At 36.2% G+C, this 548,388-nt stretch overlaps 4 protein-coding genes and 2 pseudogenes across 14 annotated transcripts; 2 read left to right on the forward strand and 4 right to left on the reverse strand.

Moving 5' to 3' along the window:
• Positions 1-50,414: 50,414 nt before the first annotated feature.
• On the forward strand, positions 50,415-77,985 carry LOC308510455 (serum paraoxonase/arylesterase 1-like; the record flags this gene model as incomplete). The annotated part of the gene is made up of 9 exons (XM_081079726.1): positions 50,415-50,488; positions 57,871-57,941; positions 59,450-59,505; positions 60,795-60,963; positions 64,126-64,252; positions 67,401-67,601; positions 69,503-69,584; positions 73,544-73,669; positions 77,570-77,985. 9 exons carry the CDS (start codon positions 50,415-50,417, stop codon positions 77,726-77,728), a joined length of 1,065 nt encoding a protein of 354 aa, XP_080935852.1. The 3' UTR covers positions 77,729-77,985.
• A 4,040-nt stretch (positions 77,986-82,025) lies between these two features.
• Positions 82,026-348,471, reverse strand: PPP1R9A (protein phosphatase 1 regulatory subunit 9A). Of its 9 annotated transcripts, none has more exons than XM_081080102.1 (21): positions 348,399-348,471; positions 344,592-346,225; positions 207,807-207,939; positions 199,312-199,432; positions 191,974-192,078; positions 172,699-172,834; positions 167,817-167,882; positions 150,209-150,364; positions 135,374-135,427; positions 132,404-132,633; positions 130,845-130,941; positions 130,564-130,735; positions 113,731-113,888; positions 112,929-113,226; positions 102,867-102,954; positions 102,685-102,768; positions 91,598-91,796; positions 89,459-89,578; positions 88,577-88,600; positions 87,389-87,571; positions 82,026-86,039 (listed from the first exon to the last, which is right to left on the reverse strand). In XM_081080102.1, exons 2-21 carry the CDS (start codon positions 345,984-345,986, stop codon positions 85,830-85,832), a joined length of 4,029 nt encoding a protein of 1,342 aa, XP_080936228.1. In that variant the 5' UTR covers positions 345,987-346,225; positions 348,399-348,471; the 3' UTR covers positions 82,026-85,829. The 9 variants fall into 9 exon arrangements, with proteins under 9 accessions (XP_080936228.1, XP_080936230.1, XP_080936227.1 ...); XM_081080104.1 differs by lacking the exon at positions 167,817-167,882 and adding an exon at positions 347,503-347,709 and having other exon boundaries at positions 348,399-348,420; XM_081080101.1 differs by lacking the exon at positions 348,399-348,471 and adding an exon at positions 347,966-348,038.
• Positions 348,472-391,460: 42,989 nt separating this feature from the next.
• On the reverse strand, positions 391,461-391,693 carry LOC308510464 (annotated as a pseudogene). Its single transcript has one exon. The product of its transcript is annotated as an uncharacterized misc_RNA (transcript).
• A 65,203-nt stretch (positions 391,694-456,896) lies between these two features.
• Positions 456,897-464,157, reverse strand: PEG10 (paternally expressed 10). Its single transcript, XM_081080205.1, has 2 exons — positions 464,003-464,157; positions 456,897-458,220 (listed from the first exon to the last, which is right to left on the reverse strand). Exons 1-2 carry the CDS (start codon positions 464,005-464,007, stop codon positions 457,026-457,028), a joined length of 1,200 nt encoding a protein of 399 aa, XP_080936331.1. The 5' UTR covers positions 464,008-464,157; the 3' UTR covers positions 456,897-457,025.
• A 259-nt stretch (positions 464,158-464,416) lies between these two features.
• Positions 464,417-527,527, forward strand: SGCE (sarcoglycan epsilon; the record flags this gene model as incomplete). Its single annotated transcript, XM_081080204.1, is given in 14 exon segments — positions 464,417-464,443; positions 464,445-464,613; positions 480,241-480,348; positions 490,701-490,823; positions 492,491-492,648; positions 496,496-496,568; positions 501,462-501,660; positions 510,421-510,583; positions 512,969-513,180; positions 514,121-514,147; positions 514,882-515,070; positions 524,573-524,616; positions 525,490-525,524; positions 527,348-527,527. Coding segments are annotated over 14 exon segments (1,578 nt in total). The 3' UTR covers positions 527,399-527,527.
• A 7,226-nt stretch (positions 527,528-534,753) lies between these two features.
• On the reverse strand, positions 534,754-535,132 carry LOC308510373 (protein FAM136A-like; annotated as a pseudogene). Its single transcript has one exon. The product of its transcript is annotated as a protein FAM136A-like (transcript).
• Positions 535,133-548,388: the final 13,256 nt, after the last annotated feature.

Genomic DNA, 548,388 nt, shown 5'->3' on the forward strand with positions numbered 1-548,388 from the left:
TTTCCTCCCTGCAAATGCTTGAGCCATGCTGAAGTAGAGGTCATATACCAAGCAAGCTCTTTCCTTCACCTGGAATGTTCCTCCTCCACTCTTTATAAACCTAGCTTCTTCTCTTATTTTCGGTCTCAATTTAATGTCACCTCTTGAGAGCCCTTTCCAATACTTAGAGCAAACGGCTCAGCAGAGCATGTCTTTGGTAGGCAAACTAACCAATCTGGAGACATACCTCCTCTATCCTGCCCATACACTCCAGGAGACAATGTTCTGCTGTCATAATCATACCAGGTCCAGATACCAGGCAAATGGGGACCACCTTATAGCCCAAAGCCCAGTGAAATTATTCAAACCAGTGAAACTGTTCAGCTTGCCCTGTCTTGCCTTTCCTGAGGAAACCCCAATAAAGGCAGGAGCCTAACAATTCCTCTTCTGTCTTCTGCCACCTGACCACCTGGTGTCTTTGCCATGTAGCCCTGCATGTTGTGCCAAGCCTCTTGTCTCTAAGACTTGTGAGTGTAATAAACTGTTTTTGTTTTTGTTTTTTTTCCTGAGCCTCTCTTTCTCCTTTTGTAGCCACACTTGACTAACCATTTCATAAAAGAATACAAAACAATTCGCTTGTTTCCTATGTCTTTTTCCCCTTCCCCTTTCCTCCCTCCTTCTCTCCTTCTCTCCTTCCTCCTTCTTCTTTCCTTCCTTCCTTCCTTCCTTCCTTCCTTCCTTCCTTCCTTCCTTCCTTCCTTCCTTCCTTCCTTCCTTCCTTCCTTCCTTCTTGCTTCCTTTTTTCCTCCCTTCCAAAAATGTATGTCCCCACCAGAATGTAAACTCCTTGAAGGCAAGGAAATCTTGCTTGCACTGTCTTCAGTGCTGAACAAGTAGTCCTAAGCGATCATCAAATATTGCTAAATGTTGAATGACAAGAAATGTTTCTCCCCTTCCCTCTCAATCTCCCACGGCCCCACCCACACACCATTCTAGAGAACAATGTGCATCCAATGGACATGAGCATGTCTGGTGAGTCATCACAGCATGGTGATACATGTGGCCTGTTTTTCTTCGAAACAAATGTGCACAGTGTTAGCATTGACTGAGTGAAGACATGTGAGGCCATAGCTGCTCAGACTCTCCACACCATGTGTGTTGCATGTATATATTTATGCATTTTCTTCTGAAATATGGGTCATTGTTTCCATAAGTGTTTCTTTTCACATGTTTCAAAGATCAAAATGATACAAAAACATACACAGTGAGATGTATGTTTCCTTCACATCTGCCCCAGGAAATAAATTTGTTACTTTCTTATGGATCTTCCTAAAAATTTTATATACATACAAGCAGATACAACTACATATTCTAATTTTTCCCCTTCACAAAAGGTATCAGACTACACACAGTTCTGCATATTCCTTTTCTCACTTAAAGATAATTTTTGACGTTTCACATCATCACAAAGAGAATTTCACTAATTTTTTTTTATGGCTTCCCAGTATGTCATAGTTTATTAAACCTGTCCAATTATTTGCTCTGCAATAAGGAATCTTGCACATACTTTATTTTGTATGTGTATAGGTCTATCTGTGCAATAAATTTCTGGAAGTGAGTCAAAAGGGATAAAAGCTGGACCAAGGGTAAGTGCATTTTATAAATTTAACAGATACTTCATAACTCACTGTAAGAACTGTAACATTTGGCACTGTGTAAGAATTTCCTGAAAGCTTCACCAACATGTTTTGTTGTCAAACTTTCAAAGTTTTGCAAATCATTTAAAAATGATATACCAGTGTGTTTTAATTTTCATTTTCTTATTACAAGTGAGGTTAAGCACACTTTCAGATATTTAAGGAGATTTGTATTTATTTTTCTGTGAACATTCTTTTCACTTCTTTTTAGGATGTTGGCCTTTTTCTTATCAATTTCTTGGAATTCTTTATGTGTAAAGGATGAAATTATTTTTCTAGCTTATCTGTTATGCAATTCTTGATAATGTTTGAAAGTTCAAAGAAATGATGTTTCTCACTAGAGCAGAAAGCAGTACCCAAGTTTTTAAACTTTCAAAATCATGGAACCCAGCTGTTCCATCACTTGTAGTATTGAGTTGCAGGACACATTATTCAGATTTTTCTTCAGAAAGAGCGAATGTAACCAATAAACCAATATATTTATTTGCATGGAGCCCGAAGGTGATGATCACGATAAACATGACGTGCCACTCCACTTTGAAGAAAACTTAAAGGATTTCTCCTATAATATTATAATGGAAGTCAGAGCTTTCAATGGACTCTCTGTTTTTCCTATCTACATTGCTCCTGCTCTCTGGTCCACATATCCATGAATACGACCCTCTCTACCAGAGTCTCCAAGCCTAAGCACCTTCCTTAATTTGTCCCTCTCCCTCACCATCCCTCTGTCCACATCCAACCAATTGACAATACTATCAGTACCCCACCTTCACCTAAGTATTTCTCAAAGCCATCCATTTCTAAGGGCATTGGGAAACACTTAATCCCCATTGCTTCTCCAATTACCATCACGTATCTCATCCAGACCACTATAACAAAGGCCTCCAAGCATTCTCTCTGCCTCTAGGAGAGACGAGTCTCCTACTTCCTTCTTACTTCATTCTCATCATTATGAAGTGATGTTTCTAAGACATCTACTGGATCCTGTCACTCCTAGGTTTCCCAATGCCCCTAGGATATAATTCAGTTTTTCAACTTGACCTACAAGGCCCTGCCTACCTTTCGTGATTCAGTTCTCACCATCTTCCTCTTGGTTCTTTATGCTGTCGTCCAGTGGTTCTCAAAGTGCGGTCCTTGGACCAGTAGCATCAGTATCAGTGTGAACTTGTTAGAGATGCAAATTCTCAGGTCCTGCCCCAAATCGAACAAAACAGAAACTCTTGGGGTGGGGCTCCGCAATCTGTGTTGTAAACAAGCCCTCCAGGTGATTCTTATCACCTGATATGAGAATCACTGCTCTGTCCATACAGATTTATATTATTTTGGTTCCAATTCCTCAGTACTTTGCAGATACCCTGCCATATTTCTATGGGCCTCACCACGCCTTCTTCTGCCTGACTAACTCCTACTTCTCCTGGTCATATGATTCAACAAGTATGACAAGTTCTTGTTGAATCAGATGTGAAAATTTGTTGGATCTACCTGGAGGTGTAATCCAAACTAGACTCATTGAGGATCTAAGGATATTGATGAGAGAGCCTCTAACAGGACGGAAAGTGGAAGATTAATGTGGTGAGGCCCTGCCTGGCAAAGAAGGACCCCTGACTGTATCCCCCCTTCACTTGGTACTTGTATCAGCCTGGTTGGGGTCTGGTACTCCCCCTGCTAAATACACTCAGCACAGGCAACTCCCAGGACATCACAGTCTGTACCTAAGTCCTGAGTGGGGGCAGACCTTCCCCATGGTGTTCAAGAAGTAACCGAACAAAGGATCAGACACTTAGCATGTGGCTTCATTATTAGCTGCAGCCTCAGAATGAAACTGAGAACTTTACTTAAATTCAAGTATATCATATTCCCAAAACAATGTAAATCAGTGGTCTTCTAGATTTTTTCTCCTCCCAGCAGCACAAGACACATATCAATGACAGGTCGTTGTTCATACCCAGGTTTTAAACATTGGTCACTATGGCTGAAGATAATGTTTCCTAATGTTCTAAAATCCATATCCTCTTTAAAAACAAAGAACTTTATTGAGATATAAAATCAAAAAATCCTGTTTTGATTTGCTGTTCTCTCCTTCTATCACCATTTTTCCCCTCTGGGCAAGTTTCACTGATACCAATGATCTTTTTAAACCAAAAGTTGTATTATTATAAATGTGATAAAGATACATGGTTTAACATTTTCAGATATCATAGAAGGTCATCCAATAAAAGCCAGGGCTCTATCCATAATCATTGACTTCCCCAGTCTCCATGACCCCAATCTTCCACTCATGTAACTACTGTTTAATTTGTGTCTAGGTTGTGTTTATGTATACTGTGCACATGCATACTATACAATTTCCCCTAATTTTTATACTGTAGGATTATAATACATGTACATTCCGCCTCCCCTGAATGGCATTTTCATTATCAGTGGTGTTGGCTTAACTAGATCTGTATATTGTGCTACTTCCTGTTTAGACAAATACTATTGCATTTGGTCCATGTCAGCTCTTTGAAAAGCCCTACTGTACGTGTCTAAAAAGAAAGACCCAGAGGAAATAGGTGATTTTTAAACGTAAAAGATAGTTACACAAGAAGCTAGAACTTGACCTCAGGACTTTTGAATTCATTTGTCCTTCTCTTTCAATAACAAGTCCCTTTTATGACACCAATGTACTCAAAATGGTCTCTGGACCAAGGCAATATGGCCTCTTCACAGGATCTTGTTGCTGAGTGATTTTAGTAGCCTTCAAAAATTAGATGTGGATGAGGGCTATAGGTCCCTTTCCCCACAGTCTCATTGCCAGGTGTTATGGTTCAATACACACAAGGTTCAAAACAAAATTGATCACACACAAATGTTGTGTGTGTGTTTTTTTTTCCAAGGAAGCATGAGAATCATCCTATTGTTCTGTGAACTCAGTGAAGTTCCTGCTCTGTCCTCTATTTCAACAAACTCTGTATTTCAACAAGCACATGACAAAAAGGTTCAGTCTGAGACAAAGTTCTGAAAGGAGGATTTAGATCAAAGCAAGCTCTTCATTGGTCAATAGTGTGGACACAACACGAAACAGTGTTCTAGGGCCAGTGCTATGGTCTGAATGTTTGTGTCCCCGCAAAATTCACGTGTTCAAATCCTAACCCTCTGTGGAGGTGATTAGGTCATGTGGGTGAAGCCCTCGTGAATGGAATTAGTGTTCTTTAAAACAGACCCCATACAACAACCTTGCCTCTTCTGTCATGTGAAGAGACAGCAAAAAGATGGCAGTCTAAGAAGCAGGCTCTTACCTGATACTGAGTCTGTTGGTGTCTTGATCTTGGACTTCCCAGCCTCCAGAAAAGGGAGAAATAACTGTTTGTTGTTTATAAGCCACCCAGTCTATGTTTTTTTGTTACAACAGCCCTAATGGGGTAAGACAGCCAGGAACCCATTCCATTGGTGTGAGGATGCTGGCTTCCTTGCTCTGGTTCTTACTCTAGGCGAGTTGGAGCTGCTTGTACAACGTATCTTGCTAATCCACATATTTTGCCTTCACCATGAATAATTATCTCTCATATCACTTGAACTAATGAGTGAACCTAACCAGGCTTGGTATTTGAATGACTAATTATGCTATTCAGATATCTTAACTGTCTATAAGATTTAAAGTGAATACACACACACACACACACACACCACCCCACCCCTCTGCCTAAAGTGAAGAATTTTAAAACAAATTATAAATGATACAGCACCCTGAACCCAAGAATGTGCCTCTTTCTTTACCCCCTTCTTCATGCTATCCTGGGAGGCAGCAAACACAGTGATAAGGAATACAAACTCTAGAGTCACTTGACCTGAGTCCAAATGGAGTCTCTGACACTTCTTAGTTATGTAACCTTAAGCAAGTTATTACCTAATCTCTCTAAGTCTCACTTTCCTTACTTGTAAAGTGAGGATAATAAGAAGACATGTGATAATAAAGAAGTAATACGAAATGCTTAGCACATGGGATAATTATTATTTCATCATCCACTCCGTTTCTTTTTCAAAGCCAAATTTTCCTTCTCCCAAGTCTACGTCTTAATTACAAAGCTGTGTAGCTAGCAATAGAAGACCCAGTGGTCGATGAGATGGGGGTCTCTCCCCACAATGAGTCTACCCTGCCACATGGAGGTTCAGATTTAATTGATAGTTAATGTTTATTGACTTCTTACAATGTACCAAGCACAATATTAAGTAATATGCACTCATCATAACACTTGATTTTAAGCCACCTATGAAGTGGATGTTCTTTTACAGAAGAGGAATCTTTAGTGTAAGAAAGGTGAGCACCTTACGCAAGCTGGATCCAAACCTGGGCAGTTTGAGCCTCAAACCCTGCATGCCTGTATCAAACCTCCCGGCCCCTCACTTTGGGAGCGCTCCTCACTTCTTCATATCTCTCCTCTTAAGTCCTTGTGAAAACAGCATTAAATTCCTCCTCTGCTTGAAATTTAAAATTAATCATCTTCAAAGTAATTATCAGTATAACTCTAGATGTTCCCTTCTTCCACCCCTTCTTCTGCCAGCTGTAACAGAGGCAGCACAGTAAATGACACAGGCTCCGGAGACAGACTGCCTGACACGGCCCTGTCACTAGACAGCTATGTACCTAGGGCACGCTACATAGCCATCCTGTGCCTTAGTTTTCTCACCTACAAAATGGGGATAATGTTACCTACCTCAAAGGTTGTTCTGAAAATTCAGTTAACATAGACAAGTTCTAAGCACAAGGGAAGGCACATAGTAGGTGCTTCACAAGTGGTGGGCTTTGTTAATTACACTAGAATTATGTATTCATACTGTAATTAAGTATCCCATAGGCCAAGGACCACCTTTTCTTTTTGTTTGTTCGTATCTCCAGGTCTGATAAATCCTGTTCTCTCAACACATATTTTACTCAGTTGAACTCAATAGAACTACTATTTCTTTCTGTTGGTAAATGAAAACAGATCATGCTTGGAGATGCTCTTTTGCTCTGCCCACATTGCTGTCTTCCTTATTGCTGTCTTCCCTCTCTCTCCAGCCTGATCTGCATTAGGAGAGGGGAATGGGCATTTTTCCATTGAAGATCTAGAAGAAAGAAAGATTAAGGAGTTTTTTGAAAGTCTAACTTCCCCCCAAAACTATTTTCCCTTCCCTCCACTCTGCTCATTTTCCTGTTACCGATTCATTTCTGTTCCTTCACTTTTCCCTATTTTTCTTTATCCCCTCCACGATGGAGGAAGATACTGATATTCCCAACTCCCCCCAGCCCACAGATTGAACTGGGCACCCACCACATTCAGCACTTTGAGGCAGGGCATGAAGGCCAGGAGATAAGGTCCTGCACCCTGAATCTTGGAGAAGGGTGAGTTAAAGCTCTCCACTTCGATTATCTTCTATTATTACCTCTCCCAGCGTGTCAGGAGCGATTCCCCGTCTCATATCACGTTTTACCTTCCAGAAACCTCAAGTTCAGTCTCTGAAGTCGAGCTTCCTGAGCTCCCTTCAATTTCCCATTCAGTCCATTTAAAGAGCTGAGGTAGAATTCCGCAGCTTTTAGTAGCAAACTCCCTCTATCCACCAACAGGTGTGTTCTTACCAAAGCTGCCAAGAGAACACCAGACTTTTACCTACAGCTCCGAGCTCCCTCTCTATACTTTTAGCCTTGAAGAAAAAAAGAATCCCGCGAGTCAAGATTTCATCTTGTACCTCGCGCATGAAGGTGTCCTCGAATCGCCTGCGTCAAGGTAGCACTGAATCCCGCGCATAATGATGGCCTTGAACCTGAGGCGGCAGGCCGGGGCGGGGCCGGGAGCCCAAAGCCGCGGCGCCCTAGCAGCTCACCTGCGGGGAGGTGTGGGCGGCGGGGGCGGGGCGAGCACCCATCGGGGGGCGGAGCCGGGAGCCTGACCACGCCCTCCGGGAGGATGGAACAGATTCATCGCCACTGGGCACCCGGACCCTGGAAAAACTATTGGTCCTGACCCTGCTGGGGCCGGCCTGGCCCTGATAGGGGAGAAGTTAGCGGCGTTTAGGTGAATTGGCATCTTGAGAGAGGGTTTGGGGCTCTGTTTCCTCTTCCAAGTTAGGTCAAGGGCCACGCGGTGCCGCCTTCCTACCAAGTAGGAATGAGCACTCCTTAGGAACCTCACTCCTCACGTCCTCCTAGCGAACTATCCCTTGAGAAGCACTGATAGGAAAGTGAGCTAACTGCCTGCCTTTCCTAAGATAGAGCTGAAATGCCCCCATTTATTTTCTGAAAGTCATACCTACCCCCTTCCAGGTAGCTCTCAGCATTCTCCTGCAAAAACGAATCAGTAGGAAGCACTGGCTTTGGGGAAGGGGACCAGGCTACCACCTGGATGTTTATGGCTGACTCTGGATAAGCTGGTCTCCTTAGAGGCTCACATCTGGAATCTACTGAGGAAATTATTATTATTATTATTATTATTATTATTATTATTATTATTGTTTAAAACGTGATTGTAAGATAATTCTAAGTGTAGAGTCTTCCTGAATACAATTAAACAGATTTAAAATTATCTCTGGTATTTAAAAGAATGTTTCACTGTGGAAACAAGAAGACTATTGAAAAATAATGTGGCCAATTGTTTAGATTGCGGTCAGTTTAATAAATTTATATGCTTGCAAAGTAAGTCGGAATAAAAATTTAAAAATTAAAGTTAAAGCAAAGGCTAAAGGATTTGGCTATTAGGAGACCCTGTTGAATTTGGGGAAAGCAGTTTGGGGGAGGGGATGGGATCAAAAGGCAAGACTACAGTGGATTTAGGGGAGCCAAGGTACAGATTTATAATGGACAATGCTTTATCAAGTTAAATAATATATCTTGTACATTTAAATTAATAATACTGTGCAGTTACCCATACAATTAAATAGTATCATTTATTTGGGCAGCCAAGTGTTAATGTATAATTGCATTTTAGTCTTTCAACAATAACTGGGTGAGGCTAGCTGATACAGTGTCCATTTTATATAAATAAATGTAAATAAAAGGAGGTGCCTACTTGTTATATCATCCATAAATGAAGAGAAAGAGTTAATGCATATGAAGGTAATTAAAGACCGTGTTTAGACACTGATTTTGGAAGTCGTGCATTGACTTCCATTGACTTCCAGTGTTTTTATGTTCTACAGACAAAGAACTAATGCATCTTGAGAAGTGGAGCCAGTAGAACTCTAGAACTGCCACCTTATTGAAGGGGTTGGTATGCATGTGATAGTACCAAGAGGGGCCAGTACAGTTCCTCGGTCACCATGTACCTGACTGAGGCTGCTTTAATTCTCTGCTACCCTTTAAACCCACCTCTGGGAGCTTCCACGCCATACACTTTACCCAAGGGGTCTCTTAATTGTCAAAACCAGTGGCTTTTTCTCAGTTCTTTTTCTTACTGATGTCTCTCTACCATTTGAAGAATATCATGGCCTAGTTCTTTGTTGGTCCCTTGCTAAATAAACTCTCCTCCTGTCCCTTCTATGATATTTTGCATTCCTATCTGTCTTCTCCTGTTGCCTCTTACTTCTTTTCTTTCATCTTCCCTTTCCTTGATGGCATTCTTGGCTTCACATGTCACTTCCTTCAAAATTTACCTGCAGGTACCAAGAAGAATATGTCTTAACTCTTATCCACCAGAACCTCACAGCCTACTGAGATACCTTTTTAAAAATCCATAGCTACGTAGATCCCTAACCTCTCAAACAGCAAGCCTTCTTTTCCAGATTGAAATCTACTTTATTCTATGTAATAGTTCTAGTATTTCCTCCCTCACCCACACACAATCAGCTCTTGATCTAGACTTCTATGCATGATGCCCCATTCTCAAAGACACTTAGTTCACAATCCAGGTACCAGGTATTTTCCCCCACACTCCTACTAAGGGGGAGGGGGACAAAAAAACCCCTCAGCTAGATTCTGTTCACTGTTTCAGGAAAGTGTTCTTTCACTCTCTAACCTTTACTTATGAAATTCCCTCCACTGATTTCTTCATCTCTGCTTGCTGAAATCAGCTGCAAGCTGGAAGGTTCTCTCATACCTCTGAATTTTCACAGCACTCTAAAAGTCTGATTCACTTATGACACCTACCACAGCTCTATTTTATAGCTAGCAGTGTTTTATCTTTTTCTCTATATTAGATTGCAAACTCCCTAGGGTCAAGGACTGTGACTTATTTATCAATAAGTGACAAGATGACAGCATAGTTTATTGTGATACGAGTTTGTTATAGATCTACCTAAGCTAGATAGACAGATAGATGATAGATAGATAGAATCATAAAGAATAAGAATCCTTGTTGATTGCGGTTTTCTTTTCTTTTTCCTCTTAATTTCTAAAAAGGTTGCCTGGCCCTTGTACTCCCTGGTCTGAGAGGAGGTTCGTGCAGCTGGCTAGAAAGCAGAAGGAGCTGAAGACAAGGTTCTTCCTGACTTTTGTTTCCAAAAGCCTGAGATCTTTCAAGGAATTCCAATGGAGACGTTCATATACCCATGTAGGACAAGGAAGTGGCAGAACTGTCTAATTTAAAGGGACCACGTGGGCTTGGCAGTGAGTAATTCGGTGGTGACTAGTGTAGAATAAAGGCCAGATGGACTTCCCCCAAATATTCTGCTTCCTTTTAAAACCTACCAACTACAATCTTTGCACAACCTTGGCAGAGAGGCCCAGTAACGGCTCAGATTAAATTTCCCGCCAGTTTAGTAGAATGTAGGCTCAGAGTCAGATTTAATCTGATTTAAAAAATAAGGACATGTAACATCCATTCACTTGTTTACTGTTTTGTGGAGTAATATTCATATTTACTACACATATATCTCTCAAAAGATATGAACCTGCCAAATAATTTAGAAGGGTGATTAGACTAGATGATTACTAAAGTCTAGTTTGACGCTCACATTGTGTCGTTCAAACAGATTTGAGAAGCTAAAATGAGAGTTAATATTGTAAAACATAGATTAACATACTGATTATCCAAATATTTTGAAGAGAATGATTCCAATGGTTGAAGCTGGCTGGGAACAGAAGAAAACAATGCTGTGTTACGTCTTGTGTCTGATGGCATATTTACATTTTATTTTGGAGAACTAAACAAGTTAGAATGATCATGGGTCAATATTGTCCTATTGACAATATTGATATATATTTGAAAGTATAATAATAATATTGCCTTATCATAGGCCTATTGTCTATGCACATCCTCTTGTGTTCTTTACAGACATTTACATCATCCTTAAGCTGACCTGTGAGGTAGGTGCTGCTATCTGTCCTTGCCTTTAGCAAATTGACATACAGAAAAATAAAGTTACTTGCCTAATGGTCCAGAAATAGAGGGTGACAGGCCTAGATTATGAACCAGGTGGTTTTCTTCTGTGCCTTGTACTCTCTGTTGTGTAACACTGCCTTTCTTATCTACTGACAACACATTTTTATTATGGAAACTTCAGGAATGTACAATGGCAACAGAAAACATAAAATCTGAGATGTAAAATGGAGCAATATTAATAAGTAGGGCTGAGCAAAACAAGGCAGGCTGGATATTTAAATAAAGATCACTAATGAGATAATACTCACAAGACCCAACTATCTGATGTGTGAATGGCTTTCTGAAGCAATGGAAAACCATTAAAGGGTTTTAAACATTAAAGGGTGGGTGGTAACAGTTGGGGGAAAATTCTGATTTGTGTTTTCTTGAACCTAGTCCTTTGTGGTTCATTTTATTGGTGGAAGAAACTCTTTCTCTTTTTGTTTTCCTTCCCCAATAGTCTTTCTAGGTAAAAAAGATGAAAGGCAAAATAATTCTAACTCTCAGAAATCATATTTCATAGATCTTTTGTATTTTTTTAAAGATTTTATTGGGGAAGAGGAACAGGACTTTATTGGGGAACAGTGTGTACTTCCAGGTCTTTTTCCAAGTCAAGTTGTTGTCCTTTCAATCTTAGTTGTGGAGGGCGCAGCTCAGCTCCAGGTCCAGTTGCCGGTGTCAGTTGCAGGGAATCAAACCGGAAACCTTGTGGTTGAGAGGACGCGCTCCAACCAACTGAGCCATCCGGGAGCTCAGCGGCAGCTCAGCTCAAGATGCTGTGTTCAATCTTAGTTGCAGGGGGCGCAGCCCACCATCCCTTGCGGGACTCGAGGAATTGAACCGGCAACCTTGTGGTTGAGAGCCCACTGGCCCATGTGGGAATCGAACCGGCAGCCTTCGGAGTTAGGAGCATGGAGCTCTAACCGTCTGAGCCACTGGGCCAGCCCCAGATCTTTTGTATTAAGTTTATCATTTTCCCAAGGCTTTGAGGGTCAAGGATTATTTTACCAGGCAGTTGTTTAGCTGCCCTTGGTATCTACTCAAAGCTGTACTTAAAATCTAAATAACTTTATTAGGACTTGCCCCGAGCAGAATTATCAAGTAGACAGCCATTGTGTTTGGTTTCTTTCTATTAATATCTTCCCCTCCATCCCTTTTCCCCTCCTGCAGCTTCCTGCATTTCTAAGATCTATTTCTCCCTAGTAGGTTCCATTTGTTTTCTTGGCTGGCTGTCAGAACTGCTCTCCAAGATGTGACATGATGATAATATTAATTAATAGTAATGTTTTGGTATGACCCTTTCTAAGGGTGCCTGTAGGGGATGCTCTCTCTACCTTGTGTGGACTCTCAGTGGTCTCTCCTCAGTAGCTTAAAAGTAGCCAGACTACTTACATTTAGTTTCAGGGCTCCCAGGTCTCTCTAGGTACATGGCGAGAGAAAGCGAGTGACAATGAGAGAGCGAGAATGAGAAAGAGAGAGAGAGAGAGAGAGAGAGAGAGAGAGAGAGAGAGAGAGAGAGAGACAGAGAGAGAGAGACAGAGAGAGAGAGAAAATGAACCAGCAAAAGCTATGACCATGACTTTGCCTTGTACATTAGTTCTGTGGCATCACTTCCACCTTATTCTATTTGTCAAAGCAATTGCAAAGGTCTACCAAGGTTCAAGGGGAGAGAATATAGACTTTACCTCTTGATGGAAGAGCATGAACATTTTTTTAAGAAAAGCATGTGGCCATGATGCATATTGATTCTACTATATTTGTAAAATCCAGTTCGCCGCACTAGCTAACCATTGTCTTCGCCCTCAGTCCTGCCTGCTTGGGACCATGTCATTTGCATGGCTCTACTAGGAGCCATGCAAGCCTCTTTTTCATCCTGGTCTCCATCATAACTTACTTATTATATGCTTCTTTCCAAAGAAAAATTCTCAAGACTAGCTCTCCGGGGAAAGAGATCTGACCAAATTCTTTCAAATTCATTTATATTCAATAGTCTATCTTAAGACCTATTGCCTTTATACCAGAGAACAATTGCTTAATACTTTGCCAATATGATTAGATAATGATAGATTTTTAGGTCTCAACAACAAGTAGGAAGAAGAGAAATGCTTGTCAGAGAGGCATTTAAGAGACCTTCACAATGATGATTTTCCAAATGTTTTCACTTGGTCTGTAGATCAGTCTTCTAATGGGGAATAAAGCTGAATCTCTCAGGACAGACCCTTGAAGTCATTATTTAGAGAATAAATCTAGGATATCAATTTATTTTATAGTTATTTGCTTTTATCTCCTGAGATGGAATTCCAAAAAACATAATTTGTATTTAAGGAACCTGACTCAGGTTTTATTATACAGTAGCTTGCCTGTGGGATTCTTGAAAGTTAATATAGTTTCCCAAGTAAATAGTTGATAAAAGTCAAGGTAGTTTCCAAAACAAGTTCAAAGTTATGACTGTGAGATTTATTTCTTAAGCCTTCAAACATGCATCTTTCTGATCCTCCACCTCTCTTGCAGAAAGTGGCTCTGAAGATATTGATATACTTCCTAGTGGGCTGGCTTTTATCTCCAGTGTATCTTCCATGCCCCTCAGATGCTCGTGTCAATAGTTGGATAGACAGCACACTAATGTTGCCGACTAGAACTGCCAGATGGACCCCTACATACTCATTCACCTGCGGGTGAATCAGTCAACTGAAAAAGCCAAAACAGGATTCTGGAGGGCTAATCAGGACACCGCAGGAATTCCCAGGCTTGCTCCTGAGGGCAGCTCCATACTCAGTCGGGTCTCAATGAATGTGTATTGATTCCCCTTCAGTTCCTAGACTAAACTCCAGATTGTCCTGTTGCTATCCATTCCCATCATTATCTTATCCAGCTGAGCCTCAGCTTCTTATAGTCAACTCACTAACTGATATTCCTCTTGCCATGCCTGCCTGTGTTTGGAGCTCGGTATATGTTTGTGGATTGAATGTGAACCATGTGACTCAATTCAAAACCCCGAGCGCTTTCCATCTTGAGTTCCCCGCCATTCATTCTAGGTCTTTTAAAGAGAAGTAAAGAAGAGCTTGCATTTTATTCCCAACACTGTTTTCACAGGTCTGGGATGATCAGGAAGCTATGTGAGGGATTGAATTTCAATAAATTAAAATATATATGTTGTGAAAATGTTGAAAATTATCATGAATTTGTTAAATCATATGGAACTGACTCAGGACATGCAATTCGAGAAATTGCATGTCCTAATGTTCAATTTTGGCCAATAAAATATTACCAAATGACATGAACTTTTAAATCTATATCATTTGTGCCAAAAAAGGGACACAGAAAAGGGGCACATGATAACCCTTAATGACCTGAATTTCTAAGCTCTTAAATATGCACAGTATAGTCAGGGTGTCATTTTATGTATGTTAAATTGCTGCTGCCGGTGGTATATGTGGGGGGTGGGAGGGATTTTATTTCTTTAGTTTTCTGCCAAAAATAAAAGATAAAGCAAAGTTGTCTAAAAATATGTTTTCATTGTTGACTTAAATTTTCTGTTGTCAATTTAGATGTTCAATGTTATGCCAAATAGACCTTTCAAAATGACCTTTCTATAGCTAGGAGATTTCTTTGCTGTTAGGAGATAATATTTATAGTTCCTACCATATGCTGCTTTTCTATTTTCATGGGAACTGAAAGTACTGAATGCTATACAGAAAGTAGAGATTTTTATCACAAATATTAACATAAAGCTTTAAATAACAGAGATCTTTCTGTAAACTAACAAACAACTTATAGGATAAAGCCAATGTTCTTTGCTTATTTTTAATCTTTATGACTGTCATAAATTCAGTCCTTTTCTTCTTTCTTTCTCCTGTCACTCTTTCTTGCCACCCTAGACCACGTTTGAAAGCTTCTGATTTCAAGGGCAATTCTGTGCAATAGATATTTTTTCTCTATTTAGAGGTGCCGAGCAGGCTATTTGCTTCCTTACCTGGGCCTTGCTTGGCATGCTTCTCTTTGCCTGCAAGGGTAGTCCCTTTTCCCCACGGTATCAGCTAACTTTCAGTTCTCTGTGAGGCCCTACTGTGGTGGCACTCTAATTCCTGAGGAAATCTGCCTTTACACTCTCTTGCTGGGTGAGGAGCTTCTTCTCTGGTCCCTCAAGTTCCCTGTGCTTAGGCCTTTATATAACACATCACATCTGATGGGCTTGCTTGGGGCTGCCTTCCTGGATGTCAAGTTCCTTGAGGCCAAGATCTTGGAGTGTTTGTGGCCATGCTTAGCATCTTACACCTAACTACTTGGCATACCCATGTGCTTGAGGATCTAGTGAATGCATGTGCTGGTGAGTTAGGACAGTTGAAGGATTCCAATGTCTGTCCACACATACCTATAGTCTATTGGGGAAAATAAGATGCCTGCACTTCCAAGTGATTTTCACTATTTTCAGTGGTGAATGATATCAAAAGAATTGCTTGCAATCACTTGCCGCAGATCCTTACCCAATTGCCTTAAATAGAAAACCAGTAAATGTGAAGCCATTTGTTAGAGGTGTGCCATTCATCATGAACTTAATCTAGGCCAAGTGTTTTGCAATGTTCCATCCTTATCAAATCATTTTAATTTCGAAAATATCCAGTCTTTCTACTAGTTGGCAATGCCCTCACATTCCTTAGCTACCAAGGTACTTGCTGTGGTATTCTGCTTTGAGCTGCCTTCCTGAGTGATCTTCTCAACTGTCAAATCTTTCTTTATGGTGTGACAAAAGAGACTGTACAATTAATGATTTGAGTGATTTAGGCAATTTGCATCCCTGGGCTTAATTTTCTTCAGGTGAAAAGGGAAGGATCAGATGTCTCTGACATTCCCCCCACCCCCCCAATGCTACCATTATGTAAGCCACTGGACTTGGTGACAAATTGACTATGGGACAAAGGGTAGACTGGGGAGAAGAGTGATGCCCTTAATGGAGAATAATAGATATCAATGAGAGGCAGGATTTAAGAAGAGAATGTTGATTTGGGTTTTGATAATTCGGTTTTGATTTGCCCTTAGAAGGAAATTGGGAACTCAAACTAGAGCCCCAGAGTGAGATTCCAGGTAAATGTGCAGATTTGAAAATCACTGGTATAGAAAAAATACCTAAAACCTTATGAATAAGATCTGCAAGGAAAGAATATAGACCAAGAAGGAAAGAGGGATGGATGAGAATGGAAGGAGGAAGAGGCAGGAAGAGAAGCAGGACTTCTATCTGGAAATTCTACTTTTGTTTTTTTAACAAGAAATAAGGGGGGAAACCATAGTGTCAAATGCTACAGAGATATAGGTAAGGGAAAGTAGAGGGGTTATCAAGTAAGATATTTTGGAGACCATTGATATATCCTTTATAAAGGCATTTCTACAAACTGGTAGAATACTGATTCTAGGCAATTGAAAGCTGGAGCAAATCAAATCGGGCAACAAGATCAAGTGATGTTTCCAAGAAATGTGACAGTGAAGGGAAGGCAAGATAAATGCATGCTCGAATGAGTATTAAAGTTAGGGGAAGATTTGTTTCAAGGAAGGAGAAATGAGCAATTTTTTTAGGCGGGAGAAGGAGACCTTGGTGAAAAATGAGTGTTAAAGCAAGAAAGAGAGGATATAATTTCTAAAGACAGACCCTAGAGAAGAAGGAACCAAATAAACAGTCAGTGGCTATTTTAAGAACAGAAGGATACTCTTTCCTTAAGAAAAGAGGGAGAAACGAAGAAAGTGGATAAAACTGAGGAATTCCTGAGTCAGAAAGCAGAGAATCAAAGAAAATTCATGTTGAATGGCATGTCTGTTTGTTTTCAGATATATAAGAGGGAAAATCTTTCCCTGGGAATAAAGAGGAAGAATGTGTGGGCTTCTGAAGAAAATGAAAATTTAGAATAGATGCTTGAAGACATGCAATCAATTACCTATTAGAGGGAACAAAAAGACTGATAAACATCATTGATGTCTGGTTGAAGTTGGGATGACAGCTTTGCAGTGGAGGCCCTGTAAGAGGTGGACAAGGGAAAGATAGCTGGAAGGGGATTTGATAAAGAGGCAGAAAGCAAAGGTCGTGCCTTCCTTAGAAGACAAGCTGTTGATTGATAACAGATTTTAGGTCTGGAAGCAGAAGTTTGTAACTATAGGCATGCTGATCTCTTCTCCAGTTGTGGCAACCTAAGGAGAACATAAGAGGATATAGCACCTTCTCTGATACACTTCAGGAGTGTTGTATGGGGGACAGTGTTGTCTGAGGGAAACTCGGGTTTCCCATAAGATTTTGGCGTAGAAGGACTATTCTAAGAAAAGCTTTAAGAGGTAGATTCACTCCACCAGGGGTGAGATGGGGGGCAGTGGAAGAGCCAAAAGTAGTATTATTATAAGTAAGTGTGTGTGTGTGTGTGTGTGTGTGTGTGTGTGTTTATAAAAAAGGGAGGGGAAAGGGAGAGAGAAGGGAGAGTAGGAAGAAGAAAATTTTAACTGGAAATGAGAGTACAAGAACAGATACAAGGTTGTTGATATTGATATACAGCAGAGTGATGGGGGAAAGTTACACGGAGGAAGTGGGCTGAGTTTTCTAACTGGTGTAGAATCGACCAACCCCGTGGTTTGACACAATGATCAGAATGCAGCAAAGGCCCAATACATTCAAGCTGCCTATGATTTGTTGATAAACCCCTGGTCCTTCCATTAGACAGAGCCACTGTCTAAGTTTCTGGAATGAACTTTTTGCAATACTTGGAGAAAAGGATTCATGTCTGAATTTTCAGACACATCTGTAGGTATAAAATAGGTCAGAAATAATCAAATGTCTTAGACAGGTTCCCCTATGTTAATTCTTGGTTAATTCTACGGTTTGTCACCACAAAATATAATGGATATAGGGATGGGAACAATACAATGAAACCATACACCCTTTCTTTCTGCTTTGAGGAAGGTTAGTTGTAGAATACCAGGACTGGAACAAATCTTAGCCATCATACATTTTAACTTCCTAATTTTATAAATGAGGAATCTGGGCACAGATAAGTCAAGGGACTCACACAAAGTAGCACAGCCTAATCTCTTGCATTGTACTTTTTGGCTGAACCCCTTTTCTGTATATTAAATTTGACCATGGTTTCTCCCCTCATATCCCCACTCCCATTCCCAGTGGCTTAGAAGACATTGGTAATCCCTCAGATCAGATAATGGCAACAGCTGACACAGTGAAAACCAATCCCAGAAATCCAAAAGAAATTTAGAGATTTGAACACTTTTGTTAGGCTTTCTCTTTCATATGAAAATGTTGTTTTGATATGTATATATGTGCATACTTATTCTCTATTTTTAAAAGAGAATAGAATATCCAGGCATACCATACTTGGCACCCAATGAGACAGGCCAAATCTTCATGATGGATCTGAATGAGCAAAACGCAATGGTCCAGGCACTAAACATCAGTGATGGTTTTGACAGAGCATCATTTAATTCACATGGGATCAGTACATTCATTGACACGGTAAAGCCCAAATGCTTAAAAATAAGGGGGAATGAGGGAAATACAAATCAATCATTCTCAACTACTCAACGTGTGTGAAGGGAGAGAAGATGCTATTTTACCACAAAGAATGATAAGATAAATGTATATCAACGCATTTTTAAACATCACATTAGAGAAGGGAGATTAGAAGTGGTAACTACTCCCTCTTTCTCCAACCTCCTTTTCTTCTCATTTGACCATCAAAAACAATTTGAATATTGTTCTCAGAAGTCTAACATATAAACTAAAAATCGATCAATTAGACTTCATCAAAATTAAAAGCTTTCTGTTTCAAAAGACACCATGAAAAAAGTGAAGAAACACCCAAAGAATGAAAGAAAATATTTGCAAATCATATATCAGATAAGAGGTTTGTATCCGGAATATATAAATAATCCTTACAACTCAACAAGAAGACAAATAATTCAATTAAAAACTGGACAAAGGATCTTAGTTGACATCTTTCCACAGAGATTTACAAGTGGCAATAAACACATGAAAAGCTGCTGAATATTCTTAGTTACTAGGGAAATGCAAATGAGATACCACTTCACAACCACTAAAATGGCTATAATGAAAAAAGACAGGCAACAACAAAGGCAAGGATATGGAGAAATTGGAACCCTCACATTTTGATTGGTGGGATTGTAAATGGTGCAGTCACTTTTGAAAGAAGTTTGACAGGTCCTCAGAATGTTAAACATAGAGGTATCATATGATCCAGGAATTCCATCCCTTGGTTCCTTGGTATCTACCCAAGAGAATTGAAAACATAGGTCCACACAAATATACACAAATGTTCATAGCAGCATTAGTCCTAATACCCCAAAGGTGAAAATAACCCAAATTCCCATCAACTGATGAATGCATAAACAAAAGATGATATATGTATATGATGGAATATTATTCAGCAATAAAAAATGAAGGAGTGAGGCATGCTACAATATAAATGAACCTTGTAAACATTATCCTAAGTGAAAGAATTTAATCACTAAAGACCATATATTGTGTGATTCCATTTATATTGTATACAGAATAGGCAAATTCATAGAGATAAAAAGTGATTGGCAGGGCCTGAGGGGAGAGTGACAGCTAATAGATATGGGTGTCTTTTTGGGGGGTGATAAAAATGATCTGATACTAGATAGCGGTTATGGACAATTCTGAATATACTGAAAACCACTAAACGGTACATTTTAAAAGTGTGAGTTTACTGGCAACTGACTTACATCTCAAAAAAGCCATTATAAAAAACAAAACATAGTTATTAATACATTGTATATGCTTTACAAGAACAATTTCCAATACTATTTTTTACTTGATAGTTCATAGCTTCAGACTAATTTAATTTTTAAATATTTGTGGGTCTATAGAGCATGTAGAAAGTAAGAATAATGAAACCTCACTAATAGTAATTACATGAAGGAAAGGCCAAAAGAAAGTGTTACACTTAAGAATTTTTAAAGAATTGGTGTTTTAATTCTTCTAAATACATACTGGAGTTACAATGTATTGTTAAGTATAAATTTGCTGGACTGGTTTAATGAAGAAAAATAATGACTAATAATTATTTCTATCTACTTATCCAATTCCTTTGGTGTGCTCCAACACAGACTTGTTCAATTTTAAATAAATGGGCACCTTTTAAAACGCTTGAACACTATTTTATCAAGTAGGTTAAATATTCCCCTGAAATCTTATATATGCTGTTTATTTCCTTAGCAAGGCCTTCTTTAAAAGATCATTGTATCTAACAATTTTGTATTGCTTTAGAGTCTACAAGCACTTTCATGTGTGATTTATGTATTCTTTAAGATAAAATCCCGGTCCCAACTTGATACTTCTCCTCTCCCTGCCCCATTCAATCAACTAATTACAATGTTCAGTCCAATTTACCCCTCCATCATCTCTCCAAGCCGTCCACCTTTCCCATCCTCACTGCCACCATCCCAGTCTAAGCACCCGACAGGTTTTTCCTGGATTTTGCAAAGGCCCCCCTCAGTGCACCTTTCCTCTTATACTACTTCAACTCATTTTCATAAGCAAGAGTTGCTTCTTATGTGAATCTCATCACGTCACTCCCTTCTTAAAAGTCTCCATGTTGTTCCCATTTCTCTGAAGATAAACCCTAAATCCCCCAAAAGACCTGGGTTCCTAGGTGCTACCCCTACACATTCTGGCATCTGGATGCTCTCTCCAGTCTCACCGGACATCACTCTTCCCCTGGCTCTCTGGACCAGCTATATTGGATTTCCTCTCGTCCTATAAAAGGCTACATGCCTCAGAGCCTTTGCAGCTGCAGTTCTCTCTGCCTGGAATGTCTTTCCACCACTTCTGGCTTACTCTCCGTCATCATTCAGACCTCAGGTTAAATACCACCTTCTTAGGGAAGGCTTCCCACAATCTTGTTTCAGGGTATGAACCTTGTTATATTTCTTTTTGATGTACTTGTTCTTTCGGCACTCATCAAAATGGCAATTAATATTTTTTTTATTAATGTTAAAAAATACTAGCCTTCTTTCCCTCTCCCGCAATTGCTTTATAGTGAGCTACTTCTCATCTTTAGAGCCAACTGTAACTGTCACTCTTCAAGTGCATGCCACGCTATGAAGAAAGGTAAATTCCAACTCCGGTATTCTTTTATTTACCGATTATTTTCTCCCTGTTTTCTTCTCTAGGATGAAATTACCATAAAAACATGTATGACTTGTTCATTTCTGGATTCCCAGAGTCTAGAACCGTACCTACTGCCTTGTAGGTACTCTGTGGATACTTGTTAAATGAACAAATGAATGAACCCTATGAGACAGACAGGTCAGATATCAATGCTCAATTTTATAGACAAAGCAATGGAGTTCAGGGAAATGCAGTGAAGTGTGACTTCACTCTGTCATTAGTAAATAATGGCAGTTCCAGAACTAGAACCTAGGTGGTCGTATTTCTTATCCTATGTCCTTTACTCGGGTGAAATTAGGGCTCCAGGCTCTATTTAAATAATTTAAAAGTTACCACTTTTTTGTCTGACACCCAACTGGACATCTGATGCCTCACTGGAGAAGGTACAATGAATGGTCAGATTAATTTGGAGCTATTTTATGGCATGAGATAGTGTTAGTGGGAGAGGTGCTATTTTGTGTGTCTTTATTTTTGTTTTGTTTCACTGGGGAGTAGAGGTTGGTTTGTGTTTTGTTATATTTTGAGATGGGACCAGTTTACCCTTTCCAGATTAACCCTCAGGCATATAATCGCGCTTTCGGAAGTTGAGTATATTATGATCGACATTTTATTCTTAGTCACCTCCCTTAATTATGCATTTAATTCATAAGGTCAGAACATTCCACATTAATTGGAATGGAATGAGAAGACAGAAAAGAAAAAACGTTCTCACCAAGAATTGCTTATATGGAAGGAGGTGTCCAGTGGAGGTCTAAAGGAGTAAAGCGAGGCCAGCACTTATATTATTCACGTTGTGTCCGGCAAGAGTGGCTGAGGGGCCATGTGGGGGCTAAAATCCAACTTAGCTCTGCTCGCCAAGTCCCAGGCCCTGAAACAGAGCTGGATGAGGCCAAAAGAAAGATTCACCTGTGTGGGAGCACCTTTCCTTAAGTTGAGTCAAGGAGCCTGTGTGTTTCGTGGGCCATCTCAGGGCCCAGGCTTGCTCCATTGTATGCTTGCGAGCCCCATTGAGGGAAGGAATAGGGGAGATGAGTGCAGACCAAATCCTGCAATGGGAGGAGCGGGCCAGGCCTTTTCAAACTCCATAGCTCATCTGACCTCGAGCTCCTGAGAAGCCAGATCCCTGCCCTCAGTCCTGCTCACAGCTGCTCACATTCCAATATGAAAAGAGATAGGTGAATATTCTTGAGGTTGATAACACCCAGGTTTGGCTAGTCAGTTTCCTCTTGCATTTATATTTACATTTCATGTCCATTGGGCTCACTAAATATTGTTTTGCAATCTCAGATAGCTGGTTTGTATCCGAAGTTCATTCTCCACCTGAGAAGGGTTGTTTATTTTAAGATATTCACACAGCCCAGACATTTCTTGAATGAGTGTTGCAGTGTAGGCAATTCTCACAATAAAGAACTCTTAGCAAAGCTTTGTTTGCTTGCACCTCTTCTCTTGTTGAGGGGCCCATGCAGGGATACCACATCCATGTTTCTGTATCACTGTTGTTCTGTGTCTTCCTGTTAGAAGAGGGTATACCGGTGAGGCTGAAGAGACCGTTGCAGAAACGCCTGGTCTTGGCTCTGCCACTTGGTGGTGGTAAAATTGCTGACAGGTCATTCACCTTCTGAGTTTCAATCTCTTCAATGAAATGCGGATTCTGACATGTATCTGCCTTACCTGACGGATAGACTGTGGGGGTCAAATGCAAGATATATGAGAAAAATCTTTGGATGTGACCAAGTTGTACCCCAAGTCTAATAATAGTTGTAAGAGAAATAAACTTCTTGGAAATTATGCCCATTTTTCACTTTAGACCAGGTTGTGTATCTTTTTGTTGTGACTCATCCCCACATGAAATCCACTGTGGAGAAATTTAGACTTGAGGAGCAACAGCGTTCTGTGGTACACCTGAAAAGTATAGAACACGAACTTCTCAAAAGGTATGAAATTAAAGTATTTTGCACTTCTATTTATTTTGTACCCCTGCTGTGTGCTTTGTTTGTTTTTTGTTTGTTTTTTGTTTTGTTTTGTTTTGTTTTTTGGTTTTTTTTTTTTTTTTTTTGGTTCAACAGTCTTTCTTCGACTTTTGTTTTGTAGCAATTTTTTTGTAAAGCTTTCTAAAGGTTCCCATGGTGACACTGCCCAGGACCTCACTAAAAATTGCTGTATTTAGTGTTGAATATCTTTGTATTCTCCAACTTTTTGAAAGCATTTTAATCCTCTAAATGTGCTCAATTATATTCCCAGCTCTGATTCCATCCTGTATGTTACAGCAATGCAATACCTATTATGGGGCTCTCTTTAAACATCTATACCCATTTCTAGGCGTCCTGGTAGGTTGTATCCTGAGATTTGGACCCACTGGGTGTTATAACCAACCTCCAGACAGGCTATTCCTTTGTTCGGTGACAGTTTTACAGTAGAATTTCAATAACGCCTATGGGCACATATAAAAATTCACATTTATCAAGCATTGATTATGTGCCAGGCACTGTACCAACACAATTTAATTCTCACAACAGCCTTTAGTAATAAGCATTAGTAAACTGAGACTTAGACTTGGATTAAGTAATTGCCCAAGTTACATAATTTGTAAGTGGTAGAACCAGGGTGTAAAACTAGATGTGTCTGAATTCAAAGCTGGGCTCTCAACCGGAATGATAAACATCTTTTTTATTGTGTTGAAAAAAAAAAAAGTAAGTTTATTAGTGGATAGGTTGCCTGTTTCAAGGCTGTAACAAACAATGAAGACTTTTTCCTGTATAAAATAGACTCAACACTGAAAGACTGATTCCAAAACAATAGAGGTTAATTTTTCCTTGGGAAAGAATAGAAAAAGAAGAAAGAAGTTCACATTTTCTTTTCTGTTCTTTGTCTCAACATCACATATGAATTTCTCCCATAAAATTGGGGGGCAATAAAAGGGCAGGAGAGCTAAGAGAAGTTGGAATTACTGAACTCCTCCCATAATTCATTGTGCTGGGTTCTGAGGCTCAGTTAGGACCAGGACAGCCATGGAGTGACTGAGAGCCTGATCACTTACCCTGTGCTTCAATATTCTTAGCAAAAGGGGGATTCTCTTATTGGCCTGACTTACCTGACTGGTGATCAAGTGCAGCAGCATATGACCTCACGGGAAGAGTTTGCTCAGAAAGACAGCCTGAGGGAAAACTCCATGCATGACTATTTGATGAGGGAATATGATCCCAGGACTCAAAAGTGAGAGACTAGCCTGATGCAGGGAACAGGGGTTATTATGGATTGAGTTGTGTCCCGCCATAAAGGATACGAGTATGTTAACCCTCAGTACCACAGAACGTGGCCTGATTTGGAAATAGGATCACTGGCAAATGTTATTAGTTAAGGCCCACTATGCTGGTCGGCCCTTAACCCAATATGACTTGTGTCCTTACAAGAAAACAGACCGACACACAGGGAGAATGCCATGTGAAGATGGAGAGTGAGATTGGAGTGATGCTTCTACAAGTCAAGGGACGTCTGGGGCCACCAGAAGCAGGAAGAGACAAAGAAGCATGCTACCAAAGAAACGTCAAAGGGAGCATGGCTGGGCAGTGCCCTGATTTCAGAAGTCTAGCCTTCATAACTGTGAGACAACAAATTCCTGTTGTTTTGTGGTACTTGGCTACGGCAGTACTTCTAGGAAACTTATATGGAAGAGGATCCATAGCAAATACATTATCAAGCCAGCCACCGCTAAATCCATGGGATTATCCCCCAATAAACAGCGTAAGCCTCATGGCAGGACAATCTGACCAAGATAAGAAAGGAAGAAGCGTTTACCCAACAGCCCTACCTTCCATTAGTCAAAGGTTTGCCTCAAGGCGTGTTAACTCCTGTGCATTCCTGGTTGTGCATGTACAAGTCATGTCTGGTGATATCTTGTGCTTTGATGTTAACATGAAAGCCTGGAAGTGGGAGAAAAAGGCAATAGACACGAGGTAAGGCACTGGAAGGTTGCACTATGGAAAGTCTGTCAAATTTCATGCAGAGCTGTTTGAAGTAGTGCCAACTGGAACAGGGCAGGTGAGGCTTTGAGGATCTAGAGAGGAGCTTGAGAGGTGCCCTGATATACACACTGACCAAGCACTTGAAGGGTTAAGATAAGGTGCTATCGACGTACGTTGTGAGGGTATTTAACTTAATCTATGGGGTCAGGTCATGCTTTGGGGAGGATGGAATGCTTACGTTGAGACCCAAAAGATGAATAGCCCAATGACACTGGGAAAGTCCTTCTACCTTAAAACCTCAAAGTATTTCCTGATTCATTCACATTTTTCTCTTCCAATTTAATCCAAAAAGGTTTATTTAGTTAGTTTTTTTTTTTTACATGTTTTCAAATCACTGTCTTAAATGACTTTATTGGCTTTATTTTTGTTTGTTTGTTTTTACTGTTTTAAGAGTAAGACTTGCTTCACTTAAAATTTTTAATGGTATTGAAGAACATAAAGAAGAAAGAGTAGCACTCATAATCCTACCTAGTCAGAGAAAATATAAAGGTCAGAATGTACTGGGTTATGCTACAATAGCATAGAAAAGAAAAACCCTCACTTGTTTTCTCACTCATGCTACATATCTAATGTAGGTGATTCAGAGACTCGGTTTTATATTATCCTATATAGGGCTCTAGGAGACCCACACAATCATATCATCAGAAAAGATGCTGGTTGCTGTGAAATAGTTGGGGAAGCATGGTGGATCACATATTGCCTCTTAAAGTCTTCCATCAGGAAGTCATACACATCACTTCATTTCATTGGCCGAAGAAAGTCACATGGCCATGCCTATCATGAAGGGCATGGAGAAGACTAATTCCAGGAGGAGGAGAACCAGAAATAATGGTGAACTGCTCTACCATGCTCACAAATAACTATTATTAACATTTATAAGTCAACAGATTTGGAGTTCGACGCTTATTTGTATATTTGTTTCTGCTGATTTCTGTGGAAGGGAGGAGTGAGAAAATAACAGATACCTACAAAAAAAATTAAAAGTACCATCAGGGCAATTAAAAAGCATGTACTTTCTGTGGATTTCTTTATTCCATACTAGTTCATGTATACTTTGCCAAATTGATGAACACATTGGCGTTTGTAGAGATTTAGTAATTTTTATAACAATCACTATATTTAATACTCCATGGGCCACTCTCACTCTCACTCTCACTCTTGCTCACCACTTTAGGGTGAATGACATTGTCGTTCTCAGACCAGAACAATTCTATGGCACCAGAGACCACTATTTTACCAGCTTATTCTTGACATGATTAAAGATAATCGTGGATCTTCGTTAGACTTATATTCTTTTCTGTAGTCCAAGAGAGGTCAGAGTGATGGCCAAAGGATTTAGTTCTGCCAAGGGATCACAATCTCACCAGACAAAAAGTACGTAAGATCTTTTGTAATTTTTCTACCCTTTTCCTTTCACATTTTAGTGGACTCCTTTTCCTTAAGAGACAATTACTTCCTTAGGCTTAAGTAGTCAATATACGTGTGGAGGGATCAGGCATGACCAGGGTTTACACTAACTGTGTGATCTTAAGCAAACAGTTTGCCATCTTGCACTTCAGGCTCCCTGCTAATGAAATGAAAGATTTGGACTCAGGATATAAAGTTCTTATTCCAAATTCATGTGTGAATCTAGAAATACACTTACCTAATACCTAATACACTGTAAGAACAAACAATTTATTGAAGTGACTTGGGAGAATTTAGTGGGTCACATGTGATGTTCCAGAACTGAACATATTGCATATACGGAAAGAGTAGAAATTTTGCCAGGATGATGAGATATGGCCCATTAACCCTTTCAGGTTACTAGGTACCTGCCAGTTTAATATCAGTGGTAAACAATGTTCCCATACCTGCAAGGGCTGCACTTGCCACTGGAAATAATGGGGAAATATGAGCTTGATTATTCACACTGACTCAGATTTCCATATCATATTCCTAATCAGAGCAGGCCCTGAAATTAGGCGAAGGGAGAGTCATACATAGAACCACCTTCTTTCACACTACCCAAAATGAAGCTCAAATGAAAGGGTTTAAATAACTATAGTCTCAAAACAAAATTAATTTTTGCCACTAGGTTCTAATATACATGATAGTGTTTAAGAATGTCTCATTTGAAAGATGTTATTTATTCTAAATAAATCTCTTCTAAAACAATAGCATATGCCATTGAATTTTATATGGCATTAAAAACAATAGCATAAAGCATTGCATTTGCAGTTGCATTGCGTTTAAGAATAAAAAAAAAAACCTCAAGTGAATTTAAATATAGACATAAATTCTTGGCAGACTTGCTCTGAGAGATTTATTCACAAAAAATGATTGAGCACTTATAATGTACCAGACTTTGTTTTCATGCTTAGGATATATCAGAAAACAAAGTATACAAAGATCCCTGCTCTTAAGAAAGAAAGACAGACAATAAACAATAAGCATAAGAAATAAGTAATATATAGTAAGTTTCAAGGTGGTAAATTCTATCGGGATAAAAAAGTATAATAGAGTGAAGGGGATTAGAATTGCTGTGAACAGGGGAATAGGCAGGTCCATTATTAAATACAGAGATCAGGGCAGGCCTAATTGAGAAGGTAAGTTTTGAAGAAAGATATAATATTATAATCTAGGTTTGGGGAGTTGGGAAACTTAGATTTGAACCCTAGCCTGGTAATTGGCCCAGTGGGTAAATTAGAACATACAGCTATTTCTGCTTCCAATATTGCTGTTCTTCAGTTTAAATATATATAGATATAGATACAGATATAGATATAGATATAGTTATAGATGTCTATGTATCTATATCTATGTATCTCTCTCTCTCTCTCTCTCTCTCTATATATATATATATATATATGTATATATATATATATATATATATATATATATATATATATATTTCTCTTATTAACATGTTAGTCACAACTTCTTTAAAAAACAGGAACAAATGTGAAAAACAAAAGTCCAGCCTGAGCCTAGAGCTTGAAGGATAGTTGCCCTAAGCTAGCAAGCTACCATTGCCTCATGTATTCACCCCTCAAAATGATACATATTCTACAAACACCCAACTACAATGTTTGCTTTAAGAGAATGAAAATATGATCCATACAATGATTTGAAAATTGTTTAGAATCTTTTTCATGTCTCTATTGTCAAGTTTAATCATTTCTTTCTTTTAGATAAGACTTCTTTCTTCACAATCACGGATGCTCTTTACGTTGGGTTGAGGCTAATGTTTTCTACATGAGTTCCCGGCTTGAATATTTTCATGTAACAACCTGAGATAAAATTGTAGGATCTTCCTTAAGATAAAAAGACAAAACTCAACTGAACTCTATTCTAATAAGGGAGATCAATATAGACTTGTTACCGGAGCGGGAGGGCCCTTCTCAGGGTGATGCCCTGGCTTGGTTTCCATACCAGGGGTTGAACCTGGGCCTCAGGGAGGAAAACTGGGAATTTTAGCTGCTACATTGCCAGGGGTTGAGCCCTCCTCAGCGCAATGTCCAGGTTCTTGGCCTCTTGAGCAAAGAATTGAATGAGACACAGAGGTAAAGTGGTGAAAGAGAAGTTTATTAGAAGAGATAGTACACTCCAAAGAATTAGGAGTGGGCCCGAGAACAAAGAAAAGTGGTGCTAGAGGCTGTGGCTCAAAGGCATTAACTGGCGAGGATTGGAGGAGTTTTTAATCTCTTTTTTTCTCTCCAGTGGGCTTTTCCTGTCAGGGCGTCCTGGGACCACTTGATTGACGCCTGTGATTGACAAGCGGCTATTACCTCATTTTTTTAGACTGCACACATTCCTTTCCAGAATTCACTCTGTTATAATGATATCAATGAACTTCCAGGCATATGTATGATATTATAATGATAGTATAATGAGGCCCCGGTGAAATGAAAGTCGTTGTGTCCTTTACTGCGTAGGTGTGAGTGATTGGTTTAATCTATTTGAGTATTTTGTACCCATTTGTTTCCTCTTCCTCATAGGGATAGATAATGAAAAGGGGAAGCTTTAGGTGGAGAGGGGAGGTCTTTTGGGCAGTGGCATTCTGTGGGCTGTGTTGGAAGTGCAGGAATGCAGAGACCCAATGCCTATCTCTAACTGCCTGCCTTGTTTTCCCCTTGCGGGATTTGATCCCCATAAAATCTCTATGGGAAGTTGAGTAACAGGAGGTCTTTTCTTCTGTATCTGCCTCCTGCTGGGCAGGGGAATAGAGCTGTCTCTACCTACTGGGGATTCACAGAACTCTTGCCCTATCTGATCTTAGATGAGAGGAAGGAGTCTCGAGGTCTGCCTGGAAGACTGTGTTGGCTTCTTTGGTTGGGACTGGTAATCTTGCTTTGGTTAGGATTGCTAATCTTGCTGGGGTATCATCTGTGTCCCCAAGACCCCTGAATGAGGCAAAATAGATTTTAATTAACAAATTTAAAAGTGTAGGCTTAAAGAGCAGAGCTCAAATCTATTGATGTGGGGTAGCTACATGATGGAAAATCCCTCAGCTCTTATGGAGCCTGTGGCCATTCAACCTGTCATTCAGGTGGTGTCAATTGTCCAGGAGCTGGGCCCACAACATGTTGGAGAGAACATTAGGCTTCAATGATTACAATTAAAAAAGTATAAATCACAAATTTCAGGATAATTGTCTAAAATGGGTAAAAACACTTCTTATGATTCAGGCTAAAAACAATCTGTTGCCTAAGATTAAGAAACTGATTTACAAAATAATTAAGAAGCAGGGGGGTAGGAGCTAAGAAACTGGTGAAAAAGAAACTTGGGGAAAAGGAAACTTAAAATCTCTATAGGAAGAAAAATTTAAAGTTTTTTAGTGGAGGGTGGGGAGAGCTACTTGCTCGGCCCATATCACACTCACAACTCTTGAATTTCTATTTTTTTTTTTTTAATTTCTAAAATGTCCTGTTTGAGTGAATTTCATCCAGCTGTTTGGAAACCTGCACCTTTATGTATTTACTGATTAGCAAACTAAAGTGTGTTAATCTTGGTGATCAATAACAGTATTAAGCAGTGATATGTCAGATTGAATTCCAAAGTGCACATTCCTAATGCTTCCTGGCCACTTCTCAATTGTGAAGTGGCTTCAGCTGTGATGACTAACATCCTCCTGGTTATGAGGTTGGCTTGGCTTACTAACTGGGTGTCCCTTTTTCATTTCTTCCTGTGTTTCTCTCCCTGTGCTATAGGCCCAGTCAAAGGCAGGCCTCTTCCCCGGAGAAACACTGTTTGCTCAAGAATTAGATAAGCGCAACCACTGCTTCCCACCTCTTGCTATAGGAGATGTTTGAACTATCAAAATTGTGTAAACTGTAGAGGGGTCTGGCTAATGTCAGACAACTAGTCCACTTGATTGAATAGATATCATTAGGACATTCATACTTTACATCAGAAGGAAAAAATGATTGAAGATAAGCCAATTTTAGCTTATTGATTTCTGAGAAGTACATTAGTCCTGGACTATTTGGGAAGGAAAAAGCCACTGATGGCTGTGTGCTCAGATAGTTTACTAACAATCTTTTCTTGCCAGGTACTTCGCATCCAGAATGTTCTGTCTGAAAAGCCCAGGATAAGCACTGAGTATGCCAATACAGCATCTGTGCTTCAGGGCAGCTCTGTGGCTTTTATGTACAACAGGAAACTTCTCATAAGCACCATATATCACGAAGCTCTGTACGCTGTGCTCTACACTCCAGGTATTCCAAAAAGTGTTCGTGTTCAGTAAAAGTAAACCCCTAATTCTCCGATAAATAGAACTGTAAGTAAATGATGAACATCAACAAAAGTGTGTTCGGCTTTGCTTTTGGTTAGAAGATGCAGAGAGATTACATAATATCCACCAGCTTGCAAGTGAAGACAGTGACAGTCCAACAAAAAGTCAAACCTCTCCACTCTTTTTGTCTAGCACCCCCCTAATATTCTTTCTACAATAAGATGTGTGGACAGTGGTGAGCGAGGTATCCAGCTAACCTAAGGCTCATTGATAACGGTGTGGCAAAATCACCTCCTACAACTGTCCTGTTCTGAGTCTTCTTGCCATTTAAACCACAAGAAAAGCTAATGTTCAAATTGTTTTTTTTTTTTTTTTTTTAGATTTTGTTATATATTTTTGTAGTGCTCTTCACAAGTGAAAAAGAAAATTTTTTTTCACTTTTTTTAAAAAAGATTTTTTTGTGTGTGTGATGAAGAGTTGTATTTAGACGCCGGTAGCTAGAGATCTAACCAGTGGATCTCTTGAAGCACTACTTGGCCTTAAGGTCACCATCCCGAGCCTCCTGAAATGTAACGTACCAGCAGGCAAAAAACAGTTCTTCATGCAGTACAAAATGAAACGAACCAAAAACAAAAACAAAAAGTAAAAATGGAACCAAAACATTTCTTAAATTCTAGTGCCATACCTTTTTTTGTTTGTTTCTTTTTTGTTGTTGTTTTATTCATAAGAAAGAGAGAAAGATACAACTTATCCATCAGACACAGTGTGTGGACCGAGCCCCAGAGAGCCGTTTCCAGGCTTTCGTCCTCACGTGGAAAGGTACTGGCTCAGGTAGTGGATGGTCATCGGCTATGACTGGTTGGCCATCAGCTATTGCCGGTTGGCCTTTGGCCACTGGTGTGGCTGTCATGGCTGAGCTACCAAGCATGGAGAGTGAATTGCAGATTATGGAGAGGCGGATTGCAGTTAGCAAGTGAGGCTGGTTGGCAGAGAAGTGGACGGTGGGTTGCGGATCGTGTGGCTCCTGCTTCCTGTGTCTCCAACCCAGCCGCCAGCGAGACTGTAGAGTGGTATGACTCCCCTACCTATGGCTCCGTGGGTGTTCCTTTTTAGCCTCACCATGTCCTGCGTTCTGATGTGGGGAGCGGGACCAGAGACCCCGCATGACACCCTGCATGACACATGGGCCTCCCCATGTGGTCGTTGAACTGCTCGATTTTGTCAAACTTTGCTGGACAAACAGAGCAGACGTAAGAGGTCTCCTTTGTGCAGGCCACCACCCCTGGGGAGCCAGTACGAACTCCGGGGGCTGTGCCCATGGTAGCGGTCCCATTGCTGTCACTGTGCAGGGCTACGAGCCTCTCCAGGAGGGTCTTGTGGGAGAACTTTTTGTAAATATAGCACTGGTAGAACTTCTCCCCCTCACACCCCTCTCCCTTCCTCCCCCACCCCCGTGGAGATGCATGTGCACATTTAGAGAGCTCTTCTGGGTAAAGCGCTTGTTGCAAATACTACACTTGTAGGCCCTCACTCCCGTGTGTGTCACCATGAGTTTGATAAGGTAATCCTTTAAAGAGAAGGAGCACCAGCAGATGCTGGCTGTGGGAGTGGGAAGAGATAGCAAGGACAGAACGAGACACAGCAAGGGAGGGAGAAGGAGAGACAGAAAAACAAGACAACACACAACAAACAAACAAACAAAAAAGAAATTGAAAAAAAACGTCTGCTTCATTAATGGATCACTCTTGATTGGAAAGAGACAGTACTTTCTAGCCTCTCACACTCTGAGAAACCTTGCTTTAAGGTGATGCCAGGGCAGCCTAGAGTTTTCTGTTTCTCTGTCAGGAAATGGCTCTCTTGGAAAGCTACAAGATATTCCCCACTAAAAGGTCATCCTGTGGAGAAAAGGGAGGGCTGCTTTAAGGGGGTCATTTTTAGTGTCATCATTAGGGGATATAATTTTATCAAACAAATACAAGAAATAAGAGAGAGGAAAGATCTTTGGAGACATGTGGTTACATAGCTTGGCTCTTTAGGGACACTCTCCATTTCCGGTATTCCATCTATTAAGTGCACTCATACCTTGGTTTTAGGTCTGGAAAATATTGACCAACATAAGAATAAGTCATTCTGAAGAGGTACACTTTGAATTTTATCTATTTTATACAGAAATCTTCCTAAAATGTCACTTAAGAGTTAATCGGCTATTCTGTCTTGACTGCACTAAGCTGCAGATTGGCCTCGTCTGGTGTGGTTGAGTAGGTAGTGGACAACACAATGATCCGAGAGTCCAATCGTCCTGTGCAAATCCAGGCCAAAGCACATGGCATGCCACTGAAAAATCTCCAAAAAAAAAAAAAAAAAGTTCAAATATTTATCATTCCTCTTCTCTTCCTCCAATTGTGCTAGGCACTGTTAATCAAATGAATAAAAGCCAGAATTGGCATCATGGGACTGCCCAAAGCCCTCCTCAAATTTGCATTCTCTCCAGTAGAAACACATAGGACGTCCAGTTCTGGGATATCTGACAGAGACAGGCCTCACTTAGGGCAAACAGGGCTGATCTCGTTCTTTCAACAGGTCTTTATTTGTACAGTAGTGCCCCTTGTCCGTAGTTTCACTTTCCACGGTTTCAGTTACTCTTGGTCAATCACAGGCCAAACATATGAAATGGAAAAACTCGAGAAATAAAAAAATGTTTTAAATTGTGCACCAGTCTGAGTAGCATGATGAAATCTCAAGCCATCCATTCCCTGCCACCCAGAACATGAAACATTCCTTTTTCCAGCATATCCACACTGTATATGCTACCCTCTCGTTAATGACTTAGTGAATGTCTGGATTTTCAGATTAACTGTCATAGTATCACAGTGCTTGTAGTCAGGTATTCAGGCCTTATTCTACCTAATAATGTCCCCCAAGATATTTGCATAACTTTTATTATAATACATTATTACAGTTGTTCTATTTTACTGTTAGTTATTGTTATCAATCTCTTTCTATGCTTAATTTATAAATTAAACTTTATCAAGGCATGTATGTATAGGAAAAATCATAGTATATATAGGGTTCAGTACTATCCAGTTTCAGATAGCCACTAGGGGTCTTGGAACATATTCCTCACAAATAAGGGGAGACTACTATAGCGATATCTGAATATGAAGTATTATCATCAGCTTGGCTCTGAACCATGAGATGGAGCTTCAGAGCTGTTAAGTTTGACTGCTTTAAACTTGCTCTTCTGGTTGATTCCATAAACACTTATTAAGCAATGTCCCATAGATTTGTCCCTAAGGATTCAGAAATGAATAATATGGTTCCGGCCTGAAGTCCTGTCTTCAAGAACAACTCAAACTTAGTTTGATGAGAATGAATAGAAATATCCCTTTCTTGGTCAAAAACCAGGACAGCCTTTAGCAAATCATTAATGGGAATCAGCATAGCCAAGCACACCAGCACACCACATCATCCCTTCCCTTTTGTGACTTTTATCAGGAAGTGGTTGGTTGATTTTTATTTTAATTTTTTTCTCTACTGAGGATGGGGAGTTGGGGAGCCCTCCCTATTTCCTAAAAAATTTGCTCAGTTAGATGTAAGTTTTGCTGAGTAGTTTTGTAGCAGGGTAAAAGACTACTGTTTAGCCCATGTAACCCTTCTGATTTTGACAGTAAAATTATGGTTTCTATTGCTTCAGGAGAGGAATGACTCAGCAGAATGTTATAGTCAATTCGCAGAATTTAAATTTCAAAAGGCTAACCATCAAGTGGATACTGAAAAAAATAATAACTAAGAGTATATACACAGTCAGTTTTGAAAACTATAAGTCTTTTTTTTTTCTTTTCTGTCCCTAACTGTTATCTAGTAGTAAACCTACCAGATTAGATAAAGTTTACCAGACCAGAGGGCACACAGAAAGTTAGAGATGGGAAATCTAAGGGCATTTAGGTGCTGGTGGGTTCCTGAGAATTGGCCCCACCCTGCCTTCTCCCCAGGCCAAGTTATGAAAGGCTGGATGATAAAACCCCCAGAAAGATTTGAAGGATTTGATTGCTGAGGCACCAACATGTCATTTCACAGGAAAGGCCTAGAAAAAGTCACAAGGCTCTGGAGTTCCCCTTCATATAGACACTCCTGATCTTTATGTGATTATCGTAAGCCTTTTGCCTCACTTGGCTTGGGAAGGAGAGGGATTGCTCCTCACAATAAATGTTGCATTTTGATGATTCATTATCTTCCCTTCCCCAGTCTTTCTTTTTAAAGAGATGTGGGTGGGGACACTAGGGTGATGATTAAGGGTACTTGAGCTCAGAAAAAAGTAAAGAAAAACCAATGCGGTAGACAGCTATATAAGGTGGGTCCACAATGATATTTACTTCCTGGCCTTCAATCCCTTGTATAGGTAGGTCCCTCCCACATAAATATGGCTGACCTGTGTAATCAATAGGATATTCTAGAAATGATGATGTGACTGCCAAGGCTAGGTTTTATAAAAACATTGCCATTTCTACCTTGCTCACAAAAATTGTGCATCATGATAAAAGTTTCTCATTGTTTTAAGATGCTAAGCTCTGGAGTAATTTATTAAAATAATTAGTCAACCAATGAAACAGAAACCCACATATAATGTAGAAATTCAACAAAAGCCAAAAGTTTATTTTCTAAAGAAGAGGTATACTAATATACATCTGGTGAGTCTTACCAAGAAAAAGAATGGCTCAATTTTACAATGTCAGAAATGAAAAAATAAGACAGGCAGATGCTATAGATGCTAGAGAAAGAAAAAGAGGAGCTGATAAACCATTTTATGCCAACAAATTTGAAATTTTGATGAAAAGAACAAACTCCTAGAAAAAAACATAACATTCTATTAATTGGGGTAAGGCTAAATTGCTGTTAACATATAGAATAACAACAAAAAATATACAATGCCTCAAAAACATGGATATTTATTTCTCTTTCATTTTCCAGTTCTTGGCAGAATGATTGATGGGGCAACTTCCTTTGATGGGATCATTCAGATCACCGGTCAGGACCTTAAAGGGAAGAGAAGGTACATTCAAACAGGGTTATTGAGGGAATTTCTTTAAGGAGATTATTGACACAAGTGTGGGAAGGTTAAGGGAAACTAACAAGACACGGTACAACACTCCAGTGTTAGCGATGGAGTGGAAGAAATGGTCTAAAGAAAAGGCCAGGGACTCTTTCAACCCTTGGTTTGAAAGAACGAGGGGTGGAAACAGTTACTAGAACCAGAAGACAGCAGATAAAGTGGAGACTCTTCCAATAGATGCTGTGGTCCTTGGTAAACAAGGCAGCCAACTTGTGACAGCTCAGCAGAGAGAACAAAAGAAATAACTATCTTGACTTAATTCTCCTTCTACCTTCCCAACTAGAAGCCAGAAGACAAGGACGCTATTAATGGAGCCTGTAAATCCTCCAGTACACAGAGCACTGGGGAGTTGTATAGACAAGATCTTGAGCAGCAAACAGCTTCACCATGTTGCTACACCACCGCCTGGGTGATTGTTGTTATCTCCATGGTGGAAGCTAGGTCACCACCATGTCTGTGTTTCATCAAACTAGAAGGAGATAAAGGATAGAGGATGCCAAGGAGAAGTACCCAGTGTCTTAAGGACCAGGACCAGAAATGACAGTCATTATTTCTGCTCCCTCGCCAATGGTAAAAATTGACCACAAGGCAGCACCTAACTAACTGCAAAGAAAAATGGGTGATGTAATATGACTGGAGAGACATATGTTCAAGGAGAAGGAAAGAATAACTGTTAGTGAGCAATCAGCAGTCTGTACCACAATCCATCCTTTGGCCACCAAATATCCATCTGCATCCTTCTCTTACGCATTGAGATCCTTACCAAGGAGTATAACTCAAAGTTCCATCTAATTTCTGCATCCACCTCAAAGCACAGGATTTCTAGGTGATGATTTGGCCTCTGCATTAGGTACAGGTATTACTGCATGTGGTAGGGTAGGAAATAAAATTATTGCCCCTGCCAACACATTTCATTACAATGGTTGAATATGAGCAGAATAATTATAATAAACACGCTTTGTAAAAAAAAAAAAAAAAAGGAAAAATGGAATATACTCAGTGGTGGCTTGTCCACCAGGGAGGAAGTTTTCCTGTCTTGGCAGTGGTCTACTTTTCCATGTCCTCTATGATTTCAAATTTTGAGGGAATTCTATCCAGTACATTATACTTTAAGGCCACATCTGACATGGGAATTAGAAAGACTATGTAATTTTGGTAGCCTCCTTCCTACAGGTATAGGTTTGAGAACCTGAGGATAGTTTCAGGCCAGCCTTTTGATTGTTTTTGAAATGTACTTGTAAGTATCTTAGAAATTTGATAGGTTTCTGTGTTTGTTTCCAGTCGAATGCCATTTGCCAACAATAGCACTCAATTTTCTTTTTGGAGCATAGTTTTTAAGCCTATTTAACTTCTTGATTTCCATGCCTACTCATTTCTCTCTCACTAATTTAAATGCTGTCTCATTTGGGACCATCTGAATAAATGGGAAAAAGGAGGCATAACCATTAACATAGTCTCCCACCGTGCTGGATTCCTTGGCTTTCCTAATTGGGAGGCATTTGGGAAAGGCTGTCCACTATAACTATCTTGCCTTCTGCCCTTGGAGCACAGATCCAAATTTCTAGACCTCTGTAGACTTCCACTTTATGCCCAATATGTAGTTCTTACCTGAGAACATAATTTGCTTACTGTCTTCGACTAAGAACATCAAGGAACAACCAAGACACTTCAATATTCTGGTTGCTCTCTGGGTAAATGGAAGCCTTTCAAGTTACTGCCAGAAATGGTTTTATTAAATATTTTTGGATGACATTATAAGGATGACATTAATGTCCATTTTCAGCCTGCAGTATCGGTTTCCTCAACCCTCGTCTACCAGTATATTTAATGAACCTGTTTCTAGGTTCAAATTTCTATGTTTTTAAGGTAGTGCTAAGCTGTTGTAACAAAGTAACCCCAAATATAGTGATTTAAAGAATATAGACATTACTGATAGTGGGTAAGAGCAGAGATTGGAGAACCCAATTTTCTGGATTTGAATCCTAGTTCGGTCATTTAGTAACTGTGCAACTCTGACCTTCTTTATGTCTCAATTTTCTCATTTTTAAAATTGAAGTAATAATAGTAATTGCCACGTAGGGTTGGTAAGAGGATTAAAAGGATTAATATATGTAAAACTTGGAACAGTGCTTATTACACACCAGTGTTATATAAGTGTTTGCTAATACACACACACACACATACACACACACACTCAGTCACATAAAAGATATTTCTGATGACTGTTTTTGACACAGATTAGCGTGAAATTTCTGATCCTTGTGGTACATTAGGGTCTAGCAGTTTTCATGCAGTTGCATGTAGTCTGTAGAGCATTCTGATCTTCATGATCCATCATCATACTGGATTCCATCCCATGGAGAGGGGAAAGAGAGTGTGAGGAAACACACCAAATGTCTTCAGGGCCCAATCTGCAAATGGCACAAATTCCTTCCACCGACATTCTACTAATAAGAGCTTAGTCATATGGCTATACCTAATTGGAAGGGAGGCTTGGAAATTTAGTTTAGTTGGGTAGCCTTGTGCCCAAAAAGGAGAGATTTGGGTAGGTAGCTAGTGTCTACTACCATAGTTCCTTAAACTGACTCAAGAAGAGTTTGGAAATAATTATAATTCTAAAACTATTAAAGAAATTGTGTTAGTCATGAAAAAAAATCTATCTTCACATTAAAAGAAACTAAGAACTAGAGACAAAAATGGGTTGATAAAGTTAAAATGGGTAAATAACTTGTAGTAAATTCACATAATGAAATACTATACAGCAATGTATACCACAACTACAGCTGTATGCAATGACATGGATAGACTTCACAACTAATATTGAGCTAAAGAAAACAAGAATGAATACATGTGTATGATTTTACTGGGGGAGAATTCCAAAACAGGCAAAATTAAACAATGTTGTTTGAGGATGGCATGCATACGTGGTTAAGTTAGAACAGGGAGGCGATGGCTATCAAAAAATTTAGGATAGTGGTTGTCTCTTGGGAAGATGGTGATTGTGATCAGGGAAAGACACATGGGAAACTTCTGGGGTGCTGGCAATATTACATTTGCTGACCTGATGGTAGTTTACATTAATATTTCTTTTGTCATTTTTCTATAACTGGACATATGTATTTTATAAATTTGTAGGTATATATAATGTATCTCACAATCGATTTTTCAGGCATATGGAAGAGCAAAGTCAACTTCAGAAAATAAAAATAAAGAGCAGGGGCCAGCCTAATTACTAGTTCAGTATTTGTGCAGGAAAAAAAAAAGATAAATGGAATAGAATAGAGGTCTTTGGGGAATTAGTATAAGATTAAGTAAGCAGTACTAATTAATAGGGAAAGGATGTTTGTTTAGGAGATGACATTGGGAGAATGGACTTACTCTATGAAAGGAAGTAAAATTGTTCTATTAATACTTAACCTTACTAGGTAACTTCCAAATGGTCTATAATCTTTAGAGTTAATAGAAGATAATGTAGGAGAGTGTCTTTATCACACCATCACAGAACACCTGGTGCAACTTGGTATTATTGATGTCCTTGTGTTCATATTGTTTATCACAATACTGCAGGAATTTGTCTATAGTAAGAAAACAAATCTCTTATCTTTACTTACAACTCATATTCCCCATGCAATGAAGTTGTTCAGAAAAGCAACTTACTGGAGATGTAAAAGACCATAATAAGCACAGTCAAGGACTAGTCATCCAATTGAGGAAAACCAAGTAGGAGCAGAGAATGTAATGGGAACTTTTAACACGCAGTTTGATACTCTCTAGAACAGACATAGCAGAAAATGCTCAGTCCATCAGGGGTGACTCTGGGAACTAGTGAAATGAATACTTACCACAAAATTGTGTTAAGCTCCAGGAGCTCTGTGGTTTCTAACAGCTAACTGGTGAATCACATAAACCTGTAGAATGTCATTGGTTCCATTAAGAAGTAAAACCTAAGTGAAGTACAGATGGAGCATTCTGTGGACTGTTAGCAATTTCCACTGCAGAAAAAAATAGTGACTTCTGCAATGAATCTGAAGATTGTAGGTAGAATGAAAACTCACGAGCTTTGGAAAATAAACTGTCTGTGAATAGATTCTAGAAAAGCCCACTAGTATTCAAAACAATCACATCATATGGTAAAAGTCACATATACATACGAGTACATACACACAATACATGCATAAGTGATGGAAATTATAAAGTCAGATGTGCCCTACCATTAACAAATTTAAATATTACAGTCCTTTGCCTGTCTTTGTCTTGCTACCCTCACTCCTTTCCAGGATTTTTACTGATAAGCACTTTCTCATTAAATCATGTGCTCCTGAAATCCTCTCTCAGCCTCTATTTCTAAAGAACCAGACACAGACATTCAACATGATTTCCATTTGCCCAAGAGAGAAGTCAGATACTCACCCGCTCAACCTCTATGGTAAGCTGGATAACTGTTGCCCAAATATCTTGGTTCTCTTCTTGGTGTGCTACCTTCAGTGGACCGATGATACATTTCTGTACTGTTGAACTCAAAAGTTGCCATATGACTTAGTTTGGCCAATGAAATATTGGTAGAAGTAATTATATGTCACTTCCAGGTAGAAATTTTAAGAGACTGTATGTGTTTCACTGTGTCTCTTTTCTCTTTGTCCCCAAGTTTGTGACGTTCTAGATCCAATCTGTTGTGCCAGACTCGATCCTGGATTGGTGATGATAGAAAGCAGAGCTGCAGCAAACCTACAATGGACATGTAGCATGAGCAATAAATAAACCATTGTTGTAAGCCTTTTTTTCAGTATGCTGAAGTAGTTCATTCTTTTTCATTTGTTTTGTACAGTATATTCATTGTATGAATATACTACATATGAATATACTACAATTTATTTATCCATTCAACTATTGATGGACATTTATGTTATATTCAGATTTTTAAATATTATGAGCTAAGCTGCAATGGACTTTCTTGTACAATGTATTTTAATGCACATATATGAACATTTCTGTTGTGTACATATGTAGAATTGGAAGTATTGGATAATGAGGTATGCACATGTGCAGTTTTATTAGTTTTCCATAGTGGCTGTACCAATATATTCTCCTACTCATGCTGGAAATTTCTAGTTGCTCTACTTTTCTTGCCAGCAATTAACAGTGTCAGTTCTTTTTCTCTTTTCTTTTTAATTTTAACTATTCTGATGGGTGCGTAGCAGTATCTATCTCACTGTGGTTTTTATTTGCAATCCTCAGTTGACTAGTGGAAATGAACATCTTTTCCTATGCTTAATGGCCATTTGGTGTCTTCTTTTGTGCAGTGAATGTTCAACTTTTGGCCTTTAACAAAATTGGTTGACATTATTTTTCTTATTGATTTGTAGGTGTAAGTCATTTGTGGATGTCTGTATTGAAAATATGTTTTACTTTTTGTTGAGTTTTTAATTTTCTCAATCATGTCTTTTGATGAACAGAAAATTTGCAATTTTAATGAAATCCAATTTATCGATATTTTCTTTTATGGATGTGACACTGTGTATTCTGTTTAAGAAATCTTTGCTTAGGTTACACAATATGCTTTTTGCTTATCTTATAAAAATCTATGTTTCGTTTTCCATATTTAGATTTATCATCTATCTGAAATATATTTTAGGGTATCCTGTGAGTAGGGATCAAGATTTATTTGTGGCCACATATATATCCAATTGTTACAACATTGTTTATTGAAAAGAAAATCTTTTCCTTAAGCATTGCAATGGCACTTTGTCATAAATAAGGTGGCCATAGATATGTGGGTTTGTATCTGGACTCTTTATTCTGTCAATCATTACACCAACATCACACTATTTTAATTATAATATATTTATAATAAATATTGATTTTAGGTAGTAAAATCCTTTAAATTTGTCCTCAAAATTTTTATGACTATTCTTTACTTTTTGCACTTCATTTAAATTTAGAATCATCATGTCAATTATCACAATACTTTGGTAGGATTTTCATTGGGATTGCAATGGATGTATAGATCATTTGGGGATAATGGACATCATTAAATTTTGAGTCTGCCAATAACTGCAGTTGGTATATGTATTCATTTAGGTCTTTGGTTTCTGTCAGTAGTTTCATAGTTTTCTGTGTAGAGATTTTGTATATCTCTTTTTAGATGCTAAGAATTTAGTAGTTTGATGCTATTATAGATATTACCTTTTTAAAATTTTCTTTTGCTAATTATTGTTTACTATACAAAAAGAAAAGTAACTAATACTGAATAGTATACTGATGCTGTTGCTTACTACTTTGGTAAATTCACATATTAATTTTAAGTTTATCTGCAAAGTGTTTTAGATTATTTACATTCCAATCATGTTGTCTGAATAATAAGTGTTTCAGATTTTATTTTTCAATCTTGGTATCTTTTATTTCTTTTTCTTACCCTCTAGTTTAATATTGAGGATATGTGATAATAGTGATCATCCTTGTCTCTTTCTTAAGCACCATAGAAAGCTTTCAATTTCTCACCAAATATGATGTTTGCTACAGCTCTTCCCCTTTGGTAGCTGTTCTTTATCTGACTAAGACATTTTCACGCTATTTCTCGTTAACTAACAGTTTTTAAACAAACATGAATTTTTTTTTGGGGGGGGGACATTGGGGAACAGTGTGTTTTACCAGGGCCCATCACCTCCAAGTCAAGTCATGGTCCTTCAATCTAATTGTGGAGGGCGCAGCTCAGCTCCAAGTCCAGTCACCGTTTTTTAATCTTAGTTGCAGGGTATGCAGCCCACCATCCCATGTGGGAATTGAACCAGCAACCGTGTTGTTAAGAGCTTGCACTCTAGCCAACTGAGCCATCCAGCCACCCAAAATAAGCATTAAATTTTTAAAAATAGTTTTTCTGCATCTATTGAGATGATCATATTGTTTTTCTCCTTTATTCTATCAGTTATTGCCTTAAAACAAACTTATATCATAGGAATATACCCCACCTGGTCATAATATATTATTTGTCTATACACTGTAGATTCCATTGTCTAATACTTTGTTTAAGATATTAATGTCCATGTTCATGATAAATATTGGTCTGTAATTTTAATTTTTTTTTCTTGTAGGGTTTTGGTTTAAGGTTATGTTGGTTTGTTAAAAGAGTTGAGAAAGAGTTTTTGTATTTTCTGGAAAGTTTGTGTAAAATTTAGTATTATTTCTTACTTAAATATTTGGAAGAATTCACTCATGAAGCTATCTAAAACTGAAGATTTTGATTATAGATTCCGTTTCTTTAATAAATATGAAAATATGGACACTTCTGTTCCTTCTTATGTATTTTTTTTTTTGTAAATTTAAGAATTCAGCCTTTTCATCCAAATTTACAGTTAGTGGAATAAAGTAGTTCATAATATGCTTTTTGAAAATATTTTTTGGACCTGTGATATTCTCTTCTTCATTCCTTATATTTAGTATTTCTAATATCTACCTACCTATCTCTATCTCTATCTCTTTTTCTCTTTCTGTTAGTCTTTCTAGGCAATTATGCATTTTATTATCATTTTCAATAATCAACTTTTGAACGTTTTGTCTTTTCTACTTAAGTTTTTTATTGTGGTAAAATTCACATATCATAAAATTCACCATTGAAACCATTTGACGTATGTGGTTCAGTGGCATTTAATACATTCACAGTATTGTGCAGCCATCACCAATATCCAGTGCCAGAATATTTTCATTACCCTAAAAGGAAACCCATATCCAGTAAACTGTTATTCCCCCTTACCCTTTTCCCCTAACCCCTGGTAACTAGTAATCTGCTTTCTGTCTCTGTGCGTTTGTCTCATCTGGCTATTTCATATCACACAATATGTGACCTTTTGTATCATGCTTCTTTCACTCAGCATATTTTCAACGTGCATCGCTGTTGTAGAACGTATCAGGACTTTTTTTTTTTTTATGACCGAATAGCATTCCATAAAGTGGACATTCTCTCTTTAAATTTGTTTTCCATTTTTTGATTGCTGGTCTTATCTTTATTATTTCCATCCTTCTACTTTCTTCAAATGTTTCAGTTTCTGAGAGTCATGCTTAGATAACTGAAGTGAAGTGGAATAGTTCTGTTTGTTTTTGTTTTATATATTTTGAGGTACTGTTTCTAGGTACACATAAATTTAGGATCACCAAATCTAGACATACACATTTGGAGCTCCTATACTTTCTAACTAGATGACTGCGCATGAAATGGGGATAATAACATTGGTCCTATCCCATTTCCCAGGATGTTGTGAGATTATGTAGGTAAAAGCAATTTTAAAACTCATTTCTACACTTGGATAGAACTTGGTTTGCACTGCAATTGCTTTACATTTGCATGGATTTCACAGCTATTTCCTCATTTATTTCATACAGCAAACCCACAGGAATTATCTTCATTTTACAAATGTTATTTTTGCTGCTATAGAATTTCAGGAAGTGACCAGGCATCCAGTATTCAAAAGCCATTGTTTTGTTTGTTTTTTCTTTTTTTCTGTCTTTCCTAGAGCTGCCTCATGCCTCGTGAAGAATAGTGTTATTAGAGTTCTTAGGACATGATAATTTCACACTTTCAGACCTTGAGAACATTGCAGCTACTGCTGACAAGATTCAGCATCCTCTCATGGAAGAACACAAAGCACAGCCACCAAATCAACCCTTCTGAGCCTGCACAGAATTCAGTTTTGCAAATGGGCTCTCTGCCAAGGCATTGACAGTTTTCACTAAATACTCAGTGCATTAGGGTTTTTGTGGGAAAATAAGTGAATTAGCATATGTGCTTTTTACCAAGTATATTTATTGCACATTTGAACATGTACAAATAAATATATAGCGCATGAAGACTGAGGGAGGAAAGGAATCATGAAAGTCAACGTGATATATAAGTGTTTTATAAGAGCTTTTATTTTAATGTTGGGTTATGGATTGCTGGTGATAAAAAGAAAACGTTTCTTTAAAAAGCTCCATAACTTCCCATAAATTAAAATTTTTATATTCCATAGACTCTAATATACTATTTTTTTACATATTTTAACAACTCTGAAATAGAAAATTACTATATAATTGAGAGTTCCTTAGAATTCAGTTGTAGGTTAATTGACAGTTTTTGTCTTTCTCAGTGGTCCATAAAATAATAAAATAATTGAAGTAATGAAAAATAAAGTAATCATGTATTTAACACTAATGGCACTTTTAAAGTCAATAAAATACTGTATATTGAGGTATTCCAGAGGCTGCTGTAATAGTTTTCAAACACTTATTCATTTATTATTCAACAATATTGAGCTCTTAGCCTGTGTTAGGTGCTATACCAGGCGTCTGGGCTATAACAATAAACAAGGCAATCTTATATAGGTTAATAATCTAGTGAGAAAAACAGAGAAGTAATAGCGTAAAATAATAGAGTGGTAAGAGCATGTTGCAATGGACATATGAGAAGGGTATTTAAGATTTAGGGGTCAAAAGAGACTAGGCAAAGTAAATTCCAAACTGATGCCTGAAGGAGCAAGTAGGATTTGGTAATATCGAAACTGGGAAATAGAGAGGTTATGGAAAAAAAGGGTTCCAGACAAAAGGTCAAGCACCAAGGCCGAAGCCCAGAGTTTCAAAGAGAGTAGACCGTTTCAAAGTAATTGATAGTCCATTGGATTTCATTGATTATGCAAGAGTGTCCACTTTTCTTTTAGACAAGGATTCTTAATGAGGCCCTGGTCATCATGGGCTTCAGGAATGGTATGTGAAACCACTGGTATCAAGTATGAGTGTTTTGTGGATGCATGAATCCAAAAGAGGGTTTACTGCATTCATCAGTCTCAAAGTTGTTTGGGTTCCTTTAAAAAGAAGTTAAGAACCACTGCTCCAAGATCTCACAGAGCCAGCAAACAAATTCATATATTGTATAATTTATACAATAAATAAATTAGTAAGTTAATAAGTTAATTGGGTCAAAGGAGGAGAGAGTGACATATCTTGTCTACTCCCCAACCCACCTGCCTCCTATATCCCCCATCCCTTGCCATTCATTCATTCTTTCATTTCTTCTCTAAATTTTTGAGCACCTACTCTGTGTCAGAAACTGTTCTAGGAGTTGAAAAGAAGGTAGATAACAAATTAGTCAAGATCTGTGCCCTCCTCGAGTTTACATGCTAGTAATGGAAGTCTGTCTACATAAGAATAAACAAATAGATAAGACGGTTTCATATGGTGAAGAGTGCTATGAATAGTGAAGTCGAGCATCTTTTTCATATATCTACTGGCCATCTGTATGTCCTCTTTGGAGAAATGTCTATCCAGGTCCTCTGCCAGTTTTTTAATCGGATTGTGAGTGTGTGTGTGTGTGTGTGTGTGTGTGTGTTTAATTGAGTTCTTTGTATATTTTGGATATTAACCCCTTATCGAAGATATCATTGGCTAATATCTTCTCACTTATCATCAGGGAAATGCAAATCAAAATCACAATGAACATTCACCTCACACCTGTCAGAATGGCTATTATCAAAAAGTCAATAAATCAAAAGTGTTGGCGAGAATGTGGAGAAAAGAGAACCCTGATGCCGTGTTGGTGAGACTGCAAATTGATGCATCCACTATGGAAAACAGGATGGAAGTTTTTCAAAAAGTTAAAAATAGAACTATCATATGATTCCACAGTTCCACTTCTGGGTATTTATCTAAAGAAAGCAAAATCACTAATTTGTTCATTGCAGCGTTATTTACAATAGCTAAAACATGGAAGCAACTTAAATATCCATTAATCTATTAATAAAAGAAGATGTGAGAGACACAGACACAGACACAGATACACAAATACACACACACACACACACACACACACGGAATATTACTCAGCCATTAAAAAAAAGAAAAGAAAATTTTACCATTTTCACAACATAGGTGGACCTAGAAGGTACTATGCTAATTGAAATAAGTCAGACAGAGAAATACAAATACCGTATGATCTCACTTCTACGTGGAATCTAATAAACAAAACAAATGAACAAACAAATAAATACTGTTAGCTTCCTCACCGTGGAGGAAGCCAGCTGCCTTGTTATGCTGCTGCTCTCTGTGGAGATGCCTGTGTGACAAGGGACTGAAACCTGCCAGGAACCATGTGAGTGATCTTGGAAGTTGATCTCTCTCACCTCCTCCACTCCACCTCAATTGAGTTTTCAGATGAGACTACAACTCTATTAGTCAGGGTCCTCCAGAGAAAAAGAAAGAAGAATGTATATGTATATGTATATGTATATGTATATGTATATATGATTTATTATGGAAATGGTTTCACATGATTACGGAGGTCTGAGATATGCCACGATATGCTGTCTGCAAGCTGGAGACAGGAAAGACAGTAATGTAATTCAGTTCAGTCTGAAGGCCTGAGACGTGAGGGGACTTCTGATATAAGTCCTAGAGTCCAAAAGCCTGAGAACCAGAAGCTTCTATGTCCAAGGGTAGGAGAAAATGGAGGTCCTAGCTAAAGTAAAGAGAGACCAAATTCCTTCTTCCTCCATGTTTTTGTACTATTCAGGCCCCCAAAGGATTGGATGATGCCTGCCCACATTGATGAGGATTGATCATCTTTACTCAATCTGTTCATTTCAAATGTTAAACTCTTCCGTAGACTCTCACAGGCATGCCCAGAATAATATTTCACCTGGTACCTAGGAATCCCTTAGCCAAGGTGACACGTACAATCAACCACCACAACAACTCTGACAGCTCAGCTGTCAACTCATGACAGATCTTGAGCCGGAGTTATCCAGCTATGCCAGACCTAGATTCTTGACCCACAGAAACAGAGACAATAAATGTTTGTTGTTTTTAACTGCTACATGTTGCCTAATTTGTTGTACAACAATAGACAATTAATACAGAAGTAGAATCTATGGGACTGATTGATAGATTTGGTGCAAGGATATGTGAGAGAAAGGGATGAATAAAGGAAGATATCTAGATTTTGGATTTGAGAAAATGGATGGTAGTGAGTGGTGCCATTTACTGAAGTGTGGAGAGTTCAGAAGATAGAACACATTGGCGTGGGGGAATCAAGAGTTCTTCTTTGGACACATTTTGAAGAGACTATTAGACATCCAGTGGGAATGTCAACCAGCCAATCAGTCATTAAATGTCCAATAAGGGATCACTCATGGCCAGGGATCACTCTTTTCTATACTCTGGGGACATAGGAATAGGACAAAACCCATGTCCTCAATGAGCTTCCATTACATTAGTCAACAACAGACCCACAAATGTATAAATAAATCAACGAGATGGTTTCAGAAACAATGAGTAACGAAAAAAAGAAATGGCATCATGTCAAAAAGTTGCTGGAGATGGGGTATGCTACTTTACCTAGAAAGATTAAGGATGACTTGTTAGAGCCACAGTAAGACGTTTGAATTAGATGTGTACATTTTGGAAACACCAGCCCACTGATGGTATTTAAATTCACTGGAATTGATAGGACCTCCTCGAAGGACAATGTAGAAAGAGAAAACATCTCAGAACTAGTCCTGGGGCTTCATCATTTAGAGGTTAGAGTCAGGAGGACCCTGCAAAGAAGACCAACAAAGTAAAAGAAAAACTGGGAGAGGATGGGATCACAGAATCCAAGATAGGAAAGTATTTAACAAGAAGGGAGTGGTGATCTGTGCCCAATGTGGTTGTAAGTTGAGTATGATTATAGCAGAGAAGTAACCACTAGATTTGATAAAATGGATGTTATGGATTATTTAACAAGAGCCAATTCTACAGTTGAGTGAAAAGAACACAAGCTATATTAGAATGGGTTAAGTTAAGAATGGAAGATTGGTTCAGCAACTAACTTTAGGGAATATCTCTGATCATTTTCTTGTGCTTATAAACAATGAATAAGGAATTTGGACAGGGCTCAGAGGTCAATTTTTCTGCTTCGCCTGGTGTCACCTGGGGTGCCTCAAGAGTATTCAGTTGGTGCCTGGACTAGTCTGGAGTGTCCAAGAAGACTTCACTCATATATCTGCTGTTTTGATGGAAGGCTGGCCTTAGCTGACCATTTTCCCTCTTCATGTATTGGTCACTCCAGTGTGGAGATCAGATCATTTTGTAGAAGTTCAAGGTTTAAGAGTAAATGTTCCCAGTGACAATAGGTGGAAGATGCTGGTCTCCAAGGCTGTGCCCTCAAATTTGAATAGCACTACTATATTTTATGAATCAAAGTATTCATAGAGACAGCAGGGGTGAGGTCCTGTACCTCACTTCTCAATGGGAGGAGTGTCAAAGAACTTGTGACCATCAATTAGAAGAGGTGATAAAATCGAAGCAGCAATTGTTGACAAGTCTCTCTAAGAGATTTAATTTATGTTTTTTTATTTTTTTATTTTTATTTTTTTACTGGACAAGCAGAGAAAGAGGGCAGTAGTTAGAATATGGGACCAAAGAGCATTTTCTCCAGAAAACTGTTATATAAGTGACACTAAAACATGTTGGTGTCTGGTGACAATATTCCAGAAAAGAGGAAGAGATGGATTTTATAGGAGAGAGAAGGTGTAACTGGGACCAAAATCTCTGAGAAGGAAAGAAGGAAAGGGACCCAGAGAAAGGGAGGGACTGGCCTTTAGTGAAGCAAGAAACACCTGATTCATGGTAACAGGCAAGATGGGTTGCTCAGAAGTCCCCTTATCAGTGAGGCGTTCCCTGACTCCTCTTCCTTAAATGGTACCCCAGTACTCCCCATTTCCCTTCCCTGCCTTATTTCTCTCCATAGAATATGTGCATTATCCACAGCACTATATATGGAGTACTGATATAGTTCACTGATTTCTGGCACAGAGCAAGTACTCAACAAATGTCAGCGAATGCCGCGCTGACGTCCTTGAAGCTGTACGGACAGGAGTGTGTGCTGAGAGAATGAGATGCTCCATATCCAAATGTTTGAAGGTGACAGTGGTATCCTGGTAAGAAAAATAAAGTTAGGTCATAGGGGTACCAATCACAGCCCTCCCTTCTTTCCGTTCCTTTTCTGGCTGAGTTACTGAACCCCACTGAGCACAAAGATTAGGGCTTTGTTGGCACAAAGTGAGAGCTCAGCAAAGCTTGGCTCTCCTTGCCCAGGGCTCTCCAGTTTGCTCCGACCTGCTTGTTCTCCCCTTCTTTCCCGGTCTAAGGCGCTTTCCTTGGTTTCCTCTTTTTAAAGTCTCCTGGAGCGCGCAGCTCTTGGAGATGGGCAGGCGCTGACCCGGAGCCCCCGCCGTCGGTGAGCCAGGTCAGCCGGGGAGCCGCGGGGGGGAGGGCGGGGCGGGGCGGTCCAATTTGCTAACAGCAGGGCTCCAGTTGCAGGCCGGCCGGCAGGGTCTCCCCGCCGTCGGTGCAGAAGTCCGTCTATCGCTCCTCTGTCCGAGGCCATGGCGAAGCCGGTGCTGCTCACCCTTTTGGGGCTGGGACTGACCCTCTTGAAAGATCACCGGCCTTCTTACGAGTAAGTTGGGTTGTGGCGGGGGCTGCAGCCCTTGTCCTCCCCGCCCCCACGCCAGCCCCAAGAGCCCCCCTAGCCCCCCTCACACCCTCCAAATGGGGTCCAGGGTCTTAACAGAAAGTCTGCAGGGAAGTGGTAGATGCATATCCCACAGGGGTTCCCCTCAATGTTTATCCAACTTTCACATGCCTGCCACCTAAAAACTCCTTGCTCACGGTCTGAGAGAGACCCGGTAAAGAGACAGTTGTCGGTGGTGTGAGTAACCAAGTTGTTGCCATCCACGAATTACTTTTTCATAAAGATCCGTGTGCCTTGGCTGTAGGTTCACTTCTCAACCTGTCTGCAGAACAGATAACTAGACTGGTAGACACCTTGATATCCTGTGAATTAGGGAAAGGAGCCCCTGCTGCGGCTGACTGGCCGTGGCGCCAAACCTTCCCTATTTGGAGATTCTCAATTTGAGGCCCCAAGAAGCGAGACAGAAACCTGGCGCGTGGGGCGGAGCAGGTGGGAATGAATACGCGCTGCGCTGGCCCGCGTGCTCCACTGGGGACCCGGCCCAGGAAGAACCCTGGGGCTGGCATTTGATGTCCTGCGTTCTCTCTCTCGCTCTGTCTCTCTCTTCCATTGTGGGGTCTTGGGCAAATCACTTTACAACTCTTACTTAAATGCTAATACTTATATAGGAAGCAACTAACACAGTGTCTGGGACACAGGAGCTATTTGATGAGTGTTAGTACCCTGCTTCCCTTAAAGTATTTTATATATTGTTAGATACTAGATTAAGAATGTATCAGTTGTTACTCAGCCATAAAAAAATTGAAATATGGCCATTGGCGACAACATAGGTGGAGCTAGAGGTTATTATGCTAAGTGAAATAAGTCAGACAGAGAAAGACAAATACTGTATGCTCCCACTTATATGTAGAATCTAAAAAACAAAATAAATAAAAATCAGAAACAGATTCATTATAAAGAACAAATTGAGGGTTACTAGATGGGAGTGGGGTGGGATGGGCGTGTGGATATGGGTGAAAAATGTGAAGAATTAAGAAATAGTATTAACAAATTGGTATTACAAAACAGTCATGGGTATGTAAAGTACAGCATAGAGAATATAGTCAATAATGTTGCAACAACTATGTATGGTGCCAGGTGGATGCTAGATTGATTGGGGGGACCACTGCATGGATTATATAGATGTCTGACCACTATGCTGTACTTCTAAAATTAATATAAAATAATACTGAATGTCAACTGTAACTGAAAAAATAATAATAATTAAGAAAAAGAATGTATCAGTCATTTTGTGTAAACTTTTTACAGGGATTCAAAGTCTAGAATTCAACTAATCCCTAAGATTTAGTCAATAGCACCTTGTTATTTACTTTGAAGTAAAACATTACTAAACATCAAATTGAACATTTTGGACTTTAAAAAAATTATATAACCCCATGAACTGATTAGAAGCTTATATTCAGAATAGGTTTTAAAAAACTGGGTGTTTTTTCTTCTTCTAATTGTTGGTTATTTTTGGAATCACAAACTTTGAAAAAAGTAAGAAATAGTGATTTGGGGTTTTAAATCATGTGAAAATTACAGTTTGTGGATTTTTATTAATCATGGTACTATTTGCTCCCAAATGAGAACATATTCAGAGGCTTCCCAAAAAATGTATACACATTTTAAAAAAGGAAAAACTGTATTAATTGCAACGCTCACTATATACCAATAATAAAAGATGAATACAAGTCACGTTTGACTTCTGCAATTACATGAGATGCTCAAAGTGTTTACCATCAGCATTCAGACACTTCTGATTATGGTGGGACTACTGCTTGAGCATATATAACATCTCTTAAAATGTGTATACATTCTTTTGGCACGCTCTGTATATATAATTTGCACCACCACATGTGTAGGTTGTAGTATTATCCTGGGAGGAAGAGAAATGAGACGAGAAAGAATCATCGAACACCCATTGGGGCTTTCTCCTTTGGATTCTCCATTTCCATCTGCACCTGGGTTTGTTCTGATCATACTCTCCCAGGTGCCCCACATGGAGATCTGTTTCAGAGAATTACAAATTTGCCAGAAAGGAGTGAGGCTCTATCTTCTGGTTTACCTTCTTTAATTTACTCTAAGAATGGAGACTGCAGTTATCTTGGAAACATTTTTGTGTAAAAGTAGAGCATTACCACCTCCACCCTAAAATGTTTCTCTTTCACTATAAGGTCTTAGCTTATTTTATTCAATATTACTATTTCCCCAAGTCTGCTCCTTGGAACATGAGTCTCAAGACTCGCTCCACAAAAAAAAAAAAAAAAAAAAAAAAAAAAAAAAAAAAAAAAAAGACTCATCAGACAAATAAATTTGGGAAATGTTGTCTATTATAGCCTTCTAAAGATTGGCAATGCACTCTGGTATATTGAAATTTTGAGAATTCCTTCAGTGAAAACATGGTTTTGCTTTGTTTAAGTCACCCTTTCACAGACTTATTTGCCCATGACCTCCACTCCCTTTTTTGGTCCCATCCGTGAACATCACGCATAACTCTCTGGGATAGTTTGAGAAGGAATATTCTTCTATACCACTGACCTGCACCAAGAGTTAGATTTCAACCTGAAGAAGTTGGATTCTGGCCTTGGGCAGCAGAGGAAGGTCATATATAGAAGCAGAGAAATTGTCAAGGCAAATGGTTTCTGGGCCCAAAGTCTGATTCTGATCTTCATGAGAAGGACAAAAGCACACTGTAGATATAGCTGAACACATGTCAGTCTCTGCGAATCTTTGTTGGCATTGCCTGTGGTTTCCCAGTGTGGATAGGGTGTCTGCAGGAGACACTTAGCCGTATGGGAAGACCGAGAGTAACATTCAGCACCTAGATCCATTGAGTGGAGAGAGGGCCTCAGTCCTCCAACTTCTGGTTGTGATCCGATGACTGAGTAGAGAAAAGCAAAATGCAAGTGGGATGGACCTCTGGTTTTAGAACGGAAAGAGGGTTAGAAGAGCATGCATAGGAGAAATACAGGGCTGAGAGAATGGGTGGTTACAGCGATGGAGGATGGGTGCAGAGCCTTCTGGAGCAGCCCACACAGGGGAAGAAAGGGAAATTGCACCCACTGTCCATAAAGCCCTAAAGCCCCCGCTACTCAAAGGGGCTATGGACCAGGTCCATGAGCATCACCTGGGAACTTGCTGGGCTTGCAGAATCTTAGGCCCCACCCCACACTGTTGAATTAGAATCAGCAGTATTTAACAAGCTCCCCAGGGGATTTGTATGCACTTCTCTAAAGGACATTCAACTCTTGCCATCACCCATGTTAAAACCAGATCAAAACATCCTGGAGGATCAGTAATTTTATCCCCACATTAGAGGTAAGGTCTGAGTTGCAGAGAAGATCATGAATCTGCCCAATAGAGAGAGGGCAGATTCAGGAAGCCTGTGTCGGGGCAAGCCAGATCTCCAGAGCGAATATACACTTTCTTCTTCAGGGATGAGTGTGTGGGAGTGGGGCAGGTTCACAAGAAGTTACATTCGCCTGAGTTGGAGGGAACTTCTGGAAGGATCCAGGGGTGTCTTGGGATGTTCTCTGATGCTTCCGAAGTGATAGTAACACAGAGGAAGGAACTGGGAGAGCTCCCCTGGATCAATAGCCTCCCCGCCCACCTTTGCAGTTAGGTGCCTGTGGCCTTGCAGGTATGACTGCGCATGCCCTGGGAATGGACTACGGTATTATCAGCACCCCCTGGGAGCGAGCTGTGTTGCAGCCCAGTGTCTCTGTGGCATCTTCAGTATTACTAAATTGCCCATCTTAATGCGTGAGCCCACTTCATGAGAAAGAGATCACAACACTAGCCTTAGGCCTCTCAGTGCATTTCTGCCACCCCCACGCCCACTTTGGACAACACACTCTAGTGGGTAGAAAGCAGTGGTGGATTCCAGCCGACCTGGGTTCCATCTCATTTCTACAACTTTCAAGTCATTTTTCCTTTCTGAGCCGTTTCTCCACCTAAAAATTATGGGATAATAATATATATTGCATATATAAAATCTGGCACATGGAAGGTGATCTGTAAATGTTAACTTTTATTATTGCCATCTGCTGTCTCAAAAATCCACTGATGAATGATCCACATAATGAGTGATACTTGAGCATATATTATGGAACTAGCTCATTGTGACCTTAGGCTAAGGACAAACGACTCTCCAGCCTCCCCTATCAATGCAACCAGCACCATATCCTCCATCTGATGCATTAGCCTACCCGTTCCCTAAAACAACTCAGTAAATACCTTCTCTCCGTGAGCATTGTGTTTATGTTGGGAGATTTCAGAATTTACTGTGAGGAAAAAGACCAAAAACTGTAAAACATATGGAAAGAGTCGCTAGATGTGTATGTGAAGGTTCAGGAGGATAAATGAAGGGGGAGCTACAGAATGTGGTCAGTAGTCTTCCCAGTGGCTTAGGAGGTAAAGGATATTCTAGGTGGAGGGGAAAGCATGAGCAAATGAAAAGAAGCATGAAAGCGAAATAGAGAAAAGCATTCTTGGTATCATGATACCTAATTTCAAATCTCAATTATACCCTTTTAAATAAATGTCCACAGGCAAACTACTTAGTTTTCTTACTAATAAATCAGGTAAAAATATTAGTCCTTGCCTCAGAAGTGACTAAGGAGATTAAATGAGGAAGTCTCTGTGAGAGCCCTTAGCACAGGGGTTGGCACATAGTAGGCCCCAATAGGGAATATTGAATGAATGAGGAGTGGGTAGTGGCAGAAAGTAGACTGATGAAGGTGAGTCTGGTCTCAGGGAAAGTTCCAGAATGGATTTTTTAATGCATAGTTTAAGATTCTCACTTTCTTTTGTAACAAGCAAACGCATATTTGCAAAGAATAATTCGCAGTAGGGAGTATGTGATTTCCAGCCAGAGTTCAGAGGCTTACGGATCAGAGACCCATCTCAGACATTGCACTTTATCCCTTAGACCTGGAACATTTGGACTTTAATCAAACTCTTGACAAGATATTTCCTAATACTTGAGAACAAGATAGAAACATGTGAGAACGATTATAGTAACACAAGTGGAATTGTCTTCTAGTGCTTCCTCCGCTTTTCAGCAGTGCTCTCTGTAAATTTTGCTTGGGTAGAGGACTGAATGTGAGCTTTGCATTCATACTTCAGTTCCAATCCCAGCTCAGCCACTTTATCACTCTGTGGCCTTGGAAAGCCACTTAATCTTAGCCACCTGCAAAATGGGGATAATAATATCTCAGGGAAATGTTTGTGGATTAAATTAGGGTATATACAGTACCTGAACTATAATAGCAATGATTATCCTATTGAGATATGGTTTGGTTTGGCCACAAATTTGAACTCAAAGCAATTTGGTGCTGAGTTAATGTTTCCTTACCTACCCTGGACTACTTTGAGCTGTGATCATTCTATGTTTTCCAGGTTAGAGATTATTTGAGAGAGAAGCCTGGATTAAACTAGGGGCTGAGTAGTTCTGCTTTTCTCTGCTCTCTGTGAACCCATCACATTAAAAGAACATTGCAAGCCAGGCAGCATGCCTATTCTTGCGTGATTTTGACTCTAAGGAAAGCTAATTTGCCTATCCTTGGCAAATGTTGGCCCGTTCAGCAATTTCACATCTTGAATCTCTTTTTTCATGCTACTCTATACTGTCCTTGATTATACCTTCACCCTTAACATCTTGTACCAGTCCTTTGAGTTCTGCGGGGCACTGTATGAATATTCACTGAGCTTTGTCTAGACCAGCGTTTTTAAAAATGGTGGGTCACAAAATCCATGTAGTAGATTGTGACCAGCATTTTCAATAAATGAAATATAATTAAATAGAAAAGTCAAGGATGCCTCACACGTATTCGTGTGTATATTCTTTTGTGAACCTTATTTCAGATATGTGTGGTGTGTGAGTTTGGGTGCTGTGTGTTTCTACTACATGTTAATAAAATGCTTTTCCTAATGTGGGTCTCAGTCTGAAAATTTTCAAGCCACTTCTCCATCACTTTCTTTTTTATTTTTTTATTGTGAATTTTTGGGATTATATGTTTGATTTCCATTTCTGAAATACCTTTTAGTTTCTCAGGTCGTGGGGCAGACCCCATACTTCCTTTGAAGTCTGCTTTCTAAGTTCATGTCCATCATTCAGAGAACTACCAGCTCCTTGCAGGCTAGGCCTTCCTGGTCTCTGGATCTTTGGCACCCAAACTGGTGGTTCTCTGTCCTTGTTGTCCATCAGGATGAACTGTGGTGCTTTAACAAAATGAATTACTGGACCCCACTCTTAGACTTTAAGGTCAGACCCTCTTAGAAGATGGAATTCATAGCCAATGCATGGTAGTAGGAATGTGCTACATTTTTCTTTTTTTTTTTCTGAATGAATGACAAAAGACCAGCTGTCCCCGAATACCTGTCATTTTGTACCATGTTGGTAAGAATTTTATCCAAAGTGCCTGTTCACCTCTAGCCCATCCTCCTCTTTCTGTGAGACTAAATTATCAATAGGGCAAGTTAAGAATTTGTTGGCTAGTCCATCTTTAGCCAAATAAGATTTGCAGGGATTCTTGGATAATTGTTGCTGCTTACTATGCTTATGACAATATATTATATTGTATCATTAGTTATCAAAAAATGTTTATTGTTTAAATCTCTTGGCTGTGCTAATGTTGTGGTCCATTTCTTTCAAATGCCTCATCAATAGCTTTGCTCTGCTCAGGCAGCCTGCTGGTACTTCCTTTTCACATCTGTTCTTTTTTCCTTTGTCCTTCACTCAAATATTCCCCTCGATGCTTATACACTCAGATTAAGTTGCTTTTGGGTGTGTTTGTGTGAAATGCCTTTTTAAATGCTGGCCTTGGGTATGATTTTCTGAAGTTATAAATCCTTTTAAGCACACCTGCATTTTTCAAGTAACACAGTGGAAAGCAGATGCATAGTCCAAGCTTTGGAGTCAGACTGGGCAGATGGGCAGGAGACCCATCTGTCAGCAGCCCTAAAACATCAATGGAATAAATTGGAACCATGTTGCTATTTAACCCAAATTTCCACATAGGACTCCTTATACAGCTGATGAAATAGTTGCTGTTCCTGCCAAAGTGCACAGAGCCCTGGAGAGGACATTAGGAATCTTCTTTGTGTATCTATCCACCTCTGCTAAATAAATACTAAATGTTGTGCCCTGAGGCTCCACATGTCTGGCTTTGGCCTTGCCTGATAGAATCCAAGGGACCACTAATCCTGGGGTTGAAACCCAGGCAAAGTACATTTAAGGAGAACTTTACTGGCTACTTATTTTTACAACTTAATTATGATTTCTGGATAGTTTTATGTGTGTTTGGTTTCTTTTTCCTCCCTAGAGCACGACTTAAAGCTTTCCGAGAAGTAGAACCTGTACAACCTCCTAACTGTAAATTAGTGAAAGGAATAGGTAAGTACGTGAGAGGAGGAAGTATTTCATTTGAATTTGCAGTATTATGTTGCTATCTACTTTATTAATACACCTGTTTAATTTTGTTCAAAAATAAAACTATGAGCCAGAGCAGTACTAAGTCAGTAGTCAATTTTAAATAAATTACTTGACTTTTGACTTCATCAACATTTTACCAAGGTGTTGATAGTTTTTTGATCATTTGTTTTTGCTTGGTCAGTATAGCAAAAACAACAGAACGATTTGATTTTTATGGTAATATAACTTGAGGAGATGGCAGAGGAAAGACAGAAGAAGGAGAAAAAGCAGTGAGTAAAGCACAAAATTTTTAAATGCTCTCACACACGTTTGCACGTTACCACAAAGCTTCTCTTCATGCACCTCTCTTTTAATATCAGGGAGGAAAATTTTTCCTAGAAGCTCTCAGCAGACTTCTCCTTAGATCTCATTAGTCAGAGCTGGACAACAGGCTGGTGCCCTAGCTGCAAAGGAAGCTGGGAAAGTAATTATATTGGGCCTCCATTGTGGAAAGCAGGCCGTGTCAGATAAGATAAAAGGGCAGGGGAAAAGCAGTTGGTAGGCAACCAACAAGGAATGCCACAGGACTCTAATTCCCATCTGACTTCAACCAACCAGCTTTGTTATTTGAGGACAACTTGCTTAAGATCCACGCTTTTGATATGTATGGTTTATTTTTTTTGTATTTTTTTCTGTTTTGTTTTGATTTTAGAATTATTTTTCTCAGTTGTCTAAGGTTAAAGAGGCTAGACCAGATGACTTATTCAGATAGCATTGACAAGCTTGGCCAGGTATCTTATAGTGCAATTTTTTTTCTAGAAAACAAATATGGTATTGATATTAAATATCACTGGATATTTGAAAAACAAACATCTCCACTAAGAGTATCAATATAAAAATTAAAAATCTCATTTGTCTCTAGATTGATTGAAATTTTAAAAATGTACATATACTTAAAGTTTAACTTTGTGACATTTTTACTGATGTTTATAATTAACAGTAAATGCATACTCTGCATATGAAATGTATCCCCATTTTAACAGAAGAGTTCAGAGTTTGCTTATATTTCCAAAATGGTTTTCAAAGAATTTGTTTGATTTGGAACTATTAAGTATCAATACATATTGGTAGTTTATTCTGTGTCTTTAAAAAAAACATCAAGCTATTTTCAAATTAGCATAGCTTTTGTACATTTTGTGAATTTCCATGAACTTTATATGAGATTTCAGATTCTGAGGAAAAAGTTCTAGTCTATAAATTTAAACCAAATAAAATGTAAATTTTGATTACACTTAATTATATTAATGTCTTTTACTTTTTATATAGTCAATTAGTCAACTGGAATAAATAAATGAAAGAATTAATTATTCTGAATCTATCAAAGATAACTAAATATGTAACCCCATTTTCAAGTTAGGAGTGATAAAGAAAAGAACAAGTAGCTTCCTGCAATAGTGTGAAACAATCTGTGCTATTCTCTTTTCTGGCAGAAACTGGCTCTGAGGACTTGGAAATACTTCCTAATGGACTGACTTTCATTAGTGCTGTAAGTGTTTCCTTTCACTAGACTATTTCTTAGAACCAGTAGCTTAAGTCTTTTGTTTAAACTTTCTATATACTAATGCCGACTTTCAAATAAAATGAGCAGTTTCAAATAAAATGAGCAGGTTCAAAAAAACAAACTGTATATGCATTTACACTGCTGTTATAATGATGAACATATGTGTTTCATGCATATTTGTGTATATGCTGAACTCTTATATAATTTATCTTCCATTGTAGCAATTTGTAATCCCAATGAGTTAAAGAATGGCTTCCCATTCAACTTCCCATTCAACTGTCTATGCCTTGAAGCACTTAAGTGGTGTACTCAAATATTTGCTGAATTGAGTGTATGTTCATATATATACGTATATATATATGTATATATATATATGTACACATATGTATGTATGTATGTATGTATATCTATCCATATAAATATATCCCCTCACATATTTTTACTTTTTTATTTTACACTTTTCAGAATAAACTCTTTCATTTAAAATTGCTGATAAGTAATTCCATAATTTCCACCATGTTTGTGGAAACTTTTCTGCATACAAATCACTGTGGTAGTGCTAGAGCTCCAAGCAAAAGAAGTTGACAATCTAGTATAGAATAAGAGAGTTGATAGGATCCAGAATAGTGGTCAGCCAGCCATTGAAAATACTTTGCTGCGTGTTGTAATTTATTTAGTCCAGTTTTCTATTGTGAAGATAGAGGACTTGTCATCCTCTATAACAGTGCCTTGCAAACTTTTTAAAAAGCAACAGAATACATATTTTAAGCGAAATCTTACTTGGCACCCAAATGTCTAAAACCAGTAAGAGCTGTGTTGTTTTAATTGAAGGCTAGGGCGTTGTTCCCTGGCTCACTAGATTTCCCAGAAACCTCTGTGCCTGAGATACTTTCGAAGAACCTGCCAGGAAACAGTATAAAGGATATAACCAATAATCACTTTATATGCCTTGCTTATATTATTGAAGCCCGTTAGTAAATGACCCTTTGGTCTGCTCTTCCATTTTTTATCTTTCTCATGGGTTGGTAGCTGTGACGTGAGACACACATGGTTTCACTGCTGGTGATGGAAGGGTCTGTGCCTGTGCAGTGTGGTGGGGTTGCCTGGTGGAAAGCATGTGGCTTCCAGAGCCCCTTTGGGCCGATTGCTCAAGCCAACGTAGAGGCTCCCATGTGACCCTGTGCCACAAAGCAGACAGTGTGAACGCATGTGCCATATACCACCTTGAAATATTTGTCATGTGTCTATTTTTTTCTCCTTCATTAATTTATAAGGGATTAAAATATCCTGGAGTAAAGAGCTTTGAACCTGATAAGCCTGGAAAAATACTTCTGATGGACCTGAATGAAGATGATCCAGCAGTGTTAGAATTGAGGATCATTGGAAGTAAATTCAATTTGTCTTTATTTAACCCTCATGGGATTAGCACATTCACAGATGAAGGTAACAATATTTCATGTTTACTAAAAATGAAACCAAATAAAAAAAAATAATAAAAACACAAAGCAGAAAAAAATGTTCACGCATGAATATTTCTTTTTATCCAACAAAAGTATAATCATGAATAATGTTCTTATTCTGGGTTTTAAACTTACCCTTTATATGAGAGTAAATCAACAAGTTCTGGTCAAGATGTCGGAGTAGGGAAATGCTGTGCTTGCATCCTTTCACTACCCCATCAAAAGTACCACTAAATTATAAAACAACCATAACGTAGTTGTATAACTAAAGATATACAGAAGAAGCCACATTGAGACTGGTAGGAGATGTGGAGACACAAAATGGAGTGGTCCCACACCCATGTATGACGGTTAAAAATCAGGAGGGATATCTCAGCTGTAGGCGAAACGTTTCTCCCCTGAGGAGTGAGGGGTCCCAGCCCCACACCAGGCCCCTCAGCCCAGGGTTCCAGTGCTGGGAAGAGATGTCCCCATGGCTTCTGGCTGTGGAAACCAGTGGATATTGTGGTTGAGAGAGACAGAGGGCAGCTGGAGTCCTGGGTGTTCTTAAAGGGCTCACGTATAGATGTACTGGCTGACGGACTCACTTGCTCTGAGCTCCAGTGCTGGGGCAGTGGTTTGAAGGCGCCAGGGACATATGGGGAGTAACTGAATTGTCTTTCTTTAGGGTGAGGGCTGGAGAGGCTAGGGTTGAGAATCACATCTATACCCATGGCCTCATCAGACAATTCCTTCTTCAGTCCTTCTTCCAGACTTGACCCATTTGGGTGGCTAAAATTGCTGCCTTGAAAGTCATCACACAATAATGTCCTTATTAACAAACCTTCTCTCTCTCTTCCAACTCTTCCTCTCTTTCTCACCTTCCTTCCCACCATCTTTCTTGTCCTCCCCTTCTTTCCTTCCTTCTTTCCTGCCTTTCTTCCTTCCTTCCTTCCTTCCTTCCTTCCTTCCTTCCTTCCTTCCTTCCTTCCTTCCTTCCTTCCTTTCTTCTGTCCTTCCTTCCTTCTGTCCTTCCCTCCTTTCTCGACCTCATTTTATGTTGTTGACCACTTTCCCCTCCAAGTAAATTGCTCCTTTTTGATATTCCAATACACTTACCTGTCTTAGTTCTGATCCTATTGCAGGTTTTCTCTCCTGCTCATTGTTTTGTCACGCATTTCAAAATCTCTGAGCATCCCCCAAAGGACTGCTCTTTTGCCTCCTCTTTATTTTCTCCATTTCAGAAAGTTCAACCATGTCACAACTAAAACTGTGCTCACTTTCGAGGACAACGACTCCAATGGGGTATTTTTTAAATCAGCTCTTCGGTTCCATTCCTTTGGGTTACTGATACTTCCACTGGGTTCCTCTCCTATAACCACTTTAAACTCAAAATATCACAAAATGATTTTCCATCCTTTTATATTCCCTTCTTCACTTCTACTTTATATGACTTCCCTTCTTTTACATATAGTATATATATTTTTCCCTTTCTTTTACATATAGTATATATATTTTTCCCAAATATACTGTTGTGTGTGTGTATTCTCTTTTAAACAAAAATGAGGAAATACTACACAAATATTACCCAAGCCCTTGTATAAGTTGCTTTTGCATTAAACACTACATCATGGGCTCCTTTTTTATGACAATGCATTTAGAGCTACTTTGCAATGCTGTTTAGGATTCAGCTCCATGGGGGTACTGTAATACAATTCATCTGTTGATTCAGTCTGTTTCTACTTTTATGCTTATTGCAAATAATGCTAAAATAAACATTCTTGTACATATATCTTCTGTGACTATTTCCTTAGGGTAAACTCCAAGAGGTAGATTCTGCTGTGCAAAACATGAATCCAGGTTTTAATCCTTGCTTATGTTTAATTTCCAGCTCCCTTATTTCTCAGGGGCTTTTGATGCTTCCTGTCAAATGCCTCTCATCTCCTTTCCTGCCTTTCTTCCTGGTCCAATCCCTTCTCTCCATGTGCCTGGCTTACTGCTAGAACCTCAGGTCATGTTACTCTTGGCTGTAACCCCCCATGAGAGCCTGGATCCTACCCGAAGCCCTAACTACACTGACCTTTGCTCCCTACCTCTATGGCTTCAGCCCTTCCACTCTTTCTGTTATTCACTCTGCTCCTAGCACAACCTTACTATTAAGTAAATGTGCCAAGGAAGCTCCTGCCTCAGGTCCTTTGCACACTCTCTTCCTTCATCCTGGAATGCTCTTTTACCAGATACCCGCATGCTTTCATCTCTTACTTCATCTAGGTCTCTGCTTTAATATCACCTCATCAGAGAGAACCTCCTTGACTCTCCTGAAGAAAATATCATTATTTTTCATCACTTTATTCCATTTTATTTTCCCTTTATATCACTTACCACCAACTAAAATAAATTAAATACTGTTTGTTGAATGAAGAGCCTCCTAGCTGGCTTCTCTGCTCAAATTTCTTCAGTTCAACTTATTAAAGTTTGCATTGTTTTCCTTTAAACACCAATTTAGCCACATCAAAGCTTTCCAAAGACTTATTGCTTAGTAAGGCAGAGACTATAATCTCACTTCACTTGCCAACTCTGGTCACACCTGCTTGACCACTTAGACTGTTCTCTTTCACGTCCCAATCACAGGGACTCACAGAAGCGGCTTCCCTTTGATTCTCTCTCTCTCTCTCTCTCTCTCTCCCTCTGTCTCTCTCGCTCTTTTTATGGAATTTATCATCGTAACACTGTGTAAATCACGCCTGAGCACGCCTTCTCAGATTAGTATTTCCCACAAATCACACCTGAGCATGCCTTCTCAAATTAGTATTTCCCACCTCTTTTATCTCTTTTATCTCAACTCTGCACCTCCCTGAGACCATTTGTGATGGAAAGCTTAACAAGCTCTTTGGAGTTTTAGTGTCAAGCACTGCTCATTCTTAAGTTGAAGATATTTTTCCCCCTGTGGAGTTTGGAGTTTTTAGAGACTGTCAGTGGTTCTTCTGTTAGTCATTTCTCTTTGGCGTAATCACAAATGCTGCTCTCTACGAAGAGATGAAAATATTCCATCTGCATGACACCCTAAGTACTAGTTGGAGGTGGGTTGAAATTGTTTTCTGGAGGCAGGGCTGACAGCTGAGAGCTCAGTTAATGTTTCCGATTTTTGTTTTTAATCTCTTCTCAGATAATACCATATACCTGCTGGTGGTGAATCATCCAAATATGAAGACCACTGTTGAGATGTTTAAATTTCAACAAGAAGAAAAATCACTTTTGCATCTAAAAACCATCAGACACAAACTTCTGCCCAGGTACTGAGACATATCATATTTTTATTTCCCTTTAACACCAGTGGATGGTTAAATCCACTTTCAGTTTTTCCTTTTGGCTGGGGGGTGGAGGGCAGATAGAGAGAGGGAGATGATAGCTGTACAGCTCTCCTGTCTAATGATCACAAACTCCTCCAAATGTTCTTCTTCGGAAACTTTTGAGGATCCAAGCTCCTCAGAAAAGACCCATTCTCTTCAGCCCTCAATTTCCAGGCTGATTGGATGCTGGCCTCAGAATATCCGATTTACCAAGAAAAAACTCTGCTGTCTTCCAAAAACCTACTTAGTATTTCAAACCCAAACCAGTTTCATAGACACATTTTACATCTTGAGCTTATTTATTTGTTATTTATCTATTTTTATATTGGAAAAAAATGGAATCTTAGATGTTTTTGTGAATTAGAAACACATACCTAAGAGGAGATCTGAAATTTGGTGCCTCTAAGACCTTTCTGCACTGTCTCTGCTGTTGTTTGGTTGCACACAATTTATGAAATAGCGGGATCTCTAGTAACACTCAATTCCATCCTAGGCTCCTTGACAATAGAGCATATGGAAAAATAAAACACTCAAGGATTCCTGATCCCTATCAACCCAACACAAAGTCAACTTCCTTGCTTGCCTTAGGATTTGGTTTATGGGCCAGTGATATGTTTAAGACAGTAATTCGATACTATCTCCCCAAACAATTTTTATCCTCTAATCATTGTGGTGTTCTAGAATCCCAACCTCTATTTGAATAATTTACGTACAGAAATCAATTACCTCAGTGTTTGTAAATCTAGATTTCTTTTAAGCCATGTGTCAGTTAGCTGCAGGTACCTAGGAAAGCACCTGGCACAGTTTGTGCTCAGTGATACCAGTGTCCCCTCTTCTCCTTTCTTAACCTTGTGGTTTTGAAGATAAGGAAACTGAGTTACTGGATGAGGTCAATCAACCAGATTGTGGCTGAGTAGGAACTGGAGCCCAGGTCTTATTCTACATCCTTAGAAAGAATGAAAAATCACAGAATAGCTTTTGATAGGAGAGTTTATTCACACATTCATCCCACAAATATATTTTTTATAAAGAGAATGACATAAAAAAATGTGCCAAACACCAAGATCTAAATTAGGGAAAAGCATGTAGAATGGAGAAGCTGGGCTAATAATAAATAAGAATAATACGAATAATATGCTTTAACTATACATTAGGTGCTGCAATAACCAATTTAAACAGATTATTTTATTAATTTTTTACAAATATGTTCTTAATTAGGTTGATTATTACATCATTTTGGATTAAAAAAATTTGAGCCCTGGAGTATTTAACTCATTTCAGATAACATCATCAGTAAATGGTACAGCTGGGATTTCAATCCTGGTAGCTAGGTACTCTGAGCCACTATGAAATAGTGAAAACTTATTTTTTGTTTCAACATTGAATCTTGGAAATCTTAGATTTGTCCAATTGCCCAGGGTTAGAGTATTTATTTTTTTCTGGGCCAATTGCAAAAATATTGGTCTTTGGCAATGTAGAACCAAACTGAAAATAATCATAGTGCCATAATTAACTAAAATTCTGCTTTCTCCATCCAGGGGACTGGCCATGCCTATTTTCTGCTTTGTGTGTGATGGTTGTTTATAGCATTCATATTTGAATTACCAATGTATTATAATTTAAACGTGTTATTATTAATAATAACCTAACGGTCATTGTTGGTCATGTACTATATTCCAGACATGGTGCCAAGGTTTTTACATTCATTATTTCATTTTATTCTTACCACAGCCTTTCAGGGTATAGAGAGGAGACTGGGGCTCAGGGTTTAGTGACATGCTGTGGCCCCACAGACTATAGCAAGCAACATCAGGACTCATATGGAGGCCATCAGGTTTCAACACTATTACTCTAAACCATTCTGCTCTACTCCTTTGTATGAAAAACGGGAAATGATTATGAAGCATACTAATTTCAGAAATTTTCTTTTAAAAAAGAGAGGGGGGAAATCCAGCTTGCAGGTTTATGCCTGGAGCCTATATGGACAAATCCTAAATTCTTAGGTCTCCTTTCTCATGTAGTAATAATGGCTACCATTGACTGAGGGTTTAGTGATTGGCAGGCTCCCGGCAAACACACAACAGCCATTGTGATTCCCACTGCAACTCCACAAATTAAGATTCTGACCCTCAGTCTTATACTAATGAGCTGTATGACTTTGGAAAAACCATTTAACCTCTCTTTACAGACGAGAAAACTGAGGCTTGGTGCGCTTATCTAACTTGCCCAGGAGCTCAGGGCAGCGTCAGTGCTGCTATGCTGGCTATTAGGCCCTCTGCAATAGAGCAGAGATAATTCTCTCCCAGATAATGGCCCTGGGGAACTTCTGTCACCAATGTCTGCAAAGAATGACTCACTTATGTGTTCACTGTTGTACCTATTAAAGCGGAAAAATAGACTCATACATCTTAGATTTTCAGTCACATAGAGAGAATCAAAATCAGAAAGGGAAAAAAAAAGCCATAGGATCCTATTTCTGAGCATTCTTGTTCATGGACATTTTACTCAGTTTAGAATCATGAAACTTTAAGGCTGGAAGTGACCAGTCCACCTCATCCTCCTTTAACAGATAAGGAAACTGAGGCCCTGACAGGCAAATTGATTGATTTCCCCTAAATCACACAGCTAATAGTAGCCAAGCTTTAATTAAGATGCAATTCTCAAGACTGCCAGAGTTTTTCTCACTGCCTGATGATGTCTCGGACTGTTCTATATGAGAGCAAGTGCTATATCAGCATAAATAAATTTTGCCTTGATAATGGTACCTAGCCTAATTTGATGAATTTAGTATATCTACACACACACACACACACACACACACACCCCATAGCACTATTTTAAAGATACAGTGAATAGAACTTTTATGTTATATTGCTATAATAGCTCCTTAGGGTTTCTTAGAGTAATTATTGTCTTTGAGGATTGTCTAGGTAAGACTGATTTCATATTAATTCTCTACCATAATGTCTAGAGTGAAGGCTCCACCCCACAGCTTGATTTTGGGAATAGATACTAATAAATGACAATGCATAATCCTGTAATGTACAATATCTTCATCGGTTCATATCATCTGTGTGTGTTTGAATTGCAGTGTGAATGATATTGTTGCTGTGGGACCAGAGCACTTTTATGCCACAAACGATCACTATTTTACTGACCCCTACTTGAAATCCTGGGAGTTATATTTAGGTGTAGCGTGGTCATATGTTGTTTACTATAGTCCAAATGAAGTTCAAGTGGTGGCAGACGGATTTGATTTCGCTAATGGGATCAGCATTTCACCTGACGGCAAGTACGGAAACTTTTTAAAAATGTCATACATTTCCCCAGATTCTCATTAGATAGCTTTAGAACACACTCCTTTTCTAAATAATGTGATACATTTTAACACGTTATCCTAGTAAGAGGAAATTAGTAAAAATGTAAAATATCTTAATTTTTCACAGGGTAAAATTTATCAAATCAAAATTTTCTATTTTGTGAAGATATACTTTTAAATTTCATTTTTTGGGGGAAGTACATTTCAAGAGGGTGAATAAGCATTTAGCGTTACTAAATAATACTGTGGTAATCATTTCGTATTACTAAGCAATACTGTGATAAGCATTTCATATTACTAAATAGTTTTGCTTTGAGGGAAGATTTTTTTAGTGTATAATGAGATTATTAGTCACTAGTGCTAATATCACTAGTGCTAATTTATGACATGATAAAGAACTTGCGCCAAAATATAAATCACAGCACTGCTTCCTTCATTAAAAAAGCGTTACTATGGGGAAAAAAGTCAACTTAACTAAGCAGTGTGCCCAGCGATATAGTTGATTTACATTATTATCTGATGGTGGCCCTAAAACAAACGATAGACCAGCATTGGTCTGGTGACCAACTTTGGGTAGCATTGGTATATATATATATGAAATCTACACAGTCTGACAATTCAGTTCGCAAACTCATCCTAGAAAAAGTGCTACATACCTCATTGCTGAATATCACTACAGTCACCTTTGAAGTACTCCCCTTGGAAAGCTATGCACCAATACCAGCGCTTAGTCCACCCTTCAAAGCAATTTTGGAACTCTTTTTCTGGAATGGCCATCAGACCTGTCATCATATTACCCTTGATGTCCTGAATGTCATCCAAATATCTTCCTTTCAATATTTCTTTTATCTTCTGGTAAAGAAAGGAGTCATTGGGGGCCAGATCAGGTGAGTAGGGAGGATGTTCCAATACAGTGATTTATTTACTGGCTAAAAACTCCCTCACAGGCAGTGCCGTGTGAGCTGGTGCATTCTCGTGATGTAAGAGCCATGAATTGTTGGCAAAAAGTTCAGGTCGTCTAACTTTTTCATGCAGCTTTTTCAGCATTTCCAAACAGTAAACTTGGTCACCTGTTTGTCCAGTGGGTACAAATTCATAATGAATAATCCCTCCAATATCAAAATAGGTTAGCAACGTTGTTGCAACAAGTTCATGAACTTAATTGTCAGGCCTCATATGTCTCCATCCATCTATACCCTTCCTCATCTTATATCACCACAGATTGCAGAGGGTTAGTAACATAGATAGAGAGAGCAACTTGCGCAGCTTTCAGTCATTCCCTGGTCTTCAAAAATAGCACATAATCAAGCAGTCATTTCTCCTGACCACAGGTCTTTATGATGGGTGGGTGTGACATTGTAAAACACTAAGTCCACAGGGTGAAGACCAGACTCAGGGTAGGAAGGGAGGAAGACTTCTCTCAGATCCAGGCCAAGCAGCTTATCTTCTCTCATACTTTCTCTGGCTTCAAACAAGGAGCTCACTGTCAAAGGGTTTTCCTGCAGCCTGCTTGAGAAAACTCCATGTTCTCTGACATGCAGAACTGGGGCTTGCCACTATATTGACAAACTCAGAGAAGCACCGGAATGCATGTTGCTCCCAGAGGGTCAGAGCTGGCGTCAGGGCTAAGTTTGTTTCCCGCTACTCATCAGGGCCAACGAGTTTCCTACCCTTAGAAAGAACATTTCAGAATTAAAACTTCTTTGTGCACTGTAAACTCATTAGTTCTTTCAGAATTTGGCGTGCTTTGAAGTGAGTTCCATTTTCCAGTCTCTAGGCAGAGTGCTTTCCTAGGAAAAGTTATCACAACTTCACCATTAACTTTTGAATCACATATTTCAAGCGCTTTGATGTAGCTCTTTTCTTCTTTGAAGGTATGTTTATATCGCTGAACTACTGAGTCACACGATTCATGTGTATGAAAAACACGCTAATTGGACTTTAACTTTATTAAAGGTAAGATGTGTTAACCCTATAAGTTTGCAGAGTGATAATTAGATTCTAATTGATTTGCGAAATTAAAAGTGAGGAAAAAAGGATTGTCTAATTGGGGTGGGTGAGAACCAATTTTTCACTCCTTTATTAAGAATCATCAGCATCTTATGTGTTTGTTGTTCACTTTTACTCAGCTGTGGAGTGGGAAGCAGCAGGCCACACATCTCACTTATGAAACTTCTGATTCTTTCTGCTCTAGTGAATTTTAAACTTGGCATTGTGTTCCTAGATCTACTTATATCTTCATTTCCTCCCTCCCTCCCTTCTTCCCTCCCTCCCTCCCTCCCTCTCTCTTTCCTTCTCTTCTTTCTTTCCTTCTTTCCTTCCTTTCTTCTTTCCTTCCTCCATCCTTCTTTCTTTCCCTCCTTCCTTCTCTCCCTCCCTGCTCACTTCATCTCCCTCCCTTTCTTCTCTCTCTCCCTCCTCTTCTCTTCCCCTCCTTTCTTTCTCCTTCCTTCCTTTTCTTTATTGCCCTTCTTTGTTGATGGAACAGCCAAGAAATAGTCTCAACTTGTATTTAATACGACAGTGCTCTCCACAATATTTATTTGTTTGAATTTTTATAAGAGTTTATTTGAGCCAAACTGACAACATGCCATGGAGCAAGATTTCAAATTCTCTCCCCAATGTGATAACGCTTAAGTACTCACAATGGCTGTGCTGTACCCTGGCAGCCCATCACTTTGCTGCTTTTCTCTCCAACCCTTGCCCCTCTGCTCAGCCTCTCCTGCCGGAATATTCCTGGGATTTGCCTGGCATGGCCCTGCCTCAGGATGGAACACTGTTTCCCCTGCTCAGGTGATCTTCCTCCACGTCTCCATGGCTCTCTGTTTCATATCCTTTCAGATTTTACGAAAATGTCACCTCAGCAAGGCCTCTCCTGGCTACCTAAGCTACACTTGCAACTCTGTCGCCTGCCCCCGCCCCGGCCTTTCTTTTCCCTTCTGCATTCTTTACTAACATACTATATATTTTATTTATCCTCTCTATTGTCTGCCTCTCCCACTAGCCTGCAAGCTTTACAAGGTCAGATTTTTTTTTCTTCTTGTTTTCTATTCCCGGAAGAGTTCCCAACACCTAGTAGCTTCCCAACAAATCCTTGTTAAATTAATATGATGGGGCTGGATGTGCTTCAGGGGTTCATCTTCTACCCTTACTAATTCTGATATGGTCTGAAGGTTTGGGTCAAACGAGGTAAAAACACAAAGGAGAGAAACGAGAACATAAGAGCAAAGTGGAGCCTTGTGAAAGTAGCCCCCAAGTCCCTGAAAAACAACAGGCCATTGCTCTCCCACCATAACTGCCCACAGCATGAAGCCCTGTCACCAGGCGTTGTGTAAACTGTTCTCGTCAGCATATCTGAGGTACTGTCATGAGGGGCTTCACCCAGAGAAAATCACCTCGAAGCAACATCAACAGTAACATTATGGTTGACATTGAATATCATTGGCAGAGCCAGTTTGGTGTTAGGTAAAGTAAAAAGGAATTACACACACTCATACTGGCTAAGGGAATGAAAACAAACTGTGGTTAGAGCCATATGTACTTCTGTAAATTGAAAGTCAAAGAATTTTGTAAGACGAGAACCCAATCCAATAGCTGTTCAACACACACTAGTAAAGGCACGTCTCCTGCCAAGGCAAGACTTAGTGCAAGACTTATTCCAGCTTTGGCGCCCGCTTTTGGCAACAGAGCATACCAGTCTCCTGACATCACAGCTCAGTTGGGACTCCCCCCACGATTTTAATGTTATTCTTCCTTTTGAAGAATCATATTAAGGAAGCCAGTTCATACCCGGAGTGCCAAAAAATTTGTCAACTATCTGAGACTGATCTTAGAATTTTCGATGAGGCGCGGATGCATTTATGTCCTGTCCAAGTGTGTATATCCATACAATGGAATACCGTTCAGCCTTAAAAAGGAGTCAAGTTCTGATACGTGCTGCAACACAGAGAAGCCCTCCCTGAAGACATTATGCTAAGTGAAATAAGCCAGACACAAAAGGAAAACTATTATAGAATTCCATGTATATGAGGAACGTGGAATAGGCAGTTTGACAGACAGAAAGTGGAACACAGCTTACCAGGGCATGGGGGAGGGAGGGAGGAATAGGGAGCCTATTGGGCAGTGTTTCTGTTTGGGATGGTGAAAGGTTTTGGACACGGATAGTGGTGATGGTTGTACAACATTATGAATGTACTTAACGCCACTGAATCATACAACTAACAAAGGTTAAAATGATAAATTTCATGTTATGCATATTTTATCACAATAAAAATAATGTGTCCCCCCGACCCCCTCCCCCCAAAACAAAATACAAGCCAGCCACTTCAGTGCATTCCAGTTCTCTCAAACTTGGGATACAGTTTTTCCCAAAGAGAATAATTTATTCAGTTTCCTTGACCAAGGGATGTAAAATTTTCCAGGTGGCTTTGTGGAAGCATGAAAGGTCGCATGTGTGTGCATCATGGTGAGTTAGTATTGCTAGGAATTACAGATATGCAAGAGCCCAGCACAGGCTCCCTGCTGGACTGTCAGCATTTCCTGCAGGGACCCGGTCTGCCCCCTACACCATTCTCTCCAGGTCCTAAACTCCTTACAGGGCACAGGGAAGGAGCTCAGGATTTGTGTGGTGAATGAATGGGACCTCAGGTTTCGTGCCCTTCCACCAGCTCTCATCTCTACAGGATCGCATCTGCCATGGAACTCACGAATTGCATTTTATCCCTTCCAAAGATAACAGCAGAGCCCTGAAACAAACATTTCCCTCACCTTAAAAAAAATGAACGTTTCAGAGTAGGAAGTCTGGCATTGCGATTGATGGGGGCTTGGTGGGTGCAGAAGGCCTGGAGATGATTTTGCCCAGAGCACGCATGCTCAGCCATCTCTTTTAGCCAACTTTGCCTCTTTCCAGGGTAAGAATGAGTGATGGCTGTGCACGAAGGTGAAAAGGAGGCTCTGCCACAGTGCTTGACCCCTCTAGTTCCTTCACTGACATGTGGGAATGGCTTTCATTTTGAGTAGGAAGCATAGGGCAGCGTTGGTTCCTTGTGGCTGCCCACCCATGCTCTGGTCTTTGCAGCAAGCCACCGCCAGTTATTACAGGGTCTCTGGGCGCTGAGGCATGCTGGTCTCTGTTTGAGGTACACGGTAGATATTGCTTCTCCAACTGAGAGTGAGCCGTAAACAAATAGGTGTGATTTCCCCCTGGTAGAAGGCAGCCAAAATGATGAATGGTGGAACTAAGAATTGGTATTATTTATGATCCTCGTACAAAACCTTGACAGCAATCTGTGCAGTCATCACATGCTTGCAACTTATATTTAGAAAATAAACAGCAGAAGAACAGGGAGTTGAATAACATCAGGAAACTAAAGAAGAAACTTTTTCCCAATTCCAAGGCAGAAATTAGGCCCCAGGTGATCAATTTGTCCTCTGGCCACATAGCCTCTGATTAGTCACAAAAGAAGAATCTACACATTTCACTGACGCTCTCATCAGAAATGAATCTACATTTCCTGGCTGTTTTCTGAATGCTTGCTTATAAAAATATCATTTACACGTGCTGTTTTAGAAATGAACTTTTTTATGCTGCACTTAAATTTTTTTTTTTTTTTTCAGTTTTAGGTTCATGCACAGATGTTAGTCCAAATGATTTCATCTAACTTTTTATAGTCTTTTTTGGCTTTCTGTATCTTTCCCCCTCCCTCATCTGTCCTGGAAACTGATAAAATACTAGCCTGGGTGGAAAGCTAGAGGAATTCCCTGAGTGCTATTGAAACGGGCAGAACTGTTGTGTCCCTGGAACCAGCACAGTGGGGACCGAGGGGCAGGATAATAGTGCTCCCTGACGAATGGCTCTGCCATCTCTCAAGTGCTTTTTCCCTTTCTGTCTTTTGTTCTTGTTTTTAATCTGGAAGTCTCTGGTCGTGGATACACTCGTGGATAACATATCTGTGGATCCTGTCACAGGGGATCTTTGGGTTGGATGCCATCCCGATGGCATGAAAATCTTGCACACCTCGAACAGTCCTCCCGGATCAGAGGTTAGTTTGAAAAATGAGCTTTTTTGGTTTTTTGTTTGTTTGTTTTTACTTTATTGGAGGACAGTGTGAACTTCCAGGACTTTTTCCAAGTCAAGTTGTTGTTCTTTCAATCTTAGTTGTGGAGGGCGCAGCTTCAGGTTCAGTTGACGTTGTTAGTTGCAGGGGGCACAGCCCACCATCTCTTGTGGGAGTCGAACCGGCAACCTTGTGGTTGAGAGGACGTGCTCCAACCGCCTGAGCCGTCGAGGAGCTCAGTCGCAGCTCAGCTCAGTGTTCAATCTTAGTTACAGGGGACGCAGCCCACCATCCCTTGTGGGAGTCGAGGAATCAAACCGGCAACCTTGTGGCTGAGAGCCCACTGGCCCATGTGGGAATCTAACCGGCAGCCTTCGGAGTTAGGAGCACGGAGCTCCAACCACCTGAGCCATCAGGCCGGCCCTGAAATATGAGTTTTAATCAGATCAGCGACCTGATTGCCAGATGTTTTTCAGTTAAAAACATAATTCTCAATCATATGGACAAATAAAAGGGGGGACATGAATAGATGATCCAAATGATCAGATATAAAAAGGAATTTGACTTTGGGAGGCACTGTTTAGTCAGAACCTAGGGAGGAGACAGATGATACATTTAAACTGGGAACTTCGAGGGGATTTAATAAGGACACTACATACAAAGGTGTGGGCAGAGTGTAGGGATATCAAAATGGAAAATACAATACCCCAGGGCTACCAAGGGGGCAGGAAATTGTTACTAGAGGCAGAACAAGAAAAGAGCTGTGTGTAAATAAGGTCTAAGAGGACCCTGGCCTCTGTTTGAGGGACGGAGCCAACCAGCAAGGACCCACGCGGAAAGTGCCTGGAGAATGAGAAACCCACCTGCCCCTCGTCCTCCCATCCCTTGCTGCTACTGTTCCTTCATCACTCTAGCTGGGAGCTGGAGGGCAAGGGAGCTCTCAGAGTAGGCTTTTGCAAACATCTGAGCAGAGAGGAGAGTGGGCCTGTGGGACTGGGTTAGTGCATTAGGTAATGAATGGACTGTTATTACTTTTTGCTATTCTTTAACCAGATCCATCATTAGAAAGAAAGAATTTTTTTCCAGAACAGCAAACCAAGTCCATGGTATAGCTAATGACCCAAGTTCACCAAATGAGCTAACAAGCAAGAACAAATTAGAATCTAACATTCTGCTGAGTTCCAAACAGTGAACACACCATGGCTGACATGTCTTCAATTCTATTAAACATAGCTGAGAACTAGCAAAAGGCATGAAGGATTGGCATTTAAAGACAATTACAATTGTCCTATAAACCTAAAAATAAAAGGTATGTGTAGGGACAAAGCCCCAAAAAGCAGTTTCCAGGCTCTCGGCCTCACATAGAAAGGTGCTGGCTCGGGTAGTAAATGGCCATTAACTGTGATCAGATGGCCAGCAGCTGTGGCTGGTTGGCTGTCAGCTGTAACCCGTAGGCCATTGGCCACTAATATAACGGCTGTGGCTACGCTAGCAGAAAAGAATGGGGGCTAGCGAGAAGATGGTGGCTGGCAAGCTCGGACTGCTGTTAGGACGGCAGGTTGCAGATTATGTAGATCCTGCTTCCTGTGTCTCCAGCCCAGCCGCCAGCGAGAATATATTGGTTTGACTCCCCTACTTATGGCTCCATGGGTGTTCCTTTTTGGCCTTACCGTGTCCTGCGTTCTTGGGTGGGGAGTGGGAGCTGAGACCCTGCACGACAAATGGCGCAGCGAGCAGGGTCCCCCGCACGACAGTATGAAAGGCCATCATGTAATTGGAAACATACATTTGTTGTTGTTTTTATTTGTTTAGGGTTAGGTCCATATCTTTATTTCTCCAACTTGGGAATTCATAATAGTTTCAAAAATACAATGTATATCGCATTGTTATGGTCTCGTTGTTTGTTTGTTACCTGCCTTCCTATTCAAGTTCCCCTTCCTGTGGGTCAGTATATGCCTAAGTTAATGCGGTGGACTGGTCCTAAAGCATGCAGGGCCACCCTCTAACCCTCCGTGCAGAACGGGAGGATAAATCACTGGCTGGAAGTACTTTGGCTCAGAAGACCTTCTCTTCCACCTCAGGTAGAGTACCCAGTGTTCCTCCTAGTGTCCGTGGTCTTGATGCAGTGGACCATTTCGGCAGTGCAAATACGAATCTGACACTCACCTTACCAGGCATGTCAATGTCTGCTATGACTTACTTAGGGTTTTCTATTGTAAGTTTTTAGTATGTTTTAATTATACTTGTTATTTACATCAAATACATGATATTTTGACATAGTCCACCACTATGTATTCCTTTTAAAGCTTAGTTTTTAGTCAGTTTCAGACACCCTGCCCCTTCCAACAGAAAAAAAAAATGAATTAAAAAAATAAAATTAAAATTAAAAAAAATAAAAAATAAAAAATTAAAATTTTGAAAAAAAAAACACTAAATGTGTATTTCCAAGTACAATATGGGCTTCCATACCTTTTATTTTTTAGGTTTACAGGACAATTGTAATTGTCTTAAACGGCAATCCTTCATGTCTTTTGCTAGTTCTTAGCTAGTAGGATTGCTGTATGCTGTGCTTAATTGAATTGAAGACACGTAGGCTATGGTGTGTGTTCACTGTTTGGAACTCAGCAGAATGTTAGAGTCTAATTTGTTCTTGCTTGTTAGCTCATTTGGTGCACTTGGGTCATTTGCTATAGTATGGACTTGGTTTGCTGTCCTGCAAAAAAATTCTTTCTAATGATGGACCTGGTAAAGAATAGCACAAAGTAAAAACAGTCCATTATGTAATGCACTGCCTCATAGAAGAGTGATTTTGTTTTATTAAAGAGGCTCATTTACTTAAGCCAAGGTTCACCAGTAACTATTTTCCAGTAAGTAACTACTACACTTTCATGCTACAGCAATTTTCTAAAACATCTGTCTTTGGTGCCAATTGTTTTAAAAAGGTCCTTTTAAATGCTCACACTGACCCTTTAATATCCAGGCACTGACCTTCCTAGGATGCCATATTTAGTGTTTTTGTATATAGCTATCCTTTCTTCAAGTCACTGTTATTTTGTATTCTAAAAGCTTAAAACTAGAAAGATAGAGTTGAAAGGGAACTTAATCTAGTCCCACCCGCCTCGTTCTATAGATGAGAAGCAAATGGTACGTAGAGGATCCGACCATGACCCTGGGCTCCATATCTATCCAGTGCCCTTTATAGGAAGATGAATGATCTGAAATTGCCATTTTATCAGCCAAATTAGTCAAGTATTGGCTATTACATGTAGTCAACCTAACATACTACTACACTTGCTAATGATACAATCATACTTCTGCTCAATTAAGTGAAGGAAACTGAATTTATGAAATCTTATACATTTAGAGTTGGCACCATAAGTTCAGAAGAACGATGAATATGGTATAGAGAGGTATTTTCTTTTTTGGGCCATACTTTTTTTTTTTTTTTTTTTTGATTGCCAGCATTTTAAAAACAAGAATTAAGTGTAAACATCCAAGTGCAATTAAGTGTAAACATTACTAGTTTATCTGAAAATACACACAAACTATCCTAAATTTCAGTGTGACTATAATTTGACTACTACTGAGTAACAGCCCTCCTCCCATTTACCATAGTCTCTACTACTCCCTAAAGTCTCACCTCCAGGCTGTAAAGCATATTTCTTGCCTCACTTCTGTAGGCCTATGTGTCTCCACTGCTATTTAAATCATCTGATCAAAACCTGTCATTTTTGCCAATGAGAAAACAAGTGTCTTATATAGAGAATAATTTTAGAACAAAATATGATTTACCTAAAGGCTTCTTCTTATGGAGAAATGACCCTGGGTTTAAAGTTGTTTTAAGTGACTTAAAAAAAAATTAACCTAATGTTATTTCTTTGACAGGTGATTCAAATACAGAACATTTTAACAGAAGAACCCAAAGTCACACGGGTTTATGCAGAAAATGGTACAGTGTTGCAAGGAAGTACAGTTGCCTCTGTGTACAAAGGGAAATTGCTGATTGGCACCGTGTACCAAAAAGCTCTTTATTGTGAGCTCTAACAGGCCTTTTTGCACCCATGTCATGGTGACCTCAACATTTCAACTGCTTGCCACATTGAAGGAGTCACAATGATCTCATCTGAACAATGAATGTTGACCCTAAATTAGGACCTCATGAGGGATGAAAGTGCTGTTTAACTGGGAACAAATATGATGTAGCAGTCTTTTTTGAGAGTATGATATCAAATCAGTCTTGGAATACTTGAAAATCTCATGTACCGATAAAAATCCTCTTCAATAAAATGGCTAAAATGGTCATGTCTGTTGTCAGATATTAAATAATGTAACTGTACGTGACCCACAAGGTACTTTCCCTAAGACATGATGAGTTCCCTGAGTGCACATTATTGCTGCCTTGCTGTGTCTTGTTCAGAAAACAGGAGAGCAGGATGGTCTCACCAATCCCCAGAACTCCAGGACTCACTCAGGGACTTGAGTCCACAGGCCAGAAAACGAGATGTGCACTCAAGCTACCCCTCAACTCCAGGCATGTCTTCTTAAGCAAAGCCATTAGACATACTGTGTAGTCAGCCTTATTTATGTTTCCCCTTATGTACTGACTTGGTCGGTAAACATAAACTTAAATACCCCAATTGTCCTTTAACTCTTGTTATATGATTCTCCTCTAGCAAATGGCATGTAAAAAGGAATCGTAAAATTCTTGGGAGCGTTGTCACACCTGAAAATTATGAGTGTCTGTTATCTCAGCACACATTGTACATTTTAGTTTCTTTGACTTGGTAAAAGGAAGAAGTTTGCTAACATCAGTGATTGGATATGGAATAAAGCCCAATACGAATTCAGAGAAAGCTAAGTTCCCCCCCAAAGACACTATTGTTGAGCTGGTGCTGGTGGTGGTGCTTTTTCTATTCTAACTTGCTGTGGAGGCTAAGAAGAAAAAAATAGAAAAGTAGACAAACGAAAAATAGAAAAGGTTACCAATCTTTGGCTCTCTTCTGAGGGATGTGACTCGGAAGATGACTTGATCATTTTCTTATAAAAGCCATATGGAAAGTTGACCTGTCTTCATTTATTTGTCTGTTTGTTCTGATGGTATGGCTTCCAGACTGGATTATTTCTTTGGGATGTTCAGGCAGTTACATTAGAAACAAAGTGTTTCTAAGGTACTTACCATGACCATGGCCCGGCATTTGGGGAAAAATGTTTTGTTGCTAAATTGAAAACCGCTAACAGTGTAAGACCACTGACTTCAAGTAATAAACAGGAACATTTTGTTTGGATTGGCAACCACTTTTCCTCACATCGGAATAAAAGTTATTTTTAGTAATGATTTCAGGGGGCATGATGTCATGTGCCCTATAAGTGCTCAATTAATTAAGTGACGCTGTTCATAGCCCTTGAAGTCGGAATCTCTGAAATATTGTTTTGAAACTATCAATAGTTATGGTGCCTAGGTTGAAAAAACCCACATATTTCCTTTAAAAGGAATCACTTGATATATCAATAAAACGACTATACTGTTCTCTTGTTCTTGACAGAATAAGCAAATTACGCACCTCCCTCTCCCCCAAAGAGAAAGCTATCCAATTTGACATAGCCTACACTCAAAAGCATTCAAAGGGACACATACTTTCTCTTGGTTAGGAATTTCTTCACACACTCCAAGGAAGAGAAAACAGCTTAATTCATGTATTCTATGATGCTCAGAGCTAAATTTTTTGCATTGCCAAAGCTTTAGTCACAGATAAATTATGGCGAGAGAGAGAGATAAATTAACACCCCTCATTTGTTATATTCAGTCTTCTGAACATTTAAGGTTTCAGGAATAAAAATGTTGAAAGGAACCCCATACTCTGGGATGGCCTGACTCTTAGCTTGCCCCATGCTGTGTGAGGTCCATAGCCAAATGGATTTCTCCCAGACCTTTTCCTGGCTGATAGGTATCAGATACTGTGAGGAGGTTGGGATGGGAACAGAAAGGTGGGTGAGGGTGCTTCTAGTGGGAGCTTTGATCTTTTAACTTTATGTCCAGTTCCGTAATTGTGCTTTCAAATGTAATTCTAGCTGCCAATTTACACTTTACCAGGGCTAAAGCTTATTTTTAGCTTCATTTCTATGGAAAATGTGCACTTTGCTCTTGATTGATAGTTATTATTTTGACAGTTAATACAGGTTTACCCAGTCAAGGCTTGTTTTAGTTGAAGGTGAAAATGGAAAAGGAAAAACAAAATTACTTCAACAGATTTTAGTATTTCTCTTTTTATTGCATTCGTTGTCTAACAACAATAATACTCATTGGCAAGAAGTTTATTTACACTAACAAATTAAATTTAATCACAGATTATTTTTAGATTGGTCAGAAAACAAAGAATATTTTGCTTTGAATGCCTCTGAAAACCAAAGAGTAAGAAATGTCATTTGAAATGGAACAATCTAGAGAAATACACATTAACCGAGCACAAGAGAACAATTCAGACGTGGCACTATTGTCTCTTCCATGCAAAGGATCAGACACCAAATGTACAAATTAAAAGTTTCAGATAACATGCTATCCATATTTATTGGACTTAAAATTATTTTCAAACAACTTTTTTTCCTTTATATAAAGAAAGATTAAAATAAATCAACTTCTTACAATGGAACAGAATTCATTCTCTCTCTTTTTTCGTTTTTCAGCTGGTCAGTTCTGTTAGTGATATGTAGCAGGTATACCAGTGGTTTAATTGCGACACCATTAAAAAATACAAAAGCAGTAGTGATGACCATAAATAATATTAAGGAAAACACACATAAATATTGAAGGGATTTCACTAAGCACTAACTAAATCCGATGTTGTTGGGAGGTGTTATCTAGCTGGACTTCCTCTTAATTCCCACTTTTTAAGGTAATTTAGCTATTGTTGGCCCATTGTTCTTTCATGGATGAAAGATTAAATCCTTAACAGAAAACCTGGGTGTGTGAATAAAATAGCTGAGAGAAACACAAGTGTACACCTTCCAACAACATACTCACACTCATATATCCACTTGGGTCATATTTGGCAATGACCTTATCATGCCATCACTCTGCAAAAGAAGAAAATAAATGGTCATATGATGGCTAGCTGCCATCAGAGAGCCAGTAGTTAATTATGCATCACAGCTACCAAATATGTTGTAGTAGAGCATGAGCGAATGCACAAGAACACACAGTGCAATGTTTAGCCAAGGAAACTGCAGTCTGCAGTTAAAAATGCCCAAAGCTGCATAAACTTCTGAGTTACAACTCAGCAATGTGCAATGTTGACATCAAAGCATTAACCAAATATTTGAGGAAATTTTATCTTACTAAAATACCAAGTTTCTAATAAATCAATTTTACCAAAATATATAAACATGTAGAAGGATAAGTGCATTTAGTAGAAGAAATACATTAAAAAAAATCTCTTCAAATTTTATGAGCCATTCAATGTCTACACAACACAAACAGTGGCAATAAAGCTATGATTACTGCTCTGGTTCTGACATTACCAAGTTCCACATATGCTATCTATTTTTTTATGCCATGTCATTGCAGTGTGTGTGTGTTTAAGGTGGGAGATGCAGTCCCACATATGTAGTTCTGTATATCTACACAAGTGGCATGCACAATATTGAGAAGTTGCCTCTTGTTCTCTTATTCCTTACCTCTTATTCATTCTTGAATCCCTAGCAGTTTGGGGTTGGGATTGCTGTAGGGCCAAGGATTGGAAATCATGGTTTTTTTTTTCCTTTCTCACCCTGTAGATCTGAAAGCAGGTCATGTGCTGTATTTGGTCCACATATTACATATGTGAGCCTTCAAGTAACCACCATGCCCTCCACACATCCACCCAGGATTTCATTTTCCAGGGGGAACTGATTCTGTAGGCTTTTTCTGTGCCCTCTGACTTCTCGGTTGGGTCTATTCTATCCTGCTACAGTATGTTATTCAAAGACTACCTGTGTAGTGTATGGTGTTATTCCCCCCGTCCCCCCCCCCCCAGTGTTTGGACCAAGACTAAATTTCCTGAGACTTTAAGTTTCTAAAACAAATATAAATGAATCTGCCTGCACACCCAGATTGTTTTCTTGGAGTGAATCGCTATAGCACGTAGACTTTTTACAAACATTGCTGTCTTTAGAAATTGACTTCCCACCCCGTCATCATAATGCAAACAATTCTGGTAGAAAATATGAACATTTTAACTCTGAACTTCATCCTTAAATGCTTAGCGTCAGAAGAGTATACAGGTAGACCCTTGATTAAAGATACATTTGAAAAGATACTTTAAAAAGCCTGGTCTTTTCTTTCCCATTTTACTTTTTTATTCAGAAAGCACTGAGGACTTAAGTAAGTGACATGATCCCTAGAGACCGCTGTCCAACAAAGTGAAATGCACCTCATCTGCAGCTATATAGGGACACTACAGAATTGTTGGGACACCTCTGTTTAAAATATTCTTGACTATTATTGGTAAACACTGGGTTTCTTCTCTTGAGGCTTGGCCTCTGTGACCTTTAACACTTATGAACGAGTCAGAAAATCTATAGAAATGCAGACTTTCATTTACCTTTTAAAATGTAATTTTAAAGCACATGTTAATCCAATTACACAAGGAACCTAGACAAGAATTCTTTGTTTTCAGCACAAACCATAAAGGCTAAGTAAGGTGCTAGATCAAACAACCCAGGGCTATTTTTGTAGACTGGGCCTGGGATATCTTAAGATTTCAGGCTGGAGATGACAGGACAAAAGGCAGTGGCAAGGGTTAATTTGCCTCATTGTCCCATCCTCTTGCCACTTTGTCCCCAACAACTTCAAGGAAGTATGTGTTCCCATTTCATGCCCCTTAAAAGCTGAGTTTGGCATCAGCACCTATCATTCTGCGATCGTGAACTGCTGTGGGTTAAAAATGCTTACGTGATGTTGAGGGTGTGAAACCCATGTCAACCCCAGCTAAAGGAGAACAGCACAGAATAACTTTATTGTCATGCAAGTTAAGGTAGACTTCATCTGTGTGTCAGAATGGGCAAAATTAGGTTTCTGCCCGAATGTATCACTCTGCAGTAACTTCTGATTCAAGCAAAAAAAAAAAATAAAATAAAATAAAAAAGAATTAGATAACTATTACATAAACTGTAGGTTACTTTAAAGGAGATAGTCTTCAATAACGTAATTCTGTTATAGAACTAAAGTCCTTTAATGGAAAGCCCTGACCCAGACACTCCGCTCACACACCGCTCTGTCCACAGCTGGGCCTCCCCATGCATCCCCTGCCCCCAAAGCATTACCGAAACCCACAAACACTTTTGGTGATTGTTAGAGTCACACAGAGCTGTCATTTAGGGAATATAATTCATACTAACCAGATATTCCCTTTTTGTTCCTTTTCTGATAAATAAGAAAATTGCAAAGTCTTTAAGGTTCATGAAGCAACAATTGTGTAAAATTGCATGGACACTGAAAACCACTAGAATTGAAGTGGGAACTGTGTGAGACACTGGAACCTCGGTTAGGCATCATGCACTAGAGTCAGTTAAAAAAATAACAGGAAACAAAATGCTCACAAGATCGGAGGTCCTTCACTTCGTTTTCATACCCTTTTATCAGTCAGTTTACATTTTATCCTCTGTCGGACAATCAAATCAAGTGCCTCTTATAATTTCAGCAGTTTTAAGTAGTATCATTAAAAATAACTCACGAAGATCTAAAATTACTATATTTAACTTAAAAAATCAAAATAGTTATAACACAAACTAAATGATTTGAGGAATCACAATTTGATTAATATTGTCGGTTAGTCATTGACCTAAACATTGGAAGTGTACCAATAAATTTAAGACAAAGGACAATACTTCTAAGACATTTTAGAAAATGCAATATAATAGATCATAAATTATGTGCAGAGACTATGAGACTTCTAGACATTCCCAGTATATACATCCATTTTCAAATATTACCAAAGTGTAAACATAACTTAAGATAATCATCCTTCTATTTCCAATCTTAAAATGAATACAGTGAAACTTCCAGTGTGATCCAGATCATTTTTTTCAAAGAGAAGCAAAAATTTACAATAGCAAGCACTAGTATTACCAGATTTTAACTAATTTAGTCTTTAGTATTAGAAAAGATTTGCTGGATTTGGTAGTTCATTAATAGTGATTCCTTGTTTCTCATGATATTAATAAATAGCAAAGCACCACACATTTCAAAATATTAATAGAGTATCCAGTATGGCAGTTTCATTATCATACCCCAAATGAAGATAAGACAGGAAAACATACATAGTGATTTTGATAATTGTAAAGCACAATGTTACTTTATGATGGTGTTTCTGAGGATTGGTGACAAAAGAACTGAAGCTTAACAGACAATACTCTGTCACTGAAAAGGAAATGGGCCTTAGGGAAAGAACAGAATTATAAATATCTAGTTTAGACAATTCCAGATTTCAGATATTCAGACAAGCGAAAAAATAAAATAAAATCACAATGTTCTAAAGAGAGAGAGAACTATATGGGCAGGAGCCCCTTTACATTGTGTGTTAGCTCCAAAAGCCTCCCCACCACGCTCTGCGTACATAACATTTCCAGTGGAAGATAGGGATCCAGACACCCCAAGTAGTAAAGGAAGTAGAATACTTGTCCAAGAAGTTGTTTGACCTCAACCCTTATTGTAAAACTCGTCCTTTGGAAAGTCTATGACCTCATTTTTAGAGTTACTGCAGCAAAGAGAACGAGATACATAAGCATAAAAAGCAAAACAACAACAAGAAGAAAACCATCATTTCATATTTCTCAAGAAATTGTCTCCTCCTCTGCCCCAGTCTCCTGCCCTTGGATTAGTTTGATGAAATACTGAAATCCTTAACACTGGCTTTGAAATATGCCTAACTGCCTCCACTGTAGACTGTATCCTATGTACTTTCTTAAACTTTAAGTGTAAAGTGTAAATCTCTAAAGAATGGAAGAGAATGGCTCAGAAAAACCATTCAAAGCATCTCTAAAATGTAACTGACAGCTTTCCTTTGTGGGAACATCCTGTGTGCTCAATAAAATTGCTTCTCTGGTTGATTGTTACTCAAATTTAAATTTTTTTTCGAATTGGTATTTCTATTTTTCTTAAAAGTACATTTGTTAAAACACTAACTGAGCCCACTTGGGAAATCTTGAGTAGAAAATATGTGACGAGTTCCTGACTGTGTCACAGTCAGGCTGAAGACTAGCCGGAATGTTCCCCAGGAGAGGAAACCTGAAAGTGTTGGTTTCCTCAAAAATCAATTTCCTGTTCAATTTGTTGGGGCAAAAAGGAATTTTGCTGTGTGTGTCAGTGTTGCTGAAAATACTGAACATGCAGTGGTAGCAAAGTAAACAACAGATCCCACTATCCCATGGCTGCATTAACATCTGAAGTTTTCCTTTGTTTGGCTAAATCTGGAGGCTAAATGTTACCCTCAGAACCCCAAGGTAATACCCACATCCACATTCTTAAGGCTTTTCTTCCTTCTGGGGTTAACAAATAATCATAATTCTTTTTTCTCTTTCAGATACCCAGCAAGCAGAGCAGTGGGCTCGCCTGTGGCCACAGTAGGTGGTTATGTGGCAGAGTGCCCACATTTCCACGGTGGGGTTGTCTCACTGTCCAGACACAGAAATGAGGGGAACTTCCCCACATGCTGGAGTACATGCTGCAGCCCAGATCTCCTGGCAGAGTCGTGCTCTCAGTCATGAGGCTACATGCCACTGACCAGGGTCAGCATCCCAGACCGGAAATTCATGGCCCTCCATTAACCCCAGGGTGTGTCACGCACTTGTCAGGCAGGGTCATGCTGGTTCTGTCAATGACACAACCCACCCAGCACAACACAAGATGTTGGTAAGTAAGAGAGAAACATAGTTACTTTGCATCTCTCACAAATGAGCTCCTCGGTTTGTTTAAGAAACTAAAGGTGGTTTGGGATTATTTCAGCAGGTTAAAATTAAGAGTGCATTCTGTTATTGCAGAAAACGCAGTTATTCAACACACGGTTCCCCAGTCGGCCTAGAGCACAGTACCCCTATCATCAGTTCCTTCTTCATCCTCCAGAGGAGAGCAGGGCAGCAACAGGTGGAGACCCTCTCAGGAAGTGAGTGTGAGTTAGGGCTCACCGGCTCCCTCTGTGGTCACTGTCATCTTTTCCGTCTTTTTAGACTTCCTCTGCATTTGTTCCTGCTCCTTCCTCCGCAGCTTTTCTCTCTGTTTCTCCATTTTTTCTTGAGCCTTCCGAGCCTTCTCTAGAGACACCTTCATTTCCTTGAGTTTTTTCTTGACCACTGCTCGGTCCTGGGATGAAGTCATTCCAAGAGCCTAAGAAAGAAATATAAACTGAATATAAACTAATGACCTCTCTGCTTATGGTGAGGTAGACGTCACAGTATGTTCAAACTCAGAAAATAATTTAAACATACTTGAAGAGGTAAAAACTGAGGAAGAGGTCATCACATTTGCCAAAAATCTACATACTGGGGGAATTAAGCTTTATTTGCTCTTTTGTTGTTTGACATCCCTAGCACAGTATACACTGAAGCTCATTTAGTAAATGCTTCCCAAATTGGTAATGAATGAGTGAATGAATGAAAAACAGGAAACAATTCCGCTTATCCAACCTTTAGGCTGTAGACGTTTACAGGTAAAAGTATTGCTAAACTCATCAATATTTTCTAAAGATAAGAGTGGAGGACCCCTGCTGCCTCTAAGAAGGGCAGGAAGAATTGACATGGCTTCTTTTCTACCAATGCATTTATTTAGAAAATGAGGACCAAAAAATGCCGGCCAGAATGCTCATGTCAGCATGGCTAGCCATTCTTTCCCTGTAGGCAGACCTATACCGGAAACTTGCTCATAATGAGGTTGCTCAATGAGCTTGGAATTCAGAATAGGGGGAGTTGGTTCCGTACTTCAGATGTTTCGTGACCTTCAGAATAAACGGTGGGATGCATCCATCTACCCCCCCCCACCCCCCCAGGGACGCCTTGTCAGTGGGGCCTTCATATTCCCAGGCTATTGACTGATCTCTAACCTTTTCAAGACTGTCAGGACACACTCATCTGCCCGTCAGCCCAGCAGGGGGCTGAAGTTGCGGTTGAAGAGCTGGCTATAATCTCCTTTTGCCCTCTTTCCACAGGGATGGGTGCCATCTCAGTTTCTAAAACAGATGGACTGGATGGAGGAAAATGAGAGTGTGATGAAGGGCGAGGGCAGACATGGCCTGCACATATTTGGAGAAGAAAGTTCTGGGGAAAACATCATCCCAGTTTTGGAGCAGAGTGCAGGGAAGAGAGGGAATGGAGGAAAAATGACTAAAGAAAGGAAGATTCATGGGTTTTAACTCTAATGTAATGAAAGAGTCCACACTGGTCATTATAAAAACCCATACTACATAAGAAGTAAGCTAATACACGGACCACGTGCTACTAGGTGGAGCGATGGAGTGAGTTCCTAGCTCTCCCACCCAGCAGCCTACCTACTGTTTAAACCCTTAATGACTTTCCAAAACTTCATTTACTACTCAGAAATAACTAATGTCCTTTTTGCCGACCATTGATGAGAATTACCTCTCAGATATGCAGAATGCTCTTATCTAATGAAAACATGGTAGGTGCTACCAGCAATACAAATTATACCGGATACCTGAACACAGACATACGATTCTTTACCTTAAGTTTATTTCCATCCAACTGCAGGAGTTGCTCTCCAGTGATGTTTTGGGCGCTGAATTCAGATACATACTGCTCCAGATTCAGGCTCATTAGCCAGTGAGAGACCTGCTGCACACTCCACTCGGGAACAGCCCGGTTCTGACACTGGCTGTGTTTGGGGGACTGTCCGTCATCAAGGATCTGAGGTAGGAAGGTTACACAGTGTTGTTAAAAGGCCGAAACGCGATGGATCAGCATGGCATATCATGCTGTCAAAAGGAATTTTTTGCCTCCTAGAGCCATGTTTATTTTTAAACCATAAAATAAGCCAATGGTTCTAGTGTGTGTAACACACATATGCAGTTAACATCTACATGTTTTTAGGTACTCAGAAATTTAAAAATCCCCCCAAATAAAAGAGCATTATTAATGTAAGTCTTGATTTTGAAAAATGCACTCTAATATTGCAAGCTTTGACATTAAAGCACCTCAGAAAGATGATCTGGCGCAGCAAACAAACGTTTCATTCATCTCTATATGCAATGCATCACCCTGCATCTATCCTCTGAGAAGACATTGGAGATACGTAACAATACATTTAAAAATATTGAGGTATCTTTCACTTAGGAGAGCATTAAGCCCTAGGCATTCTTAGGGGAAATTTCACAGCCATTATTTCATTTGAGCAGCAAGCAAGCCTATGAGGAATGGAGGACAGGCAGTATCCATAATTACTTTTAACAAATGAGGAAACGGAGGCTGAGAAGTCTGCAGATCTGTCCAATGCAGAATGTTACTTTTCATAGCTCAAAGGGCAGCTGGTTCCTAGAACCACTAAACTGAAAGATGAAGACAATGACAGATAGTTCTGGGAGGAGAAACCGAAGTCACCTCAGTGACCCGCAGGGGAAACACACAGAGGGGATGGATAAGCCGAGATGAAGGCAAAGGAGGTGGAACACAGTGGACGGTGTCAGATAATGGTGATGGGGGATTCAGGTGGAATGTGGAGATCCTCCTGGCTCGGGAATACTTTTTAAACTGAGGTATAGACAGGGGCAGAGAGTAAAACTACTTAACACAAGGAACTCCTCCACTACCGAGGAAAGTGCTCTTGTATTGTTTGATTTTTAAATCATCTGCAAAGAGAGAAAACGTTCAAACAACACCAAATAAGCCACCACGCACAGCCCACTGATAGCTCACCTCGTCATCTATCATATCCAGGCTCTGAGTGAGGGAGCAACAAAGGAATCAAAAAGAAAAGCGTTATAGAAACAGGAGACACAACATATGAGGTACAAAGTTTGAATAAAATTAAAATCACGCCAAGCCTGATAATATGGGTAGAAAAATTGAAGAGGAAAAAGAAATTTTACAAAAGAAAAATCATGTTAGAAAGGAATAACTAAAAACAAATATTTAGAGCAAAACTATCTTTACTTACAGTGCCTCTCCCCGTCCCACCCACTCCAAATATTGGCATTTCTTTCCTCTATCTCTTGGGGCACTAAGTTAATCACTAATGTAATTTCCTGCCTCTCTTGTATACATTTATCTCCTGGGAATTCTTAGCAATGCTATTTTGACCCTGGCTTCTAAATTAGTGATTCTTACCCAGTTCTTCCTCATCGGAACTCTACTTCTCCCCTCTCCACCATTGCGATTCTCAATTAGGGGCCACGCCCAACTCAGAGGGAATATCAGAATCTTAGGGTAGGGGTGATGGTGGGGAAGAAGAGGGAGAAAAGGAACAGAGGATCTGGAAACTGTGTGATTTCTGAGCTGTTTCCTATGCTTGCTCTCCACTCCCCAGCCACCCACTGCCATACCTCTGTTGAGAGTCACCCAATTAAGTCAGACAAAGTCCAAGTATATAATAAGGGAGCTCCCTTGACATCTTAAAGGGGCTGAGAAATAATACTTTGCTTTCATGGTAAGACAGAGAAGGAGAGAAATCAAATATAAAACTATGGTCTCGATGATGCCCATGGAAAATCTACCTCAAAAACACTTTCCGGGGTGATAATTCACGGGTAACATGTATGTCTGAGAAAGCGGTTCTATTGTTGAGTGCCATGAGCATACCTCATCAGAAGAGAGCGCTAAGGACTGAGAGAGCCCTGGTGTTTTGGGTTCTGCTCCTAGGCCGCTTAAGTCTGCCGAACTGGTGCTACTGGGGCTGAAGTCATCATTGAAGGTGAAATTCTGTAAAAATAAATGAAGCTCAGTGTTAAGTGAGCAACATGAATGAACCAGAGGTAGGTATGTTTGCAAGTTCTAATAAGGTTATTTTTAAGTAATCTTAGAAAAAATTCATTTTGGGTTTGGTGATGACCTTCAGTCAGGCAGTGGTTGAGCACTGCACCTTCTGAGGTTAATATGGGATTCTGGGTGCTTTCTCCATCAGATGAATGGATAGGTGTTTTGGAGAAATGATTCTTCAGTCTCTCTTCAAGGGTACAGCATTCATTATCCTCTGCAACTGCTCAGAGGGGTAATATTAATGAGTCTCTCTTCTTTGACCCTAATCATGTTGAGTTAACAGTGTTAAGTGAAAATACAAGATGGTGTGGAGAGCCTGAGTTATTAGGAACAGATGGCAATCCATATGAGAAAGGTAGCTTGGGTATCCCCTGGGAAGCATAGCTTGCTGTTGGCTGCGATAAATGCTGTAAGAAATGGCAGATCCTTTCCTGGATATAACCTTCAAGAGGATGAGTTCCGGGGGAGGTCACAGTCTGACACTACATTAGTAGTTACACGCTCAAGTGTAATGCTCACATGGTACCAGACAAGTACCAGAGAGGCTGCCGCATGAACAGACACACATTCACAAACAATCACCTGGGGGCAGGGGGAGGGTGGGGGGCATATAAATAAAACTTCCCCAGTACTTCATTAAAATGTTCAGTGAATATTAAAGTCAAAAGAAATTCACAATGACTACTTAGCTGCATTCATGAACACATTTTAAACCAAATCTGGAGTCTCTCCACCGTCAGATAATGGTACGATTATTTGAGTAACATTGAGATATATCAGATCCAATACTGAAAATGTTTCCAGGCCAAAGTGGTCTATTGCTATCAAAACTCCTTTTCTAATTCTAGAATGACTGGCTTCCCAGGGGCTCCCAGCACTTGACCAACACCATCTTGTTTCATATTCCACTTCCTTAGAAATTGGACTGTTAGTTTTCCATTAGGTTCCCTTGTATTGGGTTTAGTTGGTTGTTAAGAATAAATGCCATGTCAGAGGCTGGAGAATTCAGTACCAAACAAACTCCAAGGTTTGGTCAATCTTCAAAAAAGGAGACTACATCAGAACACGCGGAGTTAGGCTAGCAGAACATTTAAGCCAGAGGGCATTTAACGCAGCACATTACCATTTGATACTATCAGGGGAGATACAGCCCCAAACCCCGTCAAAACCCTGTGAGCTGTTTACATCAAGAAAGGAATTAAATTCGAGGAATATTAAGCAGACATTTCTGTTTGAAAAAGAAAAGTGAACATAGATACATAAAAGGAGACCAAATATGTGAAAGTTAGCCACCATATGTGTTTCAATAAAATTGTTAGAGAAGGTTTGCAGCGTCATGCTGGAAATAACCATCATGCATTAAAAACAACAGCATCCATGCACATGATTCCTAATTCTGTTCAAGGTGAAGAACCTTCAGGATAGAGATACAACAGTTGTTGGACATGGAAGTCTGATTTAAAAGAAGAAATAAGTAAGGGTGCTATGTCAGCAATGGTTTGTTTTAAAGAGTTTCATTTAGATGTACTGAACTGATATTCAGTCCCAAATTTATTTGTTTTCCAGTAAATCTTGAAAAGCGCAGCAAAAGTAGTTTTGTAACGTAATTTAAAGTGGAATACTTGGTAAACAGATCTATCATACACTATCCCATGATTCAAATGCATCTTTCCCAGCATGGCTTAACTGTCAAACGGAGATTAAATAGCAATATGTGTAAAGACAGGTAACCAAAGATTAACACACAATCTAGAATGGAACAGTATTAAAGAAGGTGGTGGTTAAATGAGGCTTTCTTTTTCCCCACACAGGAAATACCATGCACTGTTTATTGCAGTGTTATCACATTGGTGTCTCGGATCCAGAGCATACACACAAGTTGAGAATGCTTTCCAAAGATTGAAGAGAAGGAAGAGATTGGGGGTTTTCTTGTTTGCTTTTTTAATCCATGTATTTTTCTACCTTGGACCCCTTTTTATCTGAAATTAGAGTTTCAGGAGAAGGCTGTAGGGGACTTGTGGATGAAGGCAGGTTCGTGAAGGAATAGCATCCTTTCCGGCTGTCATTAAACCACGAGAAAGGCATGCAAGGCGAGCGAGGGGAGGCCTGAGCTGCAGAGGATGGCTTCGGTTTCCAGTGTCCCAGCCTGCCTCTGAAGATCCTGTTTTATGAAAAAAAAATAATAGGTGTGTCAGACAAAGAAAGGGCCGGTGGCAAACTTACGTAACTTCTGAAGAGACACTGGATATAGTTTGAAGTAACAGTTTGAGAAACTGTTCTACACAACAGCTAAGAGTAAATATTTTGCCCTTTCGACTAGAACATCAATCTTAATTGTTATCTTTTTTACATCTAAACAGATTCTGTAACAATAAGTGATATTTTCATATTGCTATTGCCATCGTGAATTTTAAGGAACTGTGCCTAATAAATGTGGATGAATTAAAATCAGGGAGGACCATAGTCATCCAATAAAGCATTCCCTTTATTTGGGTCATACATCAGTGCCTCACTGCTAGTGACACTTAGCTCATAACCGGCATTCTTTTCTGGCCTCATCTGAACACATGTTCCCAAGAGTCTAAACTTCAGAAAATGATATTTTTAAATAATTTGGGAAGTTCAGGGCTCCTGATACTTTGAGCAGAACACACACTTTATTGGTTTTTCATCATCATCTTGGTGCCTTTTCATTGAAGCACCAGACCGGAAGTCTTAATAATCTTTTTGGAGATCCAGGTTTTATCACCTCCTAAGGACATGGCCTTGGGTTTTCTCTCAGCCTCTATTTCCTCATCTGTAAAAGCTGGATATTTTATGTATCTCACATATGGGTAAGAATTAAATAATATGTGTGATTATTAAGAATTAAATAACAGGTGATGTAATGTTGTAAAAGTGCTTTGAACACTGTAAAAGTACAATGGTCTATGTTTATTATTTAACATTTAAAGGATTCAAAAGCATTTGAGAAACAGTTTGAAAGCAGGTATTCTTAACATCTTGCACATTTATATTTATGTTTTGGTCAGAGGAAAATAATCATCATGAGTTGAGGCAGGAATGGGCAGTAGTTTCCGTGCATCTTGGAAGAAGTCACCCTTAATATGTCCAACAGACATTGGATTGCAATGTCTATTGTTTGCTAGCTGTTGATGTAATGACAGGAAAGAGATTCCCTTTCAATTAAAAGTTCATCAACACCATAGCTAGACAACTTATGTCCCACATGGATACTGAATATCAACCTTCTCACATCTCATTTCAAGTATTTTGAACTATTTCTAGTTTACATAAATAGTATAACTCCTAACAATTCCTGTTCATTTCCAAAGAATACTCTGAGAATCAAATGGGACAATAAACATAAAGCCATCTTGTAAACTGTAAAGCATTGTACAAATGAAAAGGGATTGTAAGAATGGTAACTAAAGAGAATGAAGTCAGTGAAGTTTTGATAAAACACTAAGATCATAGGTTGGGTGAGCAAAATTGTTAGTCACTCTAAGAATTCCGGAAGATCTGATGATTTGAATGGTGTAAAAAAGGGGGGAGGGGGCGGGGTCTGCTAGGATACTAGAGAAAGACTCACCAGAGATGTATCAACCTTCAATTTCAACCTAAAGTTTAAACAAAAACCAAAAACAAAAACAAAATTTTGTATCCTTAAATCCAGTTATTACTATCAAAAGATGGAGAAGAGAGGTATAATAACTGAACGTTATTAACTGAAGTAAACATGCTCGCAGAGTGTGACCAGTCTTCTGTAAGAAGTCCTTTTTATGCCTGGGTTGAGGAACAGTGCAGTGTTTCCCAAACAAGTCTGATAAGAATCATCTGGGAAGCTGTTCCAATGCAGATTCCTGGACACCCACACTTACTGAATTAGAATTTGGGGGAAAGGAAGGGAGGCGTTAACCTGGAATCTATTTTAACACATATCTGAGCTGACTCTCAAAGTTTTTAATATCTATACTTAATTAATACTATCTGAAATGCAAATATGAGGCTTCTGGAACAGAATAGGTGTATTACAGAAAATTATTGCACTGGCTCCCTGAACCCTAATTTCCTCTTTCCAGGATGACATAACGAGAACCAGTTGTTATCCTATACTTGGACTACACTGTAGATGAGAAATCTAAAAAATATGAATCTGGATGGTTATATAGGAGAGGGACAGCTGTGTCCCCCCTCTCACCCCCAGAAAGAGAAACCTTATATCCTTAATATCAACAAATATTAGGCTGGTGCAAAAGTAATTGCTGTTTTTGCATTTTTTAACCTTTTCAACCGCAATTACTTTGGCACCAACCTAAGACAACTTGGGAAGGATCTTGGGTTCTTAGCTTTGTAAAGTAATATATGTCCTACTGTGTTTCCCTGAAACTAAGACCTAGCGGGAAATCAGCTCTAATGCGTCTTTTGGAGCAAAAATTAATATAAGACCGGGAATTATTTTACTATAAGACCGGGTATAATATATAATATAATGCAACGTAATGTAATATAACATAATATAACATAATATAACGTAATACAACGTAATATAATACAATACCGGGTCTTATATTAATTTTTGCTCCAAAAGACGCATTAGAGCTGACTGTCGGCTAGGTCTTATTTTTGGGGAAACATGGTAGTTCCCCCTGCATCTCTAGCTTTACAACCTTGGAATGTCTCCATGGAGATGGGTCTCATCTCCCACTCCCCATCCCCAACTACATACCTGTGGGGAGATAAGTCTCTCTGCAGATCTCACTACCTAGCTGTCATAATTTAACTTTTAGGACTGGTCTTTTATGTCAGGTCCCATATTCTAGTAAAAATGCTCAAAAAACTCCAATTGTGCAGAAACAAAAATATTTTCTCTGTAGTCTCACACTCATTAACTGGGCATATTTGAGATAAACTGGACTTGATGATTATTTCCCCTTTGGCTATACATTTCTGTAATCAAAGTAACATGGGAAATCAATCTTTAAAGAAGTTCATTGACAATTCAAATAAGGTATGGCAGAGCTTCTATATATGGATACTGTTTCAAAGTTTATCAATAGGCTATTATTAACGATAGCATGACTATCTTGTCCTACTCCTAAGTGAAAAGTGAACTGCCTTTGTAACAATGCTTTTAGAGTAATCACCCCCACTTAAAAAAAAATTTTAAAAGGCAGAAAATAAGAATATTGTGTTCTAATTTTTGTCATTCTAATGACTTTATGAAACGGACTTTTGGTAGGTCAAATCCTGGCCGGGCAACATTTCAAACAAAATCTGAAGACCACATCTAAACTCTTTCATAACATTCTCACTGTCAGAAAAATATTCAAGACTGATAATTCCAGGTGGACTTGTACATCCAGCACTGACAACTGGCCTGGAGGCCGCAATGTCAGCATGATGAAGGAGATCCCTGAAGCTGAGCCTCAGGTGATATCCAGAGGCTTCCAAAGATAACGGAAGATAATGGAAGGCGTGGAAACCACCAGGTCCAGGGGTATTTTGAAGAAGATTTTCCAAGTCTCCAGGAAGTCTGGCTGTGCCCTGTTGAGACTGTATCCTGCCCTCCTCATTTCTTTGTGTATCCTTGACTCTAAAATTCTGTGAACTGATGTAATCTCTGTGTGTTTGCCAGTTTCCATAAATAACTGAGCAGTAGTATGTTTCCATTTGCTTGGACCTAGAGTATAGAATATTCATGTTAAAAAGCAAACTCTCCATTACTGTAAAATTATAGATCTGTCAGCTTACCAAACATGCTTTCTAAAATAAATGCCATTTATCCTTTTCAGATAAATTGAAGTCTTGGGCCTACAGAAGGTGCAGAGAAGTTTTGGTAACAATTATTCTATTATTGACCACTCTTATGGTCTGTTTCACTTAGTGGAGAAATATGTAAAGAATAACGTAAAATTCTTCCTTCCCTCCTTCTTTCCTTTCCTTTCTCCTTTCTTCCCTTCCTCCTTCCTTTCTTAACTTTTTGACTCTGAGGGCAAGTTATGGGCTAAGGTACACAAGCTCTATATAGATCCTTACTAGTCCTCTTGAAAAATCAAGATTGGTAGAAATAAACTCTTACTACATCTGAAAATAATTTCTAGGGGATCAAAATAGGTGTGTGTCCTGTACTTCTTTCACCTTTTTTAGCTTGTACACTATCACTTTAGGAAAAAAATAGAATCACAAGTCATAGCTATATCTCTGATGGTTTTATTATTAGGAACCAGGAGAAAGGCTTCAAATTAAGTCTCTGTAGCCCTGAAATATCATTTGGGGGTGTGGGAGGTGAGGTGGGGGGAGTGTTGCCCGGCATTTAAATGGTTTATAGTTAACAACTCTATAGAGCAAGGAACTCATTTACATACATTTTGAAACCAGTTTAACCTGGGGCTAGCACCCCAAAGTTAAATTTCTCAGGTAAACAATCGTGGTGATTTTTCTTTTTGGTTGGCTGGTTTTAATTTTGAATACAAGGTGTATGAAGTCTTCAGAATTTAATTGGATGTTGTCCAAACATAATTAGGAGCATAAACAGAACATACAATTCAAGCAGGTAATAAAGGAGGTTAACTGAAGAAAGTTAGGTGCAAAGAGAGGGCTGCAGACTTCCATTTACTCGTGTCAGATAAAGTAATTCTGTAAGGTTCTAACATCCACCAAGGAGACTGACGCTGTAAAGCCAGACCCTTCCAAATGGGAGCTGGAGACTCTAAGACGGGTGTCAAAACTGCGGCCCACAATCCATTGTTAATCGGCCTGCAGGAAATTCCAAAAATATATTTCGTTTACTTAAATAAACCAGGTGAGACAATACTACTTCACCTGAGTGACTGGCCCGCTGTTTGTGTATTTTACCGCATATGGCCCTTGGTAAAAAACGATGAAAAAAGTTTTGACACCCCTGCTCTAAGGGATAAGAGCGATGATAAGCTGGTATCCATCTGCAGCTCAGGAGACCTGGACATATCCTGTTTCTAGATCCTGAGTTCTGCTCTGAATCTCTGATCGATAACCAACAGCCCATCTGAGATGGTCCCTGTAGAATGTTTAATCTTAACTTATGATGGGGTTCAGGATATGCTACCGCAAAATACAGCACCTTGTCGTATCAAATATTTTAAGCTGAAGGAATCTGAGAAGTGGCAGGTGCAGGAAACACTCTCTGATCGCCCTCTCATCTCCCCCAAAGCAGGTCGCAGAAATAAACTCTTAATAGATATGAAAATAATTTCTAGGGAATTAAAATAGGTGTGTGTCCTGTACTTCCTTCACCGTTTTTTACCTTGTACACTATCACTTTTGGAAAAAAATAGAATCACAAGTCATAGCTATATCTCTGATGGTTTTATTGTTGGGAACCAGAAGCATCTTTACTTCCATAGATGGAGGGACATGAAGAGGAACCTGAGCAAATGAATGCATGGGTCTTGCTAAATGTCCCCTTGTTCACTATCCTTATCTCATACTCTTTTGTTCTATCACATTTTTTCCACGACTTTTCGCTCTACATCAAGCCTATTATAAAAATGGTCAGGCTTAACCCCTTCTTTCTTCACTTACTTATGAAGGTTCCTACATCACATAAAAAAATATATTAAATAAATTTGTATGTGTTCCCCTTGTTAATCTGTCTACTGCCAGTCTAACTTACAGGACTCCCGCCAGATAACCTAAGAGGTGTAGAGGGAAAAGTATGTTTTTTTCCTTCCCTACACTCATTTGAGACAGAGAAAATGTTCCCCTAACGAGTCTTTCCCATACAGAGAAGGTTTAAAATGAAACAGCAAGATGATCATGTAAATTAAGATACATATTATCAAAACAAAAATGTTAAATTTAAAAATAACACATTGTTTAGGATTTTAAAAAAATTATAATATTAAAAATCTGAGAAATTTGTTTGTTGATTCCATGAACATATTTAATTGATTTCAGATTTAACTGATTAAAATGTAAAATGACCACATGGATAAGAATATGGGATGTTTAGAATCACTATAGTTATTATTTTAATTTATTAGATTTTTGAGGGCTTTTTTTTTAAGAACGGAAAAGGGTTGACTTGATAAGAATATAAGTTTGTCAGATTTCAGGAATTGAGAAGTACCTTAAAAAAGAAAATTGAATAGATTAAATTTATAAAGCAGCTAAAACCAAGAGAGGCAATTATGGGGGAACGAGTCTGTTGTACTGAGGCTAAGCTAACATTATTTAAAGGTCTCCGTGAAAGTGACTTTTATTTTATGTAATATTTACTATAAACAAAACGATAAGATTTGTAAGTTATACTGAAACTCACAAAAAGCTGGAGACTTCAATAAAACTGGAGACTTCAATAACTTCCTCTTAATTTATAACCCTACTAATCCTCTTTTTAAGAACAAAGCTACCTTTGGACATTCTGAATGTCAAGTGAAGGGGAGAACCCATGAAAGTTATATTGCCAAAGTTAGGCGTCCACTCGGTGCTTCACTGAGTTTTCATCGTTGTTGCTCAGGGCCACACAGTGGCTTGGTAATATCTGCTTTACAACTTTCCAGGCTCTAATTAATCTGCCTTCTTCTAATGGCTATTCTTTGCTGGCCATTTACAACTACATTTTTGTTTCCTGTTTCTTAAAACCTTTTTTAAAGGACAGTTGTGGCTCCGCTTTGGGTGCTCCTGTGGGCCAGGTGTAGGCAGAGGTGAGGTGTTTCTCTTCCTGCACTTGTGCTCGGCCAGCCCCTCAAGTCTTCTAAAAGGTTGTGTTTCCACTCCAGCTCAGGAGCAGAGAGGTTCTGCCCATGCTCAGCAACAGGGCAGAGTATGGTCTCAAACTCCCTGTAATGTCATCCTTTTGTCTAAAGCTTCTTTGAGAGAAACATCTATGAAAGGCTGTCTGAATTATAACCGACATAGTTCATTCATTCTTCAAGATATTACCAAAATCACCCTTGGATAAACAAGAACGCCAGCAAGACAGATCCAGGGAATACTTTGTTTAATATCCCTGTCATCAGAATTGCATTAAATATAATTATAGCTGTTTATATTAAGGAGTTACAATGTGCTTAAATGGGATTCTTTCAATCCTCCCAATTCTCTAAAGAGGTATGTGATGTATGTATGTGTTTCTGTTTCACAGATGAGGAAACTGAGGCACACAGAGGTTAAGTAATTTACCCCAGATGATAAGTGGCAGAGCTGGGATTTGAACCCAGGCTCTTAACTACTTTGATATTATGTTTTTAGCTTTTACTGAAGGCCACTGTTAAATTTACTATTAAGTTTGAAGATGTTCTATTTTAAGTACCAACCTTACTTTTTCCTTCATCTTATTTTTCCCTATCCAATTTACTTTTAAAATAAATTATTTTGCATCATATATACTTATAAACAAATCATATTTGGAACAAAGAGAACTACATATAGATAAAAAAGAATAAACAAGAATACATGCTAATTTATAGATCAACTAAATAATGAGTTACCAACCAAAGGAGTGTGTGTTTTTCATAGAATCATATAGATCAACACTGTCCAACAGTGATATAATATGAACCACATTACATAAATTAAAATTTTCTAGTAGCCATATGAAAAACCATTTAAAGGTAAAATTAATTTTTATAATATATTTTATTTAACCCAAAATCTTCAAAACATTTTAACAAATATTCAGTATTATAAAATTATTAATAAGATATTTCTCATTCTTTTTATTTTTCATACTAAGTCTTTGAAATCCAGCATGCATTTTCTCAGACAACACATCTCAATATAGAGTAGCCACATTTCAAGTGCTCAATGGCCCATCTGACTAACGCTTCACACTGGACAGTGCAGATAGAGATGGACGGGCAGTTACAGACTAGGCAGTTTAATCCACCTCACTTACTTTTTGGGAGGAAACCAAGGAATTCAGAGACTTACCTATGGCAAGGTCAGCATGAATACTTGGATTCCAGCTCAGTGTTTTTTCCACTGTTCACACTTTCAGGGTGAATGCAGATTTACTTCCCCAGAGGAGTGCCATCTCCCTTCCCCGTCACTTTCCCATACGCCATCAATTAGTTTGGTTCTGAGAAGCATAGATCTGCTGATGGGCCTTCCACTCAGTGACTAAACTGGGAGCTTCTCCCAAAGAAATCCAAAGCTGACAATCCACTGACATCAGTGGCTACTTACTCTGGAATTTAGGACAGTATCTTATTTTACTCTTTGGTGTGTACTTTAAGGGATGAACAAGTTCTGACAACTATAAGTTTCCTACTGTTTAATCTGCTATGTTACCAGTTTAAATCAGAATATTCACGGAGCACATATTTGAAAAGGGTAAAACTAAACCGTATTTCTTTGTGTAGGGTTTACTAATGAATTATTATTTTAACCTCATCTATTTGTGTCATGTTGGTCCTGTAGTTGAGTCATTATGTCTTCACAAGGAATACAAAAAGCTCTTTTTGCTTTTGGGGAGGGAAAAAACTAAAACCAAGACCAAATTTATCAAATGTCTTGCCTCATTAATGTCTAATAGTCTCAGGTTATAACTGAATGAATGACCTCATTAGATTTTTACAACCTTATAGAAACCGGAAGAAAGGCCTAGGAGATAAGATTACTAACTCAGTGTTTGAGTCATTCCCTCCTTTTTCTGAGAAAGCCTCACAGGGGGGATGAGTTTATTCCCAGTTCTTCTCAGCAGCTGCAGTGGGAATTTGCAGTTAATGGTGCTTATCACCCTTCCACCCTCAGGGGCCCTATGAAACCAACTCAATTGCATTAAGCAACCACTGGGCAGTAACTGTTTTTTCCTGGAATATCTTTTGTAAGGTTCTGGACCCATTGTCAATCTACATAGGAGAACGGAGGCTGTCATTAGATGTGATTAGTGTTACCCAAGAAACAGAAAAAGTTCCCCTTTTTTCCTGTTCTGCTATTTCAATTACATGAATTCCTTTCTGTCCTGTCAAAATTCTACTGTAATTATAAATAATTTGACAATTATGATTCTAATTCAAAACTATTTTGTAGCATTGGTACCTGTGGAACTATCTGTGACTGCTGAAGCCAAGAGACTCCAGAGTGAATGTTTTAAAAATACCGAGCTGGCTAAGCAGCCAAACTAGAAGCCTGGCTGGTTGCTGATTCAAAAGTTGGCACTGGCTGTGGTGACGCAGCACGCTGATGACAGCCCACACCTACTCCCCATGCTTCTGCCTTGAGGAAGGTGGACACTTACCAACAGAATCAAAATTTGCTTGATTTTCACCTGGAATTTACACAAGGTGGTGATAATCTCTGGCTACCATAATGAAATTTAGTCAACCCTTCTGGTCCCCGCTGAATGGCTGTGCTTACATCCCTTTTAGCCTCAAAGGTAAGAGGGAGTGACTGCCTCAGAAGCCTAGGGACCAAAGGGAGGACAGTGTCCCTTCAGAGGTGCCCGAGTTTCTCTCCCATCTCTCTCTCTCTCTCTCTAACAGTGTCATCATTTGTTGCTTCCCCCCCCCCAACCCCCGAGTATACTTGATAGTTTTCTATTCTTAACTTTAAGGCACAAAGTAGACTGTTTTATATTTCTCACTCCAAAGCCACACAAAATTACATTTCTTTTGAGTTGCATTATGGCCTTATTTTTCCTGGGATTGTTGTCGTCAACATAAACAAAGCTTTCTACCCCTTTTCAATTTGGAGCATAAAGGAAACCCAGAATAACAAAAATAATTAATGTAGAATTCTCTCTCCTCATTCCCCACCCCATTCTCCTGTAATCCCAGGGAGAAGGTACAATTTCATCACCAAGTTGTATGCCAAAAAAGAGAAAACAAACAAACAAACAAACAGCAGGGAACGACCTATGAAATGGATAAGTGGTCCCCAAATGATTGTACCATCTTTTATTCTTAGCATTTTGTCTGTTTCTTCCTTAGTCTTTTGAGATGATTCCCAAATTTCATAAAGAAATATAAACACCATTAGATGCATAAGGAGGTGGAGGTGACCTGGAGTGTTGGAAAGACATCTAGACAGAAGGCACAAGCCCCAGCTAATTGGCATTAATTGCCTATTGAATAATCCTGAACTAATCAATTAAATTTTATAAAGGTGAAGTTCTTTATCAATGAAATATGGTTTTATTATCAGCCCTCCCAATCTTATTGTAAGAATCAAATAGAATGATAAACATAAAAATTCTCTGTAACTTGCAAATAATAATAATAGCAAATTGTTATCTTCGTTATTACTTTTGAATACCTCCTATGGGCCAGGTACCATTTAAATGATTTATATGAAAACTCATTTAACCCTGACAATAATGTTATGAGGTAGGTACTGTTATTACCCTCATTTCACGTATGAGAAAATGGAGACACAGAGGCTAAATAAATAACTTGCCCAAGATTTTAAAGGTGAGAGCTCTGAAGTCCCAGGCAGTCGGACTTCGGAGCTCTATGCTTTCTTGTCTCCCTATACAAGCCTAAGTTTAAGATGATGTAATCTCAGAATAAAATTGGGAAAACTTGACAACATGCAGTACAAAGCTCACTCCTCTATAGGAAAGTTGTTATTGGACAGTAAGCATAGCTGGTAGGGCCTGCAGTCAATTAAAGGGCTGAGTTCAGCAAGAGGCAGTGGCCGTTCTTACATGCGTGTGGACAGAACAGGCTTGAAAGCCAACAGGTACTTCTGTGCACAATTACCCTTGCAGAGTTAACAAAAAGAGAAGACATTGATATTGTGAAGAGCCAGGCAACAAATCTGAAATACGCCTAAGTGTTTCAGCATATATCACATAGATATATTTATGCTGTATTTAGATAAACATTTATTGAAACTGTTCATGCAAACATCATTCTGAAATTAAGCCAATGGATATACCCAAGGCCACGTGTAGGCTTTAATCAGAGTAAGACAAATACAAACTGTGCAATTTTTTTCATCTCATTTCTAGGTATATGACTTCAGCTCAAAGACACTGACCACTGATTTCTGGTTAACAATGGAAGGGGGCCAGAAAGTTTAGATATAGAGATAAATCTGTGCTTTTAATCACCCACCCGTACCTGCCACCTGGAGAAAACCTATTGGCTTCTTTTTCTTTTTCTTTCCATTTCTTTCCTTTGTTGGAATTCCTTCGTAGTGGTGCCCTATAATGACAGTACATAGTCAGAAAGGGGAATTTGACGTTTTCTCCTTTAATCCTACTTTTACAGAGGGCTTGCTTTTTACATCTTAAAGTGCTTACCCCAGATCCACAAACTTCCGCTTAATTTTTCCTCCTTGCACCACCAATGAACTGGATGCCCTTAATGATTTGGGACCTTTGGCACCATCTAAGATATACACATATGTGAAAAAGACCAATTATTATTTTCTTAAAGCCATGAGTCACAGTCCCTCTACAACTAAGGGATTTGCCTCAATTCCTAACTGTAAAATAAAATAACGGATGCTTTTTTCAGATATAAGTAACATAGCTATGTTGAGGAACATTCTGTTAAGCCGGGAGATGTCCTGTTGGACTAAGATCAAATGCTCATCACAAAGAGCTTTAACTTCAAATATATTGGAATGAACAAAATAAGGAAGAATAAACACTATCAAATCTCCCTTTACATTCAAAGCAGGGACATGACTTTCCTTTTGTTTCTTTTCTGGCTCCAACTCTTTTCTTCAAATGCCTGGACTCTGACTTCCATGCCTTTTGTGTCTTTGGGTTTTAGTGCCTTCCGACAGGAACCCACCCCCCCCACCCCCCCCCCATCTCCAGCCCAGTACTGAATTGAAAGAAAGTCATCCCGGAGAGTCTGGGATATTTGGGGAGAAAGTGAGAGCCAAAGCTTTCCCTCTGGTCTCTCCCTTGCTAATGCCCTGTGGTCAGTTCTAGGACAGAGGCGGGTAGAACATGGGGGAGACTTTTTAAGCAGGGACTCATCTTTAAGACATTTGTATGTTTGAAAGGTCTCTCTTTAAAGTTGGGTTGGAGCACAACTTGGCTGGTCTCCCGTGATGCTGAAGACGCCAAATGCTCCTCAGTGTTTGGAGCTGAATGATCTTCACCTCTCTGAGTTATGCTAGCACTCTAAAGGGTGGCAGTTTCTGGGGATGGGGATACTTGAACTGATGCCAAAAACCAGTCCGTGGAGAGGCTTTGTGAATGGAGTTCAATGTCAAATGCAGGAACTAGATTCCACCGGTGTCGCTTATTCCACCTTGGACAAGGCATGTAAGTCCTGAGGCTCTACCTGGGACTATTTAGCAAAGGATGCTGTTCAGTGTTATCTTTCAGCATGTCCAGTTATCTGAGATGATTAACAAAGGCTGTTTTAAATTTGATGCATATTTGAGTGTGAAACTACCTTCCTAAGTGTCTGGTGTCAGTCTGTCTCTATCTTTTTAAAATGAAAAAAAAAAGAAAAATCAGCAGCTTTCTGGCATGGAGTATAGAGAGAACAGTCCTCTTAAGAAAGTGTTCAATTAACCATATAGGTTAATTTTGCTTAAATTTTTTTTTTTTTTTAATTTCAGGAGAAATTTTTAAACACAGATACGTATAAAACTGAAGTACACATACAGTTCTCATTTAGGAATCTGTTTAAAGCTCTAAAGCAGCACAGGATGTTGACAAACACTCTAAGGATTTTTAGCAATCAGCTTTTCATATTTTTAGCTAATGATACCCAGATTACAATAATCAATTCCATGAAAAGTACATAATGAAATGCAAGAGTCAGAAATATGTCCGTGTCAAAATGCACTTCTAGCCTCAAATATTTATTACAAATGTTTGCCTCATTAGTCTTTGGGTAGCTGAATTAAACAGCCACAAATGTGAGACAGACACATAAAGAAAATCCACAGACATGGCACAAATGCCTTCTGAGGTGATTTTTCCAATGGACGGTAAAAAAAAAAGGCACAATTTCAATTTTCCTAATACAAGACAAAGAAACGTAAGTGCAGGATTTTTCCAGATCCATCCTAAAACAACTCTTAATGGCTAGGACTGGGCAAAGTTGAAAAGAAGACTGCCTAATGATTTTCTGAATTAGAGGTAGCTGGGAGATGTTTTAACGAGCGGTGAGAGGACCAGATGAGACAATGTATATGGCAACACTCTGTAACCTATTAGTGTTACAGTTACTGGACATCTCGGGACTAAAAGCCTCATTCTGCCCATCACAGGATCTGCTGCTAGGCAACCTCACATCATTATCTCACACATTTGCCAAAGTATGTTCCAAGGAACACTTAAATGAATGCTTTCAAAAGGCTGAAGAGGCAAGATTAGGTAATAATGCACTTTCTCATTTTAAATCAGTGAAGTACACATTAATGGACATCAGAACTTCAAGTCTGCATTAAAAACCAAAAGTGGATTGTTATGATTTCAGGAAAAGAAAAAGAAATGTGACATTTTTGTTTGTTTACTTAGTTATTCAGCTTTATGTAAAATTTCCATTAGGCTTTCTGAAATTCTTCCAATACTACCTTCACAAGCAATTAGAAGTCTGCTGACCCAGTCCTCATTTTCAAAGGTAATAACGGATCCGACAGCAAAATACTAAGGCCTGTTTTGGACTTCATTCTCCTCAATCTCACTGCAACAAGACTCTTGACTACCTTTCCCTTTATCGTGGGGACTCCCACATCCACCTCCCAAGGCCTGGCTTCTTTCCTGAGCTATAGTCTCCTCTATTAAAAATGAGTTAATCATTTTCCCCCATAATGTTTCCGATTTCCTATTTTCTATTAATGACAAGACCGTATTTTCTGAGGCTTAAAAACCCTGTCATCAGTTTTGACCTCCTCACTTTCTTCTCCCCAGACCTAGTCAACTTCTGTTTCAAAGGTTCTTGTATGATTCTTTCCTGTCATTGTCTATTGCTCTCCTTAGAGGTTATCATCTCCTAACTCATCTTTCCCATATCTTGTGCCTTTTCCTTTTTATTCTTCTGCTCAAAAATCTTGTGGTTGCCTAGTACAGTAAGATATCTAAGGTATTTAAATTCTACAGCTGTAAACTTAACCTTCCTGTTCAATTTCATGTGCAACCACTCTAACCTGCTTAAACAAACTCCTTCAGGCAGGCTGTGGCAGCCCCGTTCCTTTAAATTCATCTTAAGTGTACCTGTCTCTCTTAATGACATCTCCCTGCCCTATATGCCTTCCTTACCTATTTTTGTTTTTTCAGTTCTTCAGTGAAGTTGTCTGTTCTAATTGTCTGTTCTTTGTTAAGTTTTGTTTACCAATCTCAGGTAGATATAACCTTGCCCTCCTCTGAGCAACAATAAAATTCACTATTTCTATATGTATAAAGACTTAATGCAACATATCAATAATATATGAATCTTGTAAATATTTCTATATACCTGTCAGGATATTAATTCAAAAAATACTTTTGAAGGCTTGTTCCGTGTCAGGCAATGTGCTAATAACTACATATAAAATTAGAATAACAATCTTAAAATCATGAGTAGAAAACTCATAGTGCTTAATTTACTTAACCTTGTCTGAACAGAGGTCCATTGCTATGTAAGTCTACAGACCAAACTTTAGTTTTAGGCTACTCAGAGAACAGGCATGAGGAAAATATGTTCATGCCTTTTACTGCCATAAACTTGTTTTACAACCCTCTGAACTTTTACTTCTGCTAATTTTAACTAAAACGGAGTTAGATGTTTATTATTTAACCAGTTATAATGGGACTTCTTCTCTCCTAGTGTCTCCTGAGGTCCCACAAATATGAAGACAAACTGTTGACTTATGAATGCAGTATTGACATGATTTAGAAAACACCCAACTTGAATTAGGTATTTAATGCTAGGGTGTTATCCTTGGGATTGCAATCAAATACAGCTATAACTTAATGATTACCTTTGCAGTAACTTGACAGACCAGAAGTCATGGTATATTACTTTTTAAAAAAATCCAGATAAATGGCAACCAATGACTAAGACATTTTTGGAGTTTATCCAGCAATGCTGAGTGGAAGGAAATATATGTCTAAACCAGGGATCAGCAATCTTTTTCTGTAAAGGCCTAGATAGTAAAAATTTTACGTTTGTGGACTTCTGTCTCTGTCAGAACTATTCAACTCTGCTATTGCAGTATGAAATCAGACAATATGTAACTGAATGAGTGGGGCTGTGTTCCAATAAGACTTTAACTATAAAAACAGATGGAGGCCGGATTGGGTTCAATGATCTCGGTTCTAGAAGACCGGCATTATCTGGAGAGAAACATTAATTTCTTTTTGGACATTAATTTTTTAAATTAAATTTATTGGGGTGACAATGGTTAGTAAAATTACAACACTTATTAATTTATCCAAGAAACTTACTATGCATCAATTATAAGCCAGACTCTGCTAGGAACCAGAAATCCAAAGATGAACAAGATGAATGAGAAAACTTTGGCTCACATTTGAAGACTAGATCACTTATCATCATACAAAGTGATGGAAGCAAAAGTTAAAATTTCTGTGGGATCAGAGAGAAGAAAATAATTCACTCTCTCTGGGAATGGAGATGGTATACTCAGGGTCCATAAAAGGAGGTGAGATTCAAGCCGGGCTTTGAAGAAGAACCAGAAATTTCCTGGAGTGGAGTGTTAAGTAAGAACGTAACATGAAGTTTGTACTTGTGAGTCTTACTAAACCTCATAATAGTTCATTTATTCAGGAGCCAATGAGTTGTGAGAACCACACATATATACACACATAGAGGGAAATCAGGTTAACCATATTTAATATCTGTTAAGTCTACTCGTCGGTCTGTATAGCAGATTAATCTTATACAGCAAGGAACTCAAGGATTTTACAAAATGTTATTCTCCAATTTGGACTTTTTAGGACCAATGAAGCTAGCTCCTACTGTTGATCTATGCTGTATCAGCCCCTAGAATGTCATAAAAATGAAAGCATGGAATTTCCCTAATGATTTAATGATACTAAGGTCCACCTTGGGAACAGGGTATGGAGAGTCCTTGGGAGATATGAGAGAGCTGTAGTCATGCTGGTGCTACAATGAAACCAGCAATTCATCACTCAGCACAGTCTAATGGGCATACTCTATCTACACAGTTAACTTGATTCTGATTTTATGCCCACGGAGCAACTTTCTGATTTACGAACCTACCAACCAGGAGAGAGAGACCGGAACAAATCAGTGATGTTGGTTATTATGTCAGCTGTACTTCCCAAAGTAAATCAGAAAATTAGTATTCTGGTTTAGAAATCAGTGTTTTCTAAGTTCAAACGGCATGCATAGGTCACGCTGAGCTTGCTTAACTCTGAGTGTACGAGCGTTACTGAATTTCCGAACTTAAAAAACAAAAGTCTAGAGTCTTGACTTTCAAGGCACTGACTTGTAATAGGCTACTTTCTGAGAGCCGGTTGGCTGACAGGTCTCCTTGACATCCTTTATACTTTTTGCTGAGGGCAAGAATACAAAGATGAACGAGATGAATGAAATAACCTTGGCTCACATTGACAATTAGGATCAATTATCATACACAAAGTGATAGATGGTAGTCAGAGCCTGAGAATGGAAGGCAAGAAAGTGTAGAGCCTCTCCAGTTGTTGATGGTGGTGGCTGTGAGAGGTCAGAGAGACAAGGTGTGTCACAAGACAAACAAACAAGCAATAAATGAGAGTGTAGAGAGAGAGAAAGAGAGAGAGAAAGAGAGAGAGAAGGCAGACAGACTAGTTGGCAAACTCCTTGAGGGAAACAAAGGAATTTTATGACTGTAGCCTTTAGCACAATGCCTGACACAGAGAAGGTGCTCAATAACTACGTGTTGACTGACTACATGAATGGACAGATTAATGCCAATCAACATGGAAGGCACAAAAAACTCTTCTTCAAGGCTGAAAACTTTTATCAAGGGAAGAAAAGAATGTGAGGCACTGCTTTCATCTGGTTACAGCTAATACCCAACAAAGGTTATCAAACTAGTAACTATTTATAAATTCAGTAACTTATAAAATCAAGTATGTGGTGATGGAAGGAGAACTGACTCTGGGTGGTGAGCACACAATGTATACGTAGATGATGTATTACAGAATTGTACACTTGAAACATGTAATTTTACTAACCACTGTCACCCCCAATAAATTTAATTTAAAAAAGGAAAAATAATTATGTGAATCAAAACAAAAACTCAATTAACTGCTTCCTCTCAGTTACCCAGAAGTACGATTAGCCCAGGAAAATAAAAAATGGGAAAGCTCAAATACTTGGTCTCTGGAAAGGAAACTACTCACCCCCTACCTCTTGGTTCTGCTTACTACAGCTGGGAGCTTCATCTCAATAAAGCTGCAGTATCAAACAAGGGAGGCATTGGGGAAAAGGATGGAATTTTACTGGTAATTATTGCTAATTACATTTTACCATACATTACTGCGAATGGACTGCAAAGCACAATTTACATCCATGTAATAATCTCCACTCTGAGAGGAAACATCTGCTGACTTCAAAGATTCGTAAATATATTAGGAACAAAACACAGAGAGAAATAATCTAGACAAGAGTTAACCAATTTAAAAAACCTTTGGGTCAGATTGCATGTGTGAGTGATCCACTCCTTATATGTAATTTCTTTCAAATAGCTAGTTATGCCTGAGAAACTCCGTGGGCCACAAAGTAGTAACCTGTACCTCTAATGCCTCTGATGTTTTTGCCTTCTTATGGACCAATGAAAGTCTATACGTACTTTTTCTGAAGAGATGATAGAGGGCTTGTTTGACACAAGTATATTTATATAAAAGTGCTATTGTAACCCATAATTTAGGTTAATGAGAGTTTTTGAAGCCTTTCATTCTGTTGGAAGTAGGCCAAAATCACCCGTGTAAGTCCTTCACCAACTTGATAAACACTTTCGATGAATTAGTGGGCTTGACATATCTTCTCTTGTCTCCATTAATATTTTGTTCTCCCTAAGTACTTCATTTTTACCTCAAAACTTCTTCTAGCAGATCTGTACTTAGGATCGATCTATGGAAGATAATTCTAGCAATCGACAGACTCAGGAAAGGAAAGGAAACCAGGGGAAATATCAGAAATAAAGCTACAATGCTTATCTAGAGTTACAAAACAGATTGAGCCCCCACAAAAAACTGTATTTCTATGTTCACCATACATTTGTAGAAAGATGACAATTTTGGATCTGGTAGAGGGAAATGAGTATGGACTTTCCAAAAAATGCAGTGATGTACAATCAATCATACCTGCAATGTAGGCGTGTGTCCCACATCACTGCTGGCATTGGTGGGTGGAATGTAAAAGTTTTGGCAACTTGATGGGCATCTTATTCAAATGATCATTTCTTTGATCATTCATGAGGCTGATCATCTTTTCATATTTTATATGTAATGCAGATTTTCTCTTCAGTGAACTTCCTGTTTACTTTTTGACTTTAAAAAATTCTTTGAAGCTACTTGTATATTAGAGAAAAAATCTATCAATTAACTTTGTATATGTGGACCTTTTTTATGCTTGTTTACTGAAATCAAGAGTACTTATAAAAATGGTTGCAGCATACAAAGAACGAAACAAACACGCATTTCATTGCTCACCCAACCCGTTCTTCTCCATTTCTGGAGTTCCCTGATACTGCCCCCCCCCCCCAAGTAATTAACATTGTTATTCCCATTCATAACCTCAACATTTTGTTTGTATCTCCAAATAATCTGCTAGTTTTGTTTAACTCTATGTAAACAGAATCATATGTATTCATCTGTAATCTGTTTTATCCTCTTGCTGTCTTGTTCCCGTGGTTCACTCCTGTGGTTACATTTCAGTGTGGTTTATTCATTCCCTGTCCTGTACAGATTCATCACAGGAATATACTGCTATTTGTTATCTATTCTACTGGTGATTATTTTAATTACCAGTTTTTGGTTGTTCCCAGGTCATGCTATTACACAACAAGGTTTCTATGAATACTCTTGTACATAATTCTTAGTAGACAAGTGCAGAATTTCTGTTTGTTTTTTTTAAGTCAGGCAGAATTCAGTTATAAAACCACCTGGGCCTGGTGCCTTTCTAAATGAAAGCTATAAAAATACATTTCATATTTCTGTGATTATTGATTTATCCAGGTTTTCTTCTTCTTAGACCAATCTGAGTACTTTATATTTTGATAGAAAAATCCTCCATTTCCTCTAGAGTTTCAAATCTACTGCCCTAGAGTTGGCATCCTATCTTCTTAAAAAATAATTCTTTTAATCTCTGTATCTCCTTTTAAATTTTTTGATTATGTGGTTTATTTGTTTTTCTCTCTCTTTTTTTGCCCTAACCCATCCTTCCAAGAGGCTATTCACTTTTACCTGTATTAATTTATACATTTTTACTACATTTTTGGGGGGAGGAGAGAAAGAGGAGTTAAGACTAGACTTTCCATTTCAATACAAATTCATTAAATTCAACTTCTGTCTTCATTATCCTCTCCTTTCTATTTTCTGGGTTTGTCTATCCTTTTCCTATTCCTTTGAATATTTTCAGTGTTCGTTTTTAACAAAAAAGCATTTAAAGCTATACATTTTCCACTGAGTACAATATACTCTCACTACCAATTCAACTTTTGAAAATGTATTCTATAGAATAAAAGCATTGGCATACAAAAATGTAAAGCTCAGGGATACTTGTTATATATTTTTTCCACAGGGGTTAAGCAAATAAGTAAATAAGCAGAAACAAACCCCCTAGGATATAGTCAAAATGTCCATCAACACTGTCATGGTTGCTTACGTTATATCATAGGCTCACCACAGAAGATTATCTTGTCATTTAAATGTTTGTATATTGCCCTATAGGGATGTCCGTCAAATATTATTATATGTAAAAGAAAATTACAGAGTAATGTCATTTGTAGAATTCATTTTTGTAAAAATAGTACACATAACACAAACACCAAAAGTCATGTGTGGATATATACACTGAGAGTGTAAAAACAATGTATACACATTTTAAGAAAGGAAAAAAAATTATTAAAATTGTAATACTCAATATATACTGATAACAAAAGATGAATACAAGTCACGTTTGACTTCTGCAATTGCAAGAGGTGCTCAAAGTGGTTACCATCATGCCTAGACACTTCTGATTACGGCGAACTACTGCTTGAGCAACATTGACCAAAGTGTCCACATGTATACATTTTTTTGGCACCCACAGTATATTTATGTACATTTCAGATGTGAAAGATAATACAGTTGACCCTTGAACATCATGGATTTGAACTGCATGGGTCCACTTATATGCAGATTTTTTTCAATAAATATACAGTCATACTTCTGTATCTTCTGATTTTGCATCAAGGGAGTCAACCAACCATGGATTAAAAACAGTGTTTTTGATGTCCCGTTGTGAATCCATGGATGCAGAGGGTCAACTGCACACCTTATGCACCATTTTATATAATGGACTTAAGCATCCATGAATTTTGGTATTCATGGAGGGTCCTGGAACCAATCCCCCATGGATACAAAGAGATAAGTGTATTAAGTCCTAGGGAGTCAAAAGTTAATATGTGGAATTTTGACTTCACGGGGATTCAGCACTCCTAGCCCTACATTGTTCAAAGGTTGAGGGTATATCCCAATCTACTTGGTTACTTTAAAGGAACACATCAGATGTGGTGGAAGAGAATGAACGTATTCTTTATAAATCTCTGCATCATTTAACTTGTTTAAATAAGAGTTATTACTTCTACAAACTAAAACATGCTATTAAAAAGACAGAAGTCTCTTGACACTGTTATACAATTTTGGTGTTAATTCTAGAAGACTATTTTAAAATTTAATTGATTAATTTCCCTGCATTATCTTTATCATAACTTCTCTATCACATTCTTTGTAATATACATTATTATTGTGAAAATTTCTTCTAAATAAAAAACAATTAATGGGTTAAGACCTATTAATCTGTTTCTATCTATATCTGTATCTACCTATATATTTCTATATGACTATGTTACTGCTTATTAAACCTCTGGGCTGCTATTCTACAAAATCTCTAGGTCTCCTGAAGAATTTTCTTCAATAGTACACTTAATGGGGAACTGAAGAAGTAAAACTACTAACCAGGTAAGAAAAGATAAAAAAAATAAAATAAAATAAATGAAAGGGGTGTTCTCTCATCCCATATCATAAAAATGAAAGCGATATTTATTATTAGCGGTGAGAAGAAAAAGGACTTACAATTATGAGAAAAAAAGCCATTTTTATATTGCACAAATGGAGATGTTAGTGAAATTAGACAAAACAAAAGAGAAACAAAAGAGAAACAAAAAAAGTTAACAGTACCTTTTTCTTGTGATGTTTTCTTGGTGGTGGCTTGATGATGACAAGGAGATTCTTCTATATCATGATCAGATTTTGAAGGAGAAGAGAGTGAAGTGTCTCCCCAAATAGAGGAGAAAGGTTCCTTTTCTGGGTGCAAGGATCCTTGAAATTCAGCTATGTGGTCAGACGAGAAGGGTATACTGCCAGCCACCGAAGTGAGGGATGGAGCACCAGAATCTGATTCTGGAGAAGAAGTTCTCAAAACCTTGGGCAGAAGTGATTTGGTAATATGCATGTGGTTATAGAAACTGTCTGAAGGCTGTTGGTATAAGAGATTATAAAGGAGGTTATGCCACTGAGCATCACTTCCATGTAATACTTACTTTGCAATTGGACCGAGCTTTTTTAGTAAATCCCCATGAAAACCAATTTTTGTTTGTTGGTTTATAGACGGGACTGCATAGTTCACAACTCACCATATTACCGTTGTAACTAACACAACCTAAGACATATAGAAACAATTACTTGTGCATTCATTATTTCCCACTAAGTAAAACCAACAGCTGAATATAAAATGCGCCATCATGAAATATGACAATACAAATAATGCTCTTGGTTAGTTCATTGAATGAATACAGAAAGAATTTGAATTATAAGAATATATCAGGTTGCGTAAGAATTTAGGAGACAAAGAAGGAACTATTCCAGCTGTTTCCAACTAGGGCATAGAATCTGGTTGCAGAAAAATCACTGTCTTCTATAAGCTGTCGGAACAAGGACACAGCCCAACACTGTAAGTCAGAAAATGGTCCAGGGTGCTCACCTTTCTCTCTAGACTGTCCTCCCCATCTGTTGAGCTGACACTATCATAGAGTCTTGTCCTAGAAGGCCTCTGGCGTCTGTTTTTCACAGAAAGCTGGGCTCGGGTTTTCAGTGCTTTTGAATCCAGGCGTTCTGTTTCTGGGATTGCTTCATTCAAGTCTAAGAAAAGCATATTGCAAAAAAATCAGGGAGACAAAGGCTTGGAGATGACTTCCAAAGAGACTGCAGACACTGCTAACAAAATCTCAAGGTTATTAGTAACACCAGGAAAGAAACAGGTGACAACTATGATGGCTTGTCTGATATCCCATAGGTAACAAACACATCAGGTTGATCCGGGAGAAATGTACAAAGCCAAAGGGGAAAAAAACAACACTAAAGATGACCAAGGCACCAACAAAAATCTAACATTCAAAGAGCATAAAACCTTCATACAACATAATTATACAAAGCACTAATTTGTATTTATTTATGTGTATGCATGCTGGAGTGTTTGATGAACAAACATACAAGAGGATGGTGTATCAAAGTTGGAAGATCTTAGAAACCAAGGACAAAAACTTACTAAAGTTAGGTGCCAGGTCAAGTGTGATAATAGGTGACCACCAGCATAAATTTTCTATAGCAAAATTTACCAGTAAGCTTTTTTACCTTTTTACTTTTACCTTTTCACAGTGGGAGTCATTAAATGAAGTCAGACTATTCAAAGGAATTAATAATTAAGCGCTCCTGGATTTAAATTATTAAAAATAAAGCAAACAACAAAGTTGCAAAAAATTAATATGTACTGATAGTAATAAAATAAAACAATTTCTTATAGTAGCATTACCCCAGGAAATTCCTTTTTACAGTATTAATATGAAGGTGTACTCCAAATATATTAATTATACAACCAAAACAAGCAAGCACCTCAGGTGTACCTCGCTTATTTATGGAACTTAGCACTAGCAGACAGTTATAACAAATAATCATATTTTTTCCCTATGAGATACATCCACTGAATGAAAGTATTTGCAGAAGGTTTTGACTTTTCATTTCCTGCACTTGAAATTAAATAGTAAGAAAAGTCAGACTATTCAGTTATATATAAAGGACAACTAAATATTTTCCAATTAGTAGTCTCTACTTTTTACATGTCAATGGAGAAAAAATAATCTCCTTGATCAGTTTAATTTCCTCCTTCCAATAAAATCTAAACTTGTAGCTATCCATTATGAATTCATTAATTGTGATAACTACAAGAGAATCAACCTTACAAGCTCTTGTTTACATATAAAGTGTGGGAAACACCAAATAGATGAAAGCAATAATATAATTAGATATATTGTCATACATGCACATTTTACAGCTTACCTCTTTCATATTTGGATTGTATATTCTGTAACACAAAGCACTGTCACACACACCATGTCATGTGTGCCTCACAACAGTTCCAAGAGACAAAGCAGCCAAGTATGTTGTTTCCTCTCCTGAAGCTCAGAAACTTGAGTAACTTGCCCTCATCTATGTAGTTGATGAGCTGTCTAGGAAATTCACTAGTCTAGCAAATTCACTTCAACAGGCTACGTATGAAATATTATTAAGAGAACATTTAAAAAAAAAAGATCTGTTGAAAACTATACCAATAAAATGATTTATCAGATGATTTCTTAAATGGTTGGTTTAATAACAGCTGTGGTTACCTGGTGACAAAAAAACCTAAGGAGGAAGCTCATTCTAGTTTTGCAAATATGGCTACTTTTGCAATAGAATCTTGGCCCTGCCCGACCCAGCATAGCACCCAACAGGGCTGCAGTAGCTACTCTATCTCTAGGTACTGAACAAATAAGATGAGGGAATAGGACAACTACTTATCAGCACAGTTTAGAGCACAGAAAATTTATTCTGGGACTTCTGGTTCCATTATTCTTCAGTAATTCATTCACCTGGTACTCATGTCAATCAACCCCACAATGGCAACCTGGTATATTCCTTTCAATATCAGCTAGCACAGACTAGGGGAAAACCATATGGAACTACATCTATTAAAGATGAAGTTAGCTGGAATCTGAAACGCAGTGCCTTAAATTCATTATCCAAGTGCCAACAGCACATCGCATCCCGTTAACAATTTTTGAGTGTCTGAAAACAAAGACCTCAGGCCCACTTATTAGTAGTGACTCATGGATTACAAATCAGTAATTTATATTCTATCCTGAGAAAAAAAATTTTTTTTAAGTAAAATACTGGAAAAATGGAATGTAGCTGAGAAGTTCCACTTCAACAGCTCTTATACCAGAAGAGAGTTGGAAAGAATGTTGTACAGAACACATCACAAGTAATAGCCCCCTTAGAAGTGAGTATGAGAGGAGATCTGTGAAATAGGAGGAAAATGTGTACAGGACTTGGGCTGCTGGGTAACCAGAAGAGTGATCTGTTTGACCACTAGAAGCATCTTTTTCTATCATGTCATATAAGAATCAGAATATTGTAATTCAAAAGAACTGTAAGGACTCTAGCCTACCCTTCTTTCTTAGATAGGAAAACCAAGGCTCAAAGGTTAGTAAAGTGTCTACTGTATCACCGTTAATCCGTGGAAGAGACTGGATGGAGTTCAGTCCTCAGAAGCCTATCCTTCTTCTAGAAGGTTACTCTCAAGTCTGAAAGTCAACTTCACAAGTAATCTGCCTTCTTTGAATCCCTATTTAGTCTTACTTTATGTTCCAAACAAAAATACATGTCAAGGGCTAACTCTGCAAATTCCCAGAAGTATACAGCACCAGAGGAAAAACAAAACTAAACAAAACAACAACTAAGGGATTTCATTTGTCTTTATATTTATCCAAGAAATAAAATTCTTACATGAAAGCATTTAGCTATCAGTTTTGTGGTACATACAACAGGATACAACAGGAGAAATCCAACTAGCTCACGTGCTACTGCACGTAACAGCTTAGCTGGCTATGTTCTCTCGCTGCCATTCATTCCCTACAGATATCTTGATCAATAGCATAACAAGGCTTTTATAAACCCCAGACTCTGGGTTCTTCCTCTACCCCTTCTTTGCAGTGCTCTGCTGCCCCTAAGAATCAGAGGAAAATTTCCTTTTCCTTTTTCCTTTCTTCTCTTTCTTTCAGACCCTCCAGTCTCTGAAATAGCCTCTCTCTGACTCAAATTCAGCTAGAAATACAAAAGAAGAGCAGACTCAAGTGAATCAATAAGTATAGACAGACAAGTACAGAAAAGATGTAAAGTAGCTAATGATAGAGCAGTTTTGAGTAGTCTGGACTCCACCCCAATATACCTGCATCATGAGAATACTTTCATTATGGCTTCAAATTGGATCCTTTCAAAGAATTTAATGGATTTGAATATGATTTCAGCAGTTGTTATGAAAAACGTTCTGTGAAATTAGGATGTTATATATCACATTACACAGAGATCAGTTCCCTAAAGTAATGCTGTGAGTCATTCAGTTTTTTTCACTAGATTGACGTTATTTTTGACGTAAATGGAATGCCGCCCACGGATCAGATATAGGCAGCAAGGGAAGCAGGGGAATGGAGCAGCATGACAATGGGGTCTGCTCCGCATTCTTATGTGCGTTATTCTCCTCCAAAACAGTCAGACCTTACACCATCACTCTGCCTGGCTTGTGCTATTATCAGCTGAAGTGCTGAGCATAATGAGACACTTGGTGACGTTTTTAAACTTGAACACTATCTGCATATCATTCGGTCTCTGCAAGTTCATGACCAATGGGTCCATGGCGCTTTGGGTTCATACATATAGCATTCGCAGGTAGGTTTATAGGGGCGTGTAAAATAGTTAACATGGGAGTAAACCTGGAGTTAGTCTTCCTTGAATAGAATCTGGAACAGTGGCTCTGCCACTAAATTGGGCAATTTACTTAAACTCTCTGTCCCTCAGAATCCTCAGCTGCAAAATGGGTGTGATAATAGCATAATAATTGCATTTTTTATGAGGATTAAATGCACTGAAAGATATACAAATGCTTAGAATAATGATTGGTACATAATCATTCAAAAATGTATTTACTGACATGAAAAGGTTAGCAAGACATTCTCAAGTAACAAAAGCAAGTCGCAGAACAACAGGCACATTCCTCTCAAATATTTATAAACAGCAACATAAAATATATTTTCTAATGGTAAATAGATACATATAATAGGAAAAAAACTGGAACAATATATTTCAGACTGAAAATGGTGGTCACCTCCAAAAAAATTATTCAATTTGGAGATATTAGCCAACAGGTACTTTAACCTCATTTGTAATGTTAAAACTTTTTGTACTATGCATTTTTTTTGCACTTAGATATTATGTAGTTAAAATTAGTAAAAAAATAAAATAAAATAACACTCTTTCTTGTACAGACATCTTAATTTCATTCTAATCTGATAGCTCCTGTGTTTCAGGACTCAGTATTCCCAGATGTTGATATTAGCCCAGGAAACTGTAAAAATCCGTGTAACTGTCAGCCTGCCCCACGTGAAGAGGCTGTTTCATGACATCTACAGAGACTGTTTGCCTGCCTTTTTACGTTTCAGCCTGATGATTTAACCTAAAAAAGGCCCTATGGCTTAGATGCGAGTTTTCACTTTGGTTTAGTACTGTATGGGGAAGATATATTGCATCAGATATTGTAATATGAAACCAAGTTACCTAACTTCAGCTCATCTTATGATAGAACTTTGGTCAGGGACCCATCATGGGCACTCACTTCTCACCCTGAACTCTATTAACAGCTGCTTTCTTTGTAAGTACTTAAAAACTGATCAATTTTGTACCGCAAGTAGTATTTATAAAGTGTAGAAAGCCGATTTCTTACTGTTGCAGAATAAGTGGCTTAATGCTGTTTCCTAATATTTTAACTAGGTCTGAGTTTATTGTTGCATAAACTATACATTTCCTGTGCTAATCTTTGAAAAATATTAAGGAAATCCTTTTTTTTTTTTACCTCTTTGTCAATAAAGGCAACCTTAAAACAATCTGTGTGGCCTTTGAAGCATATTTGTTTCAGTATAGCGCTTCTCCAGAGCCGGCTGATAGCCTGCTTAGCATTCTTCAGCTTAAGGTCAGCCTACGCTCCTGGTCTCAGAGGGCAGTGAGGTCCAAATTCTGCTGTTCATGTCGCAGTAATGACCCCTTAGTAATGCCACTATAGACTGCCCATAGAGGTAGTGGCTGTAAGTCAGGAAAAAACTATGTAAGATACCCTAAATTCTATATCTATCATTTGAAACATTTGTTAGGGCTGCTTGATTTGGAGGTTATGACATGATACAGAATTTAGATTTAGACAATAGGGAAAGGCATTTAACTATCTTAGGAGTCCTTCAGTATCAGATGTCTTATAGGGAAAGGCATTTAAGTATCTTAGGAATCCTTCAGTGTCAGATGTCTTGAGAATCTGATACAAAAGATCTGCATAATCTAAAAATCAAAGAAATGTAAAATCCAATCCATGGGCCAACTGGTTGGGAACTGGCAGACTTTTGGGAGTAGAACTATGAGGTCATGTGCAAAAGTTGGGACTTAGACGGTGGGATATGTACATGTCCTCTGCTTGACATTACAGTGTCTTTGACATGACAACAATAAACAGTCTTCTGTATTGTCACTCAAGGTTGACTACAAGAATCTAATTAGTGTCTCAGTTAAAAATTTCTGGACATTAGTAATCCCAATCATGCTAATTAAGCAACTCCCCAAATTATGTATTTTGATATAATAGCTTCCTTGATCAGTACAGGAAGAATTCAGGTCTTATGCCTTAGGTAGAAAAAAAACCTAAGTAACCTGAGATGACAGTTGTTGGCTAAGGAAGCCATGAGAAAGTAACTTTTGATTACCGTAAGACTTAGATATGTACAGTATTAGATGTACGAAAACAAAGTTCACAATACTTGTACATGTCATATAATAGATGTATAAAAATTTCTAAAGTACTTGTGAAGATTGTCAGTTGCTAATCGTACTTAAAAAGGAAATCAAACATAACAAATTTATAAATGCAATTTTAAAGGTTAGTACATGTTCATTTAGCGAAGTCTGTAAACAGGAACTAAATATTATTCAAAGCTCCCTTCATAGTGATGTGCACACACAAGCAATAGGTTTTCAGTGCACCTACATTCTAGTGTTTCTTGAGTTTCCTCGTAAGTGGAATTTCCTCTCGGTCTCAGACAGGGAAGCACAATACTACTTCATGTCCACCTAAAGGAGTTCAGTGATAACCTGATGTTAGTGCCTCCATTAACAGAAACAACTTTAAGGATGTAGATCTTATAACCACTGAAACAATATGGTTGGCACACTGTTCAAAACCATATACACAAGAGGATTTTCTGGTCTTAATTCTGGAAATAGCTGTTCATTGCCGAGCTTTAATTTTATAGATGCTGTAACCTCATAATTGATCGTGTTTCCCTCTTGGCCAGGAGATATCTTAAGTGCCATCTGTGGCCCACCACCATCTACAGGAGCCCACGCACGCACTTTATTCACACAAACCACTCCATGCAGCATCTTCTCCCTTCCACATTACATCCCTCCACCTGTTCCCAGGCGATGCTTTTAGTCAGTTTCCCTGAGCATAACTATATGGTCTGTTCCAATCTATATAATTAGAATTCATGCTGAACTAGAACATGTTTATAAAATATGAAAAGCATTTCAGAATACAGCTATCTTGTGTAGTTTCTTTGAGAAGGGGCTATAGCCCACATTTGGGTTAAAATTGTCTTTACTTCCAGAAGATCATTATCTATCTTATAGTACGATTGCAAGCAATAAAATTCAAAAGCCAAAATCAAATATACAGTAGCCAACTTTTCCTGAAATGTACAAAACGTTACTAAGATTAAACTCATTCTGACAAAAATAACTTGTTTTCTATCAAAACAACTGTAGATATTTTCTTGTGCTAATGTGTACCTCAGTATGACTGAAGGGTCTGGTGACTTCTGCGAACTTATGAAGTTTCAGTGAGAAATATGAACCAAGGAGAGTCGTCATTTTGCAACTGAATACCTCCTTTTGAATGCCGTGTTGATTTGGCAACAAAAGTCTTAATGGCTTACTCATAGACATATGCAAAACTTGCACAAAACTTGACAGGCAATTTAGGTGCTTTGTTTTTTTGAGTAAGAGGACAGATTTTGGTTTTAATGATATGCCAGAAAACAATCAATAAGTATTGATTTCTCATTCATTTGGCTTGTTCATTAAAATTTTCCACAGTGATTTACTAGGAACGTTCACCCTTTAATTAGTGCAATTCAATAATACCTCATGGTCAAAATTATTTATCGGGGATTAGTGATTGAAAATAATTTGTTCAGGGAAAATGAAAATTGTGAAAGTTCAACAAGAAATTATATCTGAATTCGTGATAAAGAAAGCTTGACTCTACTCCAGGATTCTCCCTCACCCCAATTTAGAACGAAACAATGACAGTATGGAGTAATTACCTCACTGTCCTGCATCTAATGCTGTTGTATAAGACTCCTGATAATGTAGTGCAAGCATTCCCTTTCCTTTTAATGGCTTTCCATTTAATGAAGTCTGGCTTTAATCAAGCTTTTAACCTTATTTTAAAATTCTGGGTTGCAACGCTGAAAGTGAATACTGAATGTACTCTCAGGCTCTACCAAGAAATGAATCAGACGTGGCGGTAGGGGTCTGACCCAGACCCCAGCCACAGGTATCTGAAAAGAGCCACCTACACTGAATGCTCAAGCAAAGGCAAAAAAAACAAAGAACACATGGTTACAGCCTCAGCAGAAAACGGTATCTTGCAGGAGTCCAGTGACCTCAGGAACTTCATCGATGTAAATGTCTGCCTAGGGCTGGCTTTCTTTTTTCTCACTAAATCTTACACTAATATTTTTCAGCCTAAAACAATCTTGTGTCGTTTTTCTCATTCTTATCTTTCAATTATGCTAGTTAAAATTTTTTCTATTTTAAAAGATTTCATTTATAAAAAAATCTATGCCATATATAAGTCATACAGAAAAAGACAAAATAAGACACCCATGTACCTACCATCAAGCCTAAAAAATAAAATTAGTGGTTTTGAAGCCTTCTCTATGCCCCATTTCTAGTTGTAGCCGTTTTTTTCTCTCTCCTGCTTGTTCCACAACAGTATCCCTAAAAAATGTACTGATTATTTTTGCTTGCTTTTTAACTTTATATATATGGTAACAAATTGTACATAATATTCTACAAATCATTGTTTTGGTTGTTTGCTCCACATTATGTTGAATAGTGTGACTAGGATGGCCTTTTTACTGAAGCTATTCTGAACAGTGCTGCTGTGTCATTTTCAACACGTCTTTTCAACACATGGCAAGTTTCTAGAGAGGATATAGACACAGAGAAGTTAACTTACTGGGCCATAAAATTTACACATCTTCCATTTTACTGGATAATATTAGGTGGTCTGAACAAAAATAGCTATACGAGTTTTCCTTTTTCCTACATGCTGGCAATCACATATTACTGTGAAACTATCCCTGTCTATTGTTTTATTTTTACTAATGAGGGTGAATGTTTATTTATGGGTTCACCAACCTTTGGGTTTCCTCTTTAATGAACTGATTGCTTATGTGTTTAGTCCAGTTAGTTGTATTTTCCTATGACTGGTGTGAGCTCTTAGTATATTCTGGATAACAATGCTTTTTCTTAGTTATACAGGCTGCAAATATCTTCTCTCAATTTTTGGCTTCTCTTTCCATGTTCTTTACCATGTCTTTTGAAGGTGAGATTTTTCTTAATATTACTGTGATCAAATTTATCAAACTTTTCTTATGATTTGGAATTTTTGCATCTTCAGAAATCATATAAACATTCTCCTATGTTGTCCTTTTTTTAAAAAAAATTAAAGTTTACTAGGGTGACAATTGTTAGTAAAATTACATAGATTTCAGGTTTAAATACTGCAGTTCATATTTGAGACTAATCTATTTGGAATCTATTTCATGAATGACATGAGGTCGAATCCAATTACATTTTTTCCCCATATGAATGGTTAATTTTCCCAGCACCATTTGTTAGTCCATACTTTTTCCACTAATCTGCAGTGTCAGCTCTGTATTATCCTCAAATTGACATAAATGGATCAGTCTGTTTCTGGACTCTAATCTTTTGCACTGGTCTACTTGTCAATTGTTGAGACTATACCACACTGTGTTAATCAGTTACTTTATAATGAATCTTGGCATCTAAAAGAACAAGTTCCCTCAACCTGTACTTCTGTAGGAGTAATCTGACTATGCTGGGCCAAGTTGTTCTTCCATGTACGTTTTAGAAACAACTTGTCAAGTTCTAAAAAAAATAAATTAAATAAAGGCCTTGTTTAAATTCACATCAAAACTGTATGAAATATACAGACTCATTTAGCATAATGGCATTTTTATAACATCGAGACCTATTTACATAGGTCTTCTTGAATGTCTTTTCATAGGTCGTGAGTTTCTTTTATTAAATTCATACTGCCTGCCTTATCTTTTTGCTATTATAATTATGGCATAAAAAATTTTACATTTTCTGTTTGTTAGAATGGATTGATGTCTCATGATTCTTAGAGCTAGCCATGTTGCTAAACTCTTAATTCCAATGATTTATAGACTCTTGAGATTTTACTTTATTTTAATGTATTCAATTTTGTCATCAGTGAATAATGATAATTTTGCTTCTTCATTTTCATTCCTTATATCATTTATCTCTTTTGTTTGCCTAGTACTTGCTAGGACTCCTAGGACAACACTGAATAGAAGTGGTCATAACATATTTAGTGATGAGATATTAAAAATATTCTTAATTTTAAAGGAAATTCTTGATTTTAACATTTCTCTATTTAATGTGATGTTTGATATAAACTTTTGTTAGCCTCACACCAAGTTAAGAAAGTTACTTTGTATTTCTAGCTTGATAAGTTTTTTTTATCATGAATAAGTGTTCAATTTTATTAAATGTTTGTCTTCATCTAAGGAGATAATTATACACATTTTTCCTATAGTTAAACAGGTGAATTATATATGAGTTTTCTAATGTTAAACTAACTTTGTGTTCCTTGCATAGACACAAGTTGGGAATGATAATATACATATTATCAGAGTGGAGGAAGAACTCTATTCTGGAACAATATATATATTTAAAACATATTTCTGAATTTAACGTATATCTTTATGAACGAGTAGATTATTATTTTTTTAATGGAGAGAATCCTGGCCAGCCAATGGATGTTCACACCGCTTACCTCAGAGTGGAAGAACAGCTCTATTCTGGAACACAACTGTGTTAGCTTAAATCTCATAAAAATGCATTAACTGCATCTTCATATTTGTTGTTTGTTAAATATACTTCATTAGTTAAATACAAAACCATACTCAATCCATTTGCCAGAGAATATGACCTTTAACTCATTGCCATTCAATAGTTATTAAAAGTTCATTTAAGAACTACAATACTTGTAGTGCATAAACGGTATGTTTGTTTTCTTTGAAATAAAAAACAAAACTCCAACCCTTTGAGGCTTTTTATCAACTATTTACTCAAAAATGCAGGTCACATTGTAATTATGAAAGTTATTTATTTACTTTTTTACTTAATTGCAGTAGGGAATCATTCCTAAACAAAATAGTCATAACTTCACATGAAACACATAAATGAATTGTTTTCAATAAAATAAAGACAGGCAATAAGGTTGTCAGGCCATCCATTCATTTTCAAATATTGGTTATAAGGTGTAGACATTGATATTCTTTTATGTTGACAATTTTTTTCTGTCATTAATTAATAAAATGCTTTTAGTCATCCTAAAAAACTTGTTTGAAGATAAAAAAATAAATTTAAAGGAATCACAATGGTTGAATGAATAGCTTACTAAATATTTGGCCCATCCTCTCCTGCAAAGATTCTAAATGATATCTGTAGGTATCCATAAAAAGAAGAACAAAAGTTAACATAGGGAGAAATAAATTTAAAAATCCTCACTTTAAGGCAAGAAAGTATATAAAAGGAACAAAAAGGTGCTCTTTTTTGTTAGATCATAAATAAACAGTAAGACATTAGATCTAAACTCAATGTACTTATATCAGTAAAAAAATAAATAGCAACTTTCTAAGTTCATTTTTAAATAAATATTGAGAAAATTTTTAAAAATAAGATTGAGAAAGTACAACAAAGTAAAAAACTATATACTGTTTACAAAGGACAGAAAGAGTGCAGTAAAAGAATGGGGAAAAAAGATATACCATACAAACACTAACCAAAAGAGGGCTGACACAGCTCTTCAAATATCAGACAAAGTCGATAATAAGGTGAATTATTAGACATAAAGAGGGACATTTTCTAATGATTAATGGTCAATCTACTGAGAAAATATGATAATTTTAAATTGTAAACAACTATTAACATCACCTCAAACACATAAAGCAAAAAGTGAGGTAACCGAAACAAGAAACAGAAAATCCACACTTTCAGTGTGAGAATTTTTTTTTAAAAAACCCATCTCTTTCAGTAACACATTCTAGAGGTTTTGAACATGGTTAACAAATTTGATCTGACATACATGACAGAGCACCAAGCTAGGTCAATAGAGCTAGGTACCATTATATCTTATCCTTCTCCTTCCAGTAATTTAAATTGTTTTTACTGAACACGACATTATATATCTGTGTGATGCCTTTTGTCTACACCGAGGGTCACTGTGTGAAAATGTCCTAATACAATCATCAATGAATCTATTGTAAGGATACTATCAATATTAATATGACTGCTCCAAATCATGCATTATTTATACCAATAGTTGTACTTCTATTGAGCTGATTTTTCTTTTTTTAATCTTATGAACACTGTGAATAATGTAATGGACAAATGTTTCCTTCCTTCTGGTAACTGAAAAGCTTAGAGCCAAATTAAAGTCCTCGCCTCAGAAATAGTGTATGTATGCTATATATACTTGCAGCATCATTTCTGGTTCCACACTGTCTTTATCCTCATTGTTCTCCCTTATCTTTCCAGTTTCAATTCACTCTATCTGTCATATAGAGGTGTCTCTTCAAGTTACTTCCAGATAATACATGACTGAATGAAGTATAATAATTTAAAAACACATGGGTGGGGAAAAAAAGGCAGCTACACCTAGTGACAGTTGGTTATCTCCCTTTGCCCTTCCTAATAAAGACTTTAAGTCTGAGTAAATTTCATAGAAGAGATTCAATTAAAAGAAATCATATTCCATGAGAACAAATATGCCAACAACTGGATCACAACAAGCAAATCCCATGTGGATGGGGCCTGATGACCAGGGAATTGGTTAGCTTGAGCATCTAAGCAGGCTTAAGAGCTCCACTGACATGCCCACAAGTCCTGGCTGTGGGACCACGCATAGTGCGTTCAGGATTCAGGTGCAGACAATCATCTTAGGGTCAACTTTTGGGAAATCCGTAACCTTACTGCAACAGACAAACCATCTTGGGGGAAAACAAAGTGAAGGAAAAGAGAGGAAGCAAGAAGATATTATTTTCATATCCTTATGCTCCTTTCTCCAGGATATTCTTAAATTACCTGGAAAGCTAACTTAAAGACATCCAGGAGTAAGCATTAATACCAGCCACAATCTATTCGGAAAATCTAGACTTTCCTATAATTCTTGCTCAGTTCTGGTTAGAGCTAAGGAATAGTAAGTAACTAAGGATAAAATGCCTTATATAACCTTGAATGTTCACATGCTGGGGAAAGCAACATGCATTGCTATCTAACTGGTGGTCCACTGGCTGAGTTGATGGGTGTGAGAAGGAACAAGCATTTGGTAGTAACACCCAAACTTCACAGGGATCCTTGGATTAAATTTACTAAATTTATAAAGTGACCTAGCTTATGTTATGCCTGTTAATGTTAGAACTGTTATGTTAGAACTGTTAATGAGTCACAATGCTTACAGAATTAAGTATAAACTCTTCTTCAGGTGTTCAAAGCCTGCGTTTACTCCAAGAATACCCACCCTATAACACACACCTTTGGGCCCCACCTTTAACGTAAGGTCTATAAAACAGGAAAAATTAGTTTAATTTTTCATTTTTTTCTCTCTTCTTCAAAAATCCTCTCACCTCTTAAAATGTTTATATCATCTATTTATTTGTCTCATATCCAAACCGTTCATCTTCTGCAACCTTGGTCCCAGCCACCCTATAAGTCATATACCTTGTTTCTTACTTACCAGGGCCAAACACTGTTCTTCCTACTTAGTAGCCACCCTTCCTCTTACAGGTCAGTGTGCCACCAGGCTTTCAGTGTTTAAAATAACTTTTTGAAAGGGGTATCATGCTTACTTCTCATCTCTTAAGATAGGGTAATCATAATTTGCCTTCATATAATTTCTACCTATCAGTCCTAGTCTTTCTTTCAGTATGCCTATAGAATATGCATAACCTTTACCAAAGAGCATATAAAATACTTGAAGCTCAAAACAGTATGATCATAAGGACACCGGAATAGCTAGAAGCTTAGGAAGAGCATGTTGATTAAGTGACTTTTGTAGGGAATCTAATCAAACTAAGACGACAATGCTTTTTCCCCACCAAGGTCTCTCATACATGCTTGTTCTCTGCTCTTCTTAGTCTAGTCCTGACTTAATCAGCTGGGAAGCCAGAGACATATTCAGACATACTTAAGGGCACTTGGAGACAAGGTAGAAAACTCTTATATAGATCAGAATTGCTTCGACACTAAGAAATGACAAACACGAAACATGGCAGTAGGGCAAAATTATTGTTTTTCACATCCTGGATCACAAAAAATATTTGACCAGCACACTGGCATAAATTAGAAGGGATTTGGCATTTGGCTCGTGGTGAAAACATAATTTTTATATTTGCTTTACCTATTATGATAAGAAAAATATAGAATGTATTAAATAATAAATTTATATATATATGTTCTATCAAAAATTTAATGAGACACTTGAGTGGGCTTAGTTTATAGAGAGAACCATATAAATGATGTTTAAATATAACTGCAATAAATTTGTGCATGGTTTGAAAAATGGTTTTATCATTGTAAAATTTTACACTAAGTCTATATTCAGAGTCGCAGAATCCATCCCCAGCTGGGAAGCTCTATCCTAGAAGAACATGAGTACATGTGAAGAAATGGCTACTTATGTGCTCTTCCTTTCCGCCTCTTTCCTTCCTGACTCCTCCACTCTCCCCTTCCCTTCTCTCTTTCTTTTTTATTATTATTTCATTTTAACATCATTTTTCATTGACCTATCATTGATAATCTTTTTGCTTCATTGATCTGCCTCAAAGCCTAAAAGTATGTTAAACAACTCATCCTATCAATAAAACACTCCAGTGCTTGGAAAGCAAGTGAGAACCGGACAGTTCACAGGAGGTGGGGAGGCAGAGCACTGTCCAAGGGGCAGGAACTCGTGGAACTGACTGTAACCACTGTGCTCATCCTGCTGCAAAAAGGTGTGTGTTGGGGGCGGGGGTGTGGTTGTGGGGGGCTGTAGGGTGTGGTTCTGCAACACCCAAAGGCCTGTGGTTTTGCCTGCAATTCTACTGCCTTTTCTAAACCTCTAGGACTTCAGCGTTCCCTAGCAACGGAAGCAAAGGATCAATTTAGAAAAGTGCTTTCCAGAGCATTCCTATCTAGCTACTGACCAAGCCATTTAGTTTATGTGATCAAGCAATTGAAATTCAAGATTTATCACTGACTGTCCTCGGCAGCAAAACTGGAAGAGCAAGCACCGCTTGATATGTATACTATTAACGTCTGAGATGGCTGATTCTACCTCTACTGCACAAGCATGGGTCGGTTTCAGCAAGAATTAGTAGTCTTAGCATCTCACTGTGAACCGACAGTGTTGCTAGGGAAACTGGTAATTATGTGGCAAAATGGAGGCTGTAGAAGAGAAAAAGGGTTCAGAAGAAATGTAAGGTTTTGATCCAAATCAGTATGTTAAGAGTACAGTTTGTTGATCTACTGTAGTCATATAATTTAATAAATACCATTCATTATATGTTTAATAAGATACAGATTTCTTAACTGAAAGAAGTGAATGGAAATGAATTGGATTCTGGAAAGCTACTGGTTACTGATTATACTTTGTGCATACCACAGCAGGCACATACATTTACTACAATCTGCAATTAATTTTAAGAATTAAAATATTCAACAACATGAAAAAAATTTGACTTGATTTCTGAGATTTTGCTTTAGAAATCAATTTTACAGAGTTCCAGATATAAATACCGTAATACTCTGAAGGCTCTAATAAAATTGCTTTTTTGTTTTTACCCCATAGACTAAGTCATATACCCTTAAAACACCCTTTAGGGTGGGGAAGGAGGAAGTGTTACTATTTTTATAGTTTACATAGTAAAACCAACCCAGAGAAGTTGAATAACCTTCCTGAAATCACAGAGCTCTTCAGTTAGTGGTAATGCTGGAGCTAAATACTCCAATTTAAGCTGCCCGGGAGTCATTATTTACAGATTATATCTTATGAAGGGAAAACCCAGCAAAGATATATATATATATATATATATATATATATATATATATATATATATATATATATATATATATATACACACACACACACACACACACACACACACACACTGAGGTAATGGTCTCAAATCTCTAAATATTGCTTTAATTTTCAGGGAAGATTTCCATTACTTTTCATTTTTAATGGCTAAGAGTTTAATTCTATAAGTTCATATAATATAAAAACTTGTTTATCAGAAAAATTTCTTTGGAGACATGTTAAAACGTGAGGAAGATCACCAAAGATTTAAACCTCTCATCAGCAAACAGTTTTACTGCGTGTCCAATCACAGCCTGTGAGCTGTCAACTATCTCAGGACAATGCTATGATACAACCATTCTTTTATGTTCATTTTTTCCAAGAACTACAAAGTAGTTACATTTTAAAAGATATAACCCAAAGTTTTATATCCTCCTGTATATTTATCATTACAAATTCTTATACATTTCCTAATTTATAAATATACTATAGATATTAAACCATTCATTCACATTCATATACACACAATTTATGTATGGATATATGTGTGTTTGAGAAAATCAGTGATTTATTTATGGTTGGTGCATAAAAGAAGACAACCATTTATATAGAAAATGTTTCCAATGTTTTGATCTGATTTGGTCTTTGACAGGAAAGAATGAGAAATACACACACACACACACACACACACACACACACCGGGGGTTCCAAAAAAATGTATACACATGCTTTATATTCATCTTTTGTTATAGAAATATATTGCGTATTACAATTCTAATAGTTTTTCTTTTTTCCTTTCTTAAAATGTGTATACATTTTTTTGGCAACCTCTATATATAGGACACCAAGGGAAAAGCACAAGACTTATACAGAACTTCTTAACTCAATGAATTCCAAGTGCTGGAAGCAGATAGTCAGCCTTCTGATGCTCTGAAAAAGATCTTAAGTGATTTAAAAAACTTAAGCCTTATGCATTAATACGTAAGTCGTGCAGCTTACTCTAGATGGGATGAATTATCACTGTAAGGAATTTTATTAAGTCTATCAATATTATGATGGTTTTAAAATATCTGGCTTGTAGTAAGTTGGAATTTTGTTACTTCTTTACATCAGAACATTTATTTTCGATAAGTGCTAAATGATAAATTCCTATTTTGATAAGCCTTGTTTTCTTTCCTACAGTAGGAAGGCTTTTTCAACTTTTAAATCTCGGGGTATGAAAAAGAAGAATGTAAGGCCACGTTCTACAGCCATTAAAAACCATCTTTGCAGTTAGGTTAAACAAACCTTGACTTAGGCCATCCTGACAAGATGTCTGCTTGACATCCAAGTTTTCCATGGTATCTCCTTTCGAGACTTCACCAAGAGATGTTCTTCTCTCAAAGATGTTGTTGTTATTATTAACTTGAGTCCCATTTTGCTTCAGTAACCTGAACACCTCAGCTTCCAAATCTCTAATCTAAGAAAAAAATCAAAAAAAGCCAAGTATAAAATTCTAAACCAGCACTCCTCTCCAAGTGCTAGGCAAAACTATCCTATTATTTAGTAGCTTTGAGCACATAACTCACCCGTACTTGGAGGCCTTGAACTTCCACAAGATGAGCTTTTTCCAAATCTTCTATTTTCTTTCTTTCTGCTTCCTGTCTTTTGATGAAATCAAGTTCTCTTAAGAAGAAAATAATAGATCTGATTGCATCAAACACTCAGTAAATGAGAAAATGTGAAAGTTCTTATCAGAAGCAATAAACTGCACAGGTAAATAATTGGACAGCTATTTAAATAACTAAAACTCAATCACAGTTCAAGAAAAGGTATATAATAATGAAAGCAAATAAAACATTTCAATGCATCACAAAGTAAAGAAAAATGCTTTGATTCTGCTTATGATGATTTTCATTTGTAGCACCCATATATATTTAGATAGGAGCTAATGAACAAATGACTCACCACAGGTAATTCAGTGGAGATAATTACATGTCAGGTAGATATAATTCCACATTTACAAAGTAATATACCTAGTAAACTGATGGAACTGGATGGTAAGAGGTTGAGAAAGATAATTATAATAAGATTGCTTCCTATGAATGACAGTAAAAAGGGGCTTGGGTGGACCAGAAAAACTGAGGGGGAGCTGTCACTTATACACCTGAGGATAATATGAGGAGAAGGAGAAATATCTGCATTTTGAGAGACTGGAATATAATATGCAAATTTAGCAAAACTTATCATAAAATTATTACACGAAATTGAGTTAGATATATTTTTGGCAAGAAGAGTTAAAATAGCAATGTATTGAATTCACATTCACAAAGAACAATTTTCCCCTTTTTAACAATAAAGTTTTATAGCAATCTCTTTTAAATATTATGAACATTATTTCCATGAGAGGATATAACAGAGATATAATGAATCTTGCATATATTCTTAGCTTCTGGGGTTTGGCATGGAAAACCAGAAGTGATACTGTAGCATTATGTTTTATTGTTTTAGTTAGCCAGAAGTAACTGATGAAAAAAAATCCAAAGTCTCCCTGAAATTAGACTAAGATCCAACAGATGGAAGCAAAGCAGCACTAGAATCTCAGAAAGAGCTGTTGAAATTAAAGAGCAGAGTGCGGTGATGGTCTCTTACTGCAGTGAAGTGGCAGGGCAGGGGGTCTTGCTAGTCAATATTTATACTCTCTGTAGTAGGAAAATTTTGCAATTACTGATTCTAAGATAGAGATAGAAACAGCCTCAGCAAGGCCCTAATTGCTGCTCTGCATGTACTATGTCCAGTAGTCATTCTGCATGACTTCAGCTGGGCTTTTTGCTCCTGAATCCCAAGATGTTTCAAAAAGGATAGATAGTCAAATGTTTTAACAGTTACCATTATTGATCAACTATCAAAAAAATTCATGATGTAACTGTTTGCCAAAAAAATGGTAAAATAAACAAAATGTAATCTCCTATGAAAAAAATGGTAGAAGTGATTTCTAAAACTTAATGTCTATTTTTGCTTTAACTGCGCTTCTTAGAGGGATAACTCGGAGGTCATGTTTTCTATTTCATTAGATATTGCAAAATTACTGGACATAAACCTTCTTTAAAAACACACAACTATTTTTCAGTCATTAGATGCTGCTTACTTTTGTTGAAAATCCTTGATCAACTTCTTCGCCTTGTTGTATTTCTTTTCCAAGGCCTGATACTGGCTTTGAGTCTCTTTGAGGTGTTCATTTACTGTGTGGCATAATGTCTGAGCCTCAATCCAGTAGCTCTCCAACTTCAGCATTCTTTCTTTATTCTCTTCGATATTCTGTTGGAGTTGAGTTTTTTCTAGTTCCCACCTCACTTTCTCATTTTCTGCTGCTTGCAGCTGGATAAATAAAATGTCAAGGCAAAGATAATCTGGGTACTTCCTTAGCAAAATCTGTTGTATTTTTATAGCACGTTGTAGATTAAATTCAATTTACATATACTCAATCACCAAACACCTTGAGAGGTGAAGAGCAAGTGTTATTTTCATCATTTCATAGATTATACAATGAAAGCCTTGAAAAGTGAAATGCTTTGTCCAAGGTCACACATCTGATAAATGATAAAACTGGGGTTTGAGTCCAACTCCCATGATCTTTCCATCACACTATGTAGTCTGAAATTCTGTGAGCAGTAAAAAACATTTCAGAGTTTGACTGATTCTAGCCAATGAATTTCAACATGCTTTCTTTTAGGGGTTATTTATTTACTTATGGTAAAAAAAAACACAAAAAAACAAAAAACAAACAAACAGTTAAAGGTAGGGAGGAGGCAAACTGGGAAGGAGAGAGGGCCAGAAGCACAGTGGGGCCTAAGGATTAAGAGGGAGACTCTGGAGTCATTCAGTTTAGATTCGAATCCCAGTTCTGCCATGATTGGCCTTTAAACCTTGGGCAAGTAATTGAAGTTCTCTAACATCAACGTGCTTGGACTAGCTCCTTGGGCATAATAACCTGGTAAATGTTAGTTATTTTTACTTTGTTTTTAGCCTTTTGATGACATCCTTAATTTCAATTGACATGTGAACATAATCTGTAGCTCATTATTTTGCTGGCAGTATTCTGAGCCTTATAAACCCCCATCTGCATAAAAGTGTAATAGACGGGGTTTAAGTGAAAATATAAATTCTTGCTGAATTAATTTAAATTGCTCCAATGTAACAAAAAGGCAGCTTCTTGTGGTTTCTGCTTCCAGGGACTCTTAGGACTAGACAGAATACTAGTCCAATCTCCTCATTTCTACAGAAACTCAAGGCTGATCCTTTAGGTGAGAGGTCAAATGCCCTTTATTCACTATACTTGTTTGATCTTTAAGCTAGTACTTCATCTTTTCCACATTCCTCTTTTACAGTTCAAAAGGATGCAGAGTCATTATAAACCATCAATTTTCAAAATCCAAGACATTCCAAAATCATACAGCATTCTGCAAATGAAATCTCTCTCTATATATATATGTTTTTATGTATATTTTAAACTAAATACATTGGCAAAAGAGGTTAAAAAGTAAAAAAGTAGTCAAGAACATTTCAAAATTAGGATTTCTATTATAAATATGGACATAGAATCATAATAAAGTAAGCTAATCTGTGGATATTTTATGCCAATACAATAATGAGAAAAATATAAAATATTAATTTATAGGATTTTCTAAATAAATGTTTACAGTCTAAAACATAAGCTTTGTTAAAGCACTTACAACCAAAGGGGAACTTTTTTCCCCGATTGGAATCAACAATTTTTAAAAATTTGATTCTTCCATTCTACACCAAGAAACAACAGCAATTTCATACAGGACTGGGTTTTTACTGCATCTTTTTTAAGCAGTGTTTTGTACTCAGTTGTTTATTTACCACTCAGTACTAATTTAAAAATTATTATTCACAGAGCTTGGCTGAAACCATGAATGATGTATAGACATGTTTTGACTAAAGAGCTACAGAGTTATTAGCTGGGAATACCATTTAACCAAAATAGCCTTGCTAATTCATCTCCATTTAAAACACACGGAAAAAGCAAAACAAGTGTTCAATGTGAACAGGAAAACAGATCATTAGTGGTGGGGGAGAAATTGCATCTTCATTTTTAAAAGAGCATAAAAACAATAAAGAACATTGTTTTAAAAGGAATTCAGAAGATACTTTTAAATCTCTGAAAATTACATATTTGATAAAACTAGACACAATTCTAGGAATTTACAAGCACCTTACACATTACCAAATAAAAATGCCCTTTTGAATTTTATACGGAGGGTGCCAAAAAAATGCATACACGTTTTAAAAAAGGAAAAAAAAAACTATTAAAACTGCAATACTCAATATATACCAATAACAAAAGATGAATACAAGTCACGTTTGACTTCTGAAATTACAAGAGGAGCTCAAAGCGGTTACCATCAGTGTCCAGACACTTTTGATTACGGCAAACTACTGCTTGAACAACGTTGACCGAAGTGTCACTTATATGTACTTTTTTGACACCCCCAGTATATAAACTAAAAATACATACACGCTTTCATCATGACCTGTTTTTTCCCATAAATTTAAATAATGTGAACAACTAAATATTTCCAGTAATATCTGGCACCTAAAAGCAATTATTCATATGTTATATTAAATTTCATAGTATTTATCAGGAATTGGATACTTTTTCTATACAAATAATACATGTGCTATGTTAAAATACATTGTTTCCAAGGAATAAGTTAAAAATAAATGATGAAATCTATTAAAAATAAGATAGATACCGTATAACAGCTTGTGCTTAAGAAATCAGTGGTCAAAACGTAATTTGGAATCATTAAAAATATTTCCTTTTTGAGGCAAGCTCAGAGGAAAACACATATGTGTAAATAGGTATTTTTAATGTACTGTGCTAGTTTCACTAAGGGGGTGCTTACCTCCTAGTGGGTACATGCCCTCACTGGCAGGTTTGTTTGTGCATGTAAGAGTGGAAATCAATCCCTCACATTTGTATTGTTTCAAATGCATGGGACAAATATTTCAGTCCTACGGTTGAATTTATTCATAGCATCCGAAGCTTAAAAAGTACAATTTCAAACACCACGTATTGAGTGGTGCTTACCTTGGTCTTCAATTTTTGAATCTCTGCTTCTGTAACTGCATGTTTGATTTGCAACTGAAAATTGAAAAGAAAGAAAGAAAAAAAATCTGAACAAGGAAAGCATATCTATATTTTTAAAGGCTCAGCAACTAGAAGAGTATCATATTACATAGCAAAGTCCTAGAAAAGTGCTGCAATGCAGCAGGTTGTAAATTAAAATGTCTAGTGTGTAAAATGACTCACTAGGTGCAAACTAATTAAACCCAGGGTTTATGTCCCACACTCCCTAACATCAGATTAGGTTACGAATTTAATTGCTCGGAGACCAAAAAGAAGAAAACACATTTTCTTGCCCGCTTTGCACCTCTTCCTTTATGAGTTGAGTGTCAAGGAATCGTTTCCTTGCTTGTGGATTAAACAGCTGAAGCAGGCAAGTCGGCCAGTGGCAGTGTGAAGATTCGATTCCAAATCTGGAAGGAAGGTGGCGCTATGGTACCGCGAGTCACACGCACACTAGGCTGGACAGCTTTTTACAGCTCAGGCTGCTGCAAGGGGGGAGAAGAGGAGGATGCAGTTCCACAGCGAGATCTTATTATTATTATTTTTTTTAATTGCAGGAAAGGTAAAGATGTAGATTTATGTCCTCCAAATACCTACACCTACTGAGAACCCTTACCCCAAAAAGCTTTGCCTACAGTTTATTAAATTCACAGAGCCTCCTTAACATGTTTATTTTGCTTCTCTCCTCCCCTCACTTTGTTTTCTCTGCAAAGGAAGGACAAAGTATTCATTTCCTTAAGGGATAAATAAACACACCAACATTTACAGAAAGCAATTTATGTTATGGGTTGACAAGTCTCTTCTCTGAAATTCTCGGGACCAGATGTTTATGGAATTCAGAATTCTTCCAATTTCAGAAAGGTAGTAAGATGCATTTTCCATAAATTGAGTATTCTGTAAATTGAGTATTACAGCAGGGTCTGTGGAGGCAGTCTGTAATCAAACACATGAATATTTCTGCCACCAAACATCCCCACTAAAGACTGTAAATAGCACCCTGTCAGTTTTGAACAGGTTTACTCCCAAATGAGTTTGTCACAAAATTATTTAAAAAATCAGACCGTTTTGGATTTAGGATTGTACAAGAGGGGCTGTAAACTTCTATTACTGCAATCAAATAAGTCTAAGGTTTTCTTATCAGAAAAACGTTAGTGAGTTCAGCTGGTGTTAAGGATAGAAACAGGAACCTTTAAAGATCAAAACATCTCGGAAACCTCAGCTCTCTATTTGGTTTGTAACCTGCATTTGCTTGGTTTTTACCAGGCAAAGAGGAGCATATGGGAAGGATGAAGAGGGAAGGAAGTCAGAATCAAGGACAGGTTGAATCCACACAATTAGATGCCAATGCATAAAAGCCCAGACTCTGAGGGCCCCCAAGCTTCTTGCAAAATGGTCCATCCTTGGTGCTTTGGGGGCTCTTGTTATGTTTAAGGCACTGGGTTCCATACTGCTACAGCTCTGCTACTGCTCTCGGTCCTGAGCGTTAATCTTGAAACTGTTTTAAGTTTGATCCTACCCCAGTCACATCAGTTACCTTACTTTCCCACATTAGGATTTAGTCACTCCTGTAGTATTACCAATGTGGCTCTTTCTCCGTTCACCCTCTGAATTCCTAGGGGCTTCTGTGTTCTAACAGTCTCTAGAGAGGAGGAGCACCCTGGTCTGAATGCATCTTTCCAGACCTGACAATGCCAAGGCAACCCAACCTGACTTGCTTGAATGCCCACCTGCAGAATCATGAATCCTTACACTTATGGACTCACTTTAGACACGCAAAACCATGGCTCCTTGCTGGAAATGGACCTGGTCTAGTTCTCACAGTGAGTTGCTGTTAAAACCAGGACTTAGAACCCGGATCTTTTGGTTCCTGATCCAATGCCTTTTTCCTTAGAAAATAAGGGTTAATTCAATAGGCACTTATCAAATAGCTGCTATGCACAAGATGCTGTGAAGATCATTCTTTCTTCTAATACTAGTGATAATCTACCCCACCGATATAAGCTAATAAACTCAAAATGGCAAGAATGCTGAAGATGTTAAACATGATACGTTGTTTATATAGATAGAAATATATACACATGCTCACATGTGTGTGTACACACACACACACACACACACACACACACACATACACACACACCTATAAGAAATTATTTTCCATGGAGATTCTGTACTTCAGAGGGAACACACTTGAGCACCCAGCAAATCCATGTGCCTATGTGATTTTGGATTGTTTGCAATTGTTACCGACAAGAAGATCGACTCCTTGTTCTTTCTACCATGTGCCAAGTGTGAAGAGTACAGCACGTCCTTGAAAAATGTCCATTTCATTCAACGCTGTTTCCTTATAACGATGAGATGCCATACGAACTGAAGTCTTGTTTATATCAATTAGCCTATGGTAACATTGGTTTCATTATACATCATTTCACCACAGTTCCAAGAACCTACCGAATACATTAAATGAGGATTGACTGTAGTTAAGTTGTACTGCTTGAATTCATCTCAGGCTTATCATGTAGTAGCTAAATAACTTTGGAAAATTACTTAACCTCTCTTACCTTCACTTTCCTCACCTGTAAGATGCAGTTCCTCATAGGTTATAACACCCATTACTGGAAGACTAAATGAGATAACCTGTGTAAAGCTTTAGGCACAGCACAGTGGCTAGCATAGAATCAGCCCTCTATAAAGGTAGCCACGATCAAGAAAGAATGATCAGAAAAACTCAGATATGATTACCCCAACTCTGCTTCTCAGTTAAAAGTGCTAAATGCTGTAAAATGTCACACCTGAAATAAAATGAACACCTCTGGTTCTAACTGAAGAGGAGCAAGACATCCAAAGGCAGGTTTTGTGATGGACACTGGAACTATGGGGAAGGACCAGATTCTATTTTCTCAGTGGTTAACTCCCTGTAGGGTAACCAAGTATACAGCAGGCAGTCTGTTGAGACTTTGGGCTTTCTTTGCTCAGTCGCTATGGCCTCTAGTAATTTGCTTCTCTGGGCCCCGGTTTCCCATGTGAAAAAGGAGAGGATTAGATGGGACGAAGTCCAAGGCTCTTACAAGCACTACAGGTGTGACATTTTTAAAATGAAGAGCCTGGAGACAGTTGTCATGGTTACAGATTCTAGAAATTCTTGTCCCAAGCCGCATTTTCATTGCTATGAATGCACATGGTAGATTAATCCACTGATGTGTGGGACAAACGTAGGTAAAACTGTGCAAGAGCCAAGTTAATCTTCAATTATCCTCCCTTCCCCCACCCCCATCTCACCAAATGGGTAACAGAAGAGAGCTGAATGCATTAGCAGTGAGGTGAGAACACTGATAAAAGCCTGGAGTGTTACTAAGTACAGCCAAATTCTTTAGACACAGGAAAGGAGAATGAAGTGTATAAATTCAGACATGATTCAGAAGATGGACAGAAGTTTTAGTGCAGTTTTCTTAGTACGTAAGCCCTAAAATTATTGGTATGTGATTGCTTGAAGTCTGTATGCACATGAAGAGAATTTCTACAATCCATCATTATTAACAGGAAAAGCATCAAAAATAACCTAATCAAACTCTTTCATTTTATAGAAGAAAAAAATTTTTTCAGTAGCTTACGTTGCAGAACTAACAAGTGTCAAAGCTAGGCAAATTTCAGTCCGGAGTCTTTCCACTAACACTAAATTTCTTATGATTGTAGGAGCCTTTATCTATTTCCTTTATCAAGCTGTCATGCGGGTTGTCTGGTGGGGCGGCCTGCGGGGTCTCAGCTCCTGCTCCCCACATAAGAACGCAGGACATGGTGAGGCCAAAAAGGAACACCCACGGAGCCATAGGTAGGGAAATCATACCACTGTGGTCTCACTGGAGGCTGGGTTTACACGACGTGCGACCTGCTGTCCGCTTTGCTGCCAACCGACCAACTCTCCTCGACTCTCCTTACTCTCCTTCAGTCTCCTCCTTCACTTCCTCGGCTCCCCTCCGTAGCCGCGGCAGTTATATCAGTGACCAATGGCTTAATGGCTACAGCTGATGGCCAACCAGCCACAGCTGACGGCCATCCACTATCTGAGCCAGCACCTCTCCACATGAGGCCGAGAGCCTGGAAACTGCTTTCTGGGGCTCTGTCCCCACACATGCAAATGAGTCTGTGAGTGAAGCAGGACGGGCAGTGTTAGCCTCATTGTTCAGAGGGGGAAAGATGCTCAGAAGTTACATGGCTTCTTCAAGTTCGCGGCACATGCAGGTGGTGGCGTGGAAATCATCCCGGATCTGACTCTCCCAAGCCATTCCCCCATTCACCACGTACCTAACCTGAACCCACTTTGGGATACATCTTTCATTTAAACCTCACAAAAATCCTAAGGCATAGGTCATCACTGTCACCTCTCAGATGAGAAAGTATTACTCGGACTGGCAGCCATGGATCACTCTGGTAGTCTCTGGGTATTTTGACACTACATACAAAGCGGCACTCAAGCAACTGCTGTTATTCCTTACAGAGCTTAGGAAGAAATACCTCTCTCATTATTCAACCAGCATTTACTGAAAGAGATTGTATACCAGAGGCTGTGCTAGTCCCTGCGAATACAAGAACATGACGTGGAATCTACCTACCTTCTACAGGGAGATTAATAAATGCCGCCTCCTAAGAGAAGTTCCCAGAACACCCTGAGAGAAACATCGGAGGAAACCTGCTCACCCACAGCCTGCCTAGTCTTTTATTGCTGTAACCAGGTCAGATGACATTTGGCTTTGGCCTATTTGTCATATCTCCAACTTTACGCTCTAGGAAAAGTTGGCACAACAGGCCTAAGATACTTCCACTTCATGAAAAAGAGAAAATTGCTTTTGGAAGAGGTAAAGCAACTTGACAAGAGAAGTCGAGTTGGTAAAAGGTCAAGTTTTCGTATTCTAGAGTAGCTCTCCTTCCACATATTCAATAAGCTTACCAAAGTCCAAGTCCAAGGGTTCCACCGCACCCGGAGATTGGTCATGCTGACTGACTACAGGGAGAAGAAGTCAACAAGACTGGTTAACAGAAACAGAGCCTGAAACACCTGTCAGAACTTTTGGGCTTCAGAGAATTTAGGACTGGAAATAAGAATTGGGAAGAAAGGATATAAATAAAATTGTTGGTCAGCGTATTTCAATTTAGGTCTCTCTCTTTCATTTCTTCCGTCATTTTTAACATAAATACCATAGATATCCACCTCAGGATTACAATACAAACAAACACACGCATTCCTACAGAGAACAGCAGCTTTCATATAACATTTTGCAGGTGTACCTGCTGAGTATATTTTATTTCTTTCTTTCAAAAGGATGACTACAGAACATGTGCTCATATAACTGAATCAATATAATCCAACAACTGCACTCAAAATAGAAGTATCCTTATGCAAAAACATAAATAGTAAGATTGAACTTTTGCACTCTCTTTACTTATCCTGTGCAAGCAGGGAAAACATTTTTCTTTAAAAAGTGAAAAATATTATCTTTGTAGATATTTTAAAGATTTTAAGAGAGCTCTAGTGGTAGATAATCAGATAAGAGCCATATTCTCTGCTTTTGCTTTACAAGGGCAAAATAATAACTGACACTTGCAGAGAACTTTATAAAGTGGTTTCAGCACTACAATCAGAATTTTTACAATTACCTTTCTGGTTATTTGACGTTTGTCTTACCCATGAGATTGTAAGCTCCACAAAAAAAGGAATCGGAGCTGTTTTTCCTATATTTTGCTGCTATTCAAATGAAGCTATGCCATAGTTCTTTACAATTTCTGCTCAATGCTTTATATATGGTACCTATCTTTACATTAACAAAAGTGTTTTTCTCAGGGAACAATTGATGTAAAATGAGCTGAAACCAGCTGATTGAATGTCATAATCTAATCTGAATGACAACAGTAATTGCAGCATATGTAACACAAGGAGAGATCCTCGGACTAGGTCACTCTGTAAATCAGTACTCATCACCTGGTGATTAACGATGAAGGTACTGGATGTAGGTGATAGCCTGTAATTACAGCTCCTTTTAAATAAATATCTGTTTACTGCTAAGTCAGTAAACACTTTATAACTTCTCTCCATGTTGATGGAAAGTGCCATCAAGAAAACTTTATTATCTTAATGCATTTATGTATTTTTTAGATTATTTTTCGTAGATTCTTTATGATCTACGTAAGTAAAACAATGCGATTTTTACACTCCATGTTTTCCTCAAGACACATGTAGACCTGTTTTTCCCAGGCGCTGATACCCATGACTTCTGAGGACGATAGGTGGACGGGAAACACTGTGCAGCCAGTTTAAATGGCACCTGATCAGCAGTTTCTGATTCAGTTTCTTCCTGTTTCCCACTAAATTTCCAGTGAAATCACATTAAACAAGGGAAAACTCACAACTAAACGGACACCAAAACTATAAACAATTGTTACTAGAATATAAAAGAGTCATGAAATTGAATTAAGAAAAACCTATACAAGCTTCACTCCAAGGATTGGGAGATGCTGGGTGCTGCCTCACTGATTGCTTGAGATCAAGAGTTTGCCCAATGAGAAACCTGGCCAACCTCTATTGTCTTTCCCAGGAACTGTCCTCAAACCAGGTTCTCTGACTTTCTCAGTATTCCAGTCATTCAGAAAGCAGCTACTAAAACAGAGTAAGAATGAAGATGGCTGATAGTGGTATCATACTGCATACTTTTAGCTGCAGACCACAAAATAGAGCAATATAGACAGAAGTCAACATAGTACTAGGTGCTTAGATAGCAGGGAATCATCGTTTTGTTTTTTTTTCCTTTAACTTAGAGAACTGAGTGGTGAGATTTGGACATCTCTCACTTTAGTACAGGAACTGCACTAGATTACAGATTGCCAGAAAATAACAACCAGGATGGAAACTAGGCACCTAGTTATTTCCTCCTGATGCAAGTCTAGAAATGGAATTCACAATCACAAAAGTAGATAATTACCGACTAACATCAAATACAAAACAGGTTTTTGTCTCATTTCAAGATAAATAAAGGATAAAAAGGCATCTGATACCTTCAGTTCAAGGTAAAGAGAACATCAACTTGGGAACTCAAATAAGTAAACCTGTGAAAATGATGTATTCTGTAAGTAAAAAGTTATTTTAAAGTAACTACATGGAATACCAAGATGAAAAGAAAGGGAAGAAGCATGAGAACTAGGTGGAGAGTAAGGCAACTAAAAATTTAATAAGAGAATTAAGTCATGTTAGAGGTGATAAGGAGCATAAATGAATTTGAAGTTAAAAGCATATTTAATACTACAGAAAATAGAATCATTGATATGAGAGGACATATTTAGTTGCCCTCTACACTAAATGTCCTGTACACACTCTGTTTTTACTATGTCCTCAAACATAGAAAAAACAGAAAATAAAATATGAAAAAGATAACACTGAAAACATAGTGTTTCTCGAAAAAGGAACAAAAAAATAACAAAAAATTAAAACCATTCATAACTAAAATAAACACAAAATACAAACATAAAACAAGGAAAGTAGATTAGAAGGAAAAAATCAATGGAAGGAGGCCTACTTCAAGAAATTATGATAAAAAATTTAAAGTACAGGCTAAAATAATATAAGCACCCCAATGCCAAGTTGGCACTAGACTTTTCCTTTATGATGTGCAATGCCAGCCTAAAACAATGAAGCTTGCCCTACTACACTTTCAGGAAAGAAGTTTGGGAATCAAAATATTAAACCCAGCTAATTCCTATGTCATGTCCCATTCTCAGTATGGGAAACTCATGAAAATTATATCCTCTATGAATACTTAAAAATTGCTCTAAGATATACTCTGAGAAATAAGGAAAGACCCAGAACTTAAGAATTAATTGGGAAATTCTGGTGTAAAAAAAATAATAGGTGAAACTGAGTAAGCTGAGAATGTAACTATTTGTTGTACATATTATTATAAAGCTAACTGAAAACACAAGTTTTTTAAAAATGTGGCAATTAAATTTTAACAATCTTGTCTTAGAAACCAAGATTGTATCAAAAACTTCTATATGGAACATTCAAACAGTACGGTTTTGTTCTTAATTTTGAAAATTATAGAAATAGAGAACTTTTTTAAAACTTGAAGATTATCCCTAATAAAAACCAATAAATATAACAGAAGTATAAAATATCAAATGAAATCAATTAGACCTTGAATAATTATAATAATTTTAAATTGCTAAATTTTCTTATTAAAAGACAGATTCCAAAATAGTATTTTAAAAATGTACAATAAAACAAAGTACTGCAATTAGCTTTATGTTAAAAATAGGTACAAAGATATATACTAGTGTTTATCCAACAGCTACAAACAAAAGTAGCAGTCAGATTATTAACATCAGACAAAGAAAATTTAAATATAAAAAAAACTTTAAATCATACTTTATGTGTTTTCAACATAACGTTGAAATAATCAAAGCTGTTAGACAAGAAATATAATAAGGAGGAGTATTTTACTATATGACTCAGTTTATTAGGTTAAATAGAAAAAATAAATAAGGATATAAAAGTTATGAAACACATAATCTCACTTGTATCACAAAACCCATATTACTCTATAATATAATAAAAACACTACCTTAAAAAATCAAAACTTGTAAAGACAATTATCGGACCACAATGTAATAAAACATTAAATTAATTTTTAAAAATTACAAATTAAGAAATGTTTCCTCTATTACTCAAGTAAAAGATAAAATGAAAACAAATAGAAAATATAGACTATTTGCAAAATGATGACAATAAGAAGAAGGCACATTGAAACCAAAGATATGGCCAAAGGCCTAATCAGAGAAAGATTCATAGTTTTGTGCTTAAACAATAAAGTATTATAATAAATTGTTTACTGTAAGAAATTAGAATTTAAAAAAATCAAGCATTCCTAAGGATAATAAGATGATGGGATAAAAAAATAATAATAAAGGCAGAAATTAATGAATTAGGTAGGGGAGAGCTTCCAGTTTAGTACAACATAGCAAACTAACAAAAGGTTATTTAATGCCCCTCCTGAATTCATCTTTGGAGATGCCAGAAAAGAAAAAAAGGGTCGTTGATGGACTTTAGGGTCTCATTCATCAATTAACAAAAAAGCCTGTGAGAAACTCTTAGGAGACAGAACACAGATGTTTCTAGATGTTTTAGGGGGAAATAAATTTCTTGAAAAATGCAACCAGGAATGGGAGTCAGCAATCTAATTAATCTTTAATCTTTCACATGTGATCCAGTTAAACCTGCATCTGGAGGTAAATCAGGGACAACGTTTTCCATTGCCCTAAAGTTTGGACTTCTTGGTCACTAGCATGACCTTTCGTGCCATGTGGTAAACCAGACTGATGGTAAATTAACATCAGGGCAGCACTGAAATACCATCAGAGTTAGAAAGAAGTATAGGTAAGTAGGAACTAATTATTGGTAACAGGCATACCTATAAATATATTTAACTAAAACTCTTGAACTACAAAAAAAAAAGATGGGAGGAAAAATAGATGAGAATATGCTATAACTATTATTTTGTTAAATGGCTATTGATTAGGAGAAAATAACACTGAGTCAAAGCTACTCGGGTAATCTCTAGAAAAATAGAACAAAATGTAAATTTTTAAGCAGCAGATGAAAACTGGATGTATCTGAGAAGTAGGTAAAAAGAGAAAGAAACAAGAAGGAGGCAGGGAAATTATAAAATAGGAAATAAGTTAGTAGATGTAAATTCTAACATTAAACTGATTAAAGTAAATGTAAATGAGTTAAACTCACCAATTAACTGACAAAGACTCCCTGGGTAGTATACATGTAGGATTTAGAATAGGTTGACTAACGGAAACACATTTAAACAAAAGGATACGGAGTGTCTAAAAACAGAGATAGAAAAAATAGATGCTGTGTAAAAATATGAAGCAAAAGAAGTGTTGCACTTTTACTATTAGACAAACTAGAATGCATTTGGGGTAAAATGCATCATAAGGGATACAAAAGAGGTTATAATAAATCAAGAAACTGTTACAATCCTGAATATATATGCAGCTAACAACACAGATTTAAAATACATAAAACTATAACTGATAGAATTATATATATAAAAAAAACTGTAGCTTTTGATTTTGACACATTTTTCAGAATTAGTAGATAAGAAAAGAAAATCTAATCCATGTTATAGAGAAATGTGTGTATTGGTATTATTAATCTTATTTATATAAATGAAAAACATATATAAATATCATACCTAAACAGAATATGTGTGCTTTTTACATACATGAGAAATATTTACACAAAACTGTTTAGAATTAAGCTACAAAAAGTGTCAAAAATTCTACAGTTATTATATGGACCAAAGTGTGGTAAATTTAGAACTCCATAACCAAAGGATAGCAAAATGAAGTTCATATGTATAGGAAGTAAAATATACCACTAAATAATTTTTGTGTTAAAGAGGAAATCCCAAGAGAAAAGCGATCTAAGTGACAATGGCATTCTAAATGTAAAAAATTGTGACATGTAGCTAAAGCAATACTCAGAAAAATTATAGCTTTAAATATACTTACAGAATGGAAAAGTTATCAAAAATAAATGTAGTAAGCACAAGTGATTAATGCCAATAAAGAAGAAAAGATGAAAAATAAAGACATTGGTAGGAAATAATAAAATAGGTACGTTTTAATTTAAAAAATAGTAATGTAAAACAAAACATTTTAGACAAAATTCTAGAAAACAACTAAAAAATGAAAATATTCAAATAAAAAATAAAAAAGGTACCTAATTATAAATATGAAAGATTTCAGTATTTTAAACTTGATTATAAAAACATAAGTTAATAAATATGAATGCATAGAAGAAATATGTGAATTTCTTGAAAAATGCAAAAAGATCAAAACGGGCCCAAGAAAAACTTGAAAACTTGAATAGAGTAATAGCTATTCTAAAAGGTATTTAAAATCTTCCTCCACGAAGGCACAGATGGTTTTACAGCTAAGGAATAACAAACTTTCAGGGAACAGTAATTTCTACCTTATGCAGGTCATTACGTCTCTCTTATTAAAGTCATTCCTGAAACTAGAAAAATAAAGAAACCTTAACTTATATCAAAGCTAACATAATCTTCATGGCAGCTTTTGATGAACCCACTCTAGTTAACATTTTCTGTTACTTACAGGTGGACACTTATGTAACTAATAAAGGAGACTCTAACATTTTAGAGATCAGAAAAAAAATACTGGAATTAAATGGCTATATTCCATAAGCTTAGTTTTCTACAAGTTAATTTAGTAGTTTGATGTAATTACAATAAAAATTACAAAAGTTTTTTTCAAGGGAACTAATAAAGTGATTCAAATGTTTTCCTGAGTAAGTTGAAAAGTAAAAGAATTTCTGAAGAGAAGAGTTAGATTGGATTCATTCCATCAATGTTTAACATGTAGTCTCATAGTATTTCAGCAAAGAATGAGAAAATCGAACAGAATATGAAGACCAAAAGCAATCCAGAGTGTAAAAGCACAGATTCTGTAGCTAATCATGCTGGCCATCCAACCAGAGAGAAATGGGTAAACGAGCATTTAATAAAAGTGCTAGCTGTCTTGTCAACTACTTGGAAAAATTAAATTAAGTACCTGTCTTGAATTATACAACAAATTCCAATATAGGCTTGAGAACATTCATTCACCAAACATTTAACCACTAACTCTATGCCAAGGACTGTGCAAAGGCTGAGAATATAACAGTGAGCAAAACCGGAGAAGCTTAGAGTCCAATACAACATGATTATCCACCTCCATTCCAGGTTTTGTGCATAATCTTATGAAAAATATCTATGCAATGTAGCTATGCAATATTTGGGCCAATGTGTTAATCACATAAAGGAATTTAAAACTGCGATAGTGGTGTCTGTACAGGATACGGGTGCTGTGTAAGAATGCCACAGAGTGAGACTTGGTGGCAATCTCTTGAATATATTAATATGTTAAATATAAAACAAAAGACAATCAATGAATTAGAAGTGAAATGATGTGGTATTTGTCTGTTCTTGAAAAACAAACTTAAAAGAAAACTATAGATTTGGTTACTTAGGCTGAAAATAAATCAGCCATTTTATATAGAATCCTGCAGCGGCCGACACAAAGGTCAGCAACCATTTTCTGTAAAAGGCCAGATAGCAAGTAATTTAGGATTTGCAGGCCCTATGGTCTCTGTATAACTACTCAACTTTGCTGCGGCAGCACGAAAGCAGCCACAAATAATAACTAAATGGATGCCCATGGCTGTGTTTGAACAAAACTTTATTTACAAAAAAAGGCAGTGGGCTGGATTTGGCCAATGGGTCAGTTTGCTGAACCTTGATCGAGATCATGTAGTTGTCTACACAACGGTGTACACTTCAAACAACATTTATGAAGCACAGAGTCCTTGGCTCAATTTAGAAAATGAAATATATAACCTTCTATATACTATTTCTGCTTTTTAGGCTCTTTAGCTTCCATAAAAAAAAAAAAAAAAAAAAAAGATGGACTCTACTTCCAGCTCCGTTATCTACCAAAGAGAAGGGGCCGTACTCACCTGGCAACGTGGAAGAGCTACACTCTGGGATTTTGCCAGAGCACACCTTGACCTTACTGCCTCAAAGTTGGATGAGAGTTACAACATACTAGGAAGATTTCTTAAAGAACGCAGTCCATCTACTCTTCTAGATAATCTTTATTCTTGGGCTAAATCAGAGCCCTGGAGACAGAGGTACCTCGATTACACCTCTTCCTTCCACTCAGCCACTTCCTGCAGAAGGACTTCCTTTTTCTGCAGTGCTCTTTGGTTTAATGATATCAGGAAATCTAGAAAGTCGTCATGAGAAATGGTCCTCAGACACCTGTTGCCACCCCTACCAAGGGAATTCTGAGTTTTGTGACCATTATATAATAGCGTGCTTCACTGTCACTGACACATTTGTATCTGGTCTACGTAGCACTAGGAGTCACCATAAATCATCCGAAACACCCATGTATTTTGCCTCAAGGACTCTGTGAACTATATAAATGGAAATGGTTCAACCTGACCAATAACAACAGATGGAAGAGAAATGGGCACTCTCAACACATAAAGACATTTCTGTATCAACAAGAAAAGCCATTCTGGTGGCAACTTGGCATTAAGTATCACAAGTCCCTGAAATAGTCATAGTCTTTGATTTAATAATTCTAGGGTGAGAAAGCATCCTAAAGGTATTATTACACAGATATTTATTGCAGTATTACATTTAATAATAATTTTAGAAAGACCTGCAAAAAAAAAATGTTCCAAAGCAAGGAATTGAATCATAAAAGATCCATAAGATGAAAGTGAAGAAGCATTACTTATGGAAGAACATTTGATGACATGGGAGAATCCTAATAATACGAATTCAAGTATAAAGTGTACGAATTTAATAGAGTATATACTGTATAACCCCAAATACCACAATACTGGGATTATGAGTGATTTGGTATTTATATAAATCTGTTTTTCCAAAATTTATAATTAACAAGGTTTTTTTTTAAAAATAAAAACTTGTACTTGAAAAGTGCATTCACTTTGATACTGGTCTCACAAATATAAATGTGTCATAAGGAATTAAAAAGGTAAGTCACTATATTAGGCAAATTAGGTAGAATATCAGAACATATAAAATTGACCTACTTATGATAAATCAAAATTAGAAATTAAATAAAATTAGAAACTATATATGAAATTAGAAATTGTAAATCTGCAATTATCAACCTTGTTTTTCAGATTTAGGACATTTTTCTCCAAGTTCCTAACAGACTCGAAACCACAGCACAGTGGTTATTGTGGGGCGGTTGGAAATGACATACATACTTGTCTTCAATGATGTTCCCTAAAACCATGAAGCATGAACTGGTTCGGGACCTACTCATCACTGTTCCTGTATTATGTGCTGGGCTTCTGACTAGTCAGTTTGGAAAAAGGGTTTGTGTGGTCATCTGCCTTTGCCCCACAGGATTCATTCTGGGCCTTTTCCGACAGCTCCTGCCTTAGGAGCGTCGACCACTTCAGATTTCAAGACTACGTGTTGCAGGCGCCCCTGCCCAGGTTTGGCTGATGGGAGGCCTCGGCAGGGCGAGAGAAGGATCTGGGTATATGTCACCCTTGCCCCCAGCATGCAGTTTTTAGCAGTGGCTGCATCTAATAGAGGTGTCGATGTTGAATGGCCCTCCTTCAAAAAAAGGTAACCTCTTTCCATCTTTGCCGTTAAGCCAAAGGACGATAACAGCATCCTGCTGTTGCCAGGCTCTGTACCATCCTTTGGTAGTTCTACTAACTGTACAAAGTTCATTCACTAAACTTTCTTCAATTAAACCATTTGGGTTGTGTCATTTAATTCCTGTTGGCACCTTGCTTATTTTAGGGGAAAAAACACACACAAAAGAAACCATTTTAGAAAAATCACTGCCTTACAGGAAAGCTTATCAGCAGGTCCCAAAATTTCTACAAAACTGAAAAAAATAGAACTTGAACTTATCACAAAAACTGCACATGTAAGCGATAGCTTGAAATTATGAAATAGACAGGTTGTAAGCTGTCACGATGACAAACAACAAGCATTTAAACTAGTTGTGGAATGAGATCCACTTAAATTTTACCTTGAAATTCAATGAGATTTAAGACAGTCCATTATTAAAAGGCTCTATCGTGAACACTGATTATTCTTAATACATGTTTCAAACCAAAGTATATATTTAATAATGATAGGGACAGGTATAGAAAACTATTTTGCAGATCAGCAATCTTACCTCTTTGAACTTGTGACTAAGCTTGCTTGTGTCCAGGTCTGATGGGGAAAACATGTCCTCATTCTCAGGCAGCTCAAAGACTTCAATGGCCATGTCACTTCCAGGAAGGATAGGTCCTACCTCATCTTCCTCTTCATCTGTGGCATATTCTCCTGTCTGAAAGGAAGGGGATTTCAGAAATCCAGCTGTCCTTACCTTAGGTGGAGGTGGGTTATTAGAAAATATTTTACAAGAGAGAAAGAAAACATGTCACCACTTGGTAAAAGTGTAAGTAGGCTTTTAAGTCAAGCATGCCTCATGCAGCCAAGGTTATAAACAGATGTTAGTTCAAAGATCCAAAGTGACATGTTTATTCCATATATAGGTGCATTTCTAAAAATCTAATAGCATCCAGGAGCATTTTTAGTACAACAAAAGTTGTTTTCAACCTAAGTATTTGATGGTTTCATTAAATAAAATTATGTTGCTAAGGGAAATAATGCCTTTAAATTCTCACTTGTGTGAATAAGTCACCCAATATTGGGACCAGGAAAGAAGGAAGGGTAGATCAAAAGATTCAGAGTTGGAAAGGGCCTTAATTAAGCCTTCCAAAAGCTGAGTAGATTAATTCACCTAAGCTTTAAAATTCAATCAGTTCTGTTTCATTTAACTAATGTGGTGGTGAACTAGTGACCTAAAGAATAATCCAAAGGTTTCTAATTTACAGCCCACACACATATATTGCTTTGCCTGCAAGAGTGCTTAAATAAATCTTAGTATTTGGTCAATGTTAATTTTTTTTTTCACATCCGATTCCAGATTTCCAGTGTTTCTTGAGAAAGCCAAAGATCTGGCAATATAAGCACATTGTGTCATGATAACAGTTGGCCACAATCAGCAGCGGTTGCCCCTTTTTGATGGGTCATGCACTTTCTAATACACCACAACTTCTGTAACTCCATATTGTTCCACGCTGCTAGCTTCACTCCTTCATGATACCCGCAGGCCCCTGTAAGTATCTTAATTCATGACCCCTGGAATAAATATTCTTCCTCAGCACTAACTTCCTTAACATTATTAGGAAGCAGCTCTTCTCCTGGCAACATCAGACTGAGACGCTAACTCAAAATAACTGTACCTATACAGTTGAAATCTATACCTTATGATATAATTTAAAGATAAATCACTGACTCGCAGGACTGAAAAACAAAGTTCATTTCATTCATCTTTGTTCCTTCAGGTAGTTATATCTAATACATTACATAGATAGGAATTCACATTGCCTTCAAAAAACTTTCATAAACAGTTATTGAGTGATGTAGTCCTTTGATTAGATAAGCTTAGCATCTGATTGCTGCGTTTTCTTTTGGTTCTGTACTATGTTCTTGCTAAGGCTGAAACTCCTTCTTTTGCCATGTTTGCACATAAAGAAAATATGGTCATTAACCTCAATGTAGTAATTTCTAATGTCTGGAAGACCATTATCAAACTGCTATTCTGACTCCTCTTTTTCAAGTAAAACATCTAGTGTCCTCATAGGTTTCATTTTCTGTCATTGTCTTTGTTCCTGCACTCTGTTTCTCTTCAAGTTCTCTACAGTTCTCTTAAATTGTGGTGCCCAGACGTAGACACAATTTCTAGCAAGGAATCTGAGGACCACTGACCATGATGAACAGCTGCCTTGGCACCCTTCAGACTCCACTTCCCTACACGGAGGCTATGATCATGAAGACCTTGACTTTGGTGGCACCTGTGTATAGAGGTAAGCTCAGGATATTTCATACAGAGCAGTGAATTTTCCAAACTGGTTAGTTAGAACTTTTCTTCCCCCCAAATAAAATCAGAGATGCTTTGACCGAAAGAGAAAGGGTTTGATGGCCTCCATCTTGATCCTATATAGCTCCTCAGTACCTGGAACTCTAGGACTCTTTAGAAACCTGTCTGAAAAATGTCTAAACTATAAACACTATTCCAAGTGTCTTTGGCACTGGCTGGAGAGGTAGGTGAAGAGGTGGTGATTGGTTCCAGACAGCTTCCGTTTGTTGGTATGATTAGATACTACAAATCTTAAAAGAACTCTAATTCCAGATTTGGTATTTTTTTGTGTGTGTGATATTCTGTACATTAATTCACCTACATATATATGTATATACGTATGTAAGTGTGTGTGTATGTATATAAATATAAAACCAATAGGTACTTTGTAAATCCTGGTGACATTAATCAATAGGAATGTAGCAAGGCTGGCAAATACGCAATCTCAAGACACTTTTCTGAAAGTTTGGATTTAGAGATGTAAAACCATGTTTTTTTTTTATAAAAGATTTGTATTAAAATACAGTTAACGTACATTAGATGAGTTTCAGGGGTGCACCATAGTTATTCACATTTGTGTACCTAAGAAGAGATCACTGCGATGAGTCCGGCAACCACCTGACACGTGACCATGGGTATGCTTGTTTTTAACCCTATAATTACAACTAGCAACATAGCCACACCTTTATTATGAAGGCCTAAACTAGGTATATAAAATTCACTTCTATATCATCAATTTGATGAATATCATCTATGATAATAAAATATTAAGCTAAATTAAAAGTCTGACAACGATGTGGCACATTTTAAACATAAGAATTGAAATGAAGAATTTGATTTCCTTTTGCCAGCTTGAAAATAGATTCTTCACTATGTGTAAGGCGATGAATATAAATATGTGCCCAGGATGTGGTCTTACATATAACAGGACCTCAACAAATATGTTTAAAAGAATAAATCCAAGAATGCCAATTGCATTTACTTGGTAATATCTCCAACCTCCTAAGGATGTTTTCAGTAATATCAAGAATACGCATTGCAAAGTTATTTGGTAAGAGGGTAGCATTTTGCCACTTTTTTTTTCTTTTTTAATACTCTTTATACTGAATGACAGATTAGGTTATACACAATATATGCAATTCTTACCTCTAAATATTGTGGCTTTGTCATCCATTTTAGTTATCAGAATTATCTTCATATATGTAAGTTATTAAGATTTCTTCCTCTTGATTCTTTTATTTTTGACTTCGCCAGTCTTCTTTCCTTCTCAATACTTAAATTACCTGCAATTCTGCTACAATTCTTTTTATTTTTCATTTTATCTTTTTATTTAGTAATATTTTCTCTTTCTAATTAGTCTTATAAGCATCCTGAGGACAAGATATGTCTTTTACTGTCTTGATTTTATTTACTACTTATTAGAGACTGTGGATAGGGTGTTTAACCATTCTCTCTCACTGATCATTTACCATTCCCACCCTGAATAGGCTTTAGAATAAAGGTTGCCTTTACTGAAGAACCTCATAAACATCTAGAAGTTATGAAGTTACATTTAGTAGGCTAAGAATAATATGTTCTTCTGATTCTTTAATCTTTACTAAAAATAAACATCACTTTTATGGTTAATTTGCAAGTAAAATAAGTTACCTGGGATGATATGTTAGCAGAATTTCATAAAACTCAAAATTAGATTGGATTGAATCTGACATTTACAGAGGAAGATGGACAATGTACAAAAAAACAATTGCCACAACAAAGTATTTCCAGTGGTATCTAGCTCCTTCTCTCTATTTTTGGCCAGATTAAATATCTTTCAAGTAAAGTTCTTTGTCCCTACCCGCAAATCCGCTTTACATGAGGTAAGAATAGTTGTTAGTGTAAGATTGACAGAGACAATAAATGTTCCTTCTCACCTCCCTATCTACCTTGTTGATTAATATCTTAGTGTTTTTAATAGCCCTCTCCCCAAAAGGGGCAAAAAGTGAATAGCAATTATGTTGTAACTTACTGTGTGGCCAACACTGCACATTTCTTTAACACTGTATGATATAAGTATTACCATGCCACCTTAATTTAAGGAAACAGACTCATAGACTTTACCCAAGGTTAAACAAGTAGTTATGTCCTTGAAGCTACATCTAACCAATTCCAAAGCCCATGCTCTTTCTTCTATGCTGTGCTGCTTGCAGTCTACAGAAACTAAAACTTCGCAGAGAAAAAAACCAAAACAAAAAACAGAAATACATTCTTTTAATATCTCCCCAACCAAAACCCTAGTGCATAATCCTGTTGTGTTAAGATTCCCCCGCCACGTGTTTGAACATTATCATTCAATTCACTTTGAAGATTTTGAAGACTATCTCTAGTGAGCTCCAAAGTTCTTTCCTCTTCTTTTCTCTCCTAATGTGCTCAACCTGGGCAAGTACATGGAAGCCTCCTTCAAAAGATTTGGCTCATTGGTCTGCTGACTGACATTTTATGCACTCTTTTTGATATAAACCAGAAGCACAGCATACAATCTATAGAATTATTGCAGTGTCTTAAAATGGATGAAAAAGATGCTTGCAAGGCAAGATGTGTGCCACACTCCTCTCAGTTTTCACGGTTTGTCTCATTTACATTTCCACCTCATATCTAATTTTCTTGACCTACCAGTCATTCCTGAATCCTCCCTAAGCATTTTAGCTCATTTTCATAGACACAACTTCCTTTCTACTCATATTCCATGAGAGCATTTAATAGCTTATTAAAAGACATAATTACAGTAATAACTACAGTAGACAAGTCCTGCCCCTTCCGAAACATAGAACTTTTGACTGGTGGGAGCAGGAGCGTGTAGACATACGAGAGCCCTGAACACTCAGCAGAGCTGTAGCTCTCAGTCCAGCTAGATTTCACAGAAGGAATGGACAGTATCTGTTATATTGGTGAGTGGGTTAAGTGGAGACCAATGAGAGATTCTTGGTTTTGGAGTCACATAGGCCTGGGTTTAAATCCCAGCTCTGTGATAACAAAGCTGTCATGAGATTAAGTTAGATGGCGCTTGTTAAGTGTCTAACACAAGGCTGGCACATGGTAACTGCACAAAATGCATATCTGATGGTGCTGCTGGGGTGGTACTAACACCACATTAGAACAGGCTGAAGCTTCTCCACATCGATCTTGTAACCAGACGCTTGCTAATACATTTTGGTCTCATAAGTATAATGTTCTAGAAGACCCTGCCATTTAAATCTTTTATAAGGAAATTGGTTATTTCTGGAGCAAAAGTTGCCCTTTCCCTAAACTTGCTCCTCTTCTTGTATTCCCAGTTTCAGAATAGGCACCAGCTTCTAGCCAAGACCAAGAAAACGCCCAGGCCTCTGTCCTCCTCACTTAACTAGATCCCCTCTTACCTCAGTGATCCAAAATGAATAGCCATCCACTTAGCACATCCTATGATGCTGCTGCTTTGTCTCTTCTAATCCAGTCCTTTATGTCTCTGCTACATACCTTAAACCACTCATAAAATTTGACTGTCTTCTATCTGTCTTCTCCCATCAACTTCTTTCAACTGTAAATTCCTTGAGAGTGCCAGGTATGACTGATTCCTGCAATCCCCGCGTGGCCAGCACACTGCTTGGCATACAGTAGGCACTGAAGAAATGTTTGCTGAATAAATTAATACAGTTTTAGCCACATCTGCATAGCACAGCAGAGCCCGATTTTCCTGTTAATTCTCAGCTTTGAAGTAAGAAATATAGTGAAGCACAGCTGCAGCTGGGGCCTAAATGACCCTTTTGGGGATTTTCTCTTGTTGTTAGGTTCAACCATTAGTAGTAATTTTTGCTGTAGCAATGTTTGCTCTGGTAAATTCAGGGAAACTAAATGGTGCTAATCATAAAAATAGCCTTAATTATGCAGTTTTTGTTGGAATTTGTTTACTGGATTTGAATTTGGTTATGTATATTTTCAGACTCAGTTCTGTGAAAGAATAGACAGTTGCTTTTTCTCTGAAGAAGAAAGACCTCGAACGAACACTTTAATGTTTAAAGTTCCTAAATCTGTGCCAGCCATCCAGATGGCTTCCAGCAAAGTATCCCCTTCTCTGCAAAGGCTTCTCTTTTCGTTTGCTGTCAGTTGACTTCTGTGTGTCCTAGTTTTGCAATGTTAGGCCACTGTCTCTTTCAGTGTCATTTGCTCATCTATAAAATAGAAATAACAGCACTTTCTTCATAAGGTTGGTGGATTTCCAGTAGTGTTGTATTCAAAGTATTTACCACAGTATGTTAAATGACTAGACGGCTTTTGAATTCTGGGTATTTTCCCCATCCCTTGTTTTTCCAATACAATGTCACAGAGCAGTACAACAACAAGAAAAGAAAGCATGGGCCTCAGGGAGGGAGAGACCAAAACAGAAAAAACAAAACAAAACCAAAAACACAATGGCATGGTTGCATGATAGTGGGCAAGTCATTTAGCTTGTATCTTTTGTGCTCTCCTCTTCCATACAATGGTGTAAGAGACACCAATCTCACAGGATATGGAAAGGATCCAAAGAAATAAAATACATAAAACATCTACCACGATGCCTGGCCTATCTCTCCTCTCATTTATCAAGTCATTCAAAATTTTCTTATCAATCTTTGTTCTCGGAATGCTTTCTGATATTTCACTCCATTCTTACTGTCCAGTCACCAAATCGAGAAGCATCTGAAAATCTGTATTTAGGTTACTGAGCCAGTAACCGAGGCCTGCTCTGTTCCCGGCCTTCAGGTTCTCAGCTCTTCCCTCAGGTCACTGATAATAACTCTGACAAGTCAGTCTTCCTAAAAATTCTGACCAGAGAGTTAAGATTTGCCTATAAAACCTTTTATCACAACACAACTCATCTCTCCCTTCTTAAAATTTTCTAACAATTGTGGTAGACAGTTCATCAAGTAGCATTTGATTTTACAGTATTTTAAAGCTTTCTTTTGTTTTTGGGCTCCCTTCCTCGTAGAAAATGTACTCCTCCAAAGCAGGGACTCTATGTCTCACTATGACAGGCAGGCTCTAACATGACCCCTAACAATCCTTTCTTCCTTGGTAATCATGCTCTTGTCTAACTTCTTCCCCTTGGATGAGGGCTAGACTAGCGACTCACTTAGCGATTCACTTAGCGACTCGCTTCTAACAAGCAGAATATAACCAAAGTCATGGGATGTCACTTCTGAGATTCGTTTACAAAAAGACTGTGACTTGCATCTCTTTTGTCCTCTTGTTCTCAAGAAACAAGCTGCCATGTTGTGCATGGCCCTCTGGAAAGGCCCACATCAAAAGGAAGTGATATTTCTGGCTGACAGCCAGGAAGGGCCTGCAGCCTGCCAAAAGTCACATGAGGGAGTTTGGACGGGGATCTTCTGTGTTCTGCCAACAGCTGTGAGTGAGCCTGGAAGAGGATCTTCCCCCAGTTGAGCATTTAAATGACTGCGGTTCTGGCGGACACCTTATTTACAGCCTTGGAAAAATCCTGAGCCAGAGGCATCCAACTAAACTGACCCACAGATACTGTAATGTATAAATATTTCTTATTTTTGCTGCTAAGTTTTGGTGGTAATTTGTTATACAGCAATAGAAAACAGGTATAAAAAATACAGAGAAATGGGGAAGTGGCTTTGGAAACAGGCAGTGAATGAAGGTTGGGAGGATTTTGAAAGTTGGTCAAAGTAAGCCTAAGTTGCCTTGAACAGACTGTAAGTAGAAATCTGCAAGGGGGACCTTTGTTGTGCGGTGGCAGAAAGCTTAGCAACAATCTCACCCTCTCTCAGGAGAAAGTAGGAAATGTCCCCAGTGAACTGAGTGATCTAGCTACGTAGATTTCCAAGCAGAGTGCTGAAGGTGCTGCCTGATTTCTTCTTGCTGTTTTTAGTAAAATGTAACCAGAGAGAAAGAAATTGAGAGGACTGTTAAACAGATAGGAACCAGGACTTAAAGGTTTTGAAAGTCTGGACTCTAAGAAATGGCCTCCAAACAAAGTTCAAATTCTGGGTACTAAAGGAGAACGTGGTCTAAAAATAAAGCAGAGGGTTTGACCATGAAGTCTTTTGTTAAAAATCTGAGTTTAGGAAACTCAGATTGGGTGGTAAGGAAAGTCTGTCACCTGCCCTAAGGAGAGACATGATCTCTATTTTCCAAGGCTGTTCACTATACGTACATCATTGAAAAGATAACATGAAACAAAGGCCATCAGTGTCTCTGCTCACAAGAGATGCAGAGAAGTGAGACCCATAGTGGAATTGTCTCCAGACAATATCCACCCTCGTTTCTACACACTTTTGGCTTCTGGTGAATTTTCCCCATGAGTATGATATTCCCTCAGCTCAGTGTGTCCAAGAGTGGCTACAATCAAATCCATTCCATCTATCTCACAGCATATAATTAAGAGTCCTATTAAAATAAGTCCAAGAAACAGAATGAGTCCAACCTATAGTACTAGGATCAACCACTTTCCCCAGGCTTTCCCCTCCTGGCCACACAAATCCCACAAATCATCAGGGTCTACTTTAGAAACCCAGGCAGATTTCTCCTTAAGCTTCTTTACTGACCTTTCCACTTGTCCTAAGGTATTAATTTATATATAGCAGAATTTATCAGTGATTGCACAGACTCGGCATTGGTCTACAAGAAAGAAATCTAGGGTTCTGGGTAATTCTTTCATACATAACAACCCTGGCCAGTAAGCTGAGGTTGAGCTGAATGCCTTCTAGCAGTAGATAGCATTAGACAGCTTAACTGAACCACCAGTGAATCAAGCCCAGGCATTTAAGGAAACCTCTATGAACTAAAGGCCTCACTGAGCTAGAGGCCTTATTTCTGGAGGTGGAGTGGCAGACAAAGTTTCCCTGAAATGGAAAGCTGCTACTTGTTCATATAAATCTAAGATGCTGGTGGGCCTGGCTGGCAGTTTTTTTTAAATCTATCATTTCCATTGACAAGCAATGTTTGTTGGGCTCTTCCAACCTTTTTGGTCAGTGAGTTCAAGCTGACCCATTTCAGACTGAGAATATTAGGCGAGAGAGTCACAAGGCCTTCATGAGTCAGTTTCCATAACAGCTTAATAGAAGGTTAGTAGCGGCCCAGTTGTGTTTGTTTGTTTGGTTGGTTGGTTGCAGCATAAGTGTTGTTGTGCTGGGAAATGGCCCAAGTATTCTGGCAGCCATCAAGTATTTAAATAAGTTGTGATTTCCCCTTTTCTTCCGGAGATTTCGTATTGTTTCTGCTGCATCACCTGGGAGAAAACAAGGAGAGTGATTTATGTGTCCTACTCTTACTGCTCTACACATGGCAATCCCTGAATGGGAGAATCTCCATTGGCGTTAATGGGACAAAGAAGTACAGGCATACAACACAGAAATTCCATTAGACATCTAACAGTGGAAGTCATAATAGCATTACCTTCTATCCGCCCAAAGGGTCCCATCTACAAGGCCATTTGAGCTTCCCTTCCCACTGTGAACTCTGCCCAAACCAAATCAGTTGAAGTTGGGCATCTTTTCTCACTATGGAATTGTGTGGGATAGTGATCTGTGAGTTGGTATCCACAGAACTATAAAGTTTGGGAGCCTTCCCTCCCAAAGTTCCCCAGCATATTCAAGGGGTTCATATAGCATTTGGTCTCTACAGAGGACAAGGAGATCTTGGCCCAACCCCTAGTCAACTTTCTCCTTAACATTTCTGAGGTCAGGGTAGAGAGAGGAGGCATCAACAGGCATGGAGGAAGAGAGCAGCTCTGTGTCCATTTGCAGTTTTGAGCAGTGCAGTTACTCATGTTTTAACCAAACTTCCAGTGTCCACCTAAAGCATTATATAAGGTGAGTCATCCTTACTGACACAACCTATTTAGATTTGGGGAGTCTGACTCAGCAGCCATAGTCTTTGACACCTACTGTGGGGACCCTGTTATGGAGTCCATATCAACATGGAGTCCATTTGCAAATCTGGTTTGAACATAAGAAATGGGGAAGTTTTCCATGGTGGTAAGGCTGACTGTAACCTCAAGAATTGGGACAGGTTCTCATTGTCCAGAGGGTTACTTTCATCAGCGTTACAGACCAGTTAGGATCCAAATACTCATCTATGATTTTCCACAGAAGTTTGTCTATCTCAAAGGAATCTTCCCGACAGAGCCAATATTCCCTTAGAGCAGGGGTGTCCAAGCTTTTTTCAATGTTTTTCACCAAGGGCCATATGTGGTAAAATACACAAACATCCAGGCCATTCACTCGAGGTGAAGTAGGTATTGCCTCACCTGGTTTATTTAAGTAAACTAAATATATTTTTGGAATTTGCTGCAGGCCAATTAAAAATGGATTGTGGGCCGCAGTTGGCCCGCGGGCCGCAGTTTGGACACCCCTGCCTTAGAGCAACCAAAACCCACTGCAAAAAGCTTTGAGATCTTTTTCTGTCTGAACGAACATAAAGGTGTCATGATAAACTGCAGGAGGGGCTGAGTCAAAAGGCTGCCCTACTGTTGCTATTTCTCCTTACCCAGCATTATGTTCCTTGCGCCATTATTGCTCCAGTGAATCAGCCAAACTTTTAAAGATTTACCAGGCTTCTGACCATGGTGATTGCAAATTCTTTTCCTTCATGCCCAATGTCGGTATTTCTCTGGAAGAGTTATCTGAACAAGGTCAGATCTTCTTCTAACCCAGGATGGGTCTTTGTATTAGATGATATAGTCTACCACGATGTTTGTGCTGATACTTCAAGTCGCAATTTCCAAAGAGTGAGAAGAAGAGGGACAGCTGATGTCTACATACGTAGACATGTCAGGAGAGGAAACCAGAGTTTGGTAGCCTGCATCTTTTATAATAGGCAGCAAATATTACTGCCCTTGCTCCAGAGGGAAAGACAGTTTCTATCTTCCAAGACTGTTCATACACAAACACTTGAAAAGACAGTCTAAATCAGAGGGTAGTGAATGTCTCAGATATGTGAGAGCCCATAGAGCATTGGTTCCCAATTATTATTTAATGGAAAACATGTCTAAAAATTCAGCTGATTTTAAAAATTTCTACATATTGTTCAATTTACCTTTTCAAAGACTTTCCAACCACTATTCCTTTCTATATACTCTGCTCTGCAGGTAAACTGGTCTTCTTGAACATACCCAATATTGCCCCAATTTCTCAATTGTAGAAAACAAACAAAAACAACAAAAAATTTCCAAATAAAAATTTAAATCACAAATCTCAATTTCATTCTTTTATTTTGTATGTCCTTAGTTGTGATGATTTTTTTACACTATGGTTATCTGGCTGTTTTACAGGTTGCTTGAAAATGATTTAAATTCTTTACTATATACATTTGTTGTTTCCACAGCATGATAGCAAGCTTCTTGGGAGTATAAACTATATTTTTCCATGACTCAATATTCCCAATTCAATTCTTCTTAATAAATGTTACCCATTTACTAGGACATAAATTCCATTGTTTTTTAAGTCCCTGATTAATATATTCTATATGAGAAGGGAACCAGTGATCTTTATTTTTCCCACTGAGATCCAAAACTAAACAGTCAACAGACCAAAGTAGACCTCTGTAATTCAAGTGTCACACTGCAATTTCAAGTTGGCAGCCTTCCTTGAGTTTCATTTTACTTGCCATGGAAACAATGAAGCACTTATTCTGATGCCAACAGAACTGTGGGAAGAGACTAAGAGAGCCGTATTTCCTTGAATTTTAATCTGCAGAAGAGAACAACTACAGTGACCAAAGTGGTTCTGTTATTATTATTTTAGTAATTCCGTAATTATACAACTAACTGAATCTTCGAAAAATACGGTGTGTTCATATAAAAACTGATGCAGATGACTGTAAAAATGATAACCGGTCATCAAACAGAACCAGAAGTTATAGTTACAGACTTTATAGCAAACAAAAAAGTAAAACCAATCAAAATGTCATTGATGGTATTTCTGTGGATTATCTATGGATTAATAATAAATATAATCTCAACCTTACAATTTCCTTCAAGGGAGAATAACTATCTGGTGGTTCATGGCAGCAATTCCTTCTTGCAAACTCCCTGCAATACCAGGACTCCAAGGTCTTTACATCAGTTTCCTGGCATCTTTAAAACTGGACAAGTCCATCTCTGATTGCCTCTAACCCTTCCCACAAACTCCCATAACTTTAGGCTCACTATAGTGCATATTCTGTAAGTCGGAGGCTGGGTGGAAAATTTGGTACTTCTGTAATTTTAGAGAAGTACCATGAGATTCCCACATTGAAGCAAATTTGAAACACAGGATCTTAAGTCATTTTAAAAGTCTTTGGAGAGTGGGAACTATGTCATATTCATTTTATATCCACATGACTGCTAAATATAAGCAATTGTATGTGGCAGATTTTAATTTTTTCATTAAATGCTGAGCTGACACAAAGAGTATGTATGTAACATATAGAAAATACAATGACCAATGACATAACCACCACCAATCAACTAACAATCTAGCTCAAGAAAAGGAGCAGTACCACCACATTTAAAATATAGTCCTCTGTGAGTACCTCCCTGATTCTATTTCAAGAGCTTGCTCTACAAGTAATCTTGCTGAATTTTATCATTCTTACTTTTCCCTAGTTTTGTTGCATTTTAGTATAACTAAACAATACGTCATTTATTTTTACATGATTTTAAACTTCAAATAAATGAAATCATATTGTTTGTATTCTTCTGTGCCGTTTTGCTTCTAATGGTAAAGTCAATGAGCCAATTTATATTTCTATGTGCAGAGAATAAGAGGTCCTTTTACTCCCCATCCTCACCAAAACTTAGAATATCCCATTTAAATCAATTCAGGAGGTATGAAATATTTCATTTTGGTTTTTAATTTTCACATCCTAATCGCTAATATGGTAGGGCATCTTTTCATATGTTCATTGAAAGAGAGATTTCCTCTCTTATGACATGACTGTTCAAGCCGATGGCCTGTATATACTCTTATTATTGGCTCACAGAAATTTTTATATAATTCATTTTGTTATTTATTTCTCAAATATTTACTTCCAGCTTCCGGTTTGTCTTCTAGCTTTTAACAAGATATTTTTTTGATGAACAAAGTTCTTCATTTTAGTGTAGTCAATTTTCTCAATCCTTTTCTTTACATAAGGTTTTGCTTTCTGAATTGTCTCATGTAAGAAACCATTTCTTACACTGAAGTCATAAATATATTCTTCTACAACGTCTTCTAAATTTTATAGTTTTGCTTTTTGCATTTGAGTAGTTAATCCACCTGGAATGAATTTTTGGGTACAGATTGAGATGGGGGTTGCAATTTCAGCATTTTTCCTTCATTGAAAAGCCTAACATTTCTCAACTCATATAGAGTGTTATTGATGTCACAAATCAAATTTTCATATATGTGAGGGCCTGTTTCTGGGCTCCTTGTCCAACATTCCATTCTTTTGCCCCAGGGTCTAAATTGCTACAGCTTAATAATAAATATCTCTCTTCTAAGGCATGTAAAATGTCATGGTTATTTCTGGTGCATTGTTCTTTCATACGTATTTTTGTAATAGCTTACCAAATTCTATTTAAAAATTCTTTAGAGTTATTTTTGCCGGAATTACATTGAATGTATAAATCAACTTAGACAAAGTTAACTCAATTAAATTATTGAGTCTTTAAACCATGTCCTTTTTAATCTTTCTTTAACATATTTCAATAAAATTTATTTTTCTCCATGAAGGTTTCGCCTATCTTTGGTTAGGCAAGGTGTTGCCTTTCACCAAGGGCATTTATAAATTATATTTTCCCTCTCTAGACACATCGAAATAGATGTTATATTTTATATTATTTATGTATTGAGCAAACTTGCTAAAATCTCATATTATTTCTAACAATTTATCTGTAGGTATGCTTGAGGTTTTCTAAATAAACAATTACATCACTTGTGAATAATAACAGTTTCTTCCTTTCCAGGCTATTTGTAATCTTTCTTCTTGCCTTCCAGTATGATGTCGAATGCAAGTAGTGACTGATTTTCAAATGTTAAACCATACTTACATTATTGGCTACACTCATCTTGGCCATAATATCTTTTTTACATATTATTAGACATGGCTTGCTAATATTTTGTTGAAGATCTTTTTGCATTATTTTAATGAATAGGATGGGCCTATAAATTGTCTTTTTCATTATTATTTGGTTTTGATATCAGGGTTATACCTCATTACCTTATGCATCTCACACTCTTCATGTTTTACTTACTGAATTCTTGGTATCAGAATTGTACTACTTTCATTTTTCGTCTTCTGGAATCTGTTATATGTGACTGGAGATATTTGTTCCAATTTCATATAATTGATAAAATAACTTGGACTTTATTATTCTTTTCTTTCTCCCGTCCCTCTCCCTTCAACCCTCTCCTCTTTTTCTTTTGCCGTTTGTTACTTATGGTGATTTATTTCCCTGTGAGTTTTGTACTTGGTCATTGTAAGCTCATATTTCTTGAAATTTTAACTGTTAGGATTTGATTGAAGGTGAGGGCCTCAAGAAAGAATATGCTTCCACGCCCCACCCCACCCCCACCCAAAGGTAGCGTAAATTCAGGCTGTTGTGATCACAATTTCTCAGAGAAAATTTTTTCTTCCTTTTCACTCAGCACTGAGGTTTGACACTGGCAATTTCCCATGCAGTGAGGTAGATGATTAGATTTATTTTCATCTATAGAGCAGTGGAGCCCATGGGGATCTAGCTTTATGCTTAAGTTCTTTAACTAGGCATCCCATTTTGGGTGGGCCCTGCTCTTTGTTCACTATAACTCAAAGAAATACCAATTATAGTATCATCTTAATATATAGAACACTTAGGATAAATATGATACAAAAAGTGAAAAAAGCCAGCTATAAAAACTTATGCACTTTATGATTTCATTCAAATGAAACTCTAGATCTGAAAAAATTAATCTATAGTATCAGAAAGTAGATGGGTTGCTTTGGGCTAAGAATAACTGCAAAGTCTTATAAGGGAACTATCTGAGGAAATAAAAATGTTCTATACCTTGATTCTGGTGGTTGTTATTCATTAAACTGTTAATCTAAACACATTTAAAATTGGTGCATTTTATTGTATATTAATTATTCCTTACTAACATTGATTTTAATGTGAAATACACATATAGAATAAAAATTATGAAATCATACAATTAAGATCTGCACATATTACTCTACGTCAACTTTATGCCAATAAAATAATTTTAAAGGCCCCTTTAAGAACCAGAATTCCAGAAATCAATTAAGAGTTTTTACCACCACCCTTATCAGCATCAATATCAGTTTAAAATAAATAGAGCCCTTATCAGACCTGACAAAATTCCATGACAAGGCAGTTTCAGGACATTAGTCCTTGGTCAGGTCACCATTTGGTTTTTATTGCCGATGAAAATGTATTTCTATGACTGAAATCTGTTTCTGAGTTAATACATTGGGCAGGAGAAGATGGCTATCTATGCAATATTGTTCTTGACATCGTGTAGGCCATTTCAACTATTCTGTTTCTATTCAGTGTTTATTCAGTTATGACTAAAAGAGAAGTCATGTAATATGAGTCACAAAATTGCTATTTCTAAGGTCCCAAAGGTTTTCAAGGAATTGAATACACATATTCATTTTTTCTTGTTTTACATGCAGATGATTTTGGTGCAGTGTGATAGAGCTAGGATCTTCTTGAAAATACATGGTCTCTCAGGACAATTAAAATGTGGTAGCAAAAGACCACAGAAAAGTGATAAATCCCAAAGTGTCAAGGGCAAATACAGATTATTCCTTCACTATTTTCCCTATCTCCAATCTCTAGTCTTACAAGGTCTGGCATTCTTTTTACACCTGTATTCTATGCCATTGTTTCCTCACTGTCTCAGATTATGTTCCTAACTAAATTTCATTCTCCTCATTTAATTCTTCTCTCAAATGTTCATCTTAATAGCCTTTGAGTGATTCAATTCAGTCCAACTTTTTGGCTTCCTCTAATCTTCCCAGTGTAGTGCTCATCCCTGGATGTATTAAAAGTCAATCAGTTATTTGAAACCTGTCATTAAGAGATTACAAACTAGAAATTTATGGGTAAATGATGATAGAGAGTGATATACATGGTGCTATTGATTCTAGGCCAGCTGAGAGAGTCCACGAAAGTTTGTGAAGGAGATAGATGAAAGCTAAACAGAGCCCTGAAAGGTGAACAGGATTAGTGCACATATAAGGGCAAACAAGAGTCGGTGAAGATTACTGCATTCAAGGTAGAGAAAACAGGACGAGGAGCGCAGGCATAAGAAAAACCACAGGATCCCTATGGCACGCGGAAACGTCAGCCTATTTCCCACGATAGTAAGGCCCATCTCTCACTGTGCTTTTTAGCATTACAGAACTTTTTAGTAAAAAATTTATACTCAACTTATGTTTTTAAAGCTGAAAACAATACTGCAATTTTTGTTTGTTTCTATGACATCTGTTTAACACTGCAAACTCTGTGGTTCATCACTGTAATATAGAATTGTTCTAGCATGCTTTCTGGGAAGTACAAAGTCTATACTCTCAGAGGAATTTAATTGCATAGAAGAATTTGATAAAGTTCATTTGTTTTTGTTTTTTAACCTGGCTCATGAATAAATATCACCACAATGTGGTAGACTGAAGAAAATAACCAAAAAACCCCCACATTTAAGTCACTTGAATTATGATAAACAAAATAAAATAAAGAAAATGAGCTATAAGGAGATGACATTATTTAGGCGACGGTTTCTATGCATATTCTAACCTTTGTCTCCCACTAAAACTGCTCATCTTCCTGTTTATGCTCAATGTTATGATATTAATGTTTCTATATACAAATAATATTTCTAAAGAGGACCTTTCAAGTAGAGGATGATATCTACCTCCTGGGTATTTTGTGTGCGTGTGTGTGTGTATGTGTGCATATGTGTGCACGCACCAGCGGTCCCACGCATACATTATTTAGGTTAAATCAAACATGGATACAGTCTTCACCTGAATGTATTCCAAGCACCTTATAATTCTGGGGTTTCAATGACAATAAGCACTACTGTCACTGTGGGGATCAGAAACCAAAAGACGTAATTATATTGAATGATTTTAAAGATCCAGTCAAACTGGAGTCTGTAAACAAGTTGTTAAAAATGTTTTATATTTCGCGTATTCTTCAGGCTCCTCTAATTACCATAAACCAGTCTCCCTTTTAAACATGACTGACTTCCATTTTTAAGCTCCTCTATCATTGTTACTGGCAGCTAACGGTAGTGAGAATTATTTTTAGTGCAATACCGTTTTAGACATTTTGGTATATCTACCATATAAATTGTGCAAATAAGTACTACAATAATTTAAAGATATATGCATTCATTTTTTTTGAAAATTTAAGAACTTGTATCAAAAAATTATTTTCTTAAAACAGCAATGGATTTAAAAAGACAATATAAATCACTGTGTACACTGTATTGTACAAACATCATACAGCCTTGCTATTGGATATCTTTAGTCTCTTTAATATAAATTACAAAATATTAAAAGTGTTAGGGGTTAAAAACATCCATGGTTAAATATTAGGAAGTGAGTCCGGATTACAGAACCTGCGTCTTAACTATGTGCTATGTTTCGAGATTAAATATTATTTTTCAAATGGTAATTTTCAAACTATTATTCAACATACAAAACATACAGCTCTGGAGAAGTTCTTCCTAGCATAGAACTAGTTAATAAGACATAGAATATTTAATTTCACACATGAAGCAGGAAGGTACAGATAATAAGCATTATATTCCATCAGAAAACAAACCTTAAGGAAATAGTTGTTATTGTTATTGCAGTTGCCAGACACTCCTTGCAATTCAGCCACAGTGTTCTAAAATAGTCGACAATAAAAATTAAAGAAGGCTTTTTCCCCACTAAAGAGAGCAGCCTAATGAGAAAAGATAAAAAAGTACACTGAATTTCCGGTGCCTGCTGTAACATACACTTTTGAGAACTAAGAGAATGGCCTCACTCTTTGTTTCTCAACATTATAAACACAGTATAAAATCAATTCACATTATTAAAATGCCATCCATAAAAATCGCAATTTCTTGTTCACCCAACACAAGCTGTTTCAACCAGGAACAGCAAACAGCATGAGTCAAATACAATATTATCCCTTTAATGCTTTCACATAAGAATTTTATTCTTGTAAACCTTTTAACACTTACGCAAACCATAGCTTCCATTATTTTTGCCTCTAATTATCACACGTTAACACAAGCCATAAAAGTGCATATCCATGTAGACAGCTGCTCAAAATTGTATTCAACTTTAAAAGATTCTAAAAAATTAACTAATGTTGCATGATCTAGTTATAATGATATTAATTTCCAGCAGTAAAAACAAATTATGAAAGATTAAATTATGTTTTAAGAAAGAGGGCCTCTGTTTCTGGAGTGATAATTAACACTGTGATGAACTACTGCTTAAAGAGACTTTGAAATGCCATCTATAATCTAAGACTTTGAAATGTAATAAATATTATATGTTAAGAGGATATATAAAGAAGCAAAAGCAAAATAACCATATAATTTTTAAAGTGCATGTAAAATAGCTCATTTTAATGTGAACGGCCATGTGTATTTTCTCACTCAAAAAAAGTGGTAGAGTACCAGTTCACACTTTGTCCAGTCTGAGCACACAGCATTTCACATTACAAAATGCTTTTTGATAGAAACAGATATCCAAAATATATATACATGACCCACAGAACACAAAACATATACCAGAATTATATCATTCCACCACTCTAAGGCTAAACATTGATTGTTATGGAATATGACAGGAGATTTAATTCGTTATTGAAAATTAAAATCTAGTTGAAAAAATTTACCATACCCCCATAATTTCATAGGATAGTGTTGACTGTCTGAAGGGTTTACTGAAATCCTCCACGGTTACCTTTCAGATTGTTTAAAAATAGAAAGAAAGGGAGGAAGAAAGGAAAATGGAAGGAAGGAAGGAAGGAAGGAAGGAAGGAAGGAAGGAAGGAAGGAAGGAAGGAAGGAAGGAAGGAAGAAAGGAAGGAAGGAAGAAAAGAAGGAAGGAAAGAAGGAAGGAATGGAGGGAGGGAAGAGGGGAGGGAGGGAGGAAGGAGGGAGGGAAGGAAACAATTCTATTAGATCCAGAAATGCAATCACTAATAATAGATCTACATGTAAAATGTTTCAATTGTTCAGATTATATCTCCCTCTTCTTTATAGGATCTTTCCTTTTCTTCTTCAGCCTTTAGGCAGAAACATTTTAACTTTTTTGGTTTTTTCATCAGAATGTTTAACAGAGTGGAAAGAAACAGGAATACAAATTAAAATTGAATTGGTTGTTTGCTTATTTGAAACTCTTCTAGTTTAAATACTTGGAGGATAAAAGCCTAGAAAAATGCACACATTTAAGTTGAAATTGGAGATTATCTATATATTTTAAATTCTTTTGGAGTATGGCTTATAATTTCCGAAAGCATTAAAACATATATCTAAGCACACACAATACATGATAAAGTATTCTTAATCCTAAATATGGTTCTTATAGAAGACCACTGTACTTTTACAGTTTCAAGATATATTTCTCACGTTGCAATGTTTTCCCTGTAGGCAATTCAAGCAAGCAACTCTCCTCTGTCAATGTGACAAGTTTCAAGTTAGAATCAACTTTGGATGATTTGACCCCAACCAGAAGCTATCTATCCTTCAGCAGACATTGCACATCTGAGTGCTGGCTCTGGAAATTACTTGGATGATCTTGGTTGTTCTGCATTGAATTAGAGGCTTTCCTGGTTGGCTCAGGGAATGTCACAGGGAATACTATCAAATAAAAATGATTCTAACTTTGAAATCTAAAGATGGTTCTACAACTGATAAGAAAAGTGAGAAACCAAGTGACTGATTACACAATTCAGGATTAATAAAGGTATGTACATCAATAAACTGCTGAAGTGCATATAAAATTAACTAAATTATTCAAGGACTATTTATTTACCCATTGGATAATTAGTTCTTCTTATTTCTATTATGTCTCTTGTACATTTTACTTTCTATGACTAGGGAGAGGGCTACTAATAAAAAATAGGAATATAACTCAAATCGATGTAAAAATATTTGGTAAAATTAGTCGAAAATGAATTTAAGTCAAATAGATAAAATGTTTGTAAAAGAGTGCCTTTTCATCCTTTTTACAGCTTTCATCACTCCTATGCACAGAAAATTAACGGTTGATTGCAGCTGGGCATATTTTGGTGAGGCAGTATGTATGTACCACACAAGAAAGAGAGAAACAAGTCAGAGAGGAACATGAGAGAGACAGGAGAAAGCTCACTGACCATTTCAATGAAGCGAAGACTACTTGGGGTAGCATAGCACCTGATTTCTATTTCTACAACTTACAGACAGAAGAAAACGTTTAACTTAGCTAAACTCTATCTTTTTGTAAAATATTTGTACTCTCCATTATTCTTCCCTTTAAGCCCTACCTTCACAGGATACTTTGATGGATTAAGTACTTGCCTAAAGGAAAAAAAATTATCCAAGTATTTGATTCCCCTACTATTAGAAATACAGAACAAAGAATCACAGAACCTAAGTATTACAAGAAACTGCATCACCCAAAACAGGAATCCTCTTTCCAACATCTCTTGTTACCGAGTTTTTCTGTGTGTGCCTGAACACAGACAGAAGCGCCATTAGTCTACCCCATTCAAAAACGGCAGTGTGGCAGTGTCCAGGCTCTGGAGCCAGGAACACCCTATTATTCCCATTCTAAATTTGCCAACTATTAGCTGGACCACTAGAAAAAGGGTCAGTTGCTGCATTTCTAGGGAAAAAAAGGTCTTTTCTGTTTGTTATAAAGATTACATAAAATCATGTGGGAAAGGCAATTTGCGAGGTACTTCTCACTGAATGTTTATTTACCCACCTTCAGCCTGAAAATATCCTCTCAGGTGATAATCAACTCTGCCTTCCTTACAAAAACAGGCCAAAAGAAAAAAATCCATATGATGTTCTCCTAAGTATAAATGCTGGAAGGAATTTAGAAATTTAGAGATGGAGCCCAATCTCTGTGCTTTAAAAGACAGAGACACTGAGGCCCCCAGAGGCAGGAAAAATTGGCCTCCTCACCTCCCACCACTTGACGTCATCCATACTCCCCTGAACCTCAGATCCTTTCTAGCATAGTAAGCAGGTAAAAACCAAACCCGCAGAGAATGATGGTACCATCCTAACATAGGCTTGCAGCCAGAGCAAATCGGTGTCTAAGAGAAAACCCAAAATACTAGCACAGAGAACTGGAAACTAAAAAATAGGAAAGAAGTTCAAGTATTGGAGGAAATCGCTTTTTCAGTTTCTAAATCCAAGATAACATTTTCATATATAATATTTCAGTACAAAGAAAAATTCTCGCCATCTCGAACTCTGCAAGTGAAACACTACCATCAACTAAATAGAAACTAACTCATTCATGTAAAAACTTTCTCATGTTTACTCTTTGATCCAAAGTGAACTGATGTACTGTTTTAAATTTCCTACTGTAACAAATGGAGAATACATCCTCATTATACTACAAACACATGAAAAATTAATATACATTTGGGTTAAACCTTCCAGACTAAAAATACATGAAACATATTTGAATGTCTGTTTATTAATCTTCTTGGCTAGAAACTACATCTTGGCTAGAAACCAAAAAGGTTCTGGACGAAGAATATACACAGAGGAGCAGAGGATGAACACAGGAAGTTGCATTGTCCTTATATCAGCTGGTATAAAGCATATTTATTTTACCTGAAAACTTACCATGGTTATAGAGCATGAACTACGACAGCTAAATCGCTGATGGATCTTTTGACATGCCAAAATGAAACACGTGCATGTTTAAAATAAAGCATATTGTCCCAGTCTATCGATGTATGTTTGGCATTTACATTAGAAATAGACCAGCATCTGTATTACATTACAAAACACAAGGGTTCCGGACAGCCGTTTTCACTTGGGGGTTAGCTTCTATTCATTCACTTGATCTTCCACAGAGAACAGAATGCAAAATTATTCCAATATGTATCTACTCTATGGAATACGTGCTGGAGGAAAACCTTTGTCCTGTGTTATGTTAGCACAAATCACAGTGAGCAGATCCAAAAAACTTTCTCTTCCTGGAAAAAAGAAAAGCCTGAAAACACTTAGCAACGTTAAATACTTTTCTCTGTATGTTTGTGTGTTTTGTTCACCCAAAATCTTTACTGATTTTTTTGAAAAAAGCATTATATACTTACTGTAGAAAATCTGGGACAAAATGAAAGAAACATAAAGCAGAGAGAGAAAAATCACCTAATTCCAACAATGAAGACAGCTGCTATTCACATTTTGGTGTTTTTACCCTTTTTTGTTTCAATGAATTTCTTTTAAAAGTGTGGTAAAAGATGACTGATTTGATTCCCGAAGTTTTCATACGGTAAATAGGATACTATTACTTGACTCACAAATGAGTAACAAATGCAAGTGATATTTTTCTTTTCCTGAGGTTGAATGTAGACGCATTCTCCTTGAGAAACTGCAAAGAACCTGTCATACTGTTCTACAATAGAGAGAGTTTTATAAAGTAGGAATGCAGTGAGAAGAAAAGCAGGAAGGAGAACGTTTGCAAGGGCTCTGTACCTCATCGTCATCAGCGTCATACTGGGCGTAGTGCTGCTCCAGCAGCTCTCTCTGGCGCCTTTCCTGTTCCAGCGTCTGGCTTATCAACTGGGCAACCTCACTCACTTGGCCTGGTTTTTCTCGCCCAATAACAAATCTATTGGAAGGGTAAAGAAAACGAATACAGTTAGACTCTCCAGTGAAAAGGAGTGCTAAGAAAAGTAACCATGCGTGATAATATCTCATCAGCATCCATCAAGTCTCAAGCAAACAAACAAACAAACAAAAAAACCCACAAAAAAACCAGTATCACCTATATACTTGAAATGGCAGGCCTGGGTGGCAGGAGAGGTTAGCTGAGCTATTAGAGTGATTTTTGCAGACACAGTCCAAAGGAAAAGAAAGGAAAAAAGCAAAGGATCATAAAAAAATTATTACCTTGGGAGAAGACAAAACAGATGTAACACATTCTACAGAACTTTACACAGTTTTGATGCCCTACATATGGAAGCAAACTCATAATTTCCTGTACCATTGAACTTAAGAATCATTTCCATAATGTCCTCTTTATAATGCAAAAACTGCTTCAAAGTTTTTGAGGTACTATATATATATATATGTATATATATATATACATATATATATATATATATATATATATATATATAGAGAGAGAGAGAGAGAGAGAGAGAGGCAATAAATTTTGCTAAGTTATTGTAACTTTGGAGATAAGAAAAATGGGGGAAACAAATGTACTTGTTTTGGCTTAAAACTGAAAATTTTTTTTTAAAAAAGGAGAAGTAGTGAATTAATTCACTTCTTTTGGAGAAAGAGATGGTATGAGGGGTGTGGCTTCACATATTAAAGGAACTATGGGAAATATCTGTTGATATTAATTCCTGAAAGGAAAAAAGGTATAAAGAAAAAAACAAGGAAGCCATTTATTGCAAGCTACAGGCACATATCATATATCCTCAGTAATACGGTGTTTTGCTTAACATACGAATATTCACTTAACGTCTTTTCACACCACTATATCGTCCTATTTGTCTAAAAGTACAAATAATATATCTCCATGATATAATTTCTATATATATATGATTTAACATCATTATTTTGGATGTGACTCTTTGTTGTTTTATACTTAATTGATGCTTTCCTATGATTATAATATATTGCTGTATTTTAAATGAAATACTTAAGCATTCAATGTACAAATACCCTAAAGGTCCAAATTTTTATACTTAGATGTTAGTAATTGTCTTTTTATAAATATTTTTATTAAGTTTCAAACAGGACTTAACTTTGATATTACGTGTGGAGGTTCATTTAACATTTGAGTTATTTTTTCTTTGGGAATCAACTAAAAGTAGAATTTGTAAATACTAAAATGTTCATCTTTATTCAGGTATAATTCACACACAATACAGTACATCTATTTTAAATGTATAGATCAATAAGTCTGACAAATGTATAAACCTGGAATCACCACATCAATAAAGATATAGAACATTTCCATCAACCCAAAATATACTATTTCCCTTTCCAATGAATCATCTTCACTTTGGGCCATATTAGATTTCACTTTTCTAAAGTTTAATATAAATGGAATCATACAGTGTTTGACTTCTTTGGCTCATTATAATGTTTTGGAGATTTATCCATGTTGTTTCAAGCATTAGTAATTTGTTCCTTTTTATCACTGAATAGTATTTCATTGTATCAGATGTACTATATTTGGTTTATTTACTTCTTCTACTGAGAGGTATTTGGATTGGATTTTGTATATTATGAGTAAACTTACTATAAACATTTGAGTGCAGTCTTCCTAGGGACATAAATTTTCATTTCTCTTAGTCAAATAACTAATAGTGGAATTGATGTCATATGTCAAGTGTACATTTAACTTTTAAAGAAATCGCCAAATTGTTTTTCAAAGTGGTGGTACTGCTTTGCATTACTAGCAATGCATGAAAGTTGAGAAGCTACTTTACTTCTCACCATCACTTTTCATAGTTTGTTAAACTTCTATTTCATGTTTTCTCAAGTTATTATAAGTGGTACTGACCTTTAAATTTCAGTTTCTAATTGTTGCTAGAGTATAGAAATACAATTGATTTTTGAATACTGGCTTTGTATTCTGAGACCTTGTTAAACTCCTTTATTAATCATAGTAGTTTTTTTTTATACACTCCTTAGAATTTCCTATATAAAAGATCATATCCACTATGAAGAAAGACATTTTTTCCTTCCTTTCCTAGCTATATATTTATTTGCTTGTTTGTTTACCTATTTACTTACTGCTTTATTGCACTAAGACTTCTAGTATGTTAAAAAGAGGGTGTAAGAGTAGACATCTTTGCTTTGTTTCCTATGATTCTAGAATATGAGCTCTGAATTTCCTAGAGATACAGAGTGATTTCATTTGGAGATATTCTAGTTTCTATGATGGAAGAAACATAAAGTCTTTAATGTGCCCAACTAATCTAAAGAAATAACTATCTTGAATTCATTATATTTTTGGCAACAAGCAAAAGTAAGAAATCAGGTCTAGGAATACAAATATAAAGTAATTAAGAAACTCATATCCTGGGGGATGGTAGATTTAGTAGAACGTAGATTGATTTTTTATCTTTCTTTCAATCCATAATAGAGTGGGACTTAAGGGAGTATCATTTATCTACAATAAAGTTGACAAGAGATAGAAGGAAGCAATTAATGTACAAAAATGCATATTAATCAAACACAGTAGCCAAGCTCAAGGTAAATTACAATTCACATTCATTTAAGGCATAAATTCTTTAAACTCATTTGAGGATTACATTGTCAGATCTTTTAGTTTAACAGCTTCCCCTAAGAATGGAGAAGTTTCTTTCCTCTGTAAGGCAAGTATTTAAAGTTACTCTGAACACAATTCAGGGAGAGAAAAAGATTTGGTCCACTTGCCAAATAGTTGAAACCATTGCTGTTGATTTTAAAGATGATTGAAGGAATCTTAAGAAAGATCTTGTGAGAAATTTTAAAGCAGAAAATTATTTTTTAGTCTAAATTATATAGTAATAAATTATGTAATTACATAATTAATCAAAATTCCCGTGTGATGTGCTGGGAAACATGATCAAAACGTGATCCCTAATTCCAAACCAGAATTATTTATAGATGCTAAAACTAAAAGGAATGAATGCATACAATCAAAGTCTCAGAGGAAATAAGAATTGTTCCATATTGCATAAGAAACTAGCATTTTAAATCATGAAGGCATGGTTGCTCAAAATCACAGCTTGGCTTTCTTTATGAATTTATCCCTACAATTTAACATTATTCACTATTTGTACAATATCAATTCATATTCAATATCACTTCACAGATGACACAGAAGTGATTAGTAATTGCATATAAAATAGACAATTCATCTCATGAAATATACTCACTTTTAAAAGTGTTGTGTTAAAGTACACATCTCTTCATTCAGGGAGGTATTTTGTGTAGCGTTATAGCACCCAACTGCACACACCTTTAAAGTCTTGTCATCCAGTATAATTTATAGTACATATTTTCAATAATATAATGTCATCCTGATGAGTATGGTCCAGAAGAAAAACACCCAGAACTGGAACTAAACTAATCTCTCTGTCTTATTTCCTCATGTTAAAATTAATATCTGCTCCATAGGTCTAAAGGAGTGGTAAAAGAATAAAATGTGGTATAGACATGAAATGACTTGATATCACTATTATTATTATTATAACAAAACTGATAAAATCTCCCATTTGAAAAAATGTATAACCTTCAAATTACCTTTCTATATGTTCTTAAATGTTTGGTCCATGTTTAAGCAGTCTTTACAAATACATCCTACAACAGTATATGTACAATACATATAGAATTTAGTAGAAAAAGTAAAATTTAAAGTAAGGTTATTTATTTCAATTATGGATTCACCGTATGTTATTCTGTGATAGTATAACTTAAGGGTTAAAATGGTCTGTAAAAGCAACAAATGGCTTTAATAGGACAAGTTCACTGAAACTTGATTTACTGGCTCTGTGATCTTGAATATTAATATTTCTAATCGTTCATTTCCATACTTGTAAAATAAATATAAAAATTTAACAAATAAATATTATATAATCCATAAAAAAAGCTTCACTAATTACCTCGTGCCTAGTGTTTAGTCAATGTTTGCTGTTGTTTTTATCTAGATAATGTATTAATATCTAGATAGGGTTGAGTGCATTTAAAAGTACTGTCTGTACACACTATTCCAATTACCTCTTTTTTGAATCACACTAGTTTTGAAAACAGAGTAGGCTTTTGTGAGTCAACCACAGAGAAAAAATAAAATCCTCGTACTAAAGTATATTCTGAACATGTTAATTTCAGTTACTGTTGAAATATAAAAGTATGGATTACTGATCACTTTAAATTGAATTTTAAAATCTTCAAAAATATAACAATTTGCAACAATCAGTCCCTCTAAATATATGTGATGAAATCACCAATATTTATACACAATTGATTTGTAGTTTAGACATATCTCCAACTGAAATGACATATATGTAGTCAACTCAGCCTTTTTCTAAACAAAGATTTTTTTTTTTAAGAAAAAAATATTTTTTCTTGTTACTTTCTAAAAATTTTGATTCTACAAAGAACGGTGTGATCTTTTTGTTTTTTCACTATAAAGAATGAGGTAACAGAAACCAAACTGTAGTGGATATTTAAATTTAAAAAAACAAAAAGTATTTTCTAAGGTTATGAGTGACATATAATGGCAATACTAAGACTAAAATATACAATTAAGGTTTACGTTTTTAGCATGCCTTGTTTCTAGTATTTAAAATAATCACCCTGTTTTAGTGTGAGTTATTTCACCAAGAACTGCTCCCTCTCACCTCGTGCTGAGCTACAATAGGTAAAGGCAGATAAATCAGTTTTTCCTTTTCTTTTCATCTATTATCAGAGCAAGCAATGTCCATGTACTGTCCTTTGGAGTTTAGATGACAAGATTATATGGAATTCATTTAATTAGTTTATTGAGTTCTTTGGTAAGCTGTCAAACGAAAAATAAACAACTATCCTCATAAAATGGCATTTACAATTTGCTTAAATGAAGACATAAAGATCCTTCATGAAAAGAAAAAAAGATCCTTCATGTTCTGTGTGAATCATGTGAGAGATTATGTTGAACAATGCTTTATGAGTGTCCTGTTTTTCGGACAAGTTATTCCCATAAAAGTGATAGTCATAATGACACTTAATGTCAAAATTTAAAAATTCTCAAGGCAGACTTAATCTAGTCTAAAACAGGAAAAGCTATACCACAATATAGTTTTTAGTTCTTATACAACAAATTCTTTCATTCAAATATCTTTAAACAAATATGTGTTACATGCACATCAAAACCTGAATGATATATCTTTAAAAAACAACAACAAATAGCTGCACAAGACCGACTCTCCTTATACAGTACATGGGCCTTGGATCACAAGATCACGTGGTATTTTTAAACATTTCTATAAAAAGTATCTCATTTTTCCTATGTTTGATCACATTTTATGGCCTTATACTGAACTCGATAGCTTTTTAAATATTTCACTCAATTCTACTGGAGCAAGAGGTGGTAAATGTATATCCAGCCACTTTCACTGAAATTTGCTGATAGTATTTAAAAGTTAAAGTCCTACACAAACCAAGCTTTTGACTCTTTCTTGTACTTGCGCACTCTTACATATTTTTCCTTTCTATACTGGGAGCTAGATGAATATGACATACTACACAGTTAACATATGAAAAGTATAAAATTCATCTAGAAAAACATTTGCTTTAAAAAGCTAGACCTGTAGTATGTAGACTTGAAATATTTAAATTTAATTGTAAGCATTAGTTCTTTGAAATGAATTTTATGTCCAACCCAATACTAAGTATAAGAACATTTTTCTTCACTATATTTCAATGTAAAACAAAAGTACAAGACAAAGTACAGTCACATGCCATATAATGACATTTCAGCCAATGATGGACTACATATACAACGGTGGTACCATAATTACAATGGGCTGAAAAATTTCTATGGCCTAGTGATGTCATAACTGTTACAATGCTATAGTGCGATGCCTTATTCGCATGTTTTTGGTGATGCTAGTGTTTAGTGTTTATAAAGTCTACAGTAGTGACAGTCATGTCCAAGGCCTTCAAGTTCACTCACCACTCCCTCACTGACTCACCCAGAGCAACTTCCAGTCCGGCAAGCTCCACTCATGGTAAGGGCCCCATATAAGTGTACCATTTTTTATTGTTTGTACCATATTTTGACTGTAACTTTTCTGTGTTTAGATATGTTTAGATACACAGATACCATTGTGTTACAATTGCCTCCAGTATTCGGTACAGCGAATGCTGTACAGGCCTGTGGCCTAGGAGCAGAGGGCTAGACCATACAGCCTAGGTGTGTGGCAGGCTGGACCATCTAGGTTTGTATAGGTGTACTCTTATGATGTTTGCACAACAAAATTGCTTAATGAGGCATAGCCCCATCATTAAGGAACACGTGACTGCAGTTGAATTCTTTATGAAAGAAACATTGTTTAACACATTCTACTGCAAGGACTATGTGCTATGTGATAGGTATACACTTAAGTGATGTTTTCAAAAATGGTACATCCTGTCAAGAAATGATAATTCTCTATCTAAAAGTTTGATGTCTCAGGTTTAAATATTTAGGCAGATAAACATTTAAAAAGAAATTTTTTAAATGTTAATCTGTATATATTGACACCAGAAAATGTTTCATTAAGCCCAAGTCCTCTTTAGTTATTTGAAATCTCCACTGTCTTCAGTCTTCTTTCTATCATTAGTGACTGTTGACTGTTCTCATATATAACGTGTTTCCCCGAAAATAAGACCCGGTCTTATATTAATTTTTGCTCCAAAAGACGCATTAGGGCATATTTTCAGAGGATGTCTTGTTTTTTCATGTACAACAATCTATATTTATTCAAATACAGTCATGTCATCTTTTTCTGGAACATCGTCATAATGTACTAAATGTGTCCATCTAGGTGACGATCTTAACTGGGGTTTATTTTTGGGGAAACAAGATACAAGATTAAAAAGGTCTACTATCCATCCATGGTCCCAAATCCATAGTGGCTGCTCCTCGTGTCTGTGGGCAAGGGGACAGTCTAATGAATAATGCAAACACAAAATCCACAAGGACTGATGATTTCCATAAATGTAGCAATCCCTTCACTGCCCTCAATTACATAACACTCAATATTATGCAGAATCATGAAATCACTTTGATAAAAAGTGAAAAATCTCAATTTCCCCTGGTGTTGTAACGGCAACAACTTTAACTGTTATTAAAATGATGTGAATGAAGTGAAAACATTTCAAGATTTAATGCATTTCAAACAGAAATCTCAGCTATACCAATGATTGTAAGTGAAAATTAAAAAACAAAACAAAAACCTATATTAAGAAATTACATGTCCAGGTGTGAATCCAAAATAAACATGTATATCTATAAAAAAACTCACCTATCATTCATTCAAATTTTCTTTTCAATATGATAACTTCTTCAAAAAAGGATAGATAGGTATTTAAGACCCTCAGGTTAATTTATTTTCTGTTGTGTGTAAACACAATTCCTGTAACAGTCTGACCTTCTCAAGTGGTGTATGGCTCAATATCAAAAAGTCATTAAATACAGGCTAGGAATAAAAGCATGATGAATAATAATTACTGATCGTAAGTAGCAGATAAACTTTAGTGTCAGTGGTGTTGAGGAGCAAACATATTAGAAATTTCTTATATTGAAGCACGATCTCGCTCTATAACATCCCTTTCCTATAACTGCCATCCATCAGTACTAGGAAGGCCGTCTGGAGTTTAAAAGAATACCTAATCCTTTTTCCAGAGTTCACTCTTTCAAATGCTTCACAGGTGTGTTACCATGTAGTTTTACAGTTTTCTATATTTTAGGCAAAAGTTTGCAGAATCTTTTACTTTTATATATAGAAGGAAACATGTTTAGATTTTTCACCATTCTGGTCAATCTCTCCCAAGCAGTCTCAAAATTTTCAGGATTCTTCTTAAGATAAGGTACGCAACATTAAATAAATTATATTCTGGCATAACACTAATCCGTCTGCCTGTCTGTCTATCCATCTGTCCATCTGTCCATCCATCCATTGAACTAGTTAATGATTACTATATAATAAGCAGTGATCTCTGACTCCTGATAGTCATGTCTTGTGTAATTCTCTCCCCTTGAGTGTGGGAGGAACTTGTTGACCCACTTTTATCAAATAAAACACAGAACTGATGAAATGTCACTTCAGACATTAGGTTATGGAAAGATGGCAGACTCCATCTTAGGTACTCTCTTGGATCACTCCCTCTGGGGAAATCAGTTTTCATGTTGTGAGGCAGCCCTTTAGAGAGGCTCTCACGGAAAGCTGGGAAGTGGAGCGCAGACACTGTGAGGTAGTAAAAGTTTGTCATTTCAAGTCACTAAACTTTGGGGTAATACGTTATGCAACAATAGGTACATTAACTATGCTAGCCACAGAGAATTCATGAACAAGTCAGGCAAGGATCCACTTAATGCTGTAGACCAAAAAGAACACGAGTTCTTAAAAGTTATACTGCAAATCCATGTTTGACTAAGGACAAGCATCCAGACATAAAGAATTTTATAAGATATATTTTTCTGCTAAAAATATCAATAATAATAAAGTAGTTTTAAAAGTATCCAGTATAGCAAAATCTACATATTGCTCAGGAAATTCATTTGGACTACATCTGCCTTTCTTAAAGAGACTTGGTTCTCCTTTCCAAATCACCATCAATATAATTAGCACGGTGCTTTTTAAGTTTCATTCATTTTATTTTAGAAATCAGTTTTATCAGATCACCTTCATATACAATAAAATCCACCAAAATTAAGCTGTATATGTTTTGACAAATACATATACAGTGATGTACCAAATACAATAACCATAATATAGAACATTTTCGTCACCTAAAAAAATGTTCCCTCTTTCACCTTTGCAGTTTAAATGCAGTGCAAAGACTTTTGTGTCTGGCTTCTTTTATTCAATGTAACAGTTTTGTGAGTCAAATATGATATTGAGTTATATTGGTAGTTCAGTTCTTTGCATGTGCTATTTTGCATTCCCGCTGGCAATGAATGAATGTTAAAGTTGCTGCACATCCTCATCAGTGCATAGTATTATCAGTCTGAGATTTCAGCCATTGAAATCAGTGTGCAGTAAGACCTCACTGTGGATTTAATTTGCATCTCCCCAATGATTAATGATGTTGAGCAGCGTTTCATGTGAGTAACTGTGTATCTTCCTTGCTGAAGTGTCCCTTTAATTGATTTGCACATTTTTAATAGGGTTATATATCTTCTTATTGAACTATAAGAGTTCTTCATATTTTCTAACTAACAGTCTCCTATCAGATAATTGCTTTGCAAATATTCAGTCTTTAGCTTGCTTTTTCATTTTCTTAAGGATACTTATCAAACACGTTTTAAATTTTGATGCAGTTTATTCTATCATTTCTTTGTCTTATATTTCTTGCTTTTGTGTCTTAAAAGATCCCATATTAACCCAAAATCATAAAGATTTTTGCCTGTTTTCAAGGAATTTTATGGTTTCAGCTGTTGCACTTAGGTCTATGATCAATCTTGAGTTAATTTAGACTGTGTAGTAGTACAGACTGTAGGATGAAGGTCAGGTTTGGTTTTTTTTTTTTTTTTTTATTGTGGTTATCCAATTATTCCAGCACCAATTGCTGAAAAGACTATAATTTTCCCCCATTGAATTACCCTAGTGCATTAGTCAAAAATCAATTGTTTATGTCTGTGCAGGTCTATATTGGAATTCCCTATTCTGTCCCATTAATCTATATTTCTATCCTTATGCCTCAACCAGGCTGCTGTGGTTAGTGTGGCTTTTAGGCAGTGAAAGTTCCCCAACTTTGTTCTTGTTAAAAAATGTTAATTTCTACAAAAAACAAAAGGCTACTGAGATTTTCACTGAGATTGTGCTTAATCTGCAGATTTGAAGGAAACTGAAATCTTAACAATATTGAGTATTTGAATCCATAAACATGGTTTATTTCTTCACTCATTTATGTTGTCTTTATTTTCTCTCAGAAGAATTTTGCTGAAGTCTTCAACATATTATGTCAGATTATCCTTAAGTATTTCATGTTTTTGATGTTATCATAAATGTTATTTTAATCTAAATTTTCAATTCTTTGTTGCTGCTAATATATAGAAATAGAAATGATTTCTGTACATCAAACTATCTCCTATAACCTTGTTTGACTCATTCAGTTCTAGTAACATCTTTTGTAGTCCCTTATGATTTTCTACAGAGAAGGCCATGTCGTCTGGGAAAACTTGAGTTTTACTTCCTCTTCAATCTATGTGTTTTCCATTTCTTACTCTTGCTCACTGTACTAGCTATGACCTCTAATGCAATGCTGAATAGAAGTGGTAAAAGTGGACATACTTGCAGTGTCCTTATACTAAGGGGGGGAAGCATTTGGTCCTTCACATTTGGGATTACTGTAGGTTTCACTTAGATGCTAGCTATTACATTGACAAAATTCCCTTGTATTTCAAGTTTCCCAAGAGCTTTTTTTAATCATATCTACTGAAGTGAGCATATGAGCATGTTTTTTTCCATTAGTCTATTAGCATGGAAAATTCCATAGGTTGAATTTTTCAAATACTAAATCAATCATACATTCCAAAGATGTTACTTGGCCATAATTTCTCATCCTTTTTATAAATTACTGACTTCAATCTGCTAAAATTTTATTAAGGATTGTTATAACTATGTTCATGAGGAATATTGGTATGTAATAATTTTTCTTTTAATGTCTTTTTATGATTGTGGTATGATGGCCTCATAAAAGTAGTTGAGATGTGTGTTGCCTTTTCTATATTCTGGAAGAGTTTGCACACATATGATGTTAGTTCTCCCTCTAATATTTGGTAAAATACACTGATGAAACAAACTGGAACGGAAATTTTCATTTCTGGAAAGCTTTAACTCTAAATTCATTTTCATGTATGCACACATTTTTTTCTTGAGTGAGCTGGGGTATTTTTTCCATAGTATTGTCTTCTTATAATAGAAATTTAACCATTTATTCTAAGTTATATTAATTAGCATAAAGTTCTTCATTATATTGGCTAATCCTTACAATATCTGTGAAGTCTCTAATGATGGCCTCCCTTCTAATCTAACTTTTATCTTCTCTGACACGAATGACATGAAACTTACAGACACTTTATCTTCCATAGTTTTTCTGAATCAAGAATTCAGGTGAGGTTTGCCTGGGCAGTTCTGGCTTGGTGCCTCTCATGAAGTTCAATCAAACGATGCCTAGGGTTGCAGTCAGCTGAAGGCTTTGCTGTGGCTGGATGATCTTCTAAGATTCCTTCCTCAGGTGGCTGGCAAAGCGGTGCTTGCTGTTAGCAGGCTGAAGTGTTTCCTTGTGTGGGCCTCTCCAGAAGGCTGTTTGAATGTCTTCTCAACATGGCAGCTGAATTTTTCCAGCGCTGGTGATCCAAAAGACCAAAGTAGATGCCACATGCCTTTTCCTTCTTAACCTCAGAAGTCACACATCATTACTTCCTTCATATATCCATTACTGCATGATACAGATTAGACGGGAGTCAATGCGGTAGAGGACTGACCAAGAGAGTTGATGCCAGGAGGAAAGGATCACCAGAGGATCATTAGATGAATGCGATGTAGAAAAAGTAGTTCTGTGATAGAGATTGCCTAGGGGTTTGGACAACACTAATAGCATAAAATGAGAAGAACTCATTTACTGAAAAAGTTATTTCTGAACTAAGACTTGATAAGAAGAAACCAGCTGGTAAAGATCATATGATATCATGGTTGTTGTTTTTTTTGTTTTGTTTTGTGTGTGTGTTTTTTTTTTTTTTTTTTTTGAGGAGGGCAGGAAACAGGAAATGGTACAAATAAAGGATAACACTTGGAACATGTTAAATTTGATATGCTTTTTAGAAAAGCACATGAAGATGTCAAAAAGGAAGATGGATAATTCTCAAGTTCAGGCAAGAGAGGAGAGAGCTTTAAATAGAAAGGGAAAATAGAGAATAGGGGCTAGAATAGCTAAAAAAAAGGCCATGGTTTACAAATAAATTGGTAATGTGGAAGATAAAATCCTTAGAATATATTAGTAAAAACATAAACAGATGAAGGTCCTAAGAGAAAAGAAGATACTGGAGGATATGCCCAGGACATTGAATCCCCATTTAATACTGGTTGAGAAGAGAAGACCAAGACAAAGAGAAAGAAATAAAGAAAATAATAAACTAATAATAGAAAATTTCCCAAACCTAAGCCTTCAGATTGAGTCCCACACAGAACTGCACAAAAACAAACAAACAAATAAACACAGATCTAATTACAGCCTGATAAAAATTAAAAAAAAAAAAAAACAATTTTGAGAGGGAAAAAAATCCAAAAAAACACACCGCAGATTACAAATTAGGTTAACATCAAACTTATTACCAACTGTACATATTACAAGACAATGGGCAACGTGTTCATAATACTGAAGAAAAGGGACTTTGAAACTCACTTACTATACTTAGCCATATTTGAGGGCATACAGATTCATTTTCAGACATGCAAGTACCCTTTCAACTATGTATGACCCAGAGGAAATCAAGAAAGCTAAAAATAAATTAAGTCAGTTTCCATTAGAACCTTCATGCCTTGAGAAGTCTTCCTTTTTAGTGACAAAGATGAAATGACATAAAATTACATTTCATTTTCTATCAATTCAGTCACACTGCTTGATTCTACAGTGAATATTATTTTCAAAACCATACATTATAAATACTGGCTATTGGTCTTAATTTTTTGAAGCAACCGATACAAAAAGTATTCAAGATTTGTAGTTATATAATGGAAAGAAAATGCTATAAACTTTTTAACTGAAAAAAATTTGGTAAGTGAAGGTTATATAACAGGCAATCATTAGATTTTTATCTAAAATTGAAGAATCAAAAAATGAAGCCAAGACTTATATTGGTACTTCCAGAAGAACTTAAAACAGAGACTGCTAACAATGCTTTCCTCTGCAGACTAAGGCACAGGGCAAAAGGAAAAGAACAATTGACTTTTAGTTTTATACTATTGTACAATTTGACTTTGTTTGTTAATCTGTATTCATTTCTTTTATTTTAAAAAGTTCAAGATTTTTTTAATAAATGAAAGAGGAAAATGGTATACATAGAAAATTACAAAAATAAAGATCACAAGGATTAGAAAGCTAAGAATAAAGTTATTATACAAATTCAAATGGCTATAAAATGAACTCTGGGTTTTCTAGCAATCTCATGAACACCTAAGAAGTGATCATTTCCACCAGCCCTGTGCCCAGTACTCCTGAATCTTAAAGACTTAAATGTAAGATCTGAAACCATAAAATATCTTGAAGAAAATATAGGAAGAAACTTCATGGACATTACCCGGAGTAAGATTTTCACTGATATATCCCCTCGCGCGAGGGAAGTAAGAGAAAAAATAAACATGTGGGATTACATCAACCTAAAAAGTTTTTTCACAGCAAAGGAAACCATCAATAAAACAATGAATGGGAAAAGATATTTGCCAATGATATATCTGATAAGGGATTAATATCACAAATCTATAAAAAAACTTACTCAACTCAACTCCAAAAAAACAAACAACCCAATTAAAAAATGGGCAGAGGACTTGAGGAGACATTTTTCTAAAAAGGACATACAGAAGGCAAGAAGACATATAAAGAAATGCTCAACCTCACTAACCATCAGAGAAATGCAAATAAAAACCACAATGAGATACCACCTCACCCCAGTCAAAATGGCTATCATCAATAAATCAACAAACAACAAATGCTGGCGGGGATGTGGAGAAAAGGGAACGCTAGTGCACTGTTGGTGGGATTGCAGATTAGTGCAGCCACTATGGAAAACAGTATGGAGGTATCTCAGGAATCTGAAAATGGAACTACCCTATGATCCAGTAATTCCACTCCTAGGCATCTACCCGGAGAAATCCAAAACTCCAATTCAAAAATCTGTATGCACTCCTATGTTTATTGCAGCACTTTACACAATAGCCAAGATATGGAAACAACCGAAATGCCCATCGGTCGATGACTGGATTAAGAAGCTGTGGTACATTTATACAATGGAGTACTACGCAGCCATAAAGAAAAAAGAAATCTTATCATTTGCAACAACATGGATGGATCTAGAGAACATTATGTTAAGTGAAATAAGTCAGAAAGAGAAAGACAAGTACCATATGATCTCACTTATATGCGGAATCTAAAGAAAAGAATATGTGTATGAACTAATCAGAAACAGTTTTGGGGACACAAAAAACCGAGAGTTGTTAGATGGGCGGGGGGGAGGGGGTTGGGGATGGGGGGAAGGGTGAAGGGTTTGGGGGGTGGCTGGTGACCACAGGATGGCCTCAGGGATTTTTGAAAATTACTTTGAGGAATTTATTCAATAGTGTTTGGGGATTTTGTTGGGTGTCCGATGGACATGTGTCCTGTTTGGGAGACCACCTCAGGGATACTGTGGATACCTGGTCATGGCATTGTACACCAGAGGCTGGACATTAATGAATGCCAACTATAATTTTATGTGTATAATGTGATGGCTCAGTGTGAGGTCGGGGTGGTGGTGGATGGGGGGAGGGGGGTTCACGGTGTGAGGGATGTAAAAATAAAATAAAATAAAATAAAACTATTATAAAAAAAAAGAAGTGATCAGAGTTTTCAGAAGAAAATAATAATAGCTAAGAGTTCATTGAATTCTAACTGTTTCTAGGCATTCATTTAAATGCAAAATATGTACTTACTCATTTAAAGCTCACCACAAATCTATGGGGTAGGTACTATCACGATGCCCATTTTATAGATGGAGAAACTGAGGCACAGGGAGATTGAAACATTTGATAAATGGTTAAGCCAGAATCTGAATCTGTGAAGACTGGCTTCACATGAAAAAGGCAGTTACACAGAAAGAGAATATTTCCTGGTACTAAAAGTAGAGATAAATATCAACTAATACATCAAATATTATTTATAGTTGGTAAAAGAACTAACCTCTATGATTTTACCTATCTGCTACTTAAACTATAATTCAAAACATATTTTTCCTCTTGTCTGGAAAGATATAACACAAGACATTGAGCCAGATATCTAAATTTGGGACATCTCTAGCAAAACGACATCACAGAAGGCTAAATTCTATATCCAAAAATAAATCGAAAGTAGTTTTGGATAACTTTTCATCAGCCTGTGAATATCTAGTGATTACTACTTTCTTTTCATAGGTATACAACCAGTAATTTTTTTAATCTTCTGCACTACTTCTATTATTTATTTCTATTGACTTTATAATTTGAAGTTTAAAATTACTTTTCCTATAACTAACCGTAGACCAACAAACATGGGGACCTTTTCAGTATCTCCAAGAAGAGCATCGTTTAGTAAGTTCTAATGTAAAAGTGAATTGTGAATGGGTAGATAAACCTGCTAATTTAAATGAATTGAATCTAAACTATTTAAATTACTTTTTACATAATGCAGGATCTGACAATGAGGACAGAACTTTATTCTAACTTTTAAATTACGTTACATTCTATCAACCACCAAAAATATTATAGGTTTTAAAATAACTGATACATTTTCTTTTTAGGTTTTTACCAGGTAACATTTAAATACCCAGTAAAGACATAATAAGTAGTATGAATCTATAGTCAAAAGAAATCTAAAGTAAATGAGTTGTGCAATATGGATTACATAGCATGAGTTAATTTAGAGCCATTCTGGATTGACCAAGTTCTTATCTCCAGAGTCCCCCAGAGCATAGATAGCACTGACCTTATTGGTCAAAGTTGTGAAAGGTACTAACCAGATAAACAATGTTTCACAAAAATGGATCCATGAGCTGTTTCAAGGCAAGAGGTACCAGCCTACCAGAACTGTATGGTAATAATAACGGGATTTATTACTTGTACCTGGATTTGGTGGAGTGTGGGGGTTTACAATGATTGAGCGGGTCAAGTAGTAGGAATGTACCTCCATGCCCAGCACTGTAAGAGACCCCTACCTCACACACACTGTGGGCTTCTTGGTACCAAGGTGCTACATGAACATGTCCATCCATGGTGGTTTAACATCTGGAGATGAACAAGTCCTGAGAGAGCCAGTGGAGGGATACTAAAGACTATGTGTGAGTCTTCCACACTCACCCCTTCAATGCTTACCTTTCTCCCACTGTTGCTGTGTTGCGTCATTTCTGAATACAAACTGTTGGAGTCCTGTGCGTCCTTTGTCAATCAATTTCTTACAGTAGTTAGCATGATATTAGCACAGTACTCATGGTCAGTACTTAGTTTAAGTGATGTCAGTAAAATGGAGGAAATAATAATCATTTCCCAAGGCATTCAGCTAGGCCTCACTTCCCTTACCCCAGAAACCTAGCCTGGTTGGAGCTGAACCACTCCTTCACAGTGGCCTAATATGCTTTAAGTCATACAAATGATGTAGGATTGAAAAATATATATACCCTTGAAAGTTATACTAAAATACTTGTATTATGAGGTCTCCGATGTGTTAAAAATGGCATATTAATGTAGTCTACACTAGTACTATTACTTCATAAACTCAGGTATAGCAATTCAAAGTTTAATAAAATAAAGCAGAATAAGAGGTCAGATAGAAAAAGTGATTCTCTCTACGTGTGGGTGAAGTCACAGAACTTCACTGTGTGATTTTGATTCACCTCCAAATGCAGGCACCAATTTCATATACATTTTCAGGAAATACATAAAAATCTTGATCTCTAATACTTAAAAGATAATCACGTCCAAATCTAAGTTTCAATTTTCTCATCACCTCTAGCTTATGTTTCCCCTTTCTGGCTCTTTAAAAGCCATGACTTCCAACACATTCCTTCTAGACCTGTGCTTAGTAGTTAGAAAAGTTCAAACTAAATTTAGTAATTTTTCAGATACAGTTTTCAAAAAATAAATTTTAGTCACTACTGAATGTGGTAGCTAAATCACCAATGAATAAGAAATAGACAACTATGCATATTTGAAACCCCCAGTTTAAAACACTTCATTAAAAACACAAGTCTAGTTTTTGGATCCTGTTTTTTATATGAATACCTTATGAAGAACCACCACATAAACTATATTCAGGAGATTCAAATATTATGTTTAATCAGTTGAAGTTCAGAAAAGACTTTGTTCCTTACATTCAATTCATTGAGATCCTACGTCACATAATTTCAACCAATTAAGACCCAGGGTTAAATACTCTGGGGGAACAAAGGAGGTTACAGATCCCATTTTAACATCAAGATTTTTGCAAAGTGAATGGGAAATCAGATGTATGCCTTTAAAAGATGAAAGTAGAATGTTCTGCGACCTCAAGGTCAAAAAAGTGGTATAAATAATAAGTATATCAGGAAGAAGAGATAAGTAGGGGATAGAAAGGTCAAGGAGGACTTCTTGGAGGGGAAAGAATCTGAAATATGTTCTTCAAGATAAGTAGGTTCTAAACAGGAGAGAGTATTTTAAACAGGAAAAAAAATGGCAGAGAGGAAGGCACCAAAAAGAAAAATGCACAAATCACATTTGAAGGATGATGACTATTTATATGACTGCAGCAGAGCACAACACAGGGAGAGGTGAGTGACAAGATCCGGTGGTCACCATTTTTACAGGTCTCAGTTGTACTGCTAGAGTTACATAGAATGAGTCAATTCCTTTTTCCAATAGCCCTTCATATATTTGAAAACTGCTATTATGTTCCTCCCTTAGGGGTACAGATTCAAGAAGGGAGAGATTGAAATCAGGGAGACCAGTAGAGAAGCCTTTGGCAATGTGTACAAGGCTTGAAATGATAACAGCATGAAATTATGAGAAGAAAGAAAGGGATGGTTATCATTTCATGTAACTATAGGCTTTTCTCCAACTGAGAAATGTTCTTATAACTTGTGTATCTTATTTCACTTTTAAAATTCACTTTATAGCCTAATGGGCAGTTTCAAAACCAAGTTTTACGGACACAGGAAAGTGCTGTCTTAAGAACTGACAGCAATCTCCAGAAAGACTATCGCATTTACTGAGGGGATAGTACGGTTTGTCCTGTACTCTTCCAATTACTTTACATGCTTTTCTCAGGACTATGGGTATTCTTGAAGCATCAACAGAGCACCCATAAAAGTCATTGAGGCTGTATTCCTTAAACATTTCCTTTAGCATTAAAGGGTGCTTTCCAACTGAAAAAGTCTAAATTCTAAAACTTTAACTCATACTGTGCAACATAAAATATGCTGCAATAAAATCCTAATGTTACCCTCTTTATACCAATATAAACTCAACAATATTTTCAGAATATTGGCAGTTTCATTTCGATGATGATAACACTAAAACACTTTCATAATTACACATACTACATCATGTCTCCTATGTGTTCTTTCATAGGACTTATGGAAAAGTATAAGACATAAGCAATACTATATTTAAAAATAAGTACCCTATGACCAAATAAAACAAATATCAAAGCTTGACTTTAGTTGGCTCAGGACTACCTCTGATTTGTTTTCCAATCTTCAATTTTCAGAATCCCAGGATTAGATACAAACTTCAAGGTCCAAAAGAATGTACCCTCTGTCTTATTAAGTTGGAAAAATTATCCTTTACTGAAGATTAGTCCTGCCTAATTCTTTAAAACAATAAAAATATTTTAAAAATACATTTTATCAACCTCAAATCATTCAGCCTGCTTGTCTAAATAACATATATCATTGGATATATGTATCATAATTTTAATTTACTGCATAACTGGTTTTATTAAAAGGATTTGAGCCTAAATTCCTATTGATTGAGGCTAGAAGTAGGAATTCTATCTTCCTAGTAATTCTTATTATATTAGCAATAAGACACACTAACATAGCTCAGTAATCAACCATATCGATTCACTATATACTTCATATCTTCATGTCTTTCTAGAACAACATGATTTTTAGTTTTAAATTACATTTACATGAACTAATTATAATAAAGAAGGAAAATGGAAGACTAAAGGCAAGTTTTAACATTTAATAAAATCTCATTGTAATTACATGTATTTATAAGTACAATTATAGAAACTAAAATTCAACAAAATATCAAGTAACCAAATTGTACATATCTGAAGCCGCATATTTACCTGACATTGCCCTTGGTGTTTCTGAGAACGGTTGCAGCAAAATTCTGTGTGACACCCACCAAGCTGATTCCATCCACTTCCACAATCTGGTCATTGACTTGTATTCTTTGGGAAGAGAGAAAAAATTAACCACAATTAATTTTTCTGATAACACATTACCACTCACAATAAATGAATTGACAAAATACTTGATTTTTAAGATACTCTTATTGGCACAAAATTTGTCTTTTATATATAAGCTCCAGATCTTATTCAAATGCTTAATTTTATAGAAATTAATACAATTATAGTAATTTTAAGATTAGTTTGGAGAAAAATGACATTTTTAATCATATTGACTCTTCCCATCAATAAAAATTGAGCTCTACTATAAATCCCCTGGGCAAGTGTCGTGTATATCATATGTTGTTGCCATGTGTTAAGAAAAGTTATTTAAAACTTGGGAATAGAACTAAAAGGAGGGTAGCATGTCCTTTCAATGTCATGTAGGTGCATTACTTAACAGGCCCAACCAAGGATAATATGGGGGAATGTAATTTAATTGATCCACTCTTTAAAATTGATTAAAAGTCCTGGACATTAAGAGTTGCATGTTAACTTGTAGATGTTTGTCCTTAAAAAAACCACTGGCCCATGTGGGAATCGAACCAGCAGCCTTCGGTGTTAGGAGCATGGAGCTCCAACTGCCTGAGCCACCGGTCCGGCCCCTGCCGTTTTTCATCTTTTATACTGTATTTTTACTGTGCCTTTTCTATGTTTAGATATATTTAGATACACAAATACCATTCTGTTACAATTACCTACAGTATTTATTTCAGTCCAGTAAGATGCTACACAGGCTTGTAGCCTGGGAGCAATAGGCTGTACCACGTAACCTAGGCATGTAGGAGGCTATAACACTAGGTTTGTGTAAGTGAACTCGATGGTATTCACACAACGAAAAAATTGCCGAATGGTGCAGTTCTCAGAACATATCTCCATAATTAAATGGCACATGCCTAGATATACAACTCTAAGCATGCTAAAATGTTACAAAGTTACTGTAATTTTGCATCATGCGAATAAGTGTGTTCATCTTCGCACTTTAAGAAGACACAAAAATAGTATGTGTGGCTGCAGAAAATGATATTTGTTAGTCTGCCTAATTTCTTGTGTATGATAGGCAATTATTATCAAGTTCCTATCTGCCAATGAAAGTTGTTAAATAGCCCAGAAGTTCAATTTAATATGGATAATTGAAACTATGCTGGAAGCAATAGTGACAGAAAAAAATATAATTGTGCAGATGAGGCAATGGGATGAATTTTTTGTCCAGAAAAAGGATAGTAGTTTAGTCCGAAGTAAAGTGTCAGCCTGTTCTAGAATATGAAAGAACAATGAAGATAAAAACTTGAGTGTGTATATTAAGTTGAGGAAGGTTTGAAGAAGTGATTTTTATTTGCTTGAATCTCTTACCTGGAGAGAGGGTAACTTTTAGATGCAACCTAATAGAACAATAACACTGATAATCTCTCTCAAATCTTGGCTCACAATGAGAAACACAGAAAAGACAAGACATGAATCCTGGTAGTAAAAAGTAAATGGACAGCTCTTCGCATCAGACTACCCCACAGTATGAGGAATACAGATAAGCAGGACTTTCCAAACATTTTCCAGAATAGCAGAGAAAATAGCCTGTTTCCCCCCTGGAAACACTGTCTACTGGAATGGAATTTATGGAAATGTACCTGGCTAATGTGTAAAAGGCATTTAGTCCTGGGCATTTCCGCAAGTTTCCATGTGCCAGTAAACACAAGTGTGCGTCGCTACAGGCTCACAGGCTGGTATTTCTGATATTCCTCAATTCCGAACTTGAAAACCAGTATCAATGGGGCTAAGGCTAATAAAACTATGTAAGTTGGACTATTCTAGGTTTGGTTTAATGTTATTGGGTAGTTATTTATTGGCATGATGTATCTGGCAAGGGGAAACATAAAACAAAAATCCTACCTCAAAGGACTTATGTAAACAAAGCAACCCACGATAAATGAAAGGGAGACCAACTGGAGCAACAGTAATGAACTTTGGTCAACAGTCTTCCCCAAAAGGCTGAATAGCGAAGTTCTAACTGTATGTGAAAATACATCCATATCAAAGCAGTAATAACCCAACTCTCTAAAGGGAGAACAAGCAAAATATTTGGGTAGAAGAGTGACACAAGAGTGTGTGCAGAGAGGAAACCATCGAATAAGGAATTACAATAGAGGGACACAATTAAAACAGCAGTTTCCAACCATTCAGGGCTGTCTCAGGCTTGAGGGTACCTCAGGGGCATAGATGGGTCCTGCAGGAGGGAGTCTGCTGCATACAAATAGGACTCTTCATTTGTTTTATGTCGCTGCTACCCAAAAGATAGTCAAAAACATTTAAAATCTTTTGAAAACCAACACTTGAATGAAGACAAACTACACAGCACCTAAATTACAAACCTGAAAAGGACTGTGCTCATCTAAAATGATGATATTTAAAAAGCTTGAGAAGCAACCATAGAAGCCATAAACAAAGCAGATCCTAAATACATTTTTAATTTGGCGCTTTAGCACAGCATTATAACTATCTTATGTCAGTTATCATCCACGCGATTTATTCTAGCAGTATTTTCATTTGTGTTATTATAAAATTCATTTTGCTTTCTAGGTTTATTAAAGAGGATTGGAGAAATAATTAATGTATTAAAAGTATCTTATGTACAATCATAAAATTTCTGGTAACAAGAACTAACGATTAATCAATTTAATATTATTTTACTAAAAAAGTAGAACTAAAACAGAAGATAGAAATAGCTATCATGTTACTCAGCTAAATTATAAGTTACCCTATATGAGGCAAGTTTGCACGAGAGAGAGAGAGAGAGAGAGAGAGAGAGAGAGAGAGAGAGAGAGAGAGAGAGACAGAGAGACAGAGAGACAGAGAGAGAGAGAGAGAGAGAGAGAGAGAGAGAGAGAGAGAGAGAGAGAGAGAGAGATTAGAAGAATAAAAAAGTTAGGCCCAAGTAAATGTTTTGAAAGCGATAAAAGCACAAGTATTACCGTGTTTTCCAAAAAATAAGACCTAGCCAGACCATCAGCTCTAATGCGTCTTTTGGAGCAAAAGTTAATATAAGACCCGGTCTTCTGTAAGACCTGGTATCATATCATATATCATATATCATATATCATGTATCATGTATCATATATCATATATCATATATCATATCATATCATATCATATCATTGTAATATACCCGATCTTATATCATGTTATATTATATAAGATCCAGTCTTAGATTATATTAAAATAAGACTGGGTCTTATATTAATTTTTGCTCCAAAAGACGCATTAGAACTGATGGTCCAGCTAGGTCTTATTTTCGGGGAAACACAGTAACTCATTTAACAAATATTTACTGAGCACCCTCTACCTTTCAGGCATCAGGTGAAAAGGTATAGACAGATATGAATAACTAGACACACGAAAATTTAGTAAGTAAGACATAATATCAAAGAAAAAGAAAGACTGAAAACTTTTTAACCACAATAGATGACTCAGGAGATAAATATCCCTGGCGAATTGTTTAAAGTACTCAAAATGTGGTGAGAGTTTATGAGACATATGGAAGGAGTAAAAGCAATCACAATAAAAAAGGCTTCTTGTGTTGGAGAAGAAGGAACAAGGAAGAAAAGAATTTTCTACACACGTCTGTTATTGAACACCCCTTGAAGAAAGTGTGACCAAATTTGAGATTAAATTGAAATAGTTTTCTTAAATAAGGGAGAGTTATGAAGAAAGTAAAGCAAGTTAGAAAGGTATAACACAGACTCACATTTTTAAAGCTAAAAGGAACTATAAAGAACTTCTAATCCAGAACTTTAATTTTGTCCACAACTGAGGTCTGAAGAGTAACTTTCCCGAGGTCACATGGTGATAACCTTATTTTTAGTTGTAGTTTAAAGTACATATATACAAGTTTTACATATTCTCTATAGAAAAATTAAATATTCCATATTAGCTGAATTAAAAAAAACACACAGTAGAGTCATTTAACACTTTGGTATGTATTAATTCTAGGTTTTTTGAGAGAAAGAAAGAAAGAGAGAGGTAGGTAGGTAGGCTGAGGGGGGATGAATAAATAGAAAATATCCACACAAGAATGGCATCATACTAATAATCATAATGTGTGAATCCTTAACACAATATATTTTCTATATCTATAAGCATATATATAACATAACTTTAAAAATTATTATTGACTGGAGGCAGCAACCAACTGTTCCTTTTGTAATTTTTTTTTACTGATACCTTTTAAATAGGAAACATTTAAATCCTGTGCATATGAGCACACCAGTAATTGTGATAATAATAATAATGTAAAAGATGAAAACACTACCATAGGTCTAATAATGAGACCACCTATTTTCACATATAGATATACTTTCAATTTTCATACACATAAAAAATGAAATATATGAATTGAAACACTTCTAAAATCCCTCTGACCATCAAAGTTTTATTATTCTGTACATATGTTTTATATATATATATATATATATATATATATATAGCTTTTCATAAGACTTGCCACACTGTTTTCTTAATAACTTTCAAGCTTATTCCTACTTCATTCAAGAACAGTTTCATAAACTGTACTGTGAAAGGTGTTTTATTTACATAAGCTTATTTAATACTTAAAACAACAATGTAGGTAACATGAAAATTAAGTAATTTGTTCAATTATCCCACAGCTGTAAGTAGAGGGGATGAAATTAAGATTACTGGTCACATGATCCCAAGGATTCTGCTCATTTTCATTACATCAAGTTGCCTTTCTTAATATATTCACTGAGGCATTTATTAAGCATCTATTATAACAACAACAGGATTATTATACTAGGAAAACATTCATTTGAAAGGACTGAGGAAAGGCACATTGGGACTAATAAAGCAAAGCTCTCATATTGGCTTAACTACTAAACCTACTCAAAAGAACAAATCAATAAATAGGTTAATAGAAAACAAACCTAACGTTTAAAACGAGTAATGGAAAACAAACAGGTCTGAGTTTAGAGCAACAGGAACTGACTTAGGGCCAACTGCAAAATTTTCTACCTTTTTAATTTTTTAATTAATTTGTATTTTGGTTTCATTTTATGGCCCATTTACTTAAGAGGGATGGTTCATAATAATTTAGCTTTGTTTAAATACTACTAATAAGAATTATTTCCTATCACTTTAGGATGATTTAAGTTTTACATGAAACGGAAATTATGCAGATTTTACAAACAGATTTTAGCTTACTTGGAAGAAAGATTCTAAATTAATAATGGAAATATTTACTATTACCATTATGTAATTCATTTAAAACGCCAAAGAGGTTACTTCCTTAACTGCTCAGACATGCAAGAAGACTGTTAATAAATTAGTTTTAAACACAAAATATTAATATCCTACTTTCTTTGTGTCAAGTGTGATTGATACACATTCAGTCAGCTGGACATTCACTCAAAAGACTCATTTCAGACCTTTTCTATTCAAATGCTATGGAAATACAAATAAAGCTACTGACCAAGATGTGGCCCCTCACCTCATGGACAGAGATGATACTGAAGGTGTGGCTTCTATTTTAATAAATTAATTTAGTTTCCCTTGGGAAACATCTGTGTATATCAATGTTTTTAGGATTATGAAAGAAATAATGCTACTAAGGGTCTCAACAGAGATTTGCAAATGATTTTCAATATGCTTGATTATTTCTTGAGAAGATGTTTAAGTATACATACTTAAACATACTTAAACATGGCGGGGGGGGGGAAATCAATGTTTCTAGAAAAATAAAATGCCATTGCTTTGAATTTGGCACTCCTATCCTTGGGTCTACCTTTATTTCCATTGCCAACCTTCTGCTTCAGCCCCAACCTGATGACGCATCATGGGAAGATGAATCAAAATCTTTAAAGACACTTGTACCTTGAGATGTTGAAAGCTAAGACAAAACCATGACGCTCTGTTGCCCTGGTCTACAACCAAATCGCCCAAGGTGGATATTTAAAGCAAAGACTGCCAGACCCCTCTCCTAGAGCTTTCATTTCACAGGTTGAAGGGGCACTCAAGAACCTGTGCTTTTAGACAGAACACATTTTGAGAGACATTAAACTCCTGAATTACCATCATCGCAGAATTAGAGTTCCTGTTTTCTCTTCCATTTCTGTCATTTTAAAAAATTCCAGAACTATTATCATTTGTTTTAATATTTCTTTTTTTTTTTTTTTAATTTTTGTAAGAGTTTATTTGAGCCAAACTGATGACATATGCCGGGGAGCAAGATGTCAAATGCTCCAGAGAATAAGTTTTGCAGCTTTTTTTATGCATTTGAAATTAAGGAACAGTAATTTCAACAGTAAGCCAGATTACATGGAGAAGGGGGAAAGCAAGATGGGGATTGGATTACAGCAAAGTTAACAAGACTACATGCTCTTTTGAGAGTGAATACCCTCTTTGAGGGGTATTACCTCTGGCATTTCAAAGGTATGTTAACCTAGAAGCACCAGAACAATGGACAGGACTTGCTTAAGTAAGGCAAAGATAAACCATTTACTTACGCCTGGGGTGTGACTATCCACCATCATCTGCCCAGTTAGGAATTTATGATCAGATCACCCTGTGAGGTTACTTGCCATAGAACCCCTTTTTTTGTCCACAGTTCCCTGCTTTGGTTATAAATCAGTCTAGGATGCAGTGATGACCAACTTTTTCATCACATAGTATGGTCTCACAATGCAAGGAAGGCTCATTCCTAGGAAGTCTCAGTATCAACTCATCTTGTTGACCACTGGGGACAGGGTAATATCATAACCATGGGATCTGAGTTGAGGCTGAATTTTTCCCCGAAAAGGGAAGGGCAGGTAAATGGAAAGCAGTCAGGTTTTATGGCCTTCACTGTGAAAAAAAAAAAATACTCTGGATCATTTCTGTCCTGTGAACTATCATGATCTGAGTTTTGCTTTCTGTCTTATTTTTCCGTTTTGATATTTCTGAAGTGAATCTACATGCTGATCTTCATAGTACATATTCTCCCCAGTTTCTACTGGATAGATAGATGAATTGTTGATACAAAGGTAGACATAGAAAACAGATCATCCACCCATTTATTATCAGGAATTCTGCCAACAAATCAGAAAGCAATTGAGGTATTCTAACATTTTCCACATATGAGACACATTGATATTCTGTCCTAAAAAATCAAAAGAAGAAAGCTAACCCTGGAAAACAATTCCCAGAAAAGCTCCCTAGGTTTTAGTTGTTAAATAACAGTAGTTAGCTTACCTGCCATCTCGCTGAGCAGCACCACCTTCTGTTACTGTCTTAACAAATATTCCCAGCTTTTCAAGTCCAGCATCTGCTCCAACACCCATTCCAATAATACTTATACCAAGTCCATCCTCATCTATGAAAAAGGGTAAAAAACACAAAAACCTAAATGTTAACACTAATCTGCAATTAGCTGGTGAGACCTATTTGCTGCTTTTAATTCTGTTCTTTACGGACTATATGATATGCTTGCCTTGCAGAATTTTTGTTCTATGTTGGGGAGGAAGGGGGTCAAATAAGATCCTCTATAAGTTTAGTCTCACTTTACTATTGCAGTTGGATATTCATTGCGATCCCAAGAAAATGTAATAATTTGATTATTGAGAAATCAATCTGCCTTAAAACACAGCCTATCTAAACAATATAATATTTTAAGCACAAAAACATATATACTCAAGCACATTGATTTTATTTTTTTATTTGGAATAAAATTCTTGAGTCATACTTTCTTTCCTTGAGAAAAAATAAAGTATTTTCTATTGTCTTTTAGTCACTCTGAAGGTTGTCTGATTTCATTCCCATTAGTTATCCATTTTTTTTTGTCCTGCTTTCACAAAGAATTATTTGAGTTTCAGTAGTTTTATAACAATGTATCTCTAGCTTGACTATTCTGGCTCAATTTTTCCTGGCTGAGACATATATATTATTTTAAATAAATGTGACCATAATGTATCTGGAATTTCCCCTTTATTTATGTGGTCTTCTTTTCTTTTTTACTTGTTCCATATCCCTATTCATATTAACACGATGGTATCTTACCATCATCTTACCAAGATGGTGTCTTACAGTACTTCTTCTGTCCTACTATACAAGGATGTAATCTTATCAACAAGTACAGCATATATATATATGGCTTGTTTTTCCTTCCTATTTGCTTTATAGGAAAAAGGTTATATCATACCTACTTCTCTCTTCAGCTTCCTTTTCTAATTCGATAATACCTCGTAGATATCAACTTACATAGTTTTAAATCACTTCTAATGATTGCATAATATTTTGTGGTGTGATGGTATCATAATATAGCCAATCATTTCTCCAGTGAGAGGCATTCACTTTTGTTTCCATTTTATTGGCCCTGTGAACAATACTAACAAACACCTTGTTTTTAATTCACTTACAAATCATGTGTTTATCCGTATTTCCATTTGTCCTTTCTATAAACATCTATATTTTAACATCAATGAAATAAAAGATACTCTATTTTGCATTCCACATTTTTTTTGGTTAACATTCATAGTTATTTTCTGATAGCCTCAAAGTCTTTGTAACTATGGTGTATTCTCTGCATAAAAAAGTGGATACTAGCTAATTAATACTGGTGGATTACAAAAAGAAATCTGGTTCATGCACTAAGCAGAATACCCAATGCTTTCAAAAGATTTTTTTAGCAATAACCTTTAATATACTAAGTATTCTTAATTAGTAATTTTTTGAAGAGGATTCATCTCATTGATTATTACTTGTCACCAACTTCTACTTTAAGTATAAGTACAATTCATAATCCCACATGCTAAATAAAGATGTTTAAAAATACGTCATTTAGCAAAAGCGTGATTTGTTTGCTCAGTTGTGTGCTAAAGAAAGCTTTACAGAATGTTCTCCCTGGAGAAACTACCCGATGTGATCCCCAGCTGAAGGCACTTCCACATTGATTCTGGGCACAGGTATCTCTCCTGTGGGAGAACTTTAATGCTGACTAATGTACGAGTGATGGCTGGAGATTTTTCCTTCATTTCTTACATTTAGAATGTTTGCACACAGGTGACTTCCCATATTTATTTCATTCTAATTGTTCACCAAGAGGCTTTTTCTTGCTAAAATTTTTCCTATATTCATTACAGTTTAAGAGTTTCTCCACAGAATGAGTTTTCTTGTGCACATGAAGTTTGGATCTGTGCTGAAGTTTCTTCCTCACTGGTTTACATGTATAATGTTTCTTCTCTCTTACATGAATTCTCTTATGTGTATAAAGATGAGCTGTACAGCTGAATTCTTGCCCTCACTCATCACATTCATACGGTTTCTCTAGAGTGGTAATTTCAGCATGTGATGAAGGGATGAACGATGACCCACAGCTTCTCACCATTTTTATTTATATCCAAACTAGTAGTAAGTTTTCCCTGCCCGTGTGTTTGCTGCTGTTTTAAGAGATAATCACTGTAGACTCTTGCACATTGAATAATGCCAAAGGGTTTCTCTCCTATATGAAATCTCTCGTGTATATTACGTATTAGCTGAATTCTTTTTGACATTCATTGTATTTATAGGAGTTCCTCTTCATCATGAATTATCACATATCAAGCCAAAGTTCACCTGTAAGTGAAACTTTCCCATACTCAGTGCATTTAAAGGGCTCTTCTCAAATGTTGATTCTCTGCCCTATCATGCCATTTAATGGTTTATTCCTACAAATATCCTGCATGAAAGTTGCATCATAGTTTTTCAATCCATTTTCCCTGCCTGGGTAAAATTATCTTTCTTCCTTCCACAGCATCTCTTGTTGCTCCAACTGGGAAATTACTTATTTGCAAATCTGAAAACCCAATTGTGGGAAAAGTTATGTTAGTTTGAGCCATCCTCAATTCCCATGCAGAACACCCGGGATACATGGTGCTAACTGACAGGCAACGAAAGGAAGAGTACAATGAAGGCACAGAGTCCAGAGGACTGATCTATCTCTGTACAGCTTTCTCTGAGCTGTGTCTGTCAAGCCTGAGTGAAGTCCAGAGCCACAGGCCTGAAGGCCACTGATTCTTGTGGCTGCACTGTCATGGACCCAGCAGCCACCCTGCCTTCTTCTGTATACACCCTCCCAGGGGCAGGCTGATTACTAAACAGGCAAAGCAGCCAGGTAAAGATGGAAAAAACTGGGAGGCTCCGTTATTATGGAAGATACTATCACCATGCTCTGGAGCTCAGAGCTTATTTTCTCTCTCAGGGAAGACACTTGTGTTAGTTTAGAATTCCCCTCATTGCTAGTGAGATTTGAGCTCGCATTCTGTATGAGCATGGGTCATTACATTTCCTCTTCACTAAACTGCCCATTTTTCTACTGAGTTTTACTTGTCTCTTTTTCCCCAATAATTTGCAAAGATTGTGAGCATAACTTGGATATTAACTCCATGTCATCTACAATAAAGATTTTCTTCCCTCAAATTTATCACTTATCTATGAGCTTTACTTGACAACATTACTAGTAAAAGCTTAAATTTTTGGATAATTTAATTAGTCCATCTTTTCCTTTATAATTTCTGGTTTTCCATTTTTGTTAAGCCCCTTCTCCCACAAGCCTAGATGTAATAGGTAGTCTTAAAAATCTTTGTTAAATATATTTATTATTTTATTTTTAATATTTAATTATTTAATCCATGTAGGGTTGTTTTTATATATTATGTAATAAAAATAAAAGTGTCCAACTTTATATTCTTTCAGATAGATGCTCAGTTATGTCAGAACAATATGTAAAACACTCTGTTACTTCTAAATTAGAGTATCATATGTGTCATATATAACATTAAATTCTCATGCATACTAACATCTTTGTCTGGATTTTCTTTTTTTTTTCTTTTTTAAACATTTTATTAGGTAACAGTGTGTTTTTTCCAAGACCCATCAGCTCCAAGTCAAGTCGTTGTCCTTCAATCTAGTTGTGGAGGGTACAGCTCACTGGCCCATGTGGGAATCGAACCGTCAACCTTGTTGTGAAGAGCATGTGCTCTAACCAACTGAGCTAACTGGCCGCCCTGTCCGGATTTTCTTTTTTGTTCCCCTGATCAATAGCTATGTGAATACAATTTGCACTGATTATAGAGGCTTTACATTATATTCAGATATTTGGGAAGTTAAATAATTTCACATTCATTTTCATACTTCCCTTAGGTCTACATTTTTCTGTATAAAATTTAGAATTATATTATAGAATCCCCTCTCTCAACCCACTTTGATGGCAGTTCTATTTGAAGTGCATTAAATTTATTTATAAATTTATAGGTATCAGAGATACAGTACAGGAGAGATTTTTCTATACTGAGTCTTCTCATCCAAAGATATGGTATAGCTTTCTAAGTGCTTAGATCTTACATCTTTCAAAAAGATGTATTTTCTACAGATAAATTCTGTTTTTCTTTGTGATTAATTTAATGGTATTTTGTTTTAGTGGTGCTATTATAAATGAAATACTGCTCCCATTTTCATTTCTAGGTTTTTAATTTAAATATAGAGGAAAAAAGCCTGTTAGTTTTCCTATATTTATCTGGGGCCTGACCTCCTCTTTTATAAATAATCTTATTAATTCTAATATTTTTAAATTAGAATAAATTTGGTATATATATATTTGTTTCTTCACATGTAATATATATATTACATGTTATATATATATGTTATGTATAAGCAAAAAGTTACTTTTTAGGTTTTATTTTCTATTGTTTATACTGATTATTATATTTAAAGATCATTCAAAATGTGACTTCTGGTTTCAACTGAAATATTTTTAGTGTTTATTCAAAAGTAAAATTTTCTGTTGGCATTATAATCTATAATTTCTATCATATTTAGGTTTCTATACACTAACAACAAACTATCAGAAAGAGAAATTAAGAAAACAATCCCATTTACAATTGTATCAAAAAGATAAAATATCTACGAAATAAACTTAACCAAAGAGGCAAAAGATCTTTACACGGAAAGCTATATGATATTGAAAGAAATTGAAGAGGACACAAATTAATGAAAAGATAGCCCATGCTCACGAGTTCAAAGAATACATTAAAATGTCCATACTACCCAAAGCAATCTATAGATTCCATATGATCCCTATCAAAATTCCAATGGCATTTTTCACAGAAATAGGACAAACAATCCTAAAATTTGCATGGAAACACAAAAGACCCTGGATAGGCAAAATAATCTTGACAAAGATGAACAAATCTGGATGCATCACATATCCTGACTTCAAACCATATTACAAAGTTATAGTAATCAAAACAGTATGGTACTTCCATGAAAACAGACATATAGACCAATGGAACAGAATAGAAGGTTCAGAAAAAAACCTATGTATACTTGGTCAATTAATTTATGAGAAAGGAGCCAAGAATATACAATGGGGAAAGGACAATCTCTTCAATAAATGGTGCTGGAAAAACTGGACAGCCACCAGCAAAATAATAAAACTGGACCTCTATCTTATATCATACACAAAACTCTACTCAAAATGCATTCAAGACTTAAATTTAAGACTTGAAACCATAAAACACCTAAAAAAACACAAACAAACAACAACATGGGCTTAGGTAGCTCCTTGACACTGGTCTTGGCAGTAAACTTTTTGGACTTGACAACAAAAGCAAAAATAAACCAAGTGGGATGACATCAAACTAAACAGCTTCTGTACACCCAAAGAAACCATCAACTGAATGAAAAGGTAACCGATGAAATGGGAGAAAATATTTGCAAATCATATATTTGATAAGGGGTTAACATCTAAAATATACAAGAAGTCATGCAACTCAATAGCAAGAAAAAAAATTCAAAAATAGGCAGAGGAACTGAACAGACAGTTTTCCAAAGAAGATATAGGCAACGGGCACTTGAAGAGGTGTTCAACATCAGTAATCATCAAGGAAATGCAAATCAAAACCACAAAGAGGTATCACTTCACATCTGTTAGAATAGCTACCATCAAAAAGACAAGAGATAACAAGTGTTGGTGAGGATGCAGAGAAATGAGAATACTCATGCACTGTTGATGGGCATATAAATCAGTATAGCCATTATTGAAAACAGTATGGTGGTTCCTCAAAAAATTAACAATAATTGTACTTCATTTGGTTCTCTTCTAGTTCAATCTTTCTAGTTCAACTTTTATTATGAAATATAGCATACAAACATAAGTTTTATGAAATCATTCATTTATAAAACATTATGCTTAAAGAATAAAACATTCATATACTAACAGAGACACAGAATATTAGCAATACACAAAAAGCCCACTATATACCCCTCTCTGATATCATAACTCTTCCCTCAGTAATCATTATCCTAAATATTGTGTACATGATTCCCTCCTTTTCTTAATTAACATTTTTAGAAACCACTTATCTGTATATCTCTAAACAATACACTGTTTAATTTTTCCTGGCTTTGGAATTGAAATAAATGAAATTATATCGAATGGCTTTTTCTGTGATTTGCTTTTTTTTTTTTTTTGCTGTAAAATTACCATTTAGTTGAAGATGATATTTGAAATATGTAATAGCATTGTAAAAATCCTGAAAAGCACAACACTGAATCACCAGGTAACACATAACATTGGTTTCTATTACAATTTAGTTATTCAGGAACTTTGGCACATATATGCATTCTAGTGTTACAAAAAAAATTCAAGGGTAAAATCATTGCTTGTGATTCCCCGAATTTAACCTTGAAACTTTTCAAACTAAAAGAAAACAATAAATTCTGATCTATTTTCCATTTCAACAACAAAAGCCCATCACAACACGTAGGTGAGTTGGATGACCATTTTTATGTGATTTGCTTTTCCCTCCTCCAATTTTATGGTTGTAAGAATCATACATACTGCTGCATAGAACTGTGGCTCCTTAATTTTTTTGCTGAGTAATGTTTTATTGAATACGTAAGCTACAATTTATAGATCCTTTTCTATCATTGATGAAAAAATAATTGTTCAAATTTTTTTGCTATTATAGGCAATAAAATGACCCACAGACAAATCCACCTGTTTTTGTATGGGCCATAAGCTAAGAATTATTTTTACATTTTTAAATGAATGAAAAATGTAAGCATCACTCTTACATTCTACTTAAGATCAAATGAGAGTGTCTTTTAATGGGAATGATTAGCCAGTCATAGTTAGTGTAATGACTGGTGTTCTTTATATTTTTTTCATCCAAGCAATTTTATACTTAATACTACTTACATATAGGTTTTCAATTCTTTTCCCCTCATTTTCTGTTTTCAACAAGTCACTTGTCATTTCTTTCCCTCCCTGCTAGTTGGGAATTATGTGAGTAATATATTCTTTAAATTCTTACATAACAGCAAATTTCTTTCTTTCCCCAAGATAGGTAAATGTTCTCTGGGATGGATGTAGGATTCTTAGATTACCATCTTTTTTCTTCTCAGTGGTGTGTGAAATATGTATGTCTACCCACTCACAGTGTTACAAATGAGAAATCTGATAATAGTTTAATAATTTTGCCTTTGCAAGTACATTTGTTTCTTTGTTTGTTTTGATTTTGTCTTGCTGTTTTGTAAGATTTTCACTTTATGATTGAAGATTTTTTTCCCAGCCTATGTTTATGTAGAATTTTTTTTAAGTCCTTGCAAACAATTGGCTAAGCCATTTCAAATATGAGGTTCAGGTATTTTTTCAGCTCAGAGAAATTTCTTCTATTATTTATCTAATGTGTCTCATTCTCTACTGTCATTTCCCATTTTGTTACCTACAATTTACATGTTGAGTCTTTTTCATGATTTTTCTTGAATTTTAGCTCGGTCATTTGAGAATTAGTTTGGGACATTTCTTATGCTTGAACTTCTAGGTTACCAATTTGATCTCAACAATAACTGTCCTTTCCTCTTCAGTTCCTCTACTGAAATTTTTATTTTTAAGATCAGCGTTTGTTGTTGTTGTCGTTACTGTTAATTTGATTAAGAATATCTTTTAAAAGCCATACTTGAATATCCTTATTTGGTTTTGTTTCTTTTTTTGTTATTCGAGCTGTCATCTGTTTGTTCTCATTTTTTCCAAAACTCCCTGTTCGTTAGGTCACTAGGTGCCCATCTTATGTGATGATAAACATGGCAGTCTCTGGTGTTATGGGTCCCCAGTTACTACCGCAGGCAGGCTGTGATTCCAAGGAGCGAAATCACGAGGAAGTCCCTCTCTCCCATTCTCCCTGCTCTCCTTTAGTCCTTTGCCCTCGTAGATGAAGAGGATTCCATTGCTTTCATTTTAAAGTCCATAATTTTCTAAAGGCTCAGCATTCTCTATACGAGTATCTGCTACATTCAGAGTCTAACCATGACCATTCTCCCTCCCCCAAAACACACAAAAAAACACTGAAAACAACCATCTTCCTCAAGAGCTCACTTACAACAGCTCTCTCTAGGCTCACACCTGTACCAGCCCTTTGCAGGAGTACCAACCAAGCATTAAGCTTCACTCACACCTCCTTACTCCTAGCCACCATTCCAGCCAACTAAAGCGATGGTTTTTAGTTGGGAGAAGAGAGAAGCTTCCCATCTACCATCTATACAAGTATTCATATCCACTACTTTTGAAATTTAATAAGTAAAACCTTTTATGAGAATTAAAACTTGATCCAATCCTTAGGAGGAAAAAAGGCTATACTTAGGAAAAAAAAGTCATTTCTGTATTACTAACGTAGCAATATAATAATATGATAAACAATGTAAAGCTCATATACCTTTCTCTAGTTCCACTGGGAAAAGTTCCAGCTTTTCTACACGCTTTTCAAGTTCATACTCGGCAGATGCAGCCACAGGGTCAACTTCATCATTTCTTCTGTCATAGTCTTCATTGGAGTATGTGCTGAAAACCTGAAGCAAGAGGTCAACAAAAAGATGATAATCTGCAGAAGATGGCTTTCTTAATTTAAAAAAAAAAAAATCTACCAAGTATCTAAAACTACCTAAGTTAAAAATGTAGCATGATGAATTTCATCTAAACAACTTTTGTTTTTAAAATTAATTGTGATGCTAAGAAAAAGAAAACTGAATGAAAACAAACGTAACTTACCAATTAAAAAAATGTATGAGTCATTCTACCACTTTTAATAATTTGGGGGTCAACAGTAGTCACACCATCCATTTGGATAGCAACATTCACTACTTTTTATAGAATCAGGGCAACCCATATAAACTTCAATGCTCTGCTGGTTCCTGATAAAACTAAGCTGACGCATCTTGAAGCTGCCTAAGCAAACACCAGCACGGGAACCTTCATGCTATGGGTCATTCATGCTATGACCCATACAAGCCTCAATGCTATAGTGTGTCAGTACTACAATTATATTTCAGTCACAGAATCACTGAAACTGAGTTCTAGTCTATACGGGATTAGGCTGTGATAAGCTCCCATTTGTCATCCCTCATTTTACTTGCATGTAGATCTAAATTAAATTCTATTGAACCTTTCTATGAAATGACTATCAAAATATAGCTTCAGAGCAGCAGAACAAATACGATTTTGCCAGCTCTTTCTTTTTTACCTAAATCATTCAAAATGCTGAATGTGGTCTTCAGCTATAGCCATAAGAAATTTGATTGTCCTTATTTCTGCTGAAATATTTGTTTTATTTGAAAAGTAACTGGAAATAGGTATACAACCCCTCAATACACTGAAGAACATGTAAAAGAAATACATATTTCATCAAATCCAATTAATATGTATAATAAAAACTGCCATTTTCAATTTAATTCAACAATTACTAAGTAACTAAATGGTGCCTGAAAAAACTCTGCAATGACCCCGAAAATCTTAATATCTAGGAATGAGTCATTTAAAAAAAAACAACAACATAAAAACCTATAATAAAAATAGAAAGCAGAACAGAAGGTCAGAGATGAAAGAAATCAAGTCTGTTGCCTATAAAGCTGGCTCTGCTAGTCCAGGTGTGCTTTACATTCACATTATTGGAAAACGGGCAACACTTATATGCTATATATGGTAACCTATAAACCAGGAATACATATTGCATATATAGAAGCAGATGTAGTGTGGTTACTAATGGTATATACTTCCTCAAATTATGCCATTTATAGGACTTGTACCCGAATGAATTTGTTTTTCTTCCTGACTTTCAACATGTTTTCACAGCCTCATGCCACTCACCTGGTCTCTACCGCATTTCTCCACCGTAATAAACATCACTGCAGCACAATGCACATTCCTAACCCTGGGCTCTGTGCCTGTCTTTTTAATCTTTTCATAAAATATGCTTCCTATGCCCCTTGTGTAGAACCTTCTAATATTTTTCTTAAATTGTCAGATTTATGACTTTCTCTTCCACAGCCCTTTTGATCTTTTACCTCCCTTATATGATTTGGTAGTCACTTATTCACATTTATTCATTCAACAAAAATTTAGAGTACCAACTCTATGCCAGACATTGGAGAAGGCACATTCTCAAGTAGCTCACACCTGAGTTGGAACACAGAAATCAAAATAAACAATGACAATATAACGTGATAACAGATGCAACAGAGAAATACATCAAGTGATTTTTTTGTTTGCCTGAGAGAGGGAAGAATGTCACGGAGAGGAAAATATTGAAGTTGAGTCTTAAAAAACAAACAAGAACTCATATTTGAGTGTAGAAGAAGGGCAATGCATATTTTAAATATAAGACTATAGACAAAAAAAAGTGTGTGTCTATATCTTCTGGAAAACATCAATAGTTGAGTGGACTACAGTACAACATGCCTAGGGGAGCAAACGTTAACAACACACAAAAAAAGTTACCCAGATCTGGAACTTACATGTCCTGGAAACTATTGGCAGATATGACTGACAATTATGCCATTAATATTTCCCACTCATCTACTTCTAATAGGTCCAAGTACATGATTACAGAACAAAGACTTAAATAATATTCATTCTGGAACATAGCTCAATTCTGCTACTACATAGTAAGTAAGTGAATATATAAATATGTGTGTATATATACATATGTAAGTATGTGTGTGTATGCATATGTTTGTATGTATATACCTATATATACATATATACATGTATGTGTGTGTCTGTGTGTGTATAAAGTATGAGAGAATTGTTTCAAATAAATTAACACCTTCCTGATATTTTTTCAGGATCCCAAAACACTCTGTTATTAAATATTCTTCCCCAATCAGACTGGTTTATAAAGTTCATTTAAGGGTATGTTGAAATCAAAGCAAACAAAAACTATATGACTACATTCTGGCAACATATATGACTATCTCCAGAAATCAGATGATTACATTACCATTTCATTCTGTAGAAAAGAAATAATGTAACATACTTTTCATCTTCAGCTTGCTTATAGACTGGTAAATTAATGTGGGCCCATAGGAAAAACCTATTAAAAATTGAAAAAGAAAATCCAGAACCCACTATTTGCAGATTTAGTTATTGTTTATTTGGAGAATCCAAGAGATTTAACAGAAAAAGTATTAGCAATACTAAGTGTTCAGTAAAGTAACAGAATAAAAACCAATATAGAAAAATAAAAACCACAACAAGCTCTAGAAAATATAACAGAAAAGATCAGGAACTATAAAATATCCAAGAATTACTAATTATAATGTGCAAGAATACCTTTCTCTATAAAATGTAACTGAAGACTACAAAAAGCCCTGAGTAAGTGTAATGCCATTCTATGTTCCTGGATTGAAATCCGTATATTGTAAGACATCTATGCTCCTAAATTACTCTAAATGTCAGTTTGCCCCAATTTAATTTATGAATTCTGGGCAATCAAATTAAAATCCCACTCACATTTTTCATGGAAGCTAACAAGTTGTTTGAAAAAGAAGAATAAGGATGAAAACAGACCCTATCAGCTATTAAAACACATAATAAAACTTCATTTATTAAGGCAATCGTTTTGGCCCCAGGATAGATCTATTTTTGTACTCTGTTCCACTCTTCTACTTTTCTATTCAATAAATAGTAGGGAAAGAATAAGATAGCCATCTGAAAAATATCGCTATTTCATACCATTAACAAAAGTAAACTCCAGATTGGTTAAGAACAAAAGGAAGTTATAAAAGTATTAATAAAAATATAGGACAATGTTTAATAGGCTAGAGAGACCTTCCTACAAATCCACAGATCCTTGAAATGCTAAAGGAAACGAACAAACTATTTGATTAAAAATCAATGCTATATATGATATGTGCATACAGTCACCACTTTGAGTCCAATCAACTGCATGGTACATTGTCCATGGTGGCACAAGAGTGACTCTTTTTGTATACAGCAAGTAGAAAGTAGTGGTGAATGTCACATACCATCTTAAGTAAGAAGTTAAAGTTAAAATCAAGATAAAGCTGGTGGTAAATGTCCTATCTGTCCATACACAATCTCTATACAAACATGTAATGGACCACTTATATTCCAGATTTCATTAAGAATTAGCTATATCTCACAGAGAAACAGTGAAAGCAATGCTGCTTCCTAAACTATGTAATTCATAAAATTAGGTTAAAAATATGTACCACAAAACTCAGACTTCCTAACTTTTCTATACCAACTGCTTTATTATAATCATTGCCAGAGCAATGAGGTGATGTGGCATCATGCCCTATTGGAATACAACTTCAGTTCATACAGTATGTTAGGGGAACAATTTGAACGTTTCTTTCACGTAAAAAAAATAAAATATTGTTACTAACTGATGTTTTACAAAATGTGGTGATTCTATAAATTCTATATAGAAAGGCAGTATTTGTTATTGAATCAGCCCCAATGCACTTCCTACAAATAATTGCAGGCAATCTCCTAAAGATATTGAATTTTAAGTATTTAAAAACCACCGTTCATTAACTAGCACAATATTAGATTAGATAGATTTTACCCTGAGATTTCTTTGAGTTCAATCACTGTGATGTATGTAATATTTCATTTCTAAATAGTCATTCATAGGAAGTGAATGCATGTTCAGTAGTACGGATCATTTAAAAGAGGGAATTACATGAACATCAGGAGAATTAGGAAGTGACTGTAATTTTAAAAATTTGAGTTATAGATGGACATTTTATGATGATCAATCGCTTGGCGGCAAATGAATGCTCGAGGTGAACTAATATTTAAGAGAAATGGCTTTGAGAATATAAACCAAACAGATGTACTAGGTTATGCTAAAGTCTATTTACTTCCATTTGTTTAAACACATTAACTTATTAAAATTAAAGGAACTTTACAAAAAAAAAAAAAAACCACTAGAAACCCATCTCTAATTGCTGCCAACAAGTATATTAGCCTATACTTGTGGATTGATAAGAAATGGCCAGTAACACAGACTCAGATCTTAGTAAACACTCAGATTCACTCACTGCCCTCTATGAAAACTAGAGTAGAGTATTAAGGAAGCCATAGTCAACTTCCATAAAGAGTGGACCCCAAAAGAACAAGGTCTAGAATGGGTACATATTTTATATGAGAATAGGAAATGAAAGTATTAGAGAATTAGGTACCTCTCTTTGGCAGTTTGGGTATGAACTCGGGGGAGAGGGTGGCAACATAAATTTACTACATACAAAGCCTAGTAGAAAAAACACACTGAGCCGGCAGTTAGAGTGCTAAAGTTCCCATCCAAATCCTGATACTTCTCTTCTGAGCAAATTTAAACCATACCCTGTCATTTTCTGGTATTAATTTCTTCATCTGTAAAAATGATGTATTTAAATTAGATATGGTATCATCCAATTGGAAAATATAAAGGCTGTATACATGGTAGGCAGAAATAATACCAGAATTCTAGTGAACAAATACCAGTCCATAGAAAATGTTGTTAAATAAAAACAAAACATAAACTTTGGAAGTGGGCAGACTGACATTTTCTGAGCATTCACTATGTACATGGCAGTATAGTAAGTTCTTTACTTACATAACCTTGTTTAATCCTACCAACATCTCTATGAAATGTAAAGAGGCTATAGTTGTAATTTGCCCATTTTATAAAGGTGGGTAGATTAATACAAATTCTCAAAATAATTAAATATAAGAAAAACACTCTACAGGCTTAGCAATTGTTATGGATGATACTGCAATGAAGAAAAAATGGCTGAGGACCATTTTGTGGTGTAGGTGATTGTTTAACCTAAAGATTACACTTGGAAGCTTTAAACTTAACGTTCAAATGTTAGTTGTTTTACGCATTTACCAATCCATTTATTTTCTTTTAAACTTGTTTTTCAAATGTAACCAACAAAACAGAGTTCATTCTCTACTTTTTGAGGGGATTAGGGAAGGTCAGCACTGAATGCTTACATTTTGATATGCTTTCAAAAAGCTTACCATTGTGCAGGGCACATAAGCCATGTCAGAAATAATAAATGTTTGAAGCTAATTATTCTAGCAGAGATTGGATCCTTCCTCCATGTATTAGAATAATGTATCCACACTCTTTGCCATGTAACTTCACAAGACTTTTCCTGTGCATGGGGCATACTTTCCTGCTCCATTGATTTAGGGATGGGTAAAATAAATGACTTGTTTCGGCCAATGGAATGTGGATAAAAGTAACAGTGTGCAAGTTGTCAGCAGAAGCCTGAAAAAGCATCCTGTGCTTCCACATAAACTCCCAAGCTCCTGTGGTCCATGAATAAGAGCATTCAACAATGGGCCTTTCAGCCTAGGTCCCAGAATGAAGACAAAGGGAGGAGACCTGGATCTGACAGGAAGCGTGAAGTGAATCTATCTAGCCTAGCCCAGCAGAGTCCGGCTTAAATCAACTGACCTGCAGCCAACCTGTACACCTGGAAGCTCAAGAACACATGTGTGTTGTAAGCTACTGAGATTTTGATATAGTTTATTACTCTGCAAAACATGAATGATACAGTTCTCAAACTATTTTTAGCAGGAGTCATTTTTCATCTTTTTTAAATTGCAGAATCTTGTAGAGCTGAATGAAGAGAATGAATGCATTGCTTCAACGAACGTCTTTGACTACACTTGTACAAATTAAATACTGTACAGATTTAAAAAAAATCAATAATAAAAACTTCTAGACAACAAAATACACCATTATGAAGTTATAGGAAAAGTCAAGTATTAGAAGAAAACATTGCCAAATATCAATATGAGTATCCGTATTATATAAAAGGGTCTATCGACTAAAAAGAATGGCGTATACAACTAAGGAAATTGAAAAGTAAGGAAATTGAGAATTCAACAAAGAAATACTAATGTTCAATAAATGATGTAAAGATGCTCAACTTCATTAAAAATTAAGCAAATGTAAATTACAACAAGGAAATACCATGTACTCACCCATGAGAATGGTTTAAAAAAAAAAAAAAGACTATAACATCCAGTGTTTTGTGAGAATGTAGGAAAAAGAATACTTCTGGAAAATGATGGGATAAAAGTATAACTTGAGAATAGCTACCAAGATTTTAAATGTAAATGCCTTTGACCTAATAACGCTACATCTAAGTATTTATAGAGATACTTGCAAGTACACCCAAATACTTGTGTTCAAGGAAGTTGATTACAGCACTATTGTAATAGCCCAAAGTGGGAAATTATCTAGATGTCCACTACTAGAGAAAACAAATGTCTTAATTATGATATATACAAATGTGTAATTTTATGCAATGATTAGAAAGATCTATCTCTGCTGACATGTAAGGCTCTGCAATATATACATCAGTAAACCAAAAGAACATTGCACATCCATCCATCCATCCATCCATCCATCCATCCATCTTCCCAAATGGCAGGATCTCAATTTCAATCGAGTTTAAAAACCTCCAAAATTCTCTAGCTATGTACTCCTGCCAAATTGTAAAACCACTCTAAGCCTATTTCCTTATTTTCAAAATGGCTATAATAATAATACCAACCCGGTAAAGTTGTTTTGAAATGAGATGAGATAATCCATGTAATCGCGGTTGGTTCAACGTGGGGGGAGGGAAAGCTTTCCAGACTAATATGAGATACTATTTCCCCAGACACATACACTCACCTCACACTCTTGCTTATAAATGTTTTGAATATTTCATCCACTATGATGCTTAACGCTTTTGAAACAAAAATCTAACTCGATATTAAAATGCAGTTTGGCCTGCCAGCTCCCTACCTGTGTCCAGCGCCATGCACTGTCATTATACAATGGCTCACCACCACCTGCCATACTTTGTTTTTGCTTTGACCAGAAAGAAGCTCAGAGATGAAAGGAAAATTTACCAAGGTAAATACTGCTTCTTTCATCAATAGGGTCTTGATTCTTTCAATATCCTTACAATAGTTCTACCATTTTTATTTATATTGCTGCAATTGCTTTGCAAAAATATGGATAATTAATCAAATAATAATCGAGCACCATCATAATATTACTGCACCACAAAAAAACTCTTCAAGGCCAACAGCATCCTGGACCATATATATATACCGGGGATGCCAAAAAAATGTATACACATGACTTGCCTTCATCTTTTGTTATTGGTTTATATTGAGTATTACAATTTTAACACGGTTTTTTTTCTTTCTTAACATGTGTACACATTTTTTTTTGACACCCTCTGTATTTAGTTCAGTCACCTTCACATTGCTCCTGTGTTATTTGACTGAGAAAAGCAAACAAACATATATTTAAATTTAAGACTTCTTGTTTCAGAACCAACAAGGGATATTCTGTTCCTTGATCAAAAGAAACAAAACAAGACTTTGTCCCTTGCTTAGCAGCAGAGACGGTCTTTTAGGGGTAACAGGTTTACAACAGTTAGCAATGACATTTCTGACCCAGTAACCCTAGGGTATGAAAAATAAAGTTAAAATTTGCTTAATATAAGATTTCAACTAGAATCATTCCTTTCCACATTTCTAGTAGTTTGAGCTGCAATACTTTTTCAGAACAACAGCAACATTTTTTCAAAAATAAGAAAAAAAATCTTATTTCCTTCCTTACAACACATTTTCTTTAATCAACGGAGGTCAAAATAAATTCAGGATTTTCTGTAATATTAACTGGAAGGAATCTCCCACAATGCTTCCCCAAAGCTGCAGTTCCGCCTGTCATCAGGGTTTCGCTTCATCTTCCTGACACATCAAAGATGGAAAATGTGTCAGGTTCTAGTAAACTGTGTTGCAGACGATGGCTTGGCATAGCGTGCTCCTGGACGATGGCTCCATAGCGTGCCAAGAATTCATATGTTTCCATGAACAGGTCCCACTTATCACAAGTTTCATTGGCAGAATTCTAACTCACCTTCACATGATTTTAGTGGCTCTGCTAAAGAGACACCAAATTGAGACTAAGAGAAAGCATGAAGAAGATAGTCTACATCTTGAAGTTTTAAAAAAAGAAATTTGGTGATAAACCATGCTGAGAAAGGAGGATCCTGACAGCCTCAGAACAATGTGTAAGTTCATCTTTCCTGTTCTTCCCCCAGAACCAAAGCCAGTTCACTGATTTATGACAGTAAGAATGACAGACAGTTGGTTACTGCCTCGTGTGTGCCAGGGAACATGTTGGGCTCTTGTTGCAAACTGATGTAAGCTAAACCAGAGTTCACAGCTATCAGGCTTTGGGGGATTACCATGGATAGTCTCCACAGATTCTAAATAGGTGAGGGCTTTCTGCTGCATATAAAAACAGTGATGAACAGGAAGGTGCAAAAACAGACCCACAGCTCTATCTTGTAAGCTCTGTCAAATCCCAGATGTCTATCCTTAAGGTACTCCAGCAACCTGCATGAACGTGTACTTAAAGCAGTAATAACAATATTGTACAGTATAATGTGTCTAACCTTCCAATGGGACCACTCAACAAAATCCTACGTATCAGAAAACAAGACCAAATGAGTACTAGACTTAAGATGTTACTCCAAAAGCCATTAGCCTGCTGGTCTTCTCTGACTCAAAGCCATTAACATATAATATTTCTAAGGCCAATCCACAGATTTTCAACAACACTCATTTTACCAATTATTTGTAACATCCTTAAGAAACTTTCTTGTACAGATTTAAAGTACCTATCTCTGGAGTGTAGACTTCTAATTAGTGTCTTTCAAATACTAATTAACTAATCCTAGAGTGAGGATTCATGATTGGTGTACCTGGAATGCTAATTGAAGGCTCCTAAAACAAAGTTATATCCATAAATATTGTGATGTATATGCTGAAGTCATTGGAAGTCTATTACAAAGATTATAAAATTTTACCAAAACTGTCTTTTACTCTTGTGCCAACTGATTCAGTAAGGCAGAAAAAGAGAGTGCCCACTTTTCTATTTTTACATAAGAAATTTGAAGCTCAGAGAACAATATACATGGTGTATGTAAAGATAATTAATGAAGACAGTCTATAAGGACAAAAGGTATATTTCGCTGATTGTAAGCCTAGTGATTTCGTAGATAACTAAACAATAGGAAGTGAAAAAGCAAACATACTCTACAGAATGGGAGGTAGAGAGCAGATGTCCTCAAAAGGCAGCAAAATGAAACCTGTATTTATCAGGGTTCTCCAAAGAAACAGAACCAAGAGAATATGGCATATATATACATATATTTTATATATGGTATTACATTTGTATTTGTAGTAAACTAGATTTATTTGAAAGAATTGGCTCACAGAGTTATACACGCTGAAATACAAAATATGCAAGGTAGGCCAGCAGGCTGGAGACCCGGGGAAAAGTTGATGCAGTTCAAGTCCAAAGGCGGTTGGCTGACAGAATTCCCTCTTCTTCACTGACGGTCAGTCTTTTTCTATTAAGACCTTCAATTAGTTGTATGAGGCCTACTCTCAGGATAGAGGGCAATTTGCTTTATTCAAAATCCACCAATTTAAATGTTAAATTCATTTAAAATCGCCCTCCCAGAGATAGCTAAAATAATGTCTGACCAAAAATCTGGGCACCATGGCACAGCCAACTTGACAAATAAAATTAACCATCATGAATCCCTTAAAATAAAATATTCTGTGCTCTAAAATCTAGTCTTTTGACTTCTGACAAAGATAATCATATCTTGAGTGTTTTTTTTTAAATTTGGAGTCAATGTGCATATTCCCAGACATATTTGTAGAATGTATACAAAACCCATGATAAAATCAAATATTTTTGTATTATTGATGGCACCAACCCCTTCATATTTATAGATAGGATGTAAACTCTTCAAATTTAGAATAGCTGTGGTTGACTCTGTGTTAAGTTATATAATATTTATGAAGACATTTAATGAAAGAATATTTCAAAATAAGTGGAGTTTTATTAAGGTCAAATATACATAAGTTATCAATGAAATAAAAAGATTAGATCTTTTTATTAGATTAGATCTACATATCTTCATTTTGACAAAATAGAATTCAATTATAAGTAGTATCATTTATCTGCAAATATGTGTTGCAAAAGTACTTGAAATTTTATTATTTTATTTTTTTATTTTTCAATTAGTTGACATATAGTACTATTAGTTTCACATGCAAAACATAGTGATTAGATATTTATAAAACTTACTAAATGATCACCCCAATAAACCAGAACCCATATGACACCAGTTATTGCAATACTACTGATTATGTCCCCCATACTATATGACTATTTTGTAACTACCAATTTGTACCTCTTAGACCTCTCCCTACCTTCATCAATCTGCCCAACCCTGCCCCCTCACCTGGCAAACATCAAAATGCTCTCTGTACCTGTGAGCTTGTTTCTGCTTTGTTTGTTCGTTTATCCTGTTCTCTAGATTCTACACATAAGTGAAATCATATGACATCTGTCTTTCTCTATCTGACTTATTCCACTCAGCACAATACCCTCTAGGTCCATTCATGTTGCAGAAGGCAAAGTTTCATTCTTATTTTATGGCTGAGTAATACTCCATTGTATATATGTACCACCTCTTCTTTATCTATTCATTCATTGATGGACACCTAGGTTGTCTCCATAGCTTGCCTATTGTAAATAATGCTGCAATGAAAATATAGATGCATATGTCTCTTTGAAGTAGTGTTTTGGGTTTCTTTGGATAAATACCTATAGTGGGATAATTGGGTCCTTTTTTCTCTCTGTTTATAGCCTTTGTTTTAAAGTAATTTTATCTGATATAAGTATTGCTACTCCAGGTCTTTTTTATTTTTTTCCATCCCTTTACTTTCACTCTGTGTGTCTTTCCATCTGAAGTGAGTCTCTTGTAGGCAGCATATGTAAGGGTTTTGTTTTCTTATCCATTCAGCCCTCCTATGTCTTTTAAGTTGAGCATTTAACCATTTACATTTAAGTAACTTTTAATAGATGTGTAGTTATTGCCATTTTATTATTCATATTTTTTATCTTTTTATTTCCTTCTTCTTCTTAAAGAAGTCCCTTTCACATTTCCTGCAATACTGGTTTGGTGGTGATGAACCCCTTTAGCTTTTTCTTGACTGGGAAGTTCTTTATCTGTCCTTTGATTCTAAATGATAGCTTTGCTATAGAGTAATCTTGGCTGTAGGTCCTTTTCATCATTTTGAATACTTCTGCCAATCCCTTCTGGCCTGCAAAGTTTTTCTTAAGAAATCAGCTGACAGTCTTATGGGAGCTCCCTTATAGGTAACTAATTGCTTTTCTCTTGTTGCTCTCTTTGTCTTTAACCTTTGTCATTTTAATTATGATGTGTCTTGGTGAGGGCCTCTTTTGTTTCATTTTCTTGGGAGACTCTCTGTGCTTCCTAGGCTTGTATGTCTAATATCTTCTCCAGGTTAGGGAAGTTTTCCATGATTATTTCTTCAAATAGGTTTTCAATTCCTTGCTTTCTCTCGTCTCATTCTGGTAAACCCTCTGATGCAGATCTTGGTATGCTTGATATTGTGCTCGAGGCCCATTAAACTATCCTCGTTTTTTTTGGATTCTTTTTTTTTTTTTGCTGTTCTGATTGGGTTTTTTATGCTACCTTATCTTGCAAATTGCTGATTCCATCCTCTGCTTCATCTAATCTACTGTTAATTCCCTCTACTATATTCGTTATTTCAGTTATTGTATTCTTAATTTCCCACTGGTTCTTTTTTTATGTTTTATATTTCCATTTTTATCTTTCCTATATGTTTCTTGAAGTTCTCACTGAGATTACTGAGCATCCCTGTAACCAGTGTTTTGAACTCTGTGTCTGGAAGATTGCTTGTCTCCATTTTGTTTAGTTCTTTTTATGGAGCTTTATTCTGTTCTTTCATTTGGGATATATTTCTTTATCTCCCAATTTTGGCTGCCTCCCTGTGTTTGTTTCTATATATTAGGTAGGGCTACTATTCCTCCCTGCCTTAGTAGAGTGGCCTTATGTAGTAGGTGTCCTGTGGAGCCCAGTGGCTCGGTCTCCCTGGGGACCTGAGCTAGGTGCTGCAGGTGTGTCCCTGTGTAGGTTGTATGTGCCCTACTGTTGTACTTGAGCCTTGGTTGTATTTGAGCCTTGGTCAATTCCTGCATGTCAATGGGAGGAATTGACCCTCACTCTGATTTGTTGTGAGAACTGGCCATAACTACAGTGGAGGAGCTACAGTGTTGTGCACGGTTGATACTACAGAGCTGGGTTTGCTTTAGCAGAGCTCTGGTGCCTGCCCTGTCTGCCTCTTGGGTGTGTCATTTGTGGAGGTGTTGGGTGGTATTCTGGTGTGGTCTGAAGCTGGCCACCAGGTGTGTTGGTTCTGGGGACTCTTGGGAGGGGCTCTGTTGCTGGCCAAGGTCAGCCGCTGCCTATGCCCTGCATAGGGCCACTTGGTATGAGCTACAAAGTGATCTGCAGATGGCTGCCATTTGTGCTGCACTTGGAGGTGCCTGGGAGAGGCCAAGCTGCGAACTGGGGCTGGCTGCCACAAGTGCCAGGCGCAGGGCTGCTTAGCATGATGTAAGGGACACACCGAAGCCAGATGCTGCTTGTTTGGAGTTTGTGAATCTTTGAGAGGTTTTAGGAAAGTCCCATGAGCCAAGCCAGGCCATTGATATTTTTGACAAAATTAGAATTCAATTATAATTAGTATCATTTATCTATAAATATATCCTGTTAAAGCAATTGAAAAGTTTTAAAAGTGAGTTTAAAATCTCCTTAGAAAACAGTTTATGCCACTAAAGTAATCAGGAAGAAATTGTATCATAAATAAATATAACCATAGCTCATTCTAAATTTGGACAAATTCTAAAATAGTGAAGCCCAAATTAGTGAGTTTTTTCCAGTAGACAGTTTAACAGAAAACTGGGCAATTCCACTGATGTTCATGTTTTTCACAGTAATTTTCAAATTGCTATAAACAATTAAACATATCCATGGGAAATTAGCAATGTTATCTTTAGTTCAGTCAGACTTTTGGTTTAAATTGGAGACATATGCTTTACAAACTGACAACTGGTGGCCAGCACGAAATAAATCGGTGGCCTTGGTCCAGCTCCCACTGGACAGGTGTCACCAACCATCACAGAAATTGAACTAATTAGCACCAATTGGCACCTTTTGGCGGGGGGGGGGGAGGAATGTGATCATCTCCTAAAGAGAAATAATTGACTTCTCATTCACAGAAGTTAATACTCTTATACAGATGCAACAGGATGAGTTAGTAAGTCTGTTCTAGCATTTGTCTTAGCAGTTGGTATTCACTTTTTCTTTCACTACCAGTGCCAACACTGTGTTTCTAAAGGCCCAGGGAGGGAGAGTATTCTGAATTGTCTAAACAGGAAAATAGTTGGAGGGGAGTACTATAGCATGTGAGGGTAGGGAGGTTAAAGAGGAGAATGGGGACACTAGCCACAGCTTCTCTTGAGGCTGAGAAAGGAACGTAAGACATTCTTAGGGCATAGAAGTTCCTCAGGTATAGTTTACTCTCCCATGCCAAGCACCCAAAGGTGACCTCTGAAGGGAGGGCTAAGGGACATCATGAAAACCTTGGGAAGAGCACCCAGGCCCATGATTTTGCCTGGAAACAGAGTAAAACAGCCTTGAAAAGAACTTGACCATGTGTTCAAGGAGCTTATCAAAAGTAACAGTATGGGTTAAAGGCCGAGGGGCTCCTCAACTAGGCACTCTGTAAAACTTCCAGAAACTGTACATTTACCCAGAGTGGTAGAAGAAAATGCAAAAATATAAGAGAGGCTGAATTAAGAGCCAAACAAGTGGGTGAGAATCTCAGGAAGCACAACTTTAGTATAGTGGAAGCAACTAATGTAATATAAAGCATCTTAGTGGTGGGTGAACTAATGATTCCTACTCCTTTGGTTAAAGGGGTTGATGACCCAACACACCAACTGCGATGGCCTTTTATGGTCAACTTGACTAGGCTACAGCCTCCTGTTATTTAGTCAAACACTAATCTAGGCATTGCTGTAAGGTAGTTTGTAAAGGCAATTAAATAAAGCCTAAAGTCAGTTGACTTTAAGGAAGATTACCAAGGTTAATTTGGGTGGGCCTGATTCAAAGGCCTTAAGAGCAGAGCTAAGGCTTCTAGGAGGTAGAAGACATTTTGTAGCTTCAACTTGTTGCAGAGCTCCATCCTCTCTCTCATCTTCATGGCCTGCCATTTAGATTTCAGAAGAATTGCACACCCAGCCCTTACCTTTCCATAAGCCAATTCCTTGCAGTAAGTCTCGTAATATCTATCTCCTGCTGGTTCAGTTTCCCTGGTCAAGCCCTAACTGATACACCAACACTTCAAGTCTTCATTGTAGGACAAAGTATGATTATTTAGAGCAGTGGCTTCTGAAGTGGTGACTGTGACATTTAAGGGGATGACAGAATCTAATGGTCATGAACAGCATTGAGAAAAGTTAAATAGAAAATAATTGAATAGAAAATGTCATCATTACAAGTAGCAAGAGTATTCATTATACTTTAAAACTTTCTGTTCCCAACAAACACACACATATGCACATACATGTGCATATACCATGTCTTGATGTAAAATGGTTATGATTTAGAGACTACAGAAACAGAAAACTTAAGAAACAATTTTTTAAAAATCCAATCCACAGAGAGAATGCCCATTTAATTTATATTCTATTCAAAAAATCAAAATAGGCAATACAAGTTTCTCAAACTACTGAGCCCATGAATGATGAATATTCATTCCTACTTTTGCTGAATATTTCTGTAATGTTTTAGAGTGAAATTACACAGAAATCGTGAAAGGGAAAGGTCTTCCTAAAATCCTGCACTTAAGTAGTCTGCTGGTCTCTGGAAGAGAGAATTCATTCGTGAAGTTTATCACCACGTACCAGCGCTCAAATCATAAAACAAAGGTTGCGCAATTTTCTAAAATCTCAGACAGATTCAAATACTGACAAAACTAAAAACAAACATACAAACAAACAAACAAAAACACCTTGTTTTAGCAAGGATTTCTAGCACCAACTGAAACCTACATAGCCAACTGAAAATTTTAATGTTTGTAAAGGTCATGAGTAAAATACGCCTAAGTTTTAAACTCTGCAAGCTGAGGCTAGACATCACATGGTGGAAAAAACTGCAAAACAGAAAAACAAGGCTGACACACAATAACCAATTGTTAGGGAATGCATATATACATGAGGACACTGACACTACCCTACAAGGCTGGGCTTGTAAACCTCAGACTAGATGCAAGAGGAACTTTTCTGGGCAGCTGTGATCCAATGTTAAAATTAATCATGTTACCCCACAAAGCAAGAAAGACTCGGCTTTGTTAGAAACAAACTGTCCCTTCCATTTAGACTTCTCTAAGAACCATAGTCAAATGTAATTGACCAATTCCGGATCATCATTAAAAATGTCAACATACATTAAATCTACAAACGGTATCTGTCTCATGCCTCCTTTATTTATAGGCAAAACCTAAAGGGCAGGAGTACTTTACAGGAAACATGATAATCAGCAATCTTTGTCAAAACATGTGGAAGACCGTGCTGTCACATTAGTCTTGGTGTGTTTGAGGTGAAAGCTGCCATCACGTCCATTACCATAGGATTAATGGTCAAATCTGGGGATCACTGACCATTGAATCACCCTGACTTTGACCTCATATATCTTGTAACAGAAATGATGACTGTAAACACCCTGTGAACTGCTGTGCTTCTTAAATTAATTGTCTCCACAACCTCAGAAAATGTCCATAAAAAAGAAGATACCAGCAAAGCTAAATGGTGACTCGTTAAAAGTAGGTGAATGCTCTATAAACAGAGAAAAGGATGCAATAACCACTGCTACTTGGATCCCTGATTCCATCGAGACCGTCTACGCATTTGAACCCGTTCAGTGCCTTCAGAGCACCTCGAAGTGCCCCCAAACAAGACGGTGTGTCTTCCGTCCCCTACCTCCTGTAAGATCTCTCCCGTTTGAAAACAACTGGTCCTTTGAAAAAGCAGTCGGTTATATAACAAATCTTCCTCTTCCTTTCCCCATACACACCCACTTAAAATTAGTCAAAATCTCCTGTGGATTCTATCTTGACAAGGATTCTTGTTCTCATTGCTTCCTATTCCCGACTGCTCAGATCCCTAATAACTGAATTATCCTGCAACACATTCATTGCACTCTGCTCTCCTACAACTTATTATACTCCACGTCGAAGTACCCTTCTTAAAGAGTTCTATTCGTGGCACTGTGGGTCAGGAACAGACCTGGGAGATGAGGTTGGGGTGGGGAACAGAAAGAGAGTCAATTTAGAAGTGATATTCCATTGCTTCTGCACAACCTTTTTGTATTTTCCAATTTCGTACAAGGACCATGTATTCCTTTCTGATGGGGGTGAAATGGGAGGGACACTAAAAAACCTCCTAGCATTCTCCATTCCCTCAAAAATAAGTTCAACTATTTCAGAAGGACAGCAAAGTTCTCCAAGATCTGACTCCAGCCTACATGTACCGCCTTTACCTAGCACTACTTTGTTACATGTTTGAAAAGCTTTTTTTCATCCTTTTTGGGCCTCTTCTATAGAATTGATCACATTCTGCTCTATGCTGTATTAATCTGTGACCACATTTTCTACTCGAATAAACTGTCGGCTCCTTTGGGGAACAGGGATAGTCTTATTCATCTTTCTATCACCTACTGGTTTTGTTTTACAAAATAAATTTTATTGTATTATCCCGCTTTATTGAAGTCTACTTAACAAAGATTATACCTATTTAACTACATGATGTAACTGTTTAGCAACACAATGTTTTGATGTACATACACATTGTGAAATGTTCCCCATAATCAGCATCACCTGTGAACAACACACTGTTTTAAAAGCAATGTGTCTTTTCTCATTGGCAATGATCCATATTTGGATGGTACCTGTGGGGACAGAGCCCCAGAAAGCAGTTTCCAGGCTCTCGGCCTCACATAGAAAGGTGCTGGCTCAGGTAGTAAATGGCCATCAACTGTGATTGGATGGCCATCAGCTGTGGCTAGTTGGCCGTCAGCTGTAACCAGTGAGCCATTGGCCATTAATATAACTGCCGTGGCTATGCTAGCAGAAAATGGGGGCTAGTAAGAGCGGATTGCAGACAGGCGGATGCCGCCAGTGAGACTATAGTGATATGACTCCCCTACTTATGGCTCCGTGGGTGTTCCTTTTTAGCCTCACCATATCCTGCATTCTTATGTGGGGAGCGGGAGCTGAGAACCCGCGTGACTCCCTGCACGCCAGTATCTTAAATCAGAACTGCTTCTAAACAAAAGAAAAGTGACCTTCAAAAGGCAAAAGGGGGCCCATGTATATCATGAAAAGCTTTAAAATAAAACTTACAACTTCAAAACAAAGACGTCTTCCCATATGTAAAGTTGGGGATGATCTTTAGTGGTCATCCATTAGCTAAATAAGCCTTTACAATACCCAGTTAGCAAATAGTCATTTGCAAGGCTATATTCTAGGAGAGGTGACTTAATAACATGGTCTGAATGATTACGTATGTCAGGGATCAAGTATTACAAAAGAATATTATTAAAATTAATTTTATATCCTATTGTAAATAATATGAAAAAAGACCACTACCCTCCTTTTTTGGGGGCCAGTTAGCTCCCAGCAAGAAATTTTATAATTCTCCACTTTTGATCAGATTAGTGTAATTGACAAGACTTGGTTTGGTAGAACTGATACTTTTAAAATGTATTTTGAAATGCTAATATAAAAACCGTATTGGCAGGAATAGGGCAGTCAAGGGTAATTAGCTTTATCAGTTATGAAAGTATATCATATGAGAGATACAATAATATCACATATTGGGTTCTCTGGTTGAAATGAGAAGCTGACAGGAAGAATTTTAAAGTATTTCAATGGTGGTTAGACAGTTAATTTAAATATGTAAATATATAAAAGTAGTTTGCTCCCTTTGTAGCCCTGAGTGCACCATCTGCCCCTAAGTAACTTGGGGTCATTTAAGACCCTAATGTCCCACAATGTGGCAGTTTTGATGATTAAAATCCAGCAGTCACTTTTACAGTTTTGCGTTCCGGTCATAGTGGTCCATCCAATGAGAAACTTCATTTGACGGTGCCTGTCCTCTCTCAAGACAAAAACACACAATCCAGTGTGTAAGAGCTCAAGTCCACCAAAATCTGTTCCCATGTCATCTCCATCTGCCATACTAACATTGGGAGGGTACACGTGTGTGCCCTGTATCCTAAATGTGACGTACTCAGATGCCCATTTGCCTCTCATGATGCAATTTGACATGGCCAAAGCACTTAGAAGCAAAGTTTAATACAAAGAAAAATTGTGCCTCACCCTTTCATTTTGGAAGAAACCAAAACATACTGCTTCAAAATACAGGACTCAATTTGTTGAATATTTTGGAGGTTCATCATGACCATATCCTCCAACATTCAAGCACTCCCTTCTTCTCCAGAACTCCTTGAGTCCTCTACCAATCATCTACTTCATATATCATGCCTTTTGCTAATACTATTGTATGTGTTTAAATCTTATCACTATCTGGCATCTTCCACATAAGACTGGTGTCTTATTCCCCGCTGCACTTGATACTATGCTTTACGCAGGGCACCTACTCAACAGATGTTTGCTGATGGAAATGCCTTCTGAGGGAGACTGATACATTCAGTTCGTTTGGAAATTCTGCAACTAAACTCCCTTGAGTAGGTGCTCCATTCATTCACTTAAACAGTTGTTCAAGTTTTCTAGATAAGCTGGCAACATGAACAAAGGAATCTTCCTCCTTGTCCGGGCTGCCCTGCTGGCTTCTACTGCGAGCTCTGGCATTTAGGGCACCAAGATTCTGGCAGCAGCTAAAGGAAGCATAAAAATGCACCACACAGAGCCAGCCCTTAATGAAAAAGTCGTGTCAGACACAGGCAAGGAAAAGCTGGTCCTCTGGTGGGTGGGCCCGTTCCACCTCTGGCCCGTCCCATTCCTTTCTTACTGTGTATAATGTAAATAGATGTATCAATCAGCCTCTATCAAAAAGTATTGAAAAATTTCCACAGAGACCATTAGGTGGACCATGAGAAGAACCTACCCATTCTGTTTACAGACAAATAGCAGACTTGGATGAACCTTTCCCTCCATTTTGTTCAAAAAGATCTGAACAGAACAATGACAAGTGGATGATAATGAGATAAGGAAGAGGGTAACTGTAGCTACCTTTGAGTGACTCTTCTGAGGTGTCTCTTTTGAATCTCATAATGGTCCTCTTTTGCAGAGCAATGAACTTCAGGCCCACATAGGACAGATATTTTGCCCAAAGACACATGAAAATACCTAAGTGATGACCGAAATCCAAGCCCAGATCTGCCTGAATTTAAAGTTCACACTTTTTACCGCATGCCATACTGCTTTAGGAGAGGAAGCATTATTAAAAACACCAAAATACAAAGTAAGCACCCCTAAATAGAATAAATACACACACGTACACACACACACACACACACACACACACACACACACACTGCAAAGGGCCAATAAATGGGGGGGGGGTGATTCAAACTTACTAGCAACTAAAAAAACACAAATTAACTAAGTATTTTTCATCTATAAAAATGTAAAACCGGGTAAGAGGACAGATGAACAGTCACTCTACATTGTGGATAAAGTAAACTGGCATAACTTGTTGGAGGGCAATATATTAAAAATCTTAAAAACTACAGTATCAATTGACCTAATAGTTTCTAAGGAATTAATCTAATGAAATCACAGATGTATAGAAATATTTATGTACACTGACACTAATCATAGTATTATTTACAAAAGGGAAAGAAATGCGAAGCAATCTAAATGTACATAAAAGAAGAATGACTAAATAACGGTATATCCACAAGATGCGACACACTGACATTTACACAGGTATCAGTATACAATCATGCTCTGTAAGATTATTTAATGACACAGAAATGTTCAAATGTATGGAATGAGAAAAGATTATGACACCTCATGTGTGTGTACACTCACACAGAATATGAACGATATGTATATACTCGTACATACAGAGCTAACCATTTCTGGATACTAGGATTAGAAATGATTTTATTTTCTTTATATTGTTCTGGCATTTTATAAAATTTGGAGCTATGGTAAATAAATGAAAAATAATAAATACTATTTTAAAAACACTTATTACCAAATATTGAATGCTCAATGAGCATAAGTATTTCCACATACTGTAAAATCAAGTTTGTCTGGGTTTATATTAATTTAAAATATATTCTAGTAGCATTTTCAGTGTTAATTATATCGTGATAACTGATGTCTACATTGATGAGACTAAAGAACAAAAAGACCTTGTGTTTTAGAAAACTTAAATGCAAAATAAAAGCATTATTATGTTTTTAATGTAATAAGCATATTTGTGCCAAGCGGTTTAGAAACTACGTATGCTTTACAGTTAGCGCTGCACTGACCAAAATAAAACATTTGTGAGTGTTTACCTTAAATACTAAAACACTACCAAAGCCTTGATCCTCAATAACAAACAAGACCTAGACCCCACTTCCTATTCCAGAGAGCTTAGTTACTGGAACACTCTGGTCTAATTCTGAGAATGTGCTATATGAAAGTCAATTGTACATTCTCTTCCTTCAGACCTCTGGCTGAGGGTCTGCTCAGTGGAAAATCACTGCTCATGCGGAGCAAAAAACTGATCTATGCTTCAGTTGAAGTTTTGGGGGGCTTAGTTCACAATGGCGCTGTGTGTGTATGCTTCTGTGGAATGATTTTTCCATCAAACGAAAGCAGAAGACTGGTCCCCTGAGATACAGCTATAGATAAGTATGCCATCTGATCAGTCCAAAGAATAACTTTATTTAAACCCAGTAAAATTATTAATTAGTTTAGTTCAGAAAAAAATAGCCTCTAAAGTACATGATCACAGAATTTTACAACCAGATGGGATCTTGGCAACTGTCCCAAACAGGAATGCAAATAAACACCACACATGCCATTCCCCTCCTTGTGGTGGTGGATTAACCAGCTGAATGATGCCAGCTAAATCTAGCCATCTTCCCAGCATCTTCAATGCAGTCCTAACTGATCAAGTTAGGGGAGGAAAAAACAAACATATTTACCATATCTGGTCTAATCTCTTATTTTCAGTTTCTGGGGAGGCAATTGGAGATCACACAGTTAATCAAAGCTGACATTAGAATAATGATTTCCAAATGTGTTATAGTGTATTCTTGATACTACCCTGTATTTCCTCATAATGGTTCCCTATAAAAAAGACAAGTGTCAAAATAAGTCCCTTCACATGAATCAAACGGAGCCCTCCTCGGAAAACAATTCCAATCTGGATGTCACAGTTACACTTCACATGGAAGTTTTATGCACTAAAAAGCATTTGAAAAAAATATATGTTAAAAACGATGGTACTTGTTTTAAGGTAGCTGAATCATGAACTTGTTTTATTGTCTTTAATACTCTCATGTTTTGGTTTTCTGCACACAAAAAAAAGGGAAATGAAGAAATTCACTTAATTTTCTATTGAAAAAGCAATACATTAGCATTCCTACTTATAAATAGATGTCAGCTTGGTGACTCAGATGTGCTCTTCCACTCGTATTACCTTAAGTTAAGTTGATCTTTTTGGCCCACATTTTCCCCATTTGTAAAAATTTGAGGAGTGAAGTAAATGGTGTCCAAGATCATTTTCATCAGTACTGAAATTCCAAAATTATACCTATAATAAATCTGCTATTGGAAAGGAGCATAATATTCCATTAGCAGTTTCCAGTCTTAGCAATGCCACCGACTGGGAGGAAAGGAACTCCCTTTCCCCTGGCTTTACGTGTCACGGGAAGGGACACCAATTACTGTATTCCTCTAGGACCTCTCACTCAGTGACACCACCCTGGCTGGTTCTTTAGGGATAAGAAACTAGGCCTTCATAACTTTGCTCGTCTCTTTGGAAAAACAGGCTGTCAGCAGAGAGCCTATATTCTGGTCTGCCTCTCGATGTTATAATTTTTAGGGATTTCTCTTAGGCTGTGTTCTTCCAGTGCCGACAGGGATCGGGGGGGCGGTAAGTCTACTTTTAGAGTTCAGAATTTAGGAAGCCCCGTTATTTCTACAAATCTAAGCTACACCTTCATACCCAGATTTTAAAAGTCGGGGATAGCTTGATCTCTACAGCTATTGCTTTTATTAAGTTATCTCCCAAGTGGTTCAGAATTTATCAGTAGACGAATATTGTTCAAACTCTAAACCTCAGGAAAAAAATATAGTTTGTCAAGAACACAGGCAATTATGGGCATAGTTCATCTTCTTCTATCTTTAAGTTTCCCTAATTGCACATTGTTTTCTGAATACTTACAAACTTCAGTGAAACTTCCAAAATTCAAAGTTAGAAAGTATGTAAATACAAAATACGGAGTGGGACGGGAAGGGGGAGGAAGGAGGGGAACTTGATCAGCCTTCCGTTTTTGACCCTCCATATTCTAAACTCCTTTTTCTGAACTGAAATAGCATTTTCATGAATTTCACTGACTTCTTGTCTAAAGTATCAATTACTTTATAAGTTAAATTCACTATTTTCCTTGATGTTATTTTCACTGCTCTTGAGCTGAACTTCAAATGTAGTATATACCCCCCCTTTGCGAGTCTCCAAATTTTAGAATGTATATTTTTTTAGTGAAGTGCAGTAGAAAAGCATAAGAGTAAGCAAAAGAATGCTCGGCCTAGTACAGCAAAACTAGGAATAGGTTTTAGGAGAAATCCTTACTCACCATTCCAGTGTTTAGAACTGTCTACAGAGGGCCCTTGGTGATAATCAATTTCTTATATCAACAAACTTCACAGCTGTAAATATTGCAAAATAATTCAAACATCATTTTGACAATAAGAAGACAACAGGCTAAACCAAAACGGCACCCAGTTTTTCATTTTTACTGACGATTCCACATTTCCTAGTAGTTTCCTGAAAGCCTTCTATGACTAGACTGTGTCCTGGGTCTTTTGCTGATTTACGAAGGAGTTACTGCCAAGATTCGGGACCTTCTCTGTATCCCTGGATTCTAATTCCCTGGAAATTCCAGGTTCTAGGCAACAGATCCTGCCCCTCTGTGGAATTCTAACATACCTCCAATTATAACCTAGCATATGCACTCTTCTACTTCTCTGAAAACTCATCTGCAGGTCTCAAACAATAAGAAAATGAAGGTAGTATCTGCTCATATGTGTGCACAGGGATGAGAAAAAACAAATCTAACAGTGGCATTCAAAGGCATTAAGTACCCACGCTGATCTTTACAAGACTGTATTTTTCTAAATTGCAGTGCAAAACTCTCTGTGGTCCTAAATGGATTACTAAATTTAGATTAACTCCTGTTCCTTTCTAAAAACATTATTATTGTTATTTATTGTTCAGTTCCTTTTTCACTAATTAATTAAGGATAACCTAATGTTAGATTAACCCTTATCAGATAAAAGATACCAAAGGCTAGTATAAAAAAATAACTGAAACATAGAGGAATAGAGCATCTGGGATGGTTAACCTTTCATTTGTAAATATGTCAGACTCACTTCACAAAGAAATCATTTTAGGTACAGTATGAAGTGGTAGAAAGAAAACCTACCTCCCCCACCAAAACAAACAACATACATATACCATAAGACTATATTAGGTTTCAAACTTATTTAGCCAAAACACAGACTATTAGAAGCAGTGTGACCAGACAGAAGAAATACATACCAAATATCACAGTTTAGATTCCACAGTTTAGAACTGGCCCCAAAGTTCCTGAGCAGGAGGTACAGATGCTTAAAAGAAAAAGTTCTGCTAGAATCAAGAAGCCATTTCTGCTGTACCACAACTCTTTTAAACTTTAAATTTAGAAAATACATACCAGAAAAACTCTACATGCTTCCACTTAAGGGAATGTTTACAAATTTTGAGCACCAGTGGTTCTTGAGTCAGACTTTGCATCAGCAAGTTCAGATCCATTTTAAAGGTGAAAAGCAGAAAATACATCCAGTGATCTCTAAACCACATTATATTCTATAGATCTCCGGATGTCCAAACTCCCATAGCTTTCTCCTCTCCCCTGACCTCGCACTATGATTTAATATAGTTTAGTCTGGATAGTTCAGTGGAGTTCAGTCTGAAGAATATTTCACACAGAGTACAAGAGATATTGAACATTATACTTAAAAACATTCACTTATATTTGTGTCCATATTTATGACACGATTACCCTGTTCTGATTTGAACCACATTTAAAATATGTATACTGTGTTTAAAAGAGATAAGAATCCTAAAATAAATTTCCATAATGTTTTTGCTGTGGAAAGGCAAGGCCCCTTTCTATACTTCTAGAATGTGTATCACAACTTGCTCCATCATCTACTTCGAACCATAGTAACGTAAGATGGTAACAAGCGGGAACTGGTATGAAGTGCAAGGGAGTACTCTGTACTATCTTTGCAAGTTTTCTGCAAATCTAAAACTGTTCTGAATTTTAAAAATTATTTGAGGTTAAAAGAAGTTGGGAAAAGTATTAGGTTGGTGCAAAAGTAATTGCAGTTTAAAAGATTAAAACTAATTGCAAAAACCACAATTACTTTTGCATCAACCTAATAATTGGTTACTTATATGAAGAAAAAAATGAAGAAAAAAACATTAAATTTCACCACTACCTCATATCATATGTAAAATTAATTCCCAAAATTTCAAGTGGATTAATGGATTAAAGATATAAACTGAATAGCAAATTCTTAAAATGTTCAGATGAAATTACAAGAGAAGATTTTTATGACCTTAAGATCTCTAAAAATGACAGAAAGAGAGGATATATTAATAATTATGATTATATTAAAATTCAAATATTCTGCATTATAAGATACCATACACAATGTGAAAATGTAAGTTATAAACTGGGATAAGATACTGGTAAACTGGTATTCAATACATATTTTAAAAACTCAAAAATTAATAGTAAAAACAAAAAAGTCAAACAAATAGAATAATGGGGGAATGATGTAAACACACAACTCACAGAAAAGGAAAATCTAATGGTTCATAAACACATGAGAAGGGGTCCTATTTTACTAGTAATCAGAAAAATATAAATGGAAACAATGAATTCCATTTTACATCCATCAAATAGGCCATGTGTTGGTGACAATGTAGAGAAACAGGAAGTGATAAAGGATGTGAGAGTGGGTATAGCCCTCTAAAAAGCAACCCAGCAACAGATGCTAAAGTTAAGAACACATATACCTAAAACTTGGCTAGCCTACACACAGGAACCCAGTATGATGTGACATTTGCTTGCATGCATATATAGATATGTACAGGAATTTACACGGCAGCATTTTTTGTGATAGTGATAAACTATAAACAATCTTAATGTTTGTAACAAGAAAATAAATCAATTCTGGAATATTCATACACTGGAATACATGTACTAACTATATAAACTGCCACTAAGTGGCCTATAGCTATAAAAACAAATCTCAAAATTTTTAAATTGAGAAAAAAATGTTACCAAAGTGTGCATTTATTTGATACAATTTATATATAGTTTAAACAAATAAAAATGTGTGTGTGTGTGTCTGTGTGTGTGTATGTGTGTGTCTGTTTTAAAAGACACATATGCTTGATAACCAAAAGCACCAAATTCAAAGAAGTGATTACTTCTGGGAAGGGCTGCAAAACGATTTTATATAGAGTGATGGATACTGTGGATATCAACTAAGTCTGTAATATTGTATTTCTTTAAATAGAAAAATACAAAGCAAATATAATAAAACATTAAAATTTTACAAGGCTTAGTAATGAGTGCCCAAGTTGTCATACTATGTATTTTTAATATGTTCAAAATCCTTTATAATAAAAATATGTAGAGACAAAACTTGATGGAACTAAGTTAATGACTTTTAGCCTATTTTTCTAAGTTTTCCCTACAGCTTCTTTTCATTTCAATTTGTCCTTTTAATTGTTCTCTGCCCTCACATATCCTTCATATATCTAGCAACAACAGACTGATTTTGCTGTCCAGTCTGACTTAAACAAACAAAATTTTTTTCTAGACTTTCCTCTTAACACAGGTTTTACATTTTGCCAGCTCATTGGTGAACGGTAACCCATTTTTCTTTTCTCTTTTATAGAAGTGATGACTAGGGCATATACATGCTATGTTAAGTGTGAAGATTTTAAGGACTTTAAAAATGTCCTTGCTTTGTTTTCCAGCTTTCATTGTTTCTGATAAGAAATCTGATATTGTCATCTTTCTTTTTGTTCCCTTGTTTGTAATGTTCCTGTAGTCTCCAGCTACTTTTACGTTTTTCTTATGACTCATTGGTTTTAAACATTTGCATCTTAGTGTAGTTTTCTTTATATTTCTTGGTGGTTGGGTTCTCTGGATTCCATGGATCTATGACCTTAAGTATTTTCATCAAATTTGGAAAAATTTCAGCATTATTTCTTCAAATGTTTTTTTCATTCCCACCTCCTTTTTGTAATCCACTCACACATACACTTCGTGCTCCTACTTGTGGTTGTGGTGGGTGATGGTTAGTGACTTTCTAAACGAATTCTGAAAAGTCTACATTCTTTGTGTTGTGTGGCCACTCTGCTTGGTTAGCTTAATAGCTCACTAATAATTAGATGAGCTTTCTTTAGCCACCTGGAATCAATAAGTCTCCCAGTCTTTGCAGAGCTGTGTATGTGTTGGAGCACACCTTCATCACCCAGTAGATAACTCTGTCTTACCCTTCACTTCCAGCTTGCACAGAGCCTCACTGTCAGCCAAAGCTGAGAGCTTAGGGCTTTTGCAGGTATTTCCTAGTATGCTCTCTACCCTAAATATGTGCACAGCCTTCTAGAGTACTAATTCTACCATTTGTACCACTTCAGTACTTCAGGGTGAGTTTTGATTGCTTTTTCTTCTCATTATGCTTTTCTACCCCACTTCTTTGTATGCTTGGAAATTTCAAATTGAATGACAGATATTGTGAACCTTAGATTCGTGGGGCTGTATATTTTTGTAGTTTCACAAATATTCTTGAGTTTTTTTCTGGAATATGGTTAAATTACTTGGAAACTGATACATTCAGGTCCTGATTTTAAGCTTCATTAAGAAGGAATGGAACTGTATTTAGCCTAGACTCTTTTTTCTAATCATCTAAAGAGGTGAGATATTTCTTTGATGCTCTAAGCCAGCGGTGTCCAAACTTTTTTCAACGTTTTTTACCAAGGGCCATATGCGGTAAAATACACAAACAGCCAGGCCACTCACTCGAGTGAAGTACGTATTGCCTCACCTGGTTTATTTAAGTAAACTAAATGTATTTTTGGAATTTGCTGCGGGCCAATTAAAAATGGGTTGCGGGCCACAGTTGGCCTGCGGGCTGCAGTTTGGACACCCCTGCTCTAAGCAATACCTACAGAATTACGAGGTTTTCTAATCTAGCTACTAGAAATAATCACTATTCAACATTAAATGTAAAATTTGGGCACTGGTCCCTCTAATCCTTTCATTCTCCTACCTTCTGCCTTGGGCGATTTTCTCACATGCATGCATCATCAGTATTCAGCTCAATAGAGAAGTCTCTGGAGTTCTCTCTCTGCAGCTCTCTCCTTATCACTACTCTACCCTGGGGACTCTAGCTGTCTTTGCTTCCGCAGACTCCCAGCTGTGTCACTTCATCTCAGTAACAGTGCCAAGCTCTGCCTGGGTTCCACTTAAGGCACCATGGGTTGCACCATGTTCTTTCTGGTAACTTCCTTCAGGTGAAGCTGGGCAATTATAGGACTCACCTGGTTTTTCCCCATCTCTCAGCAATTACTGTTCTTCACTGCCTGATAGCCAACGTTTTCACTGCCATTCATTCATACAGTTTGTCCATTTTTGTTGTTGTTGTTTTGAGGAAGAAGGTAAATCCAATCTTTGTTAGTGCATCAAGAATGGAAGCAGAAGTTGAATTTACTCTTGAAATGAACGTGGATAGACTAATTTGTATTCAACTTTATTATTACTTAAATTATTCTCCAGGCAATGCACCTGAAGGGAAGCAGAATATGCTACCTCAAAATGCACCACTTTGGCATGTGAATTATTCAAATCTAAAGTCAATCAAGACCAAGCAGTCTTAAGAATTTTTTTTTTTTTTTTTTACCTTTCCCTTAACTGCTTAAGAGAATTTAGATAGGGGGCCTGGCCTATTACAAGAACGAGAATGCTATTACCAGAGATAACTTTTTATCTCAAAGCTCTATCTGTCTGGCAGGGCAAACATCCTAATTACCAAATACCTGCTCTTCTCATCCTGTGGATTACCCTCTTCCCCTTGGAAGCCTTGGACCCCTACTCACATTCCTTAGCTCAGGATGGCATATAAGCCTCAACAATACAACTAGCCTTTGTAGTCTCATATCTTTGGGACACCCGTCATACAAAATTAAATTTGCTTTTATGACTGTTAATCTGTCTTATGTTCATTTAATTATTAGACTAGTCAAAAAACCTAGACGAAAAATTTTCCTCCTCTATACATCTCTGCATAGCCTGAACCCAGTGTCACCGATCCACATAAATGCGCTGAGAAACATGCAGACACTAATCGAAAAGAACTGCATTGTATTACTGAGCTTTCTCAGAAAAATGTGTCTGGGTTTGTACGTATTTGATAGTGAATACCAGTCAGCCAATAGATATATCAAAACAAAGATCTCAATAATTGGAAATTGATAGCATGAAACGATGGGTGCTGAACTTCTAATCTTTTTTATAGAGCAGAATCACAAAAAGCAGCCTACAGCTATTTTTGTACAGCCCATAAGCTAATAGTAGTTTCTACATTTGTAAAGGGTTGTGGAGAGAAAATAAAAATAATAAAACAGAGAATATATGACAGAAACCATATGTGTTCCACAAAACCTAAAGTATGTGCTATGTGAACCTTTAAAGAAAAAAAATTTCCTAACCCCTGATAGAGAAAATGAAGACTAAATAACTCTGTTAATTATATACTAATATATAAAATAATTATGAGAAACATTTACTATGTAAAAGTAAAGTCAAAGAAAAATAATTTGTGTTCAAATGGAAACTATGCATCTTACATAGCATAACCTCCTGGGTTAATGAATTCTAGTCCTTTTAGTGTTTTGGGGCTATTTTGTAACTCTTTGTAAATTATAGTTAACTGGTAGATATGGGCATTCTGACCTGCCTGATCGTGTTTTAACTGACATCCTACCCCCTGTAGAAAAACCAGTTTTGCTTCTATTTGCAAGTCATCTCCTCATTTCTTTACCTCATATAAATCTGTGCTGTTCTGACTTCCTCTGAACCTGTTATAACAGCTACTTGGTTTCCTCATATCGTGTGAGTTAATTAAATTCTTTAATGAATGTCTGTTTACCTTTTTCTGTATAAAAGACATGGTATGACTTTTTTATGAAAATTATCTTTTAGAACAGTAAAGAAAAGTGAAAAACATGAGAAAGAAGTCAAAGAAAAAGAATGGAAGTTGCAGAAGAATATTTTTTTCTCCAACTCTCTTAGGTTCTATGACTGAGGACTACAAATTAAACTGACAGAAGACATACTAACAGGAGAAAAGCCATACAGATTTTATTGATATCTTTAAATACACAGGAGCTTCACAGAAAAAAAGGGAAAATCCAAAGAGGTGATTAGATCTGGGGGCTTATCAACCATTTTACCAAAAGGGAGTAAATTGTGGAGAAGAGACTAAATGACTACATTTAAAAAGGGGTTTGGGCCCCTAAAGGAGGTAAATTGTGGGAAGGTAACTTGGAAATATGTGATAGAGGAGGGTGTTTAGCAAGATCTGTTATGCAGACTCAAGTCACCTCCTGTGATAAGAATCATTCTCCTCTTCTTGGTACAGGAAAGGTGGGGAGGTACCTTTACAAATGAAATTTCATTTCACCTTTACAAAGAGAAATTTATTCGCTGCTTTTAGGCAGAAAGGGGGAGTGCAGAGAATTCTTATGTCTGCTGTTTCTCAGTTGTCTTCAGTTCAAAATAATCCTTATGCCAAAATGGCATATTATGGGTTGGCATATTCTGATCCTCTTCAAAGTACACTAATATCCTCATACTCAGTTAACAAGTTGGTAATATATAATCTCTTAATTAAAAATAATCAGATTATGTAATATGAATTTTTAAAGATCACTACTCAGTGTAAATAACAAAGAATATGGACCATAAAGTAAAAACCAAAAAACAAAGGAAGCAGTGGAAACAAAAAACTATAACAAAGCTGGTAAAATTACAATCAAATATTTTTGTCATAATAATAACTGCTTACTGAGCAGTCATTTACATGAAGAAGAATTTTAGACTGGATTAAAAACTAAAGTCAGCTATATTTACACAAAAGGATCCTTTAGAATAAAGTCACTCAGAAAAGTTGAAAGTGAAATGACACATTTTTGGAAAGCATCATCCAGTGAAATGAAACAAGAAAAAGAAATAAAAGGTATAAAAACTGAAATAATGGCATAAATACTGGAAGGAAAGGAACATGGCTACAATTTGCATGTAATACAACTAAAAAAAAAGAAAAAGAAAAAATCAAATGGAAAATATTAGCAACAATAAAATTAAGGAAGGAGTCAGGTTGTAAAATTCATATATATATATATATATATATATATATATATATATATATATATAAAGCTTTCTCATACATAAATAATGACAGAAAATCTAATGGAAGAAAATATCCCATTTATAATTACCTCAGGAATTAAGTCCCAGTGAATATTAAGATATTAAGTCCCACTGAACTTATAAACTCAACGGATTTTCACTTAAAACAGCCTACAAATTTTATGGTACTTATATTTTGAAATAAGACACAGATATTTATGTTTTCCAGGAAAAACACTCTAAAGAAGGAACTAAAAATTTCTGATAAAAATAGTGTCAGGGAGGGTAGCTAGATATAGGAGAAATTTTAAAGTACAGCAGGTCCTCAAGTAACACTGGTTAGCTCAGAGTCATTTCATTATAAGTTGAAGAGATGTCTTATGCACTTAACTTTTGTTTATACCCATTAAACTGGTAAAATTGGTTTCATTATATGTCATTTTTCTAAAGGTTGTAGAACCTATCAAAAATGTTACTTACTATATTACAAATGTACAATAATTAAGATTGCTTATTACTAGTGTTAATAGCAGATGACAGACTGACAAACAAAATAGAGTCCAGGAAGAACCAACTTAAATATATACGTGAAACTTTATTTAGGTTATTGTAATATTCAAAATAGTCATAATAATAACTGGAAGGAAGATGGATTATTCAATAAATGGTATTGGTATAACATGCTAACGATCTGGGGAAAAAAATAAAGCTAGATTGTTACTTCATTTCTTATACCAAGGGGAGTTTGCAATGGATCACAGATTTAGTGGTAAAATAAAATTACAAAAGTGCTGAAGGAATAGGTGAGTGAATCTTAAATGTGATCCTATGCTGGAAAAGACCTCCTAAAGAATGACATAATACTCAGAAGCAATAGCAAAAGTATGTAAATATGAAACATGAAAAATAGAATAAGCATGGCCACAAAAGGAAAAGCGATAAAGATGTTATTCAAAAGTCAACAATTAACAGAAAAAGTCTACAGCACAAATGAACTGACAAATGGTTACTTCCTTTTAAGATAAAGTATTCTTACAAAGCAACGTGGAAAACATTGATAAACCAATAGAAAAATGAGTCAATGACATGGACATGTGCTTCATGGAAAAAAATACAAAGGGCCCAAAATATTATTCATAGAATAATTTTTACCTTTAAAATCTTTGACTTACTGTAAACTTAGCTTGTTATAAGAAATAAAGTAAGGGTCTATATTTTTTTTCCCAAATGGTTAGCACGTTTAACCAATCTTTTATTGAATAATCCATCTTCCCTTCACTATTTTGAAATTATTCATATTCAAGTCTACTTATAATTAAATATCAATTAAAATAAAATTAGCCTCACCAGTCACTAATCAATTAGCAAAAATTGAAAAATCAGTACTGTGTAGTATTGGAGAAGACAGGAGGAAAAAAAAGCAGTCTCACATTTTATAGGACAATTTAGCAATATCCAAAGAAATTTAAAATATGTAGTCTTTGACACAGGACTCATGCTTTAAGAACTTTATATGTTTACATTACAAGTGTGCAAAACCATAACAAAGATAATCTTTCTAGCAGTATTTAAATAATATAAAATGGGGAAATAGCTCCGCAGTTCAAATGGGGGACAGATTAACAAATTACAGTAATATTAAAATGGGATATTCTGAAAATATTAGAAAGAATAAAATAAATTTAGATATCCTTACATGGAAAAATAACAACTAATATACTACGGCTCGGTATTGCCAGGAGCCATTCTAAGTACAGTTTCTCACTAATTTATTAAATGTGCACATTAACTCTATGAGATAGATACTAATATTGTCCACCATTTTAAACATAAGGAAAGTGAGACATTAAGATGTTAAATACTTTGCCCAAGGTGTCATAGGTAATAAATGCTGGAATTGGGGTTCAATCCCAGGCAGTGTAGCTCCAGATACTGTGTTTTTAACTCTAATGACTGTTGCAATATATCTGTACTGTCCAGTACAGGCCAAAGTGACATCTCATCTCAAACATACCACATCCAAACTTTATACTATACACACATGAGACTCCACATTACAGGGTTATACAAGATTAGTTTGCAAAATGAAAACCTTCTTAGAATAAATAATGTAATTGCCTTCTCTTTCATCAAAATACTATTTAGTGACACTTTTTCTAATCATTCTCTAGAGGCCTCTTACGGTCACAGCCCACCAATTCTCTGCCAAAAAAAATCTCATTGACACTGCTCACCATGAAAGTTTCTATGGCTCATATAAATGCCTTTCCTCTTTTTCACATTAGACTTTCAACTCTGCTTCATTATAATGACACTCTATTTGAACAGTCAATTTGAAATGGAAGTTTATTTTAACAATATTTACAAGACTGCAACTGCAGCCCTGCAGTCCCCCATCTGCCATCAAACACCCACAGACCCTACTGCTACTAAGCAACACTCCCCCTTTGCGAAAAGGAGAAACACAGATAAAAGGACTCTGACAGCAAAGTCTGTGGTGGATATTTTTCTTTAAAACATTTAGCGGCTCTTCTAGAAGCAGAAAGAAGGGTAATGTATAGTTTTATAATCATACTATAACAATCATGGCGGAAGAGAAAAACAAATCACTCATCTATGAACTGAGCTTCTTCTATTTGTAGAAGCAAGAAGGACTGCAAAGGACATTTTTGGGTCCTCTGCACACTGACATGGTAAGGGACTGGAAAGATGGGGTGTGCAATGCCCTTCTTATGCCCTCTCTTCTTATGCCCTTCTTATGCCTTATGTGATATATGTATGTACTTTTCATAAAAACAAAGGTGAGAGTTTGAGCCTGAAGACACTGGTTTCTGAATTTGTACAATAACAAAGTCTTGGGCAGAATGCTTCACTCACCCTGAAAGGTCACCTAATTCATCCCCCCCCCCACCCTCGGACTGCAAGCATCCTGTCAGCTGTGCAAAGGAGTAGAATCTCTTCTATCTTCAAGATATACACAACTGCCCTTGTCAAAGAAAAATGAGAACCAAACAATTACCCGAGGATGAAGCTAGTGAGACTCTCTTCAATTAAATTGCCTTGGTGGTTTAATTTAAAAATAATTTGGCCCCATTTCAGCATCTTTTCATGGTAATCCAAGTTTGTTCAAATCACTAAGGTGTTTTAAGCAAATTCTATATACTAGTTTAGTAGGTCACTTTTTATTTTAAAAACCATTCATTTATAAGCCATTTTCAGGTACACTGTTCTGTATTAATAAAGTTTTATTGTATCTTGGGTAACAGTGATATTACTATACATCATGTTGCTAATAGAGACAAAACCAAAGCTTATTAAACACTATTCAAAGAATGATGACAATTCCGATTTTTAAAGGCCTGTTGTATTTTTAATGATCTTATAACTTAAGCGATAATATTCTAAACTGCAGTTATTAGATTATCACCTATAGACCTTTTCCCTATTCACTTAATATTTTTATAGATATTAGCTCATGTATGTTTAAAATTTCCAATAGATTTCCATAGAGAACTTCCCATTGGTAGCATTGTATCGAGCCTAGCACAAGCCTAGGAAGGAAAGAAGGCCAGAAAATTCCAGCTGTCTTTTTTTGTCCAAGTGACTTCATTGTCTGAACATAGGACTCCCTTACAATGCAAATGATTTTTTTAAAATCCATTGTTATAGGATTCTCATGTGATAATAAATTTATATCTTAATATACATAATATATTTAAAGCTGAAGCACCTCATTTCCCAGCCACTATTACTGGCTTCCAATGTTCCATCAGCTAGGAGTATCTCCTTACCTAACTACTATATATTCATAGTCTGAATTACGCTGGGATTAATGGATTATTTATATTCAGGAAGAGGCCTCATCTGGAGACTATGTAGTTAGGTGATATATGTATGAGCTTGCTGCCACATGCTACAAATTTATTATGTTAAAGTCACATCTAAATGGGAATATAAATCCCCTATAGCCAAACTGGCTACCTGACCCAGTGAAGTTTAGGTGGGGTCAAAGGGCCAACTTTCTGAGGTTGCAAAACCACATTTAGATGATGCCAGCAATCAGATCGAATTTTAACTTCTTGGGAAAGTTTGGGAGCTTCTGACCTTATCTCTTTAACTGTGGTACACAGCAAACCAAGACGGAGTGATTCGCTCGTCTCATTTATGTAAAGCCCTGATCTCGCTTTACAATACTACTTGTGAAAGACCCTCTCACTGAGCACTGGAGAAGGGGACGTGGCCTGGGTGATGAGGAGTCGTGGCCACTTCACATCTCTTCTACATATCTGCTCTTTATTAGCGTCCAAGTTCAATTCCTAACGTGTATCTTAATCTCTGCTCCATAAAGTAATTTATATACACCACCAACACTGCCATACCTCCTTGCCAAACTGCATGGCTGCCTCAAACTCCCACTGTCAAGAGGTGTCCCGTTTGGGACATTCAGCCTACCTGGACACTTATTTGTCAGCCTCACATAATTGTGTGATAAGAACTCAGATACTTGGATTTCCATTTCTTAAGTAGCCTGGACACATAAAAGGCTGGGCTTTAGCCCACGTAAGCCTGAAGGCACAACAGGACTAACAGCTGGTGTTTTACAGTCAGACACACACCCTCTACTGTGTGGGAGAACTGGGGGTGATCGGCTTCAAGAACCACCAGGACCATTTCCAAGTTGTTAGCTAGATCTCTCTTAGACTAGAGCTTCTCCTTCACCTTAATCCCTCCCAACATCAAAGGCAAAACATCTCAGTCACACTTCGCTTTCAGAAACTCTTGGATGTTGCTGTGTCCTTTCCCACTGTTTCAGGACAAGAGCAAAAGGGCTGAATGGGGGTCTAGCTAAGGATCCAAAGTGTCTGCAATCTTGAAAGAACTCAGTGCACGCTGGGAATGAAGAAAACAAAATAAAATTCAAATTCAAGTCTGGGTGATGGAGTATTAAGCTACAAAATTATTGTGTACGGGCTAATACATCACAAAAATTTTTTTTTCCCTTAAAACCCACACGTACCGTACATTTATTCTATCATATTCAACGTCACACAAAACGCCAACTGCTTACGTTCTAGGATTAACAGATACAGAAAGATGCAGTAATGATGCATGAACTTCAGGACGACCTTCAGTGCTCAAGCCATGGTCTGTTTTAGGACACATACTCGGGCAGCTTAATCATATAGTCGTTTAGCCGACGTGCTCAAGGCTCTCTGTTCTGGGCCGAGAACCTAGAGCCCATTACTAGCTTGTGCTTCTCTTGCACATTAGAAAGAGTGGGATTTTCATAAGGATAAAAAAAGCTATGTGATAGATTTCTCCAGGACTTGGTAAAAAGAAACCCGAGGGGATAAATAAGAAATTAATAAGAACGGTTGTTTATAAAGAGAGAGGTGAAAAGACTAGAAGAGACCAGGGAATGACTGTGAAGCCAGTCTAAAATGTACCTTTACATCAAATTCTGATTATTTTTAACTATGCAATATCACCTACAAAAGTAAAGAAGAAAAAGAGTGAAAACTAGGATGGCAATGAGACATGAAAAAATACAGAGATGATAGGTGAATAACAAAAATTTGAAAAATATGTCTTTGACATAGGAACCTTCTGCCCCATGCCACCCCACATCCTTTTTTTTTTTTTTTTTTTTTTTCCCTTTGGTAAAGCCAATTTTCTAGTCTTCATTTTATTTCACCTCTACGGCAGCTTCTCACATTTGACTAGTCCCTTCTCGAATTTGCCCTGATTGCTACCACACATCTTTCCTGTCTTCCCAACTCCCAAGCAACTACCTTCACAATCTCCCTTTTCACACCCTTTCCCTATTTAACCCAAATTTAAAGACTGTATTTCTGCAGACTTAGAGCAGGCTTGCTTCTCTTCTCAATTTAGATTCTGCCCTTAAGAACTCTTATTTACTAGGTTGGTTCCACCTACAGCCCAAACATACATAATCTTCTGATACACATATATTTTTTCTTTGTCCAGGTAAAATATCTTACAATTCTTTGCATTTCCTACCTTACCCAGTATAACATCTAATACCTAGTAATAGATCCATTAGTAGTCCAGTTAAGGAGGTGTGGGGGAAAAATAGTCCAGTGAATTTAGGTTAGCCTAAACCATGCTATTTTTATTTATAAGCCAACTAAACAGTCCAGCTAAAGATAAGACTTTCGGGAAGTAAATTGATAGAAGAACAAATGTATTCTTTTTCTCTTTTTAAACCAATCCTTATAGTATCACTTAAGGTGACTTACAGAACAATGGTGTTGAACAATGCTTACCAAGTCAGAATCTCTGGGTACACACTTGAAAATATGTGCTTCCAAATGTTCTCTATGAATTTCTAGTACTCAGACAGGTTTCAAACCATTGAACTATGTATCTCTTTAATGGACAGATATGGTTACTCCAACCCCAGTTATTCAGAACAAAAGTCTGTCCAATTCCTGATGTATGACCCATAACTAAAGTTCAAAATGAGAAGAAAAATGGATGATTGGGGAGGAGGTAAGTGAAAAAAATTTAAGAACAATTGTTCAATATAATTAATTTCCCTTCAATACTATCCTGAAAAAGTACAGGAAGAAGGAATCAAATGGATTCTGTTACACAAAAAATTATTCCCAGTAGAAAATTGGGTAAGTGGAAGGGATAAAAATGAATAAGTACAGAAAAAGGTTATTAACAAATGAGTTCAGAGAGAATTAGAAAAAAATAAAACCCTGGGGTGGTTTTGTAAGTTTTAGAGGTTGTCCACGCTGTCTGTATTTATTTCTTTATTGTACCTAAAATTCCTCTGCCAGTTCCTTGTTGGGAAAATGCCTCAAGTTCATGGAGCAAATCCAAATCAAACCTCTCTACCATGAACATAACTTCTTATAAACCACCCTAGAGATGTAGAATATTCCACATCTGCCCTAAATGAGAAACAAACCACTAATATTTGACGTTGTATTAAAAGGAAGGTAGTTACTACTAAACTATAGCATTTGGCTGCATGGAATATTCAATTACTATGGGGACAGTTTAAATTTTCCCTGTTTTGTTTTCTGTATTCTCTGCTTTTCTCCATATTCAGAAAAAAAAATCAATTACGTACAACTACAGTTTGTGCCATATCTAAAATAGCTGTGACTGAAAGATGTAGTAGTATTTGAAATCCCCCAAATTATGTGAGTGCAAAGACTGAAATTCTTGGGAACACGAACAGTAGAAAAAAAACAAAAACCAAAAAAAAGAAGTCATACTACGAAAGCCAAACATATTCCCTAATGAGGCTTTTGATGAAGTCATAAATTCCTCTTTTCCTTTCTAAGTGAAGTTTCTAAACAATATGTGTCGCAAGGACAGAGAGAGAGAGAGAGAGAGAGAGAGAGAGAGAGACAGAGACAGAGACAGAGACAGAGAGAGAGAGAGATCAAAATTCAATTATTTTTAAAAGCAGTAAACTGCATCAATAATTTAATCAACATTTATGTGCAATTGGAAGTTGTCTCACAAATTTTAGTGATGGTGTATCCGATTATTTTTAGAATTGCCCTGGCTGAACTACACAGCAAATGCCAGATACAAATATTTCATTTATATTTTGGTCTTTTCAAGATTCAATGTTGTGTAAGTTCAAATTTTCTTAACAGCTGCTGTTAAAGCAAACACCTGCAAAAAAATCACTAGTTAAAATATCTAGTTTAAACAGATCAGTGATAAGTTTCATGAGGTAAACTGACATATACAGCTGTAAATACCATTAGTATTATTTCAGGCAAACTTAGCTATCATCAAGTGACTTCTGGGAATATGGTAATATAATGCATGCAGTATTCACAAACTGAAAAATGCAGCAAAATCATAGGGCAGGGGAAAAAAATCATATGGCAAGAAAAACCTGGTATTTTTAATGCCATAAACTCACCATGGCTAATAAGAATGCAACACTTCATTAACCTCAAACCACTGTGAGCTCCACGGTTTGAAGTAACTAGTATTAAAAGAAAGAAAAAAAAATCCACTATGCTGCACAAAATATTCTACTATTATACTGAAATTATCTTTGCATGACTATAAACCAGTGTACTGATTTCTTGAGGGGAAGGGTGAATGCCACATAAATCCCATGGTCATAAACTTGTTCCTGGATAATGAATGATTACAAGGCAATTAGCAAATTCACTGAACTTTTGTCATTCCAATTTAATTGTTTAGATAAGAACTTCTTGGACCATTAAAGTTCTTTAGCACACAAATTCATAGGTATCAAGTGTGCTGGATGATAAGAAAAGTCACCCTTTAGGAAATAACATATATGCAATTTTAACAAGTATAAGTGAGACTTTAATATTGCTACTAGTATATGGCAGTGAAGAAGTATGAGACACGGGTCTTGCCTTCTGAAAGCTTTCGAATTTTTTATGATGAAAGCACATTTATATACAACAGTTAAATAACAAAACAAGTTAGTAAATAACTGCTTTAACATTTTTCTTGGGTTGCTTTGGATTGATTTTTGTAATTATTAAATAAAAATTTTGATTATTCTTAGGTACTCAATAAATGGAAGCTAGAAGAGGTACACAATGTTTATGTAACAGAATATGTAAGAAGTTTTTAAAGTATGTTGAAATTAAATGTGGGGTCTGTTGTCAGGAAAGGATTCCTGAAGGAAAGGTACTTGAGTAGAAGAACATTCTAGGTCAGAATGAGAAACAAGTGGGGAAAAAAAAAACCCTACCCAGAAACGGGTGTATTAATAAGAAACTGAGGAGATGGACATGAGGCAGAAATGAACATGCAGAGTCTGACTTCAGAAGGTCCCAAAAACCAAGCTGAGAAATGTGGAAAATTTCAAACAGGCTGTGGGGCATCAGTGAAGGATATTGGTCAACATACACTCTTTTAAGAAAGAATAACCTCCCTTTAATGAGCCAGAGATAGAAGAGGAAACAAACATGCTGAATGTTATCATAGTACTCTAGGAAAAAGCAATGAGGCACTAGAGTTGGGTGTTAAGCAGTAATAATAAAAACTGATATTGGAGACGCTTCAAAGGAAGAATTAACAGAGCTTAGAAATGCTTGGTTAAGTTTATTTTATGCTTTTTGTTGCAATTGCAAAAGGATTTTTTTTTTTATTTCTGTCTGAGATTTCATTGTTAGTATACAGGAATGCAAAGGATTTTTGTACATTCATTTTGTAGCTGGCAATTTTGCTGTATTCATTTTTTGTTTCTAACAGCTTTTTGGTGGAGTCTTTAGGGTTTTCTATATAAACAGCATCATGTCATCTGCAAAAAGTGACAATTTAACTTCTTCGTTCCCCATTTGGATGCCTTTTTCTCTAAACAGGGCATACAGATGGCCAATAGACATATGAAAAGATGCTCAACATCACTGATCATCAGAGAAATGCAAATAGAAACAACAATGAGAAATCACCTCACCTGGTTAGAATGGCTATTATCAACAAGACAAACTATAACAAGTGTTGGAGAGGCTGTGGAGAAAAAGGAATCCTCATACACTGCTGGTGGGAATGCAGATTGGTGCAGCCTCTGTGGAAGGCAGTGTGGAGGTTCCTCAAAAAATTAAGAATAGAATTACCATATAACCCAGCAATTCCTCTCCTGGGTATCTATCCAAAAAACCTGAAAACATTTATCCATAAAGATATATGTGCTCTGATGTTCATTGCAGCTTTGTTTACAGTGGCCAAGACATGGAAACAACCAAAGTGTTCTTTGATAGACGATTGGATAAAGAAATTGTGGTATATATGCACAGTGGAATACTATTCTTCCATAAGAAAAGATGAAATAGTGACATTTATGATAAAATGGATGGATCTTGAGATTATTATGCTAAGCAAAATTAGTCACACAGAAAAAGTCAAGAACCATATGATTTCACTGACATGTGGGATATAAAAATGAAAACATCAAAGGAATAAGACAACAAATAAAGAAACAAAACTCATAGGCACAGACAATAGTTCAGTGGTTACCAGATGGTAAGGGAGGAAAGGGGTGGTAAATGAGGGTTAACGGGGTCAAATGTATAGTGATGGAAGGAGAACTGACTCCAGGTGGTAAGCACACAATGTGATATGTAGATGATGTATTATAGAATTGTGCACTTGAAACCTACGTAATTTTACTAACCATTCTCAGCCCAATAAATTTTAATTAAAACAAAAAGCTAAAACTAATAAATTCAACTGCAAAAAACCCCACAAAACAGAACAAAGCAAAACAAAACAAAACAAAACAAAAAAACAAAACAGAGTTTAGAGACTTAACTCCATGTCAAGAACAAAAGAATGGGTAGAGTTAAGAATATGTCTTAGGTGTTTGGCCTGCAGGCCTTAACAGAAATGGGCAAGTTGGAAAAATAGCAATATTTTAAGTGGGAGAGACATGGAAAAGGTATAGTAACACCTTCTAATTACAAAAACTCCTTAACAGTTTGTTTAGTCCTTTCCCAAACATTTGTTTTATATTAATAGTGAGATGGGCAATGCAAGTGTTATTCCTATTTAACGTATTGGAAACTGAGGTTTAGGGAGGGAAGGACAGTCAGTGAAAGTTTAAGGTAATCCAAGGAAGTAGTCCTTTCTGCCTCCTACACCAAGGTTCTTTTCCCCCCAATAACTTTTGTTTTAACACCATGATATAATTCATCAGGAGTGGATCATTTGAACTATAATAATTAACTTGCTCTTATTCATTCAACAAATATTTTTGAACCTTACATAGCAGGCATTGTCCTGAGCACTGCAGGCAGGATAATAAACAAGATACACAGTCTTTTACTTTCTGGGTAGAGACAGACAAGTAAGTAAACATTTCAAATAATAATGTTAAGTGCTATGAAAAACAAACATTGGTGTGCTGGGAAGAAAAGGACTTGTTTAGAAAGATAAACAGGGAAGGCCTCACTGATGAAATTATACTTGTGCCAAGACCTGAATGGTATTTGTGCCAGAACAAATGAAATTTGTGCCAAGAAGAAGTTAACCATGTTAGGATCTGAGGGCAAAGTGTCTCTGGCAGAGGAATTGAAAGTATAAAGCCTCTAAGGCAAGTATAAACGTAGACCAGTCAAAAAAGAGCAAAAAGGCCAGCGTGGAATGTGGGGAAAGTGGTAGTACAAATGGCAAATAGACATATGAAAAAATGCTCAACATCGCTAATCATCAGAGAAATGCAAATGAAAACCACAATGAGATATCACCTCACCCCAGTCAGAATGGCTATCATCAACAAGACAAATAGTAAAAAGTGTTGGAGAGGCTGTGGAGAAAAAGGAACTCTGATACACTGTTGGTGGGAATGCAGACTGGTGCAGCCGCTATGGAAGGCAGTGTGGAGGTTCCTCAAGAAATTACGAATAGAATTACCATATGACCCAGCAATCGCTCTCCTGGGTATCTACCCAAAATATCTGAAAACATTTCTCTATAGAGACACGTGTGCTCCAATGTTCATTGCAGCTTTGTTTACGGTGGCCAAGACATGGAAACAACCAAAATGTCCTTTGATAGATGAATGGATAAAGAAGTTGTGGTACATATACACAATGGAATACTATTCGGCGTTAAGGAAAGATGATATAGGAGCATTTGTGACAACATGGATGGATCTTGAGAGTATAATGCTAAGTGAAATAAGTCAGACAGAAAAAGCAGAGAACCCTATGATTTCACTGATATGTGGTATATAAACCAAAAACAACAAAAGAAGAAGACAAACAAATGAGAAAGAAAAACTCATAGACACAGACAATAATTTAGTAGTTACCAGAGGGTAAGGGGGTGGAGAGTGGGTGATGAGGGTAAGGGGGATCAAACATATGGTGATGGAAGGAGAACTGACTCTGGGTGGTGAACACACAATGGGATTTATGGATGATGTAATACAGAATTGTACACCTGAAATCTATGTAAATTTACTAACAATTGTCACCCCAATAAATTTAATAAAAAAAAAGTGGTAGATGAGGTAGGAGGGGCAAGCAGGGACCAGGGCGCCAGGACCCCTAGGACCTGAGAGTTCAGGTAATTATGCATCCTAATTTGCCTAGGACAGGGCTAGGTCCTGCTGTTCTTCAGGTGTAATTAGTAACAGTACTTCCTTTCACTCTCAAGAGGTCTGATTTCGATGATAAATTAAATGGTCATCCTAACTCCAGGCAGTGCACTGTAAAAACTTAGAATTAAATTGCAAATATAATGGGGGAATCATTGGAGGAAGCCATAATGAACTAATCTAAAATGATCAATATATATCCATTCTAAAATGTCATCCATTCTAAATGTACTTACCAAACATAAGCTATCTATGTATGCTTACTGTAGCTATTTTTAACACTCTGCTCCATCAGGTTTACCTTTTGTGGCTAAACATAGTTTTGTGATTACTCTTCAAATCTTTCCTGTATTCAACATACCTGAATGAGTCAAATTATCCATACTTCTAGAGAGCTGTCTATAAGGTATTTTGTTAAGGGCTTTCCAAAGCATTTTCCCGTGATTATTGCTTGCTGCCCAAATAGAACAGCTGATCAGGCTTCCAAAGATTGGTGAGGGCAGCAGAAATCTAAATTAGAAAAGATCCTGTGGTCTACACTACAAACCAAGACCTAAAACAATGGGGCAAGAGCTCACAAAGAGATTCTGGAATAAGCTGTCATTGCCTCAGTTTTAGAGAGCCAAGTTGTCAAAGAGTTCTCTCCAAAAAGTTTGCGCTAGACTTGACTCCCACTCTCTTTCTCCCACCAGAGTTTGAAAGTACAGTTACATCTAAGATTAGTCTTTCCATGCAGTTTTCAATAATGTTTTCACCATTATCTAGCTGTTGTTGTTTTTTCATCTTGAGAAATTTTAAAACTTGTCGAGTTTTACTGCAATATTTCTTTCATGTACATAAAGGAGATTTCCCCCGAGTCAGTTGAATTGTGAGAAAAATGTAGATATACTTCCTTAGACTGAAGTTCAAGTTCCACCGTTACTCTACTCCCAAATCCCTCTGCTTTGTAATTTATTGACAAGTACACACCAGGGTTTTCCTGATAAGAGCCATAACCCATTTCTGTTACCTTCCATCAGATTTGATTTTGTGAAAAATTTAATCATTGTGTTGGCTCTTTGTTCAAAAATAAGATACCTCACATCCATTTCACCACAGAGAACCAAACTATGAAAACATTTTAATGAGAGCATGAGGACAGAGGGAATGAGGACAACCCTACCAGGAAGCAATGAACTAGCTTCTATGAAGGCATCATGTTTTATCATACACGAAGATTGCTCTAAGAGTTTAGTCAATGATGAATTAGCAGTGGGGGAAACGAGAGGCAAGCAAGCTTTTGCATTTTTCCAGAGTAGAAATGATAAGAGCATGACATAAAGCAGAAGCAGCGACAGGAGAAAGGAGTGGAGGTAAAAGAGATATTGCAAATTTAGAATTGATGACACTTGGCGAATGAATGGACACAGAACTACATCAAATTAAAAACTGTCTGCATAGCAAAAGATACCATCAACAAAAATAAGGCAACCAAGTGAATGGGAGAAGATATTTGTAAACAATAGCTCCAATAAGGGGCTAAAATATCCAAAATATGTAGAACTCATACAAGTCAACAACAACAACAAAAATCAAATTTCAAAATGGACAGAGCACCTGCATAGTCACCTTTCCAAGGAAGACATACAGATGGCCAATAGATACATAAAAAGATGGTCAACATCACTAATTATAGGGGAAATTGCAAATCAAAACCTCAATGAGGTACCACATCACTCCTGTTAGAATAGCTATTATTTATAAGACAAGAAATATCAAGTGTTGGAGAGATTGTGTGGGGGGGGGAGGAACCCTCATACACTGCTGGGGGGGGATGCAAATTGGTATAACCACTATGGAAAACAGTATGGAGTTTCCTCAAAAATATTAAGAATAGAGCTTCCATATGACCCAACAATCCCTCTTCTAGGTATCCATCTGAAAAATTTGAAAACACTTATTCATAAAGATACAGGCATCCCTATGTTCACTGCATCACTATTCACAATAGCCAAAACATGGAAACAACCAAATGTCCTTTGATGGATGAATGAATAAAGATGATGTCATGTGATACATATACATATAAATGTACACACAATGGAATACTACTCACCCATAAAAAGATTAAATATTGACATTTGTAACAACATGGATTGAACTTGAGAGTATCATGCTAAATGAAATAAGTCAAACAGGAAAGGACAAGAACCGTACGATTTCTCTCATGTGTGGGATATAAAGCAAAAAGCAACATGTGAACAAACAAACTCATAGATACAGACAACAGAATGGTGATTACCAGATGGAAAGGGAGATACGGGGAGATCGAAGAGGATCCAAGGGGTCAAATATATGGTTACAGAAGAAGATTGGACTTTGGGTGGTGAGCAAACAAATGGAACAAACAGATGCGGTACTATCAAGTTGTACGCCTGAAATTATATAATGTTATTAACCAATGTTACCCTAATAAATTTAATTTCAAAAACCATTAACCCGTCTTCCACTGTTCTAAGCAAAGAAAGAACTATAAGCTCACTGTATTTTATACAAGGAGCAGTGCAGCAGTCAAAGAAGTTTCTTTAATAAAAAGAGGACACTCAAACTACCCACCATCATCAAATAACATATTCTGACAAAATGTTTCCCAAAACAATTTCTTATGAGTACTGCTAATTCTCCAAATGTCACTCAGGTACATGAAACAATTAAGAAAATTAAAACCTACTGCAAAGTTTTATGAATGCTGTTACCTACAGAAAATAACTCAGTGCAGAATTTTCAGACATATTAAACACCATATTTTTTTAGAAAAAAGTTTTCTGTTATTGTTTTATGAAGTGCTATTACTTTGAGTCAGTCACAAGTGTTTAATTTTCAATCACTGAGAAGGGATTTGACTTATTTAAAGCAAAAAGAATTACAGTCAATAAGATGACACAGGCTGGTAACTACTCAGAGCAAAATGAAAATCGTTTGATGAAAATGAAAAGGCAGAAAGAGCCCATGTCGAAAGCAACAGGACACCAGAGTAGTGGTCAAAAAACTTTTATGCTGAAAGGGCTTCTAAGAAAACGTGACATCTGACCATGAGGTGAGAACAGGCAGAATAAACTCTGTAAGTAGCTTTCTATCGTGTTTCCCCAAAAATAAGACCTAGCCAAACCATCAGCTCTAATGCGTCTTTTGGAGCAAAAATTAATATAGAACCGGGTATTATATTATATTATGGGTATTATATTATATTATACCCAGTCTTATATTAAAATAAGACCAGGTCTTATATTAATTTTTGCTCCAAAAGATGCATTAGAGCTGATGGTCTGGCTAGGTCTTATTTTCAGGGAAACACACTAGGAGGAGCTTAATAGAAATGCAGGTGGATCCAAATAAAAGCATACGCACAGAGTTGAAAATATCACTCAACTGAAGATGTGATCATCAGAAAGGAGGTCAAACCAAAGAGCCATTTCCAGCAAAGACCCACATTTCTCTTTCAAACTATGACAGACCTGAGAGTAGCTACACACGTTCTCTAAATCTTGGAATCCAATACAAGAATTTGAACATTCATTTTCAAAACCTACAACTTTCACATATCCATCACTTGAGAGTGGATGCACTTTTAGCATCAGTTGACTGAAAGGTGACCAAAAAGCTACTATGCATTTGATAACCATATAAGTGAATTCACATTTCACTGAATAAGATTGCTTCTATATATATTCAGAAAAAAGCGATACATACGTGTGTGTGAGTCACAAGTTACCGATTCAACCTATACTCAATGCTGGGATTTGCAGAACTCTTAAATTCACCGGCCACACACATACAAGTTGGAAATTACTGGTAAAGCTTATCCCAAAGGTTTTCTTAAAAAGTAAAGATGATATAAAATAGTTATAATATTTCTATTATTGTACTTCTTACATAATATTTATCTTTCATATCCAAGTTTTTCAAGTTAGCTCTGAGGAAAAGACCATCTCATTTATCTTAAAACCCTGCCAATCACATAATTTTTTTGAATGAATGCTTTAAAATTGATAAATGAATGGGTTATAATACAAGAAGTCATCAAATAGATTTAATAGATGCTAACTACTAAGCAGGAAAATGCTCCTGAATTTTTATCATCTTAGTCAATGAAAAATAAACGTCACTATTTGTACTACAGCTGGTTTTATACTAGACTTTTCGTACTACCATTTAATATACATCTTGTTTTACATAAAATTAGATGAATTAAAAACAATCAAATCTTTCTTACTTTATTAACACTTGTTCCTTTTTAAAATAAATATTCAATCTGGAAATACATAAAGGCTTATTTTAATTTGATCATAAAAATAAAACTATATTCTGTCTAAGAAAAAACAGGAAATATTTATTAACCAGCATGCCTTTATGTTTATATTTTGTCATATTTGTTTAGCCTATAGCATACATTTTTTTAAGAAGCCTTCAAACAGCTATGTGGATGACTTCCAACTGCCAAAGCCTAAATGAATAAAGCCTCCTTCACAATGTGTTCCCTTTACTATGCCTCCGTATCACAATGCGTAAAAAAAAAAAATAAAAAAAAAATAGAGTGGTCCTCAATGAATCAATCTCCATAGCTGACCAAAGTTATCCAAAAGGAAAACAGAAGACATCTGAAATAACCTAGTGAGGTTGGAGGAATTCTTCAAAATTCCTTCTTCCATTTCAGCACAGGTGGGGCCTGAGAGAACATGTACTCAGAACAGCCTTTCTGGGCTCAACAGGAATGTCAGCTAGGGCACTCAACTATATTGACAACAAAGCAGTATCAGAAACATTCCTTACTGTGAATAAACAATGAGCTCATTCAAAACAGGCAGAAAAAGATCCAGGAGAACTAAAGCTATTATGGCTCAAGACGTGGATTTTTAAAAAGGAAAGGTTTACAGTGAGTTGGAAATGATAGTTCAAGATGATGTCATTGCATACTGAAACTATCTTGGTGGCACTTTATAATTAACCTGGTGCACAACAAATGAAAAATGTACTTTAAAATATTTGTTCTGAAAAACTCACTTAATCCTTTCTGTTGTAAGTTATTCCTTTACCTTATAGAAGTAAAAAGCCACTAAAAATAATACAGAGATGACACACTTTAATTTGGGGACTGAAACAACTGTAATGCCAGTGGAAGTAAATGTGAAATAACTCTCTGCTGCTGCCAGCAACGGTGTGTGTTACACAGCACCTGGGGGGCTCTAACTGGCCCCTGCCTGCTCTCCTGAATTACTCCATTGTCGAAATCAACAAATCCAGGAGAGAGGCCGGCACAAAAACCAAGATATACAAAAAGCTTTCAATTACAAATATCTCAGTTCATTTGGCTCAGTGGTCATTGTTTCTCTGCAGGTCATTGTTTCTCTGAGAAGGAAAAAGGAAAGAGGACTTGATCAACCAAGTTGGTTATAAATATTCAGAAATAATTTTGGAATTTTAAGGTCAACAAGACCTGAATGTTTGGTTTTTCAGGCTCCGTGGGCTTTTATTTCTGGTCTAATTTAATCAAAGATGATGGATTATTTAGAAACAAGCCATTTCAAACAGGTCTGAAAAAGAAGGAAGTGAGAAGTCAGTAGCAAATAAGTAGCAGCTGATGTCCCCATAATTGGGAATCCACAGCAGAGAATCCTCGGGACTCCATCCAGCTACTACCCATGCAGATCTCCGGCTTTTCTTTGCAAAAAGGTTTCCTCTTAGAAAATGTGCATATTAAGGAAACATTTAAATAGAATGAACAGAAAAAAAAGTTCTCCGTACGATGCTCCAATTTCCGATTTATAAAACAGTAAGGTACAGAAGGTTATAGGCGATGCAAGAGGTCAATCAAGCCATCTGCTTTAAGAAAAAATATCTGAGGCATTTAATGGAAATAATACCCAATCTTAATAACACTTAATTTTGAGACTCCTATACCTTCTTTTAGTAGCCTGTTGAGGTGTTTAATAATCCCTTAATTCAGAAATTATAATTAACTCTTCTCTGTTGCTGCACTTTAAGACCCTTTTCTCCATTTGATTTTTGAAGAAATAAAAGTATAGTATGTGTCAAAATAATAATATTTCACATGCTTGAAGAAGTGAGTCATATTATTCAATTTTATACGGGCAAAATAAAGTCCCAAGCCTTTCTAATTTTACTCTTGGGACCTATTTTTCATTCTTTTCATCCTTGCTCTTTACTGAGCCCACTGAAACTTTGCGACATCCTTTTAAACCAAATCCATTCCACTAACAAGAATTGGATCAAACTATATCAGGTTCAAACAAAAGACTGTTAAAAACAACATTTTCATATTTATTTTCTTCTTTTAGACTCATTAAAACCTTTTGAGTTAAAAACAGAAAATGGACACCATATTCCTGATCTTTCAAATGATACTGCAGGGGCAAAATGCTCACATTTTTTCTTTTAAACTTCACTTACGGTTGAGGAAACAGAAAGAAAAAAACAGACATAAGTGAAGATGAAGAGCAACAGTTAAGGTGGAAGAGAAGGAAGTGGAGGGAAGTCACATCAGGTGGCCTCAATCTTTTCAGTAAATAGGAGGTGAGAATGATGGATAAAGTGTTGTTTTCAGGACTTAAGGAGAGGAAGCTGATTAGAGCAGCCACTAGGAGACAGTGACCGGAAATTAACTACAAACAACTGAAAAAACATAACAGCCTCATTTCCCCCTTCACTTAGCCTAAGGCTTCTTTTGGTGTTTCTCCTTTGCAGTCAAATTTGGAAACACACAGCCTCCAATGTGTTATTTTTCTTCTGAGAAAACTGGAATTTAAATCTTGGACAACCTAAAGAATGATCCACTAAATCTTACCTCTGAAATACTTCAAAACCTAAGAATATTAGTGAATTAGGGGGCTTAGGTACTTAAGGACAGAACTGGGGAGAATTATTAAGACAAAAAGTAGAAAACAAACGGCTTGGGGCAGACTGTGGTAGGTAGAAAGTTAAGTCCATGTTTGGAAATGATGTTTTAACAGTTTATTATTACAAGAGGACACCACTCATACGTTTTTCATTCATTTGTGCTGTATGTTACATATAGCTGTTCAAAGCATTTTAATTTTATAGACAACACAAGCAAGGGTATTCATTTACTGGTGCGTGCCTGTTTTTTCTCAGCGCAATTATTCAAGGCAGAAGTAAGTCTTACCACGCTGCCTGTATTATCCTAATGAGGCACCACTAATTACCTCATAGCATACACTTATCTCCAGTGAAAGAGAACCCAAGGGGAATTTAAGTCTCTCTAGAATTTAATTTAAAATCTCCTTCCCTTAAGTGTTGGAAATATCACAAAGGAATATAATCATATAGTTTTAAAAAGGAAGAAAAGATTTAACAGTCTCATTTTATCAGTCTCATTTTTTATACATGTTACTGTGAACAGTAGCAAAATTTCCATGTCTGTAGCTATGAAGGGAAAACATTTTTAAAATATGGTTCTAATTTAGTGAAATTGTATAACAGACGGAATATCTAAAATCTGTCTTAATGGAACATTTTGCAGCAAAAATATACTTTTATATGTATAAGAAATTCCAAAATGGGAGTTATCAGCTAAAAGTCTAGGACTGTTTGGAATGTATTTCAACACGTGAATAATGCTTTTAGAAGCATTCTATTTTGGCAGCTTGATATCTTTTCTTGATCATGAAAATGACATTAGACAATCCATTGACTAAATTCAACATCAAGAAGAAGTTTTACTTTATATCAAGACATCATGTGGTTCTCATTATTACATGCTTGTGAAGTACAGGTATGTTATACAGGCAGAGATATTTAGAGATTACATAATAAAGAAAACTGACACCCTGCCAATGGTCTAAACTTAAGTGAATCACTGTATGGTTTATTTTTCAAGACATCATGAATGAAGCATGGCTTTACCAAAATTTGATAGTTTCATTTGGTAAGATTAAAAATGGTATAGATAACAGAAAAACAGAATCACAAGATAGCGTTCTTAAATTCATCTGATGTAAAAAGGTCTCTATCTAAAGAGACATACCTTCTGACTCTTTTAATAAAATATATGAGTTTCAAAGGCAGTAAGTAGCACGAGTAGGAATTTCAGGGTTTTAAGCCAAAATTTCAGAGACCCATTTGATGGCCATGCTGCGTTTGTATCATGGATTCCGTAAGTACTTTTTCCTCCTTCTCCACTCCTAATTCTATATCTTCTGGAAAGTCAATACTTACGGTATGGTTCTAAAGGCAAATGCTTAGGCATAGGATTCTTTCATGCACAACTAGCCTGGGAACTCTATGGGGGCATTAAGAGTGGGTCTGGCTACCTGCCTTGCCTGACAGCCCAAGTGACACCTGCTACCCCCAGGCTCTGCCACACCCAGGCCTAGAATCAGATGGAGCCAGGCAGAGACAGACATGAGGACCCTCTCCCCACCTCTAAGGGAAGCATACAAATAGGCTTCTGTTCCTAAGGATGTACCACATGACTTGCCATGCATTTTGCCCTCTAACTCCACAGAGGGGCTACGTAAGGAGTTATAATTTCTATTTGCAATAGCTAGTGTAGGTGGTCAGTCTCTCAAACTGGCCCTCCAGCCCAGGTCCTCGAAGTCTCAGTGAAAACAGTTTAAAGGAATAGTGAACTTTTAAACTATCATAATATAATAACTAAAACATAATCTATAATATAACAAACTACAAGTAATATTTTTGATGGATCATAAGTCAATTCAGAGTGATTTAGTATGACTTAAGGACAGAACAATAAATACTCAATTATCCCTGTTCCAGTAAAGCAGGAGAGTTGCAGTCACAAAGAAATTTCAATAAAAGAATACTCAGTGAACCACAGCTTTTGTGACAGAAACATTATCAAGTATACATTCAGATTTTAGGATAACAATTGGATAAATGTAAATAATATTGTAGAGAGGCTATAAAAAGCAGCACAAATATTCATTAAAAATGAAAATGCATTATTCTTCTCAAATTTGCCAAACAATCCTACACTCATAACCTTAAAATGAAATATAACTACAAGCGAAATAAAACTATGCTCTCTGGAAGGCTTCAAATTCTGCCAATGCAAGTTTCCAGAAACATGGTTAAAATCTTTGTTTCTCCTGAGATTAAGAGCGGAAAGGTTTTTCCTCCTATTTTTCTGCATGACAGAGTCTTTGCAGATTATAAACAGACACAGAGGATCACTCCTAAAAATCTTGGAGAAGAAATCAGCATTTTGAGATTCATGCACAAATGTATGTCATGACCTCATATGCAGCTGGCCTAATCTCTATGCTCATTACTACTGAGATGACTTTAGTCATGCTTTCCCTCCTGTTCCCATTCCCCAAAGTTCACATTCTTCATTCAATCCCAGCATTTCCCAGACTGTACTCTGTAAAACACTAGAGACCCAGGAGACATTCAATGGATATTTCTGTCAAACAAGTCTGGAAAATATTTCATGGGGTATCTCCTCTCAGAAATCACAAAAAAATAGTTTGAGGCAGAATGTACAGGTCCTTGAAAGACAGGCCAGAGAGGGAGATTTTCCTCCATCAGCAATGTGAGAAGTGTCAAGTGTCAGAGAGCTTAAGCATGGGAGAGATAGGATTAATCTGTTTCATGGAATATGCCAGAAAGATGGTATTGGGAGAAGGGTGAAAGGATCATCAAAATCATCACGTAAAATAGACCAGGGTTAAGGAGGTAACTGTAGGAATAGGAGAGAGCATATAAAATAATTTTTGCAGAGAATAAAAAATGCCTCCTGAAAATTAGATGCAGCATGAGGAAAATGACAGAAATGAAGACGGCCTACATTCTGAGTTATCACTATTTCTACAATGAAACAGAAAGTAAGATAACCTGAATGAGGGACAGATACAAATTTAAAGAGATATGAGGAAAATGATGAAAGTCAAGTTTTGAGTCAACTCCTAATGTAATAGAAAAAAAAGCTGACCACTTAAGTGAAGCTGTTCATGACCCACCCAGGCAGCCACTGCTACCTTTTTCTCCCCTAACTCCCCTACAACACTTTTTTTTGGGGGCCTCCCTTGTGATAACTTTAAAATCTGCATTATTATTATTTACATACTTTTCTTACTTTCTTCTAGTAGATTTTAACAACTTGACTGGGGAAGAGAGAGGCTATGAGGTCTTATATTTAGCCTGTATCACATTTCATAAAACATGACATTTAGCAGGCATTTAAAACATCCTTGTTAAATTGAAAGTATAACTACATGTAACTAGCTTCAACACCCACCTTTCTAATCCTTGTTCCTCCATAGCTAAGGTATTTTTTCCCCTCTGGCTTATTTCAAGATTTTCTCTTTGCCTTTGGTTTTCAGTAGATTGGAAATGATGCCTGACTGCTTGATTGTTTTGGTATTTACACTACCTGGTTTTTATTTTCTGAGCTTCCTATGTCTGTGGTTTTCCATCTTTAATTTTGGAAAGTCTTGGCCATTTTCAATTCAAATATCTTTTCTGCTGCTTTCTCCTCTCTTTATCCTCCTTCTGGCATTCCCATTAAGGGTACAAAACACCTTTAAAAATTGTCCCCCAGTTCTTGAATGCTCTTCTCTTTCTTTGCATTTCAATTTGGGAAGCTTCTATTGACCTATCTTAAAACTCACTGATTGTTTCCTCAACCATGTCAAGTCTACTGATGAACCCATTGAAGGCTTTCTTTGTTTCTGTTAGTGTTTTTGATTTCTTTTGATTCCTTCTTAGAGTTTCCATTTCCATTCCTATGTAACCTGTCTGTTCTTGTATGTTGTCTACTTCTTCCATTCGAGCCCTTTATATATCAATCATCATTATTTTAAATTGCCTGATAATTCCAACATGTGTATCATATCTGAGTCTGCCTCTGATGATTTCTTTGTCTCTTCAGACTCTTTCTTTTTGCATTTTGGCATGTCTTATAATTTTTTGTTGAAAGCAGGCATGTTATACTGGGAAACAGGAACTGAAGGAAACAGGGCTGCAGAGTGAAGATGTGTGTTCCGCTGGCCATGGATTGAGTTGTGTTTAATGTCTGCTATAGCTATAGGCATCAGGGGCACCAAATTCCTCTAGTGTTCTTGTTTTTGTCTCCCCTCTTGACTTTGGTCTTCCCTATGTATTCCTCCTCAGAATGAGTCTGTGTCTTGCAGTTCCTTCAGTTGTAATCCTCTATTATTATACCAGAGACCTGTTGGCACAGCGGCAAAATGTGAATGCGAGGCAGCTGTCTATAATCTGATTAAACTTCAGTCTTTTAGCAGCCCTGTGTCTCTGGCTTGTGACCTTTACAAGCGTTTCTTCTTGAATAGCTTTCCCCTACTGCCTTACGTGAGACAGGAAGGCTACAGGGAGCTAAAGAACACCCCACTCCCATGTCTCTAGGAAAAATCTCTGATAAAGTCACCAAAGAGAGTTGGCTTTTTATGGAGAAGGCTGTAGTTGTTATTTTACAGTGATTACTTGTCCACTCCTCCTGTGCGAGCCATGAATTGATGATTCTCAGATCTTCACTTTGAGAACTTGTGTAGTTCCTACAGGTAGAGCCCATGAACATGCAAGGCTCAGGGGCCCACCCTGAGACTACAGCCCCCAGGAGTTTCTAACTCTCACACTAGTGCATTTGATCAAACTTACTGTTAAGCGTTACTGCTTCAGTAACTTCTGTGCCACATAAGCAGATCTTGGCTAATACCTCTGCAGACGCCCATCTCGCTACATTTCAGGGTGGTGGTGGTTTGCCCTGTAACCTCAATTCTATGATGAGAGACAGTGATTTTTAAAATGTGTCCAGCTTTTATCTTGTAAAGATGGGAGTGACAACTTCTAAGATCTTTAAATGTCAGAGCTGAAACTGGAAGTCTCAACATCGACTTTTTATCACTTTTCATATAAATTTGGTGTACACACACACACACACACACACACACACACACACACACACACGATCCAGTCTTTCAGACCCTTATGCTCAAAAGGGAAGAAAATGGCTGTAGAGAACACATTCAAAGACGCTCATGACTGATAACAACTTAAGCGTATTACAATGGTGCAAACCTGGTATTTAGAGTCAGAAGCTCTGGCCTTGCGACTTTTCAGATGTAATACATCACACATCTTCCTTACTCCTCTCATCTTTATCTAGTCAAATAGCTATGAAATCACATTTTGACCATAAAATATATGGGTGTTATTATTATCATAAGCCCAGGTAGTATTTTCATTTTAAAGTAAGATGAGAGTGACAATGCTTTATATTTATGAATGCAATCACTAATGAAGAAATTTCAGAAAATGAGGAGAATCAATAGTCTCCTTTGTGTAAGTTTTTATCACTGGGCGTCAGTTTCTTTGTTCCATTGCTTTTGTCTGTTACTCGTCCCAAAATTAATAGCCAATGTTTTAAGTTAAAGTATGAGCAAAGATGTGTATTTATATAGTCTTAAAATATCTACTTATGGAGATTTTCAAACCTATACAGAAATAGAGAAAAATAATGGACCACTATGTACCCATAACGCAGTCTCAATAATCATCAACATTTTTGCTAATCTTGCCTCTTCTCTCCCTCCCACTTTTTTCCCCCCAGATTATTTTAAAGTAAATCCCAGATATCACACAAATACATTAGTATGCATCTCTACTGCCTAAGAAAGTTCATTCACTGAGTACAGTGACTTTGTTCTAACCCCTTTTGGGGAGAAGTAAACTCATTTCATATACAGGCGTGATAGCCACATGTTTTTGCCACCAGTGTTATTGTTTGGAAACCTAAGCATGAATAGACAAGTATGTATGAGTGCTGAGAAAACAAAGGGGTGAATCGAGTTGGATATTTTACACTGATGTCATCTACCCTCTAGATGTAATACATCACACATCTCCCTTCCATCTAGATAGTTGGACAGGTCCATAAACAAAGAGCATTTCTCTTGTACGTAGAATTGTGGATGAGAATTAGTTCTGCAAAAGGAAGCAGCTCATTGAAAGCAACAGTGAAGCATAGGCCATTTTCCTGCACCATTCTGGCTTTTTCGACTGCAAACAAAAAGAAGGAAATGTGAGGTTTTGTACAGTGATACTTATACTGGCACCTTCCAATTTCCTGCACATTGAGAAGCAACTACGACCACAGCAGCAGCAATTTAGTTCTGGCTTGCTGATTACTGGATTGCAGCTATTGGCGGTGGGGGGGTGTTTGTAAACTCAGAGCTCTACCAAAAGCCTCAAGTGTAAGCAGCCCTTCGACGGATCAGTTCTATCTATTCTCCTGGGAAACCATTCTAGTAGAACGGCCTAGAACCCATTCTTTATGTCTTAAATAAATTTCATAAGCACGTAATTCCTTTGCATTAATTATCTTCCTGTTTAAAACACATGCTGCTTCTGTTTCCTGAACTAAATATTGATATACACCATTTGATATATGAGGGTGTCTGTGGAGCTGATACCAACTTTTCATAAACGAATACTTAACTTTATTATGTGATACACTGATTTTTCTATTTTACTTGTCCCATTTAAAATTCCTTTAAATTTATATTCATTTTTAAATTTAAATTCCCTTACTAGTCTATTAATTAAATAAAATGCTGATTGCAATGGTTTAAATCTATTTCATGGCCCATTGGTGGGTTGCAAGCCTCAGTTTAAAAGACACGGTTTATACCATAGTCTTATTAAGACAGCTGCGAGTATATTGTAGAAAGTCACAAAAGCATTTAGTACTTATTTTTCTTTTATGCCATCCTTCATGGTAGACAATATGGAATTTTTCCAACTATCACTTTATTGACCTCTACCTAAGTAGGAGACAGCTTTCAGGCAAGGCTCCACATAGCTAAGAAACATTTTTAAGAAACAGACAACATTAGAGGACAGAGGGGCGGCTGGATGGCTCAGTTGCTTAGAGTGCGAGCTCTCAACAACACGGTTGCTGGTTCAATTCCCGCATGGGATGGTGGGCTGCGCCCCCTGCAACTAAGATTGAAAATGGCAACTGGACTTGGAGCTGACCTGTACCCTCCACAACCAGATTGAAGGACAACGGCTTGACTTGGAGCTGACGGGCCCTGGAGAAACACACTGTTCCCCAACATTCCCCAATAAAATTTTTTTTTTTTAAATCGGAGAACAGAGAATAAGGAAAAAAGTGGCATGGCTGACATTTAGGTTTGGGGAAAAACTACTCTTGATTTAAAAGAATGCAAGTTTTTCATAAAATCATTTTCTGAAAGCTTTCATTGACCAGTCTTGATTTTTTTTTTTATTAAAACAACCTCTAGAAACCATATGCAATGTTTGATTTTTTTCCCTCCATCTACTCATTAGTCAAACAGAAATAAATCTAATGGGGACCAAAGGAACTTTTAAAAACCAAGCATCTTTAAATCTTGTTATATGAATAGTGAACTATATTCAGTTTTTAGTTCTTGATTCCAAAACCAATAAAATCACAGCAAAATGTTAAATGAATCCACAGATCTCAGAGGATAACAGATCATAAAACTCCCACAGATTTGGCAGTCACTGACAGAAGGAGAAAAGATATATAAATATAAGCTAAAGTTTCACATTTTTCTATCCTAAAGAATTGAGCCTTATGTTAAAAATGGAGTTCTTAACTATAAAATATTTTTCTATGTTAACAAATAGATAGCATTAATGGGTACTATATTTATGCATTATATATCCTTCCTTCTATAGGAAAAATTGTTTGAATCAATTTGAATCATAAAGCTCAGTAGGCTTAAACTTCGACTTTAATGTTTTGAATGGAAATCTCTCCAGAATATATTATCTTCTTTGTTGTTGAGTGAAACAAAATAAAAGGAATATCAATTAATCTTTTTGATGCTCTGGCTTTCTCATGATCGTAATCAATAACCACACCATTCTGAAGTACTGTGAAACCCTCAGAAGTCGTTGACATGTGACAAAATGTTAAAAGTGAAAACATCATGGACGTTAGTGTTAGACACAACTTGGCTCAGACCAAGAACTCACAACTTTCTAGCCCCGTGATCTTGGGCAAATGCATTAACTTCCATACATTTAAGTTGCATCTGCTATACAATAAGAGCCACAATGCTGTACTCATAAGATTGTTAGAAGGATTAAATGATTATATGCTAGAGAATACAATAATGCCATTAACACTATAAAATCAAGTATCTGTTACTTCCCAAATTAGAAGGTTTCATAATTCTGAGTAACTGATACAATTGTACAAACAACTGATGGGTAAGTGGGGCACTATTGTCGATGTAGAATCAAAGAACGTAACTTTTAGAGTTGAAAGCACAAAATAAGGTGGGAAATGTAAACTTTAGGTTGAAATGTATTTAGAATAAAAGTTTTTGCAAATTGTATCTTTTAAATTTTTATTTTGTTTGTTGCTGCTGTACATGCAACGAATTTTTATTTTTTTTTGTATATCAGACATCTTCCTAAATATGAACACATTCAACAAAAACCGTATACAAACATCTCAAGATAACCTTCTAAGATTTTATTGAGATATTTAAGACAGATAAATGAAGAGATATACCATTTGTATGGATTACAGAGTCAATTTTTCCCAGATTGTTCTGTGGATTCAATGGAATCAATCTAAAATTGCAAAATGGTCTGTGTGGAAATTGATCAGCTGATTCTAAAATTTAAAGGAAAAGGCCAAGACTAAACAAGGCAATCTTAAAGAAGAATCTTCTATCAGATATGAAGAGTTATTATCATAAACAACAATTAAGATAGCACAGTATTGGTACATTAACACAAAACTACGACAATTGGGACAGACTAGAGAACCTAGAAACAGACTCATAATACATAATACATGAAAAGTGATTTAGGATCACAGTACTAAATTAAAAGCAGTACTTCATGAAAGTTGACAGAGGACAGTCTTTTCCATAAACAACGCTGGGACAACTGACTATACATCTGAAAAAAATTAAATTGGGCCCTTCCCTCACACTACCAAAGAAAGGAAAATAAACCTAAAAACTACAACCGAAAAAACTTCGGGTGAGCTTTCAGGCCTTAATGTGAAAAACAAAACTATAAAACCTTTAAGATATAGGAGAATGGCTTCATGGTCTTGAGGGAGCAAAATATTTCATAAACAACATACTAAAAGCATTAACCATAAAGGAAATCATTTATAAACTTAACTAAATTAAAAAAAGTAAACTATCGTTCAACAAAAAACATAATAAAGAGTGAGAAGACATGGTATAAAGTGAGACAAGATATTGTAACCCATATAAGCAACAAGGTTTCCAGTCAAACGCTATGTAGAAATTCTACAAATTGGTAAGAAATTACAGACAACCCATAGGTTGAAAAAATGAACAGAGGATTTGAACATATGCTTAAAAATAGGCCAAAGAGCAAAGTGAACTATTTAGGGATACATACAAAAATTGAAAAATAATTTTATTTAAAGGAAAACAAAGTGCTTACTATTAAAGTCAAGGACACTAGTTTGCTCCAAAAATCAGAATGACTTCTGATGTGATGACAACATTCTATTTCTTCATGTGGAAGGTGGTTATCTAGATGTTTACTTTATAATTATTCATAACCTCACATACTGTATAATTGTTTTACACACTTTTGTGTATATGTGATACTTTGAAATAAAGCAGATTTTCTTCAGTGTACTGAAAGAACTCAGACCAGATGGTGACAATTTCAGACAACTCAAGCTATACATCCCAAAATAAAGAATGTCCTCTTAATGTAAATTCTAGATTCAGATTGTCTACAAGTTCATTTCATTTTGTTGTTCTAGAGTCAGACTGACCCTTTGAAGTCACATATTACTTTCTCCAGAGAAGGATACAGAAAAGAGGTATTATTTGTCTGAGTCTTAAAGGATAAGGTTTAGGTATAGGTAGACTGGGGAAGCGATTCACTTAGTTCTACTAATCCTACTGTCAGTTTGAGGAATAAAGCTTCCTAAGTGAGCTTGCTTTCCTTGATCAGTATTTTCTTTTTTTGTCATTCAATCAAAAAATAAAAAAAAGATTGTCTTACAAAAATGCAAGTGTCAAGTTTTCTCTCCGTGTTGATATATTTCACAACATGCATATTTGAGGAGTCCAGAGATCTGCCCCATCTATTAACTTTCACTGTTATCTTAAGGAACAAGAGAATACAGAGGATACCTTGGCTGGCTATCAAGGGAAAGTGACAAGTTTTGACTCCACCAGTGTGAATAGTGAAATTAGATCCATCAGGAACCAAGAAATTCTGGACCTTAGCAAGCCCACATTTTAAATGAAAACAATAACTTCCATACTACCTATCTTGAAAGCCATGTATCATAATTATTGCCAAAGTGATCTGAAGAAGACAGATTAAAGAGGGTCATCACTTCTTAATACAAATAAGGTGCAGTAGAAATAATAGGAAACACATCAGATGTTCTGGAGGGGACATTCACCAGTTGGACTATTCTAGTTCTTTTCCCAACTCTATGATTAAATGTAAATTAGTTCTTCCAAAACTGTGCTATCTAGGATTCTATGCTTTTTTAATACTGCTTTTATAACAAGCCCAATAAAACTTCAATATTATAGCTAAGATAAATTAAAATCATTTTATAAAAAGATTCAAAATAAGGTTTCTTTAAATAGCTTTAAGAAATAGTGATATAAGCTGTGGGAAAACTAACATTTTGTATAGACCTTCCTAAAAAGGCGATTACATACAACTATCTGCCACAGCTGATTACAGAAGGAAAACAAAAGAACAAGTTTCTGTAAAATCAATTTGAAAATTCGGTATAAGGAATCCAGTTTTAGACATACACATCCAGGTAAACCTGAGGCTGACAGGCACTAGTGATACTCGTATACAGGTTTCTGTTCTACTTGGCAAGCAGCTGCTGTTTAAGGGGGAACCCAAGTGCCACTTTCCCACAAAAGCGGCCCAGTACCCGCAGCCAGAACCCCTGCATGGGCCACTTGCCCTAAACTTGCCACAATTCCACAACTGAACATATACTGCCTAGTAGAACGGGGTGTCCCCAATCCTAAGACCTCGGTACTTCTGCCATACTTACTGATTGTTGACTTGTTGGATAGTTATTCTTGGATAAACTGGAAGTAAGTAAAATATATTTTTTTTTACCGTTTAAAGGAAAAACAAGAAGTTAAGTGGCTCTGACTTATCAAATCGCTTTATTTCATTGGTTGAATTAGTCAGGTTACTGGCAGCTTTATGTAAGTAGAAAGCTAGAATCACTCTTTGTCCTTTCCTGGGTTGCCACATTTCTCACTTTTGTTGTCATTACAACAACAAGAAGTGGAGAACCAACAAGAGAACTCTGCTAGACCGAGTATCAAGTATTTGCCGCTAGGAAATCAGATATCTGTATATGTCAGTCTCATTCCCTAATTTCAATCTGTGCAAAAGAAAAGAAAAGAAAAGAAATGTTTACAAAAATGGTTCTCAATGAAACATTAAAATACACATTTTTTCTCTAACTACGGCTTCACTGGAACTTAAATGGAATAGTGACTACTGGCTATCTAGCATACCACCAGGTGCAAAAAGGTTACCAGTTCAATTTAATTTACTGACTAAAGAGTGAGTTAAGATAGATAACATTGGAATAATGCTTTCATTTTCAAGAAGCCTTTTCTAAATATTATCTCATTTGGATCTGACCGTTTATCTTGAGATACAGTCAGCTCTATTTCACAGTTGAGAAACGGATGCTCTGAAACATCCATCCAATAACAATTGGTAAGTAACAGTGGGATTTGAACACAGAAACATGACATTTGGAAGAAGGGCACAGCATGTTGCTAGGCACTGCCTATAGCACCAAAGGAGCCTAAAGCATTCCCTAAAGAAATGCAACCTTCTAACTAAAGGCCATGCGCAGAGGCATAAAATAAAGAAGTGCCAGAGAAGAGGTTTATGCCTATGGAGCCACTCTTGTCCTGTCATTCCCATATTCCACCTACGATACGAAACACTTGGGAGAAGCAGTGGAGGAAATCCCGGTGCCTGTACCAGCCATGACGCTGAGGAGAGGCCTGCTGCCACGCAAGACTAAACAAAAACATTCCAGGGCACGTACCACACATTTCATATGGTAAATACCAACTAAGATACTAAAGTATGCCAGTTCCGACACAGTGAAATATGTTTCAGAAAGAAAAAAAATCAAACACATGTCTAAATAACTTTCCAAAAAGCAAATATAACGAGTAAGATAGAAGAAACGTGCTTGAAAATAAGATTTTCTTCTATGGGACTTGTTAGATAAAATCCACATTCAAAACTTAATTATAATAATTTCAGCAGTCGTGTGTCATAAATCTACTACACCTAATTGTACTTGACTGAACTTATTAAGGAAAAAAAACCTAGTTCACTTTACATACACACATGGCTTGTTGTGTAATTTCTTAAGACGAAGCAGATCTTTTGGACTCCCTTTATTCACTGATAATTGAACAGTTAATTACATTTCAATATGTTGTTTTCCTGATATTTTTTTCTAAATTAAAATCTGGCCTACTTCTAGTGGGCTCAAAACCCACTTACATTTCCAGAATACTAGAAAGTTCCATTAATGTAGGACTTACTAATAACAAATGTAATAATAATAATAATAAATTTCAACTGATGTTTTCACACCATCTTTTCAACACCGGCTTGGCCAACCATGAAATACTTCCTCACCCTATGAAAAAGATTTGTGGCAGAGCAGTGTAAGAAAGGAAACTATTTGGTGCAAAGAATACACAGAGCCTCTGTATATTAACATTCTATCAATACTACAGTGTCTAGGATGTAGTCTAGAGCTTACTCTCCAAAAGGCAGAAAATATTAAATGAAGCTCTTCAAACAGAGAGACTCAGCTGTGACATATGCACCAAAAACAGAAGCTCTGTTTTCTTTGGCTTTTTAAAAATAACTTCTGAGAATTTCTTCTGAGACCAACCAGCAAATAGACTGTTCACACTGACCTCCTTGTTTGTCCAAGCATAGCCTCAAGAGTGAAACCACAACGTTTGGTCAGTAAAGCTATCTTCCTGCTTCAGGCTCCACTCAAAGAGGGCTATTATATCAGTGCAGCCCTGATACAAACAGCTTCTGTAGGTGTTTCATTTCTGTTACCAGGGAAAGTCTCTCTATGAAATTTGTATGTATTAAACAGGATGTTCTTTATGTTACAAGTATATTAGAGTAAAACTTATAAGCATATTCTATGAGCATTCAACTTCATAAAAAGCATTTTCTTCTTAACATTAAAAAAGATGCTTTTTCTTGATTTTCTACATCCATGCTCCACATTCTAAACATTTTTTAAAACGTCGTTTTTTTCCTTAATTCTCCACACCCATGCAACACAGTCTAGCCAAATGAACGCACATTCTTTCCCCATCCCTAAGGGTATCTGATACTTGTACCGTCACACGATTTCTAATAAAAACTTACCTAGATCACTACACATCCCCATGTGCAATTACATTAACAACATATTAATAAAATTGGCTGTGTTAACTTTAAAACTTCTTTGAGCAAAGCATGAGATTGTTTTTCTAAATCATATCAAATATACAGTAAGCAGTATGAATTCATTTTATATAACAAAAATTCATTTTTCTTACATTTCATTTATACTCCTGATTATAAATACTAGCTAATCTACACAAAGGCTTGTTTTTCATCTTTGGGCAGTAGTTTTCTGGTTGTCCAACTTTGCATTACCAGATTGGTCTAAAATTATTCAAAATAGTCTCTGAAAGAATAAGCATGATCTCTATGATTAGAGATACTCCTGATCTCTGCAGTGTTCTCTTAGGAGGTAATTCTGAATCCCAAAAGGTGAATTTATTCATATCACAATTACAGAATTTCAGTGATAGAAGAATCTCTGGTGATCTGATGCAACCCTAAATTTATAGCTGAGGGAAGTAAGGCCAATTGAAATTCAATTACTTTTATGCTATTCCCAAACCTAAATATATGGGACTATAGGGACCTAAAAGGAAATACATAGGCAAATCATTCTTGAGTCCACAGTCAAAAATACATGAAGCAAATAAAAATGTAGTTCTTTTGGAGGATAAAACTGAACTCAGAACATTGAGTGTTCTAAAAAATAATAAAATATTTAACATTATGTCTTCCTTTCCCCATGTTACTGAAATTTTTTTTTAATTGATGCACAATGATCTACATTGTACATTGTACAATGTACAATTTGATGAGTTCTGACCCATATATACCCATGATACCATTAGTACAATCAAAATAACAAACATTTCTACCAGTCCCAAGAAGTTCCTTGCAACCCTTATAATCTACCTCTCCCTCTACTGCTATTTCCAGGCTAACGCTGATCTATTTTATGTCATTACAGATTCCTTTGGGCTTTCTAGAACTGTGTATAAATAGCAGTGTGTAATATGTATTTTTTTGTCTGGCTTCTTCAAGTGTAATTCTTTGAAGACTCATCAGTAACGTTGCGTTTCAGCAATGTGTTCCTTTGTACTGCAGAGTAGTAGTCCGCTACATGGGTATGCACTGTTGGTTTATCCATTCACCTGTTGTTGACATTTGAGTTGTTTCTACATTTGACTATCACAAAGGAAACCACTATGAACATTCACGTACAGATCTTTGTGTAGGCATGTTTTCATTTCTCTTGTGTAAATAACTAGGAATATTCGGAATGGCCAGCTTATAGGATATATGTATACTTAACTTTTTAAGAAATTGCCAAAATGTCTTGTGGCATGATGTAACCAAAGACGTACATCAGTATTATTACATTCATATGTGCAGCAATGTGCGAAAGTGCCAGTTGTTCCACAGGGTCCCCGTTCCAGGATAAAAATGTGATTTTACTTTGCATTTTTCTATAACAAATTATGTGGTCACCTTTTTATGTGCTAATTAATCATTCATATATTTTCTTTTGTGAAGTATCCAAACAGTTACCTACTATTTTTCAATTGGATTGTTTGTCTTCTTACTACGTACTACTAAGCTAGTACTTTATATATTCTGAATGCAAGTCCTTTGTCTGATACATGTTTTGTAAACGTTTTCTCCCAGTCTTGCCTTTTTGTTCCCTAATGGGTTTTTTTTAAAAGAAAAAGTTTACTATTTTTATTAAATCCTATTAATCGATATTTTCTTTTATGATATGACTTGCTCTGTCATGCCACAAGGTTTTAGTGTTTAAGTTCTAGTTCCGTCACAGAGAATATATGCTATGCTAATGTTTCTTAATGAAGAAAGTTGTAACACTGTGTTTACAAAGAGTAGCAACTACTGGGGTTTAAAAACTATCAGTGGTTAAAAGAGCTTGTTTATTCTAGGGTTTTTTGAGCTTCCATATAAATTTTATAATCAGCTTGTTAGTTTACAGAGAAAACAAAGATAAAAGGATAAAAACACATGTATGGTGATTACTTTTGAAACATGATCGTAGGCTTGAACTTGATTGCTCAGTTTAAAGAAAATCAAAAAAATAAACAGCATCTTTATTTTGCCCCTACAATCAGTAGTTCACAAAGCAGAACACAATCTGCCAGGCCTCTCTTATAAAAAGAAAGTCATACTTACTATGAAAAGGACAGAACTTGCCAAAATTTTTCAGATGCTTTTACTTGTAAGATAATCTAAAACTCAACCTTGTAAAAGAATGCTCTATTGTAATATCCACATTTAAAAGTATAAAATTAATTTTGATGTGCATAATTCAAATATTAATATATGAATGATTCTCACTTTAAATTTAACATAATATGTAGCATGAGGTATTTTGTATGTAATATGCTGATAAAAAAATAAATTTAGAGAAAGGCTGAATTCTGAAAGGCAGTATTGTTATCTTAAAGAAATTCAGTCCAAGTGTAAAGAGTTCTATTCAAAAAGGAAAATTCGCTTCTCACACTGCATTTCTATCAGGGAGGTCATCCAATTTATCACTATTGTTCACTTACGATATGCAGTACTGACATCAGTGGAACTTGTGCATTTTTATGAACAATAACATTACATACAACTAAACGTAGGACATCAATACAAGAATATTGTTCCCTTAACAAACATTCCTGCTGCTTATATTCAAATTTTGAAAATGTTACTGTTATGGCAATAAAAGGCCAAAGCTCAGAATGAACTTCTTTTTAAAATTTGCCCCACATCCTCTCAGGAAAAAAAAAAAAAAAAAGGAAAAAAAATATATATATATATATATATTTCTACCAATGAGAAGTATTTAAAATATTATCACTCTGCAATTTGATGAATTTCTTCCTGGTTAAAACAGTTATAATATTTTTAAAGAGTAGCATACAGAATTTTATTCTTAAAAAAAATGTATTTTGATTATATATGTTAAGGCAAACCAAAGGAGAAGACAAGAAAATAACTTCAAAGACCTACTAACTACAGAAGATACTCATAAGTGCGGCTCACAATACACTGTCAATATTAAGTAAAGTAACTACACTAAACGACATAAACTTCAACTTAAATAATATATAACTTGACCCCCTGCTGCTTGCTACAAATTCATCATGAGTGGTATTCAGTGACAAAAATCAGAAGACAGAGTAAAAAATTAAAGAACGAATTCCCTTTCATTTAAAAGTAGAGATAATTATCAAATTTACAGAGAAAAAATGAGGAAGTTCAGAATTAGATTGCGTTTAGAGGAAGATATGAAATTTAGTATCTGCAGATAGCCTTTGATATTAACATTCTTGGAACTATTAACATTTTGTACCCTCTGAATAATATATAATATAAAGTACCCAAAATGCTAAAGGTTTGTTTATAAGATCTCTAGCATGCAAAGGTTCTTAATAGGATACACCATTCATTAAATGAGTGATTTAATATAAACGTTTTCTGTTTTTCTTATAATCAAATAATTTGCTGCACACCTGACATGCCTATAAAACCTGAAGGACCCTCCAATCTGGTGGGGAGCAGTGCTTCCTTGCTAAGTCATTCTGCTCTCCATCCTACCCTCTACATAGTTGGGCTACATGGCCAATTGGAGGAGGGAACCATACGCCATGTACACTGTTCTAATCTCTTTATACCTAAGTAACCGGAATTTGTCAAACCTCACCAGCTGATGAATATATATTTATTTCTCTCATTTTAATTGGCTCTCAATGATTCTAAGCTCCCAGGTTAGAGGTGTTGACCTCTAAGCCCTACCTACTTGACTAAGCCCACCGTCTGGCATGAGTACACTACTCCCCAGTGTTCTCTGGAATCAAAAGAAGCACTTGTAAGAATCCGTGGATTAGTTATGATTTCTACTTTCCATCACAGGTCATCCGGATCCAGCCCTGATGGGTCTAAAGAGGTGCTAATCGAGGGACCATAAATCCTCTAATACCTAGATGCTGGTAGATTTGGAAAGCCACCGTATCTTAGTGCCAAGAGGTAAGAATTCTGGCGCACATGAATGCTAGAGAATAATGCTGTAGTTCTCATCAGGAGACAAGACAACATCTTCTTTCTTTGGGGAGAGTGTCTAACAGTAGAAGTTAAATCCATTCTCACACAGTCTCCACTGGGGTAGATGTAGTCATGAAACCAAGTTCTCACCAAAAGAAAAACAAATAGAATATGAGCAGAATTTACACGTCCCACTTCCAGACGATTGCTTTTAGGAAAGCAGAGGTGACTCTTCAACACTCACCTCTCCCACCATCTGAACAATATGAAGCTTACAGTGGGGATGGTGACTTCTAGATGGAAGAAGCCACAAAATAAATACCTCGCCAACCTGAAGCAATTAGAACTATTATGTGAGTAAAATAAATTTTACTGAATTGAGCCATTAGACATTTGGGTCTGTTACTGCAGACTACCCTCACTGAAATAGGATCCCACAGGAAAGGGTGATTCCCTCTCGTCCATTGTCCCTTCTTGCAATCTACTCTATAAAGAAATATATACAGAAACATACAAGGACTCCTTATAATGCATTTTAAAAGTCCATATACATATTCATATTCAACTGTGGGGAGATGTCGAGGTTTTTCCCCCCCTAGAAATAAATCCTTTATGGAAATCAGAGAATGCAAATGTTAAAGTGCAGGATAGGATACCATCAAAGTACACCCAACAAAGGCATGTGATTTTCAGCTGGGCTTAGCCTATTATATATCAAGGAATTTGATCCTCACACAAAAAAACTATGAAATAGATACCATCTTCACTTTACAGAAGGAAAAAAACTGAAACTTAGTTCCATAATTTTGTAACAGCCACATATAGAAAACAAAGCATGGAATTTAAAACTATCTAATTGATAAACAAAACTAACTCTTAGTTATACTGTATTTGAATTACACTATCTTTCCTCTCCAAGGTTTTACATATTTGTTGGTACACAAAAGTTATAAAACTTACCATTTCAACACAGTATAATAAGGCCTTGAACAAAACTATTTTAATTCAGCAAAAATTAATTTTTTGTTACATATTATACATAATTAGGAGGGACACGTGTGGCTCCAAACCAGAATTTTGGCCCCCGGAGGACATCTGGCAGTGTCTGAAGATATTTTTGGCTGTCACAAATGGGGGGGGAGAAGGTACCACTGGCATCTAGTAGGTAGAGGCTCAGAATACTGTTAAGTATCCTACAATACACAAGACAGCTCCTCAGAACAAAGAATTATCTGGTTCAAATGCCATGATACATAGGTTGAGAAACCCTGCCCTAGAGTGATTTACAATCTAGGGCAAAATTCTATACTTTAATGAAGCACCTAAAATTTAGGATGACCATTCAAAGAAAAAAGATTGCTCCCAAAAGATGGAATACTTAACACACACACACACACACACACACACACGCATGCGCACACATATACATACACGCAATGTGCGCACACAAGAATTAGATCTTGAAATGTGTTTCTCAAAGGATGGTAGAAGGGGACAAAGGTAAGATAACTGAATTGCTGAAGAACCTCAAGAAGACTGTATCAGAATTGAGAAGGGCGAGGGCTCTGACAAATTATTCTTTAGAAGTAATATGCAATCACTTATTTTTCCTCAAAAGGTTATCAGAAGGTTATCATTCCTACTGAATGAAAAGTTTCTCATGTTGTAAAAACATTTTTAAACGTCAGTTGTAACAGGTTTTGTTATGTAGTGACTTCTTTTAAAAAATCAAAGGCATTAAAAATGTTCTTAAGATCCCAATTTATCTTCATCCTTATGTAAATCACAAATTGGAGCAGGAAGTTCATCAGATTTCTCCGTGGGACTCTAGCAAAAATTTAACAAATAAAGCTATTGCAAAAATATTAAGGCACTAAAAGCTTAATAAAAATATCCATCCATAAAATTACCACCAAGCTTTATACACAATTATAATCTATAATCAAGATGCAAAAAATAAGTTTAGATTATTTCTAAGACTCTACATCTCTAAAATTGTATGATTCTGCACATCATTAACTTTTTGTGTATCTTTACTTGGGAATAATTTATGCCAGATAAGAGAACAAGCTAATTATTTTTTCTATTGGCATCTGTTCATGGAGGGCGAAAGAATTCACAAATATTGTAAGCTGTTAAGTTTATAGCACTTATTTATACAGACTGCTATAAATACAGCCAGGACATTTTTCTGAACCAGAGATCTTAAATAAATTCTATATTAACTTTGCTCGTAGATGTTGACCATAACCAGATGCTTGTGTATATCACATTTTATAATATACATAGTCCTAAAGTGATATGAAATGTAAGGTGTTTTTTTTTTTGAATGAGATTTAAATTCACTAGGTAATTGAAAACCATCCTGTAGAAAATTTTTTACACAGTTAAGTGTTTTGAAATGTGAATAAATCAGTATGATTCTGAATGGAATTCTTTAATATGTTTCATATCTGTGATCACAGGCTTTGCAACATTTTAAAATCTTATTTAAACTCTTATAAAAGCTTATTATAAGAGAAAGGCTCAACACTCATGTTCAAGTCATCAGTTTTTTTTAACTGTTTTTCTCTATGAAATTAATTCTTAAATTATTCACAAATCGTCACTTTTACTACCTTCAATAAATTATAAAATTTTACTATATTTAACTGTGGAGAAAACTATAAATGGATTATGTTATATAGTTACAAAGTAAACAAAATAACAAGAATGAAAAAGTTAAAAAGTAAATAAACAACATCATCAAAATTTGAAATGTTTAACTTTTATTGAGGATACAATAGTGACCAAACAAAATCTCTCCGCTGGAGAGATTCCTGGAATCCAACCAACAAAACGCAAATCCTAGTATACTTTACTAACAAACAAGTATATGTTCCATTAAAATTACTTCCATCACCTCTGTTCTAGGATAATCAAAACTCTTTGCCTAACCGATGGAGGGGAAAATGTATTCCTTTTCTTCCTCAGGGAAGCACCCATGACATCTTTGACAGGGCATGGACTGTCATCAGTGGGAAGGAATCATCATTTCCGGTATGTTCTTCCCTTGAATGTAGCAGTGCAAAATGTTATATAAAATGGGCATTTAACCAATGACTACAAAGCAGTAGTATTTAACAGGACACGAGTCCCGATAGGAGGAAAATGTTAATTTAGGCATATAGTGTCCAGAACTGCTATCAACAAGACAAATCCTTATTCTTTCCAGAGTCTCTAAATAATTCCCTATACATGGAACTTGAAACTCATTTAACAAATATGTACTCATAAATTAGTTAATTTAGAAACGTATAATTAGGTTTATACAAAAAGCATAGCAGAAATGGGATAATGACAAAGTGAGCTTTCTTTAATGATTTTAAACCCTTCTCACAGGTTTTAAAGGAGACACAGTGTAACCCAGGTGTGTCCTCTCCCTTCTTCCTCTAATAGATTTTTTTTTTTTTGGCTCTTGTGCTTTTTAAAATAAACTTTACAAAATTATCGGTGATTTCACTGCCATAGCTTAGCCAGAAAGCAAAATGGAATGCTTTTAAACCTCTCTAGTTTAGAGTGATACACACAGATCTGTTCCATTCATATATTTTTCCAACAGATTATCTGATACTCTTGGCACCGTAATTTTTTTTTCCTAAAATGCTAAAAAAGCAGGAGATGGCCAACTTTTGACTCAAAAGTCAAGCAGGAACAGAGAAGCAAAAATCAACTATCATTTCCTTTACTCCTGGCAAAAAATGCCACCACGGTGCAACACTCAAGAACATCTCTTCCAGGACTGCATACTAGGCCTCGAGCCTTCCTAGGCAAGATGCAAAACACAGGCATTTACCTGCCCCCTGCTCCCTCCAAATATCCATTAGCACAGATGGGTAGCTAATGCTACCAGTCACTCTTTTCCTTCCTTTTTTCCCTTCTGACTTCATATTCAGACAAAAGAAACTTCAACTAAATGTTCCCTAAAGCAGTGGTTCTCTAGTCTACTACACATTAGAATTATCTATGGAACTCCTCCATTCCCAAGCCCCACTCTAAGCCAATAAGAAATCTGAGTCTGTGCGGATGGAGACCACATTGGTAATTTTAAGAAGTGCCCCAAGTGACTCTAAAGAGTAGCCATAGTTGAGAATCAAGGTTATAAGTCGAACAAATCAGAAGGTATTTAGTCTATGTTTGGGATTGACAGTTGCCTCTCCGGCCTTTAAATTATTTCTGTAAAAATTTATATAATGTTCACAAATACCAAAACATTTCAAATTATTTTGTCAATGATTAACTTTTAGGGTAGACAAACCTGAATTAATGCCACTTAGAAATAATACTAAAGTTTCATTTGTTTGTTTGTTTGTTTTTCAAATAAGCCTCTGGGAAATAAGAGCTTAACATCAAATTTTAATGAATTTCTTTGTCTTTAATACATTTAGAAAACTGATGTAGGTAGACTTCCACTTTCAGAAGGCAGAAAAATGAACTCCTTTTGAACTGATGAACAAACACACTAATCAAAAAGATGGAGAATATGGAGAATAAAAAATAAATAATTAATTCTATAAAATACAGCTAACAAATTAAAATAAAATGTGTGTTTCAACTGATTTTAAATGTTGCCAAAAATTTCTCAAGGCATTTTATTCCCCTCATACAAGAGTCCATTGTGGGAGTCACACGGCAATTAGACCTATTAAGAATTTCAGAACTTACTTCTTTTTAATGAATTATATGACATAAAGGTTCCTATTCACTGCAAAGATTTAATAACTCTGACTTTCAACTTTTCTAGTTTTATATACCAATGAATGCCTATTGCTGTGATGGTTATTCAGTATAAGAAAGTAAAAGACCATTTTGAAAAACTTCAAATTCTCTAAATCAAAAATAAGGTAATTTTTTTTTAATTTTTAATAGCTCAAAGAAATAGCTACAGAAAGACTCAAATTTTAATTATAATGCAGGCCATGCCGTTGTTTACAACAATCTTCCTGAATTCCAGTGCAAGTACACTTCCAAATCTAAACAACATAGCTCCCCTGACATATGTGAATTCCAGACTAGTCTCCCACCAGTCAAAATTCTTATCTGTAAAACATCAAATTGCCACCACAGTAATTAACAGATTTGGGAATCATTGTTTTCTTACCATCTGCTTATATCAGAAATAAATTGTTGAATTGAGGATGTTAAGACACAGGGCCCTGGATCAGAGAGTTACGAGATTTAAAATATGTATCAGAGTCAACCTCTGAAATTATATTATTTCCAGTAAGTACAGTGTCATTTCTTTATCATTTTCTTTAATCAAAACTGCAAGTCAATTCTAATAAAAGTTAATTAAAACAAATAGATTTTATCACTTCTTGAAACGTAATAGCCAGAGACAGTTTAGAATCAGCAAAAAGAACATTAGACTTGGAGTCCTACCCTGCAACTTCCCTAACGGTGTAACTTTGAGACAGGCGATCCATCTGCATCACTTACCTTACCTGCCTACCTATATTACAAAAGAAGTGGAGGGAGCAAACAAGATAATACACATGTAAACCTTTCCTAACTTGCTCTGTCTTTTATAAATGTAAGGCATAATCAGTCAAAATGCTACAAATTTTATTATCAATAGGGGGTAAGCTTTTACCAAGAAAGGAAAAAACATCAAGTAAGTTCAAGTTATTTAGGTTATAAGAAGGGACACATAAAAGCATCAAGTACTATGTTAAAAAATAAGATATTTTTTAATCAAAATTTCTAATCAGTGTTAGAAAGGAAATGTCTATTAATATACATTTCAGTTAGAGAGTAAAAGTATGTATATGTGAAGCACAATGCAAAAATCTCCATGAGATTATTACACACACTCACACACACAACAGCTTTCTCAAGATCTGGGAAGTCCATGTGTGTCCATGAGCACACTGAAATGTAGAAGATTTGCTATCTCACTCCATCCTTTCTGAACTCCTGCCCTGTGAAAAGCACTATGCTGGATGATGAGACACAAAGACAAGTAAGGAAAACATCCTACAATATTCAAAGAGAAGATATTTTAATACTGCATAATTAGCCTCAATACAAAACTGAGTAACTCAACTGGTTTTGTCCAAGAGTGATGATAGTCTTCTTGTTCTTTAAAATATTGCAACTCAAATAGTTATATCATCAACAATTTCTTTTGGGATATTTGTTGGCTTTATTGGGTTTGGTTCATTTATTCACTGGAAAAACATTCATTGAGCCCCTAATTGTCACTACAGTTATGTCTCAAAGGAAATCTCAACTCTAAGACTATAAAACAAGGACATAAATGCATATTTAAGTTATTTAGTGTTTCTTTTTTATTTCTTTTTTCAGTAAAAAGGAAAAATTAGAATAGAACAGCAGCAACATAATTCTGCACTATTAAAGTTTGGCTATAACCAGTAGACTGAAGGAGTGAATTTATGCTACATTTATCCGGCCTGCTATGTCTCATCCACCTATGGTGACTGTCCCACTCCTGTACTATAGAGTACACTAATAAAGCAGTGAATGAACACAGTTTGGCTTTCAGGATGAAATAATTAAAGTGTAAGCTCTTAGATTCTGATTGCAGATGGCCCAGGTGCACACAGAGCAAATTTTTGCCAAGAAATACAATGCAAGCTGTTGACACTCTGCTTCCTTCAGTATGAAAACTTCCCCAACAATTCAAGGTCACAATCAATGATCTACTATTTAGAGTTCAAAGTACAGGATTCTTTAGAATATAGTCCAAGTAGTTTAAGTCCAAGTAGATTAAGTAACATAACCACAATAACTGACGAGGAGGGAGGATTAATTGAACGACTGTATGTGGCCATCTTCATACGGATTTCTTGTAAAATGGATAAGCAGAAATCTAACACACTGAGAAAGCAGGGTAAACCAAAATGTTGGACTGGTTTTAAAATAAACGTTCTAAGACTGTTTAAACAGCTAGAAGTTACAATAGAGACCATGTGGGCTCAATGCAAGACACAAAGGTTAAGAGGAAATGGAGTTCTCTAAGAATCTCACGCTGAAACTGCTCAAAATCAAAGGGACCTTCCCCTCCCCCCCAATCAAGCTGACCTACAGAGAATAAGACACTGTTGGATGTAAGAGGTTGGATATAAGAGGTCTTATTTCATGCGGTAAAAAACCCATATGAGCAAGGTAGCTTAAGATTCATTACTTTAGGACAAAACATTTGACCCTTTTAGAAGTTCGTTTCCTTACATGTAAAATGAGAGGGGTAAATAGTTCACGAGTCTTCAAATTTTATTTTCAGGAGTACCAGATTGCTTCAGGGTTAGGTGGAAACCAAGCCAGCTTCAAACCTCACTTAAATGAGAGCAGATGAAGTTTTAACTGTTTTCTATATTGGAGTCTTGCGTGGAGTTTCATAGGGGAAATGGGGGGTGGGAGGGAAGGGCTCTGCTGCTGAAAAGAATTACTCAGAAAACAACGAAAATAAATAACCTCAGATCACATTTATTTAAAATCAAGATTGCAATAAATACATCTATTAAAAACAGAAACTGTTCCACTTCTGCCATAATGGAGTAAGTAAAACTGATCATGACCTCTCACCATAAACAACTAGAAAACTGTAAGAAAATATTTTTTCAGACATCGAGACACTAGGAAGCCCAGGACTATGATGATCCATTAGTGAAGAAAACCAGACAAATGAGTGAAACTCTTCCTCCAGGAGGCATTTTCCATAACAGAGTGCAGGGAGGGGAACCTCGGGAAAGTTGATCACGGCACTTTCACTTAATTGAGGAGATAGAAACAAGATCTGGGGAGACTAAAGAAGCTGGAGTTTATGGGGCAGAATACCAGAGAATTAGAAACTTGGAAGAGAAAAAGGTCCAGAAATCTGTACACAGGTCCCTTGAATCTATGGCTGACTATATGGGGGGAGAAAACGCCATGAGGTTGGACTATTAGGCTACATAGTTCGCAGTGGTCTCACTGGACTAAGAGACCTTTGAGTTCTGATAGACACCTGTGGAAAGACTCATTGAACACCCCAAACATTGAGCAGACACCCCAGAAGGGCCATATTTGGTAGTAGTGCTCAACTAGCCCACATGAAGGTTTCGATAGACCCACCCTAACAAAGTGTTGAAAGAAAGCCTCAAAAAATCAAGTTAAATACTGTAACTTAGCTGCCATCTGAAACAAATTTCAAAAACTTTAACGGAACACAATAAAGTCTAGTCACTGAACAGCATAACAGTCATAATGTCTGACATCCGATCCAAAAATTCCAGGCACAAATAAAAAAGAGAAAAATGTAATCCACAAATGGGTGGGGGGAACAGAGAGAACAGAATAGACCCCAAAATGCAAAAAATAATAAACTTATCAAACAAGCAAATTTTAAAACAGTTTCTATGAATAGGCTCAAGTATTTATAACAAAATATGATAAAAGGAAAATGGAAGGCATAAAAATGGAACTTACAGAGATGAAATATACAATATCTGAAATGAAAAGATCAATTAAATTTATAAACATATCAATAGAAACTCACAAAAATGGAAGAGAGAAAAAGAAAGGACTGAAAAAAATGAAGTGTGTTAAGTAACCTGTGGGACAATATTAAACAGCCTGAAATTAGAATCAAGAAGGGAAGATCAGAAAAAGCATCTGAGCAAATAATCGCCAATAATTTTCCAGATTTTTATAAAAATAATAAACTCACAGATAAAAAAAGCTCAAGTAGGATATGTGCAATAAAAACCATGCCAGAGTATATCAATATCACATTACTGAAAACCAGTGATAAAGAAAAAAATCTTAAAGCAGCTTTAGGAGTTCTTTAAATAATCTCCACAGGAGTCTTTTATCAAATATATGTATGACAAATATTTCCTCCTAGTCTCTAGTATTCCTACTCATTTTTTACAACAGTGCCTTTGATGATAACATTTTAATTTTTATCAACTCCAATTTATCCATTTTTCTTTTACGCTTAGTGGTTCTGTGCCCTGTATAATAAATCATTTCCTATCTTCCAGCCATGAAAATATCTTCCTATGATCTCCTATAATTCATCACAAATTAATGTTTATATATACCATGAGCTAGAGGTCAAGGTACATTTTTTTTCCTCAAGATAGCCAGTTGTTCCAGTCAGACCGGCAAACACCATAATTTATGGAGCATTGTGTAGAGTACTCAGAAGGGCTTTGCCTCATTAGTGAAGAATAATGAATCCTAGACTAAATGCTGCTCTTGTCCTGCTCAACAAATATTTAAAAATCAAGATCGAACAAAAATCAAATTGTTTCCAAGTAACTTAACTGCATCCTAGTAAAAAAGCTTAAAAACATTTATAGAAATTCAAAACTATCTAGCACCCAATAATGTCTAGTATCCAATCAAAGATGATAAGAAATGCAAAGCAGCAGGAAAATTGGAACCATGATGCTGAAAAAAAAAAATGAAACATAAGCAACACTAACTTTAGAAATTGTAGGTAAGGACATGAAACCATCACTAGAACTATACCAAATGATCAAAAAGTTGAGTAGATGAGTCATAAAAGAAAAAAATTGCTAAACCAGAGTTCAAAATTAAAAAGTTTCTTCTATCCAAAAGACACAGTTAGGAGAATATAAGGACAAGCCTCAGACTGGGAGAAAGTATTTGTAAAAGCATGTGTCTGATAAAACACTTGTATCCAGAGTATATAAAGAACTTCTAAACCTCAATAATAAGAAAACAAGCAACTTAATTTTAAAAATTGGAAAAATATTTCATCAGACATTCACACAATAAGATATAGGGATGGTAAAAATAGATCTCATTAAAACATGCTCAATATCATTAGTCATTAGGAAAATTCAAATTAAAACCACAACTTTTTACTACACACCTATTAGAATGACTAAAATTAAACAGACTGACCATATCAAGTGTTGGTGCACAACTAAAAGAACTGGAATTCTCATAACCTGTTAGTGGGAATGTAAAGTGGTACAACCACTTTGGAAAACAGGTGGCATTTTCTTAAAAGGTCAAACATACACCTAACACACAATCCAATCAACCCACTCTTAGGTATTTACCCCCCAAAATAGTGTTTGTTTATACAAAAACATGTATACATACATTTCATAGCAACCCTATTTGTAATACCCCAAACTGGAAACAATCCCTATGGATTGTTATATCAGGTGAATGGATAAACAAATTGTAGTATAAAGTACAATCCGGCCCAGCAATAAAAAAGAATGAATAATTGATATGTGCACAAGATGGATAGTTATGCTGTACAAAAAGCCAGACCAAAAAGAGTACATATTCTATAATTCCATTTATATAAAATTCTATAAAACGCAAATTAGTCTATAATGGCAGAAAGCATTTCAGTAGCTGTCTGGAGTGGGAAGGGGAGATTACAAAGAGACTCAAAGAAAAATTTGGATGTGATGATATGGTCACTATCTTCATTGCTGTGATGACCTGATAGGTATAATATTATGTCCAAATATTATACTTTAAACATGTATAACTTATTATATTATACCTCAATAAAGCTATTTTAGAAGAAACCATAACCAATCAGGTTTTGAAAAGCAAAAGAGAAAATGAAAAAGAGAAATGGTAAGCAACTACAATTTAGCACACACTTAATGATTTCCACTGTGCACTATCCAAATTATTATACTACGTTAATGCTTAAGAAGACCTTGGATCTCACGTGGCTCTATCATATCGATTCTATACTTGAGAAAACTGAGGTCCAAAAAGCAAGCTCCTGTCATCACAAGAGGCTTGCTGCATCTATCTTTATGCTCCCACCACCACTGTGAATTACAAATTCTATTAACTTATTAGCCACAGAAGGACAATAGACCAGGCCTGACCTCTTAAATTCAATGCTCTTTACTTTGCACCACTTGGCCTCTTAATATTACTGGGTTCCTTTAGAATTATGAGACACATTTTATCATGTGTAAAAAGGCTGATTTAAAATATATCCTACTAAAAGATCTTCAACTAAAATTTTTAATATTTTGAATAATCAAATGCTTTATGAAACACATCTTACAATAGATCAAACAGCCTTTTTCTAATTATGTTCAAAAACTTTAGAATGCATCAGAATCGCCTGGATGGTTTGTAAAAAAGGCTATCACTACCTTAAGAGCAATTCTACAGAAGACCACTATAAAAAAAATAGGGAATGAGAAAAAAAATTACAGTGTGCTCCGATGGAAAAATATGGACTTCGTAGTACATGTTCTTTCTTGTTACTTATTCTAGTCTTTTGCTGACTTTGAGCTACTTTACAACTCAAAGTAAGTTGTAGACAGGTAATTGTCACAGAAAACTACAGCAATGCAAATTATTCTTGTCTGTAGACATTCTGTCAAGCAGAGGTTCAGTTCACTCCTCCAAATGGAAAGGCCAATTTTCCTGACCGTTTGTAAATTCATTTCAATATTCCTTTACACCACACAAATTTGTATTTCTTTGAATCGGTTATAACAGCTGTCTGTGTCCCTCATTAATAATAATTTAAATAATGATTTAACATGTGTTCAATATTTATAAAACTCATTGTGTCTATCTATATGAGAGTGATGATTTGCTTCCTTTTGAAATTTTATGAGTGAGTTGTATAGTACATATGCTAAAGCAGTGGTATTTTCACTGCGGTACCCAGACCGGCAGCATCACCATGCCCTGGAAACTTACCAGAAATGCACATTTTAGGCCACATTCAGACCTACTTAATAAAAAAAATCTGGGGATAAGGGCCAGCAAGCTTGTCTAAGCCTTCCAGGTGATTCTAATGCAAGCTAAAATTTGAAAGTTCTGGGCTAAAAGATTCCTTAAAATTGAGATAACCATGTTGTGGGTTAATTATATTTATTTTGACTGCTTTCCCTTGTCAAGTTAAAGGGATCACATATTTAATTTTCAGTTTTATAAGGAAGCAAATAACCTAAAAGATGGCATGCAAATTTAACAGTACTGAACAGCTAAGCACTGAAAAATCTGGCTGAATCAGGAGTTATGCAATATTAAAAATACCAGTTTATATGGACACCACCACCCCAGTGAAGGCGGGGAGGCAAGATGTCAATCACTCCAAGATGTTAGGATAAGGAAAAGTACATGGATTTGAATTACATCTATTCTACTTCATACCTAAAGAATGGTTTCTGAATATACATAATAATCACCCGAAGTCCATAGTTTTCTTTGGGGTTTATTCCTGGTCTACATTCTATGGGTTTGGACAAATGTATAATCACATATACTCACCACAATATCATACAGAGTATTTTCAATGCCCTATAAATCCTCTCTGTTCTGCTATTCATCTCTCCACTCTCCCATCATTTTTTATAAAGTAATAGAAGTTTCTCATTTCACTGTTTTCAATAAGGGTTAAGAAAATGTTAAGAAAAATAATTATCTAAATAATTCAGATACTACTCAAATCCTGTTTCTATATTCAATAAGAATTATTTAACCTGGCTTTCTAATCTAAACAGATCTGCTGGAAATCAGCTCATCTATCCAATTCACTAATTACTAAAATACACACAGTGTTACCATCTGGAAATATTAAGGAAAAAAGAACTTACAAAACTGATGAGTTGGCCACTTATCCAGAAATTGAAAAAAAAAAAAATAGATATGTCTCTTCTTAAATAGTTAAATTATAAATATCTTAAATACTAGAATATGAGAAAATATAAAAAGCTTTATCATCAAATTATAAAGGAGCTTTTAATATTCCTGATTTGATTTGTTTGTTTTAGCTGAATTATTTCCTCCAGAGTTGCAATATACACATTTGGGTTATGTCTGTATATTCCCAACATCTGCTTCTAACAAAGTTTTCTGGTATTTTAATAGTAATGAAGACCAATACCAAAAGGTAAGATTTCCCATGTGGAAACACATGACAAATTCCTAGCCCTCTTGCCCACAAGTGTCCAGGGTAATAAACTTCTGACTTAATTGCCAGTATTTATTGTATTAGCTATTTTTAAAACCCAACAAACCAAAACTTATACACAGAAGAATGTGTTTTCCCACCTTTAAGCTAGGATATTAAACAATTTGGAAGAGAGCTTCACTTCAAAGAACAATTAATGTTTTACAAGAAGAAAGCTAGAAATCTAAATAATAACATATGTATATAATGGGATAAGAAGCAACTGGTAAAAAAGTAAATTAGCAAATAAGTCAAAAGGGAAAAAAAAAAGATTCTAAGTGTTTTCAAAAGGTAAGGGCATTCTTTGAGAATTTAAAAAATGGCTCATATATAAGTGTTATAAATTTCATTGTGTTGAACATTTTTACATGACCCATGTTGCTATAACTACATATATATATATACATATATATATGTGTATACATATATATTCCATACACACACACACACACACACACACACACACACACATATATATTCCTTCAGAATTTTCCCAGGAAGGTCCAAAACTTGACTTAAAGAACTCAAATTCTGCCATTAAAAATTCTGATGTTTTACAAAGAAATTCTACTCTGAACACAAATCTAATGGATACTGAAAAATGAATTAGTCTCGAATTTCTATTAACACTTAAAAGTTGAAACAGTATTCAGAATACTTACACTGGGTCATGACTTCATTCTAAATATGACTGGTGTTTATTTCGGAGAAAAGCACTCAGCAAAAATTCCATGAATGAAAATGAGTGCAGCCCCATTTAAAAAAAAAAAAAAAAAAAGACCACAACAGAAAAAAACATTGAGGAATGAAGGGGCAATGTAGAATTTTTAAGCAACCTCTGAGAAAAGGACTGCTATGTGTAGGAAAAATATTCTTCACACCTAAAATTATTTATCAGGCCTTCAGAAATCAATTGAAAGGAAAACCTGTAACATTTACTCATTCTTTCAATCATTTATTCTTTCAACAGCCATTTATATGCCATACAAAAATTTAGTCTATATTATGATCATAACTTAATTTAAAAAATGCAGGCTCCATATTTACTGGATAATGATAGTTTGACTTTTTTTTTTCATTTTATTTTATTTATTTTTTTAAATTTATTGGGGTGACAATTGTTAGTGAAATTACATAGATTTCAGGTGTACAATAGTTTGACTTTTTAATGCGATTCAATCTCAGGTAAATTGGAGCAACTTACTTTCCTAGGTTATTCCTTAGCAAAGTATTCTACGAGAAATCATTTTATTGGCCACGATCAAGGCTACAACCTAGAGCTCTAGGTGATGTTGGCCAGACACTCACCCTTTTTTAATCCCTCCACATTCATCAACTTTGCATCACAATCTACTTTGAAGACTATTAGGGCTAAATGCATCACGCCCTTTATCCCACTTCACATCACTCACCAGGGGAAGTCCAAGGAGCCCAAATCATCCTTCACCACCTGGTCTCTCATGCAATCCCCACAATGCTCTCTATGTGCCCTGATATGGTTGAATCTCGCGTCCTTCCTCAGACCCTGAAACACCGCGACTGTGCCCTCCAGAACTCACTGTTTGTCAGTTGTCTGTATACCTAGCTTTCATTTATTTCCTTTAAATTCTCTCCTGAGCCCACTCCATGGAGGCTTTTGTCTCCACCGCTCATAAAAATGACGTCAAAAGCCATCAATGTCCTCAATGTCGCTCAATCCATGGTCAATTCTCATATTAGCTGAACTATAATCAACATTTCAGAGAAGCGATCATTCTCTTTTTCTTGAAATGTGTTTTAACTTGGCACCAACTATCTTGGTTCTTCTTGAAGTTCACTGGCTGCTCTTCTTGGCTCCTTTGCTGATTCCATATTTCCCCAATCCCTCAAATTTGGCGTGCTCCAGGGCTCACTCTTTGGACCTCTTCTATTTTATGTCCACTCTCTAGTGACAATTGCCAAATTTCTATCTTCAACCCAGATGTCTTCCCTGAATTGACTATTGAATATCTCAATTTAAATGCCTAACAGATACCTCAAATTTAATATGTAACACTATATTCTTGATCCACCCCAGCGCCACCAAGATCCCATCTCCTTCAATCTTCCTCATAGTAAGAAAAAGCAATCCACACACTTCCAGCTGCTTACGCCAAAATTTCGCTGATATCCTTGACTCTCATACACCACAGCCAAGCTTAGCCAAGCGGGATCTACCTTTACAATATACCAAGAGACACTATACACTTACGTACTCAGTTATTGTTTATTCTCTGTACTCCCAGCAAGAATATAAGCTACATATGGGAAGGGACCATGTCTGTTTTGGTCACTGCAATATCCCCAGTTAATAGAATACAACCTAACACATAGTAGACACTCAAAAAACATATGTGGAGAGAATAATTAAATAAATGAATGAGAAGTTCCAGATCTTCCATTCCACTCAAAACAATAGCAGTCCCATCAAGGTAAAACATTCCTTAAAGTTGAACCTAAAACAGCCTTAATCATTCTCTTACATTCTTTTACATTCATTTAAGGAATGAATTCACCAACCATGACCAGTCAAAACAAAATGTGGACTAAGAATTAAATGTGTGAATTATAATAGAGATAAGTTTTTATGGATGGCTCAAAGCATTAAAGTATTAAAATCCAATGCAACACAGACAATGCTATAATATTTCATATAATTTTATGCCAGTGATCATTTAGTAGATATTTCAGTTTTTTGCCCTGGACAATAAGTATCACCATCCTTCCCAGATAACGAATAATTTACCAAACAAGCTTTACGTCATAAGCCCTCACCAGCCTCATTTAAGACAGAAAGTGATTAACCCTATTAATTCATGCTGGTTATGAAATAAAGGAGCAGTAGACATTTTATAGCCAAATTTGTTACAAAAACCCCCACTTTATGGATATGCAGCCACATTTGGAGACAAAAGGAGAAAGGAGAAAATGTAAAAAAAAGAAAATGGTGAGAAACTGAGGCCAACTTTCTGAAACAGTAATCACCTGGGGAATGAACAATCTAGAAACATGCTTTATAATGGGGAGGAGATAGCTGCTTACTAATGTATAGTTAGTAAATTACTGGTTCCCAGGTTGGCCAGTGATATCTTCTGAGAAGACCCTAAACCAGCTAAGCAAAGATAACCTCTTTTTTTCAAACTGATTTGGGATGTTTTTACCTACAGAAACAAAAATATCCACTTAATAAAGTGAAACTGTAGTTAAAACTTAAGGTACGTTTTGGGTTAAAAAAGATTTGTAAGCTGGCCTGGGAACATTGCCAATATTTTTTATACTATTTTCAGTAAGAGGGGGGAAAAATGTGTTCTGAGTTCCAAACAGCTGTCTAACACATAAACTTTTGAAACACAACTGGCTCATATGCTGGAAACTATCTGTACATAGGTTAGGTTTCATGGGATTCAATTTGGCCCAAGGCATTTCTGAATATGATTAAGAATAAGTCACTTTGTATTAAGCTTCTTCCACTCAGCTGGAGCCGTTTCAAAGACCTCTAGCTTGTCCAGAGGTGAATGAGCTTGCTCACCATTTTGTAAAATCTGCGCAGCAAAGCCAAAAGAAGGGCGGCTTCAAGCTACCAGGCTACTTTTCTTCCTCTATGAATGGACTAGAGTAAACTTTCTTTATCACCGTGATTCATATCACTTTGGGGGTTGAAGTACAATGTCCTTATTTACTTGATTTAGAGACCAGAGCAATGTATATATATCCAGACTCGTCTAAACAGTGCCACACAGTAATTGTTTTCCAAATTAAAAAAAAAAAAAAAATAGAATTAATTTTTGAGAATTTTAAAATACTAGCTAAAATTATCCGAAAACGTTTTCTGGGGGTCCTAAATATACGAATTAAGATTCACTTATAAACGGGGATATTTCTGATACTATTAACATAATAACGATGTCAATGCCTACACTGAAATAGGTTAAGGAATAGAAGGCATAGAGCCAAATAAGTCATTAATGTATTGTCAAAGATTAATGCTCTAATAATTACCAGTGCTTTATTTATTTATGAATTATTTTAATGTGCCTCAACTGAATAACTCAAACAGTTTTCTCCAGTGGTTGCAAATACTGTAGCTACGTCAAGGCCAGCTTGTCTGCCAACGATATTTATATATATTTCCCAGGAGTTAAGTAAACAAAACAAGAAATGTCAATGTTCTTTTAGAAGAAAAACAAGAATGAAGCTGTGTTGAGCTGACTTAACTAAAGAGATTCATCAGTGCCCTTGTGTTTCTGAGGTAAATTAATCAGAAGAAAAGGTCATACTGTGGCTTTTTCCAGCACCCTTCCTCTTCATCTACACTCATTGCCAAACAGATGAACTCTATCCAATGCAAAGAGCTATTTTTATAAGAGCTCTTTCCACTTGGATGTCCTGCCGTCGCACTCATTGTGGCATATAAGGATCACACTCACCTATGTCACAGAATGGAAATTATTCCCTTAATTTCCATTTGTTCATCTGTGATAACCCAGTATCTCTGGCTGGGAACTTTTGCTTACTACTAACATCAGAATTACCTACAGTACCTAAAAGGGTAGTCTACCCATCCTTCCAAAATCAGAACCGCAAAAGGTGTTTGATATCTGGGAATTTTTAACAAGCTCCTCAGGTGATTCTAATGCATATTGAAGTTTGAGAACCTCTACCTTATACGTATCTATCCTTAACTCATTCAGTTATCCAATATCACACCCTTCCTCTCGCAAATCCTTTTGCTACCAGTGTCCAAGATCCTAAAACCACGATCGATTTCCTAAATGGTGTCAACGATTTCTCAAATCCAAATTTCTAAATTACCATTTTTGTTTTTCCTGCCTCATAACTTGTTTTGACTTACACACCGTAATTGAAACTCTTCCTAATTTTTGAGACTCTCAATAATCGGATTCCAAGCTCTCGCTCTCTCTCATCCCCCATGAACTCTCTACGCCAGTCACAAACCCTCATTCAAAATATAATCCAATGATTGTACTCCAACACCACCAACTTAACTCCCCACATCTATAATGTCCATTCTTCTCTCATCTACAGTATGTGTCTTTGAAGGAAAAGCTTAGTCCCAAACTCACTTCTGGGCTCTCAACATATCACATTATTGCAACTGCTGTCAGACATTCTTCTACCTTCTATTTGCTCCACATCTCCTGAACACAGAAATCTTACTAACGCACTTTTTTTTAAAAAATCCCTCTCTTAACAATAGCCAACATTGGTCTTTACTACCCCTTACATTATGTCCAAATCCCATGGCAAGCATACAAGGGCCCATCAACTACACTGATCCCAGTTGTTCCCAAAACATGATTGTACTTACGCTACTCTTCTGATATGGAAGGATCTTCTTTCCACTCTACCAATGCAAAATCCTATTATTTCTTTCAATACACAGTACAAGACTCAGCATCATGCATTTAAATAAACAGTTTGGCCCTTTTAGCTGTAGGAATTTATGATCTAAGGTAGAAAATACCTTAGTAATCAACAATAACCCAAAGACACAAACACACACATTATTGTTATGATGCATAAATATATTTTTACTTTATGTTTTCAGAAGATTCCTTGTTTTCACAGCATTTAATAAAAGGGACAAAATGCTCATAGGCAGAAAAGTGAATAAAGTAAAAGTTCACCACTGTTTTAAATAACAATCAGGAAATGTAGTAATTTCTACTTCTACTTTTTTTTTTAATTATTGTGTCCAGGAAGTAGTTATTTTCTCGCCATTAAAAATCTATTCATTTCATTGGTTTTTATATACTATGACAGAATAGAAGGAACATGGAGATTGGAGTATGTATTAAATTCAGAGCAGGATAACTTTTTTGGCAAATCCCTCTGTCTCTCTAAGATTCAATCTCTCCGTCGGTAACATGGTAGCTACCTGGGCCCATGACTTAGGGTCACTTTATATTCAGATCATCAAAAGCCTAAAGTATTCCAGGTGCTCCAAACCTATCTTCAGAGTAATCTTTCTCGGTGTCAGGCCAGTATTGCACATCTATTTAACCAGCCATTCATTTTCTGCTTGCTCAGAAAGGCTAGTTCCTAAGAAGAAAAACCAAATCCAGGAAACACAGCTGGAACAAGTTAGTACCCTAGCCGTTCAACTAATGCTAGAAAAATCATAAATCTATTATTCATGGGATAATGCTTAGCTACTTGTGACAAATTGAAGGTTGAGAAAATATTTGCACAAAGAGCCATCATACCCAGCTCAGTCTGGGCCAAGGTAGAGGTCACTGCCAAAGAATGAGCAGCTTGTCACATTTGTAGCAAACAGGAAAAAAAAAAATCTTAACAGCATAAGTTAAGAATGTATTGCTTCATCTAAGAAAGGTTGTTTCCCTTCTCTCTGTTCTATGTTTGATTTGCACCAATGTAATAAATCATGAAAGCTTAGGTCAATATGAATCTTAGCCACTTATAAACATGGAACTAAAACTTAGAAGAGATAAACTGCCTAATTAAAATAATAAGACCCTGAAATAATATGTACAATACCAAGGATCTGTGACAAAAACAGAATATTGCATTTACGAAGTAACATTAAGCGTTGTCATTCACACCCCCAGTCACCTTCCGTGTGCAGCTCAGTCATCACGGTCAGGGCAGAAATCTCTCTGTAGTTTTATTTTAAATCAATCCACTATGAGCAGACAAACTAGGTAATAAACTGCATGTCAGTATGCAAGAATATAGAGCAAGGGGAGTTTTCAATGACAAAAGGCATCCTTCAAGGCAGAGCTTTACATCAGGTTTTAAAGGAAATGGTGGTTGTGAAAGATAGCGTAAGAACTTAGAAAGGAAAGAAAGAATTCTTGTATCCTGACCAATTTTTAAATCCTGGAGGTTTCAATTTACAAAGTTCACTGTAGGTTTTCTTTTTAATAACACTATAAAGATTTTGAAATACTTCAACTAGATGACTTCTATCAGTTCGAATAACCCCCAGTGCACCTTTTGCGGTTGGAGTTTTGTTTGCTTCTCCAATGACTCACCATCACTTGCTCACACGCCTATAGGAGCACCACAATGATCACTGTAGATTACCACATACAGAGGATCCAAAGGTACACACGAGTGAGTACACTTCATCTGCTAGCTACAAAAGGAATAGAAACTGAGTTCTCACAAAAAAAAGCAGAAACCAACAAGAGAGACTACATCAAACTAAAGAGCTGCTATATAGCAAAAGAAACGATCTACACAATGAAACGGCAACCTAACAAATGGGAGAAAATATTTGCACCCCATGTATCTCATGTGGCTGAATATCCAAAATATATAAAGAGCTCATACAACTCAACAACAACAGAACAAACAATCCAATCTAAAAATGGCAGAGCAATTGACTAGACATTTCTCCAAAGACGACGTACAAATGTCCAACGGTAAATGAAAGGGGTGCTCAGCTTCACTAATCCTCAGGGAAATGCAAATCAAAAACCGCAGTGAAATATCAACTCATACCTGGAATGGCTGTTATCAAAAAAGACAAGAAATAAGTATTGTGAAGCTATGGAGAACCCTTGTACACTGTTAATAGGAATGTAAATTGGTACAGCTGCTATGGAAAAGAGTATGGAGGTTTCTCAAAAATTTAAAAATAGAATTACTATATGATCCAGCAATCCCACAGCTGGTTATTTATACAAAGGAAATGAAAACAGGATTTCGAAGAGTTATCTGCACTCCGATGTTCATTGCAGTGTTATTCACAATAGCCCAAATATGGAAACAACCTAAATGTCCATCAATGGATAAATGAGTAGAGAATATGTGATACACACACACACACACACACACACACACACACACACACACAGGACTATCATTCAGCCATGAGAAGGAAGCAAATTCTGCCATTTGTAACAATGTGGATGGACCTTGAGGACATTATGCTGAGGTAAGTCAGACAGAGAAAGACAAATGTTATATGATATCACTTATATGTGGAATCTAAAATAATTGAACTCATAGAAACAGAGAATAGAATGGTGGTTGTCAGGGACATGGGGGTGGAGGAATTAGGGAAATGTTGGTCAAAGGGTACAAATTTCCAGTTAGAAGATGAATAAGTTCTGTAGATGTACTGCACAGCATTGTTATTATAGTTAAAATACTGTATTTGTATATTCCTCAAAGTTGCTAAAAGACCAGATTTCAAATATCCCACAACAACAAAAAAATGATAATTATGGGGTGATGGAAGTGTTAGCTAACGCCACAGTGCTAATCATATTGCAATATATAAATGTATCAAAATCAACACTGTACACTTTAATTTACACAATGTTATATATCAATTGTATCTCAAAAAAAGAAGGGAGGGAGGGAGGGGAGAGGGAAAGAAAGACAGAGGGGGATGAAGAAGGAAGGGAGAGAGGAAGGGAGGGAGGGAGGAGGGGGTGAGGCCAAGAGCTTCAAAAGTAACCAATGAAAGGCTTTACCTGGCAGGTCTCACAGAGGAAAGTTGCCCTCCACACATTTGGTGTTGCACTCAAGACTCAGGCTCAACCCTCATCCCACCCATGCCCAAGTGGAAGGCAGCCATGCTTATACATAGATCTATATTCCTAGCCCAAACAACTCCATTTGTGAGGCTTTTTTCATCTAGGGACCCTCAGCCAAGGCCATTCCCAGCCATTTCCTTGGGAGGAGATATTTAACTACTAAAAAATTAAATGATTATTAAACAAAGTTTAATTTCTTCTTGGGAAAAAAAGAAAGAAAAGAAAACTGAATTATCTCATGCTGATCCCCAATAGTTTTGAAGGTGACTAGAAAAGTTCAAGTAAGAGTTCAAGGAAGTTTTGAAGGTGACTAGAATAGTTCAAGTAAGAGTTCAAGTAGAGTTAAGAGTTATTTTAAGCTTAATCAGCTTGTTTTACATTCTTTTGCAATGAGAAAAATAAGGAAGTTTGGCAACGAGTAGTACAGAAAAAACAGTGTTACAGTCTTTTCTTGCTTGGTCAACTTTAACGATTCATTTACTCAAAATTTTAAGCACGAAATGATTACCAAGTAGCTTTTGTTATAAAATGCCATTTCTCCATTAATCCACTTTGGCTAACTCCTGAGGGTTGCTTAACCATCGTTTCCACTGAGATATTTTCCCAGACCTCCCAACCCACACCCTGACCCACAGTAGGCAACCGACCACTCTCTCCTCAATGGCCCACCAGCATTCAGGGATTACCACCGCCTCTGGGCATGCACTCTGGCTGCCTACTGTTGACTTATGAGTTCTGCTTTTTTTTTTTTGTCCCATTCCCCACCTTCTTATTAGCCCATGAGCCAGCTCCTCTGAAGACTCACCCAAGTCCTCGCATAAATCTGCCACAGAGTAGATACTGAACAAATGTTTGCCATGTAAGAAATTAGAGGTATAAATGGTTTAAATAATAGAGCCAGGATTAAAAAATCCATTTCTACTACTCAAAGATGTTTCCTTATGTTAGTTCATTACATTATTTACTTTTAACGTTATTTACTTTTAACAATGTAAAATTAAACGTTTTCAAATACTCACTAATACACTTCTAGAAATGTATCCAAAAGAAATGAAAAACTATGTCCCTACAAAAACTTGTACATTAATGTTCATAGTGGCATTATTCATAATAGCCAACAAGGGAAAAGAGTCCCAAATGTCCATCAACTGACAAATGGATAAATAAATATGGTAAATAAATAAATATGGATAAATACACACTGTAATGGATCATTTGGCCACAAAGTATCATGAAGTATTGCTGCATACTACAACATAGATGAAACTTGAAAACATTTTACTAAGTGAAAGAAGCAAGACACAAAAGACCACATACTGTATGATTCTGTTTATATAAAATGTACAGAACATGAAGATCAAGACACAAAGTAGATTAGCAGTTGCCTGGGGTTAGGGTGAGAGGGCCATGGGGAGTGGCTTGGTTCCTTTAGGGGTGATGAAAATTTCTAAAATTAACTGGTGATGGTTGAGTAACTGTGAATATACTAAAAGCAATTTTATGCAATGTGAATTATAGCTTATAAAAGGTATTATAAAAAATAGTAACCATGGTTGAAAATGGATTTCTGGCATATTAGAGTTTGGAAATCCACCTTCACAAAATTTCATTCCATGCTTCACTAATAAAGGTTAAGTGCTGCTTAACTGGTAAACCCTAAATTCATTTCAAATGCCTAAAATGTCATGTTTACATCATTTTTTTAAAAAAACAGTACTTATAGTCAAAGAAGTTATAATATTAAATATATTTTATTTTAATATTTTGAGAATCGATCGTCTGTGTATAGGCTATCTGGTTCTATAAACCTGAATGTTGGATTCCCCAATCATCTTGAATAGAAAGGTATTTGCTGTATTTAAATGATTTCTATTTGAAAATGTTAAATGCTGTGACTTCATATATTCAAAAGTAAATCGTGGGCTGGCCCAGTGGCTCAGGCGGTTAGAGCTCCATGCTCCTAACTCCGAAGGCTGCCGGTTCAATTCCACATGGGCCAGTGGGCTCTCAACCACAAGGTTGTCAGTTTAATTCCTCAAGTCCCACAAGGGATGGTGAGCAGCGCCCCCTGCAACTAAGATTGAACACGGCACCTTGAGCTGAGCTGCCTCCCAGATGGCTCAGTTGGTTGGAGCGGGGGCTCTCAACCCCCAAGGGATGGTGGACAGTGCCCCCTGCAACTGAAACTAAAATTGAACATGGCACCTTGAGCTGAGCTGCCGCTGAGCTCCCGGATGGCTCAGTTGTTGGAGCGCGTCCTCTCAACCACAAGATTGCCAGTTCGACTCCCGCAAGGGATGGTGGGCTGTGCCCCCTGCAACTAGTAACGGCAACTGGACCTGGAGCTGAGTTGCGCCCTCCACAACTAAGACTGAAAGGACAACAACTTGAAGCTGAATGGCACCTCCACAACTCAGACTGAAAGGACAAAAACTTGACTTGGAAAAAAGTCCTGGAAGTACACACTGTTCCCCAATAAAGTCCTGTTCCCTTCCCCAATAAAATCCTTAAAAAAAAAAAAAAAGTAAATCGTTTCACTGATAAAGCATAATATGAACAGGAAACAAATCCAGTGGCCAGTCTTCTGCCTACCCTGAAACCCACACATACAGAAATTCAAACGGAAACGTGTTAATATGCTAGTTTGGCTCCAGTGGGGATATACATAGACCTTTTATGCTCATGTCAATGACACTGTAATTACTCAGACTCCCCAGATCAAGCCTAAAATGAAGGTGAATTTCCTTGCATTTAAGGTATATTTATTTTTATAGATTCCACATGCATCATTTCAATGTAGTTTTCAATGTAAGTTGATTTTGCTAGCTATGTATCTGAATTTTCAACATAAGGGTTTCTTTTTTTCCCTTGAATACTATATGCTTATAAATAGAACTCTAGATTTTCTCCTTATAAGGAATAAGTTCCACATTTCTTTAAACAGAAAAGTGAAGTTTTCTTACGGGTACGAGTTTAAAGAAATCCAATTTAGAGTCATATGTCATAAATCCCCAACATAGAAGGAAAAAACTTTTGAATATTTGTAAAACTATTAAGTGGATTTTTTTTAACCCACTAGTTTCAACTGGCAACTCAATATAATAATATTTAACATGCTTGCTTTATCAGGAAGTTTTATAAAATCTAAGAAAATCTAAACAGTATATACTTAATGCAATTGACAGGCATCTGAGCAGTAGTACATTTCTGTGATTTATAAATTTTTGGAACAGTAAACTACACAGAAATACAGCGTGGGGAAATATGAGAATGAATTAAACATAAACCAGTATTTTTTTAAAAACTCATTCTATATAATTGATGAATACCAGGTGGACGGTACAAAAAAAACCAAACAACAAAAAACACTGATTCTGCTTCTAGGAGAATGAGTTCTGACCCTCCTGACAGTTGATGAGATTTAGATAAAAACTAGGGAATTAGTTGATATACAGTAAGTCCCAGGAAATTCATTTGAATCTGGAGTAAGTTTCTATACTAAAGCCCACTGAAGATTCAAACAGTAGATTCAATATATCTCTCACAAGAAATGTCTTGGGCATATAATAAGCATTCATACATTTCTGTAATAATCAACAATATTCATAAATTAAGGCAAAACATGCATACTCTGACAGAGTAACCCTCAGGGTCTGCCCAAATACATTGGCTGTACCGATAAAAATCTGTTTTAGGATATGTGCTCAAAGCACAAGTAAAACAAGAGTGTGTTAAACGGCTAAGGCACACATTTCCCAAATACTTTAACTCAAACTTTAAATAGTAATTTGTTGGCTAACAGGACATTGACATCCAAATTTGGAACTATTTGCCATGACAGTGAGTATAAATATTTCAAAACAGTTTTCGCAAAGGGGGCACCAATCATTTCTAAAATTAACCTTAACTCTTTAGGTGCCCCAACTCCCTATAATCAGCTAGAACTCCTAAATCTATCTAATTTTATATTTATAAGGAACTTCAGAGTCATCCCGCTTTGTTTAAAAGATTTTCAAAGTAGATTTTCTACTCTATATTAGCATGAGGTGACTCAGGTTATTCATTTTTTTTTAAATTTACTTATTAATGAAATAGGAATAATACCTGTCCTATCCAACCCATTGGGTTATATATTAGAAGAATATACAAATATTATTAGTCATGATACCATTGTTTGTCTCTTTTAATTATTTATTTTCAGTTACAGTTGACATTCAATATTATTTTATATTAGTTTCAGGTGTACAGTATAGTGGTGAGACATTGGTCATGGTACCATTTTGAAAAGCATGAAACTTTGATACAGCTGAAAGATAACCCAGTTACATGAAAAAATGAATTACCCCTCATAAGGTTCAATTTCCCTTTTATATATCAAGGAGAAAAAAACACCTCCTCTACTCTCTTAGGTTCAGTGATGGTGAACTTACAAATTAAACTAACAAAAGACAGATTAGCAAGGCAAAGGCATACAATCTTTATTAATATTTTATCTTTTAATGGAAGTCACAGAAAAGAAGTAAAACAAAGAAGTGATTAGATTCAGGGTCTTATATACCACTTTAACAAACAAAAGGGGCTTGAGACTTCAAGGGACGATGAATTGTGGGTAAGTGACTAGGAAATATATGGTGGAAACTAATGGAAGATAAGGCCTATTTCAATAAGACTGATTTATTTAGACTCACCTGAATCTGGTGAGAAGAGTCACTCTCCTCTGTGGTACAGGAGAACGAAATACTAGGGAAACGTATGCCATGCTTTTAGGCAGATAAGGGGATGCAGAGAACTCTTCCTGCCTCTGTTGACTCAATTTCCTTCATCTCAATACAATCCTTATAACAAATGGCATGTTTGGGGTAGCGTATCCTAAGGCTCTTCAAGGGCAAATCTGTCACTGTATTGGTCAGCTCTGTCTCCTTATGAAGCAGAAGAAGAACAAACCAGAGCCATGAAGGCACTGCATTCAGGTGTTTCCCTTGCAGACTAGAAGCAACATATCATTACTCAACTCTCCCCTCTACCTCTTCAAACTAATTTGCATAGAGAAAAAAGGAAACGTGAAAGTTGATGTTAGCTCTATGGAATGTATACCTTTCCCTGCCAACAAGTGAGTATACAAAACCAATAGGGGTAATTTAAGGAATACATTAAACTGTGCTTTTGTTCTAAATACATTATCAGGGAAAACAAACAAATGTGAGGAAGCACCAATCAGAAGAAACATATTTTCTAAACAAACACAATCTCGACTTAATTTTCATTTATCTTCTGACAAAGCAGGGAGAGAGATCTGGACACAAACAGATCTAAATTCAAATTCTGTCTCCATCACTTTTTTGAGGTTTTATGACTTCTGGCAAGTTGTTAACCTCACTGAACTACTATCTCTTTATCTATAAATAAAGACATTTTATAGGAATAATGCCTATCTGGCAGGTATGTGGTAAGAAATGAATTTAAATTGCATAGTACCGGGGATGCCAAAAAAATGTTTACACATGACTTGTATTCATCTTTTATTATTGGTATATATTGAGTAGTACAATTTTAATACAGTTTTTCCCTTTCTTAAAATGTGTATACATTTTTTGGCACCTTCTGTATATGTAAAACACCTAGCAAAGTATAGGACTTAATGTTACTTCTTTTATCTTCTACTTTTCAAAGGAATTTCAGAGTTCTCCCTTCATTTTATTTTGACCTAAACCAAAAGGAACAGAGGGTATAATTTATATGTAAAGATATCATAGGATTAGCATCGTGTACCTTTTAAGAGCACTTCCTTTTTCCCCCTACTACAGAGGACATACACAAACTCTTGAAGAAGGGTCAAGAGGCTAACAGAGTTCACTGGTCATTTTTACTTACTATCAGTAAAATGACCTTAGAAGTTGTGACTGAAAAAAGTCTTGACAGAATGCCAACATTCAATCAGATATCTTTAATATCAGTAAGATTTTTGTGCTGCAGTCAGTTGGAAAGAACACTAAAAAAGGAGAGAAGTCCATCATTTTCAAAGGTCTTTCAAGTTTGGTGAAAAAATGTTGAATTATTTTAGGAGCCAATGAAATACAAATCCAACCAAGTATTATAGATGAGTATTATATATATAATCCAACCAAGTATATACAGATGAGTATTATAAATCATTCTATACATGAGTAGAATAGGGATGTGGCTACATATTTGGTTAAGAAGGGACTAACTTAATAGGTCCTTGTTATCTATAAATAAAGTTTATGTATCTACAAAATGAAGGGATAATAAGAACCTAATAAGCTTCCTGCTCAAATTCCTCATGAAGTCTCAAATGGTTCAGAAGATTGCTTGGGGTGATAGATATAACCCTGAGGACATTTAAAATTAAATGTAAAAATATTTAGGAGAATCAAACTCCTATCATTACTATCTTATGATAGTAAGTTCCATTATATTTTAAGTATTCGTAACTTTTAAGAGAATTTGACCTATTAAAGTGATAGGTCAGCCTTGTAATTCCAATTAAAATACAAAATAGACTAACTGATTTAGACCAGTGATTTTAAGTAGAAACTTCACTTGCGCTATACATACTGTTAACATACTTTGGGAACTTTTAGAGTCACCAAATTTATAAGTTTAATTTGTGAGAAGGATAAGAATTATGATGGTTTTCAGAAAAGTACTTAAGTTGAATATAATAAATTTTGTATAGAGTTTTAAATGATTTAAGGTGCTTAAATTGTAAATATGACTAAATACGATTTAAAACCTTTAAATTGTGAAAATTTGGTAGATTTATAACAGGAATAATATGATATAGAAACTGAACTTACAAGCAAAGGTAAAACTAGAAATTTGAATCTCTAACTTTAAATAATTTTTAGTATCAATATAATTACTGGATAATGTTTTTCTGCATACAACCACTAGATACAGGAGTACCAAAAATATCAAAATAAATAACAAACTGAATGACGGGTGTTAAAAGTGGCTACTTCTACAGAATGTGAATTCATAGAATCCCTTCAACCATAGGTGGTTACTAAATACCGAAGGTGTAAGTAAATGACTCTTTCCAAAAGTAAAATGAAATATTAACTAATCTTGACACACTTCATGCTGTTTTGTTTATTTTCACACTAAACCTACAGTGTCTTTTCATTATCCCACTCTAGATTTAGTTTGGATATAAATGACAATTTATTCTACTTTCTAGTGGTTGTTCATTAACTGCCTGCATTAATTTTGTAGTAGTTATTCATTAACTATTTCCCCAACAACGTAATCTGTAAAATATGTAACTATATCCATCCTTGGTATTTTAAGCCATACTACTGTAAAAGCCTTGAAGGAAATTTGGGCAGCAATACTGAAAATGTCTGTTTTCTTTGAAAATAACCAAGTCGATTTAAAAAAGGAATTGTGTAACCTGGGATTTTAGCCAGGTTTGAATTTTTAGGAATAGAAATAAATGTATCATCAAGGTAACAAGAAAGGAAATACAATTGCAAAGCTTAATTTACTATTGCTGATGAATTCATGAAACTGTATCTACTTCAGAGCCCTAATTTAATATGGCCATTCATTATGTGTTAGGGCTCAACTGCCATTTATTCCCTAAGAACCCCCGCAGTACCATCGTAACAAAGAACAACCAAAAACCGGTTAAATGAGAAAACGTACACATTCAATTAGTGAGTATTTTTGAGCATGTGTCTTGTGCCAGACGATGACCTGGGGGTGATAAAGAGGGTGAATGACAGAGAAAAGGTCTCTGCCATCCTAGCGCACAGATTCTAACAGGGGAGAAATAATGAAGAGGAAAACATCAGGTATTGATAAGTTCTACTGATAGAACGTAAGAGGCCAATTTAAACTGGAGAAACAGGGACATTGAGGCACAGGGGCCTAGATACCAGGGAACAACCAGGGGATATCTGGATACAGGGAGATTCAGGCCTGACTGATGCCTAGTTCAAGTATGAAGGTCGCTGTACCTGGAGCCAAATTTATAAACTCCTTCCGGCACATCATTTGCAAAATGTACCTCGTTTCTACCAGGTTCTTAGCAAGTGTTGGATCTACTGAGACCAGCAGCCACCTCTTAGGCTCTTTTGCACACAAAGTACTTCCTTAAGACATAGTCTTCCAAGAATGTTGTCAGTAATACTGACAGGACTGTACTCAGAAACACAAAAAAATTCAAGAGATAAGGAACGTTGAGGTTTAACCCATCAGGTATCATAGCTGAGTAACTAGACTGGAGTCTGGGCTGTCCTAACCCTTCATGCTAAGAATGACTGAGGCAGAAACTGTCTTCCCCATCCACCTCGGACTCAGTGCCCAGAGTAAACCCATTTGTAACTGATAAAACTCACTGCCATATAGTTTTAAAACAAAGAAGGACAGAGGAACCAAATTTTCTACTTGTTCCAAAATAAGACCAAAAAAAAGAAAAATGAATTTGAGAACTCTGTGATCCTAAATGTCTCATGTGTGCTAAAAGAAAAAAAGTATATAATGATCATTAAATTTCAAAAGATGTATTTAAACATGATAGAAATCACTTTGATGTTTAATACTTTATTTGTGAAAAAGGAAAACTGATCATGTATACTGATATCTGGATATAAAGAACTGCAGGAAATTAGTTATCTTGTAATTACGTACATATTTGCAAATAATGACAAATGAAAATTCTGAATCTAAACTTTAGCTCATCTGATTGATTTCTCCTCAAACATCGGTTGAAGCCATACTATGCACTCTGGACAAGCACTGAGCCAGAGACTGTAAAAGAAAGGTAAGGTTTGCCTCCAAAGGGCCAGCATCCCAAACATACACTACTTTCTTACTTTAAGTTAAAGGGGTTAGTCACACAAGAAAGTTAACATAAGCCAGAAAGCATGGGAATTCAGAAGAAATAAAAATTACTTAAAGATACCAGTTTGATGACATCATTATTTGAGAAAAGAAATCTAATGCATTTACTGCTCTCATTTGCCTTAATACTTGAAAGTATAGCTTTTAGAGACAAAAAAAAGTATGTTGTAGAAAACATTTTTTAACAACTGCTGCATCAATTTATAAAATTTCCTACTGCTAAATGTTAACTGGGCATGCTACAGTGCAATTTCTGCTGAGTTACAAAACTTAATCATGAGGCAGTAACCAAAATAATGAAAGAAATTAACTAGGTAGTATTTTAGTCCTGTACAAAAAATAATCCATTTGTTTAGTCAAATTAAATATGACGAAATAATATGAAATGCAAAATGAAGAATAAAATTAAGAATTCAATCTTTAATTACAAAATAAAAGATTTGAAATTCTACTCTTATGGCACATAGTTGGTGGTTATATTTTTGTTTGGAATAAACTACAACCAGACAAAGAATATTAACACTTGATGTGTTTTTAATAAAGTTTCTTAAAAAAAAATTTCTTACTTTGCAGCTAATTTTCTATTGAAAGCTTGTATAACAAACCAATTTTGTCCTTTATGAAATGCTCACTTAGAAGAGGTACTTTAGAAGAGGGGTTCAGATACCAATAAAATGAGCTGTCGTGGGAAATTAGACATGCCTACTGACTGGCTTGAAGTTTACCCAGCAGCATTCAATGATGGAAGGGATCCAACCAAGCTGTGGGACAGCAGTAACTGGAGAACACAGCATCAGGCAACAGGATAGAGGGAGCTGAGCGACACTGTGACAGGTACAGGGTGGCAGGTAGGCAGGCAAGCCTGGCAGCACAGAGATCCCAGCTAAGGTTGCCAACGTACCATGAAGGCAGATAACCACACACAGTAAGAAACACAAAGACTCCCATCCTACTGCAGGGGCTTAGAACACATGATCTTCCCCAACTCGAAACAATACCAACCCGGAAAGCCTAAGTGGGGACTGATTCAGAAAGTGGGGCAAGTTTATGTAAGGTTGGGAGAATCTGGAGACACCTAGTCGTGTAGTTTATCATAATGTCAAAAGTGCAAATGAAAAACTATACAAATGAACAAATTCGAATTCCTATTTCTCCCTCAAATAAGCACTGATTTTTAAAACCATAAGAAACAACTCATTTACCAAAAAAAAAAAAAAAAAAAAGAAAAAATGAGAATGTACTGAGAATAGCCATTCCCCTGTTAGGAGGAAATTCAGTGCCCAGACAGTTAAGGGAACTAAAGAAAATTAATGTAAGTCAAGTTCAGATATTTTTATAGGACAGCAATTAGAGCAAAAAAGGAAGAATCATCCAGAGGGAATAAAAAGAAATAGGAGAACTATTTTGGGTGAATTTTGTAATACAAAAAAGATTCTGAGTCTCCTATAGGTTTTTCTTGCTTATCCCTGCCACAGGAAGAGCACAGGAGTACGGACAACAAAGCAGTAGACACTACAAAAATCACTACCCCGTGATATACTTTCTAAGAAATAAATATTTTTTACTACACTAGGAATCAGATAGTATGCTCATTAAAGTTACTTGAAAAATGAGCATAAAATTTCAGACAAGAAATATGGAAGGGCTTAATACCAATAATCGTTTATTAAAGGAGGTACACTTCAGGAAAAAGGAAACTAATCCCAGAGGAAAATATGGAATACATGAATAAAGAGTGAAAACAGAAAATTAAAAGTACCTACGTTTATCATACCTCAAGAAATGATTGTATTAACAATAATTACCTAATTTGATCAGTTTTTAAAAGACCTCAAATATGGACAATTTTGTAAACATAGGAAGAGGTGTAATAAAAATTACTCTTATGGTTCAGGAGGAGAGTAAAAATACTAATTTTAAACTTTGTTAAGATATATATATATATATATATATATATATATATTCATACATATCTGTATATACACACAAAAACATATATTTCTAGAGTAAGCAATTAAAAAATAGACTCCATACTTTCAAACTAGTGGAGTGTACAAAACCAGTCACAAGGAAAAACTCAAAAACCCAAATTTTGAAATTTTGAGAGAAAAAAGGAGAAAAACAACAGAAGTGGAAATGTAAACAAAAAATGCTCAAAATAAGCACAAATATATTAGTAATCTTAATAAATTTAAGTAGACCAAACCCCCATTTAAAAGTCTGATGTTTTTAAAAATTCAATGGCATGCTATTCATTAAAATGCCTGAAATATAAGGAAACAAAAAGTTTACAAGTAAAAACATAAAAAAGATATACATAAAAAACATAAAAACATATACATAAAAATAATAAATAAATAAAAGATATAGGCCTACAAAGGAAAGTTGATATACCGGTAGCTAGATTTGTATTAGACATAATAGACCTTAAGTAGAACTATGAAATGACATACAATATATATAAGTAAAGACTGATTTAAAATATTATAGGAAAGACATAACTGTAAACTTTTTATAGTTAACAAACAGCTTCAAAACATGTAAATAAAAAATCATTAGTGAGAGATTAACACAATTCTCTCACTATTATTACATAAAGTTAATAGAACGCTTAGCAAAGATATAAGGTTCAACAATCTAAACACTAAACTTGAGTTAATGTACATATATAGGAAATTGTCATAAACCAGACACCACAAACGCCTCTCAAGCACACAGGGAGTAGCTACAAAACTTGGCCATGAATAATAAGTCTTAAAGCCAGTTTTAATTTTTAAAGAAAGTATCACATAGACCACATTCACTGATCATAACTCAGGTTAAGTTCAAAAGAAATAATAAAAACATAGATGGGGAAACGTGAATTAGGAAATTTTTAAGTACACTTCTAAATAATTCATGGGTAAAGAAGTGATCACAAGAGAAGTCAGAAAACACTTAAAATAATAATGAAAACATACTAATATTAAAAAATGTGCAATTTAGCTAACACGGTAGAGTAAAATATATTCTTAAAATCTGGCATTAAAGGGAAGAAAGGCTGAAAATTAATTAGCTCAACATCAAACTAAAAATTTATAAGAATACACAAAAAAACAAGGAAAATGGAAGAAAAAATAAGTAGCAGAAATTAATAAAACAAAAAATAACAGAGAAGATCAACAAAGACAAAAGTTTGTTCTTTTGAAGAGACTGGCATATCCATAATACATTAGTAAGAGAAGTTAACAGTACTAGAATGCCATGAATAATAAGCCTCATCAAAGCCTTCTTATTTTAAAAAAGAGAATATTTTTAAAAAGAGAGATTATAAACAACTTTGTTAATACTTTTAAAACTCAGACAAAATAGACAATTTCCTAGCAAATATAACTTACCAAAATCGATGCAAAAATGGCTATAAACTTAAAAGAGCTATAACTTTAATGATAGTGAATGAAATTTTTAAGCCTTCTCCAAACAACAAAAAGCCTATATGGCCTTACAAGAAACTGAATCAAATACTTCATGAAGAGATCAATCCATCATTACACAACTATTTTAGAAAATAGGAGAACTGCCACCCATGTAGCTGTATCAGACTGGTACACACCTTACACCAAAACCAAGCAAGGATAATAGAAGAAAGGAAAATAAATCATGGGGCCTAGCTCACTCACACTGATACAAACCTCCTGAAGAAAATGTTAGCAAAAAAAAAAAAAAAAAAAAAAAAGTTTGTACTTTTTGACTGTCTTCCTCCAATTTCCCTTCCTCCTATCCCCTTCTTCTGGTAACCACAAATCAGAGATCTTTTCTGTGAGTTTGGTTTTGACTAGAGTGAGTGGAACCAAAGTAAAGGGATTGTGTCAGTGTGAGAACTTGCCTGGGGTTACATGGGACCAACTCAAGGGCTAGCACTTCCCTTGGGGAATTTGTGTCTAATTCTCCCGAAACCCTCAACTGACTTTTTGTTTTTACCCCACAAACTTCCACCGTTCAGCCACTGATACAGTGTGGAGGAGGAACAATAAAAGGTGAATTTCATGCGGCCCATTTGGTTCAGTGGTTATCTCAAGAAGGGGAGTACTCAGATTTCTTGCTGGTTGGAGGTGTGAAGCTGGGAATGGGACACCTCGCAGGTTCTTTCAGGAGAGTCCTCACAACTGGAGGTGAATGCTGTGCCTCCCAAACAGAACAAGAGTGGGATTTACCCAAAATAGAAGGCTACTATGACTTTGAGGCCTCTGTTAGGCCAGTTTGTGGCTCAGACAGTGACAGGAATTCATCAAAGTGTGGATGGAGTCAGTCACGTGTAATAACAGCAGTTGAACAGGCATGGCTCCGGGAAGCTTCCTAATAGGGCAGAAGCTTCACCTGGGGCTGGTGGGGTGCTAAGATGAAAAAGTTAGAGTGCCTTAAATGAAAGGGTATACTTATCTCTCAGTATCTACAGGGCATTGGTTCCCGGACCCCCTCTGTTACCAAACTCCAGATGATCAAATCTGTTATATTAAATTGTGTAATCTTTGCACATCCTCCCATATACTTTAAATTGTCTCGAGATTACTTATTATTCGTAATACAATGTAAATAAAAAATATGTAATATAACAAAGTTAGATTTATCCCAGGAATTCAAGCGTGGCTTAACATCAAAAACACCTCTTAATATAAGTAAAGGAGAAATCCTATATGATAATCTAAATAGATACAGAAAAAAAGAATTCAGTAAATTCAGTATTTACTTAAAATTTAAAAAACAAAACAGCAAATAAATGGCAATTTAACAGAACTCCATTAACCTGATATCTACCAAAAAAAATACAGCACATTTCATATATAATAATAAAATATTGAAATAATTTCCATTATAACCTGCAAGCAAAATTTTAAAATTAATAAGTTAGATGGTCACCAGTCATGAGAACAATATTAAAATTCAACTGCTTTCAATTCATTAACAAAAATGAAAGTGATACGATAGCAATGAAAATTTTTTTATACAGAAGTTATACAGTAACTTAGAAAACGTATTTAACAAAGATATTAGAGAAGACCCAAGGAAACCAAAAGGTATAACCATATACCTAGTCCGTCCATAGACAAGGACTAGAAAACTAATTTATTATTATAAAAATTCAAACTTGATGTACATATTCAATGAAATTCTAATTAAAATTGAAAAAAGATTTTTGAGGAATTTCACAGGCTGATTATAAAATTATACAGAAAAGCAAAGGGCTAAGATGAGCAAGGCCACACTTAATGAGGAACAAGATGGGGGAACTTGCACTACCTGAAATATGTTAATCAACTGTTGTATAATCAATAAGGCTTCCAGTCAATAGTAGGCTATTAGTAGTTAAATTTAGGGACTCCAAGTTTTATGTGGATTTCCGACTGCATGGGAAAGGTCAATGTCCCTAACCCCCACGTTGCTCAAGGGTCAACTATATATGAAAGTTAGGCAAATAAATCCTAAGAGTTTTTATCACAAGGAAAAAAAAACCGTTTTTTTGTTTCTGTCATTGCTTTTTCTTTTCATTGTATCTATATGAGATGATGAATGCTAACTAAACTTATTGTGGTAATTATTTCACAATATATGAAGTCAAACCATTATGCTGTACCCCTTAAACATATACAATGAAATATGTCAATTATATCTCAATAAAACTGGGGGGGGGGACAACTCAGATGATTCTGAGTTAAATTAAATAAAGCAGCTTATATAAATCTTCTAAAAGTAAACTGGAAATAGATAGGCACACATTCTCCCTCGGTATTTAAGAATTTCTTTTTGAAAATGCTAACCTCTCTCAGCTCTGCTTAAGGAAGCAAAAGCAAAACTCACTGAACCGTACTTGGACCACAACGTTAAGGCCAGAGCTTTCTAAGGAGCATCAGGTGTAAGTTACCCAGGGTATTCCCAGAAAGCATTAAACCACTAGTTCTGGAGGGAAAAAGAAGTTTCCAGAACTTTTGCTATAGTACTGGTGTCACTTTAGTTTGAGAAGAGACTCAATACATCTCTTTCATGTGTAATATTAAGCTTTATTAAGAATCTCTGTACACTCTTAGCATCATATTAGCTTTCTGATGACTATTAAGTTTCCAGAATTAATGCTATGTGAGCCACTGATCTAGTAAAATAAATTAAAATTAATATTCAGACTAACGAAACAAAATCCTTAAAAAATAAATTCTGTACCTCGGCAAACTTCTTCATTAACATTCTTTTTTCTCTTTATAGTGCTTTGTGCAAGTCAAGGAGCTAACTAAGAAATATTGAACAGATTCAAATTGTTTTAACAAATTTCCATCTTCATTGATTCTTTTCTTCCGATGTTTCCAAATTCCAAAATATATGTTCATAAATATTTTAGCCTATTTCGATTGGTATACTTTATACTTTAATAGGATGTTATTATCTTCTCATGTGACTAAACAACAAGAGAATGTTTGTGAACTGGTCATAAATATGAAGTGACAAAAATGGCAGTTTTATGCCAATTTCAAACAAAACAAAATAAAAGACTGGCAGTTTTTCAATGAACTGGGACAAGTACAATGAATCAATTTAAATCATTTAGACATCCTCCCTAAATTATGTCCCTGCACCCGCAAAAAAAACGTTCTTTTCAAGGTTTCAGACTTAATTATACAGATAAGCCTTGCTATGTTCATTTGACCTTAAGAATCTGTCATAAAAATAAGCCTCACAATCTCCACTGAGGAAGGTATAATCATTCTTATTTTGTAAGAGGTTAAATACCTTCCAAGAGGTTACTCAAGCTTGCGAAGAGCTAACCTAAGGGCTTTTACTACCATCCTGCTTGGAATTTTCTTTATTGTACATGTGTATCTTATAGAAGTTTAGTAAAGGTACATATCTTGAAAGGCAATCAAGGCAATCCACAGAGCTTTGAAATGAAAGTCTGCCTCTTAGCTACCATGTGCTTTCAAAAAGTATTCTCTTAAGCAATTTTACTGACCTATCATAGACCAACCCCCAAATCCATTGGAACTAGGTGGAAAAACTGGGCTTAGAACCCAAAATTTGATGAAAATTTTCAATTTTTTTGAATCTAACTATACATGTACATCTGAAAAGCATTACCCTCAGTACCCTGAAATAATGGAATTCAATTAAAATTCTACAGTCACTCTCAAAACCCTCTTCAGAGGTAACTGGAATACCAAATCTAGGCAATCTGCTATTTTGAGAAAAACAATCAGAAAACCCAACAAAGTATACAAAAAGTGGCTATAGAAACTGCCCTGAAAGGCAATTAGGATTTCTAAAATGGAACAAAGCTTTAAAAATAAATAAATAAAATATTTTTTTAAATCAATAGGTCATCACTCTGGTTTTAATCAAAGCTGAACTTTACCCGCAGGTTTAGGAAATGATGGGCTCTCTTCCCCCTTTAGTAAAAATGAGCTCATCTAAAACACCATGAATCAACTCCCAGGAACAGTACCAATGCTCTTTTTTTTTTAATGGAGCACATTTCTACAACTATAGCTACAAACTACTTCACTAATTATATGTTACATGTCTAAGTGTGTGGAGGACATGATGCTGCATACTACTGGTAATAACATCCGGCATTACTTCACTTAAGTATCACAGAGACCTCTAAAGCAGGTGTGTGTGTTGGGGTGCAAGGGCAGGGAAGGAAGAGCAGGCTCAATGAGGCGGTGTTATTGAAAAGAGACATAGAGTACAGGCAGGACTCTCATATAGGTGGATTTTACAAACAAAGGGAACAAGCTCGGAAACTGACAATATTTAAAAACACACATTCCAATTTTTGCTAAAATGTAGATCACAGTTTGGCTTTCACTGATTCTCTCATAATCACCCCTCACTGCAAGAGGTCTGAATGATGAACATTTGTTTCAAGCTCTTGTATAAGCTATCACTACCTAAGATGCATAGAAATGTTTGTAATTCATAGGATTATCTATTAAAATGTCAATACGGACTCAGGCAGACCATTGTGTCAGAAATACACTCAGTCAACATTATCTCCACCCCACGGCCACCCCCCAGGTTCTATCACACTACCTTGCACCATGACAGTTCCAAATATATTAGTAGATGAAACAGATGCAGAAAACTTTATTTCCAAAAACAGATGTCGAGTAATATAAAAATGCTATAAAATTGTTTTAATCAGCAGTTTACTAAGCTTTAGTAACCTTGACACAGGTTTCTGAAATTCTGGGAAAACACATGAAATCTTCATAATAAAGACTACATACATGTTCTACCCCAAACAACTAGCCCCAAAACAGTAAAATGATGAGATCACATTTTAGCTCATCTAGACCCAGTGTAGTAAACTCAAAAGTTAAGAAATTTTAATGAGAAAATTAACAGTTATTCAAACATGAATATTAAGCTAAAGTTTGTCAGGAAATATTCACCTAAAGAAACTGTCACAATCTTCTAAATCAGCAGTTGACAAACATATTCTGTTAGGGGGCAGATAATAAATATTTTAGACTGTATTGGCTATGCACGCTCTGTTGCAGCTACTCACTCTGCCTATATAGTTTATATATATATATATATATATATATATATATATAGTTTGAAAGCAGCCATAGACAATACTTAAAGGAATGGCATGGCTGTGTTCTATAAAACTTTATTTACAAAAACAAACAGAGGTCTAGATTTGGCCCAGGGGTCATATAGTTCACCAACTTCTGTTCTAAATTATTCAATTATGATGATTGCCTTTTAATGAAATGGTTCTACTCATTCCTACACGGATTCATACTCTTTTTATGCCTCCACCCAAGTCTAGGAAGTGGCTGTTTCCTGTTGTAGAATACAGAAGAATTAATTTGAAGCTCAAATGAAATGTTTAGGGGATTCGATAGCCTAGGGAAACTGATTTTTGTGCTATTATGGCTTCTGTGCCATTGGCCCAGGTTAAGAATCAGAGAGAAATATTCTATCTAAGAATAAGATAGCGGAGAAAACAGCATTTCTTGGGTCTATGTATCAGACACAAACTAAGTCATCTGTATACATTTCATGTAATCTACAAAACCCTATGAGGCAACTATTCAGGTGAGAAAATTGAGGATCAAAGAAAGTCACTTCAGACAAAGTCACAAAAGGACATGAAATCTGAAATTTAAATAACCAAGTCCATGCTCTTTCATGAACTATATTACTTCACTAAAAATTCAATGATTTTTTCCCCCTCATTTCCTTGACCACTTTAAAAATAAAGATAGCATTCCAACTTTATCAAGATTAATTTTTAAATATGTTAAGATGTATAGAAATTAAAACTTAATTGTATAAAAATCAAGATTTAAATGGAAATTAGGTTTCCACATTTGCCAGCCAACAAACTTATCAGACCCCCCAAATATGGGGAAAATGGGTCAGCCTTGGTGGGAAAAAAAGGATAAAAAGTTGCCAATTAATTGAGGCTTGACCACTTAGGTGTCAAACTGTCATTTAGGAACCTTTAGATAAACTCCTTTCTAAAATACATAAACATACTTCCACGCTTTCTTAAAAAGAGCACACTGAAGAGGTTCAAGTTATCAATGAATCACGCTGTCACATATGCAGATATACAGACAACCAGTCACAAAAGCTAAAGATACAATTCCAATATCCGAGTCTTCATTCTGAGGTTTAGGGGACACACACACACACACACTCTATCTCGTCACCTACACACACTCTCATCACAGCACCTGTTCATGGCAAAACGGATCTCTGCTGCTTTGTGTTACTAAGTCTGTCTCACCTGATCTCTGAAATAGCTTCTAAATGTCACTGCTTTTTTTGTTTTTTACTCTTAAGAACACAACTTCATTAGTAGTAACTAAGCCTACTGCGTCAATCATTAGGCCAACGATTTTATACATTTTCTTTTTTTAGTTATTTAAGTATCATTGGTATATTAGTTTCGGGTGTAAAACATGGTGATTTGACATTTGTATACCTTATAATGTGATCACCCCACTAATTCTAGTAATCATCTGTCACCATGCAAGCCTATCACAATATTATCAACTATATCCCTTTCACCTTTTTAACCCACTGCCCACCCTCTTCCCTCTGCTTTTTTTTTTTAACATCTTTTTAACATCTCTCTACTTCCATTTTATCTTTGCCCTTGTGTGTTACTGTCTGTCCAGCTATTTCTCAATTCTAAAAAATGTTGGTCTTTCATAGATAACATCAAACCAAGTAGAAGATTATCTTTCATTCGTTCTGGCAAAATGAATCACAGTGTGTGCATAATGTAATCTCCAAGTTTTTCAGCTCTTCTTTGATTTCACTGTTGCTTGAAGAGGTCTGTTTTTTCATTATGAAAGACTTTGTATGGCCCACAGAAAGATGGGAGCAGAGCAAGGCACCTTTTGGCAGAGTTAACACTCTAAGATTTTCAGTTTTCTAACTTATTCTTTTTGAAGTTTTCTAATTTTAAAATATTTTTCCCAATTTAAAAAATAAAATAAGCCTGTTTCCGATTTTCAAATTCTATGAATCTACCAAAACTTTTATATATGATACTTTAGTCATTGATCTTGCATTCTGGTCTTGAAAAAAAGCAGGTTTCAGTGAAGATAATAAAGTAGATGAAGGCATTTGGAGGGATTCAGAATCGACTTTTAATTATTTTCAAGGACTCTAGAGGTTCATCTTACTTAAAGGTTGAAACTTTCCTTTTCTTTTATTGAAAATATAACATTAATACCAATCTCATGTTAATGAGCTACGATTAGCATCATCTTTGGCTCACAAATCCAGGCAAGAGAGGGACAGGCTCTTCAGAGTAACTAGAAATAAGTTAGAAGGGCGGGTTAGTAATATTCAGGAGGCTATTGTACATCTGGACGAAATGGACTACACACAAGTTAACTAAGTTTGAGCGAAAAGAAAAGAAAAAAGAAGAGGCGAAGCTACACCTGAACCTCCTGAGTGGATGAAAGCAAGAAATGGGAGCTGGCTATAAGACATCAGGGCAATTTATCTATCTGCTCTGAGATGCCAAGTCTTCACATATAAAACGTGAGTAAGAGTAGCCTCCTCAAAGTACTATGAGAAGATTAAATGAGTTATTGCCTATAAATCACTTAGCACACGACATGACTCATTGTAAGGGTTTAATTACAGTTAGCCACTGGGATTGTTATGGCTCAAGTTCTTTTCTGCACAAACACTGCTAAATCAGGACTCTCGTCTAGTCATGATTCAACAAATATTTATTGAGCAGTTGTTATGTCCTAGGCACCATACCAAGCGCTGGTGGCACAGGAGTGAACAGATACAACCCGGAAGTTGCAGGACTTGGCAAGCAGCAATGGGGACAGGCCAAGTAAGGGAGGAAACAGAGATAGAGTATATCTGGCAGGCTGTAAGGCTGGGTGAGCTAGCTACAACACTATTTAATCCCTGGGGTTTGAACACATGGTGCGCGCCCTATCAATGTTTACCTAACTGATTAAATACTAAGTACACAGTTTATGTTTAATAGATATTTATCGTATAAACCATTTAACAATATAAATAATTTTTATCCTCAGTCTCTTGTTGACTGAAGTGCTCTACAGGCCAACTGAATATCGAGCAGCCCATTATTGTTATCAAAATCTTGTCTCTGCCAAAAATCTCTTATTAGAAGATTAATATTTCTTTTCTTCACTTGGAACCTACAGAAAGAAGAAAATAAAAAGAGGTAACCTGAATGTTTATATTAAGAAGCAAATTGCTCCAGCTTAATTTTCCCCTGGTTCATTTAAGTATTTATTGTCTACCCCACTATCTACCAGCGTTAAGCTAGGTGTTGGCATAGTAACAGTGTGGCAATAACACTTTTAAATTTAGAAAGTGCTTTCATACATTCACTTCTTTAATTCCCAAAACAACATTGTGCAAAGCATGATTCTCCCTTTTCCTGGATGACAAACTGAGAGTGGGAAGAGCTATATGTACACTGTTACCTGATTAGCAAGCCCTGGAGCTGAGTCCCAAACCCAGATCTTCGCCCTCCAAACCCACCCTGCTCTCTGCTCAATGCCTCCTCGGTGATTCATCTTCATCACATATCAGTGAGCTCCTGGCTTAGCCTCCCTATCCCAGTCAACAAATAATCCACTTGCCCATAAAATTCACATGCTTTTTTCCAGGTAGGGGGAAGAAAATCACCATTTATTTCTCCCTTAAAAGACAGTAGTAGTATATTCGCATCATGATATTTGTCTAAGAGTATACAGGAAAATACTGCCAGAACTCTCTCAATCCCCAAAGCTACATACAACATGGCATATTTCAGTCTTGTACCCCCAAAAAGGAAAACTTACTGAGAAAAGCACCAACTGATTCTACGTCTGCCAGTGTACACGCTTGAAAGTAGTTTTAACATTTGTTCACAAATTGGTCAGATGAAATTTAAAATGAGTTAAAAATGGTTTTGATCAAGAAAGATGAGAACCAGGACCATTTCTGATCTTTTGACAAGTATAACCTATCTCACTTTGAAACAGGACCAATCAAGGAAATTTTTCGAATAAACCACATTAAACAGGATGACAGAGAAAAAAGAACTTGCAGTACAAACATGCAATTGTTAACAGTGGTAAATTAGGAGCACTTTTTTCCTGGTGACGACAGCAATATCACAGTCAACATAGTCACCACGAGGAGAAAAATTTTTGGAGCGAACAGATATGTCTGAATGGCAAAACACTGAACAGTAATTGTCTAAAATATCTGAAGTACCTGTCAATTATAACAACCTTCTACTCCACCTGGGTAAGGGAACTAATGTTTTCCAAGTGCCTACCATGGACCAACTCCCATGTTAGGCATTTCACATTTAAGAGCTCTTTTAATCCTTCCAACAACCTACCTTAATATATAAAACTATCTTCATTTTACAGATGAGGAAACTGGGTCTCACAGAAATCAATAAACTGGCCCTACGTAAATGATTCTAGTATGCCACAGAGAACATGCTTTCAAACATCTGACTCCCAAACTTGTATCCTTTTCACTCTACATCAATGCTGATTACATAAGTTCTCATCCCCTGATTTCTAATTAGGAGAATTATCTCAAGAGACTTGTAAAACATTTCGTTCTGTAAGAAACCATACTGGTGTAACTGGGTCATGAAAAGCTTCTGAAATGTAATTTTCAGAAAAGAGAAGAGCTATTCTGTATGCTGACAGCTATGGATACCAGGAGAGCTATGTCGCCATGTTGCAAATGCACCAGAAAAAAATTACTGGAGTGTTAAAGAAGTCTGTGAGAGACAGACAAGACTTTAAAATGGAGAAGCTGGATAATGACTTTCAAGTTTCAAATTTATTTATTATTTTTTTTAGCTTTCTTTTTATTTATTATTTTTTTTTAATTTATTGGGGTGACAATTGTTAATGAAATTACATAATTTCAGATGTACAATTCTGTATTACATCATCTATAAATCCCATTGTGTGTTCACCACCCAGAGTCAGTTCTCCTTCCATCACCATATATTTGATCCCCCTTACCCTCATCTCCCACCTCCCACCCCTTTTACCCTGTGGTAACCACTAAACTATTGTCCAATTTATTTTTAATGACTTGTGTGCTCAGTGCTAGGGATACAGCAATAAGTAAATCACAGTCTGCGTCCCCGAAGAAGGTCCAGGGAAAGGTACAGCCTCATACTTTCAATAAAATATGGTTACTGTGCTAGAGGAATGCACTGGGAGCTCTGGGTACACGTAACCCAGTTTGGAGGACAGGAGAGGACTCTGAATAGCTCCACTTCCAGGCATCTACCTCACAATAACACTCACATACGTGCAAAAAAAAAAAAAAAAATCAAGATGTTATCGGCAGCATTACTAGTAAAGGCAAAAAGTTGGAAATAATTCAATATTCATCCATCAATAGAGGAAATTATAACATATCTATAGTAAAGAGCTATTAAAAAATGATGATACGCAGACATGGAATGACCTTATAATGGCTTTAACTGTCATACTATTAATTGAAAAGGGGGAAAAACATGAAGACAAAAAAACAAAACAAAAAAGTGGTCCTATTTTTACTTTTACATGTGTAAAGTCAGTCAGATAATTCTAAGCATATATATGAGCTGAGGAGTCTAAAAACTGGAAAAGTAACTTTCCCAAGGTCAAAGAAGCAATTAATGACTGTAGGTTGGTCATTCATTGCACTGAACATATTACAGAATTAATGTTTTACCATCTGGCAATAGTTCCCAGTAATTCTAGAATTCTTACTTATTTTGAGTTGTTAGGTTATTCTCTGAAATAAACAAATATGTTTTCATTCTCCCTGTATCTAATAGAAAGTTTTATTAATATATTGATTTAAATAACTTTAATATTATTTCAGGGTAAAGTACTTCCAAAAGATTTTTCCATGTGATCTTTGCTCAGGTTTCCGTGTTTATAATTCTACATAAATGTGTCATCCACAAATAAGATAGTTCTATTCAAATCCACAGAATAAAGACAGTGCATAAAATAAGACAGAAAATAGCAGGACGAAAACAGAGAAGGCCTTTTTCTTGGATCTCCAGTATTATCAAAGAACAAAGAATATTATTGGCCTAAGCCTGATTTGGTGTTAAAAGCTTTTACAGGCACAAAAAGAATAAGAACTACATTTTTTGTTTAGAGATAGTATTTTAAGGAAAACTGATTTTAGAAACTGGAAGAGATCCTGAAAAGGTCATCTAATAGGAGTTCTTATTTTATGGCAGAGGAAACAGAGGCCCTATATAAAAGGATCACTCATAGTCAAGGACTACCAATAGGAGAATACAGCAGGTAAGTCTAAAAATATCCTCACTCCAAGTCCACTGCCTTCTCTAGTATCCACACAGCAACACTTAAACTTAGTTATCGAAGAAAACTAATTTAGTATTCCATACTATTCGGCGTTAAGGAAAGATGATATAGGAACATTTGTGACAACATGGATGGATCTTGAGAGTATAATGCTAAGTGAAATAAGTCAGACAGAAAAAGCACAGAACCCTATGATTTCACTGACATGTGGTATATAAACCAAAAACAACAAAAGAACAAAACAAATAAATGAGAAACAAAAACTCATAGACACAGACAATAGTTTAGTGGTTACCAGAGGGTAAGGGGGGTGGCGGGAGGGAGATGAGGGTAAGGGGGATCAAATATATGGTGATGGAAGGAGAACTGACTCTGGGTGGTGAACACACAATGGGATTTATAGATGATGTAATACAGAATTGTACACCTGAAATTATGTAATTTCATTAACAATTGTCACCCCAATAAATTAAAATAAAATAAAATTTAAAAAATTTTAGGCTTAATTACCCAAATGGGCTATCTCTAAGGGGTGAGATTACTGTTCAAATCTCCTTTTCCAAATATAAATATAACCTAAAATATTTACTTCACTCTTATCAATTATTTAAACAGTAAGAAAACAGAATTTTTTTAAATGTTCTTACATTTTATGGCAATGTGGTTATCACGAGGCAGAAAATATAGCATGCTATAATCCAGACTAATTCGGGAGATTAAAAGAAAATTTAAAATCCAGATCTCTGGTTTCTAAAATGAAATAGCAAAAATTGACAACTTACTTCAATCAATAAGCTTTACTGAAAGTTGAAATTACTTTATCATAGCATTACTTTCATTAATTGAACCCCCTTTAGGATAACCCAACATTCATTATTATAAAATTTCCGATTTCTGGGACAATCAACAAGGGGAGGAGAGAGAAGGCAATAAGAACAACTGAACTTCTGAAATGCAATTTAAAAGAAAACTTCTATTTTAAAAACTGTACAACAATTTTTCCCAAAGTGTGTTCCATGCGTCATGGACTGCTAAGTGACATCATGGAATGCTAAATACAAAATAATATGGCGGGAAGAACATTTTTTCGAAACTATTAATAGTGTGGTCTCCTTGGAACCTTTAAGAGGCTAATAGTTGTGATTCTCTAAGAAGGTGCTATGGTAAAAAGTTTCCCAAATATATTTAACCACAAGAGCCATTTTTGTTACAGTACTCCCTAAAGAAATAATATTCTATAAAACACATCTTTGAGATATGCCATCACATCTTGTCGTTTGACTCTAGACTGTACAAAGCCCTTACTCATTGGTGCTCTAAGAAGGGCTATGGAAAGGAATTGGTTATAGCTCAGCTACTAACCTTTCTTACCGTGGCAGAGAGAACAGAAAGAACTGAAGGTGACCAATTTCAGGTAATGAAAATTACCTCTCCATAGTTAATGAATGAAAACACAAAGTCTATCATTTATGAGCATGCAATCTATGTCTTAAAGCTCAAATCTCTGCATCTATTATTCTCACACTTTAATACATAACAGTCTGCTAAAATTTTTGCTAATCAACACATTATATTCATTACTTCAGAAACATGTATTTTAAAAAGATAATCTACAAAACAAGAGCATAAAAAATGGCAATGGTTGATTAATAGACTAAACAGAATACAAGGGTACTGTGAATTGCTGACTATACTTGGATTTGAAGTAGTTTCTTAATTCTGCAATGAATTTGTCCATAATTCAAAGTCCAGGTCTTTTTGACCAAAAAAATAATAATGATTTATAAGCATGATGGGTAATACTTGAATCATAAAACTCAGGATAGATCTCAGCAGTTAAGGATGAGAAGCTCTCAAATTTATACCACATGTTAGGGATCTTGAAAGGTCACATTAGAGGAGATTAAACAAAGGACAATATGTTCAAAGTAAGTGTTTGATGTCTAAATTATTAAGGGTGTGCTGTTGTGACTCAATTATACTTACTGAACTGTCAGTGCGTCTGAGACAGGAAAGACATTAACTGACCGATGGAACAATGCTCTAGTCTCAACATAAAAGGTACATCCAGGAAAAGGCCAAAATGTTACCTAAACACAGTACTACATTCAAATTACTCCTGAGCCATCTCTTAATTACGCTGATCTTTTTTGATTTAACACTCTGCCTCTACTTCCCCATTTGTTAAATACGAACTATTTCATAAAAAATTTTCAAAGACTAGACAATAAAATAACATTAACAAAGAAAAACTAAAAATGTTAAGAGTTTTATTTGTCTCCAACTGAGAATTTAAAATTAACTTTGGTCATGCTATGCAATGGTACTCAGTTGTAAACTCAGTTAAAAGCATTTATAGGAAAACTATTTTCCAAACGGGACAAAAATACAGAAAGAAGACAGCTTATCATGAAGGGTCTCTTCTAAAGATTGAGTCTTACATTACAAGCTATGGGGCCACATGCTGGGTCTACCCGTGAACTGTGGGCCCCTGCTCAAATGCTCTGTGTCTTGATTTCCGCTGCTATAGAGTTTGGTAATCCTAAGGACTAAATGAATTAACACAAATAAAACCTTTGAAGTAGTGCCTTCTTAGCACGGTCAATGTTAGCTACTTATATTAGTATCATCTACATGAAAATGTCCCATGTAAAAACCTTTTCTTTAGGAAGAAAACGAAAGCTTTGTAGCCCCTAAGATAAAAATGCTGCTTGTCTTGGCATTAGAAACATGCAACGTACCCCCTTTTCATTGTGGTTTACAGGATGTTTAAGAACACATGAGAAGCATAAACGGAGCAACCAATCCTGCTGATTTACAGTCTCCACATTAGGACTCCTCTTTGCTTTAGTCCTGATTCTCTATTTTTATTTTTATTTTTATTTTTATTGTGTTTTCTGGTTCTAAATCACTTGGAATCTTTTGTGAAATGCCATGTACAAAATTCCAAAAAAACTTCTAAAACAGAAGTTTTTTTAGTTAAAAAAACAAATGTATTTAGGTAAGCAAATAAAATGAAATGGAAAACAGAGGAGGGAACTAATGAACTAATGAAACTAATGAAAAAGAGAATAGAGAGAAAATCCTCGAAGGCAGGACAAGAAATTTGAATATTAAGTAGATGGCAATCGGAGGACTCTATGGGAGACTTGTGGGTGAAAGTGGCAGCCTTAAAAATGGATGGCAATTATACATATCAACTTAACTATGCAGTCTGGACCTTATGGAAATTATAACCAAATTACGTCTAAAATAAAACCAGATTTAAATTTCTGTTGCTAAAACAGAACACAATTTAGTTTTGTTAACAAAAAGAAAAAATTATTTGATTATATCAACTCCAACCATATGATGTTTAAGCATAACAAGCTACAAAAGACAGCAGATTCAAGGGCTCCAATTACTTTCTCATGGGGGGAAAAATTAAACCATGCAAAAAGAAATCAAAAATAGAAATGTAGTAAAAAAAAAAAAAGACAGAAAAGTTACCCGTAAAATAATTATTATATAAAATCCTCAGCAATATATTTCACAATAAACATTCTAAATGGAAGATAAAATCCAAATAAATAAGGAATTGAAACACCACCTCTGTATACCCCACCTCCAGACTTCTAGAAGGGCACAGTAATGCTTGAAATTCATAAAGCACCTCCTCCACTGGCAAAAATAATTAAGCATGTCATTTAAATAAATAATACCTCAAATATCTGTTTCTCTCCCATAAGCAATGTCATAAATTTGCTGGGATAACGGCAAGGGAAAAACAAATCCCTCCATGACCATATGGAGAGATGTCTAGAATATCACCATGCCCAAAGCAAAAACTCAACAAATAAGTATATACAATAGTGCAAATCTATAAAAGAAAACTAATTCCCAAAGTTATTCCAAACTAAACTAAGAAATGAGATGTCTTGGCAACCTATCCGAAATGCTACACCAATTTACAGGAAAGGCCAATATCCACCATCAAGGCCACTCATGTAATGGTCTGGTTCTTCAGGGAAGATACTTGAATATCTTCATCTCCTCAAAAGTCAGATAGAAAAATTTTTTTATTTCTCCAATTTTTGCCTTAAAAACAGTTTAAATGAGAGTCATATAGTTCTGTATGAAACCAAACCACTTATTGCCACAGACTTGTAATTCATAGGCTTCATTACTCAAATTAATGCCGAAGAGCTCTTGAAATCAGGACATACGCTCACATAACTAAATTATGGGTAGATGCCTATAAAGTTGCATTCATTCACAATTAATTAATGACCACCTAATTTGTGCCATAGGCAGTGGGGACATAAAAATTACAAAGTCATAGAGCTCTCTTTCCCTTAAGGAGCTCACAGTCATGTAGATTAGTTGGTTGAAGCAGGGTCACAAAAGGAACGTTAGAAGAGAATTATGTAAGATGGAGCACAGATGAATTTCTTGGAGTTCTCAAATATTATCTGATTGTTGATCCATTGGTAATGGGTAGCATACTATACTCAAGAACCTACAGCGACTATTGTTTTAACTCTGGAATCAAGACTGTTTCTTGTTATTCTACTACTGTGAAGTGTTCAAGTGGTTATGAAAATTCCTTCAATTGTAAATAAATCCCAGGTGGTTACAGAAGAGAGACAAAATGATTAAAGTAAAATGTACTCAGGTGACTTTACCTGGGGCCTGTGAGCATCCGAATTTCACAATACCTCACTGCTTTGCCCTATCATGCCTCTCTTCAGCTCATCCAATTTCTGCAGATGAGAGGACCCGCTCACACCGATTTTCAGATACAGACACATGGCATAACCACAGTGGAACTGTCTCCAATATATTTGTGAGAGGGGAGGAGAATGACTCCCACTTCTATTCTATTATGATCTCTCTGCCTGTCTGTCCCTAAATTCAGTGAAGACTTAAGTATTTTGATATTTTACATGCTTCTGTGGCAATTATTCAAATAGTTCAGAATATTTTAACTTCAACTTGTATTTCTGTCTTTTCAGAGAGGGAGCGGCCTGTAGTTAAAAACTGAACCATAATATATTTGTCTGTTAACTGCTTGTAAATGTGCATATTTCTAGTGGAATCATGGCAAACTATGTTCCCAGAGAATTTCTTTCAGCTTTGTAGTTTGATAATATAACTGTTCTTAATAATTAAAGCCCTGAAATTTCTATACGCATATATGTGCATAGCGATGTGGGTGTACATATATAGCCAAGGGCAGTGTGTGTGTGTGTGTGTGTTTTATAGTCAATGTTAATTCTTTTTTGACTCTTAATCATGTAGTCACATATTTCATCACACAGTGCTGTTCTACAGATATGCACTGCACTCCTAACCATCTGTTTCACAGTTACGTGGTACCAGTCACACAGGAAATCAGATGGTAGAATGGAGATGAATCAAAACCCTTCCTGACAAAGCATATGCCCAAGTAGATTGGAATCTCCGTCTCCATCTTAGTAAATGAAGAGCAGCATAAAAAAAAAAACGATGTATCATAATTATTACTGGTAGAGTAGGTGGTTAATTTAATTCATGAACTGTCACAGAGCGTTCCACCATCCCCCTTTCCGTTCTTCTCAATCACTCCTACCTATAGTTCCAAGGTCAAATGCTATGAATACATATTCTCTCAATTTTAACGTAGGCTTAAATTTAACTTCCAGAATTACCTCTCTAAAACTTCGCCTCAATTCTAATAAACTTAGAAAATACTAAATTCACACTTCAAAATAACATTCACAAAAGTAAGGGGTCTGACTAGTCATGTAGCAATTTAAGAATTATACAATAAAAACTTGCAATTTTACATCCACAAGAGACTTCTAGATATGAAGATCATCTAATCTAACACTTTCATTTTAGAGAATTCAAGTAGGGAGTTGGTACCAATTCGATCTTTTTGACACAATTTACAAAATCATAAAGCAAAATATAACAGCACAAATTCCAAAGCACCTTTCAGCTGGTAAATACTGATTTGTTTTAAAATAATATTAAAATGATCTATTCTTTCTAAAGATGGTCAATACTAAGTAGATCTATTTCTAGCCACCCCTGAAACAGAAAGATTCAAGCGCAGGCATTTTGCCAGCTTACCTTATATGACAGCAAATAAAACTAAACTTGTCTTTAAAACTGGCTAATGCCCAGCCCAATACCTACCTCTAGGGAAGTAAATGCCAAAAGCCAGGTCAGCATAGATGCAGTAGCAAAAATTCACTGAAGAAGAAACAGCCATGCAAACAGCCACTCCCATCCAAATACTTTTAGAGGCACACATTCTTACACATAGAATCGGTATTTTAAGAACCCACAGTCAGCTTAATTCATGCAGAAAATCCCCTAAAAGAAACATTAACATTATTATTGTGTTGGTTAGTATACCTAATATTTGCATAAACGTTCATTGTATGTTCTCTTTATTCACTTTCATGACTAATTTTAGTATTTTTATGAGGTGACATCTGTTTCCAAGAACAAAATCTCACTCTGTGATATTAAGTCAATAGGAAAAAGATTTTAATTTACAATGACCTGTCAAAAGGCGATTGCTTAAAATCAACTGGGTCATAAATTAGAAGTTACCAGAATACCATCTGAAGCTCCCCAAGCCTTCAGAAAACAAAATAAATACAACATCCTACTGATGAGTACTTATTTTTGCAATGTAAAATAATATTGAAAGAAATACTATTTTGGTCTACTGCTGATTTAGAATAACATTCATGTATATCACTCTGGTGCCTTTGTTTAAGATCATTACAGATCCGTCGTATCAGAGGGCAAAATACATCTAGAAAAATCAGCAAAGGAAAAAAAGAAAAACTTCTAGCTGACTATGTATAAAGTAATTCTACAGAAGGTACCAGCAATCTGCACACCCATCTATTGTGGATAGATATATTAACCATTTGGACTCAGCATGCAAGACAAGCATGGCACTCACGGGTTCTCTTAGGCCCTGAACTCTGATTCCAAATCTGCCACCAACTGTGTCCACAGCCCTGAGTTACTATTACACTTTTTAAATGGTCCAGTAGTACTAATCTACTTTATCAGAAAATAAATACTAGTCAATAGCTTTAAATCTCTGTACCTCTTCTACCTTCCCTGGTTAAAAGTGCTCTTCCCCCAATCTCAATCCATAAATACCACCGGCTTTCCTCAGAATTACTCAGAGTTCCTTTCTTCAGCTACCAACCCACCAGCAAGGTTGTTAGTTAAACCTTTGTACTTCTTTAAATCTTTCTAATCTTCTCCTCTTTTAGAATTTTCTCCAAAGCACTATTTCTCAAACTCTATTCCTCCAAAACAGGCCTGCCCCACCATGGTGCCTCCAAATACTTTCCTCAGATCTCACCCCCTTATTCCAGTCTTTCGTCCCCTCACAGTAGCCCATAGTATAGATACCTGGATCCAATTCTCAGATCCAAAGCCTTCACTCCAAGGCCCCCATGGGTCCACCCATTCTATTTTACAAATGTTGGCTCAAAGACAATCAACTCCCATTATGTCCAGCTAATTCTTTCACTATCTCTCATTTGCTGAGTTCCTGTTGTAAACCAAGGACTAGGCAAGGTCCTTTGCTGGGAAGGAGAAATACATAGATGAGTAAGCAATAGGAGCATATGATTTTTGGACCGAAAAGTAAATTTTATGAAAATCAGCACCTCTTATCTTGCCCCAGTTTGCCCTTTGCTGTCTTGACTCCCATTCTTACAAACATTCATCAGTTGTACCCTGTTCATTTGGACTGCTGCATACCCACCACACTCCCCACCTCCACACCTGTCTCTTCAATCCATTTTCCACTCTCCATCAGAGTGGTCTTTCTAATATACAAATCCAACCATGCCTTTCCTTGCTCGAAATCCCTTCCAATGACTGGTAAATTTTCAGAAAAGCATACAAACTACTAAGTCTAGCACAAAGGAACCTTCCTGACCTGCTCTTGCCTCACTGTGTCCCAACAATTTTAAACTACTTTAAGATCTGCAAAAGATGGCATGTTTTTCTCTCTTCTGTGCCTTTCCGCTACTTTGCACACCTGCCCCATTCTCTGCAAACACTAAACTTTCAAAGTTTTTGGCGGATTTTACCGCCTCCCAGAAGCTTCCCTTAATTGGCCTCCAGAAGCCACGTGCCCTTTCTCTGCACTCATTATGTCCCATGCACACCTCTATCACAGTGCTTCTCTCACTGCATTGTAACTGTTGACTTATGCGTCCATCCCTCCCACCGGAATATAGGCTCCCTGAGAGAGGGCATGTCCTAATACGCAATTTAGCTAATTTGCATAAATTAGTGCCTACCTCAGAGCAGACACTTTTTATGAGATGAGTTCTTTCCAAATGCAATTTAGACTAAGAATTTGTCAGCTAATTGAAAAAGGCAGTTAAAGTGAGAATTAATTAAAACTGATGCAGACTTTTTATCAGGTCTGTATCAACGTAGGTAGAATAGTAAATCTTAGATATTTGTTCAAATCGTTTTATTCATCCATATCATCCTCATTTAATTCAATAGCAAGATTTTTAAGTGACCGCTTTATCAGATCTTTACAAACATTTAATTACATTTTTATAGAAAAAAAATCTTTCTTTTGACACTCTTATTTCATCAATTTACATACTATACAATTAAATACACATGTGGAAAGATAAATAATGTGAGCAAAAACATGTTTAAAAAAGTACATAACCAACCTCTGGTTAGCCTACAGCTCAGCTTAGCGAGGGTGAACTGAAGCACAGTCTGTAGCCAGAATCATGAAGACAGACATCGGTTAGTATGTTTATCCAGCCAAAGGAATATATCAGTTAACCCAGTAAGATGATTAACTACAAGTTGGCTGAAAGCTTCTTGAAAGAACAGAGAATGAAAGAGAAAGAATAGAGAACCAATGGATTTCCTCCAACCTTCCATAACCACCAACACACAGGACTGAGGAACTACAGCAAAATGATGAGGTCATCTAGCCCTTAAGGTTCTTCAGTGATTCCTCATAGTTTGCATTTAATTTCCAACCCCTTAGTATACAAATTCTTCCTTGAAATACTACCTGCCTACATTCTTACACTACACACACACACACACACACACACACACACACACACACACCCTACTGTTCCTCCAGCTGTTCCGATTTATTTGTAGTTACCTCAAACATGCTTTTCCCTCAACTTAGAATGTCTCAAATTTCTACCTAATTCTTATCCATCTTTAAGGATTTAAGTATCACTTCATCTGAGAAAGCCCTCTGTGATGATTCCCCTCTTCTCAGTGAAGACAGACACCTCTGCTAAAGAGCATGTCTGCACCCTGTTACATGTAGGTGACCATGCGTACTGGCTGCCCTGGGTCACTGCTAGATTACACCTGTTGTCCCAACCTGAGTATTAATAACATTTCTTTCACTATCAAAAACTGTCCCTTTTGGAAAATAAACTATATGGTCATCCTGGACATTGTGCGATACAAAGACAACTAAGCAATGATCTATGCTCCTATCAAAAATAATAAATAAAACACATATTCACACTCAGACTATCTAACTTCTCAAATATGTGTAATTATCTTTCACCTCTTTTTATTCTGAAAAGAGCCACAGTTTGCAATAAATTCTGTAGGGCCACCTTCTGTATATACCTATATCACAATACTTATCACACTGTCCCATAAATGTTTTCTTCTCTTTCTATCTCCTGCACAAGACTATAAATTTCTTGAAGAGGAAGGGCTTGTCTTATTTAGCTTAATACCCACACAGCAGAGAACAAAGCTCAACACATATTAAGTATATTCAATAATGTCTGTTGACTGTCATCAATCAATTGAGAAGACAATGGTCTCTAAATAGCTGAAGCATAACCAGTTATTTATAAACACCCAAATAATAAGTGATTTATCAGCCTTGATTACTTCCCACACAGTAATTATAGAATGTTATAATCATACTAATCTCAAAACAAAAAAATATCAACAGTAATAACATCACATTTGACATACTAGCTCATTTTATTCAAATAATATGATGAACTTTCATATTGTTATGTATTCTTATCAACATCATTAACACGAAAAGGTGATTTTTTTTATGGAACACTTTGCATCTTCAGAAATGTATATAACTCAAAGAAGTTATTGTGTTTTTATTTAAAAAGAAAAGTGTAGAAAACAGCTTAGCAATTCTCTTCCTTAAAGTGACATTAAAAGCTATTTCTGCTGGGGAAAATGATATACATTATGTACATAAACAAATTTATATGAACATGCAAAGCCATTTCATATTTCATTCTAATAACTGTCAGACAGCCTCCAGATAATGTAATTCATGGAAGAAACACAGAGACAAAAAAACATGATTTCAAGACCTCAGATTATTTATTCCCATGAAGTTTATTACTAATTACTTATAAGTCACCGAGAAAAATGGGAAACTGTTTTCTGGATAAACCAAAGTCATATGTAGCAAAAGCATGATTAGAGAATGAGACAAGTGACTACCATAATAATTACAAAATTATAACTTAACTCTGGAATTAAAACAAAAAAATTTTCTAAAATCAAAATCAAAGGGGTGGGGGCAGAATGATCCAAAAAGTAATTCTGCTCTAATGACTCAAAACAACAAAAGAAACCACATTTTAGTAAACAGGTCAGGAAATACAAGGTGGTATGAGACTAAACAGTAAGAAATAATTCAATGGCCTTCTTTAATTAAATTTTCAATAATTTTCCTGTAAGAATACAGATATACTCACGTATTCAAGTTACCAAAGTTATGGCAAATTACTGCAATTTCTAAATAAGGAGCTTTACAACTTTCATATGGAACCTCAATTTTTATATTTTCTTGCAACTAATTACAAGCTTGGGCGATCACTCAAAGCAGAAATAAAGTTAAGGCAAAATGAATACTATCCTCTTCCACCCTCACAGCCATATCTCATGCAACCATACTTTAATGACTGCTTCTGGTTACTTATAAACTGTCATTACTTTACAGGGCAATAGATTGAGATTTCCCAAATAAAAAGGAACACAACAGCTTCAGCAGCAAGCCAGAGCAGGGACCAGAAAAGATTACAATCTATAATGGAATCACTCAGCCTTCATTTATAACTGCTAACTTGAAGGATTTTTACCTATAAATAAATTATACAATCATTATACATGTACAAATATTATCACTATTATCCCAGTTAGGGCCTTCAGAAGGGGGGGGGGGGGTGAGAGAATAGGAAAGGGGAAGGAGCATGGGGGACAGACATCAAAGGTTACTAACAATAACTGTGTGCCTACTATGTTCCAGGCAATGTGACCATCCTGGAGACAAAACCATGAAACAGATAAAAGTCTCTGCCTTCCAAGTGTATACAAACTTTCTTAAGAAGATCTTATGTCAGCAGGATGTGAATCCAGGTCTGATTTCAAACCATGTGATCTTCATACTACTACGACTGCATAATGCCCCAAGGGGGAGAATCACTTCAGCAAGTTTTCTAAGACAAAGGCCAAAGAACAGCCCCTGTTCTTCTGGGGGGAATTGACATGGGGGCGGGGAGATTGAGTTTTTCCCTGAAACAGCTTCATAGGGCACAACCAAATAAGAAACCCTGACTGTGACGGTTAATTTTATGTGTCAACATGGCTAGGTCCCGCTACCTGGCCAAACATTATTTTGATGTTTCTGTCTTAGTGTTTTTGAATGAGATTAACATATAAATTGGGTGACTCTGAGTAAAGCAGATTGCCCTCCATAATGAGAGAGGGCCTCATCCAATCAGATGATGGCCTGAATAGAAAAAAAGACTGACTTCCCCTGAGCAAAAAGGAGTTCTCCACCAGGCAGCCTTTGGACTTGAACCTTGAGTCTCCAACCTGGGTCTTTCCCTGGGGCTCCAGCTTGACAACATTTGGACTTAAAATACAACACCAGCTCTTCCCTGGGTCTACATCCTACCAGGCCAACCTGCAGATCTTGGACTTGCCAGCCTCCATTATCATGTGAGCCAATTCCTTAAATCAATCAATCAATCAATATTTCTCTCTCCATATATGTACAGATAGATAGATAGATAGATAGATAGATAGATAGATAGACAGACAGACAGACAGACAGACAGACAGGTTACACACACACACACACACACACACACACACACACACACACAAACACAGCCCCTGTTAGTCTGTTTCTCTGGAGAACACTGACTAATATATTACCTAAACATTAAATACAAGACATGGAAAAAAGATACCTTCAAAAGTATTTCATATCAATGTTTGTAGTTTATTTCTATAATCCTCCAGTGATATGGATCAACTCTACTTAGTCAATGGTTCCTTTCTAAATTAAGGGTAAGAATTTCACAAGACATTAAGAGCCAAAACCAAGTAACCTCAAACTAAAACTTCTGACTGCTACATCTGCAAATGGAGCAATCTGAGAGCTCTCTAGTTCCTTAAACATATGAGTCACAGAACTCATTATTCAGAAAAGGAATCAACAATATAAAAATTCCATAAGCATCATAGTCTCCAATGGAAAAACACAAGTATGTCAAACTCAGATGGGTGGATAATAATATTGACTTTTTTCCTCTAATTAATCCTTACAATGATATACAAACATCTAAGTATTACTATTATAAACTCAGTATTAAATAAAATACAAATAAAATTTAGTAGCCATATAATGTTATAGTAACGTTTAAGTATACCTAATGAAAAGTGATAATGTAGCACCAGATTATATACTACAGTAATTTAATTAGGACTTCACCAGAGCTTATGAAATGCCAAATTGCTTAAAACTGCAAGATTTGAATTATCAGTTGATCTAATTAGGCCAGAAGCAGTACTTTAAATTTCCAATTTCAGAAAACTCTGCCACCCAACAAAAATATTTTTTTATCATTTATAATTTCCAGCATTATCTACCAAAGCATTTCAAAGGGGGAACACTACCCAATGCATGAGAGGAACTGACCCTTTGACTATAACTAAAAATATTATATACTACCATATAGTCTAATCATACATCAAATGATTCTCTTCTCAGCTAAAAGTTTTGTTAAGAAGAACAACAGGAAACTACATATTGGCTGGTGTTTTGGAACAGGAAACACATTCAAAAGGACACTGTGGAGGTCTAGAACTCAAAATCCTGTTTTTAACTGGGTATATGCTAGTGTTTTCATAGGATTACAGACATATAGGCAAGATACTAAACTTGACTACTCTCTCAACTTCTGAGAGAAAAAGCCTGTTTACGCTCAGTCATTTAACAGATCAAAAAGAAAGACACTCTCATGTGAGAGAATTGCTATGCTTTCTTTAAACAACTATTTATTAATTTTAGTAAGACTACTCATTAAGATTATTTTTCACTTCAAATCCAGAATATATGTCCATTTTTAAAAGCATATTTTAAATAACACATTAGGATATCACACATACACAAGAAACTCAAGGAAATAAACTTCAACACATATGCAAAAGTTATCATAATTTAAAATACATTGGAAGGTCTACCCCCATAATACTTAGAAGCTTAGCCACAAACATGGAATCAAATTTACCAAGGATTAAAAAGTGTGCACTTAATGAATTCAACTGCCAAAAGTTCACCCACTTTCTTAAACTAACACTTTTTTCAGTATTCCATAAATTTGTACTCTTCAACCACATTTTTTTTCTGTTACAATAACCTCCAAAGAAAACTGCATTAAAAATTAATTATTATAATTTTGAATAGTATATTAAAATATGTTTTTATCAATTTCGTAAGTTGCTATTGCCGACCATTCCAATTGTGATCTCATCATCATTTTAATATAATTAAAGCGGTAACATATGTCCATTGTAGAAAATTTAGTAAATCTAGAAAAATATAAATAATTTATTGAAACATCACCTTTATTCTCTCCATCCAGAAATTACCAGAATCACAATAAAAATGCATACTAAGTATCTAACCAGTCTTTACCCCATATTATACTATGAAGTATTTCTCATCTTTAAAAATTTTGTAACAGCTCCATCCTATCACACTGTATGTGTATATCATCATGAGTTTAACTACAGCCCTATTACTGGATATGTGAGTACTTTTAACTTTCTATCAAGACAAATGACACTTTGATAAACTCCTTACTACTAACAATCAATAACAAAAAAGGCAATAAACAACATTCAGAACTCATACCCAAAAAAGGCATGTAAACACATGAAAACATTCAAACTCACCAATAAATCAACATACTACATGGAAATTATGAGACATTTTTTACCTACCAAATTGAAAACTATAAAGTATATAAATAATATACAAAGTATATAAATATATAAAGTATATAAATAACACTAAGTACTGGTAAAGGGATTGTGAGAAAACCATTCCAATGCAATGCTAATTATAAACTAACACAATCGTTTTGAATAATAATTCAGTCAGTATGTATTCAAGGTCTTTAAAATATTTTAGCCAATAATTTTGTTTTAGCGACCTATCCTAAATAAATAATAAGTAATTTTAGATACTGAACAAAATACTGTATATAAGGATAATTCCCTTTTAATGTTAATTTAGTGTCATGCACAGATAGCAAAAGTCCATAAAGACCTCATCAAAGAATGATTAGTATCATTCTTATATTCTGCATTCCCAATTATATCATGGATTTTCATTTCTGGTTCAGCTTTTATTTTTCATAAGGTTTGTATGTGTGCTTGTTTCTTTGACTATTCAGTGCTCAGTATTAAAATTTCTAAGAGGAAATGGGTGCTTTGGGCATAGCATGTAATATAATAACTGATGCACAACTTAATTTACTGCCCTTTATTATTCTACCTACAGAATAAACTTCTAAAAATAAGTATGTTTTATGTATTGGTGCACAAGATGATAGTGAAACACCCTACAATAAAGTTTGCCTTTCCCCCAAGGAATGGTTTAAGAAGAAAATACTTGTATCAGTTGATTCATAATAAAAAGTGTGAATTTATATTTTTTCCTTCCTTTGTAACAACTTTGTACATCCATTTTACCTGAAACAAGTGCTTAGTAAAAGAACCCATCAATACAGCACTGACTCACAAGTGGATATTAAACACCAACCAATAAAGTTGTTTTTCTCTCTCGTCTACTGAGGTCCCTTACAGTGTTAGAAAAATCATTCAAAAGCCTGAACAGGTACACCTCTGACTTAAGTACTATTTAAAATCCTGGTACTCGGGGTTAGACAAGTTTTCCAATACTATAAATGTACCGTCCACGAAGCTCTGTCCTGACGTGCTTTTGAAAGAAATGCAGAAGTAAAAAGTAGTTTTTGGAGGCGAGATCTGAAGTGGATGAAAGAGAAAGGTTGCACCTCATTGTAGAATGACAGACTCGAGGCACAGAGTCACTCAGTTTCTCAGGGCCATGCCACTCCAAAAGTACCAAGGGAAAAACACCAAATGCCTATTTTGAAGCCTCTTACCCGTTTCTACTGGAAAGAAGCCTCCATAGTCATGACTCTTATCTTTTTGACCCTTGCCAATGATGACGTGTCCCAGTCGAGCCCACTGGATTTCAGCTGGTACAGAAAATAATTTGGAAGATGAGTATTCCCCAGAACAATACTCATTATCTGACTTTAAAAAGAGGAGACTAACATGTCTATGAGCCATTTCATCTAAAACCCCTTTCCTTATACATAAACATATAAGGAATGGATTTAACTCTACAAACACGTTTTAAAAATACCTCTGAAATAGATTAAATAAGCAAAGAACAAAACTTTCCTTTTCCTACAACATTAAATTTCCAGATATCTTTATACTCTGCCTAGTTCGCTGTCCTTTTTGTAAGGATAAGTGCATGAGATAGAGAGCAAGTTAGGCTAAAAAATTAGGAATTGTGCAAAAAAAAAATTATCAATATCTCCATCATGCTGAACTATGCTGTAAAGCTATTTCCAGAACAAAAGTGAGTGAAGCAATTAATATGTCAGCAACTGTATTACAAAACATTTCTTCCTTTATTCTTAGGTTCCTTAGCAGGGTGTTTTAATATATAGTTCAAACGATACTTTCAAAAGTCAAATGGCTCAGAGCCACACTATAAAAAGGTACTCCCTTACATGTAACATTTTAATAACTTTAAAATTTGTACTATAATCTATAGGATAAATAATATTTTCAAGAGCGATTTAATATAAATTCTTCATTTGGATGTTTCAACAAAAGATGGCCAAACTTTTCCCTTCGAAATAATAACACAAATATTTATAATAACGGTACTATACAAATATGTTTTAAGAGATAATCAGAGAATCAGATGTTAAAGCTGAGAAAGGGTCTTAGCAATGAAGTACAAGTAAGACAGCCTCAATTACAAATAAGAAAACCAAGGCCTCAAGAGGCAGATCTGTCCAAGTCTACAAAATATCAAGTAATTCTTGCTGTTACTTTCATTCAGTTAATAATAATAGTAAGATATATAATATGCTTAAGTAGACAATATGCAATAAACTAAATAAATGCCTGCCCAAAATCACTCATCTCATAGATCGTTATATTACAGATAATAGCAAGTATGGCATATGAAATCTATACTGAAATGTTGAAGGAGGAGAATTTTAAAAATAAAGAGAGAAGTTTGTCCATGAACAATTCTAGTAACAGAATCATGAAAGCAACAACATAAGAGCAGTAGGATGGAAATAAGCATCAGATCATTAGGAAAAGACAAGGGTCCCTAGATGCTGTGAAAGACCAGTGTATAGACGGAAATCTGCATTTGCACTATTTGTGCCTCTAAAGACACGCTCTGCTGAAGCAAACACGTAGGCTTCATTAGCATAACTTCAGATTACATGAAGAGAAGTGCAGTGTCCCAGAAATGGGAATTACTTCAACCGTCCCCTTTGCTACATATTCTTCCTCAGTTTACAAATATGTACCCTCATCCCTTCCTGAACCCTGCTGTCTCCTCAGCTTCTTATCTTCTTACTCTCTATGACATTACATAAAAGGGCAGACAGCATTTGTTGCTACCACATCTTGTCCTTTAATTTTTAGACCATGTCACCATGCAGAAAACTCTTTTGCCCTTGTTCTCTAGACTTTCCTATAATCTGTCGTCCTCACAGTATCTTAAATTTTAATATATCCCAAGTCATACTCTTTTTCATACTACATTCCTTTTAGAAAGCATGCCCCTGATTCCATTTCTAGGAAATGTCCAGAAGAGGCAAATCCACAGAGACAGAAAGTAGACTACTGTTTGCCAGAGGATGCGGGAGGAAGCAGAATTGGGAGTGACTGCTGGCAGGCACAGGGATTCTTTCTAGGGTGATGGAAATGTTCTAGAATTAGATAATAGTGACAGATATACAACACTGTGAATATACTGAGAACCACTGAACTGTATACTTTAAAATGGTAAATTTTATGGTATTTGAATTTTATCTCAATAAAAAATTGCAAATTTAAAAACAAATGAAAATAAGCACGTGCACACGCGTGTGCACTCTCACACACAGCATGTCCCTCCTAACTTTCCTTTTACCTTGCAAAATAATAAACTCCCCGTAGTGGAATTATTCAAGCTGAGGCTGAATGATCATCTGTCAGCAATCTGCCAGTGATGGGCTAACTGAAGTGAGTGGGAAATTACACTAGATTACCTTTAAGTACTTTTCATCTTTAAGTTGCTATGTCATAAACCAAGATGAGGAGATCAGAACCAGGGGAAATTTTTTTAAGTGACTCCGAATAAAAAATATAAAGAATTATTTGAAAAGTTGTATTCCAATTCAAAATGAGAACTGTAGAATATAAGGAAGCAAAAGAACAAAACTGAACTCGATCCAAAAAGGGCTTAGAAAATTATGGGAAAAAAATTAAAAATCTAAAGTTATGTTATCTAACAGCACACAAACTGAGAAATAATATTCAGAGTTTAATATAGTAATATTTGTTTCGTTGATACAGAATATGTCCTATATCGAGTTGTATTTTTCTACAGAAATTCTAAAACCTTTTTACTTTTGAGTGGCAAACATGTTAGCCAAAAACGAATGCAGATCAGATTTAAATCAAATCACTACTGAGGGACATATTACCTTGGATTAATAAGGTAAATAATGTATGCATAACATAGTAAAGTTATTTTCCCCCAAATCCCAAATTCAGCCTTTTACCTTTAAAGTCCATTAACTCTACAACTAGTGTCCTTTGTGAGAAAGTTTAGAGAGGAAGACAAAATATTATGAATGATACAAAAAGCAAGAAACTTCAAATCTGTCTACAACAAATAAATGCCAGCAACTGTCTGTAATATTTTATTACACAAAAGAATTCCTTTTTATATGACAAATTACCCAAGTTCAATGAAAAAGAGGTATTAGTATACACACTCGATATTATAAAAGGGGTTCATTCAAAAATATTTATCTGGTTATGAACCACAGCTTACAAAATATCAAATTTTAAAAGAATGTCCAATTTAAAAGTTATGACATCAAAGTTATCCAAATAAAAGCAAGCTAAAGAAGATGACAATTCTTTTACTCTCTCAAGAAGTTTATTAACTCGGACTTCCAAAAGAATGAGAGAAATGAAATTCCTGAGTCTATCAAGAACTTCCTCCTCCTGTCTTTTTATAATTAAAAACTTAGACCACACAAAGAGTCTAGGATTCTTAATGACCCAAACTCCTTATGAATTTAGGGATCATAATCCACTTTAGTATATCCAGAAACAGAGAGCCTCATGCACTTTACAAGTTTACACCTGTTTGGTCTTCAAAGAATATTATTGCAAACAAGCAGCTACAGCAGACCCATCTGGAAAGCAGATTTGTTAAACGAGCTTTCCCAACATTTTGGGACCAGCCCCTTTCAGAAGCCAGGAGATTATACTTCAAAATCATATTCCAAAGAGCAGTCTGTTGACCAGAACCATCAGCACCAACTTGAGAGCTTGTCAGAAACGCAAAATCTCACCCCAGACCTACTGTTTTGTGAGTTTGCTGTATGATTTGAGAATTGTTGAGAATATTAAATTTTGTTATGAAGGTTGAGAAACTCATAAGAAGTGATAATATTTGATTATCTCACAAGCTAGTTGCTTATGAAAGAGGCAACACTCAGAAGACCAATTAAATATAGTGAGAGCTTGTAAGAGGAAGGCAAAATTCATAAGACGTGTTAAAAATAAGTAAGTTAGTAACCTGTAAGGCATTCCAAAATAGAAACTATGATGGAACAAACAAGAGCTTTACTTGTAGATAAAAAGGGATGGAAATATGAAGTTATCATCATGCCTTCTCTAGACTGACAGCTATGTCTTCTCCATTTCAGCTGCCCACCACAAACACTCGGTATGGTCCCATCCTGAACCCAAAGGTGCTCCCTACCCAAAACATGCAAATAAAACCCATAGCTCATCAGCAGGAAAACTGGCAAAGCTACAGCTGTATCTCACCGTATTTGTCCCCACTCTCTTCCTTAGAGCAAGTATGTATCACAAGCCCAGGGTATCCTTAGTCTGTAGAGTCCTTGCTCAAATATCAACTTTGGTCCTCATAATCACACCATTGGTGGGAGAGGCTGATGTGAAAAAAGGGGCAGGATACAGGAACATTGTGTACTCAGAACTCAGTGTGGTCCTTCCAACCTTGTTTGCACTGTCAGTGGATTAATTTACCCTGGGGCTTTCCTCTTGCTTCCTGCTGTGTGTTTTAAACTGATTTGATAAATCATGTGATTCAGGCCTTTTAATTTGGTTGCTGAGCCTGTCTATTCCATAACCTTTAAAATAGCTGGTAGTATACTTGGAGGCTAACCATCAAGGTAACTGCCCACAGAACACCTACTGCATCAGAAATCTGCATTTTAAAAGATCCCCAGGTGATTCATATGCATATTAAGTTTAAGAAGCACTGAGCAAGACAGAAAGAAAAAGCTCCACCGAGACAGAAATTTGGATCTCAGAACTATGCAGTGAATACCAACCTGAATAAAAGACCTCATGTACCCCCTGATAACGCAGAGCCCCAAATGAGGGAGAAAACGCTAAGGGAACCATTCTCAAAATCTGTCACGTAAGGTTTAGAGAAGGAAGCTAGCCCTTGGAGATTCTCCTCTGCACCCAGCTCTGTAGAGCTCAATACATACAGTTTGGGGAAACACTCAGAAAAGTATAGCAGAACGCCCCTCAACTTGAACCCTGCAATCTCCTTCTTGCTGGGAATTAAGAAAACGCCCTCTTTCAGATGCACTACGTTTCAAGAATCCCAACCCAAAAGACATAAGGCTACCACAAACAGAAAAAGGGTTATGACTTCCTTAGTAAAGCTGTAGTGACTTTAGAAAGATCATCCAAGAGCAGAATTGAGCAGAATAGCCAAAGACACATCCCTACTGGGTCGTCCACTTCCCACCTACCAGCAGTTTCTGACTTGATCAGCTCCAGTCATGTCATGTATCTATTACATTTGCATTGTTGCTGACATATAGTAAGGGCTCAGTAAATTTTCTGAATTAACAGGAAAAATAATAAAAAATGTCATCCTTTCTAGCCTTGATTTATCAAAGACAAATTTAATTAATTTAATCCCTTGGTTTAGAGACAGTCCTGAGAATGAAGGCATAATTCTACATCTCTAATTAGCATAGTTCATAACACTTCTTCATTCCCCATCTCAAGGTTGGATTTTAAATTTCCTGTTATTAATTTTACTTTCCCACTATGAAACACATTAACCTAGCCATGAAAAAACAACCCAACCATTTCTAAAAGTCATCAACAATTATGTATAAGGAATATGCTACACAGGAAAGATCAGCTCGTATTTTGATGTTTTTCTAAGTCCAGATTTAAGACCAAGATTTAAGATCAAGGAAAATATTTATTTAAAACATCTATAGAAGAATCGACATAGAAACTGAGGACATCATTACACATACAAAGATAAACAAGATCTAAACAAAAGGCTAAAGGTGTTGAGAATATTTACCCTACTGAAGAATGAGATGAGAGTATTATGAAAACTATGTCAAAGTTCTACAGAGCATTTCTATAAGGACTGTGCTCCCTATTGTTTCTGAAAGAGGGACTATATTTAAATTTCAAAGGAAATGGTTTAGGTTGGAAATCATAATTTCACATTCCATAAATAAGACTTCATGAAAAGAATAAAGAAACACACATATGGAATGGTCGAATATCTTCCCTTGCAAATGACCTACGGAATTCTGTTTACTCCATGCCACCTAGTATAGCCAAGGACAGTTAAACTACTCACTGGACATTAGACGTTTCAGCACAAGTTTTTACACTGTTACACGGGGTTTAAATACCATGTGTTTAAGAACTGACTCTCCAAGCTCACAGAGAAAAGAGGTAATCGTATAAGTTTCTGTCTCCTGAAGCTAACAGCATGAAAACAGACACATGATAAGCCTTCAATAAATATTTACTGACTTCAATTAAGTATTACCACTTTCTGAGACAAAACTCTTAATTGGTAATTAATCTAAACACCATCACCACCACTGTCCAGTAGAAATGTAGTTTTCAAAATTCCAAGTGAATCGACTTACATGTTAAACAATGGGAACAACAAGAAAGTAATTGTGTTATTCATTATAAAAGGCAAAGAAAGACTCCTCTGTTTGCAAACTTAATCCACTCCAAATAGTACTGTTAACTGCCCACTAAAACGCAGGGCATTATCTTTCTGTTTCACAATCTTTTTGCTTGATCTATGTTCTTGATGAAATGTGTTAAACTTAAATGTATGTATTCGATTTCATTCTTTGTTATATGAAATACATAGTATCTTTATTATTTGAAAATTAAAAAGCAAAATGCTTATTGTTATAATAAGCAATAGTAGAAAAAAGAATCACTTGAATTTCAAAATATCATACCCCAAAACCTGGTTTAACCATATATGCATAACCACATTTCAATGACAAATCCTGTAAAATTCATTAAATCTATTATTGTGCAGTTATGTTTTGGGCAGTACAGGACTCAAATACAAAGCTGGTGCTCCACTTGGTTGAGTGAGTAGCGTCTTACTTGATAAATTTTCATAAGCTGCTAGGGAGTCAGTCATTGGTTTTAACGAACTCCTTGAAGAGTTCATTTCAGATATTCTTGCTTTGCTCATGTGAAACAATTTAATCTTATTGCTTTCTTCCTAAGGGTAGAAAGATAATGTTCACAGGAGAGCTGCAAAAGGGACATGAATGGTGAAACTTAGGAGCACAATGAACAGGCCTGGAACAAGCTCACTAAAGAGCGTGCCTGGAATTGGGCGGGGGAGGTGTGAGGGGCATGGAATGAGGAAGGTAGCAAAGCACTACAAAGAAAGTTACCTTACTCAGAAACTAGACTCACATCTCTAGTTATTTTAAACACAGTAACTTGACATGGCCCATTCTGATCCAGAACTTTTGCCTTACACTTATGAAATGAAAGTTTGCCGGCTAACACCTGTAGATAATTTCATAGATGATCATTTCAAAATAGTATTGTATCATTAAAACAAGATCAGATTTCTCTTTGCTATGTAAAATATTTATCTCACAGCCTTATATGGGGGTTTCATACGATGAAAATGATAATAGTGATTTTAGATTTTGAGAAGAAAATTTTAAAAGATACTATATTAAATTCCAAATCGATCATATATACACAGTGTATAAGCCAGAAGCCCCTAGGAAGTGGTTTCAAACTACACAATTCTGCCACTGCAACCCTCCAGATTCCCTAGGAGAGCATGCCAGAATCTTAGGACAGAGCCGGTGGGCAAGCACACTTTTAAAAAGAACTCCAGGAGATTCTGATACTCAACCAACCACCTCCTACCCCTATTGCCATTACCAGCTAATAACTTTCCCCACCCACTGCTAATGTATTATGTGCTATTTTTCTATACCAAATGTTAACTAAGTGAAGTCGTTAGAATAGAGAATCTGAATTCAGATGGTATTTATCCAGTTTTTAAGAAGTAAAAATAAATCCATGAATGACAAATCAACTTAACTTCCTTTCCCAAAATTTCATTTTAAAGCTACAGATCAAATTCTGAACTCAAAGCTATTGACAGAGATAGCTTTCCATTAAAGTATTTAAGTCCGCTAATATATTTTCATTAATCAAACTCTCACTACCAAGTAGCAGCACAAAAAAAAAGTTCCAATGTTCCTCACAATCCACTTACACTTAAGGGATAACTAAGATTTTTTTAAGCAAGGAAATAAAGATTATTATTTCAAGGTTACCATAACTCTCCCATTGTACACTGTACATTATACCTTATACCTAGTGTTTAGAGTTATTATTTATGGGTAATCTTAAGTAAAACTAGTTAAAGAAGTAACTCTATTTCGAGCTAACACTCCTGGTTTTCAGTGTTATTATTCACTCTATTCACTCTAATCCATTGGAATGTATCTCACAATCCCCAAACTCTTCAACTTTACTATTACTCAGTACTGGTTTATGCAACTCACATTAGAAAATATGATTGATAGCTCTCAAACTCCGAACTCTTAAAATCACCTGAACAACCTGTGTATATCAACAACCTTGAATTCCTTCCAGTTGTCAAAATCTATTCTGCATACAGTTAGGCCAAATTACAAAGAAAACGTGGAAAAAACTTTGAAAACAAACTGAGAAAACATACTTACCTTAATTGGAGCACTACTAAACTTAATTTTCCTATTTGCTGGAATATCCTCTTCTTCCGGCAATCCAACGATTTCCGAGTATTCCATGTCAGGTTGATAGTAATTGTTTTCATCACTATCTTCCTGCTCATCCTGTTCTGTGCCTGTCTCTCCCCAGTCTGAATTATACCTGGATCTTACCCTATACACATTATAGTCACTATGCATGTAAACATGGGAACTCTCAAAATTATTTGAATCTTCAGATACTCCCTTCCCACCACTGGATCCAGAAACATCAGCAGAGGTAAAACCACCACCTGCAAGTTCTTTCTTCTGTTGCATTGCTGCCTCACTCCCAACCAAATTAGCTTCAGGGTCTTCTAAAGGTTCATTTTGTGGTGAAGGGATGTCAGACTCGGGCATTGCCTTATTCTCAGCACAAGGTTCCTCAGGAATGTCTTTGTCTATTCTGTCAGGAGTCTCTTGGTTAGATGTGGAGTCCTGGGCTTCCTGGCTCTGCTGTATCTCTTCACTAGGCATCGAAGCTAGAGAGGTACTTTTCGAAGCCACTTTTGGTCCTGGAGTTGTAATACTCTTCTGAGCATTCTCTGCATCATCACCGTGTTTTCTTGGAGGAGACCAAGAATTAGAATCCTTAAGGTGACCAAAGGTGTCAAGATTTGTAACAGTCACAGATGGTAAATTCAGGGGATAATGCCCAGTCACTGAGTATTCATTGTTTTCAGCTTTGTCAGAAACGATGGCACTGGGGGAGTCGGTGTTCTCAAATACTGCACTCAGTTGACTCACAGTTGGGGAGACAGCCTCTGTCCGGGAGCTAAGGCTGTCCAGGGAATCAGTACTGCCTCTGTTGGACTTCGAACCACCCCATTCATCCTGAGGTTCACTCCCCATAGCTTTCTCTTTCTTTGGGGAATACCGGTTGTTTTGTCCTGATTCATGCATACTTCTCTCAAACAACTTCCGAGTTTCTGTGAACTTAGAATATGAAGGGCCATCATACATTGTGTCAAATCTACTAATTCGTTCTGAAACAGAGGACTCCAACTTAACAACTGAGCCATCTGTTTTCTCCAGAAATTCTCTGGGCTTCATTCTTCTCTGAGGAGATGAAGGGCCACCTTTCCCTCTTGTTTTGGCAATGACTGCAGCATTCTCATTGGGTTCCATACCCATCTGCATAAACAGATTTTTAATTCTGTTGACATTGGAGCCATATTTCCTTCCCCTGCTCTGCTGAGAGCCCTCACCTTCTTTTGCTTTTTGTTCTCCATCTGACTTGGGTTTGTCAAAGGTACTTTTCAGTGCCTGGAACTCAGTTCTATATGCATTCCTGTGAGGAGAGGCACTTCTGAGAGTGGTTCGTTCACCTGAAGACTCGGTTTTCAACATTTTGACTTCAGGGTGAAAAGCCAATGTTCATAATGATCAGGAAAAAACAAAAACAAAAAAACAAAAACAAAAACAAAAAAAAACAGAACACCTCTCTTCTCTAATCACCAGTATTTGGTCAAGGAAAAGACCTTTCAAATGGCATACTGTGTCAGTGATCCTCCCAACAGGTGTTATAGGAAATTATTCAGTCAAGAGTTACACAAAATGGCTTTTTCAAAGCAAGACTACAGGTTCATCTGTAATAGAAAAGAATGAATTTCTGAATTCATTTACTTGTTTGAATTTATGTTCAATCAACTAATACACACTTTTCAAAGTGGCTTCAAACACAGGAAATTACTTATTGAAATGGGAATTTAGAAGCCAAGAATTTAAATGTTATAACTCTGATTGGTCTTTGGCAATAAAAATGTTTCAAACACAATTTGGAGATCTCAACCAATATCACACACATACACACATACAAGTTACACAATAAGTACACTTGAAAGCAATACTTTAGCCCAAGTTTTTGTTGCTTTCGTGAGTGACCTTTAAAGAAACCAGCAGTTCATATATCTTTAAGAAATAAAACTGTCCAGAAAAATGAACTTGATTTGGGACTCCACATCAGGTAGAACTTATTCTTTCCGTGTAAGTACAATTAAAGTTTGGAATCTATGTTCACAAATTCCAACACATACCCATAGAGGCTTATTTGCCTCTTTCTGATCCAATATTCTCATTACAGCATCCCCAAAGCAACATTAGTACAATTTCAGACTAAAACAGAACTAAGCAGAAGAAAGTTCTTAAATGGCAATACGTTTCACTCTTAGTTCTACCAAATATTTGGAAGTTTCCTAAGGGTGGATATTATTGATTATAGAGAGGGATGTAGAACATCATGGGAATAAATGCATGAGACTGTGACGATCAGAAAGCAAATGTACCATGAAACCTTTCCATAACCCTGATTTGTTTATTCCGACTTGGCCTCTAACTTACTACAAGCTCAAAATGCAATGCAATGCAGGCTTGCTGGTCTCCTAGAGCCCACAGCTGGATTTTGTATCAATAGGCCAGCAATCAAATACTTCAAAATCTTCTGAGGAGCAGACAATGTAGTTCTAAAGATTTTTCATTTTGTTTTTGTTTTTGTTTTTAATGTTAGGCCAAGCCTTATCACCCTCACGCACAATCGGCTGAAGGAGCACACACTTTCACTTAAATCTTCTCCAAACTCGGCTCCTGGCCCAGCACGCATGCATGGCCCATGCAGACAAACAAGAAAGGCTTTAAGAGTGTGGTGCCTGGTTTGGGTTTTTTTTTTTGTCTTTTTTTTTTCTCCCAAAGCATCGACAATCTCCTACCCTGACATTTGCTTAAGGCTTACACGCCCTCCCCTCCCCCCCCCACACCCCTAACTCCCTCCCCCGCCAATTCGAACCCAAGGGGGCGGGGGCGGGGGAGATGGGGCCGCCGGAGGATTCAAAACCTGCCCTCACAAAAGACAAACATAAATAACACCAACTTGAGAGGCGGCCGATTCCCAAGCCTGGTTCGGGACGCAATCCCTCGGCCCCGGGGCAGGGCCGGGAGAGCAGGTGACGCCAAGCGCTACGGTAGGAGGTCGCAGTCTAGCTTTGTGCCAAGAAGCACCTGAAGTCCTAGCACATTGGCTGCGGCTCCCGGCTGCTGCCAGGCGGATCCCAGTGTGGCACGGGGAGAGCTGAGCTCCCTGGCCACATAAAAATAAAAAAGGAACAAGGAAAAAAAAATTACAGGGTAATGATCATAAATCCCTTTGTTTTTCCTCCCAATGTGCCAGGAAACAATAGATCCCACTGATAATGCCTCCGATCCTCAACCTATCGCTCCCAACCACAACCCACCCCCACCCCCAGCCTGCAACTCAGCCTTTGTACATCCCAATGTTTTTCCTCTTCATCTTCACCCTCCCCAACTCCTCGCCCCGCGCACAGCCTCCCCCTTACCCGAGCGGGAGCCGCCGCCGGCGGGGAGGGTCAGGCGGCCGCGGCTCCCACCCCCTCCTCCGAGGTTCCCCCCGCCCCCCGGTGGCCGCGGCTCGGCTCCGCGCCGCCCGCTCCGTGCCCTCCACCCGCTCCTCACAACGCAGCGCGGAGGGCGGCCGCTTCCACTCGCGCGGCGGCCCCCACGCGCGCTTTGCCCGCGGCGGGCTGCCTCGGGAGGCGCCCGGCGCTCCCCAACGCCATTGCGGGCGGGCGGCGGCCGGGCCCCTAGGCTCCCGCACACTCGGGCGGGCCTGGGGCGGTGGGGTCCCGGCCGGGGAAGGGGCTTCGCCCACGTGCGGTCACCCGCGCCCGGCCGTTTGGTGGCCGGGGAGTCAGGGTGTAATGGGGGAGAGGCCTCGGGGGCGAGGAAGGCCTGGGGTAACAGGTGCCTCACCTCGGCTGATGGGATTAACTCTAGGGCCGCAGAGAGAGAGAGAGAGAGAGAGAAAGAGAGAGAGCCGGGCAGCAAAATCCCAGGAGAGGGAGAGAGAGAGGGAGCCTCTGGCGGCCAACCGAGGGCGAAAAGCACCGGCCCACGGCGAGGCCGCTCCACCCCTTTGGCGGTGGGCGAGGGGCCTGTCCGACCTGGGGCAAGGCCTCTCCTTCTGGGGCCTGACCTCCTTTCTGCTTGGGTGTTGACTCAGCGGGAACCGGGGTCCCACAAAATCTACAGTTAACTCCATGACCCCAGAGCATCTAAACCCCCGGGGCCATTCTCCTGGCCCAAGGCGTCCACCTAGGCCCAGATCCCAGATCCCAGATCCCGTGTGGCCTCCACCAACCGACTGCACTCCACCTAACACCCACCTTGACCTTAAGGCTCCACTGCTAAAAGGAAAAGGATGAGGTCTTCAGACATTCTCATCAGAAGATGTTTTTCAGACCACCACTTCTAAAAATGCTCAGTACCTCCTCCTTTCTATTGCCCCCGCCCCCCCAAAAATACTGGAAGTATAACAGCCTTAGACTGCAAAATATAAAACTGATCATGACCGTCAATGTTGACCTTTAAACCAATCCTAAAAACTCTACGGAGTAGAAACTCTTAAGGCATAATTTTTCAAGAAGGTAAAAAATAATGACTCATAGAAATATAAAAGATGTGTCAAAAATGTTATTTGATTCATTAATTAGGGAGGAATCCCACAAGATACTGCAACACATTCAAATGAGAATGTGAAGAACAGACCTTTATGAACAATCAGGATAGAGGCAAAACTGGTAAGTATTGTATAGGGCACTAAAACGTAATGTTTTGAATTATCTGTTGACAGGCAGTAACAATTCTGTCTCTAAGGAGCAAAATATTTTACATTTCTGTAGATATGAACCATTTACATTACCATTAACTTCTACAGCTTATAGATTAGCAAATAGCCTTGAAAAGGCAGTCAAAGGTGCAGGCAACTGAAAAACCACCAAACTCCACAGTGCTGTAGATAACATCCGCATTCCATTGAAAGGACAACCAGTAATCTTTTGCCCATTTCAAAGACTTACACAACTTCCTGCAACAGAACTATTATTATCTGTATCTTACAGATAGGAAAACTGAGGTTTTAGTTTTGCAACTTACCCACTGCTTTATCAGCTAGTCAATGATTATGGCTGGATAGGAACTCTGGCAAGTCTATACACAGAATCTATCCTCTGGGAGCAAACTTTTTTTCTAGCTTAATTCCAAAGGGGCTTTGTAGCTACTCAATTCTATGTATCTTTTATTTTGAACAGTGAAATTTTGTTCTTCAAGTCTCACCAAATTCTGGGTGCTTTCCCAAGAAATGGTATTCTCTGTCTACAAAGTAGATGTCACTTCTATAAGCATAAACAGATGTAACAGGGAATGAGAGGGGGCTGTGGTTCCAGTCTCCATTTTTGGAAAGAACATTTGTGCTGTCTGGGATAATTTAGTGGAAAAGTTCCTGTCATTTATTTGTAGTATGGATACCATGTTTTTAAGGATAACCTAAATAAATACAGGAATCTAATCACTGAGTTCTGTCTGTAGACTAGGGGGCAGAGGTGACAATAAAATCAGTCTTACACCTCTTTGCGAGATGATTCACACATAAGAGCAGCCTGAAGAATTTGGTTAGTTTGCATTTCAGTTTTTTGAAATATGAAACTTCTGGAAAAAGTCATACTGAAGGAATTAATGACCGAGTTTTTAAAATATAATGTTGATCATTGAAGATTCCTAGGTTGCCCATAATCAACTTTCCACTTCTAACACTTTTCTGAATGTTTGAAGGCTCTACTAGACCAGTATCAGTCCAATACATGTGGGTATTTAACTCCAAATTAAAATTAAACACAATTAAAACTTCAGTTCCTTAGTCCCACTAGCCACATTGGAAGGATTCATTAGCTCCATGTGGCTAGTGGCTATTCTATTGGACAGTGTAGTACAGAACATTTCCATCACAGAAATTTCTACTGGACAGTTCTGTCCAGGACATTTGTACTTCTATAAATTAGGACAGGTATATTGACTTTATAAATGTTAAAACTTAGTTGGATACATCATTAATGTACTGCAAATTGGAAATCATAAGTTTTGCATGTTCCAATGGGAAAGGGCAGGAGCAATTTTAGGCTTGAAAGGTGAAGTTCAGGACTGACCACCTGCAAGGCATCTGAAATGCAATGTATTTGGAGGAGGGGGTTGATTTTCATATACGATTTCTTTCATCAATTATATAGAATATTGTGGGCTGTTATTCTGATTTCCTTTGTAACCAATAACAACATGATTAGTAAGAATTGACCATAATGTTAGTTGATAAACAAAACTACAAAATGTATTTTATCATTTCGGGAGTCTCTCAGTGTATTTTTGAAGTTTCCCTGATGGGTATTCTGTGTAACTATTCAAAGAATTAAAATTTTCATGTGTGTAAAGTGAAAATTGGGCACAGCTGTGAAACTAAATTTACAACAAGCCTGAACCAAATTTTAAGAATAAGCAAAATTGACTAAGCTGAGTCTAAAGACTGCCTGTCACTCCTAACTTTATAGCAGAAAGGCACCTGGCTGATTGTGTATTAACAGAAGTTTATAAAGGGAGAGAAAAGAATAGAACAACTTAAAAGAATTTCTTTATAAAGTTAACAAAGTAATGGAAGAGCAATTCCTATAGGTAATTTTACACGTAATTTTAATATAAAAGGATATTTTACTCAAACTGCTGTTTCTTTACCAATACTAATAAGAGAAACATGTTGATTTTAGCTGCTCGCTCTGGCCCATCATGTTACTGCAGCACAACTTTCCCTAACGTTGCAACTTGGGGGGAAAAACCACTTTCCAGTCTGTATTGAAAGTTGCGCGTTTCCATCTTGATTCCTTAAAAGTCTATCTACTGCACTGGTCAAGAGAGGCTCCAGTTGCATGAAGATTGCACGGCTGCAGCTTGCACCTTTACTGCAAAATTAGCTACAGAAGACAAGCAAGGCATACTGTTTTGTGCTCCCCTCACCCATCAAAGGAAAAGGGGAAAATGTCTTAATAGTGAACACTGTCTAATATGAAGAAGCAGCCCTGGGTCCTAGACATCCAATTCCATGGTAAAGCTGGGAAGAAGAAATGCAAGTGCTAGGGGAAAGCTTGTGCTGCTCTTCTGTTCTTAAAGTGGGTTCTTATCAGGGGTTGTATTCTCAGTCTTTGCTAAAGCAGTTAGGCAGTATCAAGAACCTGCACGATTTTCATTGCCTTCGATCCAGAGTTTCCATTTATGAGAATCTATCCTATAATAGCTAGTGATTTCTGAGTGCCTACTATTTATAAGGCTTTGCGATAAGCAGTTCACTAATTAGCTCTACTCTTCATAAAAACCTGAGAGGTAGGTAAAATTTCCCCCATTTTATAAAGGAGGAAATTGGAACTCAGGTTAATAACTAGTCCAAGATCATGGTTACAGAGTTGGGGTTTGAATCGAGTACTTTTGAATTCCAAAGTTCATGTTTTTCACTATGTAACTGCCATGTCAAAATAATGAAAAATAGAAACACCCAATTGCATAATAATAAGGGATTATTATTACTCAAGTTATAGATACCTACCTGATGCAATAGGTTATGAAGAGAGGGCAGTAACATTAATAGAAAGATGCTTATGGCCCAAGAAGAATGGATAAATATATACCTACATATAAATATATGTGTATGTGTTTGTGTATTTGTGTGCATTTTGTTTTATCTCAAGTCGGCGAGTCTTTATTAGAATTTCAATATCTTTGAACCCAGTTGCAGGAGATATACCTTGCATTTTCTGATTCCCTCTTTTTCTGCCCCCCCTCTTCACAGGGGCTCTCATTCTGCTTTTCTGAGTCTTTTCTGCTTTCCCCTGCAGATTAGGCTTTTGCAAACTCATCAATATGCACACGGTTGAAAAGAGCTATTAGCCCTGCATCTACGTATTATGACTTTGTAGTTTTAGTACCCACCGTTCTCTAACTAGTTACATTCTCTGGTCTCAGGTCAAATTTACTATCTCTCAAAAGAAAAAAAAAATTTCTGATGATGAGTGGTTGTCGGACTGCATGGACCAGAGTCAAGTGTTTATCCCTATGTACGTGAAGGGTAAGCCCGTGGCCCACTGCCCACTTAGAGGGGCTACAGAAACAAGCTTATCCAAGGAAGGGGCATAAGTGAGACAGACAACTGGATTGATAAAATAAAGCAGGCGGGAAGGAAATACATGAAAAAATGAAAACAATAAATCTGGCTGCTTAGACTTAAACTTGAATGAAGCTTTGACAATATTGTGACCTGTGATTTTTTATGTCATTTATATATTTGAATACTAGTAATAATAAAGATCTTGGTTATTTAAAAAAGGAAAAAGAAAACGGGCTGATAGTAATAAGGCATTTTACCAAAAGTTTAGTTATAACTGATTCTTTTACATTTGTAAATACCAGAGAGCTCTGCTGCCTTCAGATCAGTCTGATTTCTCGATGCTGGCTATAAAATCAAGCCGAAATCAATAAACGGGTTTTGTAATCTGGAAGGTATTGTTTCTGCCCAAATGAACTAAATATGATTCAGTGTGACTTTCTACCTACATTCATGGCTTGGACATGCCATTGAAAATATATGTATACTTGTAAGTGATAAAATATAGAACTTCTTGTGATTCCTAAAAGTCATTTTTAAGTTATTATTAATAGCTTTACAAATAAACCTCAGTAGATTTACACAGTGTGTTTAGGCCAAAGTTATGCATCTTCTCTTTTTTCCCTACTTTTGCTTTATTTGATTTCCCACACAAAATACAGAAAACCAAGAGTTTAATTGGACTAGACATGATACGATGTTTTCATTACCATTACTGCTCTAAGGTTGAGACAGTAGCTGCTATAACCATTTTTGTCAGTTTCATAGTGGTGCAAATTGCATGTTTAAAAGCAAGTGTGAGGTATTTATCTCTTTCCACAGAAGCGTGGTTTGCTTTCAACAGATTAGTCTCTCTGGCACAGGATTCTAGTAGTGGGACTCTATCTGCCAATCCTCCACCCACAGGGTGCCCCTGAACTGGCATCCTTGGGTTCAGCATATTATCTACTCCATTTCAGAGTAATTTATTCTTTCAAGACTGAAACACAACATAGGAGAGGAGGCATGGTGATCCTTCACTGAGAGAACAGTTAGCAAAGCGTCAAATTGAGATTCAAATTGAAAACATTTTACTGGGATTCATATTCAGTACTCTTTTTCCCTAGAGATTGCTAAGCCTAGTTCTTAAGCTATATGCTAGAAAAGCTCTTTTTTGCACACAACTGTTAGGGGAAATAATTTTTCAAAACTCTCTTAGCGGTAAAAATATGGCGGGTGGAATCAAAGAATAACAGCAGTATCTCAATAGCTTCTCTGTTCCAGGGCATTAGACTTGTGAATTAATTATTACAGTAATTAAGTAACACCCCTGTTTGTCTACAATTAAACAGGAGATTTCTGTGATTTTATTTCTATGTCTAGTGTAGTTCTAGTGATAAAGCCTCCTTGAGGAGGTCCATTATAATCCCACTTTATACAAAATTTAAAGTGTAACAGTATTTAATTTGTAGATGTGATCATCTGCTTTTAGAAATAATAAAAAATTTGCTCTGAAGTTGTTAATGCCTTTTCCATAGGTTCTTGACCATAACCCTGATGTCCAGCATAGACATTGATTAATTAATATGACTATTTTAATACATAGTTCCAAATAAAGTTTGAAAATACATCATAATGCCTTACATGTTAATACACCATTAAATTTTTGAGTTGGATGAATAATAAACAAGTACTTATCCTAATCAGTGGGCACAGCTTGAGCCACCAACCCTCTTGTTCTTGTCCTACTTCTTGTCACGCAGCTCTGTTACTGTATTTGGAAATGTTGTTGGACTTGATTTCTTCTTGATTCAGCCACTACAAAGTTCTTCATTCAACTAGTGTCTTTGATTAGATTCTAAATGTATTGATGAATCACATACTTTCTGGGATTTTTTGCAATGTCGTTAGAAGAAAAAACTTTCTGACTGAAATTGTAAGATTTTAGTTTTCTAAAAATGTATTTATATAAGTTAAAATAAAAAGACCAGTTAGTCTACAAATCTTGTATCTTAATCCTGCTCTTGATTTTTGTTTAATTGAGCAAAACACTGTTAAACGCTGCATTAATAATTCTTTGGCCTACAAGACAAGTGTTTATTCCCTTACACCAAGTCACTTTTAAAAGAAAACAATGGGGACCATATATGTCTATCAAAAAATACAACATGTAATTTATTTTCCATATTGAATTGTGACAAAAACAGAAACAATAATCTAAACATCTTTTTTACTTTGCGAATTCAGATACAGCACAGTGGATGGTTGAAAACAGCTTAATACCTAGCAGGTCCTTAGAGGAAATGAAATTCGTATTTTATGATACGGAGAATAGAAACAAATACATTAACATGAAATGAAATTGAGCTGATATTAATTAAAATTTTAGAAGGTGGTTAAATAGGATAGCATCAAAAACAAAAAAAACAACATATCATCTTTGCTGGGAATGTAAATTTGACCTGTTGGAGCTTTAAAGGGAAGGAAACTGAATTTTTTTTTTTAATTTTGCTTTGTTCTAGAATATAACATGCTAGTCTGACATTAGTTGATGAAGCCAGAATAATCTCTTTATAATAAATTACATGTATTTGAGTACAGTGTGCCAAAATATAATTTATGCAAAATATACATATTTTGCAAATTGATAAGTTGAGCTCATTTCAAGAGCCTCAGAAATTAAGGAAGCCCAGCAATATACAACCAAGTGATAAACTACCACATGCACACCCAAAGGCCAGTTGGTCCAAAGCCAAATGAGCATTTAGATGCATAAATAAACAATCATTTATTATGCGATACAGTTTTACTTTTCTGAAAAGCAAATGTATCTTCAAAAATCTAACACTAAGCTTAAAGTTGACACTGAGATGCCCTGGGATGAGTGCTGACCCAGAAACTCACATATTTACATATAGACACAGTTTCCAAAAGAGTTGTACGTCATCATCACCTCATTAAAACCATTCTGATTGTTTATGTGGGATTTTTGAGTTACAAGATCATTGCATACTACGATTACTTTTATTTTGCTTTAAATGAAATTGTCTCCAATTATGGAAGATGTGACTTCTTTACAAGATTCTAACCATATGTTTCAGTATGTAAAACCTAAGAAATGTAAGGAACAAACAATTCAGAAATGACCAAGGGATCAATAAAAATAACAAAATGTTTCTAATAAATTACTATCTTATAGGCTCACCATGTAGAAATCAAATATGCAATCGCTTTTGAATAGTTCTTTGTAGGATTTAGACATTTTAGAAAAAACTAAACTGCCTTGTATATTAGTTAGTTTCAAAGGAAACCAATTATGTGGCCTGTGGAATTTTTATTAAATAAGTTAATAAACCTTTGTGATATTCTTTGCTCGTAGAAAGTTCGATTATCTGGATTTAATTCCCTGGCATAGTGCTAGGCGTGAAAGGTGAATGATACTGTGTTTCCATGAAAGGTGAATGATACTGTGTTTCCCCGAAAATAAGACCTAGCCAGAAAATCAGCTCTAATGTGTCTTTTGGAGCAAAAATTAATATAAGATCCAGTCTTATTCTACTATAATATAAGACCCAGTATACAATATAACAATTATAACATAACATAACATATACCGTGTCTTATATTAATTTTTGCTCCAAAAGATGCACTAGAGCTGATTGTCTGGCTAGGTCTTATTTTCGGGGAAATAGTGTGGCTATCCTTGTCTTTGTAAACAATGCTTGCAAAGGAATATAAGACAACACAAATTATGTTGTAAAATTTAGAAACTATTTCTGTGTTAGTAGTATCCTATCTACTGGCTCCAAACCTCATGTGAACATCAGAATCACCTAGAAAGCTTGATCAGATTGAAATTCCTGGGTTCTATGCCAGCCCTCCTGAATAAAATCTCTGGATGGAATCTAGTGAACTCCAAAACATTCCACAGGTAATTCTGTTGTGCAGCTGGACTGAGGATGGATGTTTTGGCAACACTAACTACCATGTTTCCCCGAAAATAAGATGTAGCCAGATATTCAGCTCTAATGTGTCTTTTGGAGCAAAAATTAATATAAGACCGAGAATATAATATAATATAATATAATTAATATAATAATATAATACCCAGTCATATAAGACCGGATAATATAATATAATATAATATAATATAATATAATATAATATATACCTGGTCTTATATAATATAATGTAAGACCCGGTCTTATGTTATATAATATAATATTATTATTATTATATAATATAATATAACACTTGGTCTTATATTAATTTTTGCTCCAAAAGATGCATTAGAGCTGATTGTCCAGCTACATCTTATTTTGGGGGAAACACGGTAGGTGATGTAACCGATATTAGAATCTAATAAGTTGCTAATGTCCAATATAGACCTAAAGTTCTCACTCCTGAATCACTTTTTGGTGAACCCTGTATAGTAGGATTGTCATATGTGTAGGGAAACTTCTGGGACTGTGAATAGGAGGTATCAGAAACCATGCTAGCCCCATCTTCCCTGTTATGTTTTTGCTTATAGAGGTCTACTCCTGGCTGTTGGTTAAGATAATAGTGAGAGCCATTGCTTTATAGTTACTATCCTTATTGGCTCTCTACATTAATACAAGTAGGCCAGAAAAACTTATAAATGTGGTACTCACATTTCCAAGAACTGAGAAATCTTCTTGAGTCCCTCAGCTCAAAACTTTCCTCTAACTTCAAGACTATCCATAATAAGTTTAGTCTCAGACAGAATGTGTTTAAATTTGAGAGTACTGTGATATGCTAACTGCCTTTGTTGAGATTTCAGAAATTTCTAGACCAACTGGCAGATACCTCTCAGAGCCACTTAAATTCTAATTCCACCAGAAAATGGAGAAGTTTGGGAGGCAGCCAAATATTGAGCATGTTGTTAAAAGATCATTTTCCAAAAAGGTAACATCATGACTCTCACGTAGATTTAAAAATGAAAAATGTTATGATTTTGTTTAATTCATTAATGAGGAAACTAGCACGATTTACAACCAGTCCAAGGGAGATTTTCTTTTAAAAAAAACACATTTATATATCATAAATATTGGAATTATTGTGTAAATGAAAGCAAAAATGGCCTGTTCCCCAGTGGAGGAGAGAATGAAAGTGAATGTCCGCTTAACAGAATTTATTGAACCGCAGGCAAGAATTATCTTGCATCACCATCAGCTGTCTACATTTTAGAGAGTTGTGAAATAGCTCAAAGACAAAGAAAGACTAGGATCAGACATCTGGAAGAATGTGATCTAAACAGTGCATAGTCTTCTGTTGAAGCATAAAGTTTTCCTTATAATGTCAGATATCAGGGCCTTCATAAGTTTTCCCTTGTTTATTTACAAAAACTTACATTAACAACCTTACATTTACAAAAAACATTAACAATGTTTATAGCAGCATTATTAATAATAGCCAAAAAGGGAAAGAAAAAGAAATGACCATTAAATGACAAAATGAATAAAATATAATATAGCTATACAATGGAATATAGTTGGCAATAAAAAGAAATGAAGTACTGATACATACCATCACATGCATAAAACTTGAAAACATTATGCTAAATGAAGGAAAGCAATCACTACAGGCCACATACTATGATTCCATTTATACAAAATGTCCAGAATAGACAAATCTATAGAGACAGACAGATTAGTGGTTGCTTAAAGCTTGGGACTGGGGGGTTATAAAGTTATGGTAGGGGGTGACGACTAATGGGAATGGAGTTTTTTTAGGGAATACAAAAATATTCTAAAATTAGATTGTGGTGGTGGTTACACAACCCTGTAAATATACTAAAACAAATTGAATTGTACACTTTTAATGGATCACTTGTATGGTATGTGAATTATATCTCAATAAAGCTATAAAAATAACCTTTGGCTAATCTATAATGAAGTCCATAGTGCCATAATCAATTGCCTAGGTCAAATATAATTCCCATATTTTAAATCAAGTTAACTTTATTGACTAACACTGTTGGCTATCATTGAACGGTTTTCTTAAAGTGCTAGCTGTTGAGGTCAGGTATGATTCAAATTACAGCTTAAGAATTGCTGAGCAAAAATGAAGTGGGATAATTCAGATTTTTATAGTTATGTGAGAATCTGCACACAGTAGGGAAACAAAATTGGAAATGAAAAATATATTTCATCTAAGTATCAAAACATTAGATCTATAATTTCACTCTTGGGGTTTACAAAATCTCTGTAACATGGACTGAAGTTAACTCTGCCTTGGTTAAAATCCTTTTTTGAATGCTGTAAAGATAAATAAATACGTATAAAAATAATGCTTTGACTGATTCGACATATCTAAAAATTAGAAGGGAATATGTGAGGTACACATGGGCAGATGACTTCTGTAAACAACCAGTTTTGTTTAATTTTTGTTTTTTAATTTATTTTCTAAGATGTCTAGAAATAAGTTAAAACTTTTTCTACACATAAATAAGTATATATCAGGCAACATCACTGATTTTTAAACAAATATGTCCAAATTTGCATGCAAACAAGTCTTACCTCAAAGCAATCACCTAAATATACTCTCAGTAATAAATATCTTCATTTTTTTTTTTTTTTTTTTTTTGTTGAGAGCCCGCTGGCCCATGTGGGAATCGAACCGGCAGCCTTCGGAGTTAGGAGCATGGAGCTCCAACCGCCTGAGCCACCGAGCCGGCCCCTATCTTCATTTTTTGAAATAAATTTGACATTTGTAAATAATCTAAAGTCATATGTAGTCACATATGATGTGAGAAATAAAAATAGTGAATCCAATTTTATTAAGTAGCTCACTGACTGGATTGGAAGCCAGTTCATAACAAACGGAGAGTTCCAAAAGATAGTTTTTAGCATTATTTTAAAAAGCATACTTTTGGAAAGAATAACACTCATTTTGATGCATAATTTATGTGTTTGTTTTATTGCATTTTAATCACACCTCATTATTGTCACAGCTACAGGTTAACAATGTTCTAGCATTTGTTATACAACAAATATTGTACAGACAAATAATAATCACTGTTTATAGTATAGTACACAATATTACATAGCTCATTATAGAATGGAAAGTTGTTAGTGGCACAGTAGAGAAAAACGTATAAGAAGGTGACAGTATTGTCTCAAAGCCAGTTTTCATTTTTAAAAGTGTGATTTCATCTTGAGAAAGAAAAACAAAGCTGAGGACTCACACTTCCTGATTTCAAAATATGTCACAAAGCTACAGTAATCAGAATAATATGGTACTGGCAAAAGGACAGATACATAGACCAATGGAACAGACCAGAGACCCTGGAAATAAACCCTTACATATATGACCAAATGATCTTCAGTAAAGATGCCAAGGCTACGCAATGGGGATAAGATAGTCTCTTCAAAAAATGGTACTGGGGAACCAGAATATAAGGCTGCAAAAGAATGAAATTGGACCCTTATGATACACCACATACAAAAATTAACTCACAATAGGTTAAAGACCTAAACATAGGACCTGAATCTATAAACCCTTTAGAAGAACACATATGGGAAAAGCTTCATGACATCGGATTTGGCAATGAATTTTGGGATATGACACTGAAAGCACAGGCAACAAAAACAAAAACAGACAAATGAGACTATATTCACTTAAAAATTTCTGTGAAGCAAAAGAAACAATCGATAGAGCTTCCTTTGTAAAGACAACCTGTAGGATGGGTGAAAATATTTGCAAACTATATATCTGACAAGAGGTTAATCGAGAATATACAGAGAACTCCTACAACTCAACAACAACAACAAAAAACCACAAACAATCCAAGTTAAAAATGAGCAAAGTACTTGAATAGCCATTTCTCCAAAGAAGATATACAAATGACCAACAACCATATGAAAAGATGCTCAACATTACTAATCATCAAGGAAATGCAAGTCAAAATCACAATGAGATATCACCTCATACCATTAAATAGCAGTGATAAAAAAACAACAAGAAAATAACAAGTGTTAATGAAGATGTGGAGAAACAAACGCTTGTACACTGTTGATGAGAATGTAAATGAGTACGACCACTATGAAAAACAGTATGGAGGTTCTTCAAATTTTAAAAAATAAAATTACTATACGTTGCAGTAATCCCACTTGTGTGAATTGACCCAAAATAATCGAAAATAGTATCTTGAAGAGATAGTTGCACACCCATGTTCGTTGCAGCATTATTCACTATGGCCAAGATGTGGAAGGAACCTGAAGAATCAACAGAAGAATGGATAAAGTGTAGTATATTCATACAATGGAATGTTGTTTAACCTTTGAAAAGAAGGCAATCCCATAATATGCTGCAACATGGATGGACCTTGACAACATTATGCTAAGTGAAATAAGCCAGCCTTAAAAAGACAAATACTGCCTGATTCCACCTACATGAGGTATCTAAAGCAGTCAGACTCTAAAAAGAGAAAGTAGAATGGTGATTGCCAGGGGGCTGGGGGAAGGGAAGATAGGAAAGATTTGTTGCTCAGTGGATGTAGAGTTTCAGTTTTGCAAGATGAAAAATTCTAGAAACCCGTTGCTCAACTATGCCTTTGTGCCTTTTGGATTTTCTTTAGGAAAGCCTTCCTTATCTCTCTACCATAAAGATATTCTCCTACATTATCTTTTTTAACATGATAGTTTTGCTTTTCACATTTAGGTCCTTCACCCATTTGGAGTCTGCTTTTTTATAGTGTTAGGTAGTGATCGGGTTTTATTATTCGGAATTATTTTTAAGGGAAAGTAACACATAGTCATTGTAATAACTATGGAAAAATAAGGACTAATGAGTTATTTATTCAGTTTTTAAAAAATATTTTGTAACTCAATGAAAAGCTGTGAATTGTTTATAACAGATCCTTCTAGGTTGTATAATAATCTGTTCATTGTCTTTGAGCTACTTTGTACCTCTTTTTCAATTGCAGACAATGGGTAGATATGGAAACACTGTTGTCCAGTAGAGTTTCTTTTGACTTCTCTAACTCCTGTGGACAAAAAGTTTTGCCTTTCTTTGTAATTTAGGGTTTTTCTTCCATATAAATTTGTGCTCTTTAACTTTTCTGTTGAACCACTGTTAACATCTATCTGGTTCCTTCACTGATTAACCAGTAAAACAAAATTTTTAACACTATATAAGAGTCATTTTTTAATGTCTATGTGAGTCATTATTTTAATTTCTTCTGAGAATTATCTTTTAACACAGTTGAAATGATTATTCATGATATATTAGCTAGCTAACAATTTTCCTCCCAGGTTTTAAAAAGCGCCATACATAAATTGAAATGATTCTTGATGTGTGACATTAATAAAATTATGCTTTGGGAAAGAAGCCCTTCATTTCTCCTAAAGCATAGCTTGTAGGTGGTCTCTGGTCTACCTGTGCAGAAGATTGGCCCCAAAAAGATGCCTGAGCAAGTGATAATGAGGTTTCTTTTTTTAAGTTTGATGAACTCGAAGTTTATTCCTTCACCTTTATTTCTGTTACTCTACTCTTAGGCAAATGAAAAAGAATCTAGTGGTTTCCTAAAGAAATGGGGTGATATAAGTTAATGAAAAGACTAAACTTGAGAGTCAGAAATTTTGTATTCTAGTCCTACTTTTCATTAATTAATGGGAACTGGGTGAGTCCCTAGCCTCTCTGCAGCCTCTCTATTCTTGTCTGTCAAATGCAGAGGTTGGACTAGCCTTGTGACTTAAGTCTACTTTTTAATTTATAATGATTTAGGTTCTTTTTGATATCTATATGTAGCCACCAATATTTAGAGGTAAAGGCTAGCACGACCTCACTATTAGTGAGATGTATTACAATGAAGGAAATTGTAGACCAAACATATGCACACATTTATTAGCAAGCTGACACAAGCTGTTCCATAAGGGCAAAGAAGTCCCAATCCTCTGTTCTATTCTTCTAGGTACTCCCACAAGCTCTTTGTATAATACTTTCGTTTGGGGATACTGTATAATATTATAGTAGCAGGGTGTGGGGACAAAGCCCCAAAAAGCAGTTTCCAGGTTCTTGGCCTCACATAGAAAGGTGCTGGCTCAGGTAGTAAATGGCCATCAACTGTGATTGGATGGCCATCAGCTGTGGCTACTTGGCTGCCAGCTGTAACCAGTGAGCTATTGGCCACTAATATAACTGCAGTGGCTACGCTAGCAGAAAAATGGGGGCTAGCAAGAAGATGGTGGCTGGCAAGCGCGGACTGCTGTTAGGACGGCGGGTTGCAGATTATGTAGATCCTGCTTCCTGTGTCTCCAGCCCAGCCGCCAGCGAGAATATATTGGTTTGACTCCCCTATCTATGGCTCCGTGGGTGTTCCTGTTTGGCCTCACCATATCCTGCGTTCTTATGTGGGGAGCGGGACCAGAGACCCTGCAGGCCGCCCCACATGACACAGGGTTTAGCTAACCTTCTTTTACGAGTCAGAGGACAACATTTTTAAATTGTATAGCTGAATAGAGGACTCATCCAAAATACTAAGGCTAGGATGCCATTCAGTGCATTCCAAACTTTAAAGTGCATTCAGGGGCGGCCGGTTAGCTCAGTTGGTTAGGGCATGGTGCTCATAACACCAAGATTGCTGGTTCGATTCCTGCATGGGCCACTGTGAGCTGTGCCCTCCACAACTAGATTGAAACAACTTGGAGCTGATGGTCCTGGAAAAACACACTTAATAAAAAAATAAAAAATAAAAAAATGTTCATACAAATCTTGTTCAAACGCAGATGTTGTTAAAAACACAAATCTGATTCAGTAGGCCTGGAGTGGGGCCTGAAACCCTGATTTCTAACAAAATCCCTCCCGTTGGTTATCAAGGTTATAGACCGGTGATCTTGGTAAATTCTAATACCCTTTTTCACGGGGCAGAGAAGGGCAGGAAGACCTATACAATCCTAGCCAACTACACTGCTTGAACACGAGTGAAAAATCTCTAACATGTCTTATGCTAGTTCAAAGCATACTTGGTTTTGACAGTAGTTAGAATAGCTCTCTCTAAAGCGTATAGTGTTACTTCATCTTTCAAATACAAACAACCTACCTCTGGACTGTGCATTCAGGATTAGGGTGCTTGAAATGTTAGCTCCTTTTATATTGCTGTGCTGATGCTTGGATCATTTGATGTAAACTAGGCTCTCTTTTGCTTTGAAATCGTAAACTTGATCCTCGCCCCCTTTCCTTTTTTTCTCTGTTTCAAATCTGAAAGTAAAATTTCCTCCTCAGCAGCCTTCCTCATTCTCACTTTGAATTGTGGTTCTAGTGCCTTTGCTCTCAATACTGGCTGTCCATTGTACACCTGGGTAACTCCAGGACAACTATACGAGACTCTCTGGGAGTGGATCTCTAAGTAGCTGTCTTTGGTATACCCTTCCTAGGTAATTCTAATGTGCAGCCAGGGTTGAGAATCATGCATGACTCTAGTACACTGATTTTTAATCGTGGCTACATGTTCTAATCCCTTGAGGAACTGTTAAAAAATGCTTGGCTCCTACTCCAAAAGGTCCTGACTTCATTATTCTGGAGTGTGGCCTGAGCATCAGGATTACTACGAGTTAATATCAGGGGACTTTTATATGTCTCAAAACAGAACTCAGCTTGTTTTTGTTTATAAACCCACTTCTACGATTGGTCAAAGTAAAACAGCAGCATGACTAGCAATCTGTTTTACATTAGGGAAAAGGATTCCATTTGCTTTCGAGATTTCGAGATATAACTTATATCTCATTAGCAGGCCTTACTGAAAACCTGGTGAATGTTATTTGCGAGAACATTATTGATTATATATATATAGATATAGATTTAGATAATAAATAAATAAATAAATATATATATATATATATATATATATATATATATATATATATATATATATAAAACATATATATGGAGTTCTCAAATTTTAAATTGCATGACAACCACCTGGGATGGTTGTTGACAATGCAGACCAGAATCTCCAGATGTAGGTTGGAAAGATGACTTAGTAGTCTGCATTTTCAAGGAGACACACAGTGGATACTGATGGCATTTATGAGAGTATGGTAACCGTATCGTGAGAGTAGAGTTGGCTGAGTAAGTAGGTCTGAGTAGTCATCTCAGTGCCTATATGTGTTGTGTGAAGTTGAAGAACATCAGGACATGCCACCCCAAAATATGCCACTTTGACATAAGGATTATTTTGAGCTGAGCAAGCATAAATGTCCATTTGTGAAGGTGTTTCTTCCCCTCACTTAAGCCCTACCAGGAAGAGAACAATTCTTATCACCAGAGAGGGAGAGTCTACACCCACCTCCATGAGTTTGCATAAACAAACCTTCCTAAAATAACCTGTATCTTCCTAACTTGTTTCCTAGTCACTTCCCTATGGTTTATCAGCCCTCAAAATCCAAACCCCCTTTCGTTTGTTAAAATGGCATATAAGCCCCCAACTCTAACCACTTCGTTGAGTTTCACTTCTTTTCTATGAACTCCTATGCATGTAAATATTAAGAAAAATTGTGTGCCTTTTCTCCTGTTAACCTGCTTTTGTTTAATTCACAGGTCCCCAGTACTGAACCTAAGGAAGTAGAGAGAAAGCTTTTCCTCCCTGACAAGGTTCACATATGAGGCTCCCTTGTCCATCAATATACCTCATTTACCAGACTGGCTATGGTGATTATAATTTCCACTCTGGAATAACTCCTAAGATAAAGGATCTTTTTTCCCAAAACAGGTAAAAATGCCAGTGTTACCCAGAAGTAAGTCGTTGTCACTATTATCTACCACTATTTGTTGGTGCATTCCCTATAAAATACATGCGATATGGAAATAAAGGAATGGAACACAGGTAAAAGATAAGTTATATTTTGGTAACAGTAGAGTCAGGACATTAAAAAAAAGAATATCACGCTAACAGGAAGAGCAAGGCCAGGGTGGGAAATACTAGGCTCCATCAGACATCTGGGGAAAGGGATGGGCATGAAATCATGGGGGTAAGAGAATTAGCAGATAGGGAAGCACCTGTTGTATTTTGGAGGCAAACAATAAAAAGGATTAGGAAGGAGTGAGGAAAGAAAGGCATACACATTCATCTACATCAATATTTGGCCTCTTGCTATAATAAATAACAACTATTTATTAAGGGCAATGCATATGCTAGGCACTGTACTAAGCATGTTACATTGGTGCTTATTCAATTCCTCTGTGGGGTAGGCTGTAATTTTCTATTTTTTTGGTGGAAAAAAAACCCTCTATAAGGCAGTGAGGTTACGTAATCTCCCTAAAACTATTTATAAGGAACAGAGCTAGAATATAAACCAGCCTAAGATAATTCCAAAGCCCTCTTTTCTCCTTAATATCTTTCATTAAAAAGAAAAAGTCAAATGAAAGTTTTGTGGATGAAGAAGAAAAACTAGCAGAATCTAAGCTCCATTTGTTTTAACAATGGTGATTGAATTAACTCATCACCATTTGCTGAGAATTCATGAATTGTTAATGGAATTGTGGAAGTAAGTACTATCACCTTTGCTGATGTCTACTTGAAAAGAGCTCCTTAATTTAACTCCAGGGTATTTAAATTGTTAGGCTTCTCAGAAGCTTCAATTAATAGCCTTTGACCTGGAAATTGTCCAAGAGCTCTTGACAATAACGGTGACCAGTTCACCAAGAAACCTTATTCTTGTACCATTAAGAAGCAGAGCAAAAGGAAGACTGTCATTGAGTACATGTTGCTCTATTGGTCCAGCTTATGTGTCTTATAAATGATTCATGGTGGGCACATATTACCATAAATATAGAAAACAGCTCAAACAATAAAAAAGTTTCTTATTTGAAAAGCAAAGTAGTTTTACAGACTGTACAAGACTATAGAAATCAGATGCTCTGACTTCTTCCTCTCTGTTGCTGCCCCCCTTAATTTTAACACTAATGAAAATGAACAGCCCAAGGACATTATAAAAAAGCAATTGAGGCTGATATTCTAATTAGAAACCATTTGAACTAAACAAAGAACACTGTGGTCTAGACTGCTTCATAAAACTGAATACAAACTAAAAGAGAAAATAATGGCTAGTATGTAAAAGAGCACATGAACACTAATCAATGATATTGGTTACATAGGAATTAGGCAAAGCTGCATTTTTAGTGTCCCAGACAAAATATGAATAAATAAATAAATAAATAAATAATGAAAAAGGAGAAACTATGATAAGAAAGACCTATTAACATTGAATATCTAATCTTCCTAGGGCAAAATTAATTTACTATATCAAGCAAAGAACAAAAAGAAACCTTAATTATTTCTTTTAGCTAAGTTTTTAAAAAAGTCATCTCAAATATGATGTATTGCTTTTCAGCCGTTGGTTTGTATCAGGCTGTCTCTCCACAGAAGGTCGCCTCAGACTGCTTTGATGCATTTTGTATTTCCCTCCATTAAAAGCATTAACAGCCCCCCCACCTCCCCTTAAAAAAATGGTGTATTAATCTTCTTTAAGCAATTATCATGATAACTCCAGGTAGTATTTTTTTTCTTTGACAATCTGTACTAGCATACAGAAAAAACAGATGGAATTATAATGAATTCCTAGGCTTTTATAATGAGCATTGTAGATATTTAAGTGACCTCACAGATCATCTAATCCAGTGCTAAGTAGTAGTACAGTCCAGAGACTACCTGACTCTGAATCAGGTGGAGTGATTAACGAAAATGCATATTCCCAGAAATCACACCAAACAAATCAAAATCAAAATCAAAATCTCTCAGAGCAGCTTGCCAATTTTGAATGTATACCATGTTTTCTTTAGCCACAAACATCAGGGGAGATTCACAGAGGAATACCCATGCCTCTTCTTTTCCCATCCTTTCCCCAAGTTCAGAGGATTTGGTTTAAATACCCACTGTTATGAGCTAAATGTTTTTGTCCCACTCCCCAAATCCATATGTTGAAGCCCTAACGCCCAATTCAATGGTATTAGGAAGTGAGGCCTTTGGGATGTAATAAGGTTTAGATGAGGTCATAAAGGTGGGGTCACTATGAAGGGATTTGTGCCCTTATAAGATGAGGAAGAGACTACAGCTTCCTCTCTCTGCCATGTGTGGACACAGTGAAAAGGTGGCCATTTGCAAGCCAGGAAGAGAACCTTCACGAAGAACCAAATCTGCTGTCACTTTGATCTCACACTTCCCAGCTTCCAGAACTGTAAGAAATAAATGTCTATTGTTTAGTCCACTAAGTCTATGGCATTTTGTTATACCAGCCCAAGCTAAGACTGCGCTAAAACCACCCTGAGCTTGCCTTCTGTGTGATTTTCTGTAACTAGGACGTGGTTTTGCCTTTTCTATTATGTCTGGTGTCTATAAAATGGGGATCATAAAATGAATTTTTGCAGTACCTATTCCTATTTCTTATCAGTAAAAGAATATAAACACTTTGTAGGAATAAGACATATAGGCACTTGGGATTTTAAGGTCTGTGCCTGTCAGATTTTAAGTTTTATGAGATTTATACATATCCCTGAAAATTAATCATCTGTGATCTTTTAAACCTGGCGAGGGACACTGCCATAATTTAAACTCAGTCCCAGCTCAATACTTTGTCCTTTTTACTATATGATGCTAACTCTAATAATCGTGGAGATGTTACACAATTTATGCTAAATAAAGATAGTATTATGGTATTTGAATTAAGAACAACTACAACTACGAAGGTCCAGTAAGTTGTTGCTGTTTTTAATTCAAGTGAATATACTATTAAAAAGATTTGTTTTAGTGTTTCAATAGAGAAGTACAGACAAGAAAGATTCTTTGAAATAATAAAATAGGACCTCCTTATTTTACAAAAAGAAAAGATTAATAATGTGATGCTTGGTCATAAAAAGTGTTGACACCTTAGTTGCTATAAAAGATTAATGATAGAGATAGGTGGATGGATTATTATTTATTTGGGGCTAATAAAATATACCAAAATACTATTAATAATAAACAAAACACCCCACCATCACCATCAAAGATAAGTGTGACATCTAAATTGAAAATACTTCTCCAGACTAGCCTCGTGTTTTTACAAAGAAGACCTAGATCTTTGGAATAGAGAATATTGATGCTCACTTAAGGAGGAAAAATTTGTATTAATGGCCCTAATGAAAAACTACAACAACATATATTTCTTATTAACAAAGTGTGATGTCCACAAAACCTAGGTATTCATTCAACAAAGATTTGTTGGATGTACCATAAGTCAGAAAGTACAAAGTTACCTAAAATTCAATTTGGAATGAGAAAGGTTCTTAACCTCTAAAAACATGCCAGAAAAAAAATAAAATGGAATCTCATGTAAATATTTCTTGAAGAATATTGAGTGGAACATAACTAATAACTAGTAACTATGAAGTATGTTACCTTTTCAAGACCTTTTGCACATTAGCTTATTAACCCCACTGTGAGAAAAATAAATCTTGAATTCCTTTTAACAGTCAGCAAGAAAAACAAGGCCAAGAAATTATGTGATTTACTTATACACCAATCAAGAGGGTAAACTAGAATTTATCCAAAACTTGGAAATTGGAAGGGGTACGTAGAGCAGTATGAACTCCCAATGTAATATAGACCATTGTATAAAAGACCCACCCAAGGATGATTTAATTCTGTAGAGAATACATCTGTGCTTGACTTTCCTATTTTACTACCGTGTTACCCGAAAAATAAGACTGGGTCTTATATTAGTTTTTGCTCCAAAGGATGCATTAGGGTTTATGTTCAGGGGATGTCACCCTGAAAAATCATGCTAGGGCTTACTTTCTGGTTAGGTCTTATTTTCGGGGTAACACGGTATGTAATGATTAGAGTACAAATACTAGTACTGTGAATGACATGTTACCTTATAGATTTCTATTTGGTAGAAATGGTAACTACAAAGCTTATGATTGTCCTGTGGAACATTCACTAGTTTGTTTTTAGCATCCTCCCCTCACCACTCCCAAAATATCTGTAAGTAACCCATTTCTCAAAATGGTCTTTGAACAAGCTTTATTTATCATCTTACTGATTCCCTCATTAATAACTTAATATATCTATGACAAGTATTCATTGTATATTTGTATGAACGTCACTTTTAAAGTTTTTGAAAATTATACTTTGATACTATACTAATGATTCAGAAATTTATTGAACTTCATAAACATGACAATTAAAAATGACATTAATACTCTGAATTAAAAAATAAAGTGCTTTAGGACTAATCCTGCAAACAGTGATTAAATATCGTTTGCATTCTTACAGAATTATTTGTGACTTTTGCTATGTATTTAGTATGGATTGATGACTTTTTCTATGTATAATCTCTCAACCTAACCAGATTTTAGAATATCACCCTGTTTGCATCCCTCAGGATGCAAAATGAGTATACATGATAGATTATCAACAATTATTTTATAAATGAACTGAGTAAAATATGTAATACATGAATGTACACAAAGCCAATATGTCCAAACTGGTATTTAAGAGTAAGTTGTAGACAAGTCTAAATAACATAGAACTAGAATTGGCTGCTAGGAAACTGAAAAGATAAATGTTAAGATTTACATGTTTCATCTGCAAGTCTATAAGTCCAGAGTAATTTGAAAAATAATTTCAGATTTCTAGAACAACAACAATCCCAAAACTTATTAGCACATATTAATTAAAAGCTGAGTAAAAGAACAAAGAAAAGAAAATGGGAATTTCAATTAAGACTGGAAAAATTGGCTCAGAATGACCTGCTAATAAATGTAACCAGGGTTCCAAATTAAAAACTTCACAATAAGGGTAAGACTTCCTCCCTAGGTTTTCTGTGGCTGTGTATAGTCATGACAAAGAAAAGCTAAAAAAAAAAAAAAAAAAAAGTAGCAGTAGAATTAATTATTTTTTTACTTTCAGTGTCATCATATTGCTAGAACATAAACATTCTAATTATCCTTTCCCCACTCCATCCTCTTAAGCCCTGTATCAGTATAAGCAGTATTATACATTCAAAATATTATTAAATTACCAAGTGTTTGCAATCTTTAGTTCTAAAAGTTCGTGGAGATCCCATTTCTTCCTTTAAGATGGGTTAGAAGGATAAAAGTGACTGGACAGAAGAGTATTTGATAAATGGTCAAAGAGTACTGGCCATAAAATGAATCATTCATAAATAGTCAAAATGACCTTCCAGGCTTTATTTTCACAATATGTTGCACACAGCTTTCAAATATGAAACATTCACAGCACCAAGAAATAGAAGATGACATGCAACCCAAGATACAAAACATATTTAATTAAACAACCTTCATAAAAAATTCAAGTAAACAATTGTTTTAGAGCTAGCAAACAACCTTGTATAGTTTTACTCATTTCAAGTTTGCTATTTCACAAAGGCATGGCTTTTCTTGTGCTTTGTTATAAAGCCAAACTGCATGCTGGGAATATTCATAACAGTTTGACAATTTGGCTAAATATTTGTACAGTTTTGTTACAATGTTGATTTTTGTGAATTTATTGATTAAAACTTCCCTCTGTCATTCGTTAGGTTTCTTCTTTATTTTCGCAAATGTAATCAACTCACATTTTCTATTCTAATACTAAAGAAAAATAATATTGCTATCTTAGAAGAGGTTCCAGGAGTTACTAAAAGTATAATTTACTGTCATACTGTCACATTTCAACCCAAAACACACACATAACCTCCATCTTTACCCAGCCTTAATGCTCTTCTAATTTTGCCCTATAGGACAATATGAGGGGAATGTCTGAGAAAATGGTGATATGAAAAATATAATTTATGAACTTGGTTGAAAAGTAGGAGAATGATAAATAGTGTGTAAGGTGTGTGTACATTCATATACAAGTATATTAACTTTCTACTTTCCCAGACCATAATGAAGCAGGGTTACATACATAACAGGGGATACAAATAAGTATAATATCCTTGATTCTGGTTAGGGAGATGAGACAGAAACAGGAAAAATTATTGACCATTTGATTTGATCACTTGATTTGAATTCCACCAAGAATTTTTAAAAAGCTCTCTGCTGATATAAGTATCTACATTGATATCAAGTTTATGTTATCAATAACTTCTCTTGCAAGCACACTGCCCACAAAATTTGAGTGAAGTTTTATTAAAAATTAGAAAGATACAGTTGATATAATAACAAGAGTCTATTGTTCCAATGTTTCAGTCACAGAATAAGGAATCTCCTGCGTTTTATGGAGTATGACTCACTTCACCAGCTGTAATAACCTTTGACACCCAGATCCTTTTACTCTGATGGTACTATCCCATCTTCATCATCTCACCTTGGCGACAGTCATTGCAGGGTCTCTGTTGGAATTACTGTCATCAGGTGGTGCAGCCCACCATTTCCTGGTCACACCTTCTCTCAGGCACCCAGGTCATCTACAATCCTGGGGGATTTATTTAACAGACGTTGAATGAACATCTGTATTTTTCAGGCACTGGTGCCAACCACTAAGCCACCTTAGATATTTTCAGGAGTTCTTTTAATCTGATTGATATTCTCAGCAATTCCAGTTTACCCTGCAGTTTTAGCGTTTGGATGCCAGATCTCCTGGGAGCTGTCCCTTGAACTAACCCCTTGTTTTATAATTCAATCCCATCTGCAAACACTGGTTTCCGCTGGCAGGGAGGGGGCGGAGTTCACTGTGTCTCCAAACACCATTTATCTCTCACTCTTTCTAAATTTTAGAATGATGGACAAGTAACAGAGAAAGCAAAATCAAAGCTCTTTTTTTGGAAAGAACAATAACATTTACAAAATTCTATTCATTGTAATCTGAAAAAAAAAGAAGATAAATATAATCAATATCAGGAATGAAAGAGGAGACATCACCTATACATCCTGCAGATATAGAAGGTTATAAGGGAGTATTATGAACAACTTTATGCCAATAAATTCAACAACATATATTAAATGGACAAGTTCCTTGAAAGATATAAAATGCCAAATCTGACTTGAGGGAAAGTTGAAAATCTGATTGTTCTTATCCCTTTTAAGTATCAACAAAACTCCGGGCTCAGAGTGCTTCAATGGTAAATTTAATAAACACTTAGGAGTAAAATAATTCCAATTCTAGACATCTCTTTCAGAAAACAGAGAAAACTTATTTTATCTCATGAGGCTAGCATTACTCTCACATCAAAACCAGATGAACATATTATAAAAAATGAAAACTATAGATCAATATGCTTTATGAGCCTAGTCACAAATATCCTTAATGAAATATTAAGCCCCCTTTTGGTTGGATGGGGTTATTTAGCTGGGTTGGGCCAATGACAACGAGTAGACTATATGTACTCGGATGTCACTTCTTTGTTGAAGCATTTTTTGCAGATATAAAAGTCTCCAAAATGATTTCTTTCCCTCTGCTACACTCCAGAGGCAACTTTTGATATAGTAACTGTTTCCTGGAGTGAGGTTGTGGCTAAAGCAGAACCTTCAGTTGAGTTGCAAAGGACACGCTGCATGAGAAAAACAAACAGACAAACAAGCACAAAGGAGAACCCCTTTATTGTGTGAAGCCACTGAGATTTGGGAGTTGCTTGTTAATGCAGCATAATCTATACTATCCTGACTGATAAACTATGGGACGTGCATATGTCCATTCTAAATACCAATTTTATTATACCTATATTACTGTTATTGTGGTTTGTCATCGTGGGTTTAATATATTTCAAATAAATTTCTACAAAGTTAGTAGAACATGAGATCCTTATGTATCTGGACCCCCACTACCCCCACCCCCACCAACAGAAGACATGGTGAAAAAGCTTAGAAGGAAGGTAAAGAGATGAACCTAGGGTTTTGGTTGATTCTATGAGACTACACAATCCATTTTACCTCCTTAGTATTTCTTTCAGTAATTCCTCATGTTATTCCTGATTGCTTTCTGTAGCCATTGCTGAAAGGTCCAATTTTGCTTTATTATTCTCATTTCTGACTTGATATTTTATCAATTTATATACACTTCCTTCTATGTCTACCTAGATGTCTTCCAAATCAATTGCCCCATAAGGGACATTATTCCTAAATTTGAGAACTGAAATATATATATGCTATGTAGCCTCCTAGTTACATTTATCAATCCTCATTATTCACGGATTCCATATTTGAAAATTTGCCTACTCGCTAAAATTAATTTGTGACCCCCAAATCAATACTTACGTCACTTTTGTGGTCATTCATGGGCATGCACAGAATGGTAAAAAAAAAAATTGAGTTTTCTGACATGCATGTTTCCAGCTGAGGTCGAACAAGGTGATGCTGTGCCTTCTTGTTTCAGCTCTCAAACTATATTTTCTGCGGTGTGTTTAGTGCCACAGTTTTTGTCCTTTTGTGATTTTTCTTGGTGATTTTGCTGTTCCAAATAGCCCCTAAGCATAGTGTTGAAGCACAGTCTAGTGTTCCTAAGCACAAGAAGGCTGTGATGTGCCTTTTGGAGAACATGTAGGGTTTAGATAAGCTTTGTGCAGGCACGAGTTATGGTTCTGTTGGCTGTGAGTTCAATGTTAAGGAATCAACAACATACATTAAATAAGGTGTCTTTAAACAGAAATATGCATAAAACAAGGCTATGTATCTATCAGTTGTAAAAAGTGTTGTGACCGGAGGCTAGCAATATCTTTCTCTCATGAGCAGTGGTTCAGTATTTGCTAATGCAACACTCATGGGGACTTTATAAAACATAACTATCGTGAATAACAAGAGATGACTATTTCTTTCTGAGAATCCTCTTGTGTTTCACATAAAACATGCTCAAAAAAAAAGCTCACACACTTCTCAACATATAAAAAATATTCTTCAGTTTTTACATTTGACTTGCAACATACACTCAATAATGTTCATAAAATACATTAATCTTAAATAAAGAGTTATTTTTTTAATACATGTACATGCTTGTGAAACTACCAACTAGATCAAAATATAGAACATTCCAATAAGGTTCTCTCATATCCCTTCCCAGTCAATATCCTCAACCTGAGCAAAGCACTCTTCTGATATTCATTACCATCTATGTTTTTTGTCTGTTTTTTGAGCTGCATATGAATGGAATCACACAATATGTACTTTTGTGTCCAGCATGTTTTGCTCAACATGTCTGTGTAACAATTGTATTTGTTATTAGTGCATGCATTATATATTACTGTGTAGTAGTCCATTGTAAAAACTAATTAAAATACCAGGGGTGCCAAAAAATGTATACACATTTTAAGAGATGTCATCTATGTATCACTTTTTGAAGTTGATTTGAATTACAGTAGCAATGTGTTGTATGACTTTCACTCAAAAGATGGCATTTATAAAATGAATGCTAGCGTCACCATGCGACAGGCAGGGCAGTCAAAGAAAATGGTGGAAGCACAGCGGTCATTCAAGGAGCGCAAGACTACCGAAACGTGAGAGCTTACCTTGATGAGAATTTGCCAGGACAATGAATAGGATGAAGAGGTACAGTTGAGTTTGCCCCACATTTTCCTGACTTAATACCCTTTGACTTCTACCTATGGGGTACCTTAAAGGATGTGGTGTACCATAGAAAATCGGCTACAATGGCAGTACTTCGGGAAAAATTGAAACAGCATGTGTAGTGATACAAGTGGACACTTTGGTCAATGGTTGCTCAAGCAGTAGTTCGCCGTAATCAGAAGTGTCTGGACTCTGATGGTAACCATTTTGAGCACCTCTTGTAATTGCGGAAGTCACACGTGACTTGTATTCATCTTTTGTTATCAGTATATATTGAGTATTATAATTTTAGTACAGGTTTTTTCCCTTTCTTAAAATGTGTATATATATTTTTTGGCATCCTCTGTATATTCATCCATTCCCCAATTGATGGACATTTGGGCTACTTCTAGTTTTAGGTTATGATGAACAAAATTTTTTCGAACATTCTTGTACACATATTCTGGTGGACATATGAACTTATTTTTCATGAGTAAATTCCTAAGACTGGAACTGATGAATGTCCCTACATTACAGAATAGACATAGGATTCGCTTTGCTAGACACTGTCGATTTTCTTAAATGGTTAGTTTTCCTCCCTTTAGCAATGTATGAGAGGTCTAGTTGCTGCACATTTACCAACATTTATTATATATATATTTGTTATATATATATATTTGTTATATATATATATTTGTTATATATATATATATATATATATATATATATATATATACTTTAGCCATTTCAATGAATATGAAATATTCTTATTGTGGTTTTAATTTGCATTTTCCTGATAACTAATAATATTGGTCATTTAATGATATTCATGAATTACATTAATTAATTTGCTGTTTTTGTGTGTGTGTGTGTTCTTTTAAGAAGTGTTGCTTATTCCAATGTTATAAAAGTATTCTCTTATTCCAGGAGCTTTATTGTTTTATCTTTTTAATTTAGGGCTTTCTAATATGGATATGTCTATGGATAAACAATCTGTCCAGCACTATTTATTGGAAAGACAATCCATTTGCTTTTGAAATTTAAATAAAATGAATGTTTGTCTTAAATCAATTGGTCATGTATTTCCATACACTTTTCTATTCTATTGGATTCTTTGTCTATCCTTTGCACTGATATTATATTGCCTTAAGTTTTACAGTTTTATAGTATTAAAATTCAGTTCTGTATGCCATATATCTCCATCTTTTTCAAAATTGTCTTGGGTATTATAGATCTTTGTGGTTTTTGATACATTTTTATATCAGCTTTCCAATTTCCTTTGGGAATTTTCTTCTGAGATGTGGATTAGAACTGCCCTTAATATTTACATAATTTTGAAGTTAAAAATATTGTCTATCGCTATTTATTAAGATATTTTAAAAGTTATTTGACTAGTACTGACTGAGCTATAAAGAATACAATTTTTTAAAAATGTTTTTGCATTTTCAGTGATATCTGCAACAAAGAAAACTGAAACCTGGGCTAAAACACAAGCCTTGGAATTTAAATGTTAACCAAAGTAATGCTGGGAACATACTAAAAGAAGTATGGTTTTTATTTCAAAGGTATAAGTCCTAAACCCATAGAGATAAAACTTTGGTTGTAAACTCAAAGATGCTTCTCTTAATTTCCCTTAAAGACGTTACTTACATTCTCAAAAGTAAGAGAACGGGATCATTTCTTTTGTCTTCTCAAGGAATGTTTACATCAGCAAGCCAAGTTTTCTCTCTTCCCAGAAGGTAAAGTCACACAGCTATCCCTCTCCTATTTAAACTTCCAGGTTCATATTTTTATGAACACACCCCAGTACTGATAGGGTGACATCCAATCTGACTCTTTTCATATCTCCCCAGAAAAGAATTGGGGCAAATGAGAATTGATATGGTTATTGTATAAGAACATAATTTTCACCTGCCCTAGAAGGCTCATGCCTACTTTTGAGGGTCCTTATGACTTTGATTAAGTTTAGTTTTAAATCCTAGCTCTGGAAATCTTTCTCTCTCCGCCCTTCCTCCTCCCACCCCTACCTTCCCCAGAGATCTAATCTTTCCTTGGTAATAAGCAATCCCCAAGGGAGCAGAAGACAGTAGTTCCAATCTGACTAATGATCACAAGGTCTGACTCTCTGGCAGGATAAAGATAACATCTAGACCTAAGTTATGTTTCAGCTTCTGAGCCCAAAGGTGAAACAACCTACTGGCTACTTTTCCGTGAAACCAGAGGAACTTCAGAATCAATTGCGGAACTGTCCTCAAGACCTGAAGACATGATTTATTACCCTTACCTCACCTCTGACCAATCAGCTCCCAACACAACCCTGAACCCCTAAACCACAGTGCTTGTGATTTTGCCCTACAAAATCTGTAACCTGCCACAAAGGAGTTCCACCTTCTGAGCATTCGCTTCTTATTCTCCTAGGTGCCATTCATAATAGCCAATCTTTCTCCACTACAATTCTCAGTGTTTAGTGTTTGGCTCTGTTAGCTCCAGTAGATGAACGCTTTCTATTCATTAACACTTTCAGACAATACAGATAAATATAACTACTAAAAACTTATCAGTATTTTATTCTCTTTTAGGGAAGAAGCTTTTCACATCTTCAATAGATTGTATCTGAGTACTTGATTTGACATTTTAAGAATTGTAATATGAATGATACCTGTAAATTTCTTCTTCCAATAATTTGTTGCTAGTATGTAGAAATCCAACTGATTTTTGTATATTTAACCTGAACCTATCAATCTTGCTAAATTCATTTATTAATTTAATGATTTCTTTGTAGATTATTTGGGGGCTTTCTGTATATGAAATTATATGGTTAAATCTATTTTTTTTCTCTTTTCTCTTGTTCTTTTTATTTTTTTGGTATTTATGTATTGAGTAAGATCTCCAGCACAATATTGGATAGAATTGTGCTTATCTTCAGTGTGTCTTGTTCTGGATTTTAACAAGAAGGTATTCAATATATCCTCATTAAGTATGATAATAGAAATAGGTTTTCCTAGATACCTCTTTTTTCAGATTAAGGAAATTCTATTCCATTCCTAGCTCCCTGAGAAAAAGAATTTTTTATAATATAAGTAGAATTTTAATTTTTAAAATGTTTTTTCCATCCATTGAAATTAGCATGTGGATTTTTCATTTGTTTTTTAATGTGGCAAATTACATTGTTTGTTTTTCAAATATTAAACTACTCTTGGATTCCTGAAATAAAAATCAATTGTTTCTAATGCAAAACAACAACATGTGTAATATATAATATAATAAATATAATATTATAATATAATATTATATTATATTATAATATAATATAATATAATATAAAAATAAATATAATAAAAATAATGGTTATATATAATTCACATGTATTTATGTACAGTATATATATATTTTTTGCTGCTAGATTTATTTGGTAATATTTTGTTCAGGACTTTAAAATCCATATTCATGACAGATATTGTATATAATATTACTTTCTTGTAACGTCCTTGTAAGCACCTATTATAATAACCTTGTGAGCACCTAAGCTTCTATTGAAGTGCTTAGAAAGATGTTAATACTTACATTTGGGGGATTTTCTGCTTCTATTTCTGCTGTGGATTTTCAATTTATTACTCCACTATTTCAATCCTTTATAGCTTTTGGAAACATGCTTTGTGGTCCAGTGTACAGTCTATTTTTGGTACATTTTCTTGTGTGCTTAAAAAGAATATATTCTGCAATTATAGTAAGCAGTGATTCAAACATATCATTTAGGTCACATTGGTTAATAGTATTATTAAAACCTTTTATATCCTTACTGATGTTTTTGTTAGCTTGTTCTAATATTTGCTGAGAGAGTTGTGTTAATATCTTCTACTGTGATTATGGATTTGTCTGTTTCTCCCTTTTGGTTTTATCTATTTTTGTTTTATATATCTTTTAACCATCATTAGGTGGAAAGAAAATTAGTATTTTTATGCTTCTTGGTGAATTGACTCTTTTATCATTAGATGCCCACCTTTAACTCCAGTAATACCACTTGCATCGAAGTTTACGTTGTCTTATAATAACATAGGCATATCATCTTTCTCTTGGCTAATATTGCATGGTATAGCTTTTCAAATTTTTTTTCAGCCTATCAATTTTTGTGTTTTTAAATCTGTCTTTTATGAATAGGATATATTGGGCAATTTAAAAATCTGTCTCACTATCTTATTTTAATTTTAATATTTTTATCACTATTACAATCAATGTAATTACTGGTATAGTTGGATATAAGTCTACCATCTTGTTGTTTGGTTTCTATTTTGTTCTGATTTTCTTCTTCACTCCCTTTTTGTTGTACTAAACAAGTGTTTTCAAAATTATTCCATTTTATCTCTTTTAAATTCTTAGATATACCCTTTGGATTATTTTTAAGTGGTTATGTTGCCCATTATAAGTCACCCTGGACTTATTTCAGACTGCATCATATTAGTAATTTTACCATTTTATGAATAATTTAGAAATCTTTCAATGGTTTAACTACATTTACCAATCTCCTGCCATCATGCTATTACCAATATATTTCACCTCTACATTTGTTATAAGTTCAATAACACGTTGATGTTAGTCCTTCTTTAAACAGGTATTTACCCACATATTTACCTTTTCAGATATTCTTCATACGTTTTGCAGTCCGATGCTTTCATCTGGTGTCAGTTTATTTCAACCTAAATAATTTCTTTTAGTATTTCTTGTACTGTGGTTGTGATGACAACTATTTCAGCTTTTGTTTGTCTATAAGCATCTTTCTTTCACTTTCAGTTTGAAAGATATTTTTGCTGAGTATAAAATTGTAAGTTAGTTTTTCTTTCAGCACTTTAAAGATACATTCACTTGTCTTCTGCTTCCAATGTTTCTATTCAAAAGTTATGCATCAGTTTTATTTTCTATTACAATCAGTCCTCATTTAACATCCTTGGCAGATTCTTGGAAACTACTTTAAATGACACGACTATCACACAACCACTTTTACTACATGCTAATTGGTATAAGCAACAGTTAAGTTCCTGTGACATATTTTGGTCACAAAAACATCACCAAACTTCTAAATAAAGACCCAAACACTTCGAATATTAAACACTGAAATAAATGTGAGCTATACATATACATTTAGGAAAGATGAATAAAAGCAAGTCAAATCATTCTTTTCCAACACGCTTGTTCCAGTTTAGGGTCCAGAGTGGCTGGAGCCTGTCACAGCACCTAGGGCGCCAGGCGGGACCCACAGTGGGCAGGATGCCCCTCCATCACAGGGACACACACACACACCCACATACACACACCTTAGATTGGGACGACTGAGACATGTCAATTTACCTCATGTGCACGTGTTTGGGATGTGGGAGGAGACCAGAATACCTGGAGAAAACCCATGAAGACACAGGGAGAACAACAAACCACAAAGACAACAGCCCTGGCTGGGAATTGATTTTTTTTTTCTAATCAATATTATAGTGAAATGGTGTTATTCGAGGACCTGCTATACTGTACTGTAGAGGGTCATTTTCTCTGACTGCTTGTATGAAATTCTCTTCATTTTTGTTTTGAGCAGTTTCACTACAATAAGCCTAATATACGGTTGTCTTTATTTATCCTGCTTGGAGTTTCCTGAGATTCTTGAATATGTTTATATATTTCTTTAGTTTAGGAAAATTGCTGGATATCATTTCCAATATTGTTTCTGCTTCATTTTCCCTCTCCCTCTCTTTTTCATCTGGATCCTCATTTACTCTTAGTTTAAACTATTTTGAGTCCTTTTTCATTCAGTTACTTTTTTTTTCAGATTTTTTCAGTGCTAGTATATAGAAACACAACCGATTTCTGTATATTGATTTTCTATCCTGCAACTTTACTGTATTCATTTATTAGTTCTAATAGCTTTTTCATTGAATCTTTAGGATTTTCAATGTGTAAGATTATATCATCTGCAAATAAAGACAGATTTACTTCTTCCTTTCTGATTCGGATGATTTGTTTTTATCTTACCTGATTATTCTAGCTAAGACTTTCAGTATTTTGTTGAACAAGTCATGAGAGTGGGCACCCTGCTCTTGTTCCTGCTATGGAAGGAAAAGCTTTCAATCTTTCATCATTGAGTATATTAGCCGTGGCTTGTCATATGTGGCTTTTATTATATATTGAGGTATGCTCCTTATACACCCAATTTATTGAGAGTGCTATCATGACAGAAGTTTGTATTTCTTCAAATATTTTTCCTGCATCTATTGAGATGGTCACACGATTTTGATCTTTTGCTGTTAATGTGACATATCACACTTACTGCTGCGTGTATGTTGTGTATGTTGTGTATGTTGTGTATGGTGTTATCCCAAGGATAAACACCACTTGATTATTGTATATGATCCTTTTAATATGCTGCTGAATTTTATTTGCTCTTTTTTTTTCCAAAGAAGATATACATCTGGCCAACACATATATGAAAAGATGCTCAACATCACTATTCACCAGGCAAATGCAAATCAAAACCACAATGAGGTATCTTCACTTGTTGGTTGGAATGACCATCATCAAAAAGACAAGGGGTAAGTGTTGGCAAGGATGTGGAGGAAACAGAACCGTTGTGCACCATTGGTAGGAATGTCAATTGGCACCGCCACTTGACTGGAAACAGTACAGAGGTTAAAAATATTAAAAGTAGAACTACCATATGATCCAACGATCCCACTTCTGGGTATATATCCAAAGGAAATGAAAACAGGATATTTCATAAATATCTACACTCTCATGTTTATAACAGCATTATTCACAATAGCCAAGGGACAGAAACAACCTAAGTTGGATGACTGGATAAAGAAGATCTGGTATATATAGAATGTAATATTATTCAGCCATAAGAAAAAAGGAAATTCTGTCATTTGTGATAACATGGATGAAACTTGAGGGCATTATACTAAGTGAAATAAGACAGACAAAGACAAATGCTGCATGGCGTCACTTATATATAAAATTTTAAAAAGTTGAACTTATACAAACAGAGAGTAGAAAAGTGGTTGCCAGGGGCAAGGGGTGGGGGAATTAGGGAGATGTTAGCCAAAGGGTACAAACTTACAGTTAGAAGATGAATTAAGTTCTGGGGAAGTAGTGCACAGCATTCTTACTATAGTTGACAGTACTGCATTACCTTAAAAATTGCTAACAGAATAGATCTGAAATGTTCTCAACACACAAAAAAAGAAATGGTAATTATGTGATGTGCTGGAGATGTTAGTTAATGTTATGGTGGTGATCATATTGCAATACATAAGTGCATGAAATCAACACAATGTACACCATAAACTTACACACTGTTATAGTCAATTATATTTCAATAAAGGTAGGAAAAAAATTTGGACATCCACCTCTAGGAGTTCACAGTGCAGTCAAAAGTATAGAATCCCACTTAATAACCTTCAGGCATACATATAAACCTACATTAAAATGGGTGCCAAATGGTGGAAAATGTTAAAGCATGTGAGAGATTGATTAAGTTGAGCAGAGCTCAATCAAGGAGATTTGGACGAGATATTAAAGTAGAGAAAGTCTTTGTAGTGGTAGCAGGAGTAAAGTTATTTCAATTGGAAGAAGAGCTTGAATACAGAGAGAGAATAGGAGGTAGATATATGTATATATTCTCATGATTTGTTTTAGAGGAACAACCAGATGTAGAAAGTGTATGCTGCTCTCCTGGGAAGCTATGGTCCCTGCACTCAATCCTTGTACAATACTGATCTCCATTTCATGGACAGCAATTCATTTACTCTGATTCCTGTAAATTTAATTGCTCTTGTCAACTTCTACCCACCCACGTTCTGTTGCTAAGCAGTTTTACTTCAAGCTTTGTTTATGTGTTCTCTCAATGAATTTTGTGTTTGGGTGCTCTGCTTGCAGCTGTCCTAATTCTGTACAACATATAAACACCATTTAGTAATATTCCCCGTATTTGTTCTCTCACATGTTCTGGCCAGCTGACTTGTGGTGCTGTGATTTCATCCTATGAGTGAGCAGTCTGGCTGCATTTTAGAACCTCGATGCAGTTCTTTCTTAAAGCAATGAAAATAAAGAACTTTGGTATAGGAGTGGATACATTCAGTTCCATAGCACGCTACGGACTCCACCTTCTGCACTCTGATTAAAAGAGAATTTAAGAGAAATTAGTGAATTTATCTCTGCGTGCCTTACTCTGTTGACCTGGACTTGGCTTTCTTACTTCCTCCACCCTTAACTTTGTCTTATACCAACAGCGTAACCAGTCCCTCACAACTTCTTTATAAAACAATCAGGAAATATTGGTGTTATACAATTGTTTTATTTTTATTCTTAATGACTGTGATTCATATGGTTTGAAAGCTGAGTGCTGTAAGCAGAGCTAAAAGTCTATTTTTAATTTGTTTATGGATTTTTTTATACAACAATACTTAAAATGTAAAGAGAAGCACAATTTTAGGTGTTAATTATTAGATACATTTTAGTGACTTCTAACCAAAACATGTATACTAACACATTATGCAAATTAACAAATTTATTTAACACAATAATAATCATTCTGAAGTACTGAGGCATATTTTTAAAGCACAGACTTGGCTAACAAAACCTCAGAAGTCATGCAGCATCTTTCCTGGCAGATTTTATTCTTTGACAAAGGCTCCCCAGGTTCAAGTGAAGGAATCATAGACTCCATGGAAGAAGTTGAAGAATTAGTTTGTTAAATAATTTGTGTAATTGTTGTAAAATCACAAGTACTGACTCTGTCCAAAATCCAGGTTGCATTATTGGCCCAATTCTTCACCTACTTCTTTAAGAACACCCTGTCTTAGTCAGCTTGTGCGGCTGTTAAAAAATACTAGAGACTGTGTGGCTCGAACAGCAGACATTTATTTCTTACAATTCTGGAAGCTGGGAAGACCAAGGTGCTAGCAGATTTGGTTCTGGTGAAGGCTCTCTAGCTATCTTGCAGGAGGCTGCCTTTTCACTGTATCATCACAGAATGGAGAGATGAAGTTTTGGTGTCTATTCTTATAAGGGCACAAATCCCATCATGGGGTTCCAACCTCATGATCTCATCTAAATGTAATTACCTTCCAAAGTCCGCATCCTAATACCATTACATTGAGTTAGGGCTTCAACGTATGAATTTGGAGAGTAAGTGGGACACAACCTTTTGGACCATAGCACAACCATTCCATGTAACTTTGCAGTCCCTTCTACCTCTGTACATGAGTAAGTAATGTTTTTGTTGTCCATTGACATTGGCCGTGGACATGTGGACTTGCTTGGCCTATGATATTAACAGAAGTAACACAAGCAGAATTTGAAATGCTCTTGAGTCATGGGCCTGCCTACTTGAGCCTTTGCCTCTGTTGTTAGAACATTATCCATCTTTACTAGCGTCCCAGCAGGAGGATGACAGATGTGTAGAGCAGATCCACCCTAGTTGCCACAACCTGAAGAAGTACACCAACCAGCATGCAGAACTTATAGGGAGAAGCAGAGCAGCCCAGCCAAGTTCCTCCCAGGCCAGCTAAACCCTAACAAACCTACCAATAAGTAAATATTTTAAGCCACTACGTTTTGGGGTGGTTTGCTATGTAGCAACAGTCAATCAAAGCAGTCTTATTTTATTCAAGTGTATATTGTGTTCCACAGTGAAATTACATATTTTAAATATTTTTCATATGTGTCCTTTATATCTCCTTTCAAGTGTGTTCCCAAGTGTTTTTGCTTATGTGTTGTGGCTTTCAATGACATTTTCACCATTACATTTTAAAACTGTAAGTAGGTAAGCAATTAAGATTTAAATATTAATTTTGTGTCCAACTACCTTACTGAATTCTCTTATAATTACTAACACCTTTTCTATATTGATTATAAAAATTGACTTCCTTTTTGTGGAGATACTAGATGGTTATATTTAAATCAATGTTCCACTGTATTCAAATCCAACAGCACATTTTTTACTAACAATGTCTTTACCTGTGAATTTGTTATTTCAAGTCACCTTTTATATAACTGGACTATTTCTTCAAAAAACTCCACGTAGCCATAATTTACATGACATAAAATACACATATTTTAACTGTATAGTTTAATGAGTTTTGACAAATGTTTACAACTGGGTAACCATCACTATAATCAAGATGCAGAATGTTTCAATTACTCTAAAAAATCCTTGAACTCTTTGAAGTTGAACTCTATCCTAAACCCAAAGGCATCCATTGATCTTTTTGTCACTATACATTAATTCTCTGTCCTCTAGAATTTTGTGGAATTGGAATCATACAAAGTACTCTTTCGTATCTGGTTCTGCTTGCTCAACCTACTATTCCTACGATTTATCCATGTTGTTGTGTGTATTTGTAGTACTGTCATTATTTTTTAATTGCCAAGTAGTATTCCAGAGTATAAATATATCACAATTTACTCATGTGCCAATCAATGGACATTTGGAGTATTTCCAGGTTTGGACCAGTATGATAATTATTCATAATTTTATACAAGAAATTTTATACAAGACTTATTCCTTTACAAGTCTTTTTTGGACATGCAATTTCTCTCATCAACAATATAACTAACAATATAACTAATGATAAGTTTAATACTGCTCCTCTTTTTATAGTTTGTTAATGGAGAATCTTGGATAACAGATTTTAGACATTTCCTTTTTTTCTAATGTAAGAATTTAAAGCTAAAAAACTTCCTCTAAATAATTGCTTAAGTTGCATCCCACAAATTTTGTTATGTTCTATTTTCATTTTCTTTTACTTCCTATTTTCTAATTTCCACTGTGATTTTTTTTGAACCCATGTTCATTTTAATCTGTGTTATTTAATTTACACATATTTGGGAGATATTCCAGGTATTTTTCCGTTATTGATTTCTAATTTAATTCTGTTGGTGCCAAAGAACATGATCTATGTTATAGGGACCCCTTTCGTGGCACAGTAAATGCTTTATCTTGGTGAATGTTCCATGTATGCTTGAAAAATATGTATTCTGCAGTTATTGCATGGAGTGTTCTATAAATGTTAATTACGTATAAATACGCATTATGATATTGTGAAAATCTTCTATACCTTATTGACTTTGTCTTTATTTGTTCTTTTGATTACTGAAAAAGTTATGTCAAAATCTCTTAACTATTACTGTGGATTTATCTATTTTTATTTATAGTTCTGTCATTTTTGTGTTTCATGAACTTAGATTTATCACTTCTGGCAGTCTTTCTTTGTGTACATCCCAGTTTTCAACTGCTATTATATTTCTTCTGTTCTACAAATTTTCTTTAACATTTCTTGCCATGCAAGTCTGTTAGGAACTACTTCTCTCAACTTCCGTTTGTCTAAAAGAGTTCTTAGTTTGTCTTCACTTTTGGAAGATAATTTTGCTGGGTGTATTGACAGTACAATGTTTCTTTCGATATTTCAAAGATGTCATTTCATTGTTTTACAACTCACTTTATTTACGACCAGGAGTCTTTGTTCATTCTTATTTTATAGCCTTAACAGTAGAGAAACAAAGAAGGTGAGACTTCCAGCTCGCTGCCTAGAGAGTGTTCACGTAGCAGTACATAAATGCTACAGCCAAATAGTCTAGTAGTGTTGGTGAGTAGAGGATACAGAATTTAAATTTTGTGGAGGACAAGGAAACTACAGTTTTCAAGACATAGTAATGAAGAGGATGGAGCTGTCGTGAAGAGTTCTGTTACTGTGCAGATTGGTCCTCCTAAGTCTTTAACTGAATACAGATCTGCAGCGCACATGAAGAAACTACAGATGCTGAGAAAAAACTACCAGGAATAAGTGAATGCCACAATTGTTGGCACTCAGAGAGAGGTAGGAATACTTTATGTTCTAACGACCTGAAGTCAAATGTCTTTTTTAAAAAGATTTTTATTAAAATATAGCTAGCATACAATATTATATTAGTTTCAGGTGTATACCATGGTTATTCAACGTTAATATACCTAAAAAAGTGATCACCATGATTAGTCCAGCAACCGTCTGACACCGTTACAATATTATTGACTATATTCCCTGTGCTGTGCATGATTTATTTGTTTCATACCTGGAAATTTGAACCTCTTCACTTTCTCCTCCATTTTTAAATTTTCAATTACGGTTGAAATTCAATATAACTTGATATTAATTTCAGGTGTACAGGATAGTGGTTCGATATTTATATAATTTAAGAAGCGGTCCTCCTAACTAGTCTAGTACCCACTTGGCAGTACACATAGTTATTACCATATTATTGACTATATTCCCTATAGTTTACTTTAAACCTCATGACTGTTTTGTAACTACCAATTTGTACTTCTTAATCCTCTCATCTTTTTCACCCTGTCTCCCAAACCCCTCCTATCTATCACCCTGATAAATCTAGTACCCATCTGACACCATACATAGTTCTTACAATATTATTGACTATATTCCTTATACTGTACCCTACATCCCCATGACTACTTTGTTCCAATTTTAGTATATGTGCTGCCGAAGCGAGCACCCCATGACTACTTTGTAACAACCCAATTTGTACTTCTTAATCTCTTCCTCTTTTCACCCACCTTCCCAACTGTCCTCCCATCTGGCAACCATCAAAATGTTCTCTGTATCTATGAGTTAGTTTTTGTTTGTTTTTTTATTTGTTCTTTAGATTCCATATATAAGTGACATCACTTTGCATCTGTCTTTCTCTTTCTGACATACTCCACTCAGCAAAATACCCTCCAGATCCATCCATGCCACCGCAGATAGCAAGAACCCATTCCCTTCCTTGGCCGAGTAATATTCCATTTTATATATGTACCACCTCCTCTTTATCTATTTGTCCATTGATGGACACCCTGGCTGTCTCCACATCTTGACTATTGTAAATAATGCTGAAATGAACATATGGATGCACACTTCCCCTCAAAGTAGCATGTTGGATTTCTTCAGATAAGTACCCAGAAGTGGGATCATTGGGTACCTTCTTTATCTCTTGTTTTAGCCTTTGTTTTAAAGTCTATTTTGTCTGGGGTAAGTATTGCTACTCCAGATTTTTAATTTGTTTCCATTTTCATGAAATATCTTTTTCCATCCCTTTATTTTCAGTCTGTGTGTGTCTTTTGATCTGAAGTGATCTCTTGTAGGCAGCATATGTAAGGGACTTGTTTTTTAAATCCATTCAGCCACCCTATCTTTTGATTGAAACATTCAATACACTTACATTGAAAGTAATTTTTGATAGACATGTAGTTGTTGCCATTTTATTATTAATATGTTTTACTTTTTTGGTTTGTCTTAAGGAATTTCCGCTAACATTCTTTATAATACTGGTTTGGTGGTGATGAACTCCTTTAGCTGTTTTCTTGTCTGGGAAGTTCTTTACCTGTCCTCTGAGTCCAACTGATAGCTAACCTTAACCCTAACCCTAAAAAAGCTCAAACTGATTCCAAGAAAATTAACTGCATCAAGACATGTCCTCGAATCTTTATTTTTTAATTTTATTTTATTGTGGTAATAACACTTACCATGATATCTACCCTCTATTACATTTTAAAGTGTGTGATACATTATTGTGGACCATAGGTGACTAATGTTGTAAAGATCTCTATAGCTTATTCATCGTGATTAACTGAAACTTTATGCCCACTGATTAGTAACTTCCCACTTCCCCTTTCCCCCAGCTCCTGGCAACCACCATTCTACTTTTTGACTCTATGAATTTGACTATTTTCGTTACCTCATATTAGTGGAATCATGCAGTATTTGTCTTTCTGTGACTGGCTTATTTTACTTAGTATGATGTCCTCAAGGTTCATTCATATTGTTATACATACAGAATTTCTTTCCTTTTTTAAAAGGATGAATAGTATCCCATTTTATGTATATACCACATTTTCTTTATCCATTCATCTGTTGGCGAACATTTAGGTTGTTTCCACAGCTATTGTGAATAGTGCTTCAATGAACATGGAAGTGTTAAATTCTTTTTGAGATCCTGATTTCAATTCCTTTAGATAAATACACAAAAGTAGAATTCATGGATCATATGGTAGTTTTATTTTTAATTTTTGGATGAAACTTGATATTGTTTTCCGTAGCAGCTGCACTATTTTGTATTCCCACCAACAATGTGCAAGGGTTTCAATTTCTTCACATACTTGCTAACATGTCTTATCTTTTGTTTTTTTGATAATAGGTACCCAGATAGATGTGAGGTGATATTTTATTGTGGTTTTGATTTGCACTTCCCTGATAGTCAGTGACATTGACATTTTTTCATGTACCTGTTGGCCATTTGTATGTCTTCTGTGGAGAAATGCCCATTCAAGCCCTTTGCCTGTTTCTTAATTGGGTTTTCAGAGTTTTTTGTTTTTGTTTTTGCTATTGACTTATAGGCATTCCTTATTTATTTTGCAAATTAAACCCTTGTCAGATATATGGTTTGCAAATATTTTCTCCCATTCCACAGGTACCCTGATCATTCTGTTCCTTGTTTCCTTTGCTGTGCAGAGGCTTTTTAGTTTGATGTAGTCCCACTTGTTTATTGCCATTTTGGTTGCCTACACTTTTGGTGCCTTATCTATGAAATCACTGCTAAGACCAATGTCATGAAGATCTCTCCCTATATTTTCTTCTAGGACTTTTACAGTTTCAGGCCTTATGTTTACGACTTTAGCCCATTTGGGGGTTATTTTATTTATTTATTTATTTATTTATTTATTTATTTATTTATTTTGGTATACTTTAAGATAAGGTTCCAATTTTATTCTTTTGCACTTGGATATCCAATTTCCCCAAGATCATTTGTTGAAGACATTATCCTTTCCCCATTGTGTATTTTTGTCATCCTTGTTGAAGATCATTTGACTGTATGTGCATGGATTTATTCGTGGGACTTTTATTCTTTTCTATTGGCCTATATATAGTTGTTTTTCTTCTAATACCCTAATGTTTTTGTTACTGTAGCTTTGTAATATGTTTTGAAATCAGAAAATGTGATACTTCTAGCTTTGTTCTTCTTGCTCACAATTCATTTGGCTATTTGTGGTTCCATAAGAATTATAGAATTTTTTTTGTATTTCTGTAAAAAATTCCATTGAGATTTTGATAGGAATTGCATTGAATGTGTAGATCGCCTTGGGTAGTATGAACATTTTAACAATGTTAAATCTTTCCACCCGTGGACATGGAATGTCTTTTCATTTGTTTGTGCCTTCTTTAATTTCTTCCATCAATGTTTTGTAGTTTTCAGTATACAAATTTTTCACCTCCTTATTTAGATTTATTCCTAAGTTTTTTTTTATTTTTTGGTGCTATTATACATGATATTGTTTTCCTAATTTCTTTTTCAGAGAGGTTATTGTTAGTGTATAGAAACACAACTGGTTTTTGTATATTGATTGTGTATTCTGCAACTTTACTGAATTCATTTATTAGTTCTAACAGTTTTTTGGAGGAGTCTTTAGGGTTTTCTATAGATGAGATCATGCCATCTGCGGACAAAGACAATTTTACTTCTGCCTTTACAATTTTGATGTTTTTTTTCCTTATTGTTTTGACTAGGCCTTCTGGTCTAGTCTTTTCCCTATTGTTTTGACTAGGCCTTCTATGTTGAATAGAAGTGGAAAGAATGGGCATCCTTGCTTCATTCCTAACCTTAGAGAAAAAGCCTTACATTTTTTTACCATTGCTTATGTCAGCTGTGGGTTTTCATATATGCCTTTGTTATGTTGAGGTACTTTCCCAGTTTGTTGAGAGTTTTTATCATGAAAGGGTCCAAAATTTTGTCAAGTGCTTTTTCTGCATTTATTGAGATGACGATGTGATTTTACACTTTATTTTGTTAATGTAGTGTATGTCGTTAATTGATTTTCATATGTTGAGCTATCCTTGCATCCCAGGAATAAATTCCGCTTGGTCGTGGTATGTGACGCTTTTAATGTGCACTTGGATTTGGTTTCCTAGTATTTTGCTGAGGATTTTGACATCTATGTTTATCAGGGAGATCGGTCTGTAGTTTTCTTTTCTTGTGGTGTTCTTGTCTGGCTTTGGTATTAGGGTAATGCTGGCCTCATAAAATGTGTTTGAAAGTGTTCCCTACCCTTCAAATTTTTGAAAGAGAGCTTAATGAGGATTAGCATTAATTCTTCTTTAAATGTTTGGTAGAGTTCACCAGTAAAGCCATCTAGTCCTGGATTTTTCTTGTTGGGGGGTTTTTAATAGTTGATTCCATCTCCATACTAGATACAGGTCTGTTCAGACTTTCTATTTTCTTTTCTTTTTTGGAACATGTGCTTTAATGAGGCATTAGGCTGAGGCGGCAGCTGATAACCAGAGCTCAGAGCCTGGAGGGGAGTCCCCCATGGCGCCCTTCTGTCATTTCAGGAAACCTAATTTTTTCCCCAAACCCAAGAAAGTCTCAGAGGTCTGGTTAGCAGTCTTGTCGATGGTTTCCTGGGTAGACTTGGCCACCTGGTCCGTGGCTTTCTGCCCTGCCTCTGTGCTGGCCTGATCCAGCACTTGCTGAGCTGCTGCTCCAGCTGCAGTCACCTCGTCCTGGGCCGACCCTTCCATTGTTGCTTCAGGTCCTGCAAACCCTTGCTGGCCATGGTTGCGGGGCATCTGCGACTTCGTCAAGGGCAGCCGAAGCAATGGTGGATGCTGCTCACAGTGGCCTACTTTATATTTTCTTCATGATTCTGTCTTGCTAGGTTGTATTATTCTAGGAATTTATCCATTTCTCCTAGGTTTCTGTTTACTGTTGATAATAGTCTCTTATAATCCTTTTTATTTCTGTGACATTAGTTGTAATGTCTCTTTTTTCATTTCTGATTAAGTTTGCATAAACTGCTTTTTATTTCATATATTTATACTTTTTATTTAAATTATACCTCATTTGTTTGTTAATGTAATGAATTTTTGTTGAGACTTGTATTTTACCCATTGATGATGCAGGTATGAAAAAAAAATCTGACAAGATCTCTCCCCTTGTGGATCTTGGAATTTATTGGTAGGGTTATGACAATTCTTATGTCTTCCAGAATAATATGAACCTGTGTCAATGTTAAATTAGATTCTCTATTTCCGTTATTGAAGTGCAAACTCTTAAAGCTCAAAGTTCCATTCCTTTCTTATTGCCTTCTTCTGACCAATGGATATTTCCCTTCTTCTGGATATTATTATATAATTATCTGTACCAATGATCAAGCCTTATATTACATACTCATAATTTAATTAATCAAATGTACTATCATAATACTTTTACTTTATATTTTATGGTCATTTTTGAACATATTCATTTTTCATGCTAGAATATTTTTTTTAGATCAGTCAAATATAAACAAAGCCAAACTTTAAAGTGGTGAAAACAGATTTTATTCAGTGACTGCTGACAGTAGGGGAAAGACCTGAGCTCCATTCCAACTTGTGCAGAGGTGACTGTCTCAGGCAGAATGAGGCAGTAAGAAAGGGGAGTGCTCAAGCAGTGTCAGGGGTGTGAAAAATTACAAAAAGTGGGTAAAAGGGTCAGATAGTATAAATATGATTAGGCCAGTTGTGTCTGCTAGTCAGCAATTATTAAAGTTAGGATTATATCTTTCCACAGAGACTGAGAGACAGGCTCCTTCCTAAAGTTGATATTTTGAAGGAATGGCTTTCAGGTCCTTGAGAAAGATACTCCTTCGTCTTGAGAGATGTAGATATTTACCTCAAAGGGACAGGGGAATGATTTATAATTGTTGGCTTTTGTTAGTAAATATTCGGGGACGTGGGGGCAGAGGCCTAGGTAGACCCCAGAATGTGGACTTAGGATGTCAGACGCCATGATTGGTTTGGTAAAGTCTCTTAGTGCAGGGGTTTAAAGGAGTCATTAGGTGTTGAGAATTCTTTTGTAGTTAATGAAATTAGAATTACATCCTTCACAGAGACCGGGAAACAGAGGTCCTATCTTAGGAACTCGCAGATCCCATCTCTGTATTCCTTACACAATATTCCTGGTACACAGTGGGTACTCAGTGAATGTTGATGAAATTTATTTAGATAATAGTCCTTTAATAACCAGATCACAATCATTGTTTTCTGCTGGTAGCAATTGGCCTGTTCCATTCATCCCAGCATAATCAAGACCTAATGCTTGGGCCACGAGTTTATATGTTGTATAAGTAAGTCCGGATGAAGGTGTAAGGGGACCTTAAATCGATTTGTGCTTTACTTGCTGTGAGCCCCACCACCAGCACTCATCTCCTCACAACCTCACAAGTATATCATGTTGCCAGTCAAAATGCTTGTGTTACAGTGTTCTAAATGATGTCAGATGTTCAAACTCTTTTTTTCTAGAAAGTTGAGGTAAAAGCAGTTTTAAACCAAACTTTTCAATAATTGCCTTGATTTTTTTGCCCCTGCTTTGTAAGAAGAGAAGTTTCATTTGCTACGCTTCAGGTGTTCGAGCACTAGGGAGCACAAGTTAATCCATTAAAAAGGTCTGTTTGATTTAGATTCTACTGAAGGTCTTCAAGAGAATGGATTTATCGCCAGGGGCCTCTCAAATATAATTACTACCTTGGTAACCAGTCTCACAACCAACAGAAGCGTAGATTCCTCTCTAGGGAGTTGACTGTCTTTTTGTTGATTTTGTCTTTGAGTTGGGGTAGATTTATCTGTTTTTATTATCTTTGCTATACAAGTTTATGCAGAGAGACTTTCAAGTAGGGTCATGGCTTATTCTTGAGTAATACCAATTTTCTTTTTCAGGTTCATGGTCTTTTTTTTTTCCCCTAGGCTTTGAAAAACTGTACCTGCTTTTTAATTCAATAGTTTGCAAGTATTTCATTCATTCATGTACTGACTTGTATATTCTCATTAATCCATGCTAAATCTTTCTGTACCCGAAAAGTCATAAAAAAAAATTAAACACCGTTTTGTCTTTTTGCATTGTTACAACTTTGCATTTTATATTCCATAGGAAGTAATTCATTAAAATCTGACAATGACAATGGAAAGTGATATATTTGTTTGAACCAAAAAAATATTAGTTAAGTTCTTCATGGTAGTATAAGATATTTAATATCAGATGATACATTCCTCCTTTGGAAAACAAACATCTCAGAAAGGCTAAAACAGCTGGGATGTATATTAGTACCCTATACTAACCCCAACTTTACTAATATCTACCTTTCAGACTTTGTGTAAATGTCAGAACTGCCTTTTTTCCAGCTTTTGTCTGAAACAAAATGTCTTCCGTTAAGCATTAAAGAGGTAAATTGTTGCCTACTTGTAAGAAGCAAAGATTTTTATTTGTCTGTTTCAAGATTCATCAGAGCACATTCTTCAGTTACCATGGAAACTATCTCCAGCTAAATTTGAGAGGGTCTCTGAACAGAACTGAAATGCTAGTACTAATAGAAAGAGCCATGTTTTATTTTTATTTTTATTTTTATTTTTGCCTTAGCTAAGGTGTCAAATTATTCAGTCAAACCACATTGACTTGGCTTTTCACAATTCTGAAGATACTACTTAAGTGAAAAATATTTTTTGATAGGAAAAGAAGAATTTAAGGGTTGGAAAAAAAAACCTGATAGAATTCACATTGACAAATTTTTTAGTTTTCAAAGTTGGACATTTTAGCTATGTAGGTTTTACTATTGATTTCATCAGTCATACTCAAAAGTGAATGTTAGAATGATTCATGATAGTTTGTATTTATACATGCTAGATAAATAAGTGACTTAATCTGTAAAATACTTATAAGTTATTTTATAATCCTTAGCAGTTACTATAGTTAAATTTTTAATTAATACATCAAATATGTTGTGTAGAATGTCCAAGTTTAAGAGATATTTACAATTTTGTCCTATATGATACAGTTACAGGTTTTGTTACAGTAAATTTAACATTTCTTCAGTAGTAGAAGTTCATAGTTGTATTGTAAAGGTTATCTTAGATTTTTGAGTAAGTGTAAAAACTAAGTGCAATTATGAAAACTATTTTCTTTTTTTCTCCTGTAGAAATATCTATTTAAATTTTAGAGGCTTATTTATGTTTTTGCAAACATAAGAATTTTATCTGGAATCTATTTTTCATGATGGAAAAATTTAGAGAAGTCAATGAATTATAACATGGAAGAGAAAGAACTTAGACATTTTCTAGAAGTCAGCCCAGCCCTCTGGTTTTCCATTTGAGGAAAACAGTGCCAGTGGATTTCCTAATTTCTTCATGTCACACTATCAGAACTGTATCGGAATTCCTCTATCGGAACTCTATCGGAACCTGAGTTCTTAGTCCCCAATTCAGTGTGGTTGGCCTTTCCACTTGATTTATTTGTAAGTCACCTTTATATTTGAAGACTGTCCAAATGGTAGTGCTATCTATGTATGTCTATTAAAGTGGTTGAAAAACCCAAAGGCTTGATAGATTTGATGGCCTTTTGGTCAAAAGTATAATTTGTCTCAGTAATAAAGACAGTAATAAAGTAAAAGAGTGATAAACCCCAGAGTTTTCTGAGTACATGTGTTTTAGGAAACCCCGATGTGGGTGGCACCAAATATTTTGAACAGAAAATATGTGGGAAACAAGAGTTGACTATATGATGTTTGTCACAAAACACATAAATATGAATGGATATGGAATACACATGCACCTATCTCTATTCCAAGTGGTACACTAGTTATGATATTTTCATTTTTCATGCTAATGTTCTTTATTGGCATGGGTAATTCAGAATTTACTGTATATGCATGCATTCTGTTCCTATGTAGTAAAACCTTGAAAATATTGTTTCCCATGGTAAAACATGAAACAAGATTTTAATACACCCAGATCTGAAATGATGTAAAGTAAAGATGTGCAGAATATGGACACTATTATTTTTTGAAGAAAGCACTGGATAAACAGTTGAAAGTCTTGCATTCAAATTCCAGCCATGCCACTTACTGGCTCTTGAAGGTGACTTACAAGTTACAGATCAGTAAGAACCTTGACAAGTGAACATAAGCAGGAGAAGCAAGGGTTTTTCCCTGGGGCAGGATTTGTACTTCCACAACCATTTATTTATATAATGCTGACAGTGTTATATAAAGGCCTAACAATTAGTCCCTTCTCATCTTCAACACTGGTGATTACCACACAGATACTTTTGGTAACATTTCTTTATTTTGTCCCAGAAGGTACATATAGGAGAGTTTCAAGAATGACTTTTATTTTGTGGAATTTTATTCCTAGGCTAATGGAGTAGCCAGATGATTTGTTGTTCATTAATTTGTCTACATGATTATTTAATGAAATTTAACATAATAGTTATTTTACCCTTGTTTTATATATTTCAATTATTTATGTAATGGACTTTGATTTTGTGGTGATTGTATCACAAAAGATATAATTTTTATAATTGACTACTTGATAAATAATAATGCTAATTGATTATATTATTTCCCTCTGTATCCCACACATTGAAATCTATGTCATTCCCTTGAGGATATTTAATGGGAGATGAGAAAATATTGATTTTCATTAATGAAGTAGCTTTCTTTTAAAGTGTAAATGTTAAAAGCATTTTCTCCAATTGATATCTGCTTAAAAGCTCTGAAAGCTTATGATACATTCCAGCTGTTCATCCATCACAAGCTCAAACTGTTCAACTTTGCAAAAGTTGAGCCATCTAGGTCTTATCACCACTGATAATAGCTCACAAATACTGTCTTGAGCTACCTCATAATCATAAATAGATGTGGACATATGTAGCAGCAAGGAAGAGGTAAATTCTGGGGGCAGTAATGTACCTCTAAACCAACAAATTTATAAATAAGCCTTTTTTCACTGACCTGTTTTTAGTGGGTTAAAGAGTGTATGTGGAAGGTTTCAGCTGGGGAAGTAAAAGTAAATAACTTTCAATCATTTCATTAGAGCATGACTTCCATACAAATATGGAATAAATATGTGTCAAAGATGTATTTGACTTATTAATAAGGGTGCCAGTAGAATGGTTGAGCTGGCACATAGAATTTATATATATATATATATATATATTTTATATATATATATATGTGTGTGTGTGTATAAATATATATTATATATTATGTATGTATTATATATTATATATTATACACGCCTAATATTTATATATATACATACATATACACACAGATTGACTTTAATTTCACTTAGAAAAAAAAAGACTTTAATTTCACTTAGAAAAAGAATAAGCTTACTCAGTGAGAAACAAAACTGATTAATACCGTATAGGGCCATAAAACTACAACCTTTTGGGTTATCTTTTCTACCAGGGGGCAATCATTTACATTTATTCTGGAAAAAAAATCTGTACCACTGACATGTAATTCACAAAACCTGGACCTTAATCAAAGGTAACTAGTAAGTCTAACAAGGGTACATCCCTTAGAGAATTAGGTAATCCTTGGGTGGTCCTATTAGACAATGCTGCAATGCGATATTAAAAGGGCATACAATCATGCTGTTGTTCTATTTTAAATTGGTATAATTTTCTTTGGTGGTACCAATTTCTTTCTCCAACACCTAAAGGCTGCTTTCTGTAGTTCTAACATTATCAGTGTTTTAGGGAAAGTCCCCTGTTTTGAACTGCATTCTCCCCCTTATCATCCAGAATATACATTCCTTTACAAAGGGAAAGATAACTTCCTTTCTGGAATTTTCCAGAATTATACAGAATTTTAATATCAGGGAAGTGACTTTGATTTTAATATTCCAAAAGCAGACACACAGGAATTGACTGTATATTAATATAAATATGGCAAACAGGTCCCTAAATATAGTCCTATGCCATTGAGAAATCCTGGGGAAAAAATAAAGACCTGTATTATATGAATGTTGTTTCTAACCTTTATAAATATTTCAACTTATGATGTGCTTTGAGCTTTTGTTTTGTTTATTTATTTTACTTTCTTTTTGCCCTGGCTGCCATAATTTAGTGATTGTGGGAATAATTTGTACAATGCTGTACTTGAGTTCTTCATTTCAGGGTCACTTTCAGCCCTCAAGAACCATAATTGTCACATATTGCACTATATTATGTTTATCTCACAAGGCATATTTTCCTTTTCAAAGTAAAAGTAATACATGTGAGATCTGCATCTTGAATGCAAGATTTATTTGAACCTATAATGGGAAGAACTAATGTCCTTCACTCAGTAAAGTTGAAAACCCAACTCCACAATGTATTGTTTCTGAAAAGAATTTTTATTAAAAAGTATTGCAGTATGAGGTTACAGACTAGCATATTGAAGAGCATATGCGGAAGTTTTCTCCTGAGGGAGTAAAAGTAAATAACTTTGAATCATTTTATGAAAAGAATGAAGTTAACATTGCAAACCAAGGAAAGAATAATAAATAATAACAATGCAATTGACCTTTAGACTGTTTATACATACAATCCCAAATCATGTGGGCTTTTTATATTTCAATACATACTTTTTAAAAATATGGACTTTATTTTTCAAAACAGATACAGATTTACAGAAAAATTGAGATATTACAAAGTTTCCTTATGCCACAGATCCAGTTTCTTTTGACCTCTTATCTCAGTCTGATACATTTGTCACAATTAATGAACTAATATCGACACATTATTAACATCTTAAATTTGTATCGGATTCAGATTTTCTTAGTTTTAATCTGATGTCTTTGTTTATGTTGCAGGATTTCATCCAGGATATCATATCACATTTAGTCATCATATTCCCTCTTGGCTATGACAATTTCTCAGACTTGCCTAGTTTTTGATGACCTTGATAGCGTCCCATGTAATTTGTAGAAATCTCTTCAGTTGGAATTTGCCTGATTTTCTTCTCATCTTTCGACTGGGATTATGAATTTTTATAAGGAAGGTCGTAGAGGTCAAGTGCCATTTCCATCACCTTCTATCAAGGGTACATACTATTAACGTGACTTACACTATTGATGTCAACCTTGATCAACCGGCTGAGGTGGTGTTGGCCAACTTTCTCCACTGTCAAGTTACTTTCCCCTCCTCCTTTACTATACTGTGTCCTTTAGAAGTAAGTTACTACTACGGACAGTCCATGTTAAAAGAGTAGGGGGTTATGTCTCCATTTCGTGACAGTAAAGTACGTATCTATACAAATTATTTGGAAGTCTCTCCATGGGAAATTTGTTTCTACTGCTCTTTAATTAATTAATTAATTAATTAATCATTTCGTTCTATCAGTATGGATTCATGGATATTTATTTTATAGTTTGTATTATAACTCGATGCTGTTTTTGTTTTTGTTTCCTTAAATTGCTCAAATTGTTGCAGCTTGAACCATTGGGAAATCTTTCAATTTGCTAATGCGTCCATTTGACATGCCTCCATCATGTGTTTGTTTGTCTATTTTAGCACTTTCATACTTTCATGCTTCTGGCTCTTATTGCCTACTTCCTGCCCTAGCTCCCTAGAATCAGCCATTTCTCTAAGGAGCCCGACGTTCCTTTTTCTTTCTTTCTTTCTTTTTTTTTATTTTTGAGAATGATATTAGACACCAAGATCTAGGCATTAGGTGTCCTCATTGACACTGGGGTGGCATTGCTTCAAGCACTCTCAGCTGACAGAGCAAGGAAATATGTATGTTTATTAACCACTATATAGAAACATATGATAAGTAATTTTACATATAACCATGTATTTATATTAAGCTAAACATGAGTTTATACTGATCTCTCTTAACTTTAATCAATTACTGCAACATACACTTTTTGTGAAGAAAAGGAATTTTGTTTTTTCATGTAGGAGTTACTCAATTCAAACCCTCTTTGTTACAATTTCAAGTTTTTTATTTCAACATTACCCTTTGTTTTGCTTTTATCAAACAAATTATTAAAATAGACCCATTTAAACATTTATCGGTTTAATATTATTTGGTTGACTCAAATTGGAGACCTTTTATTCTCCTAGATTTACAATTTCATTGTTAGCAATATCTAGATACAATCATCAATGTGTTTCTTTTGGTTTGATTACAAAGGAGAAAGAGAAGTTCCAAAGAGACAGCTCAGGCTGTTCATTCTCTCATTAAGGTGTTTAAGATATGGGGGAGTACTGAAAAATAAATATGGGAAAAATCATAGCAAACAAAACCAACCAGATAGTCAATGGGTTAATGGGAAAATCAGAAGTATGCAAAACTAGAATGGGTTGTACCTACAGTATTTCCTTTGCTGGATTTTTACCAGGGTTGAAGATCACTAATAAGTGATTTGGTTCAAGGGATTCAAATATGAAATAAAAAGTAACATTAGACTTAGGTAAGAGCTTAACTTAGAGAATCTGTGATTTTTGTGATAGGTACTTTATAAGGCAATTCAAATCCAAATAAATATATTATAAAAAAAGACCTAAATCTTACTATAGTTTGAAATCATATTAATTCTATATATTAATACTATGTTAATATTAATACTATATTAATTCTTCCAATCAATGGACATGAAAAATCTTTCCATTTATTTGTATCTTCTTCAATTTCTTTTATCAATGTCTTACAGTTTTTAGTGTTTAGATTTTTTACCTCCTTGATTAAATTTATTCCTAAGTATTTTGTTCTTTGAGATGCTATTGTAAATGGGGCTCTTTTCTTAATTCTTTCTGATAATTCATTGTCAGTGTATAGAAATGCAATGGATTTTTGTGTAGTGTTTTTTTTAATTACTTTCAGGTACACAAGAAAAAGTAATACTTAGACGTTTATCATTTATATCCCTCACACTGTATGTAGTGCTTTTCTATCCTGCAACTTTACTGAATTCATTTATTAGTTCTAAGAGCTTTTATATATATCTATATATACCTATATATATATACATATATATATATATATATATATATGTATGTATGTATATATATTCGTGTCTTCTGCAAATAGAGAGAGTTTTACTTCTTCCTTTCCTATTTGGATGCCTTTTATTTCTTTTTCTTGCATAATTGCTCTGGCTAGAATGTCCTACTATGTTGAATAAAAGAAGCAAGAATGAACATTTTTTACCTTGTTCTGGATTTTAGAGGAAAAACTTTCTGCCTTTCACCATTGATTATGATGTCAGCTGTGGGCTTTTAATTACATTGAAGTACATTGCCTCTATACCCATTTTGTTGAATTTTTTAACCATGATTGAATGTTGAATTTTGTCAAATATTTTTTCTGCAAGTATTGATGTAATCGTATAATTTTTATCCTTCTTTGTTAATGTGGTGTATCATATTGATTGGTTTGTGTATGTTGAACCATTCTTGCATTCCTGAAACAAATCACACTTGATTATGGTATATGATGCTTTTAATTTACTGTTGAATTTGGTTTGTTAATATTTTGTTGAGGATTTTTGCATCTACATTCATCAAAGATATTGGCCTATAATTTTCTTTTCCTATAGTGTCCTTGTTTGGTTTTGGTATCAGAGTAATGCTAGCCTCATATATTGAGTTTGGAAGTGTTCCTTTCTCTTTTAATTTTTGAAGAGGTCAAGAAGGATTGGTATTAATTCTTCTTTAAATGTTTTGTAGAATTTACCAGTGAAGCCCTCTGGTCCTGTACTTTTCTTTGCTGGGAGGTTTTGATTACTGTTTCAATGTCATTACTAATAATTGGTCTGTTCAGATTTTCTATTTCTTCATGAGTCTTTCTTGATCAGTTGTATTATTCTAGGGATTTATTCATTTCTTGTATGTTGTCCAATTTTTTGGTGTATACTTGTTCATAGTAGTATCTTACGATCCTTTGTATTTGTGTGGTATTCGTTATTATGTCTCTTCTTTCTTTTATAATGTTATTTAATTGAGTCATCCTACTTTTTTTCTTGGTGAATCAACTGAAGTTTTGCCTATTTTGCATATCTTTAAAAAAAAAACAACAGCTCTTGTTGTCATTGATTTTTCTATTTTTCTTTGTAGTCTCTGTCACATTTATTTCTGCTCTGATATTTGTTATTTCCTTCATTCTATTAACGTTGGGCCCAGTTTTTTCTTTTTCTAGTTCCTTGAGGTATAAAGTTAAGTTCTTTATTGGGGATCTTACTTGTTTCTTAATGTAGGAGTTTATTGTTATAAACGTCCCTCTTGGAATTCTTTTGTTGCAACCCCTAAGTTTGGTATATTGTGTTTCCATTTTCATTTTTCTCAAGATTTTTTTTATTTCTCTTTTGGTTTCTTCTTTGACACACTGGTTGTTCAACAGCATGTTGTTTAATCTCCACATATTTTTGAATTTTCCAGTTTTCATTTTGTAATTGATTTCTAGTTTCACATCATTGTAGTTGGAAAATATGCTTGATATGATTTCAATTTTCTTCAACTTTTAAAGATTGTTTTGTGATCTGACATAGGAACTATCCTAGAGAATATTCCATGTGAACTTGAGAACAATGTGTATTCTGTAGCTGTTGGATGAAATGTTCTGTAAATGTTTGTTACTTTCATCTGATCTAACATGTACTTTAAATTCAGTGTTTCATTATTGATTTTCTACCTGGATGATCTATCCATTGTTGAAAATGGGATATTAAAGTCCTTTACTATTATTGTATTATTGTCTATTTCTCCCTTCAGACCTCTTAGTATTTGCTTTATATATTTAGGTACTCCTGTTTTGGGTGCATAAATATTTATTAATGTTATATATTCTTGAGAAATTGACCTTTTTATTCTTGTATAAAGACTTTCTTTGTCTCTTGTTACAGTCTTTGGTTTAAAATCTGTTTTTAAGCCATAAAGCCAGCCCTATTTTGTTGCTTTCCACTTGCATGTAATATCTCTTTTCATCCATTCACTTTCAGTCTATATGTGTCCTTAAAACTGAAGTTAGTCTCTTGTAAGCAATATATAGATGGGTCCTGTTTTTTTGTTGTTTTTTAATCCATTCAGCCACCCTATGCTTTTTGATTGGATAATTTATTGCTTTTACGTGTTAATTAATTATTGAAAGGTATGGACTTGCTATTGCAATTTTGTTATTTTTTTTCTGGTTGTTTTATAATTCCTTTATTCTTTAGAGCCTCTTTGCCCTCTACCTTTGTGATTTGATGATTTTTTGTAGTAGCATGCTTTAATTTCTTTCTTTTTACCTTTTGTGTTTCCACTATAGGTTTTGCTTTATGGCAACCATGAGACTTACATAAAACATATTTATAACAGTCTGTTTTAAGCTGATGACAACTTAACTTTGAATGCATACAAAAGCTCTACATTTTTAGATGAAAATTTATTTTGTTAGGACGTAGATTATCTATGTATGTACCCACTTTTCAAAACTCATCAATTGCAGATTTAGGTTTTGTTGTGGCTAACTATATAAAAATCTTGCCTAAAGTTAAATCTCTGAATAAGATTCTTGTTAGTAGGCTTACTTTTCTCAGTGGTATGAGTGAACAATTCTGAAACTAACTTCTGTATATTCCAGATTTGTGCAAATGAGTAAAGAATGTTGAGGATAATGGGATTCACACGTCACTAGACAGTGAACAGTTCAGGAGCAGTGAAAAAGGGATAAAAATATGGAAAGGGAAGAAACAATGTGTACCCTGTGATATTGAACTGGCAATGAAACTCATAGTTTTTATTTAGATATAGAAATCAAAACATAGGTATAGAAATACATACAGATGTAGTAGTATATAGATATAAAAAGATAAAGATATTTGTTCTCTGCTGAAAAGGGCTAGAGAAAATGACACATTGGTAGCAACGATCATACTTGGCGTGTAGCTCTTACTATCTAAATGCCATTCTTGACTGAAAACAACCTGGTTTCCTTAAAAAATGAAACTAAGAGAGTGTTCAAAGGATAGTGGAGATATGTCAAAAGAATAAAGAAGCGCCTTGGAGGAAGCATGGACTGCAACCTTTGGCCCCTACTGCTGAGTACAGTGGAGAACAGGCAGGCATACGGGTGAGGAACGACTTCACAGGGAGCCAAGTCTCCAACAAATACCTACTGGCGTTTTTGCGTCATCAACAGGCTCATTTAGGATAACATTTAAGTAACAAATAAAAACCCATCATGACAAGTCAAGACCAATGACCAAGAAAAGAAGAATCCCAATATACATTCAAAGAGCGTTAGAAAAATTCAAGACAAAGAGAATGAAAAGCAACAGAGAATTTCTCTTCACAAATTCATAAAAGCAGGTCTGGACTTGTCTCTATTTTTCTCATATATCTGGGACAGAAATCTCAGAGGAAATTATATCATCTTTGTACATTTATGAACACATGAATGAACTCAAAGAATAATCCTGCTAACTTTTTAAAAACAAAACGTGAAGTGCACTGAGTGTGAAGATCTACAAATTCTTATAGTGAGTGAGGATTAAATGGTTTCTGAAAATCAAGAATTTGTAATGGATGATACAGATTCATGGCCCTCACACTCAAGAAGTGTCATTAGAACATTAACAAATCCAATGAGGTCCTCCTACCATGCCATATCAAAAAGGCAGTTATCCTAAACACAAAAACAACAGATGGTTTTCTACAAGTTACCATATTCAAAACTAAAATGGTGAAAAACAAATGAGAAAAGGTTAGTGTGTTTGACATCTGATAGCATGGCTGTTCTGTTTTAGCATATAAGTCAGCATATAAGCATATAAGTTCTGTTTTACTTATAAATTATTTCCTAATGCAGAAAATTTCTTACCAAGTTAAGATTATTCAGATTGGAGACCTTTGAGTAAAGTTTGAAATTTCATAAGGTATCTCCTATACATCACAATTCAATGTATTAATGAGTACACATGGAAACAAATTTAACAATAGGAAATAGTTGATGTGGTTAATGAAAAAGCAATACATTTTGAAGGTAAACAAAAAATACAGAATAAAGACAACAACTTTATTTACTCATACTGGGTAAACTTGGGATGAGTTGTCTCTCAAAATAAATATAGCAATGGATTATAACCAATTTAATAACATACGAATCCATAAACCCGTATGTGTATAAGAAAAGAGGAGAGACTAAATAGCCTTTCTTGCAGTAGAATGTCAATAAGCACAGAAGGAATAATTGAGTTAAAAATCATCAAAAGATGTTAAAGTTAGTGAATGAAAAGGATCAGTACATTTTTACAGCTTCAAACTGTCTCCCCACAAATTACTTATTAATGCCAAAGAGATAACAATTACTCAACTAGAGAAGTCTGCAGCCTCACCTTAACCAAGTGATCAAAAGTAATGTCATGTTATTCCTTACGTGATGCACCAGAAATGATACAACATCACTCTGATATTTCCACCAAAATGCATAACCTAAATTTTATCATGAGAAATAACAATGTCACATTGAGGGACATTCTTCAAAATAACTGCCCGGCCTGCTTCAAAGCTTCAAGGTCAAGAAACATAAAGACAGGAATTTTTTCAGACTAAAGAAAACTAAAGATGTGATAACTAAAGCAATGCCATAACTGACATTAGTGAGGCATAGATAAATTTGAATATGGACTATGAATTCAACAATAGTATATCAATGTCTAACCTCTAATTTTGACAACTACACTGTGCTTAAGAAATATCCTTGTTCTTAGGAAATACATACCTCAGTATTTAGGGAAAAATAGGGATGTTCAACTTACTCCCAAATGATTGAGGAATGAAAATAGTATGATCTAGAACAGTAGTAGAAATATATATAATACATGTTTTATATATAATATACACATACAAAATAATACAGCAAATGGACAAAATATAAACAATGGTCATATGGGAGTTTCTTATCCTATTCATTTAACTTTGTACCAGTTTGAAACAATATTAAAATAAAATTTTACCAAAGAAGTGTTTTAAGTGTTGATTTTAAAAAAGAGAGATGAATATAATAACCCCTCCATAATCTAATAAAAAATAATAGAAGGTAAACACAAATAAATAAATTTAAGAATGAGGAAGTGGATATAGGCAGACTCCAGAGGATACTGAAAGGTGAAAGGCAATATCAGATAAGTCTACTAATAAATTTGAAAATAATTCTCTTAAAATTATAGATGGAATACCAAGTAGCAACAAAAATTTGCTATTGAAAAATATTAGATAAAATAAAAAATGTTCATGATATAGAAATTTTAAAAATATAGAATAGCTTGCAAATATATCAACTCTAGCATTAGAAAAATAGATACAAAATCAGAATTATAATATATATATAAAACAATCTGATAACAGACATTACATTTATATATATGAATTATGGGTATTTTGTTTACGGGGACTTTTCTGCATCTTCCAAATGTTAGGCAATATTGCATGTTACCTTTTCAATAACTACAAAAGTTTTATGTAATATTTATGAAAACACACATTAAAAGAACATATGCTATGGCTCTGGAAACTAAGGATTAAAATGCATCATATATCAAAATCTTGGAAGGATTCATACTAATTACAAGCAGATGTTAAGGTTTAAACAAGTTTAATCATAGCCAATGAACGCTTGACCTTTTGCCCTGGAACAATGCAATAGGGAATGGACACAGCCCTCTGACAGGAAGAGGGTCAACAACACGGAAATTGGCTGGACACCACCTTCTCATTGTAGATGCTTTCTGAGGGAGGAAATTGTTCTCCCTGTAACTCCCGCCTCATTAGCTAATTCTTTCTACATTCCTTTAGGAAATCTAAGAGACCTCGAGAATTATCTGAGTGGATATTCTGTCTCTAAAGCTTTGCTGTGTAGCTCAGAGACCAGCAATTCCCTGCATCAGAAAAAGTAGAGAGTGACAAGAGAGAGAGTTGAGGCAGAGCAATACAATAATTATTATTTCATTTTGGCATATCAATAGAGAAACTTAGAGGTTAAAATATGATTGATTAAAATAGAACTATATAACATAATAAATAACTAAGGGAAAAAAAGAATTTTTTAAAAGGTCAATGGAAAAAACATGGGAGGAGAAAATAGACTATAACAAAATATACTAGAGAGTATATGTAAAAGAAGTTGAATTAAAAAAAAATTAAACTAAGTAAATTGATTTGGTTAAATTCCTCCATGAAAAGATAGACTTGCAGGTTGGTTTAAGAAATAAAATCTAGTCACACAGTGACTACAAGAAACAAATAAAGAATGAAAATAAAGTGTTGGAAAAAAGATACATTAGGCAAATACAAATTAAAAAATTAAAGGATGATATTAATATCAGATGTAGTATGATTTAAAAGTATTCAAGAAAAGGATATTTATAATGATAAAAATACAATAAAATGATATGACAATCGCTAATATTAATTTACCAAATAATTAAGAATATAGACAATTCGAACAAAACGATCAACATATATATGTATATTATATTTTGTAGCTATCACTGTACGTGTTTCTTATTTTATTATACTCATAGAACAATTATAAAAAATAATCCAAAATCAGATAGAGTAAAAAAATGGAAAAATTTTAAATGAAGAGGTAGTAATAATGCTCTTTAACTAAACTGTGAAAAAACTAAAATCGGTAACAAAAGAAACAATATAAACTTAGTTGCTTCATAATTGAATATGATCCCCAGGGATTGCCGGTAATGGAAAAGATAATACATGGATAAAATCCTAAGTAACACAGTTAAACCTACACTTAAAGAAATGCTTCAAGTAAAAGTCTTGATATTCAATTTCATAAACCCAGAAAAAGAACTACAAAAGTAACAAACTAAAATAAAAAAGGAGAAGAAAATTATTAGAGATAAAATTTGAAATTAATTAGAGGGTGCATCAGTTACCCTTTGTTGTATGACAAATCATCCTCAAACTTAATTGCTTAAAACAAAAACATTTATTTAGCTTGCAATTCAGCATTTTGGCATTCTGGGTTGGGATAGGATTCAGCTGGATGATTTTTCTGCTGTGGACTGGGATCTGCTGATCTCTGCTGGTCTTGGATTCCATCTATGGGCCAACCAAGGCTGGCTGGTTTTTAAAGACCTCAGTTGAAATGGATGGAATGACTGGGTCCTCTCTCTACTTGGTCTCTCATCCACCATCAATTTACCTGGGCTTGTGAAAATGGATGTCGTGAGTTCGTCAGCAAGAACAGAAGCACACATCCTCTGGATGTACAGGCTCTGAATTCACGATGTCACCTCTGCCATATTTTATTGGCCAAAGCAAATTGCAGGCCATCTCCAATCCAAAATATGAGGAAATAGATTCCATTTCTTGGTGATGGGAAAAGTTCCACAGAATTAGGGCTATTTTTGCAATCAATCATAAATGTACTATATGGTACTTTATAGAAATAACTTGGAAAATCTGGCATACATAAGAGCTTTTTAATTAAAACATAAATTTAAATTATTGCATAAGAAGAACTGGAAAATTCAGAACAAATCACGAACGATTTGTTTAAAATCTACAATAAAAAGATGCTAGTCCAGTACAGTTTTATATGGGAGCTCTAACTTCCTAGGAATAGAAAATCTCTGTTATTTAAACTAATCAGATTATAGGGAAATAAGGAAAAGTTTCAAAATACATATAACACCACAAATTGCTAATAATAGCACCCAGAAAAAGAAAAAAAACCCAAAACTACCATCATTTATGAAACTAAATGCTCAAATTCTTTAAAAAATAATAAAAAAAAAAAGAGCTAAGTGAATTAGTTGACTAAAGCTAGTTAACTAGACTACAGTAAAGTAAAAGTTTATTTACTCAGAAAGTAGGAAGTACTGACCACCATTAGGCCCAGTGATTTGCTAGGCATTAGGAATGTAACACTGAACAGGACCTATGGGATCTCTTCATCTGACAGGCTAGAGAGATAGGGGCTACAATAGAGAGATAGGGGCTACAATAGACGAGGAGTCAGCAAACTTCAGCCTATGTGCCAAATCCAGCTTGCTGCCAGTTTTGTAAATCAAGTTTTATTGGAGCATAGCCACATATATTTCTTTATGTATTGCGTATGAGTGCTTTTACACAACAGTGACAGAATCAAGTAGTTGTGACACTGACCACAAGTCTAAAATATTCGTTATGTAGCTCTTTATGGAAAAAAATTTGCTGACCTTGAAACAGACCATAAAGAAACAGCATGATAATTATAGTATGAAAAAGCTGATGGAAAGAAAATAAATTGATTTATGAATGGAGAATACCCGAAGAGTCATCTATTGATAGGGAAATAGGGAAAGCTAGTCTGAGGAGACACAGAGGTCAGTAAGTTGAGACTATGTCTGCGTGGGAAGAGCTAGGGAGAGAGCATTCCGGGCAAAGATAACAATAGGTAAGAAGTAAAAGGTAGGCTAGTGCAATGAAATAGTAGTAAGTGGGGGCCAAGGGGAAAATTGGTTTGAAAAGATGTTGGAGGTAGGTAAAAACCAGATCCTGCAGAGCATGGAAAGAAGTCTGGGTTTTACTCAAAGAGCAGTAGGATTTACATTAGAAAGGCAATTTTAGTTAAATGATCTGTCCATGTAATATTTATAAAAAGGAAAAATATGTGATGATATCAGTTGATATATTTTTTAAAGTGGTAAAATTTATCACCCTTTCCTGATTATAACTCTAATCAAAAAATGAACAGAAATTCCTTAAAGATGGAGAGTCTTTATCAGAAATCACCACCACCAACAAAGATCATACAAAACAGAAAAATATTGATGTTCATGTGACTTGAAATTTTTTAATGCCAATGAAGACATTAGCATTAAAACCAGAGAAAAGACAGGAATTCTGCTATCATCATTATTATTCATTTTTTCCCTGAACATCCTAGCTAATGTAAGAAATACAAGCAATAAGTATAATTATTGAAAGAAAAAAATATCATTATAGTTACTATCAATCTATACCTAGAAAAACCAAGAGACTCAACTTCGAATACACTTACAGCTGGTTTGAGAATTTAGTAAATGGCTGAGAATAAATATATAGTAATCAATAGTTTTTATATTGGAAAACACTAGATTTCACAAAAATATTAGAAAATGAACAAAATGAACAGGCAGTTAACAGAAGAGAAAACACAAGTGACTACTAAAGTGTGAAAAGTTGTCCATCACAGCATTTGGTGAACTTGGATGTACAGATTTATGTTTTTATTAAGTTGAAATGTTTTTCAGCCATTATTTCTTAAAATATTGAGTATTCTTCAAAAAAGACTTTCTGCCTCTTTTCTCTCTCTCTTATTCTTCTGGAATTTCTATTATGTATTTGTTGATATGCTTGATGGCATACCACCATTCTGTTAAGCTCTGTTTATTTTTCTTCATCCTTTTTTCTTTCTGTTCATCAGACTACATAATTTAATTTGACTTATCTTTAAGTCCTCTGATTCTTTCTTTTGCTTGCTCAAATCTGGTATCGAATTCCCTGCAGTGAATTTTTCATTTCAGTTATTGTATTTTTCAGCTCTTAATATGCTACTTGATCCCTTTTTATAATTTCTATCTCTTGGTTGGTATTCTCTATTTTTTGAAATATCATTTTCTGGTTTCCTTTATTCTTTGTCTATGGTTTCCCTTAACTCTTGGAGAATATGTGAGACTATTTATTAAGATCTCTGTCTACTTACTACAATTGTTTATGCTTCCTCGGGGATAGTTCATTTTTCTTTTTTTTTTTCCCCTGTGAAAGAGCCATATTATTTTTCTTTCTTTGTATGTGTCATGATTTTCTGTTGAAAACTGGATGCTTTGTATATTATAAGGTGGTAACTGAAAATTAAATTCTCCCCTCTCTTCAAGATTTGTTGTTTTGCTTATGCTGGGTTGTAGTTGTTTGTTTTAGGGACTTTTATAAGGTATTTTTGTAAAGACTGTATTTTTGTCATGTGTGTCTATGAAGTCTCCATTGCTTTAGTTTAGTTTCTAGCTAATTGCTTGACAGAGATTTCCTTCATCTCCTGAAGCCCCACCCTCCCCCCAAAAGGAAAGGACTTTGAAGATTGGCTCTGTGCTGAGGGGCACTCCTTTATTGCTTAGCCAGTCTGTTTACAACTCTCACTTAGCCTTCACTTCCTGCTTTCATTGAACCTAAAGATCAGCCAGAAGGCAAAGGTTATGGCCTTCTCAGGTTTTTTCTGAGCAGGCATCCTGCCTTGGGCATGTGTGGCTTTCTAGGTTCCCCACTATCGGCAGAAGCTTTTCAAAGCCATCATTCCCCATAGATTCTCATTCTCCAAATTTTATTCCCAGCTTTCTATATGTCTGTCTTTGGTCCCAACTGTAATTTTTGCTCTAGCTGACAGAAGCTCATTCTTTTGACTTTTGATATTTTAGAGGAACCTCCTCCATGTAGCTGCCTCTTCACCTTGAGAGAGTTCCAAGTTAGGGAAAACAAAAGCAGGCCCCTTGCATCAGCCCTTCAGGGAATCCATGACAGGTCAAAAGAGGAAGACACAATTCCCAGGAACAAGGTCTGCTTGGCTCACTCTGGAACCATGTTCCCACGTTAGGAACACAGATTACTGTCCTCAAGAATGCTGTTGTACTGGGGAGGGAGCAGGGCAAGGCTAAGTTAACTGTCACAAAATTCTGTTGCCCTATATCTGTGGCCTTGCTCCTGGTTGATGTAAACTTTTGACTGTCTTCCAGGGTTTCCATAAGGTTGATTCAGAAAGTTTTTGCCAGGTTTTTTATATTTCTTGGGAGGCCCCTGGAGGTTTGGACTCTACTATTTTCCCTGATGTTCATGTGACTTGAAATTTTTCTCCAGTGGAAGGGATGGAGAATATTTTTTTTCTCGTTGTACAATACTAAAATGCAATGAAGATTGCATAAAAATTTAAGTTACAGAGCACTATCATCAAAAAAAATGTTTGTTTCCATGGAAACTATGCATCATCTGTATCAAGTTATCAGATCTAACCCACTTCATTATCTGTGAGCAATTTTGCATCTCTTTTTATGTTTAGGGAACGGATAAATATGTAAATGTTGTCTTGTCTGATAACGATTTTAATTGATTTCCTCCCTCTTTGGAAAAAACAGTTTTGTCCCCATTAGCAGTTCCTTTCAACATTCCCTTACTCCATGTAACTTTTTTGTGTTTTAACTTTTCCTGTGAACTGGATGAAACATCTGTCTGGTTCCCTCGTATGACAGGAATAAAATAAACTCTTCATCATGTGTTTATTTTTACATTTGTACCAATGTCATGATTTTCCCTTTTGCTGAAAATTATTTGCTAATACTCATAAATGCAAGTATTCTAAATTCAAATATTAGCAAGTACAATGGCACCACAATATCATATATATGTGTGTATATATATATATATATATATATATATATATATATATATATATCTCAGGAATGCAAGGTTGTTCAATACGAGGGTAGCTATTAGTACATATTATCACATTACAATATTTAAGAAGAAAAACAATTATATGATATCTTTCCTTTAAAAGCTTAAATTTGTATTGGTTAATATATAGTTTTCAAAAAGGTAAAATCATGTCTATCATGAAAATATCAAATCTGTCAAAAATTTTATTCAACTCATTAACAAATGAGGGAGTCAGTAAGATGGGCGATAGGTTGGGGGATGGGGAAGAAGGTGAAGGGATTAGAAAGTACAAATTGGTAGTAACAAAATAGTCACAGGGATGTGAAATACAGTATGGGGAATATAAGCAATAATGTAAAGACTATGTACGGTGTCAGGTGGGTACTGGACTTATGGGGGGATCACTTCTAGATTATGTAAATGCCTAACCATTTTGTTGTACACTTGAAATTAATATAAAATCATATCGAATGTCAACTATAATTAAACATTTATGAGTATATATACAGTCATGGGGTGTAAAGTACAGCATAGAGAATATAGTCAATGGTATTGTAATAGCTATGTATGTCAGAGGGGTAGTAGACTGGGGGGGTTATCACTCTGTGAGGGGTGTAAACATCTAATCATTATGTTGTTTTGTATGCTGAAACTTAAAAAACCAAAAAGAAAACAACTAGTCCAGAGAGCATTTGAGGAGTCAGGAAGCTGTAAGTAATTTAATAAATGAAACTTAGCATTAGAGTTCTGGGGTAAATTTATTGTCTTAGTGGACAATAAATGATACAGGGTAGAAGTTATTTGCCACTCTAATGGACGAAAATCTGCATGTTAACGTCTGTCCCTAGAGAGTTGTAAAACAATGCAGACAACAGGAAGTTAATCAAAGCTCCAAGCCCAGCACTGTGCTTGAAGAGTACTCAGTACTCACTTTTGCCTATTTCTGATATTTTGATAATTTTTCTATCACATTGGTGGAGATAATATGCTAGCTTTCTGCAGGGCTGACCGGTATTTTATTGGGTATAATTTTGACATTTCTATAAAACTACATGACTGGAAAATATGTTCCACAAACTTCTCTTCTTACCAGCAGCCCTCCTAAATTCTGCTAATGAAGATGACTGAAGTAACTGGAAATGTACTATACAGCATCCATATCGATGTTACAGGGTTCATTTTCTGAGGCCGGTTTGGAGAGTGGGATGACCATAACCTGGTTTTATTAAAGACAGATAGGCAAGCATGGATGAGTCAGCTTGACTCAACAACCTTTGAATTGAGACCTCCATCATTGTTAGGTAAACTCATACTCATAGTCACCATGCAGCTTTGGGAGTAGATAAATAAGTGTCTATAAAGTAAGACAAAATGGCATTTTTACTCAGACGTGTTGACTCTGGAGCTCGGGATCAAGTAGCATTATCTTTCTACTGGCTCTGGGTATGATTGATGGTACTCAGGAACTTACAACCAGAAATCAAAATTTTTCAAATGGGAAAACTCTAAGTGAAGGATGTGGAAATAAAGACAACCCAAGTGAGACCAGACAAGGCTCATTTATCCAGAGTTTGCTATAGCAATCCAGTCATCCGCCACCACTAGCATTTGGCAGAGACTCAAGGCAAACAGGGGAGTACAAAAGCTTTACAGTGGAAAATATGGCTAACTAGAAATGGGGCATTCTATGTGATTAGTTTGAGGAAGATTATTTAGCTTTCTCTGGTTCATCCTGAGTTGAAAGTCAGGGCAAAAAATTAGGGAAACTGGCAGTCATTGACAATTTCTGATCCATCTGGGCTGATTGTAACAGAGGTTGTGTGTCACACTTGGATTACACATATGGTCTGGCCATTGTCAGTTTGTATATTTAGTCTCTTGTCCCCCAGCCCCATCTCCACCTCTTTGGTCATTCTCTCCCTTGTGAGAAGTTGACCATTCAGGGAAGTCTAGAGATCCAGAACCTTCACCAACTGAGGATTGCTCAGCTAGCTCTATAATCAACTGCACTGCAAGATCTTCAGTTTACAAAGAGGTGTTGTAAGCTCAGAAAGATCTGACACCAAATGGCTGCAGTATCCAGTTCAACTTAGAAATCTTCCCAATTGTCTTTTTACAACTGGTATAGGATACATTTGGATAATCTATTAGGAGAGTGCTTTTCTCTTTCTCATTAGGTCATACCCTAAAAAATGGGCAGTGTTTTGGCAAAATCATGACATATTTTGAAATATTATGTCTCTTTTCTGCTATGGCTGAGAACAAATAAATGGAAACTTTTCTACAGGCTTCCTTGTTCTCTGAACAAAGCATGGAATCATCTACAGGTTATAACAGAATTAGATCACAAGACAAATCAGGTCTTTTAAATCTTGATTGAAACCTGTTCCTATAGTTTCATCTTTTCTCTGTTTCCATAATTTAATTATGCTTCAATCAATTTTCATCGGAAATGTTTCAAGTATGGCTTTTAGGAGACTTTGATCTTTTTTCTTTTTTTTTTAGTATTTTTCAGACTTACTGTCAAAACAGGATCTTGTACGTTCCTTTCTGAGTTGATCCAACCAACTACTGCCATCCAGGATTTAGCTTCTGAGGTTCTGACCAACATGTGCACAAGTTGAGATAGAGCAGGTAACCCAGGGTCATATACACCTAGAAGAATTCTAAATTCACCTATGAATACTTGCTGGTCTTGTCTGGGTTTAGGGAAATCCTTAATTATTTTTTTTCAATTAACCTAGATTCAAAAGTTTAAGTTCTACAGTTTCCTGCATACCTGGCTCATGGGAGGAATGGATCTTTAGAGGGAAGTGGAATTTCTGGTCTTTGGAGAGTCATTGGCAAAAGGAAGAGTATCTGGAGCAGGGGAAAAAGGAGGAGTTCAGGGCGATAAGGAAGGAGTGAGATTAGAAGATGAGGGAAAAGGAAAGAGCAGGGTATAAGGAGGCAAATGGAGGACAAGAAGGGGAGTACTTATTAGGGAACTGAGCCTTAATTTGGTTTTGCTTAAGTTTGTTCAAGTGCTGATTGTGTTTGGCGAAAGACTCTTTCAGTAAAACAATTTTTTATTCAGAATTTCATTTAGAGGTCTCTGCATACTAACCAAAAAATGTTGCTCATTAGGACTAAGAAATCTTATTCCCTCTCTTTTCTATGGTTCCTCTCAAATGAACACTTTTGTTCAAGTAAAATGTTCCTCAGAATAGTCATTAAAAGCCCAAATCATCCTTGGTGAAGTTCCATTTAAAAAGATGGGCACAAGAATTACGATTGAAATGATGATAATGAAAGTATATGGAGTTTTTTCCGGGGAGGAGTGGATTTAGGCTTAGATGACTATGAGCGCTGGCAGTGGTCAGTAGAAACGTGACGTTATGCACCTCATACTTTGGGCCTCTAACCTGAAGGTTGGCCTCCAAATGTAGACCCAATAATCTACATCCCCCCTCCTCGCAACTCCCCACCCTGCAGGCGGAAAACTAAAACGAATGTTCTCTCTGGATCAAAGCCAAGCTCTCAAGATAAAAAGTCAAGACAAAAGGAGAAACTCATATCGTGTTTGGTGACTCTCAGCAGTTTGTCCAAACGAACTCCTTTCCAGTAAAAACAGCAAATTCGCAATTCTGTGAGGTCAGCTGGAACAACTGACTTACAGGGCCTGGGCCTGTGCTTTCACCTGCGGTTCTCCTTCTTATAGCAAATAACACTTTCAGACAGCACAACTCCAAACAGAAGCACAAAACACAGCCAGAGGGATGAAAAAGAATGACTGGATTCCACCAAGAATGCCAAACAAATGGAAATCAATAACCGAGGCTGCTTATTAAACTGGAGATAACTAAGGATCTCGGTGCAGAGACAGCAGAGTTCAGACTCAGTGCTGCCATGCCACATTGGAGAGCAGGCCACAGGCCACAGGCCGCAGGTCCTGGGGGCCTCCAGAGCCGTTGTGATTGCTTGAAGGCTGAGGTCCGTGATAACAGGCAGTGCAGACCCTATCTAGGTAAGGCCCCCAGGTAAAACTGTAGAAATCAATAATTAGCACCCAAATGAGAATTTTAAAAGGCGATTTATTCAGGCTTCAGAACGCTAGTGGGGGTATCAGCCACTATCACTTGCTATTTTTGACAGAGACTCAAGCTCAGCAAGGATTTATAGTGAAAAAATATGGATGCCTCAGGTATGCTCTGATGGGAGGTTGTTGGCATGGGAAGGCTAGAGATGGGCTCACTAGTAGATAGTTGGCTTTCTCTGGTTGGTCCTGAGCTGGAAGCTGGAGCAAAAATTAAAGGAGGCTGGTAGTCATTGACCAAGTCCTGATAGATCTGGGTTGCAAAGGTTGTGGGACAGTGTTGTATCATCATTTCTGTTGTGGTATTGTCTGTTTGTATTTTCAGTCTCTCTAGGAAAGCGATGATTTTTTTTTTTTTTTTTAATTTGAAAAGTCTGTATTGAACTGATAGTTGTAGCAAGTCTTGTGTTTAGTGAGAGGTATGATTTTGTTTTGGATGGCTTTCTCTAGTCCCTGCTTGGACCACTGGTCCTGAAGATTTCTTTGGAGGCAATTTCGCTTTTTATAGCCTACTTCTAGCTTTCATTTCCTCTCCTGGTCTCCTGCTGTGTGACCTCGTGCCCTGCAGCTGACATATGGCTGCTGCATGCTGCCCTGAGCTTGCCTGCCCAGAAGTGTTCCATATTCCAGCAAGGCTGTTAGAAACACTTTGAAGTCCAAGGCTTTTCCTTGTGTTATTCCTTTAAATTGTCGATAATACTAACACAGTCATCTACACACAGAGGGTGATCAATGAGTGATCTGTCTCATTTAAAAATGGACTTCCAATTCACCACAGCCCAGAGCTTCCTTAGAGAGAGACTGGCTCATTAAAATGGTATCACACCAGGTCATCCTTATTATCTTACCCCCAAATTATTAAATGTACATGTTACCGAGCAGGGTGCTTTGCTGATTACTTAAAAAGAAAAGAAAATCTATTTTTGATTGTGAGAAAATCTTTGAGAACCTGAGACACAGTCAGTTTCAAACTGCTTTTGCACCTGAGTAGAATTATAAGTTACTCTGTCCCAGAGAGGAAGAGAGAATTAGGCTGCTTATTATCCAGGCTCCTGATAGTCTTGGCTCCCACAGGTTCAGGACGACCCTAGAACTCACAAATTGCCTGCTGGCAAGGCAGTTAATGAGTAAAGAACTGAGTAAAGACTCTGAGGTTAAAAATTACCAAGAAGGGTTTGATATAATTTAAATAGGAAGGCAAACACTCCACATCTACATTTTTAGCTGTGGTTCTCTGCAGTCGTCAAATTTCATTCTATTTCTATTTTATAAGATACCTGACTTGCTCACACCATGTCTGGGGAGTTAACAACTAACTACTTAGTTACTTGTTGCCACCCAACTCTCATTCTCTTCTTTATATTCAGCTTTATTGCCAGTGTGAAAATCAGTTTTTTGATGCCCTCAAGGCCAGTTTTTATTTGTAGAAAAGACCATTTAGAGGTTTACTTAGGTTTCTTTTTAAATGAAAATTGTATTTACTTGATACTTTCTTAAGCTTTTAATTTACCCTATAGTCTTTGAATTCTTTTTTAAATGTCTGGCAAATTTTTACAATTGCTTTTAAGGGGGATTTTAGAACCTTATTAAATTCCCTTAAACATTTCAGTTTATTAAATTGCCTTTTACGTTTAACATTTTACTTTAAAGTCTTCAATTTCTTTTCAGCAGTACACTTGTCTAACTTAAACACAGTCTTCCTGACTACTCTTATTGATCCATAAACTAAACTTATAAAATACCTCAAATTACCTTAAATTTTTCAAGAATGTACATAAATTTAGTAATAATTTAATATCACAAACCTAAATCAGTTGCACAAGTATACTTTAGAAAATGGAATTACAAGACTAATAAGACAAAGAAACATTATAAGAAGATGCAATAGCAACTACTCAAGATTTCTTAATGCAAAATATTAACATTATGAGTTTTATTTTCTTAAGATTAGTTCATGTTCATGAATTGAAGTCACAAATAAGTTACAAGTTTCCTTATAAAGGCCGGAACTGCCAGTCCTCTCCTCAGTTGTTTTCCCACTGGAATGCCTCTTGGATTTTAATACCCCTAACTTCATAAGACGTATTTATTTCTCAAAACAATATTTTAGGCTAGTGTTTATATGAGGAAAAATGTATATTTATGTCCCCAAAGCTCAATGCAATATTTTTTTGCCAAAATGATGAAAAATAAATTCCTTGAGCTGTGATCCAAATACAATTGACAGAATGACAGAATTAGCCTAGAAGCCTTGACAAGCATAACATAACGTCAATAAGAGAGATGCGACTCTTATGATGTCTGTAGTGTACAGAGAGACATTGCAGCATTACTGCCCACAATACAACATTTAGTTATAATAATATTATATCCCAATGATATCAAAGAGTCATTGGCTTTTCTGTATTTTAAGAAATTGGTTGGAGGCATTGAATTAATGGTGAAGGGGACCAAAGTTTTGCTATTCTAAAGCTGCCTTTTGGGATATTGATCTTAAGCTGGTTATTAAGAAACAAAAGACTCATAAAGAAACTGGCCCTCCCACCTTTCCTATCTAAGAGATTCAAAGGAAAAGATCTACTCCAGGAACGAAATCTTAGAGTGTTGGCTTTAGCAGCCTACTATGAATTGAGTATGGTGGATGGGAAGGCATCAGGCAGGGGCCTATTGACGAGATTACCCCTGTGTTTCACTGTTTCTGGATTGCCTAGCAAAAATTCACATGCCATGTATGTTCTGTTCTTCCTCAACTCCCTGTCAATTGCTGACTTTCTTTGAAATCTCAGACCTCTCCCACACTTTTCTCCTTTATCCAAAATGACATATACAGAGGGTACCAAAACAATGTATACATATTTTAAGAAAGGAAAACTATATTAAAATTGTAATACTCAATATATACCGATAACAAAAGATGAATACAAGTCACGTTTGACTTCTGCAATTATAGGAGGTGCTCAAAGTCGTTACCATCAGCGTCCAGATACTTCTGATTATGGCAAACTACTGCTTGAACAACGTTGACCAAAGTGTCCACTTGTATACATTTTTTTGTCACCCTCAGTATATTCAATTTTACTTCACTGTCTTTGGGATTTCAATGCTTATTATTAAGCTTGCACATATTAAAATTTGATTTTCTCTTATTAATGTCTCTGTTAATTTGATTATTAGCCCAGCTAGAGTATCTTAGAAGATGGGAGGAAAAGTATTATATTCTTTTAGCCCTCATAATGGCTAACATATTAAGACTTTCCTTATTTAAAATAATTGGATATATTCTTCTGTTAACAATTTTGGAAATAAGTGCTGATTTTCAGGAAGAATTTTCTGACATTCATGAGGAAATGCCTTCACTTGTCTTCTGAAAGAAGTGTGCAGCCCCTACTAAGATTATTACCACTTGCTTCATCATCTCAGTTGGATTTTTCACTTCTTTGTTTCCTAAGATATTTGAATATCTTCCTGTCTACCTTTAAAAACATTTGGACTTGACTACATCTTGGGTTCTATTCATGTTCTTTCTATCGTCTAGGACGATCATTTTTATAAATATTAGAAGATATCTAATTCGATTCCAGGCATCCCATGTCTTTGTCCATTTTTTTTCACTCTTGAATTTTAAGACCTTTCCATTGACACTTGTACATACAGTATGATTATTCTCTTTATGCATCTGTATTGTCTGTATGTCTGCATCTTAATCTGGCTTGGCAAATTAAAAAGCTCTTTTTGATGGGTTACAGAAATGTTTCTAATATTTAGTTAGTCAAATTTAGTTTTTCATTTCTCTATTTTAATAAATGCAAGCAGTAAAATATGCGTTTCAGGCTTCCGTTCAAACTGCTTCACTATATTACAATTGACAAAGACATTTTTGCTCTAGTCTGACACAATGAAATAGTTCATATTACCAAGTGACCAGAGGGATTCTGGCATCTGTAATCTCACTTTTTATTTTACCAGTCATGTTAGAAGGAAAATGTCCAACTTGTTTGCTTTATGAAAGGGTCATAGGGCAAGCTGTTAGTTTTTCTTGACCTAGATTTTAATAGAAATAACTGCAAATTATTCAAGTCAAAAGAAATTGTTACTAGCCTTAGAAATTTGATGAAGTCTTGCTAGATGTGAGTGGGAACAAGTTAAGGAAGGATAGACCAGTGTACCCAGGAATCCTGAAAGAATTTGAGAGTTAAACCTTGGCAAAACCTCTTTTAACTCTAATCTATTAACAACCACTAACACCTTGTTCAAGAAAATGGAAACAGAAATATCACCAGATCAATGAAAGGATAATACCAGTTTAAAGAAAAGGTATAGTCTGAGGAAAAAGAAGGAAATTTTTACACTGAAAAATAATAACTGATTTTCTGGTGGGAAATCACCTTAAGGCAATCATACCTTCCAGGCATACCACTGGGCAAGCTATAGTAGAGGTCACAGAATAGAAAGGTTCTGAGAACTCAGACCACCTGTGCCATCATGACACAACTGTTTATTCCAGGAAACTTTGGCCCAGGGAGATAAGACTGTTTTACTATTTGTTCAGGGAATTTCTGCAAACCAATTTTGTCCAGGCAAATAAATACTTTGCTCATTTGGAGAAGCAACTCTTCTATTAGGATTGTACATAGCTGACTTGGGCAAATAGCTTGCTTATCCTTTAACAGTTTATTCATCAAAACTTTTTGCTGTGCCCACCAATCCTAAATTGTTGTGTCAAAAGTATCACAATCTCTTACCTGCCCTGAAAGACTTCCTTTAAACCTCACAAGCCCAGCCCCTTAAATCCTACAAATAGTAATTCTTGAAATCTCCCTCTGAAATACGACTAAGACTTTCAAACTGGTTTTCTCACTTATTTCAGTAAGTCTAGTAAACTTAGCTTTGCTTGATCAGCACATGTTTTGAGGGGGAACTGACACTGACAATACTGAAGGCCCTAACAATATCTGATCAAGCTATCTGATCTCCTGTCTGATGTGGCTCAAGGCCCTCAGCTCTGAAATCACATGTTGCCCTTGAGAACTTCTCGAACCTCCTGTTCAAGGGTCTCTCCCACGGCAGTGGTGAGACATGCCCTGCACCAGTGCTCAGGTCCAATAGGTTTATGTGAAGCCCTCTAACACTGAGTTTATTATGTAGCTTGAGAAAGAGGAGTCCTCTTCGGAATCCTTTGGTTATCAGTCAGATGTGGAAACGCTTGCAGTTGCAGGGAAAACTGGCTTCTTATTAATAACACAATGAATTAGGAAACATTTATTGGCCAAACACAAACCAAATTCACATACACACAAGGTGCTCAACTGACTATGATGTCAAAACAAGCCTCTTAGATTGTTTGTCTTGGTTGTAGAAAATGACTTAGCCCAAGCACCCAGTTAGACAAAACATAGGTCAACTAACAGACTTACCAAGAACCAAGAAAGAAAACAAAAATCAGGAGGGAAAAAGAAAGAAAGAAAAAAACTGAAGAAACAGTGAGTCAACAAAGGTAAATTTCTCCAGTTGATTGGGAATCACTATAAGAACCAAGAAAAGACTTGCTCAGCTTAACAACTCATTAAGTTCACTTCTTGGACAATGCCATTCTATTGAATCCCACAGATTAGTCCACTCAGTTATCCAGTTATCTCAGCATGTTAAAACACAGTTTTCAAAAGAATTGAAATATAGCTCTCATACAAACATAGAATGAACACAAGTCAAATATTTTGTCCAATTTTTTAAGTAATGAAGAACCTCAAGAACTGTGAAGGGTCTAACATTTTGCCCTGCTTGCAAACTAAAAAGTTACCTGTTATAGACTCATGGATGCTGGAAGAAGACACAAGATACCTGGATCAGAGGCAAAAAAAAAAAAAAAAAAAAAAAAAAAAAAAAAAAAAGTTACTACTCATAGCAAAGCAAGCAGCATGAGAATAAGCATATTTGGTGCCAGTTTTTCAAACCACAATTTCCACACAGAGATATGAAGGAGGACAGATGACACCTGCGAATGCAGTGGGTTGTACTCTAGGAGACAAACTCTGAGCTTGGATAATACACACTAAGCATTTCTGAGCACCACCCTCCCCACCCATAGGAGCGAGACCTATCTTTATATTGCAAAGCTCTAAGCAAACCTGAGCTTTGCTCTGGGAGCAAATACTCTATCTTCCAAGGCTGTTTGCTATACAAACATTCCTGAGAAGATAATTCACAACAAAAGCAGTTAGCACCTCTGTTCATAAGACACACAGAAATGTGAGAGACCCATGGGAAATTGTCTCTTAACATTAACAAGTAAGATAAAGATAATTAAAAAAAAAACATTTTGAGGAATTATCTATTTATGGGTACTGGAGTAATGTTAGAAGAAAATTTCTAAGTTAGATGCAAAACTGGTTACTTCATAGTAAAAAACAAACAAAAAATGCAACATAATTCTGGCAGTTAACTTTCCATCATAGAGAAATCTACAAGATAACATAAGTTTCACATTATCTGAGCTATAATCAAATAACAGAGAATGGTAAAACACAGGTAAAAAGTGCCTAGTTAACTTTAGCAAACAATTAAATATTATAGGTTCTGGTCAAGATGGCGGAGTAGGTAAATGCTGTGCTTACCTACTCTTAGGACCACATCAGGGCTTGAGGGGAAGCTTTTTCCAGGATGGAGATGGTAGAAGCCATTGTTTCTTTGTTGAGCCCTTCCCCTTCCTGGTGTGCAGACACATGTGGCCACTATATCTGAGTCCCCATCAAGCTAGTTAAAGCTGGTCATTCACCCACGCCCTGGTGATCTGAGACACTGCCCTGCCCTGAGATCATTGAGCATCCTTATAACCAGTGTTTGGAACACTGTGTCTGGTAGATTGCTTGCTGCATTTTGTTTAGTTCAGCTAAACTTGAGCTGAGATGAGTCCCCTCCCAGGTGGCCCTGGGACTGGTGCCGCCAGTGGCCAACGTCAAAATGAACTGGAGCATCACCCAGGCACCTCCAAGGCCGACACATCCAAGAGGTGGGTTGGGCAAGCACCAAAGCCCTGCTAAGGCATATTTTGCTCTGTAGGGTCAGCCCCTGAACTACAGTTCCTCCACTGTAGTCACGGCCAGTCCTCACAACAAACCACCTTGAGGGTCACTCCCTCTCATTAATGTGCAAATAGCAACCAAGGCTCAACTATAAGAAGAGGGCACAAACAACACACAGGGACATGCCTGGAATGCGTGGCTCAGATGACCAGGAAGATTGTGCCACTGGGCCCCACAGTACACCTACTGCAGAAGCCACTCTACTAAGACTGGGAGACATAGGAGCCTTACCTAATACAGTGGCACCTCAGTTTCTGAACGTCTCTGTTGACGAACATTTTGGTTTACGAACGCTGTAAATTTAATGGATCTATAGTATCATCAGATAGTAAAATTCAAGCTAACTTTGCGGTTTCGTGGAGTTGATTTTAAAGGTCTGGAACGGATTAATCCATTTTGCATTACTTTGTTTGGGAAACCATGCCTCAGTTTTTGAACGTTTGAGAACTCGATCTTCTGGAATGGATTACATTAAAAAACCAAGGTACCACTGTACTAGAAACAAACACAGAGAGGCAGCCAAAATAGGGAGACGAAGAAACATGTTCCAAATAAAAGAACAGAACAAACCTCAGAAAAAGAACTAAACAAAACGGAGACAAGTAATCTACCAGGTGCAGAGTTTCAAACACTGGTTATAAGTGTTTCATGTTCAATGATTTTAGGGAGAACTTCAACAAAGAGATAAGAAACATGAAAACGAAGATAGAAAACATAAAAAAGAACCAGTCAGAAATAAAGAATACAATGACAGAAATGAAGAATATATTAGAGAAAATCAACAGTAGATTAGATAAAGCCAAGGATTGAGTCAGCTATTTAGAAGAAAGGTAGCAAAAAACACCCAATCAGAATAGGGAAAAGAAAAAAAGAATCCAAAAAAATGAGGACAGCTTATAGGACCTCTGGGACAACATCAGGTTAACCAACATTCGTATTATAGGGGTACCAGAAAGACAACAGAAAGAGAAAGAGAAAGGATTAAAAACCTATTTGAAGAAATAATAACTGAAAACTTCCCTAACCTGGTGAAGGTAATAGACATACAAGTCCAGAAAGCACAGAGAATCCCAAACAAGATGAACCCAAAGAGGCCCACACCAAGACACACCATAATCAAAATGCCAAAGGTTAAAGACAAAGAGAGAATCGTAAAAGCAGCAAGAGAAAAAGCAGTTAGTTACCTACAAGGGAGCTCACATAAGATAGTCAGATTTCTCACCAGAAATTTCACAGGCTAGAGGGGATTGGCACGCAATATTCAAAGTGATGAAAAGCAAGGACCTAATCCAAGATTATTCTACCCAGCAAAGTTATCATTTAGAATCAAATGACAGATAAAGATCTTCACAGACAAGAAAAAAATAAAGGAGTTCCTTGTAATAAACCGGTATTACAAGGAATTTTACAGGGACTTCTTTAAGATGGAAAAAAGAATAAAAAATATGAATAATAAAATGGCAATAACCACACACCTATCAACAATTACTTTCAATGTAAATGGATTAAATGCTCCAATCAAAAGATATGGGGGCTGAATGGCTAAGAAAACAAGAACTTTACAGCTGCTGCTTACAAGATCACTTCAGATCAAAAGACACAAACAGACTGAAAGTAAAGGGATGGAAAAAAATATTTCATGAAAATGCGAAGAAACAAAGAAAAAAGTTGTGATAGCAATACTTATACCAGATAAAATAGACGTTGAAACAAAGGCTATAACCAGAGACATAGAAGGACCTAGTAATCCCACTTTTGGGTATTTATCTGAAGAAATCCAAAATGTTACTTTGAGGGGAATGTGTTCATTCATGTATTCAGTGCCCCATTATTTACAATAGCCAGGATATGAAGGCAACCTGAGTGTCCTTGAATGGATGAATGGATAAAGGAGAGGTGGTACATATATACAGTGGAATATTACTCAGCCATAAAAAGAATGAAATCTTGCCATCTGTGACAACATGAATGGACCTGGAAGGTACTGTGCTGAGTATAGTAAGTAAGACAGCGAAAGACAACTGTCATATTTCACTTATAAGTGAGATCTAAAGAACAAAATAAACAAACAAAATAGAAACAAACTCATAGATACAGAGAACATTTTGACAGTTGCCAGATGAGAGGGCGCTTGGAGGTGAGTGGAAAAGTGGAAGGGATTAAGAGGTACAAATTGGTTGTTACACAGTAGTAATGGGGAGGTAGGGTTTAGTATAAGGAATAAATCAGTAATATTGTAATAACTATGTATGGTGTCAGATGGGTACTAGATCATTTGGGGTGATAGATGGGAGGGGGTTGGGGGACAGGGTGAAAAAGGTGAAGGGATTAAGAAATACAAATTTGTAGTTATAAAATAGTCATGGGGATGTAAAGTAAAGCATAGGGAATAGAATCAATAACATGGTAGTAACCATGTATAGTGCCAGATGGGTACTATACCTGAAACTACTGTAATATTGTATGTTAGCTATATTTTAATACAAATCATTTTTAAAAAGAATTAAATATTCCTCCAACATTTTTATTAAATAATTATCCAGTACAACATTGAAAATATGCACTGTACTCTCTTGGCTTTATTTTCAAGTTTTGGATAAACTGTGACCATAACTGACTTGTCCATAATTTGAAGTCTGTGCAGAGAATGTCCTTACCTTACCTTCACTGTTTATATGTCAAATTTCTTTGTATCCTTCAAAATCTTACCTAAAACTGTTAACAAAGGCTAATTATCCACAGTTGTTTCGTTAATATTCAGGGGGAAAAATAATATTATCTAGAAGACTGAGATACTTAATTAATTTTTCTTTGGTAAGTGTGGTTGTCCCAGAAGAAAATAAACAACATCTGGTCTATCCAGAGTTATCAATTGTTTAATATTTTCAAAGAAAAAACTTTTTGCTTTGTTAATTTTCTCTGTTGTAGGCCATTTTAAATTTCATTGATTTCTGCTCTGATATTTAGTGTTTCTTTTGATTTACTTTGGACTTAATTTTTCTTTTTAGGTTCCTAGGTAGAACCTTAGATCAATATTGTTAAATGTTTTTTTAAGTCTAATATAAACACTTAGAACTATAGACACTTCTCTAAACATTGCTGTAGGTGCATCCTGCATACTTTTATATGAAGTCTTCATTATTATTCAGTTCAAAATATTTTCGATTTTCATTGAGATTTCTTCTTTAACCCATTGTTTATTTAGACGTGCATTCATTTCTAAATATTGGAAGAGTTCCTAGATATTTTTTATTGTTATATTCTGTCCTTAATCAACCTTGTTGAGGTATAATTTTTGTATCAAAAGCTACACCAATTCAAGGATACCATTTGATGTGTATTAGCAGATATTTATCTCTTATGATATCATTGCCAATCAAGATACTGAATATTTCCATCAACCCCAAAATTTCCTCGGGCGCTTGTAATTCATCACTCTCTTTTCAACAGATAGGTAAAAATGATTTGAAAAATAAATATTTATATATCTAGGTATTTATATAGCTATATAGATATATAAACATATATATATATATACTCATACACATACATTAATCAAAAGACATTTGAAGTGTCTATATTCATATCGTATATTATACACCTCAAAACAAGGAAACATTACCCAGGGTAAAGACAGATATATGTTGATCATTCAAATAAGAATGAAACATCTCCAAATAGACCACAATATGGGTCATATAACAAATCTCAACAACTTAAGAAAAAATGAAATCATACAAAATGAGAAAGAGAAATACAGCTCTTACAACCATGAGAGGTAGCCTGGCATGTTTTTTGAGGGAAAAAATAATAGATTTTGTTCTAGAGTAAAATTTGGTTTGTTCCAGTATTTTAAGGAAGGATAAAACTTGAGTGTTTCTAGCTAGTTGTAGAAGATTTGGGGAAAGTGAATTTTACTTGCCATGCTTTATAATATCAGAGTCTGAAAGAAAAACAGAGAAAATATGTTAAAATTTGCTTAATTTTGATGGGTTATTTATAAAGATATGTTAACATACTTTACTGCCAAAGACTAAATGTAATATCGGAATTTTACTTTCTCCCTGTGAAAATATAAGTCTTGAAATACTTAGTCAAATTTTAACAAAAAGAATAAAAGATTATTCTTTACCTTCTGTGTAAGCTGAAAGTTTAGCAGAAATTCTGTACATCATCATAATAATTTCCAGTAATTTGTGCTGACCTTATTATGTTCTTGATTATATTTTTTTAAGTTCATCTCTTTAGAACAGCTAATGTTCCTTATAATTTTGTCACCTTCTTCTATTTTTATTGTAAAATACGTTGTGACTGTGATTATGATGAGTTAGGCTATAATTCTTCACTGTTCATAGGTAATTGTGTTCCTGTCTCAATCAAATAACCAAATCTCTTCTGATAATTCTTTATTTTTCTTTCTCAATATCAGCTCCTACATTCAGAAAAGTAAAATTTTTAGAATGTCTTTTTCATCTTTTTATTGTGGTAAAATATGCATAAAATTTATCTAGTCATTTTGAAGTGTACAGTTTTGTGGCATTAAGTACATTCACATTATTGTACAACCATCCACCATCAATTTCCAGAGCTTTACATCTTCCCCAACTGAAACTCCATACCAATTAAACAGTATTTTCCCATTCCTCCCTCTTCCCAGCCCTTGGAAACCATTATTCTACTTTTTCTCTCTATGAATTTGACTGCATTAGATACCTCATATTAGTGGAATTATATAGTAGTTGCCCTATTATGACTCGTTTATCTCACAGTGTCTTCAAGTTTCATGTATGTTGTAGCATGTGTCAGAATTTTCCTCCGTTTTAAGGCTGAATACTATTCCATTGTATGTAATGTATATACTACATTTTGTTTATTCACTCATCCTTCAACGAACACTTGGATTGCTTTCATCCTTTGGATATTGTGAATAATGCTGCTATGAATATGGGAATGCAAATATCTCTTGGAGACGCTGCTTCCAAATCTTTGGGGTATATACCCAGAAGTGGAATTGCTGGATCTTATGGTAGTTCCACGTTTAATTTTTTTTTTATTAGGAACTGCAATATCAGTTTCCATAGTGGCTGCAACAGTTGATATTCACACCAGCAATGCCAAGAGTTCCAGTTTCTCTACATTCTTGCCAATACTTGTTATTTTCTGTTTTTCGATAATAACTATCCTCCCGGTAGTGAAATGACATTGCATTGTGGTTGTAATTTACATTTCTCTAACGACGTGATTTAAACTTTTTTTTTCATGTGTTTGTTGGCTATTTGTATGTCTCTGGAGAATTATCTGTTCAATTCCTTTGCCCATTTAAAAATCTAGTTGTTTATTTTTTTGTTGAGTAGTAGGAGTTGTTCATAGATTCTGGATACTACCCCCTAATTAGATACATGATTTGCAAATATTTTCTCCCATCCCATGGGTTTCCTTTTCACTCTGTTGGTAATGTCCTTTGAGGCACAAAAGTTTTCAATTTTGTTGTAGTCCAACTTATCTAGTTTTTTCTTTTGATGCCTGTGTTTTTGGTGTCATATCCAAGAAACCATGGCCAGATCCAACATTACAAAGCTTTTCTTATATGTTTTCTTTTAAAAGTTTTATGATTTTAACTTTTATGTTTAGATCTTTAATTCACTTTAAGTTAATCTTTTGTATATGGTAAAAGGTAAGAGTTGAACTTCATTCTTTTGTGTGGGAATACTCAGTTTTTCCAATATACTTGCTGAAACATGGAACACTTTACAAATTTGCCTGTTGTAGTTATGCAGGTGCATGCTAATCTTCTCTATATCATTCCCATTTTAGTATATGTGCTGCCAAAATAAGCAGTAGATGTCTTTTAAAATTAAAATTACCTTTGAGATTTCTCAAAGATCCCCTGGAAAATCACAACTATTTACATATTTGTTTTATAAAAAGAAAGATGCCAGAAATATTTTAGATTGGTTTGATATATTTTCTGTTTCTGAATTAGCTCATCATTATAATAAGAAATCCATGGGAAGAATTGTCAAATCAAATGATAATTTTCTACAGATAAAATGTTCAAATAAAATTTTCTGAAATTCTACATTATGCAAAATAAATTGACAGGCTCAAGAGATTTGTTAATGCCTTCATTGTCCATGATATAATCTTATCCAGAGAAAAATGATGAAATTGTTATGAAAAAGTTATATATTATGCCACAATGGAGAAATTTATTCTCCCCAATTTTGATATTGTTAGTTACTGTCACAAATCAATCTCATCTCAATTTACTCACACTATGAAGCAGGCAGTTCTGCTTCTTTGGTTGTTATCATACAAAAAATATTCTTCACCAGATCAGAAACTATACTCTAAAACAATTCTTCAAGAGAAGGACTTAAAACATTTATGTTAAAAATGAGAACACATTATGTGTAATCCATGTATTGTGAAATAATTACCATACCCCAAAGCAATTATTTTATTTGTAGAAAGATCTTTAGAAATAGCCTCAAAACACTGCTTTTCCTTCATCAATTATGAAAGAAAGTGTATTTTTTTTTTAAAACAAACAAGTTTAGTTTTTGCAGAATATGCTAAAATTAGAAGGTCATGAAAGGCATTTTTGCTCTTTTTGATGCATAATGTTTAGTTACACATTAATATATTTTTTAAAAATACATTCAGTCCCAAAATGAAACATATTTAATTGTGAATATTATTTTTGACAACGTAGGCTTTGTTTTACATAACTAATTCAATGGAATTCAAGTACCTTTGCTTTTTTTTTACTGAATACAAAGGAGTATAAATTTATCCTTATATATTTAAATATTATTAGATATTAACATTTTAAATATCTTATATATTAAAATTACTATTTTAAACAAATATGATATTGTGCTCTTTGTTGATATGCTAATATAAAAATATTTCACTTAAATTCACTTTTTTATTATATACCATACAAAAACAGATAAAATGATTTTTAAACATTTGGAGAGTTCGTAAGTAAAAAAGTATTAGAAAATGTTGGGTTGTGTAATTATGTACTAGTTTATATATATAATTTTACTAATGAAAGCTAATAATAGGTTTATGTTAGTGAAAAAAATAACCCACAATTTTATAATAAAATAATTCTTAATAAAAAGGGAAAAGTTTCTGATAGAGATACACATATATTCTGTGTCTACGTTTTCATAAAATTCATATCTGTGGTAAAGTGCCACGTTTTAAAAAATATTGAAGCAGCTGGATTTTAAAATTTTACATTATTGTTTTTACATTATTTGAATTTTTAAATTATTTGTTTCAGAAGAGTATTTTGACAGAGTATCCATTTTATAAGGCATCTAAATAAAAGTGAACATTCTTAGCAATGTTTATATAGTAACAATGTGGTACCTGAAAATGGACACACATATAGCCTTTGCAGTTTCAACTTAAATTGGATGAGCTAAGTCCCCTTTCTTTTTTTCCAGCCTCTGGTGCTCATAAATTCAAAACATTTTGCTAACGGTAAATTCAATCTACCTGGGACTTTCAAGAACGTTAAAACCTTCTGTTCTTTTTTTTTTATTATTTTATTTTTTATTTTTTTTTGTAGTTTTATTTTATTTTATTTTATTTTTACATCCCTCACACCGTGAACCCCCCTCCCCCCATCCACCACCACCCCGACCTCACACCGAGCCATCACATTATACACATAAAATTATAGTTGGCATTCATTAATGTCCAGCCTCTGGTGTACAATGCCATGACCAGGCATCCACAGCATCCCTGAGGTGGTCTCCCAAACAGGACACATGTCCATCGGGCACCCAACAAAATCCCCAAACACTATTGAATAAGTTCCCCAAAGTAATTCTCAAAAAACCCTGAGGCCATCCTGTGGTCACCAGCCGCCCCCCAATCCCTTCACCCTTCCCCCCATCCTCAACCCCCTTCCCCCCGCCCATCTAACAACTCTCGGTTTTTTGTGTCCCCAAAACTGTTTCTGATTAGTTCATACACATATTCTTTTCTTTAGATTCCGCATATAAGTGAGATCATATGGTACTTGTCTTTCTCTTTCTGACTTATTTCACTTAACATTATGTTCTCTAGATCCATCCATGTTGTTGCAAATGATAAGATTTCTTTTTTCTTTATGGCTGCGTAGTACTCCATTGTATAAATGTACCACAGCTTCTTAATCCAGTCATCAGAGAAATGCAAATAAAAACCACAATGAGATACCACCTCACCCCAGTCAAAATGGCTATCATCAATAAATCAACAAACAACAAATGCTGGCGGGGATGTGGAGAAAAGGGAACGCTAGTGCACTGTTGGTGGGATTGCAGATTAGTGCAGCCACTATGGAAAACAGTATGGAGGTATCTCAGGAATCTGAAGATAGAACTACCCTATGATCCAGTAATCCCACTCCTAGGCATCTACCCGGAGAAATCCAAAACTCCAATTCAAAAATCTGTATGCACTCCTATGTTTATTGCAGCACTTTACACAATAGCCAAGATATGGAAACAACCGAAATGCCCATCGGTCGATGACTGGATTAAGAACCTTCTGTTCTTTATGACACTTAAGCAAGTACTGGGATGGCTTCTGGGCCTTTCAAAGAGCACTGTTTTTAATCATTTTGTATGTGTAAAGAAACTCAGGAAACGGGGTGATTTGAGGATACTTTCAGTATTATTTTAGGTAATTGGTGAGCATCCCTCCAGTGTCAGAACTTACTTGTGGGGACCTCTTTTGTTACCTGCCCCTTCACGTGACTTCTAGATTCTGAACAGAGGTTCAAAGTATCATCCTGAGACACAAGGCTTTATTTACGTAGGTCATTTTTTTCACTCTTAAATTAGTATATTCTGATTATGTGTGGAAATTCTGGGCTATGGTTTATGCTGTTTACATTACCACAAGAAAATACAAGAAGGAACATTGAAATTGGCACCTACCAGAGGAAATACTTGGAAAACAAGAACAACAAGCAATAGCTTTGGACAAAGGACATTTTTGAGGAATATTCTTTAGAGGAAGAGGAGCTTAAAGTATTGAATATGCTGAATAGCAAAGGAAATTTTATACATTGATGGTGCTCCTTCTTCATCCCCTACTACTACCAGTCAAACCCAATCCTATTATCAAGCCTAAAAAATAAGAAACCGCTGAATGGGTTACTGTTCATTTGAATATCCCAATAGTATAAATTCCAGGTGATGAACAAACTATTTTTTTTTTGGTGTCACCCAGCCATGCCTAATGAAATGGAAGAGAAAGGAGAGCTATAACCAGGTATCAAGCCAAGGCAAAGCCAGTGAATTTTGGGTGCGAGAGCAATTGTACTATTGTTGAAGTGAGGAATGTGCATATTGCAATGAAATGTTTTATCACAAAAAGAAGTATCAATGAAACCATATTTCAGAAACATTTTTGAAAGAGAAGCTTTTCTACAGCCCTGGTATCTCTTGCTATTTCCAATCAAGCTGTTCCCATCATTGACAATAACTATTATAATCCCAATCCCAAACCTGAGTGTTCATGTATTTATACAGCAAACATTTATATGTCAATTAGACTTCTGATACAGGGAATTGATGAGATGATGAGGGCCTAGGTAAGGAAAATGAAACAGAAAAGCTAGGGTTACAATAATTCTAAGGTAGGATGTATAGAATATGGAAATTGATTGGAGTAAAAGAAGAAAAGGAAGTTTGAGGTTTTGAAAGAGGATATAATCATGACTCTCATATAAACATAACATGGACACCTACCAAAGATTTTATTTTACTCATTAATTAATGATGGAGTCATAGATGTAACAATTGATTCAAGTGAGAGTTAAAGAATCACACTTATATAAAGATTAAGTAGGTTGAAATTAATTTACCAAGTAGTTGCAAATCTGGCTAATTCCATGGGAGACAGAAATCAATTGCACTTATCCCAGACAAAATTCATATGCATGATTTTAGACAGCAATCATGCACATTGCTATCAGTTATCTACAATCTATAAGAATTGTAAAATAGCTCTAAGGCAACAAAAAGTACAGAGGACCTATAGAATCGAATACCAATTATGGTACGCTTCAACCACTGCTTAATTTTCCATTGAAGATATCCAGTAATCTTTTTGGTTCATTTCAAAAGAGAAAAGGTAATGAGTTTAATTTAAAATTTTTTGAGTTTACATGTCCTCCAAGATCTAAAAACAAATACTGATAAAAACTGTCTATGTTTGACATTTGGTAATTGGTGTTACTTTTTCAGAAAAGACTGATAACAAGGCTTATAGTCCTGAGAAGTTTTATTGATCTGAATCTTCCAAATGGGACACAGCAAAACATTGACTACAATGTCGGCTCTCACATCTGATTGCCAAAGTTCAAATTCTGATTTCATTGCTAACTAGCTATTGACTTGGGACAAGTTATTTACATTCTAACTCAGTTTCTTCACTGCTAACACGAGAAAAATGACACTATTTAACATACAGGACTGTTGAGAGGATTTCACGAGATAATAAATGTTCTGTGCCTGATATACTGTAAATACTCAGTAAATGTTGTCTATTAGTAATCTGAGAAAAAGGCAATTAATATTGCTAGTCTTCTTATAAAGGGTACATTCTGATGGAAGCTTGTAAATCCGAAACCCTTTTTCTGATTACTAGCATTGCATAGTTCTTTGCAATTTTCATTTGCACAGATCTTCAGCCCCATCATTTCATAAAACACAACCTCATAAGCCACACCATAAGACACAGCTAGGGGCATTCTCATGACAGATGAAAGGAACAACCACTGCCCAGCTTCAGCCATGGAAGTTTCCTCTCATCATCTCTTATGCCTTCTTGCAATCTTAAATCCCATAACACTCACCTGTCAGTAGTGAGTATTTTCCAGCTCAATCCAGACTCTGACATTCTGGCACCAAGAGTATTGTTTGGTTTCTTTCCCATAGCAAGTATTTATCAATCAAATAAAAATTTCTTAATCAAATTTTTAAAAATCCAAAATTACACAAGTCATACATGTCAAATTGGGAATAAGAAACATTTTAAAGCAAAACTGAGTGCATATTATTAAAAGAAATGCTGAATGATAGATGGGTTGGATAAATCCAATAGCTGAAGAATAAAGGTAAAAAAATACTGAACAAAGCCGTTTTGTACGTGTACCTTAGCCAGTTAAGCAAGGAGTCTGCAATTCCTTTTACACTCGCAATTAAAGACTTTAATAATCTCAGCTATGCTAAAAAAATGCTTAAGAAAAAATTCTGGAAAAATATCAAATTATTAACTAAAATTGAGTCAGGATAATGAGTTTATGGCTTTTTTCATTTTCTTTATATTTTACTTTGCTCTCCAAATTTTGTATAATGAATCACTTCAATGTTTAATTAAAAATAAAGGAAACCAAACCCACAAAACCTTCATGAATGCCCTTTTGAATCCTCACACAGAAGAGAAGGGAAAGATGTAGACACATAAAGTAATACTATAAATCAAGTCTTAATTTAATTATTTTTTACTAACCACCATACTGCTATGTCAAAATAACAAACATTTTTCTGTCTTTAATACAGAAAATATTGTTCCTATATTGGGAATACACTTCAAGAGTTATGAAACACCTGGCAAAAAAAAGTAGCCAACTTTATGATAGAAAGTTCTGTATTCCCCTGGTAAACACCCAATTGTTATTCCAGCTTTGGCAATAGCAAGTATGCACTTCTGTTAAAATTACCACAGTATTTACTCTCCAGTTTCCATAGTAACCACCTTTTTAAAAGTATGTGTGTAAAGATCCTAAATTAAGGATGGAATGTTTTGCAGAAGTTAAGTTCCAGCACAACGCTGAAAGGTGAGTGGTCTGTTTTGAATTGACCTTAAAATAGATCAATACTTCTGGTCCCTTTGTAATGATCATAAAATAATGTTCCTCAACTGAACTTAAGGAAGATGTGGAAATGAGAAACAATTAATAAGGAATTTAACTTTAAAATCAGGAAAAATACTGCTTAAAAACAGCATGCTAATGGAGCTCTGAAAGTAATTCCCTCACAATGTTTCTTTTGTCTGCCCCTAGAAAGGAATGCATAGGTTACACACATAGACCCTCTTTTCTATGGTAACAGCAACTTTCCCCAGGGCAACAGGAAGTATGAAGGGAAAGTATTTCTGCAGGTCTGTGGTGGAGTTAAATAGGTGAATTTTTGGGTAAACAATCAGGCTTCTCCAGGCTCTGACTCTCCCTTCGCCAAGGACCCCCTGCCTTCCCGCTCTTTTCCCTTCCTTAGTCTATCAAAGCTTACTCTCAACAATCTGACCTAATGTCCTTAAAATGTAAATACTTGATTATAGGTCATTGTTAGGTATTTACTCACAACAGAGAATATGCTCATAACCACAGGTATAATGCTCTACGGGTGACATTTAAGACATAAAGACAGGTTAAAGAGAAGAGAATCCTTTGGTAAGCCTTAAATTATACTCTTGTGTCTGCCTTCTTGTAAAGCCATAGAGTTAAGTCCTATCCAGAAAGATTTGTATTTTTTTCTTTAGTTAATTGTGGTTAAAAAAAACATAGTTCTGTAGAGTTAAGTATACTCACACCATTGTGCAATACCTCTTCAGAACTTTCTATGTTGCAAAACTGAAACTCTATAACCATTAAGCAACTCCCCATTTCTCCCTCCCTGTCGCCTCTGGCAATCACTCTTCCACTGCTCTATGAATCCGACTACTCTAAGTACCTCATAGAAGTGGAATCAGGCAGTATTTGTCTTTTTGTGACTGGCTTATTTCACTTAGCATAATGTCTTCAAGGCTCGTCCATGTTGTAGTATGTGACATGATTTCCTTCCTTTTTAAGGCTGAACCTTATTCTGTTGTATGTATATATCACATGTTTGTGTTGTTTCCACCTCTCCGCTATTGTGAATAATGTTACTACTACATTTGAACATGGGTGTGCAAATAAGGTACTGCTTGAAATTCTTTTGGATATATGCCCAGAAGTGGGATTGCTGGATCATATGTTAATTCTATTTTTAATATTTTGAGGAACCTCTAAAGTGTTTTCCTAGCAAGTGTACAATTTTGCATTGCCACCATCAGCGTACAAGGGCTCCAATTTCTGCACATCCTTGCCAACACTTGTTACTGTTTTTTTCATAGTCGCCATCCTAATGGATGTGAAATACTATCTCATGGTGGTCTTGAAGATTTATATTTTTTAATACTACTTTTTTCCCACTAGACTATACAATTTATAAATCTTGCCTATAACTTCATTAATTACCATATCGTATACCTGCAAATATTACAATACTTGACAAACAATGATACAAAAGAATTAAAAACCTTAGTGATTTCCTAAGACTCACAGGAAATTGGTGATAAACTAGCAGTTGAATTTGTAGCTATAAATCTCCTAGCTATTTACTTAATTCCTAGAAGTACACATAAACTCCTGCCTTCCATGTCCTGTTATTATTTCTCTATGATAAAATATGTATTTTTTACTACCGAATATGGATGCTACCAAAATTTTATGAAAAACATAAATAGAGCCATGTTGTATATTTCCACGTTAATATTAAAAACACTCTTCATAAACTACTTAAATGAAAATGAAGAGGAAATGATTTCTGATTGATAATTATCATAGAATACAACTTTTTGATAAAGCTTTAAGAACATGTAAAAGCACATAAATCTGAGGCAAGAAACGGCAGTATGTTGAAATAACAAATTTCAAAGTAATTTAATATTTCACCAAACATGTAATTTTCACTTTAAAAGATGTTATCTTGATGGTCTATGTACAATACTTGGTTAAAATTATATAATAAAGTCCAGAAGAGCACTAAAATTCAGTTAAAATTGATTCATTCATATGTGTTAAAGTATAATTTTATAAAAGTAAAATCATGACTCTCATACAAATAGAATATGAACCTGTGTCAAAATATTATTGAACTCATTCATGTACAAATCAGTAAGCTATTAGAACAGATTCAAAGAGCATATGAAAAGCTATTTATACACACATATGAGTATATAGACGCGCACACACACACATTCAGAAATGTTTAGATAAGATGCTTGGGTACGATAAGATAGAAAATTGATAATGTCTTACAAGGCAATAATATTTAGCGTTATCTGTTTCACTGGACAGAAACTATTTCCATTTTTATTGAACAAAAGTCTTGTTAAAAGATAAACTAAGGCATATTAAAATTTTTAAGAATTTACTTGAACACAAATCAAAAATCAATTCAAATCAGACTGTGCCAAATAGGAACTGGTTAGTGGCGCTCAGCCAACATCAACCAAGAAAAGAAATTACTTAATTAGCTATAAGGCCTAGTTGGCAATTTGTGATTGTTTGTCCTCAGGTTTTGATTTTGTAACCTTGTATTTACAGGGTTAGATTTTGGTTTGTTTACACAGATCACTAAGGCATTCGAGCCACTGGAGTTGAATGGCCTTCTCATTTAATTAATTTAATGGTCTATAAATTAATGTCTGAAAACTTTAACTGGTAGTGTACATAGCAGGTCTTTAATTGGTAGTGTATAGTCGTCACTTCTGAAATTGTAGTCCTTGGATCAGGAGCATATGCCTGACCTGGAATTTGTTAGAAATAAAAATTCTCAGGCCCAATGCCAGATGAAGATAATCAGAAACTCTGGATGGGGTTTACATCCAATCTGTGACTTAGTAAGTCCTTCAGGTGATCCTAATGCACAGTGAAGTTTGAGAACAACATTCTTAGATAATCCTTGGGTGGCTGTCATATCAGTATGATACTGTAGGGATATGGCACCCCCTTTCAAATTTTGCCTATTTTTTCATAGCAAATAAAAATGTTAACACTTTGTATTCTTTCATTTTTCCCAGAGTTTAAAAATAACTCCCAATGTCACTTCCACATTTAGAGCCATCTTCTGTCTCTTACTCCAAAGGCACTTTTATAGGATGAGTTCTAAATATTCAATTAAAAAATGCTAATATTATAATACTTTAATAAAATAATCTTTGTGCATCTAATTTCATATAACTTATGGAGAAATTTGAGAAATGTGAGTTGTTGTTAGCCAACTCATAATGGAGCCTACAAAGCTCTGTATTTGCCATGTTAGACATTAGATCTCATCTTACAATGCTGGTAATACATTATTTCTTCTGCATATTAAATGTTATTGTTAAATGAATCATTAACATTGATTCTTTTGTTGCACACTCTTGACAAAATTATAGTTCTTTTAAGATGTGCTGACAGGACTAATTTCTAATCTCAGTTTTTATAACTTTGTTCTTCCTTTATACAATACTGCCAAATAGTTCTAAGCAGTCTAAGGAGGAAAAATTTCCAGCAGTAACATGTTCTATTTCACACTGATTCTCGTGAGTCATCTCAATAATATGTTGTTTTGAAGGTCAGCAGCTGGCAGGAAAAAGCAAAGAATGCATGAAGTTGTAAAATTCATTGTATATACACAAAAAAATCTCTATGCAACCAGTACACATAAAGCTGTTTATGCTTTTAGGTTTTCCATATCTTAAATTTGCTGTTCAAGAATGTGATTACTTCTCTATGATGATATGGGCATTTGTCTAGCAAACTGAATAACATTTATCTAGCAAACTGAAATAAAACAAAACAAATACACTTATTTTTAAATTCCCTCCCGTTTTATTTACACACATGCTTATTGTAGATAATTTAGAAAATACAATCCAAAAGCAAAAATGTCACTCAAAATTCCACCTTTCAGAATAACCATGATAAATATTTTCATCTTCATATTAAAAATATTTATGTTAACATGTTTTTATGTTGATGAACATATATGTGATTCAGAAGAGCTAAGAAAATATTTCTCAGAAGTACTTTAATGAATTGTACAAACGTCAAATGATACTTTGCATTTTAAAAGTAATACAGTAAAAATGCCCATGTCCAAGAATCTTGGCAAAAGCACCAATTCCAAATATATGGATGAAAAATCTGAATTTTCAATCATACCAATGTATGTGTAGTCTAAACTAACCTGTTCATTCTGATTTTAGCCAGTGATTTAGTCACCCGTTGTGAAGTGGAAAAGAACAAATGCAGCCACCACACCAAGATGACAGATATTATTGCTTTCATCTGTAAAATCACCTTGAAAAATAGGAGTAATACAAGAAAAGAAACAAATCTATAACAGCACAGGAGACAAGGCAGGGTGCCATTGTTATACTGAACATTTGAAGAATTTTGATAAAATATACAGTAGATGACAAGATGAGTGCTAGAAACCTCAGAGGAATGCAAAGCATTGAGTCAGGAGAGTTGGTAATGGGAGCTGGACACAAGCCAATTAGTGAGTTGATTCATTAAAAAATTGTGCAATAGTTGGGATGGTCCCAACGTGAATGTTCTTTAGCCTACAGGCTAAATCCCGTTAGAAGAGTTAAATAAGATAGAAATTCTGACTCATGTAAAATGGAAATCCAACATGAGCTCCTGGGCTAGAGCAGGTAAAAAAATAAAATCTGACCCTCAAATGAACACGAATGGATGTGAAAGAAACAGGAAGGACATGTAGCTTCAGGCTGACATGAGTTGGACCACAGTGATCCTTTTGTTATCTCACTGTTACAGGAAAGTCAGTAGGTTGTCTGTTTCCTTCTTATCCATGGGCCCAAATCTGCCCTTTATCCCCCTGACAAGAAGCATTTCTCAAGCTTTCCCCACCACTCTTATGAAACCCTAAAGTTATTTCTTCTTTTAGAGGGCACTTATCTCTAGGAAAGAAAGCTTGAAAATGGCCAAAAAACTCCATGACACCTATTCTTTCATTTATAAATATGAATAGAAAAAAAAATGAGTTACCATGCCGTTTTGAGGAAAACAAATGGCAAGAAAAAGAGACACCAGAATGAATACACAAATATGGAGAAAAAAGATAACCTAAATATTTAAAATTCTTACCTTCAAATAGATTTGAAAGGTTATTGTATCCAAAGAACGAAACTATCAGAATAAAAGGATTCTTGGAAATTAAAAGCATGACACTATGACCTTTTTGAAAAAGAAATCATTTGTACAATTGAAGAGCAGTAAAATATTTGTAGAATAACCTAATCACTAGAAGATAAAGTAGAAAGAAATTTGTTGTTTTAGGCACTAAGCAAAGAGGTGGAAAATATAAAAAAAATAGTTAAGAAAATATTTAGTAGACATTTGTCATTCTTTCTAGCTGCTCAGCAATTTCGAACACCCTTCCAATATTTGCAGAATTTTCCACCTTACGAGCATTGCCGAGGTAGAAGCCAGACACTTGCTTTCCTAGCCTCCCTTGTTATTTAAAGGTAAAATTTTATTAGTTAAAAATAAGTATTGTGAATTTCAGGGCAATCCTTACTAAATTACTTTTTAAAGAAATATAATTAATATGCATAAAGGTGAGATAAGTAGAATCACAAAATGTACAATTCAACCACAGAGAAGAGAAAAAGAGGAGGAAAATGAGACAAGAAAACAGTTATAAACAAGATAGGTAGTAATCAAATTGTATCAATAATCACTTTAAATGTAAGCAGTCTAAATATACTAAGTAAAAGACAGAGATTGTCAGAGTGGTTAAAAATCAAACCAAACTATATGCGGTTTACAAAAAAGCTACTGTAACTATAAAGACAAATAGATTAAAAGTAAAGGGGTGGAGAAATATATACTATGCTAACATTAATGAAAAGGAAAGCTAGAGTAGCTGTATAAATTAAAAAAAAAAACAACAGACCTCAGAAAAGAAAATTATTAGGGATAAAGGCATACATAATGGTGAAGTTGTCAATACTCCAAGAAGATCTAACAACAGACCTTCAAAATACATGAGATAGAACTGATGGAACTGTTAGGAGAAACAGATAAATCTACTATTATATATAGGTACTTCAAAACCCCTCTGTAGGTAATGCATAGATAAAATAGGAAGAAAATCAAGAAGAATACAATTCACTAGAATAGCACTATCAATCAACTTGATCTAATTGACATTTATAGAATACTCTATATAATAACAGATGAATACACATTCTTCACAAGCCCACATGGAATATTCACAAGGTAGACTACAATCTGAGACATAAAAGGCACCTTAAAAAATTTAAAACAGTAGAAATTACATAAAATGTGCTGTAAGACCACAATGGAATTAAACCAGATCAAGAAAATTCTAGATCTGAAAAATTCCCAAATATTTGGGGATTAAACAACATATAACCTAATATATCTAAATAACACATGGGTCAACAATGAAGTCTCAAAAAATTATAAAAATTTTGAACTTAATGAAAATAAAAATACAATGTATCAAAATTTGTGAAATGCAGGAAAAACTGTGCTTAACAGGAAAATTATAGCATTAAATGTCTATTTTTGAAAAGAAGAAATCTAAAATCAATAATCTAGTTTAGTAAAGTAGAGAAATAAGATCCATTTATACCTAAAGGAAGCAGAAAAAATAATTAAAATGAAAACAGAAATTAATGGTATTGAAAAGAGCAAAAACTAGCAAAACAAAAAGATGACTTAAAAAATAATTAGTAAAATTGATAAACCTATGGCCAGGCTAACCATAAAAAAAGAGAGAAGACACAAATTATCAACATCAGAAATAAAAGAGTTGCCATCACTACAGATCCCAGGAACAGTAAAATTTAATAAAGAAATACTATGAACAGCTCTATGCCCACAAACTTGAAAGTCTAAGTGAAATGGACTAATTCCTTGACAAAATTTGCCAAAACTCATACAAGAAGAAATAAATAATCTTTATATTTATCAAAGAAATTATATCAATAATTAAAAATCTTCCAAAACAGAAAGCACCAAGCCCAGATGGATTCACTAGTGAATTCTACGCAACAATTTAAGGAAGAAATCACACTGATGCATTATGATCTCTTTCCGAGGACAGAAGCAGAAAGAATAATTCCTATGAGGCCAGGATTACACTAATATCAGAACCAGACAAAGACGTTATGAGAAAACTCTCTTAAGACACTATAAGATGAATCTCATGAATATCAGTGCAAAAAGCTTCAACAAAACATAAAAAGAAGTATACACCATGACCATTTGGTATTTATCCCAGGTATGCAAGTCTGGTTAAACATTTGAAAATCAATTAATGTAATCCATCACATCAATAGGCTAAAAGAAGACTGAGAGAGATCCAAGATGGCAGAGTAGATGTTCACCTGCATCCTAACGTGAACACATTAAAATTACAACTAAATTATAGAGCAATCAACCTGGAGAACCATCTTAAGTCTAGTGGAACAGAAGTCCTGTAACTAAAAATACAAAGAAGAAGCTACTACAAGACTGATAGGAGGGGCAGAGACACGGAACGGGCCCCAAACCTCCATGTAGTGGTTGAAAATCAGGAGGGATATCTCAGTGTGGAGGATCCCCCCAGAGGAGGGAGGGACCCCAACCCCCCCACCAGGTTTCCTTGCCTGGAATACTGGTGCCAGGTAGAAGCCCCCACAATAGCTGGCTGTGAAAAACAGTGGGGATTCTGACCATCTGGGTGGGACAGAAGCCTATGGGAAACCCAGACATCCTCTTAAACAGCTTGCACACAAGCTCACTTGCTCACAGGCACTCACCTTGGGCTTCGGCAGAGGGATGGTGATTGGGGGTTCTTAGAGACATATGGGGGTTCAGATTGAGGTGTGTGGCTGTGGGTGGAGCACTGGAGGACAGTTGGCATTTTCCCAGTGAGGGGTCCTACTTCAGTGCAGCCAGCTGGTGGGCGCCATCTTGCCTATGTTGAACCCGCCCCCCACAGGCCAAAAGTGAATCTGATTGGCTTGGTGAGCTCCGCTGTTCCACCCTGCTGACCCAGCTGCATCCAACTTAAGTACTGCCAGAGGCACCTTCTTGTAAGCAACCAGCCCCAACCACATTGCACTTGTTCTTGGAAAACTACCAGAGTCTTCTGGCAGGCCTCAGGCAGGTGTCAACTAGCCTCTGTGTGCTCTGAGACTTTTGCTGAATAGCTCCAGGTTCAGCACTGGCACCAAACCAGAGTCTAAAGAACAAAATAGGGGGCAGCCGGATGACTCAGTTGGTTAGAGCGCGAGCTCTGAAAAACAGGGTTGCCTGTTCGATTCCCACATGGGCCGGTGAGCTGCCCGTTGCACAACTAGATTGAATACAATGAGCTGCCGCTGAACTCCCAGAGGGGCAGCCAGATGGCTCAGTTGGTTAGCATGTGAGCTCTTAACAACAAGGTTGCAGGTTCAATTCCCTCATGGGACGGTGAGCTGCACCCCCTAAGATTGAAAAAGGCAAGTGGACTTGGAGCTGAGCTGCATCCTCCACAGCTAAATTGTAGGACAATGACTAGGAGTTGATGGGCCCTGGAGAAACACACTGTCCCCCAATATTCCCCAATAAAATTAATTTTAGAAAAGAACAAAATAAACAAACAAAACAGAAACAAACTCATAGATACAGGGAACATTTTGATGGTTGCCAGATGGGAGGGGGGTTGGGAGTATGGATGAAAAGGGGGGAGGGGTTAAGAAGTACAAATTGGTGTTACAAAGCAGTCATGGGAATGTAGGGTATAGGATAAGGAATGTAGTCAATAATATTGTAATAACTATGTATGGTGTCAGATGGTTACTAGAATGTTGGGTGATATGAGGGGTTGGGATGCAGGGTGAAAAGGTGAACGGATTAAGAAGTACAAATAATTGGTAGTTACAAAATAGTCATGAGGATGTAAAGTAAAGCATAGGGAATATAGCCAATAATATGGTAATAACTATGCATAGTGCCAGGTGGGTACTAGACTAGTCAGGAGGATCACTACTTATATAAATGTCTCACCACTATGCTGTACCCCTGAAATTAATATAAAATACTATTGAAAATTATAATTTTCAACATAATTGAAAATGTTTTTAAAGGGGAAAAATAGGCTAGAAAAGAAAAATCACATGATTATATCAATAGATATAGAAAATGCATTTGATAAACTCCAACATGCATTTTTTATAACAAAAACTTTCAGCCACCTAGGGTTAGAGGGGAACGTCCTCAACTCAACTTGAATAAAAATATCTATAAAAGTCTGAGAATAAATATAGAGAAAAACATTTCTGACATTGGTCATGGCAATAAATTTTTAGATGACACCAAAACACAGGCAACAAAGGCATAAATAAGTGGCACTACATCAAACTAAAATGTTTCTGCTCAGTAAAGAAACACTCAACAATATGAAAAGACAGCCTACCAAACGGGAGAAAATATTTGCAAATCATATATCTGATAAGAGGTTAATATCCAAAATATATCAAGAATCATACAGCAACTCAATAGTAAAAAGCAATCTGATTTTAAAATGGGCAGAGGATCTAAATAGACATTTTTTTCACAGGAGACATACAGATGGTCAACAGTACATGAAAAGACATTCAACATCACTAATCATCAGGGAAATGCAAATGAGAACCACAATGAGATATTACTTCACACCCCCTAGAATGGCTATCATATAAAAGACAAGAAATAACAACATCCTCATATTGGCTATGATATGGAGAAAAGTGAACACCTGTGCACTGTTGATGGGGATATAAATTGGTTCAGCCACTATGGAAAACAGTACTGAGATTCCTCAAAAAAGTTAAAAATTGAACTATCAGATGATTCAGCATTTCCACTTCTGGGTATTTATCCAAAGGAAACAACAACATTAATTCGAAATGATAGCTGCATCTCCATGTTCATTGCAGCATAATTTACAATAGCTAAGACATGGAAACAACATAAATGCCCATTAATGGATGAATGGATAAAGAAAATGTAATGTATATCTACCTACCTATCTATCTATCTATCTATCTATCTATCTATCTATCTATCTATCTATCTATCTCACATATATAGGTGCCAAAAAAGGTATACACATTTTTAAAAAAGGAAAACTGTATTAAAATTGTAATACTCAATATATACTGGTAACAAAAAATGAATACGAGTCACATTTGACTTCTGCAATTACAAGAGGTGCTCAAAGTGGTTACCATCAGCGTCCAGACACTTCTGATTACGGCAAACTACTGTTTGAGCAACCATTGACCAAAGTGTCCACTTGTATACATTTTTGGCACCCCCCCCATACACACACACACACACACACACGAATATTATTTGGCCATATAAAAGAAGGAAATCATGGATGAACCTTGAAGACATTACACTAAGTGAAATAAGTCAGACACGAAAAGAGATACCGTATGATCTCACTGACATATGGAATCTTAAAAAATAGAGAGAAAATAAAAAAGAACACAAAGAACACAAGAAATTGGTGGTTACTAGAGGGGGTGGGGGGTGGGACAAAATAAGTGAAAGTAGTCAAAAGGTACAAGCATCCAGTTATAAAATAAATAAGTACTGAGAATGTCATATACAGCATGGTGAGTATACATGGTGTCAGATGGGTATTAGATTTGTTGGGTGATATATGAGAGGGAGTTGGGGTTAATAAAACTGTCTTATATATTTGAAAGTTGCTAAGAAGGTAAATCTAAAAAGTTGTCATCACAAGAAAAAGTTTTGTAAGTATGTATGATGATGGATGTTAACTTAGACTTACTGTGGTGATCAGATAAATATCAAATCATTATGTTGTATACCTGAAATTAATATAATGTTATGTCAATTATGTCTCAATTTAAAAAATAATTTTAAAAAAGGTGCACTTTAATTCACATCTAAATTCTTGTGTTTATTCTCAAGTAGGTTCAAAAGAGAGGAGAGGTGAGTAGTGAACACTCCCAAACCCAACACTGGATTTTAGCACTTAGCTACAAAGCTTAAATTTAGTTCTCAGAATTGGGCATTATTTCAGTGCTGGACTGACAGGGTAATTTGATATGCCAATTTTGTGGTCCTAAACCTAGTAAAATACTACCACCCTACTGCAATTAATCTTAAGCACACAGTCAGTGATAAAACTTGGGGTGGTACTCAGGCGACTCAGAGTTATAAAAATGAGCAATACATAGTTTTGAAATTAATTTAGGCCTAGAATATAGGACGTTGTGCTATTTTACTAGATGTATTCTAACATCTAGTTTATATAAATGAGACATAAATAATGTTGAAACCTTTTAGAAATAGAATGGAAAAATGTTTTTATTATACTGGGGGTATCAAAAAAATGTATATAAGTGGACACGTTGGTCAACTTTGCTCAAGCAGTAGTTCACCGTAATCAGAAGTGTCTGGACGCTGATGGTAACCACTTTGAGCACCTCTTGTAATTGCAGAAGTCAGACGTGACTTGTATTCATCTTTTGTTATCAGTATATATTGAATATTACAATTTTAATACAATTTTCCTTTCTTAAAATGTGTATACATATTTTGGCACCCTATGCATTTAAAAGAAATTTATCTATATTAAATTTTCATGAAGCGTATACAATGTCTGTCAATTTATTTATTTCTTGACTTATGACATGCACTCCTTGAGAAGAATTAGCCAATGATACAAGTATGTAGGTTATCATTTTAATTCAGTGATTTTCTTATGTAAGGACTGTAAGGCTAGATATAAAACAGTAACTAATGATCTTCCAGAGGTTCACTTGCTCTCCCTTTAGTTATTGTCTTGAGTCAAATGTTATGTTGTAAATTAGTTTGAGTTACCAGAAAGAGGGTTCCAAATGTACACGTGTCCACTATCTCTGGGATTATCTGGGAATAGAATTAGGTAGCTTTACTCTGTGCTAAAAGGGTTTCTCGGGCGGTTAATTTGGAAGGAAAGAACCATCTAGCTTCTCTTTCTCTTGTTCACCCTTTCAAATTATCAAACACTAATAAAAATAAACATTTAAGAAATTGAGTGCATTCTAGAGAAAAACTCAAATGTCAAACATTAAGAATAACTCTTTGTCTGCACTAAATTATGATGTAATAGTTTCTGTTCCCAAATGACTTGGGCAACCGTGATGCCTAAGAAAGTTGGGGTACCCTGGGTAAAGAATTATTGGGTGCTCATCATTCAACTGCATTAGGTATCTCAGTATAAGGTCTGTGCCCAGCATTGTGTGTCCTAATATCTAGTCTAGTGTTAAAAGAAACCAATAATCATTGAACACACAAAACACACTCATCCATCCATCCATCCATCCATCCATCCATCCATCCATCCATCCATCCATCCATCCCTCCATTCACTTAATTAATTGATTAACGATCCATCCAGATTTTTCTCTACATACATTTAAAAAAGCCAGAAAAAGAGTAAAGGGTGAGGGTTGGGTATTTACTTATCTCTGGCACATTAAAAAAATCAATTATTGAACACTCACACATTTATTCCTTTATCTATGTATCTATCATCTATCCATCCATTTAGTATTTATCCATCCAGATTTTCTCTGCATTTATTTATTTATGATGTATCTATCTAAATTTCTCTCTAGATATATACAAAAAAAAACAGAAAAGGAGTAAGGGTGGGGTTAGGTATTTAATTTATCCTGGAAAATACTAGGTGCTTGGGTAATAAGTTAGTTATCATGTATTTTATAGGTATATACCAAATATTTTCTCATTCTTGTTCTGCATGTTCTTTATGAATTCAAAACCATTCAGCTAATTTTTGATTGCTATTATTATTCCATGTATAATTTTTTCACCCTCCCCCACCATTGAGCTCTTCTTTCTTCTTGTCGTTCTTGATTTATCTGGTATTCATTAGTGTAATTTTTGAGGTATGCATCAAGGCCGCATAGGCCTTCCCCAGGGGGTGAACCTTGGTGTTAGTTTGTGACAGTGTGTTCCTCCAGCCGCCTGAGTGTTTTATGGTTCCAATGACTAATGCCTCCCGAGGCACACCAAAGCCTGTTTGCATGCCAACACCAGTTGCAGGGTGAAAGTGTTCCCAGCCCTAGGTGGGGTGTTGGGAACCCTCTTCCGTGGTCATTGCAGTGTCCATGTTGGATGAGACCTCCACACCATGGCGGATGTCCCTTACTGGACAAGTATGAAAGGCCACATGAAACTCACGTCTCTATTATCATGGCTTAAGGTTGCCAGTGCTGCACTATAGGGTTTCCACGCATGGGTAGAGTAGTCATTCTATTTTGGAAAATAAAGCATGCAAAACGATCGTTTCATCATGGAGCCTGATATATGTATTAGTCTCCATGGAGACTGGCTCTGTACCATACCAGCAGACTGAATGCTTCCACACAGTGGTTCATGAGAACCCACTAACTCAGCTCACTTAGAATTCAACCTGGCCTGGTCCACCATTGGGTTGGCATGGGCATCAATCCACATCCATCAATCATATGGCCCTGATGTGTAGGAACCCCAGGCAGAGAGCTCATGCTCGTTCCTGCATCTGTAAAGATGCAGCACCCCTAAAGGGGGATTATTGCCAAAACACCCCACACAACTCTTCTCCCTCCCCAGCACCATTTCTCGTAACCGGGTGGTCAAGTGACACCCATCACCCACTCGAATTTCTGCTATCATTTGGGTGTAGATACCGTTGGGATCAGGTGGCCAGTTAGTGGCCAACCCTGGACAATCATAAGGGTCATGTGAAATCCTCCCCCACAGGTCACCATCTTGTGTTGGTGTAAGGAAGGGTGAAATTACCTCACTGTGAGAGATGCAGGGTACTACAACTAATGATTCATAAGTCCAGTCCGTCTTGGACCTGTTTCACCCTGCTGCACCAGGGGCATGAGTCTGCGTTATGATTACTGGGTCGTTGCACCTCAAGCAATGCACACCAGGTCCAGACACTTCAATGGGTGGCTCTGTGCTCTTATACATATCGCAGCTTGACCAACCCATGGACACAAGACATCTGACGAGTTGCCCTGTTCACCAGATGCCTGAGTCAGCCCGGTGACCATGGGCGACAGGCCATCATTTGGAGGAATGGTGGTGGCATTCCCAACTCAGTCACCAATGCTTCAGCCTTTGTTGCTGATACACACGCCCCATTTACTATTAATTACCAATGAGTCCTGCTGTACCCCACCAGGACTTTGACTTAACCTGAAGACCAGAGGTAGCTATGCAAGGATCACTAAAGACCTGCTGACTCAACCATTCAGCTTGCCAAAGATTCCATCTGGCCCGGTATTCCATTGGCTTGGCATTGGTACCTGCCCACTATGGTTGGTAGACCATCAGGCTCACATCGCCTATTTCCAGGAACTGCAGTTACAGCGCATCAGTTCGTTCCTTCATCTTTGTGATCCAGCATTTCTATCATTTGACTTGCCGCCTCCTAGCTTGGTTCCACACCACACGTTAGATGGAGCTATGGCACGCGGGGTTTCCACCCATGACATCATGTGTTAGCTCCCAATATATTCAGCTAAGTGGTTGGGCAGACACACCCACTTCGTGATTTGGACATCTACACCCCGGGATTCTTCCCCATACTAATATTTAATTGCTTTTATATGTTTTTAAAAGCTCTGTAGTTTCCCACTGTTGTGCTACTTATTTTGTTACTGGGATAATTTATTCAAGAAAGGTAACTCAGAGCTTGAATCAGTGAAGCACAGACCTCTATCAAGATTGACAAATGAATGTACATTTATGTGTTTTAAGTTAATATAGTGTGGTTCTCATTTAAAACAATTGTTCTGATTAATGACTGGCCTCAACTACACTGGAAAAGAGGGGTTCATTATACAATTTCTGCAGCTATAAATAGACTTGATTTCTCTCTGGGGAGCCTCTTCTTTCCCAAAACTGGTATGGGTTTTAACAAAGACTGTCATCGCTGTAAACAGTGTTTGATGTTTTGAACTAGCTTTGTGATCCAAGCTGTATAATCGAATGTAATACAATCTTGAAGCTCAGCATCTTTTATTGTTTCCCTTATGTTTTATTTAATCATGTGGTGTATGGAGTGGTGGGGGTCAGAATGGGGAGGACTCTAGGTGTGAAAAACAGGAATGAATAGGATATTTCAATTTCCTTTCAAAGTGACTAGATTAACAGTTTTTACACCATTGTTTAAATAAGTAATCCTCCCAGCAGGCATTTGATAGGCATTGACTGTGCCCCCCGCCCCACTGCCCCCATTTCTCCAATTCTACCCATCATCCTGCACACAAAGAGTCTGTGATCTCTGGGCTGGATGGATACCTATTCAGGGTAGCCTGCTTCCCAGGAGAAGAGTTTTTAGTTGGGTGTTTTCATCGTTAACCCCAGATCTTTCCATTTCGTCGTCTTCCATGAATCCTTCCCAATAAATCAGTGTTTATGTGATGCCATATGAACGCAGCAACCCTTCAAAATTGGCACATTATTTGAAGTTCCTTTTTCAGGCCTTTTGCTTTTTTTTTTTTTTTTTGGTGGGGGTGGAGGTGAGCTGGCAATGTGTGTTTATTTTTCCAGCTTTAAGAAGACCTAATTGACATACATCCCTGTGTTAAGTTTAAGACGTGCAGCCTAATGGTTTGACTTCCATTTATGGTGAACTGATTACCGCTATTAAGTTTAGGTTTTCTATATGCAACCTATTACTCTACAACTCTGACTCATGCCATGTTTTGACTTTCACAATCACTCTGATATTGTTTCAATTGGTATTAAAAACATCTGTATGTTAATTTCCCACACGTCACTGACTTCATTTGGTATGTCTTCCTTCTTATCCTCACTAATGCTTTTATAACTTTCAATTAATATACCTCAAGTATTCCAAATAAAATTGAATGAAAAATAAATGTTTATATGTCAGTAGAATCTCTATTGTGTGGCTTTATATGCTCAAGTTTTGCTGCTTAAAGAGTTTGTATTTTGTCAATAGAATCTATTGTGTGGTTTCATGTTAAAGGTTTGCAGCTTAAATTTTTTTATATTATGTCAATAGAGTCACTATTGTGTGGCTTTATTTTATAAGTTAACGTTTCGCATCTTAAAAAAAACTTTTTTGTATCAATAGAGTGACTATTAATTGTGTGACCTTACATGTTGAAGTTTTGCAGCTGGTATAATTTAATTGATTTTCTGGAGTATTCTGGATAAATAATACTGGGTTGTTTAATATATTCTTTATTCCACCCCTACACTTCCAAACTTATCTTCCAACTCCACCCTCCCCACCCCCTACCCTCCCTACAACCCAACCCCCCTACTGCCCCACCCTCCTCACTTCTCCCCTCATCTTCCTACTCCCCCAACCCCAAACTCTCCCACCCTTCCACTCCCCCATCCCATTCCCTTGATGCTGGCGGACGCTGAAATGATCAGGACACAGTTTGCACTTAACCACTAAATCTTTATTAATTGAATTATTATAACATCAATGCAATATTAGTAAATTGAGAGAAATAGAGTAAAGAGAATACAACAATAAAATGCGGAAAGGTAGGGATATGGGAAAGGGGTAGGGGTAGGGAGAAGAGGCAGGGGTAAAGAGGAGGGCTACTGATGGGGGCAAGTATTCTTATTCATCATTTTCATATAACTTCCATGAATATGTACCATCCATCATTATCAATTTCATTCCAGCAACAATTTCTCAAAGGGTATCTATCCACCCAGTAATTCTCTAAATAAAGGCTTTGCTCACAATCTTGACCCCTGGAGTTAATACCCAGGGCAAAAAGCCTGTATTAAATTATCTATCCAATCACTTTTGAACTTTCTCCCACTAGGGTTTTATTCATGTTCAATTTTTCCAAAATATGTTGATCTCCCTGCAGTTCCCTCCAGAATTTATTGAAATCACAAGGGTAAAGGGTAGCAATCACAGAGTAAAGGATCATAAGTAAGTACACATGTTCACTTATAGAGATAGATCTAATACATAATCATGCTGTTTAATCCCACCCATTTAAGATTACTTAATAATCCCTCCCACCCTAAAATACTTATGATTATATATATCCCCTATTACTTAAACTGATTACACAAAGAAATAAAAACAATGCGATTTTCCACAGACCACTTTGATAGCATTCTACAATCTGAAACAACAAAGAACTTTCAGTCCCAAGATGTACATTCTTTCTTCAGATGAAAATGTAGGTGGTTCCCACCAGGCTCGTCACCTCTGCAGGTGGTCCATCCTTTCTGCCTAGGTCATTCCAGCAGTGTTCTTTGTTGCCAATCTTGGGATTCTATCCGATGTAAGATGTCTGTGGCTGATGACAACTGGATCAATTCAGGAGTCTAAGAGATACCTGCAACCTTAAATAGAAATCCCGACTGCACTATATAGATGTGCCCCTCTTATTCTGTGCACCTGCTAGTTCATTGTGCTACCTCACCTGATTTAATCCAACTAATTCATCATTTTCCAGCATCTAATACAAATACCTCATTGCTCAAACTAAATTGACCCCTAAGAAATGTATGTAAACTTCCATTTCAATAACCTAGCATGATGACCTTAGCTAGTTCTCTCTAGGTCTGCCTAGCAATGGGAGCTCCTCTATCTTTGATTTTTTAACTAACCCTGCAAATTTAGGCCAAAAGTCAATCAATTTTGCCAATTTGTTTCAGAGGGTTGACTATTGGCTTTGTTTAATAATTCTGATTTTAAATCTGTTGATTTAGTTATCTTCTTTATGTTTTTATTTTGCTCCCTTTCTAACTTCTTCAGATATTTAATTATTTTACTCTTTCCTTTCTTATTAAAGGCATCTTTGTTGGAAAATGCCAAAAATATTGAATGTATCCAATTAACATAAATTTGTTCAACAGCAACAAAATAAATCAGCTGAGTGAAAGGAAACTTAATAAAATTCAGATAGTATAGAACAATCAATTTGAGATTACTTATCCTTAACACTTACATTTATAGATAGTATATATAGCAAAAGAGCATAGTACACACTGCCAATAGATTTTCACAAGCTTTACTAAACAACCCAATCTTCAGGTCTTCATCCGTGAGTTGTTAACCCATACCACCGTCTTCTTCCTGACCGTTCCTGTTGCTGGCCAACTTCTCCAGATTTTTTCTTGCAGTGATGGCAAATGTCCGTGTGCACATGCCAGGCTGCAGACGGCGACCCATTCCTAGGTCCTCTGCAGTTTGAAGATCAATTGACAACTGTAAATTTGACACAACACAATTTGAATTTAAATGTATGGAGGATGGATTGGTATCTGAGGTAAACTGAAGTGACGCTTCAAAATAGTCCAGAAGCACAAATGCACCATTTTAAAAGTAATGATGGACTCTTAAGACACATGAGTGACTGACAAGCTTTTCTGATTCCATTGAAAAAGAAAAAGAAAGTTGTTTTGGATTAAATAGCCAATTAGGTATCTTCTTTGAATTTGCATCTCTTTGTGTGATTTTTAAAGGCCTAATTAATAAAATTGAAATTATATGATGTTAAAATAGAAGATTGAAGATGAACAGGATGAACTATTATACAAAACTCCAGTTCTGAGGAGCCTCTTATTCACAGTGTTGTAAGAGAAGTTCACAGTAAGGAAATATTTTATACTACGTTACTTATCAATTTTAATTAGCTTAACTCTAACACAGTAAGAATTGGATAGATAGTATTTTTGTAATTCAATGGAAATAACTTTTGAGCAGTCACCACTTTAAAACACTGTTAAAGGACACTACTAATCTACAGCTAAAACATTTATTTAAGTATTTAAACATGCAAGAATAAGGGTGGATGATAGTGAATATGTGAAAGATGATGTTGATGAAAAATGAGACTTCACCATTAGACTCCTCTTCCTGATAGGCAATTTGAAATACATATCATATTTTTCTACTGCTTAAACTGTATTTTGGCAATTGGAGATTGTATGCTGAAACACATGCTCCTTGAAGCCTGCCTCTTTCTTCTCTGTGTGTGGCAGCAAAATGAAGTCTCAGCAACCAGGCAAGAAGGATGACATAAATCCTGCAGCAGGGTTAATGGTAGTAGTAAAGAATTAAACAGAAAAAGAGAGGTTAGACAGACCATTCAAGGAAGTAGCAAGGGACCAGGTTAAAGGAAGTCAGGCAGTCCCAGGTTAGCACAAAGCATCCAGGAAACACCAGATGATGTCACAGGATTAAAGACAATGCTTGTGTTGTCTGTTTCTTTGAGTCACTTGAGTTGCTTTCTGAGGCCTTTCATTCATTGGCAGCTGAATTTGATGCTCACTAAAGAAGTCCATATTTTCCAGACAGTGTTCAGTGCCCAAATTTCCCTTCTTCAAAGACATCCCTCCCAGGCATAGGAGTGTGGGTGTGGGTGCTAAAATCATTTCCCCTCTAAGCCTCCTGATGCTACAGTTTAGTGAGGGGACTAATGATGAAATGCCCAGATACTTTGGAGGCAAACACGTGGACATATGTTCCCAAGATTCCAGGTGATACTCTTCCAGCCCATTAACAACACTCATGAATATTCTATCTAAAGTATTAGGACAAGTTGGTAACATTAACTCAAATTCCCTTTTTAAGAGTTGGGTACAGGATTTCAGAGTCCTTCTGATTTGCTACTCATTAGCCCTCAGATATGATTGAGAGGTGGTCACACTTCACAATATCTAACACAACTAGAGCCACCGATAGTCTCTGGTTACCAGGTTTAACATTTTGGGGAAGCATTGCTGGCATGACGATGGTAAGGTGTAGTGAAAAAGCCAGAGTTCTTGGGTACACATGATTTGCACCAGCATGTGAAGGCACACTCAACACACAGGAGTCCGTCTGAGAGGGCACTTCCTTCTCAGGCCTGAGGTGTTTCTGTCGCAGGTATTTTGCCTGCCCCTGGGAGAACCTGTCAAGTTGCTGCTCCTTGAGAATTAACGGAACCATGAAAGAGGAGTATGAAGATGGTGAAGTTTCTAAGGGTGCAGCAAAAAGATCACGGAAGCCGTTTCACACTGCACCAATAATTGTGGCTTCCTTAATAAGGCGTCGGTCCTCCAATGATGTAAAGAGAGTCCCGAAACTGCAAGAAAAGTCATGTCCTCTTCCTCCTCGTCTCTCCCTCCATAAAGAAAACAGCATTCCCTGTGTTTGCATCAGCTTCTCTGTAAATGTTAATCGAGGCTTCCAGGATTCGCTGGGAAGTCAACTTTATTATGAATTTTGGTCACCTTGGCAGTCAAGGTGGAAAACTGATAATCTGTTTGTGAATATTCTGTTGCTCCCAGGAAATGGTGAAGAACTTTTGGTGCTTTTAGGATGTGTGCCAGTCCAGGGTGGCCCTGACCTTCTGTAGCCATTTCAGAGAGGACAGCCTCAGGTTGGCCTGAAGATGCAGTAAGCCCAATTTAGCACACAGTCACTGATTGAGAAGCTGGGCACGGATCAGCTGAGGGCAGAGATCCTGAAAGACGTGACTAATTTACAGGGTGCTGTAGGACGGCGGCGGCGGCGGTGGAGGCGGAGGCGGGGGCGGCTGCGGGGGTGGATACTGAGGGACCGGAGGCTGGCGGTACCAATGCGGATTCCAAGTGATCATCACAGGCACGTACAGGGAGCGGCCATGTCCATCTCGTCCCACTGGGTACCAGGCGAATCCGACTGGGTAGGTCGGGTACGTGGCATAAGTGGGGTACGTTTGGTATCCAGGTAACTGAGGTACATATTCCGTGTATGTCGCCAGATGAGCTTGGTCATCTAAATTTGGAATAGAGAGTCGAGGGTACTGATTCTGGATGGTGAAACTGTTGGGAGCTCGGCAGTCGTAAGAAACTTGCAGTTTCCACCCCCTTTTCACTTGGAGAACTTGGGCTCCATTAGGTGCAATTGTTGGAGTAATCAGCCCATCTTTCACATTTCTGGCCACGAAATCACGCAGAGCTGCCATTTCAGGTTCGGACAGTGAGTACACATGTCCGCTGGGAATACTGTGTGCTCCAGGAATCATCTCTATGGTAGGGTCAACCAGGCGGTGATCTGGGTAGACGTTTTCATCTACTGGAGTGTACACATTCTGGACATAGTAATACCTCACTGGTTGGTAAACTCTGTATCCATCCATTGGGTAGTAAAAGGACGGTTGTGCTGGTGGTGGGAGAGTTGGCGGTATTGGAGAATACATCCGGCAGTGGTATCGGCAGTATTCAGAATCAAAGACGATCGATCGGGTGCTCCAGGTGATGTTGGGATCGTGTGTGCTCAGCCAGCGTACCCCTAGGACGACGGGGAAGAATGGAGACTGAGTCACATCAAACGACAGCACCTCACGGTGATCTCCCAAGTCGACTACCAGGTCGTGTGTTTCGTGGACAACGGGGCCCGATGCTATGGGACGTCCATCAATTGCTTCTACAAGTATTGGCCAGTCCTTGACCCTTAGAGGAATTGCATTCTGGGCAACATATTCGTGATCAATGAAGTTGCCAGAAGCACCAGAATCGATCATGGCTCGGACGAACAGGGTGTGTCTGCCCGGAAGATGAATCTGGAGCATCACTTGCAAGTGAGGAGATGAAGCATCATCTGGTGGGGACCTTATTATTTCTGGCCCGGTCGCTGAAGGTCCCTCTACAGCGGGGCCGGGGAGTTTCCCGCCGGCGAAGCCTTCGAGGCCTTGGCAGGACAGTTGTCAGCGTAATGACCTCCATTCCCACAGTAGAGGCAGAGATTCAGCTTTCTGCGTCTTTCTTTCTCTTCCTGGGTCAGGCGCATGCGGGCACCTCCCACGGGCTCGGTGGGATCCACCTGGTGGTGGTTGGTAACGTGAGGCAACACAAGCGCACGGGGTGGGGAGCGTGGCTTGCGGGCTGCAGCCGCCCTGGCCAGCCTTCTCTCGATGTGGATGCACTGGCCAATCAGTGCAGACAGTGACTTGGCGACTTCTTGGCGTGAGAGCTCCGCCTGAATGTGGTCGCTCAGCCCCTCGTGGTACTGGTCAATCAGTGCAGGCTCGTTCCAATCCAGGTCCTGGGCAATCATCTGGAAAGCATTGGAATAGTCGATGACTGACCCCATGCCTTGGCGCAGACGTCTGATTTTGCGTTTAGCAGCCTCTCGCCTCTGTGGGTCTTCAAATACGTGCTTCATCTCAGTCATGAAGGCTGGGTAGTTGTGCATCAGGTAGTGGGCTCGCTCCAGTTTGGCAGAGGCCCAGCGGGCAGCACGGCCGGTCATCATGCTTGTCACGAAGCAGACGCGGACGCGATCAACTGAGAAATCTCTGGTGCTCTTTTCCATGAAGAGCTGGCACTGGGCCATAAAAGGAACCAGCATGTCTGGGTTGCCATCAAACTTCTCGGGAAGGTCTTCTGGGCACTCTTCCTCTACGGGAGCAGGTGGGGCAGCCGCGGCTGCAGCACCACGGAGCTCGAGGTCATCCTCCTCATCCTGGGGGGTGGGCTCCACTTGCTCACGAAGGTTGGAGTTCTCCTCTGTGAGCTTCTGCACCTGGTTCTGCAGGTTGTTGTTCTCCTCGGACTGCCTCATGACCTTCTCTCTGAGGTTGTTGATCTCTTCAGAGAGATCGTCCCGGCGCCGTTCAGCCAGGTTGGGGATGTACTGGCCCCTCTGGCTGCTGTGAGAGGAGGAGGAAGAGGAGGATGGGGGAGGAGGAGGAGGAGGAGGAGGGCAGTCGGGCCCCAGGGTGAGAGTTGGGGTGGGAGGGGACCTCCCAAGTGTAGCTTCACTCCTGTGGGGATGGAGGCCTGGATCCTGGCCTCCTCTTCCGCCCTTTCTTCTTTTTGTTTTCAAAAGCCTTTTGTTTCTGTAAATAAGGATAATAGCATAAATTCAACATACACATTCAAAGCAGCACAACACAAAGAAGATTTTAGCACTTAAAGTATTTACTAAAGTTATTTAAATACATGAGATTTAAAGTATCTCTTCACTCTACTTGCTTACATTAATAGTTAAACAAACAAAAACCCTGCAGAGACAACAGATAACGAAAAACACCCTACTTTTTGATGTCCAAATGACTTTTTCATCCTCAAAAGTCCTCTGTTCATTATGATTCAACAATACATAACTGTATCAACAGCATGTTTAACTTTACTGACTATAACAGAATGCTGAGACACTCCAAAAAAGTAGTTGTGTATGCAGAGAGCAGAACAAAAATCTTTTAAGGCAAAGATGGCTATTGAATAAATTACAAAAAATAAAGCCAAAATGATAACTGGTATTAGAGGAGTTACCTGAATAATAGATAATATTCCAGCCAATAGGGAACCAAAAAATGGGGGGGGCAATTAAAATCACAACGCCTGTATTCATCAACCATAGGGAGACGGGACATTCTGGCCAACACGTCACCATACAGAGAAGGTTAACTTGTATCAAAACAAACAACAACTGTCACAAAACCCACAGGATTGTCTAAATTGCTTTTCTGACCATAATTTGATTTCTGAAAGAGAATTCCCTATGAGACAGAAAAGGCACTGAGCAGCAACATGCGTATGTCAGTTTTCCTCCTTATTATGCAGGCAATCAACCATAGATATTAGTTGCTACCTCTTAGCAGCAGCTGGGCTATAAAATGGGACTTTGGAAGGAGCCCAGTAATAGTACACCTCAAACTTATAATAAGGATTTAATTAAATAATACACATACTAAATGTGCGGTAACTGTTAGCTGGTATTAAAAAGTAACAAGAAAACAGAAAGGTAACTTTCTGTGTAAAGAAGTTGTTGGGATTAAAACAGGGAGGGGCTGCAACTATGACAACCTGGGCTTGCATTTCCCATGTAAAGATATTATTTTTTTAAATACTGTTTGGTCAAACGAATCCAGGGCCTCATTTGACTTGCAGGTGACCAGTTTGCAATTCCTGCTTTTTAAATAAGATTGTCAGTGCAATCTGAAAGTTTGTAATTTAGAGTGAGATAGGGCTGAACTCCTAAGGGTGAGCGGTAGTGAGGGGTAGGGGGAGAGGTAGTGAGGGGTAGGGGGAGACAAGGAAGGAGATTAAATGTTCTAATTATGAGTATGGTGATAATAAATCACACATACAATAAACCATCACATAGTACCTATGTACTTTCTGAATATAGGGTTAAATGTATTTAGAGTAACTTAACTATTTTAGCTTTCAATGATTTTTTTAAATGAAAATAAAATTTTCCTTTCTGGAAAATTTTAGGAAAGTGTTCAAAAGTTTAGAAACATAAATAAAGAAGGCCAACTGCCTATTTGCTAAATTTTAATTGGGCCAACTGTTCTTCTCTGACCCATAAAGGCAAAAATGGATACCAAATTAATTACAAAAAACAAAACCACAAAGATAAAGTAGTTTTACAGTAAGCAGAGTCCTTAAGGGACAGATTTACTGTGCATTTAACTTGCTATTTAATTATTTTAATAATTTAGGCTCCCAGAACAATAAATAATCGACATTCAAGGTAAAATATTCAAGTTTAGAAAAAATGAGAAGATGCAATTAACACATCAGTCTGACATTTAGTTTCATTTCCAAATACTTAAACACAATTTTATTAATGACACTTAAAATAAAAGGTCACAGAATAATACAATTTTTATTAAATTTTTATTAAATTTTTAATAAATTAAGAGTATTAATATCCCATAAAAAATAATAAGAACAGGTCACGTGACTCAGGTGCCACTTCTGTCATCTAGACATTAATACTTTCAAAACTTAGAAGACTTCTGAAAAGGCATTTACTGCAGGGCCTGGTGCAGCCTGACCCAGATCAGGAAGGTTAATGACCTACGGGTCATTCACAGTCACTGGGGTGGGCTCTATTGAGGCTCCAGGTCTGATGGTTTTAACATCTGCAACACAATAATAGGTCAGAAATAACAATACATTAGGAAATCAGCAAATAATCAGTGAATTGTATAGAGAAACAGAAACATCAATAAGGGTTTAAAATTCAAATGTATTTTTCTAGACAAGAAGGTAGAAGTAAGAAGAGACTGGAGTTAAGACAATAAGAGGGGTTGCAACTATATAATTCAGGGATGCATGTGCCCTCCTCAAAGACATTCAAGTCTTTAAAACATTTTTGATCCAGTGCTGGTCAAGCAAATTCAGGGTTTTATTTGGCCTGAAACGTCACCAGTTTGAGATCCTTGACCTTTACTGATACTATCAGGCCTCAGGGGTTGTAATTTTGGGGTGGGACTCTAAATCCTAAAAGAGATAAATGCCCAGAACAGAGTACTTTGACCATTAAAAGTAATAGGGCAGTGGACAGGTAGGTTAACAATAAGTGTAAGTAAAGTTTTAAAACGTTTAAATAGCAACTGAAGTGACAATTCACTAGGGAACAGGAGCATTGTGACTGGATTTGAATTACAGAACTATTGTTTCTTAAACGCCCTCTTAGTAGGAGCTGGATGGGGGTGGGGAATGTGTTCAAGAGGCCCCATTCCTAAAACCTGAAAGGACGCACAGCATAAAGCCAAGCCACTTGGGATAGATGCCACCTTTACATATGAAAGAGTTCAGTGTTAGTCTATTTAGGAATTAAATCCATACACTTAATTAATCTTTGGTTCTTCAGGATGACCTCTAAAATTCTCTATTCCCGAAACACACCAAAGAGCAATAGTTAACCAAAACCCACTGCACATTAAAGATTCCATTAGGAAATGACACTTCAATAAGCAACTCCTAATTGTTTTACATTTTCAAATGTCCAATTTCTTTTTGAGTGTTATGAGCACTATTTGTAAAATGCCAAGTTCATTAATATGCATATGTTGTTACTATTGCTTTGAAACTTTTTACAATGCAGACACAAAATTTCCAAGAGGAGGGGTGTCAGGGTGGCAAGGTAGGTAAAAAGTGTCTGGGGATTTACTTAAAACTGTAATTATGATAAGCACATGTTATCCATAGATTGTATACTTGGCGGGGGGTGGAGTGGGGGGGGTGACAGATTTTTGAGACCCAAATCCCACCTAACAAAGTCCTGGCTCATGGTGTATAATATACGGAAGCCGTTTTTTAAATTTCTTTATTTAGTTAGAAACATAAACATGGTACACCTCACTAGTAGTAAAGTACACACTTATTTTATATAGATGTTTAATAATGCCAGTTAAAACCCTCAATCTCTATTTTGTAATGTAACCACTTTGTCACATTACATATATACTTTAAATATGACAATAATGTATCATTAAAAGTAATCCACTTGCGCCAAATTTTAGTTTTTGCTTTATGTTTTTACAAAAGCTAATTATTTTGAAAACTTTAAGTTAATTTAGTTGCTTTATATTTTAATTACAGCTTACGTTATTAGAATGTATGTTATTAAAAATGTATCTTTTTAAAAATATTCTGTTAAAAGTGAGAGAGAAGGCGAGCAATGCTTTGGACAATCCAGGACAGCAAAGCACCATAGGAAAGAGCCAGGAGCCAGAAACCAGAAAAAACCTGCAGACACCAAAGAAAGCACGGAATAAACCAATTTACTCTGGTCATATAACTCATATTTAACGAATGCCTACCACGTGCCAGGCACAATTCATAAATATGTAGCCAAGGCTAATCCCCTATAGGTGCAAGAAAAAAATCCAGCTTCATAGGCACACAGATAAACACCTCATCCTCTCAAAGGCCAAGCCAAGCAGCACCAATAAGCCTCTTAAAACTCCTATGAAACAGTTCAAGTTGTTCTTATTTTGTATCCACCAACAAAGCATCCGATTCTAGTAGGTCCCACCACAACGGTCCAGTAGTCTCACAGAAAACCACAAAAAAACCTTAAATGTGAAAGTATTTAAAACATTTTATATATCATCTGTAGTATAAACTTTTAGCTGGATTGCCTTTAGAGGCGCCAACCATGTGAACTTAGACGCACCCTTCCTTATAAGCCACTATCAGTTTAAGTGGCGGGATGTTACTTAACTTAAGCAAAACACTTATCACTTCCATGCATAATTACTATTGTTATTAATTGTTCTTTATTATTCTTGTATTTATTAGATACTAGTGGATAAAAAGCAAAACGGGCACAGCAGAGAAACCGCAAGAGGGCGGGGCTGTGCAGCCAGACCCAGGCAGTGAAGGCGCGCCGGCGCAAAGGTAAGCCTGATGGGAGGGGCTAGGGCCTCACACTGCGCAGGCGCAGGCGGGCTCTGGAGAGGCGGGGTTTACACCAACCAAGAGGCGGGCTCAGGGAGGGGCCAAGCTTTGGAGAGGCGGGGTCTAAGGAGGAGCCACCTCAGGAGGAGCGCTCTGGGAGAGAGGAGGGGTCTAGAGGAGCCGCCTCAGAGGAGGTGGAGTCTGGGGAGGCCGGGTCTAGAAGGCGCGCTCTGGGAAGGCGCGCTGCAGAGGAGGCGCGCTCTAAGTAGGCGCTGGGAGGCGCTAAGCCGGCTCCAAGCTGGTACTGCAGAGAAGGCGCGCTAGAATGGGCGGGGCAGGTCTGAGACTGGCTGCAAGCCTATCCCAGGATACCCCCCAACCCCTCCCACCAGACTCCGACAGCCAGATTCATATTTCATGCAACAAGAGCAACCCCCCCCCTTACCCCTATCCAATCCCCCTTCCAATACTAAGTAAACCAACAGTTTCCACAAACTGTTGCTGGGCGCCAATTCGCGCCACCACTACAACCACTTCAATCAAGCGCAGCTAGGCAAGGCAGCCCGCTCTGCCACCATCAAAAGATTCCCTTTTACACTCAAGTCAGGGCCCCTCCACTCCACTGCTATAGCAGGAATGGTATGGGCAGAATGTTAAATAATAATTTTTGCCCAGGGCTCCATTTTGTCTAATAAAATGCAGAGAACCATCCTGCAGAAACATAGTGGGAGCCATTCCAAAAGGTGTGTTAGAGACAAAGGGTGGGGTTCCCCTCTAAGAAGACAAAAGTAATCTTACTCTGTAGCTCATATCCTTCTACAGCTGGTTTCTTTGTAGCACAAAACAGTGCAGGTTGGATACCTCTGCAGATGTTATTACTTTGTAGCGCATTTGCGAGTATAAATTGTTCTGCAGCTCATGGACCTCTGCAGTTCCTGTACCTTGTAGCGCAATGAAGCGCTGTTGTAGTGCTAATCATATCATTTTTGTAGCGCTATTCTTCTGCACCTCAGATTTTATAGCGCATTTAAAGCGCAAATCAGTCTGCAGCTCATATATCGCTGTAGTTCATACTGGCTTGTAGCGCACTGAAGCGCCCATCAGTCTGTAGAGCAATTGAAGCTCTTATCAGACTGGAGCACATCTGAAGCGCTTATCAATTTGTAGCGCATGAAGCGCCAATTAGTTTATAGCGCGTATCACTTCGTAGCGCATTTGAAGAGCAAATTGCAAATTGGTCTGTAGCTCATGCCCGTCTGCAGCTCATGTCTGTCCGCAGCTCATGTCTGTCTACAGCCCATATCTGGACTTAGGTCCTGGAAATCAAAGCCCTGAAGGCTTGATTTCTCCACTGTTTGGGGGAACAGCCAGTGAAGGCATGCCAAGGTTTGCGTGGAGACATTCAGGGGCGCTACTCCATCTCCCGCAGCTCCCGATAAGAACGGGGAATGAATGTGATCTTAAAAAAAAAATCCTCACCGCATACTCACCACGCGAGGACTCCTCTGCGAAGACAGGAAGGACGAGGTCCCACACCTGTGCCAGGCGTGGGCTCCACTGGGTGCTCCGCAGCCTGGAGTGGCTCCGGCCGCGAGCCCGCTCAGCGGACCTTTCTCGAGGATCGGTGGACCCTCTCGGCGGTTCTCCTAGGTCGTAGTCAGGTTTCTTCGACACACACCAACCGAAGTTGAAGCGCGTGTACCCGGAGCTCCGACTGGGAGCCTTATATAGGCTGAACAGAGGAGGGGGGCACCAAATCCCAGCGTGCTCCGCGGGTTAGGGGGGCGGAGGTGGGGGAGCGGGGGCGGGAGACATGGGGGATGGGATGGGGGCGATGGCCACGCTACACTGGCCCGCCGCTAGAGGGAGTACGGGATTAAGGAGGGGTGCACGATGCTGATGCTCAACTGGCCAAGCTGGGAAGAAAGAAGAAAGGGAGGGGAGGGGAGAATCGAGGACGGCCGGCCTAGCCAGGCCAAGAAAGCAATTGCCCCGGTGGTGCAAGCTGGGCGACCCTTGTGCTTGGACAAGACAGGGTCGGGGGACACGCAGGATGAGCCCCGCGACCACTGGCACCTTCTTGCTGACAGGTTAGTGGCCCGCGCGCGACGGGAGGTCCCAGGGCCAACAGGCCGACGCCTCCCCATCCCCCGCCCAGATTTTAGGTACCCGGGTGCATTTTCTGGGCGTCATCCCTTCTTGTTGCCCCGGTCCCTACTGCACCCCTCATCCAGGACGCCCTGTACCCCACTTCCGGGCCCTGAGTGCAGCTTTCCAGGCTTGACCCCTGGCCTTTTCTTTTTCTCCGCGCCCCCGCGGCCCCTCCCTGGCCAGAGATCGCAGAAATTCCATCTCCAATATCCATTCCCAACCCTCAACTCCATCTTAGACCTGGTGGTGGGCCTCTCCATGTCCCTGCAGCTAAGAGCTGGGGGTCGTTGCCCATTTTTTCTGGGGGGGGGGGTCCATTACCTTGCGAATGGGTTCTGCGGCCTCGGCCGGGAGGCAGGCCATAGGAAATGGGTATCAAGCTGCGTCCCCTTCTACACAAACACTCATTTTTTTCTTCTTTTTCTTGAATTCGATCGGGAGAGAACACAAAAATGCATTTGAAACATCTAATTCCCCTCTCTTACTAAGTGCATTTCTCGGCGGCGGAAATCTCGTCTTTCTCAGGTTTTCAGGATCAGGGGTGCAGAATCATGAAATGCTGGAGCTAAACGGGAGCGCAGGTAGGGTTAACCCGGGCTGAAGGCCAGAGACACTACAAACAGCAAGCACCATTTGCCCCACCAAGTGCTCCATTTAGAGAAAGCAAAAAACAATTAAAAACAGCTGTGGATGCCTCCAAAGAGTTTGGCGGGCTTCGGAGGCTCGCAGCCACGGCCTTTTGGTGATGATTACGAGAGATTTTCGCAGATACCTAGCTCTCCCTGTAACGTTGTGTTTTTGTAAATCTTTCAGAGTAAATGAATACATTTAGTCACGGCAATCGCACATTTAATCTTTTCAAGCGTGTTGCCGAGATTCGGCCTCAAGTATTTGTGTGTATTTCTACGTGTAAACGTATATTTTACATTAGAGAAAATTGCAGTGAGTTACAGGACTCATTTAGAACACTGATGAGGAAGGATGCGTTAAAAAAAAAAAAAAAAAGCCTTAACGCGGATTTCCATTTAAGTGCCTCAAAGTGTTAGGCGCTGAGAACACGGACAATCTGTTGGTAATCTGAATACAAGTTTAAGTTAAAATGGAAAACCAAATTATCTACAACTGATTGAGGTTCCTAAAACATGGATGAGACACATTTCGTATTTGAAGGCTAAAACTGAACATATTTTAGTAGCATTGCTACAGATTATTTTATGTGTAGAAGATAAATAAGAATTTGACCCATTATAAGTGATAGGGTGGCAGGGATCACACTTAAGCGAAACTTTCTAGGAATAAACAAAACTAGCACGTTTGCTGAGATTTTACTTTTTATGAGAAATAAAATGTTGACTATTAGATATATGAATGAATGAAAGATATTTTTCCAGGAAGTTGGGGGAACACAATTTTAATTTTTAGAAGTGCCTTTTAATCTTCAGTCTTCACCCTTTTCTGCAAAATAGAATAATTTCAGGATTTCTTATGTTTGCCAGAATACTGTTGTGGTGACTTTAGGACTTAGCTTTTTTTTCTTCTTTTTAATCTAGAAAGTTACTTCACCTAGTTGTTGGCTGATATTCTTTTCTAAAAAGTGAGATGAAAAACCAGTATAGATGGTAGAGAAAATTCAAGTTTAAAAATTTATCCGAAGACTTGTAAAGTTTGAACAAGTTTCAACCAATTTGATTTTATATTTCAAAATGTTAACCAGAACTTTTTCTATAAAATAAAGCTTTAGTATTATTTTTATCATAAAAAAAGTAATTTTTGTTGTACAAAATTCAGGGGGAAAAAAACTCCAAAAAATGGGGGGAAAATCAAGAAGAAAATCAAGATCACCTGTAACCTCTTCATTCTAAGATAACCCCAGTAAACATTATGGAGTTTACTTTTTCATACTTTCTCTATGCATATATATGTACCTAACTAATAAATATTTTTCATAGTTCCATATGTATAATTTCTAAAAATTAAAAATGGGATCAAATTAATTGTTCTCCATTATTTTCTTTCCAAGGAGCCTTAACTGTCAAATAACACTACATTTTCAGAGACTTTTAAAAGAAAAAATAATAGTACGTTTTCTAATTAAAATTTTAAATGTACATACATACTTAAAACCAGAGAACTGAGAATTTTTTCTGATCTCACTATTCTAACATATACATAGTTATAATTTTGGTGTATTTCCTTGTGTTTTCTTTCCTTTACATATGAAATAATTTTTTCTTTGCCTTAGAAATAGAATTTTCTATGAAAAAATTAGTAGATAAGTAGTTTTGATTTGATAAAACTTTCTTACCTAAAACAACGAAGCAATATTAAAAACAAAATACAAGGTTAATAGACAATACTTTAGATAACATTTTTGTGTTATCTAAAGGAAAGCAACAAAACATTAAAAACCACCTCCCAAAAAACTAATAAAGAATTTTAAACACTTTTTTGACATTTAGTATCATAAGTGAATTTTTGATTTTCTGAGATATTTGTTCTTTTTGTTGACTGTTATCCATTTTGCACAAGATTACATGTAAAGCAGAAAGAATTGCTAATGTGCATTATCTATTTTATAAAATAATAACTGGGCATCTATTTTATAAAATAATAACTGGGCATCGTATTTGGACTTTTAATGAGAACTAAATGAGAATCCATCTTAATGAGAATTTGCTCTGGATCTATGAAGCTGTGGATTTACCACCTGTATTTAACTTCTAATGTAGTGGGAAAATTGTATTTCAAAACGAAGTGGGATTTTCACTTGTCAAATAATAACTAGACTTTCTGTTTGGACGTTTTTACCTATTTTTTTGACAATTTGCCATTTATCTATGAAGCTGTTGATTTGCTTCATGTATTTAGCTTAATTTCTACAATGGTGGGAAAAATTGTATTTCAAAACAAAGTGGAATTTTTATTTGTTAAATAGTAACTGGACTTTCTAGTTGGATGTTTTATCTATTTTAAATGACAATTTGCTATGGATGTATGTATGAACCTGCTGATTTACTACATACATTTGGCTTAACTTTCAGTGTGGTGGGGAAAATTTATTTCTCAGCAAAGTAAAATTTTCAGTGGTCAAATATTAACTGGATTTAGTGTTTGATCACTTTATCCATTTATTATAAGAGTTTGCCGTAAATCTAAAAGCTGTTGATTTACCTCATATATTTAGCTTAACTTCTAGGATAGTGGACAAATTGTATTTCTAAGCAAAGTGAAATTTTCACTTGTCTCTGATGGAAAAAAAAACGGGAAAGACAACCTCAAAGAGGTAAAGATAACATGCATCCAGTTTCTATCATTGGTTTTCCACTGATGAAAACCATGCTGTAACCAAAGTGCTGAAGCAGTACAGAAACCTTGATACGTTAAAAAATTCTCAATCACATATTCCAACTGTTTGGGATTCTAATAAGTGCAGTATTTATAGATCACAGTTTCTCTAAAATAACTAGCCACTTTGCTTTGTTTTTTCTTTTTTTGCTAACTGATCACCCTTATTTTATCTGACCCCTTTTCTCAAAATTTACCCTTACCTCAGTTCTAAACACCAAAGTGTAAATTCTGCTGCTATTCTACTCTTAGTGTAAAAAGGACTAAAAGTGAATAGATGATACAGATTTATGTGTCCGTTAGGTTCTTCACTGGAGCTCTGTTTTTAGTCTGGAGCTTCACAGAGATGTTAATATGATGATTTTGTTTTTCTTTCTATCCTCTCCAACCTCTCCAGCAGAGACAGACAGACATGACAGACAGACAGACAAACGTGCACGCGTGCAACACATCAAGTTTTTCTCTAAACTTAAGGATTCAGTTCTCTAGTCTGCTATCTCCCTGATTTCCAGAAATATTAAGCCAAAAGCAACAATGCAAAATTGTGAAAAGGAAACTTGTGTTTCTAAGGATCAACAAGTCTTTTCAAATGACTGTTTTTGTAATTGAGGTTTTCAGGTCGGATCAGAGAGAGTCTCAATGCTTTTAAAGCTGTTTTCACATGAACTGCCTCCAAGCAAAATTCTCTTAAGCAAAATCCCTGTGTCTTCCGTTTTTAAAACAATGTTAACTATAGCAAAGACAGTACTGAATAAAAAGCTATCTCCGCCGTCTGACAGGAGAACACATCTTTCCGTCAGTGCTAATTCTTCCCTTCTAGTCTTTGCTCTGTGTGCACATATATTTTTACATGGCTATATTTTTAATATGTGTATATTGTTTACACTTGGTTTTGAAATATCAGTGAATCCTTTTTCCAGCGAAGCATTTGCCAAGGCTTAAGGATAGTTTGTGTGTGACATGGTGTATAGACTAGTAGGATTGCTTTCTGAGCATGAGGCCAGCTGACCCTGCACCTGCCAGGTGTGTGGGTTACGGAGTTTGAGTCCCGGAGTAGTGCCTGGTGAGGGATCACAAGGCTTTGCCTTGGTTCTGCTCTTCTTAAAATCTTTATGAATGACTTTGATGAAGATATAGGATGTTTGCTGTGAAACCCATGGATCACTTGAAAAGGGTAACTGTTACAAATTGATAACAGAATGTAGGGTTAACATGGTTTAAAATAGGCTGAAATGCTACACAAAAAGATATTTTATTGTAGTAAATGCATCATAATTCATTGATGTGTAAGGAAGGTTACTTTATATGGTGGCAATTTTTGAGGAAAAAGGTTAATGTGAACTAGTGGCATGACGTGGCTGCAAAAAAAAAATCAAATTTAGATTCTAGTAACAGTATAGTGTCCATATGTCACAGAAATTAATAGTAGCCTGCTCTAATTAACACACCTGTAGTATTGTGTCCATTTCTGGCTGTCACATTTAAAGAGAGATGTTGACAAATTAGACAACTTTCAGAACAGTCCGTGGGGATGGTGAGGGGCCTGGCAATCCTGTCATAGGTGGTATCCTCAGAGGATCTGGAAATGTTTAGTTTGAAGACTATGAAAGTAGACATAAACTCTCTTCTGTTTGCTTCAGAGAGCAGAACTAGCATCAGTGGGTGAAAGGTAGAGATGGATTTCAACTCGAATAGTGCAGCTCAGCAAGGGAATCAATCAACTTAACACCTTTACCTGGTCTATTCTTTTAAAATATCAGAAATAGTCACCTTTCTTGCAATGAATATTTAATTTGAAGGCCATGGTAACATTTTAGTGTAGGACAGCAAAGATGCTTGTGATAGAAACATTTTATTTTTTTTTGATAAACTGTCTGAAAAGAATAGTCCTGTGTATTGCACGTTGATCTCTTGCAATTTGAAAATAGCTGCGACAAGGCCATTTAACACATAACACATTCCTTCTCTCATTCCATTTCAAACATGAAAATTTGAGAAGAGAATTAAAGATTTTTTTTTTTTTCCTGCAAGGTGTATTGGTCTTTACTTCCTTCCTAGAATCGTTCCTTTCCTGGTGTTTCTAGCTCGCTGAGAGCAGGCTCCGGCAGAGAGGCTGTGGATGCTGGGGTCACTCAGGGTTAAGGGGAGCAGGTCTCTGCCGGCCCCTGCTCTAGGACAGCTCAGCCCTCAGCTGGTGGAGCCTTTTACCCAGGGGCAAATGTGGGGCAGTTCTCCATTCTGCCGTTTGCCCCCCTTATATGTCTTTGCAATACTATATACGGGTTTTTTTGTGTTTGTTTGTGTTTGGTTTTTTTCTTTTTTTTGCTTTTCAGTAGAAAATAAAATCTTTCAATCAAAAGTAGTTTCTAACACCGTGCTCTTTTAACTTTTCTCCATTTGAGGTTAACCTGGTTTCTGACTGCCTCAAGAATACATTCTTAGTATCTCAAACATGTCTTGGGACAGATTTTTCTTTCCTGGCCATTTGCCTGTTGATTGTTTATTTTAATTACCGTATCTAACTTTGAAAATATGATGGCTCAAAGTTAAATTGTAGGGCATGCACACAGGACCCCACTTGTGAGGAGTGATAACCTATAACACTTCTAACTCCACATAATTTTCATGCCCTGGAACCTTGAAAACTAAGGGGGCCTCCAATGAGAGATGTGAAGAAAGAACTTTCTTCAGTCATCTCTTTTAATCAACTTTTTCCTGCTTCTTTCACCCCAGCCTCTTCCCTCCACACCCAGAACTTTCATCTTCTCAAATTGTTAGGTCAGGAATACAGTCACTGTTACTCTGGGCGAAGTATTATTTTTAATGTTGAACACGTTTCTCTATCTTTTAATACAAGTGCTATGCACTTTTGTGGTACTGTGATAATGCAAAAGGCAACTTCTGATGGCTCGCTTCCCAGTTGTTGAAGATGCCACAGGCGGTCCTGGGCTGAGCTCCTATTTCCGAGAGAAACGCTCACTCTGAGCTTCTCTGGCTTGTCACCGCTGGCTCACCTGAACGGCAGGCGGCTGGCCACTTGCAATTCCTTGAATTCAGTGCTTGCTTGGGAAGTACATGATCCCCAATGATTCTTGAACTTCAAGAACTTATTTCAGGAAATAAATATGAAACCTCAAAACATGGGTTGCTGGTGTGATTCCTAATGTTACAATCTTGAAAACAATATGCTAGTAAAGCTAACGTGCTATTTTCTTTTTATGTCACTTTGGTAGAATTTTTATCTTTTGTGTCTTCCTCGAAGAATTTTTGTGCAGTATTGATGCAGTAGCAGTTTAAATGTTTATTACTTAAGAACCACTCATCTTTTGCACATCTGACTTTCTACTTAATTGCCTTGGTGATCAGACTTTTAGACTAGATCTTCGGCATTCCTTTCCACGGGAATCACCATAGCATCTGTTGTGACATGGAAGGCAGACTTTTTCCCCCCCTGACAAATGAAGCCGCTTGTTTCAAAAATGTTTAGGAGTTAGGCAGCTCTGGTGTAAATTCTTTCTCATTCTTTAGCGTTTCACTCATTCATCTGGTCACCACTTTGATTATTATGGAGATTTGGGGTTCACTGCGAGTTTGAAAGAAGAGATCACACTTAATTTTCCTAGTGTAGTTAAAGTGAACTATTTTAGTGCCCGATTTCTTCAGCAATAGCCATGGAAGTAAAGTTGATCTTTTACCTTGGAATGCAGAAGAAAAGAAAAATACAGCCCAAGGTAGTTGTTTTTTTCTCCTTAGGAAATTGGTGTTTCTCGCTGTGCAGTAAAATGACATTGGCTTTTCTCCCCTATGAAATAGTTCATCAGTGTAGCACCTTTAACATCTTTCATTTTCTGTAGTTACAGAGTTGATTCTAATCAAAGACTGGGACTGCAGAAGTGGGAACAGAACAGGTTGCTACATGTGCTTATCAAAATTTGAAATGTATGTTATTTTTTGTCTAGACGTTTTACTTCTGGGAGTTTAGCATACAGATACACTCCTGAAAGTGTTTAAAGATAAAGGTATAAGGATGTTTATGGTAGAATTGATAGCAATTATGAAAAACTAGAAAAAAATAGGAGTCATCTTTACTAACTAATAATTCTTTCTTTCTTTCTTTTTTTTTTTTTTTATGTCAGCTGGTTTTGAGACTCTGTGTGAGTTGCCAGGGAATACACGGTCCCAGGCATTATGGAACTTTTACACTATTGGGATTGACAAAGATTAATCAAATAATCACATATATAAATGTGCCTTTAGAACTATGATAAATCCTATAAACACTACTAGAATTTCTAAGTAGAGGATTTGGCCATGCAGGGGGATTAGGAAGTCTTCTTTGAGGAAGTACTCAGAGCTGAAGAATGAGTAAATGTTAGTGAGGTGAAGAGGAAAGATATATTTGAGGCAAAGGGAAGAGCTCTGTAGAGGCCCCTGGGCCCCTGGGCAGGTTGACATGGCAAATAGAAGGTGCTGGAACAAGTCCAGTGAGGTTGGAGCTGAGAGAAGGGGGAGCGCAATATGAAAGGAGGCTTGATAGGAGGTGAGGGAGCACATTTTGCAGGATCTGTTAGACCACATTAAAGAATATAATCTTTTCCCTAAAACCTATGGGAAGTCTTGTGAGGAGTTTAAGCAGGACATGATCAGATTCACATTTCAAAAAGAGCACTTTGGCTGCTTTGTGAAGAAAGGTTTTTAAGAGTCAGAATAGGTTGCAGCAGACCTGCTCCAAGGCTATGGTAATCGGAATCAAGGATAGACATGATGGTCTCATGGGGAGATGAAGATAGGAAGGACATTTTGAGGGGTAAACAGCAACAGGAGTGGGTTTTGAATTGAGTTTGGGGTGGAGATTGGCAAGAGGAGATCTCAAGGGTGATTTCTAGATTTCTGTCACATTCATGAGGATGAATGGTGGTGCCATTCATAGGACAAGGAATAACAGAGGAGGACTAGACTAAGGGAAAGATCAGGAGTCGTAGTTTGGACAGACGGAATTTGAGGTGATGGTAAAAAAAAAAATATGATTGAGCCACACAACCTAAAGCTATGCAACCTTAAAATGTGATATCATGCAACCACGTTCAAGAGATATGTTAAGTGAAAAAATTGATCACTTTATGTAAAAAAGAGTATGGTGTGTGTGTTTATTTTTATATGTACACAAACATGTTTGCACGTGCATAGATTATGGAAAGATGGAAAGACTATTAAGAGGGAATACTCTAGGCAGTGGCATTGGTGGGATGGCAATAGATACCTGGAGGGAACTTTCATATTTTATACCCTCCTATTTGAATGAATTAGAATGAGAATGTACAGTTTCTTTAAAAAAGAAAATTAATGACAGTTTCAAGTAAACAGCAAATATGAGAGTATTTCTTTTTCAAAGTTTTCTTAATTGGAAAATCTTGTAAACATTATGTTTTCATTTGGAGCAGAATTTTTTCCTACAGTTTTTACTTTACTAACCCACCTACATTTTGCCTTTTAATCCTTTTCCACTAGATTGCACTATCACACTAGGTTTCACTATTACACTGGATTTCACGTAGTCTACGTACTAGTTTGTATTCTGCCTTTTACTAATTTTATTAATTTCAAAACAGTCCAACATTTTGTCGATGAGGGCATAATTGTAATGGTGTATATAATGACATCATGTATTATGTGTCCCTTTAGTTAAGGGTCCCACTGGTGCTTCTTATTTATCTAATATTTCTGAGATAAAACCCAGTAGTTCTGTATATGCCTTGGTTGGGCTGTTTGAGCAAAGGAGTAAAACTACCCAGAGAAGTGGATAACCCTCCCTTTTCCACTAACTATTCTATCAAATCAAAACTTCTTCTTTTATTGACATTAATTTTCCCCCAAGTGTGAGATGTGTAATGCAAAGTTGAATCTTAAGCCCATGCACTTTTTGCTTTTGTTGCATTATTTCCACAGAATAAATGCCTGAGTTTATGAGAGTCAGAAGGTACAAATATCAGTCTAACTTGCTTCTTATTACATCTGGCTTTCCTCCAAAGGGTTAAACTGCAGCTCTCAACCAGTGTGTCTTGGACAGTGCTGAATGAAGACTTGCTAAATAATGCCATCTTCTTAGCCCTCTGAGAGGCCATCCATGTACAGTGTGGGGTGGTTGGAGACCCTGTTGCCTTTGCTCTGAGCTTCCTCCAGCTTTTACTCCACGCTGCCATAGAAATATTACCATTTTTCAAGTGCCTCATGTCTGGGAGGAAAACAAGAGAGTACTATATTCTATAATGCCAACTATAGTAACAGTGAGTTTTTTTTTATTTGAGCATGTATGTTTTTAAATCACATTTAAAGAAAGCTAAAATTTTCTTCCTATTAGCCGAAGATGAAATGTAATAATAGCTCACATTTTTTGAGAACTTCATTGTGTGATAAGCACTTTTCTAAGTGTTTCAAATGCATTATCTCATTTAATACAATGTATCGATGGAGTGGGCACTGTTCTGTCCCTGCCAGATGAGAAAACTGAGATATTCAGAAACATTGAATAACTTGCCCAATGGACACAAATTGGGATTTGAACCTAGACACTGTTTCTAGAGACTGGTATTAAACACTACCTTTCTGTACTCCAATTTTATTTCACTCTAAAGTCTACTGTCTTACCTGGCTTGTGCTAAAATTATAAAATTCCAATAATTTTTAATTGTATTAAATAATTACTTATGTGTTATGTCCTGCCATGCTCTTCTGTTTTACCAAAGTTTGGAGGCTTCTTCTTCTGGCACTCTTGGTTTAAAGTCTTGCTGTTACACACCTCTTAGCAACATATCTTTTCCTGACTCCCTTCCAAAGATGGGGTGGACAATCCTCCTCAGCAAAGCCTGTTTTCTCCATAGGTTCCAACGAACTTTTTGGCCTTCTTTCAATGAATTTGTGTGTGTGTGTGTGTGTGTGTGTGTGTGTATATACATAGTGCATGGATTAATTTCCATGGGAATTGCATCAATAAGTCAGGGAAAACTTATTTTTCTAGAAAGAAAAATAAATTGAAAATGACCTACTAGTAATAATAATAATATCTGAAATTACATTAAAACATATAGTTTACAAATCACTTTTCCATTTAATCATTTGAGGGTTGTATCGACGAGTAGATGACATGGACTTTGGAGTCAGCCAAGAGGTAGGTTCAAAATCCAAACTCTGACACTTATCAAACATATCACCTGAGGTAAGCTATCTAATTTCCTAAGACTTCTTATCTTCATTGTAAAACAGAACTAATAATACCCACTTCACACAGCTGATAACATAAGGATTAAATTAGTTAATCTATATAGAACCCTAATGCCGTGCCTCACACTTAGCACTCCAAACACGGTAGCTAATGATAATGTCAACTACCATTTTTGGTGAGAGAAAAATGTAAAAACAATATTTTAATATGAGATAATTTAAGAATATTACAGATAGTTGCATAAAGAAAGGGAAGAGAAAACGTAGAGGGCAGGGGAGCGACATAGTGCCATAAGGAAACGGTGAGAGAAGGGAAGAGATGTGGGGGGCATGAGCTATAGATCCATTTATGAAAACAAAGTCTGTGTCCACTTCTAGTAAAAAATGAAAAAGATGAAAACAGTGAACAGAGAAAGCCTTGACAATTTGGTTCTAAGATGAGTGTGCTAATCAAATTAAGTTTCACTTTGCATACCCTGCTGTGTACTTGGACAGTGATGTTGGAATGAGTTACTTATTATTTCTATTCCTTAATATTCTGATTAGCTCATCAGCAATCAGTCACTATTCACAGCTCTTCAATTGCTTTTATTAAGTAGCGAGCAAACTCCTCCTTCCCCAGTCAGCAAATTATTCAGATTTGGGAACAAGTAATGTCTCTTCAGAGAGTACTTGCCTCAGGCCAGGAGAAATGTAGTCATGCAGCTACAAGACTCAGAATGAATCATAGAATTTTAAGACAAACTTGAAGTATTGTATGGTTTCTAGGGAATTTAAGGGCATGCCATCCACCTTTGGATTATTTCTGGCTTTGAGGATTTATGAGAGGAAGCATTGAGGAATTGAATAAATTGTATACCTTGATATCCTAGCTAACTGTGTGAACATCTTCTTAGTTTGAGCTATGTAAACGCAGTATGCATGTTATTCTTTGCTTTTATGTTTATGCATTAGAGCAAAACTCACGTCCAGGTACAATGGTAGCATAGATTATCATGAACCCAGTGAGCACAGTGGAGTTTCTTTCAAGATTCCTGAGGATGGTCCGTTGTCTTTGGAAAGAGTCCAAGATCTAGTCTATACAGGTTGACTTTTTTTCCCTAACACATTAGAATTAATCTTGAAAAGTTATGTATAGAATATTTTAAATGTTAAGTCATAATTTCCCTTGCTAACTAAGGAAATTTGTTCTCACAGGAAAAAAAAAAAGGCTTGGCCCTTGTCTAATGAAATCAAACTTGAAAGTACTAGCCTTTTTCAGTGAATATTCTGCATTTGTCAATGTCCAGGTTACAATAATTTTTATATAAGAAGTTAGATCTATGATCTTGGGCATGATATTAAAAACAGAGTTATTTTCATGTGATTGAGATTTCTCCCTCAAGGTGTGAGACTTGATTGTTGAAGCAGAGACACCATCCGTGGCATTGTGTCTTGCCTTTAGAGACATTGTCTGGTGAGTAGAGCCATAAAAAGTTATCTTTTTATTTAGGTTTATTGGACAGTGGTCTTCAGTGGGCAAAGTAGGACTTTATTTAGATGGACCATTATGAACTTTTAAAAAATGAATGTGCTCAAAGCAATGCTGGCCTTAGAATAGAGCGATTATCTGTGGAGTGTGTTTAAACTATTTTACCCTGCATCTACTTTATAACGATTGAGGTACCAAGTAGACCTGTATTTTGAATCCTGTAAAAGCCAGCTAGGCTGCCCATATCTAAGACTTGGAAAGCATGAGCAATGATATGTTGGTTCACCTGGCAAGGGCATGCGGTGGCATTAAATCTTATGCTGGGTTAGTCAGGTTCTAAAAGCCAGAGTATAAAACAAAACAAAACAAAAATCCCATAGAGTTAAGTTTTCCTAGTAAATCCTTTAAATCATCCATAAAGTGCAATATGTGTAGTTTTGTGTATATAACTCTGAACAACAATTCTTATGCACACCATAGTCTGAGAACCACTGGTCTAGAATAAAGGAAAGAAAAAAAGAGGTTCTGTCTGGACACAACCCAGTCTGTCTTTATGGTAACTCTCCAATCAATGGAAAAGTGGATAATCTATAGAGTGGCTGATAGCCTGCAGAATTTACTCCGTTCTCCTTTAAGATCTAGCCCTTATAATCTTCAGACATGTTAATAGATTCATTTGGTTTTGTAAGGATTGAACTAGACATTATACATGAAAGAACCTTGCTTAGGACCAGTGATGTGTTGGATTGAAATCTAAATGTTTCTTGTCAGTGTTCCTTGGAAAGTTGGAGAGAAAATACTGGCCACCTGCTTCTGCCTTCTAGGTTGAAACTTCCCATTGTCCCGCAGGGACTTACTTACATGTTCTTGCAAATTGGCTGTATCTGTATCTGGAGGTAGGAGTGGGTGAGGTTTTCAGTTCTCAGGTTAGCCCTACATTTGTGCATATGATGTGACTCTGTTGAATATCCTATATACCCTTGGGTTATGTAGGTCTTCTCTTGACCTTCTAGAGTTTAGATTTGCGTGTGAGAATCACTTGATGAAACTGTGTAACCCACCTACTGAGACTTTCCTTGGTGGAGGCATGAATACGTGTTTTTAAATTTTTGTCTTGTGGGTTTATTTTGGGAGGGGGTGTAATGTGCAACTATGTATTTGTAGAGAGCTGCCCAGGTAATTCTTATGTAATCAGCATGTTGCCTTTGGAACCCAGTGATGAGGAAAACGCTGGGGGTTAGGATATTTCACCACAAGAGACTGTGAACATTTCTGCTCCTGTTTTAGCTTAAATTATTTAGGAATTGACTACTGTATTTTCCATGCAGATGAAAAAAGACATATTTCAGTTAATAAATGAATCAACCAATTATTAGGCAAATCAGCCATAAAATTGGTCTTTCAGTAGACATAAAATTAGCACACTTAAATTTACACATTTTAAAAACTGAATACCCCCCCACTTATTTGTTTGGGGTGCTAGGGCCTTTGATTACTACTCCCAGGTATCACTGAAATGATCACCTGAGGTTTTGTTTGCTTGCTTGTTTTTAATAACCTGAGTTTTGAATTGTATTCTTTTTTCACTTTGGATGGTAACTTGGTATTTCTCATAATTTTATATGAGTTCAGAACTTTACTCAAAATTCAGTTTGAAAAGGAAATACACTTTTCTTCTCTGATATACTGAAATGAGGAGCCCTTTCAACATTAAGTTTCCTGTATCCCAGTAAATGTTCACTTGTCCTAACTTTCTGATTCATGAAATATTTTCCTTACCTGTATATGCTTGCTCCTACCCATTCTAGTTTTTCTTGGATTGTGTCTTATCAGTTATGCTCATTTTCTTTACCCTTAGTTAGTCTCTTTATGACTTCTCTCCAGCTTATGAACAAAATCTGTTTCCCCATGCTAAAATAACCAGTCCTCTCCTCACCTTGCTACCCCCCAGTCTATCATCTCATGTTATATCTTTGCTTCTCTCTTCCAGCTAATGTTCTTGAAAGAGTAACTATATTTGCTGCATCTACATCTTGACCTTTTGCAGTTTGGCTTCTCCTCTTACCACTTTATTGGAACTCCACTTTCTAAGAGTCACCAATAACTTCTCATTTTCCGCATCTAGCGATCTGTTTTCTAAGCTCTCACCGACTTTGACCTTTTTGCAGTATGTGAGGGTGCTGATCACACTGTCTTTCTTGACATGTCTTCCATTGACATGTGTGACACGTCAGACTTAGTTGTCCAACCTCTTTGACTGCCTGTCTCTTCTATGCTGAATCATCCTCTGCTTTTGCTATATAATTGTGTTTATTAACACGTTCTTTTGCCTTTGCTGTCCCTCCCATTTTTTGTGCATCCCTTCTTGCTATATTTCAGCTCTAGGTGCTAGGACCAAACTATGAGGTAGATCCTTGGGGATTCTTAGACTGAGCTGAACTCAGAGGGAAGATACCTGAGATAGAAAGAGGAAGGGAGAATGAGATGGAGATCCAATATTGTAGTTAGGAAAATGGTACCCAAATATCAAGTCTGAAAGGTAAGGATGGAAAATGGGAGAGTAAACAATAAGATTGGTGGTTTGTATGATGGGAAATAGGATACACACATCGGTAAAGAATATGATTGTATATCTTCCCCAGATCACTTTGTACATGAAGGTCTAATGTGCGTTACCTGGGAGCATGATCTCTTTAAGGAATTCCACTGGGGGCTTTGGCTTCAACAATCATTTCTCTGGGAATGAGCTTCAGCTCTGCATCTGAAACCCCATTAGGTTCTCCTGTAAACCAGATATCCAGCTGGTACCCCACATTTAACATATTCCAAATTAAATTTATCGTCTTTATCCTGAAACCAACTCCTTTTGGGGGGAGTTCCTAATGTATCACTATTCTATCATTCTGGATCAAAAATTCAAAGCCAACTTTGATTCTCTTTTTAGCCCACATCCAGCAATTTGAAAAGTATTGTCAGTATCACCTCCATAATGTCTTGTAACTGGCCCCTCCTTTACTTCCTTTTGCTTCAACTGCTGATTTGTGGGGCTGACTGCTACTCTGCACTCCAGAGTTTTACTTTCTCCTAACCCTATTTCTCTTCGTTGCTGCCAGTGTAATGCTTCCAAATCTATGAATTTAAAAGATACTTTAAACTTATCGTAACATTCCTAGCCAGAGATAATTGCTTCCTCCTTTGGTGTTTTTGTAGCATTTATGCTTTCTACCATTGTGTATTTATGTGTAATTATATGTATATATGTATATATATATATAATATTACATATATATTTCTGTACATGAATTATCAATCCCTATAGATTGTGAGCTCCTTGAGGGGCAGGAGCTGTGTCTTATTTACCGGGTATCCCCATATATTCCTTTTATTTACATGCAGCAATTTTTGTTGAATGGAATTAAACAGCTAGCTGGGCTGGAAGGAATCTGATCCCAGTTAATAGGAGGTGATCTATGATAGTCATTTTAATTTAACGTTAATTTAATTTTTTGTGCATTTGTTTTATTCTGAAAAGCTTTTTTATTAAGCTGTGCTGATGGCATAGATGGAACAGTTAACTGGAAGACCAAACAGGCCAACAATTTTATTATCAGCAGAAAAATGGCTGCTGGGAAGAAAGATGGTGAGTTTAGGTTGTAAATCTAAATCCCTTTTGGGGAGTCAATTAAATGTCTGCTTCCAACATTCCTTTTGCTTTTTTAGTCATGTGTGGATATTTTTTTTATAAGTCAGTCTGAAAAAAATTAAATTTTGTTTTCCTAATCTTCTAAAACTTGTGATTCTCTATGTTCTTAATCTGTTATTTTCCAAGTGTTTTTCCTTTGCTGTAGTTATGCCTTTTTTTTAACTAAAAATAATTCTTATGTTTTTAACCTATTGTTGCCCCTTATCCAATCAATCACTGGCTTGCCACTTATAAAAATTGTCCAGTGTGTTATTATAACAGTTTATTTATAACATTGGAAAACATTAAGATGTGTAGTTAACATAAATCATTTTTGAAAAGTATATAACCTTAGAAAAACGGTCATAAAATATTTTGGCTAATTTTGGATGCTTTTTTGAATGATTTTTTTTGTTGCAAAACCATATTGATATGTTTTGTTATTAAATAATTAGATGGCATTGTTTTCTATTGGAAAGATAACTTACTTGACCCTTGAATGATTGATTGTTCCTTCTAATTTTTCTTTTGTATCTATAAATGTGTCCTTTAGCATTATTCTAGAACCTTTGAAATAATGCATTTCATCGGGGAGAAAAAGACTTACTTAATAACCAAAAGCTTTGTTGTTTTCAAAATATCAATTATCATGAGCTTTCACTTAATATTGTATTTCTTGATGATTTGCCTTTGCGATCCCACCTCATTACTCACTACCACCACCACACATGCACACACACAATTTTGACTATATGTGCTCATGAATATTAGCAGAAGGGTAACTGGGTTTCTGTAACTTTGGGGCAACTGAAGTATCTATAAAAATAAGAACTTAAAAATATATTTAAAAGAATAGTAATTTTTATAAGCTAAAATGGCCTTGCTGCCAGATAAAATCTCCTGAGTACCTTGTAGGAGTGATTCGTGGCTTACCTCATTTTCTTCATACCTACCTAAAGTTGGGGTCACTCACTTTTTTCCAGCTAGCACTCAGTTATTCCTCAGCTGGCATCTTCTACTCCCAGATCTGTTTCACAGTAAGACAGTTTCCCAACATCTCTTTTACCCAGCTACTTTTACCCACAACACCTTTGTATTTTTAAGGAATTTTCATTGCTAGTATCTATAAGAAAACAGGCTTTTATAATAGTAACTTCCCATGAAAAGGTCACAGAAATTTACTTTAAAAAGCCCTAGCTGTGCTTGTTGCAGGTCCTAAGCCTATCGTCTCGTAGCCTTTTCCCTATATCCTCCTTAGATACTCTGATGGGATTCTCCTAGGTTTCTTTAAGGAAATCTCCCCTGACTGCCCTTATCTGGCTGGTTCCTTAATGAAGCTGAAGTCTTTCAGCTTCTTTGGCAAATTGCTTCCTGTTTTCTAATCTTTCCAGTCATGGTTATCAGATGGCCCTCAATGTTGACACCTGCGGTGTACTTGGGCTCTGTAATCTCCGGAAGACTGGGGACCTGCCCTGATTCTGGTGCCCCACACAAGATCCCCAAAGACTCTTCCTCTGGATTTGACACCATATTGCCCTAAATTGCACTTATCCTTTCCCTTTTCTTCAGTTTCTTCTCTTTAACTTTGATCCTTAGAACTTCTGTGTTCTTTGAGCATGTCCCTCCATTTCCTATTTGATTTGCCAAAAAGGTACTTTCTTATTAACCAGCTGTTAAGCCCAGGCTAGTCATCTTCTGTGGTGCTGTTTTCAGCGAAATTCACTCTTCTAAGACCTTTACATATAGCACTCTCTAAAGTCTCCAAGAGATACTTGTCTCTTCCTGTTTCAAACTTTATGCTCCCGTTGGACCCCAAACTTATTTTCTTCTTGGGACCTGAGAGAGAACTGTACTTCTCCAAATAGAAATGATCAGTCCATCTTGAATCTACTGAGGTAACCAGTTTAGGTTACCACATTCTCTTATTTCCTCAGTTTCTCTTGAACGCATCCTTTCGCTTCTTCTCCCTTTCTGGTCTCCCTGTCCAATTTAAATTCTATCTTTATGATACTGCTTTATCAAAATACCTTATACAGAGAGTAGTAAGTTTCGTCAACTGTGCGAAAAGAATTGTTTCTAGTAGATTATATTGCAGGGGCATTTTAAATGCTATCTCACAGATCTGCCAAATTTTCTTTTAAGATGTTCTTGGCCGTGAATCCCAGTCATCTCTCTTTGACAATTTCAAGAGAGCACAAAAGATTATAAGAGTACTTATATAGTAAAATAAGTTTAGCAATTGCATTTTTTAATGTAACTTTATTATTTTTAAAAATTTTCTAATTCTTAATTGTATTAGTGGGGTGGTGCTTTTTTTGTAAATAGGATTTTAAGGAATTTAAATGTCTCAGACCAATAATTTTGGCATCATTTTACCTCAGCACACATTAAGTGGTTACAAAAATCATAAAGAGCACTCTAAATATGGATCCCCTTTTTGTTTTCCTGGAGTAGGGTAAAGGAACTTAAAATTAACCCCTGGAGTTATTTAAGTGAAAAGGGATGAGCCTTCACATTACTCCTTTATATACTTAGATAAACATCTTCAAATTTCCTTTCTTAAGACAACTTGTGTTCAAGATGGGTTAGCCTTAAATTTACTGATCAACTTTAGTTGCTGTTTTCCTAAGAAACAAAGAGAAAGTCAAAATGATTGTGTCCTGATTTCCTAATTATTTTCAACTTAAATATTGAACTTTAATTGGACATCCATGAGATTAAAGTAACATGTACTCTGAATAATTTGGTAGAATTATCTGTTACCATGTTAAAGGAGGCCCCTCCTTAGCTGATAGTCAAGGAACTGCCTGGATTCAAGACAGAAATATCTCTCTAGATGACTTCTTTTCCTCTGTGGTTGGAAAGGAGCAGGACGTGCCCTTAGACTTAAAATGGGTATTCTTTGCCTCTGAAAGGTGGCAACGTCAGGAGGAAGGGATCACCATGTTCTAGGATTTCAAAAGACCATTTAGAAGAGATGTGAGTTTTTCCTTTTAGGCTCTGACTATGATGGCTGAAGTGTCTCCATCTAAACTGAGTTTTTTCTTTCTTGAAACAAAAACTTCAGATTTGTTTCTTTCTTGAAGTTGTGATTGTCAGCTGACTTCTTCCAATTGTGCAGGGTAATTATGATAACTTGATGAAATTTTAGAATGAACTTGGTTTATCTGGTCAATTTATGGTTCGTCATAAAACGAGAGATAATTAAGGAAGTTATGGTGTTATACAACACCATATAATTATATAATTAACATAGTAGGTTGTAGTAAGACAATGTACAGCCACCAAATGTATTACCTTAGGTTTTCAAATCAACAAAGTACATCATTACCTGGGTTCAAGTCCTGACTTGTTCTTTTAGTAGGCTTGTAGGCTTGAATCTGTCACTTAGTCTTGCTGGGTTCAATTTTGTTATCTGTAAAATGAAGGACTGAACTCTCCAGGAGAGCAAATACATGCCAACTCCAATTGGTAGTATCTGTCAGGAATGCTGGGTTGAGTGGAATGCTGAGGCCATATCCCAGTAGGAAGTAACGCTATGATCTGTCTCTTAGTAGAGAAAGATATTTAGCATGCCCAGACTGGATGACATCTAAAGCCCTTTTCAACTGCAGCAGTCTGTGAGACTAAGTTTATTGATCACCAATTAATAATGGTTTGCAACCACTTTCCAACTGACATTTAAGAAAAAAAACAACCAAACAAATACATGTTATCATTACTTGGAAAATCAAGATATTTAACTCCAGTTTAGAAAAATGGTTTCGGTAAGCGGCTTCATTTGGGGAGGTGGGGGTGGGAGGGAAATCTCATGAAGAAACCCTCCTGCTTTGGGTAGAAAAAAACCCAACTAGTGATTTCTCTTCTGCCGCATCTAAAGAAATGTGGCCACATCTATTAGAAGAATGAAGTTTAAAAAGGCAGTTGAATGCCTTCCCTGTGATATATTCTACAGCCCAGTCATGGGCTATCTGTGACTAAAATAAAAACAATAGCTGACCCCCACTAAATGAATGGCCTGCAGTACTTTGATGTTGAGTAAACTGAAAGGTGAAGGGCAGACTGCTGAGAAAAGCTTTTGATTCAAAGCCAAGATTTATAAAGCTGGATTGATAAAACACAAGGTAAACCTTAAGGAAAACAAAACAAAACAAAACAGGTTGTACCTGGCTGCATATTGGTGTCTCTCAAAATATTTTTCTCCAGCAATTACTTAATTTAATTAATTAAATTTCAATTTCACTATAGAAATAACACGTTAAAAAATAAATTAGGAAGGAGACCATAAATATATCATCCTCTGCAAACCCTGAAATTGAGTTCTCTTGATGCAGAGATAGCAAATGGGATTCATGTCTTAACATCAATTCCGATGAATCGGTAGCAGCTTCTTGGAGTGCTGTGTAGACAGGGCTCTGCGCCTCACAAAGAGCTTTTTCTGGTCAAAACTATAAAATGTAAGACAAGTTTTATAGCTTGTAAAACTATAACATATAAGCCTTCTTTTTCCTGTCAGGACTTACGATTTTAAATTATCAGCGATGATCATAAAGTTAACCAAGTGTGGCCATTGTATTTTTGGGTGTAACTTTTTTGGGTGTAACTTTTCTTTTTAAATAATATTCCAGTTCTTAACTTTAGCAAGTTAAATAGGATTTTGAGGAATTGTGATATCTAGTTGTTTAGGCAAAAGTTTTCTTTTACAAGCCATACCAGACAAGTGGCCATTCAGGATTATCTTTATATTTTAAACATTTAAAATCTTCATCCTTCTTATCCAAAATTTTTCTCCAGATAATGCTTTATATTAAAGCCATATGATGAATAGTTGGGAAGTACTCACTGTATTGTTTAAGTAATTTACACTCATTTCAAGCACCCATGTCATACTTCCAAATGAATAGCTTACATCTTCAAACTCTCTGAATGAGAGGCAAATTAACAAAATTGAAATGCTTTTAGAAACAGGTTTTAATTTCTTATTAATAAATTACTTATTAATTATAATGTGTTATAATATTCTTAGGCTGATTTAGCTATTGCTAAAGGTAATAGGTCACTTAATAGATCTCTTTGTTTAAATTACATAGTATATTTCCCACACGTCAAATATGTAAGAAATTATTTTACACAACACATGAAATCCATTCATTTTGATTTGATGGCTTGTGTTTATGTAATATATGGATTCAATTAAGACTTTCTATGGTACACTTATTTATTTCTGAATGCATTTAATACTTGGAGTTTAACGCTCCTATCTCCTCAAGTAATGTCTGTGTTCTGATTATAGTAATAATATTAGGTTGGTGCAAAAGTAATTGCGGTTTAAAAGCTTAATAATTGCAAAAACCGCCATTACTTTTGCACCAACCTAATAGTAAGATCACCTATCCAGAAGTATACTGCGTCAACTGACAACCAGGCAGTATGCCACAAAAGGGTCTTTGGGTAGCTAACATAGATGCTGCAAATGCAGGCTCCTTTTTCATATCTAGCAAAGTATGTATTAGGACAATACAGGTTTGCCCCTACTTGAACACGCAATCCCACCTCGTTTGGTAGTCTGGTTTCTAAACCTGCTGCAGATTAATAGTGGCAAATTAGAAGGACCAGAGAAGCTGAGATGGGAAACATACTGATGGCACTGAGAAATGACAGCTGACAACTTATCCTCAGATGAGAAAACAGCAAATCTACGAAACACACAGACTTAAAAAGCATTAGCAAACCGGGACCTGCTAGTGCTCGTGTGATGAGTAAATTACAAGGCAACCAAACCGTCCATAAGGGCGTCACTGCGTGATAGAACAGAGTGCAATAATTGATATGCCAAATGATGATCTTGTGCCATCATGAAAAAGGATTGAACGCTGAGTGCTTTAGAGAACCCAGCTCTCTGAAATGCTTCCTTCCTGGGCTCCTCGTAAACTGCAATTTTACCATTGTCTCTTAAACCATAAAAATTAGAAAATGATGTTAAATGGACCTTTTAAAGTGATTAATTTGTTGATAAAGCATTTATGAGAGGTACACACATAATAGATACCTAATGAACATTACTTTATGACTTCTCAAAGATTTCAGGGGAAAAACGGCTTTAAGATTTAAATTACCTGGGTTTTGCTGGGTCTTACACTAAATAGTTTATAGTCATGTACCTGTGGTGATACAGAAAAAGGGCCGGTAACTGTTCTCCAGACTTTTTTGTAGAGAAGGGACTTTCTACGTTCCTATATGCCCTTAAAAATAATCATTGTGACAATTGTGAAGTTATATGCTATAGATTCATTAGCAATGCACTACCATAGCCTTTCACAGTTTAATGTTTACTAAGTACATCCAAATTTGCCTTTGTTTGTAAGTAATTGTAAATAAGCACACCTTCCTATATTGATTACGATGTTGCTCCCGTAGAGAGAAAACGTCAAATGGACGATTAATAAAAGAAGGCATGCCGCTTGTTGCGTAGTATGAGGTCCTACTTTATTGCTGCCACCATCACTGTCTGTTACTTGGTTCTTTGCTCTCTGCTGTAACATAATATGCATTGTTAACATGGTCTATAGTTTCAATGTCTTTTGAAGGAAACGTAGAGAACAGTTTTGTGAAAAGATTTTGCTAGCATGGTAACGAGGGACATTGGAACTACCTTTAGGGAGGGTGAAATAATTACCCCAGCCACTTTCCCGTATGTACTTTTGCTCTTCTGAACTCAGATATGTAATTTTTCTTTACATATTTTGTTTTTGTTTAACATAAAAAAAAAAAAAAAAACTGTTATGTATGGCTACGTGATTTCAGATCTTAATCCTTGCAAATCTAGCTACCCTTGCTGTGTGAAGATGATGTTTTTGACCCCCTGTGAGTTGGACTTTTGGTTTAATTGTTTTTTCCCATTCATGGTGATGGATTTGCACAGATTTAGCCACACAGTGGTTTCCAGTTTCATTTGTATCCAGTGGCATGTGTTTGCAGAGGTAATGGATTTGCAGCCGGAGACGACTGCAAAGCCGTGTGATACACAGCGAGGCCAGAACCTGTGACTTCAGCTTGATTAGTATGGTGCTATACACATATATATTTCAGAGATTGTTAGATTTTAGTACTGCGGATTCTAAAAGTGTTTAAATTTGATTTTCAAGACTTGCTTTTAAGGAAAACAATATACTTCAAATTTTCTGTTTGTAAGTACTACCTATATATATGAGAGTGCAACATGTGTTAACTGCTGGTAATGGCCTCTGTGGGTGTTCGTGCAGACCCTATCAGCATTGTTTATATAGCTCATGTTTAGAACAAGGGCCTATAACTTCGAATTTTCTGTGTCACTCGTTGTTTTCAGAAGGAAGTGAGGTGTAACTACTGCCCAAGTAGCCTCTGTTAAAGAGCTATTTGTTTTGCAAGTTAACAAATGGGAAAGGTAAAGGGTTCTTCTCTAGAATGTTGTGTGGGTGCCCATAATTTAAAAGGATCCTACAGAAAGGAAGTATGATTTTCACAAACAAAACATAGGGGCTTAGTCATTTTCCATTTCTGGATGGTGAATGTGTCATACATCTGTATCATGTTTTTCTCTAAGTAAATGACATACTACATACACTTAAAATGAAGCAGGCTTTATTGTGGAGTTGCCAAGGTAACTGACCAGCAGGTATGCGGTTCAGCATATTGCAGAAAGGCACTGGAGTACACATGAATAAAGAAATGTGCGTGTCATCTTAAAACCCAGGAGGGCCATGGTAGATTGTGGTTTGGCTCTGTCGACCGCAGACATGCTTTTTACGAAAGCAGAAACAGATAGATGTTCGATACGAGTCCTTGAAGCGAGGCGATTGGCAGTGGCAGGCACCCTTTTATGGTTCCACTTCAGGCCCTGCCATGGGCGATACAAAAAATAGAATCATTTCAATATTATTTAATATGAACAGCCTTCCTTTTTGCTTTGTAAGCTAGCTTTTACCACCTATAGCAGCAAAAACTAAGGGAGACTGTTAGTAGTTTATAATGTAAACGGAGGGTGGTAACCCATCCACTGCTACACGCCTAATGAGAACTAATTCAAGTTACAAAACTGAAATTTAAATTGCATATCATATATTTAGTCCACAAACATGAGACTTGTGTTTACCTGCACAGTGCTTTGTATTAGAATGTATTCATGCATTCACTTGGCGTTGCTAAAATTATTCAAATATGCCACATACATTTTAGGTGCAGAGAAAATAGTGAAAGTAAATAAAATTTGGTGCTGGACTTCAAGGTGTTTTTAATCTCTAGGAAGAATTAACTAGATAAATCTCCAAAGAGATTCTTGAAGAGTATTCAAAATGTTCCTGTGCTTTGGATGTAGAATTATTCAATTAGAATGTAAATTCCTTTGCATATAGAATGAAATAAATGCTCAGCAGTTTACAACTCTCCACAATTTGTCTCCCCCCCCACCCTGTTTCTCTTCCCCTACCTTAAACATGCCCCAGGATCTAGCATTACTGGCTTAATTCCCTTCCTTGAAAGTGCCCCACAGTATCCCACGATTGTATCATGTACATGTTCACCACTAAATTGCCAGAATTCCCTATCTCTGAGTTTTAGAATCTTGTTTGGCTCTTTAGTACTTTAAGAGCCATTTTGAATTCTGCTCCTTACATAACCTTTTCCAGATCTTTCCAGCCTCTGTTGTTCCTCACTGCCTTTCCAGGTATTGCCAGAGCAGTTTCTATCTCTGGGAGCATATCTAGTTAGGTGGGTATTGGTCTCCCAAATCAGATGGTGAACTTAATGGAAGTCAGGGACTTGGTCTCCTTCATCTCCACATTCTCCGCAGCACCTTGCTTTCAGAGGATGTGTGGAATCCAGCTGGTGAAAACTCTCCAATTTTCATCCTTACGATTTTTCTATGATTCATACATGTGTTTTGTGGAATGGGACCATTTCCACCAGTGAGTAAATTGTTCTTGGATAGTAGTTGGGCACTCTAAATGCCCTGGGATGACTACTTATGAAAGTTTGTAGGAAACAAATCAGGAAAGAACGCGTCTCCCTACGTACCTAGTTTAAACCTAACTTGCAGCATCCTTTCCTCTGTTACATAGCCTTTGAAGTTGTGTTTTTTAGTAGTAAAACTATGGATACATGAAGCTACAAGCCAAATATTTTCGTTTAGTTTTCCGTTTTTGGCAGCTATTCACTGAACTGCAGGAACAAGTTTTCACAGATAAAGAAACATTTTGTGGAAATTCCGATTTTTATGCTAAAAAATTTACTGTCATGAATCTTGCTACCCGGGGCTTTTCGTTAGTTGTGAGCTTGGAGTGAACAGTCTTGGGTTCTTAAGGTTAATTACCACATTTACAAATCCATCAGTGACTAACAGAAAGAGCAGGCCTGATAGGGTTTATCTGTTTAAAAATTGCCGCCACTAGCCAGTCAGGAAGATATAAAACGAAGAAGAGATTGTAGAGGTGACAAGGGTAATGGCAGTAATGTGTTGGTAAAGATGATATCAGAGGAAAAACAATAGGTGGAAACTAATCAAACCAATTTGGCCATTTTAATGTACTCACATCATATATCTTAAGTAACCAGTAAATCACAAAATCTGCCCTATTTCACTTAAAGCAATTATTGGTGCTGAATTTTATTATGTAATTGTTATCGCTTAGTTAGGGTATAACATGATAGACTATACTGAGTGAATTATTAAATGTCAAGATCAGGTTAAAATGGAATAAATCATTTCTAGGAGAGATATGAGAACTAATACTCATAGAAAAAGTATCCAATGCATTTTTATAAGTATGTATGAAAATTGCTTTACATACGGTGATGGTATTATATCCTCTGATGTACTTTGTCTAGCAAACAGTTAATAAAGAATAGATTTTGATCATTTAAAAATTACTCTTTATACTTTGCTTTGAAAATAGGGGAAACAATAAACTGTAGCGATTAGGTAGTAGGTTAGTTCTCATGATGTATTTCATTGTAATAATTTCAATAAAAAGAAATTATCAAAAAGATAATATGTATGTCTTCGTTGTTTAATAACAATTTAAAATATTAAATGTGCCTAATTTTGTTTACAGAGTATTTGAAAAGTCTCTAAACACACCAAGTTGAAAGAGTTGTTTTGTGTTTTGTCCTGAACTCACTTCCCTTTAAAACAAACTTCTTAACAAAATCTTCTCGCATCTTGCTTCAGTTTTCCCAAAAATTTCTACATAGTGAAATCCTTCTTTACAGTGTAAGCGAATTACCAAAACCATATTTCATTATTTGTGTATCTTATCTTTCTTCTTTGTTTCCAGTGTACACTATTTTCTCGAAGGTGCACTCTGATCGAGATGTATACCCATCTGCTGGTGTTCTCTTTGTTCATGTTTTGGAAAGAGAGTCTTTTAAGGGGGAGTTTCCACCTTACCCCAAACCTGGTATGTTCTTGGTGGCAAAAAAAGGGGGTCATTTACTAAATTTTTTTTCAATGTGCATAATCTAGATGATATATAATAAAATGTTGTTAACATTATTTGAAATGGTCTGGATGTGTGATAAATTGGTTGGTGTAGGATATTTCCCATTTTAAGACTAGAAATTTAATTACAGAAGGAAATGATTCATTTTTTTAATTTTAAGGAAAGAATATTTTTGGTTTCCTAGTCTTAAGTTTTGTGCTTCTGACAAATGATCTACCTATATTTGCATAGAAATAATTACAGCTGTACCATTATGATTTTTTATATTAAGACTTAGTCTTAACATAGTTCATTGATTTTTTGAAAAATATGCAAATGTTGTAGAAGAGAATGAAATATGGTATTAAGATAGAGTCCTTGAAAAAGCTTTTATAATGTGAGATAATTTTATATAACTTCATAATAATACAGTGAAGATTAATTTTTCCTTCAAAGTAATACCAATTATGAAGTCTTATTTAATTCACTATTGGTTTAAATATGTTATGTTGGATTGTCACAAATGCCATCAAATTAATGAAGATACAGAAAGACTAGCAAGAGAAAATAAATTACTGTAACACTTAAGTAAGAAAAATAAATTCTCTGAAAATTATAGCATTAGAATTAATATAAATATTATTTTTGTGGATTATGTGATGAGTTGCATACCTGAAAACATGCATAAGATATAGTTAACCATGTTCTTACCAGCATTCAAGAAGAAAAGGTAGTCTTTTCATCAATTATTTCAATTATTTTAAAAAATGTTCCTTTATGGGGCATTCTGTGTTTGCAAAACTAGATACCGCAGCGAAACCTTTTAAGCCACGGCTCCAATATTTGAGAAGAAAACATGTAGTTAAGAGTATAGTTTCTGGAGCCAGCCAAAATTGAATTCTCTTTTCACCACTTAATATGACCATAGCGAAGTTACTTAACATGGAAAATGACATATTCCAGCAATAAAATTAGGGCTAATAATAGTATTACTTTTATAGGTATGGTTGAAAATCAGATGAAATAATACCTGGCACAACAACAGGGCTGGGCTCGTGCTAGTAAATGCTGCTATTGTTACTGTTAATCATGAATAAGTGTTATTACAGTTCTTTTGGGTTTGTAACATCTTTTTCAACTCATCCTCCATTGTTTTAAAATTACATTGTTTTTATTTTGACAATACTTTGATTATCTTGAGATATCCCTTAATATTAATATTAGTTTAATTAGTCAATATTAGTTTGATAGTTTCCAGAGTTTCATGACAGGAAGACTTCTCAGGAGAATAAACATATCAACATGTTTGGGGATTTTTCTGACAGTTGTTTCATTGGCAGATCTTCCCCATTTCTAGGTGACCAAAACAGAAAAAAAAAAAAGAAGAAGAAAATTTCTCCCAAAGTTGTATGAATCTGCTTTCTTTATTGCATCATATTTCTAGACAAACTAAACAACCGAAAGGATTTTTTCTCTACATGCGGCCCTAATCTGAATTCACACATAGATTTTTTGGGGGGGGTGTTTATTTACTTTGCTACAAATGTAACAAAAAAATTTCAGGTAGAAATATTTAGATTGAAACTACCAAAGCAACATGTGTGAAAATAACTGACTTATATCTTAATTCTGTGTTTCTTATCTAGGTGAGATTAGTAATGATCCTATAACATTTAACACAAATTTAATGGGTTATCCAGACCGACCTGGATGGCTTCGGTATATCCAAAGGACACCATACAGTGATGGAGTCCTGTATGGGTCTCCAACAGCTGAAAATGTGGGGAAACCAACAATCATTGAGGTAATTTACTTAGAATGAGCAAAATTGTATTTTTGTGTTTTTGTAATTTGAGTTTCAAATGTTGAAATTAAAATGATATGGCAATAGTTTTCAGTATTTTATGCATGGAAACACACTATAAAACATTTGGGAATGTACCATTCCTTTGTGTTCATCTACAGTTTTTAATTTCAGCTTTTAAATAAAAAAGATCAGTCTAAATCAGTGAAAAAAATAAAAGACAGTTAAAGAAATAGTACTATAATATGAATTCTGTTTAAGGAAAAAATACAAACTTATTTGCTCCATATTTTAATTTCAAGTTTCATGTTTACTGATGTAGTCCTTAAACAGACATTTTATGAGCCCTACCATGTGCTCATCACTATGATAGGTGCTGGTGATTGGAAGATGAATTAAGTGGTGAGTTCTGCCATGCCTTATAGTTCAGAGGCTAAAGCACTGGAATGGAAGCCCATACTTAGCCAGTACTGATATAACTGTTTTAATAAGAAGGTGTTGTTTGATGCAGAGTTGTAAGAGGGTAAATAGGAATTCATTCCACAAAATAGATGGAAGGCTATCTTAGGCAGAAGAAACAGCTCATCAAAATCTTGGAGGCATTAACAAAATCACATGCATCTAAATAAGGAACAATGGTATGTCTGAAAAGATCCCCCATAGATCATTGGGGGAAAAGATGTCTGTTTATTAAATGGTACTTAGACACTTGGTTAGCCATATGGCAAATACAAAATTAGATTCGTACTTCACAGGAAATATAAAATTCAAGTCTAGATTGAGGAATTAAATGTGAAAAGCAAAATTTTAAGCTATCATATGAAAATGTAGAAGAATACCTTTCTGAGTTTGTTGGTAGGGAAGGATTTCTCAAATAATACCTAAGTATTTTTATTTAAGAGAAAAGATTGATAAATTTTTACTATATTAAACTTGTGAACTTCTGTTCATCAAAAGACACCATAAAAAAAAAAGACAGCTCACAAACTGGAAGAAGATTTTTTTAAATATATATATATATATCTCAGATTAATGGGGAGTATCTAAAATATCAAAAAGGACTCTACTACAATTCAATAAGAAAAAGACATAAATAGACCTTTCACTAAAGCGGAGACATAAATGCCAATTAAGAAGCTTATTCTCATCAGTAATGAGGAATATTCAAATTAAAACCACCATGAGAATTTTGCCCGCAGTAAAATTCATTGTGGATGGATGTGGGAATTGGCATAACCACTTCGGAGAACAGTACTGACTATTTCACGTAGCTGAGTATCACTATACCCTATAATCCAGCGGTCCCACTCTAGGTACATACTCAACAGAAACACTTGCAAATGTCCACTTGAAGGTGTGTATAATCATGCTCATTGAGCAATGTTTGTATGGCAAACCACTGGAAACCTGCAAAGTCATGGTAACCCAAAAGTCCATCGGCAAGAGTGCATACAAAGTCCATCAGCAAAAGACTAACTAAATAAATTGAGGAGTTGTCACACAGTGAATGTTTTTAACAACAATGAAGTTAAGCTTGCCCAGCCACATGGATAAATAAATGTTTTAAATATAATGTTGAAGAAAAAAACAAAAGTCCCAGAAGACTATACAGTTTACCATTTTTATAAAGCTTAAAAACAAGCAAATTAAACAATATATTTTAAGCATACATTCTTTGATAGTAAAACCATATTTAAAATGAATGGGATGACAAATACAAAATTCAAAATGGCTATTTCTGGTTGAAGAGAAGCAAGGAGCTAGGACAGAGAAATACATGTGTTGAGCGAGGGTTCAGAAGGGTTCATTATGTTCTTAATATCTTATAACTAAGACATAATGTTACAAATATGTATCAAATAATCTACTAAAACTATAATTAAAATTGAACACATCTTTCATCTAAGACAAGTAAATAACTCATTTCTACATTCATATATAGTAACATTTACAGTATTTTTAAGTATCCTATTAATAGTCAAAAGAGTTTTGTATATCTTAAACTAATTATATAAATCCACTAATTTATTCAACAGATATTTATTAAGCATCTAAAATATATCAGCCACTGTCCTAGAAATAGGGGGTCAAACATGCACACACACTCATACTCTCTGCTATGAAGGGCTTCACATCATCATAATAAGTAAAATTTGAGGATATATAATATTTAAATATCTCATTAGAAGTGATAAAAGGACTGCATTCTGTTATAGCTGTTAAAATTAAACATTAAATATAAATTCAGATAATAAAATTCTTCCTCCTGATTTATGAAATGTTCTTCACTCCCTTCGGTAGCCTGTGATTGAAGAAAAAAAAGCTTATTAGAAAAGTTTTTAGAAGTTTTAAAAAACTTATTAGAAAAACTTATTCAACTTATTATGAAATTTACAATAATGACATTTGTGATTATTATGGGAAGGCTGGTCATAAAAGTATTGCCGCTCATTTGAAAATGTCTAGCTTTCTTTCTGAGCATTCGCCTTAAGATATAACAATAGAGAATTGATACTTTTTCCCATTGAGAATAAGATTAATTTATTGCAGGGTAAACTTTTAAAATCATGAAGATTCCCAAATGAAATCCATTTTTTGTTATTTTTTTCATTTGCTTATTTGTGAACAATAGTTCCTAGTTTATTTTAATGATTAGTCTTAATTTCAGTGTTCAGTGTGAACCTAGTTAATTATGTGTCCCAAGAAATAGCAGGCAAGGAAGTCATGAAATCTTACCGAAATCTGACAAATTGTGGAGGGAGAAGTTCTTTTAACATGGTGGAATAATAGGCTTTTCAGAATATGTACTTTTTAACATTGTTAAATGTTTGGAATTATTTATTCCAAAATTTTCATTTTTACTGTTTTTGCAAGTAATATTTCTGATGAGTGTAATTTATTTCATTTAAAGCTTATAGGTGATGCTATAAAAATCTTTGATAATCGTTTTTAAATGAGCAAGATACTTCTTTTAGTCTGAGTCAGTTTTTTGTCCCACTCTTTTGTCTCAGTGTCAACTACAGCTGCAGTCACTGCCAGAAGGCTAGTTCTGGGATGCTGAGACTTTACACAATCATTTGTTTTATTTGAGGTACTGCAGACCTGCCTGAATGGTTTCATATCTGTTATAAAGTTAATTATTCCTTGATTTTTGAAGTAGTATCCTGTTGTTGGCCTTTGCTTTGTTTGTTGTTTGCAGTGGCTGTTTCTGAGTTGACTTTGATGTAAGTTCATTGGCTCTGCAAATGTTTACTAATATTTGAGTCTACAAAGGGATTGACTTGTGTTATTGAGCATGTGCCATAAACTTTATAGACCGTAATCCTTACTGCTTTACTCCCATCGTAAGTGAGATATGATTTCCAAAGTGCTATTCATGACATTTTTTGACTGGTTGGTGTGCCGTTTAGTACTGAATGCAAACAGCACAGAGATGTGATTGTTTTAAAGGGTACTTTCCAGTATAATCCTTAAGCTCCATTTAAAAATACAAAATATGGATTTTTTTTTTTGAAATCTTAGAACGGCACTGGTAAGTAATTCATAGTGGTTAATCCATTTTCTAATGGTGCACCTGCGTTGCGATTAGCACTTAACAGTCTTCTGTAAAAGGGTCTTTTTTTATTTTAGCTTTTTGTTTTAGCATGTTAAATAGACCTAATTATTTGTTTTCCAATAGTATGGCTAAAAGCTATGAGTTCTTGTTGCCCAGAGAAGGAATATTTTGTAAGTATATAAATAAATATTGAAAATGGAAAGAACGACTGTTATTATTTTGTCCTTAATGAATTTCATTTTCCAAATGACACCGCACTTCTTTAATAATATGATTTTCTTTTTCTAATAGATAACTGCCTACAATAGGCGTACCTTTGAGACTGCAAGGCATAATTTGATAATTAATATAATGTCAGCAGAAGGTAGGTATGAAAAAATATGTTCCTGATTGTTTCCTTATTTACAAGAAGTATTTCATTATGTCTTATATCCATGTAAAATATAGTTAAGGATTTTGAAGTGCTGGATACCTAATATAACTAATGAAATAGTAAAATGTAGAAAAGAAAACTAAGCAGTATCTAATTTGTTATAAAATATCATGATGTGTTATGGTGCTGAAAAGCTCAAGATAGGGAACCAAACAGGCCACTTTTTTCTCCAGGTCTTGGTTTCATCATCTGTAAAATGGGACTAAAAATAGCATATCCCTCATAAGTCTGGGATAAGGATTCCATGAGGCAGGCTTGAAATGTGTGTAAGTCACATGGGGCTGAGGACAGAGTGTATGATCAGCTAATGTCATTATTTTACTTTAAAACTTAAAGGTTGTAGTCCAATTGTATGTGAAGATAAAGAGTTGTTGAATGACAGAAATAAACTAATTTGGGTCACAGTCTCCTTCCTGAATAGCTCACCACACATCAGTAATTACTGGAGTCCATCAGCAATTTAGAGTTATATATGCTCAAATTATAAGTGATTCCCAAGGATTTCGAAGTTTAGGGACACAGGAAATATTCCAAGAATTACGCTATCAAATATTTTGGTATTTGATTGGGAAAAATACATGCCATTAAAAACTTTGTAGTTAAAATGTGTTAAGTCATGGAATACTCCTCTCTACCAGATATCATTTATGAGAGTAACAGGAGAAGAATGAACATGGTACTCCCTCCCCCCCAAAAAAAATAGTAAACAACTGTGTATGTTGGAAAGGGGAAGTCTTCAATATATTAGTGTAATTAAAAACAAATGAGCACACATAAAACATTTGATCAGAACGTGCTGATTTGGGATTCATGATAATACAATAAAAGCTGAGTTAAAAATTTCCTTTACACTATACAAAAGAAAGCAATTTCTGTAGACCTGATAATGCAATACATAATTGCGGAGATTGCTTGAAGATTTTTGAACACCTTTACATGAGTTTTCCCCCAGGTGTTTTAGCGATATCAACTGCATACAACAAATGTGCTAGTTTAAAATTGAAAATGACCTTCATATATGAAAAGCAAGTGCAAGTGCCAGCTCTGTGGGCCTGGATGGAAGACTCCCTGTCTGTTTCTGCAATTCCCAAGGGCTTTTGATACGTAGTCATGTTTGGATGAAGGAGACTTTTGTTCTCGACTCCAATCGTAATTATATGCTTACATCCTGTCTATGTAGTCCCTATAGAATTGGAATACCCTTAATGAGCAGAATAATTGCAAAGCTCCCTTTCTCCTAGGGAATTCACCAATATAGATATGTAGTAGTTACACTGCAGTGGGCTTAGACCTCTAACCTCACCATTGTGCTCCCAGAGGGACTCAAAACCCTTTGTCGGGATGGGAGTCCCTACACGTTGAAAGACAGCCTGGTCTGCAGTTTGACCCTCTTGCTTCTCAAGTCTGGTCTCAGTCCTGTGGATACAGAGTCCACAGCTACCCTGATAGCTGTTATTAATATGTGGGGACCCACGTTCAAGCACATACTAGTGGAACATTGCTACACAACTGTAGGCTTGAAAGTTGGTTTTAGGGGCTGTTTATCTAAGTCGGGGGCTGTGAAAGTGTGTTGCTGAGGGAGGAGGAATAGATGTGTTTTGGAAGCCTCCACTTTTACTTCAGGCAGAGCTGTTCACTGCCTTTTTCAGAGGGTTCAGTGGCCCCCAACTATGAAAACCAGTGCACCAAATGACATGCATTTATCCTTTCAGTTCTAGATGGAATGTATATGGGCATCTTTGACCAAAATCTACATACATGCCGTTTCTCCCAGATAAGGCTGGGAAAAGAAATAACAGGAGTTGAATATCAGGATAAGCACACTCAGTCTGACTCCTTGCCCAGCTGTCTCCTGCTTTGAGCGGCCTAATGGGAAATTAGTCCAGTAGACGCACACAGCCTGGAGCTCCAAGAAGAGTACACAGAGTGATTCTCTAAATTGGGTTTAGTGCCTCAGAGGCCTGCCACCAATCTGTTGGCCTGTTGTTCCCTTGGCCTCTGTGATGTCCAAATATAGCAGGCATGGGATTTCCCCAAAGTTAGAAAGCTCCCGTGACTCATCTCTGGGAGTCCTGGCGGCCACGCCTGGCTGGTTAGACAGCAGGCAGCTGCACAGCCCAGAACCTCGGAGGGGTGTGGCAGCAGCCAGTCTCGCAAAGGAGCCACGAAGTTGGGTCCCATAGATTAGGAAAAGCCAAATAACAGTTCTTTAAAAAGTAGCATTGATAATAAGAAACAAGTTGTGCATGGTTCTGTAGAAAAGTGGGAGTAAAAACAAAATGAAACTTAATAGAGGATAGACTCCTAGCATACTACAAAAACTGTCTTTGGCATTATTTATAAACATTATTTATTGCCAAGAAACCGTTCTTCATGATATATTTCTACAGGACTGTTTCTTGGTATAGGGGAAAATATCGTATGATTAAGCTACTGTTTATCTGTAGGAAACAGGAAATGTATCTGTATAAAGCAGGAAACTTGTCTACATAAAAGAGAATAAATATATCATATTTTAGAAGATTGAAGATGGCCTATGCATCAAACAAATATAACAAAACCATAAAAAGAACAAATGACAGTGTAAGAGATGAGTAAAGAAACTTCTGTGATTAGGGCCTTGAAACACTCAAATCTTGAGGCAGGGAAACCACGCTCTAGAAAACTCTTGAAAACTGTAAAGCTGGACTTCCCTGACTTCACCTCTGGCATCAAATATCCTTTAATATTAAAGAGGCTTCGTAAGAAATGAGGTCATCAGGATTTCAGTTATTTATTGTACAGTTTTATTTAATTATTAAATAGTAGTGGAATACTTTACGGATACATGTTTTAATGAAATAAATGAGAGGGTACACATAGTATAATTACTACTGGGGACTTTAAATCTGTGTATAGTCCAGAAACTTTTTCTTTTCCTTTTAAGGGAAGAATTCAGATAATCAACCCATATATATATATATATATATATATATAATTGCTAACGTTTAATATTTTGTAAGTTCTTACCCTATGCTGGGCATTTCGTTGAACATTTTATATACAGTCTCCTTTAGCTTAGCTAAAAATCATACGAGTTCAAATGATGGTAAATTCCTGGGCCTCACTACAGATCAGCTTCTCCTTCCAAAAGCATGGAGAAGAACTCAAGTTCCTATTCACCATCTGGTTGTGAGTGTGAAATGTGCTAATTCACCTCAATCCCTTAGTTTGGCCTGCCTCATAGTATTTTTTTTTGAAAGCAACCTTTATCATTAGAGGCATATTATTAAACAAAACAGAAACCTATTCTTTATCTTCATAGAACAATTAGAATATGGGAATTGATGATTTGTAATTCAAGAGTAACATCTGAGAAACTGAATTGTATTTATTTAGAGTTTCTTACACTGAGAGTCTGAATTGGACAATGGGTTGGTTTAAAATACTAATTTTGAAACCTTGGGAGGGAAATATTGATGAGCTATTGGGGAGGGGAAAAGCTAATTAAATCTGTAACGATATGAAGTGGGTCATATCATTTAATTTAAATTATAATTTAATTTAAAATATAATGTCTAGAATATTTAATTATAGAGTCATCAAAATAGTGAAATTGTTATGATTTCAGAATTCTCCTTGAAAATATCAACCTTTATTTTAGTAAAAGGTAATGTTTTAGCATGCTCCCAAAATATCAGTACTGTAGTCATGCAGTGCAGAACAATATTTTGGGCCATGTGTACAACGTGGTCCTATAAGATTATAATAGAGCTGAAGAAGTTCTCTAGCCATTGTAACATGTAGTACAATGCTACGCTATTTATTTTTAAATAAATTGAGTGTAGCCTCAGTGTACAGTGTTTATAAGGAGCGCAGTAGTGTGCAGTCATGTCCCAGGCCTTCACACTCACTCACACTCACTCACTGACTCACTCAGAGCAGCTGCCAGTCCTGCAAGCTCCTTGCATGGTAAGGGCCCTATACAGGTGGACAGTTTTTAATCTTTTATACTCTATTTTACTGTATCTTTTCTATATGTATATACACAAATACTTACCATTATTTATAATCGCCTACTCAGTACAGTAACCTGCTGTACAGGCTTGTAGCCCAGGAGCAAAAGGCTCCACCATGTAGCCTAGGTGTGTAGCAGGCTAGACCACCCATGTGTGTAAGAGTGCTCTCTGAGGGTCGCACAATGACAAAATTGCTTAATGACACATTTCTTAGAACATACCACCGCTGTTCAGTAACTCATGACTGTACTGCAAATTAAAATATATGATGTTTTAAATCGCATAACAACAACCCGCAAGCAAGAACGGATGACTTTGTAATGTCTTCTCTATTTGGAAAGGACGTGACTCTGTGCCTCAACTTCCCCCTCCGTTCAAGGGTTTTAATGATTAAATGAGATGATGTATTTGAAAAAGATCTGTTAGTTTTAAAACTCTACAAATACAGCATGTTATTCCTACCATATAGTGTTCTGGGAGTGCTCTTTTTACCTGGGTGTTGCCGGGGTAGGAGGCCAGCAGGTCATTGGCATGTTGGGAGCCGATTTGGCTTTTCTTTTTCTCCTATTTTAGCCAAATCCCATAATTCTAAATTGCCCTGCTGTACCCTTGGATTTGCTTACATTGTAGGTAAAATTCTATGTCAAATGTATGTTATGTTTTTAGCTACATCTTCTGTTACACAGAAAGCCTTAAAGTCAATGTGAACATTCTTTCCCAAAGCTTGGATTATGGCAGAAATCACCGAATCTAGAATTGTTCTTTTGTTTCCCTTTCAAAAGACTACTTCATTAAATATGTGCATCCCCTTTTTCACGAAAATTAGACTTCCCATTACCGTATCAAGCAGAATTCTTCATTAAAAATATGAATGTAGAAGAAATGTTGGCCAGCGAAGTTCTCGGAGACTTTCTTGGGGCTGTGAAAAATGTGTGGCAGCCAGAGCGTCTGAACGCCATAAACATCACGTCAGCCCTGGACAGGGGCGGCAGGGTTCCACTTCCCATTAATGACATGAAGGAGGGGTAAGCAGATCTTTATCGCATTGCCTTAAATATGGATTTTTAAATATGGTGATCTTATCCAACTTACTATAGATGGAAGATGACCTATTGCATTTTTCTTTTTAATAAGAAATGGGTATTGTAAAGATATGAAAAACTAGCAATTTTCAGTATTGACAAAGAGGTTACATTAATGGTTTTTTATATCTGATGTTCCTGGTCCTGTGAAATCTAATTGTAGATCAGGATTAGCAATCGTAAATTACAGCACTAAGTCTTTTGTACCTTCCATAGAGAAGCTGATTATTTAGGGCCTGGAATTTCAAAGGAAATTGATGCTCCAGGTCTCAGCTGCAGAAGGACATGCAGACTGCTGTAACTTTATTCTAGGAAACTATTTCTTTGCCTTTAACATTCTTTCCACCATGTGTTGGTGACTGATGGTTGGAGTGGATTTGAAACCGATTCCTAAAGCCTGGCCTTGTCACTCACAAGCTGGGTAACCTTGAGCAAAATGCTGCACTCCTCTGTGCCTCAACTTATTCTTTTGCTCCAATGAGGAGATTACTCTCCCTCAGGGTTGTTAATAATGATTAACCGAGACAATGCATTTGAAAGGATTTGTCTATTCTCAAGCTTACAAACACGAAGTGTGACTAATACCCTTGTAGAGGTTAAGAAACACTCCTTATGCCTGGGTAAATTCAAAGGGTCAAATGTCAATGTCAAACTAAACTTTGCTCTTCAATTTCTAATCTGTAGGTCGAAGCAGATTTTTTTTTTCACCCAGTCCTATAAACGTATGAGATATGGAATGAATTACATTTTGTGCAGCATGTCCCTTCTCAACTCGTCCATTATCTATATTCCTGATTATATCTTTGTGTAGATGATATATGGAATTAACTAAAGCACCTGGATTAATAATAATTAAATTTAAGGCAATAAGGAAAAAGACAGACATAGAAATGGAAAAGACATAGACATAGCTAGGCAAAAGGGGGCAAAGGAATAAGCAGTGAGCTGTAAAGTCTAACTTACAAATTTCAGAATTAAATTGTGCTTTGTGTGTTACAGGAATGGATTCTGAAGTCAGTAAAGCAGACATAGAATTGCTTTGGGTAAAATAGTTGCTTTATCTCTTGTCTATTTGTTGGTTGGCTTTCTATGTGAAAACATAATTCTAGGGCTTAAATTTTTTCTTGAGTTACACCATGGTTCTCTGAGTAATTACGGAAGAACCATGGGAAGAGACGAATAGAGGTATCTTCCCTGAAAACATTCTATGAATATGGAGTCTTTTCAACACTTTGTTAAAGTAATGTGTTCCATAATGATTGTTAAAACCACGAGCAAAGATGTTGGAGGGAGCAATGTGAAAACCAGATATTGGTAGAGTCTTCCATAGCTGTGCTTTCTTCTGGGCTCACCCCTTCTCTCCTCGGTAGTGCAGGCGTCACCCACAGAGGCACTTTTAGACACAACTAAACTAAATTGAACTAAATAACTCTCTAAACCAAACCCTGACCTTAAGACAGTGTATCCTAACTGTGTCCAGCTTGAGAATTGCCAATAGAGCTTTATTCAAAATATAGATAGGTTCCTGGCCTCTGATTCCCCCCAAGAGAGTCTGAATCTTTGCGTCTAGGGCTGGGCCTGAGCATGTGACTCTAAATTAAGAACAGAATTTTTGTCCTTCAAGTACTTGTCAGAGAATTCAGTCATTAGCTGACTGACCCCCAACACCTGCTAGAGGGCGGCATGTGCTATCAGATATTTGAGAGAGTCAGTCTTGTGGCATTTATTTGGACCCTGTTGTCTTAGATCCCTTCCCAACTTGACATGCTTTCCATGAGTTTTAATTTAATGTTAAGCCATAACCTTTACAAAGTACTCATCTGATAAGTCTTTCAAAATAGCATTTCTATAAATTGAACCCAATGCCAACTCTATTACTCCAATTTCCCTATACGAGTACCAATAAAGTAAGATCCTCTTTGAGTATAACTCCAGAAGGAAAATTTGTCCCGGAGAATGATTTTTTGCATATTTTCTTTAGTTGTGATATAATGTCATGGTAACAAAAATATTTTTTAATCCTATTGCCTTAAATTTAGAAATAAATCCAATATTTAACTCATCTCTTGTGCCTTCCTTTTCTTTTAATGGTGTATATCATAATTCACAATTCACTTAATAGACTTTTTGCTTCTGTACTTTTTTTTGAAAATAACATGGGCTACAAATCCCTTTTAAAACTGAAATATTGAAATGATCACGTGGTAGGATCAGAGATAGGAAAAAGCATTGCATGCCTTTCTTTTCTAAAATTTTACTTAAATACGAGTACATAACATTTCAGAAGTATTAATTAAGCACCTAACAAATATATTCTGCTTTATATTTTGGTATAAGTCTCTGATTTAATAAAAAGAATCTCCATGAAATTATTTCTTATTCCTCATGGCAGCCACAATCAATTCTGCAGATTCTTCCATCTTTGCTATATGTAGTCAAATAAACAGCATGTGACTAAGGGCAGCTCTCATGTAGACCCTCAGAGTAAACCCACTGCCCTTCTACAGCCCAAAGCACCATTAAACGTCAATGATCAAGGACCCACTCAGGATCCCACTTTCTCATCCTTCTTGATGTGTATTTTTTCCATCTCTGCAGAACTCACTGACAGCTTTCAAACTGCTCCTAAATCTAACAAAAAAAACAATTATAAAGATTTATTTCAAAGTGAGTAAACTCCTGCAAAGGAAGGCTGAGCCTCCTGGAAAGATTCCCTTTCACTTGCCAGACCCATAACCCCAGGGCAACTGTGCTCTCTGTGAGTCTGGTCTTGGTGCTGCTTTTGCTCCTGACAGCTATCCAGCGGCTAAGGACTCACGGATGCATTTAGCCTGGGATAAAGCCGGTGGACAGAGGAGCAGGTTCATATTTCATTGTAGGCATGGCATAGCTGCCAACCCAGGGTGAGTGATGTGGTGTAAATGGTGGCTATGAAGGGAATGATGGGGTGTGAGGATTAAAGAATATACTCACTTTTCATAAGAGATTGTCAGACTTCCCACTGTTTCCTCTGGTTACTGAAGCATGTGGATCTAGCCTCAGTCAGCAACAGAGAAGTCTAGTTTATTCTGTAGACGATCTCACAAAGTGCTCCCTCCAATTAATTGTCTGCTTTTTGCCTGACAAAGGCTTCAGTGAGAAGTTACACTTGAAGAAGAGAATGTAAGTCAGCGGCTGCCAAATGCTGCTCTGATACAAGGTCACAATCCTGGGCCAGTCTGTGGTCTCTGCTGAATTTGTCCCCATGCTTGGTGAATTACAAGATTGTCCTTTATTCTTAATTAATGTGCCTCCTATAATTTTGGGGCACATATCCTTTCTTTTTTAGAATGATGGTGACATGACAGGAATTTTTGAAAAAAAGCTTTTAATAAATATTGGAGACCCACATAAGTCCATTTTTATAAGTATGCCATTAAGTGAAATCAATACAACTAGATGTCCAGTATCTATCCTTCTAAATTCTATGCATATATTCATCTTTTTCTTTCATAATTTAGCATTTACTAGTATTTTTATGAGGGAATGGTCTATTAAACTCTGGCATACATTGATTTTAAACATATAATCTATGCTCACAGTTTGTTAGGGACCAGGCAAGTAATCAGATTATTAAAAAACAAAACAAAACAAACAAACCCAGTGTGGTACGTGGCATGGTTCCCATGTCAGTGCTTACCTGGAAAGGGTCCATAGAAGAGGTGACGCCTCATCTGATTTTAAAATATGAATACAAATTCGCCTGCTCGGAAGGCAGAGGGAATTGGTTGAACAAAAGCCTTTATGTAGGAGAAAGCCTGGTAAATTTTGGAACCTGCTTTGTGTGGAAATGGGGGGAACAGGTATCCAGAAGTGATGGTTACCAAGGAGGCAAAGCCCAGACCACGTAAGGCCTTGTGCACCAGGAGAAAGTGTTGGGATTTTATCCTGAAGCATGAAGGCCCTTTGCAGAAAATGGCTTATACTAAAGTTTTCATTTTAGCAGGTGCGCCTGCGAAGCCCACCTCATGAAAGAATAGGCCAAACCCAAATGTCTCCTTCCTGTAAGCAGGAAACTCGCCCCAAATCAGAAGGATCCAAGCCTGTACGTCCTTCTTCTGCTAATTCATTTTTTTTTCGACAGAGAGGACGAAGCAATCAATAAGATGAGAGCCTAGAAGTGTCCTTTATTCTTTATTTCTATTCTGTAGTAGATCTTTTATTTAGTTTTCCTTATCTTTAATTTTCATCGTATTTTTTGATTGACTGACTGATTGCACATATGCACAGAACAAAGAAGGAGGGAAGGGGATAGAGCCAGGTATGGTGAATTTTCTTTTACGAGCTCTTGTTCTCAGGTAACATGTCATAGGTGGACAAATTCTTTATACTGTTTGTTCTCTCCTATATACAAGGTAAAGAATGAAATACATTAATTACTTGGACAATTAGGTTAAAAATACAATCACTAGTTCCATTGATCTGACTGTTGTTGAAAAAGGCAGCTTTGACTTAAATTTTTTACCCTTCTCTCAGTTCTTCAGTGTGTATGTGTAAAAGGCTAAGTAACTATGTTCTACTTCAAGGGCAATTGACTTGTTCAAATTGGAAGAAAAAAGCCTTCATAAAGGACAAGTTCTATCTAGTATTTACCAGTTCCTAAGGTTCTGAGACGCCATGTTTTAACATTGCTTGACAGCCTTAGTTCTTGATAATGTGTTCCCATCTCATCTGTTTACACACATTTGAAAGTTTGAAAATATATTGCTAAGTTCATAAAGATAAAGGTCAGCTTTATTTCATTTCATAAAAAATTTTAATTTCTGCATATCAAAAAGCTAGCTGAAAGGAAAACAGATTATGAAAAATGTAATTTTAGCATGCAAAGCCCAGTTATTGTTATGAGGTTGGACAATTAAGTGTGCAAACTTGTTGCAACGATGTTGCTAACCTGTTTTGATATCAGAGGGGTTATTCCTTGTGAATTTGTACCAATGGACAGTTAACCAAGTTTACTATTTGGAAGTGCTGAAAAGGCTGCATGAAAAAGTTAGACGAAAATTACCTGAACTTTTCACCACCAATTCATGGCTCTTGCATCACGACAATGCACCAGCTCACATGGCTCTGTTTGTGAGGGGGTTTTTAGCCAGTAAACAAACAACTGGATTGGAACACCCTACCTACTCACCTAATCTTTCCCCTAATGACTTCTTTCTCTACCCGAAGATAAAGGAAATATTGAAAGGAAGACATTTTGATGACATTCAGGACATCAAGGGTAATACGACAACAGCTCTGATGGCCATTCCAGAAAAAGAGTTCCAAAATTGCTTTGAAGGGTGGACTAGGCGCTGGTCTCAGTGCATAGCTTCCCAAGGGGAGTACTTCGAAGGTGACCATAGTGATATTCAGCAGTGAGATATGTAGCACTTTTTCTGGGATGAGTTCACAAACTTAATTGTCCGACCTCATATACATGGCCTCATACAAAATTATTTTTTAGAAAACCCACATGTTGAAACTTACTGGTTCTATAAAAGAACAATAAATATACATTTTTTAAACTAGGTAAATCCAATATCTACTTTTCTTGAGCATCACACATGTAGTCTGTTTGCATTTTATTTATGAACTTACTCGTCTTCCTGGTTTTATGGAGCTATCATAAGTTTAAGGTATATAACATAATAATTGATGTATGTATATATTGCAAAATGATCACCACAGTAAATTCAGTTAACATCCATCCCCTCGGATTGTTACACAGTATTGTCTTGTAATGAAAACTTTTAAGATCTACTCTCATAGCAATTTTCAAATATACAATTGCTTGTGTTTTTAAACTGGTATAATGCTTTATATGCATTCATTTATTCTGCACATAACCTCCCTGAGGACCGTGTAAAAGACTGGGTTCAAGGAAAACCATTAAGAGTCAGTTGCTTCACTCCCTGTGAAAAGTGAAGGTGACTAGAGCTAGGGTTGTAGCAGTGGGATGGAACGAAGTGGACAGGTGTGTATGAGAGTTCTTTCAGGGTAAATGTCAGAGACTGATGATGAATTGACTACGGGAAGGAGGACAGGAGTCAAAGATGATGGTGCTTGAGCATCTGACCATGCCAGTCAGTGAGAGAGAAGAAGCTAGAAGGAGGAACAGGTGGAGGAGGTAGGGTGGGGTGATGATGAGCTCAGTTCAGAACGTATTAAGTTTGTGAAGTATTAAGTTGGTGAAGCTTACGGATCATCCAAGTAGAGATGAAAGTAACTTGGCAGTATGTGTCAACTGTCAGAAAAAATGTTTTCACTTCTAGATATCTCTTCTAAGATAGTAACATTAAAGAATATGCAGAGATAGTCTTTGCGATATTATTTATAACATCAAAAAATTAGAAGCAACTTACATGTCCAACTCTGAAATAATTGTTGAATAAATCATGTGCACTTAAAAAATTATATTGACGTAAAACTATAATTACAAAGACTTACAATATGGAAAATGCTTATAATGCATTAAGTGAAAAGTAGTATACAAAATTGTATTTTAGAGATAATTACAATTAGGTTAAAATATATGCATTTGAAAAATGTTCTGCACGGTACATTGGAAAATGAAAATAATTATCTTGGTAATGTTAATTCTGTTTTTATATCCCAAGTTTTATGTAATGTTTTACGTTGTTTTTATAATTTGAGAAAAAAATAAAACTTCAGAGCACCAAAAACTTATGCTTATGCCATTTATATTATCTTGAACTGAATTAATTTAAAATCTTACTAATTATAAATGCAAATCAATATCATGTTAAAGCAAGAGGATTTATAACAGGTGTAAGAAATATTCATTTTATTTCTGCAGAGGAGAGTTTCAATTTCTTCAGATCCTCCACAGCACTTCCTATTATCTGTTGGGGTTTTTTTATTATAATGGGTGTGAAGTAGTATCTCACTGTGGTTTTGATTTCTATTTTGCTGATGGCTAATGATATTGAGTATTTTTCATGCACTTATTGGACATTGTATATTTTTGGAGAAATGTCTATTCATGTCCTTTGCCATTTCAAGTTGGATTATTTGTGTTTTGTTATTGAGTTGTAAGTGTCCTTTACATATTGTAGATACAAGTCCCTTATTAAATATATGATTTGCAAATGTTTTCTCCCATTCTGTGGATTTCCTTTTCATTTTCTTGTTGGTGTCCTTAGAAGCACAAAGTTTTTAATTTTGATAAAGTCCAGTTTATCTTTTTATTTTTGTTTTCAGTTATTGCTGTAACTTTTGGTAACATATCTAAGAAACCATTGCCTAATCCAAAGTCACCAAAATTTATGCCTGTTTTCTTCTCAGAGTTTAATAGATTTAGCTCTTATATTTAAGTCTTTGATCAGTTTTGAGTTACTGTTTTATGTGGTGTGAGGTAGGGATAGAACTTTATACTTTGCCTGTAGATATCTGTTTGTTCTAGTACCATTTGCTGTAAAGACTGTTCTTTCCCTTGTTGAATTGTCTTGGCACCTGTAACAAAAATCAGTTTACTAAATGTGAGAGTCTATTTCTGGACTCTTAATTCTATTCCTACACGTCTATCCTTATGCTGGTACGTGTACCACATTGTCTTAATTACTATTGCTTTGTAGTAAGTTTTGAAATTGGCAATTGTGAGTCTTCCAACATTTTCTTTTTCAAGATTTTTTGGGGCTATTTTGGGTCCCTTGAATTTCGATGTGAAATTTAAGATCAGTTTGTCAATTTTTGCAAGGAAGACAGCTAAACTTTAATTTTTTATATTTATATTTATATTTATATTATTTATTATTTATATTATTTATTATTTATATTATTTTTTTATATTTATATTTATATTATTTTATAAGTTGCTATAGCATTGGCATTAGGAAAAAAAATAATATTTAATTTAGATAAATTTCCTGGTTTTCTCTTTTCTTTTTGAAAGACTTATGAGATTTCTATCTTCTCAACCCGCTCCAAAATTATTATTTAAACACTATTATTTAAACACTATTACCGTTGTATTCTGTTTTATTGTGAAACTCTATTGGCCAATTAAGTAGAGTTATTCTCCCCAATTGCTAAGATACACACCAATAAAATTAACTTTGTTTGCCTAGTCTATGTTTACCAAACTATAGTTTTTCTCTTATAGTAACTTCTTAGGTAAATGATTTAGAGACCTCGTAATGAGGGATCTAACAATAAGGGTCTGTGAGGTAGAAAAACTGACAAAAAGAACTCTCGGTAAAATAGCTAAGTCTGCCTAAAGCTTCATACCTTCAGGGGTGTAATTTCACAATCTTATTAAAATGAATTCAAGTGAAGATTTATTACTAATAATTATTATTTTAGTGAAATAGTGTTATTTTAAAATAATTTTTAAATGCAAGTAATCTACCAAAATACTAATCAGAATAGGATGCATAATTATTTTGAATTAAAATAAGTAGGATGAAAAAAAATTTTAGAGATTAACATATAATCAAGAGAGTGTCTTGTGCACCAAAGCACTCAGTAAATATTGGTTGGAAAAGGAAACAATGAAAGGAAGCCCCTACATGAATCACTGCCTTTAAAGCCCATGCCCCTACCTTATGGATGATTCTAGATAATCCCTCAATTCAAAAGGATAAATCCTGCTTTCAGGGTAGATTGTTTTTCAGCGTTTTCAATTTTCTTAAAGGATAACCTGAGAGTTTCACATTTTTGCAGCGTTTATGTCATGGTTGGTGCAGATGTTCCGTTTTCTTCTTGTTTACGAGAAGTTGAAAATCCACAGAATCAATTGAGATGCAGTCAAGAAATGGAGCCTGTAATAACATGTGATAAAAAATTTCGTACTCAATTTTACATTGACTGGTGCAAAATTTCATTGGTGAGTTTTAATTATATTTTGTTTTTGCAAATGTAATTAGAAGTGATGTGACTGGAGATAACATTTGACTGAAATCTGGATTGCTTTTCGGAACAAATCCTGGGTTTACTTTATTCACTGAAATTGACTTTCCTTGACTTGAAGGACTTGGCAAGCTCATGGGCAGTGCATCCATTTAGGAAAGAGTATCTCCACTTTTGTTTTCAATTTACCCTTGATTGGTTGCCGGGCTGGATTAGCTTGGCAGGTGGTCCAAATGCTCACCCTGGACTCCAGGTGGCTGCTAAACCAGGATAGATTATGGAGTCAGTGTGACATGTGTAGAAAGTCTCAAATATGCTGCCACTACCCCACTTTGGAAGGAGAGGCCAGAGAACAATGATAGATCTGAATGTAAAGCAATATTGTGCTATGATTCAGTGTCCTAGAAACTCAAGTTGTAAGGCGAGTTGAAGGGATAAGAAACAACTCCAAGTGAGGAAAAGTCAGAGTCTTACCCACAGCCCCATAAATACTAAATATTTCTTTTCTAAACCACTTTTTAATTACCATGCTAAAAGACTTAGGAAAATAAGTCAGGTTTTATATATAAAATGTTTTATGTAAAATTTATATTGTTTGATCCTGCTTTCTGGAAGACGGGAATGTTGTTTTATTACTTTAGTGACCTTTAGATTTAACTTCTGTCAACTCTTGATGATTGGTGGTGACTGAATGAATTCTAAGTTTAAAGTTGACATTTGAACAAAGTTATTGACACATAAACAAACTGTCACTTCACGTCTTAGAGAACCAACTGCAGGCAACTTTCCTGGATCCAGTAGGGGAGAACATCTTCCGCACGTTGAAGCTCTTAGCACCTGTGGTCTTTGGCTCTGGTCTCCTCTGTTCATGTCTCTTGTGTCTTAGGAAAATAGTGTTCTTTCTCTGCCTTCTTAAATCAAGGAAAATTATTAAGATGGCGTGGTTTATGTATTACAGATAAATTTGAATTTACAAATTTCAAATTTACAATGAAATTTAAAAATTTAAAAATTTACAAATTTCAATGTCAGGGTGCTAGTCATACAAGGTACAAAAGGCTGGGTGCCTGCCATCATAATTTAAATAGATACCTCTAACCAAAGATAGTAGATGGTGGGCCCTAACAATGCCATTTTACTTGTGCTGTGCTGTAAAATGTTTATGTTTAAGAATATTATCTGATTTCTAAGGGTTTAAAAATGACTTACGAAGATGTTAGTTTCTGTGGTAAGACTTTATAAACAGAAGGGTTGGGAATTTTCATTTTTCATTTCACATGTATTTATGTATATATGTTACATCTTACCACAGAAGATTTCAGGAGGCTTATGTGAAAGAATCGATGAATAAACATAATAAATAAAATATAAAAGAAACAGAAAATCAGGGCCTAAATTTTACAGAAAAAGCCCAAGATCAAGTTTGACAACAAACCTCCTAATGTCCAGGATTAGAAGAGGAAATTCGTCAGTTATTTAATTCTCACTCTTAAGGGAGGCAGAATATCAGTTCCCTGGCAGAAAATAAAGTTTTTAGTACCACTATATTAACAAAATTCTTCAAGTGGAATTTTTTGGGGGAGAGGATAGTGAGAAATGCCATAAATAATTTTCCCCAACTTTTTTCGGGGGAGAAGAAAATGCAGTAACAAATTTCATGTCTATTTTTGTAGTTCTTCAATAAAACCCTTAACATAATTAAATGCAACTCAGTGAAAGCAATTCAATTAATGTGGAGGTAAATTAATGTAGTACAAATGAGCATTTCTTAATCCTGGGATAGAATTTCATAAAACTATAGCACTGGATGGGTTACATGTTCCTTATTTAGACTATCTTTTCTAAAACCTATTTCTGCCAACTGAATGGCAGAAAGATCAAGGTTGTAATCATTGAAAAATTCTCTCATTTTTTATTTTCTTATTTTTGCTAACCTTGGAAACCATACCCGCATACCTGATTATCAGCCAGTTTATGGTTTGTTAACATCTGCACTAGAAGTTTGTCACTAGGAAATAAGACATTTACGTAGTAGTGTGAAAGATTTCTTTGGAGAAAGGAAAGTGGAAGAGAACAAGTACACACACACACTTATTATATAAATATACATACATGTATGTATGTATCTATATTGTGAGAAGGACATAGAAAGTAGACCAACATAAAGCCTTCAGTTTTATTACTTTTATTCATTACTTCTTCCTAGCTCCCATTAATAATTGCAAGTTCAAGGTGATAAAATAATTGGAAAAAATTGCTTTATAGAAATTTATCAAAGAATGTTTTCCTATGTCTAGATCTTAAAAATCTCATAATGTTTACAGCTATTAATTTGATGTGTAATTGTCTTCTTTTGTATCAGGTTGATAAAACAAAGCAAGTGTCCACCTATCAGGAAGTGATTCGTGGAGAGGGGATTTTACCTGATGGTGGAGAGTACAAACCCCCTTCCGATTCTTTGAAAAGCAGAGACTATTACACGGATTTCCTAATTACACTGGCTGTGCCCTCGGCAGTAGCATTGGTCCTTTTTCTAATACTTGCTTATATCATGTGTTGCCGACGGGAAGGCGTGTGAGTACTTTAAAACACTAATAAAAAGTTACAGAGCCTACTAAGATAACAACCTATAAGATTCCATTAAAAGCCAAGTTTCCTTTAGTTCATAAAATATTTTGTAAATGAATGAAACTGTGTTCAAGTCGAACTACTGTACTTTATTCCTTCAAAATGAATTTAAAATAGTTTTGAGTCTAATAAATCGAGTTAGGGGATATAATTATTTTATTCAAAAATTATTAAGGCTAGATGTAAATTCATGCTGGCAAAAACAGTCCCAGCAATAATTGAGGCTAGATATTTTGGTTCTACAAGCGACATTGTGTAAGCAGAGACTTTGAAATCTATTTGCACTTTAATTAAATTGCACTTTAATTAAATAAAATTGTCAGTTTAATCAGAAGTGATGGTCAGAATCCTCTTGAAATTGGTCTGCTGTCAACCAGGGTGACACAATGTAAATGTTTTTAAAAAATAAATATGTAGATACATAAACTTAGTAAATTAATGAAAATAAGGGTATAACTTGAGTAATGAGTCTTCATGAATAGTTAGTACTTTCAGGACATCTGTGTCAACTAAAACAATTTCCTGAGGTTATCTGGAAGTCAGGGTAACAAAACCAAGGATAAAAAATTAATAAAGCAGCAAGTAACAAATTCTTCCATTTTTACATGTAGCCTGATTTCATTATGTCATAGAATTTATTTCCAAGAGCTTGATTCTTAATCTCCATTTTTTTTTCATTTTTTCTGTATGTTTCTCATCAGTATTCCATTTCTGTACGTGTACTCATCCAAGTAATGTCATAAACCTGGTGGCAAATGCTGCCTGGTGGCATTTAAAAGTAACAATATCAGCATTTTCACATCATGCAAGATCCCATCAGCATATAGTCTTAATGTTCCAAATATCAATGCTATTATTTAATTCATAAATTTTGTTTTGTTTCTAGGGAAAAGAGAAACATGCAAACACCAGAGTAAGTGTCTTCTTTCCTGTTATTTTCTTCATCATTTTTTTTTCACTTCTCAGTTGCTCACCATGCTTCATACATGTGTGTCATGCTTTTTTTTCATTCATCATCTTTCATATTTTATTTCATAAATGTGAAAGCTGCTTTCTAAATATAGATATTTAAGAGGGGTAGGAACTAAAAATAAAAAGGGTTTGAAAACTAAGATTATACAGATAAAAACTAAACCTAAAAAATTTCAGATTCAGAATATTAACTTGCCATTTATATTATGTAATTTCCCAATCTGCATTTCTATAAACCAGAGAACAGATGAAAAGACCTTTCATACACGTTTTCCTGAATCTACAGTAATAACCTACCATAAAATGAAACTTCTGTGAGTATTTATAAATGCCCCATCAGAAGCAACAATATAAAAGCTCTGGTAGTTTAATCTTAATCATAGAAATTAAATAGAAGGTTAGTTTGTTACTTAGGGCTGTAATAGTAACACAGTGCTTTATAGCTTACTTTAATGAGAGACACATTTATTTAAAATTAGTTTATAATTTTCGGTGTTGCTATGTTAAAAGTATATGAAATGTATCTTTTTGTGAGATAACTTGTAGAATGTCCAAAGGGCAAAAATGTCTTCTTACTTAAAAAAAAAAAAAGAAAAAAGAAAAAATCAATTTTTTTTTCAAATTGGGCTAATATATGATTTTAAATACATGTTGTTTTATTTCTTTCTGACCTAGCATCCAACTGGTCCATCATAGTGCTATTCAGAAATCTACCAAAGAACTTCGTGACATGTCCAAGAATAGAGAGATAGCATGGCCCTTGTCCACGCTTCCTGTGTTTCACCCTGTAACTGGGGAAATCATACCTCCTCTAAACGCAGATAATTATGAGAGCACTAATATGCCATTGATGCAAACACAGCAGTAAGTATCACATGAAATATTTATTTGCATGGCTATATCTACTTAATGTCCATAAAGACCAGAGCTTTTCATGATTGTTGCTTTTATTTGTTTGCTTATAACTGAAAGAGAAAATACCAAAAGGGCATGGATAGTATAGATCCCAACCCCACTTACTGACCCAAATAAACAGAATTACTTTCAGGAAATGCTTTTTTTTTTCCTTTACTAATCCAAACAAGATGACATTTACCTTAATATTTAAGAAATTGATACGCTAATAAACTAACGTGTTTGCTCAGGAATGAGTTAATTGTGAAAAGAGAAGCATATTCTAAACCATGACAAATTGATTATTTTTAGAGCTACTATTTGAATTATTTGGTTATGCTAACATTTTTATATGTTATTACGATAGACCTATTAAATTGTTTGGCCTCAGGCTTAATATTTTTAGGGTTTTTGTGTTTGTGTGTGTGTGTGATCTGCTTATATACCAAAATGAGTCATTCTAATTTGACTATAAACACAGTTTATTAGTGCCAACCTTCTCTGTCGTGCTAGACAAACTATAGTCAGAAAGCCTGGAAGAAGCCTTTGTCAACGGGTAGGTATGGAAGAGAGAGGGGTTGAGGAAATATCTCAGTTGCTCTTGAGAACCCATGTTATGTGCCTAGATAAACTTTGATATCGGGTAGTATAGGTAAAACTGTCATTTATTTTTAAGAACATGGCTCTTTTTTTTCTTTTTTTTAACTATATGTTAAAATGGATTAAGTTCAGTTTCCCCAAGGAAGTCACAAGTTTGCTTTTGAGAGCCCCCCTCTTTTTCACTTTTGTAAATAGAATGGATATACAGAAAAAGTACCCTCCCCCCACACACATAAACCTTAGGATATAATATAAAAGTAGCCTCTTACTGGTTATTTTTATCTGGGAACCATACTGGATGCAAACATATTCCCATTATGATGCTTATTTTGTAACCATGCAAAAAGCATTTGGTAATTTGAAGATCAAATAATAATTATTATGAGTAGTATAGATAGTCAGAGTCAGACTCAGTAAATTTGTGCAAAATACTTTGGAAACCTGGAAGTATTATATTTTCCCGAAGTTCTCTAACATCATTTACTTAGTGTTGCGTAGGCCAAGGTTTGTGTTTATGTGTGCATGTGTGTGTGTAATTGATTTTAGTCCCTTTAACAGTGGGGAAAATTGCATAATTTAAATTTTTGAGTTTTGGAAACATTAATATTCTCTCAGGGATGTAAATATTAAAATCTCACAAAGTGTAGTTGTACTGAATAGAAGGGATAGATTTCTATGTTCTCTGATAGTTAGTGGGTCATTATAACACCATCTTTACCAGAATTAGATACTGATGAGAAAAATGAATAAAATTTCAAGAGTATTGTAATAGTTCACAATTTAGCAATCTCTCCTGCCTTTTTTACATGAAAATTATGAACAGCCTATCATTCTTCAAAATGAAAAGAATTAAAGCATTCTTTAAGCCTTCCATTTCTTATATTATTTACCCAAGAATGCTAGTGAAATGTTGATATATATTCTTCAAAATGAAATGGTCAGATATACTTGAGGAATATGTTTGTTTCCTTGTTTTTTGGTTGTTTTCAGCTAGAAGAGTTCTCAGAACCTTTAGTGTGTTGATATGCTTTGTAAATCCATGGTAAAGGTCAGAAGGTGTAACTAAAGAAGACAGTTCAGGAAATGCTACTATTGCAAAAATAACGATACTATCAAATTTTAGCATAGAAATATGTTCATTATAATGAGTGGGGGAACTTGAATATGTTGATAAATCAGTAAAATTCTATTGCTGGTGAAGTTTAAGGGAGGGGAAAAGGCTGTACTATTTTTTAGATATGTCTTCTAACCATATGTATGGAACATAAGAAAAATTCCTTAAAAATTATTTTGATTCCCTGTGGTTAAGATTTTTCCATGTTTCTACTAATATACAAGCAAAATAAAATTTCCTATCTAGTTTACAACCAAATGCATCTTCCTGGTCCTTCCATAACCCCATCAAGAGTGTCATTATGTTGATCAGGTCTCTCTATTTGTAAATGAGATATAGGTTATTTTATTGAACTTGCAACAATTTGACCATATATGTATTTTTAAGTCCAGAGAGCCTTCCTATATAATTCAGGTTTCTTCTAATGGAAAAACTCCATTAACTAGTACTTCTGTATAAATAGGGTACATAGAGAATTGATGATGTTCACAATGGTTATTCTGAGGCACTGCGAGATCTTCAAGTGCGTCTGACTCATCGGAAGAAAATTAAATTACATTCGGTGTAGTTTCAGTGTTGAGTGTATATTATCTTTTTTTTACTCTTGGAAATGGATAAAATGTTCACGGTCTCTGTGGTAATTCCCTATAAGCCAGAATATGTGATTAACCTCATTTTCCAACCATGCCAGATAATAGGGAATTTATTGTATTGGGTTCGTCACAACTGTCCTTTACGCAAATTCGGCTTTTACGTCTTACCTTAAAAGTGTAGCCCTGTTTTCAAAGTTCTATTTTGGCACCAAGTACACACAAATATAAATATTTTGCTCATTGGGTTGAACTGAATTCTCCACATTAAAATGAGATATTTGATGAGGAATTATAGCACTTGATAATTGAGTATATGCTTGGATAATGCTGCCTGGGATTTATTAATTAATCCTTCTTAAAAGGGCATGCATTTCATCTTCGCATATTCATAGTAACTACTGAATTTATCATTCATAAATAATTTGGCTAGCCACAGGATGTTGTATTCTTCAGACTCAATACCAGAAATACTCAAGCATAAGGATGTGGCTGAACATTTATGTTGACTTACAAGCAAGACTCAAGAACATTCAAAGCCGTATAGAAATTAATTTAAGTCATTTAAACAAGTTGACCCAAGAGGTATAGAGAACCTCATAACAGTGTGAGGTATCAAGAACTTGTAACAGTTATGTAATGAGGGGTTGTCAGAGTTATTTGTCGATTACATAGTAATGTTTTTGTTTTTGATTTTTTGGTAGGATGCCTCATAGGAATCCAGACTGGCACCATAAATTAGACAGCAACAAATAAGTGTTTAATCATTTGCAGACGATAAAATTGAGACAGGGATAAGAGACAAAGCTAAATCTAAGGTCAAAACTGAGATTAGATTATTTACCTATCTTGATCAAGTCAGGGCTAGATAATGTGGTCATTGACCTCAGAAGGTCAGAAGGATCTCTGATCCAGGTTACAAGCAAGGTGACTGAACAAATAGTGGAAAGAGAAGCTGGAGATGGAGCACATGCTCAGAAAGGAGCGATTTCATTTTTACAGTGTTCCTTCTACTTTTCAGATTATATAGACAATATAAATAGGCTGTTGAAATTACCGTCTGGTATAGAAATGTAAGATAAATGGAATTTGATCTTTGCTAGCATATTTATTGTTTAATAAACTTTTTATTTTGAAATGATTTTTGAGGTACAGAAAAGTTGCAAAGATACTACAGAGAGTTCCCAGATATCCCTCTTACAGTATTTTATTTCATTTGTTACAACTAAGAAACCAACATTGGTGCTTTAATATTAGCCATGCTTAAGACTCCTCCCCCTCATCCCTGATTTTACTAGTTTCTCTCCTAATGTCCTTTTTCTGTTCTAGATTCTGTCTAGGGCACAATAGTTGGTATGTCTCTTAGATTTCTCTGGTTTGGGCAGTGTCTTAGACCTTCCTTGTTTCCCGTGACCTTGAAAGTCTTGAAAAGCACTAGCCAATTATTCTGTAGAATGCCCCCCGCACCATCTCTTAGTATACCAAGGATTTCTGCATCTGTATTTAATCACTTATCTTTGTAGCTCAGTGGATAAATGTTACCATTAATAGTAAGAAGAATTTTTTCCTCCATAGCCAGTGCCCTGAATCATGACAATTCATTGCTGGAATTCACATTATAAAGCCATTTTTACAAGTTGCTTTGCCCAAAGAATCATTGTTGTGATTATGCCTTTGACCAAAGATATATTGCAGATTTGACTGATGTTCCTCAAAAATAAAGCTTTATAATGATTTAAATTAAGAAAATCAAATGCTGAGTCATGGAATTTTAGGTCCTAAAAGGAATGCTGAGAGATAGTCTAGCCTGGTCGTTCCCAAACCAAGTTGCAGGTCCCCCTCAGCTGTAGAGTTCTTAATAGTACAGACTTCAGACCGTCCTTTTGGGGATTTGGAATCTCGTGAACATGTCTGTTATGGTGGAGCAAAAAGAACAGTTGAGAATCCTTGATTTAAACACTTAAAGGACCCAGGTTTTCGAATTCAGAAAGCCAGATTGCTGTTTCTGGTATTTCAGTTGTGGGTGGAGGCTGTTATTCACACTTACACCAAGTAAAGTTTTAAAAGAACAGTCTCCCCTAATTCCCCCGAGGGGGTATGTGCAGAAAGAAAAGTGTGAAAGGGGGCAGTCCCCCATATTATCTAGAGTGTAGGGGCTCTTAGTGGGTTTATGCTATCAGCCTGTAGACTTTGCACAGCTCCTTAAACTGCCTGAGGAGAATGACAGGGAGAGATGAGAGATAAGTGCTGATTAGAAGCAGTGTCTGAATGGGACAGAGAAATGCTAATCCTTGAAAAGCTAAAAACCACTGGGAAATTGCACTCATTTTGCAATTTTATGGCAGGCATTGACTGGAGGATGCCAAACATTCGATATTCTAGAAAATAATCTATTCTTAAATTGGTAATGTATTATGTGTCCTTTTAGGGGATAGATGTGCCTCCTCATTATTCTTTTCTTATACCAACATTAATATCAGTCTTTTTCCTGAGTGAGAGGCATCTTCATACAGTATTGAATGTAATGATTAATAGAAGGAAGTGTCCCAACATTTTCTAGGAAGATTTTAATTGGATATACAAAAATTTTCCATATGGATTACGTAAAACGTAATACATAATCCAGAGTAATTGGGTCTCCTTCAAAGCAGGAGGTCAGGTGTGCTTAATCTTTTGCAAATTAACAAGTTTAAAAGTAGAATTAAGTCTTCTAATTAAAGATATTTAGCCACTAATCATTTTAGCTTTTATCTGAAGTATTTTTCCATTTGTCTTCCCTTTGGTAATAATGAGAACTAACTTTATGATAAAATTCCATAAATAAAAAATTAGGTTTCAATAAAAGTTAATATCAGTTGAAAAGAATGTTTCAGGGGACCAAGATAATGATTTCCTGTTGACAAGAAGTATCAACCAGCCAAGGATATTTCAGATCTATTGACTTTTTTTTTTTTTAATTCCGTAAGTATACACTAAAAGCAATAGATGCAATATCTCTTTGATAGATTTTGTTTATATAAGTTTGTACTGCATCGTTTTAAAGCTATGGCAGGCTTGCTTTTGGCTTTATACAGGCAGGGGGAAAATGAAAAGAAATGAATGTCTCCTTTCTCCTTTATGCATTGATTTTAGTGAAAATTTGGTTTTGAAATGTAAAATTATGGTGATTCCAATTTCTTTGTGTTCTCCCTTCTTTAATCCAAATAATGGCCTGATGCCTTAGTAAAAGTTATAAGGTCCAAATCAGCAAGGTTTGGGCAATGTCAATTTTGCTGAAATAATTGGGAAATTTCAAAAATATATTACTGTTTTGTTGTTAAATGATTCCATGTTAATTCAAAAGAGAAGTATTTTGTATTCCATATCACGAAACTGTCATTTATTTTCAACTCTGGCATAGATTCTGTGGCTTTATACAAATCACTTAACCTTTCTTTGCTTTTGAGTCTTCAAGCAAATAGGAGTTTAATGGGTGGATAATCATTAACCTTGCTCATAGAATTACTCTACAGGATGTCCAAGAATGTCAAATTACCTTAAAACAGTTGTACAAATAATAAATAATTGCATGCTCCCCCTAAATCACTTATTTATTAATTTGCAAGTTATTAGCTTTGCTTTCTTAAAGAATGAAATTTGTGCAATGACTAATTTACATAATTTTCTATTTAAATGCATGTAATTAATGGTAGTAAAATTAGAAAATAATTGATGCTAATAATTTAGAGAATTAGTTTTCTTAAATCTTTTTTCTACGTAACGCAATTTACACATAATAATCGTTCCGTTTGTCCATTAATAACTTAATTATTCTACATAATTTTATGATTTTACAAAGGTCCTTTCTTTAAAGGATTATAGGACTTCTATTTGATGTCAGCACCCACTTTCCTATATAATTGCCTTTAGCAGCTTGCTTTCACTAAAGATGGAAATGGTTATATTTCCTTACTGTGTTCTCTGCTTCTTAACTACAGCAGAGTTAGTTATAGGCATTTTTCCAGTATTCTGGAAGCAGTGCTCTTATTGGGGTACTTCCCTTCAACTTTTAAATGGAATATACACTTCAAATATGCCTATCTTACATATATGTGAACACTAACACTCACAGGCTTACATGTAGCTATGAATTGAGGCCACCACAAAAACAGAGCTCTGTGCCCATATACCTTGGAGACTCTGGGGAAGTTTAATCTCCACATATTTTTCGTTGAGCACCATTTTGCACACCCAGGTACTTTTATATAACTCATCTAAGTTTCAGTTGAAGTTGTAAGGAGTGCATGTACATCGCTCAAACTTAACCACTTGGGACACGCAGTGCAGATACTTCTAAATCCCCAAACTAATGTAATGCACACAGTTGCTTTCTCATACAGCTTCTCCAGATTCCTTCTAGTTTATGTGTGGCGCTTTCCCAACCAATCATTTCTCTTCAAACCTAGCCAAGCCTATTGCTATGTAAAGAAAAAAAAAAAAAAAAGGAGGGAAGGGAGGGTAGAAAGAAACAAGGTAGGGAAGGGAAGGGAAAGGGAAGGGAAGGGAAGGGAAGGGAAGAAAGGAAGGAAGGAAACTTTCAGCAGTGTATCATAAGAGAGAAAAATGGAAGGTAGAGAAGAAATGATGGGGTATAGATTAATTTTGATCAGTTATTTTCAAACTGTGTTCCACAGAAGGGTAAGTTGGGCTGGCCATTGTGGGGAGGGGCTTCCAATGATTTCATCCAACATTGATTTCTGAATTTTGGTTATACTTGATCTAGGGCTTCTGAAGGGTTTCCTTTGTCCTCTTTGGTATTTTAATTTTGTCAAAATGTATTGATTCAATCCAGTAATAGGCTAGGTAGAGCTAGAGATGAAAAAAAATAAGGGCGTGTAGGGGTGCGTGCATACATGCGTGCGTGCGTGTGTAAAGGATGCTGTATTAGTTTCTAATGTGGGATAGACCCAAGTCAGTTTTATCTGAGAAATTAAAATTCATAACCCCCTCCTAAATGCCCTTGAAATTGAATTTTCACTTCTGGGATAAAGATGTTTGTTTTCCCATCTTTAAATCTAGAACTTATTTCCTCTTTGTGGTTTATAAATTAATCTTTTTACTTTCATGATAAAAAACACTGTAAATACATTGTGTAAAATGGGAAGAATAAACCAAAACAACAACAACAAAACCTCCCTGAAACTACCCAGTACCCAGGGATAAGTAGGGCTGATAGGTAATAGCAAAAAAGAATGTAATTATGGAGATGAATTATTAAGTAATTTCTTCGAAGTAAATTAGAATCGATTTTGTTATTTTCTTAACAACATATTAAAATGGAACTGAATTTAAAAAAAAAATCATTCAGAGTCATTAACATTCCTATAGATCAATTTAAGAGTTTAAATAGTATTTAACTAGTGTGTACTGTTTTCCACCTTAGATGGTTCTGTTTGGAGTGTAATATTTGCCTGGCTGAAATGATTTAGATCAGTGGTTTTCAAACTCTGCTTCTTGAAGTTTTCTTAGAAATACTCCAGGGGCTAGCATGTGGGGCACAGGAAACAAAGCAGGCAGGATTCTGGCTCCCTTGTTTCAACCCGGACAATCACATGTATCTCTTTTGTATATCAAGAGTTCTGCTTAGGATTTCAATTAAAAGGAATTTCATTACTGAAGAGAAACAAAAAAACTTTGAAAATCCCTGGCTTGGATCAACCCCTACTCTGTAGCAAGGAGTTGACTCTTAAAATTTCTTCCACATAGAATCTAAATTGTATATTTTTGTAAACTAATTTTAATATCAAAATTTGAAACTAAATGTATGTGTGTGTATGTTGATAAAAATGTGTATTATGTGAATCTTTCTCAGTATCTTCACTTTTGCACATATTTATTCAAACATTATTTATTGCATGGTTATCATTGGGGATACTAAACCAAACAGGATGGTTCTTACTGTTAAGGCACTTTGGGGCGATGAAACATGTGAGGGAAAATACAATGACAATCAGTGTGTGTATGATAGCGTGTTAAATGGTAACTTATTTAGGGGATGCTTAAGGAGGAGGCATAGAAGAGGTGGTACTTGAGAGATTTTTTTAAATTAAAATTAATAAGTTAAAAATTTTAGTTAATAGTCCTGTGGGATATTTTTAAATTATAAGAGTAATACATGTTCACTATAACAACTTTTGAGTTGAATTTGCAAGGACAAATGGGAGCTGGTTGGGTGGTAATGGGCCATGATGGTGGTGGTTCTGTTTCAAGCAGTCAGGGAGGGCTCCATGTTGGGACCAGATATGTTGATGGCCTTCTGGGGCACACTAAAAACCTTAAAACTTAGTTTGTGGGCATGTATAAGGAAATAATAAAATGTGTGTTATTTGAATGACATAATCAGATTTGTGTCATAGAAGATCATCAGACAGCAATGTGCACAGTGGATTATAAGGGAGCATGAGTGGGAATGAGGAATCCATTCAGGTCAGTTGCAAAGATCCAAATGAGAAATGGTGATGGCTTCCACCAAGTTAGCCATGGAGATGGGAAAGAAGGGGACAGATTGAAAAAACTGAGGAGAGTCGTTAAGAGTTACTAAGTGATTGGATGTGAGGACTGAAGGGGAGAGAAGGGTCAGTGATAACTTCTACGTTTTGATTAGTGCAGTTGGATGGATAGCCAGTGTCATTTCCTGGAATGGGGATAGAGGAGCGCAGGTTTGGCACAGTGAATGAAGGAGGTTATATATGTTGTTCTATGAGAGTGTGTGAGTGTGTACATGTGTCCTAGACCTGGATCTGAGAGTGTTCAGGTATAAGCAGAAGCCCTGGAGCCCTGGGTTCACATCTTTACCCACTACTTCCTACCTGTGTAGCCTTGAACTTCTAAGCCTATTTTTCATCTATAAACTAACATAAAAATAATACGTACCTCCTAGGATGGTTGGGAGGTAGAATATAGCATGTAGCAGCAACTCCATGAATGTCACCAGTATCGTTATTATTTATCTTCCTCAGACTTCAGTTTTCTCATCCATGAACTCATTGGTGGGTGGGTGGGGTACTGGATTAGATGATTTCTGAGGTCCTTTCTAGCTGTAAAGTTTTTCATTCTGAGATGTCTGCTCTTTGTTTACATGTGTGTAAACAAGCACAGTTTTACTCAAAAAAATATTAATCACTTCTAGGAACTTGCCACATCAGACTCAGATTCCCCAACAGCAGACGACAGGTGAGTACTGAAAGTAATAAGTTGCTGAATATGGATGAAGTTAACAGATTGAAAGATAATTAATGTACTACATAATTTATGAAGCTTTAGCTTCACCAAGTAAGGTAAAACAGTTGTGTTATTCCTTAATCAGAGTTAGAACCTCAGAATAATAGCTGATTATTGCATAGACTGGCATCAGAGTGAAACACAGGGTAAATGATCTTAGAGCAAAAGCATCCATGGAGGTCCTGTCTAATTAAGGAAGACTGAATGAAATCTTCTTCCTTCAGCGAAGCTCCCTATTCTTCCCCTTGGTGTGAAAGATTCTTAGCTTAGATGTATCCAGGATTTGTCTCAGTAAGTGAGCAGCTTGAAACTGACTCTTACAAAAGGAAACCATTGTGACTAATCACTGAGGCTTCAGGAGGATAAATGAGAAATGGTTGGCCTGGTTCTAATGCCACTTTAAAAAGCTGTTATAACATGACCAATGAAAACAAGATGGCGGACAATTCTCCCTAGACTATTCTATTTCCCTAAGACATACTTTCTTTAAGTTTATTTCTTTCAAGTGTCCCTAAAAAATTTCCACAGCCAATTATTTCATTCATCTTGGTACAAGTAGGTAACTTAATTCATGATTGTCTTCTAATTAGTGGTTGATTCTTAGTTCTAATTGCCAGGCAACCAGTAATGCCTTTGTAGCTCTTTTGGAAAAGCAAGAGACATTTTAAAAATGTAAGTTGGATGTGGAATTCTGAGTATGAATAGTGGTATTGTGGTAGGGAAGCTATTAAGTAAGTCTCTTAAAAACTTTAGGCACATGTAGAAATGTATTGGATGTTTTCATTCAAAAATTATCTTGTTTATTACGGCTTTCGGGAATTTAAGGAGATTTTCGTTTGACAACTTTTCAAAGATTTGAGGCAAGTATAATGAAGTTGCTCATCAGATTTTATTACGAGATAACATTTATCAGAATTTACCCCACAATTTTGATTACTTGTTTTAATTAAATGCTAACATGTTTCAACAAGACTGTTCAATATATTGATGTAAGCATTCAGGAGATTGATGAAGGAACAAACTTTATTATAAATATGTGTTATCTAAAGAGCAAAGAAATAAATGAATCCCTGCTACCTCTAATTTCATGGCTTTTTTTTAAACAGGAAAACTTTTTAAAGACTGTTTCTACAGTGAATTTGCTAAAACTTCTTCCTCATTTACCTCATAGACTTCCATGTCTCCTAAGATCTCTTTCCTCTGATTAATATTTCAGGCAAGGAGTAAGTAGACGGGAGACAATTTCTAGCAAAATAATAAAAAAAAAAATTTTAGTATTTTAGAAATCCAGATTTTACTTGGGAACCTAAGTAGATATTACAGAAACTTATTTCATAGTTGCATATTTTTAACAAGTAGACCTGTTAGTGTGCTGCATTTTAGTAATAGGCAGCATTTCCAAATACAAGAACAGTTTATGCCTGAGCAAATGTGATAAGAGGCAAAGAATTTCCCTAGAGGGGTTTTAGGTTGTTCAACCTAATTTTCTAAATTATTTTTCTAAAATAGGTTTTTGGGAGCAGGCATTTTGCTTACGTCAAGAAAGCTTTGGTCTCCTTTTTAGTTAACACTAGAGCTTATTACCTTCTTGTTTTCTTACATTTTTCTGTAATTTGGAGCATATTATGGACTAAAGTGTACTATTTCCTCTTGGTTGTTTTTTTTTTCCTTCTTGTTTTCTGTGAGTCCCCAAAGAATCTAAGTGCTAAAGAGAGAGAGACCACCCTAACATTTTTTGTAATTGTGATAGATTATTGTGTTTCTACCTCTGATAAAATATAAAACTAAATAGAGTCATGCCTCCTGGAGAGAAGAGCTAAATGGGCAGATTACATTCTTTATTCCCATTCTATTCATTTGAATGAAAAAATAAAGTTTGTTTCTCAGTTTCTAACTTGTTCTGTCCATACATGCATGGATTCAGTTTACATATTTCATGGGTACAATAGCTTTTCTGTTCCTCCACCTTGGTTATCCGAGTATCACAAAGAGGCAAGCAACATTTGTGCATGATTATCTTGAAATAATAATTTGCTTTTCCCAAGTACCTCAGAGCACTATGCTAAGTGTCACAGTTTTCTTTATGAAGGTAATTTAAGCACAGGGTCTGTCTCTGGAATACCAACTAATTTTATTTGTAGCTAACTGTATGGAATTTGTCAAAGGAGAGTATATTTTGAAGTTTGTTCTATTTAGTTAGTTATTTTCTTTTAAAGGACCATACAAACTTTTAAGAAATGAACTGGCTGCCAGTGTTGTAATCTTGGACTTAAGCACTAGCTGGGGTAATAGAGCAGTTAAAAGCTGACAATAGCCCTATGTTTGGAACAGACCCTGACTATTAAGATCTATGCCCCTTCCGGTTTTCTCATTTTCTCAGCTGAAAAGCCAGGATTAAAACGTACAGTCATACATCCCGCAGTCAACTGCATGCTTTTTGTTTATCGTGGGAGTAATTTTCAGGCCGTGACTTTTGGAACATTATATAGCTTTGGCCCAAGAAGGAGAGGACTAATTTAGAATTTTTCCTTTCTAAAAAATTTTACACCAAATGCAGAGAAATTATTTTAAAATATGTAAGAAGATAGCAAAATGACGCCTTGCTGTAATTTGTTTTGTTCAAAATCTACAAGTGTCCGTGCCCTGACTAACACATGCCCATGCTCATTCTTACACATCACAGGTAAATGGAATCCCTGAAGAAAGGAAACTGAACGAAGCAATGAATTTATAATCAGACAGTATAGCAGCTATATCTTATTTCTTCTCTCTCCCAATAATGCATGAGCTTTTCCGGCATATGATGTGCATGTTGACAGTATTAAGTATGTACCAAATAATACAATATAACTTTCATTTTACTAATGCATTTTTTTTGTACGTAAAGCATTTTTGACAATTTGTAAAACATTGATGACTTTATATTTGTTACAATAAAAAGTGATCTTTAAAATAAATATTATTAATGAAACCTAACGTCTGGTGAAATTTACTTCAGAAAGTATTTGATTGCCTCCTATGAAGCAGGAGTCTTTCATTGCTAAAGAACAGTTCATGTGGTCATTCTTCATTCAGTAATCTTTTACAAATATGTAAAAGATTCGTGTTCTGTGTTCTAAGTGAGTAAGCCATTTAAATAATCCTTTTATTCTTGTGGCCCGTAAAGCCTGTTCTTTTGTATACCACTACTTGGAGTGTCTGGGTAAACCTGGTTTTATGGGTTGTGGATCTGATGACACCTAGTTCATGAAAGGCAGTCCAGGTGCATAATTACCTGACTCTATTATCAGATATTTGGTTTCAGAGGCAGTCCAGGAGCTATTACTCAAAAAGAGAATAGTCACTGGCTGATGGTTATATGAATTAGCTCAAAACTCCAGGCTGCCCTGCAGTAACACTGCTTTCAAGGCTTAGCAGAGCTTCCTCACTGCAAGTCTGTCTTTTCTTTTAAGATACCCCATACAAATGAGATCATACAGTATTTGTTTTTCTCTGTCTTACTTATTTCACTTAGCATAACACCATCACAGTCCATCCATGTTATTGCAAATGGCAGAATGTCCTTCTTTATGGCTGAATAGTATTCTGTTATCTAATTCAAAATATTGATTGAGCACTTACATATGCAAAAGATTGCTATAGATGTTGGAAATACAACAAAAGACAGCAGTACAACAGAAATACTGAATTAGGTTGGTTCCTCCCAAAACAGGTCATTTATTTGGAAGGTGATACCATGAAGCCAGAGTGTGGAAGCAGAAAGTGAGGAGGTCCTGAAGGAAAGCCAACAATAAGGTGTGGCATTGATCTAGCTTTATTCTGGAAAGCAGACCTCAGTCCACCTGGAGATCCGTCTAATAAATATATAGAATACACCTCAGAATTTTCCCTCCCAGTAACAGGAGATTTAGACTTTCATCCACTAACTTACCATCCTATGGTTCAGAGTTGCGTGAGGGGGCATTAACTCCCCTGCACTTTTGGGCTTTAGCTGTGAGCAGGCTGAGCAAGAGCCTGGTCCTCTGGAGAAAGCCCTGGGGCATAGAAGCTGGGAGATGCTACGGAAACTTGAGGTGAGAAACCTAGAAAGAAAGCTGAACAAGCTATTAAAAAATGTCTTCATCAGGGAACACTGCTGGATTTCGCATAGCATCATTGACATACAATGTTAAAAGGCAGTTACTATCACTAGTACTTCTTAATTAACATTTGAGTTTGCAGTGGGATGAAATCATTGACGCATAGCATACAACTTGTGATATACATGAAATTAATATATAAATAAGAATTGTTTCATGAGCTTTTTGTTCTTTCACTGAAAACTCATGCCATGAGAGGACTGATTTTTCATTTGGGGAAAAATTATTTTGTGAGCTGTGTTAATGTGACAAATATACCCCCTGAAATCACAGGGGCTTAATACAGTAAAAGTTTACTGATTAGTCATATCATAGCCCAATGTAATTAGTACAGCCTTCCTCCATCTTGTGTGCTATATGATCTGGAACACATGCTATCCAGGATTTCTACGGAAAAAAAAAATGAGCTGAAAGGTCATGTGGGATGTTTTTAAGAGTTAGGCTTCAAAATGGCTTTTATCACTTTCATCTATACTCCATTGCCTGGTAATGTCATATTACCCAAACATAATTACTATGGACGCTATGAAACGTAATCTTCCTGTGTACTCAGGAAGAGGAAATGGTGTGGTAAACATGAGTATTGTCTCTGCTACACAAATGTGGAGTGGACAAAACGTGATGAGTGCTTATGGACTAATCACTGTATATAACAATGAAAAACAATTATGCAAATAATAGTTCTTTTGTTCCCAATAACCTTAAATTATGAATTAGAACTATTAATTCAGTGGAAGCAACAACAAAAAACTGCCTAGATATAATAAGCTAGGTAAACATATTTCGGAGAAATATTGCACTGAATTCTTGTAGAAAAATATAGGATTATAAATTCAAAATCCCTTACCTGAAATTCTCAAATCCAAAGATCTTGATTTTTGCATAAGTTCAGAACAAATCTATTTAATGGTAGAACCTCACTTAAACAAAAATGAGGATGCCTATTTTGTCTTTCTTACTTCTACTTGGTGTGATGTTTTGCTATAAAAATTTTAACATTTCATAACAGAATATTACCCTAACCCTACTGAATATGTTACATAATATAAGGAACATAATTTATATTAATTACATTAATAAAAACAAAACAATTGAATATTAAAATATACCTGGTCCCAAGAATTTCTCTAGTGCATTGTGGACTCATATTACTAATTTTATATTACTAATATTGGGATATAACATTTAATTTCTCTATGGTTTTTATGTGATAAACTTCTTTATATCACCTAAATTTTGGGTCCATGTGTGTGCCTAAAGCAAATTAAGTGGTCAAACAATGAGGAAAGGCTGAGATAAACTTGTCTAACAAAATAAAATATCCCTGTTCCTTCCCCTCGCCCTCCCCACCCCCACCCCCTGCAAACATATCAAAATATCTTATTGAATTAAGTTATCAGGGTCATTTCCTTCATTCGGTGAATAATTGTTCAGGGCTTATTATATTCCAGGCATTGAGTTATGCTCGGCAAATAGAACAGACATAATGTGTTATGAAAGAAAATAAACAGTCTAGTATACTGTTTGGCACTAGTTGGTGCTAAATAAATATTTGCTGAGGAAATCAGTCTCACGTCAATTATTAAAGGCTATGAAGGTTAAAGAAGTGTTGTAACAGAGAATGGGGAAAGCAGCTATTTATTAAATGATTGAAATAGGTTTATCTTAAGAGAAAACATTTAAGATAAAATTGGAAACATGATCATGTGCCAGTCATGCTTAGTAATCCTGTGAAATGGACCCAAAGGTAACGGAATGGAACACAGTGGTTGTAGTCTCTGTCCAGCATTTATTTATCCTTCTGGCAACTCTCCATATTGTTTTTTAGGCAACAATTCCTTGCCGTACTTCCAATTCAGGTGCTTTCACTTGAATTGACTCCATACCTACTACAAGATCTCAGGTCTGGCGAATCAGAACACTGAATCCCTCTGGACATGATTTAGACCTCTGACCCAGTAGAGCCCATGAAATACAGTTCAGTTATACTGGGGCTTCTGAGAAAGGAATGTAATCTTTCCTAATTCACTACTTGGATCAAGGGTGAAAATTAGGCCATTGGACCAAAAATGAAGGGAACCAACAAAATGGTCAGAAACTGATTCTTTGTGCTGTAGGCACCTGGGTTGGGTTTTCTGACAGGTTGGTCTCAACAATGTAAAGGAGTTCTGCGTGGTTGGAGAATATAGAGTGAAAGGGAAGTGGGATTAAAGATGATTCATGTACAAATGTATCAGACCAACATGGTGTACACCTTAAACTTCCGCAGTGTTATATGTCAATTATACCTCAATGAAAATAAGAAAAGAATTAAATCATATTGAAAATGCAAAAAAAAAAAATCACAAAGAAACCAATAGCTTAAAAAAAAAATGATTCTGGAGATGTAAACAGCCCTATTAGTCTTACAGACTTTTATGAAGAATTTTGGATTTTATTTTAAGAGCACTGGAAATTAAGCATTTGAAATCGAAAACCAACATGAACCCATTTACATTTAAAAACCACTTTGGGTCAGCGAAAGTGGTGAAGTAAAGACCACTGAAAATTCTCTCCTCTGTAAATGAGAAAACTGGCAAAAATGGTCAAAATTAACTTTTTCAAAACTCTGGGAGTTCACCAAAGGCTTATAGCATGTGGGGAGGATTTATCCTAGAAAAACAGTTAAATCTTTGTAAGAACAGCAAGCTTCCTGGCATTTTAACCTGCCCTATTTTCATCCTTTCCTCTCCAGCTCCAAGGTAGCTTTCAATCAGGGTAAGAGCCTGCAATCAGGGTAAACCAACAGTCTGGTAGCCACTAAAAGGGACAGAATGAAGTTGGAGTTCCTTCAAAATTTCATTCCAAATTAATTGTCATTATCTTACCTGTCTGGTGATTCCCTGGATAACCACTTGCAAGGCTGTCCAGGCTCAGACCTCACCCAGTAAGAAAAATCTTTTCCGTGGAGCATTTGGTGAAAACAATTAAAGGCAATTTATGATCTTCCCAGCTGCCTGAGGTTCAGGCTAACAGTTTGGGTGAGGGATGGGAGCAGAGGAGTAATTCTTCCCTGAGTATTTTTGGTATGATTCTGATGTAGAACCATATTAATGTTTCACATACTCAAAGGAAAGAAAAGTAAATATCCTACTAATGGGAACACCCCCCCAAAACAAACAAACAAACAAAAACAAATGAATCCAATGGTACGTACAATGAATAACTTAATCACACTCAAGTAGTGGGAGTAGAACTAGCTTATGTAATTGTCATATAGTGTTTTGACTATTTGCTTTAAGGTAAAAACCAAAGAACCACAAATAAATATTCTACTCTAGTAAGTTTGTTTTTGTTTACTGTAGTATGGGTTCACAATTCTGAAAACGATTTTATCTTTTAGGATTGTGCAAGTAGGTAAAGATTTTGTAGGTAGTGGGAGTCATGTTTCTCAGCTTTGGAGAAGGGAATTACAATCTGGAAAGGGGAAAGGCTAAAATGAACTCTGTAGTGTTGGAATGGAATTGGAGAGATCAGTATGAACCCACAGCTTTTAACAGAGAGAAGGTTTTGTGTGTGTGTATATATATCATCTATATGTTTCCTTGTTCTATCCACTGAGAGAAACTAGAAGCAATAATACCCCACAACACCCAGCAGCCAAATCTTGGTTTCTAGAAGCCAGAGCTTCTTGAGCAAAATGGCTGCTTTCAGGGCTGGGGCAGGGACAATACTAGATGAACTCAGAACGTCTTAAAAACAGCACTCTAACTAGAATGTGAAGAATGGATAAGAGGCAAGAGGTTAATGCAGAGGAAAGAAGAGCAACCGTTCAGGAACAGGATAGGGAAGAAAAAAATGGATAAGAAGTGTTTGTGTTTGAGAAATAGTTTGTACGTGGATTTGGTAGGATTTGCTGACAGATTAGAAATGTGGGGAAAGGAGGACTCAAGTTGACTTTGAGAGCCGTGGACTTAGTTCCTGGATATGTTTTTGATTCATTTACTGAGTTTGAAAAGGCTGGGTTAAAAAAATATATATCAAACATAAAATCAAGAATTCAGTTTTGAATTTTTTTTTAACTAATTACAAAGGCCAAATCTTACTAGGGTAAATAAAGAGTAGAGTTAGATGTGCCATCTCAGTAATTTCAATGTCATTTGCCAAATTTTTGTGTATATAAGTTTGTGTATATAAGTGGTAAGCAGTTGAAACAAATTTTATTGGCTACAACAGATAGTAAAATGTTAACTAGGTATGTATACAAATGGTTGGTAATATCTATATCAGTGCAAAGTGTTCAAAGGTTCTGTCACGTATAAAGATAATGAAGTCCAGGGGTCTTGTTTTAGGTGAATGTGTAACAGGGCTATCTTAGACAAACCTAAAGAAGAATAAACACATTTCAAAAGTAAATAGTCAGTTATGACCTAATTTATCTATGGTGATTCCTTATGTTGGAAAATTATTGGAAAATTGAAGTGAATAATTAAAATTGCTTTCTCTTTGTGTTCAGGGATCCGAATTTGAGATCATGCAATCTTAAGCCAAGCCAAGTAGTTAGGGTCATTGACACAGACGAGTTCTTTATTAACGGACCATGCAGTTCCTAGTGAGACAAAGCAATGTACATTAATGCCTCATCTTGATAGATGGTCATCACAGATTAGACACTTACGGCCTTTTCTTTCTTTCTTTATTTTGAAGGAAAAATTAAACCTTATTTATTTTTTAAATCTAGACCACTAGGAAAATATATCACAGTCCTGAAACAGCACAGACAAGCTATATTATCATTTCAAGTAATAAGCTGGTCAAAAGGCAACACGGTCCTTATCAAAACAGTAAGGCGCCAGAGCTGGGGTAGGAACACTACATGTTACCAAGGCCCCAGGCAAAAGTGATATTTGGTAATGGGGGACTGCCTCTCTTTTTCTCTAAAGGAGCCATAGCTCACTCGAGTTGCTTACTTTTTCTTCTTTGACCTTCCTGTTGCCAAGGGATTGTCTCAGTGGGACTATGTCATTTCAGGTGGCTAAGTAAACAACACTGGATGTAGGTTTTATTCCTGAAAACCAGGTCTTTTCCAAATGGTACTTTATAACTCAATTAAGCAGCCAACAGTTCCTCTTTGACTGTTCATTCCTGGATACTGGTAATATAGCACAACAAAAGGCCCTTTCCCTTCAAGGGAGAGTGTCACTGCACAATTGTCCTGTCTCTCTGCTGCAGACAGCCTGAGGGACCATCACGGGAGCCAGTGAGAGGGAAGGTCTGCTTCCCATACCCAGTGTGACATCATGTTTTTGGACGGCTCCAGGCTGAAAGATGTAATGTGTGAGAATTTTAAGAAATGCACATCCATATGTTGATGGCCAGAAACGGATATCCAAAAGAATCTTTCAAAGTTCTTATCCAAACTACCACTCCAAACTCCACATCTTAAATTAACTTCATGTCCTTGTCTATAAGACAAAACCAAACAAAACAAAAGACCCAGAAACGTTTTTTCCTTTTTAAATTAATGACTTCCTGGATTTTGTTTTACAGCTTATGGAAAATGGTGTGAGGCTTCTGGTAAACAGGAGGTTGGCAACAAACAAACAGTTCTCCTCACACCCTGCTGGATCATTGACAGGTTAGAGGAACCTGTTGGCACCTGTGTACTAAGAGGAATCTGGTACCTCAGAAGGTGCTGGCTCGTACAAGGGAGGATAAGCACTCGCCACTAGAAATTTAGGCTGTCAAAAACTCTCTGACTCAACTTTTAGCACCAGTTTTTCCACTTCATTTTCTAGAATTAAAATATAAAGGAACCAGTGTCCGGAGGCAAGTGACATATGCCTTGAACTTGCTGCCATCCTTAATTTCTTCATGCATAAACTTTGCTTAAAAGACCCAAATTCTCATTCTTCTTTTTAAATAGATTCCTGCCCTCGGCCACGATGGCCAATGGCAAAAACTTCTATTTTTAAATGGATGACAGAGACTCCTTCATCTTCTTGGTCATGGGTGAAATGAGGTTCCTGTGGTCATCCACACACTGGGTCACACAACTCTCCAGTTGCCACGTCACCTGGAGCTCTACTCCCAGCATCTATTGACTCATTGGCTTTGCTGTTGCAAAGCGTGGTGCACCTAGCCAGGCGGCCCTGGAACTTCTTGAACTTGCTGCTCATCAGGGCCTGGGCTTGAGCCAGAGGCATGTGGCGGCCCTCAGTGCACTGGAGCACCTGCTGCATGGAGGCCTGGCTGTTGTTGCAGCAGCTGGCACTGCACCGGAACATGAGGCCCTGCATCTTCCAGATGTTCTTGCCCTCCAGACTCTTCACCACGGAGTCCACCGCCTCCTGCACCTGGAGCTCTGGCAGCTCCGTGTGGGGACCTTGCCTTGCACGTAGTCACACTGGTGCCCACATGGCCATAAGGTGTTTCTAAACAGAACTCAGACCTGTCATGTCCATAAACCATGCACCAGAGTGGCTCACAAGCCTGTAAAGTCTATAATATTTTGTGAGAAATGCCAAGTGCCTAAAAATAAAACATAGGGTGGGAGATGTATCCTTCAACTAGGTTATGCTATGCATTTTATTTATTGATGTGTAATTTCCTGCTACAATTCTGCTGTGTAACAAACCACCTCCAAAACAGTAAGCATTTTTTAGGTCACTGTGGGTCAACCATTTAGGCTGGGATTGCTTCGAAGTTTCTAGTCTAAGTTGTAGTTCCTCATATGTCCTGGAATTGGCCACCTACTGGCTGATCTAGGATGACCTCAGCTGGGATGTGGGAAAACTTGGTTTCCTCCAAATTTATCTCCTTTAATTAGCCTGCCATGGACATGGTCTCAAGTCCAGCAGAAACACAGAGCGAGTAACTCAATCATACAAAGGATTAGGAGAAAGTGTACATCTTCTTTCAAGAAAGTGTACACTCTTTGTGACACATTTGCTAAAATTCCATAGGTCGAAGTAAGTAGATATACACAAGATAGTTCTTTTTAAAAGTATCTTTTTAAAAGACTGAAGCATTGGCGACATATAGAACTCACTGATTTGTTTTCAATTGCTGTATAGAAATTATCACAAGTTGAGTAGCTTAGACCAACACGTGTATTATCTCAGATTCCATGGTTCAGGGTTCTGGGTATGGATTAGGTGAGTCCTCGGCTCAGGGTTTCAGCAGGTTGAAATCAAGGTGTTGGCCTGGGTTATGACCTCATTTGAGACTCAGGGTGCTCTTCCAAGCTCACTGATAGTTGGAAGAATCCAATTCCCTGTGGTTGTAGTACTGAAGCCCCTGCTCTCTTGGTTGCTATAGGTGGGGATTGTATTAGCTCCTAGAGGTTGCTCTCAGTTCCTTACCATGTAGCCCCTTATGTAGTTGTTCACAATATAGTACAGTAGTCCCCCATATCCGTGGTTTTGCTTTTTGTGGTTTCAGTTACCCATGTCAACCATGGTCCAAAAATATTAAAAGGAAAATTCCAGAAATAAACAATGCAGATGTTTTCAATTGCACATTGAAATTGAATGAAATCATTCTGAGTAGCGTGATGAAATCTTGCACCGTCTTGCTCCATCCTGCTCAGGACATGCATCCTCCCTTTGTCCAACATCTCCACACTCTATACACTATCTTCCTGGTAGTCACTTAGTAGCCATCTGGGTTATCAGATCGACTGTCATGGTTTCATAATGCTTGTGTTCAAGTCACGCTTATTTTACTTAATGTTCCCAAAGTACAAGAGTAGTGATGCTGGCAATTCCAATACACCAAAGAGAAGCTGTAAAGTGCTTCCTTTAAGTGAAAAGGTGAGAGCAGTTCAATATTTGAAGAGAGAGAAAAACCACATTCACATAACTTTTATTGCAATATATTGTGATAATTGTTCTGTTTTATTATTAGTTGTTGCTCATCCCTTATTGTGCCTAACCTATAAATTAAAGTTTATTGCAGGTATGTATGTATATAGAGAGAAAAATGGTATATATAGGGTTCGATACTAGCCATGGCTTCAGGCATGCGTCCCCTGTGGGGAAGAGGAGATTACTGTATTTCCTTCTTTAAGGCCAGCCGGAGAATATCTCTCATGTTGAATCTCTCCCTTCAGAAAAAGCTCAGTTGTTCTATTGAGGGCTCACTTGAGTAGGTCAAGTTTATGCAGGATAATCTCTTTTTTAATTAATTCAAAGTCAACTGATTAGTAACTCAATTGCACCATATTCGTTAATCCCTTCGGTAATCAATGAGAGGGAGTTAGACAGGATTTAATCACATCATAAGGGTAAAATATCGGAAGCTATCTTACAGTTCTGCCTATCACTGTACTCCCTTTTGTCACCAAAGATTCACGTCCTCTCCAAACATTTGCTTCTTTCCCAATCTTCTCCAGTCTCACCCTGTTACGGCACCTGCTCAAAGTAAAAAATAAATAAAAAAAAATCTCATCAACTGAATCTAAATTTTACAATCTTCTCAGCTCAAACTTCAAAATCTCATTACTAACATTCTTTAAATCAGATGAAAATGAGACTCCTGGATGTGATATATTAAGTGCAGGTCTTGAAGCACGATTCCCCTCAACCTGCGTAGCTGTGAAACGGAAGAGGTCGGCTAGGCTAAGCTGTGATGCTCTGTAGGTCAGGGACATTAAACATATTTTTGACTTATCATATTTTCAATTTATCATGGGTTTTCAGTATGTAACCCCATGGTAAGTTGATGAGCATCTGTAACATATTATAAAGCTTCTATAACGTAAACTGTGGGGCTGTTGCATGAAGAGCTAGTGACACAGAGTAAAAAGTACATAAATTGTTCCACACACATGAATGAGCTTAGTATATGTTATAGGTAGCATCCAAAAACAGTAATGAAAAAAAAAAGGACTATTTAATAAACAGTACTGGCAAGTAGGTAGTCATCTGAAACAAAACTAAGTTGGTTCCCTACCTCACATAATAAGGTATAGAAAAAAAATTAAAGTGATTTCTTTTATCACTGTGCAGTGGGGAAATCTTTCATAGGTACACACCATTCAAAATCCAGAAGTCATAAAATATTGACAAATTCTTCTCTCTCTCTATTTTTTAAAAATGTCTATAAAGAAAAAGCACCATAAACAAAGCAAAAGACAGACTGAAGAAAAGTATTTCTATTATATCATAAAAAGAGGGCTAATCTCCCAAACATGTAAAGAATTCCTCTAAGTTGATAAGAAAAAGACCAACAATGGATAAACAGGCAAACACTCTAAGCAAAATGTTCACAGAAATGGAAATATTAGTTGCTTTATAGGATATGCATGATCAATTTGACGACACACTGTGATAGGGGATGAGGCTGGAGGACACAAGCACGGGTGCAGTGCTGGTTGGAAGTGTAAATCACCAGGGTCCCTAAGGAGTGCACACGTGCTGTAAATATCAATATTAACAATACATTTACTATATGACCCAGTAGTCCCATATCTGGAAACTTACCTTACACATATAATCATATTGGTGGAAAATGACATATAAAGAAGGCTATTCATTATAGTATTATTTATGATACTAATTGGTTGGAATTAATCAATAAGGAAATGGTTTTTCTTATTAATAAGGGAATGGTGGATCAACACAGGCATCCATAAGGAAACGGTGGATTGATTACGTGACGCTCATGCCATATAACACTATGCCATGGTAACAAAGAATGGGAAAACTATAGGTTGACAGGGAAAGATCTCCAAGGGATATTCCTATGTGGAAAAAAAAGTACCGAAACCTGGATAACATGATATATGTTGTGTTGAGAGGAGAAATAAGAATGTTACTTTCTTACACTGTACAAAGGAACTTTGTAAAAATACATAAAAAGCTAGTAAAAGTGGCTACATGTAATGGGGGAGAAGGTGTCATGAGAATTAGAGGAAGGGCTGTGGAGAAAAAGAAAACTTTTCACTATCTGCCTTTAATATGTTTTCAGTTTTGAATCATCGAAATATATTCCCTATTCAAAAAGAAATCCATACTAAGAAATAATGAAGGAAGTTGACCTTGAAAGAGGAAGCTGGAGGACACAGGCTGTACACATTCCTAGTTCTGATATCTCTACATATCTTCCCTGGTATTTTAAAGATGACCAGAATGCTGAGAGAGAGGCTTTCCAATCCTCTGGTGTCTTCTTTCTGATATCCCCTTATATCTCCACTGGTATTTTCAAGGCTAGCACCTTGCCAAAAATGAAGTGTACACATGCTTCATGTGAAAAGTGATGGGCAAGTTTAATTTTTGTTCCAATAATATGCCTGTTACTTTTACGTGTCTCACCTTTGATAATATTAGAACTCTGAGGAAAGAAAGATAACCACTGGAATGGTAGAAGCAGGGTATTAAAGGTGTAAATCAATAGCAAAGAAATAAAACCTGAATGATTGCGATGTGTTAGAAATGAGAAAAATGAATCACAACGATAAAGAGTAATCAACAAAATAACATAAAATAGGATGGACTTAGTAAGACTAAATATTATAGTTAGCAAAAAAAACATAAAAATGTAAAACCTCTCTGGTGATATGTGGAGTACAGCTACTCTGGTTGATTGAGTGTGCAAATTTAAACATTAAGAGACCTAGGGATAGGGGAAACACGTTCGTTGCCTGTGGGAACCAGAAGTACCATCATACGGCTACATCATGTGATGTAGCGAGCTGTGAAAGTAGGAAAGAACTGGCCAAGATGCCAATCAGAAAAACACTTGGAATTTGGTCTTAATCACAGGCAGATGGGCCACTGAGGGCCGAAATTTCTGCTCCACACAGCACAGACTCAGTCATTTTATTCCATAAAAGGTCTAAGGAAGGTTTAACCAAAAGCTCATGGTGGCACATTTAAAAGGAAAGGGAGGGAAGGGAAGGGAAGGGAAGGGGAGGGGAGGGGAGAGGAGGGGAAGGGAGGGGAAGGGAAGGGAGGGGAGGGGAAGGGAGGGGAGGGGAGGGGAGGGGAAGGGAGGGGAGGGGAGGGGAGGGGAAGGGAGGGGAGGGGAGGGGAGGGAAGGGAAAGGAAGGGACAAAGGATTATCATCCTTACTATACAAAGAACACTTACAGATTACCTAGAAAAGGACAAGCTTTAAGTTACATATGGATAAAGGAAATCAATAGGCATTTTATTAAGAAACAATTGAAAATAACTAATTATGGCTTGATTCTCCTATTGACCCAACTACTGAAAAATTACTCTCCCTTGAAGAATTCCTTAGCTCTGTATGAGAATTTCCCAAGGTTTAAATATCATCTCCTCAGGAGGCCTCCTGGCTTTTGCGTGGAACAGGCCTCTTTAACGTTGCCTTCTTTTAAGATACATGGAAAAGGGGCTAAGTAGTATAACCTCCTGTGATCTACTCAATGTCTCCTCCAAGTTTCACTTTCCTTCTTGCCACTCTTATCTGCCAAGGGTCACTGCTCACTTTGCCATAGGTCACAGTGGGAATTCATGGACAAGAGCCCCCTAAAGGTAATACTGCTGTTTCTCCCAAGGAGGCTATGTGTAGAGTGGGGGTAAAGCAAGGGGCAGCCGTTACTCTCCTAAGCACTATCATGTCAGGTTGTTACGGTGTCTCAAATTTTCCTGAAGGGCTAGGAAAACTAAAGCCACAAGAAACAGAGAAATTTTCCCGTATTGTCCAGCACCCTCCAGGAAAAGGGACAGTTGAGACTACATTCTAGTGGGGAGTGAACATCTTATTCATGGTCCAAGATGAAGCCACTCACCACCAGATCAGATACTCCCAGAGCAATAGCATGACAATGTGGCAGTAAGAAGCAAGTATCCACAGAAGAGGTCACTGCTCTGTCCTGAGGGCAAATGTATACCAATATCTCGAGGCTGTGGCCTGGCATTGGGTCCTCAGAGCAGTTAGCTTCAAAATGGAAACAGAAATGGCAGTTAGGGAGGGAACCAGCACAGCTACCACTGGAATTTTTTGTAATGCTTAAAAAAATATACAGGAGGAAACAGCACTGGCTGAGATGACAGAAAACAACATGGAGGGCACCGAAGGAGAACTCTCAGCCTTGTTTTTAAGGAGAGTTGTGGAGCACTGTGAACATTCGCTATTGGGACATTTTATGAGCTTATGTGGGTATGTCTGTATTGCTCATGCTGACTGGTGTGGCCTGAAGAAACACTTAGGACCACCACACTGCTTTGTTCCAAAAAAGAGTGGAAGGTGGCTCACAGGGCTAGACAAAATATAGCCAGATAACATCATTTGAAGTAGATGAAGAGAAAAAGGGGGCCAAGAATGAGGCTAATAAAAACATTGAAGACCAAAGTGCTCTGTTCTGTAGGATGGAGCACAAATTTAGCTCTAGTTTTCTATCAGCAAATGTGAAAAGCCAACTCACAGTGTCCATAAGATATATATTCCAATACAAAGTCCAGAATGAAATAACCCTTGAGAGTCACATAAAGAGGCGATTGTGTAACATAATCAACAACATTCTTACAGTTGACACAATGATGAATTTCATATAACTGCTTTGTAGAGTGTCTTCCAAATGCTGACCCATGGCTTCAAACCAAAGAGAAATTCTAGGGGTACATAAAGAAGATATTGTACAGGTGACTTTGTTAGGTGCTTCCCTGACTTAATTCTGGAGTACATATTAAAGGCTCTGAGGAAATGATAAAAAAGCAAATCCTTAATGTTTCTTTATAGATACTGTTAGCCACAGCCAATCCCATAGGTTATAGATACTAGGTAGCTGGCAGTTAAATACTGGATATCTTACACCTGGAGTTCTGCTATTCAAGAGATTTAGGAAAAAAGTAGTCTTAATAGGACATTGAACTATAATAGTGTAGGAGCGACATCTTTTGGGGAAGTTTAAGTCCAATAATCAGTATTTTCTGAGGTAATACTCTAGAATTTGGTCAAGATTCTCTCTGGGTAAAAAAAAAAAAAAAATTGAATATGTACTCTCACACAGACAGATGGGCTATTGAGGTTCCAAATTTCTGCTCAATATAACCGAATCTTAATTAATATTAGTCTGGAAAATATGTAAGGAAGGCGTAACTAAACATAGAGGCCATTTAAAAAAAATCCCCTCCCGCCAACTCCTGAAAAGCATCCATAGAGAGCCTAGCTCTGAGTACTGTGTTCTGATATTTTTCCAAGTTAAATTATTCGTACATCAGGGTATCTGAATGAAGTGACTTTCTGTATAGAATTAATCAAGAACCAACTAAAATTTGGAAAGTACCTTGGTTTTTCTAAATTTTAAGAGCTCTATATATACTCAGAATATTAAATTTTTGTCAAATACTCATGATGTAAACTTTTCCGGTTTGTATGTTTTCTATTGATATCTTTTGGCATATTGGTTTAAATTTTTATGTAATGGAATGTAGCAATTCTGGTTTTACCTTTTGCTTTATCCTTAGTGGGTCTTTTCTCATCTTAAGATATTCACATACATTTTCTACCTTTTTTCTTTTTAATCCATTAATCGTCTGAAATGTCTTTTGGCATATAGAGTAAGAAAGGGAATTGACAGGCCCCCACCTCACTGTTAAGCAAATGTTTTGGGACTAAAGAATATTTCTACCTTTCCCTAGTAATGTGAAATCAAACTATTACCTTATTTTAATATCTTCAGAATTAAAATGTTTGTTTCCTATTCTGTCCATTAAGCTATATATTCTTGCATCTATAATTCCACACTGATATAACTGTAACGTAATTATGTGTCTAAATATCCAATTGTACAAGTCCTACCCCGTCCATTACTCTTTAAATTTTTTTCTTGGATATTCTTGCCCATGTTTTACTTCTCTATAGGTTTCATTTTTAATTTTGTAGTCTCTTGAGAAAGTGTGCCAGCTTCATATCCCTTGCATGCATATGTGTTTTGAAAGTGCCAGGCTGCTAAGACTTCAACTAAATATTTTTCCATCACTTTTTCTTTTCCAGTGATAGTGTCCTGAGGTGAAGATGACATGGAAAGAGTTGAGGAAAGAAAAATTGGGGTTCTTCATTCTAGTCTTGTCTCTCTGTACCAGAGATGCTATCACTATTTTCCCTCTGAATAACCTAGGAAAACCACATCTTGCCACTCCAAACATTATTGTCCAAAAGCTGGTTAGTCTAGTCTCACAGAGAACCTGTTTCTTTTATTAGCAGGACTTTCACCCTATGACTTGTCAAACAAAACAAACATACTGGCCTAGTTATGAAAAACGCTATAGTAAAAAATCAAGCACTTACTGTGACTAAACAGAAAGTAGAACGAAGAGGGCTAAAAATTAAAATAAAAATTCCAGATCTAGAACGAAAGTTTCTTCATTTTTATCATATGATGGCATAAGCCTTTAAATACAACAGAAACATTTATACTATTGGAGATATTTTAAAATAGGAAATGAACAATAAAGGGAAAATACATTTAGTTACAACATTTTTCTTCTCGGTTTACCTTAAATTTGGAATAAGAATCTTGATACCGTTTTTTTGGTAAGATGTAAAATGTCAGATTTTTCATTGTTCAGTACAGTTTTATCTTTGACAAGGGTATTTACCAAAGACAAGCGTTATTTGATTTTATTCAGCTTCATAGTTCCCCAAATTCTTCATAATTATCACTTTTGAACATGGATAAAACTTCTGCATAATATTTTTTTATATTTTAAGGCAACTATTTCTAATGTATATGTAGAATTCGGGTATACCAATTTTGTCATATTCAGGTTCTGGAACCATTATCGATGGCAGTTATATAACTGCCTCACTGAGTCTCCTAATCTTTACTATCCCTAGTAATAAGAAAAGGTAAAACAGTGTTATTCATTTTTTTGGTAAGATTTAAAATAAGAAAAACTTCTGTAGAATTCAGGCTTCAGCTCCACAATTTTGGGAATGTAGTTGCCATTACTTTCTTCTCTGGAAACCATTTTTTGCATGAGAATACACCTTGCCAAATAAGTTTCCCTAAATCTCAATTATCTTATGAATGAAGAACAAATTAAGTTGTATATTTATGCAATCAATTTGAATGGCTTTGTAGAAAAATGTTCCAACTGGTAACATGGGTGAATTTCCAGTCAAAATCGAGCATGTTTATTTCAGTCTTTGCAATTATGCTAACAAGGTCATTTTCTCTTGAATGATGTGAAGAATTCAATCTCTCTGAATAGTTCCAAAAATCTCTAGGTACAATGCCACTTAATCTCTTACTATACAGCAGGGTCCCCATGTGGTATAGCCAATTTATCCAGCAAAACACTGACCTGTCCGTAATACAAGCCACGGAGCACATTCAGTTTATATCAATGAGTATATCCAGAAAGCATTCTATTTTTAAGGTTTTAGCATAAAGTCATTCCCAGGGAATGAAATAATGCGTGGACCTTTATTGAGGTTCCATGTCCTTGTGAAAAATCACTAATTTGTTTCATTTTGCAAAACCTGGGATCACCATAATAACACATCCTATTACCATACTTACCATTATTATTATTTATTTATTTTTTAATTAAATTTATTGGGGTGACAATTGTTAGTAAATTTACATAGATTTCAGGTGTACAATTCTGTATTACATCGTCTATAAATCCCATTGTGTGTTCACCACCCAGAGTCAGTTCTCCTTCCATCACCATATATTTGACATACTTACCATTATTAACTTTATTAATATTAGCCTATATCAAACTTTAAGATTTTCTCAATCCAATCAATCAATAAGCCATTTCCTTATAATGAACCTGACATAGGTTTTCTTTTTTCAAAAGATTTTTATTAAAAAATACAGCTAACATACAATATTATATTGGTTTCAGGGGTACACCATAGTTATTCAACATTTATAGACCTAAAGAAGTGATCACTGTAAGTCCAGCAACCATCTGACACTGTACCACGCTACCACAATATTAGTGACTTATATTCCCCATGCTGTATATTACATTTCCATGACTTGTTTTATACTTAGAAATTTCAACCTCTTGCCTGTCACCTTTTCCCCCATTTTAATTTTTCAATTACAGTTGACATTCGATATTATTTTATATTAATTTCAGGTGTACAGCATAGTGGTTAGACATTTATATAATTTAAGAAGTCATTTGGTTACATTAGAATTCTCACTGAAAGCACAATTAAGTAGGTGGTATTGTTGATATCTGGGCTTTCATAAATTAAACTTTTCTTAAACTTTTTCTGTAAGTTCTCAGCTATATCTCGATATACTGAGGGAGATAATAGTTTTCCCAGTTATGCTTCTATTTTCAAAAGCTTATTTACTTTTGACATGTAATTTCTGCTACATTCAATAGATATTAAAAGCGTACCATTTGTTAAATGTTAGTATGCCATATTTTTCGCTTAATATATATCTGAATTTCACAGCATTTTCATTTTAAAATTTTTCATTTAAAATTAAATCTTGTTGAAATTTCAGGCTTTCATTTAATTCATCAATATGAATTACTTATACTGACACATCTACTTTTCTGTATACTGGCAATTGTTTTTAGTAGTTTATTTCATAATGTTTTTTTAAAGTGGTATTCTTTGACATCGTCATATTTTGCCTGTTGAACACAGAGTATTTTTGACTTCCACTAAAAACTCAATCCTTCTCTCTTTTTAAAACACATGATTTTCTTGGTTTATCTTTTCATATTCCCACTTTTGATAGAGACATGAGTCTAAAGAAATAATTCTCTACTATAAGAAAAATAATAGTGTAAGTGCAATGACAAATTGTGGCCCCAACATGAAGCAAGAAAATAAGGAATGCTAGAACGCATAGTGAGTAAAAGACTTATGCTCTGCCTGGTGTGATTGGGGCTCAGCTCTGCAGACAGTTGTCATTCAAGACAGAAAGATTGTCGCCCTGCACCAGTCACTATTTACCTGGCTACATACGTGAATTAAAATTTTTTTACATTAGCAATCAACATCCTAAAAGCCAAATAAAGCAAATCTTTAGCCGCTTGTCCAGATTGCTAAGGAAAAGTATTTTCCCTAGTGCTTTATCGTTTGAAGGGCTGCCCACCTGTCTTGAATGGGGTTCATACTTGACAGTTTTTTTTTCAGCATTCATTAATTCATTTATTCACCGCAAATGACTGAGAGGCATTCTTCTAGAAGCTGGGGATACCATCGTGAATAAAACAGAAAAAAATCCCTGTCCTCAGAAAGACTGTTCTAATGGCAGAGGATGAGGAGAATGGGAAACAAAAAAGGTAAGTATAAGTACTCGTAGGTCAGAACTATGGAGAAAAATAAATCTATTATAATAAGGAAAGAGCTGGTTTTGGAACAGGGTAATCACGTTGGAACTGATGAAAAGTGGTTGAATTATTGAATTATATTTTGAAGATGAAGCTAACAAGACTTACTAAAATACAGTAAAATATAGCAAAATAAAGACTTACCAGTCGTAAGAGAAAAAGAATCAAATTTTCTTTTTTATTTGAGCATCTTGAAGGATGTAGTGGCCACTGTGAAGAGAAAGATTGTGGGTGTTCTTATTTGTTTTTGGCCAGTAATGAGGAAGCTTAGTTTTGTTTTAGACTTGTTGTCTCTTAGATATTCAAATGGAGATGTGAAATAGCCAGGTGGTTATCTGAGTGTGAATTTCAAAGAAGAGGTTCAAACTGAAGATATACATTTGGTAGTGATCAGCATAGTCCTGTGACTAAATGATGTCACCTAAGGTATGAGTGTAAATAAAGGTCTCAGGAGTAAGTTTTGTGGAATTGCAGTTTAAAGGTTGAGAGGATGTGAAAGACCCAGGAAACAAGACTGTGAAAAATGGCTACTGAGGTAGGAGGAAAACAGGAAATGGTCATGTCCAGGAAGCAGAGTGAAGGTGGATGGCTGGAAAGGGAGGCAGTAAATCAACTGTGTCAAATATTGCTTATGTCAGGTAGGGTGAAGACTGAGAATTGATCATTGGATTAGCAATATGGAGGTGCTTGTTGATCTTAACAAGAGTAGTTCAGGTCCATAGAAGAAGATAAGTGAGGCAGTAGCTTTGGAAAGGCAAGAGATAAAAAAGAATTTTGTTTTTAAGATGGGAGAAACAAAGCCAGAACTTCTCAGCTGACGATCAAGCTTCTCTATATCTACTTTGTGCATAGCACTTTATCCCTGAGAAATGCCATCTTGACCCTGGGTTGCAATCTTACTGAAGGAAGAGAAGAAATAACAAAATAATAAGACTAGGTAATTAATGCTAGAATAGTTTAATAAAAGGATAATTAAAGTATTGGCTTCACAGAGAAGGTGGAGTTTAAATTGTACTAAAAAAATAAGTTGGATTTACGTAGATGGAAGAGTGGGAACAAAGGGAAAGAACAGTATATAATATTTGAGGAACACCAAGATTGGCCTGGCTGGAATTCATATTAAGAAGAGATGAAAAAAGATGGGTGATAAATGTAGAGAGCTTTTACACACAGCTAAATTCTGGCTATAATATTTTGGCAATGAAGATTAAAAAGGGTTATATAATCCACTGGTAGTAGCTCTAGAATTAAAAAATAAATTCTTGTTAATAGTTTGCGATTATTTTTAGCAATTTTCATTACTAGAAAATTTGTTCAAATGTTGTCTAAATAAAGACATTAGGCATTAGTGAAGTTAAAGCTAATACAACTAGCTGGATTTTAAAATATTATAATTACTTCAAGCATGAAAAATTTGCCCTACACATGAAGCACTTCTAGGCAACCACAAATTTCCTTTTATAATGTTGATTATATCCCATTTTTATGCTCTGGAATGGTATTTTATAAATAAGAAATAAGATTTAAATGAAGTATTTCTAACTAATCTATTAGATATTTTATAGCTCATAATATCAACTGTTTTTTTTTAAAATAGTCTTTTTATACTACTTTATGGATGTAACGTTTAAGTTTCTTTTAATATTTCTAATTCATATAAGAACTAGAAGAGAGTTCATTAAAAGAAAAATATGGATTTAAAGGTGCTTTCCAAATATGAGTATCTTAAGAAGTTTTCACCAAACTTCACAATAACCCTAAATATAACCAAACTTAATATTTAGAATTTTTGAAATAATCAAGATCAATTCTGCAGGTAACTAACCAAGTTACTTTTTTTTTTTTTCAATAAGGGAAGTTGTTAGGTTGAATGATACGAAATTGCCATTTTTGTAGGTCAAAAATGAGAGCATATCAGAGATTTAATTCTGTTCAACATAAAAATTCCAACTTGGTTCTCCCAAGGTTTCTTAGATTGGTAAAAGTCCAAATGTAAAGAGGGAGTGGCATTCTCCTAAAAATTGCACATTCTTCAACAAACTGGCTTTTGTTGTCTGTTGTATGAAGGTTCTGCCCTAGGTTCTATGATTTATTTATTTAGCCTTAACGGTTTACAATTTAGTAAAAAAAAAAAAAAAGAAAAAAAATATATAAACAAACAAATATGTTTATCATTTAAGTTAATTTTACCAACCTTAAAAGCTTCCTATACTAACATTTGAAATAATAAAGCATTTGTGGAGAAAAAAAACTCATCCATCTTTAAAATTTTAACTGGTCAACTTATCTTACAATGGAATGGTAGGGTGTAAATGTTA

Source organism: Rhinolophus hipposideros, assembly GCF_964194185.1.
Source record: "Rhinolophus hipposideros genome assembly, chromosome: 18".
NCBI classification, from domain to species: domain Eukaryota; kingdom Metazoa; phylum Chordata; class Mammalia; order Chiroptera; family Rhinolophidae; genus Rhinolophus; species Rhinolophus hipposideros.

Coding starts and splice junctions, on each gene's coding strand:
- PPP1R9A (XM_081080102.1), bottom strand. CDS start 345,986: ATGTTGAAAACCGAGTCTTCAGGTGAACGAACCACTCTCAGAAGTGCC. Junction 113,889..130,563: donor TCAGGATGGCCTAAGTCAAG/GTTTGTTTAACC, acceptor TGCTTTTCTTAG/ACTTGAATGAAGCAATCCCA. Junction 88,601..89,458: donor TAGCGCTCTCTTCTGATGAG/GTATGCTCATGG, acceptor TCCCTCACTCAG/AGCCTGGATATGATAGATGA.